This window comes from Lutra lutra, chromosome 11, assembly GCF_902655055.1.
Source record: "Lutra lutra chromosome 11, mLutLut1.2, whole genome shotgun sequence".
Classification (NCBI taxonomy): domain Eukaryota; kingdom Metazoa; phylum Chordata; class Mammalia; order Carnivora; family Mustelidae; genus Lutra; species Lutra lutra.
In genome coordinates, this window is record NC_062288.1 from 103,149,827 (window position 1) to 103,618,016 (window position 468,190).

The 468,190-nt window shown below is 51.1% G+C and overlaps 7 protein-coding genes across 20 annotated transcripts; 3 read left to right on the forward strand and 4 right to left on the reverse strand.

Annotated features, from left to right (window-relative positions):
- The first annotated feature begins 16,676 nt into the window (after positions 1–16,676).
- On the forward strand, positions 16,677–44,471 carry NUB1 (negative regulator of ubiquitin like proteins 1). Of its 2 annotated transcripts, none has more exons than XM_047694603.1 (15): positions 16,677–16,806; positions 20,126–20,243; positions 22,597–22,764; positions 24,892–24,950; positions 25,951–26,021; positions 28,668–28,850; positions 29,030–29,121; positions 31,094–31,200; positions 36,317–36,503; positions 37,204–37,311; positions 38,251–38,403; positions 40,331–40,477; positions 41,947–42,042; positions 42,698–42,875; positions 43,039–44,471. In XM_047694603.1, the coding sequence occupies exons 1-15, from the start codon at positions 16,736–16,738 to the stop codon at positions 43,215–43,217; spliced, it is 1,917 nt and encodes a 638-aa protein (XP_047550559.1). In that variant the 5' UTR covers positions 16,677–16,735; the 3' UTR covers positions 43,218–44,471. The 2 variants fall into 2 exon arrangements, with proteins under 2 accessions (XP_047550559.1, XP_047550560.1); XM_047694604.1 differs by lacking the exon at positions 16,677–16,806 and adding an exon at positions 16,842–16,998.
- A 2,653-nt stretch (positions 44,472–47,124) lies between these two features.
- Positions 47,125–65,799, reverse strand: WDR86 (WD repeat domain 86). Its single transcript, XM_047695718.1, has 7 exons — positions 65,588–65,799; positions 65,121–65,385; positions 56,008–56,149; positions 53,892–54,306; positions 50,882–51,017; positions 47,870–47,973; positions 47,125–47,656 (listed from the first exon to the last, which is right to left on the reverse strand). Exons 2-7 carry the CDS (start codon positions 65,341–65,343, stop codon positions 47,486–47,488), a joined length of 1,191 nt encoding a protein of 396 aa, XP_047551674.1. The 5' UTR covers positions 65,344–65,385; positions 65,588–65,799; the 3' UTR covers positions 47,125–47,485.
- On the forward strand, positions 65,380–66,003 carry LOC125080552 (translation initiation factor IF-2-like). The gene has a single exon (XM_047694398.1). The coding sequence runs from the start codon at positions 65,380–65,382 to the stop codon at positions 66,001–66,003; it is 624 nt and encodes a 207-aa protein (XP_047550354.1).
- A 13,227-nt stretch (positions 66,004–79,230) lies between these two features.
- CRYGN (crystallin gamma N) lies at positions 79,231–86,228 on the reverse strand. The gene is made up of 4 exons (XM_047695085.1): positions 86,053–86,228; positions 83,699–83,947; positions 81,770–81,915; positions 79,231–79,460 (listed from the first exon to the last, which is right to left on the reverse strand). The coding sequence occupies exons 1-4, from the start codon at positions 86,071–86,073 to the stop codon at positions 79,325–79,327; spliced, it is 552 nt and encodes a 183-aa protein (XP_047551041.1). The 5' UTR covers positions 86,074–86,228; the 3' UTR covers positions 79,231–79,324.
- A 15,691-nt stretch (positions 86,229–101,919) lies between these two features.
- On the reverse strand, positions 101,920–146,238 carry RHEB (Ras homolog, mTORC1 binding). Its single transcript, XM_047694360.1, has 8 exons — positions 145,842–146,238; positions 122,031–122,102; positions 115,979–116,046; positions 108,835–108,917; positions 108,103–108,159; positions 107,940–107,987; positions 107,123–107,204; positions 101,920–102,439 (listed from the first exon to the last, which is right to left on the reverse strand). Exons 1-8 carry the CDS (start codon positions 145,891–145,893, stop codon positions 102,347–102,349), a joined length of 555 nt encoding a protein of 184 aa, XP_047550316.1. The 5' UTR covers positions 145,894–146,238; the 3' UTR covers positions 101,920–102,346.
- Positions 146,239–186,586: 40,348 nt separating this feature from the next.
- PRKAG2 (protein kinase AMP-activated non-catalytic subunit gamma 2) lies at positions 186,587–434,115 on the reverse strand. Of its 11 annotated transcripts, none has more exons than XM_047694346.1 (16): positions 433,050–434,104; positions 360,222–360,293; positions 354,120–354,399; positions 278,312–278,529; positions 241,312–241,381; positions 225,165–225,268; positions 212,254–212,335; positions 211,104–211,162; positions 203,825–203,870; positions 202,190–202,244; positions 201,068–201,194; positions 197,817–197,982; positions 197,431–197,468; positions 196,223–196,369; positions 192,952–193,045; positions 186,587–187,713 (listed from the first exon to the last, which is right to left on the reverse strand). In XM_047694346.1, the coding sequence occupies exons 1-16, from the start codon at positions 433,161–433,163 to the stop codon at positions 187,682–187,684; spliced, it is 1,704 nt and encodes a 567-aa protein (XP_047550302.1). In that variant the 5' UTR covers positions 433,164–434,104; the 3' UTR covers positions 186,587–187,681. The 11 variants fall into 11 exon arrangements, with proteins under 11 accessions (XP_047550302.1, XP_047550301.1, XP_047550305.1 ...); XM_047694345.1 differs by having other exon boundaries at positions 225,165–225,271; positions 433,050–434,103; XM_047694349.1 differs by lacking the exon at positions 433,050–434,104 and adding an exon at positions 385,894–386,161 and having other exon boundaries at positions 225,165–225,271.
- On the forward strand, positions 240,782–247,038 carry LOC125080475 (translation initiation factor IF-2-like). 3 transcript variants are annotated; one of them, XM_047694357.1, is made up of 4 exons: positions 241,412–242,005; positions 242,284–242,396; positions 246,361–246,445; positions 246,557–247,038. In XM_047694357.1, exons 1-4 carry the CDS (start codon positions 241,412–241,414, stop codon positions 246,602–246,604), a joined length of 840 nt encoding a protein of 279 aa, XP_047550313.1. In that variant the 3' UTR covers positions 246,605–247,038. The 3 variants fall into 3 exon arrangements, 2 of the variants coding, with proteins under 2 accessions (XP_047550313.1, XP_047550315.1); XR_007121400.1 differs by lacking the exons at positions 241,412–242,005; positions 246,361–246,445; positions 246,557–247,038 and adding an exon at positions 240,782–241,056 and having other exon boundaries at positions 242,213–244,479; XM_047694359.1 differs by lacking the exons at positions 246,361–246,445; positions 246,557–247,038 and having other exon boundaries at positions 242,213–244,479.
- Positions 434,116–468,190: the final 34,075 nt, after the last annotated feature.

Here is a 468,190-nt window from a genome sequence, read left to right on the forward strand (position 1 = left end):
ACGCTGCGCACAGCGGCCGGTCGGCAGTAAATATTTCCAGGTCCGCACGACCCAGACAGCGGGCAGCCAGGGGGAAATGAGCGGAGACGCAGTCCCTTGGTAAGTGGCACCGAAGCTGCCGGAAACTGTTCTAAATTAATAAATCGCTAAATTTGTATCGACTGTGCTAGAGGAAAGACTATCTTCCCAATTTCTCTGATCAGATTTTGTCAGGGAAGAGCTAGTCAAACGACTTACAGCCAAAAACTGTAAGAAAAAATCTCAAAGAGGTAGCAGACTTAATGAGGATATTTGATTTTTCGGGATTTTGTTTTGCGGTATCTTTCAACTCTGAAAAGTCGGTAACATTATTTTTCTCGTTCTAAGCCGATATTTACTTTCAGCCCTAATATTGTATTTGTAATCATTGTATTCTTTTTCATAAAGGGACTTCCCAGAATCTATTAGTTTCAGGGCTCCCCCAAATGGATCTGCCTTTAGCCATGGGAGAGCTTCCTTTCAAGCTTCTTCTTCTTTTTTTAAATTTTACTTATTTATTTTGACAGAGAGAGACCACAAGTAGGCAGAGAGGCAGGCAGAGAGAGAAGGGGAAGCAGGTTCTCCCCTGAGCAGAGAGCCCGATGTGGGGCCGGATCCCAGGACCCTGAGACCATGACCTGAGCTGAAGGCAGAGGCTTTAACCCACTGAGCCACCCAGGCGCCCTCCCTTCAAGCTTCTTATAAACGCTGGCCCTCCAGAAGCCCTCAGGTCTCAGCTTCTGTGTGAAACTTCTTTGAATACTTCAGGCCATGCAGATACGTGGCCCCTTCGTATGCTGGCTGTGGGCCAAAGGGGGGGGGGAACTACTCCACACTCGGCCCTTCTGAAGCCAGGTGTGTGGGTTTTCCTCACCAAGCAATTCTCCAGTTCTCTGGAGAATTCTCTCTCCTACAATTCAATCCAATCCTGGACGGAGCATCAGGATCCACCGGTGAAGGGCTGGGTCCCGAACCACGGCTCCCATCACGTTGCAGACGCCAATCACAAGTGCATGCTGTCATCTGTGCTCCTGACCCACTCGCTTTCCATCAGAGGCACCCATCATCCCTTCCTCAGGTTGGATAATTTGGTGGGACGAGTCAGAGAACTTGGGGAAAGATAATATTTGCTAGATTACCAGTTTATGGGATGCCAGAGTGGCTTGGTCACTTGGGCACCTGTCTTTGGCTCATATCATGGTCCCAGAGTCCTAGGATCAAGCCTCACATCGGGCTACCCGCTCCCTCGCTCTCTCTCTCAAATAAATAAATAAAATCTTAAAAAAAATTAACAGTTGGCTCAAAAGGGATACAAGTCAGAACGGCCAGATTGACAAGATGGGTGGGGCCAGCCTCGGGGAAAGGGTGCTGAGCTTCCACGCCCTCCCCACCCCCACCCACTTCCACCCACCCCCACCCTGACATCCTCACAGGGTCAGCAACCCAGAGGCTCTCTGAACCCCTTCAATTAGGGCTTGCTGATTTTTTTAAGATTTTATTTATTTATTAGAGAGATAGCACAAGTAGGCAGAGCAGCAGGCAGAGGGAGAGGGAGAAGCCCACTCCCCGCTGAGCGAGGAGCCCGACGTGGGACTTGATCCCAGGACCTTGAGATCATGACCTGAGCCGACACTTAATGGACTGAGCCACCCAGGCGCCCTGCTGACTTTTTTTTTTTTTTTAATGGAGGCATGTCCTAGGCTCAATGGATGAAATTATTGGCCACTAATGATTAATCCAACTTCCAACCTTTCTCCCCTCCATCTTGGAGGGTGGCATTGGGAAGTTGGTTCCCCTGACAACCAGCCTCCATCAGGAGGTTTATCCTGGAGCCCCCAGCCATCTCCTTCACATCTACAAAGACACTTGTCACTGCAGAGATTCCAAGGTTTTGGAAGTCACATACCAGGAAGTGGGACAGAGACCAAATATATATTGCTCATTATGTCAAAGGCATTTTTTTTTATCTCTGTGTTCATTGGGCACCTAGCCCACGCCACTGTCTATTTTTGTTTAACTAAAATTTCTTCCTAGCTTCACACAAATGTGTCTTCTTTTCCTGGAATTTGCAGAGAATTCTCTACCTCCTTCACAGCAATGGTCACCTCCTACTTTGGACCATTGTTTGGATTGTAAACTTCTAGAGGAAAGAGGTTGTGTTACTTATATATTTGAACTTGAACACCTAGCAGCATTCAATAAATGTCAATTGCATGAATTAAGATAGATCTCCTGTCCCCTCTACTAGATTATAAGCTCCTTGAGGGCAGAGCTAGGGTTAAAGTTGAGGGAGCTCATGGAAGTCATCTAATCTGACACCTGGGAACAGAGGGGATATGAGGCCTGTAACGGGGCATGTCCTCAACAGCCTAAGGGGCCACATGGGTGTCACCTTCAAGTTCATTGCTCTTTCTCCCTTTCATGTGTCTATGTGTGTGATGGGGTAGGAGGACAGAAATGGAGTGAGAAATAGAGCCTGTCCCCCTGGGCCCTGGTGGCTGAGACAGGCATCTGACCTTCTCCCCATTCTTGGCACAGGTAAGCGTGGTGGGAACAGAACCCCAAGAGCCTGTTCTTTAAAAATGGGAGTGGAGGACTCTGGCAGGCTCAGTTGATGGTGCATAGGACCCTTCATCTCAGGGTTGGGAGTTTGAGCCTCATGTTGGGTATAGATATTACTTTAAAAAAATAGAATCTTTTCAAAAATGAAAATGAAAAATAAAGATGAGAGTGTTGGGGACATGGGATCAAAGTCTTCCACAATTCCTGACTATCTCAGCAGCAGGCTGGGGCCTAGGTCCTAATGATAGTCTAAAAGGGGGAATTAATGGGCCAAGAAGTATAAACTTAAAAAAAACTTCATAGTCTTCATTTTCCCTCAAACTGTTGTACCAACGTATAGTCTCATTAACAAAGTAGAACGATGTGTATTTCTCTGATGCCCCTACATTGTCAACCTTGGATATTTTCTTTCTTTCTTTTTTTTTTTTTAAGATTTTATTTATTGGGGCTCCCGGGTAGCTCAGTGGGTTAAAGCCTCTGACTTTGGCTCAGGTCATGATCCCAGGGTCCTGAGATCAAGCCCCACATCAGGCTCTCTGCTCAGCAGGGAGTCTGCTTCCTCCTCTCTCTGCCTGCCTCTCTGCCTACTTGTGATCTCTGTCTGTCAAATAAATAAATAAAGTCTTAAAAAAAAAAAACCCTACAATGAGATACCACCTCATACCAGTCAGAATGGCTAAAATTAACAAGTCAGGAAATGACAGATGTTGGCGCGGATGTGGAGAAAGGGGAACCCTCCTACACTGTTGGTGGGAATGCAAGCTGGTGTAGCCACTCTGGAAAACAGTGTGGAGGTTCCTGAAAAAGTTGAAAATAGAGCTACCCTACGACCCAGCAATTGTACTACTGGGTATCCACCCTAAAGATAGAGCTGTAGTGATCTGAAGGGGCACATGCACCCAAATGTTTATAGCAGCAATGTCCACAATAGCCAAACTATGGAAGGAACCTAGATGTCCATTGGCAGATGAATGGATAAAGAAGATATGGTATGTGTGTGTGATGGAATAGTACGCAGCCGTCAAAATGAATGAAATCTTGCTATTTGCAATGACGTGGGTGGAACTAGAAGGTATTACGCTAAGTGAACTAAGTCAGAGAAAGCCAATGATCATATGATTTCACTCATATGTGGAATTTAAGAAACAAAACAGAGGATTATGGGGAAGGAGGGAAAAATAGAGTAAGACGAACTCAGAGAGAGAAACAAACAGTAAAAGACTCTTAACTAGGGTGCCCCAGTGCCTCAGTCGGTTAAGTGTCTGCCTTCAGCCCAGGCCATGATCCCAGGGTCCTGGGTTCGAATCCCATATCAGGCTGCCTGCTCAGCAGGGAGCCTGCTTCCCCCTCTCTCTCTGCCTGCCTCTCTGCCTACTTGTGCTCTTTCTCTGTCAAATATGTAAATAAATAAATAAGTCTTAAAAATAAAAAAGACTGATGAACTTTACCTCTGAAACGAATAATATGCTAATTAATCAAATTTAAATAAAATTGAATTAAATTTTAAAAATAAATGTGGGTTATTTTAATTTGGGGGGTAAAATCCTATGGTTGTTTGTTATTTCTGATGTTTTTGTTTGTTTGTTTTTGTTTTTTTTTTAAGATTTTATTCATTTATTTGACAGAGAGAGACACACAGAGAAAGAGGGAACACAAGCAGGGGGAGTCGGGGAGGGAGAAGCTCCCCGCTGAGCAGGGAGCCCGATGCAGGGCTGGATCCCAGGACCCTGAGACCATGACCTGAGCCAAAGGCAGATGCTTAACGGACTGAGCCACCCAGGCGCCCCATTGCTGATGTTTAATAACAAAAATTCAATGGAGTAATTTTTTTTAAAGATTTTATTTAGTTATTTGACAGACAGAAATCACAAGTAGGCAGAGAGGCAGGCAGAGAGAGAGAGGAAGGGAAGCAGGCACCCTGCTGAGCAGAGAGCCCGATGCGGGGCTCGATGCGGGGCTCGATCCCAGGACCCTGAGATCATGACCTGAGCCGAAGGCAGAGGCTTAACCCACTGAGCCACCCAGGCGCCCCAAATGGAGTAAATTTTAAAGACCTAGTTGGTTTTATTAACCAATTCACCAATTGGGCAGTGTCCTGTCTAGCAAGTAGACAAGAGTACCAAAGGGCTACAGAAAAAGGCCAGGTCTTTAAAGGCAGAGAGGGAGTGGAGAAAAGGAAATTGTTGGCAAAGGATCCATTGTTTTAGGCAAGGTGGAGGGGAGTTGGGGGTCTATCCTAGTGCTGACCAGGAAATTCCCATGTTAACTGGTTAAAGGTCACATTTCTGAAAGTGCAGCTGGGTTAGTTTTTAAATCTTGGTTTACCACCTTGGGGCCTTAACCTACGTGACCTTATTTCAGGCCTGTGGTTTTCTTTTTCTTTTCCCTTTTTAATTTATTTATTTTTAGAAGATTTTATTTATTTATTTGACAGAGAGAGAGCACAAGCAGGGGGAGAGGGAGAAGCAGGCTCCCTGGGAGCCTGATGTGGGACTTGATCCCAGGACCCTGGTTAAGGCAGATGCTTAACCGACTGAGCCACCCAGGTGCCCCTTCTTATCTTTTTAACGCTGGATTCTTTTTTTTTTTTTTTTTAGATTTTATTTATGTATTTGTCAGAGAGAGTGAGCACAGGCAGACAGAGTGGCAGGCAGAGGCAGAGGGAGAAACAGGCTCCCCGCTGAGCAAGAAGCCCGATGTAGGACTCGATCCCAGGATGCTGGGATCATGACCTGAGCCGAAGACAGCCGCTTAACCAACTGAACCACCCAGGCGTCCCTGGATTCTTTTTTTTTTGTTTAAGAGGTTTAAGAGTTTCTTCTTAAAGGGCGCCTGGGTGGCTCAGTGGGTTAAGGCCACTGCCTTCGGCTCCGGTCATGATCTCAGGGTCCTGGGATCGAGCCCCACATCAGGCTCTCTGCTCAGCCGGGAGCCTGCTTTCCCCTCTCTCTCTGCCTGCCTCTCTGCCTACTTGTGATCTCTCTCTCTGTCACATAAAAAAATAAAATAAAATAAAAAATTAAAAAAAAGAGTTTCTTCTTTAAAAATGAATTTCTTCTTTTTTTAAAGATTTCTTTATTTTTATTTTAGAGGGTGGAGGGAGACGCAAAAGGAGAGGGAGAAAGGGTCTTAAGCTGACTCCGCACTGAGGGCAGAGCCCATCTCAGGGCTCCATCTCACGACTCTGAGATCATGACCTGAGCCGAAGTCAAGAGTCGGCTGCCGGACAGACTGAGCCACCCAGGTGCCCCTCTTTAAACTTTTCCAAAGAGAGAAGTAGAGAACAGATTTTACTAGTGGATGGCAGCCTACCACTAGATCATGGAGTATCATGCTTGCACATAGTAGGTACTCAATAAACATGTGTCAGATTAATGAACGATCATCAAGGATCCTGCCTGGTGAGGAGTGCAGGGACAATTCTGTCCTGCTCTTTCCCTCCCTGCTTTTGTGGGGAAGGGAGCCAAGGGGGAAATAGGACACTATGGGTCAATATGAACAGGGGTCCTAATCCTATTCAGCTCAAGTTTTGTAGAGATGGTTCTAGAGAATACACCAGAAGGGGGTTGCTTGTAGAACCCTGCACTCTTAGATCCTTCTAGATAACTTGTCTTGAGGAAAGAAAAAAAGAGATACTTCTCTTGAGCTGCGAGCCAATACAAATTCTGAATCTCCTCACGAGAGGGAGCCCTAAGCTAAAAATGATTCTGAAGTTCAGTCACATGACATCTTCACCATTTCCCCTCACAAATTTATAATTTTCCACTTAAAATTTTTCCTCTCAGGTTTAAATGGCTACAAGAGATGCAACTCCCCATCTAGTGTCGTTATATTTTTTAAAACAAAACGATTATGTAACTCTCAGCTCTACGTTCAGTCATATCTAAATACCATACAATTCGATACCCACCATTTAAAGATACATGAAGTTCTCTTTTAACGTCCTTTTTCCTCATAAACTTATCTTTCCATTCACTTCCCTCATCTAATTTTATCCTAGTAGAATATATATTATTTTTGGAAGTCTTTTAGGGATTGTCCCTATCACACTTCTCAGCAACAAAAATATAAATTAAAATTTGAGGAAATGTTGTATCCTCTGATCATGAGTCTCCAAGTACTGAAAAGTTTCTTCTGGTTAGGGTTATCATTGCCATTATTAGTAAACGTATATCTCATTAAATCAACAGAAATATGTTGCAAATTTTGGTAACTGTTAAACATAAAAAGGCAATTTTCATTGAAAATTAATGAAATCATTGAAAATTCACCTTAATGAGGTGAATGAGGTTTTTTTTTTTTAATTTTTCCAATCGGCTGGAGTAAGACACATTTCTGACCCAATACACGCCTGTGTCCACTGCTCAGAATAGATTTTGGGCTCTACAGTTAAGAGCACTTGCATGAGAGTGGTCAACGTAGAGATGCTGATTAAAGCCCAGGGGCCCTTTGGTGGTTCAGTGGGTTAAAGCCTCTGCCTTCAGCTCAGGTCATGATCCCAGGGTCCTGGAATCGAGCCCCGCATCGGGCTCTTTGCTCAGCAGGGAGCCTGCTTCCCCCCCACCTCTGCCTGCCTCTCTGCCAGCTTGTGATCTCTGTCAAATAAATAAATAAAATCTTAAAAAAAGAAAAAAAAAAAAGCCCAGATAAAAGCCTCTGAGCTATGTCCCCTGAAGGCATGAATTTGCTTATTGTCTATGCCTGAAAGCACATGACACCAAAATTTCCAGGTAGGTGAAACTGGCCCTGCTCCTTCATCCTGCATCTAGGTAGTCATCAGCCACTGTAAATTACTTTCCCTTAAAAGCATTTGCGTCCATTTCTTTCTCTTCATTAGCTACCTTTTTTTTTTTTTTTTTTTTAAAGAGAGAGCACGCATGCACAAGCCGGGGATGGGGGGTAGGAGGTTAGGGAGGAGGGGCAGAGAGAGAATCTTCAAGCAGACTCCCTGTTGAGCGGGGAGCGCCATGCCAGGCTCCGTCTCTCAACCCTGAGATCATGACCTGAGCTGAAAAATCAAGAGCGGGCCCTGTAACCGACTGAGCCACCCAGAGGCCCCTCCATTAACCACCTTCAGCCGGGTCTGTATCTCTTTCTACCTGAACCATCGCAGTGACATCCAGACCCCAAGGCAGTCCTTCCTGCAGGTGGTTATCAGGTTATCTACCCTGCTATTCTTTTGCAAACAAAGCAAACTTTCTAATCTCCTAGAATCTGAAGTCTAGTCTTCTGTGGCCCCTACTTAGTGTTCCCTGGGATGTCTCTCCTTGTCCTCTTGAACAGCGCTGGACCTATTCTCACCCAGCATCCTCTCACAGTCCGGTGGGGCCTCTCCCGCCTTGCTTACCTCCCGTGTTGCAGTTTCTTTGAACCAATGGGCCGTCCCTTTTGGTGAGGTCCTCTCCAGGAGAGACGGTCCCTTCTGGTCTGCCACTTTCTTTATATCATGGGAAGGGCACATGCGGTTGCTAGCAGAGACAGTACATACTTCTGCTCTCATGTAATATGCCAGAAATAGATTCATCTTGAAGTTTATGGAGCAATCAGAGGATAGGAATATCAAGTAAGCGTTCCTAGGGAATTGTTATGTATTAATATTGTTAACTAAGCATCTGCTGTGTTCATCACTGAGCGAGGCACTGGTGGAAGAAATAGAAATTTAAGACACTATCTTCCCTCAAGGAGCTTGGGGAGACAAGAATTCTACACATTAAGATAGCAAATAAAATTGTATAGAATCAAGGGGCGCCTGGGTGGCTCAGTTGGTTGATCATCCGATTTATTTATTTATTTATTATTTTATTTTTAAATTTATATTTATTAAATATAAATATTTATTTATTTATTTATTTGAGAGAGAGAGAGATCACAAGTAGGCAGAGAAGCAGGCAGAGAGAGGAGGGGAAGCAGGCTCCCTGCTGAGCAGAGAGCCTGATTCGGGGCTGGATCCCAGGACCCTGGGATCATGACCTGAGCTGAAGGCAGAGGCTTAACCCACTGAGCCACCAAGGCACCCCAAGCATCCAACTCTTGATTTTGTTTCTGGTGGTTATCTCAGGACTGTGGGATTGAGTGGGGCTCTGTGCTCAGCAGGGAGTCTGCTTGAGATTCTCTCTCCCTCTCCTTTTGTCCCTCCCCACCTCTCATGCTCCATCTCTCTCTCTCAAATAAATAAAATCTTTAAAATGATCATATAGAATCAAATGCAAAATGAACCTGTTACCATGTTATAAATTATTTTGCTATGTTTTCCCTTTTTAATTTTTAAAACTAGAAGTAATACATACTTGTCAAAATGAAAAGTTTTGGAGTATACAGAGTAAAAATGAAAGTCCCTATTCTCCCCCTTCTCAATCTTTCTTGGTGAACACCCTTCCAGATTCAATGGTCTTAGAGATAAACATACGTGTGTTTGTGAGCGCACATACACGCTTACACAGTATTTTTAATAGAACTATCATAGACACACCGTTCTACAACTTGCTTCTTATGATTTTGTACCTTCCCCTGTCCCAAGAGCATGAAAATCTACTCTGTCCTTTCCGATGGCTGCTATCATGTTCCAAAGTAAGAACATTGTCTCATTTATTGTACCTTGCCCTCTACTGATGAACTTTTGGTTTAGTTTTAATTTTTCCTTATTAGAGTTACACTCTACCCAAAATGGTGCAAACTCATCTGTGTATTCTGCAAACAATAAAAACAAACATAGGAACAGTGAAGCAATAAAAACAATGAGTAAGCATTAGTCATTAAGAATGTAAGGTCTTGGGGCGCCTGGGTGGCTCAGTGGGTTAAAGCCTCAGCCTTTGGCTCATGTCATGATCCCAGGGTCCTGGGATGGAGCCCCGCATCAGGCTCCCTGCTCAGCAGGAAGCCTGCTTCTCCCTCTCACCACTCCCCCTGCTTGTGTTCCCTTTCTCCCTGTGTCTCTTTCTGTCAAATAAATAAAATCTTTTTAAAAAGTAGTATTCCTAATTATTCAGCAAATCTTCTCTCGGGATTGGTTGCCTCTTTGTGTGGGTGATGTAGGCACCAACCAGCAGAGTAGGGATGAAGGGGAAGTGCTCCCCTCTCCTGGCCTGGCTCCCCCCACAGGCTCCCTTGCAAGACTATCCCGGATTACAGCAATTCCATTACCAACCTGCATTTCTTTATTAAGTTCTGTGGTTGCTACTTAATCCCCATTTGGGGTAACACACTAAGTAGCGCTAGGATGAATCCCTCAGTAGGCTGGCACAGCTAGGTAATTAGTACTCGTGAGAAGTGGGCGTGGGTGGGGATGTGGGGGCTGGAGGGTGAAGAAAAACAGAGTTGGGAACGAGAAGGAGGTATCATCGACCTGAAGCTTTGCCTAAACAACTTCTTGTGGAGCCAGCTGCTGCTGACGGCCACTCAATGCGTGCTCCCCTCTTCTTCCTTCCTAAAAGATTACCAATTCTTTTTTAAGGGTTAAGCAATGATTCTCCAAGATGACACACAAATAGTACTGGCTGTTTTTTTTTTTTTTCTCAGTCTGTTGACTTTCTTTCTTTTTTTTTTTTTTTAAGATTTTATTTATTTATTTGTCAGAGAGAGAGAGGGAGAGAGAGCGAGCACAGGCAGACAGAATGGCAGGCAGAGGCAGAGGGAGAAGCAGGCTCCCCAATGAGCAAGGAGCCCGATGTGGGACTCGATCCCAGGACGCTGGGATCATGACCTGAGCAGAAGGCAGCTGCTTAACCAACTGAGCCACCCAGGCGTCCCTCAGTCTGTTGACTTTCTTTCTTTTTTTTTTTTTTAAAGATTTTGTTTATTTATTTGACAGACAGAGATCACAAGTAGGCAGAGAGGCAGGCAGAGAGAGAGGAGGAAGCGGCCTCCCCGCAGAGCAGAGAGCCCGATGCGGGGCTCGATCCCAGGTCACTGGGATCATGACCTGAGCCGAAGGCAGAGGCTTTAACCCACTGAGCCACCCAGGGGCCCCTCTGTTGACTTTCTAGTGACATTTTTTTCTACTCAGGTTGGAAGTTTAAGGGGTGGGGCTTCTGGATAAGCTCTTGTTTTCTTTTTCTTTTAAGATTTTATTTACTTATTTGAGAGAGAGAATGAGAGAGAGAGAGAGCATGAGAAGGGGGAGGGTCAGAGGGAGAAGCAGACTCCCCACTGAGCAGGGAGCCCAATGTGGGACTCGATCCCAGGACTCCAGGATCATAACCTGAGCTGAAGGCAGTGGCTTAACCAACTGAGCCTCCCAGGAGCCCTAAGCTCTTGTTTTCCTAATAGAAACAGACAGACTTAGCTGACCTGTGCTTTTCATTCTTTGCCCTACCCTCTTCTTCAAAGTCTCAGAACAAAAGTAAAATCATGACTCCCATTCAGATATAAAAATGGAGGGGTGCCTGGGTGGCTCAGTGGGTTAAAGCCTCTGCCTTCGGCTCAGGTCATGATCCCGGGGTCCTGGGATCGAGCCCCGCATCGGGCTCTCTGTTCAGCGGAGAGCCTGCTTCCCTTCCTCTCTCTCTGCCTGCCTCTCTGCCTACTTGTGATCTCTGTCAAATAAATAAATAAAATCTTAAAAAAAAAATGGACACGTGTAGGGGCACCTGTGTGGCTCAGCTGGCTCAGGTCATGATCCCAGGGTCCTGGGTTCTAGCCCTGAGTCAGGCTTTCTGCTCAGTGGGGAGCCTGCTTCTCCCACTTCCCCTGCTTGTGTTCCCTCTCTCTCTGTCAAATAAATAAATAAAATCTAAAAAAAGAAAAAGAAGGTGGGTTAAAGATTTTATTCAAACTAATGAGGGAACAAAGCATCTGTGATAACCAGCTGAAAAGAGGACACAAGGGGCGCCTGGGTGGCTCAGTCAGTTAAGCGACCAACTCTTGATTTTGGCCTAGGTCATGATCTCAGGGTCATGGGATTGAGCCGGGATCCACGCCTGGCTCGGGGCTCAGTGGAGAGTCTGCTTCAGGATTCTTTCTCTTCCCCTGCCCTCCCCACCTCTGTGTGCATGCTCTCTCTCCAAATAAATAAATAAGTCTTTTTTTTTTTTTTTAAGAAAATACAACTGTTGAATTAGACATTCTGTGAAGTTTTAGGCAATAGGTTTTTTGTTTTGTTTTGTTTTGTTTTGTTTTTAGAAAGCAGGGATGATGGAAATTTCGGATTTTCCCGGGTTTTTTGTTTTTTTTAAGATTTATTTTAGAGAGGGTGAGAGCGCATAAGGAGGGGGAGGGGCAGAGGGAAAGAGAGGATCTCAAAAAGACTCTCCAATAAGTGCGGTGCCCAACGTAGGGCTCCATCTCCCCACTCTGAGATCATGACCTGAGCTGACGATTTTATGCTTTTAACTGTCATGCATACTATGTGACTTGTCATTGTTTTCTGGAATCAAGTAAAGAAACAAAGTAAAGTAGTTTAGCATTCCACAGAAGGTTCTGGAACCATAAGCCTATGGCAATGTCTAGCTAATTTCTTGCCACGGTATCCACCTTAGTTTTCATTCACCCTTGGACTTAAAGTCACAAAACTAATATTGTACATCAAATTCTTTTTTTAAAAGATTTTATTTATTTATATGACAGAGAGAGACATAGTGAGAGAGGGAGCACTAGCAGGGGGAGTGGGAGAGGGAGAAGCAGGCTCCCCACAGAGCAGGGAGCCTGATGCAGGACTCGATCCCAGGACCCTGGGTTCATGACCTGAGCTAAAGGCAGACGTTTAACAACTGAGCCAGCCAGGCACCCCCAAATTCTTTTTAACATTAAAAATAGGTGAAATGGGGGTGCCTGGGTGGCTCAGTGGGTTAAAGCCTCTGCCTTCAGCTCAGGTCATGATCCCAGGGCCCTGGGATCCATCCCTGCATCAGGATCTCTGCTCAGCAGGGAGCCTGCTTCCTCCTCTCTCTCTGCCTGCTTCTGCCTACTTGTGATCTCTGTCTGTCAAATAAATAAATAAAATCTTTAAAAAAATAGGTAAAATGATAAAACACAGATTTTTCTGAACTTAGTTTCATAGTATGAATACCATGGTTTGATTTACTTTACTACCTCTGCCCTTATTTCTTTTCTTTTTAGTGTAGGAACATCACCAACCCACCTCTTGGGAGACAGATGAACAGAGGTACTTGGGTTAAACATCTGGGAGCAGAACATGCTGGAGATTCGAAACCAGGACGCAAAACTTGAGGACCGCGTGCTTTCACAGGGATTCTACCTGAGTCAGGTGAGCAGCTGAGCCCAAGGGGCAGAAGGACAGAGAAAATCATGAAGCTTATTCCCGACTGAGTGCAAAGCCCAACTTGATTGTAGGGCTCAACCTCACGACCCATCTCCCAGCCCACATTTCCTGGGAATCAGAGAAACTCTCATATCTGATATTTTCAAAATTTCTTTCAACTTTCATCTTCCAGGGGGAATGAAATTAAGTATTCCCAGTCGGGGGGAACAAATCTTCCTCATCACCTGCTTGGTTACTCTGTCCTTCCATGTTTTTCTCAACCAGCTAAGATGCTAAATAAAGTGACCATGTCTCCAAATAAGGTTATCAGTGATTGAAAACCTACCAGACTGAAAGTGTGAGTCATGATTCAAATTCCCTGAAAACTCCAGTTTATAACCACTTCCCCCAAATTTCCATTTATAAATAGAAAAATCAAGAATGAACTGGTTTTCTTTTTAAATCCACTTCCTCGTCTCTAAAAAATTAGCTTACTGCACAACTTCACCCAACACATGTTTATTGTTCTGATCGAAGCAATTCTAAATAAAGCTGAATTGCTGAAACTTCCTGTTACTTTTCCAGCAAGAGCTGATAACATTCAGCATGAAATTTCACTTTCACGTAAAGGATGTTTAAGGATTTTCTAATTCGACTCCAGCAGAAGTTGCTTGATTCCTTGTTACTACGAAACCCATAGCAACAAAAACAAAAAGACAAATCAGGAAGAACTCTTCATCTTAAGAAATTGCAGTCAAACCACTAAATGTCAGTTTTGGAATAACAGAAAGGAGGCAGGTTAATAAAATACAGCAAGAATGATAAAAGTTGAGTTATTGGGGCAAGGACAATATGCATTTTGATTTTTTTTTGATAGATATAGAGATAAATTTATAAACATATATTTTTATCCCCAGGGGTACAGGTCTGCGAATCGCCAGGTTTACACACTTCACAGCACTCACCATAGCACATACCCTCCCCAATATCCATAACCCCACCCCCCCTCTCCCAACCCCCTCCCCCCATCAACCCTCAGTTTGTTTTGTGAGATTAAGAGTCACTTATGGTTTGTCTCCCTCCCAATCCCATCTTGTTTCATTTACTCTTCTCCTACCCCCTCAACCCCCCATGTTGCATCTCCTCTCCCTCATATCAGGGAGATCATATGATAGTTGTCTTTCTCCGATTGACTTATTTCGCTAAGCATGATACCCTCTAGTTCCATCCACGTCATCGCAAATGGCAAGATTTCATTTCTTTTGATGGCTGCATAGTATTCCATTGTGTATATATACCACATCTTCTTTATCCATTCGTCTGTTGCATTTTGATTTTGATAGTTACTTCCATATTGCCCTTGTAGGAGACATGCCAATTTCACCTTCCTGGGGTAACTAAGGAGGGCGTCTATTTCCATACAGCCTTGCCTTCACTGGCTGTCACACTTTTTTCCAATCTGATAGGCACAAGGTGGTATCTCTTTGTAGTTTGTTTTTGTTTTTAGGCAGGGAGAGAGTGAGAGAGAGAGACAGACAGACAGGGTAAAAGATTCTTAAGCAGGCTCCATGCCCAGCACGGAACCTGATGGGGGGCCCAATCTCACAACCCTGAGATCATGACTTGAGCCAAAATTGAGTCAGATGCTTAACTGTCTGAGCCACCCAGGGGCTCCATCTATAGTTTTAATTTATATGTATCTGATTTGGAGCGAGGTTAAGTAATCTGTCATATGTTTATAAACCATTTGTATTTCCTCTTCAGGGAACCATTATTTTCAGAGCCTTTGCCCAGTTTTCTATTTTGGTCCTTTTCCTATTAAATTGTAAGAACTCTTTATATACCGAAGAGATTTGTCTTTGATGTGATTTGCCAGTATTTCCCACCCCCCCATGTTGCCATTTGTCTTTTGACTAAGCAGTTGTTTTGGCTCAACGTAAAGAACTTTACTTCTTTATTTATTTTTATAATTTGATTAAAAATTTTTTTTTAATATTTTATTTATCTATTTGACAGAGATCACAAGTAGACAGAGAGGCAGGCAGAGAGAGAGGAAGGGAAGCAGGCTCCCTGCTGAGCAGACAGCCCAATGCCTGGTTTGATCTCAGGATCCTGAGATGGTGACCTGAGCAGAAGGCAGAGGCCTAACCCACCGAGCCACCCAGGAACTCCTCAACCTAAAGAACTTTAATCCCAAAGATTTTCTAAGTATTTGTGTGCCCCAAGGAGGCTATTGAGATAGAAGACTCCTATTTGGACAGACACAGAAATCCGCCAGTTTGGTGTGCACTGGTGGGCCCATGGTCAATGATTCCCACCGAGAGATGAGAAAAAGGGGACTGAAACTGCTCTGTGTGTGTGGTGTCCTCTCCATGACGGGCAGGAACCCTTGGGAACTCATTTCTTCTCCTCAAGATGGATTTAGGCGCACATTCCACCTAAGGCTTCCCATCAGAGAATGGAAGGGCACTAGGAGGAGGGGTCCTACCTCCCCTCTCTTGATAGGGAGTGTCCAAGAGTGTGCAGAGCCCCCTTCACATGGTGTGTGCCAGGGCACCCTGGTTCTAGCTCCAATACATCATTTTTGGAAATGCACAGCTGGGGCTAACCGAGTCCTGGCAGTTGGGTCAAGAAAGAATTCTTGAGATGTCTTAGGTGCATTATGTCCACGGGACAAGAGCCAAGGACAGAAAGACCTGCTGCCCCAGGATTGCGAGCAAGTGATTTTATACCTTGGGGTTGGGAGAAGTAAAGATAAGGGAAGATCTTAAAGGGCTTTCGTATGTTAAAGAAGACTGTCAGGATCCTGGAGGAATGTCACGGTCTGCCTATCTCAAGTATTTGTCGATGGGCTGCAGGTTATATGGAGAGTAATTTTATCCACATTCCCTCTGCCTTTGTTTCCCACATCCTGGTGAGAGGGGCAGATAGATCCTCGCACAAGATTTATTTTAGCCACGGTGGCTGGGTCGACAGTGTTGTCATTATCATGCGCTGATAGAGAGCTTAGTAGCTTGCCCAGGCACCCCCGGGCGCTTGTTGGAGGGGGCTGTGTGCCAGGGGGACCTAAGGAAGCTTGGAAGCCCCGCCCATCCCAGTGCTAGAGCAGGTCCCAGGAGCAACGTTTCGGAATTCGGGAAGGAAGGGCCAACAGCCGCATCCGAGCAGACTTGCTGAGGTCTGAGATGGACGTCTTCCATCTCCCCGTCCATCTCCCCGTCCGCTTCATCTCTCATCTCTCAGAGCTCTCTGGGCTCTGCCCAGGCTCCCAGAGCGTTGCGCAAGTCGCCCGGAATTTTTGCGCGCACGCGTGTCACTTTCTCACGCAGACACACGGACAGAGCCTGGGCAAGACCGCACTGGCACGCACACAGCCCGGGCGGAGCGCTCGGGAGCAGGCGGCTCTGCACAGACTGTGCGGTCGGCGGGGCGATGGCCCCCCCGCTAGCGGGGCCCGGGCGGGAAGCCGGGCAGTTCAGGGGAAGGAACCTAATTTCACCGTGAGCGGGGGCCCGATGGAGAGCGGGAGGAAAACCCGGGCATTCAGGGGACGACCCTCCCTCCGGGGGAAAGGGTTCTTCCTAGAAGGTCCGCGGGCTTTTCTCAATGCTTTCGGAGAAAAGAAGCCGGGGGCAATTTCCTCGGAAGTGGAGCAAACTGGGCCGGGCCTGAGGTCCCGCCCCGTCCCGTCCCGCCCCACAGGGGCGGCCGGGGATCTCCCCCGCCCCGGCCGAATCCCGGGCTGGAGGCCTCCCGTAGGCCCTGCCCCCTCGCCCTCCACCCGGCTCCACCCCGCCCCGCCCCGCCTTAGCCCAGCCCATCCCGTCATCAGTCCCCGCCCCATGTTAGCCCAGCCCACAACATGTTCCTCCGACCCGCCCTCTAACCCCGCCCACTAACTGGCCGCGCGAGGGGGGTGTGGCGGCCGCAGCGGCGGGGGCGGGGCCAGCCTCACCCGGAATGAAAATAAACGGCGGCCGCTGCCGCATCCGGGCACTCGGCGGGTCGCGGCGGGCGCGGTGGTGGCGCAGGTGAGGAGGCGGCGGCGGAGCGTCCGGTCCCCGGCGCGGGCCTCCCCGGCGCTGTCTGGTGCCCCGGTTCCCGGCACGACCCCGACGCATCCCCTTCCCGGGACGGGGCGCGGCCACAGCGGCGGGCGGTGGGCGGCGAGCGCAGAGGCTGCCTGGGGCTTGGGGACGCGCCGACGGTTCGCGCGGCCCTAGGTCTGCGCTGGGCTGGGCCCGGGTGGTGGGGGTTTCTGTGGAGTTGTTCTGGGGGAGGCCGAGGAAGAGACGTACTCGCTAAGTAGACCTCATTAGCGAGACAAAAAGCTTGAATGCTAACACTGCTATTCCAGATATGTCATTTGGGATTCACATTTGCAGTCAAAGCTAGGTTTTCTTTGCTATTTAATGAGAAAATGTGGTTGATTCTGCGTTTCTCTGATGATCTGGTTCCGCATTTGTCATCTCCTTCCCTTACTCTTATTTTTTAATACGAGAATCTTTTACTACTTCGCTTAGGAGAAAAGACAGTGTATTTTGAATATGCGCGTGTATATATGTATATTTGAAAAGCTCTGGGTAAAGGTCCCCATAGGTCGATTCATTACAGAAGTGAAAGCGAAAATTTTAAAGGCGTAGTTGATAACGTTTCACTTTCAGTTTGGAGCGGTAATATTAATGAATTTCTGGGCTTCCTCCCGCCTCCCGTTCCCCACCCCACCCCCGTTTTATTGAGAAATAATTGACATACATGACTCCTTTTTTGGCTGTAATATGAAACATTGTGTGGCATGCATAATGAAACTTTCAGTTCTCCAGTTAAAACTGGAAACTGGTTTATTAAACTTTCTGCTTTTGATTTGATTTCAAGTATGTATCTTTTTATTCTGCTTATAACCGACATTTTTGTAAATTTCAAAACAGCAGATTAATCTTTTTATTTTTTTAAAGATTCTTTTTTAAATTTATTTGACAGAGATCACAAGTAGGCAGAGAGGCAGGCAGAGAGAGAGAGAGAGAGAGGAGGAAGCAGGCTCCCCGCTGAGCAGAGAGCCCAATGTGGGGCTCCATCGCAGGACCCTGAGATCATGACCTTCGCAGGACCCTGAGATCATGACCTGAGCCAAAGGCAGAGGCTTTAACCCACTGAGCCCCCCAGGCGCTCCAGATTAATCTTTTTTAAACATTAAGTCTCATGCCTGTGGACCTGCATCTGTTCAGTTGATTTGGTCAGTGGGTAGAGTGTGGGGTGCACACTGCATTTGTGAAACCCTTTGGGTCTTTAGACCTTACAAAGAGCTTGAGTTCATGCATAAGAAGCCCATAAAATGATCATCCCTCCCCGTTGGTATTTTATCCAGAGTTCATGAAGATTTGTGAGTAAGGAGCTGTGTATAGTGGTTGTGTGAGTTATTTGTGTTTCGTGCTTTTCTACGTGAGCAGCAGTTTGTTAGTGGTTGAAGATCTCTAGGGTGTTTTCTTGTGGGTCACCTGGGTGCACAGCAGCCTCCTCTTGATGTGTTTGTTCCTTACACCCTTTCCTCCTCCCTGCCCTAATGACCCTCTTTCTCTCCCCAGACTGATATGAAATAGATATGAACTTTCTTTTAAAATAGTCATTTATGGGGGCGCTGGGGTGGCTCAGTGGGTTAAGCTTCTGCCTTCGGCTTGGGTCATGATCTCAGGGTCCTGGGATCGAGCCCCACATCGGGTTCTCTGCTCACAGCAGGGAGCCTGCTTCCCTCTCTCTCTCTCTCTCTCTCTGCCTGCCTCTCTGCCTACTTGTGATCTCTGTCTGTCAAATAAATAAATAAAATCGCTTAAATAGGGATGCCTGGGTGGCTCAGTTGGTTAAGCGGCTGCCTTCGGCTCAGGTCATGATCCCAGCGTCCTGGGATCGAGTCCCACATTGGGCTCCTTGCTCGGCGGGGAGCCTGCTTCTCCTCCTGCCTCTGCTGCCACTCTGCCTGCCTGTGCTCGCTCTCTCTCTCTCTGACAAATAAATAAATAAAATCTTTTTTAAAAAATCGCCTAAATAAAATAAAATACTCACTTATGGAATACACTGAAGTTAACAAACTTGATTTTAAAATTAGGCGAACTGGGTTTTGGGGGTGTGGAATACTGCAGGCTCTATATAGAAAAAGAGAAAGTTACTTATCAAGGTTATGTTAACCCTTAGATCTGTTTTTCACTCAGTAGAACTTGTCTTCATCATTTAGAAGCTAATTGCCCTTTTACTTTTCTAACTCCTCTGATGGCAGCTTGACATCTCCAGCAGCCTTCCCTACCTCTTTGAACTGCAGTGCCGGTGAGGGATGAGTAGACCAACTCCTTTGCTGCCAGGGGCTTCTTTGGGAGAGACTAGTTACATACACAGGCCAGACAGGCAGCAAAGGATTGTGGGACAAAACGCAAAGTCCTGTGTTGTAGGCGGAAATCCCCGTGCTAGGTATGGCACTGCCTAAATTTGTGACTTTGGCTGAGTCATTTTACAGCGCTGGGGCCTGGGTGTTTTCAGCTGTAAAGTGATGATCCAACTAGTGTTAGATTTGAATAGTACATAGATCTGCTGTTGTGTGCTTATTGCAAACTATATAAAACTTTTCTAGCAAAACCTTTTAATTTTAAAAATTCAGATATAGAGAATATTGCTGATTCATGGTTCCAGCCAGCTTTTATGTTTACCCTACCAAGGTGGTTGATCTTTGTGCTAAACTCACCAAAATACAAATATAAGAGAGTTTATGTATGTATGTTGAATTGTTTATGAAAGTTAACAGCTTTAAGGACTCATCTTTCTCTCATTTGATCTTTTCTCTTAAGTCAGAGAATAATAGTTTAAGAAACAGAAAAGTATAATAAACCTTGCTACACTTTAGCAACTTTGAAATACATACTTTATGTAACATGTAATGTGTAACTATATATAGTGTATTTTAGCATATGTATAGAATGTGTATATTTTAGAGACATTTAGAGCTAGTTAAAACCCTAATCTAAAAGTAATTTAGAGGGGCGTCTGGGTAGCTCAGTCAGTTAAGCGTCTCCCTTCAACTCAGGTCATGATTCCAGGGTCTTGGGGTCAAGCCCCACGTAGAGCTCCCTGCTCAGTGGGGAGCCTGCTTCTCCCTCTCCCTCTGCCTGCTGCTCCCCCTGCTTGTGCGCTCTCTCTCTGTCAAATAAATAAAATCTTAAAAAAAAAAAGTGATTTAGATTAAACAGGAGAGGGAGGTGAGGAGGGGAGCTCTTGTTACCACATCGACCGCATCAGCATGTTTGGTAAGTTATGAAATGCTTTGACATGTAGTGTGGAGCTGTGTTTATGTACTGTTTTGCTTTCAAGAATGGCGCAAAAGAAATATCTCCAAGCAAAATTGACCCAGTTCTTAAGGGAAGACAGAATTCAACTTTGGAAACCTCCATATACAGATGAAAATAAAGAAGGCGGTTTGGCATTGAAGGTATTTTCTTTCAAGATATAAATAAATAGCAGCGTTGTAAGTCTCCTTGGTAAATAAGATTCTGAAGTCCCCGGAAATTTCCAGGTTTAACTGTGTAAATTTTTGGCGTAACCAAAAGTATTAGTGATAAGCAGGTGCCCACTTTAGAATTGACAGACTTATTTTTGTTTAGTAAGATTTTATTCATATGAGAATGGTCTCTAATTTCCTGGGCACATACTATTTTTAATACCTTCACAGTGTTTGTTACATGAAATTAGTAACTTGGGAACTGATTTTACACAACTGGTGCGCAGTACTAATGGCACTAAGGGCGCGTATTATGTGTTCATGGGGAACAGCTGGTTGGTTCTCTGTTCTCCTTGCTATTGTGGTTTGCTATAAAACAATGGCTCCCATCCCCCAGCTTTTTTTATACTATGGCTATCTGTTCATTTGTCCAAAACACTTTTCTAATACTTCCATCTCAATTTTTTATGGCAACATCAGAAATGGCATTATTTTACATGGAGTGAGGGTTCTAGAAATTGAAGTTTGCCTGCTTTTTCAGATAAAAACGTTAATCATTTTTGACAGAAATCTTTTATATTGGAGTATAGCATGTACTTCTTTGCTTTCTCTGTCCAAGTATCCTGAGATAAACGATGGATTGTTTATCAGGAACTAAAGATTGTCACAAGGGCATCACATTATCCAGTGCAGTGACACAGTGATGTGCTTGGGAGGGAAGAGGTTTCTTTCCTGTCTTTCCCATTCCTGACAGGCCTCACTTTTTATTTTTTGCAACCCATCTTGTGACCTTTTTTCTGAATTTACTTGTTATAGTCCCTTGGCTCCGAAGCTACGTATGGCATAATAAGAGAACTATTTGGTCTTCGTCCCCAGTACCTGACACGGAGCTCCTAAAACACTTGGAATATTCCCAGTGGTAAGGGGGATAGGAGCATCTTTTGTTCTAATGAGGCAACTCTTGGTAATACCTTCAGGATGGGGCTGGTGGCCAAAAAGACCAAACTTCAATTAGAAGATGAGACTTTTAGGGGGCCTGGGTGGCTCAGTTGGTTAAGCGTCTGCCTTCAGCTCAGGTCATGACCTTAGGGTCCTAGGATGGAGCCCTGCCTTGAGCTCCCTGCTCAGTGCAGAGTCTGCCTCTCCCTCTGCCCCTCCCCCCATTTATGCTCTGCTCACTCTCTCTCAAATAAGTAAATAGAATCTTGAAAAAAAAGGAAAAAAAGGATTAGATTCTCAGCCTACTTTTCAACCTTGGGGAGAGGAGAGGGCTAGCATTGAGTTAATCACCGGAGACCATTGAGGGTGGCACGCCCTGACCCTCAGGGATAGAAGCTCCTGCACTCAGGACCCTCCCAGACCCACCTGTGTGCCTCTTCACCTAGATTTTCATCTGTGTCCTTCCTCACAAACTATGATTATAAGTATAGCATTCTTCTGAGTTCTGTTGAGTTGTTCTAGCGAATGATTTTACAACCAGTACCAGCGATTGAGAATTTTTTGTTAAGAAAGTTATTTAAAGGGCGCCTGGATGGCTCAGTCGTTAGGCGTCTGCCTTCTGCTCAGGTCATGATCCCGGGGTCCTGCTCAGCAGGAAGCCTGCTTCTCCCTCTCCCACTCCCCCTGCTTATGTTCACTCTCTTGCTGTGTCTTTCCCTGTCAAAGAAAGAAAGAAAGTTATTTAAGTCTAATTTGACTTGTTCTCACAAGTTAGAAAAACGAGAATGTCTTCTTTGTGTTTTTTTTTTCTTTTGGTCTCCTCCCATGGGAGTTGATCACTCCATTGTTCCTTAAAGTAATTTATAATGCATTACAGTGACATAAGTCATGGCCCACTTTTCCTTTACCCTTAGAACAATCCCAGTTATTTTCACATCTTCTGTTTGGTCTGTTTTCCTATTCTTTGTTTTTATTTTTCCCTGGATCCTTTCTAGCCTCTATATCTCTCTAGATGCCAAGCCCATCTGGATTTCCCTCCGATGGGCTGACCACCAGTCAGCAGTTTCTTTACTTTTCTTTTGAAGATTATTTATTTATTTAACAGAGAGAGAGAGATCACAAGTAGGCAGAGAGGCAGACAGAGAGGGGAAAGCAGGCGCTGGTGTCTGGCTTCCTTCATAATGTTCCTTCATAACTTCCATCATAACTCCCCGTTGAGCAGGGAGCCCTATGTGGGGCTCGATCCCAGGACCCTGAGATCATGACCTGAGCCAAAGGCAGAGGCTTTAACCCACTGAGCCACCCAGGCGCCTCATTGCCTTAGAGTCCTTCATAAGCCGTTCTGTACCGTGCCCCTTTTTTGAGTTGGCACTACATTGATCTCTTTTCTGATTTTGCTTCACAGGACCTTGCTAAGAAGTACTCTGACAGGCTAGAATGTTGTGAAAATGAAGTAGAGAAGATAATCGAAGAAATACGTTGCAAAGCAATCGAGCGTGGCACAGGAAATGAAAATTATAAAACAACAGGAATTGCTACAATTGAGGTCTTTTTGCCTCCACGGCTAAGAAAAGTGAGTGATTTTCCCAAAAGAGTACGTGTAGCAATGCTTTGTTGACTTAGTGATAAATTATAATTTTTTTTTAAAGCTACAATCCAAAGTGAAAAGTAACTAACTTTGCATGCTGAATGTTTATCAATTTCAGAGTTAATTTTGGGATTTTTAAACTGGAACATTTACAGTGTAAATTTGTTCCTCTTAGGCCTCCCAAACTTCACAAAGCCACACATCACATGCTTACCTTTTCTAGAGTTTGAATGAGCGTTTAGAATAAGGGGGACTTAAAAGAGTACTTCCGGTTTTCCCAGACCGTGCACAGTAGGACACATCAGGAAGGATGTCTCCCTTTTTTCTGTGCTGGTGGAGGCTACAGGGTAGTCAGCTGAGTGCTCAAGCAGGGCCACCTCCTGTCAGGGCCACGTCCTCAGTAGTTCAAGTCCAGAAATGGCATTGGGGCAGGGTACCCAAAGGTTGCTGGCCTCTGAGCACTGATCAGTGTTAATCATTTTCAGAAGATATGAAAATATATAAATATGTGTGTCAGAGCTCCCACAGGACCCAGCAGTTTCACTCTAAGAGAAATGAAAACCGTGTCTGTGCAGAAGCTTTGCTCATGAATTCTTATAGCAGCTCTGTTCACAAAAGAGCTCTGTCTAGCTCTTCCGAGCCAGAAGGTGGACACAGCCCAAGTGTCCATCAGTGGTTGAGCAGATAAATGCACTGTGGCCACACGCTGGAACATCCTTCAGCCATGAAGAGGAGTGGAGTGCTGACGCATCGTCAATGTGGCGGAACCGCAGAAACGTTATGAAGGAAGCCAGACACCAGCGCCACGTGCTGTATAGTTCCATTCGTACGAAATGTCTAGAATGAGTAAATCCATAGAGACCGAGAGGAGATTAATGGTTGCCTGGGGCTTGGGGGATAAAGGGAGAGAATAGGGGGCACAAAATATGGTATTTCTTGGAGAGGATGATGAAAAAGTTCTGAAATGTGATCATGGTTGTGTAACTTTATAATAATGGAAACCACTGACTCCTATTTTAAACAGGTGAGCTTTATGAAATGTAAATTTTATCTCATTAAAACTTGAAACAATGTCTAAGAAAAATATAGAACTGTATGAGAAAGAGAAAATTATGTATGTGTCTACCTCAGGATGCCCATTCATGAAGTCAAAGGGTAATATATGAATATAGGCCTCTTTGCTAGTATGCAGCACCTGGGAAGCCAGACCACCAGTCAGAAAGCTGGCTGGCGAGTGTGGAATCTGAGCAGGTTTGCATGGTCTCCTAGGCTTTCGTAGTGATGCCGCTTTTTCCTCCCGAGCCCAGCCAGGGGGGAATGAAGAGGTTCCAAGATGGCGTCTCTGTCCACTCCCTGCTCAGTGGGCACGGTTCCCTGAGGGTGGCTGTGGTGCCGAGGTGGTGGGCTGGGCCCTTGTGTCCTGTAGGCCAGCTTCCGTGAGTGAAGACACATCACAAACCCCTCTGAACGTCTTGCTTTCCCCCAGAGGCTGACGTCCTTCCTGGGGTACACACTTCTACCCCCTTGAGGGCTGCTAGGTCACAGGGCCAGCACGTGCCAGGCCGTGTGCGGTAGCTTCTCCGCCCAGCATGCCTCATTTCAGTCCCTAACATTGATACCAACCTTCCTGATTTTCTAGACGGAGTAATGGCACCACAAAATGTCACGCCGAAGTACATTTTCTTTCTTTTTAAAAAATTTTTAATTTAAATTCAGTTTAGTTAACATATAGTGTATTATTAGTTTCAGGGGTAGAATTTCATGATTCATCAGTTGCATATAACACCCCGCGCTCATCACATCACGTGCCCTCCTTCGTGCCCATCCCCCAGTAGTTACCCCATCCCCCGACCCACCTCCCCTCCAGCAACCCTGTTTTTTCCCTGGAGTTAAGAGTCTCTTAGGGTTCGCCCCCTCTCTCTGTTTTTATCATGTTGTATTTTCCTTTCCCTTCCCTTCCCCTAAGATCTTCTGTTTTGTTTCTTAAATTCCACATACGAGCGAAATCATACTGTATTTGTCTTTCCCTGACTGATGTAGTTTGCATAGCAGACAGTTACTTCCATAGAGTTCCTTCTGTACAGTTTCTTTTATTTGCCTTTTTAAAAATAGGATAGGAAAAACCTGTTGGAGACGCGGCTGCACATCACTGGCAGAGAACTGAGGTCGAAGTAAGTATCTGGCTGTCCGGAGCCGCGGCTGCTCTCGGCCCTCCCGCACTGGCTCGTGGGGTCCTTTGACAGTCCTGATAGACAGCTGGGCAGGGACCATTCTCCTCACTTAGTGGAAACGAAAATTGAGGCGTGGCCACTGCAGAACGCGATCAGGCTCACACTGGCAGTTAAGGGCAGAGCAAGAACTCAAAGACTGGCACCATTTGCCTTCATTTCCTGGTATAATTTGAGACCGGCGGGAGCTCTGTGCCTCCCAGCTAACAGGTACGTGATAACGCGCTTGAATAGTGAGTGAATGACATAAATAGAGATAATCATCAGATCATTAGTTTTGAATTTCATTTCTTAGTGTGTTCATCACTTGCTGTGACATTCAGCCAAGTGTTTTAGCCACATTCAGGCTGTTGGCCCATCTGTAAAAAGAAAACATACCTGTCACGTACTGGTGACAGTCTTACTCTTGAGACCCGTTTGGTTATGTCATCCACGTCTGTATTTTTAAACGGTAAGTGTTTTGAGTACCTCCAGCGCTAGCCGGCTCTGGTTCTGAAGCTGATTTTCTCATTTTCTTTGGTCTACTTGAGGGCTGTTAGGGACGGATTCAGGAAGCATCATTCATTCAGCGCACAGGAGTAGATTGTCCGGAGCAAGCCTCTGTTACGGGCTTCTCCTAGGAGACTGCAGGAGCCTAGAGAACGGATTTTCACTGGATGCGCGGCAAGGGCCATCCTCTTGCGATGCACGTTCCCCACGCGTGGTCTCCACTTGATGAGGAAACAAGTAGTAAAGCAGAGTTGAAGAAAGAACATTGTGTCTTACGCAGTTTCGAGTAACGGTGTAGAAAGCTGGCTCTATCGTGGAGCGGCGTTTGGGAGGCGGGACATCGAAATACTGGGCGTTCCTAAGGGAAGTGTATAAAATAGTGGTCATGATTAAACTCCATTTATCGGATAATAATAAATTGATTACCTGCAGCCCGTACCGGTTTATTTTACAGAATTGCTGAAACCTTTGGATTTCAAGAAAATTACATCAAAATTGTCATAAACAAGAAACAGCTTCAACTCGGTAGGTCATGGCAAAGTGCAGATTTTCTGTCGTGTTAGTACAATGACTGCGTCTTTTTTCTCACTGTTTATCTAGTCACAAATTTCTGGTGGCTTTACTGCCTCTATACTCTAGAACAGGTTACTGTAGAGCTGATTAAAATAGAAACATAAAGCAGGAAACAATCCTTCTAATTGGTATTTACTGTGGTTCTGTGCTGGTGGGGAGAAAAGACGCTCGTTGCATTCCTGAGGAGATGTTACAGAACGGGAGTAGAGGTATGCTCAGAGTGAAATGGGGGTTCCAGTAAGTTCTCTCCAAGGCAGAAGGGCTGAAGCTGAGTGAAGGCAGTGGGGCGTGTTCTGATGGAGAGAGTCTCCTATCTGGGGCCCCCTGATGTGAATTTGAGCAGTTGAAAAAGGTTTGGTAAAGTTGAGTGTAAAAAGTTGGGGGGAGAGCAGTGCTCTTTAAGGATGGAGGGCCACACAGAGGCCACAGTGAAAAAGTTATGGCAGTGGCTCTCAACCGGGGGCAGTTTTGCCACCGGGGACCTTTGGCAAGACGTGGAGACATTTTTGGTTATCGTGACTTGGTTGTGGGGTGGGGATGGAGGCTTATGCTCCTGTCACTCAGGGAGTCAAGACCAGGGATGCTGCGGAACCATCACACAGCACAGGGCAGCTCCCACGACAGAGACTTACTTGGCCCACGATGGCCGTAGTGCTGTCGTGTAGAAAACCTGGGCTCTGTGAACTCATGCAGTATTAGAAGGTTCCTCTCAAGAGAGGCTGGAAGCCACAGATGCTGGGGGGTGACCTGATACATTTTGGTTTTAAACATTCCTGTGGGTGCAGGAGGGGAAAGGACTTGAAGGAGGCATGAACGGCCTTGGGAGACCAGCTAGCTGTTGTAGCCGCTGAGGTAGGCACTACAGCCGGCTTGCAGGAGGCTCTTAGGGCTTACAGAGTCAGGTTCACATCCTAGCTTGGTGGAACGCAGCCTGCACACGGCCCTAGCCTGCCTTCTCTGCCAGCCATTCCCCATCGTCTGTTTCCAGTGTCATGGGTAGCTTTTCACTGTCCTCTCATCTCTGTGACACTTCTGTTCCTGGTATTTCTTCACTGGGCGGAAACCCTTGATTTCATTGTTATCAGAGCCATCAATTTCCACCTTATATCCTTTGTGTTTAAATAAGGTCTTTCCCCAAGCCCAGGGCCTCACGGTCTTCTGCGTTTTTGTGTATTAATTAGCCTAACCTGCCTGAGGTCTGCAGTCTGTCCACAGCCCCCTTTATATATGAGTAAAGGCGAAGGATCCAGCTTCTCTAATATCCCCTGCTAGACTTGCCTTTGCCACACTGACCCATGGTGCCTCCTTTATTAGAAGTCTTTTTCTGCACTTCCCATCCTTTCCATTTACCTGTAGGTTTATTCCTAGACCAGAACCCTAAAGGTTTTTTTTATTGGGATATCATGGACAGAGAATATTAGTTTCAGGTACACAACATAATGATTCAGTGTTTGTATATATTGTGGAGGGCACACAACAATGTCAGCTCACATAGTGAAACTTTTTTTTTTTCTTGTGATGAGAACTTTTAAGATTTTACTTCCTAGCCATGTTAAAATATACAATATAGTAGTATTAACTGCAGTCACGTGCTGTGTGTTACATTCCAGGACGGACTTATTTTGTAACTGGAAGTTTCTGCCTTTTGACCACCTTCACCTATAGAGTTTTTTTTATGATTGTGGTTTTGTTGTAGTTTTAAAATCTAGTAAGATAAGTCCTGTTCTTGGCCCTTCTTTATCGAGGTGACTTGGCCATTGGTGTATCTTTATTTTTCTTCATAAATGTTAGAATGTTTGTCAAGTTTCTCAAGGAAAAAAAATTTAATGGAGTTTTCCAGAAAAATATTCCAATTTATATACTTATAGTTTATAGTATCTCATTTTTAAAAAAGATTTTATTTATTTGACAGAGACCACAAGTAGGCAGAGAGGCGGCAGAGAGAGAGGGGGAAGCAGGTTCCCCGCTGAGCAGAGAGCCCGATGGGGGGCCGATCCCAGGACCCTGAGGCCATGACCTGAGCCGAAGGCAGAGGCTTAACCCACTGAGCCCCCCAGGCACCCCTGTTTCATTATTTTAAAATCTATATGCATCTGTGTTTATTCTTCATTTTAGTGGTTTATTTGCATCTGTGACTTAATTTTTGTTGGGTTTGTGTATTCTATTAATTTTTCACAGAACCAACTTTTGATTTGGTGAATATACTTTCATTCTGTTTCATCACTGTCTGACAGTCTTTTTTCCCATTTTATGTGTAAGGCCCTGGGTGTTACGTGCTTTACCCAGGACCACAACATTCAGAAGAACCCGAGAGGTTTGCTTTTAGCTGCCACAGTGCGCTCCCCTCACAGTTCCCCGCTGCACTGCGGCTTCTCACCTGCTGCTGGGGGCTGGGGGTGTTATTTCTCCAGTTGGAAATACCCTCTTACCAGTGACAGAATTATGCCGCCGGACATAGGCGTGTGCTCGCCGAGCCTGGGGCGTGGTGGCTCGCGAGTACTCGCGCGGCTTTAAGAGTTCCGTTGAACAGAATGGACCGTCACCAGTACACAGCGTGTTTTTGGCTCTTTTCGTGAGAGGCATTTCTGACTTTTACAGGGAAAACCCTTGAGGAACAAGGCGTGACGCACAACGTGAAGGCCATGGTGCTTGAACTCAAACAGTCCGAAGAGGATGTGAGGAAACACTTCCAGGTTGAGGAGGAAGAGCAAAATGAAGCTGAGCTCAAGGAAAAAAGGATCCAGAGGACCAAGAGAGGCCTGGAGATACTGGCGGAGAGAGGTGCGCAGAGCTCTGGGCGCGCTCTTTCCCTCTAGGCTGGAAGGGATGCGGGGCGGGGAGACCGGGGGTGCCATGGTCACAGTTCGCAGGGACTTTTCTTCCCCGAAGTCTCATACTCCTAACGTCCCGTTACTGTGTTCTGGTGGGGATTAACGGACTTCCTTTCGGTTCTATTGCAGCTGAGATGGTGGTGGATCCAGAAACCACACCGTATTTAGACATAGCCAACCAGACGGGCAGATCAATCAGAATTCCTCCGTCAGAAAGAAAGGTAAGTACTATAGAGTTTACGGCTGAAGCCTTGATTTGTTGTCAGAAGTGGTTTTCTAGCTCTTTTGTCTTGGACTATCACAAAGGACTAGAAACCGTTTTCCACGGGAGCTTCTAAACAGGATGGAAGCCTGTGACACGCACCTGCGTCCCCCAACTCAGCCTGTGACGTTCAGTGCCGTAGAACAGAATGGCTCGGTGGCATGTCCCGCAGCAGGGGTGAACGTTCCCAGGTGACGTGATCCACTGCCTGCCGCACAGGCAGCTCCCCGTGGCAGTGCTGGTTTGGGTGTTTTTTTGTTTTTGTTTTTGTTTTTTATCAGAGGGCATGTCCTCTAAAGGATAGACCAGAATAGGGAGCTGGGGGGCAAGAGGAGGGGCGTGTAATTTGGGAAAAAGCCGGACAGGTGATTCTGCCATCTCTCCCCTGCCTTTCCAGTAATTTGGAATAGGCAGGAGGTGGTTTTATCTTTGAACACATCGCAGGGGTCTTTGCAGGAGCATTCGACAGCTGGGACCCAGAGGTCAGTATCTGAGCTGGTCCAGTAGCTTCCGATAATGAAGAGCTATAATGACTGTGGGTCAAGTCCATTTTAATTGTTCTGTCTTTAAAGGACAAGTTAGAGTAGGCTTCACTCCATGACTTATATGGTTGAAAATGAAGGATTAAAGTTAAGTTTTAATAAGAACTTGGTAGCTATCAGTGGATTGATGCTTGTTTATTTTTAAAATGTTGGTAATTATTTGCCCACAACTCTCTTACATTAAATGATGATATCCAGGGGCACCTGGCTGCCTCAGTCAGTGGAGTGTGTGACTCGATCTCACGGTTGTTAAGTTTGAGCCCCATGTTGGGTGTGATTTAATTTTTAAAAATCTTTAAAAAAATAAATGATATCCAGACTTTTTGGGAAACCTTTACAAAGCTGAATTGTATGAAAATTCAAATTTAAATATTAATGAACTTAAAAACATTTTTGGATTGCCCTTTCTTTTTTTCAAGTAAGCTCTGTGCCCAATGTGGGGCTTGAACTCAGAGCCACAAAATCGAGAACAGCACCCTCTACTGACTGAGCCAGCCAGGCACCCGTGGATTGCCTTTTAAAAATTGTTTTAGGAATACTGGAGTTGACAGATACTTCAGAAAAAAACTTGATTAAAATTAGAAAGTGAGGGCGGCTGGGTGCCTCAGTCCGTTAAACATCTCCCTTTGGTTCAGGTCATGATCCCAGGGTCCTAGGATCGAGCCATGTTTGTGTGTGTGTGTGTGTTCGTGTCCCCCCTTTCCCCCCCACTCCCTGCTCAGTGGGGAGCCTGCTTCTCCCTCTCCCTCTGACCTTCCCCTGCTGGTGCGCGCGCACGTGCTCTCTTTCTCTCTCCCTCTCTCTCTCTCAAATCTTTATTCAAAACCCGAAAACTAGAAAGTGAAATGAATGCTTTTTTTTTTTTTTTTTAAAGAGCGCATGAGCAGGGGAAAGGGCAGAGAGAGAGAGAGAGAGAATCCCAAGCAGGCTCCATTGTGGAGTTCAATGCTCGGTTTTATGATCCTGAGATCAAGACCTTAGCTGAAACCAAGAGTCAGGTGCTTAACTGACTGAGCCCCCCAGGTGCCTCATGAATGCTTTTTTTCGAAGGGATACAAGCATTACTGGCTGCTTGTTTATTTGTTCAGTCTTACTGAATACTAGAAATAGATCTAAATCAGCAGATACTGGAATAAACTGATGGAGACAGACAGACAGATGCGGGTTATGACCCTGTCAGCCATGTTAAATTGAGTGCTTGATCTCAGGATTGAAATGAAATGAAGCTTTGATTATGTTTTTCTTAATTTTGGTTTTTGGATTGAGTTGTGATCTTGGGTTTTTAAAAAATCTTTATTTGACTTCTCTAGACTTGATATGCTTTTCATATAATTTGTTTTATTACAGTTTAAAGTAATGTTTTTTTTTTAATTCCGTATTTTTTTCTAGGCCCTTATGTTAGCTATGGGATATCATGAGAAGGGCAGAGCTTTCCTGAAAAGAAAAGAATATGGAATAGCCTTGCCATGTCTGTTGGATGCTGACAAATATTTCTGGTAGGCACTTTTGTACTTGGTGGTACCCGCCTTAAGGAAGATAGTCCAGGTTCTACCCAGCGCCGTCTCTCTGCCCGCACGCCTCAGGCTTCAGCTTTCCACCCAAGACAGTCGTGAATGTGAAGAGAGTAGTTGCGGTGTAGACCAGTTTGTGAATTATTTTATCCCTTCAGATTGCTCATCTCTTCCCTGTAAGGAACTTCATCACCACGCACTTGTTGTATTTGGATGGCCCGCCCGTAGCAGCTGTGTCCGCGCCTGCGCGGTCCGTCCCGCGGTCTCCATCAGCTGGTCCCGGCGGCTTCGGTGCGGGTGTTGGTGCTCATTCCCAAGTCCGTTGCTTCATTAGGGGCCGCACACAGTGACACCTTCTCTTTCCTTCTGCATTTATTGCTGGGATTCTTCCGAAAAGAAGTATTTTTCCTCACTGGCTCTTTGGTTACAATGAGGTACAGTTTGTAAAGGAAGAATAAAATGCTTGGTTCTTTCTTCTTACTTTCCTGTTTTCAGAATAAATGAGGTGCTTCCCTTGAATTCCCCGAAGAGGATATCACCAGTGAGGTTTTTCTTTCCTCCTTTTTTTTTCTTCTCTTTTTTTTAAGTATCAATATGAACTCAGATTTTAACACATTTGACGTTTTTCAGACCTCAGTGCTTAAATTGACCATTTGTGCCCAACACGTGGGTCCTGTGCTGCATCTTTTGGACCCGATCCCAGTGGTGGCTGGTGTCCAAAGGTGTTCCAGACTCATCCCAGACCAGGAGTCAGCAGTTCCCAGGGGCTCCTGATTCCTCTTGAGGGAAATGGTGCCGAGAGACTATAATCCTGGCAGAGGAGCTTGAAAAGTAGCCTTGGTATTTAAAAAGTTAACAACTTTAGGATTATTTTCTTTGCCATTTTGATGAAACCCCAAGATCTACTGTACACTTGAAGCGGATAAATACAAATGTTTATAGTTTGCCAAGCATATTAGCAGCAAGCACCCTTGGGTTTTAAGTGAACAAACCCCAATTTAAACTAACTTAAGCGAAAAAAAAAAAAAGGATATTTGGCAAGGAGGTGGCCAATATGAAATTAGAACAAGGGCTCGGTTCCTCTCAGGTTTTCTTACTCCACCTCTTTGTCCCTGCCTCTGTGCTGCCTTCATTCTCTTCAGCTGTACACGGCGCAGGCTCAAAGTTAGGTCCGTCAAATGCAAACGCATTTTTCATTTCCTTCCATAATTGTAATTTTTTATTATGGAAAATTTCAAACATATATAAAAATAAAGATAGGTATAGTGAATTCCTATGTATTTTTTTTTAAGATTTTATTTGACACAGAGAGTGAGCACACAAGTAGGGGTGCGGCAGAGAGCAGGGAGCCCGATGCTAGGCTCGATCCTGGGACCCTGAGATCATGCCCTGAGCACTTTACCTGACTGAGCCGCTGAGGTGTCCCTCCCTCAGCAGTTACTGAGACATGGTTGGTTTTGATTTGTCTCTGTGAGCCTTTCTCAACCTTATCCCAGACAAATCCTCGAAATAATTTTCAGGTCTCCAGGAAGCCCTGAATAAAAATGACTATGTCTTCTGTTCACAGTACGTTACCATGTTCAGTAAGTCGTAGATACAGTAACCCAGTCACGGTTGTCAGTGCCTTCTTAGAGAATGACACTTTTCCCCTGAAGCTCTCGTTAGTCAGGCTGACTTAATAGCATCATTTTAGTGAGAGCGCTTCCTCTCGGTGGAGGTGATCGGCGCGGGCGCAGGTCAGGGACAAGGGTGGAAGAGACTTCAGTTCTGTTTCCTTTCCCACCTCCAGGTAAGCTGGCAGGTCTCACAGGACTTCGTTCTGCATCTTGGGGAATGGTGTGTAGTATATGACCAAGCGTCCTTTCTTTCCCTGTTTACAGTGTAAAGTGGGAGTTCTGCTTTGGCCAAGAGGGATCAAGAGGGACCACATATCCTCTCACCTCAGACAACTGAAAATTTGGGCAAAGTGTGCGAACACGTCAGTTTTCTGGCAGTATAGGACAGCGATCCCTAAGGCAGGGGAACAAGCGAGGGGAGCCCCGGGACTGTTTCCTGGGGCTGCCTCGGGAGCCGGTCGACTGCAGTGCAGGGACGAGAAAGCCAGACGGGGCCTCCTGCTCTCCCCGGAGTTGCAGAAATGGGGCTGGGAATCCAGGGAGGCTGCAGCGGGCGAGGGGAGAGCAGCCTAGGGGAGCAGGTCCCAGAGCTTCAAAAGGTCTCCTTGGAGTATTCTGTTGAGTAACGACCCACACTTGCATGTGAGGAAGCCACCCCAGGCAGGGGAGGTCAGCACCCGAGAGGTGCAGAGAGCAATCTTTAGCACTCAGAAGGCCAAGAGTAATGGCGATGATCAGAGCCAGAACCACAGCGACAGACTTTCTGATTGATCGTGGGCGTCCCAGGGAGATTTCAGAAGGTGTTGGCTCCTCAGGAGGGCAAGATCATTTCTGAAGGCTGCTGTGGTCCCACCTGACAAAGCTTAAAAACAAGCCTTAAAAGGATCACCTGCATCCCAGACAAAGTAGTATTTATCACAACACAGCAACAGCCACCGGTGAAAAGTTAATGGTCATGCAAAGATGCAGGGAAATGCAACCCGTGGTAAAGAATGGAAACAGACCCGGAAGTGGCACGGAAGATGGAAGATAGAATCCGTCGGCTGGGCTGGGGCATTGACACGGTTGCTGTAACCGAATTCCTTATGTTCCAGAAGGTAGAGGAAGGACGGGGCGTGTTGGATAGACGTGGGACGCCCACCAGAGAGCTGCACCGGCACCGCGGAGACGCCAAGCGTAGCTCCCTGGGTGGGCTTCGGTGCGGACTGGACGGCACCGAAGAAAAGATGGGTCCGTGCGAAGACGGGCAGTAGAGATGCTCCAACAGGAAACTGAGCAAAGATAGATGGACACAACGTCCCGAGGTGATAAGGCGGTTTCAGGTGACCCGATATGTGGATCATTGTAGTCCCTGAAAAAGGAGGCAGCCGGGCTCCCCTGCGGAATCTTGAGAAATTAGCCAGAATTTTCCCCAGTTGGTTAAAAACTGTAAACCTCCAGATAAAAAAACCGCAGTGAGCCCCCAGGACAAGAAATAGGAAAGGCACCACCGAGGTGGACTGTGATCCAACTCCTTCAAGCCAGTGATTGAAAATGACTTTAGTCAACCTTTCCTAAAAAAAGAATGAAGATACATAAGCTTAGTTCGCCTTTCCTAAAACTGATCCCTTTATTTTACGTAAAAATTTTAAAATCATAAGGCAAATAGAATACATTTCTGTTAATTAACTGACTTCAGCTCAAGTGGGATTTAATTTTTCTAAAGCTAGACTGAGTAGGCTTTACTTAAATGAATGTTGCTTATTTATTTTAATTAATGTTTTTAACATGAAAACTTACTGATCCTTGAGTGTGAAAGCTACTAAAACCATAGGCCAAGGTAGTAGTAATAAAATTATTCTCTAAGGTACAGTTTTATACAGGGCTTTAACATTTTTTTTTCTGAGTGACATGATCAGGTTCAAATATAGGCCTAATAGTTTCAAAATTATTAACTCTGAAGTGTTGATTTCATGATCCCTTTTATATAGGCCTCTACCTGAAGAGAAAGTGTTTTTGAAACGAAAAGAATGACACGTCCTTCGCTAGCCTGAGACCCATGCTTGTTGCTCAGGCTGCCCAGTAGTCCCTTCTGAGCTGAGCTTGCACACGTGGTTCTCTTTTTACCCGAAATGAGGCAGTTTCTGCCTTGCTCTGCATGCGTATTAAACGTGAATGACCCCACACGCACAGGTAGGGGCTTGAAAACTGTGACAAAATGTCCCCTGCTTTCTTAGGGACAGCAGGATCGTCTTCTCTCCTAGAAAAGGAGTCTAGAATGTGAGATCAGACCACAGTCCACAGAGTTTTCAAGCTGAGCAGGCAGTTCAGAGACAGTGTTCCCTGCCCAGGCAGGGTCCTGTGCGCACACGTGTATAAAATACAGTGGGCCCCTTACACGACCTCTCTGTAGAGCAGACACTGTGACCGAAAGCTGGGACAGATGACCGAAAAGCCCGCTCTGGTGTATTTCTCCTGCACTCAGGAGACTCCCACTTCACAGTGTAAACGACACCATCACATTTCTTTGGTTTTTCCTTATTTCTTCCATGTGGATTTTGATAGGCAAGGGGGGAAGCTTGAGGGCACGTAGATTCTGCAGTTTGTACAAGAGCCATCTTTCCTTTAATAGAATACCCACGAAAACAAACAGGGGAGACCTTTCAAGTTTGTCCTGAAGGTTTTCCTTTTTTGTTGACAAAGTTCTGACTTGAGGTCTAGGGGTGCATTATGAATTCCTAAAAAGCACATTTTAAAGGCAGAATAAATAAGTTTGATGTCCATCTTTGCCAACATTCCCTTATCTTGTCGTCCCCCTGCTCTGGGGCTGGGGACGGCTGTGGAGTAGCATCCAGTCTGCACCCGGCCCCCAGCTCAGCTAAGCATTTAGAGCCTGGCATTTTCTCATTTTTACTCCCCGCTTGACTGTGGTTGCACATGAATGTCTTGTTTTCATCAGGGGAGACATTGACAGCAAGTGGAGATTTTGGGTGGGGGGGGTCTTTAAGGCACTGGTTCTCCACTTTGGCTGTACCTTAGAGTCACCTGGAGAGATTTCCAGAACACAACATCCAGGCTCTGTCTCCAGGCTTCTGTTATGGTTTGATGTAAATGGGGTCCCAGCACCAGTGTGGACTAAAGAAAGAAGAAAATTCCTCACTCACAGCTCATTCTGATTTGCAGTCAGGGCTGGAAACCTTTGCTTTAAGCCATGGCCGCCTCATGTTTGCTGACGCAGTGACGCAATTTTCCACTCCCTGCTGAACCTCGCTCCCAGAGTAGCAAGGGTGTGTGTGTGTTAGACCGTTATTCCTGAGCCCTAACTGCCTTTTTCCCATTGGGAGAATTCCGATGATGAATACAGCTCCCTTCGTAGACACTGGGGTCTGTGCTGTGGAGCATTCGGTCTTGGGGAATACAGCAGAACCTGGGAAAGACTTGCAGCGATCCACGAATAGGTTTTTAACGCTCCTCTCCTGTGACGTCCTTTCCTCTCGCTCCCGCAGCGAGTGTTGCAGGGAGCTGCTGGACACCGTGGACAACTACGCCGTGCTGCAGCTGGACATCGTGTGGTGCTACTTCCGCCTGGAACAGCTGGAATGCCTTGACGATGCAGAAAAGAAATTAAACTTGGCTCAGAAATGCTTTAAGAATTGTTACGGAGAAAACCACCAGAGACTGGTCCACATAAAAGTATGTTACTCTGATTTGTTTTGTGTATTACTGAACCCGTTTCTACCATTTGAGTTTATTCCTGATAACAAATGCCGACTGCCGCGAACAGGTGATTCGGTAGTGTGCACAGCGCTCGTCCAGCGGTCCTCTCACGGCGCTGTGGAACATGTTGCAGGTTGGGCTGTAACTTTGGTCTGGGCGGGGTGGAGCTGGAGGACCAAGTTGTCCAGCCCTAGAACCCCGTCGATGATCATCCCGGCCGAGAGAGCTGGTGACTGTGTTCACTAGAGTTTCATGGAAGATTTAAATGCAGAAAAAATAGACATTTTGAATGGTAGCCTTTGACACGAGTGAGTCAGAGCTCAAGAGCTGTGATTCGAATAAGGATTTTTCTAAGGGGATTTCCACAAGTCATCAGAATTCGGCTTAGAAATCTCAGGGCAGCATAAAGCATCCCCGGTTTGGGCTTTGGTCTACTTCCTTATTGACCGGAAGGACCAGGCACCCAGGAGTCCTGGCACCATTTCTTCCTGGTGGGACGGGGGATGTCCTCGTCCTCTGGGATCTTTACTTTTGCCCTTAGTGGTACGTGAAGATAGAAACGTTTTCGGAGTGCACTTTTGCCCCTGTAAAGATGAAGGGAATTACAAGTGTGAATGTTATAGATCTGTAATTAGAAATAAGACCGTTTTATCCTTTTTCCCCCCAATAATTTTAGGGGAACTGTGGGAAAGAGAAGGTATTGTTTTTAAGACTTTACTTGCTTCAAGGTATCCGAAATTATCACAGTGGAAATGGCGAAGAGGCTCGTGACTATCTCAACAAGGTAAGAAAATGAACATTCCAGAGTTGTAGCCATTGTCACCTGCCTTTTTTTCCTTCCCCAAATATTCAGTATTTCATCAACTCAGTAGTTCGTGACTAGTGAGAACACACATCTGGCCCCCGTGCCCTCTGCCTCACACACGCCGGCACCATACTTGCATCTGTTAGGGTGCGGGTGAGATGCTGTCATGAGGAAACCTCAGAAAGACGGGGGCTTTAACTGGCTGCTGGTTTCCATGCCTCACCTGGCCGTGAGGAGGGGAGCTGGGGAGCAGCTCCCCAGCCTGTGTGCAGCCGCCCCCGCCCCTCCTGTCAGTCCTCTTCCAGCCAGCAGAGGGGGCAAGAGAGCGAGTGCAGGGGCCCCTCCGGAAGGACGGGAAGTTGGGGCTGTCACTCCTGCTACATGCCACTGGCCTAGACTTAACCACCTAGCTACACCCAGTTGCAGGAGACAGCGAGAAATGCCTCGTGCACAGCTCCGATTCAGGGGATTTTGTTACAAAAACAGAAAAGATCGCGGCTACTTATCCTGTTTCCTTCTGTTACATTACCATACGCCACATGGGCAGAGTGATGTCTGTAATCGTTTTTTAGCTAGTTGATAATAAGCAGAGTTCAGAGCGTTTACCTAAAATCTGACACACCGGGAGTGCCTGGGTGGCTGTCATTAAGCATCTGCCTTGGGTTCAGGTCATGATCCTGGGGTCCCCGCTCAATGGGGCTCCCTGGGATCGGGCTCCCTGCTCAGTGGGGAGCCTGCTTCTCCCTTTCCCCCTACTTGTGTTCCTTGCTCTCCCTCTCTCTGTGTCAAATTAAAAAATAAAATCTGACTACCGTAATTCATATCGGGTACAAGCTTCTTCTTTCCGGGTGTTAGCTTTGGGTTAAGCTCTAATGTTGTTAAAGTTATAGGATTCTTGTATTTTTCTCTCGTCTGTAGGCGCGCCAGCTCTTTAAAGAGCTCTATATCGATCCGTCGAAAGTTCACAATCTGTTGCAGTTGGGGTTTACTGCCCAGGAAGCCCGGCTTGGCCTCAGGGCCTGTGACGGGAACGTGGACCACGCGGCAGCCCACATCACCAACCGCAGAGAGGTAACTTAGCGTGGTCTCGGCGACACTGGGTCTCGGCCTTGGAGTAGGTGTGAAACTTGAGGCGATAGTAAGCCTATTTGCAAAATGCTATAGCTCTTGGGTATGAAGGAAGAGAAAGATTGTTCTGTGGTAGTTCTAATCACAGGGGGCGCTTTATACTTCTCTATTCAGACTGGGAAGAAAGGAGAAACTTGTCCTTTTTAATTGCATTAATTTCCAGGCAGTGCAGTTTCCTTAGTTTTATTCCCTGTGGTGGTGGCCGCAGCTCCCATGCACATTATCCAGGTGGCCTGTCTGGGCATGTCCCCTCTCTCCCTCTCCCCTCACCATGGTAGATTTCTGGAGGCCATATTCGAGGGGGCTTTGTTTTCCCGTGGAGCCACGGTTACAGTTCGGGATGGCATCCTCAGCTAGAAACGTGAGTCAGGTCACAGGAACGATTAACAGTATGAAAGCAAACGTACAAAACTACAATCCTACGAAACAATTACAGATGAAGAGGTTAAAAAAACTTGAGATTGTGGAGTCAGAGGGCATGTTACCGTATCTAATATTGCTAATTTTACAGTAGAAGAGCTGAGTTCCAGACAGAGCTAATGATGGGGTACGGCGAAGTGGGGCCACTGTTGTTCTCGGAGGAGTCGGGATGGGTTTCCCCCGTCCCTGCTAGCTGTAAACGCGTCGCAGAGGTGGCCGCCGCCTCGGCTGCACAGCCCAGTGTGGCACCCCGTCCTCTGCCCCGTCTGGTTTTTCCGCCCAGTGTCTAGTGTAAAGGGAAACATCACAAAAATGTTCCTCCCGTGTCTCTACGTGATCAAAAGGAGGGCGAGCTAGGCACCTGTACTTGAAGGCACAGGGCTCTGAGGCTCCAACTTCGTGTCAGATCTGGGTGAGATGAAGCCTGAGTCCCGTGGCTGCTGGCACTTTCTGTGTGTGTGAACGTTCTGCACGATTCTTCCGGACTCTAAATGGAAGAACTGAAATGGGAAGCAGAGGGGGGGCAGGGGAAAGGCAGCTTACACGGCGGCGGGTGTGACTCCCAAGTCAAAATGCAGGTGCTGTGGAGTCACCTCGCTGGCCTGTGCGGCTGTGGGGCGGGCACGGCAATGGCAGGGTGGGGACGTGGGGGCCGGGGCATTGGGACCCTGAGGCCATGACCTGAGCTGAAATCAAGAGTCGGACACTTAAGTGACTGAGCCACCAGGAACCCCCAACATCTGCTTTTTTAAATGAGATTTGTTCTTAAATTCTGAACTCTCCTGATTGGGGTTGGGATGGGGGAGAAGCCGCTAGAACTCTCTGTGGACCTCCTCAGGCTCGTGCAGCAGCAGAAGGCACTTCTGAGCTCAGGGTCAAGAACTGTGGACTTCGATGACCTTTGTCTCCTGACACTGAGCATTCTGGAGGTTTAAAGCCTAGGAAGTACCTGGAGTGGGGTGGGTAGATCTCCAGGTTTGGTATCACCCAGGACACTGCCCCCCATCCCCCAACCCCCATCCCGACTCCACATGTTAACAAGATCTCTGGGAATTAACCAGGGGCCAAGAAGTCCTCCCAGCCATGCAGGCAGCTCTTCTGCACCCCCCCCCCCCCCGAAGAGGGCCCGTCCGCTTCTCTGGCCCGGCAGTGATGAGCTCCCTGTTCTCGGTGGCCTGCTGTGGTGCTGGGTGGTGGCAACCGGGAGGCACTGCCCTCCAGCCCGGATGGTGGTCTCCGGCTCCCACCGGCATGCCCCAAGAGCAGAGCCGGGCCCCCTGCCCTCGCAGCCCTCTTGAAGTGATTCAGGGAGCCGTGCGGAGGGAAGTTCAGCCCCTTCTTTTGTTTTCCACTTTGCCTGGCAACCCCCAGAATCCTACTGACTGTGGATCGAGCAGGCTTCTTACAGAGTCTCCGTTTCCAGTTCCGTGACTTTGCTGTTTTCCTAAAGGAATTGGCCCAAATAAGGAAAGAGGAAAAAGAAAAGAAAAGACGCCGGCTGGAGAGTATCAACTCTTTGAAAGGAATGGGCTACTCCACTCACGCGGCCAAGCAGGCCCTGCATCAGGCCGGCGGGAACCTGGATGAAGCCCTGAAGGTACCCCCGCCACCCCCGGCCTGCCCCGAGCGCCCCTGCTTGCGGGCCAGGGGACCCCTCCTCCGCTTACACTCCTCTCCAGTGTCCTTCCGTGGTGCGTGCAGTCCCGCTTCCTGGGCCTTTCTGCTCTGTCCCAGTTTGGATCTAAGGGTCAGGCTCCCGTTTTCAAACCCAGTGACAGAGCCAGAGTGGTGGAGGCCAAGGGGCAGAACTATGTGTAAGGTTTCCGTTTGCAACACCGAGAGTTTAGCAGTGACGTGGAGAATAGTGAGGAAAGTTGTGGGATGGTTTTCTTTTAATTAAAATGTTCTGTTTGAGTATCATTTTATTTATTGGTTCAGTCTGCACATGCTGGCCTCAGGGAGCACACAGAGTACTGGGGAGACAGAATGCAGAGGAGGACACACCACCGTGGGAGCACGGCACGTGGGGGGCAGGGGGGACGCTGAGCTGTAGAGGATCACACATGCGGGCCGGGCAAACAGGGTGCCTCTCCGGGCAGACACAGGGCAGTGTTGGGGGGGTGGCGCAAGGAAGCTGGAAGCTGGGGGGAGCCGCCGGGGTTGTGCCTGCTGGGGCTGGGGCCAGGTGGGCAGGGGTGCCCTTGTCTGCCCTGCTGAGGAGTTTGCTCTGGACCTTACCTGCAGCAAGGAGCCTGCCGTGCCTTGGCCTTTTATTCTCAAGGCCGCCGGTCCATTCCTCAGAACTTTCCACAAGTAAATGTTTATGTTTATGTATTTGTGTGTATATAAGTGCACACACGCACATATAAATGTGTAATTTATAAGTGGATTTGAGTATCTAGTGTGGCCTCCTGTGTTGGAACAATATAAAGGCAGGAAGTTCTGACTGGGGGTGGGGGTGATGTGGCTGTGCCGTAGGCTTGACTACACAAGTCGCAGTGTGACACGTGCCACCGGTCTAGAAGTATTTAAAGGGACAATCTCCAGAGGGTTTGTAAGGTTAAGAGTAGGTGTTGTGTGGTATGAAAATCAGCGGTCAAAAAGCTCTGCTTTCCTTGACATTTTAAATCTAGCTCATGACACTCTCCAAAGAGAAATGACATGGGTCAGCCTTGCAGGGTCTGAGAAACCTTTATCGCCCCGCATGACCTGTCGGCCCAGAGGCTGAGCTCGGACACAAGGGCTGTTTTCTTGGTTGCCTTCCCCCACCGCCCCCCACTGGCTCTGGTCCCTTCCTGCTTCCTCAGAAGGGACCTTTATCCTGGTTGTCTTGTTCCTCCCCAGGCCTCAACTCAGATGTTCTCTTTGCAGGAAGCCTTCTTTGAACGCCAGCATCCCCCTGCCACCTGGGCTCAGGGGTCCCTTTTCTCTGCTTCCTTTGCGCCCTTTGCCCGGTGCCCCCACAGTGTCCTGCCCTTGACTTGCTGGTGTGTCTGTGGCCGTGTCTGCCCAGCACGGAGTCGGTGAGGAGATGGGAGCGATGAGTAAATTCCTGTGTGTTTCTAGATTCTTCTCAGTAATCCTCAGATGTGGTGGTTAAATGATTCAGATCCTGAAACCAGCAGCCATCAAGAAAGTCCTTCCCAGGAAAACATCGAGCAGGTAAGCAAGGATGTACCTGCGGCCCTTCACCACAGCTTGCGGGGGGGCGGGGGGAGGGGGGGCGCCTAGGGCGACAAGGCTGGCGGCAGGACAGGGCTCCAGGAGCACTCAGGCCCTCCTAGGAGGCCAGCCAGGCCCACGGCCGTGGCGATGGATGGGAGGGGAGCGGGGTCTCTCCTTTGAGAGCAGGAGATAGAGCAGCTGGAAGTTCTCTCTGTAGACTTTCCTCCTCTCGTGTGCCCCAGTACGTGACACGGCTGCCGCTGCTTTCAGCGTGCGTCCCTGCCAGTGACCTCAAAGGATGTCACCGTGGCGCTCTGTCCCCACTTCCCTCCCTGACCGGCGCACCAAGTGTGTTGGATCACCTCTCTGAAGGCCCCAGTCACCGGGAGGAGCACATCCCGTCGGCCCACAAGCCCGCTGCCTTTCTGCGAGGACCGGGCTCGGGCGTGTTGGGCACAAGCTTCCTCGATGCCTCCCCGGGCGGCGCCGGCACACGCTGTGCTGCAGGGCGGTGGGGCAGGAGGCCGGTGCCGTGCGCACGCCGGGGGTTAGATGCATATTCCCTGGAAGGCTGTTCTCCGTGGCCAGGGGACAGGTGGGAGTGCTGGACGGGGGTCGGCGCAGTGTAGCCCAGCCCCGTGTTCTCCCCTAGCTGGTGTACATGGGCTTCGACGCGGTGGCGGCTGACGCTGCCCTGAGAGTGTTCAGGGGGAACGTGCAGCTGGCGGCCCAGACCCTGGCCCACAATGGGGGGAGTCTTCCTCGGGACCTGCAGCTCGCGGCCGAAGACGCTTCCTCCACGCCGTCCACGTCCCCTTCCGACTCCGCGGGTAGGTCTGGCTCTCAGAGCTGGGAGACTGGCGGGCCGCATGCTAAGCAGGGGGCGGCCACGGGTGTGGCCAGGGCCCTGGGGACGGGGTCAGCTCCGTCATTCTGTGGTGTGTCCTCCCTCTGTTCTCCCCTGTCAGCTGTGACCACACTACTCCATTGCAGGTACCTCCAGTGCCTCAACAGATGAAGATATGGAGACAGAAGCCGTCAATGAAATATTGGAAGATATTCCGGAACACGAAGAAGATTACCTTGACTCAACTCTGGAAGACGAAGAAATAATTATTGCAGAGTACTTATCCTATGTAGAAAACATAAAGTCGGCAACAAGGAAAAACTGAATAATGAGCAGAAATACGTACTGAGTTTCTGCTTATAAATTCTATCATTATGAAAAGTCGAATGCAGGTCTTTTTTTCCTTCTTTGTATCTGATTTTGCTGCAGGAATGCTTCCTCCCTGGGTGTAGGAGGGGCAGCGGGGAGCAGGGGCTGCTCTGAGGGTGAGGCGGGCTGGGGAGGGACAGGTGCGGGTTCCTAATGCTGAGCCTGGGGAAGGCGCTGCCTCTGGCCTGGTCCTCCTCCTCCTGGCAGCCTTCCGGCCTTCAGATGCTGCAGCCCTAACCTGTTCTTCTCCTCTGCTTGGTTTCTTTTTACCGAGAAATGGGAAGGGCAGTTACTTCTGGAGCGTAGGTGGCCCCTGGGGAGGGTCTCCAGGAGGAGCTAATGGGGGGGAAGCATCCATCCATCTCTTCACTTTGCCAGCTCTCCTGCCCCGCCGAGCTCACTGCTGGCTTCCCTACCTCCTGCGCTGCAGCTCTGCCTGCCTGCTTTGGCCTCGCTGGCCCCTCCCTGACATGTCCTTTAAATCTTCAACCATTCCAAGCTCTCTGGGGGCTGAGGATGAGGGATCAGCTACAGTAGCTGTACCAGACTGTGGCAGGCTGGACGTCTGTGTTGTACACGCTTAGTTTAGTAAAATGTGTATTTGAAATTCAAGGTTGAAGTGGAGAATTTATATCTCTTCAAAATTCTTTACAAAAATAAAATCTTTCATTAAATGGGGAAGTCTTAAATGCTAACCAGAGCAATTAATTTTTAATCAGCATTTCCAGACACTGTACTGTCATATGAAACTCACTGCTCACTGAGATATCTATCCGAGATTAAGATCTATTTTCTCCAGGTTTGTGGGGGCTTTTGGGTATACCTGTGTCACACTACTAATTTCTGAAGACGTAGTTAGCCTCTTAATGGCCCAAGTAAGCACTCCGACTGCGCCAAACATTGCTCGGGAGATGGGAGTGACATGAGAGCCGGGTCCGGCCCCAGGACACAGCCGGCAGCCCCAGTGTGCCAGATATGTCCCTGATCCTCCTCCTGTCCTCCAGAGGTCACTGGAAGCTTCTGTGATGGAGGGTAGGTGGCCCCGTTGCCAGGGCCAAGGGCCGGCTGAAATGCTGTGACTTTTTCCCTAATCCTTTTCATATAGCCTGAACAGCAGCCCAGTTTGAATGGGTGGGAATCTTTTCTGTGGACTTTACAATGAAGGATACAAATGGGAAAAAAAGGTGGAAAACATACTCAAAAATCATCAGCCGGACTTCACAGTAAGTTGCTCAAACTCCTCAAGTGTTCTAAGTAGGGAGCGCGCCTGGGCCGTCTCAATTCTTATTGAGATCCAGGGTGTTTGCTGCATGGAGTTCTGAGAAGAAATCACAGCTGGCTCTCATGAAGGATGAAACGTGGAAAGCAGAGCTGGAGCTGATGGTGGGGAAGGAGCCCGCGCAGGAGGGGACAGGGTTTTGCGCCCTTGGTGTTGAAGTGGCTGACGATCGAGGTGATGACGGGGTCTCTCTGGGACCGTGTCATCCTCGGATTTCGGGCCTGAATCGCAGCTTCTGGCTAACCAGTTACTGTCCTGGCCTTGGGCCAGGCATGGCTTCGAGCTCCCAGATGCGTTCTTAATGATCCTGGAAAGGCTAGAATGCAGAAGCTCACCAGCAGGGCTCTGACCTCGCTTCATGGGCTCCCGAAGAAACACCGAGAGGCCAGCTCTCACGTAAGGAGGGCTGCCTGTCCCATGTTGGGAGGCAGGCTCTGGTCCTGGCTTTGCCTCCAGCTGCTGTGTGAAAGTAGGCAGTGACGGAGTGCCATTCCCGGCTCCGGAGGGCAGGAGAAGCAGCAAAGGGCATCCGTGATGAAAATGTCCCCAAGTAAACAGGACTGTGCTGAGGCTGGAGGAGTCCCAGAGGACATGGGCCTTGGAGGGGCTCTCCTTGGAGAGTCCGAGAAGAAAGGAGAACATCCCAGACCTGAGACCAATGAGGATGTAATAGTTGATATAGGACAGGCCAAGTGTGCCGTATCCATAAGGTCACGGCTGTTCTAGATCCACCAGAGGGCGGGGTGGGGCAGAGGATGAGGCGGGAAGGACCGCCAGTCCAACTGCAGAGTGCCCTGAAAGGCAGGCAGGGGGTTGGGACTGCAGCGGCCGGATACCCAGGCCCTCACAGGACTCGGAGCAGGAGTGAGACTGGCGTCTGCACTCTTCACATCTGAAGTCGATCCCTCTCATGAAATTCCGAGAGCTCTTGGCTTTGGTGACCCTCTCCTGCCTGTTCCCTGCCCGTATGTCCCCCCCCCCCCCCGCCCCCGACCTCCGACCTCAATCCGGCCCTATTTATCAAGGGCAAAGAATACCTGGTCATCTGCTCTTAACATCGTCAACATCTAACAGAACCTTGTGTCCTGGAGAAATAAAAATTACCCGAATGCACTCTGCTATATAAATACCAAAACAAAACAAAACAAAACAAAACAAAAAAAAAACCCACCAACCCCAACCCCCAGGGGCGCCTGGGTGGCTCAGTGGGTTAAAGTCTCTGCCTTCGGCTCAGGTCATGATCTCAGGGTCCCGGGATCGAGTCCCCCATCGGGCTCTCTGCTCAGCTGGGAGCCTGCTTCCCTCTCTCTCTGCCTGCCTTTCTGCCTACTTGTGATCTCTGTCAAATAAATAAATAAAATCTTTAAAAAACAAAAACAAAAAACCCACCAGGTTTCCATTTCCTACTCTGTCCAGGGGAGGCAGGCGGGAGAACAGATCTCTAGCAGCTCCGCTCCTGTGTCCGGATCCGCCCCGGGGCTCTTTCCCGGTGTGTCCGAGCCCCTGTGTCTGTCTCTGTTGCGCTTGGAGGAGACGGATCAGAGGCGGCGGAGGGGTTACAGCAGAGGCCGGAACGTGCAGCGGCTGCGCGCGTCCGGGAGCGGCTGGGAAGTCCAGCCGCCCCTCTGCGGGCTCAGCGCAAATCCGGGCACCAGTACTCGAGGTGGTCCCGGTGCCGGCGCTCCCTGGGCTGCACTCGGCTCCCGGGCAGCCGCAGCTGTGGGCGCCGCAGGCCGGCCAGGCAGCCCCGGGCCCGCGCGAGGCCCAGCCCCAGGACGCTGCCGCGCCAGCTTCTCCCCCGCCAGCCTCCCTTCCTGGGGAGGCCCCCGCGTTCCCGGGGTGTGGCTTAGCGCGCAGTCACGAAGGTAGGCATCCCTTCCCACGGCCCCAGGTGCCCATCCCGTACCTATTCATGGGCCTGACGGGGAGGGCCCCACCCGTCAGGCCTGGACCTGCACCCCCTCCCGGCGCGAGACGCGGACGCACTGGCTCTCGGTGAGCGCAGTGCACGGCCCGCTCCTCCGCACCAGAGGCTCCGAGCCTCGGCCACATGCCGAGCCCTCGACCGCGGACGCCGCCCAGCGGCTTCTCCTCTCGCCCCGGGCCGAGGGCTGGCAGCGCGTCCCCTTCAGGTGACGAGGGGGCAGCTGGGGGCGGCTCCCCTCGGGGCCTCTCCGGAGCCCGGGCCCCACCTCCCCCAGGAAGCCCCTCCAGCAGCTCCGCTGAGGGATGGCCCACCCCTTCCCCGCGTCCCGCGCGGGCGCCCGCGCTGTGCACGCGGCCGGCAGGGCGACTGCCCGGGCCTTTGGACCCCAGACCCAGACGGGGCGGCGGGGAGCCCTCCTCGGTTCAGGCCGACTTGGGGGCTTCAGAGCAGGGGTGACGGCTCCCCGATGTCACTCTCACAGGCCGAAGGGCTTCTCCCGTGGCCACTCCCCACACAAGTGACAGTAGGGGTCATCGGGCCGCAGCCCCTCATTGCCCCCTCGAGGAGGGGCAGGCCCGGGCCGGGTGTGCGAAGCCCCTGTTCCGGGAACCCCTCCTCCCTCCGACAGGCCGCTGAGTTTGCAGAACAAAAGACATATTCCAGAGCGCGTGGAAGGACGTGTATTTCGGTTCTTCACCAGCGTCCTCAAGACAATCTGCCAAACTTAATGACAGCTGCTGCTGGGCGGCTTTTTGAAGAAATCCCATTTTCCCCCAGGACGGGCTTGGCTTCTGGGGACCTCAGGCCCTGGGGGCTGTGGGGCCGCAGACCCCGGGTCGGGAGGGTCCCGCTGGCCCAGGTGCAGACCCGAGTGCGGGGCCGCTCTGCGGGGGGTGGGGCCCGGCCTGGGGGCGGCAGGGACGGAGACGTGGTCCCCGAGGGCGAGCACGGTCGCCATCCATGGGACGGGAGGGGCTTCAGAATCCACGGACACCGAGGCCGGGCAGAGTCGGGGTGCTCAGGCGGGCTGCAGGGGCGCGGCGGCGCAGCCCACCTTGTTGCTGAAGAGGCGGGAGCGGCTGCGCGCGGGGGCGGCGGGACGCGGCGGCGGCGCGCACGGGAGGCCGCGCACGTCCCAGAGGCGCAGCGCGCCGTCGTGCGACGCCGTGTACAGCACCTGTTCGTGCACCTGCGGGCGCGGGGCGGCGCGTGGGGCGGCGCTGCGGGGGCGCCCGGGCCGCCCTCCCCTCCGCAGGGCCCGCAGCTTCGCTCGTGGGCGCGAACGGCACCTACCTAAGCCGAGGGCCGGCGGCCTCTCCGCCGGGGGAGCCCGGCCTCGGGGTGCGGCGGGCGGCCTTCCCTCCCCGCCGAGGCAGAGCCTGGGGGCGGCGCGAGCGCCTACCTGGATGCAGTTGATGACGAAGGCGTGGCCGCGGAACACCCTCTGCAGCGCTCCGGACTGGGCGTCGAAGGCGCGCGCGCGGGCGTCCCCGCTGCCCGTGAACACTGTGAACACAGGGCGCCGCTGGGCCTGGGCCCCTCCGCCCGCCGCACCGGGAGGTCATAAGGTTCAAATGGGAACTAGCGGGAGCTAGGAAGCTCCTTGCAAGGAAGGAGGCGGCACCTTCATTCTCCTAATATGGGCCTGGGAACTCAGGGGACCACCCCTCTCCCCGTGCACTGCAGGACCGTGGCTGCTGAACCTGCCCTCGGCTGCCCTCTCCGGGGCTCCTGTCCCTCCTGGGTACCACCTCGGCCCAGGTGCCCTCGCTCACACCGTTTGGTGGAAGCCTTTGGTAAGGCCTGCTTCCCTGCTCTAAAGCCACTGCCTTGGGATTGGGGGGAGGAAGTCATCTACCCCCCCCAACATCTGAGCTGCCTACTGAGACAAGGACCAACTAGAAATTCATTCCTTCCCCTCCTCAGTAATGAACTTGGCCCTCCAAACATTGCCTAGACCCTCTGGCATTCGCTAGAGCGCCCCTGCCTAACCTCTCCCCGGGAAAGGCCAGGATTCAGCCTTCCTTGTGCCTTTTCCTACGTCAGAACTTAGTTCAAGAGTTCTCAGACTCTGGCGAGCACCTGAGTCACCTGGACTGGGGTTAAGGCAGATTGCTGAGCCCACCTGAGTTTCTGTCTTAGGAGGTCTGGGGCGGGGCCTGCGAGCCCGCTTGCCTAACCAGTTCCAGCTGCCGATGGTTCTGTCGGCCAGGGACCACACTGAGTACTGACCACAAGAACTCCGTTGTCTACTTATGGTCCCAGCCTGCATTCTCCCAGAAATGACCCTGACACTAGGATTGGAGTTCAAGTACTTCATCTGGCCTAGCATTCCACGAAGTGGGTAGAGAAACAGGAAAGAAGGATGTCCATACAGGGGAGTTAGCAGGTGACTAGAGGGGGGCCCTCGGAGAAGGTGCAGACCATGTCCCAGAGCCGGACCCCTGGGAGAGGGGGGCAGGTCATTGGTTGAGGGCCTCCCCTGGGGGTGTCAGCTCCCAGCCCTCCTCCAACCTGCTCCTCACAGGAAAGCACTCTAGGGCAGAGAACCTGAGGGGTGGCAGAGAGAAGCGCCCCAGGTGTGGTCCCCACAGCATCTGCTGCACCCACCCAGCAGCCTGAGCAAGCCATGGGGGTCCCCAGCCTCAGGGATGTCTTCTCTACCCGGATTACTGCTTCACCTGCCTATTCCCAGCCTTGCTGCTGAAGCTACTGGTGAATGTGTCTCTAGAGGGGGAGTTTCCTTCCTGGGTCACTTTTGTTCCTTTCCTGCTTCCTCTACCCCAACCCAGTGTGGCTGCTGGGTGTACAGTGGAGGGGAGGAGGGTCAGGAATTCAGTCCATCACCCCCTGCAGCCTGTTGGCAATGGCCACGGACCAGTTTCCTTAACAGTGGGTCGCAGGTGGGGTCCATCCCAGCTGCTGCCAAGGGGTGGCGCTCCGGGCGACTTTAATCTTTTTATTTATTTATTTACTTTAATCTTTTTAAACCAGAGGTCCTGACCCGGTAGCAGAGCCAGAATCACACTTAACGGGCTTGGACCCAGGAAGAAGGAAAGAATAATTTTCCCGTGTCAGACACCTAAATCCCGAGGGTATCTCAAGCTCTATTTTCAGCGATCCACATTCTGTCTTCATCTAACACCCGTGCTGTGAAGTCAACTTGAATTTTGTGCTGCGTCTCTCCCCCACCCATCTGCTCCTTCAGTGTGAGTGTGTGTGTGTGTGTGTGTGAGAGAGAGAGAGAGAGAGAGAGCGAGAACAGCAGGGACAGGGGGCCAATAGCAAAACGTAATGCTGGGCATTGTTTTGGGAAAGAGATGTTCAGGAACCTGGAAGCCCCACTCTCATGTAGGTATGGTGAGGTGTCGGGGGGGTAGGGGGGTTGCTTCCTGGAGCAGTGTCTGTCTTCTGGATGTGTCTGGGGTGTGCACATGAGCCAGGCCTCAGGATAGAGCCAGCAAAGCTCAGGTGTGTCAGTTTGAGACCTGTGGGACAAAGAGCTTCTTGCCTATCCAATAAGCCATTCTGCCCTCTTTCTTTCAAAAATAACCTGATTAAAGTTGGCAGCAATAGCCCAGATAAGAGATTTTATTATTCAGTCTCTCTTTCAGGCAGCAAAGAGATGTATGCCAAGTCTTTGGGTAGGGCTTCCAAGAAAGATCTTTAAAGAGACCCACTCAGCTAAGAGACACATCGTTTTGCCTTTCCTTCTTCTTCCTGTCTGCCTAAAACATGATATGATGGCTGGAGCTTCAGCAGCTACCTTAAACTATGAGGCTCCCTAAAAGATAGAGGACGTGTGCTAAGAGCTATAAAGCAAAGTGATCAAAGGAAACTGGGTGCCCGGGAACTTTGTGGAACCATCCATTCCTGCCTGTACCGCCAGCCTCAGAAATTCTACCTGAGAAAAATAAACCACTGTTTCATTCAAGGCACTGTTATCTGGGCTTTCTGTTATCTGTAGCCAAATGTAATGCCAGGTGAAGCCAAACCCACGTGGCCCTTCAGTCTGGCGGGAGTTAAGTGGTATCAGGGTCTCATGTGAATAATGAGAATGTGTCCGTACCCTGGGGCTCCTAAGCATTTGGGCCGCAATTTGTAAATAACCCTGGGGCAGGGGGGCCCGGATGACTCAGTTGGTTAAGCATCTGCCCTCGGCTCAGGTCAGGATCCCAGGGTCCTCTCTGCTCAGGGGCGTCTGCTTCTCCCTCTCCCCCTGCTGCTCCCCCTGCTTGTGCTCTCTCGCTGCTGACCACCCCAAAGGGCCACTGAGGCTCAGGAGGGAAGAAGTAAGAAGTAGGGCGCAGAGGCCTCGAGGGCGGGAGGATCTGGTGGGGGCGAGGCATGAAGGGCGGAGGCAGCGCAGGCAGGTGGGGGCAGCGTGGGGCCAGCCTGGCCGGGAGTCACTTACAGGTGCCCGCGTGGTATCTGAGGGCGCTCACGCTGTGCCGGTGCGCCGCAAACGTGCGCACGCACTCCCCGGTGTCTGCCAGCCAGCACTTGACCGTCCTGTCGGCGCTGCCCGAGTACACGTGCCGGTTCACGAGCTGGGGGAGGAGGAGGGAGGGCGGCGCTGGACCCGGGCTGCTGCCGCAGCAGGTGACTCGGATCCCGCCCAGACCGCTCCGTGGGGGGGGGGGGGGGGGGGGGGGGGGGCGCGTGCCCGTCTCACTGGGAACTGTGGACGAGCGGGGAAGACCCTGCCGTGGGGACACACCCAACGGCCCGTTCCAGCACCCGAGAATCCTGCCGCTTTGCCCTCGGCCACGGCCCCAACGGCCCCCTGCACCGAGAGAGAAGCCTCGTGTCAGAGCCTTCCCATGGCGGGCGGGAAGGCCTGGGGGCGCTCGGCACGCTAGGAGCAAGGGCCACAGAATGTTCGTCCGTGTTGTTACTGTCGTCAGCGTCTCTTGTCCGCAGTTGCTGCTGAAGAACCCTCCGTGCCTGAAAGTTTCCCGGGAATCCGCCTGTAGCTAAGGCCCAGCCGCACTAGCGGTTCCCTTAATCGTCCCAGCGGAGAAAAGGGCTCCTGGGGCTGCCCTGGTGGGGAGGGAGGAGCCCCGGAGACAGGCTCCCCCACGTCCCGCCTGCCCCAGCTGACCAGAGTGGCTTTCACACCCCTGCTCAGTGTCACAGGAGAGAAGGCAAGGGCCTGGGAGAGAAGGGATGGGCCGTGGGAGGCCCCTTGCAGGAGCTCCCCTGATAGACAGTGTCCAAGCCCAAGGGAAGGGCAACGACTACTAAAATAATTCTGCAGGTTCATCTAGACCAAATCCCGGCAGCCAAGAGAGTCCCCACCCAGCCCCTCTGGTTAGCAGCGAAGCAGAGGAGAACCGGAAGCTGGGCAAGGAGGGTGGCTGGGAGCCCTGGAGAGAGCCATTTGTGCCAGTGCTGGGGCCCAGGGACCCCTGAAGGCTTAGGAAAGAGGAGGCCCTTCAGCTGGGGCACAGGCGGCAGGCCTGGAGCGAGCACAGACTAGGCCCCGGCATCCTTACCATGGCCCACGCCTTCCTACCTCGAGCACACACCCGCCCAACAACAGCCACACTCTGGGCCCCTTTCCACTCCAGTGCCCGCGGCTGCCCCAGGTTCCCCCTATAAGTTCCTGGAGGACAGGGCTCTGACCAGTCCAGATTATATATCCACCCCAGCCACAGCCCAGGTCAGACTTGGCTTTAGGCCATTCACTACGGCAGAGGCGGTAGGATCTTGGGTAACACGTATGGCCTCCTGCCCCTGTGTGTCCTGACCATCCCCAACAGCCGTCACTTCAGAGGCAGCCCCAAAGCCTCCAGGGACCACGCTTCCTCAACTGCCCACTGAGACCCACGAACCTGAAATTAAGGGAGCTGGTGAGTGTGGCCTGTGGGCTGGAGGTCCTCGTGGGCCCCTGGGCCTCTCTGTGCCACTGAGTCCCCACAAGGGGGGCCCTAAGCTTCCATGGCGGCTGCAGCAAAGGGATGATGCCTCCTGCTCACCACACAGTGTGTCCCAAGAATGTGGGGCCTGTCGCACTGTGTTTACAAGTGACCAAGAAGCTCCATTTCAAAAGTACAAATCACGAGTCCAGAGGCCCAGGAAACGCTCCAAGCGTGTTGTCCTTGGCTGCCTAAGACCTCACTGTTCACTTTGGCTGCTTTCCTGCGAGGACGTCCACGGGGAACAGCCGGGCAGCTTGGGGAAGCCAGAGGAGGCCCGAGGCACATGGGGAAGCACACAGACCCTGACGGGGGCATGTCACAGAGGACAGGACCTGCAAGATTTCCCTCAGCCAAGACACCTCTGGGGGGACGGGGCTCAGGGGCCATCTCCCTGCTGTGCGATCCATCCAAGCAGGCCTGGGCCTCTGCTGTGGAGGCCCCTGGGGCTCGGGCCTCTCCCTGCTCAGCTCCCAGCCGCGGATGCTCTCGGGGCAGGGGAATGAAGCTGCTGGGCCAGGCTGCAGAGCACAGATGGGCTCTGGACATCCTGCCTCCGGGGAGAGACTGCCGGAGGGGGTTCCCCCAGCCCAGCAGGGTGCAGGCCCCATCACCTTTCTATGCTGCCCCTCACCAGCTGTGAGGCCTTGGACAAGTTGCTCACCCCCTCTGAGCCTCTCACGTGTACAATGAGCACATACAAGCACAGGCAGCATCTGCTGGATGGCCAACCACAGCGCAAGCTACCAGGCACCTGAGGGGCTCAGGTCTGGGTCACACCCACTGCTGGTCCGTGGAGCCCTCACAACCACCAGGGGTGGGCCCGATTTCACGCTCAGAATCCCTGATCCAAAACCTTGGAGCCAGATGTATTTCAGGAGTTTTGGGATTTGAGCAACACACTCGTGTTCCTACAGCAAAGGAATGCCTAGTCCCAGGAAATGGGGTCAATGGAGCTCCAGCGAGCTTCCTGTCTGTGCGGTCCAGCCTTCGCCGCCAAGGACGTTTTTGTGCCAAGCCTTAAAAAAACCCCAACTTCATGTTGTAGAACTTTTGGATTGAGGAATGAGGGACCAGCGTTTCTGGGTAGACATAACCTTCCCTTAACACGTAAAGAAACCAGAATTCCTATGTTGACAACAGCGGTGACCCTCGTATCCGTGAGGGCGGGTGTATTCGGAGACAGGGTCTTTAAGGACGTAGTTAAGTTAAAATGAGGTCACAGGGGTGGGACCTAATCCATAGGACTGGAGTCCCTATAGGAAGAGGACACCTGGATGCAGAGGGACGACGCCATGAGAAGACGTCCAGCTACACGCTGACCCCTGGATCTCAGACTTGCAGCCCCAGAGCGGTGAGACATCTGTCCCTGTCATGTACACTGTCCCTGACTGCAGTACTCTGTTCCTCGGCCCAAGCTAACTAGGACTCGGGGGCGGGTGGTGGCTCAGAAGGCGACCCCGGGGCCTCCCTGGCAGACAGGAAGGGCCAGGCGGATCTCACCTCCAGACAGATGACAGAGCCCTGGTGCTCCCTGAACACCCGCAGCTGCTCCCCGCTCAGGATGTCCCAGGCGCGGATTGTGGCGTCGGTGCTGCCGGTGAAGGCGGTGTGACTGGGCGTGTCCAGCACAAGGCAGAGCACAGCTCCGGTGTGGCCCCGCAGCGTCTGGTGGCAGCAGCCGCTGGCCACCTGCCACACCTTGGCCGTGCCATCCGTGCTGCCTGTCACCAGGAGCCCCCCAACCTCCTCGGTGCAGGGAGCCCCGGGCAGGTCCCAGGGCGCGGAGTAGGCTAGGGTCAGCACGCAGTTGTGGTGGCCTCGGAACTCCTGGGCCACCTGTCCCTTGTCCACGCTCCAGGCTCGAGCTGTGCGGTCGTAGGAGCTGCTGAAGAGCTGGTTGTTGGCGACCAGGATCCTGGTGGGAACAGGGAGAGGGCAGAGGTCAGAGCATGCAGGGCTAAGGGCAGAGTCAGAGCACAGGGGTAAGAGGCAGGGGTCAGAGCACGCAGGGGTAAGGGGCAGGGGTCAAACTTCGCAGGGGTAGGGGCAGGGGTCAGACCACACAGGGGTGCCTAACAGGCTGTCAGGAGGGCCCTTTGTCTGGTGTCCTCTGTGTTCAGTGAGCCGGGAGAACCTCGTGTGGGTGGAGCGGAGCTCTGTTTGCACCCATGGGGAGAGGAGAGGCCTCCCGGGCAGCAAATACTCATGACTTTAGTCTCACTTCGATGAACACTAAGAACTTCTTCCCAGGAAATACACGTTTGTCTTCACTATAGAACTTTGCTTAACATCAAAGACTGTTCACACACCCCTGTTAAGAAGCCCTGAGCCCCCCGCCCTCTGCCCCCCCAGGGGCCCACAAAGAGGTGGGGCAGCTGCACCGGGCATGTGTCATAAGTGTGGGGACAGAGCAGTCAATTCCCTGGGCACAGGTTACTCAGTAATGCAATCCAGCGGCTAAGCAAGACTTAGTGTCTACCCAGATCGGTCCATTTGGGACCCCGACCCCTCAGATGTGGGGCGCGTGGACGTGTGTGTATGGGGCGTGGGTGCCCAGGAGAGTTGCAACCCCGCAGAGCATAATTTCTGGCCTCAATTACCCAGGTTTGCTTTTGAGGAGCAGCTGAGAGTTTCCGGTTACAAGCTGGGCACATGCCTATCCCCTGAGATGCAGCCTCTCCCCGCCGCCCCGTCTCATGGCACGAGACTCCCACATACCCACACCTTCCCCCAGTCATGCTTTCTCAAGGAAGGGTGTAGGGAAGCGACCAGCAGGAGGTGGGACGTCCTGCACCACCTTGTGGGCTCGCCCCTGGAGGCGGGTGGGACCCAGCAGGCTCCAGCTAAAGAGGCCGGGGGGGAAAAGCTTGGCTGTGGAAAGGTGACCTTGTCCCCTCGCAGGCGTTCCGAGCCAGCACAACACTTGCGTCTCTGCGGAGGGTCGGTACCTCGCTCCTGCCCTATGGGTGCACAGCTCTGACTACAGGTGGGCAGGTGCCCAGACCCCTGGTCATACCGGACACTCCCTCGGGAGTCTAAGACGGCCACCGCAAGTTACATAAATAGTGTCGAATTGATCTGATTAGCAAAGGAATTTTCATGGCTCAGCTCAGACCCAAATTTAATAAGGAAAGGAAAAATTCAAACATTTTTGAGAAGGACGGGGTGGGAAATTTCAACGACAACATGGAAAGGGGACGTTTAAAAATACCCTGCACTCCGTCTTCACAACAACCCCGTCTGGTTGACCATCAGGTACTAATTAGGCCACTTCCTCTGGAATCTGCTCCCATCAGTAGGAGCTGTGGCCTCCATCGCTTTTCCCCGGGGCTAGCAGTGGGCAGTGCACTGCCCGGGTCCCCAGGGGGGGCATCCAGGCACAATCAATGTGTTGGTGGGGCCTTCCTTCCCCAGCCTCTGCCTGCGGAACCCCCACATGCAGCCCATGTCGTGCCTGAAGCACATGTGTCCAGGGACCCCCATCCTCTGTGCTCCTGATGACCTCGGATGCGTCTGCACATAGTCTTCCCCAGAGAAGCTAAGTTCCTCCAGCGGCAGGGGCCACACTGCCTCCCTCTCTGTCCCCGGGACACCTCCCCCTCACCACCACACTGACCTGTTCACGATGGACGTGTGTCCTCGGAAGACCTGCAGACACTGCCCGGTGCGCACGTCCCACTTTCTGATGGTGTGGTCAGCGCTGCACGTGAAGGCAGCCTCGTCCTCCAGCTGGCAGAAGGTCACGTAGCTCTCGTGCCCTGCGGACGAGGGGAGACGTGAGCGTGGGGCATGGCAGCTTTAGTCTCCCTTCCGCGAAGAAAGCAGGGCTGGGGCGTGTTTGAGACGAGCTCAGGATCACCAGCCCTTCAAAGGGACGACTTCGGTCTGGGAGGCTCAGGAGATGTGGGCTGCTGGGAGAAATTCAGGAGGCCCCTCTCTCTGACCCCCCAGGTCCTTTTGTTCTCTCTTTTCCCATTCTTTCTCCCTCCTCTTCCTCCTTTCCCCTTTTTCATCAGTCTGTCTCCAGACTTTTCCGCTGTTTGTATTCACTCAGTGGTTGAACAAAGCCACTGTCACTGTCACCGCGGCAGGAAGTATAGAAGCCCAGGGCCTTGGCCTTCGGGGCCAGACGCCCGGCCTAGCTCCCGGTGCTGCCTCTGAGTCACCTCTGCACACCCCCATCTCCTCATCCCCGTCTCGTGGGGCAGGCGCGCAGACTGGGTGAATGCCGGATGGTGGCTGTTTGCGGCCAGGGTGATGCAGGGTCCACGCGGGGCCTGTGTCGGGAGGGGAGGGGAGAAGAGCCGGGGGGGAAGCAGACGGCCCACGCCAAAGCAGGAGGGAACCCCTCGGGCCGGAATTTAGGTGTTTGGCAGAAATGGTGGATAAGGCTCAGGCATAGTGAGGGTGGAGGTCTGGGGACAGACGGAGGGCCTCACGGAGCCACGGCTCAGCCAAAGGCATCTGCTCGTCCACCTTGTCAGGGCGATGATCGGTGTTTTGACTTCCGGCCTGACTTATAAAGCAGCCCCGGAAGGACTCAGCTCCCAGTCAGAGCAGGGCCTGTCCTCGTACACCCGGCTCTGTCTCAGGGCAGGCCAGCTGGCCAGCTCAGCGGAGCCTGTGACTTTGATCTTGGGGTCGTGAGCTGGAGCCCCATGTTGGTTATAGAGTTTACTTAAAAAACAACAACAAAATCCTTTAAAGTCCTGCATGATAAAATCTAAATCTGTTTAGAATCTAAGATCAGCATTTATGGGTCAGACAGGCCCATATATGCAAAGATTCTCTATGCCTGAACTAGTTCTATACCTGCACGGACTCCTATGTATGTTAAAAAAAATGTTTCCACCTCAGATAACTTTTTAAAAAATTTTTATTTATTCATTTGACAGAGAGAGATAGAGCACACAAGCAGAGCAGCAGGCAGAGAGACGGGGGGAAGTAGGCTTCCACTGAGCAGGGAGCCCGAGGCAGGACTCAATCCAGGGACCTTAGGATAATGACCTGAGCCGAAGGCAGACAGTTAACTGACTGAGCCACCCAGACACCCCAATAACAACCTTTTATTCCCCCTGATAACGAGTCCTGATAGCAAACTGAAGCTGAGTATATTTGAAAAGAATCCAGAAACCAGGGGTGCCTGGGAGGCTCAGTCGGTTAAGCGACTGCCTTCGGCTCTGGTCATGGTGCTGCAGTCCCAGGATCCAGTCCCAGGATCCAGTCCCGCATCGGGCTCCCAGCTCCACAGCGGGTCTGCTTCTCCCTCTGACCTTCTCTCCTCTCATGCTCTCTTTCTCAAATAAATAAATAAAATCTTAAAAAAAAAAAAAAAAAAGGATCCAGCAACCAGAAAATCAATAGAATCAAAGGAATGTTATGCCTAAGATCCATTTCACAGATGAGGAAATTGATTAATTCAAATATCTACATGTGAGGGATATATTAATAACGTTAAAGATCACAACTGAATTTTAAAATTCTGTCTAGATATCTGGTATCAGACAAGGATTTTTTTTTGAAAGCTTTTATTTATTTATTTAACAGAGAGAGAGAGAGAGAGAGAGAGAGAGAGTGCATAAGCAGAGTGGGCAGCAGAGGGAGAGGGGGAAGCAGGGTCCCCACCGAGCAGGGAGCCTGGGATCATGAAGAGCTGAAAGCAGACACTTAACTGGCTAAGCCACCCAGACACCCCCAGAGAGGGATTTAGAATCTTCTGGGCAGTTTCCAGCTGATGGGCACTTTTTGGCCCTGGGGTTTTAGCTCAGTTTACTTTTGGAAGAACCCAACTCCCTGCGTTCTAAGAAAGAGAATTTTTTAAAAAAAGGAAGGAAGAAAGACATGTTTTCCTGTCTTCTTAGAGAGCATGTACCAGTCCTCTAAGAAAACGTTTGTGCGAAGTAAGTAAACACTGGGAGATGACGCAGATTAGGTTTCCTTAAAATACATGTCAGTTTAAAAGTCAAGGGCAAAATGTTTGGCAAAACACAGCCCAGCTTTTTGCCAATCCCAAAATGTTTATGAAATATTTTAAGATTGTCAACAAACTACCCTGAAACCAGAGCTGCCATGGGGGTGCTCAGCGGCGTCTGAGGAGGCCCCTGGCTTCCAGGGCTGGAAGGTGGCCCGGCGCCCTGAGGGCAGTGGGGTGCAGCGGAGCCGGCCCTGCACACAGCCCCCTGGCAGTCCTCCTCCGGGGGTAGGGCTGCACCGTCCGGGGACAGCCAAGCCAGGAGAGGCGTCCGCAGGGGCATGGGCCGCCTCCTGGCTGCTTCTGTCCCGTCTCAACAGAGTCTGACAGCAGGAAGGCGACCTGCCATGTGCGTATATAAGCCAAGAAAAGCGCTGGAAAGCCGAGTGGCCGGTAAGCCGTGGCACCCATCCTCAGCGAAGCCACAGCCACTAGCCCAGGGATGTGGACCAACTGCACGACCCATGCAAGAAGGAGGAACGATGTATACGATACAAATATAAATACTTGTAAGGGCACCTGGGGGGCGCAGCGGGTTAAGGGGTGACTCGGTTTCAGCTCACGTTGTGATCTCAGGGTTGAGGGATCGAGCCTCACGTCGGGCTCGGTGCTGAGCATGGAGTCTGCTTGGGATTCTCTCTCCCCTTTCCCCTCCCCCCACCCCTCTCTAAAATAAATAAAACTTTAAATATATATACATACACAGAGACATGTATAAAAATACCTATAAACAAAGACTTGAAGAGTCAATAATGAAAAGAATTTTTGCAATGTTAAAAAAAAAAAAAAATCCCATCTCTGAAGCTGGGCCAGGCTGATCCTCTGCCCCTCGGGGGCCAGCCCAGGGCTGGCTGACATTCCGTGCAGCGGTCAAGGGCCTCCCAGGGACAAGCCCCTTCCTCTGCATGCCGGGTACCGACTCCGCGTCTGAAAACCCACGCTGAACGAGCCCCGGCTCAGAGCCCAGCCGGCAGTCTGCAGACCGTGCGACAGGGTCCACTGCACACAGCCAACAGGGTCCCCCGGGGAGGGACAAATGAGGGAGGCTGGGGACAAGGGGGGGGGCCCATCCCGTCTCCAGGGACCACAGCACCACCACCGTGAGCTGTTGGAATTGGGTAGAATAAGCAAAAAAAGCCCAACTAAAAATAAACATTTTTGAAGGGAGAAAGAATGCAGATAAGATGCAGTTACTATGTTCAAAAGGACATGCTGAGGCTCAAGGTTTTCTGCCAAGTCGGCCCTCCCCGCCTCCCCGGCCGCACACCCTGGGACTCGCTAGAAGCTGGGGGTCGAAGCGCCGCCCCTCCACATGCTGGAGGAGCCACTGGGCCACGGGCCTCCTGGGGTCTGCAGCCGCAGAGGTGGGCTGCCATGGGCACCGGCCAAGCTGGAACACTCGTTCGACTAACTTGGCATGAAGAGCGTGGCCTCTTTTCCCTCTGCTGTCCCTCTCCTCTTCTCCAGCCTGCTCCCTGTGGCACCCCCGCTCCCTGGGGGCTCCCTGACAACCCCCCCCCCGCACTGCCTGCTTGGTTCAGACAGCTGGGAGCCCCGCAGGAGACCTGGGTCAGGATCTGCTGGCCCACAGCCATTAAAACCTCAAACCTCGGTTACACTTCCCTGGAGGGAGGCCTCTCCACAGCCATTTCCGGGCTGCCGGGAAGGCTCCGGGCCCAGCTCCTCCAGGTCTGGGAGCCCTGAGAGCCCCGTGGGTACCAGCCATGGATCTGGGGGATCCCCTACACCGTGCCCACCTTTGGCAAGGGTCTTTTTTTATCAACCTGGCCTTGAGCTACTGTGTTGAGGTGCCATTTTTGTTTCCTGCCTGATGGAACTGCATCTGGGTGTGTGACATCAGCAAGCCACAGCAGCGAAGGCCACATGTCCCGGGCGTGGAAGGTGTGGCTGAGATTGTGTCTGACAAAGCCACAGGAGACTCAGCCTCCTGTCCCGAGCTCCCAGCCAGGACAGGTGGAAGCTCCTGTGGCTGGTGCCACCGCAGGGCCTGTCCTTCCAATCCCGCTCCTCTCAGCCCACGCCCTCCACCAGGCAGCTCTCCGGCCTCCTTCTGTGACCTCCTCAGTGGACACCCACGGGGAGCTCACTACCTGTAGATGCTGGCCGCTGGAGAACTGAAGAATGAATGACCCGCCTGTGCTTCCGTCAGCCACATCCATGCTTAAAACAAACTGCATTTTGGAGTGCCCGGGGGGCTCAGTCGGTTAAGCGATTGCCTTTGGCTCAGGTCATGATTCCAGGGTCCTGGGATCGAGCCCCCTGTCAGGCTCCCTGTTAATCAGGAAATCCGCTTGCCCCTTTCTTTCCCTCCGTCTCTTCCCAGCTTATGTGTGTTCTCTCTCTCTCTCAAATAAATAAATAAAATCTTTGAAAAAAAAAATACGTAGATGACTCAGCAAGCCCACTTCTGGGTCTCTACAAAAGAAACGGAAGACGGGGCCTGGAAGAGGTATTTGCACACCCAAGCTCATGGCGGCATTTCTCACATCATGTGGAAGAAACCCAAGTGTCTGCGGACAGATGAACGGGCAAAAAGAGGCAGACAGCAGACCAGTACGCAGCCTTCCAAAGGAAGGTCCCCAGAGCAGTCAGATTCAGAGGCAGAACGCAGGATGGTGGGCGCCAAGGCCTGGGGTGGGAGAAAGGGGTTATTGTTTGAAGTGGACACCGTCTCAGTTTTCCAGGATGGGTAAGTTCTAGAGATGGGCCTTGGTAATGGCAGAAGTTTATCAATGTTTACTATCTTCAAACGGTACACTTAAAACCGGTTAAGATGGCCAATTTGATGCTACATGTTTTCTATTAGAGTTAATATTGTCCTGGAGCAAGAGGGAGGAGGGCAGGCTCCCTCCAGAGCCTCTCTGCCCACGTAAACACGGGAGGACTAGTTAGCCCTTCCCAGCCTTGAATGGCAGAATCAGGCCTCAGGAACAAAGGACGAAGAGTTTGGGGCTGGCCGGGCGCCGTGTCAAGGAGATGCTCTGGCTCAGGCTGGGCTTATTGATGTGAGCCTGGAGGACAAGGTCACTAACAGGAGCCAGGAGCTCTTTACTGACCGGTTTTCCCGCCCGCCCCCCATAACCTCATAAGACTGGGTGACTATTTTATCATCCCAATTCACAGATAAAGAAACTAAGGCATGAGAAGATAAGTAATGAGATTTGAGCCCAAGCTACCCAGCTCCAGAGCCCGGGCTCACGACTAGTAATGTCCTGTCCTGCCTCCCTGCTCCCACCCCATGGCGGGTAGGGGTCAGGGGTCATCGGGATGGGCAGGCACCAGCAGGCTTCCTGCAAATAGGAGGGTGCCCTTTGTTCACGTGGAATTAAAAACAAACAGCCCCCATCATGCTAGGAGATGCTGCTAGAAGACAAGGACGCTTGTGGCACAGCCGTGGAGGGCTGGAACCTTCAGGCCGGGTCCCTTACGACATGGGAACAGCTCAGGATGGGGACGGTCATCTTGGGACATGCTGCTTATCTCACTGAGCCAACGGAGTGCCCTGAATGACTGGTACCCGACGGATAAGGAAAAAAGGGGGAGGGGATAACTCCATAAAATGCGACTCTTCCCTTTACAGAATAATTGGGCCATAAGCCTATAGGTGAAAGCCGGTCCCAGTGACTGAAAAGAGAGAGCCCCCGCGAGAGGGAAGCTGGGGGGCCCTCGTGACTCAGCCTGCTCCCCAGGACCAAGGGTGACAACTTGCCCACCAAGACCCCACACACAAGGGACTGTCCTATTCTTCCTTTCCAGCACATCCCTTGGCGTAAACTTTCAAAATGCTGCAAGATTCACAGAAAAGCCTTGGGTCCCCCAACTGCCTCTGGCCCCCTGGGGGAGCTGAGCAGAGCAAGAAGCTCGAGGGCAGAAGGAGAATGCCCGGTAGGAGCTGCCCACACCAGCCACGCTGCCCCAGAAATCCAGGCTTGGTCCCCCGCCAACAGGCTCTTCTCCAGAACCTTCTTAGGGGCCCAGAGCTGCAGCAGGCGCTGGCACTCACCCCAATCTGGAAGTTTCCACAACAGGAGTAGAAAGAGCCTGGAGTGGGGGGTCAGGAGAGCCCTCCGGATCTGTAGGTTGTCCTGATGCAAGCCGGAGCCGCACAGAGGGGGGACCTGTCCACGCAGTCCCGCAGTGTGCCCTCAGGCCAAGTCCCATAACGGCTTCGTCTCAGGGCGGGCAGACAACAGAACCTACCTCACAGGCTAGGTTATCTAGAAAACGCTTCAAACGCTCCGTGTGCGGGTAAACAGATCTGTGCCTGCCCAGTCCCATCTATAGACCTGTGTCGGTTCTACCCACATCACGGTTTTGAGCATTAATTATAATGGATAAAGAAGTAAGTGTATTGAGGAATATTAATAAAATATAGGATATTAAACAAATGCTAAGACATTGGTTATTATTTCACTAATACAAACCAATCCTATTGGGGTCACAGAGCTGGCAAGACCTTGCTTTCCTTGGGGGCCACGCAAGGAGTATCTCGTGCCCCAAAAGACTCTTTTTCAAATTGAGTGTAATAGTGCGATATCCAGATAAGGAAAGGTTACTCCTGTCAACCCTTACAGCCCCAGAAGCAATTCTGATAGACACGAGCGGCAGTGATTCATCTGATAGTTTTCCTTGGAGTGGGACGGCTCTCAAGCAGGCCACCAGAGGGGCAGGCACCGCCTCACCAGGACATGGGGGTTGGTGTCCTGAGGGGACAAGACACTGTGAGGGCTACCAAAGTGGGTGGGAGGAGGAGTTGACAGGCATGAGCTGGGAGGTGATGGCAGAGCAGGGCTGGACAGGAGGGTGGGCTCTGGAGATGCCCTGGGTGCAGAGTCCCATGCCCTGGGCAGAACCGCCCTGGAAGAGCAGGGAGCTCCACTCGGGAGGTCACTCACCTTCGAACTAGGCTCCCACACTGGACACCAGGCCCGGGAGCTCCCCGGGGTCAGGGTGCATCAGATCCAGCCAAAAGCTTGTTAGAAATGCAAATTCTAGAGTTCGCACCCCACCCCCCGCGCGCTCGGCCGCTCGCACACAGGGCCCTCACTCGAACTGGGATCTGGGAATTTATGTTTCTGAAAGCCCTCCAGATGAGTCTTATGTTTGGAAAGGCACTACAACTGGATTATAAATTTTGGACAGATCTTAGATCTCCTAGCCTCAGTTCAGTGCCTGTCAATCTGTGTGATATTGGGAGTGACTTTGGGGGTGGCCAGAGGAATATGTGTTAGTTTGTAACTGACTCTCCCTTATCACCCCCGGCCGCAAGTAACAGCCAATCCAAATTCATCTCTGGGCTGTGAAATATCCACCATAACTGCTTTTATTTAAAAGCAATAGGGTTGGGGTACCTGGTGGCTCCAGTGTCTGCCTTGGCTCAGGTCATAATCCCAGACTCCCTGCTCAGTGGGGAACCTGCTTCTCTTTCTCCTCCCCTTGCTTGTGCTCTCTCTCTGTCAAATAAGTAAATAAAATATTTTAAAAAAGTAAAAAATAAAACCAATCGAGTCAGTTTCAGCCAATAGTGAAGCTGATTTGTACTCCCTGTGCCTACAGGACTTGGAAGGCCTGGGGAGGCCACCCAGGATTTGCTGATTGTGGTGGAAAAAAACCAGGCGGTGATAAATAACCACGTGCAGAACCTTGTGCTCCAAGGGGCTGTACCCACTGCTCAGGGGACACCAGGGGCTGAGCTGGAGTGGGGACTCACAGTCCTGGCCTGCAGACATGTGACAGGGACCCAGGGTATGAAAGCCGTCCACCTCCAGTGACTATACACAAATATAAACCCGTATGTAGGCACTTGTGAAACTTTCATAAAACAGTATGTATGTCGGGTCACCTGGGTGGCTCAGTCTGCCTTTGGCTCAGGTCATGATCCCAGAGTCCTGGGATGGAGCCCCACATCCGGCTCCCTGCTCTGCTGGGAAGCCTGCTTCTCCCTCTCCCACTCCCCCTGCTTATGTTCCCTCTCTGGCTGTCTATCAAATAAATAAATAAAATCTAAAAAAAAAAAAAACACCCAAACAGTATGTACTCCTACTATGCGTGCCTCCTACCATGCATCGTTTCCAGATATGCTAAATCGGTTTAACAACCCCCTTTTGAAAAACTTTGATCCATCCCTCCCCCACACCTTTTCATTTTCCAGCAGAAGAAAACAGGCAGGCACGAAAGAGCAGAGCAGAAAGGCTAGATGGGGAAGGGGGCGTTCAGATTTCGACTCAACCCCCCACAGGCTGTGTGACCCGGGACAACTTACTTCCTGCCTCAGTTTCCCTGTCTGCACGAGTGGGCTAACAGCAGTGTGAGGACCGGGCACGGCCGTGCTCGGTGCCGCCCGCACCTCGCAAGCGCCGGTGGTGACCACAACGGCTCCTGGAGGAAATGTCCGGCCAAAGGCCACTCGGGCAGCGAGGGACGGGGGAAGGCGCTGCCTAGCGCGGGGAGTACGCAGAGGTGCGGTTCCGGGGGAGTCTTAAGGCCGTTGTCACTGCAGCGATTTCCTGCACCGGGCGGACAGGTGAAGGGAGGCCCCCGCAGCGGGTGCACCGCGGGCCCGCGGGCTCCGCACCCCACCCCGCGCGCGCTCAGCCGCTCGCACGCTGGGCCCCCACGAGCGCTCCCCCACGAGGGCCCGCCGTGGGCGGGGCGGGGCTTTAGGGCAGGGGTCGGCGGGCCGCGGGGCTGAGGTGTGCGGCGGCCGAGCCGACGGCGGGGGCGGCAGGAGGGTGTACCTTGCAGGAGCGCGCAGCACTGGCCGTCCGCGGTGCTCCACAGCCGGGCCGTGCCGTCCTCGCTGCCCGTCAGCAGGCGCTGCCCGTCCGGGCTCAGGCTGAGCCAGTTGATGCCCCCGCGGTGGTCGGCGCAGACCCTCAGGGCCGACCCTCCGCCCCCCATGCGGCCGGCCGGGCGGGAGACGAGGAGGCTGCGCCCCGCTACGGAGGGGCGCCCCGGCATCCGCGCGGCGGCTCTCGGCGGTGGCGTCCAGCGGCCATGACCCTGCGGGGCACGGGGTGCGGCGGAGGTGAAGCGGGGGCCCTCGCTCCCGCGCCGCCCGCACAGCCTCCCGACCCGCGGACCGAGTGGGGGGGTGGGGGGCGGCGCTGCGGGGGACGGCCCGCGGGGACCTCCCGCTCCCGCTCCCGCAGTGGTGGAGACCCGGCCCCCCCGGCGCCGGCTGCCTCCCTTCCCCACGCCCCACCTGAGCGGGCCCGTCCTCGGAGCCGGGACCCCCAGGCAGAGACGTCTCCCCGCGCGCTGGAAGGCTCGGGCCTCGTCGCGGGGTCCGGCGGCGGGGAGACCCCGGCAAGCAGAGCGCCCTGCGGCCCGGCGCCGCGCGCTGGGGGCGGCGAGTGTGGAACAATACAGGCCAGCCTGGCTCCTCCTCAGAGACCACCCCCCAACCTGTCCCCTCCCACTTCCCCGGCCGGCGCCCCAGCCCCCACCCCGCTGCCCCACCCCGGCACCGGGCGCTCCGGACCCTCCTCGGCGCGCGGGCACAGCGCCCTCCCCGGGGACGCCGGGGACCCGCGCACGTGCGGCTGTCCCCGCTGCCCCGTGCGGCGACCGAAGGCCGGGACGAGGCGGGGGAGGTGGACGCAGGGTCCGGTGGGGTGAGACGCGCACGCCCCGGAGCTGACTCGGGCTGGCGGCTGCGCGCCACTACCGGGCGAGTCGGCCCCGCTCCAGGCTCCCAGCCCTAAGGACGCTGCCAGAGAGGTTCCCGGGGGACTTTGGGGTGGCCCCCTTGTTGCAGAGCGCTCCGAGTCCACTCTCGCTGGGAAATTACACATGTGCCCCGATTCGCAAGTGGGGTGGCGGCGGGCGAGCGAGGGAAGAGCGGCGCGATGGGGCTTCCGGGAGAGGTCAGGTTCACCCTTGTGAGCGGCCGCGGGGTCCTAGGCGACCCGCTCCCGCAGTCCTCGTGCTGGGGGTTTGGGGCCCCCACCCACTGATCCATCTTTCGGCAACCTCTCCCACCCCCATCGCATCCCAGCGCCTCTCACGGTCCACTGAGGTCTCTACAGGAATCCCACACCCTGGGTTGTGAGCCCTCCCGGAACGTCTGCTGGTTCCCATTAGAGCTGTTCCGGTGCCTGCTTCGCGGGGGGCGGGGAGGGGTAACACCCCCCACACTCGGTTCCTCCAGGTCCTAAAGGGAGCAGGGTTTCCCGAGGGGCGGGGTGGAGGGGCGGCGAGGGAACAAGGTAGCTTTGGAAAGCCAGCCCTCATCGCCACAACCAGACCCTCTCCCAGTGGCTATGTCCAGACTCCCAAAGAAAACCCCATAATGGGGTCCCGAAGTTACACGGGACAATTTACTCTCCCAGGGTCTAAACCAGAGAAATGCACTCTTTCCCTAATCCCGGGAATCAGCTTGCAGTTAAGTTTAAGAAGCCGGCACCAGTGAAGGGTGTAAGGATGGGGCCCCTGATGCAGTGGGATTTGGAGTTGTGGAGGTGGCCTGAAAGGAGGCAGGAGGCGGGTGTGATCATGCAGGAGAGAGGAAGTGGGAAACTAGTGAACTATTCTAGAGGTGGACTCTTGGGAAACTGGGAGCGTGCTGGCAGGAATGGACTCTGGGAGTCTGCACTATGCTAAGACAGTAGAGGGAGGCTGGTGACCTGTGTCCAGAGATCCACCTCCAGGCTGATCCCGAGTTCTTTTTAGGACCTGCGAACTTGAAGGTGCCATGGAAACATCTAGGTATGAGACCCATGGGCAGTTGGGCCATACAGGTGCTCAGAAGAAAATCCAAAGGAGACAGAAGACCCTTGCTCCAGGGGTGTCTGGTGGCTCCTTCCCTCAGGGTCCTGGTCTGATCCCTTTTACCCCCTCTGCCCCCAGGACAGGGTCCATCCAGACCTGACACAGGAAATCCACACAATTTGTGAAGGGGAATTTCTGAGCTACCATTTGCTGTTGAAAAAAAGAAAGGGAAACATGTTTTCCCCTCCATTCCAGATTTCAGCCTTTACAAGGCAGACGGAGGACTATTTGGGACCAAGAGACCTTCCCAAGCCTCCCAACCTTTCACCGTACAGGCAACAACCCTGTCTGGCTGGTGGTTTCGGGCCAGCTCTGCTAACAGCTCCCGGCAAAGCACTCCCTGAAACTAACCCACCCATTCCCACCGCTCCCCAGCTTCTTGTCTGCATCCTATAACGAAGAGGTAAAACCTGGTCTCTGTTTTTGCCAGCCCTGTCCTAACAGAAAGCAACGACTTACAGGGCTGGCAGAAATCTTTCCTACATATTTTCTCCTCCCCAAATACTAAACAAGAAATCCAACGCTATCGGAGCTTTTATGTTATTTCACTATAATCCAGGGACAGCGATAAGGCAGGCACAATTACACATTGTGTAATAACATTTAACTTCCACGGCAATTTCTCGTATTAAACACTCTCTTTTTGATCTTGCTGAGGAGGACAATGAGGCCTAAGGAGGGTGAGTAGACAGTCGCTCAGTGTGGGGGACATTCAGGTCTAAATGATCCGTCTGCACAAATGCAAGCAAATTAGTGGCTTGAGAGGAGCAGGGCCATCCCTCTGCGCCTAAGACACAGAAGGCTTGTGGCAATTTCTTTCCCTCCAATCCCACTAATTTTCCTGGAAAGAAATCTCAGACAAAGGTCTGGCAAGAGGGCTTTTCCCTGAATATCCTGATGATGATCTGTGGGCACCTTGCTAAGTGCATTTCTCTGTGGATGGAGACGAGCGAGCCGGCACCCGGTCTCTTGCTCCCTACAGAGATCTCAGACATGCTGGCTTGTGGGCACCCTCTCGCCAGTGACTTTTATTCTCATCGGACCCAACAAGGCATCCTGGTTGGAGCGTGTCCATGAGTGTGTGTGTGTGTGTGTGTGTGTGTGTATGTGTGTGTGAGACTAGGAGGGACAACCAGGGAGGCTGGTTTAGCAGCATCTGCTTTCACTCATTCCAGAAGATTTCTAGCTGCCCACAAAATGATGCATTTGCTTGTCCTCTACAAGGATTCTGAAGCCAAGTTTAATTCGCACTGGAGTTGTTAATCCTACTATGGGTATTGTACGTGAACTTTGTGTGTTTCAGAGTGAAAGCCAGGGCCAGCTGCGCCACTGACTGTCTGCGTGCCTTTCTTTTGCTGGGAGCGGAAACGAGGAGCAAGCCGGTGTCAGTCGGGATTCTTCGTGGCGTAAGAAACTGAAGTCAGCAAACTGGCAGGAGAAGGGGATTTATCAGAAGGGTATCAAGCGAAGGAAGAGAGGAGTATCCAGATTAGAGGAAAGAAACAGGGACATGCGGGGCTCTCAGCAGCTGGAACTCATGGAATGGGTCCGTGGGATGCTGCTACGAGTTGACCTTGGCTCCAGCTTTGTTCCCGGTGTGATCTGGCACCAGATTTCACTTTCAAGGAGAGAAAAGTTAACTGCCTACACTGTGAGCAGCGCCCCTTGACCTCTGCCTCATCCGCACCAGCCATGGTTCCCCAAGTCACCGCAGTCTTCCTTTTGGCTGCCCAGCGCTCACACACAAACACCCTTCTTTCCACAGTCACAGTCCCCAAACGCCCTGCTTTACAGTGACTGCCCCATGTGAACCACGCACGCACTGCCCCATTCCCAACACGGGACAATGCACCCGGCTCTGAAGTGACATGATAGAGTGGCCGGTCTCTGAGTCCAAGAACTCTGAGTACATTCACGTCTCAACCACATACTGTCTTAATATCCTCCAACCTGTGGACGAAATAAAATCAAACACCAAAAGCCTATATCACCTACAAACAGAAGAACGTTTTTAAAGATGTATGTGACCCAGCAAACAAAAAGAAAAGATAGAGGCTGCCATTCTTGTTTCTAGAACTGACATATGTGTCATCTGTCCCCATGACCCATTGCTGGTCCCCTAGTTTCTGGGTCCTATCTCTGCCAGGTGACATTGTGGATACCCTAAACTTCATTCCCCATAAGTAATATGTACTGAGTACTTAGAATATGCTAGAACGTGTTACAAGTGCTTTATAGGTCTTATTTCATTATCCTCAGAATAACTTTTTTTTTTTTTTTTTTTTTATTAAAGATTTTATTTATTTATTTGACAGAGATCACAAGCAGGCAGAGAAGCAGGCAGAGAGAGAGGAGGAAGCAGGCTCCCTGCTGAGCAGAGAGCCCGATGCGGGGCTCGATCCCAGGACTCTGAGATCATGACCTGAGCCGAAGGCAGCGGCTTAACCCACTGAGCCACCCAGGCGCCCCAACTTTTTTTTTTTTTAAGTAGGGTTTGAACTCACAACTCTGAGCTCAAAATTTGCAGGCTCTACCAACAAGCCAGTCAGGCGCCCCTTCCTAATAACCTCTTGAAGAGGTCCTATTTACATCCCATCTTATCACAGACAAATGGAGACACAGAGACATTAGGTAACTCTCCCAGGCTTCCCCAGCTAGCAGAGCAGAGGCTGGACTGGAGCCCAGGCCTCTGTTGGTTAAGTGTCTTCTTTGTGCTCAGGTCCCCTGCTCAGCAGGGAGTCTGCTTCTCCCTCTGCCCCTCCCCCAGCTCCTGCTGTCTGTCTCTCTCAAATAAATAAAATCTTTTTTTTAAAAGAAGTTTAAGTATTGCGGCACCTGGGTGACTCAGTGGGTTAAGCCTCTGCCTTTGGCTCAGGTCATGATCTCAGGGTCCTGGGATCGAGCCCCGCATCGGGCTCTCTGCTCAGCAGGGAGCCTGCTTCTCCCTCTCTCTCTCTGCCTGCCTCTCTGCCTACTTGTGATCTCTGCCTGTCAAATAAATAAATAAAATCTTTAAAAAAAAAAAGAAGTTTAAGTATTTATTTACCTTCCCCCTGCATCTTTTATCTGAGGAAATGACCCAAGGTCCAACTTTTAAAAAACTAGCAAGAAGTTGTGGCGGGCGTCTTCCTCCAGGTGAGTGGTCCTCCCACTCCACGAAGTACCAGATTCTGGGAATTGTGCGACTCTCTCACATGTTGGCCCAAAACAGTCCTCTCTTCACCTTCCTGACCCTGCAGATCAAGGGCGACTTCAGAGGATTGCTTACGGATGTATCGCCAGGAGGTCCCTGTTAATGACCCTGAGCCTGAGATCTTGGAAGGTGACAGGGCTCCCAGGGAACCAAGCTCCTCCGCACCTGCCTTACACTCTGAGAAACGAGCTACACACCGTAGCTCCCAGCAGATGCTCCTCCACCCCCCCAGAAACCAGACCTTCCCCTCACAGCGCCTCCTGTTAGCGTTCCCCGGCAGCCCGTAGAGACAGCCTTTTCAATTCTGGAATGTCCGTCACCAGTTTATTCCTTGTGGCAAGGTGGGGGGGTTGGAGTCAAATGGGTGCCTTCAGAGTGCCTGTGAGGGGTGGGTTGGGGGGTACACGTGAGTGGGTCCAACTCAGCATTCCCGTCTCCCACAGTCTTAGAACCCAGTCCTCTGTGTTAATACAAGGGCTGCTAGCCTTTCTGGGTCATTTCTTGGCCATCAGTTGGCATCAGCCAGTCCACTAAGCTGTTAGAGCAGAGATACAGTCCCCAAGTCAGTGTGTGAAACACGGGATCGTCTTCTCTGTACTCTCAATCGGATCTAGAATTGTGTTCCTCCTTCTTGGTCAAGCACCCTCAAAATCCATTCCCACCTTCTCCAGACTGATGATGATGGAAATTTGTGAAATCCTGCCATTTCTCTGGTGTGTCTCTCCTTGCTTTGTTTCTGCATCTCTGCCTCTAGTCCGAGGCATATAAGCTGAAACCCCCTCACTGGGCAGGCAGCCGTGAGGGGTTCGGCAAGAACACTGTTCACTTCTCCTTCAAGGGAAAAGCACCTTTTTTTTTTTTTTTTTAAGATTTTCTTTATTTCAGAGACAGAGAGAGAAAGAGCATGAAGGGGCATGAGGGAGGGGCAGAGGGAGAAGCAGACTCCTTGCTGAGCAGGGAGCCTGATGTGAGGCTTGATTCCAGAACGCTGGGATCATGACCTGAGCTGAAGGCAGACGCTTAACTGACTGAGCCACCCAGGCACTCCAAGGAAAAAGCATCTTTCTCAGGTGAGTAGGGAGGGTTTCTAAAGATTTGATGGATTTGGGGGTATTCCAAGTCCTCCAAATCCCCCAACCTTATGCATCCCAAGAGTTGGGGGGTCTCATGCCCTCATTCTTTTCTCATTAGTACTTGAAATATGCTTGAAATTTCACATGAAAGAGCTGGAACGGTTGTGGATTCAACTGATGTTTTCGTGTAGCAATCGACAAAATCAGTCTCTAAACTTTGTTTCCAGTGAGTTCTTTAGTCTGTTCACAGAAAGTCCTGGGTTCCACCAAGCACTTTAAGATTTAATCTTGGTGTATATCCAAATGCCCAATTCTCTAGAAACAACTCTCTCCAGTGGCATTTGCATTCTACATCACTTTAAAATTGTTTATGACAGAGACGGTACAGTCCTTCAAGACTCCACCTCAGTGGACTCCTCATTCCCGTTGGCCACGACTGGAACTTGACCGTTTTCCCACTCTCTCCACGGGCAGCTTTTTCCGCCTGGATCTGTTGCCTGTGGCTGCCATCAGGAAGTACCCCAAATTCAGTGGCTTAGACGACAGGAAGGTTAGCAGATTGGAGAGCAACCAAGGCGAGGAGGCCACAGATACATATTAAGTCACGTATTTTCCCTCCTCTGAATACAGATATCACACTATTAGCCCACTGGCTGCAGAGCAGAGAAGATATTCTCAAGAGTTATAGAACCCTGGGGCGCCTGGGTGGCTCAGTCGGTTAAGCATCTGCCTATGGCTCAGGTCAGGATCCCAGGGTCCTAGGATGGAGTCCTGTGTCGGGCTCTCTGCTCAGCAGGGAGATTCTCTCTCTCCCTTTCCCTTTGCCCCTCCCTCTGCTTGTGCTTTCTCTAAATAAATAAATAAATAAATAAATAAATAACATCTTTTTAAAAAATCTTGAAGGAAGGAAGAAAGAAAGAAAGAAAGAAAGAAAGAAAGAAGGAAAGGCAAAATTAATCCTGGCAAAATAAATAGGGCTTAATTTCTCTAACATAACAAAAAGGGTGGCTGCCAACCCTGCTTAGCAGCTTAATGAGGTTGGAACCAGATTCTCTCTACTTTGCTCTCATGATTACAAGAAGGCTGCCTGAGCTCCTGGCATCACATCTTCATTCCAGGCAGGAAGCCAGGGAAAAGAGACATTTTATCAAGACAGCAAACAAAAAGCTTTTTGGAAGTCCTTTTAACAGTCTTTGGCTTTCATCTCTTTGCCCAGAGCTTTTTCCCATGGCTGTGTCCAGGGGCTACGTCTGTGGAACGGAGTCAGGGGAAAGTGTAGCTGGCTTTCCCAGATGCGTTAGTGAGAACAGGCCAGGGAAGCGGACAGGGACTGGATTAGCTAGTCTACACTGTCTGTCACATCTCCTTAGGTCTTTGCTGACTAGTGTTTTTCAAACTAGAGAAATATGACCCATTGGGGTCATATGGGTCTCTGACCAGCACTGTTTTAAAAGAAAATATTGACATTCAGCTCCACACAGCCATTTCAGTTGTATATAATGACCCACATACAGGTTTCATCGGAAAGACAGGAAGGTCACTGTGGTGGGGCCAGAGGCAGGAGTCAGGAGCGTGCTCTGGGATCACACGGTTGGGGGCACTTTGCGTCCTTTGCAACCATGGTGCGACTTTGGGAAGTTATGATAATTTTAAAAATCTATTTCTTCAATTATAAAAGAGCGAGAATAACATACCCAGTTCATCACATGTACACATGGTTTAGCACAGTGTTTGGGGCATAGTAATTGCTCAATAATATTTAGTAGTTGCTCAATAAATAAATAGTAATTGCTCAATAAATATTAGCTGTGTTGTTGCGATTCGTGGATACTGATAACGAAGGATGGCTGAGATGGCTGGGTCCCGCTTTAATGGCCCAATTAGATTCACTGAGGATGAGCCAAACGTCCCTCTGTAAACAAGTGATGCGAAAACATTCGCCCCCACAGAAAGTTTACTTTGGCTTGATCCCATCAGCCCAGCCCTATGGGGCATTATTAGCCGGAGTCCTAGGGAACTTGTTTTCTTTGCAAGGGGGATGTGTGGAGGATGCTGCTTGTGGGTTGCAGCAAAGGTCCTGAGGACCCATGGAAGAAATTTCCCCTTGGCCTGAGTCCCAGGAACGTCTGGACTCCTCCTGGGAAAGTGGTTTCTTTTTATCTTTTGGACCCTGAATCATGGCACCGACGCTGTTCCCTGCTTGCTTGGGGCCCAGTCGGGAGGCCTGCCCTAGCAAAGAATCAGGACCGTGTACCCCACGTCACATTATGGATGCTAACATTATCCTGACCTCACCTTTTTTTCTTCTACCTTTTTCAAAATCCCAAAGATGTCTTCACAGACTTTTTCTGTCTTATTTTTTGAATAGGTCGGATACCCGCTGGCTTTGGTGTGCAGCCCCCTCATGTGTAAAGAGGCATTTGAGTGCTCGTTGTGTGTGGGGAGGGGGGCTGCTCCCTCCGGAGGTGCCCTTCACGGTGACCAGCCTCGGGAAAGGATTTCCGGCCAGCAGCCCCATTTCCTGAGGGGGGGGGGTGCCTCTTCCTGCTGCCCTTTCTGTCCATGAGGTTCAGGAATCTCCAGGGCCCTGGGCGGACTGGGCCCAGCTGTGACCCCCATGCTCCCATGTCTGGAACCCAGGGCAGCCTCCCAAATCTTCTATGGGAAATGGAGTCCAGAGACAACTTTCTCAGCCCCAAGGGGTTGGGCTCCCTGCTCTGGATGTTGGGGGCCCGGCAAGATGGGTGAAGAGAGGGTGTGGGTGTGTCTTCCTGCCCAGTGAACTCTGATCCCCAAGGAGAGCAGTCCTACACAAAGGCCAAACCCACTCTGGTTGAACTGGGACCCTCTTTCCTGGCTGATGGCTCACTGTTCCGGGTCCCTGCCCTCTGCTCCATCCAGAGTGGCCAGGTGGTCCTGGGGAATGCTGGGGCTCGCATGGACCAGGGCCAGGGTGCTCAGCCCTGACAGCTCAGCCTGCTCGCCCCTCCCACCCTGAGCAAGGGGCTGGTCTGTTTCTAGGGACCCTGACACCCCACAGAGCCGCTGCCAAGGACTCTTGGGGTGCTTTCCAAATCACTGATTCCAAAGAGGGGCTTAGCCGCAGGCAGCAGGGGAGCCAAGAGCCTGTTTACAGAAACGCTTACTTTCCTTGTCCAGGGTTCACGGACTTCAGTGCAAGTCCCTCCCTCCCACGTCCCCAGGCTGCCCCCAGACACCAGTGCGGCTGAGCAGGGGCTGGGGCTTAGGAAGTTGGGGTTCAGCCCAGTCCCATGGCGGCGCCCTGAGCCACCCTGCGGAAGGAATGTCGCCTCATGCACTTTCTAGTCCCTCAGCATTCGGGAACCACAGGTGATCGAGAACAAGGGGACAGACTTTCCTGGTGGGGGTGGTGGGGGCAGGGAGCACCCCAAGGTCCTCTAAAATCCGGGGAGGGTCCTTCCTTTCCAAACCACCACCCCAGCGATGAGGAGCTAGACCTTTGTGTTTATTGTGGCAAAACATAGAGAACCCAAGACTTCCCGGCCAAACCACTTCTCCGTGTTCGGTTCCGAGGCTCGGAGCGTGTTCGCGGGACCATCCTCCCCGGAACATTCCCATCTTCCCAAACTGGAACTCCAGACTGCGTTTGGAAAAGTCTCTCGTTCCGCAGGTTTTCATGGAAACCCCATAGGGTTTCTGGGGGGAACCAACGTATGTCGTTGGAGCAAGGGCAGAGACGGGAGGCCTTCAGCAGAGACTGCGTTCCTCCAGCGAGTCCCCAAGGATGCAGGGGACAGCCTGGCCACCTGCAGGGGGTGGAGGAATGTGCCCAGAGAACACCCCTGGGCCGGTCCCTGCAGGCCAGAAACATCTGCATCTTCAAAGGGAAACTTTTCTCCTGTGGTCTGACTGGGCCTGTTGAACAGCGGTCCAGTGGGGGGCGGAGGGCTGGCTCTAGAAAGTCCCTGCTCCCCAAACCGCAGCGTGGGGACAGAGGTATGTGAGGCATGTGTGACTCTCCTCAGAAGGCAGCGGGCCTCCATCTACCAGCCCCCTGGACCGACTTCAGACAAATTACAGGCCTGCCCACAAGCACTTTGGTGGGAATCTTGTTTTTCCTCTTTCCTACAGAAAGCAGATTTGCTGACAGATTAGGGAGCAGGGGGCTGGGGTGAGGGGAGGTCACCCAGGAGCACAAGCCCTTCGGGTGAAGCATTAAATCACCCGTTAATGAGGTGCCGATATTCCTCAGTGTTGGGGAGAGGGGACAAGTTCAGGAAACCTCTGGAAGGCCTGGAAGGGCTGCGAGGCCTGCCCCTCCCACACCCCCAGGCTTCTGGAGGACTGGATCCATGGGAAGGCTTCCTCAATCAGTTCTCACGTAATCCCTAGGAAAGGGGTGCGGTGGCCAACCCCACCGCACAGCAGGGGAAACTGAGGCATGGGGCAGTGACCTGTCTGGGGTCACATCATAGGGAGTACCGGCTCTTAGGGCTCCCCCACGATGGAGCTCCTTCTCCCTGCGTCCCAGTGTACTGGGTGACCTTGCACACGCGGCTTACTTCCAAGGACCCGTATTCATACAGTGACTTCTCATGGCTTACTTGCTTGGTTTTTACAACTGTATACAGTTGGAACAACAGATAGGTTTGCACTCACTTCACAGGGCAGGACGCCAAGGCCTGAGGCTGTTTGGTTTGCGTTATGGCTCAAATGTGTGCCCCCCAGATTCCTAGGTCCTGACCGTCAGAACCTCAGAAGGTGACTGTTTGGTGCAATTAAGTTAAAATGAGGTAGCTCAGGTGCACCGAATCCAAAATGACTAGCGTCCCCATGCACAGCCGCACGCAGAGGGGGGGCCCTGTGAAGACACGTGGGGAAGATGGCCAAGGAGACAGGCATCCGGAGAAACCCTCCCCATGGCCCCTTGACCGTGGACTTCCATCCTCTGGACGGTGAGGAGCCCGCAGCAGTGGTGTTCATGAGGGCAGCCCGAGGAGCTGGGCCGCTTCACTCCCAGTTCACGCCGTGGGGGCAGAAGGCCGGTCCTGCTTCACCCCACATGCGCCGCTCCAGGGTGAGGATGCCCGCTTCCCTTCCTCCCCGTCACAGGGAGTTTGGATGAGGGCAGAGGACTGTGCTTGGAGCATGTGATTGCCCCTGGATGCGGTGACGCTTACTTTAATGATGGTAAACCCCACCTCAACCTGTGGAGCGGGGTAGCAGGCTGGTTGGGAACAGGGAGGTCAGCCAGCTCTGGATTTGAATCCTGTCTGTGACCTCGGGAAAGTTGCTTAGACTGTCCCCCCGCTCGCAGCGGTGATAACAGGACTATTATCATCCTGGGATCAGTGTTCGTAATGAGGAACCTTGCAGAGCACGATGAACGCTCACTGGCCATCATCACCATCAGCAGGTAAAGGGGTGTGGGACCCTAGAAGCCTGGGGCCAGCTGGAACCCTAGACCCTCCTGTCCCAGACCTGGGGGCAGGTTTGAGGGACCAGCTGAGCAGGGACGGGGTCCTAGCTGTGGGCAGGGCCCATAAGAGCAGAGACCAGCGTGGTGGACGTCACACAGAAAAGTTCTACCGCCCAGAACAAATTGGCGGAGAAATGAAAAAAACAAGAGCATCATTTTCTACAAAGGCTCCTCCCAGCTCAGACCTGGTGACTGTGTGTTTAAATGTTCATTCATTCCGGGCTTGAAGAGGGGAACTGGTTTGCTGTCGGTTTGTGGTGGTTTCTTCAAGTTCATGATCTGAGCCTTTTCAGGAGGGAGGGTGTGGATGGAGGGTCTGCACATGGTGTACCTCAATCCCACAGTGCCCGGGACTCTGGGGTTCCACTCTCCGGGCTGCAGGAGGTGGACTGGGGCATGCGGGGTGCAGAGTGCACCCTTTGTAGACCCCACGTACAAATGGCAGGATGGTGGCCTCCGCCCCACCCTCTGCCCCATCCTGGGCAGGTGCACGGTTGCCCAGGGTGTAAACTCTGCTCAGAGGGGTCCCCCAGCAGACTCGTGGGGTCCCTACGCCTTTGCCACCCAGATCTTGGCAGGTGTTACCCAGGGTGAACAGCGGGAGCTCTCGGTGACTCACCTTCTCCACTGGTCTCAGCGAGGGACCTGGGGTGCAGGGGCAGGGCCTGGCAAACGGAGCAACTCCACCCTCACAGTCCACCAGGACGACCTTCCCCCTCTCCCTCACTCAGGACCCAAGCCCGGAGATTTCTGGCTTTCTTTCAGGGACCCTGTTTCCCTCCCTAAACCCCAGCTTCCATCCCTACCATCCCCAGCCTGTCCACAGCTCAATTCCAGTTTACGTATTAATCCCAGGGTTCAAGCTCCCATAGGGGTCCTGAGGAAGTGGCCAGCCTGAAGGGGCCCTTCCTGGTGGGGACCCCTTTCCTCTACTGGGAAAAGGACATGCAAGATGTGTGGTAAGGAGGGGATGGGAGGCTGCATGGTCGGTCAAGAGGCAAACTGTGGGTGTGGGCAGAGACCCCAGGATCACAGAGTGTTGGGGGGTTTGGAAAGCAGGACCAGGGGCTTGAGCCAATGGTCAGAATTCTTGGGAACAATTCATACTGCTGTGGTCCCGGATCCATCCTCCAGTCAGGGGCCTCGGTCCAGGTGCCGTGGGGAATAGACAGACGTCTTTGGGACCATCTCCATAAAAGTGTCCAAGAGCCCAGTGGCCCTGAGTCCCCAGAAGCCCAGGCCACAGGAGAGGACCCATGTGGAAGGAGCATCTCCATCTCCATTTGAACAGCCAAAGTCAGTCCAGGCTGCTCTGTGGTTCAGGATTCTGGCGTGCAGGTGGGGTGGCGGGGGTGGGGGCTGCAGGGAGGGGGAAGGAGTTACCTGTCCCACTTCTAGTGTCCAGCAGGTTCCCATCCTCTCACGGGGGAGGGGAGGCCGGACATTGAAGTGTGGGTGGGGAACTGTCTTGAGTAAGGACCCTCTTATTCCCGGAAACCCCACTACCTTCCAGGACAGGCTCCTCCCTGAGCCCCCCCCCCACCCCTGGGGCAGTGCTCCCTTCCATTGAACTCACCCCCGAACAGGATGGACCCGGTGTCCTGGAGAGGGCCCAGGCCACAAAGAGTTTCCATGGATTCACCCAGAGGGGAGAAAGGAGCCCAGCCCCTGGGTCTGCCCAGCCCTGGGAGCAGGCTGGGGACTGGAGTGATGTTCCACATTCCGGCTCCTTCCACGTCTCCTCCTCCATTCCGTCCGAGTCCACGTGTTCTCGAGCTTCTTCCAAGCCCCCGGTACAGGACACAAGGGGCAATGTGTCTCTCAGGTCCAGCCCATCCTTTCAGAGGGGCCTTCCCAGTAAATCCCTAAGCCAAGATCAGCCAGAGAGGCAGACTCGTGAACCCTGGGTCAGGCTCTTGGCTGCGGAGCAGACCACATGGCCTGGCAGCCTGGAGTTGCTGAGTCAGGGAGAGGCAGAGCCAGGAGGGAGGGGCGGGGCCTTCTCCCACCCCCAGCGTTTCTCTCCCCTTCACCCCGGCTGGTCCAGGCTCCGGGCCAGAGGACCCCCTGAAGCTTGCTTGGTTGGGGGCCACAGGCTCCCCCTTCCCCTTTCAGAGCATGGGCTTTTCACGAATGAAAGGAAAGTGTTCAACTCCGTTTAGATGCCGTCCAGCTCTCACGTTCCCCAGGGGGTGCCTCACAGCGCCCCCCCCACCGCTGCTGTCCTTCTGGGCCCCCCAGCCCCCACGCTGTGTTGCAGCCGCCTCCTGCCCAGGGCCTCAGGTGCCCCGTCGGCTGCCTGGTGGCAGGGAGGGGCAGGGAAATCACTCAGGCCAGCTCTGCTCTCCGTTTCTCTGATTTTTATTCCCTAGGGTCTGAGCCCCAGGGGGGGCTGGAAGGGGCTGCCCCCAGGCACGCCCTGGGCCTGCGGACTAGAAGGAGTTAGAAGTAGTTGACCACTCTGCGGAGGGACTGGATGCGGGCGTTGTGGGCCTCCCAGTCGGAGCAGCTGCGGAAGTCACCCCGCTCTACCAGGTACATGCGGCCCCGGTAGTTGGGCTCCTCGTACAGGACCCACCTGGTGTCAGAGGGAGGCCGGTGACTGCGGGGCGGCTGAGCGCAGGATCCCTCCCTTCCTGGCCCAGAGAGGAGACCTGCCCGCCCCCAGGGTCTGGAGCCAGAGAGGTGCAGAGGGGGGTAGGGAGTGGATCACAGCTGCCCCCGCCAAGGGGACTCACAGCCCACTTGTCACACCCGCCTTTTCTGAGCCAGGCCTCTCCTCCTCACTTCTGAGGCTCCCTTTCTGCTTTCCCACCATGGGAGGCAAAGCGGGGCTACAGGCCTCGGATCTGGTTGCTGGGGTCCCTCGGGGCCCAGGCCGTGGGGTGCTCTGACTTAGCAGTTAACCCTTATTGTGGCCCTGAGAGTTCTTGCCCTCCCACCCCAAAGCTCTCTGCGGTTGAAGGAACTTTCTCTCTGCTGAGACACACTCAGAAATTACAGCCCATCCGGCCTGAGGCCACACAGCCCCCTGAGTGAGTGAGTGAATGGTCTGCTTGGGACAGCTTGCCCAGCACTCCCCTCTCCTGTCACCCCCTCTCCTGCCACCGTGGGCTGTCTTCTCCATCCTGACTCCACCTCCGTGCCTGGTGCTTCTACACAAGGGTCAGGAGTCAGGAAGAGCAGGAGAGGCCCGGTGTGTGAGCTACAGGGTCCCTCAGGGCTGACCTGGTTTATCCTGGCCTTCCCACACCCCCTGGCCTCCCTGTGCCCTGACCTCCACTGGACCCAGACTGCCCCCCTCCCGTGCCCCCAATCTCCCCACACCCACGGGCTGGGCCTCCTCAGTAAACCTCTCCTCCCGGCCTCCTTCTGTGACTTTGCGGAAGGAATGGGCAGGAAGAGGAAGGGAGCCGTGGGGTGGGAGTGGGGGGGCGTGGGGGGGAGGTGGGCAAGGCCCATCCACAGCGCAGGGACTGTGCCCTTAGGGGGCGGGAAGTACCCTCTGGGACACAGGTCTGTGGGGACAGGTCAATCCTGGGCTGACTCCAGAACCGAGCAAAGTGAACTCCTATGTCTGGGAGGCAGTAGGGACACCTGCCTGGAGGGCCCCATCAGACCCTAGGAAGGCCCTGAAGGAGGTCACATCCAGACCTTCTGGCAATTCCTCCTTGCCAAAGGCTTACTCTTTTCTCTCTCTCTCTCTCTTTTTAAATAATGAAAGTCACAGGAGGCAAAGGGGGAGAAGAACAGAGCCCTGGGTCCGAACGAGGGGCTAGGCACATGCAGCCGCTGAGTCTCCATCTCCTCTTGGGCAAATCAAGGCCTGTAGGAGACCCCGTGCCCCTGTGGTCAAAACTCTTAGCTCCTGCCTTCCCACGGTTTTTTCTCAAGAGGCCCCGGGGGTTCCCCGGTGGTGTAGGGGTGGCAGCGATGGTCTCAGGAGGCAAAGGAGGATTTTGGCCTCCTGAGACACAAGCTGGCTGGCAGTTTTCCAGGCAAATGGTGGTTCTGGAATTCGACCCCCCACATCCCCAACTACTATCAACTTAGGGCAAAAGGGGTTTCTGAGAAGCCGAGAAAGGCAGACGTGACCAAATGAATCCTGATGGAACCAGAATGACAGAGATGGTGGGAGAGGAGCAGGGCTGCCCGGGACTCTGGGTGAGGCTGCCCCTGGGAAAGGGGGTCCGGTTCTTCCTCTGGCTCAGCCGCTCTCTTCATAAGCCCCTCCCGTGACCACCCTCTTGAACCTGTTGTGGCATTCCCTGACCCTAACATCAGACACACAGCAGCTGGATCCCTAAGCTGCTGAGACGGGAGCCATGTTCCTGGGAGCCGAGGGGGCTCTTCCGCAGACGGGATGGGGCTGAAGTCTCGAGGCCTCTCTTGTCTAGACCAGGGACACCAACCTGAAGCCAAATGCCTGGCTGCAGTCCCAGCCGCGCCACTCACAAGAGGGGCAAGGTCACCCTCTAGCCTCAGCTAGATGCTCGGCGGTGGCTGGGCACGATGGGTACACAGGCCGCCCACGCCCAGCTGATGGAAGGAACCAAGCGTGCAGGGGCCAACAGAAGCCAGGCTAGCCCGGGGTTTTGATGACCTTCCTGCAGGAGGGCAGACAAGCCCCTCTATGCCTGGGCCAAACCACCCCACCTCCCGGCCACAGTCTGTCCACCAGGAGTGAGTGCCACCATGATGTCCATCTCCCTGGGAGGCCTGCGGGCTGGGGCTCTGCCTCCTTTGCTCGCCTGGGGTAGAGGAGGCAGCTGAGGGAGGGAATGGGCCTCCAGGGCGGGCGGGGGGGGGGGCGGGCAGGCTGCCCACACTCGCCTGTGCAGGGCCCCCCGCCGGGCTGCGGTCCGTGGCCGTACAGCCTGTACTCACGCTCCGTCCCCGTACACCTTGATGGCGTTGACGCAGTTTTTGGACCAGCCCCGGCTCTGCAGGAAGGGGCAGTCTTCCTGGAACTCCAGGCACTGGCCGGTGAAGTTGCAGCCTTCGAAGATTTCCAGGCGGAAGTTCTCCCCATGCTGTGGACCCCGTGGGAGCGGGGGAAGGAAAGAAGGCAAAGGCACTGAGTTTCCCTCCCTACATAGACACCCGTGCAGCCAGGGACCCTAGAAGCCCTGCGCTGGGCGGGGCGGGCAGCGAGAGGCCGCCCCCCTGGCACAAGTCTCAGCAGGCGCCCCGCTATTTCTGGCGCGTGGCCGAGAAGGTCGGACGAAAAGGGTCTATTACTTTACAACGCTTTCCAAGCCCCTGAACCAGTCCCAGCTCCTCTTAAGTCAACTCAAGAATCCAAGGGTTAGAGAGGGCCGGACGGACGCCTGGGAGGCAGTGGCCGTGCTCTGACCAGTACCCAGACCACTGGGTTTCCTTCTGGTGCCGGCACTGGGGAACCCCTGCCCCAGCTGCCCCAACGCATTCCTCTGCCCTTCATTTCCACCCTGGGGCGGCAGGCCAAGGGCAAGCCTTCATTTTATCTTATCTTATTTTTTTAAAGATTTTATTTATTTATTTGACAGACAGAGATCACAAGTAGGCAGAGAGGCAGGCAGAGAGACAGGAAGGGAAGCAGGCTCCCCGCCGAGCAGAGAGCCTGATGCGGCTAGATCCCAGGATCCTGGGATCATGACCTGAGCGGAAGGCAGAGGCTTTAACCCACTAAGCCACTCAGGCACCCCCAGGGGCAAGCCTTTAAATGATAATATTTTACAAACTGTAATAGAACCTTTTATTAAAACATGAAGCAAAAAATCTAAAACAAATAACAGAAATCTCATTTGCTGAAATCCCTGCGGGCTCACTGCGATGACGGTGTATAGGTCCCTAGAAGATTCCTTGCATTTCCAAAAGTCAGAGGAGGGCCAGCTCCCGACGACTGGCTCTGGGGGCGGCAGGGGATGGGGCCGCATCACAGCTGGCCACAAGGATATCTCTTAGAAGAGCATTCAAAAAATACCCAGGATAGTTTTCATAGAAATCGCATTCTGCAAGATCCAGAGTCATCCCTGTTAGTTCCTGTTTCCAAATGTCTACGGCCTGGTGGAAATACTAAGAAAGCATTCTTAACAATTTGAGATGTCAAAGCCCCGCTGGTTTTATAACTCGGTAGAAAAGCGCCCCCCTCAGATGTTCACTGGCACCGCCTGGCCCCTACGTCCAGGGAAAGATCTTTCCACAGACACATGGCTGAGACTCAGAGAATCTGGTTCGGGAAGCAGCCATCTCCCTGATCATGTGGGCCTCCCAGCGGCTCAGCTGGCACTTGTAACTTGGGAGAGTCCAAAAGAATGGGAATGCCGGGTCCTCGAACCACCCCTGCACCCCGTAAGGGCAGCTAGACACGAACAGTCCTTCACCACGGGTAGGGACACCCCTCACGTCCAAAGTCTCTTGGAAAGTGCTCCAAGATTACCCGCACGGGTGGATAACCCGGGCCCAGATCAGCCTGGCTTTAGCTAAATTCTCCCCCATCTGGTTGCAAATCCAAACTTCTAATATTTCCAACAGCCATTTTAAGTGCGACATTCAGCAAGATGTCGGAATCGGACCTTGGAGGTTGCTGCCTGATACACTTAGATAGATGTAGGTATAAAAACTCGCAGGCGCTCTGGGGTTCGGTCTCATGTTTTCCCACACTCGGCGGGTAGGCGGGCCCGCATGGGGGCATCTCTCCATCTTAAACATCCCGTGACCTCACCAGATCTTAAAGTTGGGAAGGCTGCGCTCCCAGATGTTTTTGTCCCACGTCTGAGCAGCACAGACCCTCGGTCCCTCTGGCAGGAAGCCCCAGGCTGGAGACCCACTCACCATCCCGATGGGGCGGCAGGAGCCCATGTGGTCATTGTGGCCATTCCAGCGGAGGAAGTCGGGGTAGTCCCCGTGCTCCAGGATGAACTGCTGGCCCCGGAAGTCGGGGTGATCGAAGCAGACCCAGGCACCGCTCTCCACCCGGATGGAGTTCACCCGGTTCATAAAGCCTCGGTCCTGGAAGTTGTCACAGTCCCCGTAGACCTCCAGCTTCCTCCCGGTGAAGTGCTTGCCCTCATAGAGGATGATCTAGAAAGGCCAGGTTAGAGGGCTCGAGGTCAGAGCGTTCTGTCCTTTCAGGCTTGGGAGCAGACACCTGGCGTCCAACACCCTCAACTAAACCCTGATTCCCAGGCTTGCCACGGATGGCAGGTGGTCAACCCCGTTAGCAGGGTGAAAGAATGAAGGGAAGGTGGGTTGAGGTCAGACCCAGGACCTGGCCCTCCCCACTCCGGGGGGTGGGGGGTCATGCTTGAGCAGATAAATTTCAGTAGATATCTGGGGATAGGGACTCTCCCTTTGTCCCTGGGCCCATTTGAAAACAGGCTCTTTTCAAACTCCCATTGCATTTTTTAAAAAAGATTTTTATTTATTTATTTGACAGAGAGACAGAAATCACAAGTGGGCAGAGAGACGGGCAAAGAGAGAGGGGAAGCAGGCTCCCTGCTGAGCAGAGAGCCTGATGCGGGGCTCGATCGCAGGACCCTGAGATCATGACCTGAGCCGAAGGCAGAGGCTCCATCCACTGAGCCACCCAGGCGCCCCCCTCCATTGCATTTTTTAAAAAAAGATTTATTTGAAAGAGAAAGAGAGAGAGAGAGAGAATGCAGGAGCAGGGGGAGGGGCAGAGGGAGAAGCAGGTTCCCACCTGAGCAGGAAGTCTGATGTGGAGGGCTTGAGCCCAGGACCCTGGGATCATGACCTGAGCCCGAGGCAGACGCTTCACCAACTGAGGCCCCCAGGCACCTCTCCCACTGCATTTTTTCAACTTAGTCTTTGTTCGTTGTTAAATCATAACATCCAAGAAGTGTTTTTAGAAGAAAGCATTTCACCCACAACCCCACCATCATAACCAAACATTGAATTTTCAGAAAGGTTCCTGGGACGGGGCCCCTTAGTGGGAAAGTCTGAGCGAGCGCAACAGAGACAAGTCAGGGCGCGGTGCAGGGATTCATGGCTAAACGGGGGCATTTTCTTTTTTCTTTTCTTTTTTTTAAAGATTTTATTCATTTCTTTTGCAGAGACAGATCACAAGTAGGCAGAGAGGCAGGCAGAGAGAGAGGAGGAAGCAGGCTCCCTGCTGAGCAGAGAGCCCGATGGCTCCATCCCAGGATCCTGAGATCATGACCTGAGCAGAGGCTTTAACCCACTGAGCTACCCAGGCGCCCCGTAAACGGGGGCATTTTCAATGTAACTCATCCTGTTGTTGGCTGGGCTACTCCCCTGGGTGCCGGGCTTGCGTCACAGCTGGAGCATTGCCAGCTCAGCGTTCGGTCTAGTGTCCTACGGCAGTATGGCGCTGACAGGTTCCCCTTGTCCCTAAACTACATAACACGACCTCTACTGGCCCCGAAGTTCACTTTCTGCCAGGGAGTGTGAAATTCAACCACACAATAACTCTTGGGGTTTCTAGAATTGCTCCTAGAAGGGCCCTGGCAAAGTACAAATAATGGTGCCTGGTGGCTGGTAACTGCTGCCATCGCTGGCCAGGTCACCCTCACGGTCCAGGTCACGGTGGCGGTCTTGGATGACTACTCTTTTACATCCTCACCCTCCCGCTCCCCAGAAGCTCTGAAAGCCAGGACATGACTTCCCAGCTCCCGGGGTCCCTCTGGGTCCGGCGGGGAGGGTGCACAGGGGCATGATGGGCTCTTGGGGTTTTGGGTTTCTGAAGCCTGACCAAGCCAGTGCAGACTGAGTAATGCTCTCCCCACCGACCCTGAACTTGGCCTCTGGCGACCAAAGGCTGCAACGAATCCGCCAGGAGAGGGAGCAGAGAATGGGGGGCGGAGGTCTGATTTTGCCACCTTCTTGCACGAGTCCTGGGCGATGGCCCAGAGAGATTCAGGGAGAACCGGTCGCCCCCGGACTCCAAGATCCTTCAGACCGCCCCCGGGCCAGTGCTGGAGGCGGTGGAGACGGGACCGTGCCACCCCCACGCCACAGAAGCCAGGCCGCCCGGGGCGGGCAGGCAGTTTTGCCAGTTCTGCTGGGGTCTGTCGGAGACGCAGGGGCCTCCAGTAACGGTCCGGCCCCTGCCTCCCGAGGACCCCGGGCAGCGCCAGGCGGCGGGTGTCGGGCCGCGCGCGGGCGGCGTCCGTTACCGTCGGTCCGGCCGGGAGGGCCCCACTCACCTTTCCCGAGCGCTGCGCCATGGTGTGCCCGCCCCGCCGGCGGCCAGCCCCTATATAGCCGGCGACAGCCCTGCTGGCTCAGCGCCGCCCGGGACAAAAGATTTGCTGGCGGGCGCGTTAGTGCTGGTCCGGCGCCCTAAGCCCGCAAGGGGCCGCCCCGCCCCGGCCGCAGCACCGAACCCACCCCCCCCCCCCCACCCCCCCCCCCCGGCGCCGCGAGCACCGCCGTGCGCCCCGCCCCCTGCCCGGGGTCAGAAGGGTGCCTGCGGGGTCGCGGCGGCCCCGCGAGCCCCTCGCCGGCCCCACCACCGCCCCATCTGTCTCTGACCCTCGCCCGCCCGCCGTCCCTGCTGAGTCAGGGGCACACACACGCACACACGTGCGCGCGCACACGCACACGCCGGGCCCCGCTGCCTCCCCTCTGCCTCGGGGGGTTCTCCAGCAGTGCCTCCCCCTACCCTCCCTGGGCACCGAGCCATCCCGGACCTCCCGCCCTGTAAGAGAAGTTACTGAAGTTTTTCTCTGAACCAAGGATGGAACCCAGCTCCCGGACTGCCCCCTCACCCACAGTGCCTGCTGCTCTGCTCTTAGCTCCCAGGCCCACCTGACAATCTGCTCGCCAAAGCACACAGCGGTGGGTGGCCCACCCGCCCCTGCATCTCTTATCCCAGGTTGGCCTCCCATTCCTTTTCCCCTCCTGCGTTCTTGTCCCTGAGTGCTGTCCCCCACCCCCAATCAGTGCTCGTCCTCTGTTCCTTTCCGTGGGACCTGCCCTGCCCCCATAGCCAGACCACCCCTCTGGGCAAGGATGGGTTTACCGAAACAGGCAGACCCGTTGCAGAGTGAGGCTTTCTCGTGGCACAGAAGTTCTTGGCACTGAACAAAGGCTCAAAGATTGTGAATAGAATCAACACTAAGCCTGCAAGATGCGCAACCCCCTGATTAGGCTGGAGGGATGAGATGTGTATCCATAAAACTATGACTGTGCTGGTTAACTGGGGCTGGGGGCCAGCTCTGAGATCACAAGAGAGAGAGCTCATCTGCCCGGGGTGACCCCAGGGGGCTTCATGAGGGCAGTGGGGGGATGCTGTGCGAAACAGTCTGAATTGGTTCTCCACTTTCAGGAAAGAATTTTGAGCGCCATTTCACAGATGAGACGCAGCAGACTCAGAAGGGGAGGTCATGCAGCTCCTGGGGCACAGGGCTGACCTTGCCCCTGTTCTCAGAGGCTGTCCAAGGTTAGCCCGCTCAGTGGGCCTGGCCGAGCTGTTGCCCCCACAGGCATCCACACGGGCCAAGCCACGCATTCCAACATTTGCCTCCTGACTCGGGCCTTGACTGGAGAATAGAATTAAAGACAAAATCTCCCCAAAAGCCTGTCCCTAAAGGTAGAAGAGGAAGAAAGCCGTTGTATTATCGAATAAAAAAGCATTAAGCCTGAATGTGATGTGCATCTCAGGCCATCCTCCAAAGAGATTTCAAAGACAAGGAAATCTAGCTTTTTTATCTAGATAGGCAGGTGTGACTCCCTCCCTCTTCGGGAGCTTCCTACTATCGCTTACTGAACCGCTTAGCTGCCCACCTCTTTATCAGGTCTACCTCTTCAGTCTTTGGAGAGTGTGACGGAGAACCATGGGCATTCACGATGCAAAAATCCTGCAGCACTTGCTTAAAAAGGGGCCCAGGGGGAAACTCTGAAAAAGAAATGTGTCTTCAATGAAAGGTAGTAGTAGAGAGAAAAAATATGAAAGAGAGAGAGAAAGAAATTGTCGATTTTTTTATCTCTTTGTGGTGGAGATAGATTTTGCAATTCAAAGTAAGTGATAGCTGGAGCTAAGCCAGGCCATTCCTCCCAGGAAACTGGGGTGGGGGGGGGATTAGGGGGGTGGGGAGATGTGTTCCTCGATGATTCCCTTCCAAAAAGGTGGCTCCCAGCTCCTGGAGGAAATGTTGCTGAGTTTTCAAACTGCCAAACAGCTTGTTTAGCTGTTAAAAGATGTGCACTCATGTAAGAACCAAGAAAGCGCGGCCTGGGTGGCCCAGTTGGTTAAGCATCTGCCTTTGGCTCAGGTCATGATCCTGGTGTTCCAGGTCGATCCCCACATGGGCTCCCTGCTCAGCAGGGAATCTGCTTTCCCCCTCTCCTGCTCCCCCTGCTTGTGGTCTCTCTCAATGTCAAATAAATAAATAAAATCTAAAAAAAAAAAAAAAAAAAATGGAGAACCAAGAAAGAAATTCTAGAAGAAAAAGGAGGGACGGGACGTCTCTTCCCTTATTTATTTTTAAGATTTTTTTAATTTTTATTTTTTTTTATTTGACAGAGAGAGAGAGAGAGATCACAAGTAGGCAGAGAAACAGGCAGAGAGAGAGGGTGAAGCAGGCTCCCTGCCGAGCAGAGAGCCAGATGCTGGGCTGGATCCCAGGACCCTGGGATCATGACCTGAGCCGAAGGCAGAGGCTTAACCCACTGAGCCACCCAGGCGCCCCGTCTTCCCTTATTTTCAACTAGGAAAATTCAGCCTTTTTTTTTTTTTAATATAAGCTTTATTTTCTAGAGCAATTTTAGGTTCATAGCAAGATTGAGCTCCAAGAACAGAAAGTTCTCATATAACCCCTGCCCACCGCAGCCCCCCACCATCAGCAAACCACCCCCATGTGGCGTATTTGTTACAACTATGAATAAACACTGGCACATCGTGATCACCTGAAGTCCACAGTTTAACTTGTATTTGCCCTTCCGGCACCAGGGCCAGAGCCCAGAGACAAAGCGCCCAGGTGATGTGGGGAGATTGAAAACACAAGCAGAGATTTCAGGTGTCTTCGGCAGAGTCTACGTGAAAACATAATAAGCTACAGCCTCATGGGAAGAACTGGTAAAAATGAACACATGGATGGGGTTTCTTCAACCTTCACCTCCATTCCCCTGTCCCAGCGCCATGTCACAGCTCTCACACAGGATCTTCATTACAAGGAGGTCAGGTCTGCCGTTGTTCGTGTGATGTATTTGTGCCCAAGAAGAATCCCTGCCCCGAGCAGCAGCGATCTCCCCTCGCAAACCCCAGGCCCGCAAAACCTCACCCCTGCAGAGCCTGGTCCGTGAGCGACTGTTAAAAGGAACTATGACTGCTAGCTGGTGACAAAATGCTAGGGGAATGGCTCAGAGTAAAACGATGACAGTGGAGGGAGCAGGGCTCAGAATGCTGTCTTGATTTTAAGAAAATCCCAACAACGTGCGATCTTAAAAGCTGGGAGCAGCGGCTCAGCGTGGAAAGTGGCTAAAGCACCACCAGTCCAGCGCCCACGTGCCCACTTGGGTTTTTGTCAAGACTCTTCCCTTTTTGGGTAAGTTAAAGCATAGAGGAGTCTAGAAAGTAATGGAAGGACTAAGAACTCACTCATTACCCAGCTTTGTTAAATCTTAACATTTTGGCATTTTTACATCAGGTCGACTTTTTTGTCTTTAAAGAAGGAAGTCATCAGGGGCCCCTGGGTGGCGCAGTCGGTAAGCCAGAGTTTTGAGTCTTGGTTTAAGCTCTGGTCTTAATCTCGGGGTGTGGGGGTTGGGGGTATCGGGGGTGGGGATCACGGCAGGCTCCAGCTCAGTGAGGAGTCTGCCGAAGTTTCTCTCTCCCTTTCTATCTGCCCCTCCTCATTCTCTGTCTCTCTAAAATAAATCAATCTTAAAAAAAAAAAAGTAATCAAAAGCCTTCCTTCTCCAGAAATGACCACTATACTGATTTTTGTGTTTATTATTTCTTTGAATGTTTTCATACCTTTACTATTTGTGTACGTGGAAATAACATACATTTTACAGTGGACTAACATTGTATAGGTATCCTTCTGCAATTAAAAAAAAAAAAGATTTTATTTATTCAACAGAGCAAGAGAGCACAGGAGAGGGTGGGGGGGCTATAGAAGGAGAGGGAGAAGCAGACTCCCCGCGGAGCTGGGAGCCCAATGTGGGGCTCAATCCCAGGACCTTGTGATCATGACCTGAGAGGAAGGCAGACTAGAGCCCAAGGCAGACTAGAGCCAAAGGCAGACGCTTAACTATCTGAGCCACCCAGGAGCCCCCTTCTGCAATTGTTACCTTCTTGTTTGTGATCCCAGTTTCTGAAATCGTGAATGGATAACTCTTGGTAATTTCCTCAGAAAACTAAGTAAAATCTTGTCTATTGATCTAGTACGTTGCATGCCCGGAAAATTCAGTGTCTATTAAAAGCAAGCAAAGAATACAATGTATTTGGGTGAAATTGTGCGACCGTTTCTCATGGCTTGTTGCAAGATATCTTGCTGCAAGTTACTGGGAGCCCAAAGGCCTGTCCCTCCTCTATCGTTCTGACAAATGGAAACCTCCTCAGATGTCCAAATGCCCTCAGGGGCCAAACCCACCACTTTTGGGGGCCATACCTGTGTGTGAATTTGCGCAGTGAAGTGTGAGCTCACCTCCCCTGGATGGAGGCAAGGCTGCACGAATCCATGAGCGAATGAGGGCAAGCACACGAATGGCACAGTGTTAGCCATCAGGAGGTTTGGCTGGGCCTGGCTCAGTGTGTGCCCAGAAAGTGCACTGGGCAGCTTGGGGACAGCCTCGGTCCTCTGGGCGCACTGGCCTCTGGTGGACACGGCGGGAGGGAGCTCCCTTAGCCAGAATCTGCGCCCTTCTAAGGGGGATAGGGTTTTGCTGTCTGTGAACCAGCGCGGGGGGGCCCTGAGCCTCCTTGGGAGGAGGGGTGAAAACTTCCTGGGGTTTCCTGGGTGCCAAGCCCCTCCCCCTGGGGTCCCGGCTCCGCCCTGTTTCAGGTGTTCTTCTAGGAGAGAGAACACGTCTCCCTCCTGGAAGACGGGGCAGAGGTCTCGAGTGCAGGAGGCGCGAATCGGATTAGGGTAGGGAAGGAGAGGGTGGGAGGGCCAAAGCTGAGCGTTTGGGATCTGGGAGACATCGCCTTGGCCCCATCTCCCTCCCCGAGAACAAGCGCGCTCGCGTAAGTGAGAGGCGCCGAAGCCTGACCCCTAGTGGTGCTGACAATAACTACAGCGCAATTGCTGGGGGCGGGGCAGCGGTGTGGGGGGGCGGGGCTTAGGATTGCAGGACCGCCAACCGCAGGGACCGTAAACTCCGTGTTTACGCAGCCGGGACCCGCTGACACAACCTGCCTTTAATTCCCTCGGCAGTCTTCAGAGGCAGGTGTTGTTATCACCCCCACTTTGTAGATTCGGGAAGTGAGGCACAGGGTAAGTAACTGGCCCGAGGTCATAGACCTCGTGAGCTGCGATTTTAATGCAAAATCCGTGCTTTTTCCCCCAAAGACATTACGGTTCGTACATTCTCCTTGCATTTTGCCGTTTTACAGTCTAGTTTGTTCCTGTCCTTGAGTCAGACGTCCTCCTCCAGCTCCCCTCCTTCACCCAAGTCTTCAGCATTTCCTCATCTCCTTTCTCAAACGCTGAAAATATGCCCACTTGGAGAAATCCACCCAAGCAATCAATAGAAAGGAAATAAAGAATTATGAGAACACATTTAAGTGACATGAATGGAAAGCTGATAATTCCAACATATACTAAAGGACATTCCAGAAAAGAGCCAGCAAAAGCAGCAGTTGGTTCAGCGCCTGCCTTGGGCTCAGGTAATGATCTCAGTGTCCTGGGATGGAGTCCCGCATCCGGCTCCCTGGTCAACGGGGAGTCCGGTTCTCCCTCTGCCTCCTGCTCACCCTGCTGTGCTCTCTCTGTATCAAATACACAAATAAATAAATAAAAATCTTGAAATTGGTTTCAGCTCAGGTGAAGATCTCAGAGTGATGTGATTGAGCTCTGCGTCCGGCTCCCTGCTCGGCTTGGAATCTGCTTGGGATTCTCTCTCTCCCTCTGCCCCTGCCCACCCTTCCCCCGCACCTTTCTCTCAAACAAACACATCTTTAGAAAACAAAAGAGCAGCAGCGAAGCCCTACTTGAGGAGGTGGTGGGTCTCTGCACTCTCAAGCCTTGAAGGCAGTCCTGGACTCTGAGAGCGCGCTCGGAATACTGAGTTCTGAGCCAGATACGTATGTAGAAATAACCAGAAAGCACATCTGGACACCTTGCGACAGAGCTCCAAGACAGCACAGCAAAGGGCAGATCTTTGGAGAAGACTGGTGTCACCCTCCCCGTCCCCCAGGGCAGGACCTCAGGTGTCCTGAGATTCCACAAGGTCCAGCCTGCAGGGACCCAGAAAGAACCGCCCCACCAAGCCACGCCGCCGTTGGATTGGCCGCTGGGCCTGAGCCTCAGTCGCCTAATCTGGGAAAGAGGCAAATAAAGTCCCTTCTGCAGAGGGGCAGGTCAGAGTGAGCAGTGCGTTGAGAGAGGGGGAGAGACCACGACTGTGATTTGTTTCTTTTCTTTTTCCTTTGATATTTAATGCATTCTCATTGTTTATTCGGGGCCACTCCTGACACACCTACATGCCCGCTAGTTCTGTAGTTACTCCATTTCACAGCTGAGCAAGTGGAGTCCCAGACCCAGTCTTAGGCAAACATTTTTTTCAGGGCCCCCGTCTACATAAAATCTGAGACCCCTGAAATCAGTGCCATGGCACCAAGCTTGGGGGGCCCAGGCACGGGTGAGTGATGGTTTGAATCCTCAGCCCGCGGGCTTCCTCACGCATGCCGCTCGCTCTCCTCCACTGCAACTGTAATGGGGCCCGTACACCCCCGGCCTCCCAGGGCCAGCGGACTCGCTTCTTCAGTATTTCCAACCCAACTCCTGAATAAAGGGACCCAGTCTGGTTCGCGTGGGGCCCAGTGGGGTCCCAGCCCCCTCCAGCAGTTCACAGGGCACAAACCACAAACACAACTGTGGGCTGGGGGAGGGGTGCTGGGGGGTGCGAAGAGCAATGGGGGGCAGAGGCCTGCGTCCTGGCTTCAGGCCTGTGCTGCTTTCACCTGGTCTGAGTCTCTCTCTTTTTCCCCCCAGATTTTATTTATTTGACAGACGGAGAGAGAGAGAGAGTACAAGCAGGGGGAGCTGCAGGGAGAGGGAGAAGCAGACTCCCTGCTCAGCAGAGAGCCTGCGTGGGGCTCGATCCCAGTTTCCCGGGATCATGACCTGAGCCGAAGGCGGACGCTTACTGAGCCGCCCAGGCGCCCCCACATGGCATGATTCTTGATGGTGGCTGAGAACAGGGGAGGGGGAGCTGGTCAGTTGGGGGCAGAAGCGGGACAGGAGGGAGGGGGGCGGATTATGAGGGCACAGTCGGGGTCACTATTGCCACAGCAGCGTCACGGTTAGGATGGGGAGTCTGTGGAGTTCACACTGGGAAAGGGGTTTTGCTTTTGGGTCAAACTATCTGCCACAGGAGCCCCACCCCAGGGTGGGGGAAAGCTGATGAATGGCGCTAGATCTTCCTGTTCAAATCCAGGTGGGCTGCGGACTCTCTCTCTGGGGTGGCCAGTGGGTCCGGGAAGCCTGAAGGACACAGCCCCGCAGCTCCATTCAAGGTTGCGTCTGTGGAAACAGAGAAGGGGACTCCCTACATCAGGGCCTCAAATCCCACAGAGCTCCCCCTTCTGAGAGTGTGGGATGTGCATGCTGGGCTTGGGGGCCAGGACACCTGGGTGACCAGGGCACAGTACGCCATCTCGGTCCCTCCCTCCTTCCTTGACACGGCTGAAACGCAGAGCCCAGGGCAGAGAGGCACCCAGTGGTGTCAGCCCCTCCCCCTTTCCTGGGCAGACCTGCTTCCAGATCTCACTCCACACTGAACCCAGAAAACCCCGAGAAGGGACTTCGGAAAGTGAGGGGAGAAGACCTGGAAAGCCTCTCCGGTCACTGGCACCGGGCCTGCGAGCACTGTCACAGCCAGCAGCCGAGAGTGGCCTGCATTGCTGCGCATACCTACCGGGCAGGGGGCTGGCTTCAGGACCCGTCCACTGGCAGGAGCCCCAGAGGGTCAGGAATTGTGGAGGAAGAAACCAGCACAGAGATCTGTGCCTTTATTTGATGCCATGGGGCGACAGCACAAACCTGGCAGGCGGACCATGGCTCCTGCTGTGGCTCAACTACCTGCAGCTGTTACCAGGCCCAGCCGAGCACCTGACCCACGGACACAGCACGTAAAATCCGGGTAATCTGAGGTTCAATCACATTGGCAAGTGGCTGCACCTGCTACCTGTTAAAGAAAAATTGTAGCGGGGAGAATGCCTTAACATCGAAAACAAAATTTTTTTTGGCTTAAAGTTGGGAAATTTAAATTCTTGTTGCAGAACATCTTAACCCAGCTCAAGAAATGTGCATAATTGGGAACAACCAATTCGGTTCAAATGCTTCTTCATTTTGCAGATGGGAAAAGAGAGGTGGATCCGGGAATGTGGACTGTCCCCCTGGTGACAGAGCAAGGGGGAGAACGTGGGTCCTCGTCCCCAGGCCAGCAGTGAGAGATCTTTATCCCAGGGGCTGCACCCTCCTGAGGGGGAGTCTAGCCGAGCCAGTGTGGCCTCCGGCCGAAGGGTGGCAGCATGACTTTGCACTTGTTAGAGCTCTACCCTGACGGTAGCGCCCACCGCATGCCTGCCCCCAACGCGGATGGCCTGGTGGGACGGCCATCCATACGTCCCCACATGGGGCTATGTGTTATGCATTCGTGTGTATGGGAACCACCTGGGGATCATGGTCAGCTCTGAGAAAATGGGTTCTAGGCTTGGGTCTCAGGAATTTGCTAGGTGACCCCATCAGGTGCGGTGCACTGAACGGACGTGTCCCCCTCCAATCCTATACTGAGAGCTGACCTACCAGGTGCCGGTGTTGGGAGGTGCTGGGCTCATGAGGGCGGAGCTGTGAGGAATGGGACCAGCGCGCCCTCAGGAAAGAGCTCCCAGGCTCTTCCCCCGGGAGAGGACGTAGCAAGAAGACGGCTGTGTGCAGACCAGGAAGCCTTCTCACTGGACACCGAATCTGCGTGCGCCTTGATCTTGGATGTCCGGCCTGCGGGCATGAGGAATAACACCTTGCTCCAATCCCACTCGGCTGTGATGTTCTGTCGTGTGGCCCCAACAGACTAGACAGCAGGCCACAGCTCTGGCCTTGAGTTTCCTCCCTTGTCAGTGGGAGAGCTCTGGCCCAGTGTCGTTTGGTATGGCCAACTGGCTCGTTGCCAGACATGCACGCGTTTCCTCTGCACAATGCCACGGTCGGCGGGGGTGGGGGGAGTGGTGGCGGGCGGTGCTTAAAATAACAGCCATTTGTCCTCTTCCGTCCTGGGGGGCAGAAGTCCAAAATCCTGGTGTGGACAGCCTTGGTTCCTTTTTGGGCTCTGAGGGCGAGTCTGTTCCATGCTTCTGCTTTCTGGTGCAGCTCAGCTCCCTTCCCCTCCCCGCCTCCGTCACCGCAGGGCCTTTTTCCCTGCACGACCTGGCTCTCTGGGTCCAAGTTTCTCCTTAGAAGGACATCAGCCCCTGCTCTGGGCCCCACCTTCGTCTGGTAAGACCTCACTTAACTTGATGACATCTGCAAAGACCTTATTTCCAAGTAAGGCCACGTTCACAGGTACCCGGGAGCCAGACTCCAATATAGCTTTTCGGACACAGTTCCACCCACAGTCCCCAGCGGAGTGGGCATCGGTCACCCCCCACCTCCCAAGATCCTGCAGACACAGGACTCCTGCCTGTACCCCCCCCCTTTATGTAGGTATCATGGCCTAAGTCAGTTCCTGAACCAGCAGCAGCAGGAGGCCTGGGTACCGGGTAGAAATGAGGATGTCTCGGGCTCCGGCTTGGATGCCCCCCAGAATGAGCAGCTCTGGGGTGAGGCCCCCGATTCAGCCGGCCCTTCAGGTGAATCCGAGGTGGGCCCGCGTTGGAGAACTGCCCCCCCCCCACCCCCAGCTTCAAACTGTTCCGAACACTTTACACCTCACGTAAATGCCCCAGTTCCAGGCACAGAAAAGGTTGTGCCTTGGAATGATTTCGGTTATGGGATCCTAAAGCTGCCCACGTCAGAGCTGAGGAATGTAACCTTTCCAGCCGCTCCAGCTGTCCACCCCGGGCTGTCCTCTTCGTCGGCCTTTTAGGGCAAAGTTCAGGACAGCACGACCCACAGCTGGGCCACATGGAAAGGCCAGGGATTACGGTGTTGATTTACTCGGCTGCTCTGCTTCCCTACAGGGATGGAGGCTGGAAGGGGGAATACAGGGTAAACCTGAACCCGAGGAAGCCGGCGAGTCCGGCAGGACACACTCCCCTGGGAGCAGGGGCCGAGCGGGCCGTTTTGTTCTTGTTCTACGCGGAGAGGCCTGGGCCCTTCTTGGGCAGCAGGAAGAACTGGGTGAAAGGTCTTGATTGCTGAGGCCATAATAATTCCAGAATCTTTTGCTATTTCCTGAGACACTTCATGCCTTAGAGATCTAAGCCAAGGCCGCCTCCTGGGCTGTAACAGAATGTGGGAGCTGGAGGGGCCTTTGGAGCCCGTGTCCTGCGCGCGCGGCTTTCTGCTTGGAGGGTGAACGGAGGTCCCGGCCCTTGCGGGAGCGGCCTGCCCGCAGTCCAGGGCCCTCTCCACGGCGCCGCGACGGGGTCTGACGGAGGCTGAGCTCAGTGGGTCCGGACAGGGGCCTTCCGTGGCGGGCCTGCCCTTCCCTGATGCTCAGGGCAGGAGACCCAGGTGTTCTAGACACCTTGGGCTGGACTCGGATGAAAATTTTTTTTCGGATTTGGTAAACATGCCTGCGAGGTTGCTGGTGATTCTCTGCGTCTTTCTGGGTGTGCAGGCCTGCAGGAATCCCGGAGTCCCCCACAATCCCCAGTGCAGCTGGCCACACGGGGTGGAAGCTCGCGGAGCTTCTCGAAACAGCGGGACCCAGGCAGTGGGTACAGGTCTTGAGCTGGCATGGGGGGTGGCGCGGGATCCTCAAGACTGTGACACCGCATCTGTTAGGGCTTTGGGGACAGCCAAGGTTTTCCTACTTGTGGCATGACGACAGTCCCTGGCCAAGGGAAGTTTTTTAGATAAAGGAATCAAGCCCAGAGAGGGGAGTTGCCTGGACAGGCATTAGCTGCAGAGCTGGGACTAGAACAGCTTTGTTCTGAGTCTGAGGCTCCATTTATGTGGGGTTCCCGGTGGGTTTTGGGGTGTAGTGCAAACGAATGGACTAAGGGTTGGGAACGATCTCTAGGCCTCGGGTCCCCCCTCTGGAAATAAGGGTCTGAGTCCACTCGACCTTCCAGTTAACTTTGCAGCGGACTGCCTGCCACGCTAGACGTCATCAACGGCCCAGAAAGATCAGGATGGGTAATGCAGAAGTTTGTCCTCTTGGGAAAGGGGGAGGAGATAGGAACTGGTTCTGGAATCTCCAAAGGAATGTTTTGGAAGGCATCCTGGTTTCCCCGCTGGTCCAGCCCTCCTGGAAGCCCCTATTGATATGCACCAAGGTCTTGGGACCCTGGTGTCACCAAGGCGGCCAGATTCTTGGGCCAGAGGCATCGGGCAGGCACGAGCTCTGGAAATGCCACAGGCAGGGCTGATGAGCTCTGCTTGGGCCACCATGGCCCACGGGAGCCAGAGAGGCTTTCCTAGAGCCCAGGGCTCTCCAAGAACCGTGCCCCTGTGCTTCCCCATCCTCGATAAGTGAAAAGGCCACTGGCATATTCTGGGTCATCCGAATGACTTCCTGAGGACCAAGTACTGCCACCATCAGAGCCCCAGGCCATTTGCACTGACCCTGGCAGATGGTGCCAGCCCTCCTTGTTAGGAGCCCATAAGGCAGAGGCTCAGGAGGTGATGGAGGCTATCCCAGTGTCCTGTGTGAATGGTGGGGAATTTCAACCACACCGCAATGGACGTGGGCCAAATTCAAAGGAACCGGTCTAGAAGGCAGCCCCCCAGAAGGGCTCATCCAATCAACCGTTCCGCTGCACAGGCCCTGCGGGACATCCTTGGGAACACTGCCCTGAGGACCTCTGAGAACCCAGGGAGACCACGGGTAAAAACTGTCCCCTGCCCCCAAAATCGACGTCTTCAGAACTCGGAACATGACCTAAGGGCTTGCAACAACGAGGGGGTGTTTATTTACAAAAAGCAACTGCTTCTCAGCACACGTGAGGCTTGGGGCATCATCACTTGCCTTCTTGCCAGCCCCCGAGCCCCAGCTCCGAGGTGCCTTGCAAAGTAGCAGCCGCAATTGGTTTGAATTGAAAAACCAGCACTAGGGCAGCCCCAGAAGAGTCAAGAGGGGGTTGGAGCTCTTTCAAAGCCCCGCATTCTGAAAACTCCTCTCATTTGTCATATCCCAAATGGAAGAGGTTCCCCGGAAAACCCCCTCTCCCAAGTCTCAGCCTTGTTTGACCTGACCGCCGTTTCCAGGGTCAAAAAACAGGCTGCAGCTATTACTGGACACTGGGGCAAAGAGCAAGCTAATTTAAAAAAAAAGAAAGAAAAAAAAGAAAAGAAAATGTTGGAAGGCAGCATGTTCCTGGGAGCCTAACACAGGGTACACTCCCGGCTGCACCTGCTCATGAAAAACCCCAACCAGATGGGGCAGGAAAGGGCTGAAGGAGAAACTCGCTCCACCCAGAACCCTCCTTCCAACAAGGCCTTCCTGCAAAGATGAAGAGCAACAAAGCCCCCAGAAAATTCAGGGCTGGCACACCTGCTCGTGAGAAATGGGAGGGAGTCTCGGCTGGAAACAAGGTCAGCGGATAACTACAGAGCAGCGGGAAAGTTCTCCACAGGCAAGTACACAAGACAGGATAAATGTATTTCTTGTAATTTCTTTCTATTTGATTTAAAAGATGACATCATAAAGCAGTAACAAATCTGTTCGTGTTATACAACATATAAAAGTGAAATCCGTAGGACAGTACCCCAAACGGGGAGGAGGGCATGAGCCATATCTAGGAACCAAGATTTTGTACACTACTGAAACTGGCATTGATCCAAACTAGATAGTTATGAATTAAGATGTTCATTATAATTCCTAGGGCAACCACTGAGAAAATCACAAAGAGAATACATGTTGTGACAGACATGGCAAAGTAAACCAGTGCACCAGGCAATCCTTTTCAGCAGACCCCGTGCTTGGGGGCGCTGGGGAGTCAAGGTGCCGGGGACAAATGGATCACTGTGTCCCCTGTGGGTGGATCTAGTCTGCCAGCAAACATGCGGTGCACACAGGACCCCACAGGGATGGATGGCGACAGGTGCTGTACCGCGTGTGATAAAGCCAGAGGGCTTGGGACAGACTCGTGGAGGGGAGCCCCACATGGAGGTGCGGCCTGGGAAGGGCGTTCTGGGCGGAAGGAAGATGAGCACAGAGGTCTCAAAGGAGGGGAGCTGTCTGGGAATCACTGAGGCCAGAGGGACCGGAGAACGGGGGCAGATGAGATTAAGCACGATCATGCAAGGCTTCAAGCACTGGAAGTTTGATTTTCACACGATTATTATTAGATAATTTTGGGGAGGGACATAAAACAATTTAAGCAAGTTGACTCGGTCCGTGGCCTGATGGGTTTGGAGCGCACTGGGATGCACCGGAGGTGGGCTGCATGGAGGGGAGAGAGACAGGATGGCCCCCCACTTCCTAGCTTCAGTATCTAGTGGACAATGGTGTCATTTCCTGAATTGGAGTCTAGGGGAGGCCCAGGTTTCTGAGGAAAATCAAATATTCAATTTTGACGTAACACATCTGAGAGGCCTTTGAAACATCGAAGCCCACAGAAGTCGGGGGGGGGGTGTGAGCTTTGAAGCCTTCAGGAAAGGTGTTAGTAAAAGCTGTGACTCGGGAAACCAGGGACCAGGGTGCCGGCCGGACAAGGGCCCACTCAAGTCTGGCAGAGAAGGAAACAGCAAAGGAGACTCACGCCTACAGCGCGCTGGGGGAGACCCCGAGAACATGGTTTTGTGGAAGCAGGGAGAAGGCTTGCCGTCACCAGCCGTGTGCGATGCTGCTGAAAGGCCAAGCAAGCAACCAGGAGAACCCACTGGCTGTGCGACAAGGTGATGAGCAGTTGGGGCAAAGGCGCCAGGCCGTCGGCGGCGTGGTGGGGATGTGGTGGAGATGTGGTGGTCCAGAGAGGGGTAAGGGGCTGGCCAATCTAGCTTGAGCAAAATTCCATCAGAGTAATTTAAATTTGTGACGTGATTTTGTAATTTATATTTATGGGAGCTGCAAAAGAGTTTATTTTAATAAAGATTTTATTTATTTGAGAGAGAGTGCGAGTGGGGGGAGGAGCAGAGTCGGAAAGAATCACAAGCAGACTCTGCACTGACTGTGGAGGCCAACTCGGGGCTCCATCTCCTGACCCCGAGATCATGACCTGACCCCAAACCAAGAGTCAGACACTTAACTGACTGAGCCACCCGGGGGCCCCTGCAGAACAGTTCTGACTCCATACCTAGTTTTACATTTGCATGTACTGTACTTCAATGAGTCTAAGACATTATGTACCACTAAGAAGAAAAAACACTGTCTCTCTGAACATGATGCTTTTCCATTGATCATGAGACTCATTTTGGATTTCAGAAATGTTAAAACACAAGAAAGAAGGCCTAGAAGTAAGTGATTGAACACAGTATTAAGTAACAAAAAATGTAAGTCAGAATTTCCCCAGAAGCTCACATATCCCATTAGTAGAGAAGACACAAAATGGATTTGGTCACTGACATTAGCCAACTGCTGATGCCTTTAAGATGGTCCTCTCACCTGTACAGAGGGTGGCTGGGAAGCAAATTGTAACATGAGCTTCCCCCTGAGGTACCACCACCCAGCTCCTGTTGGGATCTCGTTGCTGAAGTCTGGAGCCGTAGCACCGCGTCAGGAACACACAACACGCTCAGTAAGTCAATCAACTTGTACGTGGAGGTGATCAACGCACCGGGGAGCAGCACCGGCCCCGCCCTGTGCATCTCCAAGTCTCGAGGCTGGGGGCGGGTTTCCCTGCTGGGTTCATGACACACAACAGTCTCCCTGCATGTTAACTGACATTTAAATAAAAACTGGGGGGAAAAACCCAGTGACCATCGGAGTGCTGGGTGAGCTGCACCACGTAAAGGAACCCCAGGCCACCTCCAGGCAGGGCCAGTCCTTCCAGGATCGCTTGGTGAGAGCTGCGCTTGCTTCCAGCACGAACATGCTGCTCCAAGTTCCCACGGACACAGAGATTCTCTTCAGGTGAAAAAGGCCGCCTGGGCGAAGCGGATCCGGATTTGACACGGTCCCACACGGGGGACCCATCCAGAACACGAGGCCTAAGACTGAACCCCGTTAATGAGTAACAATACTGTGCTGCCGAAGATAAATTGTTCTGAGTATTTGAAAAACTGTATTTGATTAATAAAGTCAATGATAACGTTTGCTTCGCAGTCAGAACCGGCTCCGGGCACGGTCACTGGACAAAGGAAACCCTCCCTCCTCCCCCTTGCTGGTCCCTGTGGAGCGGGAGGGGTGCGGTCGGGGTCTGAAGGAGGTTCTCAAACCTCCCCCCGCCCCCCGCCACAATGCTTACTGGCAACATTCCCCATCCCCATCGGTGTTGTGGGATCTGAATCAGATCCTGTCTGCGGGGACATCAGGCCAGGCCTGAGGAGAAACAGGAAGTGACTCGTAACTTCTCCTTGTCTTCAAGTGGCTGATGGGCGAGCCGCGCGGTAAGGAGAAGGCTCTGCTCGAGGTGGGGGCTTTGAGGGTGCAGGGAACAGTCACTATTGGGGACTAATGCCCCTCATAGACCCTCCAAGGCCGCTCAGCCGGGGTCCACGGACAGCCAGCCCGGTTCTGGCACTCTTGCCAGCTGTCCCCGGCCCTGCCGCCCACGGCCACACCCTCCCTGAGGCAGGGCAAGAGTCCCTCCAGGGGACCCTGTTTTCTTTTTTAAAGGCCACACTGAGTAGCTCGAGGGGTTAAGGTTTGCAGCTATTTTATTTACAAGTATACATTTAACACAATGAAATAAACACTGATATATGGAAGCCTAGTTAATAGTAGTGTAACAATATGTATCATTTTGATGATTACATTATTTTAAACAACAAACTACACTGAAAAATTAATGCCGATAAAATTCTTGGTCATAATATTATTAAGAAATACAATATATAAATTGAAAATATGATTGCTTAAAATTTGAAAATGGAAGTGAACTCATTTGGACAGAGTCAGAGTTTAACATAATCTGAAAGGGGTGTGGGGCAGGAAAAAGCTCTGACCCAAATGAAATCTTTCAGGTTAACAGAAGGAAAAAGAAGCTGAGTTTATCTTAAAGGAGAATGGGCAGTCGGCTTCTCCCCGCAGGATCGACTCCCAGTGTCCTCTCCTTCCGCGGCGCGATTACATCACCGAGCAGGACGACTTTCCTTGTGAAGCGGCCCCATCAATTTTCTCGGCCTCCAAAATTATCCTTCTAAAAACGTCAACGGCCGTCTGCAAATCAAAGAGAAAGCTAGACCGCATTAGTCTTTGAAAGTGGAGCCCTGACGAACACTTCCACTGCCCGCAGGACTGAAGGCGGCCGACCGCCCCCGCCCGGCAGGTGGAGGGGCCGGTGTGGGGGGCCCAGGACTCCCTCTCCGCCCCCCCCCCCCCCGACACCACCTGACTTGAGAACTAACCTCGCATCACACGCTTCTGACCCATTTTCACCAGTTACTGTAGGCAGCCCAAGGAGCACCCCCAACCCCAAGACAGTGCCTCTGGAATTTCGGGGTCTGCCATGAGCACCCCCCCTCACCTGTCGGGCCTCATTCCCATCAGAACGCTGCTTTCGCTGTACCCCTTTCCCCGGTTTGGGGGGGTTCCCCTCGTCACAGCCCTGAGCCACAGGACCGACAGCAGGACAGGCGCTCTCCCTGCTCGTCGCCAACCCCCCCAGACCTGTGCCTCCCACTTCCTTCAAACTCTCGGCTTCAACTCTTAGTGGCTACCTTCGAGCCACACACAAACCCCGAGTCATTTCCCCTCTTTCCTCTGGAGCAGTGGCACCGTCTCCAACATCGCGCTCAGCCCCGTGACCGGTCTTTCTCGACTGCAGCCTCTCAGCCCCGCGGGCAGCCCCATGAGCCCTTCGTGAGGAGTCACTGGTATTTTGGGCAGGGAATCCCCTCTTAGGCTGAACACCTGTCCCTGGTGATAATCAAAAAATGTCCCCGTTCTCCAAAGCCTCGAGGGGCAGCACCTTGATCTCGTCAATACCAACGGCGACCCCTCCCTCACCCAATGTCAAGGACCTGCCATACCCATCTTCCTTCTCTCTCATTCCCTCCCCACCTCAATACCCCAAACTCCACAGTTCTCAGCCCTGCAGGCAACAGCTTCCTTTGTCCGAGGACACTTCTCTGTCCTTTAACCACTTCTCATCAAGGTCCCTGGCTTCAGCAAGGTTTCCTCCTTTCACATGATCAGAAAAACAAGTTGTTCATTTCACTGTACAAAAAAACAGAAATGTCTGGGAAAACACGTGCCAAACTCTCACCAAGAAAACCGTATGCCTGGAATCTGGCTTTCTGGATAAATCTCAGAATTCTCCTTGATTATCTATGTGATTTGGCTCTGCCCAAGTCTGCTCTCCTTTGTCTCGCTGCTAAGATACAGCTGCAGGCCTCCGCAGAGCAAGCCGGACCCGCAGGCACATCCCACAGCTCAGAGTGCAGGACCCTCACCTCCGAGCACCGTTAACAAAGCCCATTGAATCCGTGTGACTTAGGGAAGTCGTACAATGACAACCTATACTTGCAAAACGATCAGTAAAATATCTGAGTTCACACAGACTGGTCTCTGATCACATGACCACTGGTGTCGAGTGTGCGCACGCACATGTCTTTACTACACAAATTCCCTGCTCTGTAGGAACAGCAGCAAGTGCTCGGGCGCGTGTGTGGGTTAGACTCCCTTATATGCCTCTGACGTAAGGGATTAGAATTACTTGGTTCCCCCCTCTTTGGGTGGGGAGAGACTCGCCAGGCTTGGGGTCTCCTGACTCCCTTCTGCACAACTCCAAGACCAGGTCATGAGACGCGTGACAGAGAGCAGAGACATCTCTACACACGCCTTTGAGAGGACTGCCCAGGCCATCAGTGTCCCAAGAACTGCGTGTCACCGCTGTATTTTACCTGATTTGGGTACAGGGATCTTTTCACCTTAAAGGATCCGTTTTCTAACAGGGAACTTGCTGATCTGAGGGAGTGCGAGAGCAGAACAGACGACGGTGGGTGCACCACCCCATCTTTGAGTTTATCTGGCTGGGGTTGTGAGGTAGCCACATAGGACCTTGCCTTCCTCGACACGTTTGGCTAATATCAGATCAGTCGGCTGAATGTACCAAAACTGAAAAGAACTGCGGTAGCTGGAATCCTTTCTCTTTAGCTCTTGAGCCTTCAGCTGGTTCACGTTTCATCTGGGTGTTCAGAACCGGGAGCCTCAGTGAAGTACGGCACCTGACGGACAGCGGAGGCCGGCACCCTGAAACCCCGCAGTAGCGTCACAATGTAGCCCCGGCAAACCATCACAGGTCATTGTCAGGAAGACATTAACCCGAGACGGTGGGCCTTTCTAGGCAATGCCCCCCATCACGCCGGAGGAGGGCCCACCAGCTATCCACACATCCGGGGCTGGCGGCAGAAATGCGCATGGCTGTCGCACACACATCAGTGGCCACATGAACAGTGACACAACCCTGCGGCCGTTGTCTATTTAAGGACCATGTCAATGGAATGACCGTGCAAGGACCCCTGGACCTTCACCAGAAAGAGGAACGTTAGCAAAGAGAACCAAGACAGCCGGGGCCATTCAACTGCACCCCTCCACCTTGAAGAACGCTTTTTAGATGACGTGTAACGGACACAGAACATTGCTGCTTGGCCGTGTGCGACATGATGACTCACTGTTTCTAGGTACTGAGAAGTGAGCCCCACGGCAAGTCCAGTTCACGTCCACTGCCACGAGTCACGATTCTTTTTTTCTTGTGCTGAGAACTTTTATGATCTACTCTCTCAGCAACTTTCAAAAACGAACAGAAACAACACAGTTCTGTTAACTGTAGTCACTACACTGTAGAGTACGTCCCAGACTCACTGATCTGCCAAGCAGAAGTTCTTATCCTCTGACCACCTTCAAATCTTTATTATGCAAAATCCCAAGCATACAGGAAGACGGAAAGAACTGTATGACCAGCACCAAACCCTACTATTCCAGATTCGGCAAATGTTAGGTCTTCGCTCTATCTGCTTGCCCTCCCTCGGTCCATTCACCCATCCACCCCATTTGAAAGTAAGTCGCAGATATTATGAAACTTGGCCCCTATATATTTTGGTTTGCATTTCCTAAGAACGTGGATATTCTCTTCATAATTCCAATACCACCACTAAAGCTAAGGAAATCAACATTATTCCCCTAATATATACAGAACATAATAAAATCTCTCCAATAGACCAAAAAATGTCTTTTACACGTTTTTAGAACCAGATTCCAGTCACGGTTGATGCACAGACTCTGTATGCAGATAGCCTGTATCCCTCCCCGAGAACACTTTAATCTCAATTATGCTTTGGTCATGCACGAGGCCTTCTCTTCCCATCCCCTGGAAAGCCTGGTGTAGAGGAGGCGACCAAACTGGGGTTAGATTTAAACTTCAGTCCTAGTTCTTATGCCGTACAAATAGCGATCCTAGAAGACTCACTGACCTCTCCGGACCTCACGCTCACTTCCAAAATGAGACAGTGCAACTAAATGGTCTTAAGGACAGATCAGACACCCAATAAATGTTTGATTTGATTCCTTTAGGATGTGAAAGTATATTTTGGTACCTGAATTCTTACTGTCTGCACTCAGGAGCGGAACAGAGTCACACGAATCCCTTGTTACCTGCACTTGGGAACCAATCACACAGATTTAATCTCCCTCAGTATCTGAACCCTGGGACAAAGGGACGTGACTCTCAAGGGGGTTCCTGGGTCGACTGTGCGCCTACCAGACAGGTGTGCCGATGGCATCCGCTGTGTTGGACGTTATGGAGAATACAAAGATAAATGACACGTCTTGGATTTCGGAATGAATTAAAGGGGATAAGGGGAAAGAACCCTGAGGGTCAGGGGACAAGTGGCAGGGTGGGGAAATCAGGCACCAGGCCCCCAGCGCGCCAGTCACGCTTCCCAGACAGCCTCCCACAGACATGGTCAGCAGCTACTCACTCTTACTTGAGGGTCAAACAAGAGAACGAATTAAAAAGACTTTGAACGGTGGAAAGCACTGTCTGGATGTCAGTGGTGAATTCGAGAAAGGACAGGTGCGGTCCGAGCACAGCACAGGGGAAAGGCACGCGCGGCGAGTGCCCCCGTGGGAAAGGTGGCAGGTGCGCGCTGTCGTGCCAAGAAGGACAGGGAAGGACGGGGACCAGCAAGAGGAACGGGAAGAGCCCGATCCCGCCCCGCCCTCCGTCTCACTGAGGGCTCAGAGTCTGTTTTCTAGACAATGGGCACCCAGTGACAGGTCTTCTGGCAGAGGGTGACACGGTCTGACGTGCGGCCTGAGGAAGTCCGTGACTGGGGAGAAACACTGGAGGGAAAATGGAGGCAGGAGGCGGGCGGGGGCTACAGCGAGGCCTTGGGAGGAGAAGGAAGCAGAGGCTGCGGGGAGCCTCCTTAGATAACAACCGGCGGCCGCCCGAGGATGGGCTTTTCGGGGAACGTCTGCGGCTTCACCGCGGACAGGGGCCTGTAAGACGGTTCTGAACCGTTTCCGCGCGACAAACAATCCGTCGCCCGCACTCCCCGTTTCGGCCTACAGAGACGGGGGCTCGGGGCGGGCCCCACGTTACTGCCAAGGTGACTAAAGGTCATTCTCGTTTCCTTTCTGTCTGTTATTTCTGCACCAGCCTTGAATATAACACAAAAACAGTAACAGATATTCACAAAGCGGGCTTCCCTTTACTCTGAACCGCTGTTTTCCCTACAGAGTCTGGGCCCCTCGCAAGCAGAATCCCGACAGCGACTGGGGGCCGCCCCAGGGCAGGGGAAGCAGGAGTGGCGGGGCGGGCAGTGTCTGGCGACCCGCCCCAGGAGACACAGGCCCGGGACTGCCGGCTGCGTTACAGAAGTTCTACAAAATCGGTACCTGGTTTTCTTTAGCAGAAGATTCCAAAAAAGCTGCGTTCCAAGACTCTGCTAACGCCTTCCCTTCTTCATAACTGATCACCCTAGAGGAACAGGAACATTCTAATTAACGCGCTGTGCTCTTTATTCAGAAAACACCTGCATTAGCAGCGAGCCGGGCTCCCCGGCGATCGGCCGGTTCCCCCGTATGGCGGAAGAGCGCTCTCCGCTCGGCCTGACCGTCCGCCGTGTGGGCCGCCGAGGAGGCCCGGGCGGGGAAACGGGACAGACGTGGCCTTACGGGGTCCCCCATGCGCCAGCAAGTCCTGGCGGTTCAGAGAACGTGACTTGTGTTTTCCAGTACCCGGGACGCAGGCAGTTTTCACGGTGCGCTGCGCTGTGAGCACCCGAAGACGGGGCAGCCGGCGGGGGGCCCGCGGCTCAACCCCGCTGCACAGGCTGCGGGCGTCCGGCCTCCCCGTCCCCGGCAGGCTCCGCGCCTCTGTTCGCTGACCTGATCCTGACTGCGGGACTCGGAAACCATCTCTTGAATGATGAATGCTTCTGTGGTCTCCTTGGGGTCCACTTGGCACAAACTGGTGGAAGTACCCGAAGCTAATTCCCTACCACGTTTGCTTCCTCTTTTCTAGAGAAAACACTGGTCAGGATGGGTGAGGTTTTATACTGGTTTTGCTCCTGCTTGGGTGCACTCACTGCCGTATTTCTGAACCCCGACAGGCTACACCGAAGACTATTCTCTCCATGAGAACAATAATTATGAAAGGTGCGTACCTCATCTCAGACTTGATTTTATAAGTAATTATTCAGAAGTTACATACCTTTCCATATGGAGGTCTTTCTTATTCCCAACCAACATAATAGGTATTCTGGTAATGGGAGACAAAAAAGCCACAGGAAACTAGTCAGTGCCAGATCTTACTGTTCAGAAGACAGAGCTATAACGAGTGCATCTAACAAAAGAGAGAAACTATTGCTACTTACTGCACTTTCCCCACCATATCCAACAATTTGCCATGAATAACTTTAATCACTTCAAAACTGTAAAAACAGAAGCATGAAATCAGACATCCATTTTAGTATTGGTGTTTAAAAATATTATGTAAGGTTTATTGTGGAAAAATACATACTGTCATCGACTCACCATTTTAATATAAAATAACCCGAACACAAGGAATTCCTTAATTCTTTCCTACAAACCTTTTTTCACGTGTACATGTATTTGACACTGAGTAACCCTCACTGAGAATATTCAACATGAAACAGGTGAGCTATTTAAATGGCAAAGTCTAACACGTGACTGACAAATCACATAAACACAAATTTTAATCTCTGAATGACGTCTGTGGGATGTTCTTCAGCTAGAGGCCCTAGCAGTCAGCCTGGCTTCCACATTAATATGGTGAAAACACACAAAACTAAATCAATTTATGTAGTAGTTCCCATTTCCATTAGCAGAAGCTCTCAGATCATGTGCAATCACTATCTAGGCAGCTGGAGGGAAGACACAAGGAGTTTTCATTCTGTCAGGGTTAAGAGAACGTCTACTGGGATTTTGTTCCCCCTAACAACCTGTTTGCTTCACAAGACAATCACTGAAAAACATTAGCCTGGTAAGTCTGATTGTCACTATAACTGATTCCATCACGATCCTTTAAAACGATGAATGCCATCTAGCCAGAGCAAACAAATGGAAGCAGCAGGAGGGAATCCTACCTTTTGATTGATGTCACAGAATACACAAGAATATAGCCATTAATATCTATGGAGTACGTCTGAGGAAAGATGGAGTATTCATCCTGTGGTAGAAAAAAATAATTCCATGTGAGTAGAGGTCTTCATGCAGAGTAACTAGCAATCTGTACCCAGAGTTTCTCACACATGACCTGGCCAAAGAAATCAAAGGAAACAAAAAGTGGATTAAAATATTCTTCTAGAGGGGCGCCTGGGTGGCTCAGTGGGTTTAGCCACTGCCTTTGGCTCAGGTCATGATCTCAGGGTTCTGGGATTGAGCCCCGCATTGGGCTCTCTGCCCAGCAGGGAGCCTACTTCCCTTTCTCTCTCTACCTGCTTTCTCTGCCTACTTGTGTTCTCTCTCTGTTGAATAAATAACTAAAATCTTAAAAAAAAATAAAAAAAAATATTCTTCTAGAAAAACAGCCTACGTACTCAGGACTTATTTAAGACCGGTATGGGGCTGATAACTGCTTTATGCCAACATTGGAAAAGCGACTCTGGCTATTCTAGGACATTCGGGGAGAAGGCTAATAACTTTTGCAATTCCTGGGGAAAGAGGATGGATCCAAGGCAACAGGTCCTGTGATCTTACAAGAGGCGAAAGCACTAACAGTTCTTTTATGGAGAAAAAGGCCAGAACCTTAGATCTCATGGGAAATTCATGAGTGCTTCTGGTTTATTCCATCACTCTGTACTTTCCTATCTAAAACTGTTACGTCCTCACTAAACCTATTCTCTGCGTGTGAGTCACAATGGCCTGAGTGGCAGTTTGTTGGCCATTAGTGGGCTGTCCCCAACACCTGAGAGGGAAAGGAGAGAGGAGAAAATCAAAACGCTAGACCCACTGTACCCAGACTTTTGAGGATCAAATGAGTTATTTATTGAGCAAGTTTAGGAATTAAAAACAAAGGTACACATTATGTAACCATGTATCAGTACCCAGTTTCCATAAAGCAGTTTAGGAAACTTAAAACTCAGCTTTAGAATATTAAAGCATACTGAGAGTCTAGTAACGTCATTGCAGTTTGCCTTAGTACACACCACTGGCTGGTATAAAACATTTTATTCTCTGTTGAAATATAATTATCAACATGCCACGTATCCCCCAAGCACTATTATAGAAAATCAGGTCAAGCCATCATATCAAGTAACTATCTCTGTTCACTTTGCAATTCTATAGTACGGTTACAACGAATGTTCATGATGGCTCTGAATTACTGCCCCAAATCCTTACTATTTACCATTGTAATAAAGTATCTTTAAAAAATAAAAACCAAAGGAAAATTGAGTTTTATTCTCAGTTCTTTGATATCATCAATAGCATCATCGATCTTTTGTGAGAAGACAGCACTTCTACATCTCAGGGCTTATCACATACGCAAAACAAAACCTTTGTTTTCATTGTCAGTTTCATATTAGTTTCATTAAATGGAGTTCATTTTAGTGTTAAATTTTGAGAATGCATTTTTGTTAATGGAATGACAGGTCTTTCCACCCAGATTAAAAACAAAATTCCAAATCATTTTAGTCACCAGCTGAGCTACAGTAGTACACCCAGACTTCAAATCACCTTTTCCCTGAAGAGAAGATATGGAAATAAAGAAATTAGTCATACTTCAGAGGCGTGATACAAACAACCGTCAGTTAGAAAGTTCACAGGGGAAAGCACCTCCAGCTGTAACAGCAACCAAAAAGGACAAAATTCCTAGGAATAAACTTAAGAAAAGTGTACAATCCATCTGAAGAAAATCATAAAATACCCCAACACATAAAAAATGTGCGTAAATGGAAGAGCATGCCATGGTCCTCGGCGAGAATGCGTAGGTCATCGAGGTATCCATTGCTCGATCCTAAATTAACATGTAAGTGTAACTGAACCCTGATAAAAAGTGTATTTTTTGGAGAAACAGCAATTGTAGAAGGAGCTGGATGAAACCACAAAGCTACTTATTTAACTAAAATGAGCACTTACTAGTTCGTAAGTAAAGCAGACTGAATAACCTATGAAGACCTAGACAGACAGGAATTAGGTAAATGCTAGTACCAGCAGTTAAGCTCAGTGAGGGTAAGAGGTAACACTCACTGAAACTGTGCGGAAACAAAAGCAGAAGCATCTGGGGGGTAAATGAGCAGCTAAGCTGATCTCTAACTCACACTTGAGCAAAAATATATTCTAGAGGATTTAAAGATTAAAAATGGAAACCATATGCCTAGTCAATGGGAGAATTTTTTTTTTTTTAAGATTTTATTTATTTATTTGACAGACAGAGATCACAGGCAGGCAGAGAGGCAGGCAGAGAGAGAGAGAGAGGAGGAAGCAGGCTCCCCGCTGAGCAGAGAGCCCGATGCGGGGCTCGATCCCAGGACCCTGGGATCATGACCTGAGCCGAAGGCAGCGGCTTAACCCACTGAGCCACCCAGGCGCCCCTCAATGGGAGAATTTTTAAGAACAGTATCAGTTGATGGGGAACCCGGGTGGCTCAGTTTGTTAAGCGTCTGCTGGCTCAGGTCCTGGGATCAAGCCCCGCATCGGGCTCCCTGCTCAGCAGGGAGTCTGCCTCTCTCTCTCCCTCTCCCCACTCGTGAGTTCTCTTTCTCTCTCAGAAAAGAACGAACAGCATCAGTTGAAAGGAGATTAATAAATTCAACTGTATGAAAACGAGAAAGTTCTTCATGACTAAAAACCTTTCAAACAAAACCATAGACTGAAAACAAACCAAAACCTTACAGCTCCCATCACATAAAATGCTATTTTCTGCACGGTGTCAAGGGGTCTCTCAAACCAGTAAGCAAAGACGGTCCGCCCCACGGAAAAAGGGCACAGCACACGGACAGGGTAACTCTCAGAGAAAAGAAATACAAATGCCCTCAAACAGGAACACATGCTCAAATGCCTTCATAAGAAGAAAGACACTTAGTAACCGGGATACTCTCTTTCACCCAGCGGCCTGGCACGTAAAAGAGATCTGCTAATACACTGTGCCCACGGGCGCGCAGATGAGCGAGTGAGAACGAGCGGCCGGCGGAGGACGCAGCCGTCCCGCCACCAGAACGTGCTCCTGCACGCATGCGCGCGCCGTCGAAATCGATATGAGACACTGATCGCTGCTGTCACTGGTGGTGGCCGCAGGACTGGAAACCACCTGCGTGTCGATCCATCGTCAAAGTACGCTCTAGCCGAACGAGAGCGTATTATGTAGCCATGGGGAGGCAAACCGGGGGTGTACGTAAGACTGCGGAATCACCTCTGAGGTGGAGATACGGTGATCTATTACTTCTCAGGTGAAAAAGAAAAAAACCCACCAATTCTATTTGTATGTTCACGTAGAGAACATCTGGGAAGCACATCCTAGAAACGGTGATGGGGCTGCTCTTAGAGGGGTGGAGCTAATGCCACCAGAGTGGGAAAGACCGAAGCTTTACTATTTACCATTTTGTGCTATATTATTTCTGTAGCATGTGCATTTAGTACTATTTTTAAAAAACTGTACTTAGGGGCACCTGGGTGGCTCAGTGGGTTAAAGCCTCTGCCTTCGGCTCAGGTCATGGTCCCAGTGTCCTGGGATCGAGCCCCACATCGGGCTCTGTGCTCTGCAGGGAGCCTGCTTCCTCCTCTCTCTCTATCTGTCTGCCTCTCTGCCTACTTGTGATCTCTGTTGGTCAAATAAAGAAATAAAATCTTAAAAAAAAAAAACAAAACTGTACTTAATACCCCCCCTTTTTTTAAAAAGGGGGATTTGACATTATAAACACGACTCCCACTGAGTCACTTGTCACTGAGTCTACTTAAATTAGGTCCAAAAAAAATCCCTCACGAAAACTAAAAATAACCGACTTGTACTTAACTATGTTCATCTCCATCCCTTGCCGGGCAGTGAAACCAGCTACGATATAAACTACTAAGTAAACAGGACTTGCCGCTATATGCTGCTACAGTTTTACCCCTAAAACGTGTACACCCGTGACCGAATGAGCTCTAGATGGCGGTGACAGGATCTGTCCTTTCTTCATCATCTCCCCTTGCCACTGGTGGCCTCAGCCCCAGCCCAGAGGAATCCAATTTTAAAAACAGCTCTCAGAGCAGCTGGAAATGTGACATCTCATCCAGTTGCTCCTTCTACGTGGTTCTACGGAACCACACGGCACAAGGCAAGGTGCATGTCGCGTAAGGACAGATCACAAACACGAACACAACCTTCCATTCCACAGTCTCCCAAATGGATGCAGCCTCGAAGAAAACTACTAGCTGCAAGGAGAACAAATTATTCAAGGCGGCTAAATTTGGAAATATTCTGTGCAAAAATTCTCTAAGTATTCTTATCTGGCAGTAAGAGAAGCCACAGGAGCAAGACAGGCAGAGCTAGTCACTGACCTTGCCATCCCTCACACTACACACTTACTCCGAGATCCCTGCTTCTCTGTGTGTGCGGCGGGCATCCTTTATGACTCTATCATTAAAGCACTTAAAGGCATGTGATGTTCCGTACATTTAGGCTTTAGAGCAAAACAGAGCCCTAGAGGAACACATCTTCTGTTTTGATAAGGAGGCAACAAAAAGGAATTTTCTCTCCAGAAAAATGTTTTTTTGTTTTTTGTTTTTTTTTTAAGATTTTTATTTATTTATTCGACAGAGAGCAAGCCTACGTAGAGAGAGCAGCAGGCAGAGAGCAGAGTGAGAGGCAGAATCCCCACTGAGCAGGGAGCCTGATGCAGGACTCGATCCCAGGACCCTGGGGATCATGACCCGAGTTGAAACAGACGCTTAACTGATTGAGCCCCCCAGGTGTCCCCGGAAAAACGTTTTCAGGGATGGCTCTACTCCAAGTATAAGCGACACCTGCACCGTTCCAGTCAGTGTCTTGTTAACATCAACATCAACTTGCCATGCTAGGCCCTGCTCTGGTCTTAGGAGCATCAAAGATCTACAGATAAGGACCAAACCCCGTGAAGCTCGGCATCCGCTCTAAACCGAGCACCAGTCTTACGAAGGCAGGCACCGCGTCACCAGTTTACAGATGAATCTGCGGCACAGAGAGCTTCGTAACTTTCTGAAGGTCACCCGGTTAGTAAAAAAAAAGCCAGGATTCAAGCCCCAGCAGCGTGACTGCAGAGCCCATGTTCCCACAACTCTGAAATGCCGGTCCTGCTTCTGGCCTCCGACAAAATGTATTTCTACAGTAACATCACATGAAATGATTTGCCAATTTACATCCTCATCCCCACTTTCCAGAAGCTTAATGAAAATTCAAAACGAAGATATAAAAAGCAAACACAAATCTTGATAATGTCAGAGGCCCACTATGAACGACGTGGCCGTGTTTTTTCACCCAAGACACCATCAGTTAACACCCATTGTCCCAGCACGGTTATTACCAGGCTCCCTTCACTCTTAGAAGTGTCTTGTTTGGGGCATCTGGGTGGCTCAGTGGGTTAAAGCCTCTGCCTTCGGCTCAGGTCACGATCTCAGGGTCCTGGGATCAAGCCCCACATTGGGCTCTCTGCTCGGTGGGGAGCCTACTACCCCCTCTCTCTGCCTGCCTCTCTACCTGCTTGTGATCTCTGTCAAATTAAAAAAAAAAAAAAGGTGTCTTGTTTTAGGCAATCAATTACACAGTCACCTTAACCATAAAAGATACAAATTCTGAGAATCCAATACAATGTCTTATCCCAGAAGCTTTTCTACGGTAACTTCTAAAATAAGCTGTGTCCTCCACATCCTCACTCCCTGATGGAGACTTCTACTGCTCCACTTGTTCCTTTCAGCTCCAGACCCCCTTTCTGTCACTGGACAGGTACCCTGCAGAGTAACAGCCTGGGATGGCTCAGCTCTAAGCCATCATGAGGCCTGACCACGAAGGCCCATTACACCCACCACCAGGGGGCCTTTGTACGGGGATCCGTGGTAGTCTGTGACACCCACATCCCATCTATTTTCTTTGAAGCCTCCAGAATTGAACCTCCAGGGTTTCTTCTGTGCTCAAACCACTCCACATGGCTATGTTCTTGCTTCACTAGGAGGCTACGCTTGGCTTCTATGTTCACTTGCAAACATAAAGCAGAGGGCGTCCATTCCAAACCAAGACAGGCCACACGACTCCATGTCTACCTCCATGTCCCCAGGCTCTGGAAGAAAAGCCTCCATTTGACATGGCAGACCCAGATTACACTGCACCAGCCCCTCCTGCTAGTCTGATCCTTTGTCAACTTGAAGATGCAAGGAAGGACTCAGAGACCAACATCCCCACACTCTGGCAACTGTGTAACGTGTTCTGTTCAACAGAGGTTTCTAGTAAAGTTTGGACTGGGGTGGGGGGGGGGGGAGTTCAGCCGTCAGAGTTAGGGGTTTCTCTGTACTCTTCAAGTTCTCTGAACTTTCACCCACTGCTTCTAGTCAATTCCCCTAGTCTTCCATTCTTCAAATCCCTACTACATTAACCTGTGAATACGGTGCTGGGGTTTTTTTTTTTTTTTTTTGGGGGGGGCGTTACTTAATCTTTGGCAATCACCTACGGTCTACAAATCAAATCAACACTCCCTAATCTAGTAATCATGTGACCCATCTACCAACCGGCTCCTTTCTGCCCTATACTTTTCTCTTGTCCTTCCCCTGGAAAAGACGTATTTTTGTCTTTTTATTTATTTGACAGAGTGAGATAGTGAGAGAGAGAAGCAGGCTTCCCGCTGAGCAGGGAGACTGATGCGGGGCTCGATCCCACTGGATCCCACTGGAATCATGACCAGATGGTTAACCCATGAGCTACCCAGGTGCCCCTGAATGTATTTTTGTCTTGATGTAGGATACGTATTAGAAAGGAAGAAAAAGCACTAATAGGATTCTGATACAGAATGCAAGTTTAGAAAATGGAAATACACTATCCTACGGTAAATGCAGACCTTCCCAATGCTATGAGTGTATTTCACACAAGTCTAAGTAGAAGAGCAAGTGAATAATTTGGAAAAACCACCATAAACTTCTTAGAGGAGAGAGCCTGTAAAGGTTCAGTCACACATATGCCACGAGGGGTTTCCTTGACACTGCTGCTGTGTTGAAGCGTTGACAGCGGGGCAAGGACTGCCAGACAGAAGGACGGCAAGGAGATTCGGAGACGCTGGAGACACTTACCTGCCCAGCTGTGTCAACAAGTTGAAGATGATATTCTTGTCCATTGACTGTGATCAATTTTGTGAAAGCTACAGGGGGAAAAAAGGAATGCAATATTAGTTTAAGATGACTTTAGATCACCTAAAGCTTGAACACTGACGACTAGCTATGCAGAGTCCCTAATAAGTTCATGAAGATATTCCATAAAACAAAATGGAACAGATCAGCCTGAGTTTACAGATTCCTCCCCACTTCCATTATTTGACTAAGAATACTGGCTGACTGATGAAAATCAAGGTTCAGTACGCTTTCAACTTTTTCGAAGGAACCGCAATTAGGCGACAACTTGTTTCCTATAAAAGTCATCTGAGTGCTCGATCTGTGGCTATGCCTTCCTCTTGTGAAAAAGTGATACACAGAACATCAAGTCTGAGGTCCAGAATGAATCCGAAGCACAAAACTTTCCATTAATTTATAGGAAGTCTGGTGTCAGAGCACAATGAGCTAATATCAACTGCAGTGTTAAGAACTTTCAGTGTGGGGCACCTGGGTGGCTCAGTGGGTTAAGCCTCTGCCTTCGGCTCAGGTCATGATCTCAGGGTCCTGGGATCGAGCCCCGCATCGGACTCTGCTCAGCGGGGAGACTGCTTCCTCCTCTCTCTCTGCCTGCCTCTCTGCCTACTTGTGATTTCTGTCAAATAAATTTAAAAAAAAAAAATCTTAAAAAAAAAAAAAAAACTTTCAGTGCATTAAAACAATTAACAATTCTATTGACAGATAAAACAGCAACGGAACAGTTCTGTGCGAAGCCATCATTCCCACTGAGCTTAAGGATCGAAGCAATTTTGTGACGACTTCTTTCCTTACCAAGGGGGGAAAAAAAACCAGACTTAAATAACTTCCGGAAAAGTCAATTCAGAATTCTGAAGAGACAGACTTCAAACAAACGTAGACAAAAGAGGAAAGAACTATAAATAGCAACAGAATATTATAAAGCGTAACCATCTGGAACCCTGACAACGAACAGGAACGGATGTCTTCTGCATCGCCATTTGTCTCAGGCACGTGAGTCCTCCAATCCCTGGCTGCCCACTCGACTCGACCAGAACTGGGCAGCAGAATCTACCCCTTGCACAGCTGGGAGCGGACCCACTGCTGCTCACAGCCTCCCACAGCCAAAAGGGAAAGCAGAAACAGACACAGAAATATTATGAGAGAAAACCTGAAGTGACGAGGGGGATGGCGGGGAGATCTTATCTGAACGCTGAGTTGCACAGGGAGAGAACGGGAAGCTCGTGCTGGCACTGTCACCTCCTACTGCAAGCAGGGGTGCGGGAAGCAGGTGAGCAAAAACCACGCACCAGGCCACCCAAGCGGGCTGCCACACTTTTTCGCATTCTTGTGCCCCTGATGGGGACGACGACTTTAGGAATAATTAAATCAGATGAAAACCGAATCCAAGTATTTCAAGACAGGGAGTACCCAATATATTCTGTTTTCGTCAATTCTAAGAAAAAATTCTGTTGTACTTTTCCCCCCCAACACTGTGGCCTCCCTGAACTTGAGATGGATCAGCCGCGCTTTCCATCACTGCCCGCCAGGGGGCAGTCACGACATTCCCGTACCAAAACCTGCCCCTGACACTTCAGTGAGGTAAGCCCAAAATGTGCATTTTAGTCTTGGCGAAAATTAGGGAAGCAACCGCAGTGAGCAATAGAACTAAGGAACTGTGGTTACGAAGTAGGACGTAATTGCTGTGAAAACATCATTCATTCGCGCAAGAGCTATTTCTTGAGTACCTATCACCCCCGGGAGCACGGCTCTGGGTGTTCTCGAAATGCTGCGACTGACCTCAGAGAGCTCCCAGCCCCGGGGACAGACAGCAGACCCAGACGCCGTCAGGCATCCTCTCTGGGAGAGGCGCACCCAGGTGGAGGTCGACCAGCGAGTGACCACGTGCATCGAGGACGAGCAGGGAGGTCGGTGCAGCAGAGGCTGAGAGAGTGTTGGTAACCGGGTTGGGGAGGAGGCAGAAGACCTTACAGGAGATGGTAAGGACTTCAAGAGTTTTATTCTCACTGTATGGGAAAGGGAGGGCTTTGAGGAGGGGAGTAAACTGGTCTGATTTCTATTTTAAAGCGATCGCTCTAGCCCTGCTGTGGTGATGGAAACGGGCAAGAGGGAGCAAGGCCACTGGCGGGAGCCTGTAATACAGCGCCCGTATAGACTCGGGATCTGGAGACGACCGTGGTGGTCTGGATCGGCGGGGCAGAGAGGAGAGAAGAGCCAGGGTGGAATTCTGGGTGTAGTTCAAAGGTAGAGACCAGAAGGATCTGTGACTGGCCGGAAGTAGGGTGTGAAAATGGGAGAGGTGGGACGATTCTGAGGTTTTTGGCCTGAGCAAGGAGATGACTGAATTGGCATTTACCAAGTCAAGAAAGCCTGTGGGAGGAGCACTGGGGATGAGGGAGGACGGGAACGAAGACGCCTGAACCGAAGAGGAAGCGAGGGCAGCTAAATAAAGAAGCCCAGAGTTCGGGGCAGAGGGGGCACTGGGAGAGCTGGGCAGATCGCTGATGGCCAAGCGCAGAAAGCCCGAGCCTGACGTCAGAGCCCGCGGGTGCCCTGCGCTGCCAGGTCCAGAAGATGAAGATTCAGCCAAGGAGATGTGAGAAATACTGGCCACGAGCGCAGCGTAAAACAGGGAGGGCATGTAATTGTACATAAGACATAAGAAATAAAATTGTTAATCAATGTTTTAGTATATTCTTGCCCATAAAAAGGATGTAAATCCTCCAACGCACAGCAGTAAAATGAAATCGAGGTCCTTCCATCTGTCATGGAAAACTGCCTCTTCTTATTACTATAGAAAAAAAGGGACGTACGTGTACTAAGAGATCTGTCAGTTCCATAAACCAGGAACCAATTCTTCTGTGCGTTCCAAGTCCAGCCTGTCGCAGCAGCGGAAAGCCGGCTTTCTCCTCGCCTCATTTTCCTCGAACCCTCTCACCCTCCTCCTCCCTTTTTCAATCACTAGAGAAATTAATCCAATTTCCAACCGAAAATCCTGAAATTGCCCTAAGCAGCCTAATAGCTACTTACCGGTAAAGTCTGCTAAAAATAAGCAAGGTAATAGATTTCTAAAATCTGGAATTCATAAAGTGAGATTTGTGTCACCAAAGTGTATCAAGGACTCCTAATTCATATCCTACCACGAAGCCCACCCACCATGCAATGCTTGAGAATGCTGCAAAGCTCCTAATCAGAATTTTCCAATTTTCCGAGAAGGCTTATTAGTGCGTCAACAGTACCACCTGTGAGATGGCAGAAGCTGTAAATTGCTATTTGTCCTTAATTTATAAACTACTGCTACTAAATTTCACCACAGCAATTTGGTTTATACTGAGTTGTCAGATTAATGACACATAATATTGCACTGGTGTATGCTGTATTTTTGGTATAAAAATTTCCCCAAACTAGAAAATTCATGGTTTTACGGATGTTATTCTCCTGTATCCCATTCTCAAAGATGACACAGTCCCAGAAGTTTTGCTTTTGTGGTGATACGTTCAGAGCTGTGTCACCACTCCATGTCCGCTATGAACCATTTATTCTAGGTTATAAAGTTAAGTGTAAAATAATGACCGGATTATTTCCAGATTTACAGTGCGTGGAGCTTTTTTAAAACCTTAAAACCATCCAGTCATTTGTTAGCAACAGGCTTCTGAGAACCGTTCCATTTCTCATTCCCGGTAAGCGCTGAACAGTGTTTTTGACCCAACAGCGGAGGAGAGAGCGGAGGAAGGGTTTCTGCCTGGGTTAAATGGTCAGAAGCACAGTAAAGAGAAATGGGCCTGCATACGCCTCATGAACTTTTAAGCGATTCATACACTCTGATATTCATTTTTGCTCCTGCCTAAAGAATTCAATAAATATTTTTAATCCATTTTTGAGGTGAAAAAACCTTTGTTACTGAACACCAAGTATTGCATAGAAAACACTAGTTAAAAGCACAATTAAAGATGATGTTGACAGGGGCGACTGGGTGGCTCAGTGGGTTAAGCTTCTGCCTTTGGCTCAGGTCATGATCTCAGGGTCCTGGGATCGAGCCCCGCATCGGGCTCTCTGCTCAGCAGGGAGCCTGCTTCCCCCACCCTCTGTCTGCCTCTCTGCCTACTTGTGATCTCTGTTAAATTAAAAAAAAAAAAAAAAAAAAAGATGATGTTGACAGCCTTCCAAGTAGGGTCACCTCATTCAATTTCTAAGATAATATCAAAGTTAAGAAAGCCGGATGCTCACTGGACCGATTAGTTACATACAAAGGAAATCTCTACACAACACCATGACTCTCCCTCCACCTCGACCCAAAGTAGCACAAGGACACACAAGTACAACAACCACGTGTGTGAGCAAGGCTTACCAAGAAAGCTGTATTCTATTATTGTATGAATCAAAGGACCAAACGAGCCTTACCCCTTTTAGGGGACGCAATTCCAAATAGTTACATACAGCAAAGCTTAAGGCCATGACTGCAATTTTCTTGCGTTCTATTGCAATGGAGGTAACCAAACTGGTTCACGCAGTGCTCAAATCAGCCCTCGCCTCCCGCCGGCACACGTACTCTTCTCCAGGTGACGGTCCCCAGCCAATCAACACAGGACTGTATGGCGCCGGGACCCCTCCTTTCCAGATACCGACAGAGCTCACTTTCAAATCCCGGGGTCCCCAGAGTCGGGTCAGCAACCGATGTGCTTCCTTCCTTGCCACCAGTGTACCGGGACATGGGAGGAGAGCTGCAATTCTCAAGTCAGAGGAGGGCAGACGCTTCCCGTAGAGGCCAAAAAGCCTGTGTCGCAAGTATTCAACAACTCTGCTGTTGCAGAGCGAAAGCAGCCACAGACACGGTGAATGAACTCGCGGCTGTGTTCCAATAAGGCTTTACTTACGGGTACAGAAATGTGAACTTCATGTAACTTTCACAGGTCACAGATATTCTTCTTTTGACTTTTTTAATTATTAAAAAAATGTAAGAACCATTCTTTGCGCGTGCGCTGCGCAGAAAGGCAGTGTATTCTTCTGGCCTACAGGCCATAGTTGCTCAACACCCTGTTGTGAGCCTCTTTTGAAGTCTCTCTTGCAAGCTCTGGGCAGGTGAGGGCCACAAGTCTAGTTGCTGAGGTTTATGAAACCGACTGTTAAACTGCTTCGTGTCTAATACGCGCATCAGGTTTGGAAGAATCCCATGTTCAAATGTGTCACATTCCTGGTGACAAATCCTGGGTTAAGTCCAGGCGTCAAGAATCTGAGATGACTGGTTCTTGGGTCTACTTAGGGTTTTAGGATCACCTGAAATAAGACCAGCTTCCAACAAACTAGGTCCTTGGATGAAATGCTTAATGATCCTAGAATCAAGACTCTCATAGTCCTAGGATCCTTTGGCAAGATTCCAGAACCACGGATTCGAAGCGGACAAGGTAAAGGCTGTGGCTGGTCCTGTTCTCTGGTGCTTTTCTCCTGCACAGGGCCTGAAATGCCAACAGACTTCGGAGCCATCTCTGTCATGCTGCAACTGCTCTCTCCATCCCAGAAGAGCTCCCTTCTCCACAGCCTTCTTTCAAGTTGTCAGGACTAGAAGGGGTTAGGGGTGCGGGGGTGGGGGAAGGGCTCACGATTCCATAAGAGTAAGGTACAAAGGATCTGGAGTGTTTTCATCCTTTCTTTTCAAGCTTGGAATCCTTAAAAAGAGCTACTGTTGAGAAGGAGGGGAAAAAAAAAGATTGTGCTCTCTATTCTTGTTTTCCTGAAGCAGGAGTCTGGGATATGAGGTTCACTGTAGGACTGGATTCCTACGGAGCTGAATAACAATTTCTAGATGGCAGGATCCGGACAGTGAATAAAAACCCATTTAGTGTGAAGTGGATCAAACTTTTGGAAGCTTTTTTGGACCCCAGTTGGAGATCTGTAAGGTTTACCCCAGTAAGCCCTGCCATCGAAGCCTCCAGGAACACACAATGGCTGTTTGTGTGAAGAATGCAGGCTTCTCAGTTTATAAACCCTTCAAAACAATACTTACTGTTTTCTATGGTTGGGTCGTAGGAGTCAACAAATTGGCCTTCAACAAACTGAATCGTCAATGAGGATTTCCCTGTAAGAGAGAGCAAAAGCTCAGTATGTATCGGCATAAAAACAGAACAAAAAATTTAATGCTACTATTTTACCAAACCCCCGCCACCCCCGCTAACAAGATGAGGAGACGGAGAGTACTGGGATCAGAACACACTCCTTTAATTAACTTCTGGGCAATTTCAAAAAGGAAATAAATTTCATGAATTTGCTTTATACGAGAGGAATTTAAGAAATTAAGCTACTACGAATTAAACACTTTTGTCCCATTACTGACCGATAAGCACATCGTATATTCTGTTAAAAGGAAACACCTCCAAAATAAGGGCTAAGTGAAGCTAATTTGCTCCGGCGTCCCTGAAATGTGCATATCAATTCTAATACAGAAAATAGTAAAACGGGATTTCTTTGGGCTCTTTCATATATGGCTGTTAGAAATGTAACCAAGTACAGCTTTTAAAGGGGGGAACCTGAGAATATGGAACAGCAGTCTTCATTTAAAAAACTCCTTGAAGGCAGAGATCCTGTCTCAAAATTCAGTATCAAAGGCCTCGTGATGTCTGGCACAAAGAAGACAATTAAGAAATGTTGTGGATTTCACAAAATCACTGCTCATCGTTGAGCCCGTGTGCTAAGGAACCAAGAGCTGGAGCCCTAAGTTCTCACCTCTCTGTTACCTGAACTTTCTACTCAAGGACGGTAGGGACTAGGGCACTCCATGCAGACAGCGTAAGAACAGTCCGAGAAATGACGGAAGTGGTCCCTCCCACATCTCACCCTGGTCCCTTTCTTTTCTTATGCATTCTCAGAGCATATTTTTCAAAGGTGTTATGTTTTTAAAAGATTTATTTACCTGAGAGAGAGCGAGAGTGCGCGTGCATGCGTGAGCGAGCACGGGGCGGGGGTGGGCTGGAGGGGAAGGGCAGAGACAGATGGAGAGAGAGTCTCAAGCAGACTCCCAGCTGAGTGTGGACCCTGACATGGGGCTCGATCTCATGGCTCTGAGATCATGACCTGAGCTGATGCTTAATTGCACCACCCAGGTGCCTCAACATTTTATCTCTAAGTAATTTCTACACCAGAGTGGGGCTTGAATCTACTCCCCGAATCGAGAGTCGCTCGCTCTTCTGAGCCGGCCGGGCGGCCCCTCAGAGCACAGTGAATTTTAACACAAGCTCCACATGCTTGCTGTGTCTCACTGAACTGCCAGCTCCCAAGATCTTCAGGATAGGGGCGCCTGCGTGGCTCAGTCATTAAGCATCTGCCTTCGGCTCCGGTCATGGTCCCAGGGTCCTGGGATCGAGCCCCGCCATCGGGCTCCTTAGTCAGTAGGAAGCCTGTTTCTCCTTCTCCCTCTCCTCCTACTTGTGTTCCCTCTCTTGCTGTGTCTCTCTGTCAAATAAATAAAATCTTTAAAAACAACAACGACAACACCACCACCCCAAAAGATCTTCAGGGAGTGAGGTTTGTACCAGGAACCTTCTGCCCCGGGGTTTAGGCTGCGGCTGCCTTCCTCCAGTCCGTGAGAGGGTAACTGGCAGGTGGCACGTTTTCACAACGAAGGCAGGCCCCACACACTTAGAAATTAATGAATTAATAAACCGGTTTAAGAGCGGGAGCTGTGGGGAGACAACTAGAAAACCCCTAAGTTGGCAGGCCCGTTTTACTCCTCATGAACAGGGAAACACACAGTTCAAAGTATTTCTGGAATTATTAAAACCTGAACTCGTTCTCTACAAAGCAGCCTCCGAGAGCCTCTGACAATTACTCGTCACCTCCCCGCTTAAAATCCTCAGTGCGATTAGAATAAATCCCCAACTCCTAACCAGGCCCACAACACCAGGCCCTCCCTGCCCGGGCCCTGCTCTGCCCATGGCCCCAACCTCTCCGCAGCCACCACTCCTCCGTCCAGATCCTCCCGGGCTCCATTCACATCCCGTCCCTCTGCCCCAGCCACCTCGGCAGGGCTCCGCACATACGACTCACTTTGTCATTATTCTGGTCGGGGATCAGATGTCCCTTCTTCAAAGACGCCTCCGCTAAGACCACCCCATGGCCGTGCGGCGGCGCGCCCCGCTCCCGGGCATCTGTCACAGCCGTCCTGCTTTGTTTCTTTCTAGGGCCTGACGTTATCCCACATTCTCTCCAACTCACTGGCCCACCGAGACCAGTATGGTGGCCGAGGCACTGCAGACGCTCTCTTTCCAGAACAAATGAATGAAATGAAAACTTATGTGCCCTCAGGGCATGCTCATTCGTTCCAGATACTACACAAGCTCTCAATCCTATATACACACGTGCCCAGGAAACACCGTTCAACAGGAATAAAGAAACGGCTCTGTCCTGTTTGTTTGGTTGCCTTTCATTGTCCCGCCCGTGCCCTACAGGAGGCAGGGGTCGTCCAGGGGCTCACACCCTGCGAAAGGATCGTGTTGCAAAGACAGCATGTGACCTAGGCTAGCTCATACACAGCATTTGGCTTCAAATACAGCACAAGTATTTTATGCAAGGAAATAGCAAGGGAAAAACTTCTATTAAGTTGTTAGCAAAACTGAAAAATTCAAAGGAATAAGAAAATTCTTAATTTATGCTGAATGCTATAGCTTGAAGCAAAAGAAATTAGACAAAAGAGAAAAGAGACTTCTTTGAGGCTTCTGAAGAGTGCTTCCAGGCACTCTGGTGCACTTCTGTAGGCTACCGGGGTCTGCTGGCTTGTAAATGGGCAGCGGGAAGGAAGAAAGCAGGAGGTAGTTTTTTTTCAAGATAAATGGGCAAGACTTACAAGGGATTAAAACGATTTTTACGGGACGGCTGGGTGGCTCAGTTGGTTGGACGACTGCCTTCGGCTCAGGTCATGATCCCGGAGTTCCGGGATCGAGTCCCGCATCGGGCTCCCAGCTCCATGGGGAGTCTGCTTCTCCCTCTGACCTTCTCCTCGCTCATGCTCTCTCTCACTGTCTCTCTCTCAAATAAATAAATAAAATCTTAAAAAAACAAAACAAACAAAAAAAACAAACGATTTTTACACCTTTTCCAAAGTAGAACTGGATTAAAAATAGTGAAAGAAAGGGGTTAAAAGTATGGTCTACTCGGTAAGCCCAAGAGGACACAACAGCTGTCAAGGACGGGCCTTGCTGTAGGACTCAAGGGACGGGGACAAGGAACTCTGCCACTGTCACAGGAAATTGAAGAAAGTTACATTAAATAAGATTGCATGAGATTAAGTGCAACAATGGAGTTTTAGATAAACAAGTGGACGAAGTTTTAAAAATACAATTTTTGGGGCGCCTGGGTGGCTCAGTGGGTTAAGCCTCTGTCTTCAGCTCAGGTCATGATCCCAGGGTCCTGGGATCAAGCCCCGCATCGGGCTCTATGCTCAGCGGGGAGCCTGCTTCCTCCTCTCTCTCTGCCTGCCTCTCTGCCTACCTGTGATCTCTGTCAAATAAATAAATAAAATCTTTAAAAAAAATTAAAAAAATAAATAAAAATACAATTATTGGTACATATCAAAGAGTTCCTTGTTTGCACCATGAAGGGCAGAAATTTTCTGACAGGCTCAGTTAACATTTGACTTGAAAAACACCAAGAATCCTTCCGGCATAAGCAGACAGTGCGGCCCCGCCCAAATCACGAAGCGGGGTGACAGCAAACTCCCATCTTCACGCGTAACTGGGACGCCTGAATTTAAAAGCCTCGTCTTTAGGGAGCAAACTGGCTTTCTCAATCAGCTTGGTCCTAGGAGAAAGAGACCATCCATTAGCGGAGGCAGGACTGCGGAGAAGCCTGGGCCTCCCCTGGGTCTCTCCTCCCGGGTTCTCTCCCCTAAGGGGAGATCATTAATTATTTAAATTAAGAAGGGACAGGAAGACTACATTTGCTGACATGACACAGCGGGGTATTTGGCTGTTTCCATTATAAAGTAGAATTATTAAACAACTAGTGTTGAAATTTTCGTATTACTCTTAGTCAACAAATCCCACTGTTCCTCATGTTCCCAGTCCTGGTTCCAGCAATTTCTGGCTTTTGGGGATACCATCGTCCTCTAAAGCAGCAGCCTGGCTCTTTGGTCAAGCTTTTGTGCAGTTCGCCTGCAGCTACGAGGGCCACTGTTAGTGTACACGGTTAGTGTACTGTTCGTGTTAGTGACGAAGTGTACCGATGACGAGGGTACTGATGATGTTCTTTACTTGATCACATTTAACAAGCCCCTCCCCCATTATAATCTCACACGTTTACTGTGGCCTTTGCGTTCATCAGATTCAGATTCTGGAAGACTAGTTATTTCCTGAAGGTGTTTCATCCTCTCTCTCAGTAGGCTCATAAATTAGTACAACCTGAGGGGACTTCAAATTCCAGATCAACTCTCTGGAGGAATGCTAAGACAATACAGGAGTGATCTGAAACCGGAAGGCAGCACTTACCAGATGTGTGTTATCACTGCAGAGAGAGGCACGGATCACTCCTTTTGGATGATAACAGTACTAAAAAGGTATGAAAACAATGTATCCCAGCAGCCCACAACTACCTTCCAAATAGTCTTCCGCCAGACTAAAAACCACCTTAACTTTTAAAAAATCCTACAAATCATTTTTAGTAAGTTTCTTCTAAACGTTTACCAGGTAAACACAGCGTTTATGAATTTCTTGCCGAGGATAATACGGCCAGTAAGTTTGTTCACCTGGTATTTTCACTTTGCAAGACACACCTGCAAGGTTGTTGACCAAACCGCTCACACTCGTGACTGCTGCAAAACAGGCACCGTATAGAAAACATTTTAAGAGCTTTCAGATTAATTCTAAACTAGTTGTCATGACTATTTTCTTTGAAGATTTTACTTATTTGACAGAGATCACAAGTAGGCAGAGAGGCAGGCAGAGAGAGAGAGGGGGAAGCAGGCTCCCTGCTGAGCAGAGAGCCTGATTCGGGGCTCGATTACAGGACCCTGAGATCATGACCTGAGCAGAAGGCACAGACTTAACCCACTGAGCCACCCAGGTGCTCCATTATGATTATTCTTCTAAAAACCCACACTATTTTCATGTATTACCTCTATCTCCCCTCCCCCAACCAGCACTCTATGGAACAGCGGACACGTTCCTTGTTCACTGGGACATAATGGGGAGGAGTAGGTTTCAATCTACCAACTAGTCTGTCAAATCATTTGGCGCAAGGGTCCACTGGGAACAGTGTGATGTATCTGGGACACAATCCATTCCGAGGACTGCTTTCCTTTTCACCTCAAATTCTCCACATCACCTTACGGGACCCTGCTGTCCCCATGTGTAAGATGGTTTAGCTTCAAAGCGTCACCGGAACTGCCACGGATAATTCCCTCCATACCACCTCGTGTGCATACCATGAAACACCGGCTGGTTGCCCCTCCCAGAAGACCCCCCCCCCCGGTACCAATCCCAAGCAGGACGGCATATTCTCCCAGCACCCTTACTTTCTGACTCCTCTCCAGGACATCTCTGGAAGCAACACTGTCAAACCAGGGGCTGTAAATTAATATATTGAGCCATGATCAGCACTGTTTTTATTTTTTTAAATAAAGATTTTATTTATTTGGGGGAAGCGCGCACACAGAGGGAGAAGTAGACTGCCTGCTGAGCAGAGAGCCCGACGTGGGGCTCGATCCCAGGGCCCAGAGATCATGACCTGAGCCGAAGGCAGAGGCTTCACTGAGCCGCCCAGACATCAACACTGTTCTTAAAGAAAGAACACCGGAGCGGACTTTGAATAATCAAGTTATAAGGCGGCAGTCACAAAGGTCAGAAATACACTACTCTCAACGATCATATCCTGAATCTCCAATCTCCACCACCTTTCACTTCCTTGCCCATCACTTTAAGCTCGGAGATAAATCACCGACCGTTCAGTACTATCTTGTCTATCCTCCAATTTCCTTTCTCTGGGCTCCTTGAAAAGACCCTCTGATCTCAATCTAATCATTTGCCTTTGGTGAGCCTGTTGAGCTCTGCCGCAGACAAACCCTGCAGTCCTGTCGGTTAACAGCTATTCTCAATCTCTGGTCTTTCCAGGCCCTCCCCCCTCACTCCCGCGTCCCTAGGCTTTAGGAGGCCTCTTCAGAGAGGAGTAGTGAAAATGTAGTTCCACCAGCAGCATCCCAGGGTGACCCATTACAAATGCAAATCCTCGGGCCCCAACCAAACCCTCTGGGAGTATTAACAAGCTCTACCCCCCCACCGCCCCTTTCCACTGCCCCCTAAAACTTAACCACTGTCCTCAGGAAACAAATTCAAATTTAACTGGCCACCCTAGGTCACTTTTCTCTTCCAGCCTCTAGGATGTCCCCATAGCCTCCAGTTCCTTCCAGCAGCTCACGTCCTAAGTATTTAAAGAATATTTAAGAAGAGCCACTGGGGCGCGGCTTGCTTCCGAGGCGGTGCCTAACCTCAGAGGTCACCTGCTGTGCGCACCTCTTATTCCCACAAATGCTCTTCTGGCTCCTAGTGTTCTGGATCCCATGTCCCCCCAGTTCTCCTCTAAATCCCCCCCCGAAATAGCCGTGAACACATTCATGGTTTCTACTGCTTTACTCCATTCCCTGCGGTTGATGGATGGCGCCTCTGAAACGTTTAAATACATCCAAGCCAAGGAGAGAGGCCTGGAACAGACCCTCCCGAGCACCTTCCGAGGGGGCAGGACCCTGCCCACACCTCGACTTCATGCTTCTGAGCCCAGAGCTGTGAGATGATAAAGGTCTGTCACAACCTGCTGTCCGCGGGGCTCTTCGCTGCCACCCCAGGAGACGAAGACACTTGTTTTGCCTTTCGATTTTAAACAACTTTATGATGACGGAATTCAGATACTATATAATGTAACCACTTAAAGAGCACAATTAACTTTTTAGTATATTGACAGGGCTGTGCCGTCCTCACCACAACCAATTCTGAATCATTTTCATCACTCCAAAAAGGAACCCCATACCTGTCAGCTGTCACCTCCATTCCCCTGGGCGCTCCCCAGCCCCCCGCAACCACTGAGCACCTTTCTGTGTCTGTTATTCAAAATAACTCAAAAGGAACCCAATAAGAGGGGCAAGAAGACTCGAACAGACACCTCACAAAGCTCTACGAATTACCAAGAGGTAAAGGACAAGTTGCTCCCCTCCCTAGTCAGTGGACAATTCAAACAAAACCACCACCACAGCATTAGCATGGCTGAGGTTAAAGCGTTCCAGGATACTGAGCATCAGGGAGGCTGGAACTCTCGTCTGTTGCTGGTGAGAGTGTAAAATGGTACAGATGTATTGGGAAACAGTTTGGCAGTTTCCAACAAAATTACACACTTACATATACGCGGCCTGTGCGACACCAGTCTGAGGTATTTACCGAAGACAAATGACTGCATGTCCACAAAGACGTAAGAAATGGTTCCCACGGGGCGCCTGGGTGGCTCAGTTGTTAAGTGTCTGCCTTTGGCTCAGGTCATGATCCTGGGGTCCTGGGATCGAGCCCCGTGTTGGGCTCCTTGCTCAGCAGGGAGTCTGCTTCTCCCTCTCCCTCTGCCCCTGCTTGTGTTCCCTCTCTTGCTGTGTCTCTCTCTGTCCAATAAATTTAAAAAAAAAAAATCTTAAAAAAAAAATGATTCTCACAGCTTTGCTCTTAGTAGTTAAATACTGGAAACGATCCACAGGTGACAGGAGAAACAGACCATGACGTAGCCATACGAGGGACTACTACTCAGTGATTAAAAAGAAACCACTTAGACGTGTGACAACCGGATCAATCTAAAAACTATCACGTTTTTTGAAAGCAGCCAGAGTACTCACTCTATGATTCCATCTATATGAAACTGTACAACAAGGAAAGCCAATCCATGGTGACAGGAAGCAGATCGATGCTTGCCTGGGAGTGGGGCTGGGCTACGAGGGAATGTTCTGGGGTGATAGAAATATTTTGTATTTTGGAGTAATGGTTGCACAGGTGAATAAATCTATCAAAACTCATGTAACTTTACACTTGAAATGCATACTTTATTATATGTAGATTATACATCAATAAAAGTTGATTTAGAAAAGTATAAAAAAGAGGAAGACATTTACTATTTTTCACTAAGCGGAACAGTATGGTGATTAGCTATGTCACTGCAGGCAGTTTTCCTGAGTCTGTTTCCTTGTTTGTAAACTGGAGATAATACCAGTCACTACCTTACAGATTGCTGTGAGGTTTCAATGAAAAATACACGTGGAAAAGCTGGTACATCATAAGTTCTTGCTAAATGTACCTATTTGTAGTAATACTATTAACTGCTCTTAAGACTAAAATAATCAGCTTGGGAGACAAAGGCATTCAATAATTACAGCTAATAAATTAATCTATAAACTAAGAAAATGAAAGATACTAACAACTACTTCAGCTCAAGCCTCAAAATAATGTGACAGGGGCGCCTGGCTGGCTCGGTTGGTGGAGCGTACATACGACTCTTGATCTCAGGATTGTGAGCTCGAACCCCAAGCTGGGTGTAGATAACTTAAAAAAAAAAAAAAAAAAAAAGCAGGAAGTATAAAAATATCCCACTCCCCAGAAGTGAACTACCAACTGCTCCGTCATCCACTGCTGTGTAACAAACCACCCCAAAACTCAGTGGCTAATACCGACAACCACGTCCTCTGTTCTCGAATTCTACAACCGAGGCTGGGCTCAGCTGGGCCCTCTGCTGGTCTGGCCATCAGTCACTCCCTGGTGGCACTGGGGGGTAGCGAGCCTCAGCTGGGCTGGCGGGGCCTTCCATCGCCCACACATCCTCCTCGCCTAGCACGCCCACTTGTTCCTTGTAGCTCCAGAGAACACAAAAGCAGAAGCTGCTGATTTCTGAAGGAGTAAAGCCTGGCACCGGCTCACTGTCATCTCTGCGGCATTCTGCGGACTCAAGAGTGTCACAGGGACACGGCGTGAATTCCAGGAAGGTCTTTCTCTGGGAACCACCAAGAGGAGGGACATCAACAGAGCAACCCAGTCGGCAAACAGCAGAAGGTGCGGTTATAAAGGGACGGCAACCTGAACAGATCATCATAGAAAAGGCTAGAATAACAATGAACTGTACGAAGGTTCACCAATGTGTTCTCCATACGAAACGCAATGCCAATTAGATGCTTACTCAAGAACCGTACCCACGTCAGGGAAAGATGAGTGGTTCTGTCAACGGCAGGCTGTTGCTTTACTGAGGGTGTTAGGTGACAGGCATATACGTCAGGGTCACCGAGGAAGCCTTCTGCAAAAAATACACTGACCTCACCATTCTAATTTAAAAAGGCAGCGCATGAAAAATCCTTGTGTGTTCTGTGTTAGCCATGATCCTAATACATGAACCCACCCCTACAACATCTCCATCAGAGTCAGACGGAGGCATGTGATGCAGGGAATCCAAAATTCAATTGTTCACCAGGACCTACGAGCCAGACACCGTTTTAAGTTTATACATTTTCCTATGAATTATCTCATTTGTTCCTATGAGTTAACCAGGGTTGACATCATCTCATTCTTTCTCACACGCCCTTCCCGACTTTTAAAAAAAGATGCTAGGTGAGAAAAAAATGAAGGTGCAATTATTATTACGACAAACATAAGACAGAATGACCGAGCAAAACTGGTTCATAGTTATTCCTCATTCAAATACTTCCTGGGTGCCCACCACTGCCAAGCATGATGCTACCACATGTACGCCACGGAGAACACAAGAGATAAGTTTATAATAAAACAAAGATTTGAGTTACATAAATGGAAGGATTTTATTAACTGTCAGGGTTATTAAACTAAAAGAAAAACAAAATTCTGCCAAGAAAGGCTATGAAACTATCTCCCTGAAGAGTTTTAAAACAGGAGATCCATTTCCCTGGGATGATTCAAAGATACAGCGGAGCCGGAAGGCAGGAACAGACATGATAAACTGCAGGAAATTCAGTGTTCGGCAACAATGAAGAAAGAATTTTGCTACACATGTGGCCAAAAGTGGAGAGAAGCCCAGGATCCAGGGAGGAAAAGGGCTAGGGAAAAGCAAATGAGATAAATTCTCAAATTACAACACAATCTTTAATATATTAAAGAGGATATAGTTTAAGACTCATCAAAATGAGTAATAAGAAATTAGGAAAATGAAATGAGATAGTCATCAGCACAAATGGTTACTATAAAAATTATTTCTTCAAAAGTTCTTTAAGACTCTACAATGATGGGGCGCCTGGGTGACTCAGCGGGTTAAGCCGCTGCCTTCGGCTCAGGTCATGATCTCAAGGTCCTGGGATTGAGTCCCGCATCGGGCTCTCTGCTCAGCGGGGAGCCTGCTTCCCCCCCCCCCCCCGCCTGCCTCTCTGTCTACTTGTGATCTCTCTGTCAAATAAATGAATAAAATCTTTAAAAAAAAAAAAAAAGACTCTACAATGATCCATTTATGACCAACAATTCACTCCTCCCTACTCCCGTGCTGTCCCACGGTGGGGAGCCAGTGGGCAGTGGACACTTGAAACGTGCCTGGTCCTGAGATGCATCATACATAATGTAAAACATATATAAGATTTCAAAGCTTTGCATAAAAAAAGTGACAATATAAAAAATATTCAGTATACACTGAAACAATATTTTGGACATACTGGGCTAAATTAAACATATATTAAATTATTTCAACCATTCCTTCTTATTGCTTTATGTGGTTATTGGAAAATTTTAAATTCCCTAGATGGCTTGCACTGTATTTCTGATGGACAATGCCGCTCTACGCCATGGTTTTAAGGGTACCGGGAACATCCTACTCGTATAGACTTAGCTGCCTACCAAAAAGACTTCCAGAGTTTAAGAAATGGAAGCTATGTCCATTTTGTGTGTAGTCCAATTTTTTAGGATAATAGTCATCCAGAAACATGGTTGGATTAAGAAAACAATTTCTTGGGACACCTGGGTGGCTCAGTTAGTTAAGCAACTGCCTTCGGCTCAGGTCATGATCCTGGCGCCCTGGGATCGAGTCCCACATGGGGCTCCTTGCTCAGCGGGGAGCCTGCTTCTCCCTCAGCCTCTGCCTGCCATTCTGTCTGCCTGTGCTCATTCTCTCTCTCTCTGACAAATAAATAAAATTAAAAAAAAAAAAAAGAAAAGAAAACAATTTCTTTTATAAAAACACATTTCACATATTTTGGTAGCAATTATGTACAACGAAAAAGTCTAGAGGTACCTGGGTGGCTTAGTCAGTTAAGAGTCTGACTTTTTTTTTTTTTTTTAAGATTTTATTATTTATTTGACAGAGAGAGATCACAAGTAGGCAGAGGCAGGCAGAGAGAGAGGAGGAAGCAGGCTCTCCGCCAAGCAGACAGCCTGATGCGGGGCTCGATCCCAGGACGCTGAGATCATGACCTGAGTGGAAGGCAGAGGCCTAACCGACTGAGCCACCCAGGCACCCCAAGAGTCTGACTCTTGATCTAGGCTCAGGTCTCGACCTCGGGATCATGAGTTCAGGCCCTGCCTTGGGCTCCACAATGGGTGTGAAGCCTACTTAAAAAAAAAAAAAAACAGAGAAATAGGAAAGAAGTAGTCTAGAGATGAAGCCCAACTCCCCGTCTCCCCAAAGCAAGGAACGTCCTTGGAGACAGACATGAGTCCTCAGCACCCCTGCCTGGCGGAGCGAGCAGTGTGGGCGCGCAGGGTCCAACGGGCCTTGCAACCTCCTGTTTCCAAGGCAGCAGGGAGACAACGCCGCAGCAGGAAGGCGTGTCCGGACACAGCCGCAGGTGACATGACCACCCAGGAGCAGCACACCCTCTGGCAGCCCAAATGCAGGCACAGCCACCTGCTCTAGGACCATGGGAACTGTGTGGGTCCCTGCTAGGGCCTCTACAGCCAGAAAGCAAGGTGAGTAGGTAGATCTAGCAGGTACACAAATGAATGTGGCCCACCCCCAAATCCCGGTGTACCCCTTCTCCCTTTAGCCAAGGGCACAGTTGTTCACTCAGGGCCTCGTGCGAACCGCCTGGAGGTTCTCCTTAACATCTCCTCTTGGCGACTCCCCCCTTGTCACTTCTCAGCTCCACCTCATTGTCCTACCTGTACTGCACCTGTGTCTGACACCTTGGCCCATGAACTTTAGTACGTGGCTGGTCCTGGCACTTCCGTTCCCTGACTGCCCCACCCCCCTCCCAGAGCCACCAGAGGGAGGGGTCTTCTTGAGGATACACACCAGGAAGATCAGCTAACTACAGACCAGGATCTACAAGTGGTTTTTACATTTGCAACTGGCTGAAAAAAAAAATCAGTAATATTTCACGATGCAAAAATTGGATGAAACTCAAATGTCAGTGTCTGTAAATACTGTTGCACGGCACACGGCCACACTCACTGATGTACTGTCTACAGCGCTTGCTTGCTCCGAAGAGGAGCTGGCAGCAGATGGACTCCAGGACAACACGGGTGCGAACTGCGCAGGTCCCCGGATATGCAGGTTTTCCGATAAATGACACTACAGCACTATACATGTATTTCCTCTTCCTTGTGCTCTTCCCAGTGACGTTTTCTTTTCTCTAGATCACTTTACTGCAACAGTACAGTATATAATACATAATTTACAATTTCTGTACAGAAGTTTGACCATCCTGGCGTAGACGATCTTATCTGTTGCTTAAAACCTGTCAGTGACTTTCCTCCATTTCTAGGGAAGAGTCTAAAACTTGCACAATAAGGCCCTCCAGGCTGTTCTTGGTAGGCAGTGGGCACACGGATAACCCCTCCCTGCCCAATCACATCCTACTCCTCTTGGCCTCGTTCACTGTTCCCAGGTCCAGCCACACTGAGCCAAAATCCACTCATCCTTGGTGTATGCTGCTCCTTTGGACTGTAAGGCTCTGTCCTTCCTACCCCACTCACCCCGCACCTCTGCCTGGCTAACTCCAGCTCTCTGACAGTTCTTTAGGGACCTTTCTTGACCCCTGTGCATGGTTACAGGAGTTCTCCCCTCGAGGATTTCTCTCGAAGCATTTAGCCCAATCATCTGGGTAGCGGACCAAAGAGAGTGCTGGCTCTGGACTAGGGCTGAAATTCAGATCCTGGCTCAGCTACTTCACGTTTGACCTTGGGCAAATCCATTTAACCTTTTTGTCGCTCATCTCCTCATCTGCAAAACAGGCATCATCTTCATCATCCTAATAGTACGCACCTCACGGTGTTTAAGGGCGCCCCATACCACCAATGCTTTAAAAACCATTATTAGTAGTAGCAGTACTGTCTCCCAGGCCTCCCTCCCCAGACGAAGCTCCCTGAGGGCAGGCAGAAGGACTGTCTTTGCCTCTGTGGCTAAGTACACAGTGTCTGGCACACGGTAGGGACTGATTTGAACGTCTAATGATCACCTAAGTAACATGTCACCGAATCCATAGTGTCCCCTTCAACCCGTCATTCTAGCAACTCAATCTTTCGGGGGAATGGAGTCCTTTGGATAGCTGACAGACACCAACTCCTTCCTCAGAAAATATGCCTGTGGTTTCAGGGAAAGCTCATGACCTCCAAGAAGCACTCCTCTAAGCTGGCACTGCTCCCCAACACGTGACACCCAGCACTGAAGAGACCGCGCTACTTGCCGGTCCGAAGAAGAGCTGGGTAACTAACATGCTGGGTAACTAACATGCTGGGTAACTAACAAGCTGGGAAAATGGACCCGGGTCCTCAGCCTGCGGGCACTCAGGGGACCTTTTCTGAAACACAAACATAAGACTTTAGATTTCTTTCTTTCTTTCTTTTAAAGATTTATTTGAGAGAGTATGTGTACATAAGCTGGGATGGGGGCTGAGGATGAGGGAGAGTGAGAGAGAGAGAGAGAATCCTGAAGCAGACTCCACAATGAGTGCAGAGCCGGATGCGGGGCTCGAACCCAGGACCCCAGGATCATGACCTGAGCTGAAACCAAGAGTTGGCCGCTCAACCGACCACAGCGCTCAGACACCTCATGACTTGACATTTCAGGTTCTCCTTTCCTCCCATAGCCGTTTCAGTAACATTCCAGCCCAAACTTCGTTCGCAGAGCACTCAGGTCTCCAGAGTCCGGCGTCCCCCCGGCTGCCCCCGCCGGGATACTCAAAGCCACATAAGCCTGGTCAGAGAGTCACCCTACCACATGTAACTCTTGTCTAGTGTGGGGACCAGAGATTCCAGTGTTTTCCCACTTGCCCTCCAGCCACAGAGTCACATTTGACCTTGGTGAGTCCAGTGTGCCAAGGTCATCTTAAGCCTTCCTCCCCTCGAGGTTAGCCACCGTGGTTGAATTTTGCCACTTACATTTTTTACTCAGGCACCTATACAAGTCATGAACAAGAATGAAAAGAACCAGGACACCTGGGTGGCTCAGGTGGTTAAGCAGCTGCCATCTGCTCAGGTCATGATCCCAGAATCCTGGGACCAAGTCCCATATCCAGCCCCCCGCTCAGTGGGGAGTCTGCTTCTCCCTCCTTCTTTTTTTTTTTTTTAAGATTTTATTTATTTATTTGACAGACAGAGATCACAAGTAGGCAGAGAGGCAGGCAGAGAGAGAGGAGGAAGCAGGCTCCCTGCTGAGCAGAGAGCTCGATGTGGGGCTCGATCCCAGGATCCTGGGATCATGACCCGAGCCGAAGGCAGAGGCTTTAACCCACTGAGCCACCCAGGCGTCCCTCCCTCCTTCTGTTCTTAAACTCTTGCTCAAATTGCCCCCCCATATACCAATAAAATATATTTTTTTAAAGATTTTATTTATTAGAGAGAGAGAAAGCGCAAGAGGGGAGAGGTCAGAGGGAGAAGCACACTTCCCGCTGAGCAGGGAGCCCCATATGGGACTTGATCCTGGGACTCCAGGATCATGATCTGAGCCAAAGCAGTTGCTTGACCAACTGAGCTACCCAGGTGCCCTAGATCAGTAAAATCTTAAAAAAAAAAAAAAAAAAAAAGAAGAAGAAGAAGAGAAGAGAAGAAGAACCTATATTTAAAAATATTCTCTTTAGGGGCGCCTGGGTGGCTCAGTGGGTTAGGGCCTCTGCCTTCGGCTCGGGTAATGATCCCAGGTCCTGGGATTGAGCCCCGCATCGGGCCCTCTGCTCGGCAAGGGGCCTGCTTCCTCCTCTCTGCCTAGTTGTGATCTCTGTCAAATAAATAAAAATAAAATCTTTAAAAAAATTCTCTTTAAAATAAATTCTGAATGTGATTTAGATTTGAAAACCAGCAAAATGTCACCTGGATGCATTTATATCTAATACAAGTCCTAGAAAAGCATTTTCATTTCATCAAACAACATTAACTGTAAGAGCTGGTATTTCATCTCCACGTGCACAAATTACTTTCCCTGACGCCCCGGAAGAGTTTAACAATCAACTTTTGATCTTTCCAGAAGCAGGATCACGTATCTTGTTAAAACACCAATTTCCGTTTCAAAAGTCCCTGAGGAGTCTTTCTATAAGCGAGTAAGCACAACAAAAAGAGAAATGAGGGAGAGGGGACAGGGAGGTAAGAGGAACACCAACCAACAGAGGACATGCGGGAGTTCCTTTTATTAGGGTCTTCAAACTGCCCTGCCTTCCCTTGGCCTCAAAGCGCCAGACTTCTGCTTCTAGCGTTTCTGTTCTAAATTAATCTCAGTTTAGTCTTCAAATTCTAATGTCCTATATGGAATTCTTTTTTTTTTTTAATCAGAGGCCCAATATACACTTAAGAATATTGAAATACTGGGGTGCCTGGGTGGCTCAGTGGGTTAAGCCTCTGCCTTCAGCTCAGGTCATGATCTCAGGGTCCTGGGATAGAGCCCTGCATCGGGCTCCCTGCTCAGCAGGGAGCCTGCTTCCCCCTCTCTGCCTACTTGTGATCTTTCTCTGTCAATAAATAAAATCTTAAAAAAAAAAAAAAAGAATATTGCGGCACCTGGGTGGCTCAGTGGGTTAAAGCCTCTGCCTTCGGCTCAGGTCATGATCCTGGGATCCTGGGATCGAGCCCCGCATCGGGCTCTCTGCTTCTCGGGGAGCCTGCTTCCTCCTCTCTCTCTCTGCCTGCCTCTCTGTCTACTCATGATCTCTGTCTGTCAAATAAATGAATAAAATCTTTAAAAAAAAATCTTAAAAAAAAAAAAAAAAGAATATTGAAATACTAAAACAGTATTCCAGGATCTCTATGTTTGATATTAAATTATATTTCTAAATCAAGCAAGTAATTAATGATGAAGGCCCTCACGAGTTTGCACTGTATCACTCCAGGCTTATTACTTTGGTACTTAATGATAAATAGTTCTAGAACTAAAAATAAAGGTTCTCCCAAGGGTGATCACTCAAGACCTGAAAATGGTTTAACCTGCACAATCATGTCCAAGTTCAGTTCTGACTTACTCCAATAACTAAGTATAATCCACCCATGGGCAATACTGAAGTTGTTAATGCCTTATTTTAGACCCTCAAGTAAGAAAAGTATTGGATATTACTGACTTCATAATCACAGGTACAGACAGCTGTTTCTGATTTTGTGATAATCTTGTTGGTACTCAGGTCCCCACCCCGCACCCCAATTCTCGTGCTTGTATGGGAAAACTGCGTTACTTGCACATAGGTCCTGATATGCTGCCATCCGTGGCAAGTTTTTATTAATCTCTGGGAGCCTCGTCATTACCAGATCAAAAAATGACACTCACCCCAAACTGCAACACAATCGGAGGCCACATCCACTGGCTTTAGGTACCCCAAGTCTCCCCATACTCTAGTAACCCACTGCTTATGCTCCGAAGGAACGGCCTCTTGAACTTCCTGCAAGGTCCTGCCTCACCTGCGGCCACTGACCACCTCCAACTTCATTCCCTGGTTCCCCAACATTCTCTGCTAGCCCCCCTGCCTCCTTCAGTTCCTAAGCATGCATGTTCTTTCCTGCCTCACCATCCCTCTCTCCTACCAGGTGACAGGGCTTCTTCTGGAAGGGTCACCTAAGCCCATGGTGACCACACCCCTTGGGCAGCATCCACCATGCAGCCACTCTTGACTCAATTCTGCACAAGCACAGCGAGTGGTCTAGCCAGGTTCTGCGTCCTGTGGTTCAGTGAGTCTCTGAGTGGAGCCAGAGACACTCTGGGGGTCCCTTGAGCCCTTTCCGGGGGGGCTCATGAGGTCAAAACTATTTCCACCGCCATACCAAGATATTATTTGCCTTTGCCACCACGTCCCCGTTTGCACCGACGGTGCAAGGGCCCTCCGCACGAATCCAGATCGTGACTGTGCATGGTGGTGGGAAAGCACTGTTCTCTCCACGACTGTGCACCTGCCGTGAAAACACCCAAATGTCTTCACTTAGCAGTGTCCTTGAGGAGGCAGTAAAAACGATTAATTTTATCTTGACCCTTAAGCACGCCTTTTCAATACCGTGTGACCCAACGGGATGCACACAGGGCGCTGCCGCATACCGGAGCGTGACCGTTGTCTCGAAGCAAAGCACGTGTGCCATGTTTGTGAAGTGATCTGAAAACAGCCACTTTGATCACAGACCATCACTTTTACTTGCAAAAATGGCCAAAAAACCATCATTATTTCACATAGTTTGCATTCGGCAGGTGTCTTCTTGAAATGAAAGAAAGGAGACGGTCACTTCAAGTAGAACTGGCAGCACTCTGCCGATGACCCCATTCAAACCCTCAGGAGGAAATTGGAATTTGGGAGAATTTGCATCACTCATGGTGAGCTTAAAGCTTCCCAATATTTACATTTTTTCCCTAAGGAGATCGATGGTGATATTAAAAAATGTGATTAAAAAGTTCGTATGTTGGGGCGCCTGGGTGGCTCAGTTAGTGAAGCACCCGACTCCTGCTTTCGGCTCAGGTCACGATCTTGGGGTGGTGGGACTGAGCCCCCGGTAGGGTCAGGCTCTGCTCATAGGGTGTCTGCTTGAGAGTCTCTCTCCCACTGCCCCTCCCCTGGCTCACTCGCACACGCTCTTTCTTTCAAATAAATAAAATCTTAAAAAAAAAAAAAGTTTGTATGTTGAAATGTATCAAAATGTGGAAGGATCTGCATAATAGTAAACCATTCTTTTCGAAATAACCAAGATATGACCTTACAAAATCAAAGTCATGGGTAGAGGATCCATTCAAAGTGCAAAATAAGCGATGGAATTCAACGTAACAATAGAGAATTCTTCCACACGGTTTCAGGTGGCTGCCCCAACTGACCACCTATGGCGGGGACACTACTACTAACACCTACTGAGTTCTGGTGGGCAGCAAAGAATATAAACAATTATCTGAAAAAGGTGTTAAAATACTCCTGGGGCACCTGCGTAGCTCAGTCAGGTAAGCACCTGACTTCCCTTGGGTGGTGATCTCGGGGTCACGTGATTGAGCCCCACATCAGGGTCCGCACTCAGTGGGGAGTCTGCTCCTCCCTCTCCCTTTGACCCTCCCCTTGCTCGCGAGCTCTCTCTAATAAATAAAATCTTAAAAAAAAAAAAAGGATTTTATTTATTTATCTATTTATTTGACACAGAGATAGAGAGATCACAAGCAGGTAGAGAGGCAGAGAGAGAAAGAGGGGGAAGCAGGCTCCCTTCTGAGGGACTCAATCCCAGTACCCTGGGATCATGACCTGAGCTAAAGGCAGAGGCTTAACCCACTGAGCCACCCACGCGCCCCTCTAATAAATAAAATCTTAAAAAAAAAAAGAAAAAATACTCCTCTCTTTCCGTATTAGGTATCTATGCGAGGCTGGTGTTCTCTCACATACTGCATTACAATAACATGTTGCAGTGGAATGAATTTAGAAGCAGATATGAGAATTCAGCTGGTTTCAAAATCAGACATTTAATTAAAGATAATTACAAAACTATAAAACATCCTGTCAAAATCCTAGTGGGTTTGTCCGTGTGTGTGTGTGTTTGGCAGAAGTTGACAATCTAGACCTAAGTATTCATACGGAAATGCAAGGGATTCATAACAGCCAAAACATTCTTGAAAAAGACTAAAGTATAAAGACTGGCACGTCCCTATCTTGAAGTTTCCTACCAAACCACAGCAATCAAGACAGTGTGATACTGGCATAAAGACAGACATACAGGTCAAAGGAACAGAATCCAAAAATAAACTCTAACATTCATGGTCCCTTAGTTTTTGACACAGATGTCAAGATAATTCAATAAGTCTTTAATAAAAGGTGCCGGGACAACATGACATCCCCATGTAAAAGAATAAAGTCATACCCCCATCTCCTACCTTATACAAAAATTAACTCTGAGGGGATCATAGATCAAGTTTGTCCAAGTTAAAATGATAAAAACATCTAGAAGAAAACATAGTAGTAAATCTCCATGGCCCTGGTGAGGCAATGGTGTTTTAGACACGACACCAAAAGCACAAGTCACCAAAGAAAAAATAACCAGACTTTGTCAAAATTGAAAACTTTGGCTTCAAAGCACATCAACAGAAAGCGAAAAGACAGCCCCACAGAATGGGAGAAATCATATGCAAATCTCATGTGCTACCACTTCACACCCATAAGCACAGCTAAAATAAAAAAAAGACAACTACAAGTGTTGATGAGGATGTAAAGAAATTGAAACCAACGTTCAACTGGCGGGAATGTAAAACGGTGCGGCTGCTGCGGAGAACAGTTTTAGCAGCTCCTCAAAATGTTACACACAAGGGCACCCGGTGGCTCACTCAGTTGTGTTTGACTTCACCTTGGGTCATGATCTTGGGGTCCTGGGATAGGGCTCCACGCTGGGCTCCCTTACTCAGTGGGCAGTCTGCTTCTCCCTCTCCCCCTTCCACTGACCCCCCCCAACTTGTGCGCTCTCTCTCTCAAATGAATAAAATATTTAAAAAAAATGTGACCCAGCAATTCCACTCCTAGGAATATACCCAAGAGAAATGGAAACATATGTCTACACAAAAATTTGCACAGGAATGGTCATACACCATTATTCATAATAGCCAAGATGTAGAAACAACCACATGTCCATCACCTGACAAATGCGACATATTCAAATACCAGAGAATTGCTTGGCATCAAAAGAGATTTACTGGTATATGCCAGAACATGGATGAACCTTGAAAATACTCATGGTAAATGAAAAAGGCTCGTCACAAAAGACCATTTACGCATGATGCCATTTATATGAAATATTCAGAATAGGAAAATTCATAGAAAGAGAACGCAGGCTAATGGATGCAGGGTTAGGGGTGAGTGGGGCAGTTAACAGGTACAGAGTTTCTTTTCGGGGTGATGAAGGTTATTACGGATAGATATAACCCACATAGACATCAAAATAACATTCCGTACTGAAATATCATAATCACAAATGCAAGCTGACTATCCTCTCGTACAGAACAAATGAACGCCACCAAAAAAAGAGTTCATTTCAAGCTTCAGTACAAAGTGGTCACTATGGGACTACCCTGCCCAGAGGTGCACAGCCAAAGTGTTAAAGAGGGCCTGAACACACAACTTCGTGTGCTAGAGGATTTCATAGATGGCAAAGAATGTTCTACCTTCAGCATTCTCAATGAAATGTGTCAGGAAATGATAGTGTAATTTAAAAAGACAGTAAATCAGAATACAACCGGACTGTATTTTATTGGGAACAAATTTAATGATATTTCTCCCTATGAAGTATCCAACTGAAAGGTGCACCTTCTTTACTACCTAAAACATTTTGACAAGGTCATAATTTGAGTTACTTCTGAATTGTCTTTTACCAAACCACAGCACTGTTTCATTTTCTCTTTTATGATCTTTCACCTTTCTGTGATCCTGTCCCTTTTGTTAACCTCAGAGACTTTTACAGGACAAAAAATTTTCTGATTAGAGTCTGATGGGAAATTAGATTATCAAAGCTCTCTGCAGAAGAATCCAGCGAAGGGGGTACCAGATTTTACTTAAGGATTGTTACCGGATACTACATTTCAAACTTAAGTCCTCCTATCACAGGACTACTTGTTTGTACTAGAAACAATGGACGTAAGGGAGCGGGGGAACATTTGCCACCACCAAAACAATACAAAGCACTGCCAGAAAGCCAGCCTGCGTTATAGGTGACGTGTCCTTAGAAGCTTAACATTGTAAATAACAGGAAATGTACTTCAGGAAAAAGGACTGTATTAAATTACCTGAGAATCATACATTCCTCAGTGGTAATTTTATCAATATTTTTTAAAAAAATGCAAAATTTGAAAGTGAAGTAAAACAATCATAGCATTTAATAGTTTTAGCTGAAAGCAAACTTTTAGCAATAAAGTTTGTGAGATGACAAAGTCACAATGACAAGTACTCTCCTAGTCAAACTGGCATAAGATATACTTAATCAAGAGAACATTCTAAGAAAGGTGTGGTTTCTAGCTGAACCTTTTTCAAAGAGATTTTACTTTTAAGTAATCGCTCCACCCAACAGGGGCCTGGAACTCACAATTCTTGAGATCAAGAGTCACACACTCCAGAGTCAGCCAAGCTCCCCCTTTTCTACCACTCTTACCAACAGTCAGTATGACCCAACAGCTCCATGTCACACAACACCACCACCTAGAAACACGTATACTTAAACTTCTCTAGTACAGCATCACATGAAAGCAAACATGTCCGTAAACTCTTATAAGTCTGAATATAGAATAATTCTCTGAAGAGTGGCTAGTACATAGCATCAGGGAAATACTTCCTTTTTTGATGCCAGCGAAACAAAAGACCCACAAACCACAAAGTGTCTTGGTTCCTAACAAAGGTAAACAACTTTAAAATTAAAGGCAAAGGCTGGGAGTAATTTAACCTCTCCAAAATACCTTTTACTTTAATCATCACTACCTGAGGTAGGATATGGTAATATGACATATGGAAGGCACAGAGACAGGGACCAGAACTTAGTCTGTATCTCACGGCAGGCCAGTTAAGCACAGTATTTCAAAAGCACTTTAAAACACATGTTTGTGACCAGAAGGCTAAGGGGTGACCTGTCACATCCAGGTCTTCAGGGAGATGAGAATTAGACAGGGGGACCAAACAGAATGGATTTCAACTGGACATGAGGAACTGCTTTAGCAAAACCGCAATGAACACTACACTTGCTTATTACTGAAGACCAGAATCACCATCTGGAGAATTTCAAGGATTAAGTCAGTATCTTTAGGAAATCTCTCAGGTTGAAAATAGGCAGCACAGGTAGAGATCACCTGTAAATTTTTCAGAGACTGCTGTCCTCAACGAACGGGCACTGTGGATCTATGTATCTGATCAGAACTTATTCAAGAGGCAGGATATGTCCCCATCCCATTCTTCAAAAAGCCGAGGAAATAACGAGAACCGAGAAGCAAGGGCTGGGTGACTCAGGCTGCCAATAAAGGTTCCATTCCGCATGGGCATTTGGGGAGTGAACTGCTAGTGATTTTTAAAAGCCTCGATGTGATGCATGGTTCCTTCGGAGCTGAGGCTGCTAAGGCCCTCACCCATTCTCCCCCCACCCCCAACAGACCCATCGTTTGGCACTGCATCATACAAGAGTTGTCCCTCTGACTCCTGGCACCCCCGATCCACACAAGCATCGCTCAGCCTCTGACTGCCCCCCATTCTAATGATCCCTCCACCTCCCGCCCCCCGCACTTTGACGAGGGAGACGATAAAAGGATGAGTAAGCACGCTGTAGCGGATCTTGGTCAAAGAGCACAGACCCTGGCACCAGCCGTGGAAAATGGGGGTGCGGAAGCAGACCAGAAAGCGGCGTCGGGGAGCTCATCCGATGGGTGGCAGGCCGTTACCAGCTTGCCTATGGCGGTTATTGTCGCCTCCTCCTGCCATCGCCGTAGACTCCAAACCTTCGCTGTCACCCCCACCCCCCGCTCAAGATCAAGTGCACATTTCCCTTAGACAGTTACTTCTTAAACACGACGCGAAGAGATACACGTAATTTCTCCAGGCTTCCGGTCGTCAAAGACAATAAAGCCTCGCCCTGAAGCATGGTTAAGTTCAACGGTTCTGTTCTCTCACTCGTCTTCCGGCACCCGGTCCACCCCCGACCCCGCCACAGCCCCCCCGCCCCGCTCGGCAAAAAGGCGACTGCCACCAACAGTTTCAGATCCATGTCAACCTTCGGGGGTGGGTGGGAAACCCCAGCAAACTTCTGAATTACTTCAACAGCCCGGTTCCAAGAACCTGACCTTAATTTTTCCCGAAGAAAAATAGGACACCGAGAGATCGGAAATCTCGTTTTCTCCGCCTTCCTACTTGGGTCGCCGGGCGCACCTAGGGGGCTTTCGAAGAGGGCTCTTTCGGTTTCTCCGGTAGCAAACTTGCCCTCGGTACCCAAACGTCCTTTAGGTCCCTGGTTTCCTTTAAAACGCTGAACTTCGTCACGGACAGAAAAAACCCAAGATGCTGTTTCCTTTGTTAAAATCCCCCGGACTTTATTTAATTTGGGGCGGAAAGGCCGCCGGCAAGATCGCGCCAGCCAGCCGCAAAAAGGCGGAGAGGAGACAGGTGCGGTGGCTCCCCGCGGCGGTTCCGGCGGGAGCGGACCCCTCTGCCGGCTCGGCGGCCCCCGCCACCCTGCACCTCCCCGTCCGCCTGCGGCCCCCCCAGGCACGTCCTCCCGAGCCCCGGCCGGCCGCCGCCGCCGCCCCGCGGGGCCCGGCCTCGCCGCCTCGGCTCAAAATGGAGGTGGCGGCCGCGGGAGGCTGGTTACGAAACGCGCGGCCGCCACATGGCCGCGCCGACCCCAAACTTGGCTGGGCCGCCGCGTCCCGGCGCCCAGGCGAGGCCGGGCCCGGGCGCGGAGGCCGCGCGGCGCCCGCCACTCACCCACAGACCGGTAGCCCAGGATCGCGATCTTCCGGGACTTGGACTGCGGCATCTTGGCGGCCTCCTCAGCCCCGGGCCAACCACATCAACCGCGGCGGCGGCGGCTCCTGTGCTGCGATCGGCGGCGGCCGCGCCGGGGCAGAGCGGCATCCAGGGGCGGGGCGGGCGGGCGCGGGCAGGCGCGGCTGCCTGGGCTCCTCGCTCGCGCGCCCAACCGCCCGGAACCGCCGCGCGGCCCCGCCCCCAAACACGCCCACGTGACCGCCGCCGCCGGCCCCGCCGCGGCTCGCGTCAGCACCGCCCTCCCCGCCGCGGCGGCCACCCCCGCCCTGGAAACGCACGGGGGTGCGTCGGGCGACGTTTTACTTTAAGGGGAAATAGAGGGGACGCCAAGATGCCCCCGGAAAAGTCACGACTGAAACTCGCTGCGTCATGACCCTCCCACCCTCTTCCGCCGCTGTTTAGTTACGCCAGTTCTTCCCGGGCGCTGATTGGATAGCCCCCGCCCGCCCGCGCGATGACGCAGCGGAAACTCCATCTCCGATTGGGGGCGGCTAGGAGGCGGAGCCGAGGGCGGGGCTGCTCGCCTGGAGCTAAAAATAAATTCCGGCTGAGACCCGGCGGTTGAGCGCGAGTGAAATTTGAAGGATTCTAACCTCCAAGGGGTTGGGGGCGGGCGGGAGGGGGCGGAGAGAAGCCGACTCCGTAGTGATTGGTTAGAACGGGCGAGGGGCGGGGCAAACTGTGGGGAGTGCGGTGATTGGCGGAACGTTGAGCGCTTGGTGGACTTGGAGCCCACAGAGCCCTTAGAAGGCGCGAGGCACGTAGCTATTGCAGGCTCGCTTATGGGGTGGTTGCTTTCTCGTTGGTGGTTTTTTTTTTTTTTTTTTTTAAATTTTAACCCCTTCACTCTTTTAGGGTTAGTAAGTCTAGGACTGCGGCTGTAGGTGGTTGCTAGGCGTCGTCCTTGGATGAAAGACCCTGGGAAGAATGGAATATGCATGAATTCCAAATGTTACACTTTTCTCTATAAATGTGTGCGTCTCTCCGGTTCTGGTCTCGGCCCTGCCGCAGGCAAACCCGGCACAGCTGCCAGGAAATACCTAGCGCGGGTCGACACCGCTTTACCTGTCGACACCTGCGTGGCTAGTTCAGTAGGCCAACTCAAACACCAGCCGTTGCTGGCTGAGAAGGCTCCAGAACCGTCCTCGCAGGGGGCAGTCAAGGCAGCTGGGCTTGCCCGCCTGTGTGGGCTGACCTCTCGGGAAGGGGACGTCGCCGTATTTCCCACAAAAAGCACACGGGCAACCCCTTTTTTTCCGCTGGTGCTGGCGAAGGGCACCAATGAGGAAGGGATGCCAGCGCTCGAGTCCTCGGTCAGGGAAAATGAAGGCGGAAGCCAGGCCTGAGAAATGGAGGATGCGGTTGGGACCTTTCCAGCCAGGGACACTTCCATTACGCTTGACCTTCTTGCCCTGGTGGTTGCTAAAGAAGCAGATACTCTCGCTACGACTGTTCCCTACTGTCCTCGGGCTGTTCGATGGTGTTGGGACAATCACCTGCTGGTCACAGCCTTTTGCCTTTCTCAGGAAGCACAGAGGAGTGGCAGGATTGGTTTCCTGGGTATGAAGACTTAGAGGTGTGATTGTCCCATCAATATGCCTCGTTGAGTTAGAAACTGGCGTTAGGGCAGAATCCTTCCACCGTCTTGCTGAAGTGCTCCTAAGAGAGGGAGACTGTGTGTTCACATCCTAGGGGCTGTACCCATTGAAGTCTCAGACAGCCAGCTGAACTGAGAAACATCGGTGAAATTCCGTTTTGTCTTCATCGTCTTTGCATTCTACTCTGTGTTTAGCTGAAATATTCAAAAACGTCAGGTCTTAGAGTCTCCAAGAAAATGTATCGTTTTTATCCCGTGAACTGGGATGCCTCTTATCCCAGTATTTTGAACTGATACTACTAGACTCGGTTGGTTGTGAAATCAGACTTGTAGGTGTTACCTTTTATTTCCTTCAGTAGAAGAACGCAATAGAAAATAGATTGCTCAGATTGGTAAGTATTGTTTTGCAGTGTTTCATGATACTTCTGTTGTGTGTGTGTGTATGTATTTTTAAGTGTGTGATAGGTGTTTTGGCTACTGAGTTCCATTGTAAAACATATTTCTAACTGTGAGTTGCCTCAGAGTTTGAAAGTGTTGCCCTAGCCTGGGACTATCAGGAGTCCAGACTGAGAAGCTCTGTCATAAAGGACAAAGTCCTTAAAGAAATGTTCCAACTATTTTCAAGTCGTGGAGGTCAGATCCAGGAATTCTGAAGAGTCCGTTATTCCAGAATGGGGAGAGTTGGTTTGGTTTAAGACATGACTCCGGTTCCCTAAAATTACTTGGGACTGATGGTGTGAATTCACATAGATGTGACTGACTGCAGCCAGACCTTATAGGAGCATGGTGGGGAGAAACGTGCTTGCTTCTGAATTCTGGTTCTACTGATTGAGATCACTTGTTACCTGTTTAAGCAGTTGGAACTTCTGCCACCAATCAATACCTCCACTGTGGGCTCGGACCCTCTCTGTCTTGTGGTCTCTGCATGCTGCCTTCCCTCTGTGTGTCCTTCCACTATATTCCATTTCCCCGGGATCTAAGAGTTCTGTCTCTTCCATTTAAATTCCAGAGCGTGGGCATGACTGGTTCTGCTAATTACCACTATCCCTTGAGCGAGGAGCTCAGGCCAAGCCTGTAGATTTGCCAGGAAAGCCTCCACTGGCCTAAACCCCAGCATTGCTGGGTATGGCAGTTGCCATTATTTGAAGCATGAACTTGTCTTTATTGTGGGAAAATTACAATGTTCTGTGAGCATTTTCAAGTTCAATGACATCTTTTTTTTTTTTAAGATTTTTTATTTATTTATTTGACAGAGAGAGATCACAAGCAGATGGAGAGGCAGGCAGAGAGAGAGAGAGTAGAGGGAAGCAGGATCTCTGCCGAGCAGAGAACCCGATGCGGGCCTCGATCCCAGGACCCTGAGATCATGACCTGAGCCGAAGGCAGCAGCTTAACCTACTGAGCCACCCAGGCACCCCAAGTTCAATGACATCTTATTTCTAGCTTCAACATTAAAAAAAAAATTCCCTGTGGTAATATATAAAACTTATTTTTATCTACCGTTAGTTTAGACAAAGAGTAAAGGGCCTGGGCTTGCTTTTGCAAAAAGGACATTTGTGAAATGATTTTACTTTTTTACATATGAAAGGGTGACCCTAAGTGCAAGTGGTCAGGACCGCGTTTTGGTGGTGGTGGTGTTTTGCTTTTATATATTTGATGAAGGAAGACTGGAAAAGAGCTACTCTTAATCACGGCATAAGCCATTGTCAGGCTGATCTGTTATGTCTCATGTAGGGTATTATTCAAATCAAACAGGGCAGATTTGGGGAAACACGCCAAGGTCATTGCATTGTGTGGTCTTGTGGATGAGAGAGTAGTTTTTCTCACCAGGATCTTGATAGGCCTGTCCTCAGCGTCCTAGCAGGAGGTAGTCCTAGGGAAAGCAAGTCCCTGACCTGCACTGGGATGAAAAAGATCCTTTTCTCTCTGATGCCTGGGGTCAGTCTGGCTCAAACCCCGAGGTATGGAGTTGCATGGCGTGTCCCCAGAAGCAGGAAGTGGAGTAGACCTCTCAGGTCCATGGAGGTAGGCCAGGAGTCTGGGAGGACGTTGGCTCAGCAAGGAGCTCTGGGGACAGGTTTAGGTCTATGCAGTAGTTGTAAATGGTCCGCAGCTGTTAGAGGTGGAACGTGTCCTTCAAAAAGGTGTGCCACAGTCCCAACGCTCTCAGAATGGGATCTTATTTGGAAACAGGGCTGTCCGAGGTGTAATTAGTTTAAGCTGAGGTCGGACTGGAGTAGTGTGAGCCGCATTCCCTTATGACTGGTGTCCCAAGAGGAGAAGAAGAGACCTTCGCATAGATGTGGGCCCATGGCCACGTGAGAACAGAGGCAGTGATGTGAGGCGGCTACAAGCCAAGGAGCACCCGGAGCTCCCAGAAGCAGGAAGAGAGCACATTTATGCTATTTTAAGCCCAGCCTTTGGCATTTGGTCATGGCAGCCTTGGAAAAAAAATTAAAAGAAAAAAATCCAAAAAAGAAAATCTGTCAGTTATCCTCAGATCACCAGTAAAGTTTCATTAAAAGTTTGAATCTAGTTTCTGCTGGGCTGTGAATGAACTTGGCCTTCTCCCTAGCCTCCGAAGCCACCAGAGTGCACCGAGTAGGAGCTTTTGCCAGCCCTGGGCTGATGTGCCCAGCAGAGCCGGTTTCCCAAGGGTCCCTGGTGGTGGCCAGGCAAGACGGCTGGCGCAGAACACCTGTTCCTGAGAGCCTGTGTGACAGCACCTGGGGGATGCTGGAGGCAAGCCAGGAGGCTAATTCCGGACAATAAAACAGGTGATGGCTTGTGCCAGCAAGGCTTGGATTACATAAGCTCTTCAACTGCGTTTTAGATGTGGAATTTACTCACGGTGTTCACAAGCTACGCGAAGTTGTAATTACTGTTTGAGGAACGTGTTTGCTGTTGCTTCGGCCTCCTATGGGAAGACATTGCAGCGTGGGGTTTTTCCTAGCATGTTGGGATCCAGGGAGTTTCTTTCATTGGTGTGGAGGGAAAAAAAAAAGATTTCTATTTTTGTTAACCTTTTATTTTATTTAAGATTTTATTTATTTATTTGAGAGAGAGAGAATGAGAAGGAGCGAGAGAGCATGAGAGTGGGAAGGTCAGAGGGAGAAGCAGGCTCCCCGCCGAGCAGGGAGCCTGATGCAGGACTCAATTCCAGGACTTGGGGATCATGACCCAAGCCGAAGGCTGTTGCTTAACCAGCTGAGCCACTCAGGTGCCCTTTTTTTTTTTAATGTTTTAAAAAATAAAAATAATTGAGATTTGCTGCTATGTAATACATGGATGGACCAGGGCTCCCTCGTGGCCTGTATGACAGATGGTGGCATGTTGTAATGGGTATGAGAGGTAACCTGGTGGGACACCTACAGCAGGGAGGGGTTGGCGGTGTTGCGCTCGAGGGTGAGTGTGCCGCATATGGTCATGTGGTGCTCTTCAGGGGTCTGGTTTGAGGAATTATGGAATATATTTCCTAAATTCTGCTAAACTAAATGTCACAAAATTGGTCATGGATCTGAAGAGATTTCCTTCAAAGAAACCATGAATTAGTGATGAGAATAAAAGTACAACATAAGTAAACACTCAGCAGAATGGCAGAGCTGACACCTGTTCCTGGTGGGAGCTCTCTGCCAGCTCCACTACAGGTAAACCTGATAACCGAAGTCAAAACTGACAAGAGGAGCATTTAAAATACAGATTCCCATCGACATCATTAAGGATGACTAAGTATGATTATTCCTTGATGTTAGCTAATGATATATGGTGAGTATTCCTTAACAAACAGCAAGATGTCTGAAAACCAAGCATCCAAAACACTATGGCAAACTTTGTAAAGTGTTTCTGCTTTTTTTTTTTTTTTTTGGTAAAATTTCAAGCAGGTATGTAAAACTAGAGAGATTGGTATAATGAGCCCTAGCCTATTACCTAGTCAGTATTTACTGAATCACGGACCATCCTGTTTCATCTATACAATACCTGCTTCTCCCAGCCACCTGTGGATCATTCTGAAGCAAATCCTAGACACCATACCATTTTATTCACAAATAGGCCAGTATTTTCCTTGAAAGATGACTCTTTAGAAAATAAAACATGCCATTTTTACACCTAAATCAAAATCAGTTAAGGCCTTGTTAATACCACTAGATACCCAGACTATTCAATGTCTATGAATGATTCATAATTTTAACTGTTTATTGAAATTCAAATTAAAAAAAGCCTATGTCATGCAGTTTGTTGCTATATGTCTCAAGTTTTTAAAAAATAAACTTTATTTTTGAGAACTGTTTTAGACATATAGGAGAACTGCAAAGATAGTATAGAGAGTTCTACGCGTCACGCCCAGTTTCCTCATTCTTAACATCATACGTCAGTGTGGTATGTTAGTTAGAATTAACCAGTATTGCTACTTTATTAGTAACTAAAGTCCGCACTTTATTCAGATTTCTTCAGTTTTCTCCGAATGTCCTTCTGTTTCACCTTCTCACTAACGTTTACTCATCGCATCTCCTTAGGCTCCTTTTGGATGTGATCGTTTCCTCAGACTTTTCTTGTTTTTTGATGACCTTGACAGTTTTGAGGAGTGCTGCCCGGGTGTTTTATAGATTGGTATTTGTCTGATATTTTTCTCAGGTTTAGACTGGAAATTTGGGTTTGGGAGGAAGACCACAGAGGTAAAGCGCCATTTCCATCACATCCTATCAAGGGTATATGCTATCAACAGGGCTTATCACTGTTGATATTGACCTTGATCTCCTGGCTGAGGTAGCATTTGTCAGATTTTTATACCTTTTTTTCCTCCCCTTCACACTGCCTTCTTCGAAAGGAAATTACTGTGTACAGCCCTCACAAACTGGGGAGTTAGGCTTTACCCTAGTTTCCATCTACTTGAAGAATTTCCTTTGGCATTTCCTGGAGTTTCCTGGCAACAAACTCAGCATTTATTTATCGGAAAATTGCCTTTATTTAATTTTTTAAAAGATTTTATTTATTTGACAGGCAGAGATCACAAGTAGGCAGAGAGGCAGGCAGAGAGAGGAGGAAACAGGCTCCCTGATGAGCAGAGAGCCCAATTCGGGGCTTGATCCCAGGACCCTGGGATCATGACCTGAGCCAAAGGCAGAGGCTTTAACCCACTGAGGCACCCAGGTGCTCCTCTTTATTTCATTTCTTTAACTTTTTATTTGAGATAATGATAGATGGGATGCCTGGGTGGCTCAGTTGGTTAACTGTCTGCCTTCAGCTCAGGTCACAGTCCTGGGATCTAGCCCCATGTCGGGCTCCCTGCTCAGTGGGGAGTCTGCGTCTCCCTCTGCCTGCTGCTCCCCCTGCTTGAGCTTTCTCTCTCTCTGACAAATAAAATAAAATCCTTAAAAAATGAAATATAGATTAACTTGTAGTTTTAAAAATAGTACAGGGCAGTGTATCAATAGTAATGTCTTACAGTAGTAATATCTTACATAAACCTACTACAATATCAAAACCAAGAAATTGAAATTGATAGACTCCATAGACCTCATTCAGATTTTTACCAGTTTAACAAGCACTTGTGTGTGTGTAGTTCTATTCAACTTTATTACATGTGTAGATTTGTGTAACCAAAACCACAGTCAAAATACAGAGCTGTCCCATCACTGTAGAGGTCTTCTCATGTTATCCTTTTACTTCCTTTCATTTTTTGAACACTTTTTTGCTGAATTTAGAATTTTAGGTGGACAGTATGTGTTTTGTGTATGTGTGTGTTTTAGTACTTTAAAGTTGTTCCATTTTCTTCTGCCTTCTAATTTTCTCTAGTGAGAAATCAGTGATTATTTTGTTATTTCCTCAATGTAATACCTGCTTTTAAGACTAAAATTTTGTTTATTTCTTTTTAAAGATTTTGTTTATTTGAGAGTGAGCATGAGCAGGGGAGAGAGGCAGAGGGAGAGACAGAAGTGGCCTCCTGGCTCAGCAGAGAGCCCAACACGGGGCTCAGTCCCAGGACCCTGGGATCATGACCTGAGCTGAAGGAAGATGCTTAACCAACTGAGCCATCCAGGCACCCTAAGACTACAAAATTTTATATTTTCTCTTTATTTTTGGTGTTCAGAGTTTATGATGTGTTTGTGTATAGTTTTCTTTTTCTTTGTGCTGTGTAAAATTTACTGAACTATTTTTGATCTGATTTGGAAAACTTCCCAGTCAATATTTCTTCAAATAGTTTTTCTGTCCCATACTCTGTCCTTCTACTTTGAGACTCCAGTTTCACACATCTTAGATGCTTTGATAGCTTTCTGCCAGTCATTGAGCCTCTGTTCTTTTCTGTATTCCCCCACACCTTCCTAATTTAGTGATTAAAAAAAATTGGGTAACATTTTTCATTTTTATGATTTGCCTTTTGTTCTCTTTTGTAGTTTCTCTTTTCTCCTGAAATTCTCTTCTCTCTACCCCATATACCCTTATTTTCTCTAGGTTAACACACTTATTGTTATTTTTAAATCCGCTAACTGTAGCATCTGGAGCATTCACAGGTCTGCTTTTATTGAGTGACTTTTCTCTTGATTATAGATTGTTTTGTTTTCACATCTAGTACTTTTTGTAGTGGACATTATAGATGATGTAAAAATTCTGGATTCTGAGAATGAGCTTTATTTTAATACTTGTATATGGCAAAATGTATGGAGCAAAGTTCTTTTATTTTTTCTCACATGAATATCCAATTGTTCCAGCACCAACGGTTGAAAAGACTTCTCTTTCTCCACTGAATTGTCTTTGTATCTTTGTCAAAATTCAGTTGCCCATATATGTGTGAGGCTATTTCTGGACACTTTTTTGTTCCATTGATGTATTCTTCTGTCTTTACATCAACACTATACTGTCTTAATTACTGTAGCTTTATAATAAATCTTGAAATCTGGTCATTTTATCCCTCCAAACTTGTTCTTCTTTTTCAAAGTTGTTTTAACTAATCTAGTCCTTTGCATTTTCATATGAATTTTAGAATCCACTTGTCACTTTCTACAAAAAGTCCTGCTGGGATTTTGATTGGCACGGTTTTGAATCTATAAATCAATTTGGGGAGGAATCACATTCTAGCAATATTGAGTCTTCTGACCCATGCATAAGCATGAGATAATAGAAAAAAATATATATGCATGCTTTGGTTCCTGGCACAGAACTCATAAAATACTTGTAACTTACTAAGTAATAACATTAGGAGCAGGGGCACCTGCTCAGTCAATAAGCGTCTGCCTTTGGCTCAGGTTATGATCCCAGAGTACTGGGATTGAGCCCTGTATTGGGCTCCCTGCTCTGCGGGAAGCCTGCTTCACTCTCTCCCACTCCCCCTGCTTGTGTCTTTCTCTGTCACTGTGTCTTTCTCTGTCAAATAAATAAAATCTTAAAGAATTAGGAGCATTTCTTGTTCTAATATTTGTCTTTGACTCCATCCCTGACACAGGGTTCCTAAAACCCTTATACATTTCTAAGGTGAGAAGAGCACCTTTTGTTCTAATGAGGAGACTCTGCGTGGGCCTTAGAAAGACCAATCCATGATCAGAAGCTTGGAATTTTCAGCCCTCCCCACCCATCTTCTTCAGAAGGGTACAGGCACTGGAAATGGTTAATAATTGATCATGTCTATGTAGGGAAGCCTCCATAAAATCCAGTAGTACTAGGTCAGAGAGATTCTGGATTGGTGAACCTGTGGAGGTGCTGGGAGAGTGGCACCTCTTCCCTCATACCTTGTCCTATGCACCTTTTCTATTGAGTTGTTAATCTGCGTCCTTTAAGTATCCTTTAATAAACTGGTAAATGCATTTCCTTGAGTTCTGTGAGCTGTTCTAGCAAACTAATTGAACCCAAAGAGATGGTTGTGGGAATATCTGATTTATAGCTGGTGAGTCAGAAGCACAGGTCACAACATGGACTTACAATTGGCATCTGGGTGAGGGTGGGGCAGTCCTGTGGGATCAAGCCCTTAGCCTGGTGCTCTCTCCAGGCAGATAGCATCAGAATTAATTGGCTTCTGGGACACACCACCAAGAATGTTTTGCTGGTTTTGGGGGAGAAACATCACACATTTTGGTGACTAGAAGTGTCAGAAGTGTCCTATGTGAACAGTAAAGGAAACCCACAAGAGAGAACTGGGTTTTCCTCTACTCAGAAAGGAAGATCTGAGTTTTTCCATTACAGGAAGGGACCTCACTCTATTTAGACCTCCATTAATTTCCCAGCAATATTTAAAAGTATTTTTCACTGTATAGGCTATAAATATCTGTTATAAAGTGTAAGTATTTTGTATTTTGATACTATTATAAATGGGATTAAAACATTTTCTATTTTTAAAAATATTTTATTTATTTATTTGACAGAGAGATCACAGGTAGGCAGAGATGCAGGCAGAGAGAGGGGAGAAAGCAGGCTCCCTGCTGAGCAGAGAGCCCGATGTGGGGCTCGATCCCAGGTCCCTGAGACCATGACCTGAGCCGAAGGCAGAGGCTTTACCCACTGAGCCACCCAGGCGCCCCAAAACATTTTCAATTTTTGATTGCTTCTTGCTAGTACACAGAAATACAATGATTTCTGATTATTGATCTCTTATCCTAAAACTTTGCTAAACTTAACTAGTTTCAGTAGATTTTTCATAGAGTTTATTGGCTTTTCTGCAGGGGTGATAATGTAGTTTTTACTTGTAACATGTCATTTTGGGTGCTTTCAATATAATTTTCTTGCCTTGTTACACTATAACGTTGAATAGAAGGGGTGAGAATGGATATCCTTATCTTGTCTTTGATTTAGGGGGTAAGCAGCCCAAATTTCACCATTAAGTGTGGTGTTTATTTGATAAGATACAATTGGATTAGATTCTCAGACTTCAGCAAGAGATGGCTATGTCTTAAAATCATCACAAAAAGAGAAATGTCGCCTGGTATGCCATTTCTCGAGAAATGCTGATCACCAAGGGAAGGACTTCAGTTTCGAATGAGTGCCCTGGGTTTGAATTCTTGCTCTGCCTCCTGAAGTGTGCATAGCCTTGGGCAAACTACCTTACCTTCTCGTGCTTCCAGGACTTGCAGTGATCTAACTTTGGGGGATGGCTTGGCGTGTTATCTTGTCCCTTCCCCTCACCTTCCCTCTTTGCTGGGATTGGATTAAATGCTTGATTCTGTCCTCAGTGTGTGACATACAGTGTATGATAGGACACTGAATACGAAGTTTCCTCTTAATCTTGTTTTCCAGTTTTTCTGTGATATTGACTTTTCCCTGAATTATTTCATAATAGTAGTTATTTCTTGTTACTTGTACTTAATATGTGGTTTTGGTTAAAGATTTCATTTCTAAGGAGAAGCCAACTTTCCTTTGATTTTAATGGAGGGAAGATTAACTGGATAAATCTTTTGAAATTAAAGCAACTCAACCAAAACACAAACATGAAAGGAGTATCAAATGCTTCCCTGAACTAGAAGGGTACCCATCCCAGAACCAATAAAGTTGGGAGGGCTCTCACTGCTTGACCTTGAAGGAGGTAGCCCAGAAAAAAAGAAAATCAACTGCCTTAGTTAAGAGAAGAGAGGAACAGCCAGCTGGAGAGGAACCAACCAGAAGCCTTGGAGGCAGCTCTTGGCTGGGGGAAGAAAGCAGTCTGATCTCGGTGTGTAGTGCACAGGTCTTCCCTGAACTGGGCAAAGCCAGGCTTGTTTCATAAGTCTCCTTTGTTAGTCGGATGTGAGCATGACCAAGGTCAGGATCAAACAGGAAACTTACATTATGGGTTAGATGTTTAAAAAAAAAAAACAAAACAAAACTGGCGATGTGCCCTGATAAACTATAAGAAAGAAGCCAGCTTGAAATTTATTGTGCATAAGAAAATTTGGCTGTTAATTTCCTTCCACAAGGATTAAAATTTTTTAAGATTAATGCAAGCATAAAATTAGTCAACTGTCAGTGGTTCAAGAAAATTTGTCATTCAGTATATCATACACTGAATGGTAAAAATATTTAAACCAGATAATTTAGGGAATAAGCTGTGTGCCCTGGTTCGACAGTGGATTACCTTATAGAACTTAGTTTAGCAATATGTGAATTCTAAACTGAAATATCCCATTCTGATTCAGAGTTTAACTTTATCTTAGTGTTTGCTGAGACATAGAAGCTTATCAGTAACTTGCCTGCTAATATTAGATAAAGGTCACTATATTAGTACATTGTGTCTGTATGGACAGTTTTATTTCCCACTCAACTGAGCAGATTAGGGCAGAAGTTCCCTAGTTAATTATACAGTTGTTTTCTGGGGAGATCTTGGAAGGTTATTTATGCCCATAGCGCTCTTCTGGGGGTTTCCTCCTGCATGGGTCGGCATGTTCTGTGCAATGTGACTGTAATTCTGGCCCACTGCTGGCTGGGTCAGGATGGGCACCTGACTCAAGGAGAGCCGATTTATACGTTGATCTGTGGCCCGCTCAAAGTTCCTCTCGAAAGGGTCATCTGTATTGCATGGTGATTGGCTTAGTCAGTCTGATCCTCTTGGAGTTTGAATGTAAACCATGAAAAATGGGCCGTTAGAAGCAGTAGAAGCCGAAAGACCCACAGGGAGATGGAAGCCATGAGCAGCAGAAGGCATAAAGCAGAGAAAGGCACAAGATAGAAACAGTGGGTGCTGCCGCTGTTCCTGGGGTGACAGCTGTACCGGAGTGGGAGAGCCATGCTCTGAGATGCCAGCCGTGCCAGGTTGAGGTTTCTCTCTGCTTCACCCTTCAACATAATGTCCCCAGGGCACAGACCTATGGCTTCTTCACAAGATCCAGGACACCAAACAAGGCTTAGCTTATTTAACTGACCTGTTCTCGGTACAGGTGCACCTGGGAGGTACTGCAGGCTGGGATCCAGACCACTGCAGTAAAGCTGATATTGCCATAAAGCGGGTCCAAGGAATGCTTGGTTTCCCAGGGCACAGATGTTCTGTGCACGCCCTGCTGCAGTCTGTGAACTGTACAACAGCACTGTGCCTAAAACGACAACGTACATGCCGTCACTGAAAAAGACTTTATTGCTAAAACGTGCGACCCACCATCTGAGCTCTCAGCGTGTCGGTCTTTCTGCGGGTGGAGGGTCTCGGCGGTGCTGCCGGCTGCTGACCCGTCGGGGTGCTGGGCGCTGGAGGCCCGCTCGGCCCTGCGGTTTGTCGCACCGATGGCTCTTCCGTCCCGAACGGTTGCTCGGTGGCAGGCGGTGCCGCCCGATGGCGTTTAACCCACGGAACCGCCTTCGGAACTGGAGTCCGTCCCCTCGAGCCCTGCCGCTGCTTCATCCGCGCGGCTCCGTCGTGTTCTGATCCCTCCGTCGTGGCTCCCGCCGGCAGCTCAGGACGCCCCTGGCCCTGCTCGTCCCGAGGAAGCGCCTCCACGTGCCGTCCCGCCTGAGCCTGAGCCTGCAGCAGCTGCGTCCCCTCCTCGGGCTCCGCTCCTGCTTCTGGTCTCTTGCTGCTTCCTCGTTGCGTTTCCAGAGCCCAGGCAGAGCCGACGTGGCCTGGTTCTCAGGCGCCGCGGGCTCTCAGAGCGGTCACGGAGCACTGGCTTCAGCTCCAGGTCACCCGCCGCGTTAGCCCCTCGCGAGAGGGTCGCCCGCCGTGAAGCTTTGAAGCCGGGCGCTGCCTTCTCCTCTCGGGCTGAGAGTCCCAGCTGGCATCTTCTTCCAAGAGAAGGCGGCTCCGGCTGCGCTGAAAGCCTGTTGTTCAGGGCGGCCCCCCTCATCGGTGATCTCCGCTAGATCGTCTGCAAACCTGGCCGCTTCGCCTTGCACTTGGGTGTTGCGGGGGTGGCTTCCGTCCTGGAGCCTCCTGAACCCGCCCCGGCCGGCCGCACACTTTCCTTCTGCAGGTCCTCACCTCCCCGCCGTCCCAGCACGGAGGAGAGTCCGGGCCTTGCTCTGGATTAGGCTTTGGCTTAAGGGAATGGGTGGCTGGTGTGGTCTCCTGTGCAGACCACTGCCACTGTCTCCAGGCCAACAGCAAGGCTGTTTCACTTTCTTATCATTCATGTGTTCACTGGAGTAGCACTTTTAATTTCCTTTAAGAACTTTTCCTTTGCATTCACAACCTGGCTCACTCTTTGGCAGAGAAGGTCTAACTTTTGGCTTACCTTGGCTTTTGATAATGCCTTCCTCACTGAGCTTCATCATTCCTAACTTTTTATTTTTATTTATTTATTTTTTAAAATTTTATTTACTTATTTGACAGAGACAGAGATCACAAGACATCGATCTAAGCAGAGAGCTAAGCAGAGAGCCCGATGTGGGATTTGATCCCAGGACCCTGAGACCATGACCTGAGCCGAAGGCAGAGGCTTAACTCACTGAGCCACCCAAGCGCCCCAATCCTAACTTTTGATTTAAAGTGAGAGACATGTGTTTCTTCCTTTCATTTGAACACATAGAGGCCACCATAAGGTTACTAGTTGGCCTATTTTCAATATTGTTGTGTCTCAGGGACTAGGGAGACCTAAGGAGAGGGAAGGATGGGGGAAATGGCCAGTCCGTGAAGCAGTCAGAACACACACAACATTTATTAAGTTTGCCATCTTATGTGGGTGTGATTTGTGGCACCCACATACGATTACAGTAGTAACATCGAAAATCTCAGATCACCATAGTGAATATAGTAATGAAATATTACTATATGAGAACTATCAGAAGGTGACCCAGAGACACAAAGGAAGCAAATGCTTTTGAAAAAATCGTGCTAATAGACTTGTTTGATGTGGGGTTGCCACAAACCTTTAATTTGTAAAAAAACAAAAACCAATATTGTGAACACCACAAAGTGAAGCACAATGAAAGAAAATAATTACATTGCCTGTAGTGGCTCCTGATATCACTGGGTGAGCTTGGTTCAGTGTTGGCCATCAGTGTTGTCTGTATTTAGTCAGAATATGTACAGAGGGAGAGATGGGAGCACCAGTGAGTACTACAGGCAAGAAAAATATTAGGGGGTGGGGTAACTAAAAATCTGTAAAATTGGAGGATATGTCTTAGAATTTATGACCGTTCATTACTTTTCAAACTTTGGATTGTGTAAGTAGATTTCCACTGAGGAAGAGTTGTTGATGATGACATAATTTTAGTTTTTTCACTCATGAGCCTCTTTCCCCATTTAAGTAATTTTGCTGCAAATAGGGTAAAGAGCAGAGGCAGTCAAGCTTACTCACCATTGGAATGTAAATTGGTACAGCCACTGTGGAAAATAATAATGGAGTTTCCTCAAAAACTTAAATATAGAAATATCATAGGATCTAATCATTCCATTATTGGGTATTTGCCAAGGAGATATTTACCCCTATGTTTATTGCCCCATTATTTACAATAGCAAAGGATGAGATAGGGCCATTTAAGACAACATGGGTAGATCCAGAGGGTATTTTACAAAGTGGAATAAGTCAGACTGAGAAAGACAAATACCATATAATTCCACTTATAAGTGGAATCTAAAAACAGAAACAAACTAAAACAGAATCAGACCAATAGATACCGAGAACAAACTGATGGTTGCTGGAGCAGGGGTGGGGAGGAGGGGAATAGGTCAGGCAAAATGGATGCAGGGGAGAGGGAGACACAGGCTCCAGTTATGGAATGGGTAAGTCATCAGAATAAAAGACACAGCATAAGGAAAATATGGTCAATGATACTATAATAGCAATGTAACAGGACAGATGGTAACTATCCTTATGGTGAACATAATAGGATGTATAAACTTATCAAATCACTAGTACAAGAAACCAGAAGCAAATGTAACTTTGTGTGGTGACTATTCAAAAAAAAGAAAAAAAAAAAAAGATTACCCACCATTACTAAGTAGGTCCACACAACCAAAGGCTTAACCTTTGATTCATGTTTCTTAAGGCACTGTTTCTTAGTCTGCTTGGGCTGTTATAACAAAGTGCTGTAGATGGGATGGCTCGCAAAAATTGATTTATATCTCTTAGTACAGGAGACTGGAAGTCTGAGATGAGGGTATCAGCATGGTTGGGTGAGGACCCTCTTCTGGGTTGCACAATTCTTACTGTGTGCTCACATGGAAGAAGAAATAACAGAACTCTTTGGGATATCTGGGTGGCTCCGTTGGTCAAGCCTCTGGCTCTGGATTTTTGGCTCAGGTCGTGGTCTCAGAGTTGTGAGATCGAGTCTCATGTCAGGTTCTGGGCAGGGAGCCTGCTTAGGATTCTCTCTCTCCCTCTGCCTCTTCCCACTGTGTGTGCATGCTCTCTCTCTCTAAACAAGTAAATAATACTCTTGAAAATGCATTATCCAGAGGCAGTCACTATTAGTGCTTTGGCATAATGCATTTCTAGGTTTACTTCTAATCACGTGTCTATCTATTTACAGCCTAAAACACGAAATACTTTCCATACTATGTATGCATCTTTCTTTGGCAAATACGCACCCATCTCCAGCATACCCCTATGTAGTAGTCCGTGGTATGACTGACTATATCATGATCTACAATATTAGCAATTTATGGAGATTTACTGGGTTCCAACTGCGTTATATGCATTTTCTCAACTCATCCGTCCACATGCCAGCTCTATGAGGATAGGTATGATTTGATTTCTTCACTTGACAAACAGAAAACCGAGGCTTAGGGCTGTCAGCCTGATAGACTGCATGTCCGCCAAGGGCAGGCTGGAATGCCAGGAGTCTGACTCTAGCACCCATACTTCTAACTTCTATGCTTTTGTGCTTTCTCCCTTTGGGCACTTTGGTGGTTTCCAGGAAGACCTATGCCAATGACTATTTTGGTATAAATATAATTTATTAAATCTGATAAACAGCAAATTTCATAGAACACATTTTTAAAGTAAAACCAATCATATTTCATGCTTTCACACTTAATAAACTCAAGTTAGAATTTATGCTGATCCTCTTCTTGGTGAGATTGCTGTGTCCATTCTCTCCACTCCCCTCCTGTAGTCAAACCTTCCTGGATCTGGGACACCACATGGTTCTAAGGCTGCTCTGCTTCACAGAGGCCCCTGGCTGAGTTCTCAGCTCCTGGCAGTGTCTCTTCCTCTCCAGGCTTAGCCTCAAGGGGCAGTGCCACCTGTGAGATGAGGACACAGTGCCTTTCCTCCCCAGACCGTCTTCTAGGGCCTCTATGCCACCCTATCCCCTACACATTCCCCCATGCCCCAAAGTCATACTACGGGTGCTGCATAAGACCCAGTCTGCCCCTTTCCCTAGTCGGAAAATGGTCACTCCCCCTTGCAGAAGAGCACAGCACCTCCTCTTGCAAAAGTTATTTCTAGCAACTGCTAGCTAGGTGTAACTTGAACCCAATACAATGCTTCCCGGAAGCAGGGTGAATTCCTGGGCTGGCAAAATGGACCCCCCCCACATTGTTCGATTGCAATGCTAAATGAGATTGGCAGATATTTTCCAATTTGATTCAGATTATCTCTGAGAAATGGCCAGTTTAATCCAGATTTCCTCAGATGATGCTCTAAGGGCACTCTCATTGAGGCTTCTGAATGTGTTACATCAGCTGGTAGAAATCTAGGAAATGTACTTAGAAGGGGGACAAATTGATTCTTCTCCCCGGAGGGATCAGTACACACTTAGCAATTCCAAGTGTTCAAACAAGAGCACAGGTAACCCCAGGAGGGTGCAAAAGTTTTCCAAGAGACTTAAAGAGGGTCAAATTCTAGATTTTCAACTTAAATGTATCCTGTTTCCTAGATGGGTCTGCTTGGGAATATGCCTGAGTTCGTTGTCGTTCTTTTCCCACTCTACAGAAGTCAGGTAGCCCCTTCACCAGTCCTAAATCTTACCAGGTCACACTGTCCCGTGTATACACAATATTGGAGCGCCAGATAAAGGGAAAAACTCCTTTAGTGATTAATGGAAGCATCACAGACCCTTAGAACTTTGTATATTCTTTTTTCTCACACATGTTCATGTTAAGATTGAAGCCTGGTGTTGTAAGTGAGGTATTTGGGCCTGAGTTGCGATGTTCAGAAATAATATGGGGAAGGGCAGTAAGAACAACAATTTTCATTTATTTCCTCTTCCAATCCCTGGACTGTGGCTAACATATATCAGTTCTGAGGGAGATTTTTATGAGAGCAAAGCAATGAGAGCATCAATAAGAAATCCCCCCAAAACCAAGTTTTGGAAAAAAAAAAAACCAAACTTTTCAGAACATAATTCTTTTCAATTTCTCTCAGTATTCATCTCTCAGTTGTTTCATTAACTAGGAAGAAAAGAACCTGAAACAGCCAGAGCAGTATGATAATTAAGCTGATTCCATTAAAGGTCGCTGAAAGAATTTCTTAAACCACCAAAATTCCTCAATATACATTGGATAGAAACCAAGGATAAAACTTTTATATTTCTTTCAGGGTTGGTATGCATTGTTCAAAAATGTTAAAACCCCTTTTATCAAATCATCATGAAATATTTATAAGTACTTAGCCATTTTAATTTCATCTTTTAAAATGTTTAAAATTTCCTACTTCCAAAGAGCAAAAAATAGAATTACATGCTAGCTGCTGGACCAATTAGTGCTAGTGTTAGGTAGTCATATTCTTTTCTTTCACCAAATACATGGGAAAATTCTGATCATGACATCTAACAAAGTTTTTTTAAAAAAATTCTTTTATTTAATTTGAAAAATTTTAATCCCAGTATAGTTAATAGGCAGTGTTAAATTAGTTTCAGGTGTAAAATATAATGATCCAACAATTCTATATATTACTCAATGCTCATCAACGTAAATTTACTTTTTTTTAAAGAAAGAACATACATACAGACGGTGGGGAGAGGCAGAGGGGGAGAGGCAGAGGGGGAGAGAGAGAGAATCTTAAGCAGGCTCCATGGCCAGCATGGAGCGTGACATGGGGCTCAATTTCACAACGCTGAGATCATGACCTGCGTCAAAATTAAGAGTCCAGAGTTCAATGAACTGAGCCACTCAGGTGCCCCATGATAAGTGTACTCTTAATCCCCTCCTCCTATTTTGTCCACCCCAACCTCCTTCCCCTTTGGTAAACATCAGTTTGTTCTCTATAGTTAAGGGTCTGTTTTTTGGTAGTCTCTTTTTTTCATTTTGTCTCTTTTGTCTCTTTGTTCATTTGTTTCTTGCATGCCACACATGAGTGAACTCATTGGGTATTCGTCTTTCTCTGATTTATTTCACTTAACATTATGTGCTCTAGCTTCAACTATGTTGCTGTAAATGTCAAGACTTCATTCTTTTTATAGCTAACTAATATTCCATTTCATATATATATATATATATATATATATATATATATATATATATATATGAGATACTACATCTAGACACGTGCTGCTTCCATAATTTGGCTATTGGAAGTAATGTTGCAATAAACATAGGGGTATATATATCTTTTTGATTTAGTGTTTTTGTATTCTTTGGGCAAATACCCAGTAGTCTGATGACTGGATCATATGGTAGTTCTACTATTTTTAACTTTTTGAGAAATCTCCATACTGTTTTCCACAGTGGCTATACCAGTTTGCATTCCCGCCAATAGGGCATGGGTGTTTCCTTTTCTCCACATCCTCGCCAACACTTGTTTTTTGTGTTTTTGATTTTAGCCATTCCAACAGCTGTGAGGTGATAGCTCATTGTAGTTTTGATTTGCATTTCCCTGATGATGAGTGATGTTGAGCATCTGTTCATGTGTCTGTTGGTCATCTGGGTGTCTTCTTTGGAGAAATTCCTGTTCATGTCTTCTGCCGATTTTTAAAAGGGGTTTTTTAGGGGTGCCTGGGTGGCTCAGTGGGTTGAAGCCTCTGCCTTCGGCTCAGGTCACGATCCCAAGGTCCTGGGATCAAGCCCCACATCGGGCTCTCTGCTCGGCGGGGAGCCTGCTTCCCTTCCTCTCTCTCCGCCTGCCTCTTTGCCTGCTTGTGATCTCTGTCTGTCAAATAAATAAATAAAATCTTTAAAAAAATGTTATTTATTGTTTTGGAATTTAGTTGTATAAGTTCTTCATATATTTCAGATACTAACCATTTATTAGATCATCATTTACAAATATCTTCCATTCAGTGGGTTGTCTTTTAGTTTTGTTGATTCTTTCCTTTGCTGTGCAGAAGCTTTTTTTTTTTTTAAGATTTTATTTATTTATTTGACAGAGATCACAAGTAGACGGAGAGGCAGGCAGAGAGAGAGAGAGAGGGAAGCAGGCTTCCCGCTGAGCAGAGAGCCCGATGCGGGACTCGATCCCAGGACCCTGAGATCATGACCTGAGCCGAAGGCAGCGGCTTAACCCACTGAGCCACCCAGGCGCCCAATGTGCAGAAGCTTTTTATTTTGATATAGTTCCAATAGTTTGTTTTTGCTTTTGCTTCCCTTGCTTCAGGGACATATCTAGAAAGATGTTGCTATGGCTGATATCAGAGAAGTTACTCCCTGCACTGTCTTCTGGGATTTTTATGGTTTCAGGTCTTACATTTAGGTCCTTAACACCTTTTGAGTTTATTTTTGTGTATGGTGTAAGAAAGTGGTCTAGTTTCATTCTTTTGTATATAGCTGTCCAATTCTCCTAACATTATTTATTGAAGAAACTTTTTCCTGTTGCATATTCTTTCCCCCTTGGTTGAAGATTATTTGAAAATATAATTGTGGGTTTCTTTCTTTTTTTTTATTAACATATAATGTATTGTTTGCTTCAGGGGTACAGGTCTGTGCATCATCAGGCTTACACATTTCACAGCACTCACCATAGCACATACCCTCCCCAATGTCCATAACTCAGCCACCCTATCCCTCCGTCCCACCCCCCAGCAACCCTCAGTTTGTTTCCTGAGATTAAGAGTCTCTTATGCTTTATCTCTCTCCCAATCTCATCTTGTTTCATTTTTCCCTACTCCTCATGACCCCCTGCCCTGCCTCTCAAATTCCTCCCGTTGGAGAGATCATATGATTATTGTCTTTCTCTGATTGACTTATTTCGCTTAGTGTAATACCCTCTAGTTCCATCCACGTTGTTGCAAATGGGAAGATTTCATGTTTTTGATGGCTGCATAGCATTCCATTGTATATATGTATATATATACACACATACATATATATATCTACATATAATATATATGTATCTACATATTATTTATATATATATGTATTATGTGTGTGTATATATATGTATGTGTGAGTGTGTGTGTGTGTGTGTGTATCACATCTTCTTTATCCATTCATCTGTTGATGGACATCTAGGTTCTTTCCATAGTTTATCTATTGTGGACATTGCTGCTGTAGGCATTTGGGTGCATGTGCCCCGTTGGATCACTACATTTGTATCTTTGGGGTAAATACCCAGTAGTGCAATTGCTGGGTCTTAGGGTAGCTCTATTTTCAACTTTCTGAGGAATCTCCATACTGTTTTTCCAGAGTGGCTGCACCAGCTGCATTCCCACCAACAGTGTAGGAGGGTTCCCCTTTCTCCTCACCCTTGCCAACATCTGTCATTTCCTGACTTGTTAATTTTAGTTATTCTGACTGGTGTGAGGTGGTATCTCACTGTGGTTTTGATTTGTATTTCCATGATACTGAGTGATGTTGAGCACTTTTTCATGTGTCTCTTGGCCATTTGGATGTCTTCTTTGCAAAAATGTCTATTCATGTCTTTTGCCAATTTCTTGATAGGATTATTTGTTTTTTTGGGGGGGTGTTGAGTTTGATAAGTTCTTTATAGATTTTGAATACTAGCCCTTTATCTGATATGTCATTTGTGAATATCTTCTCCCATTCTGTCAGTTGTCTTTTGGTTTTGTTGACTGTTTCCTTTGCTGTGCAAAAGCTTTTGATCTTGATGAAGTCCCAATAGTTCAATTTTGCCCATGCTTCCCTTGCCTTTGGTGATGTTCCTAGGAAGAAGTTGCTGCAGCTGCGGTCAGAGAGGTTGCTGCCTGTATTCTCCTCAAGGATTTTGATAGATTCCTATCTCACATTGAGGTCTTTCATCCATTTAGAGTCTATTTTTGTGTGTGGTGTAAGGAAATGGTCCAGTTTCATCCTTCTGCATGTGGCTATCCAATTTTCCCAACACCATTTGTTGAAGAGAATATCTTTTTTCCACTGGACATTCTTTCTTTCTTTGTCAAATATTAGCTGACCATAGAGTTGAGGGTCCATTTTATGGGCTCTCTATTCTGTTCCATTGATCTGTGTGTTTTTGTGCCAGTACCATACTGCCTTGATGATTACGCCTTTGTAATAGAGCTTGAAGTCTGGAATTGTGATGCCGCCAACTTTGGTTTTCTTTTTCAACATTCCTCTGGCTACATGGGGTCTTTTCTGCTTCCATATAAATTTTAGAATTATTTGTTCCATTTCTTTGAAAAAAAATTGATGGTATTTTGATAAGGATTGCATTAAATATGTAGATTGCTTTAGGTAGCATAGATATTTTCACAATATTCTTCTAATCCATGAGTATGGAACATTTTTCCATTTCTTTGTGTCTTCCCCAATTTCTTTCATAAGTACTTTATAGTTTTCTGAGCACAGATTCTTTGCCTCTTTGGTTAGGTTTATTCCTAGGTATCTTATGGTTTTGGGTGCAATTGTAAATAGGATTGACTCCTTAATTTCTCTTTCTTCTGTCTTGCTGTTGGTGTATAGAAATGCAACTGATATCTGTGCATTGATTTTATATCTTGACACTTTACTGAATTCCTGTATGAGTTCTAGCAGTTTTGGAGTGGAGTATTTTGGGTTTTCCACATGAAGTATCATATCATCTACAAAGACTGAGAGTCTGACTTCTTCTTTGCCAATTCAGACGCCTTTTATTTCTTTTTGTTGTCTGATTGCTGAGGCTAGGACTTCTAGGACTATGTTGAATGGCAGTGGTGATAGTGGATAGCCCTGCCATTTTCCTGACCTTAGGGAAAAAGCTCTCAGTTTTTCTCCATTGAGAATGATATTTGCTGCGGATTTTTCATAGATGGCTTTTATGATATGGAGTTATGTGCCCTCTATCCCAACACTGAAGAGTTTTGATCAGAAAAGGATGCTGTAGGGGCGCCTGTGTGGCTCAGTGGGTTAAGCCACTGCCTTCGGCTCAGGTCATGATCTCGGGGTCCTGGGATCGAGTCCCACATCGGGCTCTCTGCTCAGCAAGAAGCCTGCTTCCCTCTCTCTCTCTCTCTCTCTCTGCCTGCCTCTCTGTCTACTTGTGATCTCTCTCTGTCAAATAAATAAATAAAATCTTTAAAAAAAAAAAAGAAAAAGAAAAGGATGCTGTACTTTGTCAAATGCTTTTTCAGCATCTATTGAGAGTATCATATGGTTCTTGTTCTTTCTTTTATTAATGTATTGTATCACATTGATTGATTGATTTGCAGATTTTGAACCAACCTTGCAGCCCAGGCATAAATCCTACTTGGTCGTGGTGAATAATCCTTTTAATATACTGTTAGATCCTATTGGCTAGTATCTTGGTGAGAATTTTCACATCCATGTTCATCAAGGATATTGGTCTGTAATTCTCCTTTTTGATGGGGTCTTTGTCTGGTTTTGGGATCAAGGTAAAGCTGGCCTCATAAAATGTGTTTGGAGGTTTTCCTTCCATTTCTATTTTTTGGAACAGTTTCAGGAGAATAGGTATTAATTCTTTAAATATTTCGTAGAACTCCCCTGGAAAGCCATCTGGCCCTGGGCTCTTGTTTGTTGGGAGATTTTTGATGACTGCTTCAATCTCCTTACTGGTTATGGGTCTCTTCGGGTTTTCTATTTCTTCCTGGTTCACTTTTGGTAGTTTATACGTCTCTAGGAATGCATCCATTTCTTCCAGATTGTCAAGTTTGCTGGTGTATAGTTGCTCATAGTATGTTCTTATAATTGTATTTCTTTGGTGTTGGTTGTGATCTCTCCTCTTTCATTCATGATTTTATTAATTTGGGTCCTTTCTCTTTTCTCTTTGATAAGTCTGGCTAGGGGTTTACCAATCTTATTAATTCTTTCAAAGAACCAGCTCCTAGTTCCTTGATTTGTTCTACTGTTCTTTTGGTTTCTGTTTCATTGATTTCTGCTCTGATCTTTATTATTTCTCTTCTCCTGCTGGGTTTAGGCTTTTGTTGCTGTTCTTTCTCCAGCTCCTTTAGGTGTAGGGTTCAGTTGTGTGCTTGAGACCTTTCTTGTTTCTTGAGAAAGGCTTGTATTGCTATATAGTTTCCTCTCAGGACCGTCTTTGCTGTGTCCCAAAGATTTTTAACTGTTGTGCTTTCATTTTCATTTGTCTTCATGACTTTTTAAAAATTCTTCTTTAATTTCCTGGTTGACCCATTCATTCTTTAGTTGATGCTCTTTTGCCTCCCTGTATTTGAGTTCTTTCCAACTTTCTTCTTGTGGCTGAGTTCTAGCTTCAAAGCATTGTGGTCTGAAAATATGCAGGGAATGATCCCGATCTTTTGGTACCGGTTGAGACCTGATTTTTGACCCAGGATGTGATCTACTCTGGAGAATTTTCCATGTGCACTAGAGAAGAATGTTTATTCTGTTGTTTTGGGATGAAATGTTCTGAATATATTGGTGATGTCCATCTGGACCAATATGTCATTAGAGTCTTATTTTCTTGTTGATCTTTTGCTTAGATGATCTGTCCATTTCAGTGAGGGGGAGTGTTAAAGTCCCCTACTATTATTGTATTATTGTTGATGTGTTTCTTTGATTTTGTTATTAATTGGTTTATATAATTGGCTGCTCCCATGTTAGGGGCATATTTATTTATTTAAAAAATTTTTAAAAAGATTTTATTTATTTATTTGACAGACAGAGATCACAAGTAGGCAGAGAGGCAGGCAGAGAGAGAGAGGAGAGAGCAGAAAGCCTGATGTGGGGCTTAATCCCAGGAGCCTGGGATCACGACTTGCGATGAAGGCAGAGGCTTTAACCCACTGAGCCACCCAGGTGCCCCTCTCTCCTTCTGTTTTCAATGACAGCCTAGCTGGATATAGTATTCTTGTCTGCATATTTTTCTCATTTAGTGCTCTGAATATATCATGCTGCCCTTTCTGGCCTGCCAGGTCTCTGTGGATGGGTCTGCTGCCAGTCTAATATTTCTATTGTTGTGTGTTACAGACCTCTTGTCCTGAGCTGTTTTCAGGATTTTCTCTTTATCACTGAGACTTGTAAGTTTTACTATTAGGTGACCAGGTGTTGACCTATTTTTATTGATTTTGAGGGGGATTCTCTGTGCCTCCTAGATTTTGATGCTTGTTCGCTTCTCCAAATTATAGAAATTCTCTGCTATAATTTGCTTGAATATACTTTCTGCCCCTTTCTTTCTTCTTCTGGGTTCCCAATTATTTTAATATTGTTTCGTCTTATGGTATCACTTATCTCTCGAATTCTCCCCTTGTGGGCCAGTAGTTGTTTAACTCTCTTTTTGTCAGGTTCTTTATTCTCCATCATTTGGTCTTCTATGTCATTAATTCTCTCTTCTGCCTCATTTATCCTAGCAGAAACAGCTTCCATTTTTTTATTATACCTTATTAGTAGCTTTTTAAATTTCAATTTGGTTAGATATTAGTTCTTTTTTTTCTCCAGAAAGGGATTTTATTTCTATGGAAAGGGATTCTCTAGTATCTTCCATGCTTTTTTTAGAGCTCATCTAGAACCTTGATAATCATCATTCTGAATTCTGTATCTGACATCTTACTGACGTCCTCATTGATTAGGTCCCTAGCCGTTGGTACTGCCTCTTGTTCTTTTTTTTGAGGTGAGTTTTTCCACCTTGTCATTTTATCCAGATAAGAATAGATGAATGAGAGAACAAAATACTAAAAGGGTAGCACCCCTAGAAAAATATAGACTAACCAAATCAGAATAGACCTGAAACCGGGATGGGGAGTGGGGGAGAAGAGGAAAAAATAAAAAGTATGTGTATGTATATGTGAATGTATGTATATGTGTATGTGTATACACACATGTGTATGTATATATATTAGAGTGGTGAATAGAATAGCGCCATACACTTGATTTTGGGTGTATTTTGGTCTGTTAGAAGAAACTGCCTCCCAAAATTTCTAAAGAAAGAAAAACTTATATATGTATACAAAAATAAGGTTAAACATGCAGGGATGGAATATGACTGTAGAGATGAAAATTAAAAAAGATTCTAAAAAAGAAATTGATCTTAAAAAAAAAAGGAACAGGACGCCTGGGTGGCTTAGTGGGTTAAGTTGCTGCTTTCAGCTCAGGTCATGATCCCAGGGACCTGGGATCGAGTCCCACATCAGGCTCCTTGCTTGGCGGGAATCCTGCTTCTCTCTCTGCCTCTGCCTGCCTCTCTGCCTGCTTGTGTGTGCGCTCTCTCTCTCTCTCTGACAAATAAACAAATAAAAGCTTTAAAAAAATAAAAAAGGAATTGATGAGAAGTTGATTGAAGAGAAAAAAAAAGGGAAGCATGTGATCAGGCTGGACACTAGAACAAAGCCATGTGCTAGATTTAGGGTATATATTGATCTGTTAGAAGAAACTGTATCCCAACATTTTAAGGAAAGAAAAACCTATATGTATACAAAAAAATAAGGCTAAGTACAATGAAGAGACTATAACAATGAAAATTTAAAAAGATTTTTAAGAAGGTATTGATAAGATAAAATAGTTAAAAAACATTAAAATAAGAAAGAGGAAAATTGAAAAAATAGAATGAGAAAAAAATAAAATTAAAAAAATTTAACTTTGAAGGCTAAAGAATCACAGGAAAAAGCCCATGAATTCCATGTCCTGTATTCCTATAGTTCTGACGTTTGCAGTTCTCATTGATAGGTGAACTTGGTCTTGGCTGGATGTTCTTGTTCATCTCCTTTTTTTTTTTTTTAAGATTTTATTTATTTATTTGACAGAGAGAGATCACAAGTGGGAAGAGAGGCAGGCAGAGAGAGAGAGGGGGGAAGTAGGCTCTCTGCTTAGCAGAGAGCCTGATGTGGGGCTCGATCTCAGGACTCTGAGATCATGACCTGAGCCAAAGACAGAGGCTTAACGCATTGAGCCACCCAGGTGCCCCTTTGTTCATCTTGTTGAGGAGGGGACTGTTGCAGTGATTCTCAAATGTCTTTGCCTGAGGCAGAACTGCACTGCCCTTGCCAGGGTCCGGGCTAAGCAATCTGCTCGGGTTCGCTCTCAGGAGCTTTTGTTCCCTGAGTGCTCTCCATAACCGCTTTGGAGGACGGGAATGAAGATGGCGGCCTCCCAGGCTCTGGCCACATAGGAAACGAGAGCTCAGGGCTCCTCTCCTTAATGCACCCTCAGAGGAAAGCATTCAGTCCCTCCTTTGTCCCTGATCTCCAGCTGCACTCCGAGCTCTCCCGGCCTGTGACCAAGTGTTTCTTTGGTGCACGGCCTCGTTTGGAGTCTCCACACCCAGAAGATTACTTCTGCCCACTCCTGCACCACTCCTCCCAGAGCAGGAAGGTGAGTCTCCCCAGATCTGCCACTTGTGGGTCCCTGCGGAAGAGTAGTGGCCCGACCGTGCCTTGGATCACGGTTTACGGTAGCCCTGAGCTGAGAGCTCACTCCTTGGCTCTGTCTCTGTAGGCTGCTTCCCTGCTCCAATACCTGGGGGCTCTGCCACACTCAGATATCCCCAGTCTTTCTGTGACCCCATAGGACCTGAGACCACACTGCCCCTGTGAGGGCTCCATTACCCGCTTAGCCTCTGGAGCGACATCTGTCAGTGGAGTGGACTTCTATAAGTTCCGATTTTGTGCTCTGCTGCTCCGCTGCTTGCTGGGAGCCAGCCCCTCCCCCTGTGGTCTCCCTTCCTGTATGATGCCTTGGATTCACTTCCCCACATGTTCTATCTTTCATAAAGGGGTCACTTTTCTCTTGTGGGTTTATTTCTGAGTTTTCTATTCTTCCATTGATCTATGTCTCTATTTTTTTTTTTTTTTTTTTGCCAGAACCATGTTGTTTTGATCACTACAGCTTTGCAATATAACTTAAAAGCTGGAATTGGGATACCTCCAGCTTTGTTTTTCTTTTTCAAGATTGCTTTGGCTATTTGGAGTCTTTTGTGTTTCCATACCATACACATTTTAGGATTATTTGTGAAAAATGCTGTTGGTATTTTGATAAGGATTGCATCAAATTTGTAGATTGCTTTGGGTAGTATGGAATTTTAACAATGTTCTTCTGATTCATGACTGTGGAATATCTTTCCATTTGTTTGTGTTGTCCTTAGTTTGTTTCATCAGTATTTCATAGTTTTCAGAGTAGTTTATAGTTCAGAGCTTCATATCCTTTAAGTTGATTCCTAGGTATTTTATTATTAATTTTTTTTTGGTGCAATTGTAAATGGGATCATTTTCTTAATTTCTCTTTTTTCTGCTTCATTATTAACGTATAGAAATGCAACAGATTTCTGTATCCTGTGATCTTACTGAATTCATTAATCAGTTCTGATAGGTTTTTTGTGGTCTTTAGGGTTTTCTATATATAGTATCATGTCATCTGCAAATAGTGAAATTTTTACTTCTTCCTTACCAGTTTGGGTGCCTTTTAGTCCTTTTTTTGTCTGATAGGTGTGGCTAGGACTTCGGGTATTGTGTTGGATAAAAGTGGTGAGAAGGGACATGCTTGTCTTGTTCTTGACCTTAGGGAGAAAGCTTTCAGTTTTTCACCATTAATATGATGTTAGCTATGTGTTTTTCATAGGTAGCTTTTATTATGTTGAGGTATGTTCCCTCTAAACCTACTTTGTTGAGGATTTTTATCATGACTGGATGTTGTACTTTGTCAAGCTCTTTTCCTGCACCTATTGAAACAACCATGTGGTTTTTATCCTTTCTCTTATTGATGTGATGTATCACGTTGATTAATTTGCAAATATTGAACCACCCTTGTATCTTGGGAATAAAGTCCACTTGATTATGGTGAATTTTTTTTAATGTATTATTGGATTTGATTTGCTATTATTTTGTTGAAGATTTTTGCATGTATGTTCATCAGAGATATTGACCTGTAGTTCTCTTTTTTTGGATAGTGTCTTTATCTGATTTTGGTATCAGGGTGATACTGGCCTACAGAAGGAATTTGGAAGTTTTTCTTCATCTTCTATTTTTTGGAATAGTTTGAGAAGAATAGGTATTAATTCTTCTTTAAATATTTGGCAGAATTCATGGACCCTGGGTGGCTCAGTGGGTTAATCCTCTGCTTTCGGCTCAGGCATGATTTCAGGGTCCTGGCATCAAGCCGTGCATCAGGCTCTCTGCTCAGCAGGGAGCCTGCTTCCTCCTCTATCTCTGCCTGCCTCTCTGCCTACTTGTGATCTCTTGCTCTTTGTCAAATAAATAAATAAAATATTTTAAAAAAGTATTTGGTAGAATTCACCTGTGAAGCAGTTTGGTGCTGGATCTTTTTCTTTTCTTTTTTTCCTTTCTTTCTTTCTTTCTTTTTTTTTTTGTTGGGAGTTTTTAGATTACTGATTCAAGTTCATTGCTGACTTGTTCAAATTTTCTGTTTCTTCTTGATTCAATTTTGGGAGGTCATATGTTTCTAGGAATTTTTCCGTTTGTTCTAGGTTGTCCAATTTGTTAGCATATAACTTTTCATAATATTCTCTTATATCTTTTATATTTCTCAGGTGTTGGTTGTTATTTCTCCTCTTTCATTTCTGATTTTGTTTGAGTTCTCTTTCCTTGTCTTTGTCGTCATTGTCGTCGTCGTCATCATCTTCTCCTCTTCCTCCTCTTCTGGCTAAAGATTTATCAGTGTTGTTGATTTTTTTCAGAAACCAGTTCCTGGTTTCATTGATCTGTTTTATTGTTTTTTAGTTTCTATTTTGTTTATTTCTGATCTCATCTTTATTGTTTCCTTCCTCTTATTGGTTTTGGGTTTTATCTTCCTTCTTTTTCTAGCTCATTTAGGTATAAGGTTAGGTTGTTTATTTGAGATTTTCCTTCTTGAGGTAGGGCCTGTTGCTGTAAACTTTTACTGCATCCCAAAGATTTTGGGCTGTTATGTCTTCATGCCTTCATATATTTTTTTTTCCTCTGATTTCTTGGTTGACCCATTTATTGTTTAGTAGCATGTTAATTAACCTCCACATATTTGTGCTCTTTCTAGATTTTTTTCTTGTGGTTGATTTCTAGTTCAATAGCATTGTGGTCAGAGAAGATGCATGGTGACTTCAGTCTTTCTGAATTTCTTGGGACTTGTTTTGTGACCCAGTATGTGGTGTGTTCTGGAGAATGTTCCATGGTGCACTTGAAAAGAATGTGTCTTCTGTTGTTTTAGGATGGAATGCTCTGAAGATGTCTGCTAAATCCATCTGGTCCCATGTGTCATTTAAAGTGACTGTTTCCTTGTTGATTTTCCATTTTGGTAATTTGTCTGTTGATGTAAGTGAGGAGTTAAAATCCCCTGTTATTATTGTACTACTATTGATTACTTTCTTATGTTTGTTAGTAACTGATTTATGTTTTTGGTTCTCCCATGTTAGGTGTATAAATATTTATGACTGTTCTAGCATTTTGTTGATTGTTTTCTTTATGATTATATAGTATCCTTTGTCTTTTGTTTCAGTCTTTGTTTAAAAGTTTATTTTAATGTAAGTATTGCTATCCTGCTTTCTTTTTCACATCTCTGTGCATGATAAATGCTTGTCCATCCCCTCACTTTCAGTTTGCATGTATGTTTAGGTTTGAAATGAGTCTTTTGTAGGCAGCATGTAGATGGGTCTTGTGGTTTTTTTTCCCCCCCTAAATATGTTTTGTCACCTTATGTGTTTCGTTAGAGTGTTAGTACAGTTACATTCAAAGTAATTACTGATAGATATGCATTTATTGCCATTTTGGTACTTGTCTTATGGTTGTAGGTTTTCTGTTTTGGGTTTTTGTTTTGTTTTTTTGTCTTATGGTTATTTCAGTAGTTCTCTGTTGCTTTCTTTCCTTGCTCTTTTCTCTCATGATTAGTTGGCTTTCCTGAGTAATATACTTGGATTCTTTCTTTTTGTTTTTGTTTTTTTTTTTTTGCATATTTATTGCTAGTTTTTGATTTGTGTTATCATTAGGTATGTATATAATATTTTCTGCATATAGCAGTGTGTATTAAGCTGATAATTGTTTAAGCATGAATGCATTCTTACTCCTGTCCTCCCACATTTTAGGTTTATGGTGGCATAGTTTACATCCTTTAATTTGGCAAGTCCCTTGACTGGTTTTTACAGATATACTTATTTTTACTGCTTTTGTGTTTCCTGCCTTCTTTACTTTTAGTTATGGTCTTTCTTTTCCACTCAGAGAATCCCCTTTAACAGTTCTTATAGGGCTGATCCAGTAGTCCTGAATTTCTTTAACTTTTGTCAAGGAAACTCCTTATCTCACCTTCTATTCCTTCTTTATCTGTCTTCCAGCTTTGCTGGAATAAAATATTCTTTGCTGGAGGTTTTTTCTTTCATTACGTTGAATATAGCATCCCACTTTTTTCTGGCCTGAAAAGTTTCTGCTGAAAAATCAGCTGATAGCCTTATGGGGTTTCCCTTGTATGTAACTGCTTTCTTTTCTCTTGGTGCTTTTAAACATTTCTCTTTATCAATACTTTTTGCCATTTTAATTTCTGTGTGTCTTGGTATGGACCAGCTTGGGTTGATTTCTCTGGGGGATCTCTGCCTCTTGGATCTAGATTGCTGTTTCCTTCCTCAGATTTGAGTTTTCAGCTATTATTTCCTCAAATAAATTTTCTTCCCTCTTACCTCTCTTTTCTCCTCTGGGATATCCATAATGTGAATGTTGTTATGCCTGATGGTGCTGCTGAGTTACCTAAGTCTATTCTCATTTTGCATAACTTTTTTCTCTCTCACCTGCTCAGATTGTTTTCCATTACTCTGTCCTTCAGGTCACTGATTTGTTCTTTTGCTTCCTCTAATCTCCTATTTATTCCATCTAGTGTATTTTTAATTTATTTCTTGTGTTCTTTATCTCTGATTGGTTCTTTTTGTGAGGGCCTTACTGAGGTCCTCCACTCTTTTTTTCAAGTCAAGTCTTTAAGATCATTATGTTAAATTCTCTATCAGACATAATCCTTATTTCCATTTCACTTAGGTTTCTTGATTTTGTCCTGGTTTCGTGATTTTGTCCTGTTCTTTCATTTGGGACATATTCCTCTGTCTCCTCATTTTATCTAACTCTGTGAATGTTTCTCTATATCAGCTATGTCTTTTGCACTTGAAAGTAGTAGCTTTCTGAAGAAGTTCTGTTGTGCTCTGCAATGTAGTGTCTTCTGTTCACCAGAACCTGGTTCTTCAGGGGTGTCTCCAGTATGTGTTGTGTGTACCCTGCTTTTGTGACCGAGCTGCTTTTTCCCTTAGTCTAGTCATCTGCAGTGGCTCACTTTGCCTGTTGTGGGCAGTGTTTCGTCCCTGTGGTGTAAATGGGCCACTCTGGGGCCCGCCTGAGGTTTGAGTTGAGTCATACCAGTTGTTTGCAAGATACAATAGCACCAAAAGGTAGGATGCTTTTCCTGTGTTGTCCCCTCAGAAGCTTTCCTTGGGGCCTGTAGTGTTTGGGGCCTGTAGTCAGACCAGCTATCTGCCCCCAGGCCACTGCTGGGGCCCTGCAGTCTGAATGGTGTGTGTGTGGTTATCTTTCTCTCTCCCCGGGGCAGGGGTCCTTTGGAGTGGCGCTGTCCTCTGTCCGAGCTGCTTACTGCCAGTCTTGTGTTACCGCTTTGGAGGGGCTCTGGCCCAAAGCATATTGGAGGGGGTGGATCTGCAACATTCACAGGGTGAGATGCACAGTGTCTGCGAGGTTTGCATGTAGGCTCTCTGTAAGAGGGGACCTGTCACCAGCAGAACGGAGGCCAGCCGGCTTGGAGGGGATAGCCCAGCAAAGCAAGTGGGGGTGGGGAGGTGCACTGTTATCAAGGTTTGCCAGCCGCTGGTCTTCTGGGGGAGGGGACCCAGAGCACCAGGACTGAGGCAGATCTGTCACAGCATGGAGGTGGGGGGTGGAAGATGGGGGTTGGGGGTGGGCTGGGCTGTGCTATCAGCAAGTAAGGTAGCAAGTGTTAGTGCCGTGCTTGTTCCCGTAGGTGGTCCTGTGTTTGTGTTGGGGGTGTGGGGGAGGGAGGTGGTGCCAGCCAGCTCCTCTGTTCCTGGAGGGGATCCCCCAGTGATCCCGAGTAACGCTCCCTCTGGTATGCCCCAGGCATTTTCCCCAACTGCTGCCTCCTGTGGTATCTCCTGAGTTGTTAGTGGTGCTCTCTCTTTAAGGATGGGCACTCCGTTTCCTCTCGCCCTCCTAGCTTAGAGCCAAGCCTGCTGATTTTTAATATGCAAGGTTTTAAGTCCCCCTGGGTTATGTAAGAACTCATGAAATTATATGGAAAAATTGAAAGTAAAATTGGGAAAAGGAGAAACCAAATATCAGCCAGAAGAAACCCCATGAAGCTGCATTGATATAAAGTAAAATAGGTTTTAAAGCAGAACCGGCGGCACGCGGGCGGCTCAGGGTTAAAGCCGCTGCCCTCGGCTCAGGTCATGGCCTCAGGGTCCTGGGGTCGAACCCTACGTAGGGCTCACTGCTTGGCAGGGAGCCTGTTTCTCCCTCTCTCTCTGCCTGCCTCTCTGCCTACTTGTGATCTCTCTCTCTGTCAAATAAATAAATAAAATCTTTAAAAAAAAAAAGAACCGTTACTTGGTCAGAGAGTCTTTAAATAATGATGAAAGTTTTCGTTCACTGGGAACATGTTACAGTTCTAAACTTTTATGTAAGCAATAACATTCTGTTTATGCAAAATATATGAAGCAAAACTTGGCAGAATTGCAAGGAGAGACTGAAATCCTATAGGACATTTTAATACCTTTTAGTAGTTGATAGGTGAAGTCGTTCTTAACAATCAGTAAGGGCAAAAAAGATTTGAACGGCAGAATTTACAAAGTTCTTCTGTGACCACCTGTACGATATGGCTCTCAACAAATGAAAAAAAATGCGCCTTCTGTGCAGACATGTATAACCCACTTAGGAAAACTGACCATGCAGAGAGGGTCATAAAGCAAGCCTCAACATATTTCCAAGAACTTCTGTCGACCACATTCTCTGACCACAATGCAATCAAGCTAGAAATCAATAATAACATATAGAGAACCTCATCCATTTGGAAAGTAGGAGATATACTTCTGCATAATGCATGAGTCAAAAAGAAATCATAAAGGAAATTAGAAACCATTTAAACTGATAATAAAAATGCTACAGATAAAAGCATATGGGATGCCATAAAAGGGAAAAAGTTAAGGTTAAATGCTTACATTAAAACAACAAAAAAAGGCTGAACATTACTGAGATTAGTGACCCATTTAAGAAGTTAGAAGAATATAATAAACTTAAGGAAAGCAGAAGGATGGAAAAATAAAGAGCTGAAGTGAAAGATAAAACAGAAGTATTATTTTTTTAAGATTTTATGTTTCTATTTGACAGAGCAGAAGCAGGGGGAGTGGCATAGGAAAAGGGAGAGTCAGGCTGCCTGCTCAGGACAAGGGGCTCGATCCCAGCCGGATCATGACCAGCTGAAGGCAGACACTTAGCCAACTGAGCCACCCAGGCGCCTCCAGAATTAAATATTATTAACAAAGTAAAATGCTGGTGTTTGGAAAGAATGAAATTGATAAGCATCTGGCTGGGCAGCAGATTTAGAAAAGTCATTGGTCCAGATGGACACAGAAGGATGGCAAGGCCCATGAGGGATATGTCTAAGAAAAAGGGAACAGATGGGTTACCTCACGTTTTTGAACTCAGGGTGAGGAGACTAGTGTTTTTTGCAGAGCGTTTGGAGATGAATTAATGGCAGATGATGGAAAACTAGGCACATGAAGACTTGACAGCTGAGGGCCAGTCAGGGCCCTAGCAGGAGGGGCGGCGGGGCGGCAGGGTTGGACCAGGGCCATGCCGGGTATGTGTGTGTGGGGGCAGAGTAGGGGTTGGTCAGGGCCCTGTGCAGTCAGGTGGGCCGGGGCTTTCTCAGGAGGACAGGGGCGGGGATTGGTGGTGTCTGGTACGGATAGTGAACTCAGGCTGGATGAGGAGGCAGGGTGGCCCAGAGTGGCAGACAGTGAGGGACTGCTGGGGACTTGAGCAAGAGACCATGGGGAGCTGATGGTGGCTGGAGGAACAGGGCTGCCTCCAGGTCAGTGATCTTTGACTCAGTGACGGCCACCTGAAAATGGCAGTGGGTCTGCAAGAGGGTTCAAAGTCCCAGATGAAGCTTCTGTGGGGGAAGCGTGGGGGGTGGTGGGGAGGCCGGTCTGTCACTTCTCTGCCCCGCAGGCTGTGCTCCCCGCTGGCTCACACTATCATCTTAGTTTCACCAACAGAGGTGGGGAGCATTCTTCCTCCAGGCAATTTGCAAATAATAGAAGTACACGCTGTTCTCTTTTAAAAACTGTTTACAGTTCTTAAAAAAGCTTATTTCAAAAAATAACATTTAGGTCAACTAATTTATAGTATAATAAATAGAACCATCAGGTGCACAGGTATAATGAACAAATCTTAATTATTCATCCCCAAGTGTTGTGTTAAGATGTCTGAAACCTATAATATGGTAACTTTTGAAGACAACTTTCCTCTCAATGTGCTAAGAATAGGAGTGTGCCCTATTTCTAACAAATGGTTTCACGGTATCAGAAAATGAACCTCTGTCGCCATCTGAGAAACCATGGGTCTGCTTTTTTTATTCTCAGTTACAGCTTTTCTGTTGTGTGTTTTAATTTTAATATGTCTAGGCGAAGAGAAACTTACTTTTAAAAAGAAAACAAATGGCTTACTTTTGTAAACATTTTTTGTCAAGTTTTGAAAACCACTTTTTATTGTGGAACATTTCAGTCACCTCCTTGGTGCCCAGCTCTGTCCCACCCATCAGTCTGTCCCTGTCGTCACCTGACCTTCAGTCACTGCGTTAGGGTCTGCCCTAGTCCAATGTGACCTCACTGAGCTTGATCACATCCGCGACGACCCTCTTTCCAAGCAAGGCCACATTCCCAGGTTTTGGGGGTGAAGACTTCAGTAAATCTTTTTGGGGGACACTATTCAACCCGCAGTAGGTGTTTAGAACTGGGATGAAGAGCGTGGGCTTTGGAATGAGGCCTGTATCAAGTCCCAAAGTCCGTGAATTCCAAGCGGTCCCAGCCTGGCCAGGTTCCCGCGTCGGTGCTCGTAGACTATCCCAGAGCCCGGGCGCCGGCCCGGAGAGCGCCTGGCAGGAAGCTGGCTCAGTAGCTTGTACCTTCTCCTCCCCTTTCCTTTCCTTTGCATTGTTGTTATTTGTGGCGCTGGCAGTTATTAATAGAATGTGGTCAAAACAGGCCTCATCCAGAAGGCGAGATCGCAGCAAGACTTGAAAGCGGTGAGGGAGGTTGCTGGGCAGAAATCTGGGCCAGGGGCCATGGTGGCTGTTCCAGGGAGAGAAAACCGCTGGAGCGAAAACCTTAGCATGGCTCTGCCTTTAACATTTTCATCCTGTGAGCTAGATTGATGCTCCCAAGGGCTGAGATCTGTCGGTGTTCACAGGTGTGGCCCTTGAATTCGAATTGATCAGTACTAAACCACTGTTGTCTTTGATGTGGTTCTGGAAAGTAACAGGGATGATGTCATTCCAGGCTGATTTACTGGAAATCCCCCAACCAGAGACTACCTGCCCCGCCGCCCCCACCTGCCAACTCCTTCCCCACCTGCCACTCTGATCGAATTATCCCAAGGGCTGCTCCTCAAATAGCATTTTTTTTTTTTTGAAGTTTCTGGAAATTGTTTCAGCTGTTAAAAAGAAGACAAGGTGCAAAGAAAGACAGTGCATGGGAATTCTCCAAATATCATGAATGGCTGCTTCTGGATTTTAAGAGGGTCAGGAACAAGCTTATTCAGTCCTTTGCATCACTGCAGGTATGAGGGGCTGTCTCCGTGCACCCGCCTCTCTGGGCTTTTCCACTCCCAGGTCCTGAAGCCAGCCTCATCTTTGTCTCTGAGCAGGTGTGGCTGTCCTTTTCTCCATTCTCCTCCCAGGGGAAGGGAGCTTGGCCCTTGTGCTGTTCCATGCTGTGCCATCCCGGCCAATCGGGGCAGCCCTCCCCTGTGACCGCAGGCGGGGATCTGCGGGCCTCCACGGCCCCTTCTCCAAGAAGGAAGTCCCCTTTGTGTTAGAAAGGGAGCAGGGCGGATGCCCTCAGGAGCCTGCCTTCAGCATCCTCTCCTGCAATCCCTGTGTGGGAACTCAAATGTTAAGGTGTAAGGCAGAGAAGAGGGCTGCCTTGGAGTGTATAGACGGGCTCCATATTCTGCAGTGCCTCTCTACCTTTCTCAAGTAACTGGGCAATTTAGGGGAACAATTTCACGTGCCTAGAGCATGTCATCAGCTCTACCCACCCGCCCCATGCTAGTGGATATAATGGCCTTTACCACCACACCTCAAACGTTGGACGGACGTTCATGAAGCACCCGTCAGGCCCAGAGATGAGCCAGTGTTAGAGCATGGAGATGAGTGGGATACCCTTCCCTTCCTTGAGGGACTTGGGTGACCATCAGCAAGGACATCGGCTGCTACTAACATTGGCGGGTCCTCCCGCGTTGGGCGAGGGCCCTACTGCCCGTGACAGTGTGCGCGCACACACATTCTTGACCATCTCGATAACTGTACAGAGGGCAAAGCCAGGCCAGGACAGGGGAGGGATTTTACAACAGTTTCCTGGTGTCCAGGGCAGGGCTGAGCAGCTCATCTTCGTCCCCAGGTGCCAGGGGGCCTCCAGCGGCACGCTCCGCTGTCCAGGAAGGAGGCAGGTGGACCAGGCCAACAGAAGTGTGACTCGGGGTAGTCGGAGGAGGGAGGCATCTGTCTGTGAGCTGGGGAGAGTCCTGGGAGCCTTCACGGTGCAGGTAGCTTTTGATTTGGCCCTTGAGAGAGCAGTTTAATGTCAGCAGGTGGGAAGGGACATGGGACCAGCTCAGGCTGGTGGGCAGGTGTGGAAGGCCTGGTGCTTTGAGAAGAGCAGGGAGCATGTGGGTTCGAGGCTCAGCGGGAGAGGGTGGCGGGGGGCCTGTGGCGGTTTCTGAGCAATGAAATTAGTATGAGGGTTTTTTTTTTTTTTTTAAGATTTTACTCATTTAATTGAGAGAGGGAGAGCAAGAGCTGGGGGTCAGGGCAGAAGGAGAGTGAAAGCGAGAAGCAGACTCCCAGCTGAGCAGAGAGCCCGATGTGGGGCTCGATCCCAGAACCCTGGGATTCTGACCTGAGCCGAAGGCAGACGCTTAACCACTGAGCCACCCAGACACCGGAGACGATGAGGGTTTTGGTTTTAAAAATGCAGCTTAACGGCTATGATGAATGTAAATTGGGAGGGTCTGCTTGTTGGGCTGATCAGTCTGAGTGCACAGGGGCCATCAGAAACGCGGCCACTACATGGTGTTTGTTCAAGGAGGGAAGGAGAGGGGGAGGGTGAAAAAGCTCGCAGAGGTTGCCAGCGTCGCCCCTTCCTGTGCGAAGGCGAGTCCCACGGGAGGCGCCCATGGGGGACTTTTAGTGGAGGCGTTGGCTGGGCAGGAGTTCGGGGCCGGGGGCTGTCGATACAGATCGAGGTTTCCTGAGGGTGACCCTCTCCCTGTTCCCCTGGCCAGCCGTGCGGAGGACTTCCGGCCTGAAGGGTGGTGACGCCACAGCTCAGGAAGCCAAAGAATGGAGGGCACAGGCTGTGCACCTGCTGCAGGTGGTCTGGGGTGGGGGAGGGTGTTGCTCCCCTTCCTTGGGTCTGTGCTGGCCAGGAAGGTGTCAGGCCTGGTGGGGAGCAGTTTGAGGGTCCCTTGGTCTTTACACCTGAGGCTGTGGCCGTAAGCAGCCTGGGGCGTAGCCTCGGGCCATTTCTTCTTTCTCCCGGGCCTCCGCAGCGCAGTTTGGAAGAGGTAGGAAGGAAGGGCAGGGACCTGTTCCCAGGCACGTGCGCTGGGCTGCGAGGGAGCGGCTCTGCACCTGGAGGAGGTGGACGCACTCCTCCCCGGGCCCGGCAAAGGAGCACTAGTGACACGTGGTGGCGTTTACCTGCATTCTGGGACTGTTGTGGGGGTGACTGGTAGCCAGAGCAGGAGGGAGAGGGCCGGAAGCTCCTGACATCGGCAGGTGGGGGCAGCTGTGAGGCGTGTCCTGCGTCTCCAACCCACCAGACAGATGTAGGCCCAGGCGCTTGTGTCAAACCAGAGCAGGTGCCTGCGATGTGGGCTTTCCAGGGGGAGCCCGTACCTGAAGTCCGAGCAGCGTTTCCTCGTCTTCAGATTCCCGTCTGTGAGGTTCTTTGGAGGTGGAGGTCAGCAGTATTCAAGCATGGAAGGTTCTAGAAGGAGCTAGGTACCTGGCTTTTCTCCGACCTCCCTGTAGGAAGGATCTTCAATCCCTCTGAGAGCCAGGTGGGCTCATACCTCCTGTGCCCTCACTTCAGTCAACGTCTAAGGGAAATTGTGTGCAGCATGTTAAGTCCGAGAAATAAAATCAGGCCACGTGTCTGTAAGTGAAACTCACTTTGCCAGTATCTCCCTGCGGGTTGGGATCTTCTCCCGAGGGTGCTAGGATGCGAAGCAAAATTCTCTTTTTGGTGAAAGAGCTTTGGAAATAAATCCTCTGGAATCCACCTGTGGAGTATTTTGATTGTCTCCCTTCCCAGAAAGGCTGCCTGCCGAGTTTTCCCTCCCCAAAGACGGACAGACTCGGTAAGAAAGTAACCAATGTAACTAAAATATGCGGCACATTATACAAGTTTTGGGCTGTGTCTAGGCTCTTTCCTTCCTGGCATCTTGGGCTGGATACCTGTGTCGGGGGGGGGGGCGTCCCTATGTAGCATCTGTGGCCTCTGCCCCCAGATGCCAGTAGCACCCCCTCCCCCCGCTGTGGTGACAACCAAAAATGTCTCCACTTCGCCACGTCTCCTAGGATCCAGCATCTCTCCTGGGTGAGAACTCGTGGTTTAAGAGGATTGTCTGCTCATGCAAGTGTTTCTGTAGGAGGATCTAAGGAATGTCATTGGTTCAATAAATCTGTTAAGTTTTTCTTAGAGATTAGAACATAAAACAGGACGGATGTCCTCCTTTTCTGGAACAGATGTGGTTAGTGTTGATCTGCTCTTTCATATTCATCTCTCATTTGTTCACAAGCCTTTGGGGGCCGTGGGCTCCCCCGTGGTGTGCGCTGGCACACGGCTATGTGGGGGTGGGGGACGGACCCAGCAGGTGCCAGTGAGCCTCCCTGGGAAGAGGAGGCTTATCCAGCAACGGTGCCAGGTGGTTTCTCTCAGGTCAGCTAGGCTCTTCCCTTAGAATCCTTCCTTCATCTGGCTCAAGTGCCACTCTTCCTTCTTTCTAGAAGGGCACGGAGAGGACACTTAGCAGAACCTGATCTTTTATCAGTTACTGGAAACAACTCCAAGATAATAGCCCCCCCCCCCCCCGCCCCCGTCAGTAGGTGGCTGTGCCTCTCCGGCTGAGGCGCGGAGCTGACCCTTGCAGGTGTATCCCGAGCTCTCGTGCGGGGCCGGGCACGTTTGCACAGCCCCATGCCCTCCCCTTCAGCCGGAGGCTGCTGGATGGGAGTGCGCCTGTGGGAGGAGACAGTGTTAACACGTCTCTGTGAAGGGCCCCGAACTATGTTCCAAAGCCGAGTATATATGCGTCACACGTCCACGCGTGGTGCAGTCTGTGCACACTCGTGTGCACCTGCAGACCGGTGTGGGCTGAAAACGGAGGTTTTGGCTTCCAAAACTGTGTCATAGGAGCTTTGTGCCTTTTCCCCTTTCTCCCAAATATTACCATTGGCCTGAGTCGCGACCGCAGTTGTTTCCACAGGGAAACAGAGACATATGCTCTCGTACTTGGCCTCTGAGGAGATGAACAAAGTGACAGCTCGGCACGTGGAATCTGTGCGTCAGTTTCTCATTAAATATATTGTGTTTAAGAACGGAGTGGTAGCGTTTGTGAATCAAGTCATGAGGGCTTTTTCTTTCTGATGATCTTTGAGAATTCATGTTCTTCATTTGGGGAGAGAGAGCTAAAGGGGAAACTGCGTGTAGATTTTTCGTATGTGCTGAGAGACATGGCATTTTAAAGAACTTCTTTAACAAAGCAGTCGATAATAAGATTTATTTTAATTTTCCAATCTGCCAAAAAAAAAAAACCCCAAAACAAAAAATCAAACTATACTCATATATATATATACAGTGTCGACATTTTCAGAGCACTTACATTAGGAAACGCTGTGTTCTTTTCGACCATATGACAATACTGTATATGCCACAATAAAATTTACAAAAACAATCGCATCAGCAGTCATACAAACATCATGATTTTACATTTCAATACACAAGAAAAAAATAGACATCTTCCCGGCACTTTTGTTTCCTCCTAACCGCTGCCTGTTTCCAGTCTAGCAGAGCAGGTCTCCACACGTGCTTTCAGACACTTCAGCTTTTAAAACCTAGCAGTGGCTCTTTCCGACGTCCTATCCCCTCCAGATCCAAACCAAAATGAGAAATCTGCCATTTGAAAATAACAACCAATGGTTTCTTAATGGGTACAGTGAAGCTTCCCCACCACGAGGTGTAAAAAATCGCATGAAAGTAGAAATAAATAAAGCTGTTGTAAAGCAGTTTTGTTTACATTATAGTTCAGAACAGACACTTCAACGTAAAACTGTCATTAAAGTTTTATAAAGTATTTATATCCAAATTACAACTGTTCGACAAATCTAATGAAAACAAACTGATTTGGTAAAGGTCCAAAGACTTTCGCGCCCCAGCACCGTGTGGCTCCAGCCGCCATGGGCCGCAGTGATGACATACGCGTGTTCTGACATAAGGCACTAGGTCTGAAAAGGCCATGCACTCGCCTTATGTCGTATTACCTGTTACAGACCAGTGAATTCTTTGAAATTAAAAATAAGAAAAATTTCAGGACACAGTGCACTTTAATAACATACAGCACTTGAAATTGTTCAGACAAAGGTCTGAAAACAGTCTTTTAATGCAAGCCTGAATCTTCAAACACATAAACTCTGTTTCTTATGCTCAGTTTCAGTATCACTGGAAAAAATACCCATCACTAAACCCTGATATACATTCTCAGCCATTTGACTGTCTTCTGTCACGGTCAGTGTTCATGAGGCAAAGCGTGACCCAAAATCTCTGTTCAGGTTCTCCTCTAAGGACTTCTCCACTCACAGTGGTCATTCTGCTTCTGCCTCCTTCTGTTTGGCACCTGTTGGTAGATGGAGAAATGACAGTCTCAAAGGAAAGGAAAGGTATGTCGCAGCTGGGCCTGTCTTACACACAGGAGCAGTGGTCCCGCCCCCCTGACCCCCGGCTTGGTGGTCTTCACCCATATTCTGCAATGCCTTAGAAGAATGTTCCAGAAGTTGGGAGCCAGGGACAGGAGATGAGCAGGTGGCTCCAAGTGCCTCACAGACCATCTGCTGCCACAGCAGCCCACTCCGAATCTGTGTTACATGTCAGAAGCCTAAGTATGCAAGACTTAGTTTGAAAAAGAGAGAAGCGGTGCTAACAGTGGAACTGCTAGAATTTTTAAGAGGAGGAACACGTGTTTTAGTGAGGGTGCTGCACAGTACTGCTGCCCCGGAGGCGTGCCCCCTCCTTGGTGCTTCGCTTCCCTGCACTCTGCCCATGAATTTGTTCTTGCCTTGAAGGTCTGCGGCAACCCTACATCAGGCCAGTCTACTGGTGCTGTTGGCCGAACAGAATTTGTTCTGCGTCCCGGTCACATTCTTGTAATTCTCACTGCGTTTCAAAGTTTCTTATTATTTTACCTGTTACGGTGATCTGTGATCAGTGACTTTTTTTTTTTAAGATTTATTTATTTTGAGAGAGAGAAAGAGGTGGTTGAAGGAGGGGAGGGGCAGAGGAAGAGAATCTATGAAGCAAACTCCCTGCTGAGCAGGGAGCCCAGTGTGGGACCTGATCCCATGACCCATGAGATCATGACCCGAGCCTAGCCAACTGAGCCACCCAGGCGCCCCTCAGTGATCTCTGACGTCACTACTGTAATTGCTGGCCTCAGGAACCACACACACATAAGAAAGCAGCTTAATAAATGCCTGTGTTCTGCCTGCTCCACTGACCAGCCATTCCCCGATCTCTCTCTCCCTCTCCTCCAGCCTCCCTTGTCCCTGACACACAACAGTACTGAAATCAGGCCAATTAACAACCCTACAGTTGTCCTTAGTGTTCAAGTGAAAGGAACAGTCATGTATCTTTCACTTTATATCAAAAGCTAGAAATGATTAAGCTTAGTGTGAGAAAGGCATGTCGAAAGCCAGGCTTCTTTAACCAAACAGTGAGCCAAGCTGTCAAGGCAAAGGAAAAATTCTTGAAGAAAATTAAAAGTGTTACTCCAGGGTTACCTGGCTGGCTCAGTCAGAAGGGCATGCGACCCTTGGTCTTGGGGCCGTTAGCTGGAGCCCCAAGTTGGGTGTAGATTACTCAAATAAACTTAAAAAAAAAAAAAAAAAAAAAAAGTGCTACTCCAGTGAACACATGAATGATAAGAAAGTGAAACAGCCTTGCTGTTGGCCTGGAGACAGTGGCAGTGGTCTGCACAGGAGACCACACCAGCCACCCATTCCCTTAAGCCAAAGCCTAATCCAGAGCAAGGCCCGGACTCTCCTCCGTGCTGGGACGGCGGGGAGGTGAGGACCTGCAGAAGGAAAGTGTGCGGCCGGCCGGGGCGGGTTCAGGAGGCTCCAGGACGGAAGCCACCCCCGCAACACCCAAGTGCAAGGCGAAGCGGCCAGGTTTGCAGACGATCTAGCGGAGATCACCGATGAGGGGGGCCGCCCTGAACAACAGGCTTCCAGCGCAGCCGGAGCCGCCTTCTCTTGGAAGAAGATGCCAGCTGGGACCCTCAGCCCGAGAGGAGAAGGCAGCGCCCGGCTTCAAAGCTTCACGGCGGGCGACCCTCTCGCGAGGGGCTAACGCGGCGGGTGACCTGGAGCTGAAGCCAGTGCTCCGTGACCGCTCTGAGAGCCCGCGGCGCCTGAGAACCAGGCCACGTCGGCTCTGCCTGGGCTCTGGAAACGCAACGAGGAAGCAGCAAGAGACCAGAAGCAGGAGCGGAGCCCGAGGCGGGGACGCAGCTGCTGCAGGCTCAGGCTCAGGCGGGACGGCACGTGGAGGCGCTTCCTCGGGACGAGCAGGGCCAGGGGCGTCCTGAGCTGCCGGCGGGAGCCACGACGGAGGGATCAGAACACGACGGAGCCGCGCGGATGAAGCAGCGGCAGGGCTCGAGGGGACGGACTCCAGTTCCGAAGGCGGTTCCGTGGGTTAAACGCCATCGGGCGGCACCGCCTGCCACCGAGCAACCGTTCGGGACGGAAGAGCCATCGGTGCGACAAACCGCAGGGCCGAGCGGGCCTCCAGCGCCAGCACCCCGACGGGTCAGCAGCCGGCAGCGCCGCCGAGACCCTCCACCCGCAGAAAGACCGACACGCTGAGAGCTCAGATGGTGGGTCGCACGTTTTAGCAATAAAGTCTTTTTCAGTGACGGCAGGTACGTTGTCACGTTGTCATTTTTAAAATTCTGGACCTGCTTTGCTTTCCTGTAGTGGTCTGGAACCGAACCCACAGTCTCTGAAGTGTGCCTGTACGTACTCATGGAAATGTTTTAAAAAGCCGTGCTGTGTTTACGGATATTTGCTCGTAACACCTACGGTCTGGCTGGCATATTTCCAAGTGGGTAGCAGGAGTGCTACCCCTCTCCTCGTCTCAGCAGCTCCTGTTTCAGCTTCAGGCACGAGACGACTTTTGAAAGAGATTCACCATCTCTGAGAACAAGGGGCTAACAAGCTGTCGCTCCTGCTCTCAGATCTGGCACTCACTCTTTGGACAGTCTGAGTTTCACAAGGAGCTGGTGCTAAAGAAACTTATGACAGCGAATCGGTATCCTTCATGGGGGACTGTGTCCATTAGCTGTTGAAATATATAATCTCTGGTACCTTTTATTCATGTTTACAGTGGACACTTTCTAAAAGTGCCTCTTACTTTCTAGTCCGTGGATACCCACCCAGCAGCGTGGCTCCTGGGTATGGTGCACCTTGTCATGCACAAATGGCTCCGTGCATGTTTTGGTTTCAACTCAAGAGTGTCCTTGGAGGATGCAGGGCCCGTGTTCACCTCCTTGCTCTACAACTGGACAGAGGCTAACTGAGCTGAGCAGCTGCACCCACTCAGGCAGCTCCGAGGGCCTGAGGGGCACACAGGCAAACTGGGCTGGACTCCTCTGAAGCTTACACGACACCGGCCCTCACGTGTCTGAGCATCTCAAGGGCTGCTGATCTGAAGCGGGCCAGCCCCGTGCTCCAGGAGAGTTCTCCAAATGTTCACTCGTAATCCAGTTATTAGGAACATGGAACATTTTCCTAAATAGTGTTCTACATACTACATTGTAGAGAATGCTAATTCGACTACTATCTTTAGAACGTTATTTCTATGGTAACGTACATTTCAAATTCTGGCTGTGGAACAGGGATCCTCCCCACAGAACCCTATTAGGGACTTAGAAGTTTTAAAATATCAAACAGGGATGGAAATGTAAACTCATCCAGCCCAATAATCTCAATTTTATTTAAAAAACTTAAACCTAAAAAACTTAAAAAACTTTAAAATAAAAAAAGATTTATTTTAAAGTAATCTCTATACCGATGTGGGGCTTGAACTCACAACCCTGAGATCAGGAGTCAGATGCTCCACTGACTGAGCCAGCCAGGCACCCCAGCCCACATTCTCATTCCTACGGCCTGTGACACTAGGCATAGAGACCGAGATCTTGGCTTGTCTGCTCTTGATTTTGCAAGGCACGGGGAATCTTGGCCACAGGACAGAGAAATTCACCCCGACGCTGCCGGGCACATGTGTGCCTCGGCCCAGGGCCGCTGTCTGGAAGAGGGCTGCCTTTTTCTGAAGGTGCCAAATTACGTGCCTGCAAGGAGGAATCTGCTGAGGGCCTTCTCCCGCTGCGCACGAGGGAGCCATGGAAGCTGCAGGCAAGTGGCATCGCACTCTCTGGACGGCCTCGCTCCTCTGCTTGAGGTCACATGTGTGAGATCAAACACAGCGATGTGCGGTCACGGTCAGTGCTGTGGGGCATTCTGCAGAACGCACGCCATGCAGCCTGGTGCTCCTGTCAGGTGTCAGGGTTATTTCCGGTTTGGGGTTAATATAAATGATGCTGTCAACAGTCTCATATTCACTGAGTCGTTTTATCACTATTTCATGATTATGAAGACTATTGTTTCAGATTCCCTAACAGCTGACATTGGAAATGAGTGTCCTTGGCCCCGCTGCTAGAGTTTCCGGATTTGGCGACAGCCTCCAGGCGCTGCTGCTCTGTCAGCATCGCGTCCTTCCTCTCACGCTGTGGACCAGAAGTCAGTCTCACTGGTGCCAGGGATCCCTTTAAGACGGGCATCTTTAGGTTATAAGCCAACTGAAACCTCGTCTCAGCTAGTTTGATTTCTGAACTCAGGAGAAATCAGTACTCTGGTACGTGCACTTTGACGTTTGATGTACACTTCAGACTCTCAGAGGTGACTCCCTCTGCGGTCTCTGCCTGCCCTGGCACAGCTCAGTCCGGCCCACGGCGGGGCTGCTTGAACTTCCCAGGGGTGGGGACGGGAGGGGCAGAGAGGAGAAAGAGCGGGCCGCAGTCTTAGGACCCTTCAGGCACCTGTCACTATTAAACATGGCACACAGGAGACACCAAGCCTTCCGCCCCTCTCCCAGCCTGCTCGCTGACACTGGCCTGAGGGCTTGCTCAGAGTTGACCTGGCAGAAAATGAAGTTAGCCACCAATGCTGTTTGTTAGTTAATGTAATTTCCAATACACTATTAAAGGAAGAGTTTGTGTTCGGGTCTTTTTTTTTTTTTTTAGAAGATTTTATTTATTTACCTGACAGATCACAAGCAGGCAGAGATCGGGCAGAGAGAGAGAGAGGAGGAAGCAGGCTCCCTGCCGAGCAGGGAGCCCGATGTGGGGCTCGATCCCAGGACCCTGGGATCCTGACCGGAGCCGAAGGCAGAGGCCTTAACCCACTGAGCCACCCAGGCGCCCCCGGGTCTTCTGTTTTATATAATCAAAACACTAATAAGTTTTTTTTTTTTAAGGGTAGGTAACGGTCTCAATAGTTAGAACCCAATGCATTTCCCCTCCTGTGTTTTCTAGGAAATAATCCTAAAAATAAAGCAAAACTGAAGAGATCTTAGCTTTTTAATGGTGATGAATCTGGCAACGAATGCTCAGTTATTCAGGCGCTGTGGTTGTGGACGGGATGCTCCTAAGAATACTTTCTAGAAACTATTCTCTTTCACCCAACTGGAGCAGTAAAACTACGAAGGAAAACCACACAACAAGTGACCACGGGTTACAGAGGCCCGGGCGCCAGAGAAGCAGCCGCTCCCGGCCCGGGCCTGCGGCTGGCGCGCGTACCTGCGGGCGTGAGGACCAGGGCCTGCAGGATGTCCGAGAGCGAGATGATGCCCACGATGCTGTCCACTTCGTTCACTACCACGAGCCGGTGCACCTGCCAACGGGACAAGCAGCTCCCGAGTCAGAGTTCACAGAAGGTTCCACGGCGGCTACCAGCAAGTAACGTCTTTCATATACTAAGCCAGGAAGACATCCCAGAAGTAAGAGACAGAAACCATGTCCAGAACCACAAAAGGTCTCAGGCTCTCACGTTAAGATCAATGCTGACTTCAGCGACTTGTAGGAAAAACTCGCTAGCTGTGTCCCGCTGTGCTCAAATTCTGGAAGATTAATATATATATGATACGACCCAAAACGTGAAGTACAGTGTAGCCATAATACTCTCTTAAACGTAAGTTTTTACATTTTTTTAAAAGATTTTATTTATTTATTTGACAGACAGAGATCACAAGGAGGCAGAGAGGCAGGCAGAGAGAGAGAGGAAGAGAAGCTGGCCTCCTGCTGAGCAGAGAGCCCGATGCGGGGCTCGATCCCAGGACCCTGGGATCATGACCTGAGCCGAAAGCAGAGGCTTTAACCCACTGAGCCACCCAGGCGCCCCAGTTTTTACACTTTTAAAGTAGTATTTCAGTCTCTAAGAACTAGCTGCTACTGACTTACATGGGAAAGACGTCCAAGCACGTGCCAGACCAAGAGGTCGTGGTTCATTGTCTATAGTCTTTTCTCCAGGAAGTTCATGTATTAGTATGTTCATATAGCTCAGAGGATAAAGGAACTCTAATAACGTGAAATAGAGTATATTCACACCCCACGTTCTACTTGGGTCTTTTCTAAGTGAGTGGCCCGGGTTGTGAGGGGTTGATTTAACAAATTCTCCTGAACACAGGAAAGGAGTAGGCATCGCGCTTCCTGGAGCGGCTCTGGCTTCCTAGGCCTGAGGCAGCCACGCGCCTGCTGGTTTCCTTGGAGACGATGCTCTTCTCCGTACAGAGCAGTCCCCCACCCCACCACACACCGCGGTGGGCATAGGAAGGAGATGGAAAGGGGAGGAAATTTTGTTTTTAGATTTGTCTCTGATACTGTGTTGGGGATGCTTTCAACATCTTCACTTGCTTTGGATTTCAAAAATAATCACTTTGTTCTCATGACTTTTAAAAGTTTCTCTAGGGGAGTCTGGCTGGCTCAGAAGTGTGTGCGACTCTTAATCTCAGGGTCCTGAGTCAGAGCCCCGTTTGAGTGTAGAGATTACTTAAACTTCAAAAATTTCTCTAAAAAAAGCTTAGGATCTTCAATAATCCTGTGATACAACGCGGTTACTTATAAATTAAAATAATGGCTTCTGCCTAGGATCAAAGAATGCTTTACAGTCTGTGCGAGACGTTTTATTAACGTTCAATAATGCTATTTAAATAACTCTCTTTTGAACTTCTGAAGGTCAAGGGGTGGCCATCTCACCCAGAGAATTAATTCTACCAGGCGGAAATGACCATCGAAAACATTATCTCGTCATTTGCTGCTGAGTCTAAATCTGTGAATATTCCTGGGTGTCAGGAAGCTGGTGTGGCATTTACGTCCTGTCAATAAATCAAATCATTGCTGATACTGTGTGCCTTTTCTCCAACAACTGTATTTAAGCTAAAATTGGCCTTGGTTCCCCAGTTAGGAGTCCTTGGGTGAAAGAAATTATTTCAGTGGGGTAAAAAGTCAAGATGCATAATGAGAAAAGTACTGAATTACATCTTTATTTCCCTCAGTGGCCCATTTCCTATTACGAAGAAATATCTATTGCTCGCCAGATGACCTGAGAAGACAAGCCCATTACCTTTCTTCTTTTACCTGAGAGTAATACATGCTCGAACAAGAGAGCTCAGAGCGGAGGAGCACTGCGCTCTCCGTGTTTACTGGAACTCCGCCACCCAGAAACAGCCAGTCAGTGCTGTGCTGTGGGGCCTTCTAGCCTCTCTTCTACACATATATGTGCATATAAATGAACAGAATCAAAAGCCAGTAACTGGCTTTTTCTCTTAGCAATACATTACTATGTCTTTTTCGTATCAACCAAATACTCTTCGAGAACATTTTTCACTGTTATGAGGGATTCTCTCATGTGGATGTCCATTGTCCTTATAAATAATTAGGATCACTACCTATGATCTTCAAAAGGCACATAATTCTAAGGACCTTATTAAAGGTTAAGATGTATTCCTAAGTCAATGAAAACTCTTTGGAAAACAAGAGTGATGGATATTAAGATTCAAATAGAAATAGAGTTCATATTGAGATGTTAGTGAAATACATTTCAGAAGCCACAGCAGTGGTAACAGGGGGTAGGGGTCTCCCCCCAGGTGAGCACAGGGCAAGGTGGAAGTCTGCAGCACACAATGATAAAAACAGGGCTGTGTTTCTGATGGCTCTGGCAAGGTAGGCTGTGTTCTCGTGCGACCCCTACTTCAAATGTAATGTTAAGGTCGCCTGTTAGCCTAAAAAATTGTCAGGGACTTTCCTCTTGGACTGCATTCTCATAGTTGCAATAAAAAGTACCAGAGCAGACCTATCATTATAAATGGACTCTGCCGACTCAGAGATTGATCCAGAAAGAACACTGCTGCTTCCTTTAGTCCTAGAAGGTGATACACGGGAGAACATTCCTATCCTTGTCTAATAAGAAAGGAAAGAAATGATTTGGGGAGTGGGTATATTGAATTAGATGTGTTATTCGTTGCTCATCTCATGTGTTATTCGACTGCTCATTAAAGCAGTCAAGTATGAGGGCTCATGAGTGCTGAGGGTCAGGAAGTGATGTGATTAGACCGTCTACTATCATCCAAATTGGAAAGAGAAAATTAAAAAATTCGAAAGATAATTTTGATTTCTCCTTCACTTTGTTGAAACTATATAATCACACATTTTTAACTTCAACTTCATAAATACCCTAATGGAACTCAAAGCTCTTGGGACATTTGTTTTCTTAATTATGCAGTTTTTAAACCATGAAAGTCTCTGACACCGGTCTGATTCAACTATGGTATCAGGACTTAACAATTTAATTCAACGAACATTTCCAGATGACCTACGCGGCAGGCAACACGGGAGGTTCCGGAGAGGGAAGCACGATATCCGCCTGAACCTGACTCTGCTTCTCCGGGCGTTCCTGTGATTCACGATCCCCGATCCCCATGGCCCCCCTGGCCAGTGAGTACTTGGGGCAGCAAAGCTGGGGCAGGGGTGGGGAGGGCGAGAGAGTGGGAGGAGCGCGGCCCTGCTGCCTCACCTCAGCCCGCACTATTCTGTCCACGATGGTCTCCAGGATCTCCAGCTTACTACACTTCACGACTCCCTCGAAATACTGCGAGCGGTGCTGAAGGGCCTGGGTCACCGTGATATCTAGGTTATTGTAGGTTTTTTCAGCAGCAAGGTTCTGTAATGAAGTAACGATGCATTACATCCTTTCATTTCGATGCACATTTGTGACCAAAGTCAGTGTCAAGTGATGTGATTTTCAGAAACACTCCTGTTCCGTTACCTGCGGCAACCTTGCGAAGTAGTGACGGCGTTTCCTACAGAGGATCCCCCCCACTCTTTCATACGGAAGAATCCCCCCACTCGTACTGTGTAAGGCTCTCGAGCCTGAGTGAACAAAGTCTTTGGAGACATGGTAAAGGGTGGGAAGTGCCCCAGGGCAGCCAGGAGGGCGCTGAGGGAGCCACCGGGATCAAGCAGTCGTGGGGGAAGAGCAGGCCAGGCAGGCCCAACAGACCCACGTGGCTTTAGCCTTAGACAGTCCTATGCAACCAAACTCCAATCGGCCTGTTTTTGGAAGTCTGCTATTGTTAAGCAGAATAAATGAAACAAAAGGGTTTGAGACAGCCGGCTGCGAAGAAATATTTAATGCCGGGATCAACATTACGGCCAAAAATGATGAGCACGTTTGGGGCTAGCAGAGTTTCAGCTCCCTTTCTTAAAAATACCATAAAACCCTAAGGAAGTGCATTTAAAATGAATAGGGAAAAGAAAGCAGCCTGTGGGAAGATGTGGCACCACTTCTAATAGATTTATACCTGCGATTAAAAAGTAGGACTTTAAATCATCTCCTGAATGCCTTTGCTGTCTTTTTGTTCCCACCAGCAAACCATGGATGTACCTAGCAAGGGACCCACACGTTCCTGTGTGCATGAAGCACTGGCCTCCTGGCAGAATGAATGATGGCTCGTGCATGGAAATAGGACCATTTAAAATATTCACACATGCTGTAGTGCCGGAGAAACTATCCACAGACCGAAAAAATCATCTCTAAAATGCTAATATGTTATTCACTGCTAAGCCAGTGAGTGTCAGGTACAACGACTGTTGGTGGTCTACGGAATCCTCCAATCCGCACAGCCACAAAAGCTATTAAATTAGGGAAAAATGCAAACAGATTAGTGAATAGGTTTTAAATGCATTCTAGATGACAGGTGTGACAAAATTAAAAATACTTACAATTACATCAAATTTGGAATAAATATCCACGACTTTTCCTAAAAATGAAAACAGATGTTAGAAAAATGTCTTAGAAACAAAAAGATGACATTTAAAATCCATCTTAACCAGGTACTTACTAGCAATTAAATATTGCTAAATAACAAACCTATCTAATTTTAAATGAGCATGAAATCACATCTTAATGGAAAATGTGAAAATAAGCCAGTTAGAATTCTCATTAAGCCGAGTGCTCCTTGGTGCTGACTTGATCCGCCATATCTAAATTTTTAGCCCCAAGCCGTGGCTGCCACCCACCGGATCTGATCCGCTGACCATTTAACTGTCAGTTTGCCCCCAGGGGACAAAGCGTGGTCTTCAAGGCCCTGGTATGACCAAACACAGACCTGACTCATCTACCACAGGCAAGGCCGACACTCGTCTTTCTACAAAGACGTTCAAGGCTTTGATGATGGGAGTGTCCGGGTGGATGAAGGCGATGTTGTGGTAGGTCCCAATTCCAAGGGCATCCAGGTTCTGCTTCATGAAGGCAGGCTTTGGCATATCAGACATCTAAACAGGAAGATAAATACAGATGGTCTAGAGCCCAAACAGACCTTTTTAATGTTCACATGTCCACACTTGGACGAAAACTATGTATAACAAATTAAAGTTAGTGTTCTCCACCTATCTACCCGGCTCTCTGAATTAACATGAAGTATTACGTGTCAGAATTGTAGCTTCTGCTCAAACCGGTTTCTAGTCTAAGCTTACATTTAACTACTTAGTAAAATGCTGCAGAAAACACAGATTGTAATGTTCCCCTTCCCCTCACTCACTGAAAACGTGGATGGAAGCGGGAACATGAAGTCTCTTTGGAAATCAAGACCCACAGCCACCCGAGAATCCTTTATTCTGAGTTAGGTTAAATTCCTGGTCCTGCCATCAGCATTAAGTATTACTTATGAAGAACCCACACATTTCCAAACCCAGAGCATCTGATGGGAGCAGTCTGAGCTGTGACTAGGCTAGCCCTCACCCCATCCCACCCTACATCCTGAACTCTCCCGCGGAGGACTCCGACTCGTGATTACTGGGAGCAAAGAACAAACCAACTGAGCAGAATTAGAAGAACCTTTAAAAGTTCACTTTTCTTTTCATGGGTTGTTTTAGAGGAGGAGGGAGAAGGCAGAAGAGAGAAGTCTAGGGTCATGTTGGACTAAAACAAAATAAGGTCTACGGTTTCAAAAATCCACCTTGTGTAAAGGGCACAGTTGAATCCATCCTCCTGGTGTACCTTATAATTATCAGGAAAAGATGAACAATTAGAAGAAACAAAATGTTCAAGTCAAAGAGTTCATCAATATTCAAATCATGAGAATCCTAGAAATTTGGAGAAAAAAAAAGAAAGACCTATTAGGTCATCTAGCCCATCTCGATGCAGGAAAACCCATGTTCCATATTGTACGCTTAGGCTAACGGTCACATGTCTCCAAGGGTAAGGCCACCTTTTCTCAGAAAATGATCTCAATTCAGTAAAAATCAGGGTCTGAAATTTATTTAAAATTCTGTATTTTAATCTGAAAACCTCTAGTTGAATATTCTAAGAGCATGACTTAATCACCATATTGGCCCAAATGCAAGGCAGTACTGGCGGAGGCAACCTCCTCTACTCTTCGTGGAAGAGAGAACACCAAGGCCCGCCTCCAGCTGTTCCTCCTCGTGTCTGCAGGAGCGCGGCTGTCAAAATGGGCTGGACTCGACCTCGTAACCTCTGGGAGACCTGGGGCAGCTTTAACCCACTGAGCCTGCCCACACGGCCTGCCCACAGGGCTGGAGGGAGGGAGGCCGCCGGCCTGCGGGAACCTGCAAAGTCACTCCACCTCGCATCTGCACCACCTCTAAAATGGGGTTAATCAAAATACCTACCTGGGAGGGCAGAGATGAGCACTAGCTGTGTCTCGCGGCGTGCTTAGGACAGTAGCTGACACGTCACACATACCTGAGAGTACACAGCTCGGGCGATTACCATTATTGTACAAGGCTTATTCTCCGAGGGACTAAAAGCCTGTGCGCCCTGAATACACGGCCCCAGCCTCGGTCCCCTTTGGCCTAGACGCTGAGGCGGCCGCCTGAGTAGTGGACGACACAGGTGACATCTGTCCAGCCATCTCTGCACGTCCCTAACTGTCGCCGACATGGTCTCTCCACTAAACCGTGTGCCTTTCAATAAACTTCCTACCTTCTTTCTTAGCATTTATTTAACCATGGAGAGTGTTAGTTTTATAGGTAAACTGCTAAAATGCAGGACTGGGTTGATGGACAAGGGATTTCTCCCAATTACTAACCGCCCCCCGCACCATGTGCTTCTGTCTGCAAAACCGAGGCCGAGCTCTGGGAGGAAGGGCAGTAGCTGCGGAGCGTCACCCAGAATTCGAGTTTCCTTAATTGCAGCTGTGTGTAGAAGGGGACAGGAAAGCTAATGTGATGTAGATTTTCAAAGTCTATTAAATTCTTTTGAAAAATGATTTCACGGGGCCACTGGGCAGCTCAGTTGGTTAAGCATCTAACCTGGGATTCTGGCTCAGGTCCTGATCTCAAGGGTGTGAGATGGGGCCCTGTGTCTGCTCTGCGTGCAGCATGGAGCCTGCTCAGGACTCTCCTTTCTCCCTCTGTCTCTACAACAAATAAACTCTTAAAGAAAAAAAATGAATTCGTGTGATCTCTTCTGAAATAGGAATGAGGCCTACTGGTCACAGCGGGCCACCTGCTACTTTTAAAAAATCTTTTTAAAAGATTTGTTTGAGAGAGTGAGAGTGGAAGAGAGAGAGAGAGAGAGGCAGAGGAGAAGCAGACTTCCCGCTGAGCAGAGAGCCTGATGTGGGGCTCGATCCCAGGACCCTAAGATCATGATCTGAGCCGAAGGCAGACACTTAGCCAACTGAGCCACCCAGGCGCCCCTGACCAACTACTTCTAACCTCAAACTCAGTGCATATAATCCAAAGGAAACAAATTCAAGCCTCTTGTAAAAACTCTGGTCCTTATGAGCCTCTTTTAAAACTGACCAAAGAGATCAATATCATGGATGATTATGAAGACATCTCATTCCAAACGCAGTTGAGAAAACCTACAGAAACAAAGCCTGAATTTGGACCAACATGGTACTCTCATGACGAAATTTTTATCTACTTGTGTTCTTCTATTGCAGCAATTTATAATAAGATAATCCTGGGGACAGTGTTTTTTGAATGTTTCCAAAACCATGATACCAATAAAGTATCACAAGGCAATTTGCTATAAATACCAGCTCAATTTATCTTACATAATAGCACTTTCTTAATTAGATGGGTTGCAAATTGCTTTACTGCCCTCATATTTTAGGTGATAAAATATTCTAATTTAAATAGAGAATTCCAAGTGTTTTTATTATTTTGATACTTGCCCCGAAAGGCGATTGCTTTTTAATTGGAATCAGCCTGAAAAACATACAATTTAAACACGAGTAAGTTGAGAAGCCGCCGCTGAGGAACGGAGACCTCCTACTAATCCCAACTCCAGAATTAACGTCGTCTCCTGAGGTGACGGGAGCCAATTCACGTGAAGTAAACCAGGTAAAGCGGGTGCAACCGCGTCTTTAGAAACACCAGGACTACTTACAAAGAGCTGGAGGAACTTGAGGATTCTCTTGTGGGTGAGAATATAAAGTGCGTTCCCACTGACGGGGTCGATAACCGGCAGTCTGTGGATTTTATTTTTGATCAACGAGTACACAGCGTCGAAGAGGCTGCGGGAAAAGCCGTCAAAGTTGTTAGGAGGCTTTAAAGAAGGAGGTAAAACGCTCTGGACCACCCCTGCTTTAGAAGCATTTTCAGTGTTTCTACATCATAGCCACAAAAGGCTGACTTGACTTGAAGCAGTTTGGGGAAAGTTCTAAACTGGGTATCTCAGCAAATGTTCTGCTTTTGCGGTCTGTGTTGATCGCAGGTACAAGTGCGAGCTGTGGAGCTCGAGGAGAGCCGTTTCTAGTGCGTTTAATGCTGCTGTGCGACAGACGGCGGCGGAGAACCCGGGGACTGCGCACGGCCACCAGCAGCGACGGGGAGCTGTGGCCCCGCACCCCGCACCGGAGCCAACTCAGTGCACCCCGCTTCTGGGCTGTCCTGGCCCCTCCTGGGGCTGCCAATCAGGAGACTGGGCGTTTAGCTGTTTGTTTAGGACTTGGAAACAAACTAATAAAAATCAGTATCTACTTTTTCTCTCTAGTGCCTAGAGTTAGAAGAGTATTTTCATGCGATGTGGAAATGTGTCCGAGCCGTCCCAGAAGGCCCGTGTCACGACGTCTGTGCCAGAGCGCCGCTGAGGGACCGCGTGTTCTTCCGAGCGCCCCCGGACCAGTGTCTAACGGAGGTGGCCCTGCAATGTCAGGGCGCATGAGAGCCCCCGGGGGCAGCTGCTGTAGTGCACGTTCCTGGGCACGACCCTCCAGAGGCCACGGAGCAGGTCAGAGGCGGAGCCCAGGGACGAGCAGTAAGTATTAACAAGCTCCCCAGACGGTTCGTGTGGCAGGTGACCAGGATTTTAAAACTGCTTAGTATGACCATCTTCCCAGTCCCTTATCAATCCTTTCAACAATTAAGCCGATTCCTACTGTCTCTAGATTTATTGAGTATTTGAAATAAAGGAGGCTGTCCCCTATCTAGATTTAAAAAAAATCTATCAATCATGGAAACAAGAATCTGAATGAATGTTTTCAAAGGAGAAAAAACTTTACAGGTTTACCTTGCGTCTGGAGATATATTCACTAAAGGCTTAAATGTTTCTTGTAAATAAAGCTCTGTTTTTATAGAAAGAAAATATGCAATTAGTAACACATTTGGTATTTGCAATTATTATGTAAATTACTCTTCAGTTTATAGATAATAATTAGAAGGATTAAAAACCAAAATCAAATAAATCTAATGTACCGAACACTACTGTATAAATTATAGTTAGGACTACTTTAAACAACTTAAAAACCGTTTTAGGATGTTGCCATTGTGGAAAAATTACATATTTAAAAACAGTATTACAATAAACGTTATAAGAAGAAAAGTCAAGCAATTGGATGTAAAAAGCAGAACCAGCAGAGGTCACTAGAATGCTACCAAATTATCACCCTCCAGAGACAAGCGCTCGTGAAATCCTTTAACTAACTTTTGTAGGTTTTAACAAACTTTGTTCTTTAAGCGTTAAGTTCTATTTTACCAGGCTAACGCTCAGAATCTGTATCTTGGGGGATCTTTGTAGTCTATAGAAATTCTTTCTAAAGATCCACTGTAACTAATTTGCCTTGCTGAGATTTCTCTACAGAAAGCATTCAAGAGTATCCTGACATTACCATTATTACCACCAAATATCACGTAATATCAAATTGTAAATATGCTTGACTCTTGGTCTAACATTACTTGTATACTAGAATTTAAGAGGAAGTATCTCTCTTGGCGTTAAGGTACATATTCATAATAGGCAGTGCGGTAAGATACAGATTTCATGTTGACTGAGTTTGTTTGGTTTGACTTGATAAAGCCTTACAAATCAAATATCTCATTCAACGAAACTTACAGGTCAGAGGGAGTTAGAAGAGCCCCTGGCCCTCAAGAGATTCCAATGGACCCTCAGATTCTGCAGCTGCTACTCACAAAGGTTACTTATCATTCCAAGCAGATTTTCAATTTTTAATTAACATTTTTCTGTCTACAGGTCCCTCCATTTCTATCCAGGATTTTCTCTGAGACTCCCTACAAAGCCCCTCGTCGGTGTTGGTCAGACCGCCTTCCTCAGTCATTCCCACCCATCCAATCCAGCAGGATGGGTCTAAAGAACAGTCACACAGTCATAGAATGAGAATTTTAAAAACAGCTCCATTTCAGAAAAGATACTGTGCTTTTAAAGGGTTATTTTTTCATGTGATTTACCAAAATCTTCCAGTTCAAGGTTCATTTGCTCTATGTTTCCCCATAATTTGTACAGAAATAATTATTAAATGTAAGAACAGATCTTTGCTTTTGTTAGTGGTAGGAGGCATTCCCCTGGTGCATTTTCTAGATAGAGATAAGTCTGCGGGCAAGGACGGCCACACTCAGAAGTAAGTGGCGACTCTGCTGGGAGCTGTGGCTGGGGCCTGAGTGAGCCCATTTGTCCTTGTTGTCCCAGCCTTAGTATACAGACTCGCTGTAGGTTCTCCACACATGTTCGCTCAACAGAGTGGATCGTATTTATAATGGTATGGTTCACCACTGAGATTAAAACAGACCTGTTTTAATGATGTAGTTCATTAAACAGAGAGAGAAAGGTCCATTAAATTAAAACACGTTTTACACACTAAGCAGAACATTTTTTCCTGATATTAAAAGATTAACACCCAATTGTGCTTACCCCTCCATGTTTCAATCTTATGTTCTTCTAATTCATAAATCTGTACCTGCAAATAAGAAAACTTCTTATTTACAAATGTTAACATATATAAGAAAAGTTACTTCATAACCAATGCAGAGTCCCACAATTCAGCAGGTAGAAATAATCAAGATAATTCAAAATACTAGATATACAACAAACATAAAGTGCTCTGCATTTCTTTGAAGAAGTGCCTTCAAAATTTAAAACATAACAGGGGTGTCTGGCTGGCTCAGTCAAAAGCGCGTGTGACTCGAGCTCAGGGTTGTGAGTCTGAGCCCCACAATGTGTGTAGAGATTACTTTAAAAAATAAACTAGTTATAGGGGAACCTGGGTGGCTCAGTGGTTAAGCCTTTGCCTTCGGCTCAGGTCATGATCTCAGGGTCCTGGGATCGAGTCCCGCATTGGGCTCTCTGCTCTGCAGGGAGCCTGTTTCCTCATCTCTCTCTCTCTGCTTGCCTCTCTGACCACTTGTGACCTCTCTGTCAAATAAATAAAATCTTTTAAAAAAAATAAATAAAATAAACTAGTTATAATATTTTCATTTAACATGAAAATTTCTGATACACTTAAATTTTTAAACATATATACCCATCCCTTCTTGTTAAGGATACAAGAAATTTTTAGCAACTCTAGTTTAAAAAGGACAAATGGTTAAATTGTGCTAAGGAGAGATCACAACCAACACCAGAAATACAAACAATTATAAGAGAATATGATGAACAATTATATGCCAACAAATTAGACAATCTGGAAGAAATGGATATATTCCTAGAAACATAAACTACCAAAACTGAAACAGGAAGAAAGAGAAAACCTGAAGAGACCCATAACCAGCAACGAAATTGAATCAGTAATCAAAAACCTTCCAACAAATGAGTCCAGGGTCAGATGGCTTCCCAGGGGAATTCATTTAAAGACGAATTAATACCTGTTCTTCTGAAACTGTTTCAAAAAACAGAAATGGAAGGGAACCTTCCAAACTCATTCTATGAGGCCAGCATTACCTTGATCCCAAAACGAAAGACCCCACTAAAAAGGAGAGTCACAGTCCACTATCCCTAATGAACACAGATACAAAAATTCTTACCACGATGCTAGCCAAAGGATCCAACAGTACATTTAAAGGGTTATTCACCACGACCAGGTGGGATTTATTCCTGAGCTGCAAGGTTGGTTCAACATCTGCACATCAATCAATGTGACACACCACATTAATAAAGGGAGGATGAGAACCATATGATCCTCTCACTAGAAGTCTCCACTAGAAGTCCTCGCCTCCGCAATCAGACAACAGAAGAAATAAAAGGCATCTAAATTGGCAAAGAAGAAATCAAACTTTTACTCTTCTCAGATGATATGATACTCTATGTAGAAAACCCAAAAGACTCGGCCAAAAAACTGCTAGAACTGATACAGGTATTCAGCAGAGTTGCAGGATATAAAATCAACGCACAGAAGTCAGCTGCATGTCTACACTAACAACGAAGCAGCAGCAAGAGAAATCAAGGAACTGATCCCATTTACAACTGCTCCAAAAACCAGAAGATGCCTGGGAAAACCTAGCCAGAGAGGTAAAGGCTCTGTGCTCTGAAAAACAGAACACTTATGAAAGAAACTGAGGAAGACATATAGAAATGGAAAAACATTCCATGCTCACGGACTGGAAGAACAACTATTGTTAAAATGTCTGTGCTACCCGAAGCAGTCTGCACACCCAGTGCAATCCCTGTCAGAGTACCATCAGCATTTTTCACAGAGCTGGAACAAACGCCCTAAAATTTGTATGGAACCACAAAAGACCCCAAATAGCTAAAGGAACACTGGGGGGAAAAAAAAACACCAGGAAAAAAACCCAAAAACCCACACACCAAAAAAACCACCCAGAACTGGAGGCATCACAATTCCAGGCTTTAAGCTGTATTACAAAGCTGTCATCATCAAGGCAGTATGGTTCTGGCACAAAAACAGACACATAAATCAATGGAACAGAACAGAGATCCCAGAAATGGACCCTCAACTCTATGGTCAACTAATCTTTGACAGAGGAAGAAAGAATGTCCAATGGAAAAAAGTCTCTTCAACAAGTGATGGTTGGAAAATTGGACAGTCACATGCAGAATGAAACTGGACCATTTCCTTACACTACACACAAAAATAAAATGGATGAAAGACCTTAATATGAGAGAGGAATCCATCAAAATCTTAGAGGAGAACACAGGCAGCAACTTCTGTGACCTCGGCTGCAGCAACTTCTTGCTAGACACATCTCCAAAGACAAGGGAAACAAAAGCGAGAATAAACTATTGGGATTTCAAGATAAAAAGCTCTTGCACAGCAAAGGAAACAGTCAATAAAACTAAAAGAAGCAGAAGAAGCAGAAGCAGAAGAAGATATTTGCAAATGCCTTATCAGATAAAGGGCTAGTATCCAAAATCTATAAAGAACTTATCAAACTCAACACCCAGAAAACAAAAAAATTTAGCCAAGAAATGGGCAGAAGACATGAACAGATATTTCTCCAAAGAAGACATCCAGATGGCCAACAGACACATGAAAAAGTGCTCAACATCACTTGGCATCAGGGAAATACAAGTAAAAAACAAAAACAAAAACCACCTCACACCAGTCAGAATGGCTAAGATTAACAAGTCAGGAAACGACAGATGTTGGCGAGGATGTGAGGAAAGGGGAACCTTCTTACACTGTTGGTGGGAATGCAAGCTGGTGCAGCCATTTTGGAAAACAGCATGGAGGTTCCCCAGAAAGTTAAAAATAGAGCTACCCTACAACCCAGCAATTGCACTACTGGGTTTTTACCCAAAGGATATGAACATAGTGCTCCAAAGGGGCATGTGTCCCCCAGTGTTATAGCAGCGATGTCCACAATAGCCAAACTGTGGAAGGAGCCGAGATGTCCATCAATAGACGAATGGATAAAGAAGATATGGTATGTGTGTATACACACACAGACACGCACGGAATACATAAACACAATGGAGTATTACTCAGCCATTAAAAAGAATTAAATCTTGCCATTTGCAATGATGTGGATGGAATTAGAGGGTATTCTGCTAAGCAAAGTAAGTCCGAGAAAGACAAATACCGTATGATTTCACTCACACAGAATTTCAGAAACAAAATAGATGAACACAGGGGAAGGGAAGGAAGGAGAAAAGAAGACAAAGACAGGGAGGCAAACCACCCTTAACTCTGGAACAAACTGAGGGCTGCTGGAGGGGAGGTGGGGTGGGGCAGGAGCCGGTGACGGGCATGAAGGAGGGCACATGAGGGAATGAGCACGGGGTGTGATCTGCAACTGATGAGTCACTGACTTCTACCCCTGAACAGTAACACAATGTATGTAAACGAAATTGAACTTAATAAGAAATTAAAAAAAAAAGTTCCATTTCCATTTTGTGGAAAATCAACCATAGAAAATTTTACAAAGACCCTACAAAATCTTTCAAGGGTAAGCTCCCATCTCAGTGAAAATTCCATAGGAATAAGGTTTGAAAGTAAGACTGGCGATCACCCAGGGAAGAACGAGCACACGCAAGATCAACGGCACTGAAGCCGGAAAGGCGAATGCGGGCAGAGACCTGTGGGACCGCGTCCAGTGGCCTATACACATGTGACTGAAGTCCCGAGGAGGAAGGACGAGACAGAAAAAAATACCTAAAGAAACAGCAATCAAAAACTTCCCAAATTAGGTAAAAAGCCAACCTAGAGGATCATGGGAACGCAGCCTAACTGGGGCAGGAGCCACACAAGGAAGAGCGGACACAGGCGCGGGGCCGCCAGTGCTGACACCAGGGGGAAGAGACCGCTTGGAACCAGAAGGAAACGCGGACTCCCCAGAGGACAGAAGGTAAATGTTTCTGCTGACTTCTGACCCCAAGCCCTGGGAGGCCAAAAGACAATGAAATGACATCTTCAATGCGTTAAAAACAACTGTCAACTCCACTTCTGTAAAACAGGGGAAGTGTTCTCCGAGCACAAGGATGACCTCAGGACACTGTGACATGAACAAGAACCACGGTGGCATGTCACAACAGAACCGATGGCGCAATGGGGACGGGGGCGCACACCGACTGACGGTGCCTCGGCACAGAAACTATAGATGCTGTATCTTTTTCCTCCGCATTTTGTTGAAACCGAAAATAAGGGCAGATTAAATGGCGCTACATTATGTAGATAATAGATTGTGTTCAGTGACTGCAGGCACTGGAACTCCCGTGAGCCACGGCGGCACCAGCGGAGCTCTGCCAGCCATGGCGGGGGACGGGGCCGCACTAGTCCCTGGCTGCAGACAACTAGAAAATGGGAGAAATGTGTGCAGGAACGGTTCTCAGACACTGGGCTATTGGCGCCCCCGGGAGAAGGCCTGCAAACACACGGAGCCCCATGCTCACAGCTCTCTCTAGATGTGACCCAGCCAGGGCGCCACACTCCCGCTGAGTTAGGGAGACAGAAACCAAAGTCTGGGGCAGACGGGGCCAGGGGGAATCTGTGGCCAGAAACCCAAACAGGAGGAGCTGTCCAGGACGAGAAGAGAAGGCGGAGCTGAGATCTCCTAGAGTTGTTGTTGTTGTTGTTGTTGTTGTTGTTTTAAGATTTCATTTATTTATTTGACAGAGATTAAGAGAGCATAAGCAAAGGGAGAGGCAGGCAGAGGGAGAGGGTGAAGCAGACTCCCCGTTGAGCAGAGAGCCCGATGTGGGGCTTGATCCCAGGACCCCGGGATCATGATCTGAGCCGAAGGCAGACACTAAACCGACTGAGCCACCTAGGCGCCCCCTCCTAGAGTTTCTGACCGGAAACGAAGCGGGGCGTACCCAGGGTGAAAGCACACCAGGCCAGGCCAAGACCCACAATGGAAGCCACTGTGTCCCGTGAATGGAAAGTCCTCGCTAAACCAGCAGGGAATTCCAGGGAGCTCCTGGAAGTAACAGGACTGAACCAGTCAAAGACGAACACTCTAAGGAAGCTTAAAACCCGCCCCCGATAAAAGCATTTGAAAAGAGGTGCATCATCATGGGGGAAATGCGAATCGGAACCACGATGGGATGCCACTGCACACTTGTCAGAAGAGCTGGCATCAAAAAGACAAGAGACAGTAAGTGCTGGCGAGGATGTGCAGCAAAGGGGACCCTTGTGTACCGTCGCAAGAAGGCAAGCTGGTGCAGGCACCGTGGAAAACAGTATGGACTTTCCTCAAAACATGAAAATTAGAGCTACCATAGGATCCAGTAACTTCACTGTGTGTGTGTGTTTTTTTTTCCTTAAGATTTTATTTATTTATCTGAGAGAGAGAGAGAGCATGAACACGAGAGGTGGGAGGGCCAGAGGGAGAAGACTCCCTGCCAAGCGGGAAGCCCAATGTAGGACTCGATCCTGGGACTCCAGGATCATGACCTGAGTCGAAGGCAGTTGCTTAACCGAGTCACCCAGGCGCCCACTCTGGGTATTTTCCTGGGAAAAAAGCCCTGCAAATACTAATTTGAAAAGATATATGTACCCCTATGCTCGCTGCAGCAGGGCTCACAATAGCCACGATAAGGAAGCAGCCCAAGTGTCCACTGATAGATGAACGAATGTACATACACACAGACACACACGCGCGCGTGCGAGAATTAGTCATAAAAAGGAATGGAATCTTGCCATTTAAATGTGGCAACATGGAGGGACCTAGAGGGAATCAGAGAAAGACAAATAATACATGGTTTCACTTACATGCAGAATCTAAAAAACAAATGAGTAACAAATATAGTCATCGGTACAGAGAACTGGTGGTCACCAGAGGGTAAGGGAGTGAGGAGAGAAGAAAACCGGTAAAGAGGACCGAGAGGTCCAGACCCCTAGTTACAGAATAAACAAGTCACAGGGATATAGTCAATAAAACTGTAACCAGCTTTGTAAGGGGACAGAAGGTAACTAGACCAATTGTGCTCATCAGTTTGTAATGTACGTAAACATGTATTCACTATGTTGTACACCTGAAACTAATATAATATTGTATGTCAATTATAAATAAAAAAAACAACTTTGGGCTGCATATTTAGACAACTGCTTTTATAGAAATTTTGATTTAATTAGCTACTGCTAAGAGTTTTATTTTTTTAAGACTTATTTATTTTAGAGAAAGCAAGTGTGTTTGCAAGGGTGAGGAGGAGCAGAGGGAGAGAGGGTCCCAAGCAGGCTCCCCAGGGAGCGCAGAGCCCCACGTGGGCTGAATCCCACAACCCTGAGATCATGAGCCAAAACCAAGAGTTGGACACTTAACTGACTGAGCCACCCAGGCACCCCTTGCTGAGATCTTTAACAGGGGTTTAGCTGTATTTCATCAAAATATATCCAGTTAATAGTCATACTTGTGATTTTGCTAGTTCAAAAGCAGACATATGACCCTTATAAAGAAAACCAATATTTACCTGCGTGGGTGGTATTTAAGAAATCAGATTCCTCATGTGAAATAAATATGGGATACTTACAAAATTGTTGGTTAAAGTTAATTCTGAGGGTATCTCTTATGTTTTTACTTTCCTCATTTTACATAGGAAATTAATTATTGGGCAATATTAGCTGTTACATGTAAAACGAGTATTGGATTGTCTTTTACCTTTCAGATACCCAAAAGAGCATTAAAGAAAAAAATTATGCAGTTCTGTCCTTGCCCACCCCTGTCAAAAACACTCCCTCCCCCCCAACAAAAACCAAAACCAAAACCAAACGAGCTGGTAGAATCACAAAAATCACAGTGTTCGATAAAAGGCCTTATGTGGTTCTCAAACTATGCTCTTAGAAAACAGCTGGACAAGGAACCAGGGACCAGGGAGTTCTCCCACTAAAATTAGCCAGTGGCAGTCTTTTTGTAATTGGCAGAAAAATATCAAAACTGAATTTCTCTAATTTTAAGTTTTACTTCTTTAAAACCACAGAGTACATACAGTTCTTGTGAACAGTTTAGGGGGTGACTGCATGAGGCCGCAGTCCCACGGACAGGCCTGGGAAGATAAGCTCTGGGGCACTGGAGTGGTGTGGGGCGGGTTTGCCTTTGTCTGCGGGTCCACGCAGTCACAACACCGCGACACGCCCACAGTGCATCAAAGACGATAAATTCAGTAACTGATGTATGCTGATGTGCCCTGCATGGTATATATTATATATTTGTACAAATCAACTCCCAGCACCCCCCACCCCCAACATACACAGAAATACACCACTCCAATGACCCATGTAAGGATTTCTGGCACTTACCATGGGTGACTTATAGTATCTATGTAGTATATTTATGAAATCTGTAATTGTTAGCATTCCTGGAACAAAGAATGATATGTTAATATAAAACTATGAAAAATTTCATAGGATAAGCAAGACTGGAATCTTTTCTAGAAAAGCTCTTAAAACACACTTTAAACCTATCAAGCACAGTTTAACATATTCTATTATTTAGGACTATTAGTCTGTTAATTATCTACAACAAATGGAGATAAATTTAGTTGTACTTGTACTTGTATTTACTGTACCTGACAGTAAGTACAATAGACTCAGCCACGGTATTTGGCAATTCAGTGGTGGGGAACTGATTAATACAAAACCTCACAGGAGACTTGCAGTGACATGTAAATAATTTAAAATACTTTAAGGTAAGGTAAGGTATTCCAAAAGCTTTAGACACAGGACACTTCCGGAGGCATGTGGATTGTTTCCCGAGAAGCATTCTCCAAATGATGGTTCTTTAAGTACTGATTTAGCGCCCAGTTATTAAGTGCCTACTGTGTGCCAGATGCCAAGAGTACAATGATGAAGAAGACATGAAACTTTTCTTTGAGGGGATTGTCCCCTAGGGTGGGAGGCAGACCCACCGATGGTATTAAACCAGACGCGCACTAGCAGAGATGACATCTGCCGTCTACCATGACCTGCACGGTGGGAAATTCTCCAGCTCAGACACTGAGTTACAGGACATTTCCGATAGGATAGCAATGATTTAGCACAGGCATTGATGCTGTCTCTGTCACTTCATTCACATGGTCCACAAGGGGTCAGCCACAGGAGCGGGGACTGCCCAGTCACGTACACGTGAGCAAAGGCGGCCAGAGGTCAGGAGTCTGAGCACAGTGTCCCCTGTTCCCTGGCCTCACAGGAACTGGCAAAGATATAGAAGCTCCTTCGGGGAGCCGGGGAGGTAATGAATCAAAAGAAACTGGATAAATAAATAAATATGGCAAAGAGACTCAGTGGGAGCACATAGGTGTTTTGAATTTGCTAGTGGCCCCACCTTCCCCGGACATAAAAGCCCAGAGTCCTTCAGCTTGGCAGAGTTTTCGAGACTGAATTCCAGACCAGCACCTATTAGGATACCTTGGGCTTTCTGCTCTTAGGCTCCCGGGCCCACACTGCTTACCTACAAAACTTTGTTTCTTACTCTCCCACAGTGGCGCTGCTCGAACACCATTGGCTACTAAGGCAAAGAAGGCCTTTTTCACCTAAAGACAAACAAGAGAAACAAAAACATACTTTAAAGTCCATACACCAGGGGAGAAATACCTCCAACCCTAATATCCAGCCAGATTTTACTGGTTATCTTCAACATTAGTTTTATAAGTTTGAGAGGCTAAAAAGAGTTGAATTTATCCACACTGGCAAAAATGCTTTTATATTCTACTTAAAAACTGGAGACTTTTTGCAATGGAAACAATGTGATTCACTTAAAAAACTTTTTTCATTTTATCTAAAGACTTTGTACACACAGAGACTTTACACAATTAAAACTGTATAAAAGAATTCAACTTCAGTTTAATTTCTCCTATATGTGGCTATTAGTTCATTTCGAAATGCTAAAGTTATACCAAATGACCTGAAATGAAAATCTGTTTCTCTTATGTTCAGTAACAGAACGCGCAAGCACTTTTTCTCACTTCCCGGAGGCTGAGAAGAGGTGTGAGGGAGGGTATATCCTTGCACTCTCACATCGTCTAGAGACAAACATCCAGCGTGCGCCTGGCCCTGTTCCGGGTGCGCACAGACGGCATCGCCGGGACCCCGCGGCACAAGCCCGTCTGGGGGCTGCACCAGGCACAGCAGGCACCGGGGGTGGGGGCGTGTTGTGTGTGTGTGAGCAGCCCAAACTCAGTGCTGAAGATGACCCCCCACACGCCCAGAACAAATACACACAGGGAAAGTGGTTCCCCTTTATTAAGACCACAGAGATGTCCCGGGATTCTGGGATGGAGCCCCGCATCGGGCTCTCTGCTCAGTGGGGAGCCTGCTTCCTCCTCTCTCTGCCTGCCTCTGCCTACTTGTGATCTCTGTCAAAAAAAAAAAAGAAAAAAAAATCTTAAAACAAAAAAAACAAAAAAAAACAAAAAAAAACAAACCACAGAGATGAAGATGAAAGCAAGTTGGAAGTATCACCCAGAGCTGCTAGAGGCCAATGTCGTTCAGTCACAGCAGCTACCTCAAGTGCTGCTGTGAAACAGGCGGCACCATAAACTGTAGAAAAATGCCCGAGCCACAGTGTACATATATCAGGAATCCCGAAAACATTCATGCTGTCTGCACACTCGCTTTCTCTCTATTGGACTATGTAGTCATCCTGAGGGTTAGGAGCAGGAATCAAAGATGGTCACTGTGGCATTACTTCTAATATTCAGATCGGAAAAGGATCTTCCCCCAACAAAAGAAAATGTATTAAATACTGGATTACCAATGGGGAAAAAGTATCAAATAGTAGAATTAGGAAGAACATGCTGAAGTAAAATATTATAAAGAAGGTTTATGTGAAACCAGTGAAAACATAGACTCTAAAATTATACATTATAATTATGTAAAATATGTGTTTAAATGAAAAATGTCAAAGAGAAATAAGCAAAAAATTAAGTGATATTAAGGAGCTGGGACAGTGACAGTGTGTTTTCTTTGAAAAAATGTCAATGTGGCATTTTCTACTGAAGAAGGTTCTTCTCTCTCCCACTGTATGCCAGACCCCAGCTAACTTAATAATGAAAAAAAGTGAGAGAATTACAGGAGCCCAGAGCTTCCCATCAGGCTCAGGCTCCCAACCAATTCAGCATCGGTTTATGCCTTTATTATGACACACTTTGCCTCTGCTTGGCAGGAGTTACGTAGGAGCTCGGTTCCCCTACGTGAGTCCAGGGATGATGGGTGGGCGAGGAAATCTCATTAATTGTTACACGTGGCCCAGCCCAGCCCAGCCCAGCACTGTGTCCTGCCAAGTACAAGCCCATGGGGACCCCGCCTGTCTGCTGTATGAATGGCCCAGGACCGGGAAGAGGCATAGGGCCACTCACCCCTCTGGGCCCAATCACGGGTGACACGAGAGAGAAATAGCAACTCTGCGGCATCCGGAAACGGGTCAAATACTCTTTGAGCCACAGTGTGTATCGAGAATCATGAAAACATCCGTGCTGCTTGTGTAACTAACTGGCACCCAGGGATGGCGGGCCGATTTGTAAGGTTTGCTATTTTTACCTGGGTGGTGCTCTGGGAACCCCTGACTGTGGTCCCAGAAAATATTATAAAAGAATACGGGGAGAAGTCACAGAAAAATGGATTTTAGGACACATTAAATATGAGCTAAGCTTGTTTTTCTAAACTGGCTGGAGTAGCAAGGGACGGCGGGGACCTTGTAACCGCAGATTACTTACTGTCTTCTAAAAAAAAACGGATTTAGTGGAGAAAACCAATTTTAAAATAGTTTATCAAGATCATCCATGACACCCTAAGTGACCACAGCTGTTGAAAACCCATCCCAGAGGGCTGCGGGTCTGCCCACGATGAAGTGACTGCAGACGCCCGGCAAAACCTGCAGGTCACCGAGAGCCCCGCGGCCGCCGCGCGAGGAGGCTCGAGAAGCCACCGTTCCCCAGAGAAGAGCAGCACGTGACTCGAGCGCCGCAGTCATTTTGGAACTTTTCTGTGCGGATTTTCAAGATCGTTTCAAACAGGTGAATCTCAACAGAAAGTTGGAGTCTATCAAAAGGAATCAAATCTACCCCAGGCAGGTTAAAGCGACAAAACCACAGCTAAGTGCACGTCGCAGACAAGATGCTAAGAGTCCAAGGCCAGGAGAAAATCGGCGAGCGAGAAAAGACACACGTACGTGTTCAAAGCAGCAACAGTCCACCGACAGCCCAGCAGGTGTCCGTTTCAACTGTCAAGTGCGATGACGGTTCCTCGGAAACGTGCAGAACTCGGTGCTTCCCGGGGCTCGCGTCCCTACGAGTCTGCACCCGAAAAGCTCTTAAACAGCCCTACTGGCTATGAAGTGAGTATTTGAGTCTAATGGCCGGTGCAGACAGACCGACCGACAGAAGGATGCATGGCAGGTCCGCCCGGGGGACACCCAGGCCGTGACAAGGACACCAGACGCTGACACGGCGCATGGCTTCTGTGAACTGCGCCGCAGCCGGGCAGGGTGGGCGGTGGGAAAACCCCCACCGAGGCAGCAGTCCGAGGGGCAAGAGAAAGGCGAGAACTTAACGTGAAAAAGCACCGTCGTGGCCACAGAGAAGCCAAAGCAGCAAACACTAAAGGAAAACACTTGGAAGTCAAATACCACCCGCGTCCCTGTGAGGGGAGAATCACCGGACCCCCTAGAAGCTTCTGTGCGCTCAGGTCGTTGGCCCTCTCCGCGCCTTGGCATTCTGAGTTACAGAATGGGACGACAGGTGATGCTGTCACAGGGGACCGTGCGGGCTGAGCGGGCCTGATGGGAAGATGCGCAGCCGGGGTCGGCACAGAGAGCCCAAAGGAGTCAACGCTTTCGTTTCCCACCGCAGACGGACCCAGCCAGAAGCAGACGGAGACGGACTGTTTTAATCTCACCCACATGCACCGCTGACACGTCCATACCTCCCGGAGGGAGGCACAGTTCCGCCCTCCCAAGACCCAAGACGACCCTGGGGGTGGGCGAGACCCAGCCCCGGAGATGTGGAGCAGACGGTGGGGTCGCAGGGCCCTGTGCCGAGCGGCCCCCCGGCAGCTTCCGGTCTGGCCGCGCCTCCTTGGCCATCTCGAAGCCTCTAAAACTTGGCTTTCTCCACACCACATGCACAGCGTTGAAGAGCAACCGCAAACTCTACTTAGAAAATTCTTCCCAATGATGGGAGGCGCAGGGAGTGACCCGTGACCAGTGACCAGGACAAAAGACGGCGGCCCAAACTGGCTGTAATCTGTAGGAAAAAGCTCTGGGGGGGGGGTGTCCTCGCGCACCTCTGAAAACTTTCAACTGATATGCGATTTGCTCAAAGTGTTTATCAGTTTTAAAACGTATCTTTTAATAGGATTTTCAAACAACTGAATGTGATAATTAGATAAGGAAAGAAGAAAAATAAACTTTAAATATAGAAATGATTTTTTTAAAACAGTAAGTCCTAAGAGATTCCGCCGTCTCCGGGCAAGTGGAACATCCGTGCTCCAAATAATGGGAATGTGGTTCCTTGGCCGCTTCACTGTTCTCCATACAGTTTCACCCCGATTTTCAGTAATTAAGCTGATTGTGGGGCTTTTAAAAATAACACTGATGGGGACCAGCTAAAGCTCTGGAAAACTATCTAATTTGGTTTCTTACTGTTTACCTCAGAGCTTGCCTGGTGGTTTGAACACCACGGAGGCCTCTCTCTCGTGTCCGCTGGCTCTCCTGGAGCTGCGCGAGGAGGGGGCCGGCCTCGTAGGTGAGGGAGCCCAGACCTTCTGGCTCCAGCCCAGCTGACACTGAACTGGTCTTTGCTTTTTTTTTTGTTTTGTTTTGTGGGGTTTTTTTTTTTTTTGGCACTTCTATGCCACACAGTTCCTTCTACTTCAAGTGCACCTACCTTCAACTCTACGTATGAAAACCTGGTTGACCTTTAACTTCTAACTCCACAACCTAAGCCACCCCCATCATTCCAGTCAAGGATGGCACCCCTTCCCTCTACTCCCCCAGTGCCTCATTCAGCCCCTTTCTGTTACTTCTGCAGTCTCCCTGTGTCTCCTTAGGCTTAAAAATGGCAAAGCAAACACACTTCCAACACGTTTTCCTCCTGAAAAGCTCTGTCGAAACTTCAGGGAATAGAAGCTGGAAACGGGATGAACCAGGAGGTCTGCGGGTCAGAAAGCAGGCGGAGGAGGTTAATGAGTGACAAGGCCCCGGAGATGTGGAGCAGACGGTGGGGTCGCCTTGCTGGGGAGGGGCAGGGTGGGTGAGAAGCAGACCAACCTTTCCCTGCACGCGGAAGACCCAAGACTGGAGGCCCTGGCGGGGGTGGGGGCGGGGCCAGAGGGGAACAGCAAGCCTGGTTTAGATCGGGGAATGGCCCGCCACGCCACTACCACCATCACCACCGAGGATCGTTTTCTGGAGAACCCGCCCTGCAAACATGACGCACGGATGTGAGCACTGGGGGCTGCTGGTGAAACCGACCAGTGGTGCTGGGCAATCCCGCTGCCCGCCCTTCCGTCCCAACAGGCAGCCTAGACTCAGCTGCTTGAGGAGACCTGGAGCGCAAAGCCACACACTCCCATTGTGGGCACATCTTCCCCGGAAGGAAATGGAATCAAAACTTCCCAGGGGTAGAATCCAAGGCAGAGAGAGAAAGAGGCAGGACAGGAATATTAAAGGAGGACTTCAGGGAGCCCAAGACCTGCAAACCGAAGTCTCAGAAAAAAAAAAAAAAACAGTAGGAAGAAAATTACCAAAGACGCGCACACCAGGTTCCAATGGCGCACGGGGGGCCCGGCATGAGGAACACACAGACCACAAGGAGGCCCGTTAGTCTGGAATTCTGGAGTACCAGAGAGAAAGAGAAAATCCCAACACTTTTAGAGGAGAAAACTCATATAAAATGACATAACCCATTTCTCTTTAATACTTGCATCCAAAAGCAGTGGAAGGACGCTTTCAAATTTCTAAATAAAGATGATTTTCATTTTGGAATGCTATACCCAGCAGTCCATACGGTGAGTCTGAAAGATACAAATACTTAATATTTCACATGATGACCTCCGTGCATCTGTCCATGAGAAGCGCTGGGGTTGAGTGTGACCCCGCAGCATTCGTATGTGGGAGCCCTCACTCCCAGTACTGACGGTATCAGGAGATGGGGCCTTTCGGAGGTGAGTTTAGATGAGGTCATGCAGGTGGGGACCCCACAATGGGCTTAGTGGCAGAGCTCTGCCCTGTGAGGATGGGGAGAAGGCAGCAGTCTGCCAGCAGGAAGGGAGCCCTCCTGGGGAACTTCACTGACCACCATCTCCATCATGGACTTACAGCCTCCCCAGCTGCGAGCAGTCGGGCCCTGCTGCTGGAGCCCCCGGGCTGTGCTGGTTGTGACGGCAGCCCAAGTGGGCTAAGACAGTAGCTACGGAAGAATGTGCCCCACCCTGCAAAAGGGAAGAGACCAAAGAAGCAAAAAGCATGTGTTCAAAAGTCAGGTGTTGCAATGGAGGAGGAGGAGGAGGTATTCCCGGCCTCGGGAGACAGGGGTGAGCAGGACGGGGTTGTGACAGCCAGAGCAGGAAGACCAAGGACCCAGAGGGAGTGGCTCCACGGGGAGCTGAAGACATGACCGACAGGTCTGACCACACAGAAAATTCCATCAAGAAGTCAGAAGGTGTGGAAAGGCGTAGATGGTCAAAATAAGAAGAGGAGAGTTCTAAAGTCAGGAATAACACTGAACGGTACAAAGAAGGAAACGGGAGCGTAATTAGTTACCACTGGGCTCGGTGGAGTGAATAAAACGGACACAGTCCAAATGATGACATCTCGCCGGGAAGGAATTCACCGCCCCTCAAGACCTGGTTACGCTGGGAAGATGAGGGCAGGGAGGAGGCCACACAAGGGGCAGGACCCCCCATCCACCCGGCCTGGAAGTAAAACACGCCTCAAGTCAGGGAAGCGACGTGATGTGGCCGTCCAGTCTAGACTGCATCGCTGAACTGGCTGTTTCTGGGCAGCATGACAAGGGTGTGACAACAGGGACAGGGGCTGCTGTGTTTGACTGTAAGCTTTTCATACCGTTTGATGCGTAAAACTGCTCCTATCTCCTTCTTTGAAAACCCACACGTGGGTCCCCAGTGTGCCCCAGTTAGCGCAGGCTTGTGGAGGGCAGGGCCACGCGTCTTCATCCCCCCCGCTCTTCACACAGTGCTCGGCCCCCAGTTTTGTTCTTTTCTGGGACACTCATATGCTATCATGTCCCACGTTCTGTAGACCGTCTACTTACTCACGGATCCTGAAAACAGATTAGCTTGTTAAGGAATCTTTCTGTATTTTATTCTTGGCTATCTCCAGTTTCAAGTCCTCTGTGAAGTAGATGATGCCATCAAAGTCAGTACTACTGAAGTCACCGTCCCAGATACTGATGAGCCGAGTGTACAAGAATCCTGTTTCTTAGCTTGGGTTCCCCAGCAGGCAGAGCCTGGCCTGCATGTCCTTTACTGGGAACGTGACTGGAGGAGTAGGTGTACAGGACCGGCGTGAAACAGGCTAGCGGATGAGCCCGTGTGCCGATAGGGGGCTGACATGGCCACAAACATGGGCAGACTGACTCAGTCTTGCTGGCATCTTCTGGGGACTGTCCACTCTGAGGGTGCAAGGTGGAGGCATCTCTCCCCTGGTGTCTGTCCCCCACTGGTTAAGGAGACTGGGGGTATGCTGGCAGGCCTGGGCTGAGGTGCCACCCCATGGTACCTGTGTGACTGGAGAGGTGGCCGGAGTCACAGGTGACTTAAGTGGATTTTAAAAGGACGCAGTGGACACGGTGCTCTGGGCTGAGATGTCATCAACGTCCTTCTGAGGCCCAGACCGAGCCATGAACTTGCTCACAGCGTGGACAGCCTGCACTCCCGCGCCAGCTCCATCAGCTGTCTAGCTGAAACCGAGACATGCCTGTCCTGTTTTACCTCAGCTGTGGAACTATCCAGAAGGGAAATTGGGCTTGACTTCTGTGACTTTTTGTCAATTCATGGTAGGTTCCATCTTCCAAAGAAGATGACTTCTTCTTTGACTTTCACTAATCATTCATTCACACATCTTACCTGGGACGGGCACCACATTCCACACCCACAGGATTTTTTTTTTTCTTTTTTGAATCTGTTTTCTTTCATCTCTAGCCTGGGGCCCAGAACGCTTTTTTACAATTCCCAAAGGCTTGGCGATCTGCTTTCTAAGTCCCTTTATTACACTGGAATGCGATTCATCTGGGTCAGAAAGCAAACTGGTTCAGTGGCACCCTCCCAGCATCTCTACACCCATCTCAGGCTCCGGTTTCCTCTAATCACCATCTATGGTACTTTTTCCACTTCCACTTCCACCATTTTCCTTGATAGGGAAGAAGTACAAAAAAAGTTGAGGAGTTTTATTTTTTCTTTCTTTGCACCTGCGGCATGGATCCCTCTCATTCCTTCTTGCTTTTATTTATTTTTACTTATTTTTCTGAGGGTGGGGGGAGGGGCCCAGGGAAGGGACAGAGAGAATCTTAGCAGGCTAAATGCGCAAAGCCCGACTCAGGGCTCGATCTCACGACCAGAACGGAAATCAAAGGTCGGTCACTTAACCCATGGAGCCACCCAGGCGCACCGCCCCCCTTGCTTTTAAAATAAGCAAGCCCTGCATCCTCTCCACTTGTGGGCCTCAATTCGAGTCCCCACTTACGCCCACCCTGGGCGCCCCACTCCCCCCGCTCATGCCCCCCACCCCCTTGCTTCAATGCTGTGCTCTCATTTTCTGCATCTTCTAAGAACTTGGGCTTAGCACACAGCCACTTACTCGGCTGCCTGCCCATTTTCCCTCCATTTGCTCTCACGTTTTATTAATAGTTACACTGACTGAAATAGCTGAGCAGCAAAATACAGTAGCGACAGGTCATAACGGAAGAGCACACGCGTGTTCACACGTCTGTGCTGACACGAATGAATACACAGTGGGAGGGAAGGGACGGCGTCCCTGCAGAGGCGCCCCACCCAACCCCCGGAGCGAGCGTGCTCTCAGGCCGGCCGCAGCCCCGCACATGTCACGTGCTGTGCCCAGTGACTTCGAGGACGACAGCACAGACGTGGAGAAACCTGAAGACGACTGCGGCCGCGAGGTGACCCGTGTTACGGTCCACAGAGCTGAGACTTGCTAAGTGCATGCACCCTTGGTGGGACAGGATGAAAGGGCACCTCATCCCTGTGGCCTCCCTTCTAAAACCCAGAATCCCAGTCTGAGGGTGAGAAAAACAGCAGGTAAATCCCAACAGCGGGGTCTCCTGCAGAACACCTGCCCAGTGCTCCCTAGAGCCGGTAAGGCCACAGGAGCAAGGGAACTCCGAAACACTGCCATGGCCCAGAGGAGCCCAAGGAGACGCGGTGACCCGATGTCACGGGAGAGCCTAGGTGGGATCCTCGGACAGGAAAATGACATCAGGTAAACAGTAAATCTGAACAAACTTGGGCTTTAGGGGACAATCATGAATCAGTACTGGTTTGTGAACTGTGACAAGTGTTTGCCACCCTGATGGGAGATGGCAGGAATGGGGGAACCGGGGCCTGGGGTGCCTGGGAAGTCCAGACACACTTCACAGCTTTTCTATAAATCCAAAGCTACTCTAGAATAAACATTCTATTAGAAATAGTTACTGTTGGTAGAGTTCTGCTAAAAAGTCATATTGCCGTCGTGAGGGAATTCTTAATGCTCCCCCCCCCCCCCCGCACCTCAATCTTGGGAAGTTTTATTTATTTCTGAGCCTCTCATCACTCCTGAGGTGTCACCATTTAGAATCTGAGAGCACCAAATCCTATCTTTATCTGAATGACCAGGCTTCTCTGGAATGGCTGGGACACGTCCCCCTTCTCCCCTGGGCCACGTTAGATGCTATTGTCTCTGGGCTCCAGACTGGAAAGGTCTGGCCTGTGACTGTCTCTGGACCAGCAGTGAATTACTGTCAACTAGATCGCGTGGTGACTAACTGTGGTGATTCTTCCTGACGTGGCATCCTGCGGGACCAGCCACGGCTGCCCAGACGCATACTTTCTCGCCACAGCATCCCAGGAGGACCGCCAGCAGCAGTCTGCTTGGACCCGGCATGGAGCCCCCCACGTGCCTGGAGGCTATGCTGCCCGCCGGCCCTCTGCCTTCAAGCATCTGCAGGGACGTGCATCCTTTCGGCGTCTGCGTGCCACCCGGGTCCACTGCGCCGAGGACACCGTGCTGAGTGGACCAACAGGCAAGAAGAAGCCACACTCCAGACGATGCTCCCATGGGCCGTAAGGAAATCAGAGGGTGAGTCCCCAGGGTGAGGGGACGCTGGGGCACTCGCAGCCCCTGCAAGGGAAGTTCAGGGTGTTGCTCCGCACACACCCGCCAGGCAACATCGCAGGGGGAGGTCTCTTGGAAGCAACAGGCACCAAGAAGCGGCGACGTTGACACATTCACTGAGTGGCCCATAAATGCTGTTCTCAGGGTGACCAGAGCAAGGGAAGGCCTGGCAACAAGTCCAGGCTCCTCGTCCACACGGGCCTGTCACCTGCAGCGTCCACACGAGGGATCCTGTACAAAGCCCCATCAGACCCCAGCAGGAGACCCCGAGGGTCTGAGAAGAGGCTGAGAAGAGCAGCAGGAAACCACGCCTTCTTCTGTGGACAGTTCCCGTCCCTCTGAGAAGCAAGTCCCGGCTTGCTCCCGGGCCTGCGACAGACAGAACGACGGACCATGAGCTGCTGAGCGGCCGTGTGGCCTGCGCTCCCGCGGAGAACAGGCTCCTCTGACCGTCGAGCAGCACGGCCGGCGGTCGGCAAGTGGCGGTGGCGTGTCAGGGACGGAGCTGCCTCCTCTTGCTCATTCCGCAACCACGGGCTGCGGGTGCTCCCCATGGACGGCTGCCGTCGGGGGAAAACCTGGCTGGCTTTACAGACCGGCCGGCCCCAGGTGGGGGCACAGCTGCGCCCCTCCTGCTCCACGTGGAGCGGCCCCAGGACCCCATGAGGGCAGCACTGCCCGTGGGCAGGACCGCAGGCTGTGCGTCTGGCTTCCACGCTGTCGGGATGGAGACGGATGCTGGTCCTCAGTGAATTCCAGTATGAAACGGGCATTTTGCCGAACACGACCACGGAGAGTCGAGCTGGCCTCTCAGAGCCAGAAGCTGGAGGCTGAACGTGTCTGAGACTCTTCTTTTCCCTCGTCTGGGGGAGCCGCTCACCCCACTCTTCTTGCGTCTGTGCTCGTCTCCCAGGTCTGGGCGCATCTAGGACTTAGGGCTCTGATGCTCTGTACCCTCACAATAACGCGCTCATAAACTTGTCTTCTTCTGCGGCTTGCTTTTTTACTCAAAAACCTATTCTTGACAAACACTTCTTCCCTTCCTCTTCATGGCGACGTGGTATTATTCCAGGAGATGCTACACCAGGATTTACTGAACCGGTCTCTCAGGGCTGCTTCTGGTCGCCTGCCGTCCCCTTGTGGTGCTCTCTACGCTTTCTCTGCCCTCGAGATGTAGCATCGGCTACTGCTACAGCCTGTGTCTAGAAAATACTCTACTCACACCTTTCGAACGCATGTTTAACTCTGCTCTACCCATGACACCCCCGCCCCCTATTTCCCTGGTGACAAGGTTTGGCTCCTTTGATGCCGAGAGCCTCCCAGGACCCGTGACCAGGCGGTGAGGCGCACACAGCTTACTGACTCGGGAAGTGACAGTACTGGATCGGGGACCTCCGACCACCCACAAAAATAGCACATTTCTCATGTATCACCCACTTCAGCTAAACTTTAAATTCAGAAGAAAGTCAATTCCAGGGCAAAAGAAAAGCTGAGTAGGAGTAAAAGCAGACACAGGTCTTACTAGCTGTCTCTGACTTTTCTGTTGGTGGGAAACCTGGGATCAGGAGAACAAGTAATAAGCCCTTTGGGGAAGGGGAGCGAAGGTGCGATGGGCTGATCAGGTAGTTCTGTACTTTGGGAACTGAGATCTTCTAGCTCTTTTACTACTGAAATCTAGGGTTACGGTTATAAAGACTGGCTTTCCTGAAGTTACTGTTGGTCACCTTCCCCACAGAGCAGTCTACTGGATGCTTTCCTGTCCTCGTGGTGTCAAAGAATCAGACTCTTAGGGGTTTAGAAGAAACCTGGAAGCTTACCTGGCCTGATGTGAGTTTAGCTAAGTCACAGGATATGAGGTCAATTTACAAAAATCAGTCGTATTTCTGTATGATGACCAAAAAAAGTTGGCCAATGAAATGAAACCAGAACAAAGCATTTTCCCATCCTGAGCATCCCGTGTGGCCTGCGCGAGATACAGGAAATGTGGCCCTGAGAGCCCAGGTGTCCTGTGCAGAGCCCTAGGGACAAGCTGCTGGGGGGACCACAGACCAGGCTGGGGCGGGGACGGGGACAGGCCCCAGAGGGAGGGGCAGAGCTGGCCGCGTGTTGGCACCTCTCTCCCAGGACAGGCCTGGACGAAGGGAGAGGCTGGGGTGAGCTCACAAAGGTACCCCGCCTGCCACGCTCTTCTGAGTGGCCAGCTGAGGCCACCCTGGCAGGGCTCCGGCCTCTCTGGGTGCCCCCCCCGAGTCCTGCAGGGGGTCCCTTGGGAGCACACCTTAAAAAAGCACCAACAGCCCATGAGCTCCTGGCTCTGCGGCTGCTCTGGAAGCACAACCGAGGCTCCTGCTTCGTGACGACTCACGAACAGCTACGGACACTAGACACCTGTGCGTGTGTGTCTACTCACTATGCTGGGCGGAACCTGGTCTTTGCAGTGAATGCATCGTTTAGGACTTTCCATATAGAACTGTACATCATAGAGGCATAAAATTAGCTACAATAAGCACATTTTTCATACCAAAATGATAAGGTTCAATTTCTTCCGCTAAAAGAGATCAATAAAGTTCCTTCTCAAGAGCTCATCTATCTCAGTAATTTTTTTTCTTTTTAACCAGTACTATTTCAAATTAATTTATTATATATTCTACTAAATAACTAAGAGAAAAATATCAGGATTCCCTGGGGGAGGTGGTATAGGTTCACGGTTAATGACTCAGGCTCTGACACATAGGACAGACCCTCTGTGGATTAAGTTACTAAATTCTCGAATCTGTGGACTAAACTTTGTGACTTAAACTCGCTGACTCTAGAACCAGTTTCCTTATCTGGAGAAAGAGGACGGTGACAGACGTTCCCTCCACGGCTGCCATGGGAATGGAGAACGCGAAAAAAGCCCAGAGCGACACCTGGCGCGTCCGCTGGTATCCTGGGACATAAATTCCCCTAAGAAGAGTCAGGTGGACAGCGAGTCACGTGGACAGCGTGACGGCAGTTTGTGAAAACTGCACACTTACTTGTAACGTAGTATCAAAGACCACAAGCTTCGAACTGGTGGGAACGATGTCGTAACACCTGTGTGACCTCATGAAGCGCGTGTAGACACCACTTTCTGAGTCTTCTGCTAAAAGGAAAGGAAAAAGGCACATATCAGCAACAGCGAAGGGCCTGCTATCAGCTGGTGAGCGCGCAGGAAAACCCACGGCCGACAGCCTCATGGACACAGTGACAGGCTTTCCCCGTAAGAGCGAGAAGGCACCGTGTTCATGCGTGCGGACCCCAGCCACCGCTGTCCCGGAGATCCTCGCCCCGACGGCACAGCAAGGAGAGGAACAAAGATTCTCTCAAAGCAGACTGAAAAGAAGAAAGCAGAACTTTTTCTGTTGGCAGACATACAGGATTTTTTACATAGAAGATACCAGAGAACCGAGAAAAAGCTCCCAGATGAGAAAGAATTGAGTTGCGCAAGGTCACGGAATGCAGCATTTCTAAAAACAAAGAAACACATAATTTACAAAGAAACGCTCAATTTACCCGAATGCTAAATGAAAATATGGATCTACTCAAGGAGACAAAGCACCAAAAACGGTAAGTCTGTGGACAAATGCACAGATTCTTTAAATCTCTGTAACAGTAGCGGACAGCCGGCAACAGGATGGCGAGGACCCGTGGGGGTCCAGCATCGTCACGAGCGAATGGCGCGCCGCCCCCGTGCAGCCCATCCTGCAGAAACCTGGGTTTCCTCTTCATCACGCCGCTTCCCCCACCCTCCCCGGTTTCCCGCGAGGCCCGCAGAGTTGACCACAAGTCTCTCTTGAATCCGTCCACTTCTTCCCACCTCCACGGCCACTGGGCTGGGTCTGATAAATGGGGGGACACGTGCTTCGTCCGTCACCAGTGTCTGACGTTATCAGCATGGTGCTTGTTACAGTTCCCAAACCAGAAAAATAGTGACAAACAAACTGTTAACAGAAGCCCATGCATTACTCAGAATTCCTCAGTTCTGATCCCTCCAGGATAGCATGTGACATTCAGCCATGGCTCCTTAGGCTGCTATTGGCTGAGGCAGTTTCCAAAACCTTCCTCATTCTGATGGTCTTGAGGAATCCCGGGAGGCGCTGGGCAGGGAGCCCCCTGGCTGGAAGTCTGACCTGCTCCTCACAGTTAGTATGGGTTTGGAGGAGGACCTACAACATTTAAAAAAAATGTACAAAGCCCAGCCAAAGAAAGCAAGATGTGAAATACGTAAAACAAATCATATCAAATTTACTTTGGTCTGGAATAAGGATAGAGGTTATTACTGTCGTAACAAAACCATATTGAGAACAAAGGTATTAGTATTTGAACTTAGGGAAATAAGGTGAGCTATTATAAAATGTCACGGCTTCCCTACATTGAGTATAAACTTTCTGATTATACGTGGCACCATCTGTCTTATTTTCACTACGATCAAGTATCAAATTACAACTGAAGAAAGAAATGCGATGAAATGGAAAGGAGGAGTTAAACTAAAAAGAAAAAACGGAAAAAAAAAACAAAAAACCCCAACCATTCAACACTACCGGGTTGTTTGGGATGCATCATTAAGATTCCTGAGAACGCACGAAGTTCCACCCCCCTTCTTCAAGGGTAACTGGGGTTAATATATTACTGGGGTTGTGTTCTTGTTCCTGTTCTGTGTCACCGGCCAGAAGCAGGATCACGGAGCATTACGTGGGCAATGGCGTCCCTGGGTAGGAGAGGGACCCGCTGGGGGAGATCTGAAAACCCACCGGCCCTCCAGCCGCACGCTACCCCACTGCGGGCAAGGCGGCCGCTACCGAGCGCTACTGGGAAGCAGAGTATGTGTGAGGGTGTTGAGTTTCTGAAGGTTGACGGAACGATCTGAGAATGGAGCATCGCAGTTTAAGTGCGACAGTCGTGCGGGCCGAGCAGAACGGCGTGGAAGCAGGCATCCCCTCGGAGCAGACCTGACGGCGCCCCCTCTCCGCCCCCAGCCCTCACTAGGGTACCAGGCACCGCACATCCATCAATCGAACTTTCCAGCCACCTCACCCCACCCACCCTCCCAGCCTCCTCTCTTGCCACCCACCCCCCCAGGATTCATCATCCACTCTCAGATCCCATCGATCCGTCCTTTTCAAAGGCTTTTTTGAAGTCTGGGAAGTTCAACTTGGGGAATGTGCTCGCTGGGTTTCTGCCTCTGCTCCGCTCACGCTGATCTCTCTCCTGAGAACGCCTCACCCCCCCATGACGGCCTCCCGAAATCCTGCCGGCCTTCCGTTCGCTGGCCAGCGGCTCCCCCGAAGCCCAGCTGGGACATTAGACAAGACTTAATTCGGAACAAAGGTTTTTGCAGATGTAACGACAGGAAGGACCCTGAGATGAGATCAGCCTGGATTAGGCTGGGCCCTAAATCCAGAGACCATGGATCTCATCAAACAGAGACACAGAAAGAAGAGAGGCCCTGGGCCGGGGACGCCGAGGGCCGCAGGCAACTCCCGGAAGCCGAGAGAGAGGCTGGGAGCGGACTCCCTTGCAGGGCCGCCGGCGGGGACCCACGCTGCCATCCTCTGAATAAAGCTCTCCCGTCCGAAGTTTTCATCTGTGGCAGTCTGCAGCGGCTCGGGAAACCGATGCAGCTTCCCAGTGGAGTTCAAGGGCCCGGAACACCTTCCTCGGAGGACCTCAAGTGAGAAGTAATGGCTTGTTCCGACAACCTCTTAGTGCTTTGCAAGTAATTCACTTCTGAGTGTCGTGTGCCTTGTACTGAAGTTACGGGGCTGCCTTCCTCTTACCCTGCGGCTTCCTGAGGCGCCGGAAAGGCACCTGGCCCAGCCAGTTCCCAGCAGGTGCCGGGACAAGCTCATGCCTGCTTGTGGGTCAAGTGCAGAGGACTGAGTATGAGTCCAAGCTTCCGTACAGCACGTCTATCCTTCGAGAGAGAAATCCTAACAGAGGACCCCAGTTTAAGAGAATACTGGTGAATCTAGATTTAACGATCAGTAAAGAAACTTTTAATACCTTTGTAAGACTAAAGGATTGAAAAGGGATGTTTTTTGTCATAGAAATAATGCATCTATGATTGTGCCCCAAGCAATTTTCTTTTTAAAGCGGAACAGCATTAATTTAAAGCTTTAAAAGTGTTTGCAAACATATTTTATATTGAGGCTATTTTCTAATTCTCTGGGACAAAAAAATGTAACTGAATTGAATACAACTGCAGAGGCATTAAAATGTGCACATGGTTGTAGAATATATTTTAAAAACCTGAAAATACAGCGATACCACTTGATGAGTTCGTATTTCAGAGATAATCACTAGAGTCCTAAATTACTTTTTATAAAACCTATTCACATAGACTTTTAACTTAGATGCATTTGTAAAAAATGAATTCTAAGATGATGTGATTCTTTGGTATTTCTGCCTTAACTACAGGAAACGAAGAAGACAGACTGCCACCGACAATTAGTCTAAAAAAGGCAAGATGAGGTGGCAGGTGGAAGGTGCTAGAAGGCTGGCTGGGAGTGGCTCGCAGATGGCTCTCCTTGCGGATGGGAGAGAAAAGCGCAGGGGCTGGTTCCAGTGACCTGAGATTCCCTGAGCACGTGACCACACCCGCAGCAGCCGGGTTCATTCTGCCTGCTCTGGGCCGCATGTCCCAGCAAACCTCTAGGCAGAATCCGAGTCAGAGGACGTAAATTAAGCCCGTACAGGAGAGGGGGACTGTGACTGCTCGTATTGTGGTGCTGTCCTAACTCAATCAGCCATGGGCATTCTTCCCAGCAGCCACTCTGTGAACAGAGCTGTGAGGCCTGGGGGCTTAAGGACCGAGGCAAGTGTGCCACCCTCAGAGGGACTGGTGGTCTCTCCTGGGGGCCGGCTTTCCAAGCTACTGTCCAGCCACCACACAGAAGAGGCTCTGCTTGGCCACGGCTGCAACACACATCTGACTCCAAGCCACATCCCGTCTCCTTCATTTACCAAGACTCAACACTGCTCTTACAGTCATCAGTGATCAGAGCAACAGATCCAAACCACGTCTCAAAGAGATGAGTGAGCACAAGTGGGAGGGGCAGATGGAGAGGGAGAGACTCGTAAACAGACTCCCTGCTGAGCACAGAGCCTGACTTGGGGCTCGATCTCATGACCCCAAGACCGTGACCTGAGCCAAAACCAAGAGTTGGATGCTTAGTTGACTGAGCCACCCAGGCGCCCCAGGATGAAGGCATTTTATTATTTTTTTTAAAAAGATTTTTATTTATTTATTTAAGAGAAAGAGAAAGAGAGCACAAGCAGGGGGAGAGGCAGAAAGGGAGGGAGAAGCAGACTCTCCGCAGAGCAGAGAGCCCGATGCAGGGCTCAATCCCCGGACCTGGAGATCACGACCTGACTCAAAGCCAGACACTTAACTGAATGAGCCACCCAGGGGCCCCAATGAAGGCATTTTAAAACAAAATTCACATATCACCCCAAACTTCCCTTAAAACCCCCCTGAAACCAAAAGCCCCAACCCTTATTTCCAATCCCTATGATTTTATCTTAATATATAGACATGTCACTGTAATTCCCCAAATGATCACTGTTTTTAAAAAATGTATTTTATTCTTCATTCTACATTTTGAAACAAAAGTTTAATAGTAAACTAAATAGTAAACTAAAATACACATATGGGGGGGCGCCTGGGTGGCTCAGTGGGTTAAAGCCTCTGCTTTTGGCTCAGGTCATGATCCCAGAGTCCTGGGATCGAGCCCCACATTGGGCTCTCTGCTCAGCAGGGAGCCTGCTTCCCCCTCTCTCTCTGCCTGCCTCTCTGCCTACTTGTGATCTCTCTCTGTCAAATAAATAAATAAAATCTTAAAAAAATAAATAAAATAAAATATACATATGGTAGATTTTTTTTTTTTTTTTTTAGAAAACCATTTAAAATAGTTGAGCAGAAATAAATGAAAATGGGGAACATGGAACTTAAAGTATATGGGAAAGCCCAGACTCACGTAGTTTTTCCTAAAGTGCTTAGAAACACAAACGTTAACAAAGTCAATGCTTAAATGTAATTTTACAGGTAATAAGGCTTACCCCCTAATTGGACTTTTCCAAGAACTAGGATCTTGTTTTTCTTAAGAGGAAGCAAAATAAATATGGTGTATTAGATCTTTTCTTTCCATGCTTTTTTTTTTTTTTTTTAAAGATTTTATTTATTTACTTGCCAGAGAGAGAGAGATCACAAGTAGGCAGAGAGGCAGGCAGAGACAGAGGGAGAAGCAGGCTCCCCAATGAGCAAGGAACCCGATATGGGACTCGATCCCAGGACGCTGGGACCATGACCTGAGCTGAAGGCAGCCGCCCAACCAACTGAGCCACCCAGGTGTCCCACTTTCCATGCTTTTTGCATTTGGTTTCACGCGTGTGGACGGCGAGTCCCTGCTGGCGGGGAAGTGCAGGGCTCTTCCAGGAAGGGCAGTAAAGACTCGGTAGGAAAGAAGTGGGTAGGTGAAGGCAGAGCATCTCCCCAGTAGCTCAAAACCCGCTGCAGCGAATGCCTGAGGGATGCCACAGCCACAGCCGTGACCTTGAAATTACATGTGATTCCTGTTCTTTTTTAAAACGGTTTCATGCTGAATTCTGGGAGCCACACGACTGAAACGTGCACCCCAGCCGACGTTCCCTCGTTCTCGGGACAGACCTACGAGCTCAGCTGAAGCCACGGCGAGGACCGAGCCCCAGGCACCCGAAGGGCCGGCAGGGTGGGGCCGCCCGGAACGCGGACAATGCCAGGAACCACCTCGGCTACTGGAGGCTTCTGTCCAGTCTGTTTCCATCAACTTCAAGACATTTCCTTCTCCCTCTGGTTATTAAGGATTTTGTTAAAGGAACATATGCTGACCTTGCTCAACTGCTATTCTGGTGTCTACTGAGATGACCGGAGGCTCCTCTCCTTTAACCAGCGGCTGTTAATTCCTCAGTGATTTCTTAGTAAACTGTGTTCTTCTTGCATTTCCGGGACACCACCCTGCTTGGCCACCGAGCAGCCTGGGGCTCCTCCCGCTGCTGTGGATGCGGGGGCTCTGCCCATATTCTCGTCACCTGTTTTCCTCTTTGGGTGCCATCAGCTATTTGGATGTCAGGATCCAGCTAGCTCAAAGAACAAGCTGGGAAGCTGCCATCTTTCTCTACGCCATCAAATAATGTAAATAACCTACACGCTAACTGCTCCGTGAAGGCCTTCCAGAACGTGTCCATCGACAGGCTGGACTCCGGGCCTCTATGGCAGGGTCAGAGGAAGGCTGAGAACTTTTCGTTACTTTTCTTAAAAAACAGCTGTGTGGAGACAGTATTCACATCCATACCGTTCACTTATTTAAAGTGTACAAGTCAACTAATATTAAATTATTTTATGGTGACGGAAAGAGCTTTAAATTTATTGCTATAGTTTGGTATACTCAGGTTTCATTTATGGTATTCTCTAAATCTTTGCATTTTTTTTTTTAAAGATTTTATTTATTTGACAGACAGAGATCACAAGCAGGCAGAGAGACAGAGAGAGGAGGAAGCAGGCTCCCTGCTGAGCAGAGAGCCCGATGCGGGGCTCGGTCCCAGGACCCTGAGATCATGACCTGAGCCGAAGGCAGAGGCTTTAACCCACTGAGCCACCCAGGCGCCCCTAAATCTTTGCATTTTTAATTAAGAACCCCCCACTCCCTGATTTCTGAAGCTTTGTATTCTCACTCACTACATTCCTGAACAGACTTTGCCTACTTTTTGGTCCCTTCCGAGAACTAAGCTTTTGGTTTTGTTGAGCAACACTAAGTTTTGGGGCGCCTGGGTGGCTCAGTGGGTTAAAACCTCTGCCTTTGGCTCAGGTCATGATCTCAGGGTCCTGGGATCAAGTCCTGCATTGGGCTCTCTGCTCTGCAGGGATCCTGCTTCCTCCATCTCTCTCTGCCTGCCTCTCTGCCTACTTGTGATCTTTGTCTGTCAAATAAATAAATAAAACCTTAAAAAAAACCCCAAAAGTCTAGGTTTTGTATTCCGTTTCATTGATTGCTGCCGTTTCAGTAGGATTTTAGGAGGGAAAAGAGATCCGTGAGTATATTCAGCAAATCAGCTTGAGTCACAAGTGTGGCGGCCCAATTCAGTCGATTCTGTCAGGTGAACTGAGATCTGTGTCACCAGGGTCCCACACCAGTGTGCCACAGTCTGGGATTCGGACAGAACGCTACTCCAACTCACACGGCCCACTGCAGTTTGCCAGAGCGTAGACATCGGCCATGAAAGCACGCACATCTTTGGGTTTAGCAACAGGATGGATCCTTCGCACAGACCCTCCGGCAACCTCCCACACGGCACAGCACTCGCAGAGGAAGGCACTCACAGAAGATGCCTCTACAGGCTCCCAGGCTTCTGGGGCTTTCCTCAGGCCTGGCGGGCAGCAGGCTGGTCCTCTCCCATGCGAACTCCGGGCAGTCCGGGTTCCCGCAGGAGGGAGCGTGGCGGGAAGAACCGGGGGGAGATACGGCAAACCCAGATGAGAACGGCCGCCACGTCCGCGCGCTCGGGTCAACCACTTCACACCCTCAGCTTGCATTCCTTCCTTTGCAAGATGGGCAGAACAGAGTTTTCTCGCAGGGAGACTGAGCAACGGGGAGAAGGAACTCCGATAGCCACCCCACACAGCGCTCACACGGGCAGGAGTCCGACGGAGCAGGTACCAGAACTGCGCTGAATAAGCCACTGTCACCGCCAGACGCACTAATGGTGACTTCGACCTTTAAACTGCCGTCTCTGCGGGGAACTCCTTGGGCCTCCACCACGGGCTGCACCTGCAGAGACCGTCCCGCTGGGCAGGTGCGGTAGCGGGCGCTATGCTCGTGTGCCTTAATCCTCGCAGAATCCGATGAGCTCGGTGCTGCGACAACGTGCCCGTGACAGGTGAAGAAGCTGCAGCCCCGAGGAAGCTGTCTGACGTCCCACGGCTCTCGGGTGGGAGAAGTGGGCTTCCAAGTGGCTCTGACCGGTGCGCTCGGTGACTGGGACGCTAATTCCACACACCAGTGGGGGGGGGGGGGCGCCACACACATGCTCCAGAGCTAGAGAGGTCCGTGGGACATGGGCGAGCAAACACAGGGTGTGAGGAAGCACGTGAGGAAGCGGGCGTGTGTCTTCTCAACGTCTTCGGGGGACGATGAGAGACTCCAGCACAGAAAGCAGCGTGTGCTCTGCAGACCGCAGGTAGCCGCCTCCCGTTAGTTACAAACGACCCCTGTGCGGCCGTGAACCTGGCACTTCCATCCATCCAGACTCCCAGGAAACAGCTCGAGGGGGGCAGAAGCAGCAAATCAATAGATGAACAAGTGACGCAGATATAACCAGAAGGTCCCCAAAAGAGTTTCCTCCTCCAAACTGCCTCCCCCACCCTCTTTTTGTCAGAGATCAGCGAGGCTGCTTCTCCCCCAACATCGGTGCCGGGGCAGCCGCAGCCGCAAAGGAAAGACCTAAAAGACGTTTGCCTCGGTTCCCACCTTACGAAAGCAAGCCACCCCGTTTCCACCGCTGGCGGCCTTCGCTCCGACGCCCTGCCCTCTGCCCCCACCGTCCGGCGGGGAGGGAGCCTCTGTGCCCCTGAGCGGCACCCCGAGTCCTCGTCCTCCCGCGTGCCCCCACCTGTCCCTGCTCACGCTAACTCGGCAGGTGGATCTCAGTCTTTCACAGAAACACCTTCTTTCTTTAGAAGAAATGACGCTGACGATGTGAAGCACCCTGAGCTCCTGCGCCAGAGTAAAAGCTAAAACCTTTAAAATGCTGTACATGTACACGCGTGTACACACGTGTTCATGCACGGAACCGCTTACTGACAATGGCGTCTCACGCGTCTCGGTGCCTCTGAATCCTGGAGGGCGGTGGGTCGGCAGTCCCCAGCCTCACGGAGCGTACAGGTTGGTGACAGAAACACGGGGAACTGCCTCTGCTTCGTGCCCCTGCCAGGCTGGAGGGATCAAGAGATCGAGTCCCATCTGGGGCTTCAGGAGGGGCCTCCCCAGGGAAGTGACGCTGGCGCTGAGATCTGAGGAAAAGCAGCAGGGGGCCAAGGGGACAGGAAGGCTGGGGAGCAAGGCGAGGGGCCGAGGCTGGGCAGGGGTTGACAGAACACAGAGGTGCAGAGGGGGCACCCAGGTCGGCAGAGAGCAGCGGAGGAAATGCAGCCCGGAGCTCCGGTCCGCCGGTGCTTTTATAAACCACCTCTCAGGGCTGCAGGGCCTCCCGACCAGAGGGCACAGCCGATGCCCGGAGCAGCGCTGCCCGGGCCTGGCCTCGTGCACCGGCAGGAGTGACCAGGCTTCATCACCTGGACGCGGGAGGGGGAGCGGGCCCCAGCAACAGCCTGGAGGCTGGGGTGCGGGTCAGTGGAAGCATCGAGCAGACAGCTGGGGCCTCGGGAGAGATGCGGCCGGGCTGTCACTCAGGCATCGCTGGTCACCAAGCAGTGAGGTGATTATGGACACGGGATCCAGACACCGGGTCACCGAGGAGACAGCGGCGAGCAAGGCCATGGGACCCGAAGGCCAGCAGGCCCTGCATAGGCCCGTGAGTCAACGGCCAGCGCTCGAGAAAGATGAGTAAGGACCATCAGGGAGTGACAATGACCCGCCAGCTGTGCGTGGCAGTCGCACGGTGCCGCGGGGGGTGTAGGGCAGAAGCCGGCTCCCAGGGACTGTCACCAAGGGTTCAAAGCAAGAAGCAGCGTGGCGGGTCCGCGGGAGCGAGTGCACCGCAGACACTGGCAAGCGCCTAGGCCGCTCAGCCGGAAGCGGGCCTGCAGGTTACAGCAGGTGGGAAAACAGATCTCCCAGTAAGGGATGCTTCTGGGCAGGTTACGCACGCGGGCTCGGGGCACAGGACTGTGTTGGAATCCTGCTTCTCCCCCTTCCCAGACACGGCCCCGAGGTCATTTATTTCTTCTCTTACTTTCTTGGGTTCTTCCTCTCTAAAAGAGAGATGATAAAAATACCGACTCTCAAGGCTGTTCCGAGGGCTCGATACATGTGAACTCTCCCCGCCGTGCTCAATAAGCTTCATGTGTGCCGGTTCTGAGAACCACAAAAAAGTGTTCCCCCAAATCTTCCATTTCTTTCAAGTAAACTCCAAATGCTCTGTAGTATCAAGTTTCTCCACTTTAAAAACCCACGGTGAAACTTAAAGTCGCAGAGATGCCAGTATAATGTCTTTCAGGGACCGTGCCACCCATGCAGGATGGGACTGTCCCCGGCCACTGCCCTGCCATGCGAATTGGGTCTGGACTACGGCCTGCGCTCCTGGGGTCCGAGCTGAGTGTCCCCCGGAGCAGGCAGGGTCCGTCTTGAGAGGGAAGGGCATGGAGATCCAGGCACCACGGAGAGGGCCAGGATGTGGCCTCGGCTCCTGAGGACTTCATAGTGACTGGTGAAGCCTGGAGACGGGTCCTCTTTCGAATGCCCCCCAGTCTGCCACACTCTCCTCCTGATTTCAAGTAGTCAGGATCTTTCCATTTCAGGTAACAAAACCTCCCCCGTCTCCCCCGACCACGCTATCTCATCAAATCTAAGACACCATCAAATGTCAAGCTACAGCCTGACTCCAGAGACGTGAAATCTATGAGATGTGGCAAGTTTTAAATATGGGGCCAGCTGGAGAAAAAAGATTTTTTTTTTTTTAAAGATTTTATTTATTTATTTATTTTTGACAGAGAGACACACAGAGAAAGAGGGAACAGAAGCAGAGGGAGTGGGAGAGGGAGAAGAGGGCTTCCCGCCGAGCAGAGAGCCCTGTGCGGGGCATGCGGGGCTTGATCTCAGGACCCCAGGATCATGACCTGAGCCGAAGGCAGACGCTTAACGACTGAGCCGCCCAGGCACCCCGAGAAAAAAGATTTTAATTGTAAATGTTTCATAAAAGTGCAAGTACTTTTATAACTACGAGAGAATCTCTCGTCTAAGCCGAGTACGTAAACTCAGGAGGAAAGGAGAGTCTGGACGATAGATTATCAGAGCCTTCTAATAGTCTATAATAATCACCATCCCGGAGGGGCAGCCCCGGCGTGAGGACGAGCCTGTCACTGGGGCAGCTCTGCCACCAGAGGTCAGCACTCCTCACACGAGGGCCAGCGGCTGACCTAGTGGACTCTGCTGAGCCTCATTGAGCAGAGGCTCTAAAGCTGGTGTTAAGGGGGTGCTCTGGCAGGTCATGGGAACACAGACAATTCTTCCTGAAGTCAGAGCAGTGTTTCTCAAACTTTTTTCACTATCCAATCCCCATCTGAAACCTCTTATACATTTTCCCTCTGGACTGTCCCACCCCCAAGAAACTTTGATACCTCAGATACACTGTACATCTGTCTACGTCCTGTGGCCCTTTGGAGAGCCACGAACCACGGCAACATCTCAGGTCCTTGGTCCCCTGACAAGACTCGATCTTTGCCCACTTTGCTCCCCCAGTTTGGAATGAATGAGTTTGAGTGGGCACCAAAGCTTGGTTCTGTTTATAAGGTGTCTGCTGGTTGCTTGAGGCTGTATTTTTTAATTAGAAGGAAAAGTTCAAGTTCACCAAGTGCCAGGCCTTGTTTCAGATGGAAAACTCACAATGACCCCAACAACAAAACAAGCCAGCAAAGCCCCGAGGGGCTCTGGATTATCTGTGGATGCAGCTAATTCATTACTAAACTGGGCCCCAAACTCCGAGACCCTTCACTGAAAGATGCCTTCCCTTCCAAAAAGGTGGCCCCTGTTTCTTGCATACTTTTGATCCATGTAGACCTGGCTGACCAGCCTTGCTAGAAAAACGAGTTGCAGGTGAGTTCTGGAAAGAGTACGCTCTGGAAAATGCTGTGAGGGTGAAGGACAGCCAGAACAGCCAAGATGATCTGGGATCAGGGAGGAGTCAGACCGCGAGGGAAGAGGGGAGAAGCCGGCCAGAGAGCCAGTTAGGTGGGACGAGACAGCCACAGCAAGTTACTGAAAACCTGAAATAAGTGCAGAATCCGTGACAGCTGAAGGGACAAGAGAGAAGCTGGGAGATAAGGGAGATAGCTCTGAGGGGCCGTTAAATTCTTGAAGCAGTGCCAGAACTACAGATTTACTAATCACGAATGAATGGCTGGCACTTAACTACTTCGGAAAGCATTCCTGGGTTGAAAGCATTCCTATGAAGTACTTGTGCTTGGTCCTGCCACTAATAAGTCCGAGACAATGAATCCTGACAAAACAAACATCAGTATGACTCACACGTGAATCAGAAATTGGAAGAGCAAACAGATACGGTCACTGTTGCGGGTGAGGCACTGTTCTCATCGCTCTGCACACAGAATCAGAGGCCTCTCCACGCTCCCGTAAGGTAACATTTACGGAGATGCCGTCCTTGCTAGGATCCCAACACCGCCGAATGCCTACGGTGCCCCAGCCATCTCAGGCACGGGGAACAGCAAGATGAATTGTGAGAGAGGCACAGAAGGGATTTAGGGGGACAGCCTCAAAAAGAGGGCGAGATCTGAGCAGAGCCACGATGCATCAGTAAGACTGGGAGGAGGATGGAGACAGAGGAAGAGGAAGTCCTGCCAGCAGTCTGATGGGACACCCTAACACGCAGATACCACGACAGGCATGTGGAGCAGGGGTCTGGCTAATTACACCCGGGAGCCCAATCCAGCCTGTTTTCTGTTTTATTTTATTTATTTAAAAGATTTTATTTATTTACTTGACAGAGGAAGAGAACACACAAGCAGAGGGAATGGCAGGCAGAGAGAGAGAAGCAGGCTCCCCGCTAAGCAAGGAGCCTGAAGTGGGGCTTGATCCCAGGACCCTGAGATCATGACCTGAGCCGAAGGCAGCCGCTTGACTAACTGAGCTCCCCTCCAGGAACCACACCGCCCTGCTTTTTAAGTAAAGTGTCACTGGAGCGTGGCCTGTTGGATTGAGTTTGGTCTTCTGCGGCTTTCTCCCTAACTGCAGCCCGGCGAGCTGGGTAGTCGTGACAGAGGCAGAGACCATCTGGCCCTTTGCAAAAGTTGACTGAGGCCTGTTCTAGGGCCTTGTTCTTCACAGAAGGGTCTATGAAGCAGCAGCACCGGGAAGTGTTGCAGAAATGCAGACTCTCAGCGCCCCCCGCCAACCCCCCAGACCCGCAGAATTAGTATCTGCCGCTTAAAAAGATGTCTGGTGATTTCTGGCACAGAGCGCCTTCTGATCACTGGCGTGTGGGGCTGGGAGGAGGCGGTGAGACTGCACATGAAGAGAAGCACGCACTTATCCTATATATAGATCGGAGCCAGGGGTAAAGACTTTCCCGTAGAGGAGCGGTCCCTCCGTCAGAGTGTAACGGGAGGAAGGGGTGGCAGCCGACAGTGGGCAGGCCGCTGGTGTCAGAACCCAGGCAAAAGATGACCCCTACCAGGCCCGGTGGACGGTGGTACAGCTTCTTCCTCCTTCCCAGAAGCAAAGGACGTTTTAGGAGATGACTACGACTTCACCAGGGCCGCCAAACTGTTTCTCACAGATAGAGGATCAGTTACAATTTCTTAGGAAATAGAAAAATACTTGATAACAAAAATATTCGTCGTGGTGTGTTTCTGTGCATAGCAAATGTCTCTCCATCTAAGCAGTGTGTCCAGAGCGCAAGCCATGCGTTACGACATGAACTGGATGGGAAGGAAATTTAAAGATTTAATGAGGACCTATTCAATAGCTATCTTTCACGGAGCCTGCTAACACGACGGTTCACAGGATATTTAAAGGTGTAATGGCTCAAACTGTTAGGACTCCCTCCCCGCACACCCCCAAATAAATGTAAGATCCTGCCTGATACGCAGCTTTTCCATACCATGGTTGAATAAGCAACATAAAGTTCACAAGAAACAAAGCAGCATTTTAGACAACCACGCCAACACTATTTCTTCTTCCAGCTCTGCTAACGGCTTCCAAGCGAGTGCTTAACATTCTGCCTCCTTAAAAACCTAGAAAAGTTTGACAGGGTTATTTGTGGGATTCAGCATGCTTTAAAGTCATGACAGCAATATAGATAAAAATAGATGGGAGAAAACAGGAAATCCCCTTTCTCAGATGCTTAGGTTTAATATGTTAATGACATTTAATAATGTTGGCAGGAACAATGCAAAAGAAAACAAGGCTTGTGTGTATCAGCTTTGAAAACACGCAACATAATTCAATCAATAAATCTCAAGTGAGAAAAAAACCCCATTGACTCCACATTGAGAACAATCTCTATGTTAAGATTCATTAATAAAAGCCTTAAAAAGTCCATGAATTCGGTAAAGTGGTTAATGGGACTTTAAAAATAATAGTGACTAACATTTCCAGAGCACTTACACTGTACTACCACTCTGCAGATGATCTCAGTTAATCCTCGACACACCCGGTATCAGCTCCATCTCATAAACAGGGAAAGTAAGGCTCAGAGGAGTTCAGTAACTTCTCCAGAGTCCCAGAGCGGGATAATGGAGCTAAGCTGTGAAGCTGGGACGGCGTTCTCAACCACAACTGTGGGCGCCTCGCTAAGGCATCTGCTCTCCACTCTGCTCTTGCCCCCACGTGAATTTGCAGAAAGTTTAAATGTAATAGACTCTTCATCGTTACTGGTCTCGGGGACAAAGAAAACCCCCATGATTTAGACAAAGTCTCAGTGGACAGGAAGGCACACCAAACCGCTCTGTGGACAGTGGTCAAAATTGGACACGGAACTGATGAGTAATGGGGTGGATTCGATTTAAGATACTGGGGGCGCCTGGGTGGCTCAGTGGGTTAAGCCGCTGCCTTCGGCTCAGGTCATGATCTCAGGGTCCTGGGATCGAGTCCCGCATCAGGCTCTCTGCTCAGCAGGGAGCCTGCTTCCTCCTCTCTCTCTGCTTGCCTCTCTGCCTACTTGTGAGCTCTGTCAAATAAACAAATAAAATCTTAAAAAAAAAAAAAAGATACTGGGTTATTTTTCAGTAGGATAAAATGCAAATTAAGTCCCAGTAAGATTCTGAAATGTATCGTGTAACTGCTGGTTAATAATAAATACGGATGCAGACTTTTAATGACGATTGCTACGCATGCATTAGCTTCCAGCTGACATGTTTGTGAAATGCTGCAGGAAATGTAAAACATAAAATACATGTAGGTACTGGCCTAACAGTGTCTGGTTAACATTGTCGTCTTGGCTGTGTATGCTTATTTAAGTGATCGCCTGACTAAGTGACACAAGTATTAGAGTAAGGCTGGCACAGGGGACAGCACCCACATGGTACATTCTTTGTTCCAGGAGCTTTATTCTATCCATACTCGGGGCAAAAAGAGAAGTCACCAAGTAAATAACGCAAGTACGCCAGGCAGTGTGGAGTTCTTTTAAAATAAATGCCTCAAATTGTCAAGCATCTTGTGTGAAGTTCTTTCTGGACTTTGAGCCCATCCTATCCCATTTCAAATGCGAATTTTGCCCAAAGACCAGCTTATCCCCTTCCAATTTTAACAGTTTCAAAATAAGATCCAGGTGAAGAAGGCTCATGGTATTCGCTTTTAAGATGCTAATTTTGCCGGAGAACAAACTCGCCCCCTTCACATTTTAACAGCTTCGCGACGAGATCCAGGGGAGTTAGAGGAGACCAGGGCGGCGAAAAGAGAAGCCGAGCGAGAGGAGAGGCGGCAGAAATGATGGGAGTGACAGGGTCACCTGAACTCCAGACCAATACACTAAGCCGCCGATGGTGCTGCTATTTAACTTTCTCTATTAACCAGCAGACACACCCTGCTGGTGGTATTTTCGGAAACACAGATAAGGGAACCGGAGGGTGTTATTTAAAGGTAGGGGCCGTGCACAGGGTTGGGGGGCTGCCTCTACGCGCACTTCGCGGCGTGACACCTTGCTCTCCTTCGAGTTGGGTCGGTAAGGACAAAAGGGCCGCCCCTCGGTGCGGAGGGTCGGCCGGCGCCGCTGCCTCCCAAGCCCGGCGAGGGTTCCAGCCGGACCGGCGCCCGCGGGCCACTGCGGACGTCCCCCGGGCCGGCTCGGCGTCTGCATCCCCGGCCGCGCTCCGCAGGCAGCCCGGGGCCGCACGGCCTCCGGGGCGTGCACCCCGCGGTCCCCGCGCCCCAGCCCCTCGGCGACGACACGGAGCGCGTTCCGGTGGGGGGCACTCACCTTCTTCTTCCAACTCGAATTTCTCCAGCATGCCGGCTTCCGCGGGTCCCGGGGCCGCCGCCAGCGCCGCCTGAGGAGGAGGAGGAGGACAGGGATCAGCATGCGCTCGGCGGCGCTCGTCCCGGCCGCGCGGGCGGGGGCGCGGGGGTGCGGGGCGGGGACGCGGGCGGGGGCGCGCGGGGGCGCGCGGGGGCGCGCGGGGGCGCGGGCGCCGAGTGCGGGCGGGGACGCGCGGGCCGCCGCTGGGAGGGGCCTCCGGGCGGGCGGCGGGGCGGCGGGGCCCGGGCGGGGCGGGGGTGGGGGGGAGGGAACCCAGCGGCCCCGAGAGGGCCGCCCGGCCCCGGCCCGTCCCCGCCCCGCCCGGGGGAAGGCCGCAGGTGGCGCGCGCCGCGGCCTGACCTGCCGCCCCTCCCGAGTGGAACGGCCCGCCCCCCCGGCCCCCGGCGGCTTTGGTACGGACCGGCGGGGAGGAAGCGTGGGAAGAGGACGCCGAGGAGCCCGCGGCCGGCTCGCGCGACGGCGGCCGGGGCGCCCCCCTCCGGCCGCGGCCCTGCTTCCCGCCGCGGCGGCCGAGCGGCCATTAGCCGAGGCCGGCTTTCCCATCCTGCCCGGCCCTCCCGCCCCCGCCGCACGCGGCCGCGCACCGTGCCCGCCGCCCCGGGCCGGCGCGTCCCCGCGGGCTTCACCTGCGCAGGTGTGGTCTCGGCCGGCCGGGGGTGGGGCGAGAGGGGCGCGCCGCCGGGTGGGCGGGGCGACGCGGCCGCGAGAGGGGCCGGGGGCCGCGGAGGGGGAGAGGGCCCAGCACGCCGGGCCGGGCTGGGCTGGGGTGGGGGTGGGGGCACTGCTTTCCTTTTTTGGATTTTAGATCCAACTGCCCATCCTCGTCCCCTATATAAAAAAGGAAAACGTATCGTGGATGCACTTGGCAGCTCTCCGTGTGACCCAGCCTTCGTGTGCTCGCTTTCTTCACAGCCGGCTCTACTTCGGGGAGCCCCGGCCCGGAGCTCACACAAATCTCGGTCTGGCCTGGCCACTCGTGTCACCCTGGATCTTGGGTATCTGAGACTCTCCTATCGGCAGCTCAGGTTGGCGGTCAGGGAGGCTGCCAGGGCCTCCCGGAGAGCAGGGAGGGGAGACGGGCGCCCGGCTCCCTGAGGCCCTCCTGCGTGACAGCCAATTTCTGCCCCATCCAGGGCGCCCTTTGCTCATTGCGGACTGCAGGGGCCCCAACGGCGATCAGCTCTCTAGCGCTGATTAGGGCTGTAAAGCACCCCACACCCCACCCACACACCCACCCCTTGAAAGGAAGCTACTTTTATCACTCTTGCAAGCCTGGCCTGGAAGAGGAAGTACTGAAGTCTCCTTTGCATTTCCTTTTTGCTCTGTCATCTCAGTTGGGCCAATCCCTGTCTTAAGCTTCTGCTTAAAAAGGGGTGGGGGGGAGGTAAGGAAAAACAAAAACAAAACAGAAGCCTAGAGCTGTGTCTTCCTTAACAGCAAGAGCTTGAATGCTTTCCCTCTAAATTCAGGAACAAGGCTCTAGGCCTCTTTGCACACTCTTGTTATTCAACATAGTACGGAAGTTCCAGCCACTGCATTAAAGCAAGAAAGAGAAAGAAAAGGCATACACGTTGCAAAGGAAGAAATAAAACCATCTCTATGTGCAGATGAAATGGTTGTCTTCATTGAAAGTTCCGAGGAAATCTACTGAAAAACAAAACAGAACCAAAAAAAAAACCCCAACTAGAATGAGTGAGTTCAGCAAAGTCATAGGCTACAAGATCAATACACAAAAATTCGTTGCGTTTCCATATACTAGCAATGAACCTGTGGAAAGTGATATTCAAAACGATGCATAATTTATAATCACTGCAAAGGAAATTAAATGTGCAGGTACACACTTAAACCATGTACAAGATCTGTATGTGGAAAATTACAATATGTGGATGAAATGAAAGAAGACCGAAATAAATGGAGAGACACCCCATTTTTATGTTTTGGAAGACCCAGATTAGTAAAGATGTCAGTTCTCCCCCAGACTGATCTCTACATTTAATGCAATTCCTACCAAAATCCTAACAAGATTTTCTGTAGAGATGAGCTAATTCTGAAATTTATACAGAAAGGTATAGGCTGGAGAACAGCTAAAGCAATCTTGAAAGGGAAGAATGAAGGGGAAGTAATCAAGACTTTGTGTTACTGGTAGAGGCATAGACACAAAAGTCAATAGAAACAAATAGGGAACCTAGAAATAGACCCACAAAAATATGTCAAACTGATGTCTGAGGAAGGTGCAAACACAGTGGCGTTGGAGCAGAGGTTGGTAGGCAAAAAAATAAAACTCCACATAAGCCTCACATCTTATACAAAAATGAGCTCAAACTGGGTCACGGACTTGAAAATAAAATATAAAACTAAACAACTTGCAGAAAAAAAAAAACATCTTTGGGATCTCCTAGGCAAAGGGTATAACTTGATACCAAGAGTATGATCCATAAAAGGTAAAATGAACAAACTGAACCTCGTTAAAATTAGAAATGTCTGCTCTGTGGCAGACCCTGGAGAAAGGATGAAAAGACAAGAGACAGAGTGGGAGAAAATACTCGTGAAACCACACAGCTGACAAATGACTAGCATCAATGCACGTAAAGAGCTTTCAAAACTCAGTAACAGAAAAATAAAAGAGTTCAGAATAGGGCAAAAGATATGAAGAGACAGCTCACCGAGAAAGAGGAGTGGCAGTAAGCGCATGAAAAGATGTTCAACAACACCAGCCATTAGGGAAGTTACAGATTAAAACCACAGTATACTGTGGCCACACACCTATTAGAACAGCCAAAACAAAAACTGTGACAACACCAAATGCTGGCGAGGATGACAAGAAACAGGATCCTTTCTGCATCACTGTGGGGATGGGAAGTCATCATGCCAAAGAGAAACTCTGTACCCACTAGTAGTCACTTCCTGTCACTCCCTTAACCCCTATTCCCAGCCCTAGGCAACCACTAACCTATTTGCTCTCTCTGTAGATGTGCCTGTTCTGGACATCACATAGAAATGGACTCTCATAATATGCGGTCTTTTAGCTCTAGCTCCTTTCACTCAGCGTACTGTTTTCAAGGTTCATCCCCGTTGTAACATGGATCAGCATTTCCTTTTCTTTCTTTTTCTTTTCTTTTTTTTTTTTTTTTTTGCTGAATAATATGCCATTGTATGCGTACACCACATGTTGCTTTTCCATTCCTCGGATGATGGATATATAGCTGTTTTTCCCTTCTGGACTATTGTGAATATTGCTCTATAAACATTCAAGGACAAGGATCTGTGCGGACATATGTTTTCATTCCTCTTGGGTATAGACCCAGGAATGGAATTTCTGGGTCATATGGTAATTCTATATTTAACATTTTAAGAAACTGCCAAACTGTTTTCCACAGGGGCTGCACCTTTTTACATTTTCACTAGCTATGTGTGAGGGTTTCACTGTCTCCCGCACTCTAGTTTTGCAAGATGTTACCATTGGGAGAAACTAGGTAGAGGCACTCATCTCTTACAACGAACTGTATGTGAATCTACAGTGAGCTCAAAATAAAAAGCTTAATTAAAAAAAACACGGGGGTACATAGTAGAAGTGTCAATCATCCTCATTTTTGAAAAATCGATGTTTAGTCTCTTGCAGTAATTCCAGTGTAACTATAAAAACAAATCCCTAATTGGTGTTTATTGGATGCACAATCAATTTCACCTGTAATCTGGATGAGTTGTTTTTTGGGGGGGCAGGTAAAAATGGGCCATAAATGGGAGTATGTGTGTCAGGAGGCGGTGAGCGTGCAAATGGGTCCTGAGACTAAAAAGTCCTGTACCCGTTGCTGTTGAAGTTGGGAGAGAATGGAAATTAAAACACATTACTGTGATGGGGCGCCTGGGTGGCTCAGTGGGTTGAGCCGCTGCCTTCGGCTCAGGTCATGATCTCAGGGTCCTGGGATCGAGTCCCACATCGGGCTCTCTGCTTGGCAGGAAGCCTGCTTCCCTCTCTCTCTCTCTCTCTGCCTTCCTCTCCGTCTACTTGTGATCTCTCTCTGTCAAATAAATAAATAAAATCTTAAAAAAAAAAAACACATTACTGTGAGTTTCTCAGGATTCAATCCACTTGATCATGGGTGTGCAGGGGAAGACGGAAATAAAGATTTTATTTATTTCTTTGGGAGAGAGAGAGAGATTGAAAGAGAGAGAGTGTGTGAGACGGGAGAGGTCAGAGGGAGAAGCAGACTTCCCGCTGAGCAGGGAGCCTGATGAGGGACTTGATCCCTGGACTCCAGAATCATGACCTGAGCCGAAGGCAGACAACTGAGCCACCCAGGTTGTCTGGGAAGATGGAAATAAAAGCGTCCCTGTATTCCAGGTTAGTGAGGCAGAGCTCCTTTCCGTAGCTTGCTTCCACTTCGTGAGCCATCTCAGGGATGGAACCGCTCGCTCTCTGTCATAACACCCCAGGCCCATTTCAGGAATCTGAGGGTCTGCGGACCGTCTCGGGCACGCACAGACGCAGCGACAGGGTCAAACGCGCGATGGATGGTTAGCACACAATCGAAAGTTGGTGGCTGTCGGCTGCCCTTTCGTGGTGATATTTTAGGTGAGGTTTTCTTAAAATCTCAACGCCTCATACGCCAGGCCCCACAGGAGCTGTTTCAGGGAGGCGAGGAAGCCAGGAGAGGGAAGAGTTGGGGCAACGTTCTGGATGCCGAGAAGGGGTTTGCCCGTGTGATGCCATCTCCTCTCTCTCTCTCGAGAATGAAACTGGCAGATCACAGTAGAGAGGACCCGGGGTTTCCTAGCTGGGCCTCGTGCAGATCACATTTCTACCCGGATTCTGTAGGCTTCTGCAGCCGGCCTGGGCAGCCGCCCTCTGCTCTAAGGGGAGGGAGCAGGAGGCTGGAATTGAACTTTATTGACTGAATGCCTGACAACCAGGGAGCCATTACCAGTGTGACTTGCCTGTTGGTGAGAAATGCTAAATTATTAAGGTTTGTCTTACATAACTGTGCCTAGGTGTATTCTGGACGACCATCGGACAGGAAAACCTATTCAGGAAATGACTGCCAAAAAAGCTTTCCTTGATGCGCTGAGGTCGGATGTGAGTTCACCTTACCTTTTATTTTATCTTAAATAGCTTCTGCAAGAAATAAATCAACCTTAAATACTGGGTAAGTAGCTCCTGAATAATTTAGCATGTGGAAACCTGCAGCTCTGGCGTTCCCTCCCCCCCACCCTCCACCCCCGCTGTCTTCTTTGAACAAAGGCGTCCTCTGTGTGGAAGAGGAGGTAGGACGGGGCGCCCACCAGTGCCAGGACAGGAGCTGCCTGTTCTGCGACTCGCTCAGCTCTGGGACCAGCTTTGACCCCTCCTCTAAGCGGACCACCTCCAAGCCTCAGTCACAAGCTCCCAGCAAGCCTGAGCTCGGGACTGCTTCCTGGTGTTGTCCTGGAATTTTCTATGGACAATTCAAACTCACCCCTCGAAGGTAGCCCTGAGTCCTCTCCACCTGTCTTCCTGTCCTTGGAGCACCCCCAACCCCCCGCCCGGGTCTCCATCTCTGCTGCGATGCTCAGTTGGGTTTCCCCTCTCTTGTCTCATCTCTGTGCCCGAGGCAGAGTGTTTAAACACACAGCCTCGGGGCGCCTGGGCGGCTCAGTCGTTAAGTGTCTGCCTTCAGCTTGGGTCATGATCCCAGTCCTGGAATCAAGCCCCGCATGGGCTCCCCGCTCAGCGGGAAGCCCGCTACTCCCTCTCACTCCCCTTGTGTTCCCTCTCTCCCTGTATCTCTGTCAAAATCTTAAAAAAAAAAATAAACACACGCAGCTTCGTTCCTGTTAGGTCCACCCTCCCCCCCCCCAGTGTTTAGAACCATTCAGCGGCTCTGGGGACCTCTGGGAATGCCCTGTGAGCGCCTCAGCTCAGAGCAGGGGTTGGGTCCTTTCATTTGTTCGTCTTCTCTTTCCAGTTTTCTCTGCGTCCACCACGCTCAGGCCTTGCCGCGTGGTTCCTGCTCAGAGCACTAAGGGTTTGACCATTCTGGCCTCTCCCCGTACTCCCGACACTTGGCTAGTTCTCCCCATTCCTTTAAGAATGAGTCCTAAAGAAGAAGGCTCAGCCCTCACCAGGAAGCCTTTCCTGGTTCTTGGCCTCTTCTACAGCTCATCTGGTTACCTGCTTCTCTTAACCCACCTATTTCTTTCTCCGAGGCCCTTAACACAAGATTGGGATTTATTTTGCTGTTTCCCCAAATCCTGTCATCTCTGAAGACCGATCATCTTCGTAGCGCCTGTGCCAGGCACACAGTGGCTGTTCCAAAAATCCCTGAGTGAAGTGAATTATCATTCTTAGCCCATCAGTTAGAAAACAGGGCAGGTAAACAATTGATTTTGTTAGGATGAATGGGTTCGCAGATGATTTCTTTCCATTTACTCATGTTTCTTCTGGACCTTATTCCTATTTACCAATGACTACAGTCGCTTTCCCTTGAGCAATGGAACTGACATTTAGAAGAAAAAACAAAGTGCCTTTGCTAACAGGCGGTTGCAGCAAATATTTTTATTTTAATAGATTCCGTCCGAGGATGAGCCTTGGCTCCAGCACTTCATGTCCTGGTTTGGAAATCGGTGGGGACCTCTGCCAGCTCTGGTCCCCACCCAACAGCTTTAATTTCTGTTAAGTGAAGACAATTGATTTTTTATTTTTTTTTAAGATTTTTTAAAATTTATTTGACAGAGAGAGAGATCGCAAGTAGGCAGAGAGGCAGACAGAGAGAGAGGGGGAAGCAGGCTCCCTGCTGAGCAGAGAGCCCGATGCGGGGCTCGATCCCAGGACCCTGACACCATGACCTGAGCCGAAGGCAGAGGCTTTAACCCACTGAGCCACCGAGGTGCCCTGACAATTGATTTTTTAAAAGTGGTGTAGAGATTTGGTAAAAACTCAAAAACTTAACGTATTTGACAGTATAACTATTAATTCTTCTGATCAATTTCAATCAGTGTATTTGGGGAAAAGGTTTTGTTATCTTGATACTTTTCCAATAACAATGTCAGATGTTACCAAACAAACTTCGTTCCTCCCTAACATTTACGTACGATTAGCTTTAGAGAGCATCTTTCCACAATATTTTTTCAGAGTGGTAACTGATTTCTACAGTTAAAGTCGGCTGAAAACCTGGTTCAGACAATCAAATAAGAGATGAAGAAAATGAACTAAATCCAAAAAGTCCCTTTTGCCTGGATTCTTTCTGTTAAATTGTCATCTAACTTCCCAAAAGTAGACAATGTTAAGATTTTGAAGACAGACATTGAACAAATATTTAGTATCTGTCGCATTCCGGGCACCATGGTAGGTGGGTCACTAAAATATCGGGGAGGATTAGAAATTCACATCAAAGATAAGAAGGAGGAACCCTACACATACCTAGGGTTAGTCTGTAACTCCCCAAGTTCCACTTCTGTAGACCCAAGAGTCAGGGCCTGAAATATGTCTTTCTCTTGCTTTTAGACAAGTAAACCCAAATTTGTTTTTATTTTTTGCTAGCCCAAATATTTTATTAGGTTTGTGTTTGACAGGACTTACTGACCGCTAAATATATTCTATTCTCTTGATAATTCTTGTTGTCCCATAATACTTTGCCAATAAAAAAAAAAAAGTATTGCTCAATAAGTTCAATCATCCTTTCAATTTTTAATGCATCAAGCCGTAAACTTTGTGCTGGGTTTCTATTATAAAGCAACATAAAAGGGGGCTCCTTGCTGGCTCAGTCGGTGGAGTGTGCAACTCTTGATCTCCATGTTGTGAGTTCGAGTCCCACATGGGACGGAGATTATTTAAAAATAAAATCTTTAAAAAAAATAAAGTAACACAAAGAAGATCTAAAGTCACAGGAAGGCTTTTTCATGGTTCTCTACTCTTTCCCTTACAGTGACCTACTCATTAGGCCTTTCTAGAACTGATAATAGTTTTTTAGTCTTTTTTATTTTTTTAAAGATTTTATTTTTAAAGAAATAAATTTTTTTTTAAAGATTTTATTTATTTATTTGTCATAGAGAGAGAAGCGAGAGTGAGCACAGGCAGACAGAGTGGCATGCAGAGGCAGAGGGAGAAGCAGGCTCCCTGCCAAGCAAGGAGCCCGATGTGGGACTCGATCCCAGGACGCTGGGATCATGACCTGAGCCGAAGGCAGCTGCTTAACCAACTGAGCCACCCAGACGTCCCAAAGAAATAAATTTTTAAAGAAATAAATTTAAATAAGACATAGTGAGAGAGGGAACACAAGAGAGGGAGAAGCAGGCTTCCTGCGGAGCAGAGAGCCCAATGCAGGGCTGGATCCCAGGACTGATTAACAGACTACTTCCATTTTTTTCTGCTCTGTTCTACGTAAAGTGCTCAGAAGAAAGTCCAGTAGTCAAGTTGAAATCAAAGGGGCCTCTTAACCCTTCTGTTGCCTCTTCTGCCCTTGGCTCTGTAGAATTTGGCGATCTTTATTCTCCGTTATTTACGGTGTTACATTGCTAAATTAGGAGGACTGATGTGAATGGGGGACACAGAGCAGACCAAGTAAGTGTGGTTGCAGGGCCTGCTGAAGGCAAACTAAATCCTTTAAGAAAGACAGTGTCCCTTTTTCTATTGATATAATTTACTTACAAGAACTGGGTCCATTTTAAGTGCACAGTCTGATAAGCCAATGTAAAATCACCACTAGAATCAAGATACAAAGTGTTTTTATCACCCCAAATGTTTCCTCTTGCCCCTGTGTGGCTCATTCCTCCTTCCTTCTGCCATCTCAAGGCCATCGGTGGTCTCAGTTTTGCGGCCATAGATATTTTCCAGAATTTCATATGGATGGAAACATTCGGTAAACACTTGTTTGCCCCCCGGATTATGTCACTCAGCATCAGGAATTTGAGATTCAGTCACCTGGTTGAGCATGACAGTCCTCTGTTCGGCTTGCTGCTGACTAGTGCCCCCTTGCATGGTTACGCCAAAGTCTGCATTCACTTGGGGATGCATTTTTGACCACGGTGAACAAAGCTGCTATAAACCAACATGGTCAGATCATTGCATGGACCCAACTCCATTCCTCTTGGATAAATAGCAAAAAGTAGAATGACTGGGTTGTATGGGAGGTATACGTTTAACATGACAAACAGCCAGTTTTGCTTATGGGCTGTGTTTTACCTTTCCCCGTGTGATTAACTTTGTTCGTTGCATATCCTCATCAAAACTTGGTATGGTCCTTTTGTTTTTCTTTCTTTTACTTTTCTTTTTTTTAGTTATTCTAGTGAGAGCGTAATTGTTTCTCCTGGTGGTTTTTACATTTCCTTGAGGCCTAATGATACCTTTTTATGTGTTTACTGGCCATTCATGTATCTTCTTTAGTGAAGTGAGTGTACACATCTTTTGCCCCCTTTCTGATTGGATTTCTTTTGCTCAAATTGAGTTCTATGAATGTGGCAGGAGACTCCAGGATGGCCCCTGATGATTCCTATGTCCTGGGCCTCATGTTCTTGTGTAATTCCCGCTCCCTGAGTGTAAGCTAGACCCTAAAGACTTGCTTCCAACCAACAGAAAAAGCAAAGGTGATGGGTATCAGCTTCCATGATTAGGCTACAGGAGACTGGGACTTCTGTCTTACTGTCAGACTCTGCCCCTTGTTGGCTCGGATGAAGCAGACTGCCGCGTTGGAAAGGCCCATGTGGCAAGTCACTGGGGTCTTCTCTCCAACTGGGGTCCTTCTCTCCAAGGAACTGAGTCTTGCCATCAACCACATGAGTTTGGAAATGGATCCTAGCCTAGCGGAGCCTCCAGATCTGACACTTTGTCTGATGCACGTGTTGTGAACATTTTATCCCATTCTGTGCAATGCTTCTTCATGTTTCTAACCGTGTCTTTCAGAGAGGAAAATTTTTAAAATTTTGATAAGATCCAATCTATCCTTTTATGATTCATCCATTCTGTGTCCTAAGAAATCTTTGCCCTGTCCCCACCCAAGATTGTGAAGATTTTCTTCAATATTTCCTTCCAGAATTCTTATATTTTGACTTTTATATTCGGGCTCTGATCTGTTTTGGTTTAATTTTTTTTTATTATGATATGTGGTAAGAGTGAGGTTCATTTCCCCCCATGCTGATATATACTAATTCCACACTGTTCATTAAGAAGCCTTTATGTTCCCCAATGAAAATAAAAATTGCTTCAACATTTTTTATCTAAAATCAACCTACTGGGACACCTGGGTAGCTCAGTCGGTTAAGCCGCTGCCTTCGGCTCAGGTCATGATCCCGGGGTCCTGGGATTGAGTCCCGCATCAGGCTCCTTGTCCAGTGGCGAGCCTGCTTCTCTCTCTGCCTCTGCCTGTGACTCTGCCTGCTTGTGCTCTCTCTCTGACAATAAATAAATAAGAAATCTTAAAAAAAAAAACTTAAAAAAAAAAGAGATAAAATCAACCTACTACACACTGGGCATCTAACTCTGGCCTCTCCATTCTGTTCAATGATCTGTATCTATACTTCCGTTGTGATCGCCCTTTCTTGATTACTGTAGCTTTGTGGTTGAGTCTTGAATCATTCTCCTACTTTGTTCTTCATTTAAAAAAACGGCTTCGGCTCTTCTAAGCCCTCTGTATTTCCACATACACTTCAGAACAACAAGAAGCCTCCTGGAATTTTGGTTAGGATCGCTTTTGATCTATTGGTCAATTTGGGAAGAATTCACCTCTTCACAAGGCCAGGCCTTCCAGTTCAGGACCATGGTGAGTCCTTCCCTTCCTTTGTGTCTTTGATCTTTCTAAGTCATCTTCTGTGGGTTTCAGCATAGAGATCCTACCTATCTTTTACTAAATTTATTCCTTAGTATCTTATGGGATTTTTCTAATGCTTTTGGAAATGAAATCGTTTTTCAAATTTCCTAATTTTCTGCTAGCATATAAAGATATCATTGATTTTTGCATATTACCTTTGTACCCTGGGACATTGACAAATTTACTTGTAAGTTGTAGTGGCTGTTTTGTTGATTTGCTTAGGATTTTCTACCAAAGTCGTCATGTCATCTAGTGCCTCTTACCTTTAGTTCTTTATGTCATACTTCTGTGATATGGTGTAATTCTACCTATTCTTTTTTTTATTTTTAGAAGAGCTTATTTATTTATTTGACACGGGGTGAGGGGACACAAGCAAGGGGAGTGTAAGAAGGAGAAGCAGGCTCCCCGCTGAGTAGGGACCCCGATGCGGAACTCGATCCCAGGACCCCAGGGTCATGCTCTGAGCTGAAGGCAGACGCTTAACTGACTGAGCCACCCAAATGCCCCTAAGTCTCAACCTTTTCTTATACGTTTAATGTGTTATATGTCCACTCTGATTCTTAGCTAAATGTGTCATTTTATTTATTCCTTGATTCAGAAGACATAGTATTTCTCATACTCTACAGGATGTTATATATGTGACTATGAATTATGTATGAATGTTATGTAATTACGGATTACATAAGTAAGAGTACACGTGTGTATATGGGCATGAATAGATACGCACAGGTAGCCCCCACTTTACCCTCAGCTGTGTACCCCTATTAGCACAGTGTACCCTCCGAGTGTGGCATATTGTACCATGTTGTGCGGGATACTGCTGGTTGCCTGATTGCATCCATTCTCCTACCACCTTCTTTCCTAGAATAAGCCCCGAATTTCATCACAATACACACGCTTTCCTTACACGAGTCTCAATGGTGACAATCTTTCTTACTGTCCCAGAGTAAAGGGAAGGGCTTCTGGCTGAAGAGAGTGGCCCCCGCACGCCGGCATGCATGACCCTGCCCCACCCCATTCTTGCCACCGAGGGCATGTGGCCCTGACTACTAGGGAGGACCAGCCCTCAGCTGAAGCCATAGCTGAGAAAGAGCTTGGGTCCTGGTGACATCACCGAGCAGGCCTGTATCTCACCTGCCTAGGGCCTTTCCTACTTCTGCAGCTGTAGCACGAGGCAGCAGGTGTCATTTTAGCTGCTCTGACTTGCAGTTTTCTGGTACTTTACAGCCGAAAACATCCCACATGATACTTGGGAATTATATCACATCTAGGCCCTGCCCTCAGGAAGTGATAGGCTAATTGGGTGGAGGTTTTAGCCCAATTGTGAAAACTATATTTCTGTCAAAAATTACAAAGCAGGGGTGCCTGGGTGGCTCAGTTCATTAAGCGTCCGACTCTTAATTTCAGCTCAGGTCACGATCTCAGGGTGGTGAGATGGAGCCCCTCATGGGACTCCACGCTCAGTGGGGAGTCTGCTTGACATTCTCTCTTTCCTTCTGCCCCTCCCCCAGCTTGCACGTGTGCACAAGCACTCTCTCTCTCAAAAATAAATAAATCTTAAAAAAAAATTACCAAGCAGTTTAAGTAAAAAAGAAAACCATACAAAAAACCACCAACTCTAGCAACAACACAGTGTATGCAAACACTAAGGAACGTTTTGAGAGGCTAGGCTTCTCTTAGGAGACGCACGGAGGCACACTGGAAGGAAGCGAGGGGACTCCACTTCAGGTAGTGGCCACAGCAGAGGAAAAGCTCTAAAGGCAAAGACACTTGCAGGACACAGCCGGGGAATGTCCTTTATCGGAGAGCGGAGTGTTCTTGTAGAGAAATTAAGGACAGATACGCGGAGACGCCTGGGAGCTAAGACGATGGAATTAGATTTCATGTGGTAGGATTCTAGGGGCGAATGTAATCTTCCCTGACTGTTTGGACAATATCAAAAGATCTTAATACCTGTGTCAAGTGCAAAGGGATAGATATGGGAGCGCCTGGAACCAACAAGAATGTTTACGATGTTTTTACAATGAAAGTAAAAATCAAGCAAGCTACGCAGAGAAGTATCGCAGAGATCTAAGAAAAGAGTTTGGACTTGATATTTCCGTGGGTCTGGAGGTAAATAGAAGAGACTAGTATATTGGAGAAAATTGACAGGATGAGCCAGTTCGAGGTAAGAAGAAAGGAGAAATGCTGGGGTAAACCAGCGAATTTCCGATGTCGATTGGGCATCCAAGAAGTACCTTTGGTAGGTTACGAGGGTCGCCGTGAGTATGAGTGAGTGGGCAGTGTGTGCCATGTTGCGTGAGAGCAACAGGGTCTGGGTTCTTCAGCTCTGCTTCCCAAATTCCAGTCAGGTGCCATTTTGTCATATTACCATGCAACCCGTACAGTTACTCAAAATTGATTTAAAAAAATTAATCTTTAGGCAACAATACCAGGAAATCGTCAGTTTAGGTGTTCTAAATATATATTTTTTTCCGGATACACAAATATATAGCTATTAAAATGTTCTTCCCTATATCACCTAAAATCATCTTGCGTACCCTAGTGGTAGTCATTCTACCCTTTGGAAAACTGTTCTAGGAGAATAAGAGAAGTCAGCACCGAGGGCCAGAATTCCAGGGTTGGCATCCACAGGGGTAAAGGGGGGGACTTTCAATGAGGAGACAGAGTCCTCTCAAGGAAGCAAGAAGACAAGTCAAGAGACCCAAAGAGAAGAGACACTTGCATTTGACAAGAAATGGCCCCCTGTCACTCAGCACGAGCGTATCTACTATAAATGGAATATTGGAAACCAGCCTGTAAGGAACCTAGTCTAAACCAGTGGTACAAAAACCACAGAGTGGGACCCACTCCTGGGTAATGAAAATAGTTTAATGGGTCAGGAGTAGCTTGGTTTAAAACAAAGCATCCCTGGGACGCCTGGGTGGCTCAGTTGGTTAAGTGTCTGTGTCTAGCTCAGGTCATGATCCTGGGGTCTTGGGATCAAGTCTGGCATTGGACTCCCTGCTCAGCGGGGAGTCTGTTTCTCCTCTGCCTGCCGCTCCCCCTGTTTGTGCACACACTCTCTCTCTCTGACAAACAAATGAATTAAATCTTAAAAAAAAATAAAGGAACTATCATAGACATATCAGTTGGAATTGAGGGGGGTCATTGTTTCAAGAAAGCCAACTTTATCATATATACATGCATGACAGTAGTGGGTGAAGATTTCTCCTTATTGTAATTTTTGGTCATAAAGTAGATAATAAAGGAAGATGGTGTATAACTCCTAATGAACCTGGGTTGGAAGATTTAGTCATAAGTGTGAGACACGAGTTACGGGAAGTGTTGTTTGTCACTAAATACGATCAAATTTCCCCTCCCAACAGAGTAGCCAGTGTCTACAAGGACTACGTTCAGCCTGAGGGAAAAATGATTTCAAATCATTCATTTTTAAGGCACATTAGAGTGAAAAATGAGTCTGGACCAAACTCTTTGGACATGTCAGTTGGCACTTTTTCAAGGTGTATCTAAAGGTAAATTTTAAAGGTAAAGGGAAATTTAAAGGTATAAAACATTTTTAAAGGTACCTTTACCATATATATATAACATATATATAAATATATATATTATATTATTATAATACATAACTTAATATATATACATAATATATATATATTTTAAAGGCACCTTACCTATATATATAGTCTACACATCTGGGAGGAAACATGTATGCATGTACACACACACACACACACACACACACACATATGGGAGTGGCAAAGAATAAAGGCAACAGCATTTCTACTTTTTTTCAAACATGAAAAATTTTAAGGACAAATGGTAATGGCTTATGATTTTCCTGCTGAAACACGGGTGGTTAAGAACCCCTTCTCTCCAGGGAATGACTTGCGTGTTGAGATTAGGACCAAACAGGGGACAAGGATATGGTCCTAAATCCTATGAGACTCCTCAGTCCCGGTCTCCGTCAGTGCTATTCTTAGCGATGGAGAGGCTGCAGCAAGGCCTTTTAACAAGCTCTGAGTTATACTGGTGGTTCCCAAAGCGTGGTCAGGGGACCCCTTGGGGGCGGGGTTGTCCCTGCAACCTTTCGAGGGAGTCTACAAGGTCAAAACCTCTCACGATAAGGCAATTATCTGCTGTTTCCCCCCCACTGCCTGGGCCCCATCGATGTCTGCACCCTGGAAAACTCCAGAACCTCATCCCACACCGAGCTGCTGGCAAATGACACTCATCTTCCACTGTGGGGAATATAAGCCAGTTTCACTTCAGAGCATTCTTGAAGGCACAGTAAAATTTACTTATTTTAGGGGGACCTGGGTGGCTCAGTCAGTTAAACGTCCCACTCTTGGTTCTGGCTCACGTCATGATCTCAGGGTGGTGAGACCGAGTGGGCCCTGTGCTGGGCACGGAGCCTGCTTCAGATTCTCTCTCTCCCTCTCTCTGTGCCTCTCCCCACCCTACCTCTCTCCACGTCTTAAACAAAAGTTCTTACTCATTTTATGGAATCTCAACCCTTCAATACGTGTCCTTTTAACATCCTGTGTGAAGAAACAAGTAGCATATCTACAATACTCCTGTTACAAGCTGCAAAATGATGGTTTTCTTGAGGAAAAGTACGTGTGGGGTTGAGCTGCCTTTTAAATGAGACATTGAAAAACGGACAAACTGTGGTTTCTCAGACTGGGGTGTTTGGCAGACATTTTTTTCCAAAATGAACAAAGAGAGCCTGTCACTTCGAGGCAAACAACTGACCATATTTGTTGCCAACAATGCAATGTTTTCAAGCAAAAGCCAGAATTTTGGAAAAGCCGTGTCTGTCATAATGAGCTTGACAGCTTCCCAATACTTAAAGACTTCTCGGAAGGAGATTAGTGGTGTTATTAATAAAGGTGATTTTGTTTTTTGAATACTGTGCAATGAAATGTGTCGACATTTGGAAGATCTGCATGAGTCAGCAACTCAGTATTTTCCAAAGGACTAGTAGAGGATATTACAGAATCATGCATGGGGTAAAGATCCACTCCCAGTGCAGGAGAGGTTGGTAGATGTTAATGTAATAGAAGAGATTCTGTTACGTAGGCTGTGAAGCTTCATTAATAAGGCTCCAGATTCCACATTGCAACTAACCTTTTAAGAAACTACTACTTGTCCAGAAGACAATCCACAGTTTTCTGAAGAGGCTGTTAAAATACTCCTCTCTTGGTATGCCCGGGTGGCTCAGTCGGCTGGGCGTCTGCCTTTGGCTCAGGTCATGATCCTGGAGGCCCCGGATGGAGCCCTGCATCGGGCTCCCTGCTCAGCGGGGAGTCTGCTTCTCCCTCTGACCCTCACCCTGCTTGCATGTACTCTCTCTCAAATAAGTAAATAAAAATTATTTAAAAAATAAAATAAATTACTCCTCTCTTTTCCAACCATGTATGTGTTTGAGGCTGAAATTTTGTCACATACTTCATCCCAAACAATATCTATCTACAGCAACAGAATGAGTGCAGAAGCTGACAGGAGAGTCCCACTCTGCTTTCTCCCAGGCCTCAAAAAGATTTGCAATCACGTAAAGCAATGCCAGCCTTCCAGTTTTTTTTTTTTTTTTTGGATGAAATATATCCTTGGTAATATGTCACGAGTTTATTATTGATATTTTAGATCAACTAATACATATTTTCAAATTTCTCAGTTTTAATTTTTTTTTTAAGATTTTATTTATTTATCTGAGAGAGAGTATGCATGAGCTGGGGAAGGGGCAGAGGCAGAGGGACAAGCAGACTCCAGGGTGAGCAGGGGGCCCCATGTGGGACTCGATTCCAGGACCTCGGGATCCTGACCTGAGCCGAAGGCAGACCCTGAGCCACCCAGCGTCCTCAGTTTTAATTTTTAATATGGTAAAAGTTAATCGATGAGACCCACACAAATAAAATCCCAGTGGGTCCTCACTACTCGTCCGTGGAAAAGGGTCTTGACAGCCACACGCTGGAGAACAGCAGACTGACCCCGGGCAGCCCAGCCTGGGGCTCAGACATAACCCCTGCCCTCGTGAAAATAAAAGGAAATACCCGTTTCATCGTCTTCTCGGGAGTTAGAGGCCTCGCTTGCCAGGCAGCATTTCCTTCTGTTTTTACTGAGATGCTGACTCTGATTATCGGCCTGTCACCTCCAGAGCGCCCAGCACGGCCACCGTCCAAAGTCACGGCACCTTTTACGAACCACCAAGCTCCGTCCCTTCCATCCCACACACATCACGCATGTTTTTTTTTCAAACGACTATGAAGTTGGCTTGTTGAAAAAATAGAAGACATTAGCTTTCGGCCTAAATGCTTTTCACTGTCCGTAGTTTACAGGGCGAGGCGCGCTCAGCTGCTGCGGTGTGGCCCCTGCTCGTGCGTCATTAGCTCTACCTCCTGTGCCACGGGTCAAGGTGACCACTCAGTGCTGCGCCCCGCCCCCCGCCGCTCCCGCCCCAACCGTCCACACGCAGCCACCCGCCTTTCATGTTGTGTCAACATTCAGGGTTTCCCATTGTCACGACTGCAAATACTGTGCCCCTCAGAGCCCAGCTGCGTCCTGTGCTATGTCCACCTTCCTTGACGTGTGATTTAATGCTTTCTGGGGGTTAAATTTTCAATGTGTCTATCACGAAATCATTGCAAAACTCAGCCGAAGCCAGAGCTCTTCTCTCAGCGCAATCTGACACAGAAGGTGACCTGCAGGTTTTGTCCTTTGCTTGGAGACGTTGTCCCAGGCTTTCGAGGCTGCACAGGCCATCTGGACCCGCCACGTGGTGGGCCTCTCCCTCCCGCATCCGTCTGGGCATCTTTCCTGATGCCTGGGTCTTAATTTCTACCCTTATGGCGAGGGACCAGATGCTCCAGGAACTTCCCCAGGAAAGGAACAGGGAGGGGCGTGACTTATTTGAGACTTTGCAGGTCTGAGAACGGCTCTCAATTTCACATCCTGCCAAAGTCCCAACTTTGAAATCATCTGCCCTCCATTTCGAAAGCCCGGCTCCATTCGCGGCCTTTTAGCCTCTGCTGTTCTGAAGCCTGCTCCGTTCTGATTCCCAGTCTCTCCTTCCTTCTCAGGAAACTCTGTTTCTGCCTCCTTTAACTCTCTTCCTTATCCTTGATGCTTTGAAATTTCATGATGCTGTGTCTTGGTGTAGGTCTTTTTTCTTTCCTTGCCCCCCCCCACTTCTTTTTGTTTTGTGCTAGCCATCATTTTGTTTTGAGTCTGGGAACTCCTGCCCTTCACCTGCTCTCCTCTAATTCTTCTTCTGTCTTCCTTGTTCTTCCACTCTGGACTCAGTAGGATCTAGAGGCTGAGCCCCGACTGATGCCCACATGCCCTTCCTTTTTTCCTTTTCTTCCCTTCCCTTCCCTCCCCTCTCCTCCTCTCTCCACCCTCTCTCCCTCCTTCCTTCCTTAAATCAATTTTCCTCTTTGCCTTTGGGTTTATTTTCCAGGAGATAGGCTCAATTTTATCTTCCAGTGCATTTGTGTATATAGGTGTACCCGTTTGCATAGTTTTACTTTCTCAGAATTCTTGGTCTTCGAATACCCCTTTTCAATTTTTAGAGGTCTCTCCTCCCTTTTTTTGCTTCCTCAGATGTTCTTTTTTTCAGTTTGCATCTCTGTCTTTCCTAATAGAGTTTCCTCTACGCCTGGTTTTCTTTGGCTGCGTATTTAAAGGCAGGCCCTAAGAAGCTGGGTTAGGAGGTCTGCACGTGCAGCTGGGAGTCGAAGACCGGTGGGCTTCGCCATAGTGACATGGAAGTGGCAAGCTGAAGGTTTCAGGGTCTGCAGATCCTTTCCCTAAAGAGAAATCCTCCTTCCCTGCGTGGCTGGGTGCTCGTGAGAAAAGCTAGCTAACAGTATTCTGGAAGCCAAGCGGGGATTCAGGGAGGCTCATTAGTCCGAGTAGGGGCTTTTACTTAATCTCTATTTTTGGAACCGATCTTCCATGAGCAAGTCTTCTTGTGAGAGCAAGCATCTGGGATTTCTGTATATTAACTTTCAAACAAACTGGCAGCCTCATCTTCAGAGATAACCGGTACCTTCGAGCCAGAGTCCCCACGCTCCCATTTCATTTGAAAGTGAGTTTTTCAAGAGGAGCAATAATTAAAAATAGAGGCATTCATCAAAAGAAGCCTTTAAATATAGCAATGAAATCTTTATGGAAGCAAAAGAAAGCCAGTAAAGGACTGTCGACAGGATCACAGGAGCCGCACTGTGTGGCTATAAATATCCTAAACTTCTTGAGGTTACCTGCTTGTTTATCGAAGGCCTCAGCTGGGACATTTTTATTGTCTGGCTTTTAAAACCTGTGGCTTAGCCACAGTATTCTCGGCAGCTTTAGAACTCTCCTAAAAGGAATGCAACTAGAAAATTTGCATTGTTTTCTTCGAATGGCCCTAAATAGTGTTCAGAGTTTCGTTGTTGTTGTTGTTTTTAAGCAATCAATTACAAGATTTATTTTAAAAAAGCTTCGTGATCCCCAGCAACTCGGGGCCTTCCCTCTCCTCTTCCTCCTGGAACCGACAGCAGCAACTGGTCCCGGAGTCCCGGGGCCTGCTGTTGGGTTGGTAGTGAGGGATCCTTGCAAATGAGGCCACGCAGGTTCGGGAGCGGCGGGGAGAACAGGGCGGCAAGGAGGCTCAGGCGGCGTGTGGCAGTTCAGATTTTCAAAGCAGAACAATTATCCAGAGCTGCAGGAAGGCCAACCACTTGCGGTGTCTGGAGTGTGAAGGGGCAGGTTGCCGAGACTTGCCATTTTTCTCCCAAACTTCATCCTTGGTCTGCTGTTGGCGAGTGAGCATACCGGAGGCAGGAAAGGCAGAGAGGCAGGGGAGGAGGAAGAGAAGCATCAAGAAGCTCCAGATCTGGTCCTGCTGTTGTGAATTCACTCGTGAAAATGAAATTATTCCCAAATTTCACCTGAGGAGAGTCACCTGAATTGTCAATATTACTCAAAAAATACGTGAACTGGTGGTTATGTTTTTGTTTTTCTCCTCCTGTGTTGTCTCCATAGACAGTCTTCAGGAAAGAACAGCAACAGTCTTACTCGTAAAGGGGCCAAAGTAAGAGAAATTAGAGTGCGGGTCTCCGGGCGGCCTCACGCCACTGTTTGGGAGGGCACCGGGCCCACGAGCATGCCACCAGGCATCGCTCTCCCCGGCTTCTTCTTTAAAAGGACCCATTAGCGCCTCGCTGATGCTTCCGAGGACCCATGAGCCATGAACCGTAGTCAGTGAACTCTCCCCACAGCTGCACCCAAACACGTGTCACCTTTGAACAGAATGTGTGCAAAGTAGCTCTCTGGGAGAGAAGTCCACAGGCCTTACAGCAGGGCGGCCCCTCTTGGCCTAGAACTTACTCTCTGAGTGGCAGGTCAGCAAGGGGGACAGAGTGTGGGCTCCGGAGTGGAGTGCCTGGGCCTAATCCTGGCTCTCTCACTCAGATGGACATGGTACCGGGTGCCCCGCCCAGCCTTTTGCCCAGAACAAAAGGAAAGGGCGGGGCCCCTTGCTCAAAAATGAAGAATTTCAGGATGACAATAGATAGAGCTTTAAAGCAGGAGGGGGTCCTTGTAAGCACAGGGCAACTGCAGAGGTCACAAGCCCATGGAGCTGGCTGCCTCGGTGTCCCCACCTGAACAATGGGGGTCACGCAGGACCTACCTCATAGGGCTGTGAAGGATATGTGAGCTACAAAGCACTTAGAGCAGCATTCAGCCAGAGCTCAAGACATTATTATCACACGCCCACAGAGCCTCGACTTCAAGTCACACCATCTCAAACGTACTCTCCAAATCTGGCGCAAACCCAGCCAGCTGGTTCTCTGTGATTATGGTGACAGACAAACCCAGTTTTATAAATCTGATTAACGGCAATCTGGCGGAGGACGCTATGCTTTTTGAACCCTGGGATTTTTATCAGGGAATAAAGTCCAATGACCGAAAACCCAGGCTCACCCGGAAGCCTGAGTAGCACCATATTGGGCCTCGCTTTTGTGGATAAGCTAAAAAAAAACCCACTAAGCACATCCTTATTTATCGTGGCCATGGAGAAATACACACGTTGTCTGATGAGTCAAGAGAAACTGGAAATAACTCAAAGTTTAAAACAGATGACCCTACCAGATCTGCCTCCCGACCGTGCGAGAAGACACAGCTTGGTCCACAGGCGACCATCTTAGTCCAGCAACATACTGGGCCAAGCATGAGTCTCTGGAAAGCTAGGATCCGTGACTCAGGGTCTGAGGGAGGGGACGCCATGTCTTGTAAAACATGTGAATCAAGCGGGCATCCACCTTCTCTTTCGTTGTCATTTCCTGCCTTAGGAAGGGGAGGGGATTGGGGTGTCCGGATGGCTCAGTGGGTAGAGCAGGTGACTCTTGAGCTCAGGGTCATGAGTTCAAGCCCCACGCTGGGCTTGAAACCACTTAAAAAAAAAAATTTAAAAAAAGAAAGGAAGGGGAGGTGACCTGGTGATATGGGCCCAAGTGCTCTGATGCAAGTGACATCATGGAATTCAGAAGCCATGTATGGGCAAAGGTGACCAGAGCGTATTATTCATCAGTTGTTACTTCTCTCGGGTAGAGTTCTAAGACTGATGTCAAAGTCAAAACAGGTGCCCAAAACAGGAAAAAAAATGAAAGAAACCAGTCGTGTGGATGGGAGGAAGGTGGATTTGACCTCAAAGCGCACGCCCTTCTCGGTCTGCTGCGGTCCCGGGTGCAAGTCCTGGCTCTGCCCTACGCTGGCTGTGTGCCCGGAACATCCCTCTCTGAGGCTCGTGCCAGTGTGGGCTTCTCCCCTCTGGCGGGTTGCCAATGAGTGACGGCCGCTCTTCATGTGGGGGCTGCGGCTCCGTCAAAGGTAGGTCTCCGGGGGAACCGTGTCTCTACTACTTATGGGTCGCCAAGTCTCAAGCGGATCACTTAATGTTTCCACGACTTGATTCTTAACCTGCACAAGAGAGACGATACTAGCTCCTTTGCTGAGCTGACAGAGCCCTGGCTGGGGGCGGCAAGTCTGGCTCCTAACAGGCATCAACAAGTGTGTTGTGACTGCGTCCCTAATTTCATAATCTGCAAACCAGGCAGGAGAGAGTGACTGTAAGGTGTCGTGAGGACAGGAAGTCAAAGAACCTGCATTTGCGGTAAGAAATCAATGCGCCGAATGCTTATTATTTTAAAGAAGGAATAATAAACTATATTATATTCAAAGAATATATTCAAAGTGGGTAAATTTGTCCGACAGACCCCAGAGCACCTCTTGTCCTATGCATTCTCCAAATCACTGAAGATTGTTTTTAAGACTGAGCGATGACACTTAAAAAATTTTATTTATGTATTTATTTGTGAGAGAGAGATCACAAGCAGAGGGAGTGGCAGGGGGAGGGAGAAGCAGGTTCCCCACTGAGCAAGGAGCCTATGATGCAGGACTCGATCCCAGGACCCTGGGATCATGACCTGAGCTGAAGGCAGACACTTAACTGACCGAGCCACCCAGGCGTCCCTGAAAATGACACTTTCATAAACGATCTGCCACCAAATGTGCCTTATGTCATTGAACATGGGATGAGAACACGTGCAGAAACACTATGAAATAGGATGACTCCAAACCCACGGATGAGGAACGTGTTCTCAGATGATTCTATCTAACCTAGAACCAGTATCACGAAGCATCTAGAACAGTGTGTCATCATCATTCCATCAAGGTTATTTCTGGTGCCGATGACTAAGGGGCTGGTTTATATTACTTTACCTGCTGTGCATTCGTGTTAAGGACCAAAAGGCCCAGGATGGGAGGGCCTCCTAGTCAATTCAGAATGGAACCCGACCTGGAGAAGAGAAGGAGGGGCTACCGATGGTTACAGAATTTCTGGTGCCAGACTGAGCTGTGTGAAGGTCCTCCTTGACTCTCTAAGCGTTGGGGGGATCAGCGATCAACCATGATGCAAACCAACCTGTGGCAGGGCTGTTGGAACGGAAACAAAATGTGACCTTCCTCTACGCACTCAACTAGTCAACAAAACAGATTTGTCAATACAACTCGATCTGCTCACATTTGGTCTCGGTGCCTTACTTAAAAGGCAGTCTCTTTATATTTTTGTTTGGAATGGACCTTCTTTTATTACTTGTGTTTGTGTTATCTAAGCAACGTATCCCATGCTCTGCTTCCATTTCTGCCTCCTAGTTCTCAGAAAAAATAAAAAATGACTTTGCTTTGTGGAGGGGAGCGTGGATACCCCTTTCCAGGGAAGTCAGGCCAACGAGCTCCATGCTGGCAATGCTCTAAGTCCTTGGAGCTACTGACTCTGAGGGCTCTTTGTACTTGCTTTTACCTTCTTATAAACATGCAATAGATGAGTTTCTATGTTGACTTTAGGGCTTTTCCTCTCATATCACACAGATACCATAATAAGAGGGACCCTTGCCTAGGGGCTGCGAACCTAGCGCATAAATTAAATGCCATCTATAGTTTATGCCCAGTGGGCAATAGATGTTTTCTTTAACTGCCCATTTATCAGACTGGGTAAGTGGGTAGGCAGAGTGACAACACAGCCCCATCTATGGACATGTATCCCGGGAGCAGGAGGGGTTACAGACTCCTTCTTGAGCCACTAACACCAGGTCTCTATTTTTGAAGAGAAATTCTTTCCTTCTTTCAGCATGCAGTGCTATACACAGCCTCCTGGGGGGCACACTAGGAGAAATCCTGAATAAATAAGTGTATTTTTTCCAGTAGTGGAAAATTATTTCTGTAATCATTCTCACATTCTGGAAAAAAATAAACTATGCTGATACTACAGCCCGATTCTAGTATCTTCAAATATGGGTACCAAGCACATAAATTTGTATCTGGGGACCCTCCCCCCAAACCAATTGTCAATTGCCAGCCATGGTAAAAGCGAGAGGCCAGAATCAAGTCCAGGAAGAGGGACAGATCTTAAGAATGGGGAAACGTGACAATTCACCTGCTCACCTGACTCCTCAAAGTGGCAGCTGAGTCCCCGTCCAGCAGGCAAATGGCTCTGGAACCTTCCGTGGCCCGCCGGTACTCCAGTGCTATGTACTCAGTTTCTTAAAAGAATCGGACCACTACTGATCAAATCTCATGAAATTGTACTACGTTTTATCCAGATAGCACTACGATCTCAGTCGGACAGCTTTGGGTCTGTTTGCTTATGTTTTTTTGTAACTTTCTTTTTTCTTTTCTTTTTTAAGATTTTAATTTATTCATTTATTTAACAGAGAGAGAGAGAGAGAGAGAGAGATCGAACAAGCAGGGGGAGCAGGGGGAGCAGGCAGAGAGAGAGGGAGAAGCAGACTCCCTGTTCAGCACGGAGCCCGATGCGAGGCTCGATCCCAGGACTCTGGGACCATGACCTGAGCTGAAGGCAGACGTTCAACTGACTGAGCCCGCCGGGCATATGAAGGGCCTCAGGGATGTAAAACGTGTTCTGTAGGCTACAGGTAATTATTTATCGCTTACTGGCTTAGACCATAATTTGAAGAGTATATCGTGTGACCATCAAATTTTATGGTAACAAGACCTTTATAGATGGCATCTTCCCGACAGGAGAACTCTGTAAACTGAAGACAGGGGCCTGATGATCACATCAGCGGAGAGCTCAGGCCTATGTCTGATGCACGTCCGTGGCTACGGCTGCATATGAGGGCACAGCAAAGGCCAAGCAAGATAGACCCAGCACCGTTTAACTGTCTTGGGACGGCAGAATTGTGTGAAGTTTTTATTCCCTTTATGCTTTTCTGTCTATAATCAGAGGAATGTTATTATTGAAAAACTTTCAAATTGTGGTAAAGCAGCATAAAATTTGCCTTCTTGATCATTTTTAAGCGCATGGGTCAGTTGCGTTCAGGACACGCACACAATTGTCCTGCCACCAGTGTCCAGGACTCCCTTCATCCCAGAGGGATGCTATTCCTAAAGGAGATAATCAAAGACTTCTCCAGATGTACCTAATTTTAAAAATTAAACGCAAAGACGGCCAGTGGACCGGCATAATCAGACTAACCCAAGGTAATTGAATAGCCTTACCAATTTGTGGATGAACACAAGATAAGCAATGGGCTTTTAATCTGCTTTTGATACAGTGTACAAGAGGAGCTCATTGGCTGAGGCATAGAGATCATGCTGGAATTTTCTCTGTAGTGCCCTAGAGGTTTGTTACTGAACCCCCTCTACTCGTGCCCGTGATGAGCAGATGTCTTTGTACTCAGGACTCCACACAACTGTGCTCTAGGGTTCTGTGCTCAGCAGCAAAGACCACACATGGCCTCCTGAAGCGGGTGGAGCACGGGAGGGCGTCTGGGTAGTCACTCATTAACAGGTTACACAGTCTTGGCACCTGCGGTGGGAGGCCTGTCCTAAACTTTTCCACCATTCCAGCAGCTAATTTCTACAGAGTCATTAAGCAACCCTCTTAATACCGCTATTAGGGTCTGTGTCACCGGTTTACCAGCAACACTTCTCCAGCCACAGTGAATGCTTTCCCGAGTGCTGTGGGTTAGAGCACAATCCTGGTTCCGAGCTGAAGGAATTCTCATCTAAATGCAAATCAAGACAAGCCCGTCTCGAATGCAGGAGCAGGTACAGTAATTTTTCCCCATCTAATGTTCAGTGCGCCCCCCATGCATTTCATGCAGCTCTGCTGGTAAGAAGTATCCCTCATTAGAATGGAATTCTGTTTGCTTTCTTCGCTGCACCAGCTGCGCTAGAGGTAAAGGTGTTCGGAGTCTTGATTTCTTTTGATTTAATGCACGGCACATAAAAGGGACAAGGAGAATCATTTTCTGAACCTCTGCTTCTCCGCTCCAGACTTACATATCCAGGCCCCTGGATGCCTCTATCTGATGTCCCAGAAGAATCAAAGAAAGTGTGGTGCAAACAGAGTTAACTTTCATCCCAAGATCTACTTCCCCTCCCAGTTTAAGGACACTGTATTCAACGTTTTGTGCCAGAAACCGGAGTCGCCGGAGCCTCCTCCCACAGGCCATGTCCCTGGGTCTCACCCAGGCCAGCCGACTTTATCCACTGCATGGCTTTGTAACGAACCCCTTCCCCTAAGTCTTCACTCCTGTGGCCTTAATTCAGCCCTTTGTTGTGTCTCCCTGGACTATTGTTGTCCTTTCTTTACGGCTCTGCTCCTTGGTCTTCTGGAGGCTTCCTCTGGCCTCTCGCCTGTCCTTGGAGTAACCCTTCTATGAACACGCATGGCTGTAGGGCACCTGGGTGGCTCAGTTGGTGAAGCGTCCGGCTCTTGGTTTCAGCTCAGGACACCATCTGAGGGTCAGGAGATCGAGCCCCGTGTTGGGCTCCCTGCTCAGTGCAGAGGCTGCCTGAGAGTCTCTCTCTCCGTCTCCCTCCGTCTCTCCTCCTCCCCCAGCTTGTGTGCTCACGCTCTCTCTCTCACATTCTGTCTGTCTCAAATAAATAAATAAATAAATAAAATCCTTGGGGGAAAAAAGCACAGCTGACCAACTCATTCCTCGAAACCGCTGCCCAGGTAGGCAGTGAAGACTTCACAAGAAGCCCCTTTGTGCTCTTAACTCAAATTTGCATCCTTTCCTCACTCAAGGAGAACAACAGGCCCAACAAAGGGCCTTCACCTGAAACTTACATGACCCCCAATCTCCTCAATCCAGTCCAAAAGCAGACTGCATGACGTCACAGTGCTCGGAGGGTAAGGAGAAGGCAGACTGCCTCAGTCTCAACCCTACAGGACTACCTGCCAGTTTGTCAGCCTGAGGGGCAGCCGCCCTGCAGGGCCGCGGCGAGGGGCGGGGCAGGCCCGATGACCGACTTCTCTCGTGCTCTCTGGTGGGACCGGTGCTGTGCCCTTGGCGGGGCGGGGCTCTCCTGCTGGCCTCCTTGCCTTCCTGGGGACTGGACTCACCCTGACGCTTTGTGTGGGACATCCTATTAATTAATGATATGCAGGAAAGGGAGGCTCTGGAAAAGATTAGTCAGGAGCTGGCAGGTTTTTTTCCTGAAAAAAGGCCAGATGATAAATACTGTGTGTTTTGCAGGCCATCTGGTCTCTATTGCAACGACTCACCTCTGCGGCTGTGGTGTGAATGCAGCCAGAGACGATGCAGAAGCGAAAGGGGGTGGTTGTGTATTCGTAAAAGGTGAATTACAGAAAGAGATGATGGGCCAGGCTTGGCCCTGGGCTGGCCCTTGAATGAGGCATATGTGCGCTAAGATGCTGCGTCAGCGTGCCATGGGTGGGCTGAGAAGCCTGGACTTCTCTAGAGGCCGTAGGAAATCACACCAGGGACACGGGCTTTGGAGCCCCATTTCCTTGGTTCAAGACTCGACTTCAGTGTTTGCTAGCAATGGAGCTTTGAGAACCTTACACACATGCTCTCTGTTGGTCCTCACCTAAAGCCTGCATCTTTGGAGGATGGAGGGGTGGGTAGAGATGGTGGAAGTTTCTGGAACTTATACCTCCCTCCATCAGGGTTCACATGCTCAGGCCACGCCCATCTTTGAGAGAAATGCCCTCTGGCTCCCCGCCAGCCCTGGCCCTCACTTATGGCTCCTCTTCACTCCAAACTTCTTGACAAAGCTGCCTCTGTCTACCCTCGTCACCGCGCAGTCACCTTGTGGTCCCTGGAAGGCTGGCTTCTGCCCTGAGCTTACAGACAGCCACAATCAAGATGATTTCTTCCACAAGCGATACACCTAGTCCAGGCCCATTGCATGGTTGGGCAGCGTTCTTGACAATGCCCACCCGAGGAAGGGAAAAGCTAATTGCGATGTATTCCTCCTCCAGCAGAGGCGCTCTCTGTAGGCCACCCTGAGAAACTCCAATGAGCCTCCCAACTCCACGGGACACCAATATTTCAACCACTGCTTTCTCCAGGGTTGCTCCTTTTGGGTGGACAAGTTCAAAGTGAATCTTAAAGCGGTTGCTGTCATGATGGCACATTTCACCAATAGAAGACTTGGCTCTATCAACCAAGACAGCAAAATAACTCACTCTGTGAAATTTACATGTCCACCCTTCATCACAATGATGCTGAGTGCATATCCCCCATCTGTTAGCCTGTGGCCCATGAGGGAAGAGGTGGAGGGTCCCCCCCACCCCCCGCCAGCTGCTTTAGCTCTGGGGGTCCTGCCTCCAAGAGACGTGCCCTTGCTGTGACTCTTGACACAGAAATGCTCTCAAACATCCCCAGCACTCGGTGCCTAGCCCATTGCCTGGCAAATGATGGCATCTTAGGAAACAACCATTGAATGAGTCATTTCCCTCATGGGTTGTAGGGGAGGTGACAGAGGTAGGGCATTTGTCCAATTAAAGAAAAATCAAGGTAAAAAGATTCAACATCCTCTCTTGGAGCTCAGCTACCCTGGGGAACAGAATCAATAAGAATCCCACAGACCCAGACCAAGCGCTCAGCCAAGTACATCTCTCTTATTTGGGCTCTGCCTTCTCTCTGCTTGCGGAGTCACGATCCTGCCAGTGCAGGGACCCAGGAAGGATGCCAATTATAATACCTTCTTTTGACAGCTGGGAGGATAGATATTCCCTGCCTGCCTCTTCAACACACTGGCAACACTTGTGTAAGCAACGGCTCTCATGATAACCAATCCCCTTATGAATCAGTTCTCGCTGGCGCTCCCACTCCTCGACCCTATGTGAATTTTTCCCAAACTATTTTTACCATATCTAATCTGCTGTGAGTAATGGACTCTGGAACTGTTAGTTTGCCGTTTCTGGGCAGATGGCCTTAACACCAAGACCTTATTAGGTTGTAATTTGATATTTCAAATGGCAAATAGGAATATAAGAAACCAAATAGTGCCTATAAAATCTTATCTATTCCTTAATGTCAAGTGATTTGAAATATTTTTAGATTTTTAGAGTGCTTTCCTATCTTAAAAAATAAAAAAGGTAATTATTCCAAGTAACTAATTTGGAAATTATTCCAAATAATAGTTATTCCAAATAACTAGCCTTCTTGTAAGGCTTGTTGGTGACTTCCTTCCAAATATTCACACTAGAAAAAGCAGGGATCTTGGGGACTGATTCACTGACAAGACAGCCAATTTTTATTTATTTTTTTAAAGGTTATATTTACTTATTTTTATTTTATTTTTTATAAACATATAATATATTTTTATCCCCAGGGGTACAGGTCTGTGAATCACCAGGTTTACACACTTCACAGCACTCACCATAGCACATACCCTCCCCAATGTCCATAACCCCACCCTCCGTCCCAACCCCCCTCCCCCCATCAACCCTCAGTTTGTTTTGTGAGATTAAGAGTCACTTATGGTTTGTCTCCCTCCCGATCCCATCTTGTTTCATTTACTCTTCTCCTACCCCCTTAACCCCCCATGTTGCATCTCCTCTCCCTCATATCAGGGAGATCATAGGATAGTTGTCTTTCTCCGATTGACTTATTTCGCTAAGCATGATGCCCTCTAGTTCTATCCACGTCGTCGCAAATGGCAAGATATATTTACTTATTTGACAGAGAGAGAGATCACAAGTAGGCAGAGAGGCATGCAGAGAGAGAGGGGGAAGCAGGCTCCCCGCTGAGCAGAGAGCCCGATGCGGGGGCTCGATCCCAGGACCCTGAGACCATGACCCGAGCCAAAGGCAGAGCTTTAACCCACTGAGCCACCCACCAGGACAGTCAATTTTTAAAAAGAACCCCAAACTTCTGAGTTTATTATCTCCCCAAATACATGACAAAACAGCTACTAGTTATCTTTTGAGATGTAACAGACAACCCTAAAACTCAGTGCCTTAAGAGAGTAATGGTAATTTATTATCTGTGATGCACTGAACTGTGTCCCCCCACCACCGCCCCACCTCCAAATTCATAGGCTGAAGCCCTCGACGCCCAGTGTGACTGTGTTAGGGGACACGACCTTTAAGGAAGTGACTAAGGTTATGTGAGGTGATAGGGTGGGGCCCTAATCCAATAGGACTGGTGTCCTCAGAAGAGGAGGAAGAGACCCCAGGGATTTGTGTGCACAGAGGAAAGACCACATGAGGACACAGTGGGAAGGTGGCATCTGTAGCTAAGGAGGCCTCTGGATCCTGCCAACACCCTGATCCTGGACTTCTGGCTCCCAGAACTATAAGAAATAAGTTTCTTTCTTTTTTTTTTTTTTTTTGTAAATATGTTTTCATATTCATTTATGAGGGAGAGAGCATGCAAGCACAAGCAGGAAGCACCGTGGAGGAGAGGGAGAAGCAGACTCCTCGCTGAGCAGGGAGCCCTATGTGGGGTTCGATCCCAGGACCCCAAGATCATGACCTGAGCCGAAGACAGACGCTTAATCGACTGAGGCACCAAGGGCCCTGAGAAATGAATTTCTGTTAAGACCGCTAGTCTGTGACATTTTGTTAGAGTAGCTGCAGCAGAATAATACATTATTTCTTATGGCTTCTGTGGGTCAGGAATTCATGAGCCGTTCAGACGGGTGCTCCTGGGTCTCTGGTATTGGCTGGGGCTACAGTATCATTTGAAGAATAGGCTGGGGCTGGGATTCAGCTCCGTGCTGGCTCACTCCCACAGCCGGGGAATTGGTGACAGTGTTGGTTGGGGCCTTAGTTCCTCTCACCCTGGGCCTAATAAAACCTTTTTCATGCATCCCCAACCAACCATCCTGAACCCTTTTCTTCAGTTTAGTTATATTTTAAGTACATCATAAGAAGGAATATGATACCCTTTATTTTCACCTGTCAGAATTTGGGGATCATAAACTGAAAGAATAAAGTAGAGACTGTAAATAGGTCTGTGGTTAGAGGTTGTGATGTACCACTCAGATCCCCTTTCGGAAGTGAAGGATTCCTCCAACCCCCCGCCCAGCTATTGAGACTCTGCCAAGTGATGGACTCAACTAATTAGCCAGCACTGCCCTTGGCTGAGGAGAGTTGGCTTGGCCACGGTGAACGCCCTTCCAGGAGAGCTGCCATCGTAATAACTGGTTGATGCCAGGGTAGAAGGGCCTGGCTTCCTTCGCCCCAACTTGGGACAAGTCTGGGGAGCCGCCCCAGTTTTAGTGCTCCCTGGGGGTTGGCAGAGGACTGGGTCGAGACAGCGCTGCCTGGCGGCTTCTCCCTCAGGCCCACCTCCCTCCTTCCTTTCTCCCTCAGGCCTGACCCTCAGAAGGCTTCCGAATGAACACCCTGCGCGTTCATTTCTGTCTGGAGTCTGCTTCTCAGGGAACACACACGGCAGCAGCCACCTTTTCAGGGAAATATTCTCGAAAGAGTTCAGTAAGACTCCTCAGGCAGGGGTAAATGAACCTCTCCACTCCAGTGTGTGGCGTCCGGCTGCAGGCCCCGCTGTTGAAATCAAGTGATAAGGCGTGTGGTAGATCTCAGAACTGGCCCACACCAGTCACCTCCTCCTGCAGCGGGGCTCTTTGCAGGGGGCTTTGTCACTCCAGCTTCATCCTGTTGGCCGAAGCAAGGAGAAAACCCAGTCTGGCTCCAAGGGGAGAGGAAAGAGATTCTACCTCGGGTAAGAGTCAGGATGCTGGTTCTGAGCCTGGACCTCAGGAAGACTTGCCCCCGTGCCTCCTGGAATCGTGCTATTGTCATAAGAACTAGTCTGGGACAGCCTCTGCCGGGGGAGGGGAGACCACACGGAGCTGAGGTGAGACATTCCAGCTGAGGCCTCTCGAGGCCGACCCGCCGCCAAGTAACCTGGTAAGCGAGCGCAGACATGTGAGCGAGCACGGCCAGGACCGGAACGGCCAGCCCGCGTGGACGGCCCGCAGGATGGCGAGCTCAAGACACGGCTGCCGTCTTAAGTTTTGGGGAGTTTGTTATGTGGCGATGGAGGCACAGCTACAATACAGGAACCGACCATGCCAGAGAACCCGGGCCTCAGCCGGAGCCTTGGGGTCCCTGTCACCGGCCCAGGGGCCGCTGCTGGGGGCTCAACCCCACAACCTTCTTCTAGGATTGTCCTTGGGTGACAGGTGCCATCCCAGCGGGAGGTGAATTTCCCTCAGCCCAGGGCACCCCCACACTAATGGCTGCTTGGTGTGAGGGGAGGAAGGCCAGCCTTCTTGCCTCCAGGCAGGGCAAACTCTGGCACAGTTTACACTCCAGAGCTCCCCTGTCATCAGGCGGAGGCTACGTCTCATCCCAAATCACACGCTCACCTTCCTTCTTTCCTCCCCCTGCACCTACGGGCTTATTCTGAGCACTCTGTACTCAGCCAACAGACGTGCAGCCCAAACCCTACCCCAGATCCCGCTTCTAGGGTCTCTGACCCAAGATGTAGGTCAAGAGCGAAATTCCTAGAAGAGAAAGGGGAGGAGCACGGGAATGACTGTTGTGGAAAGCGAACCAGAAAAGTACTGATCCCTCTGATACCTTCACGTCGAGTCTTGAGCACAACAGAAGATGACTCTTCCCCTGGTCTAGAACAAACATCTCCCACCATCCAAGGACTCTTACCCATTTCCTTGACAAGAGCAGAATGCAAGGCTTGCCTTCTCCCTTCAGTCTCTTCCTGCTTCCTTCTTACTAACCCTGTCCTGATTAGTGTTGAAACCTGTTCCCATCTATAGGAAGAAACCATCACCTCCACCTAACAGCAACAGCCCTGTCCCTTTCCCTGCAAAGTCAGGATTCTCGAGCAATCTGCTCTAGAGATCCCCATCTCTTTCCTCTCCACCATCCAGCCCACGTTCCACGGCTTCTGCGCTCGACCACAGTATTCCTGCCAAAGCTATCAGGGCCAACCTCAGTCCTTACATCGCAGGCCACCCTGCTGCACCTGATGTCACGGGTCCCTCCCTCTGAATGTGCGAGCCACCATGAAACATGTTCCTTTTGCCACTGTGTTTGCCTGGTTTTCCACCTAATTTCAAGGCAATCCAGAATCCTCTTCCTTCATTTGTGCCCTAAATGTCCGCGTGTTTCTGGCTCTCTTCTCACTACCACATATTTTTCTGGACGATTTCATCTACGATCATGGCATAAATTACCGTTCATATCCTGACGATTTTCAATCTTAATTTGTGGCTCCAGACGCACATACCCAACTGCGCTTTGGATACCTCCTCTGGAACGTTCCACAGGCACCTACCACCAGCACCTGAACACACACGTGTGTGGGTGCTTATGCACACCCGCACACCCCACACGGGCTCACACGCACACCCGCACATCCCACACAGGCTCTCTCTCTCTCACACACACACACACACACACACACACACACACACCCATAACTGGCTCTTCTTCCCTCCCCATTCCCTAGCCCAGCAAATGCAACTACCATTCATCTAGTTTCCTGAGGCGAAACTTCTGGAATCATCCTTGACTGTTCTCTATCAATCACGGCATTCCAAATTCCTCTCAATTCAACCTCTTAAATGCTCTTTACTTCTTCGCACTGGTCACTCCGTTCTACCGTCGGCTACCACCAGGCCCAGATAATTTCACACCGTGTCTCGTCTGAGCTCCGGTCCTACTCATATCCAATCTCGTTTCCACACCCATCCAGACAGAGCATCATAAAATGCAAAGCTGGTTATCGCTCTCTACTGGGAAAAAAATGTCTACTTCCTCTGGGACTGGCTCTTCCGCTCAGCCAGACTGGGCTGGCCGTGTTCTCCCATCCTAACCACCCAGGTTTCACCAAACTCCATTGAGGTTATTAACCTGCCTGCATCCCCCAGAGAGACAAACCCCCTCCTCTGTTCAGCTGGCCATTAGCTATTTTTTAAGCCTTCCCATGCATAGTGCGCCATTAATCAAGTAGTGACGAGGACAAACATGTCTCTTCCTCACATGGTTGTCACCCGCTCGCCCTCTCTGAGCAGTTCCTGACACACAGCAGTTGTGAGTCTTTGCTGAGTAAATAAATGAGTACTTTCGACCAAAGATGAACTAATTACCCTTATCCCCATTCCAATTTTAGAAGAAGACTCACGAGAACACATTTTTTATAAAAGTGAGCTTTGGGCTCAATGTTCACAGAAAGCATCTTTTTGTTCCAAAGGACAGAGACAAATTATATCTAAATATTTTCAAGCTGAAACGATTTCTAGTCTTTAAGAAATCACATTTCTCCGGTGAAGATCGTGTCGGTAGCCAAGTTCATGAAATCAGCCAAGCTCTTGAGGAACTTAGCACATCGCTTACAGACGATCGGCATAGTCTAATGACAAAGAAGTGAACTTTGTATGAAGTTGAAATGACCACCAGCCCTCCAGCAAAGTGGACAGTCCAGGCCCCGATGGCTGCAGAGGCCATGACAGGGCCCCCTGGAACGCCTCGGGTGATAAAGCTGACCGGAGGGGTCAGGCCTGTCTGAGGTCGGGGAGCCCCTGGGGACACTGTCTTCCGATTTTGAAATGTATCCCTGCAGAGTGTAAGTGGGGAACCTCACCCTGATTTCTTGAAGTCTGAACTATATGAACATTGTAGTCCTGTCTGGATCACTTTTTTAAAAAATTGTAGTAAAAAATTATACATAATATAAAATTTACCATTTTAACCATTTTTAAGTGTACGATTCGGTGATATTGGGTATATTCACGCCATCACCCTCAACATCTTCAGAACTTTTTCATCTTCCCGAATCAAAACTCTTCCTCCACTGAACGACGACTCCCCAGTTAACCCTGTTCGGCCCCTGCCGCCCACCCTTCTATTTTCTGTGTCTATGAATCTGACCACCCTGGTGTCCTCAGACACCTGGGATCACCCGGATTCGTCCTTATACGACTGGCTTATTTTGCTCCATGTAATGTCCCCAGGGACCGTCCACACTGCAGCACGTGTCAGGATGTCCTCCCTTTTTAAGCCCAAGTAAGAGCCCATGTACGGAATGACCACCCCTTGGTCCTCCCCTCAGGACACTTGGAAGGTCCCTGAAATGTCACCGAGATGTCATACTCAGTGTCGGCCGCGTGTGTGGGATCGCAGGCCCTGACCAGGGCCCATGGCATGTCCGTTGCTGAGTGTGGGACACAGCTGAGGACACAGGCACTCTGGCCCCAGAACCACCTCAGAAATCCCGGAAGGACACAGGCTTCTGAGTCGTGGGAGGTTTAAACAGCTGAGAACACCACTTCCCAGTCGCCATCGTCAGAGGGAAAACTGACTTTGGACGGACAGCACTCTCTGGATTCTCTGTTCTTTAAACCGGGAAAGGCCAGGAACAAACTTCTGCCGTCACGGACAACTGATGTCACCATCACTTCCAGTGATCTAAACCCTGAAGAACGGTTTTCGCTGCAAGTTGGTGTCTCTTCCTAAATGGGCTTATTCTACCAAGTATCACTCATCAATGAGAAGAAGCCAGTATCCTGAGACTTTCACATCTCCCTTGCCCTTGGAAGCCCCTGTGCTGGTCACCTCCCTCTTCCGTCGTCCCCGCCGCTTCCAGCCCCCACAGGCTCCTTCTGTCCCAGACGGCCTAGTCCATAGGCTTCTGGGTAGGTCTGTCCCAAGGCTGGAGGGAGGAAGTGGCGGAGACACCAGGATTTTTATCTCCCTCAAAGGGCATCTCTGGCCAGTGGCTGCTTCTCTGTAGCCTCAGCCGGGCAGATGCACAGGGTTCGACTCCCCTCGGACGGACTCTGGAAACCCCGCCGCCTCTCATGGCCCCTCCAGCCCTAGGGGAGTAGTCGCTTCCTGCTTTTGACAATCTGGGTCGCCTCACTGTTCCCTTTTTAGATTCTTTTTTGTTCCATTACCTGTATAACCAAGCCTCTTTTTGAAACGCCCGGGAGAGCCTTTCTAGATCTTCTCTTATTCCCACTCAAGTCATGGCAACTTTTCTTCTCTGGAAACCTTTCCCTTCACCTCCTCCTCAGTCCAACCCCACCAGTGACGCAAGGCCCAGCTTCCTGGGCGGCCCGCACCAGACCACTGTGCTTCCCTTCCCCGCCTCCTCTAGCGCAGACCCCCATCCCCCCACAACCTCCTTTCTGCTTTGACTTAACTCTTCCATCTGAGTGTCACCCTGTTCCCAGTAAGACAGGAAGTCCCAGAAGGCAGGAACAACACTTGCATCTGGTCCCTCAGCACCTCAGACAACACTCTGTGAAGCCTACATCTCATAAAGGAATCGCTGAAGGAACGAGGAGGACAGCGCTGGTGTGTCCCCTGCGTGACAAACATGCCTTCTTGCTCTCCAAAGATAACAACGCTTGTGGTCGGACAGTGTCTGATGGTGAGGTCTTAGCGTCTGAGGCCTGTGACCGAGACCTCGTTTGGCAATAAGGTGTCTGCGGACGTGATCGAGTGCAGACGAGGTTGCATGGGAGCAGGCTGGGTCCTGACCCGACACGAGTGCTGTCCTCATAAGAAGAGGACATCGGGACGCCTGGGGGGCTCAGTTGGTTAAGCAGCTGCCTTCGGCTCAGGTCATGATCCCAGCATCCTGGGTTCGAGTCCCACATCGGGCTCCTTGCTTGGCGGGGAGCCTGCTTCTCCCTCTGCCTCTGCCTGCCATTCTGTCTGCCTGTGCTCGCTCGCGCTCCTCTCTCTCTGACAAATAAATAAAATCTTAAAAAAAAAAAAAAAAAAAAAGAGGACATCGTGGACACACAGATGCGGGCCCACGACCACGTGAGGACAGAGGCAGAGACCGGAGCGAGGCTGCTACAAGCCAAGGATCGCCTGGGGCTTCCAGAAGCCGGAAGAGCCAGGGAAGGATCGTCCCCGCTAGAGACTTCGCGGGGAGCACGGTCCTGCCCAAACCAGGACTTCAGACCTCCAGCCTCTGGAGCTATGAGGCAGTAGTTTCTGGGTCTTTTAAGCCCCCTGGTTCACGCCACCTCGTTCCAGCAGCCCCAGGGATCCACCACAGCCACCGGACCCCACAGTCCCAACCACATCAATGGGCTTCAGGGACATGGTTCTCTCGGATCCCAATCCAGAAAAATTCAAATAAAGCTTTTAGTGACGGGCATCTTAAAAGAGGCCAAGGCAAGACATAATTTCTGGTCAGGGTCCAGACGCTACCACTTTCTGTGTAGTTTCCCTTTGCCTTGCGGCGCCCTCAGTCTTTCTTCCTCAGCCCGGGACTCGTGACAAAACACACCCAACGCGTCAGGGGGGCGCAGTGTCGTCTTCCGCTTCCCGCCCACCCCCCAATGCCTGGAGGCCCGGGGCCGCAGGACGAGGCCAGACTTACGGTTCTCGGGGAGGCATGGTGTGTCGGCGAGGCCGCTGGAGGCCTGGCGGTGCCCTGGAAGGAGGACGGGCAGTACCTCTGGCCTGTGTCCGGAGGGGAAGACGAGGTGTAGATACGATTTTCCAGTCGCTCGGGCTCTTGCTTGTAGGACTCGAGAGGAAAGGTGTGCTGCTTGACCACCTGGGTGGGTGTCGACGGAGAGGACGAGAGGCCGGAAGCTGAGGAGGAGACCGGAGAGCGCTGTCAGAAGTCTGGCCAAGGCAGAGGAAGGCCGGGAATGCTCTTCCTCAAATGGCAAGGGTCTGCGTTATTAAATTCTGAATGTCGGGGACAAGTCTGTTTGTATCTATATCCGTTCCTGTGTTGCGTCCCCCAAATAGCTGGGTTGAAATCTTAACCCCCAGCACCTGTGAGGATTTGGAAATAGGGTCTTTGCACACGTCATCGAGTTTAAATGAGGTCACATTGGAGTCAGCCTGGCTCTTAACTCAGTGAGACCAGGGTCCTTATAAGGGGAGACATGGACACCTAGACCATCCTCAGAGGAGAAGCCATGTCACACGGAGCGACGCATCTATGGGCCAAGGAGAAAGTCAGAAGCCAGCAGCAGGGAAGGACTTTCCAGGGTCTCAGAGGGAGCACAGCCCGGCTGACACCTTGGCCTCAGACCTCTAACCTCTTAAATGGGAGAGAACAAGCTTCCCTTGTTTTAGGCCACCTGGCGGGAGGTACTTCGTTATGGCAGCTCTAGAAAACTCATTGAGTCAAGCTATTGGACATTGATTTGTTTACCAAGAGAAGCAGAATCTGGATTTGGGTCTGGTGTCTCACATTGATGGAAAACTAAACTTTTTGTTTTAAATTTGGAATTTAAAAATTTTAAGCCATGGGACTCAAAGCAAAGACGACAGTACCAAGGGCTACCTACTTGCTATTCCCTGCTCTGACCCAGACAAGGACGCGGCAGCCTACAGAGCGGAGCTGCTCTGTCCCGAATTCCAGCCCCTCTCCCCACAGTCCACAGTCCCTGTGCACGTGTGCTCCCTTCTCTGCTCCCGACTTCGCTCCCCAGAGGAACCTCCTGTTCCTTGGGAGTCGATTCAACCAACCCTTTCTTCTGACTCCCAGCCCTGTGACCCCTTGTGAGAACATCCCACCCCTACTGCAGATCATGGGGTCACCACACGCTATTTAACGCTAAAACCAAATGTGGAAGTTTGTAAGTCTCCTGTCCCCCCACAATATCCCCCATCTGTCTCTGGGGTGGGGGTTCTGGTTGGTCTTTTGGGTCCCCACAGTGGCCGGTGCTGCCCTGGTGAGGGGAAGGTGCCTAGGAGATGCTCAACACCCAACAGGCAAGGTGAGAGAAGGGAGCCCGGAAGGGTGTGAGGCCCAGGCTCCACTGGCATCTTCTCTCCCTCCTGTGCCCCGAGAGTGTGTGGAGGGTGGTACATAATTTCCCTGGTGGGAATTTGGGAAGGAACCAATGAAAGGAGGAGTGTCATCTCTAGGTAACCCCCTTTCCCATGAAGCCATCCCAAGTGGGAAGCCCTGCTCCAGGCCCTGGGCTGACCTCTGGGAGGCAGGGCTAGGTAAAAGCGGAGAGAGAACACTCGATCACCCATGGTTTTGTGGGTCTCAGAACTTAATATAGCAACGGCCTCCAACAGGAAAGCCCCCAACTCTTTTAGAAACAGAAGTTTTCCCTCAAAAGTCTTGAGAAGCAAAGCCCATTTTGAGGTGGGGCTTGGGGGTGGGGGAGGAAGGAGAGGGAGGCTCCAGAGCAGGAGATCTGGTGGGTTCCAGCTGCTGGGGGAGGGGCGGGGGTGGTCTGGCAGGCAGGGTGACGGAGGAGCTGCCTGGCCCACATCTGGGCCCATCCCCGGTGTCACGGCTTCAGTGCTCCCCAGTGATGCCCACAGAACGGTGAGGACTGAGGATGACAACCAAGGCTCAGGGGGGTGTGGCTGGGCCTTTCAGAGGGTTCTGCTGCAGAGCGGAAGAGGGAAGCCCTTGTCCTACTTTGTTTGTGGGGCCCGGCACCCCGTGGGCCTCAGGTCCCCAGGGGTGGGGGCCCGTTCTTCCACGGTTCTCCCAGCGAGAGTCCTCTGCTGGCCCACTAGCCTGGTTCCTCACAGAGTGGCCCAGAACAGGCTAGTTCTCACGTCATAGGTGAAGAGAGAATTTTATGTTCTGTGCTCCCAACGCTCGCCCCGGCCCCGTGGGTGCTTCCTGGAGGCGAGAGCTGGAGACTCAACAGACCAGTGAAACAGAGGTGGGTGGGGGGCATTTGGACTCAAAGTTTGGGCCACTAACCGTGTTCTGACAACCTGTGAGAGCCTCTTAGGCGAAGCCCCTGTGGGGGTCTTGGTTCTCCATGTTAAGGCGGATGTACTCTCCAAACACGGGGACAATCAAACCGGCTCCTCCATCCTGCCTGTCCCTCTACTCCCAGACCCAGTTCGGACTCTGGCTCAAAACACACCCCCAGAGTTGTTTCCAGAAGCCGGGACAAGTATGGGCTTCCGTGGAGGCATTCTGGAAACATCTACCAAAACTACAGACGCATGTGCTCCCCGACCCAGCGACCCGCTTCGGGGGTTTCCTCCCGTAGGTGTAGCTGTGGCGTTGCTAAAGGGCGAGTGTGTGGGGTCGTTCGTTACCTGGTGCTTTTAAAAGCAGAGACTGGAGACGCAGATGCTCACTGACAGGGAAGGGGCTAACACGGGGACGGGACATCCACACAGACGGTCACGGCTTCCTGACGGGCACAACGGGCTGCCCCGTTCTCCTTACCTCTGAGACCGCGCGGGAAGTGAAAAGGCAAACCCCAGAGCCACCTGTACTGAACGACCCCACACATGGTGTCAGAAAAGGGTCTGTCCGCGTGTGCCGACAGTGTCTCGGGAAGGGTGTGGAAGCAGCGCCCGGAGTCGGGAAGAGCTGGCAGGGACAACTGTTGTCGTCCACCCTTTCCTATTTTACAGGTTTCATAGCATATGATGTATTAGCGACTCAGAAAACCGCTTCCTCCAGCTACTGTTCTGCTTCGGAGCTAGGAGGCTTGCTAACGCCGTGTAGACCCACCTCCTGCCTCTTGCCCTGATCCCAATGGCCCTCACCAGCTCTGACGAGGTCTGTCTCGATGGAAGCACCCAAGGGCAGGGCCTGGTCTGTCTGTCTGTCTGTCTGTCTGTCTCTCTCTCTGAGAGGCTGTCCTGTTTACAACATTCATCAGGGATGAAGCCTGTTGCCGTCGTGTAAGGGACATTCACAGCTGGTGGACCTCCGCACAAGCTCTTTGGGTATACAATGTTCCTTCCCAAGCGTAAATAATTTAAGAGAACATGACTAAGCAGCTGCTCTCAAACGGCTCATCCTCTGTGGGCCAACCCCACCTGAGTCCTGGAATGGTCCAGACCCACGCTATGGAGTGTAAGAAGGCTGATGCAGGACACCCACAGCCCTGGACACAAGCTTGCTGAGCTGTCTGGGATGAGGAGAAGATGAGTGGGCTTCCTGTCTGGTGGGGGTGTGTGTGACAACTGGCTTCTAGAAGAACAGAATGGTTCTCCATGCCCCCAGGAAATCTCTTCTCAGCAAAGTCTTTCCAAGTTCAGAAGATGCCTCTGTCTTTCCACCTGGCCTTCCTGCCTCCTCTCTGTGCCCTTCCCAGGGTCGGTGGGATGATGGGGGAGGGAACAGGTAAAATGAGGGGAGGATTAGCAGTGTGTGGTTTAAGGTACAGGAGAAGAACCTTCCTAGGGCCAAAATTATGCCCCATCTTTTCACTGATACCTGAACCATCTTTAAGACGAGGTAGAGTCTTGGAAGAGCAACATCTTTTTTTGTGTAATGCCTCACAGTTCCCAAAGAGCTGCTACACCTCTTGTCCCATTCGCTCCCTGAAGCCATGCCCCGGGGTGGGGGCGGGGAGGCTTTACTTTCCCTCTTTGTGGGGGGAGAAACCAGTGACCAGAGAAGCTGCTCATCCCGGTCCTTTAGTGAGTAAATGATGGCAGAGGGCACACCTGTAACCTGTGTTCTGACTCCAAATCCTAAACCCTTTGGCCAGGATCGAACAGGGAGCTTGCCAAGAGAAAGATCACAAAGACTTAAAATGACATTTGGGCGTGCAAAAGTGGGGCTTCACAGGCCTGTGGGCAGGAGAGCTTGGAAAGCACTGGGTGCAGAAGGGAAGTGAGAGGGCAGAGGGGAAGGGGGACGGGAGGGGAGGATGTGCTTGGGGCTCTGTGGGCTTCCTCCCTGGGGGTGGGCTTCATCCCAGGGGGTGGGCTTCCTTGCCAGCCAGCAAGAGCAGAGACGTGCTCAACGCAGAGGAGAATTTTACTCACATTTATGCTGTTTTACTGGGGAAGAGGGGGGATATCTTACAGGAAAAAGCAGGGTGGGTAAGAATGACGTTCCTAAGTCTTTTTCTTCTTTTGAGTATCGGTGCTGCAATTCATAAACACAGAGGCGGACGGGGCAGTGCTGCCCCAATCCCCCATTACTGTGAAATAGACCAATTTATTTCCTAATCACGGGGCCAACTGCAAACTGCAAAGCTTTCAGGAAGACCATGGCCCGCTCAGCCAGCTGCCGGGGGCCAAGCAGGCGCGGGCGTGGAGGAGGGGGCATGTTCTGACGGAGCTGCTGAATCCCACCTTTCAGTCTGGTTGGGGAAAGTGGGGCAGAACCAACACCCAGACCCAAACCACCCACAAGCCCATGCAGGGAGCATGGGGGGTTAAATGCCTGGAACAGTAACGCAGAAGGAACTCGGGGAAGGGGGTGAGAAACCTCGGTAGAGACACCGGGAAAGAGCTGGGCCTGCACTTTGGAAAACAAAACAAATCTGCCCCCCCCCCACCCCCACCACCCAGTGAAGGCGACTTTCCGAAGGGCCCAGATAAGACTGGGCTGTGGCCATAGTACCCAGAGCAGACAGGTTTCCCTGTTTTGTTCTTCTGAGAAGGCTTTCCCTCCTCCTTCTGCTCCTTAAGGACTTTGTTTAGGACCGCTGTCAGCCTCTGAGTGTGAACAATGCCTTTGATTCTCCCGGGGCAGCAGCCAGGACAAGTGAATAGGCACAGTGAGTGAACAGAAACGGCTCCTGGCAGCCACACAGGACACCAGGCAAGTGGCTCCAGACACCAGGGAGCCGCGAGCCGGTGACTTCACAGGGCCAGGCCGTCCTGGCATGAGCTACATCTAGAGAGATGGGGGCGGAGGGAGCACAGGGGTGCCCCTGGAAGGAAGCGAGCAGACATCCACAGAAGGACAGCAGTGTGGCGGGGAAGGTGGAGGCCCGGATTTCAGAAGCCTCAAGTTCTAAGCCAAGTTTTACCGCTAACAGGCCATAGGCTGGCCCTTGAACAAATCAAACCCTTGCTTGATAAAAATAAAGCAGGTAGACCAGATGGCCGTGTGGTGTGCGCATGATCCCCCCTCCCCTGCCCTAAGGCGGCACATGCATACAGTCTGAAATAATAAGAAAAAGGAGAAAAATCATTCTGTTCCTTTTCTTAAACGTCTTTGCTGACCACGGTCTCATGAGAAGAGCAAATACTCAGTTTACACTGGGTGGGAGGTTTGCTTATATGCAGTTTTAAAAACAACTAGTGACTCGTTACAGAGATGAGGGGACTTATCACTGTTGTTCCTAACTTTGAAGGAACGGTGACGAGGGTCATGGGGGTGAGGGGAGAGTGGCACAGGCAGGGAGAGGCAGGAGACCCTGCTGCTCAGGAACTGTGCCACAAAGAGGGGCACTTAAAGGGTCAGAAAGCCCCAGCAACACAGGCAGCACGACTGATGTGTACACACATTGGGTCTGGTGTGGTATGAGAAAGCCCGTCAGTTTCTCGCTTGCTTAAGGAGGGCTTTTCTCCACGAGTAAATTCACTGCTTCAATTTTTAACCTTTTGCCTCTTGGCCTTCCCCCTGGTTACACTCTGCTCCTCCCTGCACTGGCCCCCTTCATTTTTTGTTCTGAATTACCTGAGGTGGGACTTACCCAAGGTGAGAACTACCTGAGGTAAGACCTACCCGAGGTGAGAACTACCTGAGGTGGGAACTACCCGAGGTGGAAACTACCTGAGGTGAGACCTACCTGAGGTGGGAACTACCCGAGGTGAGAACTACCTGAAGTGAGACCTACCCAAGGTAGAAACTACCCGAGGTGAGAACTACCTGAGGTGAGAACTACCTGAGGTGGGAACTACCCGAGGTAAGACCTACCCAAGGTGAGACCTACCTGAAGTGAGACCTACCCAAGGTGGGAACTACCCTGAGGTGAGAACTACCCAAGGTGGGAACTACCCGAGGTGAGACCTAACCGAGGTGGGAACTACCTGAGGAGGAGACCTCAGGAAGGACAGGAAGTCCCTTCCCATCTCTTCTCCCTGCGTTTCCCCCCGAGGAACCTAGGGGAGCTTGGGAGACACCAAAGGCAGTGGTAGCTCTGCGTCTAAAGGAATAAGCAGCTTCATTATCAGGAAATGTGGGTCAAAACCTGAGACCCTCATGAATCCTAGGCCTCTAGGTCAAAACCTTGATGGTAGGCTTCCAGATTCTTCTTGGTTTTAAGGAACCAATCATGTCTTGTGGCAGCTGGACTTTCTGGGGGCATGAACTCTACCTGTGGGGTAAAACTAGACTTCTTTGGCCTTAGTGGGCTGGGGTTGCAATGGGTACAAACATAAGCAAACATTCTTATTGGCTAATGAGGGGGGTTTGGCTGACATTCCCTGGTATGTGTCCAGTCCAGTGATCTGGTCTAAGGCTCTGTGTAGAATATTCCTGAAGCATCCCCATATCTTTATCATTGCACTTTGGACAACTTTCTGCCTTCATGTCCCATGGGAAGGTTTTGCTGAAAACCTTTGGTCTGGGCAGTCCCTGATCTCCAGCTTCACTGAATTAGCCCAACACACACGGCACAGCTTCTAGGCCACAAGTTGAGATGTTGCCGGACTGAGGTCCTCAAACCCAGCTGGGCATAAGGATCACCTGGGAGCTTGGAGAATACATGTTCCCAGGTCTTAAATATTCTGGTTGAGTGGGTCTGAGGTGGAATCTGGGAATCTGGTTTTTCTAAAGTTCCCCAGGTGGTTTAGTGGCCAGACAGGTTTTGAACCATTAATTGAATGCAGATTTTCCATTCTATAAATAGGAAACTTCTAAAGGAATCTAGGTCCCATTTTACATTGTGGCCATGGAAACTAAGACCTCGGCCTTCTCTCTCATGGCTCCTTCTTTGAGAAGGTGAATTCCCTTCTTTCTGAGTCCCAAGCCCCCAGCTGGGTCTCTGAGGAAGTCACTCCTCCTGTAGTCAACCACAGTCTCACGCAGATGACCCCCAGGTGATGCCCCATCCCTGGTCACCAGGTGTTCACGCAGCCACCGGCCAGCTCGCCCTGGGGCCCTTCTCCTTCTCACCTGGCTGCTTGGAGCCCTTGCTCCAAATGCTTCAAAATCACTCATCTCCTAAAAGACCCTTTCCTGAGCTCCTTCCCTCCCCACCCTAGCAGGGCCCCTCTCCTAGGGTAAAGTCTCTGGTCTCTTATCTCAGGATTGGCCTGGATATCTTTATCAACCAATGGCCTTGGCTCTGGCCATACTTGAGCTTACTCCCAGTTCATATGTCAGTGTGAGGTAAGGTTTTAGGCTGTAAGTTTTGTTTATAGATCCTAAGAATCTGTTCCATAATCTTTAACAGTTGAAATGATTCAAAGCATGTTGGAGACCATCTAGAGTCATTTTGGAATCAAAGCATTATGGTAATTTGGTGGGTGAAAAATTCTTTCTATTAAAAAAACACAAAAGTTCTTTTAGGACATTTTCCAAGGTTCTTATTTTCCTAGAAGGCATCCAGGAAAAACAAGATTTACAGGAATTTGTATACCCCATAGCATGCTGGACCTAGTTATTAGGTCGCAGGCTTAAGCATATCGGTATCTGCAGTGGTAAACTGGAAAAGAAAACAAAACAAAGACGGGGATAGAGAAGGAAAGGGGAATTTGGCAGGGGCTGATTCTAGATCAGTCCGCACAGGGTGGTCCCAGCCTCTGGTGTCTGACCCGGCCTCTGGAAGAACTGTGCCCACTTCACACTCATCCCAAGGTCTGAGTTCTGCTTCATGGACCCAAAATGTCAGCCTAGACACCTGACAAGAGCACATGTGCCTTTTGATGTTGAAGCTAAAAGGCAATCCTCAAGGAAAGGAGGAGAGAAAAAAAGCCCTCAGTTGCTTTGTAAGAGGGAGAATCTGTCCAAAACAGATTCTGAAAAGCGCCTCGTGGAGGATTTGCCAAAGAAGGGGAAATGACGATGCCTGTCCCTTCTGATGACAATCTTTGTGGAATCACAAAAGCAGCAGGAGTTGATACCGCATAGACGAATTCAGCCGAATGTGCCAGAAGCACGATAGTCCCCACCAAAAGAATCACAGCCGGGGGGAATCGGCGGCGGCGAGTGACCTTAGCAGATAAACATCCCATGACCTCATTTTACAGTGGACGATGTACACACTCATTTTACAGGCCCTCAGAGCAAAGTGTCAGGTCCACGGGCCACACTAGGTCAGAGGCCGGGCCACGCCCAGCAGTGACGTGGCCCTTCAGATCCCGAGTCTGGTGCTAGAAAGATTCCAGACACTGGCTTCCCCACCACGGAGGGTCCAGGAGGAAACCAGCCGCATAGGTGAGAGGAAAGCGCACGTGTTCACACAGGAGGCCAGTGGGTGCTTGGTGTCAGAGGTGGGATGGCGGGACACAAAGGTGACTCCTGTGGTCCACACTGCTGAACTCGGCTCTCATCAGCCTGGCCCAGGCTCCCCCTCCCAGGTCCACCAGCCTCCTCCAGAGCTCCTGCGGGCTGCACAGCAGGGAGTGGGTCGTGGGAAGCCATGACCAGCACATACTGCATTTGGGAGAGGAGGAAATGAGGGGACTCTAGGTTCCTTCCTGGGTCAGTATGACAACCGCCATCTCCTGAGAGAACATAAGGGAAGGATAGTGATTCAGTAAGAGACCCCGGAATTTCATACTCCAACAGGTACCCAGTGGGCAGGGGACAGGCAGTCTGGCATTGGCCACAGTGGGGGCTGGAAGATTTCTGGGCAGGAGCCCCCCCCCCACCCCGGTGTCCTGCCCTGCTTGGATGTGCTCCCAGGTCAGGACTAGCTTTCTATGGACATTCAGACAAGCCCTTCTAACTTCATTTCTCCAAGATGCCTGCTTGTAACAGTGTCGTTCGGCAAACTGGTCTGGCGAGGCCAGCCTGCCTAGCACACGCAGGCATCACTACAATAGAAGACAGCGGATCTGGTTGGAGGGACACCTGCAATGGACTTGGTTGATATGGGACCACAGGGAGGGTCAAGACCCCCAGGCTCCAAAAGCTTGCCTCTTGGTGAGAGGTGTCCACTGGGAGAGCATCTGCCTGGAATACCCCCGTTCTGACCGGGCCTGCCCCCTGTGCCAGGAACACGGACACACCATTGCTCCCTGTGCTCCGTCTCCAGCCCCACTCAGAACTCCTAGTCAGCCACCATCTGCTTATTATTCTAGCTACTGAGGGAACTTCCCCCAGACACCGGGACAGGATTCTGAAGTGTGTTTGGGTCCCAGGGCCCGTATAGAATCTGCGGAAACTGATAAAGAAGGCACAAATACGCAAAGTATTCTCTTTTCAAAACAACCTCACAGCGGTTCTAACTCCCCAAAGGCCAAGTTTTAAGAATGTGAATTCCAAGGGGTCTCACGACATTTTCGTAGTTCCTTTTCTGAAAGGGTGGCTAGGCTCCCACCATTTCCACTTCTAGCAGCAGTGGTGTTCCCTCTGTGGGACCCTCACGGGGGCTAAAGCTGGGGAGGGAAACCATCAGTATTGAGAACCAAACCAAGAGAAGCAAGTAAGTGCACCTCACCAGGACGCTGGCCGACGGAGTTTCCCGAGTGGAGAACTTCCTACACCTTCTGCAGTTTGGGCTACTTGAACCTAATCAGTACCCCTGATTACTAGCCACTGCACTAGTACTAGCCGCTGCAGCAGTACTAGCCACTGCTAGTGATGGGTAACCCTGCGGCTGTCTGATGCCCCACCCTGAGGTTTTCTGGGCTGTTTAACCTGACTCTAGGCGGTGCTCCCCAGGCCCCCCGCCTCTATCTACCTTCTGGACTCAAGCCCAGTGACAAGGGAATGTGGGTGATCTAGGAGGCGCTTAGAGCCACTTTCCCCTCCCTGAGATAGGCCTTGGGTGATTTCCAGATGGGCAAGACCCACGATTCTACCAGGCACGAGGGCCTATGGGCCCTAGGAGCACAGTTTCCAAACCTCTTCTCTGGAAGCCATGTTCAGCAAAGCAGGAGAAGGCCCTAGAGGCTGGGCGCTGGGGAGACTGTCTGAGTGGCTCGGGCCTGGCTCTCGCCCTCCTGCTGGGGCTCTGGGCAGGCCAGGCAGTGGCTGGCAGCCAGCTGGGGGCATTCCCTTCCTAGGGTGCCGGCTGCAGCCGGCTGCCACGGGACTCCGACCAGGGCTCTCCTGTGGTCTGTTGACTCAACACATCACCTGACACCGCACACCAGGCCCTCTGGGTGTGAGGTGCCAGTGAGTCCGGATGGGTGTGTGCAAGGCCAGGAAGGCCTCAGGCCGGGCCGGCGTCCAGGCCGCCTCTGCCACAGCACTGGTTTCTATGGTGCTGGTCTGGGCTCTCCACTCTCCTCATTCACCTTGCGAAGAAAGGGGCTGTAGGCCCTACTGGTTATCCAGTCCCGGGGAAGAATGGATTCCCCACAAAGGAGGAAGAGGGGAGCAAGGAGAAGGGAAGCAAGCAGACAGAAGGGAATCCAGCAGCTCATGCTGGAAACACATTTCCTGGCTGTGTCCTTTTACAGGCAATCTAGAACCTTCCGCCCAGGGTTTGCCTCTGCCCTTGACAACAACAGCAGCAATCCAGCAATCCTACAGCTGGTCTAGGAGTTGAAGATCAAAGATGATGGCATCAGACCTGAACTTCTCCTTGTGCTTTTAGTAGAGTGTAACGAGCCAACCAGAGGGAACCGGGAAGGTGCTGGCCTTTTGGGGAGCCCAGATGTCCTCACCTTCCAGTGTCTGACTTACATCAAACACCATCATCCAAGCTCGTTTTATGGGTAGAAGAAGCCAGCCTCCTCTTCGCATGACATCTGGGTTTGGAAGGTCCCTTGACCCCTTCCAGACGCTTCACCTACTCCATCAGTCTCTCTGGTGACCAAGCCTCCCCTTTCTCCACGTTGTTTTTACCTAAAGGACTGCATTTCCTGTTCATCGTGGCCAAGCTGCTGAAGGCTGGCCTGGATAAAAGTTACCCTACAACTGACGGCAAGGAGGTGCCATCACTGGGAAGGCGACTGAGGGGAGGAAGGACAGGGACAGAGCTCTAGATTCGGTTGTACCCAGTTAGCACACGCTGTCTCCACTGTTCTTCTCTCTGGTGCTCCCCTCCCTGGGTTTCTAGAGTTGGTGCAGGAGAAATGACATGAGAATGCTGTGCTTCGGGGAGCAGGTTTTCCCCCTTTTACCTCCTGGTTCACTCCACAGCTTTGGTATCTACTTGTTGGCTAAGCCCACATTTTGTAAAGCTGGCTTCTACAGATCACTGGTTTTTTCTTTCTTTCTTTTGAGAGAGTGAGTACGAGTGGGGGAGGGGCAAAGGGAGAAGGAGAGAGAGAATCTCAAGCAGGCTCCTTGCCCATCGCTGAGGAGCCTGACGTGGGGCTTGATCTCCCAACCCTGAGATCATGACCTGGCCAAAAACAAGAATCGGACGCTTCACCGACTGAGCCACCCAGGTGCCCTGAGATCAGTGGTTTCTAGAGTTAACTTACCCCTCTTTTTTATGCACCTGACATGTTCCAACATTACAAATTATAGTATGCTGTAGTTACTTCTTTACATACCTTGTCTCCTCTGCTAAGCATGACTGGTAGTGAATTTTATTTACCATCATGCCCCAGCCTGGCACACAAGCCCTACACAGCACACCTGGGTTCAACAAGAATGCCCAAGCAGCACAGACCATGAAAGACCAAACGGGTAAGCTGGGTTTCATTAAAATATAGAACTTAAGCCCTTCAAAAGATACTGTTAGGAAAATGAGAAAAGATAAGTGACAGGGAGAAAATATTGGCAAAACATACCTGTTAAAGGATTTGTATCCAGAATATATAAAGAACTCTCAGGAATCAATGACAAGAGAACAAATGGTTCAATAAAGAAAGGGAACAGAAGATTAAAACAGATAGGTCAGCCAAGAACACACACAGATGACAAGTGCGCTGAAAGGTGCCCCGCATCATTGATCATCAGTCATGAGGGATATGAACCTCATGACAAGAACGCGATACCACCACACCCCTAGGAGACTCGCGAAAATTCTCTCTGAAACTGACGATACAAAGTGCTGGTGGAGATATGGAGGAACAGGAACTCTCATTCAGAATGGTGCGGCCAGTTTGGAAAACCATTGGACAGCTGAACATATATTTACAATACAGCCCCACAAAACCACCAGGAAAGGGAGTAAAAACTCAAGTCCATACAAACCAGAATGCAAATGTTTACAGGGGATTTATTCATAGTCGTCCTGAGTTGGGAACAACCCACAAAGTCCTTCAACTGGTGAATGAATAGACAAGCTGGTGCATCTGAAGAATGGAACATTCCACAGTTACAAAAAGGAACAGACCATTGAGATATGCAGCATCACGGATGAATCTCAAAGGCATTTTGCTAAATAAAAGAAGACTGTACACTAGATTTTACCATTTAAATAGAAATTATAGGGGGAAAAACCAAAATTATAGGGAACAGAAAAATTATAGGTTATAAAAATTATAAAGGGGCATGAGTGAATTTTTTGGGTTCCATATCTCAATGGTGGTGGTGACTATACAATTACATATGTTTGTCAAAACTCACAGAACTGTACACTGGAAAACATGAATTTTACTGTATGTAAGCTCTATGTCAGTAAACCTGACTGTAAAGATAAAAGACACCTCTAATACAAGTTTGAGGGCGGCTGTCTATGCAGCTTGGACTAATGGGGGACCAGGTATCATTTTCCCTGGGTCCTGAAGGAGAGATGGGTAGAGCAGGGCTGTGATGCAGACACAGATGGGGCTAGGATGCAGACATGGGTAGGGCAGTGATACAGACATGGGTGGGGCTGGGATGCTGACATGGGTGGGGCTGGGATGCAGACCCAAGTAGGGCCGTGATACAGACACTCGCAGGGGCTGGGATGTAGACCTGGGTGGAACTGGAATACAGACGCGGGTAGGGCTGGGGTCCAGACATGGGGAGGGCCATGATGCACAGACAGGTAGGGCCGTGATGCAGACATAGGTGGGCCTGGGAGGCAGACGCGGGTAAGGCTGGGATGCACACATGTGTAGGGCCGTGATGCACAGACGGGTAGGGCTGGGATGCATCCCGTCGGTGCAACATGGAATGCAACCTTACAGCTGAGGTGGGGCCCTGGCGTGTGACCCAAGACCTGCTCAGTTACAAACAGCAGCTAGAATCCCTCCTCCCTCTGGCCAGAAGACTGTTTTGGGAGACAGTACGCTATGACCACTGCTAAGCAGGGGGAAAGAGTGAGCTCTCGGCATTAGGAGCCCCAGAGCTTGCTAGCCTGTGCCCTTCAGGCCATTGGGAAGGGGAGCAGATGAGGAGTGTTCAAAGGTCAGGCTGGAGGAAGGGAAGAAAGTCCCTGAAGAGTGCACAGAGAGAAGCAGGCCAAAGTGAGGCCATGGGACAGACTCGGGAGGCAGGGAGGGGGTGCGGGGGGAGGTCCAGAGCAGCACCGTGGAGTTCGATGCCTGCCTCCCCTCCCAGATTCACCCCTCTCCCTGGAAGTCCCCAGGGAGCCCCCACCCCGCAGGCCCAGGAGTTTTCTGCACCAATTGCATCACCGCAGGGGCCTTTCCCCATTTTAAAACACTGTGGTAAAATAAGGGTTTTGCTTTATTTTTTAAAAACCTATATGCTAAGTACAGGAATCCAGGAATATCTGAGAAATGTGTTAGTAAAACTTACTGAATAAGTTAATTTGTTGGTCAGAACATCTTAGGAAAAATTTTTTAATCATAAAATGCAAAGAATATAACGTTTCCCATCTTCTTTATTCTTAAGTGAACAATTAAGGGGCACAAAATACATTCACCCCGTTGTGCAGCCATCAGCACCGTCACATCCAGAACTTTTCATCTTCTCAAACTGAAACTCTGACCCCTTTAAACATGCGTCCCGGTCCCCGTCTTCCCCCAACCCCGCACCCACCCTTCTACTTTCTGAGTCTGTGAATCTGACCACTCCAGGGTACTCGTGCACGGGGCCTCACAGAGGATCCGTGCTTCTGTGTCTAACTTATCTCACTCAGCATAATGTCCTCAAGGTTCATCCCTGTCCTAGCCCGTGTCAGGATTTACTCCTTTTCAGGGCTGAATACTGTTCCATTGTATGGATAGGCACACAGTTCTTTCTCTCTCTCTTTCCTTCCTTCCTTTCTTCCCTCCCTCCCTTCCCTTTCTTTCTTCAAGATTGATTTATTTATTTTTAGAGAGAGAAAGAGAGGAGGGGGAGGGAGAGAGAGAATCTCAAGAAGACTCGCCCCCCCACCCGAGTAGGGAGCCCAACATGGGGCTCGATCTCCCAACCCTGAGATCATGACCTGAGCCAAAACCAAGAGGCAGCAGCTTCACCGACCAGGCCCCCCAGGTGCCCCTCACACAGTGCTTTCCTATAAAACTCCCTCCCAGCTTTGCTATTGCTTCATTTCTCTTGAGAGACGGCAAACCCTCCAGTGTGCTACTGCCCTCCCCTTCGGGGGCAGGCTTGCCGTGGCTCCCACAGCCCGGTTTCCGCGTGGCCCCTCAGCTGTGAAAGGCCCAGAATGAGGAGTCAGGAGTGCGATGCCCACGCTGCTCCCAAAGATCCCCTGGGACGCCCCCCTGGTCCCTCCTGGTCAGAATCTCGGTCTAGCTGGGCTGCCCTTTCCCTCTGGGCTCTGCGTGTGTGGGGGATGCCGGGCCGCGGTCACGGGACCCCGCATGGGTCACCGGGCCTGCAGTGGGAGGGAGTCGGGGAGATGTCAGACATTCCTTGCTTTCCTGCAGCCAAGTTTCCGATGTGCTATCGGAGACGCCTGGCCAAGGGTAATGTGACATTTCCATGACACCTGGGGAGGCTGCCGGCAGTGACATAACTGGAAGGGGGAGGGTTGGGGGTGTGTCCCCGGGCAGGGAGCCGGCGGCTGGGCCCAGTCCGATGACTCGGTGTTGTATAAATGAAAGCAAGTCACCTGATCGCCCCCGTCTCAGCTGACCCCACTCCCCTGACGTGACCACCCTCTCACAACGTCGGTCACCCCCCACCCCCGCCGGGTTCTCTTTGGCTGCCTTTGCCCCTGCAAGCCGTTTGAGAAAATCCCTATGGTCTCCCTGGGAGGGTGACGCAAATGCCACAGAGTGGGTTACTGGGACGGGTCCCCAGGGAGGACAAGCCCCCCCCCCAGCGGACGCCTGTGACGGGTCATTCCGTGGGTTCACGGAGCTCATGGGGGGCTCGCAGGGGCCTCAGAGGTTCTGCGAGGGAACACAGCCCCTGCCTCCAGATCCACCGCTAACCAGAGCCACCCCCGTACGTCCTGGGCCTCAGTTTAGCTCGCAGCGAAATGGACAAATGAAAAGTGAACTCCTGAGGGGTGGCTGGGAGACTCAGTCGGGGAAGCTCAGTCCTGATTTCGGTTCAGGGCACGATCTCGGGGTCGTGAGATCAAGCTCTGCATCGGGGCTTAAGATTCTCCCTCTCCCTCTGCTCCTCCCCGCTCTCTCTCTCTCAAACAAAAAGATGAACTCTTGAGTGGGATACCTCCGCTGGGTCACCAGGCAACTCTGCTCCCGACGTGAGCTAGAAGCCGGTCCCCGTCACAGTGGTCTGCAGCGACGCTGTCAGGCTGGGCGCTTGCTTCCCCTCAGCCCATTGTCAAGGGCAGCCCTGGTCTGCACAGCCTCCCACAGGGCCCACCGGGGGGTTTTAGTTGCAGGGAGAAGCCGTGGACACCGCATCCTCCAGACTGGGGATGGCGAGAACAGTCTGGGGCCATCTGAGCAGGAGGTAGACCCCCTCTGTGCACGTCCCACCCAGCCCTTCCAGGCTCTGAGGGTGCCGGGCCAGGACCAGGGCCCAGTGGGGCCTGCAGGAGTTTCCCGGTGTTTGGCCTCGCGCCCCAGACCTTCCTTCTATTTTGGCCCCCAAATACATCCTCCCTCCTCCCTCCCTTCCCCTCACTCTCTACCCTTCAGAGGGCGGCTCTGACCTGCCACGGCTGCAGCTAGCGGTACCGTCTCGGACACCATCATCCTCCTGGGGCCTTCTCACGGCGTGCGTGGCCGCCTCGGCATAGGGCTCCAGGCCAGCGTGGGACCTCAACATGGATGCGGCGAAGCAGCTGCTCTGACGACTGAGGACAAGTGGGAAAGCGGGGGGCTTCCGGGGGACCAAGCCAGGCCTCAGCTGCTGTGGTCATCGGCTCTGCAGGCCCAGGCCTCCCGCCACGCATCACACAGCCCCGAGCACTGTCATCCCTCCCTTGACTCGAATGGCCAAGGGGAAACCACCACCCGCAGTTATGGACGCTTACAGAGGTTCCCCTCAACCTCCCGTCCACTATCAACTTTTAAAAAATGCAGTCTTGGGGCGCCTGGGTGGCTCAGAGGGTTAAAGCCTCTGCCTTTGGCTCGGGTCATGATCCCAGGGTCCTGGGATCGAGCCCCACATCGGGCTCTTTCCTTGGTGGGGAGCCTGCTTCCTCCTCTCTCTCTCTGCCTGCCTCTCTGCCTACTTGTGATCTCTCTCTGTCCAATAAATAAATAAAATCTTAAAAAAAAAATGCAGTCTTAGGTTTTAAACAGCCCAGTCTGAAAAGTAGTTTCGAGAGCCCCATGAGGGTGGGTCTGGGGCCAGCCTCCCTGTCCTTTCAAGTCAGAAGCCAGCTGGGAGGACGGGTGTGAAAGGGAAGCTGAAGGGGCCGGACAGAGGAGCAAGTCCACGGCCGGGCTCGGGCTGGCCAGTTCCTCCGCGGAGCTCTGGAAGGCTCTGTGCGGTGCCATGAGCCGCCGAGCCGGGCAGCAATCTCTTCTCCAGGCTCCTCTTGGGGCCTGGGGTGGCCACCTGCAGGCTGAACCCCTCCCTCTGGCTCCCTGGCCACGGATTCCGAGAGAGAGAGAGAGAGAGAGAGATGGGCCCTGCCCTCAGGGAGCTGGGGACAGGAGGCAGGCCATGAGACAGGGGTCAATCTGGGTCGGGGAGTCCAGGAGCTGTGGGAGGTGCGGCCTGTGGGCGGGTGGAGCTGATTCCCAAAGGATGCTTGGGAACAGCCCGGCGGGAGGATAGCAGCCTGGGGGTCCCAGAGGGGCACATAGGGAACTCCAGGGCCTGAACAAAGTGGGGGTTTGGCTGTGGATGCCCAGGCAGGCCTGTGGAGGGCCTTGACCTCAGGTGGCTTAACTTCAAGACAACAGCTAGGACTGCAAGCGGGAAGGCCGTTGCCCGGGGCCCGCTGTCACGCTTCACGCCAGTGCAGAGTACGGAATGGGCCGAGGGAGCCCCTCTGGAAGGGGCTGCTTCGGCTACCTGTGGAGAAGCGCCAGGACCCTGGAGCCCACATCCAAGAAGACGGATGCAGGAGGGAGGGCCCTGCTGGATGTCGGGGTCAAGGGAGGAGGGAAGCCCCAGGTTTCTGGGACAGCTGGGTGGTCAACGGTGCCGCCATGATGTGCTCCCCAAGGACAGTGTGACCTGAGCCCACTGCGGGTGGGAGCTGAGGCCAACACGGCCAGTGAGGACGGGACCCGGGGTGGGGAGGGTAGGTGGGACCAGGGCAGGTGCGGGGAAGAGAACTGACGGGTCAGAACTGGAGCCATGGAAGTGGCCCCGCCCGCCACGTTTGCACCTTTTGACACAGAGGTTTGAGAGGATGGAGAAGGGTGGGTGCAGAGGGCTGAGAGAAACCCACACCAGCTTGTCGCTGAGCCCTTGTCTCTGAGACCACTTTGGAGGGAATCCACAGTCCGAGCAGGAGAACGGGCACCATGAACACTGGCCTCAACCGCTTGCACGCCTGGGAAGAAGAGGGTGCCTGCAGACACCCGGAGCATGGCCCTCCGGCCCCCCGAGGCGGGCCGAGACGCAGCGAGGGTCCCCGTGAAGCCCCTGCGGGAGGTCCGGGCACGCTCCCGTGTACGCGGTTGCCGAGCTTGAACTGGCAGAGTTTCAGCGAGCAAAGGAAATAACCTGTGAGTCAGCAGCCCTTCCAGAAAATTTGGGCAGTGTCCCTAATGCCCCGGGGAAGTGTGAGGTCACCCCATCTCTGGGCTCCACCTGCACACCACGTTATCTCCTGTCCACGGCCGGGAAAGCTAACCTGTGTCGTAGCAGGTGACTCTTGAGTAACCAAATGAACAATTACACTGAACGCACGGCAGCCATCACTACTCTGGGCGGAGGGAGTGGGGGGGCCCTGGCTGCTGACTCCTGAGGATGCCCTTCGAAGGCCACCCTCCCCACCCCGGGGGTGAGGCTGCTACTGGCTGAGTCCCAAGAGGCCTTGGGGAGATGCCGCCCGCCTGGCCGGAGGTCTCGGGCCCCTGCTGAGAAAGAGGAGCTGGGGAGACCAGCGGCACCCCAGATTCCCCAGGGCTGGGAGGGGGAAGCCCTTCTCTTTAACCTTTATATAAAGGAGGCTGGGACAAGGAGGACCCTGTCCTGCTGCCGGTGTTTATTTTTGGTTAAGAAATGGCAATGGGGCCCTTCCGAGGATTTTTGCTTTGAAGAAATCAGTTAATCAGTGAGTCGATGGGTGTTTACTGGGCACCCATCGCAGACTGACACGTTCGGAGGCGTACAAAGAAGGCACGAGCCACGGATCCTGTGCTCGGGGCGATGGAACTGGGCCCAGAGACAGGAAGAAATGTACGAGCCCATTAAGCTGCAAGGAAGCATATGACCGAGTATGCGTCGGTCCTCTCCGGAAAAGGAAGAGGTGTTCACAAGCGCATCCAAGTATCCTAAGATAAGGGCCCGGTACATAGCGGGGCAAAGGGATGTCGGCATGGGGCGGGGGCTGATCTTGGAAGAGGCTGGTCTTTGAGAATGATTCAAATCAAGGAAGTTGGGGGAGAAAGGGTTAGGAAAGGAAGAGGGTGGCAGAAGGGAAAGGGGCTGGTGCCAGATTGTCACGAATTAGTACTCCCAACCCGCAGGGACGGGATTCCACGCCAGCCAATGCTTGGCTGCCTCCAAGAGGAACCAATCAGTCCCAATGAAATCCCACACTGAGCCCGTGGCTTCTATCTTCTTATTTAGTAGGAAACGGGTCATTGCATAAATCATTGGGAAATGTTTTCTTCCCCGATGGGGGATACGAGGTGAGTTTTGGCAGCCCTCTCTCTGGCACCAAAATATTTTAAGGTGAATGAATAGGGAAAAAGCAAAGGCCTGCCTCTGTTCTGGGTGCTGGGAGCCCTCATGGAGCTTGGGTTTCTGCATCCCGGCTACTTGGAGTGTGGTCCAAGGACCAGCCCCCTGGCATCCCTGGGAGCTTGTCAGATACGGAGAACCTAAGGTCCCACCCTGGACCCGAAGAATCCAAATCTGCCTTTAATGAGATCGTCCAGTGACTCATGCAGCTCTGCTCTGGGCCAGCGGTTTTGACTTGACTGAGGAGTGTCATCCCTTGCCGGACTGGTGGGACCACAGTCCCCCGGGCCCCACCCTCAGAGCCTGGGGCTCAGTAGCTGGGGTGGACCCCGGGACTCTACATTTCTGACAAGTTCCTAAGTTCCTAGGTGGCGAGCTGGCTGGACACCCGTGCTCTGAGAGCCTAGTGTTCTAAGGGCTTCCTTGGGTTCTGGGGGAGCTGGGGACGCCCCGCCCCCACCTGCAGGGAACACAGGACAGCGGCTTCCCCTGCATGGCCAGGCCATGGTTCCTTACTCTCCACACCCATTCCCTCCATTCAGGGAAAGTCTGGCTCTGTGCCCAGCCTCAGATGGTCCTTAGCTCCTGTCCTGCCCATGTGGAGAGGAAACACCTTTGCGGAACCCAGACCACCTCCCTGGGACCTCCAAGCAGGATCTTCTGGGATCCCCCTGGTGTTCCGGGCTGACAAAGCCACGAAGGATTAGAGGCAGGCTTACTGTGCCAGTGAGGTCACAAAATGAATCTAGGCCCCATCAGAGTCCCCTCCTCCCTCCCAGGCCTCAGGGGCCGCCGCCTGGAGAAGCCTCACAGGACCAAGCAGGTGACACCAGCTTGGAGCCGTCACTGGGCTAAGGATGGCTCTAAAGAGAAATGCCAAATGACCCTACTTCTCTCTCCACGGTCTGCCACTGTGCCGACCAGGAGGCCGTCACTAGCTACTTGTGGCTGTTGATACTTAAAATTAAATAAAATAGAAACTTCAGTTCCTCATCACTTTTAAGGATTGAATTATGTCCTCCAAAAGGATGTGTTGAAGTCTTACTGCCCCCCAAAACCTGGGCGTGTGACCTTCTTTGCAAATAGGGTCTTCACAGAGGTAATCAAGTTGAAATCAGGTCATGAGGGTGGCCCTCATCCAAAACGACTGGCGTCCTTGTGAGAGGAGGGAAACTGGACACACCTGTGGGGACGGAGGCAGGGGCGGGGCAAGCCCCGTGCCCAGGACTGGCCACAACCCCCGGCGGCGGGAGACGGGCTTGCAACGGATTCTCCCTCAGAGCCCGGAGCAGGAGCCAACCTCCAACACCCTGGTTTCAGACCTCTGGCCTCCAGAACTTTGAGAGAGAATTTCTGTTGTTTTAAGTCCTCTGGTTTGTGGTGCTTTGTCCCCAGTGCCTAGGACTAATTCATGTGGGCTCACTGTCCTTATTCCTGCTGTCCCCCCAGAGCCACATCAGCGACTATCACAGATGGAGGAGATACACTCCCATCTTTGCAGAAGGTTCTGTTGGACAGTGTTGTTCTACGGCATGCCTTTATGAGAAAGAAGCATAGGAGAACAGTTTGGTTTTCAGAAAAAGTCAACATTTGTGGGGTTGGCCCAATCCATATTATCCACGTCCTTTGTCCCAGTCCTTCCGAAGGGAGGGGGCCCGTCATTGTCAAGGGGAAACCAGGGGCTCTTAGTGGCTCTCCTCCCTGACATGAGAAAGTAGACCTTGACATTTAGGCCCACCTTTCCTAGATTCTGACCACAGATGGTGAGGGCGGATGGCCACACCGAGCCCGAGAACCCAAGCCCCAGAACAAGCCCGTCCAGCAAGCTCGCTGGGTGTGCTCCCATCGGCCTGCCCGCCTTATCTGTTACGTGGATTTGTCTTCTCTCATCTGCTGATGTGCCTGTTCAACACTCACGTGTTCATAATTTATTCCTTGGGATGGAGGCCTTTTAAGCCCAAGAATCCCAAGAGAAAATGTTCTCAGGAGAGCGCGCTGTGTCAAATTATTAGATGATAAGACGGTAGCATGAATGGGTGATCAGGTGAAGGCCTGGGAGGCACAGCTCCCAGGACAGCGAAGGTGATGGAGGGGGTGGGGTGCTGGATGATGGGAAGGAGGGCGAGGACCAGAGACCCAGGAGGCGCCTGAGTCCATGACTGTAGGAAAGCCCACAAGGCCGACGTGGAACGGCCAACATGCCTCTACCTGTTCTTACACATCCTCTCACCACTCGCCTCTCCCTGGACCCATTTCCTCTCTTTGGCCAATCCCTTCAGCCCAGCACACGCCACACACACACAGAGGACAGGGAAGCCTGGCAGAAGGACATCCACCCGCCCCTGCCCTCCTCCTAGGCTCTTACACTGTCTGTTGCCGAAAATGGCTCATGTCTCTTTCATGCCATTGGATGGTCTTTGTCTTTCTCATCAGTGAGAGCCAGGGACAAAGAAGAAAGAATTAAGACCGGCCCCTCTCCGCCATACGGAATACTGCTCTGCAAAGAGACTGCAGGTTCTCTAAGCCAGAAGATCTGTCTGTGGAACTCCTCCAGCTGTGCTCCCAGTGTGTTTCCAACTGACTCTACTGATGGACAAATAAGTCTGTGTCGCTAGCCGCCAGTACGTTCTGCGGAGTGAGGCAGCCCTATCCGAGCTCTGCCCGAGCTCTGGGGGGTGCTCTTGGGTTTGTGGTATTGATGAGGGGAACTCAGCTCGCCTCCTCCTGCGCCTTCTGGTGGCCTGTGTTTGCAAAAATGTTTTATCGGAGCATTGCGTAAAAGTGCACAGAACAGGAGTGGGCACTTGATGGATGTGCATGGAGTGGACGCAGCTGAGTGACCAGCTCTCCGACGCTGGGAGGACAAGCCTGCTTCCACCGCCCTCTAACCACCTCCTGACATGGCCACGGGCATGACTCTAACGCCTGGTTTTGCCCGTTCTCATAGGTTCCACAGATGGAACCAAACAGTGTGGACTCCTCCACACCAGGCTTCTCCTGCTCCCACGGTCTATGAGGTTCATTCTATTTGCTGCCCGTCGCTGACCGCTTATTAACACGACTGCAGAACATTCCATGGTGTGAACCGACGGCCACGTAGGTCTACCATCTCTGTGGCTGCCCGGCCCCTGGGTGGCTCCTCCATCCTGACTGGCGCCACCAACCAAACGTTCTGACCACACACTCACCAGGGGGCACGCATGCTTTCTTTGGCGGTGATGCTTGCTTTGCTTTGAGCTGGTCATTCAGAGCAAATATGTCATAGGAGAGGGGGGGCGGCCCCTGTGCTGGGCTGGGTCTAAGGAACCTCATCTGATGGAAGCCACGCCCCCACCCCCATCGGGAAGGCATTGACCCCTGTGCACCGGAACCACCAAGGCTTAGGGGCCACACGCCTTCCTGCTCAGGGAGGCACAGCAGGAAGAAGGCTGGGGGACCAGAGTTTGGACCCTTCTTCCCAAGCCCCAAACCTATGATTTAGGGGACACAGCATGTCCCAGAATGCTAGCGTCCAACAGCCCGACCCTGGCAGCCTTGGTCACAGGAAACCGAGAGACCTGAGCTGAGCTAGGTTTCCTGGAGTATCAGGTGCTACCTCCTGTCAGACATGTCCCTAGATGTGCTGGCCAAGTGCCAACCCCATGACTGACGGACAGCAGGCTAATGAGAAATTCTCAGTGTTCCAGTAAAAGGTAAACGCAGTCTGACAGTACTCGCCCTGAACAGAGGCACTGGTATCGGACGTACACGACGAATGTGCCACCATCAGCTGCTTCGGAAACCCCTTGTCTCCGCGTTGGCTGAGGATGTCAGTTTCCTGGCCATTCCTGACCACAAGAGAAAAGTCCACTTCCTTTTGAGCAACACTGAGAAAACAGGATTAGTGGTTGGGTTCTCTTTTCTCAATCCGACTGTAACACACACACACACACACACACACACACACACGAATTGGAAGTGAACCCTGCCGGGAGAGTTGGTTGGAGACCACTAAGTCCCAAACAGGGAAACCCCAGCAGCTGAACACAGGGCCAGCAACTGGCCGCCAACACCCACCCCTCCCGTGAAGCTGGCCTCGGGACCGCCAGGTACGGTTCCTGCCACAGATGCGCGGAGCGTGTGACACAGGCTCCTTGGGGACACAGGCAGAGGAGGGGCTGTGTCTGCCCATGCGGCTACTTGATAAGACTCTGTGAACCACACAACATCGTTCTGTGGCTTTTTGTGCTATGCTGTCATTGGGTGAGCAGGGTCACTCTGCCCAGGAAGGACTCGAGGGCAGGTATCTGGGATGGCTACATTCAGTCGATCTGGAAGGCAGACTTGGAAGCCACACGTCCCTGTCAGGCCAGCTCCTGATATGCTCCCTTATGTAAGGGGACAGCGGATGTGGCCATATCTGGCCAACGGAGTCCCAGTAAGGGAAACAGGGACATATCTCTGAGACAGAAGAGGTGTCAGTGTTCACAAGGACCTGGAGAGAAAATCATTCTCTTTGTCCAAAAGATCAGCTCCCTAAGCTCCTGACTTTACCATCCAAAATTCTAGTGCATTTCCATTCCTCCGCCTAAGGGCCCAGGCTCTGGGATCCCCAGCCAAAGTTAAAGCAAGAGCCACGGATCTGCCTTTCTCCTGCTGGCTTCATGCCCTTGGGAGTCTCAGGGACAGGGCTGGCCTCAAAGTGGCCCTTCTTGGCCAACGACATCTTACCTATTGCCTTTTGACGCGACATAACCACACAGTCCTCAGGATCGGTGTTGTGGAGGGTAGGGCTTCAAGCCTGGGGCCCGTATCCCCGGGTCCCACTTCTCAGGGTGCAGAATGACAATCTGCCTCGTGTAGCATAAGGCAGGGACGGCAAGCGATGGCATCCTTCCTTGGAGTGAAAGGTCACATACCGACTGCCCATACAGCTGCAGTGTGACCCAGAGAGGCAGACCCTCATCCTGGGGAAAACCAGCCTGAAGGGGTTTGCATTGGGCAAGGGGGGGACCTCTGGCTTCAAACTCACCAGGACTTATCAGATGCCCCATTTCTCGAAGCTGAGTCAGGCCCTCCCCAGTGCCGATCCCTTGTTTGACAACCCCCGGGGACATGACCAACAGAGACTACAAACCACTGTGAGTTCCCCAGGTCGCCAGCAGGGTCGGCCAGGGACAGGCTGTGACTCCTCAGTCTCTCTGGCAATCAAGCCCTGGGCCACTGTCCCTACTGTAACCACAGCTAGAACAGCAGGCTTACGAAGCCACGGGGGCCTGACTCAGCAGGAGTCCTTGGGGACCATGCGGCACATTTGCTCTGGCCACAGACTGCCACCTGGGCTTCTGGAACCAGAGCCTCAGCCACAGCATATGAGAAGCAGAAATCCGGAGGGGCCCAGGGGACACCGGAGGGAGCCTGTCTGCAGGACGCCCAGCCATTCACAGTGACAGTGCCAAGTCATAAAAGAAGGCTAATTATAGTCAGTGCTGTCTTTTGTTGCCTGGGAAGGCAGGGGTGCATGGGGAATATTCTAGAGAGATGCCACTGGAATGGAATCCTTGGAGGGTAAATTTCTGTTCTTTCAAAGACTCACTGATGAGAAAGCTAGTTCCCCAGCCCTCTTATGAAGCAGTTCTTCCCTACGAGGCATTATTTGGGGGTGATTTACAAATTACATGTGATCTAACCTCATGATACCCCAGGAGGGAGGCTTTGGGGTCCACGACAGGTGAGGAAATGGAGGCCCAGGGAGATCATGTGACTTGCCCGGGGATGCAGATCCAGCGGGGGCCAGAGCTGCAGTCACCCCTGCAGTCTGGCCCCAGAGCGCAGGCTCCCAGCCCCCAACAGCGCCCGTCCCTGGGCCTGCAGTGCCAACGGACAAGCCGAGCTTCATGTGTAGATGGACATGACTGGCTAGAAGTGGGGGGCCAGAAGTCGCACCCCTCACTCACTGGGAAGTCAGGCCCCGGCCTGCCCGATCTCTGGCCAGTCAGATTCTCCAAGTGTGCCCCTGCACGAGTCTCCCCAGCTGGGATGGAGATAGCCAGGCTGGCCGGGGCTCCGATCCACCCCCATCGGCGTCTCCTCCCCGGCCTGCCTGCAGCAGCTGAAGCACTTGGGGCGGCGTCCTTCCCGGGGGTCCCGGGAGCCCCAGTCCAACGGAGCCCTGCGTTCTTGCTGTTTCTGAGGGAGAGACTTGGGGAGGGACCAGAAGTTCTCTACTCATCCCAGAACATTTAGCCCCTGGTCAGAGGGCGAAGTTCCACATCCGGGTAACAACCAGGTCATTTCGCTAAGTGCCGTCCCCAGCTTCTCAGAAGCTTCCCAAACTCGGGGTGTCTCTGTCTGGGTTACGCAGATGCTTGCTGCAGGAGAATGGAGGGCAACGTCACCTCCCTTGACCGATGAGCTGAAGACCCTGCTGGGCCAAACCCCTGGGGGGCACAGCACGCAGCAGGTAGCGGGGGTGCGGGGGTCATTGCCAAGGCTGCTCCAGGTCCAGAGGTCCCTCACACCAACCAGGGAAACATGGAGCACCATCCCGGGCAACTCACCCCACCCCAAGCCTGCCCATCAGCTGCCCCAGGGTCTCCAAAGCTGCTGTCTTGGAGGGGCGGGGGGAGGGGAGTTCAAAGGCCAAGGCGGTCCTCGGGCAGCAACCATCTCTCCCTGGAGGGTGATCCAGTTCTCTCAGCAAGCCAGCCACTGGTCCCCCCTGCTCCCCGTGGGTCAGCGCTGTGACAGGAGACTGAGGGGGGCCTGGATGGGGTCCCCGCTCCCCCGCAGTGGGAAAAACAGGACGCACAAAGGATCCAGTGCCTGACCTAGAGCCAAGTTCAACAGGGCCAGTCAGTGAGCTGGACCTGGGTCAACAAAACTCCAGAGGGGGCCACCGGGGGGCTTTGCAAAGCAGTGCCTGAAGGCAGAGCTGGTCCAAAGGCACAGGGAGCCCCAGGAGGGAACAGGGTTGACACTTACTAGAAAACTCATCCAAACCCCAAAAGGGTGGGGGATAACGGTGTGTCGGGACAGCCTCCAGAGTGTCGACCCTGGCAAGGTCCCCCAGATACACTGTCATAGTGATGTCAGCCACCACCTGTCACAGGGCTAGACCCCAACCCGGGACTGTCCGCCTGCAGAGCCAGCTTGTTTTGGTCCTGAAACTCTCCCCGTGGTCAGCTCCCACTCAATACCACGGAGGAAAAGTATGATGGATGTTATTATTATTATTTCTCCTTTATTAACTGGGCTCTGAGAGGCTGAATTAATGAGCTCAGAATTCTAGGAACTATTGGTGTTGGGGCTCGTCCTCAGCGAAAACTGCTCAACGCGGCATTCTGTTGCTTCTCCATACGCCTATGACCCTCCAAAGGGTCCCCATCCTCCTATGACCCTCATTCCCACCCTGGAGGGAAGGAGGAAATAGAAAATGGAGAATGTAGGCATCTTCTAAGGAGCATAAGTGGTTAATTCTTTAACCCTCTCTCGTCTTGGCAAGGCGGGGCATCGCAAGGTCAATGTCGCCCTGAGCCAGCAAGGTGATGACCTAGGCCACGGGCGTGTGGTGCCCCTGACAGCGGCCTGCATGCCCCAGCCCAGAGCAGCTCCGGCGGACCCCCCGTTAGTGAGAAAACCTAGGCCACATAGAACGCATTTTCCTCTTTTTACAGCACTGTGCCCAGCCAATGCTAGCAATGACCACAAGAAGGCCGAAATGTTTGGGCAGCGTGGCCATTTCTACACAGAAACGTGATGGGCCAAGTTCAGGATGGTGGCGGCTTATAACTACACCCACAGGAAGCCCTCAGCAGTGCAGATAATTCAGGTTCGGTGTGGCCGCCCAGACGGCCACGGTGGCCTTGGGCTGCTCCGAGTCAACCAAGTACCCAAGAGGAGAGCTGCCAACGGTGGGTGCGGGTCACGGGGCTCCCAGTGGGCGAGACATGCCCCATCCTGGGGACTCTATGACCACCACATGTTTCAGACGGTCTTTCGGGAGGACAAGCATTTCCACTGGGGCCCCAAAGCGCAGTCCAGAAGCTGAGCCAAGGCCAGGGAATGGAAATTACATGATGTTCTAACCTCAATTTCCTGGTGAGAACAGGCATCCAAGGCCTCTGGGCCTCTCCCCCGAGCTCCACTGTGCAAGTGGGGATAGGACAAGAGGCAACTCCAACTAGATTCTAAATCAAGACTGTTAGTCCTATACCTGCTATCCCCCCAGCCCCGCCTGGGCTTTCCCTCCCAGTCGCACCCCTCCCATCCATGCTCCTGGCCCTGCCCCACATACAGGAGCCTCCTTTGCTCCCGGCACTCACCCATCCCTCTGCAGTTCCCCTCCTCTTTTTTTTTTTTTTTTTTTAATTTTACTTATTTATTTGAAAGAAAGAGTTGGGGGAGGAGCAGAAGGAGAAGAACAAGCAGACCCTGTGCTGATCATGGAGCCTGAAACGGGGCTAGATCCCAGGACCCTGAGATCACCACCTGAGACGAAAGCAAGAGTCCATGTTTAACCCACGGAGCCACCCGGTGCCCCGTCCACCTTCTTCACACGGAAGCCTCACGAGTTTTCCGAGCAGGGGCTGGTTCCTGCAGCCCTCTGCTTGAAGCTCTGTGATGGCCCCATCGCACCTGGATGAAATCTGGGAGTCACGGATGGGGCCTGGCCCCCACTGAGCACACACTCCCGGCACCCGCTTCGATTCCTTTACTCCACTTACCGCGGCCTGACTCAGCACCCCAATAGACACATGGTACCCTGTAACCCCCCATGGCCTCCTCCCACTGGCGATGGGCTCCCCGGGCCAGGGACTTGGCTTTCTGCACCCTGGGGGGTGGGCACAGCAGGATCTCTGAGGGGCCGGGGCGGGGTGGCCCAGGGGCAACTAGTGTCACACTTCAGAAAATATTTGCATTCGGATTCAGTGGGTTAATCTGTCTAAACACTCTGCCTATTCATGTCCCCCCCACCAACCTCCCCTCGGCAAAGCCTCTGGGGTGGGCACTACCATTTCCATCGCAGGGACCGTAACACTGAAGCTCAGGAGGGGTGGGCAGCTGCAGGTGTCTATCCGATGTCTGATCAACGTTTGTTGAGTGAATAAATGAACAAGTCACCCATCTCCAGCAACATGCAAACAGCAGCTCAGGACTGCTTGTTAGGCTGACAGGCGGTTGGGGCTGGGGTGAGATTTTCAGGAAAGTGACTGCCTGGTCTATGGATTCAAGACCCCAGGTTCTCTTCTGTATTCCAGAAACCCTCAGACCTGAGGACTCTTCCTCACCTGGGCCCCGTGGTAACCCAGTGACTGTGGGATGTGGGCCAAGTGTTAGGGGAGCGTCACCAGCTGGGTCTGGTGCCATCACTCCTGGAGCCCCTGCCCCTGCCATTCACTGAGGGGACCCCTGGCTGGCAGCCTTCTTGGGACTCCCTGGTGCTGCCTCGTGAGTGGCAGTCACCACACACCTCCCCCTGCCCCCCAGCGGTGGGGCCACCTCTCAGGTGACGAGGAGCCGGGAGGATCCAGTGTCAGGGTGTGACCGGCCACCTGGGACCCAGCCTTCCTCCCACAGCCTGCCTGTCACGTGGTGTAACAGGACCAGGTGGCTTGTGACCTCTGCCCTCACACAGTCCCCCCCCCGCACCCCCCCCTTCCCTGCACCGCCAGCTCTGCCATGAAAGAGCGGTGGGGGGGGGGGGGTGGCCTGTGCATCCGAGCCCGGGCCTCTGCGCAGGGATCAAACAAGGCGGCCACAGTTGGGTCTCCCTTCTCCCTCCTTGGAACTGACCCTCCTCTCAGGTCCCCCAAAGCTGCAGATGGCAGCCACAGGGATGGCCCTACGAGGTCCTCTGTTCTGGTCTACTGGGAGAGAGGGAGAGTCCCTGTCTCCCACCGATGAGATGGGACAAACTACCCTTCTCGGCTCTGGTTGCAGACGTCCACTCGCAAACCCTTGGGGCCAGGGTGCCCGCTGGCCTGCCCAGAGACACTGCGGGGGGCTGCTGCTGTAGGAGGGGGGCCTGGGCGAAAGGAGGTTCCTGTTACCACTGAAGGGGGTCAGTGCTGGGTAAGAGCCACGTGCTTCGTCACCCAGCCCGGTTCCCCAAGGGAAGATGAGACCATCCTGCCCTTCTCCTACCTCAAGGCTTACGCACAGTTTGACAATTCAGAGGAGATAAAATGTTCCAGTCATGCAAATTCATCCCACTTGCACTTACATTTTCCATCACTCATTTGGGTACAAGATATTTTCAGCAGGCTCCCAGCACCCAAAGCCAATCCTATTTACGGGGCGTCCGGGGTGTTCGGGGAGAGCGGCAAGGCCATGGAGGAGGGGGCGCGAGTGGATGGGGGTGCTCCCTCCACAAACACTCCTCGCCCTGGTGCATCCATCTCCTTTTGGAGGTGAAGCAGTTTCCAGTTTCTCCTTTCTGTGGCCGGATAATTATATCAAGGCAGGATAACAGAGTATGTTAGACACACGGAAGGGAAGACTCAAAGGCAAAAATCCCAGAAGGGCAGCGGGTCAGGGAAAAGAGAATTCGGAGCCTGACATCTTAGAAATCAGATCTGCTGGTGTGTAGATCTGAATGCCCTAAACTACATTCTGGGAATGGAGGGAATTTGGGGTTTATTATCTTTTGCTCTGACTCCCACTCCCCACCCCCACCCCGTGGTGGCCCCCAAGACAGACTTCTTTAATTCCGGGGCCGTGGACATGCCCCTGATTGTCAGCCAGGCTGTTTCTTCACGGACTCGGTGTCTGGAACCTTTTACGTGTGTGTACTGCAGGCTTTTTCACTTCTGCACAGAAAAATGTGAACACATATAAAGGTAGAACAGAATCACGCACCTCCACCTTGCCCTCACCCGGCTCCAGGAACTACAAATGCACGAACGTAGTTGTGTGAGCGACGTCCCTCCAATGCCCGCCAGGGAATCACTTACAAGTCTTGTTAAAAATCCCTGGGCCCCCTCCCAGACTGAGTACTTGTCAGCTTATGGGGCAGGGCCCAAGAACTGGTACTTTCCCCACACATTCCCCCTAAGGATTCTCATGGACGGGGAGTGTGGGGTTCACCCTTGAGGAAGGTGGGACCAATAATGCCCTGTTCTCCTAGCCCCCTCTGTGACTGGGCATTCATGGCAGGGGCAGGGGGCTGGACGGAGCAGACCCACCTCGTCCAGCCAGGACTGGATCCGGTCATAAACCCTATTGCCGTGTTTGTCACGCATAGAGCTCAACCCATCCCGCACACAGGAGGCCCATGACAATGACTCACAAAGGCAGATGGGGGACATGGCTCCCATCACGTCACTGTGGAAACCGAGGCTTACACAAACTCAGGCTTTATATGGCTCCATAGAAATTCATTTAGAAAATTATTGGGAATTACTGGTTTGGATTCCTCTAAGGGAAAGTTCCTACAACCCGGAGCTCTTCCAAAAGCATGGAGGTCTGAGGCAGGAAACCAGTTCGAAGATTTAAACATCTACGGGGCGGGTGTGGGGGCGGGTGTGAGCGCACGCGGGTCTGGGGGCGGGAGAGCAGGGAGGGACAGCCTCACACCTTAAGCTCTTAGGGAAAGGAGCAGCCACTTGCCCCATAAGAATCTGGGGAAACAAGGGAAGGACAGTGGTTGCCCTTATAAAGTTAAGTTTTGAGAAGCACATAAAAAGAAGGCGTGATTAGCCGCCGATGAGAGTTGCCCCAGACACTGTGATCACGTGTTACAAGATTCGGGGCTCCCGTAAGTCCACTCAAGGCGACCTGGGTCACCTGTAGGGAGGTAGAAATAATATTTTACTCGAATTTAGTAAGCAGAAACTTTCTGGAGAAACTCCAAGCCCAGAGAACGGTGGAAGGATGGTTATCCAAGGGCACTAAAGAGGAAGTTCCAAATGCCTTTCCGCACACGTTCAAGGGAAGGGTGGCCGGGTGCCAGAACATCCGAGATCGCACTTGAACTCACTCAGCAGCTGTCCGGCTGGTTCCCCATGTCTCTCGGCAAGGAGGGTCTTGGTGTGGCACCCCGGTCACGCAGCCCGGTCCACATGTGCCCATCACCGGGACCACTGAGATGAGAAAGCCCTAGATCCAGATGGTTTTAGGAACTGAGGAATAGGTATGTTTTTGGTGTGCTGAAGGGAGTGGGTTTTCGAGCCAACAAAGTGGATGACCCATCCTGAGACCTGGTGACCCACCAAGAAATGTCACCACATGGGAGAGGTCTCTTGGCAGCTTGTCTCAACCGTGCCGGGGCCTCCCTAGAATTTACCGTCCTATGTCAGAAGGGTGTTTGCCCACTCAGCATCTTTTGAATCTTCCCTTATGCCTGGCTTCTAGACGGGGGAGAGGGGGTGTGAAGTGAGGGGAGTCCCTTGAGACTCACTTTTCCGGTCCCTCTGTGGCAATGGCGTGCCGCCAGGAGACCCGGACTTGACCCCAGGACATCCCAAGCCAAACTTCTTGGAAGCAGGTACAAAGCAGGGTCCCCTGGTTTCCAGAGACGGTTGGCTGGAGAAGTCTGCTCAGGCTGCCGTAACAGAGTACAACACACTGGGTGCCTTCAAGAGCAGACATTAATTTTCCCCACAGTTCTCGAGGCCGGAAAGTCCAATGTCAAGGTGCTAGCACGGTCAAGTTCTGGTGAGGTCTGTCTTCCTGGCTTGCAGATGGCTGCTTCTCACTGTGTCTCCCACGCTAGAGTCTCCCTCTTCCCCATTTTATAAGGTCACTGATCCTATCGGAGCGGGTCCCCACCCTTGTGACCTCAATTACCTTAATTATCTCCTAAACGCCCTATTTCTGAATGCAGTCACGTTGCAGGTTAGGGCTTTAACATATGAACTAGGGGATGCTGCGTGAATTGGGGGGCACTGTGCTGACAGGGGTCATCCCAGCATGCCTGGGGTCTGGCTCTCCCAGTACCACATGGGAGCCCACTGCCCCTGCTCTGGAAGTGACTTTGGGCACTTCTTGGGGATACGCAGCTTGGTTCTTTGCACACTGGGCATTCTCTGAACTACTCAATGTCCTTTGATAATTTTTTGGAGGGGATCCACTTGAACTAGGTAGAACTAATTTCTGGGCTAATTCGGAACTCTGATACCAGGCCACACAGGACCGCTCTGCACAGAGTCCCAGGTTGGCTTCTCCGAATTTCCAAAGCGGAGTCACAGGCTCTAGCTCACCAATTGTGAGGGTAGGCCAGCCCCCTCCTCCCTCTCATGGTATCGCTGTATTAGAATCTCCTGGGAAGGGTGCTTTTGGGCTCTAAGTAGCAAAAAATCTAATTCAAACTGGCTTTAACAAAAACATTTGCCTCCGGACAGGGAGTTCAGCGTGGGGCTGTGTGTTTTCTCTGTCTGTCTGGACTTCAGCTCCCTTCACTCCTGGTCACAGAGGGCTGCCAGCAGCTGGGGCGTGTCTGTGCCTGCATCCCTGGAAGAGGGAAAGAAGAAAGAACACACCCCTCACCTTGGAATGGCAGCCTCCAACCCCAGTGAGCAGCGCTCGGCCTGGGCCTACACTGGTTGCCAGGTCTGTCTGAACCCCGGTTTGCCAGAGAAGCCGGCCATCCTGGGGCCAGTGGCCAGGAGTGCAGCCCAGGAGCTGGACTGGGCTGGGAGTGGCCTTTCCGTGGATGCAAGCAAGCAAGTCCAGCCAGCAGGGAGGACTCCGAGCACGAGACACAGACTGACCAGGGTGACCCCAGAGGTCCCAGCATGTCGCAGGAAAGGCGAGGGCCATCCAGGGGAGCTGGCGAGGTGCAGGGTAGGGGACAGGCCTCCAGTTTCTGGGTGGGGACGATACAGTGCACAGGCCCAAGAGTGACAGTACAGGGAACGAGACAGAATCTCTTTGGCAGAACCCGGATACCAAGTGGAGGCTCGACGGGCGGCAGGAGGCAGACTGGCTTCCAGGGCAGGCTGAAGGGAAGGAAGGGGGCTGGGGGGAGAACCCAGGGCTGGATGCAGACTGAAGCCCGGGCACGGGGCAGGCAGGGAGGACCAGCGGCAAGAGCCCAAGGGTCGGCACAATTCTGAGAATGTTCTGGCCGGGTGGGTGGGGAGCGGCCCCTCAGAGTCCCACGTCCTGCAGAAGACCCTTCTCCCCTAGACACAAGGCCACACTGCCCTCTCCTTTGGGCATCAAAACCTGCTCTGGGGAAAGAGCCTATTCTCAGTCTTTTGTACCTTCTCCCTCCCCAGTGGCTCCATTGGCAAGGAGGGCTCTGCTGCAATAAGGGAACGTTAGTCATTAACCGGTGGGGAGAAAGCAGACTCGCCTCTGTCCCGAAAGCAGTGAGGTTCTGGGGGGACGCACAGAGCCAGCAGCCCTGCCTCCACGGGCTTCTGGACCAGCCAGAAACCAGCCTTCCTGCTGTCAACCAACAGATCAACACCAGTCCCCGCTCGGGAGCTGTCCTGTCACCCGGCATGTTCTTATTATGGACAGAGCCACTGGCACACCCGAACTGATAAGACACGGGCCCCACAGGTGGTGTTAAAGGATATGCCTCCCTCCCCAAATGCCTCTGAGTCCTCTGAGCAGCTCCCCACTTCTGAGCCTGTCACCGCAGCCCCGCATCCTCCCTTCCCATCCTCCCTGGGGTCTCTGCTGCAGGCACGGGGAAGCTGGGGAAGCTGGGGACTGCGGGTAGGAGAGGCTCCCACCCTCCCCCAAGGGGAGCTGGAAAGGCTCTGGGCTGGAGTCATGAGTTCCCAAAGCCTTTGGATCCCTTCCTCTAGCGCATCCCATAGCGTCGGCCCCCCTTGGGTCCATGTTTCAGTCAAACAAACCGCAGAGCCCCCACTGGCCCTGGAGCCCTTCTGCACCCTCTCGGCAAGCCCAGGAGTGAGCATCTCCCCTGGGTGAGGCAGCTCAGCCCTGCTCCTGCAGGCAACACGCCCAAGGAAAGAGGGGACTCTCCCACAGACTGTTCTGCTCCGAGGCCCCTGGGTCTGGAAATCTCGCAAGAACCCTTAGAAGGCAGGGCTGGTCCTCACTCACCTGGGATGAATGCCAGGCCTGTCTTCATGTCCCACTACCCTCCCATCTAAAAACCCCTCCCCCAGGCTTCCTGGGCCTCTCTCCCCCATTTTTCCTAAGGATCCCCATGGCCCAGGCCACCTCCCCAGACCAGGCCAGTTTCTAAGCCCCCTGCCCATCTCCCAACCCAGAGTCATGATGCCTCTTCCATCCCCAGTGCCTTGCTCTGTGGGATTGGCTAATTGGTGTGGTTTGTAAGGGCTTCAAGAGACACAGAGGCCTGTTGGAAGGGTGGTAGAACAGCAGATGGGGCCAGGATCCAAACGCAGGCCACCTGAGCTGACAGCTGCATCTTTGCAAAGTCAGATGTGGGGAACCTGGGGTTGTTCCCTGTGTCCCTCGGAACACACTGCAGTGGCCACCCCTCGGGTTCCCACGGGGCCGATACCCCAGTGATAACTTGGGAGACATCGTGCTCAGGGACATAAGCCAGTCCCAGAGAGACAAAGGCCGCGTGATTCCACTTACGTGAGTTACCGCAATAGTGAAATTCACAGACAAGGAAGCTAGAAGGGGGGTCTACAGGGGACAGAGAATGGACGTGTTACTGTTTAACGGGGGCAAGAGAAAGTCCTGGGGATGACGGCCCTGCTGCTGGCACAGCAGTGTGAACGTATTAAGGCCACAGAAATGTACACTTAAAAATAGATAAACGGTCAATTTCACGGTTACGTGTTTTTTATCCTAATGCAAAAAAAAAAAAAAAGCCAAAACAAAACAAAACAAAAATAAGGAGTGGCATGTCACGCAGAGCCGCCACGGGTGGCTCGCAGGGAGTGAGGGCCCCCATGGAGTGGAGAGGGTACTCCCTGGGAAGGTCCAAATCCAAGGAGCCCAGGGCCCCCCAGGCCCCGCCCCTTGCCTGGGCCCAGAGGGCTCACTTCTGGGACCTGTGGCTCCAACCAGTCCCCCTTTCAAGCTTACTTCTTGCTGTTACCCACATCTGTGTTCTGTTCTGCCTGAATCTCAGAGCCAGGACCTTGAGGAGGTCTCGGAAAATCCCCCATCCGATGTTTAAAAACTCACCCTTGGCTGGAATACCCCTTGTGGTGACGACGAACACTGCAGAGCGCCTACTGTGTGCAGGCAAGGTGCTCAAGTGCAGAGCACCTACTGTGTGCAGGCAGGGTGGTCACCATTTGGGGGCCGCCAACCCCACCCCTACCCCGTCCGGGTGGGCACTCCCTTCCTGAGGCTGATGTGGGGAACCTGGGGTTGTTCCCTGTGTCCCTCGGAACGCTGTGCCCCAGAACGCTGTCCTCCTTAGGGGCCCCCAGAGATACTGGGGTGCTGTGGAGGCTTGGGATCATGGGGAAATTTTTCTGGCTTTTGAACGCTTTGACGTTTTATTTGAGGTCTTAGATTTTTAAAACGTAGTAAACCGCACTTTAAAAAATATACGTAGGTCGGGCACCTGGGTGGCTCAGTGGGTTAAGCCTCTCCCTTCGGCTCGGGTTGTGGTCTCGGGGTCCTGGGATCAAGTCCCGCATCGGGCTCTCCGCTCAGCAAGGAGCCTGCTTCTCCCCCTCTGTCTGCCTGGCTCTCTGCTTACTTGTGGTCTCTGTTTGTCAAATAAATAAATAAAATCTTTAAAAAAAAATACATGTAGGGGTGCCTGGGTGGCTCAGTGGGTTAAAGCCTCTGCCTTCAGCTCAGGTCATGATCCCAGGGTCCTGGGATCGAGCCCTCCATGGGGCTCTCTGCTCAACAGGGAGCCTGTTCCCCCCCCCCTCTGCCTGCCTCTCTGCCTACTTGTGGTCTCTGTCTGTCAAATAAATAAATAAAATCTTAAAAAAAATACATGTATTTTCACGGTGGGGGTGGTGGATATTTCTTTCCTGTGAAGTTGAGTTCGATTTCCCTCCAGGATGAGAACAAGGTAACCCCGCTTCGTTAGGACACACCTTCAAATCTTCGAAGGCCGTTTCCACCCCACCTTAAACTCACTCCCGTCTGGGCCAACCATATCTCCAAGTCTTTCAACTCCTTTTCATATAACAGGATTTTCAGGTCTCATATCATGGTGAAAATTAAGTCCCTGACCTTGAAAAATGTTTACAAACCCATAGAAGAATTACAATTTAAGATTAAGAAACGGGGGTGCCTGGGTGGCTCAGTGGGTTAAAGCCTCTGCCTAGGCTCAGGTCATGATCCCAGGGTCCTGAGATTGAAGCCCCACATCGGGCTCTCTGCTCCGCAGGGAACCTGCTTCCTCCTCTCTCTGCCTGCCTCTCTGCCTGCTTGTGATCTCTGTCTGCCAAATAAATCAATAAAATCTTTAAAAAAAAAAAGATTAAGAAATGGAATAAGGCCCACCTGGAATGACTGTTTATAATTCGGTATTAACTCCTGTGGTTGGGAAAGGAGAAGATAGAGGAGGTCCAAGCAGGGGAAGCTTCCGTGCCTCTGGGAGCCCGAGAAGGTCTGCAGGCGACTGGCCATCCCCCTCCAGGCCTTTCTGCTTTTAGGTGGGCGGCTTAGAGGCCCGAACAGCTACATCGCCACACCTCGAAATCTGTCTGGGGACTTGCGTCAGAGGGGACCCGGCCCTCCCCCACTTTGATTTTCTTTGATTTTTCTATCCTAGGGATGAGGTGATCTATTTTAGTGTAGAGGCTGCTGTAAGTGAGAAGTTGCCATAGCGACAGCTGGTGGTTACAGACCAGGTCCTGCTACAGTTCCCAGTCATAAATAAATCCCCAATGCCAAGCCCCAGGCAGCACGCAGCCTCAGACACGGGAGCTCGTCCCGGATCCCCCGGGGACCCCGCCTGCTATGCCGCAGGGCTGCCGTGAATAGGCTGAGCCTGAGTCCTCGCCAGTGGGGAAGCCGACCGGGACGTGGGATGCTGGGCACAGCCTTCCACCACCTCCCCGGGGCCTGACGCTACCCCTCAGTCTCCAGGCGAGGAAAAGCCCCTGTGTGCGCCAGAAGACGGGCAGGGCACCAGGTGAGGAAGCGTGGAAAAATGCAGCCCCAGCCTCTGCTTAGAGACCAGCCTGGGAGGTGGGCCACACGCACAGCTGACTCCGAGCCATCGGCCAAGGCTGCCCCTGTATGCGGGGCGGGAGGGGGGGCCCGCGACCAGCAGCCATCGCCCACCTCCACCAGAGGCAGGCAAACGTGAGAGAACATTCACAGCAGCCCTCCGCCAGAGTCCCAGCCGGGAACTGCCATGCCCACGCGGGCAGGTGGACGGAGGAGCTGCGGTGCACGCAGGGGACGCGACAGCCAGTGAGGGCGCACGGCAGCGACAGCCTCAGTGGGGCGCCAGTGGGGCGCCACCTCACACCGGGCGAGGGGATGCGGCCGGGTGGAAAAGAAATCTCTTGTGGACGCAGCACAGCATGCTGATCATGGGGAAAGGGGGAAGTGCTTGGAGGGGGTGCGGGGGAGGCTTCTGGGGCGCTCTCGAGACGTTCTGTTCCTTGATCTGCTCGTCGGTCACACGAGTGCGATCAAACTGCACATTTACCGCCTCTGATTTGTACCTATTTCTGTATGTTTCCACTTTCGTCACATCTGCATTAACAAGGTTTTAGAAGCTACAATTGCGTTGTTAATTAGTCTCAACAACGTCATGCCCGAGGTAGGTCTGTTCATGGGTGCTGGGACCCTCCGGGATGAGTGGACCCGAGCCCCATGTGGTTCCAGCAAGTCCAGGGGCAGAAGTGCCAGACCCGGGCATAAGGACGGGGTGACTCTGGGTGACCTACCACCAGCATGGAAGCCCTGCCGTGGGGTCCTCTGGGAGAAGGGAGGCTGGTGTCACAGCAGACCCCTGGGAAGCGGGACCTTGAACGGGTTTTGGTAGGCAACGGCCATCACCTCCAGGCTGGGTGCACCTTGAGGGTTCCCGGCCCACAGGCGCGAGACTGAAGACACAGCGCTTCGCTCCTGGGCGCCTTCTGGGCATCTGCTCAGGCAGGGTCACCGCCACTCAGAAGTGATCCCGAGGCCACAGCCACTTCTGTTTTTCCTCTGATCAGCTGTGGCTGTACAGTGACCAGGCTGAGTCACCCAGGAATGAGCAACAGGGAGGACAGGGGACTTCTGACTCAACATCCCCCATGACTCACGGACCGCCTGGGGTAGCAGCCGGAGTGTGGGTGAAGAATGTGCCAGAGAAAGGGGAGGCTTTGTGTGTCACCGTGGCAAAGGGGAGGGACACTGGTGGCCCACCTTGCAGGCATTCAGTAGAGGGAAGCCCTGTAGAAAGGGTGCCCAGGGTCTTGGGGCCCAGGCTGCCTGCAGAGGGCGGAGACACTCATCTCCTTTGATAGGTTGCTGCATGTGACTGACATACCTCTTGGCCACTCTGGCTTTGGTTCTCCCATCTGTAAAATGGGAACACCCCTGCACCACGGCCACCAGCGGCCTTAACAGAGCCATTGAACATAAAACACTGTAGAGCTGGGCAACAGGGCCGCCCACAAGCAAGGCAGGGGCTGCCCCGGGGCTGGAAACACCTGCAGCCCCTCCCCACAGGGGGCAAGGCTGAGGGAAGCTGGTTCTGAAGCCCAGGGAGGGAGCTCTTCCTGCTGCACCAGCCCTGGCTCTTCCCCCCAGGCCCTCTCCTAGCCCCGTCCCTGGCTGACACCCCTTCCGGGAGCCCCAGCCTGGCATCTTTGGTTCTGGGCACCCCGGCCCCATTTTCGCTTTCTGGATTTTCCTTTGACTGCCCCTCCCCCCACCCCCATGTCTCCACCAGTCCAGCCTCACCTCCTGGGTCCAGTGCAGACAGAGCCCAGATCCACCCGAGCCCCAGAGCATGGGGCACCACTGCCCATCTGGGGGCTTCCTCTGCAGGCAGGGGTCCCCCGGCCAGACTGCGGGCAGGCACGAGCCGCTTCTCACCCGCTCGCCACATTTTCAGCACCAGGCTAATACACACACGTGATACGTACATTCGTCAGCCGGATTAACTAGCGGTTTCTGGTTTCTCTAGTGATGTACGGCCAGAAACACATCATAAAAGAAATGTGTCCAAACCTGGTTCGTGCAGAGTCCAGACCGCACAGCCTACTTCCAGGCTCACCGCATGGCCCAACACCTGGTCTGCAACTGACCAGCACACCTGCAGTTGAACCATTAAGTCCATCTCTCCCTGCGGTGCAATCTTCCCGAACTAAGTCCTATTTTAAATCCACAAAAAGGGATACAGTAATTTCAAGAAAAAGACCGATTTGTATAAAGCGTTAACAGGTCTCATATTTTTTTAACGTAAATTTAGATGATCAGAGTTTTCCTAGAATGAGTCTACTGCCATAGAGTGAACAACCAGCTCTAGGGAACACGGAGCTGGACCAAGGTCAACGGCAGGGCCTCAGACACAGGGCCCTCATTGCTGCCTGGGCCACCCCACCCACTGCACCTCAGTGTCCTCAGTCTAAAGGAGCCACACCGCCACGTGGGGAGAGGCTCACAGATCCCCTGCGTGGTCCTCAGGTCATTATGGGCTGCCCCGTGTGCATCAAGTTCCATGTTCAACTGTATCATGAGGATTCAGTTTGTTCTCAGTCCACAGAAAAATCCAAAATCACAGTGGTTTCGGCAAGGGAGAGGTTTATTCTCCTTTCACACAAGGGATGCCTGACAGGTAAGCAGTCCAGAGCTCTGTGGTAACCCAGACTCCTGTATCTAGATCCCACTGTCCTGAGTGTGTACCTTCATCCTCAGCAGTCACCTTAGGGTCTAAGATGGCTGCTAGAGCTCCGGTCATCACAGCTGCATTCAAGGTATGGGGAAGGAAGAAGGATCCATGGGAACCCACACTTCCCCTCTTCTATGAGTCTCTCTCGTAAGTGTAAACAACACTTCCCTTCATGGCTCACTGAGTAACTTTGTCGCAGGGCCTCCCCGGCCCCCGTACAGGCCACAGAATGAGAACCGGGGTCCTGTTATTGAGGAAGGTGGGTCGTGAACGTGGGCAACAAGTGCCACAGGCAGAGAGACAACAAGACACAGTCTCCACACCCGAGGAGTTTGGCAAGTCAGCCTAACCAGACTAACAGAACACTGCGCCCACGGGAGCAGGATGGTGGCGGGTCCTGGAGCGCTTGGGAGAGACTGTGGAAAAGCACCGAGAGGGCGGTGGGCCTGGACGAGGAGGACGAGGAGGGGAAGAGGCGCATCCAGCGAGGGGAAAAATACACTCAACCCCGTTCTCTGTAGCTTATCTTCTGAGACAACACAGAGCTGGAAGGGACCCCTTTCAGCCATGGGACCCAGAGAAGCGGCTCTTGGGGCCTGCTTGTCTTTTCGATCAGCCTGGAATGACAGCAAACTCCCCAGGGGCCACGGCGATCTGGACACTCGGCACCTGGGACCAACCCAAACAATGCGGGGGTGGATCTGGGCCTGTCGGAGCCACACAGTGGAGACCCCCAGCAGACCCACGGCTTCTTGTTTGGGAGAAAACCTGCTTCTCTAGGGTGGATCTGGGGACCCGCTCTGGCAAGGCCACACTGATCTCAGCAGCAATGCCAGGAGCAGGAGGTCGGGGTCGAACGTGTGCGAGGGCTGCTGTGTGGGGTGGCTGCCACCGAGGATGACCTCCCAGGTGCTGAGACGCCTGTGTCTCAGCTCTGGGCAACCCTGCCAAGGGTCTGTGACACTCCAGTCCTCTCTGCTCCCTTCCCGAACCTCCCCCCTCTACCAGACACCCGGCTGGTGATCTCTGGTGATCTCTGTCCAAAGCGGCCTTCCTCTCCCCATCCCCCACATCAAAGTCAGAACCTTCCTGTCGCTTTCTTTCAGAAATCAGGCCACGGATAGGCGAGGCCCAGACTCCAAGCAAATGGACACAAAGCATCCTTGTCATTTCCCACCAGGCACGTGGGTGTTTTGTGGAATCCCGTCCCCAACAACAGGAGAGAAGGCCACACACCACACTTGTCCACAGATGCTCACATGGAACTTTCAGTGGCCAAAAGATACCCACTCAGGGACAGAAGATCCTTCACCTTGGACCGCAGGTGCAAGAGACGGTTCCTTGCAATGAAAGGGAGAAACACATCCCCAGAGGGAAGTAACTCAAGGGGAGCCAGCCATGGAAGAACCAGGAAGCCAGGGTGTCTGGACGTGGGGACACAAGCCCCCCCCCCCGTCCCTGACCCCGACCCTGCACGCTGGAGGCTCAGCTCTCAAGGAAGGCAGAGGGCCACCCGACTGAGCTGAAAACACTCGGAACTGAAAGGTAAGGAAGACTGAGAAGTCTGGGGATGAAATCTCACACGAGCTCCATGTCCTTCTTTTCTGGCGTCTGGGTCTTCACCAACAGGGAAGAGACTGCCCCTCCAGGTCAGCCAATTCTCAGAGAAAGTGCGCCTTTCATATGCAAACAAGCCAACCCAGAGCCCAGACTCTGAACCCCCTCCCCTGCCCGGTTCTTACACTCAGAAGACACCATCCTCCTGCCCTAAAGGACCATCACGGGGCCAGGGACCAGCTAGCCCGAGAGCAGCTCGACACCGCGCAGTCTGCCGGAATTGCCCCAATCGGCCGATTCCAAACCTGCCCACCCCACCGGGCTTTGCCTTTCCCCTGGAAGGGCATGGAAACCCCTGGAAACCCCCATGAAGGCGCCTGACCACCCTCTCCCCTCACCCGCCCGGGCAGCCTTCTGCCTCCTGACCCGCCGGGAACCACCCATCCACGGCAGCGCCCCCTGACGCATCTGCAGGCCTCGGCGAACCTGAATAATAATAAAAACTCCATTTAAAACGCCGTCTCCCCATCATCTGCGCATCTCCCTGCTCCCTTCTCTGCTCTGCGCCAGAAGATTGATCACGAGGCTTCCCAATGCACAGGCGCACCGGAAACTGTCGACAGGAACGTTCTAGGGAAACATGCATTCAGTCCAACGAACAGAGACTTTCTCAGAAACCCTCCATGAAGGGCACCGAACTAAAGTGGTTTCCCAAGGTCTTCACTCCCCCGGGTACCGCGTGCAGAGAAAGACAACTGGCACCAAGCAGGACGTCGGGAGCTCAGGCTCCTGTTTTCTGGTCTGTCCAGCCTTGCCTCCCAGCACAGCTGAGTTTCTACGGGGAAGGGGTTCAATGTGATTTGGTTTATAGATACGAAAGCTATAGAGAGGGATGCCTGGGTGGCTCAGTCGGTTAAGCTGCTGCCTTTGGTTCAGGTCATGATTCCAGGGTCCTGGGATCGAGTCCCGCATGGGGCTCCTTGCTCAGCAGGGAACCTGCTTCTCTCTTTGCCTCTGCCTGCTTGTGCTCTCTCTGACGAATAAATAAATAAAAATAAATAAATAAAATCTTTAAAAAAAGAGAGCTATAGAGAGGCTGAACACAGGTTAAGCTGGGCCCTAGGTGTTGGTGAAATCCCTGGTATTAGCTGATTTGTGTCGTGTCTTTCAGCCAGACGTGGGGTTCCGCTAAGTATTTCAGAATGGCTTCTGAATCCGCCTTGAACCCTCTCCCCCTTCCTTCCCAGCAGTGCTCTCGGGCAGGAGCCCCAAGACGGGGCACCTGTGTACCCACTCTCACAGTCAGGGCACAGCTCTGACCTGGGGCCTAACTGGGAGGGGACGCACGCCCTCTGTGGGGCTTACCCCTGCGGCACCAGCACCAGTGCCAAGGGACACCATGGGCTCAGAAGCCTTCTACGGCCTCAGGGACATCCATGCTGATTGGTCCTTGAGAGCATGACCCTGGATGTTTTTTCCTTCTCAATCATTAAAGACAAATTATTACTGGAGAACAGAATTCATTCTGCTCTTTTGATGTACCAAGCTCTTGATCTGGTCCAGAAGCGGGAGGCCCACACAGTGCTATCAGGTGCCAAGGCCCCTGGGCCCTTAGACCCACCCCGGGTCAGGTCCTTCCAGAGGGCATTCCCAGACAGGTCCCAGACAGGTCCCAGACAGGCCCCGGAGCCATCACTGAGCCACAAGACGCTTCTCCATCACTGTCCAGAGTTGCTGTGTTTAAGTCCAGCCCCTTTCCAGTATATTCTGTCTCCCTTATTTCTCTAGGCACACCACCAGCACTGTAGTGTCATCCTACTCCCTCAGATGTCCGCAGTGCCGGCCTCATCTGTGCAGGGTCAAGTGTCTCTGTTCAGAACAGGGCTCCCCAGAGGCCAGCAGCTCCTAGAACCACACTGCTGAACCACACTCGTGGAACCACACACTTTACATCTTGGGGCCCACGAGCACCCATTTCCCTGTCTGTGTTGTCACTCAACCTGTTGCTAGGATGCTCCTCTCTATCCTACTGCCGCCTGCCCGCCTGCCTGCTGGGTGCGGACCACCTGACTTGTCGAGCGATCCAGGGAGCCCACAGAGAGAGCATGAATCCGGAAGTGCTTAACTGAGATTTTCCCAGGAAGCCCGCATCCGGGCCATGTCTTCCACCTGTTGTCCGCCAGGGGCCCGTGTCCAGGGACCGCTGAGCAGTGCTGGTAACGGCTGCACAGGGGAGGGCACTCCCCACCGCCTGGCATCACAAATGAAGGCTCGCTTATCTGCTGAACGGGCCACACACAAAAGACAAACCCTGTGTGGCCACCCTTGCACGAGGTCCCTAGAGACTCCACTCAGAGACGGGAAGTTGAAAGGTGGATGCCAGGCGCCTGGCAGGGTGGGATGGGAGGTGTTGCTTGATGGGTGCGGAGTTTCAGGTGGGGATGACAGAAAGTTCTGGAGATGGATGTGATGATAGTTGCGCAACAGTGTGAACGTACTTACTGCCACTCAGCTGCGCACTTAAAAGTGGGGAAGGTGGTAAAGCTTATTTTACCACGATTTCAGACACCAGCTCAGGCGTGAGCCTCCGTGAGGGTGGCGGGCGTCGTGCTCACGGCGCTGCCACAGACACTGGGGGGCCTAGCAGAGCACCGGGCGTCACTGAACCTGACAATGGGTGTATGAGGCTGTTCTCCCTGCTTCTCTCTGTATTTGAAAATTTCCACTACAGAGAGGTAAAGACTTATATTTGAACGAGCACCGGTACCTTTCGAGGAAACCACAATCGCATGCAGACTGTGAGGGACAGGCAGGCAGGGAGGGACATCTGGGGGAGGCAGGAAGGGCCACAGACTTCACTTTCCAGCCTGGCCCGCTGCTCGAGGCGAAGAGCAGGGGACACCCCCCCCTCCCCCGCAACCATGCCTGGCTGTGGCCTCCGCTTGCATTCACAGAGGACAGGAGAGGTGGGACGGGCAGTGTGGGGGAGAGGAGTGTATCTGGGCATGAGGAACTCTGGAGTTCTGTGGTTTTATGTTCATCCCGAGGACAGCTAAAAGGAAGGGGAGGCTCCCCGTGACGCAGAGACCCACCAGAGGTTCTGGTCTTCAGCGTCGCTTAGACCTCTGCGGCATGGGGACAGAGCGGAGCGCCAACTTCCCGACACACCCCTTGGCTTCCCGTCTCCAGGATGGTCCTTAGAAGGGCCCTCTCAAGGCTTCAGGTGCACACACCTTTTAACTGCTCCCCTCTAACTGCAAAGGGTGAAAAGTTCCTGTAGCCAGTCCTCTCGTCTGTCTGGTTAGCACGCTCCTTCCTAATCCTCATTGTACCTTCTTACATTACTGCCGCTCGCTCTTTGTCTACGTCATCTGGACGTCTGTGGACCAGAGAGGCTAGAAAAGTCGAAATCTTCACTTGTGTATCACACAGAGAATGAAAACCTGAGCCTCTTGCTTCACTTTGCAGGGGAGCTTTGCAGGGGTAGATGCAAGACCCCGAGGCCAAAAGCGATGAGCTTTTCATGACCCCAAACCCTCAAGGGTGTTTTAGCACAAGGCTTGAAGGTTCAAAATCCCAACGAGAGTCCTGCACTTCCATGCTGTCCAGGCAAACACAAACGGGCTTCGTGACCATTGATCGGCCGTGGACAGATTCTCTGGGTCGCTCTGGCCCGTCGGGAGGCTACCGAGACAGCTGGGTACAAGTGTGTGCACACCCGTACGTGGGTGCACGTGTGCAATGAAGACGTCTCGGCCCGAGGAACTGCAGAAATGCCAGCCCATGAGACAAAGTGCGCCCCATCCCACAGGCTCAGCTCTACCCTCCACCCTCCACTGGAGCAGGGACACGGTGAGTGGCTCCTGGGACCACGGGCACAGCCCCAAGGCTCGAGGAGCCTGTGCCAACTACTTGAGTGCTTGAGTTGGGGGAAACGGTGCACAAGTACAGGACTGACACTGTCACCACCCGCACAGAAGCTTTCTTGGGGGCAGAAGGGACCCCTTCTAAAATTCTTTGCTATAGGAATAACCGTAGGGAGGGGTAGAGTTCAGAAAACAAGAACCCCGAACCAATACCTACTTGACAACCAGGAACAAGGCATCTCATAACCAGTAATTCTGCAGTGAGAGCATGTGATGGGGTCAGAACGGCGGACAGAACGCTCCTTTGGGGTCACATCCCTGTCCCTGAGAAGCCAGGAGATCACAGAACGGGTGACTGGGCTTTAGGGGAGGGATGGCTAAGCTGAGTCTGGGAGGTGGGTGAAGGTTAGTGAGACAGAGAGGGAGAGGAAGGCCCAGGGGACACACTGTTTTTTTTTTTTTCATTTAGTGTCTCCACACCCAACACCTGCCATGTGGCCTTGCTCTTGGCTCCTTGCACATGGAGACTCTAAACAAAAAGAAAACCAGGACATACCACAAGCCTGGATGCCTGAGCTCTGGCCACCTTGAGTGGCCTCAGCCTGCTTCCCGAACCCCAGATGAAGGTTCTGGAGGAAGCCCAGATCTTCCTGATCCTGGTCAGAGCTGGTATTTGCATGTGAGCACTTAGAAAACTTGGTCGACATGCAAATATTATTTTTTATCTCAGAAGTGTAGGAGACATGACGACAGCCAGGTTTTACATGAAGAGGAGAAACCACAGTCCGGCAAATGACGGGCTCTTAATAACGGGCCTTTCCGTCCCCGTCAGCAAAACGCAACTTTCGGTTCAATACTGGGTTCAGATTTAATTCTAAGGTAAACGAGTGTTTATTACCTTATTATTTAAAAAAGAGCCTTCTTTTTAAACCACATATATGAATCAAGTCCAAGGCGTCTGTCATTCCTTCCCCAGGCAAGGAGCAGGCGTCAGGCTCCTACCTGATTTCCCCGGAGCATCCGATCAGATACTCCTCCTTAGTTCCTTCATGAGGTGGAAAACCCCCCGGTTCCAGAGCTGCTGTGTCCTCTGGCCACCTCTCCAGGGGCACCAGCCTCCCACCGGGGCTGTCAGGGGCCTTCTGGAAGCATCTGGTTGATTGGATTAGCAAGTCGTGTAAGTGAGTTTTAGATCTACCTTTTCATTTTCATGTACTGCCCAGAAGTTATGCCAAAGTCATTTCCCTACTATGCACAAGGACTTTTGTGTGTGTGTGTGTGCCACATATCACGTCATACGCTACTCAAGGGACACAATTTAATGCACTGCTCAGCTCCCCCCGCCTCGAGATCTCTGGGACATGTGTGGGGCCCTTTGCTCCATCTCAGAATGGGGTGCTTGGGAACATTCCACGTCAGACAGCAGTGGCCACCAGGAAGTTAAAACGAAATCTGGCATCTGATTTTGAGTGGGCAGGACTTAGCCAGGCCTCCGGGGGGCTGAGAATGCTTTGGAATGCTTTGCTACACCAGCCAGCCAGAGGGAGACGCACCCCCAATCCAGAGGTCCCTGGAAATACTGAATCACAGACGCTCCCCACATGTCCCGGTCACACTGGTCCCAACCCTTGTGTGTGGAGACGCAGTGGAAGGTCCCAGAAGCCAGGGAGACCACAAAGCAAACTTCTCTCCCAGGGGACACCAATCAGGCAGGTGCTTTTCCCTCCCACAGGAACCCCTGATCTGTCCAATTCCTCAGCCAGAGGGGCAAAGGGTCCATCCCCTTGGCCCCCAACACTAGCTCTCTCTCCACACACACACATTTCATCCTTAGCAGCCATAAAGAACAGCTCCAGCCTATTCTCTCTCTTTCCCAAACCGCTGGTTTTGCCTAAATGAACGATCATCCAGCTGAGCACTAACCTCTGAGCCAGGTGGGGTGAAACAGGGACAGTCTCAGAACAGCATCTCGCACTTCACCACAAGCACGGCCATCCATAAGGAGGCACCTGCCGACCTAGTCCTCTGACTCCTGCCTGGCAATGACAGGCGCACACGGCGACCACCTGGGAGGCTACGCACACACACGCACGCACGCCGCGGGGTGTCCCTCCGACGGCACAGACCGGCAGAGAACGGGGCCAAGGGCAGCGTCCTACCAAAAAGGCCGTGGGGCTCCGACTGGCGCCTCTCAGTGCTCCGGTTTGGGTCCTTGTGCTTCTTGTTCCCCCTGAGGCTGCCGAAACGCTTCATGAGGAGCCGTGGTCACAGGAGCAGCGACAGGGGACCATACCAAGAGCCGTCAAACCCGTGTCAGCACCAGGTGGCCGGGATCCAGGAGAGGCGCAGCATCAGCCGCAGGTGTGGGGCACGCGGCAGCCTCAGCCACCAAGGGCTTAGAGACCCGGCCCGTGAGTGCAGGTGTCCCGGCCGGGGGCCCTCACCTCCACATAGGGCGGGTCGCTCTCGGGCCGGCCAGGCCGCTGCCCTGGGACTCGAGGGCAACCCCACGGCAGTCCTTCCTCCGCGAGAGCGCTGGGCCGTCCTCCCGCCACACCTCCGGCCACAGCCGTGGGAGCAGCCCCGCTGTCCTTAAGTAGGCAAGGAGCGGCCCGAGCGCAGGCAGAAGCTGCCCGTGAGTTTGTTTATGCAGCTGAGGTCAGCTGCGCGCTCAGACGCTCCAGGGCTTTTCCCCCTTAAAATCGGAAAAGACTAAATAGGCCAGCGGAGCCGGGCCGCCGGTCATGTGCAGATCTGCAGATGTCTCTTTAAAAAGACTGTAAAAGGAAACCTCCCCGGACAGACAATTCTTGGCACCGATGGGCCAGAGCACATTCCCATTATGACATGACATCACACAACTATTTTGATTCATGTGTTCCAGAGTTCCACGGGGTCAGAAGGCTCCGGCTGCTTCTTGGTGGAGGAGCCCCAGGTCCCTGGGCTGGACAGATCACCGAACCCACTTCAGCTCACGCTCCTTCGTGATGAAAGATGCTAGACCACCTGTGAGACGGGGACGGGGGGCGCCCTGGCATTCCCTGGAAGGTTCTTCAGCAAATGCATGACTTGGGCCCCGGGCTTAAGAACCGCAGAATACCAGAGCTTGATTACTTCTGTTTATTTATTTATCTATTATTTTATTTATGTATTGGGCTCCATGCCCACCGAGAGGCCAGCATGGGGCTTGAACTCACAACCTTGAAATGAAGACCTGGGCCGAGCTCGAGTCAGACACTTAACCAAATGAGCCACCGAGGTGCCCCCTAGAATGACAGAACTTTTAGACAGAGATTTTAGAAAGGATCCAATCCAACCCCTTTCCATTACAAATGGGGAAGTTGAGGCTCAGAAAGGGGGTGGGACTTGCCCAAGTCCTGTAGCTAATGGCAGAACCAGGGCTCGAATTCTAATTTCCTTGACTCCTAAGCCAAACCCCAACCTAATAAAACAAAACAAAAACCTCATACGTGTTTTGTAACTAATAAACGAAAGTTTAAAAATATGAGATAGAAAAATAACTTTTAAATTAAAAAAATTCTTTTTTCTGATATCTTCACTAGATTAAAGGGGCGTTATAGGATGTGCTACTGACTGGCTTTCTGAGCCTGGAAAGTTATTTCCCATTTCTGGGCCTCAGTTTCCCCTCTGTGTATCAAGACTAGACTTGATCACATTAGGATTTCGTCGACTTCCGGAAGTCTGAACTCTGAACGGCTGTTTCGTGTGCCTTTTCTTTCCTGCTGGGACTGATGGACAGAAGCAGTGATCAAATATTTGTAGCCAGGACACATGAATGAACAAACAAAATAGTTCTGCTTTGAAGGAATTTGCAGATGACAAGGATAAACTGTAAAGCAATACTAATGGCCTAAGAAAAGCTGTACGGGATCAACGGCAAGGGGCCAGTCTGGACAATGATTGGCATCAGCACGCATGGACAGAGGGCAATTGTATGCCCCCCTGCCCCCCTTGGAAGGGAGCGCTTGAGCTGGCTTTGAGGGTTGAAGGGTCCGGAGGAGAGGAGAGAGGCCAGGCCAGGCCAGCGCGGCCCCCAGAACAAGTCACAAGACCCACCTGCGGCTGGGTCCCCCAGTGTACGAGTGGATCCTCTCTGTTGTTAAATATGGTAGCCCACACTTACTGGGGTTAAACTGTGAAAAAGACAGCGTAAGTAGGATTTTCCCCTTGAGATTTCTTTTTCTTTCTTGCTTTATTAAGATTTTTATTTATTTGACAGAAAGAGACCACAAGTAGGCAGAGAGGCAGGCAGAGAGAGGGGGGAAGCAGGCTCCCCGCCGAGTAGAGAGCCTGATGTGGGGCTCCATCCCAGGACCCTGAGATCATGACCTGAGCCGAAGGCAGAGGCTTAACCCACTGAGCCACCCAGGTGCCCCACTTTTCTTTTTTTTAAAAAAATATCTTATCAATTCAGGTCCTAACAGAAGTTGGAATGTTCTTCTGATTAAAAAATAAAAGAAAACAAAGCAGGAGCACCTGGCTGGCTCAGTCGGTAGAGCATGGGACTCTTGATCTCAGGGTCATGAGTTTAAGCCCCACACCGGGCACCGAGATTACTTAAGAATTATAAATAAAAATTCACTTAGGAAGGGGCGCCTGGGTGGCTCAGTGGAATGAGCCTCTGCGTTCCGCTCAGGTCATGGTCTCAGGGTCCTGAGATCGAGCCCTGCATCGGGGGGCGGGGGGAGGGTCTCTGCTCAGCAGGGAGCCTGCTTCTCCCTCTCTCTCTGCCTGCCTCTCTGCCTACTTGTGATCTCTCTCCGTCAAATAAATAAATGAAATCTTTTAAAAAAATTCACTTAGGAAAATAAAAGCAAAGCAGAACTTGTTTATGAAAAGGCTACTCAACATGTATTTCGGTAACAAAGGGGGCATATTTGATTAGAAGGAAAATGAAAAGTTTTTGTCAAAGCCAATATAATATTCTTTGTACTATGTGATAAAGAAGGTAGCGAGACATGACATTTCAAAGTGTGGCGGCCAAACATGGGCGACTGTAAATTTGTGTGTAAAATAGTGACTTTGGCGTGCCTGGTGGTTCTGTGCTTTGTTCCGTGGTCACTCACTCATCAAGTAGTTATTAAACCAAATGTACAGGACAGTGGCTGATGGAGATTAGTGCTATGAATAATTCAAAGGCATTCTTGTCCTCTAAGAGCTATACTTTAATTAGTAAAATAATAAATCCTGTTTGTTGGGTGCCTACCCCACGCCCATTGGAGTGCTGGTCACCCCACAGTTATCATCTTACTGCAATCTTCCCACTGTCCTGTGAGGCAGGCATCAGTAATGCCATTTTATTTAAAGATGAACAATAGGGGTACCTGGGTGGCTCAGCGGGTTAAGCATCTTCCCCTAGCTCAGGTCATGATCCCAGGGTCCTGGGATCAAGCCCCGAGTCTGGCTCCCTGCTCAGCGGGGAGTCTGGCCCTCCCTCCCCACTGCTCATGCTCTCTCTCTCTCTCTCATAAATAAAATCTTAAAAAAAAAAAAGAAAGATGAACAACAGAGTCAGAGAGGTAGCTTGGCCAGGATCACACAGCTAACACGTTGGGAGGACACGGACTTGAACCCTCGTTATCTGATTCTGAGATTGACATCTTCACACAGTACCGACATTTGTCAGATACGGGCACAGGAAAATTCACCACAAGCAAGGCAAGAGTCTGGGCAGTGCCCAAAGCTGAATCTTACAGGACGCAGAGGCCTGCGGGGCCTGGGGTGCTTTGGGAAGTTTCTCTATTCTCACTGGGCCTTTCTGATCTTCAGGCTGGCGGACTGACAGGAGAAAGAGAGAAGGACCCTGTTTGAAAGTCCAGCCCGCAGGTGGGGGGTCTGCACCACCTGACTCGGCCAACGAACTTGCTATGCTCTGGAAACGCAGAGCCGACCTGCTTGCCTCCCCCACGGATGCGTGCAGGTCCCTGAGCAGAGACCTGCCCTCAGGAAGCCCTGTTGTTCCCTCTGCCTGACTCAGCTCTGGGCTCCCCACTGTCTGAATTCACTCAGTAGGAGTGTCTGAGGCCTTGGAGAGGGGCAGAGAGAAGACAAGTATTACCCAGATCATTCAGCGCCACTGTGCTGTTACTGAGATGGGAATAGAACATTCTGGAAAGAAATGGTCAACTTGGTCTGATTCAGCAAAAAGGTTTTGGCCCAGGATAGTTCCTTGTCCTGCAGGATGGAGTCTCAAAAGCTTGAGATGGAAGGTTAAGTGCAGCTTTCAATCTGACATGGACACAAACTCCCAAAGAGACCCCACCTACGCCAACCTGTACTTTTGACCTCCCTCGAAATGTTCTTCCCAGGGTCGGTTTACCCAAGGGCAGAGGAAAAGGCTGTTGGTGACACATGATTTCAGAAACGGAGGAGCAGTGGTGTCCTGGAAAGTACGGAACGGGCAGAGCTCTGGGAGGCAGCGGGCAGGGGGAGGACGTGATTGGCCACGTTCCGTGGTGTAAATGCTCCAGCACTGGCCCATCTCAAGGCTCCAATGGGGCATGGACAGACCTGCGAACTTCCTGATAATTTAACAATTGGCTCGCTTGCCACTGGGGTCTTCCTGTTCGACTCACACGTGCCTGGAATTCCTTCAACTGGGGACAACGTTTTTTGTTCCACAGTTAGAGACAAACACTGATGCGTTGGCGGAGGGGACACGTTCACACAGCAGGTGAAGCTTCCCAGGACCCTGCCTTCAGCATGTTGACCAAGGGGCTGGGAGAGAGAATCACTCGCTCCCTTCTTCCCTGTTTCCATCAGCTGATGGTCTGGGACGAGCAAGGGCGACACGCCCTCTACGCCGCTGTGATTCAGCCGGCAGGAAGACATTTCGACAGAAGTCTTTCCATACTTGGGGATCTTTTTTAAGAGAAGGATAGGGGAAAAAAGGAACTAGTGGCTCCCAAGATGGAACTGTCCTTTTTTTAAAAAAAAATCTTTTTAAGTTAAAAATTTTTTTAATATATGTATTAGGGTGAGAGAGAGCACAAGAGACAGCAGAGAGCACGGCAGGGGGCAGAGGGAGAGGAAGAAGCAAGCTCCCTGCCAAGCAGGAAGCCCAATACGGGGCTCGATCCCAGGACCCCGAGATCATGACCTGAGCTGAAGGCAGAGGCTTCACCGACCGAGCTCCCCAGGCACCCCTGGATCTGTCATTTGAAATGTGTCTTTAAAGAATCTGGTCCTTTCTAGGTCATACTTTACAAATCACTTGTTGGGGTCACAGCTGGAAGCCTGGACTAGGACCAGGCCCCTGAGGCAGGAGATGCCTTCTGTCCTTGCACTTGTCCCAGGCGGAGGGAACCTGGCCTCCCTGATCACCACGTCGGGGGTTCTACAAGGTTTGGGGAAGGACGGAATATGTTGTTCGCTTTCGTTGTTACTGGAGTCATAGTCTTTTGACAACGAGCCGACACCGGACAACCGACAACCAGAACAAGACAAGAGCGCTGAAGAGCTATGCTCTGCGGAGGCGGGGTGCGCCCGAGCTCGCCCCATCATTCTGCGTGTCCGTGGGCTGCTTCTCCCCCGGCGACGTCGAACGCTCCAAGCACGGGGAATCTTACCCCAGTGCAGAAGCCGAATCAGCACTTGGTGATGAGTCCTTCGAGGCGGCCGGTGGGCTGGGAGGTGGGCCAGGGAAGAGAAGGTTGTGCTCTGTGCCCCCCTACCCTGCCGGTTACCTTAGGGGCGGTCACCTGACCCCCACGGCTGCCTCTACTGGAGGCCCGAGAGCCAAGGGAGGCTGTTGCGATGCCCCCCCCCCCCGCCCCGCCCTCGGTCAGCCGAAGGTCTGCATTCCCCCTCAGGCAGCACCCGCAGGGTAGGGCTGAGGGCGGGGGCACCGGGACAGTGGGGGATGGGTCCCCTTCCCCTGATGCTTGCATTTTCCCTGGCGGACTGGTCTCTGCCCGTGTGAACCCTGCAAACCACGCAGGAGCCAGAGTGCGCTGGTGACGGTCTAGCCAGTGGCATTGCTGGAGAGAGGGAGATGGAAGAGAGGGGACACCACGGGGACTGCAAACAGGGCCGTGGGACAGTGCTCCCTCCCCACTGCTTCAGGATGCCGGCAGACAGAAGGCTCTGGATCCCTCCCTGTGCGGCCCGTGGCCTCTCCACGCCCTGAGCGTCTATACGTTCATAGAGCTCTGATATGTGAGACCTCGCTGGCGACCTCGGGGACCCCAAAACACACGTAACCCAGGGCAGTCATTGGAAGTTCTGCGCTGGTGATCAGGAGGCCTTGTTCCCACAGCCCGGCGGCAAGCGCTAAGACATAAGGCGTCTGTTGTCCCCATAACTTGGTCCCATTCCAGGCTCGTGGTCGTGGCTCCCACCAGGACTCGTCCCCTCTCTGCTGTAGCCCCCGCGGTTGATGCCAACCTCCCCTTGTCACCCCATCCCTGTACACATGGGTGTGCAGCAGCAGGGGGCCCACCACCGAGGAGGTCCTCACGGGGCCATGCAGGTCACAGACCATCCCATCCTCCTCCCTCAGAAGGTTGGGCGGGGCTGTCCAGGGAGCCATCCCCCCCGAAGCCCATCCTCACTCTGGATTTCCAATTATATTAAAATAAAATTTTCCAAGGCCCCAAACTTGATCATGGAAGCCACCTGTGCAGCCTGTTGGGTGCAGGTGCGAACGGTTCACCAGAGGGTCACGCGGGGCCGGGATGAGGGCAAGTATCAGAGACCCGGCAGGCCACCCTCATTGAGGCACTTCCTGCCCCAAGGACGGGTTCTCACAGCCCTGTGCACCCTTCAAGCACACCCTTGCCTCTGGGGGGCGGGGGCTGTAGACGAGGCACAGGTGCACACAGAAGCCCCGGCAGGCCTGGCCCTGGCTGCCATGGGGACCCACCCTGTTAGGGATGCCGCTCGCTTGAACAGACGATACAGATGTCTCCCTGGGGTTTCCCCACCACGCAGGCAGGCAGGCAGGCAGGAGGCAGGAGGCCAGCCCTTACGATTCTGTTTAATTAATACAAAGAAATGGAGCTTCTGAGAAGTCAACTGATTTGCCCAGGATCCCAGCCAGGGGAGGCCAGAGGTAGGGCTGGGGTCAGACCTGGGGTCGCTGGTGCCCCCGTCCAGCGGCATCAGGACCTCGGGTTGCTTCTTCTCTGTCGGGATGTGGGAAGAGTAAATAAAGACATCTGGACTGAAAGCCGACTCTGAAAACCTCTGAGGATCATGTGACAGTACCTGAAAAGCACCCAGAGCCCCGAGAGCCTATGAGCCAAACTGAATCCCGTTGTGGAAGAGGGGAGCGGGCGCCCTCGGCGCGTGGTAGCACATAGCGGCTCACGCTCTCCCGCTGGTTGCAAAAGACTGGGTCATATTTCATGGAAAGTTCTAAAGGTCACCGTGGCACTTGACTGAGTGAGACCGCCGTGTCACTTCACCAGGGCCCTCCGTGTCCCTTCCCGGAGCTGTTTATGCGGCCGAGGCTCCGGATAGGGACGCACCCCCACCCTGACTCAGGCCCCCGTGCCCGCTCACGTGTCACTGCAGCACGCTCACGGTCACGGTTACTCACCGGGTCCCCATGAGCTGGAGTCTGGAGGCTCCAGTCTGAGTGACAAGAGGGTGACTTTTTTGGCAAAGACAAACTACCTCAGCCAAAATAGTTCAACCCACACCAGGGACATCTAAACCCAGTGACAACAGGGGTATCATCTTTAAGAGCACAGAAGTGTTTATGAAGAGTGAGAAACGATGGCAGTAATTATTTTTGGCATGCCCAAGGGCAAAGCCTAAAAGCATGACTCCCTAGATGGTCTCAAAGTCTTCCGTGGGGCGTCATCGAGCGAGATAAAACTACAAAAATATCCTGAAAGCTGCAGAGCGCTGTAGGTGGAAAGCATCGTGTCAACCTTAATGCAGCCCGGAAAGATCCTTCCGGGCTTGCACTCCGAGCGCCTCAAGGACAAGGAGGGGAAAGCCGCAGCAAAGCCTTGGTTACCGAAAGGCGCCTCCCCGGGCCCCGACCCAGGGCTGGCTGCCTGGGCTCTGCGTCTCGGTGGAGAGTGTCGGATCCTTAAGCCTGGCCAGCCGGGCAGGCGCCAGGACCTGAGCTCGGAGCAGCCCACGGGCCATCCCTGCTCCCAGTCCCAACCCAGAAGACAGAAGTCATCGGACAAAACGCTGCTCATTAGCCAAAACACTCACAGCCCAAGCATTTTATTTCTTCAGTGAGGAACCAAGGGACTTCGCTACTAAGAATTTACTCTTTTTAACCACACGCACAAAGAACACCGGTGGGGGGTCGACCAGGCAAGAACACCGCTGCAGAGCTCGTAGCTGGCCCGAGCACGGAGACGGGGAGACGAGAGTCAGAAGCCCTCACCATGCAGAGCCTAGTCCCTGTATCTCAGTGCTGGCCGGCCGGATATGCTGAGCTGCATCACAGGAAAATCCGGCGAGGACCCTAAATCGTCTGTAAAACGTGAAGTTACAGTTCATACCTTTTGAAGAAGAAAACCTCGAAGTGTATAATGCATCGAACACTTAAATAAGATGCACGTTTTGGTTCTTAATGGTTGAAGTTTCAAAAATCTCAGAAGTTAACTTGGGTGGCTGGTTCACTTCTTGATGTTGACAAAATCTAGATCATTGGCTCATTCAGATCGGCCTTATCCCACACTAGTCCGATGTTACTGTGTCACTGATATCACTCACCTTGACCTCCTTTCCAATTACATTATGATTCTGAGGGGGGCAATGCTGCCCCTCAGGGGGTGAAAATGTCTCTTGGGGAGGGAGATGTACTCTTTTCACATATAAAGTGCAGACAGACTCATAGTACATAAATTATATAAGGTATATCTGTCCTGCTAAAATTGCAAAGGGGTGATTAGAAACAAATGCCTAAGAAGGCTCTTGGGGGGGTGGCGATAAGAAGAAAAGGCCGATTAATTTTAAAAAGGAAAGCAGATGGGAAACTGAAGATGTAAGGGAGTGAGTGTAAGAAAATGTACACGTTGTATCATTGATAAGCCATAAAACAGCTGAATATGTACACAATTTTATTTTTTTTAATTTTTTTAAAAGATTTTTATTTATTTATTTGACAGACAGAGACCACAAGTAGACAGAGAGACAGGAGGAAGCAGGCTCCCCACTGAGTAGAGAGCCCGATATGGGGCTCGATCCCAGGACCCTGAGATCATGACCTGAGCCGAAGGCAGAGGCTTTAACCCACTGAGCCACCCAGGCGCCCTATGTACACAATTTTAAAAGGTTCCTTTTAGGTTTTGGTGGAGTGGGGTAAGGGACTATTGCCTTTCAATATCTATCATGGCAAATTGCTTGTGTTTTTTTTTTTTTTTCTATCATGTAACTGAACTGCTTTACCAAAAACTAAAAATGTAAAGAAGAGAAAAATAAAACATAAGCAAAAAAATCTTGTCAATAGGGGTCAGTATCTACAGCAGGAAAATTCAGCAAGGTGCATTGCAGTATGTTGCTTCAGCAAAGGCTAAAAAAAGAAAAGAAAAATGTTGGGAAACTGTTGTCAGTGGAGCCTGAAGAAAGCAGCCCCTGGTGTGTGTGCCCATCTCGCCCATCTCGGGCTTTTATCTCTTATCTCTGGCCCAGATTTGGAAGATTAGCAGAACTTTATCCCAACCCTCCCCCAGGGAGGAGAATGCACTAATTCACCAGTGTAGCCCGGCTTCCTGCCCTTCAGGAGGTTTGGGGCTGGTTGAGTGAGGGTCCCTGCAGGATCAGAGGGCGAGGAGGAAGGTGGGAGGTTCTCCTCCCAAAGCCTTACGAGCCACGAGAGCCATGGCGGCATGTCCTTCCAATCTCCCCATGGAGAAGAAACTCTGGGAAGAGACGAGACCTGCTACAGTCAGGCAAGGGGCTCCTAGAAGATCAGAGGATGAAACTTAGTAACGATGCTCCAGACAATCTCTTGTCTTTGCTCTCCCCTCACTGGGGGCTTTAAGGGGATGGTCAGACCCTGAGCTGGTCCGTCACAATATGGTGACAATAAGGCAGTCCCCTCATCCATCGGCGTCTGTCCTTGCATCTCTAGAGTCAATGAGCTGTGGTCACTGGCACCCCCCACCCGTTCATTTCAACAAATCCAAGTGTCCACACAGGCCAAGGACTAAGGAGCAACACGTTAAGGTATTTTTGGTCAGCAAGACCCTGCTGTCATGAAAAGTAAAAGTTCTTACACTGCAAAGGACACGATTAAGAGGGATAAAAAGCCATCCACAGAAGGGGAGAAGAAATTCACAATGCATACGTCTAGTAAGAGTCCGGCATCTGGGATGTAACAAGAACTTCCATAATTCAACAACAAAAAGACAACCCAATGGAAAAATGAATAGATATTTGCCCAGAGAAGATACACAAATGGCCAATAAGTGCATGGGGTGATGCCTGACGTCCTGAGGGAACGGCCAGTCAAAACCACAGCCAGTGCCTGTATCCACTAGGAGGACAATGGAAACAAGTGAGAAGTTGCAGGTGTTGGAGTGGGCACAAAGGAACTGGAATGCAAAACTGGGAATGCAAAATGGAGCTGCCACTGGGGAAGACAGCTTGGCCGTTCCTCATCAAGCGAAACACAGAATTACCACAGGACCCAGAGACTCCACGCCTAGGTATCTACCCAAAAGAACAGAAGACAAGTGTTCAAACATAGACTTGGACATCGATGTTCCCAGCAGCACTGTAAACGGTAGGCAAAAGGTGGAAACAACCCAAACATCCATAGCAGACAGATGGGTAAGCAGCACCTGCTCTGTGTTGGAACACAGGGAGTAGTATTCATCCATAAAAAGGAACACAACGCTAACACCTGTTACCACATGGAGGAACCCGAAAACAATATGCTGAGTGAAAGAAGCCAGGCACAGAAGGCTACACTTTGTATGATTCTACTGATATGAAGTGCCCAGAAGAGGCAACTCCGAAGACACAGAAAAGACATCAGTGTCACGAGGAGCTGGGGGGAAGGGGAACGGGGAGTGGTGGGTGTCAGGTTTCCATTTGGGGCGATGAAAACGTTCTGAAACTGGATGGCCATGGAGGGTGCACCACCATGGGAACATACTTAATGCCTCTGACTGTGCACTTTAAAATGGTCAAGATGGGGCCCCCGGGGCGGGGGGGCGGGCGGGCGGCCTCAGTCGGTGAGCATCTGACGCTAGGTTTTGGCTCAGGTCATGATCTCAGGGTCCTGAGATGGAGCCCCATGTTGGGTTCTGCACTCACGAGGGGGTCTGCTTAGGATTCTTTATCCCTCTCCCTCTGCCCCTCCAAAATAAAAGAAAATAGTTAAGATGGTAAATGATCTGTTGTATTTTTTTTTAAACAAGTCTTTTTTTTTTTTTAAGATTTTTTAAATTTATTCATTTGACAGAGATCACAGGTAGGCAGAGAGGCAGGCAGAGAGAGAGGAGGAAGCAGGCTCCCTGCTGAGCCGAGAGCCCGATGTGGGGCTCAATCCCAGGACCCTGAGATCATGACCCAAGCCGAAGGCAGAGGCTTAACCCACTGAGCCACCCAGGCACCCCTGATCTGTTGTATTTTACCACATGAAAAGGAGTTACATTAGACCAGGCAGATAGTAGAGGAAAATAGACGTGAATTCTTCTACAATCTGGATTTAGGGAAAGGCTTTCTATTGATGTCTAAGTGCTTTTATCTACGGTCCAGGGGCTATCTCTGTTTCTTGAGAATTGTCTATTCGTGTCTGTTGCCATATTAGCTCAGAGATACCATCTTTATATTTTGTCACAGCAGCGTGGTACTCCCGTGTGGACATACCTTCTCTGTTGTACCCAACCACTGGAGCACGCGTATCTCCAGTGCGTCTACTGGGAGGACCGAAACACCGCGCGATGTTTCAGCAGCCATGAACACACTTAGCACCGGATCCTATTTCCAGATACTATTGGCCAATACAAGTAGCAAGGGCTCTTTGGATAAATGGCCGATTCCAGCCCAGGGCAGGGAAAGGACAAGATGAGGCTGGAAGAGTTCTTCGATTTTTTTTTTTTTTGAAGATTTTATATATGTATTTGAGATAGTGCAAGAGAGCATGAGGGTAGGAAGGGGCAGAGGGAGAGAACTAGGCTATCCACCGGGACCGAGCCCCCCTGACACCCCCGAAAGACTTTGTTTTACCAGAAAGTAAGGCACCGCTTCTGACATAACAATAGGGACAGTCCCAGGAAACAGGGACCAGCCTAAGTCAACCTGAATGTCTAAATATGATCATGACAAACCAAACCACTGAATAAAACAGGAGTCTGTGAGCACCTACATACATACGTTCACAGGAAAGGAAATTTCCTTCCTTAGTAGAATTCCAACTAGTCGCTATAGAATCCATGATAAAATTGGAAAATCACCTTCTGGCAACTACCACAGCAACAACGCAGGCAGGACTAATCAGCGGATGCAGAGCTAGCAAGTGAACATTTCATGAGAAAGAAGATACTTACAGAACCTCAAAGCAGTGTGGCTTCCAATGGGGAAACCAGTAATTCTGTTAGGATCTCGCCGTGGCAGAGGCTTCCCTTCGCCCAGCGATCAGTCTGCATCCCCGGGAGTGGGTCCGAGGGACATCACGCATTTCCCACCGTGATGCCAGCCGGGGCATGAGCCGTGTGGCCCTGTTGCGCCTGCCCAGCAAACCCGGATCTAATTGTAAGGATGCGTCAGGCAAACCCTGAAGGAGGCCAAGTCTGCCCAGTAATGGGTCGGGGGTCTTGGTAGATGTTGAGCTCATGAGAGACAAGACTGAGGGCTTCTCTGGATTAAGACATCTTGGGAGAAACGAGAATCACAGGCAACACCTGATTGAGCGTTTCCTCTCCCAAAATATGATGCTACTGAGATAATCTGTGAATGGGGAGAAAAGCCTGTAGTTCAGCAAATACTACCCGATTCATGTTAATTTCCTGAGTTTGGTCATTAAACTCTACTTTGGAGAATGTGCTTGTTTTTGTGAAATACATGTGGAAGGATTTAGGGGTAAAAAGGACATTATGCTGCGACTGATTCTTGATGGTTCAGATTTTATGTAAACACCCACATATTTATGTATTTGGGGGCGGGTAGGAGCCAATATGGGAAGACGGTAGCGCCAGGGAATCAGGACAAAGGGTACATGAGCATTCTTTGTACTCTTTTTGTGACATTTCTGTGAGCTTGAAATTGCCAAAATGAGATGCTATTTTTAAAAAGGAATTCAGAAATAAAGCAGCAGGGCAAGAATGCAGAGTTCACTAGCATCTCCCTCCACTCTGTCCCTCCATCGCCCAAGCAGGCCCTTAGAGCATGGGAGAGCTCTGCAGCTCTCTGAGGGAAAGGAGAGTCTTCTGGAAACGTCCCCTTGGCTTCTCCCAAATCATAAACCACCGCCAGTTCTGAGAACACCCTGCCCCGGCCGGCGCCCTCGCAGACACCTTTCAGGGACGCCAGCACGATCGCCAGCAGAGGGCGCTCTCCCTGGGGACCCGCACCGGGTGCCAGGCGGCCGCATAGCTCTGTAGTGTGTTGGCTGAACTTTTCAGGAAACTTGGATGCCACACATACTTTTCCTTTCTTTGTGGGTAGGCGAGATGAGTCACGTTTTTCTGAAGTCGGCTGGGCCCCAGGATTCAGTCTCAGCAGCTGCCCCGATCCAGAAGGCTCCAGCAGTGGCCTGCGAGCCAGGGCGGCTCAGGGGAGGTCTGGGGACGGGGTGAGGCCGGGGGGGGGGGGGGGGGGGATCGCACCGAGCCAGGCACAGGGTAAAGCCCGTGGAGCTCTGCATCCTGCCAGCGTGTGGTACGTCTGCCCACAGCAGCCCCGGGGGAGAGCCGGGCCCTGGCTCACAGCCCCCGCAGCCTTCTCCCACCTCGGGCACCGCATCAGAGCCCCCCAGTCCTTCCGGCCTCCCTGGTCCATTCATTTGTTCATCTACTCCCCGCCCGCCTTCTTTCACTCAAACGGCCTCTCTGATCGCCGGACCGGGGCAGCTCAGGAAGGGGCCGGACCCTGTGTCTGATGGCTCTCTGTTGTGGGCGAAGCCAGCAGCACGGGGACTGAGTCCCTCCTTCCCGAAGGGGAAGCCGGAGGCACAGCATGGCATCCGTCACTGGGACCAGAAGCGTCAGAGTCTGGGGATGTGCAGCGAGATGGGCTCAGAGCCAGCCCAGGGCCGGGGTGTGGAGGACCTTTCGACTTGAGTGTGGTGGGGAGGGTTGGGGGGAGGGTTGAAAAGGGGATAAGATGATCAGGTTTATGTTTTAAAACAGGGGGGCCCGACCCTGCTGGCCACCTGCTTTTATAAATAAAGATTTATCAGAATGCAATTTACACTGTCTGGGGCTGAGTTTCTGCAAGACACACCAGGTGCCCGCAAAGCCTGAAATGTTTGCCATCTGGCCTCGTGCAGAAAACATTCGCCGGCTCCAGTTTGAGAAGTCCCTCTCTTTCCAGCATCTCCCCAGCAGCCAGGTGGCCCCCACAGGGTCCGAGGCCCCTCGAGGTCCTGCCCAGTGCTCACCCCCACATTCACATCACTCACTTTAACAGTTTTGCAACTTTAACACTTTGCACTTTTCCATTGTAATATGTACATGTTCCCTACATATGCCAAGGGGCTATTCCTGGGCTGCTGGGGCCTCCCAGGCCCAAGGGGGTTCCTGGAGCAGCGGAGGGATGGTCCTTGGTGTTCCCACCTGTGTCGGGAACAGCCTGCCCAGACTCCTCCTAACATGGGCCCTGCCTAACCCTGTGATGAGGGCTCTGTCTGTGCTTCTGGGCCTCTGGGAGCTTCCCTGCGTCTATCCAGGGCAGGAAGAGGGCCACACAGACGGAGAGTCTGAAGGACGAGCTGCCGTGTGAGAAGAAAATATGTGGAAGGAAAGAAAGTCAGGTCCCAGGAGCCAAAGGCAGGGGCGAGAGGGGCAGCAGGAATCTGGGAGACTGTGAAAAAGGTGAGAACTGTCTGATTGGGGTGGGGGCGGGGAGAAGCCAGTGTCTGTCCTAGAGCGTGGCCGGGAAGGGAGAGTATTAGGGCCCCTTCCAGCGTGTTGCAGGGCAAAATTTCGCTGCTCGCCGCGTACCCTCAGCGTCTAGGAAAGGCTGTGTGCGGATGGCTGGCCGAGCCGCCCTCCGCCTCCCGGGCCTCTCGCTGCTGCGGCATGGACACCCGCCGCACAGGTCCCAGGACCCGCTCTGAGAGCCAGGCGCAAAACCAGCCCCGCAAAGGACGCCCTGCTAGCAATCGGCAAACTCGGGGATCTGCACACGGCCGAGTGGCGGCTGGACCACACATCAAGGACATCCTAGAGTTGACTCCTTTCAGTGGAGGCGTCACAGAGGTTCCCCTGAGAGCCTCTCAGCTTGCTGTCACCCCAGTGCTGCGGGGGTGCGCCTGGATGCATCAGCAGAGCGGGCCGTCCCTCAGCGCCGGCACCTTGCTGTGGGTTCTCACCCGCACTCCTGGTGGGTCCCCTGCTCCGTCTGCTGGGCACGCAGCATGCTGCCCCTGCAGCCGTGAGGCCCCGGGTCCCCTCTCGGCTGGCTTCCAGCTAGGGCACAGGAGGGGCCTTGGGTAGCAGGTCTGGCTGTGGGTACATCCCCTCCAGGCCCCCAGTCCCAGCTCCAACAGGTCATGCCTGCACACCCTGCCCCGGGCTGCCCTCCTCCCTTCCCCTCTCCTACCCAGCAAGGCGCAGGCTCTTCACTGATGTCTGCGCTCCCTCCCTGACCCCTGCCTGGCTTCTCAGCAGCTCCTCACCTTTACAACCACACAGCCCTGCAGGGCCGGCCGTGGCAAATACACAGGGACCCCGAGGGGCACGTAACGTCAACAGATTCCTGAAAATGCTCAGCACAGACGTTCTGCAGAGACACCAACCTCGAGGTCCAGACCCACGGCCTGGGGGACGCAAGTCACTGTCTGGGCGCTCTCCCCGCGCAGGCGCACCAGACCCCGGGCGCTCGCAGGCTGGCGGGCGGCCTGGGCCTGGCCGGCTCCGCGCGCGAGCCCAGGCAGGGAGCTTCTCGGCACCGGGAAGACCTTGGCATGTGAATCAGAGACTTGAGGCTCTAAATTAAAGTTCATTTCTCTGCACACAGTACAAAACCTCTGGCATTTTACGGAAAACAAACTTTTATTTGAAAAATAAACTCGAGTTGCCGGGAGAGAAAGGAGGAGCTGTCTGTGATCCAAGACAGACATGGTGTGAAAGGGCCGGGAGGCTTCCAAGTTAAACAGATTTCTCTGGAACGCTCCTGCGAATTTCAAATGGCTGTCATGGCATCCTTTGATCCAGGTCCGCGGACGAGGGACCGGTGTGAAGCACGGGGCTGTAACTGACCCGCTCCAGGACGACAGTCATCCGTGGTGGGATTTCCGCGTTTAAGTACGGACAGAACATGACGTTTATTTTGGGTGTTCAAAGTGCCCGTGACCTTGGTCTCAGTGGTGAGCCGGTCTTAGAAACAGAAAGTTCGAACATCTAGCATTGCACATCTCTGGCCAAACCCCCGTGCTTCCTTCCACCCCACTGATCCTCATGCCCTAAATGTTCCCGGCCGGACTCCCTACGCAGGCATTTCGCACCCATCCTGAGGGTTATGGCCATGTACGGCGGTGTCTTCCAGAATGCCCCCCAGTCCCGCCCCACCATGAGACCAGCTGTGTGGGGCAGAGAGAGCTTGCTTTTAGAACAACCGAGCATCGCCTTGGAAATAGAACACACAGGCCAGGGTCAGTACTGTTTCCTGAAAAATGGCTTTCTATCGTAAGTACGTGTGTGCTGCATTATAGCATAAAAAGGGTCTCTTGCTGGGGTCTGCAGTCAAAGACATTCCAAACCACTCCGTGATGAGGCTGCTGGCCTCATCGTCATGCCCCAAGCTGTAAGTTCCTCCCACCAGGCTGATGCAAACTCCCCGGGTGCCGGGGTCCGTCCTCCACCTTTTCCTCTTAGCCCTTCCTGCAGATATTGTGGTCATGACCTTGAGTAGCCGTCAGTGTAATCAGAGTAGGTGGCTGTCCAGGTCAGCGATTTTCAATGCTTTTTTCTAATGGGACCAAGATAATGTTCCAGTGCCTGGCGGGGCTGACTTCTGTCGGTAGTGGTCACTTGGTGTGACCGGCTGTCCACGTAGACGTAGGACAAGATACCATTTCTTAGCTCGGTGGGGAGGCGGGTACAGCTGGCAAAATGCCACCCTATGCAAGCCACCAGAAGCCATCCCTGTGCAGTCTTAGGGTTCTGTGAAGACAACTGCTTCCAAAGAAGTCTGGTTTTCGTGCTAGAAATTCCCCCTCGGTCACAGGCTAAATGTGTCAACAGCCCGTGAAATACGTAACCTCTAACTCCTATCATGCACACCTTGGTTTAAACACTTTTGTCAGACCCTTGTCAAAGTTAGTTCAGGTCTGAGGGTGGGGGGAAAGGATAAGGCATCGCAGCTCTCAGAGCTGGGAGCCCACGAGAGGAAGAAGACAGGACAGGGAGCTCCAGGGTCCCCCAAGATGACTTTGCCTCTTCACGGAGTGGTGAGGGCAGCCCTTTCCCTGCAGGTTGCGACAGCCTTCCAGGCTCCCCCTAGACACACCTGCTCAGCCCAGATGCCTGAGCTCTTCTCTGGGAGGGCGACAACCAGAGGCCTCAGGGGCCACGTTGCTTAAGGCGCTAAGTGGCATGGGGGCGGGGAGGGGACCGGGAAGCGTGTGGGAAGAGGCAAGCACGAGAAACACTAAACACACGATTTCCTCACAGACAGAAGGTAGCAGACGTGTACCACAAGGGAACCCAGACGGCGCAGATACGGAAAACCACACTGAGACTTCAGAGCTCTGGCAGCTGCTCGTGGCAAGCGCAATCAGGGAAGGCTTTCTGGGGGTGGCAGGGCTCCAGGAGGTCTCAAGGGAGGCAGGACGTCCCCAGAACTGATCTCCGGGTCTATTCCAGCAGCCCCCAGCCGGTCCCCCACTCTCCCTGCCCAGTAGCCGACCCAGTCCTCCAGAGTGCAAGACATACCCTCAGCCACAGGTGCTGATGGCCTCGCGGATCACCCCATGCAAGGATCACCTCGTGCAAACCCGGGATCCGGGCCTGGCCTGCAAGGCCTCACCCACCTCTCTGACCGCCCCGCCCTCTCCCTCCCCACTCAGTCCTAGCCAGACAGCGCTTGCCCCTGCCGGGGACATTCACACCGCTCCTCCCTCTGCTGGGCTCGGCCGCCCCCCACATTGCCTGGCTCCGTCCCAAAGCTGCTCAGAGCCCCCCTCCGCGGTCCAGCCCAGAGCAGCACCGTCCAACCCTCACCCTCTCCCCGTTATTCTCGGTACCATGGGACATGGCTGGACACACAACACACACGGCTCCCGCTCTCTCCTCCCTAGACAGTAACCCCCTCGAGGGCAGGAACTCCCTCGTCCTGCCTTTGTCCCCAGGGTGCGGCAGGTTCTCCTTAAACAGTGACTGAGCAGACGAAGTCAATGCGAGAAGACCCCCCCACACCCACTTTAAAAGCCCCAGCGGGGCTGGCCAGGTGTGAGGTCCACCCGTCTGCGTGGTAACATCAGCTTTCTTCTGTTCGGGGCGCACTGGAAGGTGGAGGTCCCCGCGGGGAGAACCAGGCCGGACCGCGGCTGGCTCCAGGCCCACCTGCGGGGGCAGAAGGCTCAGCACGCAGGGCTCTATCGCCCCCTTGTGGTCACTTGGCCACAAAGCCCGAAAACCGCCCCCACATTTTTCTCTGGAAAACCAGGTTCAAAAGAGCATTCGGGATACAGAGGCAAAAGGAGGGCACATATTAAGCCCATCTCGTCTTGAATGTGGAGAGATTGATACAGACAGACTTTGTTCTGCTGTGGTTGCAGGCGGACCAGCTGCCCTGGGACTTCGGCTGTGGGCGAGGAGGCCAGCCCTTTGGAGCTGCTCTAGGCATCGATAGCTACGTAGGAACTTGTCAAAAGTAAACTTTTCTTTTTAAGGAAAGGGTGGAAGGAGGGGCACGCAGGGAAAACGAAGTTACAGAAGGCAGAACTCAGACCTAAAAATCAGACCTTGCCAAAAGTCTACCTGATGAGCTCGCTCACTTGCTTACTGACGTCGACTTCGACTTTGGGAGGAAAAGAGGCTGGGAACAGACACATATAGTGAGGCTTTTGCTAATCCACACTGCGTTTCCCTCTGTCTCAAGCTGTCACGGTCCCCTTATGGGACTGCTCCTCCCCTCACCTTCCTGCACAAAACAGAACCCACCCCCGTCAGCCCTCATAACCTGCTCTGTTTTTCTCCATAGCCAGGAGGAAAACCCAAGGCAGTCTGTGCTCCAGTTCTCCTCCCTCCCCCAGCCCTCCATCTGGAATATTCCCGATTAGCCCCTCCAGCTTTCCCTTGGTTGCCCAATCTGGACGAATCTCATCTCTGTCACCAAAGAGACGTGTATCAGCTGGGATCCTTTAATGGAACGTGATAGAAAAATACAACTTAAAAGAGACTGAACAACAGGGATGTCTATTACCTAGAACACTGAGCTCCATGACGCACACCACCCTGAGGATTCCACAGCCACCTTCCTGTTCCGCCATCTTGCATGGGGGCCATGGTCACAAGATGGCCACCATAGCTCTGGAAACCACATCCTCACATCTCAGTCCAGGTAAGGACAGGGAGTTACTCCTCATGTATCTCTTTTTGTTGGGGGAGATGACTTTTTGATCCTTCAAAGAGTTCTCCTTATATTTTGTTGGCAAGACATAGGTCCCTGGTTCACCTCAAGGCCAGTGACCCCAAAACCAGACACTTCCCCAAATGGGAAAAGGCTAATTCCAACCAAACTAGACCAGTGATAAGTCCTGCCGTGGCCTGGATCCTGAATAAAACCAGGGTCTGTTATGAAGAAAGGGGGAGCACTCGTCAGATGGGTTGTCAGAGTCTGCCAACACCTGGTAAGGAGAAGGAAGGACTGAGGGACTGGTGGGGAGGGTGGGCAGAAAAGATATGAGAAAGAGGCTGCACACAGGAGCCAAGAGCATCATGGCCGCCTGTCTGTGTCTCCAGAGCTAGAGATGATCTCAGCGATAGGCAGGAAAACATTTCCAAGACTGTGTCTAATGGATGGAGGGGGCTTAGCTATCTGACGGTGTTTACACAGATGCGTGCACACGCTCTCAAATATATATGTATGTTTAAGGACCAAATAGGCAGAGGAAAGACTATGACAGCTCCTCAGGGCCCCACAAAGGAGCCACCACCGAGAGGCAGACTAAACTCAGTGAGGTCAGAGGGGCCAATGGGTTCTGAGGAGAACAATCCAGGTGTCCTCAGGAAAGGGACGGGTCAAACCTTGCTTAGCACCCAACCGCATTCGGGGCCGACCAGCTCACATGCACCAATGCCACCCCTGAGCTTGGTGACCCTGAGCAAGGCCCCTGAGTCAGGGATAAGCAGCTTTCTTGCAGGGGTGCCGTTAGGGCACATGCAGGCTCCGCGTGTAGACCTGAACTTGAGTCTGCGCAAAGAGCGCACTGCTGAAAGGTGTGGCGGCAGCAGGGAAGGCACGGCGCCTGTGCCACCCAAGGAAATGCCCTTCATGGTGCCAAAGGGACCTCCACACACCAGCGATGCAAAGCCCGGAACAACCCAGAGAGGCCCAGAGGGCTGACGCTGAGTGATGGCCGATCTGGCAGGGCAGGCAGCCTTGTTGGGGCCATGAGGACAAACAGGTGTCCCCAGAGCAAAACCCCAGCAGTCTAATGGAGAACAGAAACCAACACCAGAGATGGATGCAGGCTCGTGTCCCTGCCCCTCACGACCCATCTGTGTGTTTCAGGAGTCCCCCCATCAGCTGCTTGCTTGCCTGTGAATGTGTTCATCTCTCCTATCTTGAGGTAAACAGACCAACTCAAAACTTCCTTGAGCCCCAATCCATCCATCTCTACCAGTCTACCTTGCTTTGCCAGGATAGGCTCAGTAAGGCCACAGCAAGAAATAAGCCCCGGGTTCTCAGTGGTTCGACGTAAAATGGGTTTCTTTTGGTCAGGTCGCCAGCCCACACGGGGAGGCAGCTGGCTCTGGGCTGCTCTCCCCACTGAGGACCTAGATCTGGCCCCAGCACTGTGGGCCCAACCCGGCTTCAGGGAGGGGTTGGGAGAAGCAGAGGAGCTCGCGCCATGACTGGGCACCAGGCTTGGCCACCCTTCACTCCCCTTCCCTTCCGACTCACAAGATATCTCCAACTCAGTCCTTGGCCAGGTAACACGCTCTCCTTCCCTTCCCAGCAGCTGAAACGGCTCTCTTGAAAATCACCCATGAGGAACTGCCCTCAGGACCAGCCTCCTTCCTCCCCAGAGTGAGGGCATCTGAGCCCTGTGGTAACATCCCCCCCGACAAAAGTGTTCCTGTGATGGAAAGATCACGAGCCAAACCTGAGACAAACACCTGTTTCCTATCTGTGAAATGGCATTGCTGTCCCGTGGAAGGGTCATAGCGACAAAGAAAATCACAGTGTGTGGGTCAAGAGTCTGAAATGAAGGCCGGCAGGTCCCCACGGCCTCTGAAACTGGGGGGGCGGGCGGGGTCCTTCCTTGGCTTTTCAGCTTCTGGTGCCTCTGGCAACCCCTGGGACTCCTCAGCTCGAGACGCATCTCCCCATCTCGGCCTTCCTCCCACCGCTTCACCCGTGTGCCTGTCTCTGTGTCCCCCTCTTCTTACAGAACACGAATTATGTCGGATGTGGCCCCCACCCACCTCTAGGATGACTTTTTCTTAACTCGTTACATCCGTAGCAGCTTTATTTCAATAAGGTCACATTCATGGATTTGGGGGGGTTAGGACCTCAAACTGTCTCTTTTGTGGGGACACAGATAAACCCACAAAAGTTATTGTAAGGACTAAAATGAACTGGTACTTTTTAATAATCTACCCACCACAGATAGATTTTAAAAATCTACCTATATTTTAGCAATCTACCTGAAATAGAGGGTTTATCTCACCTGATTCTCCACTGAGCCTTTGCCTAGTAACTTGACCTTAATTCCTACATGAGCCCTGTTTCTCTGGCCCGTGTACCTGCTGCTGCCCGTGGATTTGCCCCCGGATTCAGGGCCTTCCTAACACGGGTGCTCATGTCCAGAGCCTGCAGGTGATTCACGTACCTCCAGGAACTCTAATAAACAGCAATTTCAGACTCAAGTTCTGCTCACCAGGGCTTGTGGGAAGGTCACCTCTGCGAAGCTGCAGGCCGGGGCCGACAGCAGAGAAAGCAGCTGCAGGCTGGTGGGTTGGCGGCTTCCTCCGTCACGGAGGCAGGGCTGGGATCCGATGTCAACCTTCCCGGGAGACGGAGGGCGAGGCCCAATGGATGGGTGGGTGTCCATGACCGTGTGGAGCAGCTGGCGGGCTGCCTGGAGCAGGAATTCGGTTTTAGTGGCAAGCTCTCTTTTGTGCGAAGGCGAGGGAAACCTCCTGCTGGCCGAGCTCCCGGCCTTTGGTGGAGAGGGAGCTTCTGCTTCTGTTCGTGTCTGTGTTTCCGAAGCGGTTATTCCGATGCGGTGCATCGTCCTGTCTGTCTTTTATCGTTGCCGAGAGAGTCGTGCTTACTTCTCGGTGAACAAATCCAACGCCCCATATTCAGAAGGAGCCCAAGCCCGAGCCTGAGAGCCAAGCACATGGGTGGACTCAGGGGTGGACGTAGGGTACTGGGGTTGCTGGACGCCCGCTAGTGCCAGGCACTGTTCTAGACGCTGAGAAAGGAGCCTAGGACCGAACAGCTCCTCCGCTCGGAGAGCTTACATTCCGTTTGGAAAGGCAGCCAAGGGAACCAGTCAATTCACAGCACTCGCTGTGGAGAAGAAACATGTAACGTGCAGAATGTGCTGATTTTGTGCAGGCCCCAGAGGAAGGCCCTGCCGAAGAGGAGGTGTGAAGAGGCAGGTGGGAGCCGGGGGTGCAGTGGTCTTCCCTTAACACAGGAAACCCCTGTAGTTGTGTCCTTTCTCTCTTCCATCCGACCTAACACAGTGACTGGGCTGCAGTCTCTGGTCTTGCTACCAGAACTCCCATGTCCTGCCTGGCTCAGATTCACCTTCTGGAGCCCTGCCTTCTCTCATCGGACCACCCGTCACAGATGTACGTACTTCTCCTTTGAATGCGCCTTACCTTCTCTCATACAGACCCCCCAGCTCTTCTCTACCCAGACCACCATCCTGATGCTCTGAGTATCAAGCCTACCAACTTCCAGCAATGGTGAGAAAGGTGTGATGCTTACTCGCATTTACAAACCCATTTTTTCACCCTTTACAAAAGAAAGGCCTGACACCCCAAGACTATATTTTTCCATTTTGGGGGACATGTGAATAACATACAGTTTTGCTCCATATGGAAATTATTTTGGTGTAAGGAATCTCCAAGGAAACCCTTCTCTTTTCCTTTCTTCTAAATGGCTGGCTGTTGTCCGACTATTGGCTTAGAGATTCCTAAAATCTTCTTCCAGCAGAGTCTTCGCATCTGGGTTAAAAGTAGATTGGGGAGTTCAACTCAGACCACCTGAGTTCAGATCTTGGTTCTATCACTTATCAGCTGTGTGGCCTTTGCTCCATGACTTACCCTCTCTGTGGCTCAGTTTTTATTTTGATAAAAATGGTAAAAAGTCACTTTGTAGAGTTTTACACAAGGATTAAAATAATTGTCATGTATGATGCACTTAGGAGACACAGTAAAAGCATTTGTCATTATTTGTGATTGTTAGGTGTCGTATTTGTAATTACAACAATTAGAAAGCAAAGTTTAGTGACATGATGCTAAGCCATTCTTGAGGTTCTTGCTGACTGTGCAAAATTATTTTATTATTTTTTAAAACTTTAATCTTATTATTTGAGTTCATGAACATATTGACCGGGCTTTCTTTCCCTCGTCTCCAAAGGCAAGATTTAGTTCTAAAAACCCCTTTGAAGATAAAGCTTCACCTTTCTGGAAGCTTCTCCTGCCGCATGACTGCTCTGGACTTCTGGAGCTACTAGACGGTAGCTCAGTCCAAACACTTCAGACTCTGTGGACTGGATCCTATGGCTGCAACATAAGGGCAGCCACAGTCCAAAGAGCCAAATGGGCGTGACTGTTTTCAACGGAGCTTTATTTATAAAAACAGGTGGCCAGCCAGATTTTGTCCCCGGGCTCTGGTTTGCCCACCACTGCATTAGAAGATGGGACAGAAGAGTGGATGATTGTTTTGGGTGGGATAACACCTTGACCATCATGAGAATTATGTTTGGGCCTATAGTGGGGCTGGAGGGAGTAGATTAAAACCCAGAGTCCCCAAGACATGCCTCGAATCCACATGCCACTAAATCAGCAGAGCAGAGGAAGTGGGAGGTGGCAGCCATGCCACACCAGCAGGTCCTCCATGGGATGGATCCTTCTATAACCAAGATTTGGTTCTCTTCCCTGGGCCACAAACACCAGCCAACCTGGGAAATCGCTGGTCCCAAGACCAGATGTGGCATCTGGATCCATAGCTCCTACCCGCATTCCCTTTCTTGCTCTCAGAGCGTCTGAAAACTGAATTATCTCCTTTTCGTTTTTTATGTCCTCTTTGAAGAGGACTGCGCTCATGATTTCTATCGTCCTTTCTTTGTCCCGATCATTGATGACAGTGCTCATCAAGCTTGACTACATATCCATGCCACCTGGGGAGCTGCTGAACCTTCAGATTCTAGGCCCACCCTGTGGGGCCTAAGTCACCCGACAGAAAGACAGGCTGCAGACTGAACTCCAGGAGAAATGGGCATGGCCTCGAGAGGCAGGACTTGGAAAACATCCTTACTTGTGCTGGTCAGACACAACGCAGGGTTGCCGCCTATGGAGGAAGTGGTGTGCACACTTACAAGTGTACATAGAGTGACTGGATGGAGCCCCAAAAGGGACGCTGTGTACACGCACGCATGCCGGGCACTGGGAGAGTAGAGTGTGAGAGCTGCCTGTTGGGCTCTTCTCTGGGAACTTCCTGCCCGTGTCTGGGGTGGGGGTGGGGGTGGGGGGGTCATGGGTCATTCTAGTCTTGCTGCAGGATCTGCCCCTCCCCCCACAAGCAGCTGGTTCAGAGGCCCGAACTGGGCTAATCAGGTATCCTATAATGACTTCAGCGTGGCAAGAGGAGAGACACAGAGACAAGGAAGTCTCTGGATCTCATGGAAAGATCCGCACACTCTCGCTGCCAAGGCCCCCACAGCCAGCCCGGTCCCCTCCCTTCCTGAGTCCCCAGCAGTCAGCTCTTTTTTGAATTCTATAAATACCCCCAAATCCTTCCAATCAGTTGTCTTCCTTGTTTAAAAAAAAAAAAAAGTGGTATGAAAGAAGGATGGGGACCAAAATTAGATTCAGAAATGAGGCTAGAGAAGCCCGCTTTACGCCCCTCGTACAAAGGCAGCTCTGAGACGTCCGGCAGGCAACAGAGCTGTTACACGGTCAGTGTCCATTACAGACAAAACAACCCGATCGCTCGCAAGCTCAGGTCTTCTCAGGACCAAGGCAGAACAGGAAATGTCTCCCAGGGGCCTTGGGGAACGAACGACGTCTTTGTGATGCTCTTCCAGGGGACACCGCGGGTCTCACAGGCTGTTTCTCATAAAGACCCTCCACGCAGACTGATGAGTGACATTACTCTCAAGGCTCCATCGTGTGAAACCAGTACTGGGGCAGTGGGGAGAAACACACGGTCTGGGGACCTTGATCCAGGAACTGATTCAAGTAGGCGGGAAGGCAGTAGACGGCACATCCTGCCAGCACAACCCTGCAACACGTCTGCAGACCAGGCAGCAGGGAGCCCAGGCGACTCTCCTCCCGGCCAAGTAGGGCACCCCTCCCCCCAGGAAACAGACCTTCATTAATGACAGGGCCTGGTGGGATGGGCTTCCACTTGGGGAATACCAAGTTCCTGGGCTCAGTGGTCCAGGGTCAAGAGCATGGGTCTTGGGACCAGGCCTACTCTGGTCTGAGCCTCCCCTCCCAGGGAGCTTCTGTGGAGAAGCCAAGCGCCCAGCCCCACCTGATCAATGCTTGTCTTCACGAGCGGCCGGAGACAACCAGAGCCTCCCTGAGCTCAGTCTACAGCTGCCTGGCCAGATGGTAGAGAGGAGCCTTGACAAGTTATGGATACTCCGTAACATCTTAAAAGACAGACCCTGGAAACAGGATTTTCTGGCCAAAAACACTGAAGAGCCTTTTAAAATGCCAAACAGAAAAAGGCAGCATGGCCTTCTGCTTCCCAGCGAGCTGAAAGGCCAGCCCAGCACCACCACCCAACGCACCACTCTCCCAGACTCCGCGTCTTGACTGCTCCCTTCCGCCCTCAGAAATGACCCTGGCCTTCACAGGCTGGCCCCTCTCCACCCACAAATCCTCTCCATTCCCAGCCCTTGACGTGAACCGTACATCTTGGCTTTTCCTATGTGACCCGTGTACTGGCTTGGACAGTGTCCTCTCCACTCATGCCTTTCCGGGAGCCTCAGAATGTGACCTTTTGGAATGGGTAACACTGCAGACGTAATCCATTAAGACGAGATGCGACTATACTAGAGCAGAACAGTCTGCTAATCCGAGACTTAGCTCTTACAAGAAGAGGAGCGGAGACCCACGACACAGACAGGCGAAGGAAAGATGCCATGCCATGACGGAGGGAGAGGCGGGGACTGGAGTGACGCTGTTCTAAGCCAACGGGGACCACGGGTTACCGGCACCACCAGAAGCCAAGAGAAAGACGTGGAATAGATTCTCCCCGAGACCCTTCAGAGGGAGAACCACCTCTGCCATTCAAGTGGCATCTTGAATTTGGACTTCCGGCCTCCAGAAGTGTGACAGTCTACATTTCTGTTGCTCAAAGCACCCGGTAGATACAGCAGCCCCAGGAGGCTAATACGAGGTAGTTCCGTTATAACCAACACAGGCGTGATGCCACCAGTGAAACAAGGCGTCCTGACGTCGACCCACCTGGCATCCCCTCCTCTTAGAGGATATTTGAGAGTTTCACGATCTCAGTCAAGGAAGCCTCAACTCTCTCTGGAGCGTTAGGACATCAGTGCCCAGACACTCCCCTCTCCCTACTGGGTTTGTAGACTTAATTCCCAACGGCATGTCACCCAGGGGCTGGAGGGCCACGCTGACCCATGACCTTTGTGCATTTACGCTTAGGGCCAGTCATTAGGAGGATGACGTCAGGGGTATCAGCAACCATACCCCACACCACACAGGAAAGGAAAGAGAGAGCCCCCCGCCCTTTCCTTCTAAGCCCCAGAGACTGAATCTGTGCTCTGTGCCTTGGTCTTGCCGATCAAGTGTTGCTTTATCCTGCGGGTCCTGAGTGTAACACGCGATCTGGAAAGAAAGGAAGGCGACCGACCACCTACCGAAGGGCAAGTTTGGTTCCCAAATCACTGCCGTCCCAAACAGGAGCTTTCTACATCACGGAGACTCAGATGGCGTGGGGAGATGTGCTAAGACACGGGGAAGGAGGAAGCCCGCTCTGTCTACTTTGCGGCTCGCCCGTTATACTCCCAGCTATGATCAACGGTGCTCAACTGGGAGTATTTTGTCCTTAAATCACAGATACTCATGAAGGTGAAGAGCGCTCACCTAAACACACATTTTCTTCCCTTGTTTCTCCAGTAAATCAACCCCAGCTGCCCAGCACCCAAAACAGAAAGTCAGGATCTGTCAGAAACAGGTCCATTCAAACCCCACAAAACCAAGCCACAGGTAGTGAGGGGCACATCTGGCAGAGCAAACCAAGGTCTGGGTCCTCTGGCCCCGGGGAATATGCCGAAGCTTAGTTTGCTGCGGGTGCAGATTTCAGGGAAGGCTATGGGCCCAGGTTTCATGTAGCTGTCCTTGCAAGTCCCACTGGGAGGACTGGGACGTTTGCGCTGACCCCATACCGATGGCTTTGTGTAGGCAGAAAGTGGCAGGTGGAAACCAACCGTGTTCTGGAGAGAGCGCTGTCCTTGGGGGACAGACAAGAGGTGTGCACTCGGCACCAAGTCACCGACACCCCCCCCCGCCGGCCTGGGTGCCCCTGCGAATGGCACGTGCCCCACCGGCCCTCGGAGGTCAGGTCCCCAGCGGCCCAGCACCCACCTGAATCAATAGCATCAATGTCTTACTTTTTCTGGAGCGGGAGAAGAACCTGATGCCCCCGGGGGAGGTAGACGGGTTGGAGTTGGGAGAAGATTCCTTGGACGAGGAGCGGAAGATCCCGCTGAAGCTCATGCGGCGGGGGGAGCGGGGGGGGGACTCCTGGTAGGAGAAGGGGAACACGGTTTTGGGAGAGCCAGGGCTGGTCTTGGGTCTCACGGGAGCAGACACGGGGCTGGAGGGCCGGTGCTGGGGGCCTCTGGAGAAGAACCCTTTAGAGGGGCTGCCCGAGCTGCAGGGTATGTCCACCTGGGGAGAGACAGACAAACAGACGGGTCATTCTGAGCACAGGCCCTCAGCCCTCAGCCCTGCACTGAGTCGGTCCCCCCCGTGCCTGCCCCTCTGGATGTTCTCTATCACGAGGCTGCTCCTCCGTGGCCCCCCGCCCCAGAAACAGCCATGAGCTCTTGTGCAAACATAGGGGGCCACCCCATGGTCTGGAGGAAAGCACCAGACCCAAGGGGGCTCGTCAGAGCCACCCAGAGGCCCACTGACTGCCGTCCTAGCTCTCTGGAAGAGGTTCCTGGGATGGGAAAGGCAGCAAGAAAGGCTCGAGGCCATGTGTTTTCCCTTTATCCCTCTGCGGGTCTGTCCTTGGCCTTTACTTCTCAAACCCTGACATTGTCCTTCTCATGGTCTGACCACACCGATGCAATGTTCTCTTGGCCCTCGTCGGAGGAGGAAACAGGCATCTCTACCACCTGAAACGCGGTGGGCCCAGGGCTCAGGTCCAAGGTGATCTGGCACTAGGAAGCATGAATTTCCCCCTCCGAGCTGCTGTGGCATGGGGACGACAGGGGTTGCTGACAGAGCTCAGGAAGCAAGTGAATAAGGCCGGATACCTCGGAGGCACACTCCATGGGTGACTTGACCTTGACGGTCTGGGAAATGTCCGGACTCCTCCTGTAACTTCAAGCCGAAGCGTACAGCTCACAGACTTGGAGGCACATCGGATGTGTCCTGCTGGGGGGCGCAGGGACTGGTACTTGCAGCCCGAGGGTAAGGGTCTAACCCCAGCTCACCCCTCACTGTGCCTTCCTGAGTCACTTAGGCTCGCTGTGCCTGTTTCCTCATCTGTTAAGACCAGGTGTCGTGCCCACCCCTGACGCATAGGAACCGGCTCTGCACGCGCTGCTCCTGCTGTGGCTTCAGCAAACTTGCGACACGGGAGCGGAAGGACCTCAGGGCCCGCCTGGTCCCACAGCAGGAAAGAACAGTGGCTTGTCCACATGGCTCCTGGGGCACGCTGGCCAGGGAAGCAGCAGCACAGAGACCCTGGGAGGCCACTCGGCAGGTGGCCACAGATGCATGAAGGCAGGTGAGCCCACGTGCCCAAAGGCAGCATCTGTGCGGCTCTGGCCGCTCTGTCCACACGGGGCCAGTGGGGGGCCCAGGGCCCCTGTGAGCTCTGCCACCACCAGAGGGCACCCCGAACTGGGCTTGTGGCTTCTTCCAGGAGGCTGTGCCCCTGTGCGGACCCCTTCGGTGACCCTCAATCACAAGTCACTTCTCCCTGCAACTCCCCACCCTATGCCAGAGGGCCCGTGTGGCCCTATTGGGGGAGCACTGGCTGGCTCCGTGCCAGTCCCTTGGGTGGGTGAGTTTCCAAGCCAGAGGACGTGCACAACAGATGCATCACGCAAGCACCTCTCCTCCTAGAGAGACCAAGTTTTTCTTTGTCCATTTAATATGGAAAACATCTAACCCTCCAACCCCTGTCGTCAGAGCTCCGGGTCTTGCCACTCTCCCCCTCCACACGGGACTCAGACTTTCTGGAGTTTTTCTGAACCCCAAGGAGAAGCTCTCCAGGGCAATAGATGTGGCTGTCGACATGGGGGGTGGGGGCAGGGGGGAGGAAGAGCACACAGGGTGGGAAACGACCCTGCAGCACACAAGCAAGGAGTGTGGACACAGGGACTGGAGTTGGAATCCCAGCCCAGTATCTGGCAGCCTGGACGAGTGACTTAAGCTTCAGGATCCTCCTCCGTCCAGCGGGGACACTAGGCCGATTCACAGGGTCTGTGCTTAAGGGGACCGCCGACAGGGAAGCCCCGGCACAATTTCTGGACACGATAAGTCTGTGCATATTTGATCCACACGCCTCATCATGAATTAGGAACGAACAGTTGCTTGATATGCGCGGAATGTTAGGGGGGCTGGGTTGAATCATGGAAGGACGCCACATGCAGCATAAGAACCTCACTCTTCTCTGAGGCTTTTTAGCCAGGGAGTGGCACACTCAGATTTGCTCAGGGCAGACCATCTGCTAGCCTCTCCCCGTCACTTGCCAAGCACCACCAGCCGGAAGCCCAGGAGAAGGGGCCAGCGGAACGCAGGGTGAAGGTCACAAAGCTGGTAAGTGGTGACATGGGACTTCGGGGCCCATGGCCTTAACCTTTACACCATATCCCTCCCGAGAGCGGCAGAAATAGCTGAGAGGCGGAGCAGCCTGGTAGACGTGCAAGGACGTCAAGGTCAAGTCTGAGGGCAGAGGCGAGAGTCCTGTTTAGGCGCTACTTGCAAGGCTAACCGCACAAGGGAGCCCCGTGTTTGCCAAGCTCCGCACCGTGCTGGGAGCTCCGCAGGGAGAAGGCAGAACAACCGAGCCGGTGCTGGCGTTGGGGTCGGAGTTGGGGGGACAAGACGGGGATGGCAGGCAAGGCGTGGGCGATGAAGAAAGGGTGAAACACTGAGTCCCACGGGGGTCGGGGGGGGTGGAGTCAGAGAAAACCCAAAAACTGATGGGCTTTGGACAGGCTGATGGGTGGAGAGCAGCCAGGGCCTGAGAAGGAGGAGACAGAATGGGAAGCACAAACAGCCATTTTCTTGGGCTGCCAGGGATGGGTGGAGCCAAACACCACCGGGGAGCCCGCCACAGAGGGGGGCTCTGCGTGCCAGCCTGAACCTCATTTGATAAACCAGGGGGAAGCCTAGGATTCTCCTGCCTGGGATTCCACTCTGTACTGAGAATTCCAGGCCAACTGAGTGAGGCACTGAGGAGGAACCCAGAGAAAGTTAGACCTTTCCCCCAAAAAAGGCCAAATGATCGTGGACACGGCCAGCTCAGCCTTCTCCCATGGGGCGGAGGGGGGACCGTGAGAGCCTAATCGTGCTCCCGGGCAGTGGGAAGACAAGACGGCCCAGCACGCCCCCATCTGCTCCCCGCCCGCTGGGTGGGGGTGATGCAGATCCGGGCACCACTGGAAGCTCCAGGAACGGGGCCTCAGCTCGTGCCTATAGCAAGCTGCTGTCCAACAGAACTTCGGTAAATGTCATTGGATGAGTCCCTGTGTTTGGATGAACAAAAGGGCCCAGAGACAACCCCCCCCCCCCCCCGCCAGGTGTGTGCTGCTGGGCAGGAGCAAACGGGGGGCAGGCAGTCGGGCCGTCTGCCAGGAGGGCTGCTGAGGCAAAGGCCAGGCTGCCTGGTGCTCAGAAACCCTTCCCCACTGGGCCAGATGCCACGCCATGCTGGCAGACCCAGAATGACACCCATCGTGTGGAAAGATCTAGAAATCCTGGCATTGAGCTTCCCCCAGAGGCCGGCCTGGGAACCACATGCTTCAGCTGTGTGGAGTCAAGGGGACCGGAAGCTCCTCACAGACGCACAGTGTGTGACAAAGAGCTGCCGTCTCGGTGGGGGGAGGAAGGACAGCACAGACAGGGGTAAGTGAGAGGGCCTGGAGGACCGCATGGACAGACATTATGGCATGCCAGGTTGGTGTCCTGCAGTCGTCAGGAGCACCTGTGAAGGGGCGCCCAGGTGGGGCCATCTGTCTCCCTTCTTGTGGGCTCCTGGGACCCAGAGGGGGCCGCCAAGCACCCGACTGTTCCCACACATCTGTGCCCATGGAGCCTAGCGGCACCTCCCACCCTCTTCGGCCGTCCACATCACGTCTGCAGAAAGGGCCGGCTGCCCGAGAATCTAACCCACATTCCCCTTCACCGGGGTGTTGACATTGTGATCTGGATTGCGAAGAGGAAGGGATGGAATCTGGCAGGGGAAGAGGGCGGCCCTTCCAAGGTGGTCTGGAGATTCTTCTTGGTAGTGGCTAAACTCTGCCTCTCAAAAAGGCTGGCTTTCCGTCTATATAATTCCAGGTCGCTGGAGTCTCATGGAGATTCACTGGTGAACCGCCAAGGTTCAAGGGTCAGGAGGAGGGATGGGGATGGGGCAGAGGTGGGCGTGGGGAGGCCAAGGGAAGGCCAGAGGCAACAAGGTCAGTGGGAATCCCAAGCGTCCACGCCCTGTCCACTCGCATCCAGTGGCGTTCATCTAAGGCCTGTCTCCAGGTTGTGTCGGGGAGAAGAGCCTTCCCAGCTAACTGGGCACAGAGGTCCCTCCATCTCCTGCACCACCAGTCAGACTTTCTGGAACAATTCGCTGCCTTCTTGGGAGGTCAAGCCCTCCTCTCCTGCGAGGCCACAGGCACGGGAGGCCCGTGTCCCACACATCATCGTCACCAGTGTCCCGCAGCATTCAGAGTATACAGTAAACCCTCCAAGGTCCCTCTCTGCTCTGCAGTCACACATTTGTGACAGTGATTTGGCTCTGGCACCCTCTGGGAGCCCCCAAAGTGGGGGCCGGTGGGGCTGGATGAGGCCCCAGTCCTCACCGTGGGTCTTTACTGCATGCCCAGCTCTGCCTTGGGTTTCACTTGAAGGAGGGAGTCTCGCAGTCAAACCCTTGGAGGTGGCCAGCCCTCAAGGACGAAGAGGCCGGCCTGCAGCCTCAGACTGGCCTGCTGGGCTGGGAGGTCTGTGGCTCCTTCCTAAGAGCATCCTCTGAGCGCCGTCTCAGGCTGGGCCACAGTGACTGCTCATCGGGTCGCCTGCTCACTCAGGGTGGGGAGCTGGGAACAACGGAAACCCACAGGCCTAACCCAGTACGTTGCCTTCATTGTGGGCAATTCGAATGCTTAGGGAACAGGCTAGCTTTCCCGGCACAGGCGCTGTTGCCGCCGACCCAGGCTGCCAGTACCCAGAGCTGAAGAATCGTGTCGCTCTGCATCTCCACTCGGACACGGCTCATGGCACCCCGATGGTCGGCCCCTCCTCACGCCACCTCTCACTGGGCCGTGGGTAATGGGGCCCAGGAAGGACTTGCCACCCAGCTCTCTGGGTGCCCCCTCATCTTGACTGCAGGCTGCCTTGACCTCTCCTTTCTCGCCAGGTCCAACGACCCTCATGGGATACACAATCCTTCTTGGCTGCCTGACCCTGTATGGCGCCCAGCCTTGTTGAGCTGCTGACTGGCCGGTGGGGGAGGGGAGGGGGGAGGGGTGGGTGAGCTACAGAGAGGCAAGGAAAAGTGGTGTGGACACCAAAGGGAAGGAAGGCCTGGAACAGGACGAATGTGGGGGCGTGGCAGGCGGAAGGAACTCCTGTCCAAGATGGGACAAGCCAAAAGCCTCGGACTGTCTCCAAATTGCTCATTTACTGATACTTTTAGCCTCTTCTCTTGGCTTATTGTTGATCTTCCACGTTACCTCTGCCTTCTTTGGGGAGTCTGAGGGGGCCGTGGCTGAACCCAGACAGAGAAGAAGAGAAAGGAGCAAAGCCCAACAGGCTCTCTGATTAGACAGCTGGCAGGTAGGAGGGGCATGGCCACAGGAGGTGGGGGCACTAGTGGGTAAGCAGGTGGAGTGCAAGTAGAAGAACAGGTGGATAAGCAGGTGGTAGCACAGGTGCATGTGCAAGGGGGAGCAGGGGAAGTGCATATGGAGCAGCTGATGAGCAGGTGGGAGCACAGGTGCATGTGAAGTTGGGAGCACAGATGCATGTGCAGATGACAGCACAGGTGGATGAGCAGGTAGGAGCACAGGTGGATGAGCAGGTGGGAGCACAGGTGGATGAGCAGGTGGGAGCACAGTTGGATGAGCAGGTGGGAGCACAGGTGGATGAGCAGGTGGGAGCACAGTTGGATGAGCAGGTGGGAGCACAGGTAGATGTACAGGTGAGAGCACAGGTGGCTGAGCAGGTAGACATTTGTCCTGGGCTCTGACTGAGGGAGTCTTGCCTCAGTGGCTCCTCAGGTGAGCCATGAGAAGCCTTGAGAAATGTGGCCTCACCTTACGAGAAGAATGCTTTTCTGAGCTCTCCAGGTCTCCATCCAGGAGCGGCATGGCAAAGGAACTCAGGTCCTAGAAAGGAAAGAGAGCATATGGTCAACAGGATGGCCCTCAGGTGTCCATCCAGCCTTGTCCGGGGGCAGCACTGGCTCTATGCACGCACCATGCCCCCTTCCTGAGTCCTCCATGAGCACCGACCACCACGGAGGGGTGTGGATGCAAAGGGAGTAAGACGAGGGGTGACAACATGTTAGCTTCTTCAAAGAACCTGAGCATGCATCCCTTCTAGAACATGAGGCTACACTACGGCCCCCGTCACCCGAGGTAGGAGCAAGGGGAAGAGGCTGGGACTGGAGGCAGGAAGGAAGGCGCCCCAGGAGGAAAGCAGGAGTGGAGAGCAAAGGTTTCTCGGTGCCTTGGGAATGGCTGATGGACAGGCCCCCATCTCAGGACACAGAACGTGGGGCCTCAAGGAAGCAGTCCAGGATGCGCGTCTTCCTGGGAGAGATGACAGGGCCTCGTGGGGAGGAGTTTGGGACTGGTGGCTGGGCTGGAGTGGTCAGTGAAGTCGGGTGACACCATGGCGAGGAGGAGTGGTGTGGGTCCAACTTGGGTCACTTACCCCTTCCCTCTGCTCCTCCTCCCCCTGGTCTCACCTGGTAACCTCCTGCACAGCCTGGAAAGAAGCCACATGTAGGAGAACTTGCCTGAGTTATTAACCTTTCTTTTTTTCCCTTTTCATTGTGGTAAAATGCATGTAACATAAAGCTTTCCATCTTAACCATCTTAAGTGCACAGCTTCGTAGCGGTAAGCGCGTTCCCACCACGCCATCACCACCACCATCTGCCTCTAGAACGTTCTCATCTTGCAAAACAGAAACTCTGTCCCCATGAGACAACTCCCCATCCCCTTCGCCCAGAGCCCGGCAATCACCATCCTACTTTCTGTCTCTATGAACATGACAAGGCCCTGCCTCAATAACGTGGTATCATGCACTATTTGGCTTTTTTCTTCTTTTAAGATTTTATTTATTTATTTGACAGACAGAGATCATAAGGAGGCAGAGAGGCAGGCGGGGGGGGGCAGTGTGTGCAGGAAGCGGGTTCCCCACGGAGCAGAGATCCTGATGCGGGGCTCGATCCCAGGACCCTGAGATCATGACCTGAGCCGAAGGCAGAGGCTTTAACCCACTGAGCCACCCAGGCACCCCTGGCTTTTTTTGTGACTGGAATATTCATTGTATTTAAGCATAATATCTTCAGAGTTCCTCTGTGATGTAGCCTGTGTCAGAGTTTCCTTCCTTTTGGTTCCATTGTAGCGATGTACCACATCTTGCCTACTCATTCAACTACCAGTGGACACTTGGGTCGCTTCGACCTCTTAACCCTGGTGAGTCATGCTGCTGTGAACATGGGTGTTGAATTGTCTCCCCCATAACCGCCCAAAGTCATAGATTGAAGTTGTAACTCCCAGACCCTCAGAATGTGACTGTCTTTGGAGATAGGGTCTCTACTGAGTTAAAATGAGGTCATACAGGTGGGCCCTGATGCAGTGTGACTACTGTCCTTGAGGAAGAGATTATTAGGACACCGACACAGAAGGAAGACCATATGAAGACACAGACAGAAGATGGCCATCTACAAGTCAGGAAGAGGTCTCAGAAGACACCAACACTTCCAACTCCTTGATTTTGGACTTCAAGCCCCCAGAATGGTAAGGACAGAAAGTCACTCAGCTCTGTGCTACTTTGTCATAGCAGCTCTAGCAAACGAATGCATATACACATATCTCGTTGAGATCCTGTTTTCAATTCTTTGGGTAAACACCCCAAAGTGGAATTGCTGGATCCCATGGGAATCCTATTTTTAATATTCTCGAGGAACTGCCAGCCCGTTCTCCACAGCAGAGGCTCCGCTTCCCATTCCCACCAATAGGGCACAAGGTTCCAACGTCTCCACATGCTCACCAATGCTTGCTACTTTCTGGGTCTGGTTTTGTTTCTATAGGAGCCGTCTTAAAGAGTGTCAGCTGGTACCTCATCATGGTTTGGATCTGAGTTTGGATCCTCTGATGGGATCTTTCATATGGGACCTCTTTTCAGGAGCTTCTGGCCATAGGTGCATCTTCTTCAGAAAAATATCTGTTCAAGAAGCCCTTTAACCATTTTTTAACCCAGGTGGCTTGTCATTGAGTTGGTAGGAGTTCTTTCTGTATTTTGGACACTAACCTTCTATCAGATACATGATCTGCAAATATTTTCTCCCATTCTGGAGGTTGCCTTTCACTCTGTGGATTGTGTCCTGTGGATTATGTCCTTTGGGGGCACAGTTCTTAATTTTGAGGTGGTCCCATTGATCTATTTTTACTTTGTTGCATCTGCTTTTGGTGTCATAATCAAGACTTCAGGGCCAAATCCAATGTCATGAAGCTCTTCCCCTCTGTCGTCTTCCAAGACTTTTCTAGTTTCAGCTCTCATGTTTAGGTCTGTGATCTGTGCTCAGTTAGTTTTCTTGTATGGTATAAGGTGTGGGTCCAACCTCACTCTTCTCCAGGCCCATAATGTCCCCAACACCGTGTGCTGGAAAGACTGTCTTTCTCCCACTGAATGGTCTTGGCACTCTAATCACAAATCATTTGGCCACATATGTGATGGTTTATTGGGGGGTTTCTATTCTATTTCATTGGTCTCTATGTCTGTCTTCCTGCCAGCACCACACTGTTTTAATTCCTATAAGCTTGTAATAGATTTTGAAATCAGGAACTATGAAATATCTTACACTGTTCTTTTTTATTATTATTATTTTCAAAATTGTTTTGGCTACTCAGGGTTCCTTGAGTATTTCCATACAAATCCACTTAGGATAGATTTTTTTCCCATTTCTTCCCCAGAAGGTGCCCAGCTCTCTCTTGGGCTTGTTCTCCAAGACTTTCACCCTTGCCCCTTTCAGGCCATCTCAAACCTCTGCTCCAAGAGTGATCCCTGAAGTTGTGGGCCTTATAGTACGTGGGCCCCTCCCCTCATGCCTTGGGGAACTTGGCAATGGCTTCCACACCTGTTCCAATGGAACACACTGGGGACCTCGGGTCCCACCACACAGGCGAGCTGGTTAGCCTACAGTGCAGTGTGGGAGTCCCCATCATTCAGCTGGCAGCCCAGGGGGACGGCCCCCAGCTTCCCAGGGGACCGCTGAGAGGAGCCACGGTCAGGAGCTCTGGGCCAGGCCTCGCAGCCTCCAGTGCGGGCCCGTGGATCTGCCGACCTCTGCAGCCTTGTTTCTGATGTGTTCTGCACCCCGGACATTTCCGCAAGCGCACGGACAGACTGCTGCGGCTCTTCTGCGCCCGGCTGTGTGTCTGTGGACACTCCGTTGGGAAGGCCATCTCAGCCCCTCGCACACCTCAGCTCAAGGCCGCCCTTCAGCAACTGTCCACTCCCTCCCGGGAGAACAGACCCTGCTTTGCGAGAGTCCCTCCCGGACAGGGCCGGCCTCCCGCACAGAGCCTGGCCCAGGGCCGAGTGGGGACGGCCAGCTCTGGTCCCCGCTCTCCGCACGCCCCAAGCTCACGGCTGCCTCTGGGCTTTGCAGCTCTTCCTAATCTTCACCCCTAACCGCCAGTCCTAGGTCGCACGGGGTGAACTTGTAGGGGCCACGGAAGGACCAATCCCCATATTATCTCTGGCGGGGACCCGCCCTCAAGCAGAACGAATTCTTCTCTTATCTGTGTTCCCACCACTGAAGACAGGCCTTGATGACAGGATTTACCAGGCCATACCGTGGTCATTCATCAGTCTGCTTCTCTGGCTAGACTTCCAGTTCATCAGGGTCAAGGGCGCGCAGTTCCCGTGGCTCTTCCCTGCCCGCATCTGCGGGACATGCGGTGGGCACGCAGACGTGTTTGAACCCGCACCCCCTGACCCTGTGGCGGCCGGGGGTGGTGGGGGCAGCGAGCAGGCCCTGCGCGGTTCAGCTCCCTGGGAAGGAGGAAGGACCAGGTGTGGGTGCTTATCTCCCATTTTAATGAGTACATTCCTCTCCGGTTTCAAATAATCATTACCCTCGAACATTCGTGCGGTACAACAGTTTCCACACACGAAAGCCTTTTCACAAATACTCATTTGTTCCTTAAAGCACCATCAGGCTCTTGCCCCGAGGCCCCCAGCGGTGAAATGACTCATGTTAGCCAGTCTTGAAAGGGGAGAGCCCGGGATGCTGGTCCGGCTCCCATCACGAGCGGCCTCTGGAAGGCAGGGCTGCCGCGAGGTCCCCGCCGCTATTCCTGACCCACGCGAGCTCCTTAAAGCCTCCAGCGTCCCCCACCCCAGTGGCCCGCCTGCCCCTCAGCTCCCCCGGCTGGCCTGGGCCTGCTCGCTGGAGCATCCCTACAGGGAAGTCCGCAGGCGGGGCGGGCAGGCTTTGCGGGAAGGCTCCCCCACCCCACATTCCAGGATTCTAATCTCGGCTCCCATCTCTCAGGGCTCACCGAGAAACAGCGCGCACCTTGGAGGCCAGGTATGGGGAAATCTGGAGCTGTGGCCACAAGACTATTAGCCAGTGGGATAATCAAGACCTGGCCTCCTAGCTCAGCTGAACTTCCACAAGGCCCAGGCTCCCAGAGCCTGCCCTGGCCATGTGATTTCTAAATATTAAACTCCCAGCAGAGCTTCGTGCTTTCCTCACGGCTTTATCTTCGCCTCGCCATCCCTGAACCTCCTTTTCGGGTCTGCCAGCCAGGCAGCCGGTCCTGGCACTGGTGGGCATTTTGCTGGGCAACACTGAGGCACTAGGAGACGCGGGAAGGGCTGGTGTCGGCCGAGAGACTCTGGGCTTGTCGCTGGCCGCACACACTCCATTTTTAGACCTTGATCCCAGGCTCTGGAAACAAGTATCAGGCTCTTCAGGGAAAGGGAATTTTCAGGATGTGGGCTGCTGCTCAAGTCACCTGTCAGGAACGCGTAGGGATAAAACAGAAAAACCCCAAGTTCGGGAAGATTCCCAAGATGTGAGCTGACCTTCAAAGCAGGCCATGTAAGCCCCCAGGCCCACCCCCTTCAGAAATTCTGGCAAAAGCCCACATTCTACCACAAAAAAAGGGGTCAGCAACAGAGCTGTCCTGATGTGCCATTACCGTGCCCTTCTTTGATCTTATTTTGGTCCTCAGAACAGCCCATACAAGTAGGAAAGACAAGGGGGAAACCGCAGTTCTAGAGCTGAAGATGCTGCGAGTCAGAGAGGCGTAGCCCCCGGCCCCCGCCGGCCGGCCAGACAGCAGCCCACAGGCCGTGGAAGCCAGGACCAGCCCCTCCCAGCTCAGAGCCTCCCTCCGGCGGCTCAGCTCCACCGCAGACACCCCCAGACATCAGCGGCTGCGGAGACCTAGAGCTCTTCCTTGCCGAATGAGGAGCCTTGGCCCAGGGCGACCTCAGAGGAAGACAAGGACAAGTGTGGATCCGCGCGGCTCAGGGACTCACTCCCGGAGCGGCTGGTGACGGTCTCTCTCAAGGCCTTCTCTTAATGAAAAGTACTTCCCACCGCGGTGGCCGAGAGCAGAGTCCCGCCACTGGATGCCATCGCTCTGCACGCTGGCGGGTCTACAGTGTGTGGAATTCGGGGTTTTGTGGGTGGCTCCCCCACTCCCCATGGATCCCAAACGGATTTGTGGATTCCCGAAGGACAGGGGCTGTTTTACCCATGTTTGGGCCTTGAGAGAAGGTGCAAGGTAAGCGTGCATCGCTCAGATGTGGTCTGGCCTTTTGGTATTCCTGACGCTTCGTCCTGCAAAATGCCTTTGTTGACGCAGCTGTGGGCCACCCCCGACAGAGGCCTGACTAAAGCACAAATACAGGACAAACAGAAAGGCTGCCAGTGTCAGGGGCCCGTGGTCTGCATCAGGGTTACAACAGAACATTCCAGCACAATTGCCAGCAGGTTGATTCCTACTGGGGAAGGAATACATGGAGGATGGTTTTCATTCTCCGCTCCTGCCGAGCAGACCTGAGTACACAGAGCACCGGGGACATCAGGATCCACCCTGCACTTGGGAGGACGACATAGCCGGGTCCTGCATCCCTCCGCCCGAGAGAACAGACCTGTGCACGGGGAAGGAGCCAGGAGGCCGAGTTCCAGCCTCAGCTCTGCCGTTTACTATGGGGGGAGGGTCTTGGGAGTGTCTGAAGTCAGTTTTTCATCTGTCAGGTGAGAGGGTTTAACTAGAAGATTCCAGAAGAGGCCTTTTGGCTCCCACAGTTTTGTGTCTTGGTTTTCATCACTGAACTGAACACCATCCCAGGATCCTGGGAGCACTTCCGAGAAGTAGCGCTGGATTGAGACTAAAATGTGCTTCTTACCTCATATGATGACTCAGAAAAATAATTTTCTTCTCCTTTCCGATTACCAAGTAATCTCCCTGGCTTTCGAAGCTCAGGGTTTGGGGGCAGAGTCTGTGGGAACGTGGGCTGCCCCCGTGGAGGGCTGGGTGCACGTCCTGTGCTCCGCCGGCACCTCAGAGGTGAGAGGACCCAGCCACATGTCTATCTTGATGTGCCCCTTAATCTGCTTCCAGGTGCTAACCTTCTGGTTACTCAGTTGGGTACTAAGGTCCCCCATCATGCACCTGGGTTGTCAGCACAAATGCCAGGTGGGTCCTCCGGATGCTTGGCATGATTCCAGGAAAGCCAGGAGTAGCATCCTCAGAATAATGGTGTCCAGTCACTCGGGTCCCACAGAGGACACCCCTGCCTGGCCCGTCCGCCCAGCTCTCCGAGTCCCCATCACGCCACAGGACAGCTGCTCACGTGGGCTAGCCTTCTCCGTGTCTGATCCGTGGGTCCTGTGGCTTGAAGTTCACCTCTCGCGGTGAGGGCCTTGGCAGGCCCCTCAGGTGGGAGGCCTGCGTGAGGTGTTTCCAGATGGACTAGGTTTGCGCAATCCCTGAAAACCGCCCAACGTGCAGTTCTTGGTACCGATGTGGGGGGTGGTGACCAGAGCCATGGTCAACTGCAGACTTTGAAAAACACTCACATTATATAACTGCCCTCAGGAAAATAAGGAACAAACCCTGAGTCGCTGGAACTTGGCAACCGGGGAGGGACAGGGGCCAAATTAGGGAAAGCCTAAACTTAACTCTCGGAGAAGTTCCAGAATTCTTTATTTTCCACAGAGGACATCGTGGTTTCTGACTGCAGTCTGAGAGACTTCCTGATGTACAAAAGAAAAGAAAACCCCTATTTTTCACTCCTACAGCTACCCTGCCTGCCCCATGCCCCCCACCTGGGGGTCCCGACTGATTGACACAGCTGGCTTGGGCTCCCCCACCGACTGCCCTTAGCCTTTGTGCCAAGGAAAGTACTTCAGCCGCTGGGCTGGGCTGGACCTTCTCCAAAGAAAGAAGCCCTGGACCCCAGAAAAGGCCAAAGTATGGCAGCCTGAGCCTGCCCTGGCGCCGTGAAAGTACTCGGTCCTGGCTCTCAGGAAATACTTGGTCCTGTTGCTAATGTTATACTCGGTCCTTGCACTCCAAGAAGTACTTGGTCCTGGTACTACAGGAAGTACTCGGTCCTGGCGCTTGGGAAGTACTTGGTCTTGGAGCTTGGGAAGTACTCGGTCCTGGTGCCAAGAAAGAACTCTGTCCTAGCGCTCCAGGAAGTACTCGGACCTGGTGCTCCAGGAAGTACTTGGTCCTAGTGCTGATGTTGTACTCAATCCTGGCGCTCTAGGAAGCACTCGGTCCTGGTGCTCCAGGAAGTACTCAGTCCTGGCCTTGAGGAAGTCTGGGTCCAGCTGCTCTCGCCAGTTCCCACCCAGTGGCTTCTCTAGCTCCACAGCAGCATCACACAGTAGAGTCTCTTCTCAACAGAACCCCAAGGCTGGGGTGGCCAGGAGGCCTCCCTTCCCCCTCAGCTGTCGGGTGTGGCAGATCATTTTAGCCTCCGCGAGACTCAGGGGTTCAATCTGTAAAGCAAGCCTGGACCACGGATATCCTGCAGCGTCGGGACTGTGAGGGCCAAGGCCAGGGACACGCCAGCCTTACCAGCCAAGGCTGGAGAGGACACAGGATGTCTCTAGGACACCGCGCAGAGTCCCAGGTCAACTGTCCACCTGGGAAGCCCTGGTGGTCTGTCAGGCCGACACAACCTAGGCCTGAAATCCAGTCGCAAATGTTCTATAAAGACACTAGCTGCTGGGATGCCTGGGGGCTCAGTCGGTTAAGCCTCTGCCTTCGGCTCTAGTCATGGTCACAGAGTCCTGGGATCGAGCCCCATGTTGGACTCCCTGTGCAGCAGGGAGCCTGCTTCTCTCTCTCTTCCCAGGCCCCGCTCCTGAGCTCTCTCAAATAAATAAAGAAATAAAATATTTTAAAAGAAAACGAAAAACAAAGACCCTGGCTGCTCCTCCTTATAATTAGAGAGCAGCCTCTACCCGTCCGCTCGCTGAAGGACAGGCTGACCGAGGACTTGGTGAGCACTTGTGAAGAGGATGTCCAAGGGCCGGCTGCTCTGCTCTCCTCTTGTGAAAAGGTAGCTGGGCCTGGCCCCGCCTTGAAGGCAGCTTGACCGGAGCTCAGTGGAAACTCGGACGGTCCGCATGAGCTGAGGTCGCTGTGCAGAGGCGACAGTGCCTTGTCCATAGCCTCCAGGGACTGGGGCTCTGAAAGGCCTGAGGGCCCCCAGTCCGCATGCGCCGGGCCCCCCCAACTCCCTCCTTGATCAGGCCCCTGGAGTAACCCCTTAAAGGCATGTGCCCAAGACCAGGCTGAGTCCAGCCTCTGTGAACCACTGAGGATTAGGAACCAGAATCAACCCCGTTTCTTGTCTTCTCCCAACCCAGTTCCTCCCGGAGGAGGGGCGCAGGGGCAGCGCTGGAGAGGCTCTTGGGTGCCCCTGGAAGGAGGGTGGGCCCAATCGGTCGGAGGGGGCCTCTGTCCCCTCAGCTGGGCCTTCGCTTTGCCCACGGCCACAAGAAGTCCCCAAAGGAAGGACCTGGAGGAGGGGACACAGACGGGTAGGGAAGGCTGCTGTCCCAGCGGAACTGAGCGATGAAGCAGGAAACGGCCTCTTTTTCCGGTCCTGGAAGAACCTTGGCCACACATAAAGGAGAGTGGCAGATGTAGGACAGGCCCACGGTCGCATTACAGCCTCGTCTCCTCACGCCGCAGCAGTGAGGGGAAAGCAGCCGCCCCTCTGTCACCAGCTGGTGACGGACGGGTTTCCGCCGGGCACCTGCTCATGCTGTTTTATGTCCGAGAGCCCTTCCCCCTCGGAGACCAGCAGCCGGCTGACAGCAAGGACCCTGCCTTCCCCTGAGCGACTCGTTCCTCCCCCGTGCCAGGCTCGCGGCTGGACTCAAAGGAGAGTCTGTCCTTCCATGAAACAAAACCGATGCTGGGGAAGGTGCTAACGAGGAGTCAGAGCCTGACGGCGGCCCGGTGTGTGCACTCACCGAGATCTGAGGACAGGGAATGGCCCTCCCAGGGCTCTCTGGGATGGCTCAGGCCTTCGGAAGGCAAGGACGGACTGAACAGACGTGCCATCTGTGGGAGGAGGGACAGCCCTTCATCTCTAGGGCTGTTTTCAGCTTTGACATTTCACTATTTTGCTAAGACAAATCTTAAGATAGAGCTTGAAAAGACCAAGTCTGGGTTTCTGGACAGGGTTTATTTACTTGCAAATGAAACACCAAACCACTAAACTGAGACTGTGGTGGCCTTAGGTGGGCCACGCACTGATGCCCGGCTGGGTGACTCTGGCCATGGAGGCTCCCCTGCTTTAACGTCCCCTTCACGAGGAAAAACACCAGCCACGAGGGAAAGTGGAGGGGCTGCCAGGTCTGTCCCACAGATCCAAATGGCCCTGCGTCAGCCCCGAGCCCCCCACCCGCCCCCACCCTGCAGACAGCGCTGGCCCCACAGGGAAAAGCAGACCGTTTGGGTCTACGCTTGTAGGCAAACTGCAGGAGGGACACTGCAAATTAGAGTACAACTGGGCACCCAGGGAACATTTTTATAAGGTCATGGCGCTGCTGGCTGGTTCTGAGACACACCCTCCGCTCTGCGGGAGGGTCTTGTGCAATTCTGCTTGTGCATTTCTGCTCCCAGCCACCTACCCAGTGCGGCTCTGGGGCTTGGCCCAGGAGCTGAACTGATAGCCGCAAAGCTTTCCAGCTCACGGTTTCCAGAATAGCCAATGTCCCTATTTGTAACACCATGCATCAGAAGGTTCATCCCACTTTCGGCAGGAAAGGAGGATTCCTCCCCCAACCCCTCTTGCCGTGCCGCCCACCTGCTCTGGGCCAGCACGTCACATGCTGAAAAGTACAAGACGTTCAGAGTAAGCAGCAAACACCAAGGACGCAGAAAGAATTCAAAGGCTTTCTGCACTAAGCATGATGAAGAGAGGTGTTTTTCTTTGTTCCTTCCTGGGTGAACTGCCTGCTCCAGAAACATCTGGCCACGGTGTGCAAACGAACAGGCCAAACCCATCGATGGATCATCACGTTGATTCGTGGATCCCACACAACCATCAAAACACTGGGAACGAGAACAAAAGAAGGATGCCTTTCATTGTTTCGCCACATTTTTGATCCCACACATGGACGGACGTAGGACAATGCATGTCCTACTGCGCTGTGGACGAAGGAGACTCACAGTTGGGCCCCGAAAGCTTTGAAGCGGGTACGGATAGATTTCAGAGAGGAGCTGAGCCTTGGTCCCTCAAGATGTCACGAGAGTGGAGAAGGATAAGCACCATCTGTTTTCCTCTGTCCCGTGCCGGAGCCCTCTGACCTCTCCCTGGATTTTGTGGCCAGAAATATGCATGGAGTAAAGAGACAGAGAGCCACCTCTCTTGACCGTCGTGAGAGGTGGGCAAGTCCTTCCCTGCTCCCCTTTGGTCCTGGCCCTGAGTCCCCCCTGCCCCCCTCTCGTGGCCCTGAGAGCAGTGGGCAGGGCTGCTCCGAGCCAGCATGGGCGGCCTGGCTTCCGCCAACCCCAGCAGCCCTGGCCAGCACTAGGAACTGCCCTTGGAGCAACCGCCCAGCCCTGCAGAGTGGTATCTGTCAGCACCTGTGCCCACTGGCCCACCTGCTGCGGACCCCTGGGTCTCCTGACACCTAAGCCTAGGGGAATAATGTAGTCACGGTATAGGACAGTTATAAAAGGTCTCAGAAATCTTCTGAATCTGGGGCGCCTGGGTGGCTCAGTCGTTAAGCGTCTGCCTTCAGCTCAGGTCATGATCCCGGGGTCCTGGGATCGAACCCAGCATCGGGCTGCCTGCTCAGTCTGGAGCCTGCTTCTCCCTCTGCCCCTCCCCCCTGCTGTGCTTGGGCTCTCTCTCTCTCTCTCTCTCTCGCTCTCGCTCTCGCTCTCTCTGTCAAATAAATAAAATAAAACAAAATAAAATAGAAATCTTTCAAACCAATCAGTCCCCTTCCAGGCCAGGTGGAGTAACGATGTCTGGAGAGATCAGTCTGAGTGGCTCAAGCCACAGGGCACGGTCACGAACCAAATCCGGGTACTGTGACTTCTAGCCAGGTTATCTCTCGGTAGCTGACATGGACTTTCTAGCTTATGTTTCTACCACAGAAGAGGACAGCACCACAATCTTACACAGTCACGGCACAATGCAAGCCCCTCACGTGGGCCTGGCTGTCCTGGGCGCGCAGTAAATGTCCATCGTGGTCAGTCCACGAGGCCATCCTCTGATGCAAGTTTGGCATTTCCACATCCTTCCTCCGGCGACAAAGCTCTGGTTCCCAATGGCCCTTCTTTGGAACCATCAGCTTTGTATGAATGTGTGATTCCCGGAATCCGCCACATCTGTGTGGTGGCGGTCAGGGTGAGCAGCTGCTCCGAGAAGTTACTGGAACCACAGGAACCTGTGTCGGCTGGCTGAAGGCCGGCGGGTGCGTTCCCCAGAGGGGCTGCAGGTGCTGCCTGCCAGAGCCCTGCGCAGGTGTGCATGGAGCCCGGAGGGCCAGGAGATGGCATCTGCCTGTGTCCCCTTCCCTCCAGGGCTGGGCCTACCAAGGGCCACGTGAGGCTCACGCCGGGCAGCTCCACGTGGGAAACCAGAGTTCTCGGGTAAGCAGTCCCCTCCCACAGAGCTCGTGACAATGGAGGCTTCCAGGGACCCCATCCTGGGCCCAAGTTGCCCCCAGGGTAAACTAATGATGCTCAAAGTGGCCAAATGACTGGTTCTTTTTAAAAATTCACTTTTTGTTCCTGTTTCCTAATTTAGCTCCTGGGATTAAAAAAGCAGCTAAATTGGGCCTATGCCCCTTCTTGCTATAGGCCTGGGTACAGACTTCTATCCTGACCCACCGTGCCGATTGGAAACCCACTTACCAAGTCTGGCCCTCATGTCCCTTGCTTGAGGTAGGAGGTCCCAGAGGCCCTCCAAACCACCCCATTCTATTCCAGGCCCTCCCTCTCCCCAGTCCTGTGACAAGAGGACTCCTGTCTACACGGCTGAGTCTGTTCTGACCCACCTGGCATGGGGTCTGGCTCCAGAGGCACCTGGACAAACAGCAGTGAGGCAGAGCCACCACGGGATGGGGGCAGGGGAGCAGGCATTTTTAGGGCACACTATGCTGTCTGATATCAAAATGGTAAATATGTGTCACTGTACGTGTGTCCAAACCCACAGAATGGACCACATCAAGAGTGAGCCCAACGTCAACCCCAGGCTTTCATTAGTAATAAGGTATTAACGGTCCATCCACAGATGAATGGATCAAGAAGATGTGGTATATATAATGGAATACTACGCAGCCATCAAAAACCAAAACCTTGCCGTTTGCAACGATGTGGATGGAACTAGAGGATATTATGCTGAGCTGAGTAAGTCAATCAGAGAAAGAGAATCATCGTATGATCTCACTGATATGAGGAATTTGAGAACAGGACAGAGGATCATAGGGGAAGGGAGGGAAAAACGAAACAAGACAAAACCAGAGAGGGAGACAAACCATAGAGACTCATAATCTCAGGAAACAAACTGAGGGCTGCTGGAGGGGAGGGAGGGTTGGAGAGATGGGGTGGCTGGGGGAGGGTATGTGTTATGGAGAGCACTGTGAATTGTGTAAGACTGATGAATCACAGACCTATACCCCTGAAACAAATAATATATTTTATGTTAACATAATAATAATAATAATAATAATAATAATAAGGTATTAGTATAGGTTCATCAACTATAACAAACATACCTCAGAATGCAAGGCATTAATAAGAAGGGATACTGGTGGGGAGGGGAAGGCGGTATGTGGGAACTCTCTGTACTTTCCTGCACAGCTGTTCAGTTGTTCTGAAAATCTAGAACTGCTCTAGTAATGAAAGAAAAAAGCAAGCGCAACAAAAGGCTAGAGCTGGCCTCAGGGCCAATGGCCAACCAATACCCGTGCCACTGGGCTCAGCACCCACCCTGTGCCGTTACCATCCGGAGACAGAAGGGACCCTGGGGTCTAGCTGAGGGGCCTGCCTGCAGCTCCTCTGAGAGGCCCATGCATCACTCCATTTGAGGAAGGAGCTGGGGCGTGGTCACTCCCCCCCACATCCATGGCTCTGATGCCTTCCGGAACACAGAGGAGCAGGTGCACTGCACATGCCCAGACTCAGAGATCTGAGCAGAGGGGATCTTGTCGAAGCCTCCAGGCAGAAAAGATAAGTGAGGAGATAAGGTGACCAGGAGGGTTGGGCAGCATGAGGGCCAGGAAGTTCTGAGAGCCCAGGTCCCCTCTTTCAGGCCAAGCCAGCCAGTGGGGACCCAGCGGTGGGGCTCGGGCCTTCATGCTCCAGATGGAAGCAGGTGCTCGCCGGAGTCACCAGGCAGCCTCAGGATGTGTGGTGTGGGAGGACAAATCCCAGCGCCAGGCTGGAGACTGAGTGGGCACAGAGAAACTCACGGTTCCCGGTCGGGGACTCAAAGCCACAAACCACAGTGCTAGCGAATCCAAACAAGGAATCTGCTAGGTTTTTCTGGTTTTTTTGGTTTTTTTTTTGCTGCCAACAAACCCATTCTGTTCTGGAGGGGCTCGTTATGTAAGTAGGGGAGGGAAGAAAAATGCTGGACGTGAGGCCAAAGTCACCAGAACAGCAGAAACTTCTAGATCAGCCTCTGCCACAGCAGGGAGTCAGGTACAAAACACAGGGCTTATTTGTGGCTTTGCTTTTTCAAGGGAGGAAAAAAGTCTGCTTCCAACATCCTAAGAATTGGGTTAAAAGCCATCATCTCTTAGGAGGATCTGATCACTGAGATGTCTCCTGTGTGTAGCCTGTGTCCCCAGGCCATGTGTGCCTCCCTGTGGGCCAGGATGGGCCTAGGATGAAACACGTCCCTGAGCCTGTCCTCCGCATTTCTCATCTACTCCTTGCTAGAATGGTTTGGAACCTTTATTTCTTGCTGAAGAAGCACAGAGGATGCTGGACCAGGTCTTATGGGGATATTCCTAGAGCCAGAGAACCTTGGAGCTGTCTGTCCCTTCACCAGGCCAGCCCCTCATTTTCACTTGTGGTCGCTACCAGTATGTCCTGGAAGCCTCTGGACCACACATCCCTCTACCCTTTATATCTGTGAGGCCCCTGGGACACCTCCCTCTGCATGCAAAGCACAAGTCCTCGTGCCCACAGTGCATGGACTCTGACCTTCCAGAACCACGATGGTGATGATCTGGGGGAGGTCCACAGAGAAGAAAGGGAAACCCCAGAGGCAGAGAGGGAAACCAGAGCCGCCAGGGACATTCCCTGCTGCCTCTCCTTCTGTGCACATGGCCCCATCTGCATGTTAAAGGACAGAAATAAAAGATCATGTAGGCTAGTTCTCTCTGGTCTGTGCGTGTGCCCAGCTTGGAGAACGGGATCAGGCCGAACGGGAGACCTGCTGGCCGAGACCTTAGGGTCCGTCCTGTCTGAGCACGAAGTCACCACCCCCCAGTGCAGCCAGGCCATGTGAGACTGGCCTGCACGCTGTCACCGGAACCTTGCACGTCAGTGAAGGTCAGGACACACAAAGATTTTTTTTTTTTATGCATTACAATTTTATTTTGAGCTTGACATTTGTTCAACAGTCACGGAATTTCTAGGTCAGGTTCAGGTAACTGAAGAGCCTTTGTAATTTGTTCTTATTGTCTAGCGCCATGGGATGCTGCAAACACAGTCTGTTACAAAATGGGAAATCACATCTTTCTAAAGACGGGCTGAGAAACTCTGATTCCAGAAGTTGTCTCCTCACAGCGTAGGGTGCCTTGACCCGTCTCCCTCGTCCACGCTGGGGCTCTCACTCCAACCTTTTCTCAACTAGCCAGAGCACAGCTGTCTGTGTTGGACACGCGACTCCTGCGTATCGGTCTGAGGCGTGCGAGCTGACAGCACCCCCCGCTAGGACTAACCCCCCCAGTTTCTCATACGCACAGGTAAGAGGACCTACTCATCCCCCAAGAACTAGCTCAAGTCCCACAGACCCATGATGCCTTTCTTAATGAGACCAGTTGGGACCCTTCTCTAACCCCATGCAGTTCAAGAGTTCCAGATACTTGCTTAAGAATTTAAAGAGTTTCGAGTTAAAGAGTTTTAAGAATTTAAATCCCTCAAGCTCTGTCTGGGATTTATTGATAAATTTTATCTCCGCAGAGAGCACTCTTGAGGGCAGCAGCTCTGCTGTCCATGCGTGTGGGTAAGAGCTAAATTCATGGGATTTGGAAGTCAAAACAAGACGATGTAGGATGGAAAAGTTGGGGTCCCACCCTTGGCCCCATCCATGTTGTGCCCCCAAAGGAACCATCTTTAGCTGCATATCCTACTAGACTTCTTTATGCACGAGCATCCTATCTAATACTAGGGACCCCCGCCATGCATACATTCTGCCTCACACTTTGCTTATCCAGGATATCATTCACTATCAGCACAGAGAGATTTTTCCGGTATCCAGCGCACACTCCTTTGGATGGAACATTCTAGTTGTACCAGCCCCCATGGCAATCTGTGTCTCTCATCTTTGGCCATCAGGACCAGGCTGTCATAAGAACTTTGTGCATTCTTCATATTTCTAGGATATGTCCCCAGAAGCAGGACGGTGGCTCAAACGGCCGTGAATTTGTGATTACCGGACAAAACTGTCATGCATCCTTCTTACGACGGTGCCATTCTACCCTCCTCACTCCGGGGGAGGAGGCTCTGCTTCCCTCAGAGCCTCACCCACAGACTGTTTATGCTGTCAAAGTTCAGGATTTTGCCGGACTGGTGTGGAACGGCACCTGTGTCTCCTATGTTTCACCTGCTTACTTTCATCTCTGGCGTGCCGTGCAGCACAGAGTCAAGTCCTTGGGTCAGCAAGCTGGGGGACGGTCCCTCTCCACCTGCAGGTATGACCCGGGTCCTGACATGAGCGCGGACCCAACCAGCTTTGTCGTTGTTGTTAGTAAAACAGAACAGAAATGATGCCCCTGGAAGTGTGTTTTATGATGTGTCCATCAGGCCAGCGGTGATGGGAAGCTCCTCGCCAGGGCTCACGTCCAAGTCAGCGGGCTGCCGGGGAGGGGCTGCGTGCTAGTCTGAGGCGCCAAGTGCCACCGTCCCTGAACGCACAAGCCGGGCATTCCTGCTGAGGAACAGTCCCTCCTGCCCTCCCCTCCCCAAATCTGGGCACCTACGATCAATAGAAATGCCCCAGGAGGATCACGTGGTAGGAAGCTGGTGGCTTATCCCTGGATCTCCTGGAATCTGCCCCGCGGGGGACACCAGCTGTTAAAAGTCCAGGCTGCCTGGAGACCACCCTGCCACAGGGAAGCTCACGCCGGCCAAGGGGAGAGGCTGCACTGAGACCCTTCCAGCAGCCGTCCGCCAGCCCAGGCACCCGACTCGGGGTGAGGAGACCTTCAGAGCCCTCGGCCCTCAGCTGCTGTCTGGTCAAGAACACAGGTGGAACGTCACATGGGAACTGGGCCCACCACGAGCCAGGAAACCCCCGGACCTGCGATGATCCCCAACCACACTTCTAAGGTCTGGGTGGCTTGTGATACAGCAACAGATGACCAGAAAACTACATGATCTTGTGGAAGTCAGTTTCTCTGTGCCTCAGTTTCCTCATCCATAAAATGGGAATCATAGGAGTTCCTCTCAGATCATAGAGTTAATATACATACGCATGTAAATATATAACACGAGCTACTCCCCTGGTTTGTAAAGGCAAGATGCCATTATGTAGGGGCAGAATGCTGTTATCTTTGAGAGGGGCGGGGGGTGATGTAGGCTGGGGTTTCTAGTCTGGGAGGGGACACTCCTGCCGGGTTTTTCAGTCTTTCAGGAGGTGGGAAGGAAATGCACATGTCACCGTGACCACGTGGGCAATGAGGACGGCCAGCCCCTGCTTTCACTGCTCTCATGTCATCGGCTCCAGTAACGCTGATGGTCTCAGGCCAATCGGGAGACTGGTCTCAGGAATGACTAAATGCAGAAACTATTTATTAACAAGTGTTTGTCTTCCAAAATGTAGGATGAGTGGGAGAAACCAGAGGAGGCTTGGGAGAATTTTTAAAATACGTTAGAGCCACTGACGTCTTTATTCATTGAAACACGTGTCAGGGAGCCTTGTGTGTCTGGAACTGGGCATTCACAGGGGAGCTCCACGCTCCTCCCCAGTCTCAGGATGGGGCTGGGGGAGGAGACAGACTGCAAAGGGGGCCCGAGGGACCCACGGGGTCATGGAGATGAGCTCTGTCGTGAGAGTGGTGGTCGCATGCCCACTCCCATTTATCACAATCTAACTGCACACTGAAACTTGGTGCATGGCATTGTATGTAAGCTATAGGTCAATAAATCCGAGCCCAAAGTGACCCACCAGCCACCGCCCATCCCCATACTTTAGAAGAGAAAAAAGAAAACAGAAAAAAGAAAACTCCCCTGCAGAACACAGGGAAGATGTCTACGTTATTGATCCTGAAATACGGAATGTGCTTTCTCATGCAGTGGGAGCAGAATTTTCAGGAAGCAGCTGTGCAGTGTGGGTGATAGCTATACTCTATTTCCAGCAAAATGCTCGGGTTTTAGTCGCCCTCCTGGTGATGAAGTACCTGGTTACACCTATCCGATGGGGCACAGTTGTCCCTTCTTCCCCTTCCTGGGATCTGAAAGTCTGCACTTCATCTTCCAGAACCCAGCTAGAGGCACAGTGGCTACAGATCTAGGAGAAGAGATGTACTGGACACCAAAAACCCAATTTCTCCCAAGGGTAAAACCCCAATAGTGTGAGGTGTCACAATCCTAAATTTCCTATCCCAAGGCCCTTTATTTGAATCAAGGTAATATTTAAATGATAACCATGAGAGACAACCCATGACATGAATCCCTGCTCTGAATTACGGGATTACCGGTGTAGCTAATCTCAGAAAAGGGCCCCCACGGCCCAGGAATGAAAAGAGAAATTCAGGTGCAGTAGAGATGTTCAGACAGAAACAGCTCTTGGATGAGGCCAGTTTGGGGAGCACTGGAGCGGGGACCCTAGGGAGGCACTTGGGGTGGGGAAGGGGATACCCAAAGGCGCTCATGGGCTGAGGCCACAATTCCCCACTATTAACTACCCGGTCTGTCCAGCCAAGCAGGAAATGCAGGGATCACTGAGCACCAAGAACATGGTGGATATTTAAATGTGATGAAGAATGTGGATCACGGGCAGTTTATCTCAACCCGACACCCAGCCTCACCGGCACGCCAGACTTTGTCCAAGTGCCATTACCGAGACCCCAAAAGTACCAGAAGCTGGGTGATGTCAGGTTTGTTTCATTGGTAAATGCATTTTACAGAGCTCTTTTTTGACAGCATTCCAAACAAGACCTAGATGCAAGTCTCAGACCTTTGGATTAACCAGAGTCCTGAGGCATCTGGAATTATTGAAAAATACTCTTTGGATTTTTGTTTTGTTTTGTTTTGTTGCAATTGCACAATATTCTCTTATCTATCTCCATGAACAAAACTAGAGAAAGCTGACTTGGGGCATGGGGGCGGGGGTACTGTTAGACTCAGTATCTAGTTGGACCTTGGACAAGAAGGTCTAGAATTTTCTTTCTTCTTCTTTTTTTAAAAATATTTATTTGAGAGAGAGAGAGAGAGAGCGCGCGCACACGTGAGCAGGGAGAGAGGCAGAGGGACAAGCAGACTTCTGGCTAAGTGCAGAGCCTGACACGGGGCTCGACCCCAGGATCCTGAGATCATGACCTGAGCCAAAGGCAGAGGCTTAGCTGACTGCACCACCCAGATGTCCCCAGAATTTTCTTTTTAGATAGACGAACAGGAGGGGAAACGCTGAGTCCAAGTCAATCCACTCTAAGTACAGATTCCTGTCTCCTGTAAAGCCAGTCCTCAGAGCACGTAAGATGCTACTGAGAAGCCCTGAGGACCCCATTCAGTGGGCTGCGGTGGGGCCCAGGAAGGCACAGTCTAACGAGCCCCCAGGGCCACCCTTTGAAAAATACTCGGCGCTCTGGTCCACTGACAGAGGGTTTTCCTCCCCATTTAGAAGACAGTGGAGGCAGGGAGGCAGGTGGAGGGGGGACGGGGCAGGGAAGTGGGTAATTATTCTCATCTACCAAGTAGAGATCTGGGAAGGAAGAGGAAAAACAAATTTTTTACATGGTGGCGTGGCCCAGTGTCCTCTCTATGCAGCCAGAAGAAGGAACAAGTCCTTCTGGGGAGAGCTGCCAGGTGGCCACTAACAAGGCCTAGAGGGACATCCTGACGATAGCCCAAGGGGCCTGGAGGAGAGGGGTCCCCAGATCCTTGAGTGGGGCACTCAGAGCCCCTCAGCCCACCCCAGGCCAGATGGAGCACGCCCCTCCCCCACCAAGACCCACCTTCTTTCCAAGTGTCCCCCCAGAGTTTGTGTTGGAAGACCAATCGGTAAGCGCATTTCCAGGCTCTGCAATTTCAGCAGATAAGTGTGGGATGACTCAGAGCGAGTGGGTGGTGACAGATGCCTGCAGTGAGCTCTGAGCCAGGCCTGGCTGGTTCTGGGTAAGCGCCTGGCTTGGGTCTTGGCCTAACGTGAAGGGCGAATCCCACCAGGGGATAGAGCACTCTGGGATTCTGAGTGGAAAATCTGTTCAAACGGATCACTCCCTAGTCCAGCCCCCTCCTACCCAGCCCCAACTCAGCACAGCACCAGCAGCAAGGTCTTCAAGAAGCCCTGGGCACCTGTGTCAGAAGTCAGAACACATGTGTTTGAGGGGTCCACGTGGGTGCGGTGCCAGGCCTCCCCCCAGTGTCTGGGTGCTGGGAGTTGCCCTGTCTCCTTTGTCCGCCAGGCCTTAAAAGCACAGCATTCCTGCTCCCTACTAAAATGCAGACACCCCTCTAAGGACACACCCAGATGCCCTTCGGGCTCAGTCTTGACTCCTTGTCTTTGGAGCCTGGCAGAGGTGCCTTATGGTGAGGAGGTCCCGTTATCCAGAAAACTCACCTTTCTGTCATAGCTGCATCGGGCAGTAATAGGTACCAGCAATATAGCGCTTGAAAAATCATAGTTATCGTTAATTTGACTTTTCAGATGAGCAGAAAGCACCCTTCTGATCCTTTTTTTTTTCCTTTTAGATTTTATTTATTTATTTTGAGAGAGTAAGCACAAGCAGGGGGAGGGTCAGAGAGAGAGAGAGAGACTCTCAAGCAGACTGTGCTGAGCATGGAGCCTGACGTGGGGCTCGATCCCACGACCCTGAGATCATGACCCAAGCTGAAATTAAGAGTTGGACGCTCATCCAACTGAGCCACCTAGGCGCCCCCACCCTTCTGATCTTACTGGTGAAAATATTTCTAAAACTGTCCTCATACATCTCAAAGCTTTGATAAGGAGCACGGGGTAGGCAGGGTCTAACCATCGGATGGCCACGGTTTGTGGGAAGTACCAGGCCTCTACCTCCAGCAGCCCCAGACAGAAGGGCAGGGGCAGGGCGGTGGAGGCAAGGCCCAGGCCTGATGCTCTCTCTTCAGGAAGGCGCCCTTTCACACCTTGTGTTCTGCCACCTTTTTTCCTCCTGGAGAGAGTCCCACCCCTGATACGGCTCACGGGAGATTCTGCCTGTTGCCCCTGGTTAAGGGGAAGGCCGTACGTTGTCCCGTCACTATGCGAGGGTAACATTCCTCCTGTCTCCTCACGACCTTTTCCTGAACACAGGCCACCCCAGCTCAGCCTTCTACCTTAGAAGTCTCCAAAACCCCAAAGGTCCCCAAGTGTCAGCCCCAAGTTTACTTCCAGCCATGAAAAGTGTGACTCTGAATGTGATTCAGCCAATGGAGCTCGCAAAGCAAGGACAAGGTCTGCATTTAAGGTCAAATACATGAGCTGTTTGCGTTATGTGAAAAGGAAGAGCCCCACAGAGTTTTCTGGGTGCTTTGTCTTACTTCTCCTTAGCTCCTGTTTCTGTATCTGGTTCTCTCTGCAGGAAGCAGCAAAACCCTGTCCCCGGGGCTCTCAAACCTCGGGAGTCCGTCTGGAACCAAAAAGAAAAGGTAGAGCACCCTGAGAGAGAATGAGGAGCCCTGACTCCACAGCCTCCGTTCTACCCTCCTTGGGCCACCTGGAGTCCCCCATCATGCTGTGAGCCCCTCAACATGGCAGCGGGATAACTGCGGGGCGGAGGGCTGGCTCTGCTCCGACGCGCTGGGTGTCTGTTCTCTTATTCCCTGGAACCTGCACGGCACGTCTCTAACTCACGAGTGACTAAGGAGATGAAGCCATTATTACCAGGCAGATGGCGGACTCCGGTAAAAGCAGACGTGAAGCAATAAAATACCACCACATACCTCACTCGCAAAGCAAAATCAAAACAAGAACCCGAGTCTGGTTTTGTTTTCTACTGTCTCCCTACTTCCCTCTATCGCTCTATCTTAGGGCGAAAAGATGCCAAAGGCAATTTGAGAAAGGAAAGGAATGTATGATCCAAGGAAGACAGGGCAGACATGCCACTGTGACCTTCAGGAGACGGTGGTGGCAGGGAACCACACTGAGCCAGCAGACAGCTGCGTCCGCATGCAGCACGTGGGGCGGGAGGGACGGGGCGAGCCTGACCAACTCCAAGGACAGGTTGGCAGCCGCCTGCCTGGAGCTGCAAGGGAACTACAGGGAACCCCACAGAACCCACAGCCCTCTGGCCTTGATTTCTTGGTGAATAATCTAAGTGATAAGACCTGCAGAATTCTATCTGAAAACCGATCGCTTCAAGGCCCTGCTTTGGGAGGACTTCGCTGGGGTCAGTGCAGGGCAAAAGACTGCTCCCCAGCGGGAAGAGGCCGGCTACCGTGAGCATCTGCTGCAGGTGGGGAACTAGCCCTGGTCAGCGGGTCTCCCCCCAGGTCCTGTGAGCTCGTATGGCCATCTCCAGTGTCAGAAGAAAGAACAGGCTCAGAAAGGTGAAATGATTTGCCCACGGTCCCCAGCAGGACACAGGCTGAAGGTCAAGTCCAACTCCCAAGTCCAATGCCACGGGTTTCTGGGTTTGAGGAGGCAGCTTCACCGGGTCCTTGAGCATCAGGTGCTTATGATTACACCCTTCTCAAAACCCCAAATTTTAGTTCTTGAGGTCAGAGCTCTGTACTCCGTCATTAACCTCTTTTAGGGCTCTACAGCCTTAAGTCATGCTCATGGAAAAGAAGTTTGTCAGGGAGAGGAAAGGTTTACCAGAGACACAGAAAGCCCGTGGATTCACGCTGTCAGCCCCTGGTGGCAGAACAGCAAGTCCTCTGGGTCTCGGGGCTGGGAAACTGTAGGGCCTTGGAGGTCCTGCTGGGTCGCCATGACATGATGGTGGCTAAGACACACGTTTTCACTGTTGGAAGTTTGCCATGTGCTCAAACAGTGCAGTGCGGGGGGCGGGGGGGGGGGGGGGGGGCATGGGGGCTGCTACTTTGGAATCAGAGGACCTGAATCTGAACCCTAGTCTGTCATACACCAGCTACGTAATCTTGGAAAATAGTTCAAGTTCACAGAGCCTCAATTTCCTCCTGTGTAAAATGAGGCAAACCTCTCAGGATCATCATGAGAACTAAGAAAATAACTAATACCCATGAAAATGCCATGTGCGGCATCTGGTGCCTAATACATGGTCAATAAATATTTACCAAAGTGTTGAAGGGTTAACAGCAGTGATACAGAGACAAATCCCTGTAAGAAATGAAAACCCTAACTGACCATAGGGAATTACCAATTGAATGAATCCACCTACAAGAACGAACTGAACACAACTTAATACAAAATAATGCACAGAAAAAGCACAGGCATGAGCCCATCTAAGCCCACAGGCTGTGTATGAAGGAACACTAAGGGGGTTTTCGAGAAGGTACAGGGCAAGACTCGTCCGTGTGGGCAGCCTGTGGGAGGAGAGACTGCAACACTTTTTAAAGATTAAAAAAAAAAAAAAAAAAACCTTACTTGACAGAGAGAGATAGCGAGAGAGGGAACAGGGGGAGTGAGAGAGGGAGAAGCAGGCTTCCCGCTGAGCAGGGAGCGGGACGGGGGCTTGATGCCAGAACGCTGGGATCATGACCTGAGCCGGGATCGTGACCTGAGCCGAGTCGAAGGCAGATGCTTAACGAACGAAGAGCCACCCAGGCGCCCCCAGACTGCAACACTTTTAAAGGAAGAGGAAAGTATGGGGTTTGAAAGAGAACAGCGAGGTTGGAAAAATCCAAGGATTCTATTAGCTAAGAGCTGAGCTGAAATCAGGAGGCAAAATTAGAAAGTCCATTTTCAGGGACCCCGGCTGGCCAATACTACTGACAAGGTCAAGACCAAGCATCACGCTCACCGTGGCTGGACCCTGCCAGGCGTGTGGCACTCGAGAGTTTGTCTCCATGAAAGGGTGACTTGGATACTGGCCTGGGGACCCGCGCGCCAAAGTCCATGACGAGGGGGAACATCCAACCAGAGATCCACAGTCTGCTCACCTCCCTCCTCCCCACGCCTGCCTCGGTAAGAAGACCAGGCTGGGCCTTAGGCCACCCAGTTTCTTTCTCAGTTCAGTCGGTGGCTGTAGGGGTGGCAAGAAGGCTGGATTTTTCAATGCCCGCTGGGGAATGAATCTTATACTCAGCATCCTCTCACATAAGAAAGGAGTTAATCCCTGCCTCTAGGCCTCACTTTGGGCTAAAACAACCAAAAACAAACCTAAAACCCCACCTTAGAGTTTTCCAGCCCTGGGAAGTTCCTGCACAAACTGCAGAAGCAGAGGAGAGCTGAGAGGCTGTACTGCCCTCCTCTCGGGTCGGGAAGCGAGCCCGGCTGTTCTCGGAGTCAGCCTGGCTGAGAGGTGGACGGGCCCACGGGCACGGGTCCAATCTTGAGGCAATCTGTTCATCACTTCCCTAGGAAGCTTCCTGGACTGACCGCTCGCGCCCCTCCCGTCCGCCTCCAGGCTTCTCTTACCTAACCACGCCTGAGAGCACCGGGAAGGCTCTCCTTTTATGTTTTGGGGTCTCCCCTGCACTCAGACATAAGCCTGTGTCCCACTGTCCCCAGCCCCTCCATGTTGCCCCCTCCCAGCTGTCCCCAGACCACCAGCCCCTGCCTTGGACACTTGGCGTCTGCCCCATCCCATGCTTGACTCTCCACTGTTCCCCAAGTCTTGATCTAATATTCTGTTCTTGCCCCCACTAGATTATAAGTCCAGAAGCACAGAATCAAGCCTCATTCTTCTATTTTCCTGCCCCCGCTGCCCATCCCCCGCCCCCAATACCAGGACTCAAGTACCAATCACAGACTGTGAGCTCAAGCTCGGTCACAGAAAACTAATTCAGGCCTTGGTTTTTTTGGGGGTGGGGAGAGGGAGGATTGTTGGGGGTGGCGGAAACCGAAACACTCAGCAGCTTGCTCCGAGCGCATGGCCCCTGTCAGCGGCTTTGGAATCCAGCCCTTTCCAGCGGCAGCGCTGACCCCCTGGAAACTCGGGTTCTCAGCCCCCACCCTTCTCCTCGCACCCAGGGAAGGGACAAGCCTCAGCTCAGTCCTGGGTGAGCACCTCTCCCATCTTCCCCTCTTCCCTTCCTGCCCCGCTCCCCCCCAGCTTCTGTTTCTTCCATGTGTTCTCCTTAAGTTCAAAAGCAACAAGTATGCCTCCCAAAGCGCACCCTCATCAGGCAGGGGACCGTTGACTCTGTGGTCCTGAGCCTTCCAAGGGACAACTCGGGTGATGTCCCCAGGCTCCCCCATCATTCCCGATCTTTTCTGTTCAGGACAAATTTAACAAGTGATGACCAGGGAAGTGGGAGCAGAAAGCCAGAGGATGTCGACTCTGCTAAGATGTCAGCGGGGAACTGGAAGCCAAGGTGAGACCGTGGGCGGAGAGCCGGGCCCAGGAGGGGGCAGCTGAGCGGGCGGGGGGGGGGGGGGACACAGAAAACAGGGAGGGAACAGCCAGGAACATGCCCCCACACACATACCACCTTCACAACGAGCCTCTTAAAATTCCGAGGAAAAGTTACGTAAGGAGAAAACGTATAGCTACGAGGTAGGGAAAGAACGCGGAATTCCCCCTGGAGGTGTTTAATTTAACAAGAGGCCCCCACAGAACAAAGCAACAATTCGGCATCGGTCTGGCAAAGAGAGGAGACAAAAGCATCCTAAGAGGGGAAAGGCGTCCACACAGAAACGCACAGTCACCACGCACTCGGGGATCGGCTCAGGGAGGGGGGTCCGCTTACTTAGCCCTAAGTGGTCCTGGAGGTCTCCGCCTGCGGCTGCGGACAGCAGGTGCCCGGCTGCAGGATGCTGGCCCACGGGATGCCGGTGCTGCAGACCCAGCGCTCCCAGCTCCGACAAATCCGGATGTGGGCTCCGGAGGCCCATGAGAGAAGGGGTTTCCCAGCCCCCTCAGCACAGGCGAGTTCTAGGGCTCGGCTGCTCCCCGAGCCGCCACCGCCGCACGTCTGCAACAGATGGGGACCGGGACTGGGCGTGTTCCCAGTCCCCCGAGCGGCGCACCGAGCGGACGGCAGACAGCATGAGCTGGCCCGAGACAGCGCAGGCGACAGTCTTGTTGGCTGGAGCTGCTGTGCTGCTCAACACGCAGGCAGAGCGAGGGCAGATCCCCTCCGTGACGGGCCCGAAGCCAACTGTCATTACCACCTGTGCCAGCGGCTGCTGGGGAGGCAACTCCTTACTACACAGGCAAGTGAGCAGGAGGGAGGGCTGAGCTGGGGCTCTTAAAAAGACAGGCAGCAGGACAAATGAAGGCAGGCAGGGCCGATGATGCCGCAGGGGCCCTGCTCGGTCCCCATCGACACAGCTTCAGGGGACACGGCCCAGCGGCTGCAGCAGCCTAGACTCCCTGGGGAGCCTTCTCTCCGGTAAGGATCCTGACGGAGGCCCTTCCCAAAGGCTCTGCTGGGGAACTTCCTATCGGAAACCCCGGGCCCTCCACCCTGCCCATACAACCTGCAGCTTCTAGAAGGCAACACAGTCCCTCCCTATATGAACAACCACGGCTCGTTTCCACGATCCTGAGGCTTTGACATCTGCGGCGGCCTCGCTGACCCAGGCGGGACTGCCGACCTGGGTCAGCCACTCCCTGGAGAGAGTGAATGGCTCACCTGGGAGCCTGCCTTTCAGACGCAAACCAGACCACCCGGAGTGCGCACGCCCTGACCTCCTCCCTCGTGGCTCAGGCAGTACCGACCAGCCTGGAATGGTTCAAACCCGCCCATCCCAAACCCACTGGCCCGGCCTCACCGGCACCTTACAGCAGCGACCACAGTAAAGGCCCCTCCCTGCTGTGTCGTCCCCTCCCGCCTAGCACTTCCTGGCTCAGCCCTGTGCCTCTCTGCCTGGTTCCGCCTGGCGTGCTGAGCCCCGAGCCCCGTCTCTAGGATCTGCGAGTAGTACGGTCAATTTCTTCCTTCATGAGAGTCATTTTGGTGTCTGTGTGTCTTACCGTCCCTGATTAAAATGAATCCTGGGTAGCCTTTGATGTGGGAAACAAAAGCAGGAGAGATATTTATATTAAATTTCCTTATGACCTACAGCCCACTGACAAGTCCTTGCAACGGGCAGAGGGACGTCCCTCTAGGGGCTCAACTGTCTGCAGGTTAATACTTTGCTAAGAGCAAAAGGCAATCCTAGCCCAACCTCAGGATCCTGTAAGTCTACTTTAAAGTATAAAAATTCCTTTGGAAATTTCCTTTATCTCTAAACCCCCGAAGATATGTCTTGGCCATCACCCCCCAAGCATATGACCCACCATCCTTCTAAAGGATGTCAGAACTCGGGTTTGACTGGATGGTAATAAACCTTTCCCCACCATAGCTAGTCCCCTCCAGGTCCTGGAAACCTCGCTTCCAAATTCCTTAGAGATTATGATCTCCCTAACCCCCTCCCAACTTGAAAGTACATAATGGGACACTCTTCATGACCCATGGCACCTCTTTCTGCCCCTGGGACCTGTCCCTGTGCTTTAATAAAATCACCTTTTTGCACCAAAGACATCTCAAGGATTTTTTCTCTGTGGTTGGCTTTGAACCCTAACGTCTTCCCTACATCACTGTCACACATATCTCTGGGGAGTGCACGAGCTGGTTGGGAAGAAAATGTATTAAGAGAAAACAGGGGTGGGCGGACCTCCTGGCTGGCTCAGTGGGAAGAGCGTATGACTCTTGATCTCAGGGTTGTGAGTTCAAGACCCACTTTGGGTGTGGAGATTACTTATAGACATTTAAAAATCTTTAAAAAAAAAAAAAGGAGAAAATGAGGATCCTCACGTCAGCACTCTGCAAGGTTCACTTTTAAACTCACTAATGACCTGGACTTTTCAGCAGTGGAGAAATTGCTTCGAGAGACAGTGAGCTGAGAGTCAGGGCCGCAGGTCCACAGGCCGAGATGATGTCTCCCTCGAAGAATCTGTTCTTTGGTCTAAGACAGGATTTAGCTGGCAGATTTGTGGTTCAGGAAAGGGTGACCTCTGTGAATGACCTCTGGGGTGACCCAGGACGCTTCATGGGGAGAAAGGAACGCTGCACGGTTTCCAAGGCTCATGAAAAGACAGCTAAGAGTTTGGGACTTCGGGGTTGGAAGTCTGTGGCTTTCTTAAGGCTCCTTTCTGCCCAGAGGGTACGGGCTGGTCCCTGGAACCCAGTGATCCATTCTGAGGTCTGAAGAGGGATCAGAGGCATTGGGCATGGGGCCAGGATCTCCCTGGGCACCAGGAATCCTGGGACCTACCTGGGAAATTCTACCTGACTGTAGAATGAGCAACATTCTCACCTACAGGACCAAAATGCAGACATTCTGTGACCATAGCTCAGATCCAGGCCATTTCCCTGAATCTCAGGTCTTCCTCTGAGAAAATAATCTCAGCAAGAACACTCACCCCGCACCTCTCCCAGGGCTGCTGCTGGGATAACGGACAGCAAGTATCTGGGCAAAAGTAAGCAGCAACTCGGGCTGTACGGGGTAACTCTGGAACCAGAGGGCCAAGTTAGCGTAAACTCATGGCTTAGCAGAAAGCCGGTGCCACTTAGTGACAGGTGGAGCCCCCTGCCCACCCCCCCGGCTCTGGGACTAGTGGTCCGCTAGAGACCCAGCCAACCACAATATTTCCTCCCGCTGGTTCTGGAACTTGCCTTGCTGGGTTAGCTAGGCTTGTTTTATATTGTGCTTTATTCCAAAGTATACAAATAAGCCCGAGAAAAAAGCCTAATTAGTTTTGCTTGGAATGGCTGCAGATGCCAGAGAAATGGTGGCTTCACCATGCAGAGCGTAGGATGGCGTCTACACTAGGCCACAAGTGCCTGCGGATGACTGGTGGGGTGTGAGTGGCCCCCTGCAGTTCTGACCGCCAGCGATCCCATGGGCCGGGCACCCAGCATCAGAGCTCGAGGAGCCATCAACCACCCCACTCCAGCCTGCAAGCCACCAACCCCCAAAATGCTTATTGCTTTCACCCGCATCAGTCCTGCTCCCCAAATCTCCACTGTGCCTTGTGTCCCTGCTTCCTCCTCAGGCTCAGAGTTTTTCCACTGACTCCCGACTCCGTGCTCCCCTAAAGGAGAGGCCCGGGGCATCAAAGACATTCGTACAGCTGAAGACCACCGTCCATCTCCATCGGCTGATCTCTGGTCTTGGGGCTGTTCCTACCTGTGGGACATCCCTTCTGACTCACCTCCTCCACACGAATCTTCCTAAACGTGGCTCTCTAAGCATTGCCCTTGGCACCCTCACCAGACCCAAAAAGACAAAGCAAAAAACAATTCAGGCAAAACCCAGAACACTAGCTCCATGCTGCCTGCCGAACAAAGCCACATTCCACAGTAAAGGAAACGGGGCCCCCGCGGCCACCCCACCTTCCAGCTGTTCCACTTGCACAAACCTGTTACCCAGGGTCCTCATGGGCCCCGCGGCGCCCCCATGCCCACACACTCCCGACTCCACAGTTCCGCATCCAGAGTTCTTGTGGGTCCCCTCTACTCCCGACGGGCTTTGCCGACACCTGTAGGTGACTCCCTGGCATCTCTCCCGGAACTGATTTCTTGAGTGTCCTCTAGTGCTCGGTACTTACAAATGCTATCTCAACTTGCACAACAGGTAAATGGGTAAAATAATACTTTTTTTTAAACCAACAAGGAAATTGTAGCTCAGAGAGGCTGAGTTGCCAAGGTTAAGGACACAGCAGTGACAACGCCAGGATTTAATCACAGGTGCGTCACCTCTAGAGCCTGGCTGGGTTCTACACTGTCTTACTAGGTTCACACCCCACCCCCTTGTGTTTATTTCTTTTGGCTTATTTGTATCTTCTGGTTTCTATCTGCAGCACAGGCTTGTTTATTGCGTGATTAAAAATAAGAGGATATGCTCATTCTTGAAGTTGGAAAGTTCCCTTTTAGGGGTTTGTCTCAAAGAAAATCCGAAATGCAAGTAGAAGTTCGTGCACAGAGGCGGGGCATGCAACAGTGGGGAGGGCTCTGACGCCCCCACCATGTGCTAGCACAGAGTTCTTGTCGAGTGTGCTCTGATGAAGTCATGCACCGCGGGATAAGGAAATGACAGCAAATCACAGCAGTGCCTTCAAAGGCTACAAGTAACATGGGAAATGTGGCAGGAAAACCCCAAACTGTTCCTGCATGACCTCAGCTGTGTAAGAGCCACAGAAGGCTAGAAACACACACCCAGCCCCTGCCCCCGACCCCCCAGTCATGGGTAACAGGCCTGGGTTCGACTTCTGAGAGCCCCAGGAATCCAGCACAGACCTTGCTGGATCCCATGCCACCTTCAGCCGTGAGCCCACACGCCAAATGCTGCACACCAACCTCGTCTGGTGATGAGGCACCAAGTACAGGAAAGCAGCCAGCCCTAACTGCAAAGGGACTCCCAGCCCCACATCTACACTGGCCACAGCACCAGGTCTGTGGGTCACACTGCTCGTGGAAACCTGCGGACTGACAGCAGCTGCCCAGCAAAGCCTTATCTCCTTACTTTTGCAGGTGGCAGGTGCTGGCCCTGTGCTCAATCCTGGGGTTGTTGGATCTATGCGTGGGGAAGCCAGGGACACCGAACCCACAGGGCTCCCCGGGCCCAGTGCCCAGCTCCTGGCTGCACGAGCTGCATGTGTATTTCAGCCGGGAGCTTAGCAGCCCGGAAGAGGGGGCATGGCACGGTGTTAGCATGGAGTTGGCTTAGCCGTTGTTGGAAACAGATGTCCTGGAGGGATGCTGATGGTTGGGGCACTTTGCTCTGAGATCTCATTCCTACAGCCTTCCTGCATCTGTCGGCACTCTGCAACATGTTGGGGGCAGTCTGGTAGTTTCTAGAATATTCCAGCTGGGAATCAAGACGACAAAGAGGACGACTCAGCAAGTCCAACATCCTTACTATCTACATCAGAAGACTTCCATATCAGCTCAAGAAATGTCAGAGCTCTTTTCTCTCAGTGGAGTGAGTGGTGTTCAAGGTTAAGCGCGTGCTAGCTCAGGCTGGCTCAGTACGGACGGCACGGGCACCAGCACCTCCGAATTAACCAGCTAGAAAATCCACCCAAGGTGGCGGCAAGACTTCCTTTGAGCTACAGGAATAGGTTGTACCTGCCGCCTAAAATCATCTGTGGGATCAGAGAGGGAGACAAACCACAAGAGACTCTCAATCATAGGAAACAAACTGAGGGTTGCTGGAGGGGAGGCGGGTCGGGGGAGGGGGTCACTGGGGGATGGCAGTGAGGGGGGCACGTGATGTGATGAGCATTGGTGACACTTGCATTGATGAATCATTGACCTCTACCTCGGAAGCCAACAATACATTATATGTTAATTGAATTTAAATAAAGAGAAATAAGTTTTAAAATAAACAAATAAATAAAACAAAATCGTCTGTGGGGCTTTGGCAAACTCCAGTCTGAGATTTCCTTTCATAGTAACAAACCTCCTGGTACCAAGGCTGGAGGGGGGACACACAGCCTCACTCGCCTCCAGCACTGGAGGCCGTCACAGTGCACCAGGGCACCCGGATCTCTGTCGGCTCAGACACGTGAGCCCTGCAGCCCCTCACCGGGTCCCGCCCACCGAGCAGAACTAGGAGCTCGGCAGCCCCTGGACTGTGAGCTCACATGCAGCCCATGCGCTCCCATGCCCTGGTTTCCGTGGAGAGGAACCAGAACCAAACCCAGTCCCCCTAAGGGTAACCCTGTCTCCATCCTTCACAGCCAAGTTCTGGACTCCCAAAGGTCTGTGGAGACTTAGATGACTTCGTGGAGCTGCACATGCGGAGACTGCCCTCAGGCCTCCGTCTCCCCTGCCTGAGTGTGGGGCAGGCCCCGAGCCCCCCCCCCCACAGAAGCCAGCACCGTGTGCAGACCGGGGTGCGTTGGGGTCCACCACCTGCTCCGTTGTGGAGTTGCAGCTCCCAGCTAAGCCAGCGAGCAGAGGAGCTCTACATCCAGGCGACCTGTTGGGAAGTGACCTGCGCCCCAGGCCACACAGCTGGGTGCTGAGAGGGCCAGGACCTTGACCCCTGAACGGACAAGGAAGGGCTTAGCCCTGCCTGCCCGAGAGCTCTCCAGGCTCATTCCAGTGGTCCCATGGTGACCTCTCCAGACCCATTCTGAACGAGTCCAAGGTGTGGAAGGTCTGGAGAACAGACGGTGGGCGGGGAAGGACCGGCCATTGGTGCCAGCGGCCAAAATGGTGATGCACACTGAGGCCATACGGGCGGACTGGGGGCAAATAAGACACACGCGTGCACACTTGCATGCACGTCCGCACGCTTACGTATTTGCCTGTCAAAGCCTGCGTGGACCTCTCCTCCTCTCGGGTTCTTCTCTGAGGCCACCTCCAGCCCTACAAAGACTCCCCCACGTCCCCTGTGCCGGTTCCCCCACCGTCCACCGCGGTAGCTTCTCGGGCCCGCCCCGCAGCTCTGGGGCAGTACACACTGTTGTGAACACTGCACGGCCTCTGTCTCATCCAGGATCCCTGGCTGGCCAAGGAGAACGCGCCTCAGATCCAAGAAGGGGGAGCCCAGCATCGGGATGCCGTGTCCTCGCCTTCAACAGAAACCTCTCGGCACCTGGGAAGCCCCTGTTTTCCTTTTTCATTTTGTCGTTAAGAACAGGATGGGAGTCTCCCTTACCCCCATCCATGTTCCCTCGGTCTGTCCCCGCAGCCCCCCACGGCTCTTCTCCACACCTCTTGGGGGTCCCTCTCCTACCGAGAAACACTCATGGAGCCCCCAGCTCCATGAAACAGAAGACAGAGAGCCCTGACCTCAGGGACTTGTGTTCTGGCTGGGAGAAGAGTCAGGGAGACAAGGAACAAGTAAGCTGAGGGTTGATACTGTACAGACAGCAGCCTCCATAGAAGTTCCCAGCAGCGACGACTCTGGAAGAAATTCATCAAAAAGAGCTTCCTGGGGCGCCTGGGTGGCGCAGTTGTTAAGCGTCTGCCTTCAGCTCGGCTCATGATCCCAGGGTCCTGGGATGGAGCCCCGCATCGGGCTGCCTGCTCAGCGGGAAGCCTGCTTCTCCCTCTCCCACTCCCCCTGCTTGTGTTCTCTCTCTCTCTCTGTCAAATAAATAAATAAATACATCTTTGGAGGGAAAAAAAGAGCTTCCTGAAAAGAGTAAGGTTGAGGCTGAGGGTTTGAGAGGTAAGCAGGAGCAGGTTAAGAAAAGCTAGAATGGAGGCGTCCTTGAACTTGTAAGGCTCCCCAGTACAAGCTCCCTCTCCTGTCCCTAGACACTCTGCCAATGGAAGATTCCCGGCCACCAGAGCTTCTCTCTAAGCCCAAAGCCAGGCTTGGCACAGCCACAGCTGAATGCCGAGGGGCCGAGCTCGGCCATGTCTGGCAGGTGCTCCAGTTCTGAACGTCTATGACCTAAAACCACCTCAAAGCCACCACAGGACAGAAGGCTCTGGGCTGCCCAGGTGGCAGGAGGCAGGCTGCGGCCGAACACGCAGCAGTCTTCCCAATTTAATTGAAACCAACACAAATCACACTGGGGCATAAAGCAATTTTCTCCTCCAGACTGCCCTCCACAGCCATGCCTCTAGGCACGTCCTCTCTCCGGCCGGACTCATCTTCCTGGGCGGACCGTGAAGGGTAAGAGTCTTCACTCGTCCTTCCAAGCAGATGCCACTTGCCTGCAGATTCCAGTTCCGGTTCTGCCATTGATGACCGCCGTGACCTTAAATAAGCTCAGAACCTCTCTGTGCCTCAATTTCCTCTTCTGTAAAATTGGAGTAATAATAACCATACCTGCCCCACAGGGTTGCTGTAGGTGACGTAGGTAAAGAGAGACACGCGTAGGTGCGTCCACACATTTGTTTTCTAAATACAGAGACACGGTCTGGCACATAGCGTGGGCTGGGGGTATGCTGGCTGAGTCTCGAGGGGGTGAACGGGGCCCGGGAGCTGATGGGAACCAGCAGCCAGGGAGGCAGGAGGGTCCATTTTAATGATGTGTGACGCAGGTGTCACAGGAGCCCGACCTGGCTTCTTATGCTACAGCAATTGCCGTTGGAGACAGAGCCTCAGAGACTGAACGTTAGGGCCAAGTAGGAAGTAGTGAAAGGTAATCAAGAGAAAGCTCCAGAAACACACGCCTGCGGTCACCTCTGGGGCGGGCCTGGGGCTGGAGCCGAACTGGGGATGCCCAGAAGAAGTCTCTAGCAATGGAAGGAGCAGCACGACCTGGAGACGGGCTTGGACATCCCCGCCACCTCCCTGACTGGACCCATGGTCCAGGGTCCAAGGAGCCATCCCCTGCCAGGGCCACACAGCAACCAGACACAGGCTCTGCCCTGGAGAAGCTTTTGACTCCTGAGGTGGGAACCAGGTACAGAGCCACAGAACACACTCGCGGGATGTCGACAGACAGGTGTCCCGTGTGCTCAGGGATGACAGGTCCATTTGGGCTGAAGGCTCCGAGCTGGGGACCAGGAAGTGGGCTGGCAGGACATGACCCGCTGCCCCCGTCAGTGCTGGGGGAGTCCCCGGGGGCAGGGAGAGCCACCATGCCACACAGCCAGGCTTCCTTTGTTCTCAGAAATTAATGGCTACTGGGGACTGGGAGAACAATGAATCCACAACAGAAAAATGTCAGCCCAGATTTTAAAAAGCAAGAACAGAAAAATAACTTTCCCGCGTGCATCAGCCTTGGGGAAGCCGAGCCTCTGCCAAGCACAGGGCGTAGTTGTGGACGTCAAAGCGTCCGGAGGACACCTCGGGGAAACCTGGTTCTCTGCTCCCATCGCCCCTTCCCCTCCCACACCCACAGTCACCAGGCCTGTTCCCTGACCTCATGCCACTTCTGGGCAGGAGCCCAAGGCCTGAGCCGGGTCCCCGGGGCGGGTGGGTGCAGACAGCCCCCCCCCCCCCCCCACGCAGCCAGACACGGTCCTAGTACAGCACCTGCCCGCAGACGTCCCCAGGAAAGATGGAAGAACAGGTCGGTTCACGTCTCCAGGTTTGCCGGCTAAAGGAATTCCACTTCGTGAACTTTTCTGAAAACTGAATGAGCATTACAACTCTGGCTAAAACTTCTTGAACATGTTCACAGTTTTAAAATAAGTTCTCAGAATGCATTGCACCCTTCCTTGCTGTCGTGGGTCGGATTGTGTCCTGATCCTAATGACCCAATACCTCTGAACGTGACCGTATTTGCCAAGAGGGTCTTTACAGAGGTGATCGAGTTACAGTGAGGGCACTAGGGTGGCCCTGGTCCAATGGGATTGGTGGCTTTAGAGAAAGCGGAAATTAGGACACATAGACACACAGAAAGGGGAGGAGCTAGGGGAAGACAGCCGACTGGGGATAGGAACCGAGGAGAGAGGCCTGGAGCAGATCCCCCCTGAGGGCCATTGGCGGGAGCACAGCCCTGCCCACACCTGCATTTCAGACTCCCGACCCCCAGGTTGTGACGTGCCCCGCTTCCCTTGTCCCGAGCCCCGCACTGGGTGAAATTCTGTACAACCACCCCTGGAAACCACCACACACGCTTCTTCCCCCGCTTCGTGTTTCAACGGCTTTATTAAGACAGAATTCACAAACTTATTCACGGTAAGTTCACCCATTTATTTTTTATTTATTTTTTATGTTCACCCATTTAAAGTGCATGACTAAATGGTTTTTAGTACATTCACAGGGCTGTGCGGCCCTCACCACAGCCAATTTTAAGACATTTTCGTCACCCCAGCAAGGAACCCCACGCCTGTGAGCCGTCACCTCCACTCCCCGGGGTGCTCCCCAACTCCCCGAACCACTGAGCTCCTTTCTGCGTGCGCGGACTCGTCCGTTTTGGACATTTCCTACAAATGGGATCATTCACCGTGTGGTCCTCTGTGGGCTCTTTCTTTTTTTTTTTTTTTTTTTTTTAAGATTTTTTATTTATTTATTTGACAGAGAAAGATCACAAGTAGTCAGAGAGGCAGGCAGAGAGAGAAGCAGGCTCCCCGCTGAGCAGAGAGCCCGATGTGGGGCTCGATCCCAGGACCTTGAGATCATGACCCGAGCCGAAGGCAGTGGCTTAACCCACTGAGCCACCCAGGCGCCCCAAGGCTCTCACTTTCTTAACCGGAATAAACTAAGTATGCAAACATACGTCAGCACCTCACGGGGAAACCCGTCGGCTCGAGGATCAGAGTTTGAATCGCTCCATGCCCTTAAGTGGGTCTTTTCACCTGTCTGACCCAGAGTCCCCCCCGCACCCCGTCCTGATCTGCTGGGGGCTGCAGCTCCGGGGCTAGGGGATGCGGCCTGCCAGCACTGGTTCTAGCCACTGTCAGTGTCAGTCCCCTCCTCCTGTCTTGCAGACTCGCTGCCACTTCCTTCAAGTTGTCATTTGCCACGGAGATGGCACTGGGGTACCGTGCAGGTTGGGCCTCGGGGGCCCTTCCACGGAATGCCCCAAATTGCGGAGCTTTCCTAATAATTGATGAAAAAGAGTTTTCTGCCAGGTAGCCCAGTGCTAGGTGCTGCCTGCAGTGGGTCGTTGCTGTTTTAACTTGATTCTTCTGGCCCCCTCCCCACTATGAGCTTCTAAAGATATTCTCGTGTTATGTTTTTGTTTTGTTTTTAGATTTTATATATTCACTTGAGAGAGAAAGAGAGCGTGTGCACATGCAGGGGGAGAGGCGGAGGGAGAGGGAGAAGCGAATTTCCCACTGAGCAGGGAACCTGACGCAGGGCGCGTTCCCAGGACCCAGGGACCATGACCTGAGCTGATGAGATATGCCCACCTGACAGAGGCCCCCAAGCGCCCCCCCCCGAAGATGTTCTTGTTCCAGAAACGTCTCATCTGTCACCCTGTCACAGAAGGAGCCTGACCACCATCCACACACCTGTGACCAGCTCGTCACCCACTTGCTAGTTAGTGGGGGGAGACGCTAACCACAAGCTCTGTGATGGGGACCTTCACAGTCTCCCTACAGCCTTGCTGGCCCTGCTGCTGAGGAGGAGGAGAGCAACTCCTGGGGGGCCCTAGCACCATTACAGGGTCTAGTGACCAAGACAGGACACCTGAGGGGTGTGCAGGAGCCACAGTGACAGGCGGGAGAGCCAGGCCGGCTGCAGGAGCGCTCCGTAACGGGAGTCCCGGTGCGGCTCTGGCCTCGGTCTGTGAGCACTCACCACGCACCAGGCATGGCACTGAGCACAGGACCCTTCGCCAGGAACCGGACGATATGGGGTCTGGGACCATCAGACTATCGGTCGCCTCACCTGCCCCAGAAGCGTCACAGCTCAACCATATCAGAGGATGGTGCGGGACGGGGCAAGTCTGTTCCTCGAGCTTCCTCAGCCTGATCTTGGGGTCCTCCACCAGGGCTGGGCCCAGCGGCAGGTCCAGAGCCACTCCAGCCCAGAGCCACTCCAGGGTGGGAGCTGGAAGGGAGGTCAAGTCCGCTCCTGGAAAAATCCTTTGTCTGATGCTCTGAACCTGGAGGGACCATCAGAGGCCCCGGGGGCCCCGTTTCATCAAAAGCTAGATGCCCAGATTCATCTGGAGAGCTACTGCCTCAGAATTTCCAGGGCTGAGAACAGGGGTTCAGGGCGCCGAAATGCACCCTAATTAAGAACCAGCACCTCACAGTGAAGGCAGGGAAATAAAGCAGCAGTTCACGATCATTCATCCTCAAAATAGAAGGTGCCTTTGGGAAGGGAGATAGGAAGTCAGGAACTGGAGCTTTCTCTTCACGAAGGAATCTGGTTTTGAATCAAAGCCAACTAAAGAGCAACTGTGTGGACTTTGGGTTCTCAAGGGCAGTGCAGTCCTTCGCTCTGGGTCTGGAATGCGTAGACTGACTCAGAAGCCTTCGTAACCGGCTCTGGTCAAAGGTCCCAGTTCAGGTGGCACTTTGTGTCATTCTGCCTGTCTCCTGACATCCAAATTCGGAGAAGGGAGAGATGTGGGGCTTGTGCAGGCTGTGCTAACACTCAGGCGTGTACGGTTGTGGCAGAGGACTGCAAGGAGTCCGGGGCCGCGGCTGACAGGGGAGACAGCGGTCACTCGGGAGCCGCAGGCGGACCGAATTCTCTGAATTGTCATGAGACCACGGTGGCCCAGGCGGGCCCCACCCTCCGACAGACATCCCTGCCACACACCCCCAGCCCCGACGTCAGGCCCGCAGCATGGCTGACTTTTCCCAGGAGGAAGGTGCCTCACTTCCCAAGGGAAGGTGTGGAAGCTCTCCTGTGTTCTAACACTGTCATCCCTCTGACCTCGAGGACTCAGGGACAACGGCTCCTGCAGCTTGGGTCCCTGGAACCAAGAGGACGCACCGACTGCAAGAGAAACAAAACTCCATCATTGCTGGTCACTGAGATCTGGGGTCACTAGTTAGCCCTGCGTCCCCTAGCTGACACTCACCATCACTGCCTCTCCTCCTGAGCTGACACTCACCATCACTGCCTCTCCTCCTGTCTTTCTTCAGAGTCTCCCTCTCCCTGTGGAAGCTCAGCTCGCAAACTTGCTGGGGTTGGAAATGCACCTTTCCTGGCCCATCCCCCACTATATCATTTGAGTCAAGTCTGGATCACGGGGGCCTCTGAGAGACAGCCCTGAACCCAGATACAAGGTGATTCAACAAATCTACTTTCTCTTACTCTCAGATTATTAATATATTGTACGGTTTGCATCCTCTGTGACGTCTTAAAACAGTGGTATGACAATCTTTCTGTAAATACTCATAAAACTTAAAGCAAAGCCAGACACCAAATGCGTGCTCTCTCTCGGCTGGGTTTAATCCGACAGACGCATACCGGATGCTCACTGTGTGCCAGGTGACCGGGGTACAAAGATGAGGGTCCACGTCCGAGTCCCTTAAGCAAGTCCAAGTTCCAGGGGAAAGAAGACATTCGAGACAGGTGTTTTTGCCTAAACGCCTATTTTCTCAGCCATCTGTCTCTCCCTGGGCTCTCCTCCAGCCCAGCCCTCACCCAGGAATTCACTGCACATTACCTTTTCCTTGGGACAAATGGGTTAGGTGAAGTTCTGCCCAGGGTAGAGACCCTGCAGCTTCAAATCCACGCCACTGCTAGCCAGGCCTCACTCCCTGCCCCCACCCCAGGACTCCTTCCCTTCCCTTTCCTGCCCACAATTGCCTCCAAACAAAAATTAGTAACCAAGCAACTAGTATATCCTCGGCCAGTAATGACAGTGACCGGCTAACTCTTGGTTTGCCCAAGATTGATCAGATTTTAAAACAGAAAGTCTCACATTCCAAGAAATCCTCAGTCCCTGGTGAACCCAGACAGCGGGTCCACAGAAGGGACTGAGGCTGTTACCCTGTGCCCCCTCAGACCCCCGCCTCCCAGGAGGCGGTGTGCACCTCTGTGCGTCTGTCCACACCACTGGCCGGGCCTCCCACACCCATGCCCGCTTCCTTTCTGTCTCTCCTGACTTCCAGCTCCATGAACGCTGCCACTTTCCAGCCCTTTGGTAATGGAGGAAACACCCTCCCACCTTTCCCTTCCTCTCGTGGTTTCATTTATTTGGTAAAAATTACCTCTAGTCATTGAATGAGAAGAGAGCCAGGGACTTGTGTCCATCAGGAAAAAATAATTACTATAAGCGAAAACAAAAGTTTTAAAGTGAAATTAAACCTAAGTATCAGTGTCATCACGTCCCCGGTCATGTTGAGGATGTCTAGAAGGATTTGGAATTCCTGTAACATTGTCTATTTAGCTCTTTTTCCTCCTCCGAAAAGGCTCGCTTTTCATAAAATGCAGCTTTACAGATAAACAAAACATCACTATAATTCCATTTTGCCTCTTGCTTTTAAATTCCTATACTCATGGCCCCCTTCACCCAGCAGAGTGTGTTTCCAGCACTGCAAAGCTACATTACGGCAGAGACTAAAGCCATGAAAGGTCATGTTTAAGCCAAAGACCACTTTATTGCCCATCGGCCAACAGAAACGAGGATCAGAGACAGCTTAGGATGGGAAGCCAGAGAGCCAGAGAAAGCAGGGGGGGCGGGCAGAAAACACTCAAGTCAGCTCAGACATTTGGCTCCAAACTGCCCGGTTCCCACTAGTTCTCAGCCTCAGACGCGCATCATCTGGGGAATTAAAAACAACAACATCAGAATTTCTAATTATATTCCCCTGGGGAGCAGCTGGGCACTTGGGAGTTTTAAATGCCCCTCAGGTGAGCGCCATGTGCAGCCAGGTTTGAGATGTACGGCAGTTAAGACCAAGGAAAGTAAAAACACGATGCACCAAAACAGGTGTCCATTTTACACAAAGAGAGAACAGACCAGTTCCTGGGTAGAAGCACCGGCTTTTCCTGACACACTTTTCCGTAGAGATTTCTTGAGATGGTTTTAAGTAAAACATGGATTATCGTAGCCTTTCCTGGCATGGCTTCCGACACCAGGCCCCGTACGTCCCTGAACGCAGCCCTGGGGGAGGTCACAGGGCCCCCCATCCTTGTGCTGCTTCTCCCCGATGCTCCTCGAAGCCCAAGCAGAGGCTGTGAACCCTGCCTCACCCTGCCTTACCTGCCCTGCTCATCCTGTCCAGAAAAAGGCCAGCGGAGAGATGCAGGGCAAGACGAGCCTGGGTTCTGAGCTCCTCAGAAGGAGGGTGACTCGCACAGGATCGGGGAGTCTAGAACAACGAGCCCCTGCTGCCCGGGGGAGCCCCCCCACCAGAGCCCTGAAATGAGTTCAATTCCTGTCCATGGGTGTCCACACTCGTGAGGAACGACTGCATCTCCTTTCCATGAAGCCTTAAGGCAGGACCCGTGGGTCAGGGTGGGCCTTTAGCAGTCCTGAGAGGAGGATATGGGGATGGACAGCAACAAGCACCGCACAGGTGGGGTGTGGCTGTCCTCGAGAGCAGGGCCGGCACCCGAGTCACCGGGCCTCGTACAAGGCCCGATGAACAGTACGTGCTTGACAAATATTTGCTGAGCGAGAGAACGAATCATGTCTGGGGGAAAAAAGAAACAAATGATGAAAAGCTCACCTCACTAAGACGACAGGGACAGAAAGTCTGGAAAAGCAAACGTGAGAGGAAAAAAGGCATTTCTGCAGATTTTGGAAACGTCCCTCATCCCTTTCAGGGCCTTCGGCCTCACGGAGATCTCGATGGGCAGGACACCGCCAATACGTGCGCTCCTGGGGGGCCCCTAGGTGCTCTGATGGGGTGTGCGCGGTCTCGGCCACAACAGCAAAAGCGCAGGTAACAAAAGACAAAAAAAAAGAGATAAATTGATGCTTCTTCAAAATTCAAGGGTGGCGTGCTTCAATAGACACCAAAAAAAGGGAAAAGACAACTCCCAGAATGGATGAAAACATGTTCCAACCATGTAACTAATAAGGGATTTGCATCCGGAATGCCTAGAGAATTCTCAAACTCGACAGTGAGAAGACGACCCGATTCCAAACAAGCAGGGAGGGTGAGCAGACATTTCTCCGAGGGAGATTTGCAAGCAGCCAAAAAGGCCAGGGAAAGCTGCTTGAGCCCAGCGGGCACCAGGGAAACGCTGAGCGAGAGCCCGAGGCACCCCCCTTCCCACCCGCGAGGACAGCCACAGCGAAGAGACACACGGGAACGGGTGAGGACGGGCACGAGCCAGGAGCCGCGGCCACGGCCGGGGGCAATCAGGCAGCTCCGTGAAAGTGGAGCAGGGAGGGACTCCACCTGCTCCCGGGGATAAGCCCGAGGGAAAGGAGAGCACAGGTCCACCCAGACACTGGCACCAGACGGTCGCAGCAGCATTCGTCCCCAACCCCCCATGTCCCTTGACCGATGAACAGACCAATCGAGGTGTATTCACACCATGGAATGGTGCGAAGCCCCCAAAGGAGGAGGGGAGAGTTGCTGGAGCTGCAACATGGTGAAGCGTGAAAAGAGATGGTAAGTGGAAGAAGCCGGGGTGAAGACTGCGTTACAAGACTCCGTTTACCCGGTGCCCGGAACAGGGAAATGTGCGGGAGCAGACAGTCCTGCCCTGGTTGTTTAGGGGGTGGGGGGGGGACAAGGGAACCGTTGGTGATGGCCTCGGCGTCAGGGGGCTCCCTCGGAAAGGGTGAACGTATTCTAGAGCTGACACGGCGATGGCTGCACAGATCCACGAATATCCTAAAAACCACTGAATCGGACCCTTTACACAGGTGCCTGGTGGCTCTGTCAACTGCATTCAGTAAGGCTGTTTGAAAAAAAGAGAAGGTATTGGAAGACCTGCAAAACGGCAGCACAGCAAGGACCCTGACACCCGCAAGCCACCGATCCGAGCGGAGGAAACGATGAAGCAGGACGGCATGTTCTGTCAGCCAGCCTGTGGGGGAAGAGGCCACAGCCGCGCTCACACGTTGCTGCCACACATGCATATGGATACGCCCCTCCCCCAGGGAAATCTGGCGACAGGTCACGGGCGCGCATGAGCATACATAGGAGCACGTGAGCACATGGGTCCCTGTCTGCATCCATGTCTACGTCCGGGCCATGGTACGTGCCCAGACCCCGCCCTCCCCAGCATACACCACCCAACGGGCTTGGCTCAGCATCCTCGGGAGACCCGCCACTGGCAGGCACGTGACTAGCTCGGCTGAGTCACTGATACCAATCCAGGGGGGCTATGAGGGACCAGATGGACCACAGCCTTGGTCATGCAGAAAACAAGGGAAAAACAGGAAACCAAGACAAGCCTGAAGGAGGAAGGGATTGGGATGGTGTTTTGGGAAGATGGGCTGTGATTACGGGAAAGGCCACAGGCCACGAGAGGCTCTGCCTTTCCCTAAGGTCAGAGACTGTGTCTTCTCGGTACTTCACCAGGTGGATTCTTTCAGGAGCAGTTTCCAGCAGAGAGAAGTACAAGTGCAAAGGCCCGGAGGCAGGAGGAGGCAGGAGGAGGCAGGCCTGTCCGCTGCACAGCAGTGGCCCATGGGGTTGAGGTAATCAATGGGGTCAGAAACGCAGTGAAACGATACCCATCTGAACACAATAGGGAGCCACGGGAAGGCTCTATCAGGGAATACATGATCGTTATGACCTACATTACATGACTTATGTTAACAAGACATATTGTAACACAATCACTCTGGCCCCAGACAGTAGGGGGCAAAGATGGGGACGGTTGTGAGTTCCAGGTTGGACCCAACCCACAGGTGATGGGGAGGGACAGGAAAAGTGGACAGGACCTAATCGTGGAATAAAACTGGGAGGAGACTAATGGGGTCCTGGGACAGTGGCCTCGACAAGGTGACATCCCCGCGTCATGTGCTCCCGGGCACCATCCCAAAGGTGAGTGTGTGTTCCCAGAGAAGCAGAAAATGGTTCATAATCATACAGAAATAGTCCATATAGAATTAAGGCATATAGAAATAGTTAAATATTTTTTTGAGATTGGAAGCTGTCCTGAGAAAGGGGGCGATCAGGAAGTCAAGACAGGGAGGAGAGGCGTTAGAAGGTTCTAGGCTCAGCGCTGCCCTGCCCACCTTGTGGGCATTGAACTTTTTTTTTTTTTAAAGATTTTATTTATTTATTTTACAGAGAGAGAGAGAGAGATCACAAGTAGGCAGAGAGGCAGAGAGAGAGGGGGAAGCAGGCTCCCCGCTGAGCAAAGAGCCTGACGCGGGACTCGATCCCAGGACCCTGAGATCGTGACCTGAACTGAAGGCAGAGGCTTAACCCACTGAGCCATCCAGGTGCCCCTGGGCATTGAGCTTTTAAGCATTAGCACATTGATCACTTCCCTTTAAGATGCTAATGATCTATGAAGGGCTTGTTCTAGCCACGACCTTGACCTAGTCCTTCACTCTGGCTCCTTGGGCAGAAGTCCCCTCTGAAGGGTTAGGGCCCCTGGTGTCCCACGGCCTGCAGCCACACCAGCCCTGCCACACCAGCCCCGCCCGTGGGGTGCTAATGGCAGCTGCTCCTGGCAAAGCAGGCGGGAGAAGAGACCTCGGTGAGGGCAGGACTGCTGTGTGAGTTAGGATCGGAGTCTCCATGAAGGCTTGGGGCTCAGGGCTGAGCACTGGCCAAGCCAAGAGGGCGTAAGGAGCAGGAACTCCTACAAACTGAAATCCACCTTTCTGCCCTTTCCAGGTGGCCCCTCCATTTCTAGAAGCCTGGAGGCCAACTCAGAGCTCTAGGGCACAATGGGCTGGGGTCAGCGGGGGCCGGGGCATGGTACAATCATGTGGCACCGTTCCAGAGCCTGCAGAGGGCCTGGTGTCCCCTGGTCCCGGGCAACACTGCAGCTCTGCCAGGCTGTCCCCCCTCTGTCCCCTGAGCAGCCTCAGGCTGTCACCTTGGTCTCAGGCAAGCACGTTTCCTGGACATGCCCTGCTTGACCTAACTGGAGGCAAGGTCCACATAAAGAAGAGCGGGTTCTTTCAGTGCCGAGTCCGTAGACTTGCAGCGGCCAGATATGCGAACCAGGCCGTTTCCTGATCGTCTAGGAGTGGAACACGATGTGCTCACAGGCCACCACCCCCCGGCCACCCAGCGCTCCCCAGACCAAAATCTACATAGGAGAACAGTTTTTTCAAGAATCAAAACAGTAGTAATTTTCTCAGTCATGAGCCAATTACAGAGACTGACCAGAAAAGAGGGAGGGAGGGAGAGAGGAAGGAGGGAAGGAAGAAAGCACAAAGAAAGGAGAAATCAGGGCTGACTGATGGACAGGCAGCGCGGCACGGCAGCCATCAGACCGGGATTCGCGCCGGGTTTGCAGCTAAGGCACTGCCCGCAGTCTGTGCACACACTCCCTGCCCCAGCCCTTTGGGCCTCAGTTTCCCCGACCTAAACAATTACCGTCCATGAATCTGCTCCTTCTGCTCTTTCTCACTCAGCAAAGTCGTGTTCGGGCCGATTCTGTGTAAGAACGGTAGTGTTTACGATTCCAGAGGGCTGGGGCACACCTCGCTCCCGCCTGATGCTCTAACACTGCTTTGTGGTTTGCCGCACGCTTCGCCTGCACCATTTATCCCTTCGGTGAGGGAATAAGGTGTGAAAGAAGCACTGCCTGGGGCTTTGGTCACCCCCTTGGGGAGGAAGGCGATGGGAGACCTGGTCTCGGCTTGACTGACTAGAGCTCCATCCGGACCCGAGGTGCCGGACCCCGAGCTGTCTATCACTCCTGCGATGTCACTGGGCCTGGAGAGGGGCTCATTCCCCAGGGCGATCTCTACACCAAGCCCATGACACCGTAGGAGCCAGGAACCCACGGCAGGGCAGGCCGAGGGCACTCGCCCAAGGACTCCCAGGAAATGGGGTGGGGAGGGGGGCACGAGAGGGAGACCTGACATCCCCCCAGCATGGCGCATGGAGGCCAGATGCCTACCCTCTTTGAGCCTCAGAGTCCTCAGCTCTCAAATGCAAACATTAAGTGAAAGAACATAAAATGCCTAATAAATGCAAGTGAACGTAGGACTCGGAGATTTTGGGTCCGAGCTGAGTGTGGCTCCTGACCCCAGGGCGGGGGGTGTGGGATGACGCCTGGGGCACAGTGCAGCGATGGGGGCCGGGAGAGAAGGGGAAGTCCAGCCTACGAGGGCCAAGAACACATTCCCAAGCTCACTCCTAAGCACTCTCCGTACCAAGTTCCTTCTTAAGTGAGCCGTCAATCTTAGAATTCAAGGTCAGGTGCACCCAGAGGACAGAGAGCAGGTCAGCAGTGGGATGCCCTTGAACGTCCAGTTCCGGACAGCGCCATGGCTCTATCTGTACCAACCAGTCTGGTTAGGTCTGTGCAGGCTTCGGAGCCCACACGCCAGCCACCTAAATCACGCCTGTCCATACGAGTACATACTTCCCCATGTGTGCAAACACACAGGCATCGACACCTCCGTATGTGCGTGCGATTTTCTGTACATAGTGCAAGGTTTGGGGCGCAGGGCCATGCCCACGCAGGTCGTGCCCACGGACAACAGGTGGGCCACCCATCCGGAACCTGTAAGAAACCATGAAGCTGGCACCTGGGAGCAAAGGGAACCGGACAGCAGGGCTGAGTTTCATTTTGTTAAGTTCCGAAGCTCGTACGCATCAGACACAGCATCCCAGCCCCGCGGGCCTGCCCTTTGGAAGGACTGCGGCAGGAAAAGTCGTCCAAGTCAGGCTGGGCTATGACCTGGCTGTGGCTGTTGCTAGGGTTTTCACATGTGTTGCCCTGTTGTTGTTTTCCCAAAAGTTTAATAAATTATGTCACCCCTCCAAAAAAATTCTGGAGCAAAGTTAAAGTAGTATCTCGCTAGGGTGCTTCCAAAGAGAATGAATGGACTTGTCCTTCTTGTTCCAGGATCTGGGATCACAGTGGCCTGTCTCCAGGCACGGTGGGGTGAGGCCTCCCGAGGAAGTTTAGACTGGAGCATGAGACCACTTAGTACCACAAATTAACAAGATAAATTTGTGGTATCAGCAGACTCGAGGTCAGGAAGACTTGGACCCCATTCAGACATCTGGACCAGAGCCGCTGCTCCTCTTTGATTAAGAGCAGATGGCAATCTACCCTGTTCTCATCTCCTGTCCGCTGAGGAGCTACGGCCTCAGGTGCCGACGCCCTTAGCCTAGGGCCGGGGAGCCTGAGAGGAAGACACAAGCCCTGGGCCTCCAGAGGCTCCCAGGGGCCATCGAGAGCAGGCCACGAAGGGGGCGGCAGTGGGCCCCAGGGGCACTCCAATCTGTGGCTGTGGCTCCACGTCCGGCCTTGGACAGACTGGCTGAGAAGCTTCTGAACATTTCAGATTCCAAGGCCTCATCCTGAACCTCAACTCTTGGTCAGGGTTGGGAGGGTGGGGGTGCGGGTGGAGGGAGGTCAGGGAGGAAGCAAGCGCAGAAATCAGTCCTTGCGCTCCCTAGCTCCTTTCCAGCAGTCCCACACCGTGTAGGACGGGGAAGCCGAGGGGCGTGGTGGGACTCTGGGACAGTTAAGGCAGCTCCCCTCAAAGGCCAGTACTCAGGTCTGCTGTCTGCTGGTGACCTCTGGACCTCAGTTTACTCTTCTGTAAAATGGAGAGATGCTACTAGGCTGTCTCCCATCTCTGACCCCAGTCCAGTTCTTGGGTCCTGTGGTCCTATGAGGTCAGTGGGCTTCCTGGAGGAGAAGGGAAGAGCTCAACCACTTAACAGGGGGGCAGGACTGGCGAGGCAGGAAGACTTTCCCAACCAGGCAAGGCTACCTCCCCGAGCAGTGTTTTTCAAATGCTGGCCCCTCTAGTAGATCCTAAAAGTCTTTGAAGTGGGCCACCCCCGACCAGTTTTTAAAAAATGAAACACAACTGAGTAGGGACAATCACAGTGGCCGGCACAAAGCACACGCGAAGGAAGTGTAAGCCAGTCTTCTCCTTATCTCCCCTGCAGGCCGCAGTCTAAACAAATCCACAGCACGAACTCACTGGGAAAACACACTTACATGTGTCTGTCGCCTGTGTCTATCCCGCACCAAAATGTGAGCCCCGAGCGTGAGGGATTTCCGACAGTTCTGCTCCCTGAGAGCCCTGGCATCTCAAACAGGGCCTGGCACCAGCTACACGGCGAGAAACACGTGTTTGGACGAATGAATCAGTTTCGTTTCGTGACAAGGCAAGTTGGGTGCCCAGGAGGTGAGAGAGAAGTAAATGGAAAGGTGGTATGGGACATCCTCAGGCTTTTGCCCGCCTCCCACCCGCCTTACCAGCGAAGGAGGAGGTGGCCAGGTCACCGGACACCGAGAGTTGGAGGCCGGGGGTGGGTATTTGCCAAAATGGTGTGTTGGGGCAAAGGACCCACCTAGGAGGTCAGAGTCCTTCTGGCCCCCCAGGGGCAGGACTCCCAAGCTCATCCACGCGCAGAGCCGTTCTCTGGTGTCATCTGCTGCTCCGGGCCCCTCCGCCGTCCTTCTGGGGCTGGGCTCTCCCAGGAGCCAGAGGCCTGACCAGCAGAGCAAAGGTGGGAGATCATCCCAGCAGAGGGCCAGGAGGGGTCTCTGGAGAGAGGCCAGCCAGCAGAGGGCAGGGAGCGAGGAGGCCCCGGGGTTATTTTGTGGGTCCCTGACAGACTCAGTTTACCCAAATGCTTCCGGATTTATTGTCAGTTTGTCAGGAGTCACACTGGCTTTCCATTTCTGCTCATTCTAGGGAGTTTCTTGTAAGAATAGATTTAAGAGGGGCACCTGGGTGGCTCAGTTAGTTAAGGGTCTGACTCCTGGTTTCGCCTAAGGTCATGATCTCAGGGTCATGAGGTGGGGCCCTACACTCCAGATCCTCTCTCTCCCTCCCTCTCTGCCCCTCCCGCTCGTGCCCTGCCCCCTCAAATAAACAAACCTTGAAAAAGAAAAGTAGATTTAAGTTAAAAAATAGTTCTTAGATAGGATACGACTGTGCAGGTTCTGCACAGTGAATCACTACAGTTTGGGGCTAACTTATCCCATGATGCTGCCTCAGTTTCCCTTTGGGGTCAGGAACTTAGGACACCGGAGGGAGATGGCATTTCAGCCCAGGCAGGAGTGCATGTGTGTGTACGTGTGCAGATGTGTGTAGCTTGTGTACACGTATTTATGTGGATGTCTGTGCAGCCGTGTGTACTGGTGTGTGTGTGTGTACACATGTGCAGCTGCATGTGAGAGTAGTTGTGTATGTGGACACAAACGCGTGTCTGTGGAGCCGTGAGCCTTCTTCCAGTGAGCTCTGTAAAATGAATCCCACTCTTGCAATCACCACGGGTTTCAGGAAATAGTATGTTCTAGCACATTTTCCCTATCTGCACTTTCCCAGAGTTTGATCTGCGGACGTTTCCACGACTGTTCTGTGAAACACGGTCATAGACCGGGAAGGCCCACCAGAGCCCATAGCTGGGAACGGGATCCCGTTGTTTTGCAAGGGAATTTGTGTTTCGATGACACAAACGTGAGTCCCTCCCTGCTTGTTAGACTGTTCTCTTGCAAAATCACCAGGGCTCCGATGACAGAAGTGGGCATGGGGGTAAAACGTTGGGCAGAGGTTCCCATGTGCCAAGCCTGGGTCTGCGGGGCTGCCTATGAGGGAAGAAAGGGTGGCCTGGTTATGGAATCTCGCAGGGAAAACACTGGGACCTTGCCGGAAGACGGCCCCTTGGCTGGGGCCTCTGGCTCCCTGGTGTCGTGCTGGGCGGCCAAGCTGGGGACTGGCAGGTATATCCTTTCTCGGCAAAGCAAGGAAGGGGAGTCCCTGGGCCACTGGTGATTTCCCCCCAGCCAAGGATCAGGTGGGGTTAACCAGTAGGGGCGGGGGCAGGGGGGCTGCCAGGGTGCAGATGAGGGTTAGGTGAGCTGGTCTGAGGTGACCTTGCCTCCACTGTCAGCTCTGTTCCTTTTTTCAAGCCATATCGTCATCGTGGGACGGTGGCCCCCTAGCGCCTCCCATCTGCCCACTGGGCAGGATCTAGTTTTTTTAGGCTCTTGAAGCCTGACAGGCTGCACCCCCTAGACTCAGACCTTGCCATCTCCATCCCTGTCCTGAGGCTTTGCCGTCCTCTGAAGACACAGCTCTTCCAAAGTGACAGTGAGCTCATCTGTTAAGCTGAATGGCAAAGGACAGACAGTGCGCCCCATGAGGGCTGGCCTGCCCTCTTCCCGCCCCCCGCAGACCCATCTCCTGCCCCACGTGGGAAGTCTTTTCAGGCGGCTTTCCTTCCAGACACAAGGCTTCCTCCCTCGGTGACAGGCCAGGAGAGAAGGCCGTGCACCCCTCTGATGTCACACCCGCAGGAACCCGCTAGGGCAGGTGACACTCCCGCAGGCCATTCACAAGCCCCCCAAATCCAACGGCTCCTCTCAGCCAGGTGTTAACCATTTACCAGCAGCCCACTGGCCCTTAGACCACACTGTGAGGGTGGACCCTACCCCCCCAGCACAGAGGCCGCAGAGCCAAGCTGCAAAGGCCAGGCTTCCCAACACAACTTGGGAGCCCTGACCAGACGAAACCGTGGACAAACACCTTGTGTGTCTGGATCATCGCAAAATGTGAAAACAAAACTAAGCATCATAAACAACTTGAAACTCCCATTCAGTGAGCACACATCGTGTCCTGTGTCCTCCACACCCCGTCACAGGTGAGGAAGGGGCAGCGGCGGCTGGCGAGGCCACAGGGGGCTGGCCGGGACAGGCCCAGGGCCTGGCTGCCCGCTCCCACGGCGCTCTGCCCAGCAGCGTCTGCTCCTGAGTAAGAACTAATTACTGTTTAGGAAGTTGTCCGTGATCCCTGATGGAAACGGCAGAGTTGAGCCGCATCGAGGGAGAGGCGTGGGCACCGGCACACGCCGCCGCCTTGGCGTGTTCTCGGGCCTTGAGAGGCGAGCTGCTTAGGGAAAGGATTTCCTGACGAAGCATCTCTGGAGAAAGTTCTGGCGGTGAGAGCGCTCTCCCACCTCACATGGCTTTCCTGGAACTCATCTGCTGGAGTCCGAGGGATCTCCAGACAGCAGAGGATGGCCGGGGAAGCTCAGAGTCAAGGCAGTTTGACCTGCCTCAGTTTCTCCTCTGCCTAGAGGGTCAGGAGAGCCAAAGATAGAGGGTGAAGAGAGACACAAACCGTGCTGTACCCATGTCCTGGGGCGGCCAACCCAGCACTACACGGGGGTGAAGGGGGAGCTCCAAACCACAGACACGCATTCTCTCTCTCCCAGTCCCGGAGGCTGAGAGGCCCAGCTCAGGTGTCCGCGGAGCTCCTCTGGGAACTGGAGCGAACAACCCTCCCTTGCCTCTTCCAGCCTCTGGTGGTGGCCAGCACTCTGTCTCTGCCCCCTCCTCTCTGTGTTCGTGTTTCCTCTTCTCAAAAGGACACAGTCCTACTGGGTGAGGCGCCCACCTCATCATCACAACCCGTTCCGTCTGCAATGACCTCAGTTCCAAATAAGGCCACATGCTGAGGTCCTTGGACATATCTTTTGGGGCGACACAATTCGGCCCATGGCACCTGCTACTGCTGGGTGTGGCCAGTCTGGGGAACCCCACCATGGTCACACCCCAGTGTTCTGCCGCTTTCCAGAAAACAATGTAGCGATCGCAAAGAGGGGCACCGCCAGGCTGAGGTGCCCAGCACAGGGACCCTGGGCCCCGGAGGGCAATCCACGGGCCCGATGTAAGCAGTGCCAGTGAAGCTGAGACCCTCGGCACCGCAGACCGAGGGGACCTGGATGCAGGCGGCTCAGGGGCTGCGGAATGAGGCAGGAGGACGCCACAGAAACACGCCACTGCTGTCCACACCCGCCACTTTGAACAACTACCCTGGACCAGTGGGGTAAACCAGGCATGTCCACGACAAACCAGGGACAGTCCCCTTGCCTAGGGAGTTTCTTGACTCTTAAACTGGAAGGCAGCCCGCAGGAAAACTTCTCCTGGACGAAGAGATTCAATGTGCTTGTCTACTTAAATTGCAAAATAACTGATAGAGCACGCCATTACTTCCACTTAGAAAGGGAAGACATGAACACCAGGCGCAAGGCGACTTGTCCTTTGTGCTGCCTCAAATAACCTGACGTGCGGCCCGTTCCCTCTCTGTCCGAGGTGGGAAAGTGAGGCTCAGAGAAGCAATCATCCTCCCGGGATAAACCAGCCCAGCCTCGAGCCCGTGGAAGCATCCTGAGCCTGGATCTGGACGCAGGCGCTCCGATTCCAAACCTTTCCGGTTTCCCGAGCTCCTTCACACTCACCTCACCGCCACTGTCCGGTGTCCAGGACAAATACCCGTCCCTGCCCACCCCCGCCTGCCCACCTTGCCATGTTATCTGCTAGCAAACCACAAGAGGACACTCGGTGTCAACAGAAAAAGGACAACCCCCCCCATCGCCTCCCACAGAGGCTGACAATAATCTGGAAGCCACGTCTGACGACAGCCGATCAGAAGTCGTGGATGAGCCAGTTTCTCAGCCTCCAAGGCCATTGACCCCCACCTGCTTCCACCCCAAGAACTCGGTGGGGCTGCAGAACGAGAGCTCCAGTTCCCCCGCGCAGGGAAGGCCAGGACTCCTGCGGAAAGCTTTCTCTTCTGTCTGCCCGAATGCCTCATTCTAAGAAACAAACGACTTACGCTCTTTGTCCCAAGACAACCTTCATCTAGCAGATTTTTAATGGCCTCAGAGGGAAAAATCACAAAATAAACACACACCGAGCAAAGGGAAAAAACAAAACAAAAAAAACAAAAAAACCCCACACCAACTCAAAAGCGAAGGCCAGAGTTCAGCCTAGTTATGGCAATCAATTGTGAAAGGGCCAAACCCACAACTTTCCGGAGCGGGAGTGTGTCTTCCTGCTGACATAATGCACTTGGGCACTTGGCTGAGAACAAGTTTTCCCCGTTTGAGGCTGGCAAGTTTGGGGCCTCTGCAAACAAGTCCCTTCTGCTTTTGCCAAAGCTGGCTTCCCCTTTTCTGGAAACTGCTCCCCCACTCCGTGTCGGGAAGGGGGGCCGCCTCCGTCGCTGGCCGGGCTCTGGGACGTGCATCATAAACAGTTGAGTTGTGGGCGAGTTGTTTTTTTCTGATGTTGATGTTTCTCTCCAGAGTCGGCTACAAGTGGAAATTTCCGTATTCCCCTGTTCAGCAGAAATTATAGGCTTCGGTTTCATCATCACTGTTAAACCATTAACCATTAACCCCTGACACCCCGCGGAGCCCTCAAGGAAATGGCCTGGGGCACATTCCTGGGGCTCTGGGCTGCTGACCAAGCCGGGAGGTCCGGGGGCCCAGGGAGGCCAGAGGTGGGTGCTTCTGGGAAGGAGCGCGGAAGCCTCACTTTCCACAGATCCTCCTCCACGCCTCGTGTCCAAGTGTCTTACTCTGTAATTACCTTCATCCCTGTCGCCTCAGAGACTCTCTCACTCCTCGGACTCCTTGGCTTCGCCGGGGTGGACATGTGAAGGGGGACCGGGGCCATGCCCTGCGTCCGCCCGGGTGGGGACTGCCCTCCACTCCCCTCAGCGGGAGCCCAGGGGCTGCAGACACAGTACACAGAAGGCTTCCAGTGAGCCCCACGCAGGGCAAGACCAAGACGGGAAGTCATGGCCTTGTCCACCCCCTGGCTTCTCCCCTCCCCTATTTCTAGAATACCTGCCTCAACGCAAAAGGTCAATAAATACTGACCCCAAGTGGACACGTACCTCAGAACCCAGACACCCACACAAAGCCCACAGACTGGTAAGTGCCTAAAAAGACACTGGTGGGGGACTGGCCCTGGGGGTGCAGCCTTAGGGGTGTTAAACCCCACCCCCCCACCGCGGAGAACAGGAGCCTGCCACCCTGCATGGTCACCATCCCACTGCGGAGCTCAGGGTCAGTCCATAGCTTGTCGTGATGCATTAGGGCCCTGGAGGCCAGCTTGTGAGATGAAGGGCTCTGCCCCCCAGAGGGCAGATCCATCCCTGAGCTCCGGCAGGAATGCCATCACCTTGAGCGCCCCTCCCCCACCGAAACAGGGGAGAGAAGTGGCTCAGATCTTGACCCCCCACCCCCTCCCAGAAAGCCCGGGCCCAGCTCTTCCTCTTCTCTCAGCCTCCGCCAGCAGGAGGAGGGACACCCGCCCTCAGCGGGCACCCCAGGAAGGCACGGGCTACCTACACCACTTGCTCCAGCTCTGAACTAAGCTTAATTCCACCCTGGAGAGGGGACAGCTGCCTCCGACGGCTCCCTGAGCGTTCCGGCGTCTCCAGAATCTGGTCTAGGTCAGTGTTCTGGGAATCCCTCTCAGAGCTCGCCTCCGGGAGATGTGACATGACAACTTTTTAAAAAACAGGTGACAGTTGTGACAAGGCGGTTGGGGTTGGCCGCGTGTGGCTCCCCGTTCGCAGGCCTGCATGTGACGGTGTTGGGACGTGCAGGGATGCAGCTCAGTCCCACGGCAGGAGTCCAGAAAAAGGAAGAGAAACACTCAGTTGCAGCAAAGGGGGAGGAGGGGGGACCAAAATGCCAGGGTTGGCAACAAAATAATTTGCAGTTTCGAATTTTAGCTGTATTTAAAAATGATTCTTAGATTCTTTTTTGTATGTCGGTTTCAACAATTTTATAGGATGGATGGGCCAGATATTAGGGTAGACTCGAAGATGATCATTTTTTAGGTTAAAACCACGGTCAATTATGGGATATTTAATTTGGATGAGTCTCGTACAATCGACGGCTTCTCACTGCCAAGGACATGGGGCACGAAGACGACAAGGGATGAACATGACTCAAGACTTCCCCTCTCAGTCCTGGCTCTTCCTGAGAACCCATCGCATCACTTCTGGCCCCCAAACCGTGACAGAATCCAGGCCCCCTCATGTCACAGCCACGGAAACTGAAGTCTCAAGGCCAGGCCTGGCCACCACCTGAGGACATACCGATAATCAGCCACAAAACCAAAGGCAAAATCCACTTCTTTTACCCCAGCTCCCTTCTCCTTGTACAATGTCACCATGCATGCCCAGCTCTGATCACAAAGTCCTCCTGTCCCTCCAGCCACTGTCATTTATTCCTCTAAACATCATATTTTAAATATGGGAGCCTGGGTGGCTCAGTCGGTTAAGCGTCTGCCATAGACTCAGGTCATGATCCCAGTGTCCTGGGATCGAGTCCCACATCGGGCTCCCTGCTCAGCAGGAAGCCTGCTTCTCCCTCTGCCTCTATCTGCTGCTTGTGCTCTCCCTCTCACTGTGTCTCTGTCAAATTAATAAATAAAATCTTAAAAAAATAATAAAATAAAATAAACCAAACCTCCAAGCAGTTTAATTCAACTTACAAATTCCAGAAAACTGAGCCTGGACATTCTCTGTCTCCTGATCTATGTCCATATGTCTGTATGTACATGACTCCCTTGGCCTCTATTTACACTTTACACACAACACACACACATGTACATACACACGACCGTCTAGCGCTCAGGAAGGGCCCGCGGTCGTGTCGCCAGCTGCGAGGCTGAGGGTGACATGGGTCTCTACCTCTTCCAGGGCTGTGTGAGGCTTGGGGCCGGAGAGCCCCTGCCTGGAGAGCAGCCCTTCCCGAGCGCCTGTGTGCGTCCCCCCGGCTTGAGGGAGAGATGAACACGCAGAAGCCCATGGAACCAGGGGACAAGCAGGGGCATGCTGCAAGAAAGGACAGAGTTCCAGCAGGGGACAGCCTCTGTGCCTAGCTAGAGGTAGCTGTGGGCCCTGGTCTTCCTGGGCTGAGACTGGGCAGGGGGATCCCAGCCACCTGACTGCACATACCCCACCCCCCACCTCCGCCGTCCATGCACCCCACCATCCACACCCCACTGTCTACACCCCAGGGTCAACACTCTACCATCCAAAGAGACAGCAGGAAGATCAGTGCATGTGGGATGTGCCATCAAGGAGGTGGGTGGGTGGGAGGTGGGAAGAAGAGGGAGGGCAGAAATAAAAAGGACCAGGAATTGGCCCCAGCTTACACCCCCACCTGGCAAATGGCCCCATGGAGATTTGTTTGTTTGCTTGCTTAATTAGAATTTAAACAAAAAAAAAAAAAAAAAAAGAAGAAGAAGAAGAAGAAGAAAAAAGAAATTTATCGAGTCCCAATGATACTTATTTATAGCCTGTCTTCGTTACCAAAAGCATGCTGCAATGCAGTAGGACACGGCATGTTATAAGCAGGACAACAGCAGCCGCAGAAGAACCATGTGGGGCAGGTCTGGGCAATGCCGTGCTCAGAGCTGTGAGTCGTGGCCGGGCAGATACGAGCCACACACTTGCTCTCAGCGCGTCCCCAACATCACAACCAACAAACGGAGAAGATACTTTCATAATGATAATTGATTCAAGTTTGCGGCATGCCAGGCATTCATGGGATGTCATTTTATTCTCAAAACAGCCCTCAGGTGGGCATTCTTCTTGCTGGTTTACAAAGGAAGCAACTTAGACACATCAGTGCCAAGGGGCTCACCTAGGTCGACATACAGCAGGTGGGAAACCCAGGTCCCCAGATCTCCTCCTCATTGTGATCTTTACAAGACCTGTAGTCTAAGGAAGGGCCCTTGGGAAATGCGCAAGTGACAGGCCAACACTGATCCTGTGATCTTTGCAGCTCCTGGGTAGGCATTTCTAGAACCTTCTGTGTACCTCCCCTCATCCCCCATTGAGAAGAAATCTCAACAGGGAAAGATTTTGGAGGTAACCACACCTGCTTTAAACGCTGGCTTTGCTTCTCATTGGCTGTGTCTCATGGACAAATCATTCTGTCTCTCTGACCCTCAGTTTCCCCAGTTGGGAAAATGGGGGCAGTAACAGGGACCTGACAAAGAGTTAAGTGATGAAATACGTGGTAGGGGCCATCAAAGTGCCCCAAAACCATGTACCTCATGTTTTCATTCAAAGGTGACCTGTCGGTCAGAGGCACAAGCAGACAAACCCCCCGGGCACCAGGGGCCGTGTCCCCACAGGAACCTGGCTGGCCGGTGCCTCTTGGCGGGTGTGGTCAACAAGGCAGGAGAACTGGGTCAGAAGGCAGGTTTTTCAAGCCTGGTGAAACCCAGCTCCGAAGAAACAAAACAAAGGATGAGAAGAGATTCAGGGCAGGGAGAGAGAAGAAAATGAAAAAATGAAAAAGAAATACAAAGGAGGAGAGAAAATAGAGCAGAGAAGGGGGAAGGGGAGCAGATGAGAAGAGAAACCACCGGAGGGCAGCCCGAGGCCCGAGCGTCCACATGCGGCTGGCAGCTTTGGTCACAAGGGTAGCCTCTCACGGATCCAAAGACACAACCTGTGTCACTTGTGGAAAGCAGCATTGGGGAAAACCCTGCGACCCGTCGATTCTCAAGTAGCCAAGGAGCGGTCATGGCTGTGGTCACTGCTGTAAAGGGTGTTTGCTGAGGACGAAGAGAGGTCAGAGGTGGAGCCGCGAAGGGGAGTCAGGGCCCACCCTGCGCTGAGAGGAGAGGCAGGGGAAGGACAGCACCGCATACAAGAGGACACGACAGGTCGCTTCCTTTGCCCAGGTGGTACTCAGGACATGTCTTCTCTGCCAGCGGCTAGCCCCCTGCTTCAGACCACTGAGGCACACAGGCTCGGCGCTGGGGGCCACCTGCTGTGGAGAAGTGCCCTGGGGGTCCCGTCAGCAGCCCAAAGAAAGCCCTCGGACTCCTTCACCCAGTCAGCCTACAACAGTGGTTGGAGGTAAACGCCCTCATCCCTTCCACATGTGTCTTCAGGGTACACTTTGTCTCCCAGACCCTGGGGCTGTGGGGCTCAGGTGCCAGCCAGCTGGGGCCTGGAGCCTGGCCTCTGTGTGCCTACCTTCCCACCTGTAGAATGGGGACAATAATAGCATTGACTCACTTGGCTCAAGTGAGCGGAGGCCCGTGCGCGCTTGGGTATGCGGGCTCAGCGAGGACGAGCTAGTTCTCTTAGCCACTGTTCCTCTTCCTTCCTCTGAGGCTAACTTGAGAATCGTTTGAGCCAAATACCTCCCAGATGGCTCAGCACAGGGCAGACGTGACTGCTCCTTCCACTTTGGATGCGAAGGAATGGGACAGAGGAGACGTAGGCTGGCTGGTCTGGCCCTTTGGCTGTCCCCAAAGCAGTCCGGTGTCTGGATGCGCCTCCCACGGCCCTGCCCGGGAACGAAGGGCTTGTTCCCGCAGGCTGGTGGCCCTCAGCTGCCTGCCCCTCGTGAGGAGCGTCCAGCCTGAGGAGGCCACTGTGCCCAAGCCCTGGGCAGCCCTGATCTGATGAATGACTAACTCTGCTCCACTTTGAAGCATCTGCTCCCTCTTCCCCTCGTGCTGATCCCTGTGTCTGAGTCCACTCATCCCGGAGCCCAACCAGGACACATGAGGGACCAGAGAGACCAAGGGAACGTCAGTTCCACTGATGCGTCCAGATGCAGGGGAAGAGGCACCCTCTCCCGGCACGACTCCGGCCGCCCCTGGCCTCCGTCACTCCAGGGGTGTTTTCACGAGCTCTCAGATCACAGACACGGAGAGCAGCAGGGTCCTCTGACGAGTGGCTGGAGGCAGGCCAGGCCTCTCCCATCTGTCACAGGACAGACGCAGAAAAAGCGGGCCCCTGAGGCTTCCGCAGGGAGAGGACAGCGGGTCTGTAGGCAGCATCAGTGAGCCGCCCAGGGCCACCGACTGGGGGGACGGGGACAGCCAGGCCGTTCCTGAGTGGCCCCTGCGGGGACTGGGGGTGGCCGCAGCATGACCGAGTCACAGTCTTTCCCGCCCTCCCTCGCTCTCAACAAAAGCCCTGCGTGTGGAAAAGGGGGTCACACAGAGAGCCCCCCTTAGACATGTGCTATTCTCTAAAGAAAGGAGCCACGGGGGCAGGAGCCGGTCGTGGTCTTCTATGGGCAGGCAGGACCCCCTCACGGCTCACGGAAGCTTGACCTGCAGCCGGAGCCGCTGGGAAGGGCGTTCCAGGGTGACCTGCCCGGTGGCTGGGATGTCGCCCTCCTGTCCCCGCGCGCTTGAGGCTCTGCGCCCAGAAGCGGGTCTGCAGTTGGCGCCAGCACCCGGAGCTGCCCGAGGTTTTGTCAGAGCCGAGGGGCTTGTGACACTTCCTCCATCTCTCTCCCACTCGCTCAGGCACCCACCAGTTGGACAGCATCACGGGGAGGGAGTCCCCGCTTATTCAGTGGGATCGCCCCGGGCCTCTCCCGTCTGGCCCTGCCGGCCTGCTCGCGGCCGTGGGACAAAGGCATCCTCCTGGCCTCCCAAACTGACCCTGCCGGACCCGCCTGTTCCAGGCAAGAACTATCTGCGAACGCCCCGGGGGGTTCGGGCACATCTCCGACGGGGACCAGAATCGAAATGGGTGATGAATGACAGCCCTGTGCCCCTTAGACAGAAGTCATCGGGGGTATCAGAGGGACATCTCCACATACAAGACTTGCCCAAGTCAGCAGAGCCCGCAGACGGATGTGGGGTTGGAGTTGGAGCCTCCTTCCCCCACGCGACCGGACATTCCTCCTGGGGCTGCGGGCTGGGAGGCACAGCAGGCGGTCTGGCAGGTATCACAAAATCAGGAACGCTCGGCCTGGGCAGGGGGGCGCTTCCAGTTCCTATCAAGGCTCTATCTCCCCATCGAATCCTTCCTCCCCCCTCAAGTAAGAACCAGCCGTCGGCAGCCTGAGGCTCCCGGCCCAGCGACACATACGCAGCTTTCCAGAAGGGCCTGGGGAGCCAGGAGGGCAAAACACAGGCTGCCAAGCCCCCCCACCTCCCTGACTTTGTTCTTTGTGACAAAGATAAGCGGAGCTTGCTACAACACACTGTCCCTCCCATTCCGCTCCCTGCCTGCACGTCCACTAGGTTCCTCCTCCCCACAGCCTTCTCACTGCTGCCCCGGCTCTGCCACCATCTTTCCTCCATTCGCTCCTTGGAGTGTGTTCTGGGCTGTTCCTGTACCAGCAGGCGATAAGAAACAGAAGCAACACAGACACTGTCCCCGAGAGTCACACACCGTGCCCGGGGCCTCGGGGCGGGTGGGGGGGCAGGAGGTGTTGGTCTCACCTCACGGGGTGGGGGGTGATTGGAAGACACAAGGCAGAGCGCAGTCCACCCCCACCCCCGAGGACTAGAGGGGATAGGACATGGGGGGCCCAGTGTCCCCCAAAAGCCCCATAACACTCTCTGGAGTCAAGACGCAAAATCCCCAGGAAAGCCCTACTGAATGGCAAATGCCCCACGGGGCCGAGGGCAGACACCAGGTACACCAGTACACCAATGACAGCTGCTTATCGCCCTCGAGACTCCACTGTCCGCACCCACCGGAACACTCACACCCCCAGAGCTCACCGGCCTATCTCTATGCAGAGTGACTCTGTGCGCCCTGTTGGCTCTGGGGCACAAGGAGGCAGAGGCAGGCAGGTGTAGGGTTTGGCTCCCAGGCGGAGCCTGCCTGGGTCTGCTGTGGGCACCCCCAGGCTCTCCACAGCCCCACCCAGACTCGGCCTTCCAGTTCCCGCCAGAGGCCAGGTCTAACTGTGTCCTCAGCCCCGGGGCTCACAAGGGGCTCACGATGGCTTTGGCCCTGGGTTCAGGCCCTGAGGACCATCTACCTGTAAATAAGGAAATCTGCAAAACAGTTCTGTAAATGTATTTAGCCAAAACACTGCGAAGGATAAAAGTAAGTTCTTATCTTAATTTATAAGTAAGAATCCCGTCCTTCGAAAAGAATAACATCGTCTTAACTAGAGCGGGATGGTGGTGGGCTACATTCTTAGGGAGATCTTTCCCAGGGGCCCCTTTACAGGGGAGTAGAAACCAACATTCCCAGGCCACCCCCTTCCTGCTCCCCCCAATCTCATTTCAGTCTCCCCCAAGCCCTGTGTGGCGGGGATCATTACCCACCTTGGACAGGTGAGGAGACTGAGGCTCAGCAAACACAGGGAAACTGCCAAGAGACACGGAGCCAAGAGTGACATGAGCACACAGCCACGCTAGTCAGACTTACCCCCGCAGCAGTCCACTCTTCTGCAGAGCACAGGACACCCAGCACATCCTCCCTGCTCTGGCGGGCGACTCTGTTCTAGAGACTCTCACACAAATGACAGCTGGGGCCTCATCGGCTCTGGGTGGGGGGGGGGGTGCTCTCCCCTCCTATGGCTGAAGGGGCTGGTGCCTGGCCTTGGACCAACCGTCCTGTCCCTCCCCGCTGTTGCTCCATGTCGGAGGTCAGTGAAGGTGCCAGACCGGTTTCTAAGCAAACGATTATCGCGCCGCCTAAAATACCCCATCACATTAATGATGCTCCTACTTGTCCATTAGCCTAAGCAAAAGCCCAAATAACTTTCTTACGTAGGAGACAAAGAAAAAAAAACCCACTAATATAATAATTTTCTTAAATTTGCTCTTTTACTGAACCAACAAAACATGGTATGCCTGAAAATTATTTTTTTGTAAGATTTGCAGATAACAGGCTCATCTAGGTTTTTCAAAATTAGTTCGCAGAGTTGACGAAGGATTTAGATTCTCAAAGAATATCTGTATTTTCTTCCTTCCTCCAGTGAGTTGCGCTTTTGCCTTTCCTCACCATCGCCATTAACAGCATCGGCCGTGTGGGGGAAGGTTTCCCGGGGCAAGGACATGAAAGGTGTAGATGCAGCCCATCCTCGAGGAGCACATGGCCTCATGAAGGAGACAAAAGTCCGGCCACCCTTGCCGCAACCTGGGACAAGGCTGAGGGGCCATCACAGTTCCAGAATGTTCCAGTGCATCCTCAGAGACCTAATTTTTAGGGGAAGGTAACAAAGATCATGAGAGGGGAGCTCACCATTAAACAAGGACTATAACCAGCCAGGTTCATTTGACCTGAAGTTGTTGTACTATGTTTATTACTTCGTTATGGTAGTAAATTCTACGTATGTAGGCCAAGCCTAGAGAGCTTTGCGTTGAGCCTTTCCTGGAAGTGGGTGTTGTTGCATCCAGAGCAGGAGGCAGCCGGAGGCAGAACGGACAGACGGCAAGCCTGCAGCCAGGGAGCTCGCTCTGGAAGGACTATATGCTCACTCGCCACCACCCACAACCTTGGTTTTGAGCCACTGAAAACAGAACTGCTTTGGATTTGTTTTCAGCTCTAATGCAAGGTGTGGGTATCTCTGGCAGAGAGCAGATGGGACCGGGGCTCCCCAGAAGCCTTCCCTCCCCTGTAGCCGTGGATGCTGCCTGCCCCGCTTTCCTCCAGGAGAAAACCCTTGTCCTCCCTGCCTTGGCCCTGGCCAACCCTGTGACCCTAGGCCAGTCCCTTCGCCCCTCCAGCCTGCCTCCTCATGATGAGGGGTCCCCAGGGAGCCCCCACCTTCTCTGGCATGTGGCGGGGAAGTCACGTGGCAGAGTATTCCCTTGGACCGTTTTGGTACCGCTGCCCAGCGTCCCCTCTCTGTGAGCTGAGAATATCCTATTACCTGGGCCCCACGCTCATTTCGGAACCTCAAACTACATTAACGAGCAAAGAAGAGAAAAGTGACAAGAAAAGGAGCTTCTCTGTTCTCCTGGCACTGGCCTCGCCCCAGGAGCACACGGCATCTCTGACGCTGGCCCATCTCCGGTGAGGACGTGGAAGGTTGGGTGGCACCATCGAGCGCCCGCTGTTGGAAGGAGCCCAGCTCCATGGCTCCTGCCTTGTTCACAGCCCCTCGAGGGGCCCCCGTCCCTCAGGAAGCACCACTTGCCTGCATTCGTGGTGACTGAGCCCCGTGGAGACGCAGCCTGCGACCCTCTTCTATAGTCTCAGAATATAAGAATTAGGCAGGGTCTCCTGGATGGTCCAGTCATTTGAGTGTCTGACCCTTGGTTTTGATTCAGGTCATGATCTCAGGGTAGTGGGATCGAGCCCCGTGTCAGGCTCCACGCTCAGTGAGGAGTCTGCTTGTTCCTCTCCCTGTGTTCTTCCCCACCACTCGCACTCTTTTTCTGTCTCTCATTCTCTCTAAAATAAATAAAAATTATGTGTATACAGTATATGTTATATATATTTCTAGATGTTCTATCAAAATAAGTATGTATTAATTATATAACATTAGTCATTAAATAACATTACTATGTCACATATAAACCTATTTAAGATGTCACTATTTTAATTATTACACATTATAATTGAGTAATGTGTTACAGGTTACACTGATCTATAGCTATGGTTTTTTTTTAAAGATTTTATTCATTTATTTGACAGAGAGAGAGATCACAAGTAGCCCGAGTGGCAGGCAGAGAGAGGTGGGGGAAGCAGGATCCCGGCTGAGCAGAGAACCAGACGCAGGGCTCGATCCCTGGACCCTGAGATCATGAACCGAGCCGAAGGCAGAGGCTTAACCCACTGACCACCCAGGCGCCCCATACCGATGTTTTAATATATATTTATGTAACAATGTAATCAACATGTTCATTATATATAATACTAATTATTATACATATTGTATGTATTTGAGAAAGAGTAAATGTGTGTTGTTTTAAGTCACTATGTTTTTGGGGTGTTCTGATATCTGACAGCAAAGGTGAACTGAATGGTGACGGATGTTTGAGGCTCCCCTGCAGACTGCAAGCCTTGTCAGGGGAGGGTCCACGCTGTCCTCTCTGAGTCATGCACAGTGCCTGGCACACAGCAGGCCTTTGAGAAGGGTCTGCTAACTTTGTAAGAAAAGCCTCTGCAGCTGTGTGGCCAAAGACCCAGCACAGGATTTCCCCATTCCTGGTTTAGTGCTTATACTAAGATTCCGTTAATTAAAGAGTAAATGAGAAAGAACTAAAGAATAAGACCGATGAAATTATACAAGGCAGGTTATTTATTTTTGAGATGAGAAGATAAAGAATTGCTTTCAATGACCTTCATTAAAGAATGTGGTAGCCACGTCAGGAGAAGAGACCTAGTCAAGCCCAAGGGCAAACCGCCGGAAGGCAGCAGGCCAGACCAGGGGCTCTGTCTTCTGTGTGGTGTTGCCTCCCACCCTCACACTGCCTGGACTGGACACGGGACATCAGAAGCCAGAGCTGGGGTGCGGCCAAGCACAGACATCAAAAACCCAATTAAAACACAGCCGAGAGTTTTCTAGGGGAGTTGAGCTAGAACAGTTGTAGGCCACGGACAGCCTACGTTCCTTCTCTGTGGTGAGGCTAGGAACACTGCTAATAAGAGTAAAGCTATTTCACAGGCTTATTTTTGAGATAAAGAGATGGCTTATACAAAGGACACGCCTGCCACAGAGCAAGTACTCCGTGACTATTAGCTAAATCTGATGACAACCATGCTATCCCCGATGGCATCGGATAAGCAGTGATATTGATCAGTCAACTGCTCTGAAGGAAACTACTCATGGAGGGGCGAATGAATTTGGAGGAGGAACCTCTGGGCTGTTTGGTTACACCACATGCCTAGCGTAGACAAGAATGGGGCCAGGTGATGACGGCCTCAGGCCCATGACCCAAAGGCTGTGTGCACGGCCTATGCTGCAAGGCAGTGTGGAATAAGGTGGAGGGCTTCCCCTCTGCCCAACAGAGAGCTGCCAGTCTTCTGGAAGCTGAGCAGGAGACAGAGCTGGGCTACCCACTCCCTCTCCCGCTGTCTCCACTCTAGGTCGGAGAGAAGGGGCTCTGGACAAGCGGAATCCCAGAGCTGCCACCCCGGTCTCATTACTCCTGTTTTTTGGGTGCCCGGCCCAGCCCCACCCACCCTGCTAGGCTTTCCAGCAGAGGGGAGCTGTCACAGAGGGGACAGGATGCAGACCCGGATCTGGGGGAAATGCAGCCAATGAAGGGGGAGAGCAGGAAGTAAGACAGATTTGCGGGCCTTGGACTACCCACCCAAGGGCCCTGCTGGGGTGTCCTGGCCCCTCGAGGAGCCTGCTCATGTGATTACCACAACACAAGTGGCAGTCCTTGGTCTGCTGCCCCAGCATGCTTTGAAGGCAGAGACCCTGTTGTGTTCGGTCCCTGAGGCCACCACAACACAGTGTTGTAGGCAAGGTGGCTCCAAACAGCAGAGCTGTATTCTCTCACATTTCTGGAGGGCAGAAGTCTGACAGCAGGGGTCTGCAGGGCCATGCTCCCCCAAAATCCTCTAAGGGAGGATCCACTCTTGCCTCTTCCAGCTTTCAGGGGCTCCAGGGTTGTGGCTGCCCTGCTCCTGTCTCTGTCCTCACCGGACCTTCCCTCCGCGTCTGCGCCCACACAGTCCTCTCCCTCGAAGGGCGTCAGTCATCCTGGACTCGGGGCCCAGCCTCATGGCCTCGTCTTAACTGGGCTAATTACATGCACGTGGACCCTATTTCCAAATAAGGTCACATTCACAGGCTCTGACTTCAGGGGTCCGGACTTCAACATATCTTTTTGGGGACATAATTCAACCCATAACCCTGTTCATCTTTGTATCCTTGGGCCACAGCCTCACTTGGAAAACAGACGCAATGAGGTGACTGGTTTCCCAGAGCCAGCTTTAACCCTGCCTAACTAAAAATATGATTCCCAGCAATTCCCCAGCCCTCCTTTTCTTTCAAAACGGAGGAGCTGGTGTCCCACTTTCTAAAATTCTCCCCTGGCCGGGTAGCGTCCTTCCCCTGCGTGCACCACCCCGTACCTCTTTACCCCTGGCCACTCTGGGGCTGCCCTGGGCTTCACCCTGCAGCAGGCCCAGCCCCCTCGGGACTCCCCCTTCCCCAGGAGGAGAGTAACAGAGCTGCAGGGCTTCCAACAGCCTGGGCCTCATGGGAAAAGGCCTGGACCCCAGGGGTTTACCAAGAGCAAACTGGTCTTTCTTGTACATTCACCAGCAACATCACTGTCAGGTCAGAGTATATTAAAACACAAAGGCCTTGGCAGAAGCCCCAAAGCCTGGATGATATCTGATTGGTCTGTGACAAGCCGTGAGCTGGCAGAGAAGAGTTTCCTGTCAATAGGAAGGAAAAGAATGGAGATCAAATTATTTTCCAAGTAGGCAGTGGGAGAGAGAGAGTGAGACTGGGATTAGCCATTCCGCTGCGGGCCACACTGGCTGGAGGGCAAGCAGGGAAGACCCAGCGGCTTCCTCTGCTCCCATGCACACACCACGCAGTGCGGTCTCGAAGGGTTCCCCGTGGTGGAGCCTCAGGGACACAGCCTGACTCTCGTGGCCCCTCTGCCCATCTCAGGGCAAGATCACAGTCCGCTAACCAAGCCGATTAAGGGCTCCACCTCAACTCTGGCCTGCTTGGCATCTCAACGGCCTTGGTCGTACATTTCAGGAGACTTGATAACATCTAACATTTGGTTGGTGTCATGGTATTTCAAGATGGGTCAGTCCCCGGCCTGAAAGACGCAGGAGAGAGTCTGGTGCTTCGCGTGGACCGTATTCACCGTTCAGGGTCCGAGGGAGGGTGGCTGGAGGAGAACGGGGAAAAGAGCGCTGGATCCTGGCCCAGCTCTGAAGAGGGTCCGCGGCCCAGCTCGGTAGGTAGCCTGAGCCGTAAAAGTGAAATGGTGCCCAGACACAGAACATCGTTGGCTGTGAGCTGAACAAAACAGAAAACGGCAAAAGCAAAAGAAAATAGTCAAGGAACATCGAACACCGTGTGCATCATCGAAAAGCACACGTGTTTGCAGAATGGTTTTAGCAGGTACAGAGTGACTCAGAAGTCACGGGATGAAGTCTGAGCGGGCAGAAAGGTGCTTGCAAGTACCAAGTGCCCCCGTGCCCCTCCCGTCCAGCAAGTGGTAGGACACTCAGAAGTGCAACCGCTGGCTGGAGATGAGCCGTAGAATATAGCTTAGCTGGGACTCACCAGAGGAGGGCAGCCCCCCCCCCAAAAAAAAAACAGGCAAGGCAGAGATACTTATCAGGCAACGAGAATTCTAACATGGTACGTGGAAAGACGCAATGTTGAACACACGAGCTCTGTCGGGTGGCAGCTTCTGGCTTTGCCACCTGACTGCCAGAGACGTCCTTTGCAAGAAATCATGGTCCACGGCATCAGTAGTGGGCATGAGGACACTAGGCAGTATTCAAAACCTGCTCTGCCCAAGGGTCTTGAAGCCCTCTCCCAACGGGTACTAGAGTGGGAACCGGGCAGCACGGGCCAGGCTGGAACGAAGATCACATTCCGCTCCCGGCACATCATCGAACTGTGGGACGGGGCATGTGCTTGTTCTCAGTGGGGCCACTGTAAAGTGGGGACAAGAGGACAAGAGAAGGGTACACCCCAGCACTAAGGTGGGCACCCCGAGGCACGGAACAGTGATTCAGCAAATCCCTGAGTTTCGTGCACGCTCTGGTCATTTCACAAGAACTGCTCCGTGGAGATCCACGCACACTCTGCAGGGGACGGCCTGCAGGGAAGGGACTTCTCAATCCATTCTCTTCCTACCTGTTCCCTCCAGTCTGAGGGCTGGGCTGGCGCATTCCTGGCACTCAGCCAACGTGCTCTGCCCACACTCCGGGAAGCCCGCTCACCAGTCCGCCGTACTCACATCTGGCAAGATGTATCCAATCCTCACTGATAAACCCTGGTGCCACAGGACAGTTCTGGGGCCTCCAGCATCGGAAGCCCGAAGCTCCCGAGATCATACTGCTCAGGGCACCCACAATGCACCAGAGGACTGAATCAAGAAACGTGACAGTGGGGCCTAACAGACTGGCCCACAAGGGGCTGCCTGGGCTGGGGGCTGAGGCAGGCTCTCGTCTTTATTTGGAAGTCAGCAGTATCCTGTCTGTTCAAGGGTCAGTAGCCAAGGACACCTCTTCTCAATGACAAACGGTGCACGTGGTAGGTGATGCTAGATGGGTAGACAGAAAGGCAGATACACGAGTAGGTGGACGGACGGACAGATGGCTGAATGGATACCTAAACAGACAGCCAGGTGGAAGGAACAGCTCACATGGCAGAAGAAACAGAGCAGCATCAACACCAGGGAACTTGGAAACCAAATGTTTTTAAACCACTGTAGGTGTGAGATGTACCTGGGGAACTCATCAGAAACACGGAACCACGGCCCCACCTTTCAGAGATTCTGACTCAGTAGGTCTGGGCTGATACTTGGAATTTCAGATCTCAAACACACACTGGGTACTTGGACTTAAGCAGGTCCAGGACCCACACTTTGAAAGACCCTGCTTGAAACACTTGCCCCGCAAAATCTTGTTCAAGGGGTAGAAACTGACCGAGGTCAAGGCCAAGATCAAAACTGATACCCACACTGTCCTGCATGGCATCCCTTTTACCTTCCGCTGAGGCTCAGTCCAGGTTGTTTTGGTGATGGGACCAAAGGTAGTGAGCACTCTCGGCATTCGGTCCTCCAGCCCCAAGGGGCAGCAGGACAGCTCCCACCCCCACCTGCAGCCAGCCCGTGCCCCCCCTTCTGGAGTCTCTCAGCAGAGTGGATCTGTGATGGAGGATGCTGGTCCAGGCCCACCTCCAGTGGGGTGGGGAGGGGAGGTCCCAGGCCTCAAGCAGCACAAGGCTTCCCTCTGGGGACTCCACGGTCAAAATCATCACGAGCAACAGGACTGTCCAAGCCAAGTGGTGTCTCCACAACCTTCTCTGACCAGCCAGCTTCTCCTGGCTCTATTTTTAGTTTGTCCACAGTGACTGCGAAGGATTTCTGGAGCACCTCTCCCGAGAGGCCCAGGGAAAAGTGCCTTCTGTCCGTGGTAAGATGGAGGCACTGCCACAAGGCCGAGCTTCTTGGCACCTGACTCTGTCCCCAGAGGCTCGCGCAGGGTCCTTTTCTTGGAAGCCCTCCACTCCCCCGTGGCCTCCTGCTCCATCACTGGCTTGTAAACAGTTCCAAAGACCCACAATATGCTGAGGGACGGACATCAAGTAACATATGCCTGCAATACACGGACTTCAGCATTCACAGGAAAGAGATTTCTTCTGAGAAAGGGAAAGAACAACGGTGTCTCTGGCAAAGTTCTGGCAGAATGCCACACCCAGCGAGGCTTCTACAGGGTTATTTTCCAAAACCATTCCCACCACTTTCATTGTTATTCCTGCTTTACATTCGGGATGAAGGCTAAGGGAAGAGAAGCAGGGTGAGACACCAAGCTGTCAGGGTTCTAGAGAAGGCTCACTCCTGTTCCTTTTACGGCCCAGTGCAACCCCGAAGGAGTCCACACTCACCCTGCCGCTTCTCTCCTGACTCCCACCTTCCCTTTCCCCTGACAAGACTCTAGAGTGTTTTCCCAGAAAGGTGATTCCATCTACCTAAGAAAGAGGCTAACACCAAGTCGGGCCTCATCCTCCGTTAGGCCCAGTGACCATTCTCCCTTCAATGAAATTCAATTCATAGTTAATGTAGTGGGTGATTCCAGGTCCCCAAGACCTGTCACAACCCACAGGCCCAAGGGCCTCCCCTAAAATGGACCCCTCTTTTCTGGTGTCTCAGGGCACGACAGATGCTCTTGGTAGCAAGGAGGGTAAAGATGGTTAAGACGATCCAAGCCTGGGATGGAGGTCTCCAGTGGTTCCAACCCCGAACACTCTAGGTCATAGTTCTGTTTATGCACCAGATACGGAGGTAGAGACAGAGGCCAATCGTGTCCAAATGAGACTTGATCCAGTTCAGTGCATGGACAAGTTGTGTGGACACACTGGAGACCTCGGGAGGCCTCTTCCCTGCCGGTGGACTTGACGCCACCAAATTGCCCATTCACGGGACTGCTGGTGTCCCAGGACCCACCACTCAGAATCCCAAATGTCCTTGGAAATGACGTTTTCAGGACATCAGGGATCAGCTGGGGCTGTGACTGAGGACTCTGCCGTACTCGGCTCAGCACGGCTGGGACTGAACTCCCCACCTCTCCCCTGCTTCCTTATACCACCTACCCTGAAGCCGTGAGGTTAACCCAATCCTCGTCCTCCTCCCCAGCCATCAGGCATACCGCTCACCCATCCTTAAGCCTCTCTTCCCTTGTCTGCTCCTATCAGGCCTGCGTTCAGCCCCTCAAACCCTCATCTCTGGATATTTGCCAGGGCAACTGAGTTGGCCCCCTGCCCACGAGCCCTCGTTCTACAAAGCCCTGTGTGTGCTCCCAGGTGAACTCTCCTGATGTCCCTTTCATCACATTTAACTGCTTTTTAAAAAATATTTTATTTATTTATTTGACATAGAGAGAGAAAGACAGTGAGAGAGAGAGAGCACAAGCAGGGGGAGGGGACAGGGAGAAGCAGGTTCTCCACTGAGCAGGAAGCCCGATGCGGGGCTCGATCCCAAGACCCTGAGATCATGACCTGAGCTGAAGGCAGACACTTCACGACAGAGCAACCTGGATGCCCCAAGTTTAACTGCTTCTTAATTTGGATCCCCCCCCAAGAGAGCAAGACAATGACTTAAGATTCAGCAGTCTATCCTAGGCAGGAGAGCCTGATGAGCCACTAAGCATATATTAATGAATGGACACCAGTGTGGGCAACCCTGCCTGGACACCGCTGGGACCCTCTGGGGCTTCCTGTGGAACACATGGCACCAGGGAGTGGGGAGGCCGGGGGCCCACCCCACCCACGTCCCTCCTTGGTTGCGGGTCACCCCTTAGGGCATAACCCCAATCCCACACTCCTGCTCAGCCTGCACTGGGGCTGAGCAAACTGGCACCCTCCAGGAGGTCTCTTGAAGACAAGAACACAGAGGTCAGCGGTGGCGGGGAGCCGAGCTGTCCCGCAGGGCCCCACGAACACTGGGTAGCCACGGGGGCAAGGGCAGGGCATCAGCTGTGTCCGCAGCAGCTTCCTGGCACCTTTAGGACGAAGTCCTCACTCCCTCAGGCTGCCTTCTGGGTAGACCTGCCAGGTAAGAGGCAGGACGCCCAGTTCAATTGGGATCTCAGCTAACAGTGGGCGATTTTTTACTGTACGTTTTCCCAAAGGGTCCACGGGACATCCATACACGGAAAGTTACCCATCGTTTATCTAAAATCCTACTTTAACTGGTCGTTCAGTATTTTTATTTGCTACACCTGGCAACCTTGTTTCAGAGTCCTCCTTGATCGGGCCTCGGCCTGTTTTTGAGAATGCTGATTCTCAAACCCTTTCTTCCCCGAGAAGGGGCTCCGCGCTGTGCCTGAAAGCAGTCATCCAACCCCCAGCTCATGGAGGTGCTCAAGCTGGTCCCCTGGCGGGAGTGACCCAGGTTCTCACACGTGTCTCGGTCCCGCCCACTGGCTCTGGGTCTGATGTCTCTGCAAACACGTCAGTCCGCTGTCACCTCTCCCACTGTCCCCTCTGAAAGCAGGTGCCACCAGCACCGGTCATCTGATGCCCTTGGGACATGGGCTAGCATTCACCTGAACACCTTATTTTCCCAGCTAGAGCACAGCTCTCACCTAGATCAACACAGATCAACAGGTCGTTACTAGGTGGTCAGTGACAAGACCTCCCGGTCCCACCGGCAAAAGCAAGTCCTATAAGGAGGGAGACAGAGCCCCTCTCTTGCTCCCCTAGATCTCACCATCAACCAGAGCACTACATGCATGCTGTGGAACAAGTGAGTGAACAGCACTTTCAGCAAGGGATGGAACATGCCAGAAGGTTGTTTAAAGCAGCCTAAATCATGCCCAACGAGCAAGAAGGGTCAGATATTTCAGATATTCCAGCTCCATCATGGCCCTTCCGCTCTCACAGTGTGGCCTCTTAGCCACACTGGATTTTGGCCCACACGAACCACTAGCAGCAACTCTCCAGTGACTCCGAGGACACACCGCGCGCACAGTTGGCCTCAGTACAATACGACCTGACACTGGCAAGTGTCCCTTTCTTTTCTCCATGTCTCTCTCTCTCTTTTTAAAGATTTTATTTATTTGACAGACAGAGATCACAAGCAGGCAGAGAGGCAGAGAGAGGGGGAAGCAGACTCCCCGCTGAGGAGAGCTCCATGTGGGGCTTGACTGAAGGCAGAGGCTTAACCCACTGAGCTCCCCAGGCGCCCCTCCATGCCTCTTCTTTTAAAACCAGTTGCTCTGATGTCAACACAATAGCCATACGTGTTTATAATACTTTAAATTTGCAAGTGCTTTCCCATGACTTATTTTATTTCAACATCACTCTCAGGTAGGCAAAGCAAATTATCTCTGACAGATGGGAGAAAGCGAGTAGTAAAGGGCTCACTGAATGGATGGATGGGCGCTCCAGGGAGACTGGTAATACCCTTGTCTAAGTTTTCATTTACAAATACAGCTAAAAAGTCTCATGTTAGCCATGTAAACAAGAATAATCCATTCTAAAATGGGCTTTTTACTCCTGCATATTTGGGTCACCACCCAGCTGGCCCCGGAGCACCAGGTTACCTGCCCCCTGAGCTTTCAGCAGCAGAGGCAGGGCTGGCTCCCGCCACCACCCACAGACCTTCTCCATCCGAGTGTGGGCAAAGGAAAGGAGCTGCCTTCAACAAACGCTTAAGGAAGGGGCCTCGTGGGGTTTGCCAGGGAAGTGAGTGGCAAGCAGCCCCACCCCAATCCTGCCCAGTCTGCAGCAGGCCTCAACCCTGCGCTCCCTCCCTGTGCCTAGGACCAGTCATCCCCACAGGGAGAACAAAATCACGTTCTTTCTGGAGCCCTCTGCTCTTTGCGTATGCATGTGTCTGGGCGCGTGCATCTGCGCGTACGTGTGCTTGCACAAACATCCACTGGGTTGGTGGAGGCCAGGGGCGTGACTCAGTTGGGGGTTTCTTTCGGGTGCAGGTAAGGGCCGTGCTGCACGTCCTGCTACCTGACTTGTCCACAGGGAAGCTGGGGAAGGCCAGGGCTACTTGGGTAGGCAAACCCTAGGGTGGGCGCAAGACCCCGCTCGGCGCTCCCTGCCCGGAATGGAGGCGCTCCCTGCCCGGGATGGACAAAGTCGAGCCGCAGACCGATCGATGTCGCCAAAGTCCGGGCGCGGGCTGCCGGCGTGGCCGGGGCTGAAGTTCGCAGCAGCTCCGCATGTGTTAGCGAATCCCAAGTCCCCGGTAGCCCGAAATGTGCTCCCCAGGGGTGGAGGGAGGGAGCAGGCAAAAGGAGCGGCTGCAGAGCAGCTCCCCGCCCCGGGCCCCGGCACACCCCGAGGGGAATTGGGGAGGAGGAAGGTCCATTGGCGGGGGTACAGCTACACAGCCGCACACATCCACAGCCCCCCCAATATACACCCGCCTGCTGTCCCCGCCCTCCGCCCCTCCCCTGCGTCCCCGGCCGCCGCGCGCGGCTCCACCTCTCCCGAGTGCAGTCCACACCGTCCTTTTCAACAAAACAACACTACGCACCGCCCCCAGCACCCGCACCGGGCGGGATCCGGGGCAACGCCCAGCCCGCCACCAGCCGCGCCCCGCGCCCCCTCCCGCGCCCCCGCTGCAGTCGGTCGCCGAGTCCCGGCCGCAAGCCGCTGGGGAGAGAGATGGAGCCTAGCTCGGCCGCCCAGCTCGACCCTGCGCCGCCACCCATCCCCGAGCGCCCGAAGTGACAGGAGGGGCACGCACGGCGCGCGCGGGGCGTCCCGCGTTAACCGCTTCGGCGCCGGGGTCGACCGCGACGCGAGGGTGGGGAGCTGGGGACCGCGCTGCGGGCACTCACCGGGATGTGCACTCGCAGCGAACGCCTCTTCTGGCTGGGGATTTTTTTGCCGCCGCTCCCGCCGGGGCTGGAAACGTCTTTCTTCTTCTTGGTGTCCATGGCCGCGCTTCCCATAACTTTCACCAGAAGTTAATTCCGGGTGACCAGTTCCTGCAGTGCGGTCCTCTCCTTCCCGGCCCGGCCCCTGCTGCCGGCCTCCAGCCGCGAGCTCTTTATTATCCTCCGTCCACCCCGAAGACACCGCGTGGGGACTTCCGCGGGGAGGGAAGGTGGCGCAGGTACCTCGGGCCGCCGCCGCCGGGGACGGATGGCGGTCGGCGTGGGCGCGGAGTTCACGTGTCCTCTTCCTCCTTAGAGCTCAGCGATGCAAAATTAAAGCCAGAGGCCGTACAGGCTCTGGTGTCTCTCGGGCTTACGCGTGGCAGAGGTCCCCCGCCGGGTGACAAAGTTTTCTTCCTTTTGCGAAGCGAAGCAGCATTTTCCACCTCTCAGCTCCTCCCACGGATTCCCAGAGGTAATCCGCAAGGCAGGTGCACGGAAGGACAGTAATCTGGGAAACAACCCTCCTTGCCTGCGCCCAAGCGGACTGTCTGGCGAGAGCGAGACAGTTTGTATGTAAATATAATCCTCGGCCGCAGAATGAACCAGCCCGGAGTCTGGAGCTCGGCCCGTCCCCCCGCCGGGCGAGAGAGGGGAGGCGGGAGGGGGAGGCGCAAACGCGAACGCCCAGGCAATTGGGCTCCCGCTCGGCTGCGCGCCCGGGTCCCGGCGGCGGCTCGGCTCGCGGGGCCCCGCCAGCCGGAGGGCGCGCCCGCTGCGTCCCTCCGCCGCGCCGCGTCCCGGGGACAGGGAGCCGGCAGCGAGGGGCGGCGCGGCCGGGACGCAGGCTCGGCGAGCGCGGGGCGGTGGAAGGCCGCGTGCGCTGAACAGGAAGTGCACGGCGCACGCCGCTCGCCCGCTAGCCACGCCGCCCCGAGCCGCCCCCGGGTCGCCGCACGAGGTCGCCTGCCCCGCGGGCGGGGTCCTCCCTCCCCTGCGGCCGCGGCGACGCGGGACTCGTCGGGAGCCCATTTGTGATGCGTCTCGTGGCTCCCGCGTCTCCGTCTACGCCCGGCCCCCGGCAACACGCCCCCGCGCCCTAGCCCGCCGCCCCCGCAGCGGCGGAAGCCCCGGCTCGCGTGGGGATGCGCGCTGACCCGCGCCTGCTTCCGGGAAAGCCGCGGCCCCGGACCCTCTCCGCGCGCCGTGCGGACCCCAGCGCGCCCGGAGCTCGGTCGGTGTTGCGGGGAGTGCGGCTGGTCACAGCCCGCCCCGAACCGCCGCCACACCCGGCTCCTCCCAGGTTCCCCCGGGGCTGCGCAGCGGAGCAGCGGGAAGTGCGGGCGCAGGGTCCGCAGCCCCGCAACGCAGAAGACGCGGAGTTCCCAGGACTGCGGGAAGCAAGGGGTGCGGAGAACCCTGGAACCCCCGGCGAGACTTCCACGTGCCACCGCGTCGCCGCCCTGGCGCGGCCGTAGCCCGGGCCCGGAGGACTTGGGGGGTGGCGTTCCCCTTCCGAGCGCCCCAGGATGGCGCGACCTTGGTTCCCGGCTGGAAGTGGGGTGAATGCTCGGTCGGGAGACGCCTCCTTTCCCGCTCTCGGTCCTGAGGACGTAGTGACCCCAGAAGTCACTGGAGCGCCCTAAATGCTGACGTCAGCTCCGCCTCACGCCCTAATCAGAGAAAGAACGTGATGGGCCGGCTTTAACTCCTGTCCAGGTGTGGAGATTTAAGGAGTCCCCTCCTCGCAGGAGCGGGGATTAGCCGGCCTCGGGGACACCTCTTAGGTGGTGCCTCCCACCCAGCCAGAAGCCAAGGGTTTCAGCCATCTTTCCCGGTTCCTTCCAACCCTCCTTCTGTCATCTGGTGTGTCTGCGTGGTTCCTTGGTTCCTAGGGGTTTGTATCGTCCTTCTCTTTCTCCCCTGCTCTCCAATCCAGAACGGAGCCAGACTGGGAAATCCTGGAGCATTTCCTTGCTTGACCAAAGGTAGAGATGCTCTGGAGGGGACTAGTCTGGGTTCAAAAACCAGGTAAACATTCTGGTTCCACAGGTGTGGAATTTCACACTTTGACCTTTTCTGACTGGCTGGTGGAGGGGGGCATGAGCCTTCATTAGTACCCTAAATGCTGGAAACACTGCTTAGTAGCAGAAAAGGGGGGGGGGGGCTTTACCTTGCCACCAAGGGAGCCCACCCTTACCTGCTCAAAATTACTCCCCAGCTGTCCCTTAAATTTCATCTCTTTAGCTCAGCATTTTAATCCCTGTCACAGTAATAATTTTCCAGGGCATGGAAATCATCCCATTTGATGAGAACTGACTTGGGAAGGGAGGAGGGAGAGGTGGGAAGGAGCAAGGAGACAGGAAGGGAAGTCAGCAAGAACCAGGAGGGAGGGTTCAGAATCCGGAAGCCCTGGGTTAATGCTCAGGCTAAAAGCTTTGTCAGGGGCCTGTCCTGGCTAATGGGCAGTGGTGAGAAATTCTAATATGTTCTTTTATCAGTTGCTTTGTACAAATACACCCAATCATTCATTAATAAAATTTATGTGTTCTCTGAGTTTATTTTGCTGGAGTGCAGACTTCAGTGCCTGGGGATCCTAAATTTAAAAAAAAATGTTTTACTGTAGGGGCGCCTGGGTGGCTCAGTCGGTTAAGCTTAAGGGTCTGCCTTTGGCTCAGGTCATGATCCCATGGGATGGAACCCACATGGGGCTCCCTGTCAGCGGGCTCCCTGATTTTCATTCTCCCTCTGCCGCTCTGCCTGCTTGTCCTCTCTCTCTCTTTCTCTATCAAATAAGCAAAATCTTAAAAAAAATAAAGTTTTACCTACTGCCTACATTTTAAGAACCTTTTGTTGTTGTTACATATGTTAATAGTTCTGAGAGCTGGGTGCTTTTTATAGGCCTTGCCAAAGAAGAAGCTTACAGACTTTTTTTTTAACCTTCTGAAAAGATATTAATAAATTGATCCTATATCTTCTAATCAGTGGAGTCTTAGAATTGAGTTTTTGTGGTGGTTTTGCTTTGGGATGCCTTCCGAACCCCATCTTCGCCTCCATCTCGCTGCACACAGCTCAGCCAGCGGCGTGCCAAGCAACTGTGTCCATATGATGACCCTTGTCCCCTGATTGTTTCTGAAGGCACTGACCTATGACTCCCTTCTCAAAAATAATGCAACACGAGCTATGCTGAACACAGTATCAAAATTTTAAAATTTGAAAAACTTAACTGAGTTTTCCTTTTGCTCAGGACAACAGCGTTACTGATCCTGTGTTTAACAAAAATTCTGACTTTTGGGGGCATAAGATAAAGTTTGTATACATAAAAGTCTCTACAGATTATATATATATATATATATATATATAACAAGCTTATATACATAACTGTATATATAAGGTTTATATGTGATCTATATAAGCTTTGTACATGAAAGAGGAGGATGTGTGAGTGTATCGTGGGCTATGTATGCAGCAAAGCTAGCACACGGGGTCTGAGTAAAGTTTCGGGTCACCAAATATCTGTGTGATCCTCTCCATTTTCCAGTGCTCTGGTGGTTAGGCTAAGAATGTGTAATTAATTCTGGCCAATGACATGTGAGTAGATTTAATGTGCATTATTTCTGCATTAGGCAGAGTCCGTATGCCTCCATCACTTTTCCTCCACTGCCGTCATTAGAGACCACATGTTCCAAGTGGTGTCCAGTAAGAAAGGGGAAGGCAACTTACTTCTGACTTGATCAAAGTGGGTAAAGTCACTGACACTGATAATTATTTGTTACCACAGTGTCGCCTTGCCTATAAAAAATAATTGCATTGAGATATGACTTATCATGATAGAGTTTTTTGGCGCCCCCTTAGAATTTTACCCAGAGGCGTCCGCCTGACCCTGGTGTGGCCCTGTCCTTTTGACGATGGAAGGATGAGAAGTGGAGGCTGGCCAGGACCCTGGGGGGCCGAGGGAAGCACTTTAAAGGCTCCAAGAGTGTGACTTGAGTCCTACCCCAGGGCTGCCAGTTGCTCTGTAACTGTGAGCAACACACTTCTTTCTCCCTTCTGCAAGAGAATCTTCTGAAGATTTCTAAGGCCTCTTTAACAGGGAGCTTGTATTTTCTCTTCATTGTATATATCGCACATCTTTGTTAATTTTATTGCTCTGGTAATCCCTTTTTTATTTAGCTTTTCAGGAGTGCCCCTGCACAATGAATTGAAAATTAAAAACAGAAAGCAAACAAAAGGCCCCTGGTCCTTCACCACAGATGGCTCAGAACAGTGCCTCTCAGGGAAAGGGGGCTTGTGGAAGATGTTTCCATCGGGGCCTCGCTTGTGCAAGCTATTAATAATGAGACATACTGATCGATATACAGCACCTACTTAGAGCCAACGCTAGGGCGTTTGTAGGCTTGTACCTCTACGGGAGGGGATGCTCTTCACCCCATTTCAAACCACACATGTGTTTGTGTAATTGCTGTTCCAAAATTTTTTCTATTAAAATCCCCTCGAACTCTCAGAGACTTTTACAGAGGAGGGAAACGGAGACCAGCTGTCAGAACGTGCTTTGTGGTCTATTTAACTTCTATCTATTGATTTTAATTCTCAGGGCTTTCTGGAAAGAAACTAAACAGCATGGGCCCCTTTGCTTTTAAAAGCTTCGTGCGTGGCTAGCAATACTATCTAGGAAATTCCTTCAGGGTGACCTTGGAGAGACACCAACATCTTAGCTGAGTAGGTCTGTGTAATTAGGAAACTGGTCACTCAGTTCTGTGCAGAAAGCTCCTCTTGGAAAAATGAAACAGGGTCTGAACAGAGGATTCTCTGTGAATGCTTTGCTAATGCGTTGGATACCAGAGAAATGGGTCTTGTCATCTCATCATGAAAACCAGGGCGAAGGGTCACGTTCAGATTTTTATTTTCCTTTAAACACGGGCACCGATTATATAAGCCTGGGAAAGCTTTTGCTCCCTGGTGCAAAGGAGGCCACTAATATCAGTTCAAGGTTAGAGCCGTAGGTGCACCCAGGACCAGTGGGGAGGGCTGCTTTGGGGCAGTCTATCTCTTGACAACCTTTTCCTGCCGGGGACCCACACAAACTGCCTCCTTTCTCTGTGTTACGGATGACACTTCATCCAAAATACCAGTGAACTACGGGTCGTCCTGCTCCTGCAATCCCCCAAGTACTTCGAATTAAGATAAAGGTAAGCTCTGTGGCAATGTTCTCCCAAAGGACAGACTTGCTATTCACATATTTCTCTAGAGAGCAGCTGTGCCTTGACCGGCTCTGTGCGGAAACACCCACTCAGCAGTTCTAAAGAATGACAGATTCAGCAGGCAGGATACGTGTGACCCACAGCACTGTGCAGCAGAGAGGCGTCTGTTTGCTAAATAAAAGAATAGGTAATCCCAGCAATTATGTCCCCTTCCTTGACTAAGGGTTGTGGTCACGTAAACAGCATTAGCTGGGAATGAAGTCTTGGGTTCTGCCGATGGCTGCTTTCATAACTGCTTTACAGAGTTCCATGTGACTTTTGTTCTGGTGACCGACATTTCCTCTCACCCAGGGAGTGGGTTTGGACTCCCTGGGCTGCAGAATTTGACTAAAGGTCTGCGTATGTTGGTTAGTCCCGAGCGTTGAATGCATGATATGCATACAGATCAACCCAGGGAAATTGCAAATACCACTATTATCGGAATATGGCTCAGGACTGATTTCTGACCTCCCACTCAGCCTATTTGGGGCGTGATAAAATAATGCAAATTACTGATAGCAATTTCCCAAGCAAAGAAAATTTCTTTGGCAATTATACTAGCCCCAAAGTTCACATACTACAGTGCAAATGTGAACATGAACTCGCATGAGAGGGTGCTTACCAACACCTCTCTTAACCATTTGTTCGTGTAACTCGCAGCTGGGATCCAGAACTGGCCTCTAGAATGCCAGATAGGGTGTTTTTTTGTTTTTTTGTTTTTTTTTTTTTTTAAACAAGACTGCAGAAAAAGCACATTTACAGTGCCTTAGGACTGGCTGTGTTTGGAGAGTGGAGCTCCAGTGTGTGTCCTGGATTTTCAGGTGTGTTACAGACATGACTCTTGACATCCATTCATCGCCGCAGATGAGGTTTCCATCCTGACTCAGAGAAAGCGGTGTCCCTTCCAGAGGGCTCAGCCACACCTGGAGCTAAAAACCCGTGCACAGACTTGCCAGCGTCTCTCCCTGTCCTTGAACCTTAGCACTTCACATCGCAATCAATAAATGCCTGTTTTGTACAGAGACAGAGCCTACGAGAGGCTCAGTTCAAGGGCTCTGGTTGTGCAGGGAGGCTGTCAAGGACATGGTGATTTTTGACAGTCCTCCTTATGCTATGTGGGTCAAAAAGGTATTTTATTAGATGATCCTAAATATAAGTGCACAGAGTTGCACGAGGTCTTGGGAGAGAATGGGGAGAGAGAAACTCCTTGCCGTGGGCTTGCAGAAGCTCATTTTAAATCACTGCAACACAAGCTCCCAGTGCGCCATAGTGCAAAAGGACTTACCTTGGCTTTTGGGGTTTTCTCCCTATCCCTACTCATTGTAGCATTTTACCCTCTAGGTGAAAAAGTGAAGCATAATTATAGAGTTCATTGTTCTTTGAGCAGCCTGGAGGAACATTTTCCTGTCCTTGTAACTTATTCAAACGCGATGCAAGGGGTTCTGAGAATCTTGTGGAAGTGGATGCAGGGTTTCTCGGGGCAACCAGAAGGGCCTTGTGGGGAGCACAGGCTCAGGCGTGGGGCTCACTGCTAATAAGGAGCGCTCAGGAGACTCTGCTCACGCCGGTCAGCACCGAGGCCAGCAAACCGTCCAGTCTTGTGGCTGGGCTGTGAGTGCAGCAACTTCGGCCGGGGCTGCAACCAGAATCTGCATCCTGGTGGGGTCATTGGGTCCAAGGCTTTTCTTTGTCTTTGCAGCCTTCAGAAACTCACAAAATTTGTTCACCAAGAGCAGAGACAGCTAGAGAACTGGGTCATTGTAACCACTCCCTCCTGAGAGACTGGTTTTTCAACCTGTCAAGATTTGTTCTCTTGCGGGGGTGGGGTGGTCATTTCCTCTGCCCTTAAATCCAGTCTCTGTCCCTCCCTGCTCTGTGTGGCGCCCCCCACCCCAGCCCCGGAACTGCCATCCCAGGACCTTTAGCCAACTGATCCCACTTCGTGTCTGGCTGGGTTTGGCCAGAGCGGGGATTAGTGGGGGAGACTGTGGAGTGTGGGAGCAGGAGGGTGCCTGGGGGTTATCTTGGCTTGTTCTGCCTTGGGGAGCATTTTTTTCCTCTGCGGCTCCAGCCACACTAGCCAGGTCCTCCCTCAGTGGCTGCCAGGCTGCCCTGACTGTGGTCCCAGAGCCCAGGGGACATCTAAGTGGAAACCCGGGGTGGGGGGCATGAAGGAGGGAACCAGGTGGGCAGCTGTGGGGGAGGATTCTAGGACAGGTGAGGAGGGCAGTGTGGCTGGGGGTGGCAGGAGGACATGTCGGGATGGTGTTGAGAACAACAGCATGGCATGATCCGGCTTCCATTCTGACGGATTGGCCTGGTGGCTCTGTGAAGTAGGGAGTAAACGTTAGACGCTACCCCCGTCATCCAAGCAAGAAACACCGTGGCTCAGATCTCGAAGGGAGAGGCAGGGTGGTGAGAAGTAGTTGCTTCCAGATGTATTCTGAGGACAGAATTCCCAGAATTCCTGGTAGACTGGGCACGGGGTCCGAGAGAAGGGAACAGGTGACGTATAGCTCTGAAGGTCTTGGCCCGAGCAGCTGGAGTGATCCTCTTTCCTAGGAGGGGAGGCTCGGGGAGAGGCCGGGGAGGCGGGGAGTCTGCTTCTGGCTGGAGTGAGTTTGAGGTGCCCGTAGGGACCTAAGTGAAGGTACCCAAGCAATAAGGAGACGTCTGGCTGGAGATATCGGTCCCCTGGCATTTCAGGCCAGAAGTGGGAAGAGATTTGGGCGCGAGTGTAGACAGAGAAGAGGTCAGGATTGCACCTCATGACCCTCCACCAGGTAGAAGCTGGGGAGATGAGCAGCCTAGAATTCTGAAGAGAACCAGGAGAAAGTGGATCTGGTGGTCAGGAGACAGAAGTGCATCCAGGAAGGCACACCGTGAGTGACAGCACTTGGAGGTGACCATGGGGGTTGGCCACGGCCCCCTTGATGAGCCACAAATGGGTGGGAGCAGCGGCCTCGTGGAGAGAGCTCGTGGGGGCAGGACCACGGAGGGGGCGCTTGCTTGATGGCTAGTTCCAGGAGCTTTGCCAGGAGCAGAGGCAGGCAGTGGGGAGTGGACTGTGGGTCAGCAGAGGCCGGTTTTTAAGGAGTAGAATGTTCCAGCATGTTTGAGTGCTAATGACATGACACTGTCATGGCCCAGGAAGGGAATTTGTGATGCAGAAAAGGAAAAGTGCAGGAACAAAATGCAGAAGTTGGCAAGAGGGGTGAGGTATGCCAGCCGGGGGTGGGGTCGGGGACAGTCCATCGGGTGACAGGAGGCTCGTCACATGGCTGGTGGGAGGGGCACCCAGAGACACGGGCAGGGAGCTGGGGGGTTCTAGTTTCGCCAGGAATAGGGAGCAGTGGCCCCGGTGATGGAGAAGGAGAGAGACAGCTGGGAAAGAGCGGGGCACGCGTGGGGACCTTTCCCCGCTGGAGGGGACGACTCGGTGTGCGTCTAACCCAGCAGAGTGTCTTGGAGGGTGTGCCTAGCAGTTTGCCCAGAGCTGCCCTGTTCCCGGGAATAGCTGCGTCGTATTTCATTGTAGAAACTCTGCCTGACTTACTTGGTTGTGATTTTATTTATCACATTTGTTTATTCAAGCAATCCCCTCCTGCGGCGCCCTGCGCTTGTTCCCGGCGCTGGAACACGGGGACACGCCGGCGGTGTTGCCAAGGACACGGGCTCCGACGCTCGCGCGCCGTGCACTGCGAGGGACAGGCCATCTGTCCTGCTCCGACGGATGGCCTGCCCTCCCAAGCCCATCCCACGAGGCCCGGCAGCCAAGCTGCTTGTCTAACTTCTTGATATTTGCTCATCCCTTTGGTGAAAATGGTATCTCGTACCTGGACTATTCAGTGTTCTTGTTCCGAATGAAGAACAGCTTTCACGCGTCTGTATTTCCTGTTCAGTCACCTTTCTGGGACTTGTCTGTCTGCGCCTTCGGCCCTTTCTCCTATTGTTTCTAGCTCTTTCTCTCACCTGCTGATAGGGCCTCTTTTACCTTCACAGAATTAGCCCTGTCAGTGCCCTGGACCACAAGCATTTCTTCCGGGCCTGTTTGTCTCTGGACTTGGTTTATCTTGCCTTATTTTATTTTGTACACAGGGTTCCCCCCTTTTTATGTCGTTTGGGTTATTGATGGGTGGTGGGATGGGCACAGGCTCTGGACTCACACTTGCCTCCGTCACTCCCCAGGGGTGAATCTGCAGGCACGTTGCACAACCACTCGGTAAACACAGGACAGGCGTGCCCGGGAGTGTGTGAGCCTCTGCGTGTGGGAGATGCACCTTTTCCTTCCTCAGTGTCAGTCCCAAAAGCGGAGCACAAGGAAATGGCATGTTTGCTGTTTGCTTTCCAGAATTCTTCTGGGAAATCCCAGTGCCCCTAATTTCCTGGGCCTATGCCCTGTGGCCCCCTGAAGTCCACCAAGTCTTCACGCCGAGGTGATACTCACCTCTCACCCCTAGAGGAGAGCTCACGTCCTAGAAGACTGTTCTGGTTTCCATCAGTCCCGGGGCAGCCGAGAGTCTGGCACCTTGGAGATGGAAGTAGCCTTTCTTGCGGAGTGGCCTGCAGGCGCTGGCTCCTTCCTGACGCTTTGGTGGAGCGGTTTGGGGCAGGCCGTGTGCACCTGCTGGTTTGAAGTTTGAGACCTGCTGGTCTGACCCTTCCTCCACTCCTTCTCCTGGAAAGTATTTTGGGAACTAGAGACACAACAGCTGCGTGCTTTGCTCTGTCTTTCCAGCCAAGAGAGTTGCATCACGGAGCCTGCCTGTCACCCAGCAGAGCGTGTGTGGCTGTGGAGGGTGCCCTTGAGAATAGCCCGTCCCCCAGGGTCACCAGGCGGGAGAGCACAGCTGCTTCCCACGGAGCTGGCCACAGAGGCGCCCTCCCAGCTGTGTGGGCTGAAAGTCTGTCTGAGTCCCAACAGGGTGGACATGTGGGGAGGGGATGCCAACATGCGTCCCCTCCCATGTCATGGGCGTAACGTCTGCACTGAACCTTCCCTGATGGTAGATTATGTTGTATGAGATGCGAATGTGAGTTTAGGGTCTTTGATTTTATAAGTCTTTCTAGAGACTCTTATATTACAAACATTTTACAAGCGGGAATGAGTCAGAGGCCTGGAAATGGGTTACCACGTAAGGCCCAAGCAGAAAGAGGGATTTTTAAGAGGAATCCCATGGGATTTTAGCAAGTATGGTGGGCTTTGCCCTGGGACTCCACAGGGAGAAGGGCAATAGAGTAATTTGGGGGTGGTGTTCCAAGGAGGGCACGAGACCCGGCAGAGAAATCTGTTTCTACCTAGAACCGTTCCAACCACAGCCGTGTCTGAAACCCCAACAGACAGGATTCGGTTGTATTTAGGGCTCGGGCTCCATGTGCCTAGCCAACATGGGGATGTGATAGTTTGAAACATAAAGAAGACATATGTTAAGATCTTCCCAGAGAAATTTCTGTTTGGTATTAAAACCAACCACAGATCTCTTTCTCCTGAACGCTTGGTTCGTTTGTTCCTCATGGGCCCTGGAACTGACCCTCGTGTCTTTCTCACGGGTGGCCAGAGCACAGAGCATCAGCGCTGAAAGCTGGAACCCACCCACACATGTGGTCTCCGTTCATTGCTTTATCCTCCTCTTTGGGGGAACTTGCCTGCCCTGCTGGCAGGGGCTGCCTCTCATGGCAGGGTTCTGGTCCCTGCCCACTGGCTTAGCCAATCACAACCACCCTCACTGGGGGAGCCAATCAGAACCTTCCTGCCCACTGGCTCAGCCAATCACAACCACCCTCACTGAGGGAGCCAATCAGAGCCCTTCCCTGGGATTCTAACTGGAGCTGACCAAGACCCCTCCCTCCCAACCTCAAGGCTGCAAGCCTTCCCCCTGGAGCTTGCCCGCCTCAAGGGACAGTAGCCAAGCCCCATATTCGAACCCTCCCAAGCCTCTGACTCCGCAGTCCTGCAATAGCTTTCAGTAGGAAAAAAAAAGAAAGAAAAAAGATCCAGCTCCTGCCACGTGAAAGTCAATGCGCAGAAAGGGGACAGGAGGACCCATTCTGAATGTCAATCAAAGAAAATCCGCATTTAGCGACAGCCACATTTAGCACCCATAGGCTTCAATTTTAATTAAGGCAGTGAGTGGCTCGTCTCCAATCAAGGCTAGAAAATTAGCGCATTCTCATGACCCATCACGTTGTCATCACAGAATGACTCGCAGGGAGCCCTCGGCACGACAGCCATCTAGAGACCAGCTGTGTTCTTGGTGGCACCTGGCGGCTGTGCACTGCCTCCCCCAGGACCATTCTGACCTGCACTGTGGGAGCCGAGCCTAGTGATAACCTGGTCACGGGACCCTCTGAGGCCCCCTGCTCTGTCTCCTCCTCATTGAGGAAGGATTTGTCACCCATCCCATGCAATCACCGACAGCTGTGCGTACCTCAGTTTCCTCATCTACACAATGGGCGTCTGCCTCACCTGGCCCTTCACTCTGCGGCATGAAGGAGGAGGCATGTGGACCGGCAGTTTGCAAGATGTGAAACCATAACAGCAGGCCTGTCCCCACTGTAGGTCCCGTGGGTCAGAAGCCTGTGAACTGTCATCCTTTGCTTTGTCGTGCATGCTGGGAGGGGCATCTCAGAGACCCACAGGCAGGAGAGACGTCCAGCTGGAGCAGAGCAGCTGACCGCATGGGCCCGGGACATGGGGCTTGGCCCTGGGGCGTCTGGGCCCCGTGCGACCCTTCTGATTAGACTCTGCAGTGACGTCACAGCCCCGATCGAATGGTGCCAGGCCATCTCCTCCCTGTCCGGTGCTGTTGCCTCCTTACACAGACCTGGGGTCTTCGGGCTTCTCATGAAGGACAGCCCTCCAGGCAATCCTGGAGGTTTGCTGACAAGGCCCCCCAAACCCAACCTTCCAGCCTTTCGGTAGTAGGGTGGCTGGGTGCCCCTTTCCCACGAGAACACTCTTAAACTAGCCCACAGACCGAAATGCCTTGCCATTTTCACCATTAGTGGGCTTTGGGGGGAGGGGATGAAACCAGTGTCCCCCTCCCCCCAGTCCAGAGGAAGCTGGGTCTTAAAAAGCTAATAAGTGTGCCATTTTCCAAAACACGTTGGAAAATTTCACAGTTCACACACCTGTAAATTTAGCAGCGCCCATCTTCAGAAAGGCAGGTTCCCGCCCTCAAGCCCAGGAAGTCCAGAGATCAGGACGCACGGCTCTCTCCAGTGCCAGGGTCTCCGGTCCTCCCCCCACCCCCCCACCCCCTGGCCAACTTGTTGTCCAGTCCTGTTTCTTACCCTTACTCTAGTGGCTCTGTTACATTGTGCCTTTCATTGTACACGATCTCAGATGGTTTTCTGCTAAGTGGGAGAGGTACAGATCACCCCGTATTTGTAGCTCCGTCGTGAAGATGTGAGTCAGAGTTAATAAACTGGGGAAGAAATGTAGAGGAAAAGATCGGGGCCGACAGGCTGCTGTTGGCACCTTGCTCTTGCCTCCTCCCTGGTTTCGATGGTCTTGTAGCTTCTACCAGACAAACGCTCAGGAAGTAGCTAATGGCTCAGCCAGAGGCATTTACCGGCCGCGTCCTTTCCACATGGCCAGCAGGGACCACACGTCCTGAAGGACATACCAGGGGAAAGAGCAGGTCCCCCGCACAGAGCGATGAGAGGGGCCCTCTCGGTGGAATGTCGCCAGTCCCCGGCCAGTCGGGAAATGTCACAGGAAAGCTAACATTTATTATGTGCCCACGGGGGGCAGCTTTGCCCTACATGCTTTCGGCCCACCTGTGACCCCTCACCTGTCCCTCGGTGGAGGAGGGGGTGAAGACACGGAGACCCCGGGACACTAAATTTGGTCAAGATGGCGCAGCAGCAAGGGCTAGAGAGCTTCAACCAGGACTGGACTGCCTGGACTTCCAGCAGGTCTGGGGGGCCCCGGAGGCAGACTCCCAGAGCTGCGGAGCTGCAGGGAGGGGGTGGCCAGGCCGCGTGATCTCACCCTGAGCTTCTGGCTATGAGCCACAGGGACCCCTGTGCTGCCTGGGGCCACCAGAGACCTCCAAGGTACCTTCCCTCTGTGGCTCCCCTCCACAGCCATGTCTAGACTCTCCCCTCCCCTCACCCCAGCCAGGAGCCTCTCCTCTTGCTTTTCCAGCAAAGGGACACTCAGAAGGGAACTTCTGCCAGGCCCCGGCCTCCACCCCCATGGGCCCCCTCCCAGCAGCGACTCCCCCAGACTCTTGACTCTCTTCACTAGATCCGCCCCCCTGCTCTCCCCAAGCCATCGCTCCCTCTTTCCTGCTCCATCAGTGTTTCTCTCACGCCTGCAGTGGCTCATCTTCTGGATCTTCTTCTTGGAAGCACCTGGTGAGCTTTAAAACAAAGAGAATGGGGGCCTCGTTCCTGCAGACGTCGACCGGAGCAGCTGGAGTCCTCCCCGGGCATCCGGAGACATGAAGCCGATCGTGCCAAGCCTCCGCAGCCAAGAGCCAGCTTTCCCAGGGCGCCCATGAGCCAGCTGTCTCCCACCCACGCCCCTCCAGCTGCTGACACTCCCCCACCCCCCGGCGGGCCTCAGTCCCCATCTTCCTCACCTTCCAGCAGCACGGAGCAGTTGGTCTCTCCCCCTTCCACGAAGCACTTCCTTCCCTGACTCCCTGACCTCTCTCTTGCCTGGGCTCCCTGTCCACCTCGCTGGCTGTTGCTGGTTCCTCCTGATCGACTGTTGGAGTCCCGGGTCTCCGTGCTGGGTTCTGGTCTCTTTCCCGGGTGCACTCAACCCTCCCTGTGCTCGCCCGGCTGGCAGGCTTTGTGAGTCATCGTTCACTGAGATTGCATCTCTGGTCTGACCTCTTTCTTGCACGCCGGACTCACTTATCCGGACGCCCACTTGACCCTCCGTGTGGTGTCTCTTTGACATCTCAACCCGGACATACCCCAGACTGGGATCCTGCCCTTCCACCCACCACACCACAGCTTTGCCAACCTTCCTGTCACTCAAGCCAAACACTGAGTTGCCTTGGATTGCTGGCCTCCTTCCTGCCTACTTCCAATCCCGTCAGCAAATCTGGGTGGTCCTATGACAGTGTATCCTGAACCTTTGCTTCTCACCCATCCTCCATGCCAGTCTGGTCCCAACTGGATCATCTCGCACCTGGTAACTGGTTTCTACTTCCCTTGGTCCATGCTCAAAACAACAGAGTGATCCTCTAGCAAAGTCCCTCTGAAGGCTCTACCTTTCACTCTTGTCAAAGCCCATGTCCCCATGATGACCTACAAGGCATTTATAATGGGCTCTCTTTTTGTCCCTTCCTCACCCCTGCTCCAGCCAGCTAGCTATTCCCTGAGCTGTTGCTCCAACCTGCCAGATTCCCCTCCTACCTCAGGGCCTTTGCATGGGCTAATCCCTCTGCCCGGAACGTTCTTTTTTTAGATATCTGGATGCCCTACTTTCTCCTTTCCTCCAGCCCCCCACTCAAATGCCACTTCTCAGTGAGTCCTTCCCAGACCACCCTTTAAAAAAAAAAAATTGAAGTCCTCTTTCCTGGCATCTCCCTTCTTTGCTCATTTATCTTTTTGGCACATGTCACCTCCTAATACATCCTACTGCATAGTTGACTTACATGTTGTGTTTATTGTCTGCTCCCGCAGGAGGTTTTAAGTCCCATGAGGTCAGAAATGTTTGTTTTCTTTTCAGTCCTCTGTAATCTAGTATGGTGCCTTGTGTTGGTAGACAGTCTGCAGTGTTTGCTGAATGAACAAATGTGATGCAGACGAGGAGCTGTGGGGGATGGTGAAGGGAGGAAGAAGGCCTCGTCCGGTTGCACAGGGATCTCACTAATATTTGGTGCTGAGAGGCTGGCAGTGCTTCCTGAAGAAGACTGGAGCTGAACCTCGAAGGGAGGACAGTCTTTAACAGTACTGATAACAGGTGGGGTAAGCAACAGGACTCAGGAAATCCTAGGAAGTGATTTCTTCGGAGCTCTGCTCTCAGAGGAGGGACAGTCCTGGAGAAGCCAAGCCGGAGGTGGGGTGAGGAAATGGGGTGTGAGAGCAAGCCTGGGGGCAGGGACCCAGTCTCCTGGAGTGTGTGGGTGCTGCGGCGAGCTGCCAGACCCCCCACCGGGTCCCCACCACGACACGTCCTCCGCAGCTTCCAGGACCCCAGCAGGACGACGCAGTGCTTCCCCGGGGAGCGGGGGGGTCAGGAATCCCATCTGTGGCTTCCTGGGGACGGACCAGTCTTGGAGGAAATTCCTCGTGGAGGTGGGAACAAACGCTGTGCAGGTCTGTGGTCAGTGACCGCGCGGGTTCCCGTTTCCAGACACGTGGCCGCTGCAGTTATGTGTCGCCATGACAGCTGCAGGGTCAGGACCACGCCGGTCTCACTCGGTGTACCAGGCAGACACGCTGTGTGCACTTCCACATCTCGGCCTGAGATGTGGAAGCCGTGGGTTTTCGGGTCGGGATCCCACGGAGAAGGCCACAGCTCCCCCTTCAGGAAAGGGAGGGTGCTGGGCGGATTCACACCCCTGCTCAAAAATCTGAGAAATACTGCCCACCTCACCCCTCCATGGTGCCCCCCCCCCAGCTTTCTGTCTTCTCTCCCTCACACCTGCACCACTTGCTTTGGCCAAATTCTCTTATTCATAATTTTCTAGATGCAACGGGGAAGAGAACGGTGTATGGGCAAGGAGACGGAGGAATGAAACAGCATGGAATGTTCTGGAAGCACTTGGGGCTGTAAGGGGCCAGTTGGGGAGGAAGGACTCTGGCATGCTACAGACCCTGTGTGGACCCCAGCTCTGCCATTCCTGGGTGATGGGCAAGTTCCCTCATTGACTGTGCTCTCCTCATCTCAGTAAGACCGCCTTGCACATCAGTGCTGAGGGCTAAGCGAGGCTGGCTGTGTGCACGCATCCAGCATGGAAGCAGATGGCTCCAAACACAGCAGAGGTGGGCAGACGGGGAGGGCGTCCTCATGCTGCACACGAAAGACTCAGAGTTTGGCCGGTGGGTCACAAGGAATCAGGGAGAGATTTAAAGGTGTGGAAGGGTCAGTGCTGCTGGTAAATCCCATTTTATGGATGACAAAACAAAGGCACAGAGAGGTTAAGTAACTGGCTCAAGCCTGCACACTTAGTAGGTGGCAGAGCCGGATTCAAATCCAAGCTCTTACCCACCAGTGTTTATTCTTCCTCTGGCCAAATAGGAAAAGGAAAGGTCTTTGAGACTAAGGCCATGGTTAGGGACCGCAGAAGAATTGACTGAGACCCACAGAGAAGCTGGACTTGGCTTTGCCCCCAACATAGTGGTTAAGCTGCTGAGAAAAGAATTTAGGTGATCGGTGTGCCCATCAACACGTCTTCTTGAGCAAGGATGGGCCAAGGATGGACCCTCTCCAAAGCCTGTGGCTTCAACCCCTACTCCTGGTGCTTTGCAGAAGGTCTGATGAAGCCCTCCATGCTCTGGGCCAACCGTGCGGCCTTGTAGAGCTGGTAGTAGGAAGAACAGGTTCCCAGCAGCCATTTCCAACCCTCCAGGCAGATCTGGGAAGCAGAGGTCCTGGCACTAGGACTCAAGACTGCTCAGACACACACACACACACACACACACACAGCACACACAGATATCAGGGAGGTGTGCACCAGAAAGCCCAATGCCTACATCAGGACTCAGGCCAGAAGGCGAGAGTGTCCTTTGCAGCCACATGTGACTCTGATGGCCCTCTGTTAGTCAGGGTCCACTGCACGTGTCTCAGCCAGAAAGAATTTAACATGGAGCATCAAACCCAGCAAGGACCCCATCTGGCCGGGGGCTGGCAAGCCCGTGGAGCCAGCCCCACTGCTGCTGCCGCCCCTAGCAGGGGAGAGGTGGTTGGAGGTGGTTTTACCAGAAACCCCCAAACCAGGGTCAACTGACTGTCACTTGGCCATCAAAGGAGGGCTGTGTAGTGGGAGTGGAGCCAAGGCGGGGTTGCAGCTTCTTCCAAGAATACCGGAGAAGGCAGAAAAACACTCTGGACCGCTTTCACCTCCCCCACTTCTTTTCTTCCAGTGCCTCCATTAGTGGGGCCCGGAGAGGGACTAGGGTTTGCAGGGGCCTGAGTCTGTAGACCCTACAACGAGGGCAGGGCAGGCAGGTCAGGGAGGTCAAGGATAGATGGGAGAGCAAGAGATGGGGGAGGGGGCCTGCTGCTCATCCCACTTGGAACAGTCTGGGGTTACGTGGAATAATTTAATTCCTGTTGTCCCAGTAACTACTGAGGCTTTCTGGACACTTAAACATGGGTTTGCCCTGATATCAGATTTGTTTTCCGGACACACAGCATCCCACATTCCACTTGCTCTGTTGGACCTGACCCCAAAGTCTGACTACAGAGTTTCATCTGAACCAAATCCAGCGTTCGTCCCAGAATTAAAAAAAAAAAAAAAAAAACCACCAAAATTCCATAACAAAAGAGTAATCAGATGTTATTTCCTTAACATAATAGAAAAATATCTAACAAAATCAATAGAACACCAGAGGTATTCTCATTAAATTCTGAATGGTTCAAGAATTATAAATATTGAGAAGGAAACAAGAATTTGTTTGATAATATAATCACCAACCTAGAAAACAAATTAAACTTGACTGGAAAACACTTAGAATGAGTACGGTAATTCTATAAAGTGGCTGGCTGGAAAATAAATATTCAAAGGGTAATGCTTTCCTTATATAATAACAATAACCAGCTGGAAAATGGGAAGAAAGATGTGGCTCACAAAAATTAATGTGCAGCTCCTTTACAAGGGACATGACAGACCTCGGTGGGAGGCTGGAAGGCGACGGGGGCGACGGGAGAGGGGGCCACGTTCCTGGAAGGGGAGACCCGGAGCAGTGAAACCAGCCCTGCTTCCTGAATACCATGTCCAGCGAACAGAATCAGATCCTATCACCACCACCACGCACGCGCACACAGGGTTTTAAAATTTGGGATGTGTACTTTTAAAGTTCCTGCAGAAGAATAAATATAGGAGAAAACGTATTAATAGTTGGGGGGTGGTTTGGAGAGAATTTCTTCAGCTGATCGTACATATTACGTAGTGGAATCCTAAAAAAGACGTAGTTGCGGGACAACAGGAGGCATGTGGGTCAGGGAAGCCCTAGTGGGTCACAGATGATCATTTACGTATTTCACATAATAACGCGGTCACCGTTACACTGACGGCTATCAGTGACTGCTTCCGCAGGCTAATGCGGCTTCTCCAGTTCCTTCCAAAGCTGGTTACAGGATGGCGAAGGAAGGAGAGAGCATGGAACCTCTGGATCCCAGAAAGATGAAATGATGTCCTGGCAGGAACCCATGCTCGTGTCTTCCATTAAAAGCTCTCGGTGTTATAAGCAACTCATGAATCATTGAAAAATACATCAAAAATTAATGATGTACTATCTGTTGGCTCACTGGATTTAAATTAAAAAAAAAAAAGTTGGGGCACCTGGGTGGCTCAGTGGGTTAAAACCTCTGCCTTCAGCTCAGGTCATGATCCCAGGGTCTTGGGATCAAGCCCCGCATCGGGCTGTCTGCTCAGCAGGGAGCCTGCTTCCTCTTCCCTCTCTGCCTGCCTCTCTGCCTACTTGTGATCTCTGTCTGTCAAATAAATAAACAAATAATCTTAAGAAAAAAAAAATAAGTCATCTCCGGAGATGTTCTCTTCCATCCACCCGCCTAAGAGTCGTGGTCGAAGAAGCGACAAGCTCTCTCCCCTTCCTGTCCGCCGTCCGCTGGGCAGCCGCAGAGCAGCAACCACACGTGAGCATGCCTGCAGCCACGCCAGCCATGCTGGGGTCCTGATTGGCAATGGCTGCTGGGAGCTCTGTTGCCTGGAACATGGCAACATGATGGACAGACACCAAACAACAAGACCCCGGGGGGAGCAGATGACTCCTTCAGCGCCGTCTTCGGTGAAACGGGTGCGGGCAAGCATGTACTGGGTGACGTGCTTGACAATGCACACTCGCTGAAGTTTACAGTGGGGCCCACCACCAGCCCTTCCACCCTGAGCAGCTCATCACAGGCAAGGAAGATGCTGCCAGTAACCATGCCCGAGGGCACCATGCCATGGACAAGGAGATCATTGACCTTGTCTTGGACTCGAGTCAGAAACTGGGCAACCAGTGCACAGGTCTTCAGAGCTTCTTGGTTTTCCTCAGCTTTGGAGGAGGAACGGGGTCCGGGTTCACCTCTCTGCTGATGGAACGTCTCTCTGTCCCTTATGGCGATAAGTCCAAGCTGGAGCTCTCCATTTACCCTCCCCCCACCCAGGTTTCCACAGCTGTAGCTGAGCCCTATGACTCTGTCCTCACGACCCACACCACCCTGGAGTGCTCTGATTGTGCCTTCATGGTAGACAACGAGCCCATCTATGACATGTAGAAACCTCCGTACTGATACCAGTCCATGCTAGCCTAAACAAGTCAATAGGTCAAATTGTGTCCTCCATCACTGCTCCCCTCGGAGCTGGTGGAGCCTGGAAGTCCAGACCAACCCGGCCACCTCCTGGAAAGGTCTGCATTTTCTCAAGCCTATACTTGCCATCTGTGTTCGAGGACACTGAACTCTTGGCAGGGAGGGTCTCTGCCCCCACGCACCCTGCTGTTGCTGTAGGATTGCAAAGACCATCACATAGGGCCTCTCTCAGGACAAAAACTGCAGCAGGTAGCAAGAGAAGTCTGCAAAGAGGCAACATGTTCAGGAAGAACTTAAAAGAATACATTTCCTAGAAATTGCCTTTGGCATTTCAGATCTGCTCCAGAAAACTAAGGAAGCTTGAAGCAATGAGCTGTCATCCTTTGGATAATTGCCTTTCAATCATCATTGAACATCCCACCTCGCAAACTGCATCAGTTGTAAAATGTAGGGGCTCTTAGCCTTGAGAAGCCCACAGGGATGTGCAATCTGGAGCCAGACACCCAACAAGCCACTTTAAAACAATGTCAGTAGTTGCTCTCTAGAGGAAGTTGGAGGCACACAGCTTCGTTGTTGTTGTTGTTTTAATAAGTCTGTCCAATTTTTGAGTCTTTGAACAATTTGCCTTTTTAAATGATTTGACTCTTGAAGCGGTATTTGTGTACAATTATGGTAAAAATAAAAATGAAATAGGAACCCCACAGGTGTCTCATTTCCCCACTTTGGGCTCCCACCTCCCAGTATTTGTTACCACGAGGTCACTGTGCCCAGCAGTCAACAGTCCCTGGCTCTTCCTGCTGCCATCAGAGTACCTCCTGACCCCAGCGTCATGGTGACTGGTCCCTCAGCCATGGATGGGACCTCAGTTTCCTCAGCCATGGATGGGAGACTGGTGGCTGGCGAGTCCCTGTCCAGCTGCTGGGCCCCATGCAGGAACCACGTTTCATCAGTAAAATGATGAGTAACGGTGGGAACAAGAACCAGACCTTTAGAAGAATTCTAACGCCGGAGTTGGGCCTTAGCCCTGTGCGTGGGTGAGGATGTTGTGTTGGTTTTTAAAGCTGAGCCTCCCCCAGGATCATCATGCAAGTTCACCAGGCAGCAGGGACCAGGCAGGGCAGAGCCATCCAAGGACCAAGTTCCTGGCAGCCTCCACCTGCCGAGTTTCCATCTCAGATTCCGCCAGTAAGGGCCACGTGGTCATGACATCAGTGAGTCTATATCAAAACCTGACCTCTGAAGCAGAAGAATTCAAGTGCGACCTGTCGGAATTGGAGAGCAAATTCCCAGCAACAGTCCCAGGGAAATCCCAGGGAGGCCCCGGACTGGTCACATGTGCCAATCACTTTACCCTCTCCTCCAGATTCATATAAGGGGAAAGTAGGTTAATAGAAATCAGCACACCTGCATGGGTCTGGGTTTCCCAGACCGACTGATACAGTTTTTTATTTGAAGGAACTGACTCATGTGGAGCTGGGGCCGGCAATTCTGAAATCCAGGCCGGCGGACAGGTGGAACCTCGGGCAGAAGTTGGTGCCCCTCCTGCCCAACCCAGCCACCCTAGTACGTGCGTAGGGCCTGTGAGTTTGTCAGCTGTCCCAGGCACGTCTGCAGACCCGCCCAGGCCTCCTCCTTCAGTGTGCTTCTGACATTTGCTTTCAGCCCCACATCCTGGCTGTGAGAGGCCCCCAGGACCCCTAACCTGGCCAGACTGGCTGCTCCTGTTCCCTGCAAGGCCAAGGCCTTCCTCAGCCCTGACTCTCCACCACGAACAGGCAGTGGATTTTGTAGGGACGCTTTCTGAGCAGAAGTGTAGGGTGAGGGCCTGTCCGGACACCAGCTGTCTCTGGCTTCCTTCAGAAGCAGAGCTTGAGACAAAGGACTCATGACCAAGTGAGTGATTTGGGGTCTGATCTTTCACAGCAGGACTGAGAGAACGGGAAGGAGTCCCAGCAGGAGAAGGAAAAATGACCTGAGTGTGTGTTATCGAGGTCACTGTCAAGGACACCTGGTTCTGCTGGAACCTCTGGAAAGCAAAGAGAACCTCATGGCACTCACTGCTTGTTGAGGGCTGCTCTGGGTCCCTGTGAGCTGAGCCTGTGTTGACAAGGCCTTGGGGGCCTGAAACAGGAGGCCGCCGTCTGAAGGCCCCGTGCCTGGTGCCCAGAGCAGAGCAGGTCACGCAGGAGCCATTCTGAGCCCGCAGGGTTGGCCTTTCAGCTGCGTAGAGCTCTGAGTTGGGCTGGTGGGGCTCTGCTGCCTCATGGCGAAGTATCTGAAGGCACAGAAGCTGTTGAGCCTGGGGGAGAAAGCCCTGGGCACCGGACAGAGGGCCCCACATACGAAAGGGCAGTCTGTGTTAGATACAGTGGTGGTGTGAGGGCTGGGGCGCGGGGAGCCGGTTCTCCACCAGACCTTGGCCAGCCACTCCCCAGGAATTTTCACTTGCAAAGAACAGTGGCCAAGATAAAGGAAAATAATGCTCTACGATGGTGACCTTGGCCGGTTCTCTACTCAGGTGCAGAGAGTTTCTGTTAGCTGGGCTGGACCTCAGCAAGCATTCGCGTGTCCTAGTTATTTAGGCTTCTGATGAAGGTAGGCCATGAAGCCCTCCGTGTTGCCTCTCCGAGACCCGGCCCTGAATCTTGATCGCGCCAGCACTAGAGGCAGCCGAAGGCGATGGTGAAACGCACAGGTTTTGGAGCCAAAACTTCCAGAGCTCAGACTTGCATCTCAGCTCGACCATTTAACTAATCCCATGACCGCGGGCAAGTTTCCTGGTGTCTCATTTATGAAGCAGATGTCCTAACAGGGCCCACCTCTGAAAACACTCAGACTGTTAGCGATGATTACTAGTACTCCCTGTAGCGGGATGAAAGGAAGAGGGGGACGGAAGGAGGGAAGAGGAGGGAGATGGGCAGGCAAGGCTCCACCGGGCATAGCGGCTGCTGCCTAGCAACACCGCCCACCGAGAGTGGTTAGAGCCCACATTTTGAAAAGTCTGATTGTTAATTCACCCCTTCGGAAAAAGCAGGGTGGTGGATAGGAGAAAGGCTGAGGACTACCTCTTGCTTGGGCACCTACCCAATGGAGAAGGGAACGGGCTCGTTTTGTGCTGTTCCTTGGAGTTCAACCAGGCCCGTGAGGGTAAGATTCGTTCTCAGTATCATCACAAGCTGACTAACGTTCGTGCTGTTCTCGATGGGATGATGGGCGGTGCTCGGCTTCTCCCACATGCTAGGAAACTGAGGGTGCGTGTGCCTGTGCAGACCCTGCCCACTCCCACATTTCCTCCCTCGCTCATGAGATGGAACAGAGGAAGCAGGGTGGAGAGAAGCCCGCTCTCCCTCGAGCCACCAGACTTTTTTGGTAAATAACATTTTCTAATATGTATCGACACCGAGGTTGTTCTAGGTAATTGGAAGCACTTTCAGTATGTTCTTTCATTTGACCATCCCATGGGCCCTGGGATGAGGGTGATTCGTTAGTGAGGCTCACTTCTGCTCTCTGGGTTCTGTGAGGAGGGATTCCCCTTCCGCACAGTGGCATCTTGCCTTAGCCCTCTCCTTCCTACAAAGGAGGTAAGTTACCTGACCCAGGAGCTTGGCTCCTTCCCTGTGGGAGCCCGCTGTCAAGAAGGAACATTCTGCCTGCTCTGGGCCTCCGTTCCAGAAGTTCTAGTGGGCAGGCACCCTGCATGAGAGACTATGGTTGTCCGGCATAGCCTGGGAGGGCACGACCACATCCTCCTAATTCTGGGGCTTGATGTTAGCAACAAATGCTTGGCCTGCAGACCAAAAAGTCAGGCCTTCCAAACCAAGTGTATACCGTGATCTGTTTCTACCCACAGAACACTTCTGACAGCAGATGTGTGGGTTCTTTCCACACCAACCAATTTTCCAATTCCCCAGATACCGGCTGGGTGTCCTCCAACTCAAACTTCAATTCTGACACCAACTGCCCAGTGTTAGTGCAGACCCCACAGGTCAAGGGCTCCGTCCCACCTCAGACACCCAGCGCAAGTCCCAGTCTGCCACAGTTCTTCTGACCAACCTGCTATAAAGTTCCCACAACTGCCTTCTTGCATTTGAGAATTTGCTAAAATAGCTCACAGAATTCAGCAAAACACACTACATGCACTGAGTGGTTTGTTGTAAGGGCACAACATTGGTACAAATAAAAGAGGTGCATAGGCGAACTCTATGAGGGGAGAGGGGCCATGGAGCCCCCTTGTCCTCTCCAGGTGTGCCCTCGATGTACTATCCAACTCAGAAGCTCCCCAGATCACCCTGCTTCAAAGTTCTTATGGGATTTTTCATCACATAGGCCTGATGGAGTCAGTCATGGGCCGTTGGTGATTGATCTACTCTCTAGCTGCTCCCTGTTCCCAGAGGAGAGGGGTGGGGGGCAGTGGCACTGAAAGTTCCAACACTCTCCTCATGCCTTGGTCTTTCTGGTGACCACCCCTGCCCTGAAGCCATCCAGGGACCCCCAGCAACCAGTCATCTCATTAGCAGACCAAAGTGCTGTGAGCCAGGGAAGGCTCCAGAAGGTGGGAAGAGAAGGAAACAGATTCTCCCTTTGAGCTTCCTGAGCACATGCAGCCCTGCCAACATCTAAATTTTAGCCCTGCAAAACTCATTTTAGACTTTGAACCTCCAGAACCGTTAGATAATAACTCTGTGTTGTTTTAAGCCACTATATTTATCATAAGTTGTTACAGCAGCAATCGGAGACTAATACATTCTCCATTCATTTCTTTTACTTACAATGTATCTGTTGAACTCTGGCCTGTTGACCCGTAAAGCTTCCTAAGGGATGACTTTGCTAACTATGTACCAGTGGTACAATTGAACATTTTCCTCCATCTTCTGGATGTGTCACAAATCGGCAGCTGAATTGAGTCACTGGGAAAGGCTCAGATTCCATTCCTTTGGCACACACTCTTTGTGACTGGTTCTCTTTTCAGGAGGTGTGTGGTTTTTGTTCTATTTCAGTTTAGCAGCAAATGATGTTCAGGTCTCCGCTCCATTAATGAATTCATTTGGAGTTACAAGCTGGTGGTATTCGAATTCTGCAGTTTAAAAATTTTTATTAGCTACAAAAGTTTACAGGGCAATCCAACTCTTCATCTACTATTTGGTTGTCCAGCAGTATTGTTATATAGGGAAGACAGTAAATGCTTTTCCTTTGCTTTTGTTGACTCAGTTTTCAGGATAATGAATTGGTTGCCTGTCATCCTCAAAAGGTGATCAGTTAGTTTTTATTTAAATATCATTATAGGGGGGCCTGGGTGGCTCAGTCAGTTAAGCATCTGCCTTCAACTCAGGTCATGATCCCAGGGTCCTGGGATCAAACCCCACATTGGGTTCCTTGCACAGTGTGGAGTCTGCTTCTCCCTCTGCCCCTCCCTCCATCCCCCCCAACTCATGCTCACTTTCTCTCAAATAAATAAATAAAATCTTCAAAAATAAATAAATAAATATCATTATAAATTTATGGACTTTAGCATATTCGATGTTTTAATCCACTGAAATTCCTTTTTTGAGTCTCAAATTGTCCCCCCTGTGGTCAGTGGGAACTCTTGAGTCATTTGGACATGACCTTAATAGTCTTTGGTAGGTCTTTGCTATTTGGTATCTCCAGATGTTCCAGACTCTTCTAGAACATTTCCTGCCTCCAATCCAAAAATCACCCATTTCTCCTAGAATCTCTGGTTTCTTTTAATGCAGAATGATTTTTTTTTTCTTTAAGAGTGAAAGCATGAGCAGGGCGGGACAGAGGGAGAAGGAGAGAGAGAATCTTACACGGGGCTCAAGCTGACAATCTTGAGATCATGACCTGAGCCAAAATCAAGAGTCGGATAATTAACCGACTGAGCCACCCAGGCGTCCCAATAGAGAATGATATTTTAAGAGTATAGTCTAGAGGCTATGGATATGTATAAAAAATACATACAGAGAGAGAGAAAAAATATAGAAGTAACGACCAACCAGAATGCAAGGATTATCCATAGCACATCCAAATGGTGTACGTGTGTGTGTGTGTGTGTGTGTGTGTGTGTGTGTGTGTGTGAAACTTTACATATTTATCAACATGTGTCTATTTATGGAGATATCTATCTATCCACCATCTTTCTTGAGTTCATGGAGAATTTTTCAATTCAAGTTGAGAACTTCTTGAGTTCATAGAGAACTCAAGAAAGTTGAGTTATCCTATCTTTCTTGAGTTCATAGAGAATTTTTCAATTCAAGCTAAGAACAACAAGACTTTTATTTAACCACTTCTGTATTCTATCTGTATCTTCTTTCTCTCACGCTGACACTCTTAGTTCTCAGTGACACATGGAAGGATAGAATTAAAGTACCCCATAACTTTTCATTTGCTTCACCCCACATTACACATACTACAGTCTCAGTGCAACAATATCAGTCCTAACACATTAATTATGATTATTGAAAACACTTAATAACTTAGTCTGCTTATGCTATCCCCATTCTCCCTTTGTTATGATTTATTTTGTCAATTTATTTTGTTAGGATTTATATCATCAGATCATATAGTCATCACATACAGCAATCTCTGCTTTTTTTTTTAAGGATTTTATTTATTTATTTGACAGACAGAAATCACAAGTAGGCAGAGAGGTAGGCAGAGAGAGAGAGGAGGAAGCAGTCTCCCTGCCGAGCAGAGATCCCGATGTGGGGCTTGATCCCAGGACCCTGGGATCATGACCTGAGCTGAAGGCAGAGGCTTTAACCCACTGAGCCACCCAGGCACCCCCAATCTCTGCTTTTTAAACTGTCTCTTAGTTTTATGAGTAACTATATATTTAATGCTTAACAGCTGTCCTTGTGCTGATATTTGCAGACATTTTGTTGTCTGAAGTTCATTCTCTACTAGATTTCTTAGGAAGAGCTCAGGGGAACACTATTTCCTGAGTTCTGCACACTCACCAGAATGTGTGGACTTTATACTGAAAGGCATTCTACTGTTTTAAAATCCACACTTCCCATCTTTCCTCGAGGACCCAAAATACATTGCTCTTGTAGCATAAAGCATGGCTGTTGAAAGCCTGATGATGACTGATATTCTTTACAAGCCACTTTCTCTTTTTTATCAAGATACTCAAGTTGTATTTTCTCCTTTTCCCTAAAGTCCTATACATTTCTTAGAATGTGCTTTGGCATTGATTTTCATGGATAAAGGTACTATGTGTTCTCTTTCAACGTGTAGTTTTAAATCTTTGTGATTGGGAGACATTCTCTTGAGTTATAGTTGTTAGTACTGGTCTGATCCCTTCCTTTAAATTTTCTACTTCTGGGACTCCTGTTCTCATGTGTTGGATCTTCTTTGTCTATCTTCGAGATTTTTATACTCTCACATATATTTAAACCTTTTTCCTCATCTTTTCTGGATTCTGGAAATTTTCCTTCCCTTCCCTTCTACTTTTCTTGTCATTGTCTGTTGTGTTTATTTGTTCTTGTGTTCCTTCTAGTTCAGTCTTCACTTTTAAGATTTGTTCCTTCTGTTTCTAGTTCTTTTTTATTTCTATCAATTCAACTCTGAGATTTTTCTGATTTTGACTTACATTGTTCTTTTTCATCTTGTGTCATTTTCTTAATATCTCTTAGCTTTTTCTGAAGTGCCTTCTAAGATAGCCTCCAAGAGTCCAGCCACCTGGTATATATCCATCATAATCCCCTTCTCTTGATTGTAGGAAGGACCTGTAACTATAAAGGATATCATTCCCATGAATAGGCTACATTTTTTAAACATTTTATTTATTTATTTTTTAATTTCTTTTCAGTGTCCCAGAATTCATTGTTTATGCACGACACCCAGTGCTCCATGCAATCCGTGCCCTCCATAATACCCACTACCAGGCTCACCCACCCTCCCACTCCCTTCCCCTCCAAAACCCTCAGTTTGTTTCTCAGAGTCCACAGTCTTTCATGGTTCGTCTCCCCTCCAATTTCCCCCAGATCATTTCTCCTCTCCATCAAAGGTGAGGGGACCTTTCATTGTAATTAAGATTCCTAATCAGTTGGCTTTAAGTTAATCAAGGTGGAGTATCCTGGATGGGCCTGACCTAAGCAGGAGACTTGTTTAAATGAGAGTCTAAAGATCAGAGACAGAAAAGTCAGAGAAATTCAAAGCAGCAAAGACACTCTCCTGTTGGCCTTGAAAATGAAAGCTGCCTTGTTTTGGAGAGGGCCAGGTCACTGGGGACAATAGTTGGCCTTTAGAAGCTGAGGGTCTGAGTTTGACAACCACAAGGAAGTGAACCTGGCCAACACCAGTGAACTTGAAAAAGACCTCAGCCTTCAGGTAAACTCACAGCCCCAGCTAACCCCTTGATTTCAGCTTCATGAGACTCCAAGCAGAGTGCCTAGCTAAGCTGTGCTTGAACTCCTGGCCCATGGAAACGGCAAGATAGTAAATATCTTTTAAGCTACTAAGTTTGTAATTCATTATGTCTCAATAGGAAAGGAACATGGTACATTATAGTTTCTCCCTGTTCAATGAGCAGGACTTTCCAGGATGCTTTCCTTGTTTGTGTAGATTGTATGTCATTCTACTTCTCTTAGTCTTTTTCTAAATAGTAACTTTGTATGAGATTTGACCTTGATATTTTGTGCTATTAATTTTTATATGAACTTAGTTTCCTGAACTTTTAGAAGGAAGCTTGGTTCTAATAGCTTTTTTTTTTTTTTTTCAAGCTTAACAAGGATCCTTCTGTTGTTTTCATGCAGCAGCTTGCTTGATGACATTTATTGGCTTGGTTCTCAGTTATCTGGACGTTCTCTTTTCTTCATTTCAGTTATCCCCATTCTCCTCAATCTTGATTTTACTCCAAGTACTTTCTCCAAAGTGTGGGGCCTCAACAAGGAAGGGAACCTTGCTGGGCCAGTTTCAAAGCATTTATAAGGTTGGACAGGTCCAGTCTTTGAGGTTTCCCTGCAAGACCTTCATATGCTCTCTCTATTTAGATGAGCAAAGCTCTTCTTGTCTCAGTCATTGTCTGTGAATTGGTCTACCCATTGTTCTGTTAGATGCTCTGTGATTCCCCTGAGTTCTCCCACACAGATGTTAGTACCATGCAGGTTTCGTGGCTGTAGTGGTTTGTCCTACCTGATTTTATTTTGGCGTTAATGGAGATGCCCTCTTAGCTGATTTTCTTGTACATGTTGTGCACGAATTTTTGTTTTTTCTCTCTAGTTGCTCTGTTTTTAATTGGGGAAATTGGGAGGATCCAAAAACGGTGCTGTGACCCCTATTGTGAATCTCCTAAGAATTCTCCCACTATCCCCTTTTTTATGGCTGGAGAAGCCTGAATTCCCAGGGAGGTTAAATGATTTGCTTTAATTCACACAACTAGTAAGTGGGAAAACTAGCATTTGAGCCTAGTTCAAATTTCAGAGCTCTTTTTCCCCCCCACTATATTTTGTCTAAAAACTTTTTTACTGTAACAATTTGCAGCTTTAAGACTTAATGGTTTCCCATTACCTAAACCAACCAGTCTGAAGAGCACCAGCATTCAAACCCCACCCTGCTTGCCCAGCCTCACCGCCTCTCCCTAAAGCATGCCCCCCCTGTTCTGCCCCCAAAGCTGTCTCTATTCCCTCCCTGATCCATTACTGCTCTTTTACTCATCCCTTCCCTCTCCAAATCAAGTCCCCCCTCTAATCAGTTACCAGCAACTCTAGTCATTTCTGTTTGTTTATTCATGATTTGTGGAGGAGGGTATTTTAAGGCATTAACCTATGCTTTTCTAGAGCTCTGTGTATCTGTTTCCTAGGGCTGCTGTATGTAACAAAGCCACATGAACTGGCTGGCTGAAAATGACAGGAATGCATTGTTTCATAGTTATGAAACCTAGAGATCCAAACTTAGCATATCAGTGGGGCTGTGCTCTTTCTGATCCTACAGAGGAATCCTTCTTTGCCTCTTCCCAGTTCCCGGTGCTCTGCTGACAATCTTTGAAGTCCTTTACCCCAGTCCTCTGCACTCACGTGCTGTTCTCCTTGTGTGCCCGTTTTCATATGGCCATCTTCCTATATGAGGACACCAGTCAGATGGGGTCCGGGGTCCCCCCCACTCCAGGATAACTTCATCTGAGCTGGTTACCTCTACAGTGACCCTACTTCCAAATAAAGTCACCATTTGAAGCACTAGGGATTGGGACTTCAATGTATCTATTTCACGGGGTGGCGGGGGAGGGGGACACAATTTGACTGGCAACAATTTCCTTCCCAGTTCCTCTCTCTCATTTGAGCAGATAATCGTTTTGTTTTTTGCTTCAGGAGGAATGGCAGAGAGTGGAAAGAACCGTGTCTATGGTGTGGGCTCTCATATACCCAGAACCTTCTTCTGTGCTGGTCCTCTGGAGGCACACCCATTCATCGGACAATCTTCAGAGTTTCTACAGTCACCTTCCACGTCCAAAACCTGTGATGGGACCTGCAGGGAATCTGAAGCATCTCCTTTGGTCGAACTGAAGATCCAGTTGGTTGCACGGCCCACCATTATTTTATGTACTTCCAAGAAAGAAACCCCCTGACCAACGCTGGTACAGATCAACAACTTCAGAGTGGTTACAGTGTCAAGAAAGTCACGTCTTAGGATTGATGAAATAATGCATGAGGCACCGTGTCTCCTTTTCAGGAGCTGGAGTCTTGGTGGAGAGAAAACACACGTGCACGCACTTGCACACACATAGCCACGTACACACGTGTGTGCACACACAACCGGAGTCCATGCCTGGCTGAGTGTGAAAGGAGTTGGAGGGACTGAGACTGGAGGTGGTTGATCTTTGGCTGGATCTTGAGGTGTAGACGGGACCAGGGTCATGCAGGTGGAGCTGAGGAGAGCTGTCAAGAGGAGAGGAATCCCGTAACTTGGGGAGCACAGGTGTGTAAAAGTTAGAGAGGTGTCCAGAGGGAGAAAATGGGAAATGATATAGTAGGGAAGACAATCTTATTTCCAGATTATGGTCCTCCCTGAGCAGTTTGGATTTTATTCTTTAAGCAATGGGGAGCCATAGAAAGTTTTGGAGCAGGGCACCTGGGTGGCTCAGTTGGTTGAGCAACTGCCTTCAGCTCAGGTCATGATCCCGGAGTCCCGGAATCAAGTCCCACATTGGGTTCCCTGCTCCGTGGGGAGTCTGCTTCTCCCTCTGACCTTCTCCCCTCTCATGCCCTCTCTCACATAAAATAAATAAAATCTTAAAAAAGAACTTATTAAAAAAAGAAAGGGGGCGCCTGGGTGGCTTAGTGGGTTAGGCCTCTGCCTTCGGCTTGGGTCATGGTCTCAGGGTCCTGGGATCGAACCCCACATCGGGCTCTCTGCTCAGCAGGGAGCCTGCTTCTCTTCCTCTCTCTCTCTCTGCCTGCTTCTCTGCCTACTTGTGATCTCTGTCTGTCAAATAAATAAATAAAATCTTTAACAAAAATAAAAATAAAAATAAAAAAAGAAAGAAAAAGAAAGTAAGTTTTGGAGAAGAGAGGGGCACACCAAACGATGTTTCAGGAATGTTAATCTGGTAACAGGCAGAATGTATAGAAAGCAGTTAGGGGACATGTTTAAGAGACGAGCTCTGCAGTCCAGGTAGCAGCAAAGAGAATAGTAGTGTGAAATGAAAAGGAAGGGACAAAGGGAAACTTGTGCAGAAAAATAAACAAGCAGGACTTGTTTAGGAAAAGGGGTGCGTCAAGGCTGGATCTTAGTATTGGAGTGTGAGCAGCTGACAATGCATTGTCAGAGTTAAGGACCCACCCCTCCAGGCCCTGTTTATCCCCACAAGCCTTTCTGATCAGCACAAAGATAAGCCCCAGACATACCAGATGACGTGCCCATGGGCTTTCCAGGCTGAAATTAAATCATGGTTGCCACCGTCTTCTATAAAGTGGTCTAGTGATATTGACATCTTTGGTGAGACGATCAGGGAAGCGAGAGCACCTCCTGTCGTTGTGAGTACCTGAGACATTTCACGGTCTCATTTGATTTTATGACCTGCCTGACTGGTAAAGCAAGGGCAAGTTTTACTCTATGTGTGTCGAAAAATCAGATGACCTTTATAGAAACCACATAAGCCAGAAACAAACCTGGGAATAAATCCAAGGTTTCCTGATGCAATGTTTTTATCTACACATGTATGTTTGCTCTACCCTCAGTAAAATAGAACAGAGCACTGTGTAAACATTGAGCACCCTGTAAATTCTAGGTAGTAAACCGGGGGAGAGAGTCAATTTGCAAAGTGAGAATTAACACTGTGGAGGGATTCTACGTCCGTCCCTAACTCTGTGGGCAGGGGATGGGCTAGACGTGCTGTGGCCAGAGCTGGCCACCAGATGGGTCAGGCATGCCCTTGCCTGCATACAGAGCCTAGATTTTATCTTGTTGGTGTTGGAGGCTCTCAGAGGAAACACTTCTTTTTGAAGGTCAAGGTCCAGGAAAAGTAGACTTTTTTTTTTTCATTCTTGTTCTTCAAATGGAACTGTATGTTCAGAGAGAAAGTCCAGTCCCATAGTATCTGTTCATAACAGACTTTGTCCCTTAGTCCCACTAATGTAGAGAACCTTCCAGCTAACAGAGCTCAGGCCCTGATCAAGGGAGCAAAGATGCCACAGAAACAAAGCTCAGTGTCTGTCCTCAAGAAGTGTCATTCCAGTAGAGGGAGGGGGACCGAGGGAAGGAGACAAGAAAAGAAGAGCATTTCAGAAACATCCAGGGGCTACAAGGAAGACAAAACAGCAATGTGGCGCAGAGTGGCTCCTTTAGCTCCGGACCTTGAGTAGAGCCTCCAGTGAGAAGGATGGATCCAGCAATGACCCTGGGGAAGCGTTCAGAGCAGCCCAATGTTGGAACCAGCTTCGTCTAGCCAAGAGGCCATGAGATAGTGGGGAGGGCAGGAAGCAGCAATATGTAGCCTGACATCCTTCATCAAGAGTTTTGCCTTTTACCATAAGAGTATTGGGAACAGATTCTGTAAATCAATTACCCCAACAGCTATATGTGGGTGCCCTCTAGATACAGGGTAAGGGCAGTAGCTGGGACTCAGGAAATGCTCCAGGTGAAAGATGGTGGTCCAGGTCAGGAACAACGGTCCTGGTGAAGGACCATGGTTAACATGAAGGAGACGGTTCATGTGAGGGATAATTTCTGCAAACCTGGATTCAAGTTTTAGCATCAAAGGGGGTAGAGCTAAGATATGAGTGAACTTGGCAGGTTCTGGCTGAAAAATTGCATAGGTTTCATTTACTGAGTAGGGAGAAGACTTGTGAGGAGCCCATCTGGGGGCATCCTGTAGCCCTCTCTTGGCCATGTTCCGTTTGACACTTTTTGACATCCGAAAGGTGACTCCAGGTGGATGGTCGGATGGTGCTGCGTGGGACTCAGCAGTCAGGCTAGGACTGGGGTTGGGAAGCTCAGGATCATTTGGGCAGAGATGGTAGATGAAGCCCCAGGGCCGGCTAGGATTGCGGTGTTCGTTTCCTAGAGTTGCAGAAATGAAATGGCCACAAACTGGAGAGCTTCAGACAATGGAAACTTATTCCCTTACCGTTCCGCAGGCCAGAAGTCTGACTCGAGGTGTCAGCAGCACCGTGTTTCCTCTGAAAGCGCTACTGCAGAATCCTTCCTGGCCTCTTCCAGCTTCTGGCCAATTTCGGTGTCACTGGCATCCTTGGCTTGCAGCCAGCTGCCTTACCACTGGTCATCCCCAACTGCCGCCAGACGGTGTTCTTCCTCGTGGCTGTGTCCCAGTCCCCCTCCTTCCGTGGACCCCAGATGTTGGATTGGGGCCCACCTTACTTTTGAATTACTTCATCTCAACACAATTGCATCTACGAAGACCCTATTTCCAAATAAGGTCAGGTTCCCTGGTTCTAGACCTGTGGGAACACCACTCCACCCAGTGCAGTTACCTAGAAAAAGAGAGTAGATGGACAAGAAGGCTGCTGAGGATAGGACTTTGGGGTCCCGACGTTGGGAGGACTGAGAGAGGAGAGAACAGGGGTGTCTGCGTCTCCTGGCTAGAGAGGCATCCTTCCAGTGAAGGACGTAACAATCACGGGGCACATGGCTACTGGTTATGGAGATTAGCCCGTCTCACCTGGTTAACCAACTTGCGGATGGAGGACAGATTGACCTTTTGGCCTTGGGGATGTGGAAATAGTGGGCAACTTAAAAAAAACTCTTCTGTGGAATGGTAGGACCAAGGTATGGCTCTGTTGGGTTGAAGATAGAGTAAAGACGGTGAAACTATAAAAGTGGTAAGTAGAGGCATCTTCCTCTGTGAGAAGTGAGAGTGCACATATGGGGCGAGGGATGGTTGAGAGACATGTGGAACGGCAGCTTGCTGGCGCCTGGGGGTGGTGTCCAGCAGAGACCAGCAGCAGGGGAGAAGCTGACCATGCAGGAGAGATGAGGTTCCCTCTGAAGTGAAGTTCTTGACCTTGTGAGGAACTGGAGTTTCGCACACTTGGGAGGGCGTGGATTTGGATGGGAGCAGAGATGGGCTGATCATGCAAAAGGAGGGAGGGCAACGTTTCCCAGTACCCATTCAGGGACATCAGTGGGACCAGTGTTGGGAAGATGGTGAACTCTCATTGGATGGCCTGAATATTACCTGTCTATATTGGTGACAGTTGGCACTTGGGGAAAGGATGTTGGGTTTGAGCAGAATGTGGTCATGAAGTCTAGGACTTAGACAGAAGGAGGTGCGTGCCCCAGCAACCCCCAGTGTGTGGTCAGGCCATGCTGGGGCCCACTGGGAATCAATGCGGATGGAGTGTGTTCCATCGTCTCTTTGGTGATGAGCAGCAGCTCAGGCAGATATAGGATGAGGCCATGGTTGGGTTTGATAGTTAGGGTTCTGCCAGAGAGAAAAATGAGAAAGGGAAATTAGGGGGTTCCTGGAGGAGAAGTTATGGTGAGGTGTGGGCTTGGCGAGGCAGGACTGGGAGCCTGGGAGATGCTGGCAAGTGGAAAGATGGAGGGCTGTGGACTGGAAGTCCATTTGGGGAGGAGAGTTGTGGACGCAGGAGCACAGAGCAGGTGAGCTGTGATGACACAAGGCATGTTTGAGGGGCGCCTGGTGGGGGGCACAGTTGGTTGGGCGTCCAACTCTTGATTTCAGCTCAGATCGTGATCTCAGGGTCCTGGGATTGAGCCCCACGTCAGGCTCCATGTGCAGGGGGTTGCGTGCTTGGGAATCTCTCTCTCCCTCTCTCTCAAATAAATAAATAAATCTTAAAAAAAAAAAAGTTCTGTTTGAGATTGAGCTTTTAGAAGTGGTACAGTGTTTGGTTGTGACCGGTCTAGTGTTTGGCCATACGAGTTGATAAGAGCTGAGGAGGCAGGGAACCAGGAGGCGAGGGCACTGTGCAGGGATCCTATGGGAATGTGCTAAT

What these genes read in the sequence shown, in the direction of transcription:
- NUB1 (XM_047694603.1), top strand. Translation starts at nt 16,736, where the DNA reads ATGAAAATAAACGGCGGCCGCTGCCGCATCCGGGCACTCGGCGGGTCG. An exon ending in GGCAGAGAACTGAGGTCGAA is followed by an intron (nt 24,951 to 25,950) that starts GTAAGTATCTGG and finishes TTTATTTTACAG; the next exon opens with AATTGCTGAAACCTTTGGAT. An exon ending in AGAGACTGGTCCACATAAAA is followed by an intron (nt 36,504 to 37,203) that starts GTATGTTACTCT and finishes CAATAATTTTAG; the next exon opens with GGGAACTGTGGGAAAGAGAA.
- WDR86 (XM_047695718.1), bottom strand. Translation starts at nt 65,343, where the DNA reads ATGCCGGGGCGCCCCTCCGTAGCGGGGCGCAGCCTCCTCGTCTCCCGC. An exon ending in GTGCTGCGCGCTCCTGCAAG is followed by an intron (nt 56,150 to 65,120) that starts GTACACCCTCCT and finishes CCTCGTCCGCAG; the next exon opens with GGCACGAGAGCTACGTGACC. An exon ending in TCGTCATCAACTGCATCCAG is followed by an intron (nt 47,657 to 47,869) that starts GTAGGCGCTCGC and finishes CCGCGCCCGCAG; the next exon opens with GTGCACGAACAGGTGCTGTA.
- LOC125080552 (XM_047694398.1), top strand. Translation starts at nt 65,380, where the DNA reads ATGACCCTGCGGGGCACGGGGTGCGGCGGAGGTGAAGCGGGGGCCCTC.
- CRYGN (XM_047695085.1), bottom strand. Translation starts at nt 86,073, where the DNA reads ATGGCGCAGCGCTCGGGAAAG. An exon ending in CCTGCCGCCCCATCGGGATG is followed by an intron (nt 81,916 to 83,698) that starts GTGAGTGGGTCT and finishes CGGGGTCCACAG; the next exon opens with CATGGGGAGAACTTCCGCCT. An exon ending in AAGGTGTACGGGGACGGAGC is followed by an intron (nt 79,461 to 81,769) that starts GTGAGTACAGGC and finishes CTCTGACACCAG; the next exon opens with GTGGGTCCTGTACGAGGAGC.
- RHEB (XM_047694360.1), bottom strand. Translation starts at nt 145,893, where the DNA reads ATGCCGCAGTCCAAGTCCCGGAAGATCGCGATCCTGGGCTACCGGTCT. An exon ending in TCTGTGACATCAATCAAAAG is followed by an intron (nt 108,160 to 108,834) that starts GTAGGATTCCCT and finishes CTGTTTTTACAG; the next exon opens with TTTTGAAGTGATTAAAGTTA. An exon ending in GATATGGTGGGGAAAGTGCA is followed by an intron (nt 107,988 to 108,102) that starts GTAAGTAGCAAT and finishes TCCCATTACCAG; the next exon opens with AATACCTATTATGTTGGTTG.
- LOC125080475 (XM_047694357.1), top strand. Translation starts at nt 241,412, where the DNA reads ATGCGCTCGGCGGCGCTCGTCCCGGCCGCGCGGGCGGGGGCGCGGGGG. An exon ending in CTCTCCTATCGGCAGCTCAG is followed by an intron (nt 242,397 to 246,360) that starts GTTGGCGGTCAG and finishes AACTGTGCCTAG; the next exon opens with GTGTATTCTGGACGACCATC. An exon ending in TTGATGCGCTGAGGTCGGAT is followed by an intron (nt 246,446 to 246,556) that starts GTGAGTTCACCT and finishes GGAAACCTGCAG; the next exon opens with CTCTGGCGTTCCCTCCCCCC.
- PRKAG2 (XM_047694345.1), bottom strand. Translation starts at nt 433,163, where the DNA reads ATGGGAAGCGCGGCCATGGACACCAAGAAGAAGAAAGACGTTTCCAGC. An exon ending in ATTCCAAATTTGATGTAATT is followed by an intron (nt 196,370 to 197,430) that starts GTAAGTATTTTT and finishes ACTTCATTACAG; the next exon opens with AACCTTGCTGCTGAAAAAAC. An exon ending in CCTGGTCCTCACGCCCGCAG is followed by an intron (nt 187,714 to 192,951) that starts GTACGCGCGCCA and finishes ATCTACCAACAG; the next exon opens with GTGCCAAACAGAAGGAGGCA.